General features: G+C 43.1%; 14 protein-coding genes, 2 long non-coding RNA genes and 1 pseudogene across 37 annotated transcripts; 10 read left to right on the top strand and 7 right to left on the bottom strand.

The window, feature by feature from the left end:
* Nucleotides 1-3,563: 3,563 nt before the first annotated feature.
* On the bottom strand, nt 3,564-7,848 carry haus8 (HAUS augmin like complex subunit 8). 2 transcript variants are annotated; one of them, XM_090231367.1, is made up of 10 exons: nt 7,511-7,848; nt 6,080-6,180; nt 5,933-5,994; nt 5,694-5,826; nt 5,432-5,542; nt 5,236-5,342; nt 4,966-5,124; nt 4,631-4,772; nt 4,343-4,484; nt 3,564-4,098 (listed from the first exon to the last, which is right to left on the bottom strand). In XM_090231367.1, the coding sequence occupies exons 1-10, from the start codon at nt 7,573-7,575 to the stop codon at nt 3,972-3,974; spliced, it is 1,149 nt and encodes a 382-aa protein (XP_090087493.1). In that variant the 5' UTR covers nt 7,576-7,848; the 3' UTR covers nt 3,564-3,971. The 2 variants fall into 2 exon arrangements, with proteins under 2 accessions (XP_090087493.1, XP_021454673.1); XM_021598998.3 differs by lacking the exon at nt 7,511-7,848 and adding an exon at nt 6,445-6,776.
* Nucleotides 6,768-21,802, top strand: rex1bd (required for excision 1-B domain containing). The gene is made up of 5 exons (XM_021599000.3): nt 6,768-6,902; nt 7,554-7,636; nt 7,741-7,945; nt 20,992-21,080; nt 21,513-21,802. Exons 1-5 carry the CDS (start codon nt 6,900-6,902, stop codon nt 21,583-21,585), a joined length of 453 nt encoding a protein of 150 aa, XP_021454675.1. The 5' UTR covers nt 6,768-6,899; the 3' UTR covers nt 21,586-21,802.
* On the bottom strand, nt 21,791-34,942 carry LOC118936337 (cytokine receptor-like factor 1). 5 transcript variants are annotated; one of them, XM_090231365.1, is made up of 8 exons: nt 34,608-34,935; nt 32,454-32,729; nt 31,402-31,531; nt 30,898-31,067; nt 27,553-27,710; nt 27,041-27,209; nt 25,802-25,987; nt 21,791-23,960 (listed from the first exon to the last, which is right to left on the bottom strand). In XM_090231365.1, exons 1-8 carry the CDS (start codon nt 34,663-34,665, stop codon nt 23,944-23,946), a joined length of 1,164 nt encoding a protein of 387 aa, XP_090087491.1. In that variant the 5' UTR covers nt 34,666-34,935; the 3' UTR covers nt 21,791-23,943. The 5 variants fall into 5 exon arrangements, with proteins under 5 accessions (XP_090087491.1, XP_090087490.1, XP_090087492.1 ...); XM_090231364.1 differs by having other exon boundaries at nt 21,791-23,787; XM_090231366.1 differs by having other exon boundaries at nt 25,806-25,987.
* A 1,079-nt stretch (nt 34,943-36,021) lies between these two features.
* LOC110521449 (transmembrane protein 59) lies at nt 36,022-60,939 on the top strand. The gene is made up of 8 exons (XM_021598993.3): nt 36,022-36,685; nt 38,284-38,389; nt 38,796-38,890; nt 41,944-42,096; nt 55,771-55,876; nt 56,474-56,594; nt 56,715-56,832; nt 58,549-60,939. Exons 1-8 carry the CDS (start codon nt 36,521-36,523, stop codon nt 58,705-58,707), a joined length of 1,023 nt encoding a protein of 340 aa, XP_021454668.3. The 5' UTR covers nt 36,022-36,520; the 3' UTR covers nt 58,708-60,939.
* A 48,622-nt stretch (nt 60,940-109,561) lies between these two features.
* LOC110521448 (single-stranded DNA-binding protein 3) lies at nt 109,562-235,190 on the top strand. Of its 2 annotated transcripts, none has more exons than XM_036969341.2 (18): nt 109,562-109,819; nt 125,801-125,873; nt 138,301-138,362; nt 155,797-155,881; nt 204,072-204,161; nt 215,260-215,343; nt 217,422-217,481; nt 217,618-217,684; nt 219,201-219,268; nt 226,532-226,596; nt 226,817-226,862; nt 226,983-227,018; nt 228,548-228,602; nt 229,861-229,931; nt 230,073-230,151; nt 230,664-230,692; nt 230,900-231,001; nt 231,576-235,190. In XM_036969341.2, exons 1-18 carry the CDS (start codon nt 109,764-109,766, stop codon nt 231,735-231,737), a joined length of 1,290 nt encoding a protein of 429 aa, XP_036825236.1. In that variant the 5' UTR covers nt 109,562-109,763; the 3' UTR covers nt 231,738-235,190. The 2 variants fall into 2 exon arrangements, with proteins under 2 accessions (XP_036825236.1, XP_036825237.1); XM_036969342.2 differs by having other exon boundaries at nt 231,376-235,190.
* A 4,199-nt stretch (nt 235,191-239,389) lies between these two features.
* Nucleotides 239,390-248,514, top strand: LOC110521447 (peptidyl-prolyl cis-trans isomerase FKBP8). Of its 3 annotated transcripts, none has more exons than XM_021598991.3 (9): nt 239,390-239,721; nt 241,815-242,070; nt 242,157-242,326; nt 242,535-242,623; nt 243,411-243,631; nt 243,719-243,891; nt 243,982-244,059; nt 247,184-247,324; nt 247,477-248,514. In XM_021598991.3, the coding sequence occupies exons 2-9, from the start codon at nt 241,827-241,829 to the stop codon at nt 247,561-247,563; spliced, it is 1,203 nt and encodes a 400-aa protein (XP_021454666.2). In that variant the 5' UTR covers nt 239,390-239,721; nt 241,815-241,826; the 3' UTR covers nt 247,564-248,514. The 3 variants fall into 3 exon arrangements, with proteins under 3 accessions (XP_021454666.2, XP_090087486.1, XP_090087485.1); XM_090231360.1 differs by having other exon boundaries at nt 239,591-239,721; nt 241,975-242,070; XM_090231359.1 differs by having other exon boundaries at nt 239,592-239,721; nt 241,882-242,070.
* A 533-nt stretch (nt 248,515-249,047) lies between these two features.
* On the top strand, nt 249,048-289,756 carry LOC110521446 (RNA polymerase II elongation factor ELL). Its single transcript, XM_021598990.3, has 12 exons — nt 249,048-249,478; nt 265,620-265,664; nt 270,397-270,518; nt 271,504-271,667; nt 272,799-273,049; nt 278,148-278,272; nt 284,392-284,521; nt 285,558-286,140; nt 286,528-286,594; nt 286,760-286,931; nt 287,097-287,141; nt 287,238-289,756. Exons 1-12 carry the CDS (start codon nt 249,344-249,346, stop codon nt 287,352-287,354), a joined length of 1,956 nt encoding a protein of 651 aa, XP_021454665.1. The 5' UTR covers nt 249,048-249,343; the 3' UTR covers nt 287,355-289,756.
* Nucleotides 289,757-301,519: 11,763 nt separating this feature from the next.
* On the bottom strand, nt 301,520-314,332 carry LOC149983935 (uncharacterized). Its single transcript, XR_016495154.1, has 2 exons — nt 314,022-314,332; nt 301,520-306,512 (listed from the first exon to the last, which is right to left on the bottom strand). It is a non-coding gene; the product is annotated as an uncharacterized LOC149983935 (long non-coding RNA).
* A 1,086-nt stretch (nt 314,333-315,418) lies between these two features.
* On the top strand, nt 315,419-356,953 carry LOC110521445 (histone-lysine N-methyltransferase, H3 lysine-79 specific). Of its 8 annotated transcripts, none has more exons than XM_090231354.1 (30): nt 315,423-315,946; nt 331,339-331,382; nt 331,498-331,572; nt 331,975-332,038; nt 332,240-332,468; nt 332,570-332,664; nt 332,758-332,820; nt 332,916-332,971; nt 333,119-333,198; nt 333,611-333,679; nt 333,785-333,891; nt 336,957-336,998; nt 337,152-337,235; nt 337,379-337,598; nt 337,721-337,834; nt 337,925-338,016; nt 338,246-338,347; nt 338,453-338,590; nt 338,759-338,884; nt 340,007-340,455; nt 340,556-340,658; nt 340,786-340,911; nt 341,010-341,052; nt 341,162-341,362; nt 341,453-341,721; nt 341,900-342,102; nt 342,203-342,276; nt 346,827-347,507; nt 348,356-349,048; nt 350,829-356,953. In XM_090231354.1, exons 1-29 carry the CDS (start codon nt 315,866-315,868, stop codon nt 348,946-348,948), a joined length of 4,623 nt encoding a protein of 1,540 aa, XP_090087480.1. In that variant the 5' UTR covers nt 315,423-315,865; the 3' UTR covers nt 348,949-349,048; nt 350,829-356,953. The 8 variants fall into 8 exon arrangements, with proteins under 8 accessions (XP_090087484.1, XP_090087480.1, XP_036824824.2 ...); XM_036968930.2 differs by having other exon boundaries at nt 315,607-315,946; nt 333,116-333,198; XM_090231358.1 differs by lacking the exon at nt 348,356-349,048 and having other exon boundaries at nt 315,419-315,946.
* Nucleotides 356,954-359,388: 2,435 nt separating this feature from the next.
* On the top strand, nt 359,389-360,369 carry LOC110521444 (uncharacterized; annotated as a pseudogene).
* Nucleotides 360,370-363,379: 3,010 nt separating this feature from the next.
* On the bottom strand, nt 363,380-365,795 carry LOC110521443 (uncharacterized). Its single transcript, XR_016495153.1, has 3 exons — nt 365,709-365,795; nt 365,321-365,437; nt 363,380-363,422 (listed from the first exon to the last, which is right to left on the bottom strand). It is a non-coding gene; the product is annotated as an uncharacterized LOC110521443 (long non-coding RNA).
* A 7,495-nt stretch (nt 365,796-373,290) lies between these two features.
* On the top strand, nt 373,291-383,361 carry LOC100217373 (ornithine decarboxylase antizyme 1a). Its single transcript, NM_001142783.1, is given in 5 exon segments — nt 373,291-373,450; nt 381,101-381,246; nt 381,345-381,520; nt 383,054-383,139; nt 383,226-383,361. Coding segments are annotated over 5 exon segments (657 nt in total). The 5' UTR covers nt 373,291-373,331; the 3' UTR covers nt 383,357-383,361.
* Nucleotides 383,362-391,736: 8,375 nt separating this feature from the next.
* LOC149983934 (uncharacterized) lies at nt 391,737-392,711 on the bottom strand. Its single transcript, XM_090233408.1, has one exon. The coding sequence runs from the start codon at nt 392,604-392,606 to the stop codon at nt 391,737-391,739; it is 870 nt and encodes a 289-aa protein (XP_090089534.1). The 5' UTR covers nt 392,607-392,711.
* Nucleotides 392,712-428,041: 35,330 nt separating this feature from the next.
* Nucleotides 428,042-470,857, top strand: LOC110521441 (leucine-rich repeat and immunoglobulin-like domain-containing nogo receptor-interacting protein 3). The gene is made up of 2 exons (XM_021598988.3): nt 428,042-428,619; nt 465,313-470,857. Exon 2 carries the CDS (start codon nt 465,363-465,365, stop codon nt 467,181-467,183), a length of 1,821 nt encoding a protein of 606 aa, XP_021454663.1. The 5' UTR covers nt 428,042-428,619; nt 465,313-465,362; the 3' UTR covers nt 467,184-470,857.
* A 20,779-nt stretch (nt 470,858-491,636) lies between these two features.
* LOC110521440 (nuclear factor interleukin-3-regulated protein-like) lies at nt 491,637-494,595 on the bottom strand. Its single transcript, XM_021598987.3, has one exon. The coding sequence runs from the start codon at nt 493,539-493,541 to the stop codon at nt 492,702-492,704; it is 840 nt and encodes a 279-aa protein (XP_021454662.1). The 5' UTR covers nt 493,542-494,595; the 3' UTR covers nt 491,637-492,701.
* Nucleotides 494,596-517,589: 22,994 nt separating this feature from the next.
* LOC149983933 (uncharacterized) lies at nt 517,590-519,350 on the bottom strand. The gene has a single exon (XM_090231352.1). It carries the CDS (start codon nt 519,241-519,243, stop codon nt 518,224-518,226), a length of 1,020 nt encoding a protein of 339 aa, XP_090087478.1. The 5' UTR covers nt 519,244-519,350; the 3' UTR covers nt 517,590-518,223.
* A 17,039-nt stretch (nt 519,351-536,389) lies between these two features.
* On the top strand, nt 536,390-571,089 carry LOC110522752 (ATPase phospholipid transporting 8B3). Of its 7 annotated transcripts, none has more exons than XM_036969120.2 (30): nt 536,390-536,659; nt 536,985-537,164; nt 537,284-537,342; nt 537,440-537,503; nt 537,990-538,081; nt 538,225-538,338; nt 539,264-539,362; nt 539,736-539,797; nt 542,060-542,132; nt 542,440-542,510; nt 542,630-542,721; nt 547,219-547,377; nt 547,503-547,591; nt 547,809-548,002; nt 548,199-548,410; nt 550,004-550,035; nt 550,197-550,353; nt 553,165-553,353; nt 553,636-553,748; nt 554,239-554,403; nt 554,585-554,696; nt 554,776-554,851; nt 555,153-555,276; nt 557,388-557,574; nt 557,845-558,068; nt 568,146-568,229; nt 568,367-568,591; nt 568,763-568,901; nt 569,016-569,146; nt 569,241-571,089. In XM_036969120.2, the coding sequence occupies exons 4-30, from the start codon at nt 537,467-537,469 to the stop codon at nt 569,493-569,495; spliced, it is 3,507 nt and encodes a 1,168-aa protein (XP_036825015.2). In that variant the 5' UTR covers nt 536,390-536,659; nt 536,985-537,164; nt 537,284-537,342; nt 537,440-537,466; the 3' UTR covers nt 569,496-571,089. The 7 variants fall into 7 exon arrangements, with proteins under 7 accessions (XP_036825015.2, XP_090087473.1, XP_090087475.1 ...); XM_090231351.1 differs by having other exon boundaries at nt 536,457-536,659; nt 538,600-539,362; XM_036969122.2 differs by having other exon boundaries at nt 536,516-536,659; nt 536,985-537,168.
* The last annotated feature ends 205 nt before the right edge of the window (nt 571,090-571,294 follow it).

Below are 571,294 nucleotides of genomic sequence, written 5' to 3'. Positions count from 1 at the left end.
GTTGTTGCATTTACAACTTGTCTAGATAGACTGAAGTGTTTGAATGGAATGTTGGCATATTGGCAGTCAATTTGAAACATTTATGGACTCATGCCTATAAAAACTAGTGGTGCACGAATTTTGGAGTCGACTCCCACTCCTTTGATTGGAATGAAAGGAGTCGACTCTTGCTCGAAACGAATGTGCGCACACATACACACCACCTCATTATTGCTGAGTCGTACTAGGAAGACCACATTAGCGTTCTAGAGGACTGACATGAGCATGATGCTGGCCATTTGGCTATAAAATATATATTTTGTTTGAATACAGGAGGTGATGTGTAGGAACTAGAATATTTCAGTGATATTTCTGCTGTGTGCAGGCTTGACAGATCTCATGGGATGATGCGGCGCACTCTATGCAGATAAGCCTATTCTTTGACACGTTATATCCCTATTCGTACGGGTATAACTAGAGACGTTGGTTTTGTAATTATTATCCAAGCATGTGCGTTATTCCAGAGGACGATTCACAAAGGATTCGTTGTTACAAACTGCCACCTGTAATTATTTTCCCCCCAACTGAATAGACTGTTACGACGGAAGCCTGGAGGTTTTTATAGAAGGCGTGGAGATATTTCAACGTCATGTCTAGGCGATATTAGGCTACACTGATAACTCGTGTTTGACTGCCAAATGTATAGGTCTCCCTTCCACCTAATATTTAAGTAAATGAAGTGTGATCATAATCATTACTGTAGCGATCCATCCATGGTAGACGTCCTTCCTAATAAAAAATGCCCTACATCCTGCTGATTTGAGCTGCTAAACCATATTTGCACTTGGCTGTGTTTATGGACGAGAAAGTGAACTTGCAATTTTTAAAAAAGTTAAGCGGGGATGCTGCTTTGCGATCTATTGCCTAGGACAGGGCTCTCCAACCCTGTTTGTGGAGAGCTACCAACCTGTAGGTTTTCACTCCAATCCTAGTCGCATTCGATTATGGACAGCCCACATCTCGCATTCGATAGCGCATTCGATTTAATAATTAGCTGGTTGATAAACTGAATCAAGTTAGGTACAACTGGAGTTGGAGCGAAACCCTACAGGAATGTATAGCTCTCCAGGAACAGGTTTGGAGAGGCCTGACCTAAGAAACCAACAGCCAGCCAGGGTTTAATTAAATAAGCTATGGGCAATACTTTTTATTGCACATTTAGGCCTAATTAAACTGATTTGACAGTTGACATGCATGTCAGAGCATAAACCAAGCCATGAGGTGGAAGGAATTTTCAGTAGAGCTCAGAGAAAGGATTGTGTCGAGGCACAGATCTGGGGAAGGGTACCAAAACATTTCAGCAGCATTGAAGGTCCCCAAGAACAGAGTGGCCTCCATCATTCTTAAAAATGGAAGAACTGAGCAATCGGGGGAGAAGGGCCTTGGTCAGGGAGGTGACCAAGAACCCGATGGTCACTGACAGAGTTCTACAGTTCCTCTGTGATGGGAGAACCTTCCAGAAAGATAACCGTCTCTGCAACACTCCACCAATCAAGCCTTTAAGGTAGTGTCCAGACGGAAGCCAATCCTCAGTAAAAGGCACATGACAGCCCGCTTGGAGTTTGCCAAAAGGCACCTAAAGACTCTCAGACCATGAGAAACAAGATGAAACCAAGATTCAACTCTGGCCTGAACTCCATGCGTTACATCTAGAGGAAACCTGGTACCATCCCTACGGAGAAGCATGGTGGTGGCAGCATCATGCTGTGGGGATGTTTTCAGTGGCAGAGACTGGGAGACGAGTCAGGATCGAGGCAAAGATTAACAGAGCAAAGTACAGAGAGATCCTTGATGAAAACCTGCTCCAGAGCGCTCAGACTGGGGGTGAAGGTTTACCTTCCAACAGGACAACTCCCCTAAGCACACAGCCAAGACAACGGAGGAGTGACTTCGAGACAAGTCTCTGAATGTTCTTGAGTGGCCCAGCCAGAGCCCGGACTTGTACCCATTCAAACATCTCTGGAGAGACCTGAAAATAGCTGTGCAGTGACGCTCCCCATCCAACCTGACAGAGCTTGAGAGGATCTGCAGAGAAGAATGGGAGAAACTGCCCAAATTGGTGTGCCAAGCCTGTAGCGTCATACCCAAGAAGACTTGAGGCTGTAATCAGTGCCAAATGTGCTTCAACAAAGTACTGAGTAAAAGGTCTGAATACTTAAGTAAATGTGAAATTTCAGGTTATGTAAAAGTCAAGGGGTCTGAATACTTTCCGAATGCACTGTAGCCTATGCGCATGGTACTGACTGTCTCCCTCACCTGCTCCTCTTTTTCTCTGCTATGAAAAACGCTAGTGTGTTTGGTCTTCAGTCTGTTGAGTGTAGAATAGCTCAGCCTACTCATTGATTGCCCCTATTTTAGTGAAATTGCATGAGGCATTGCACTCCTATAAATTGTGAAATACAGCATTGTGATAGCTATAGCCAACCTCTTGACATTCCCGATGCATGGTTCTGACTGTTTGCCTGGTGGCCTACATGCCTACCTATGCCTATCTGTATCCCTCCAATCTCTCTCCCCCGTTCTCTTTCTTTGTTGTGAAATATGTAAGTTTGTTCTTGTGATACAATTATATTTAAGAGGTGTGCTCTGTATGTCAGATATCTGAATGAACACTGCAATTATCTACCTATTCAGTGTCTTTTACTAGTCAAAAAAACTAGCTAGGACCCACCCAGGTTGTCTTGCATCTATGTGTTTAGGCAACATCACCTCCGCAACGCTGACCCTGTGCTTAGTCCCCTCATGTACTTCCTGTTCCCCCATGACTGCATTGCCACCCACGACTCCAACACCATCAAGTTTGCTGACGACACGACGGTGATAGGCCTGCTCACCGGTGATGACTCAGCTTACAGAGAGAAGGTCAGTGACCTGGCAGTGTGGTGCTAGAACAACAACCTCTCCCTCAACGTAAGACCAAGGAACTGACCGTGGACTACAGGAAGGGAGGGGAGGGGAGGGGGGGGGGGGGCGAGCAAACCCCCATCCACATCGACGAGGCCACAGTGGAGCAGGTCGAGAGGTTCAAGTTCCTTGGTGTCCATATCACTAAACACTTAAAATGGTCCAAACACACGTGCAGTCGTGAAGGCGGCGCGGCAACGCCTTTTCCGCCTCAGGAGGTTGAAAACCTTTGGCCCTCAAGTCCTCAAAAGGTTGTACAGCTGCACTATTGAGAGCATTTCAACTGGCTGCATCACTGCCTGGTATGGCAATAGCACTGTCCTCGTTCGCATGGCGCTACAGAGGGTGGTATGGACAGTCCACATCTGGCAAACTGATGTTTTGCAACAAACATTGCTGCGCTCATGTACCAGTCATTTACTTGCTAAATGTAGTTATACACGTGCAGCGTTTAACGAATCATCAAGTCGAAAATGTCAAGTTTCCTACTAGCGTGTAAAATGAGCCGACCGATAATGGTGATACAATGTATACTTGCAGCAACTTCATATGGATACAAATGTTTACAATTAACTCAGAGGAAACAGAAAGGTATTCCAAGAATAAGGTCTGAACAGCTATTAAATATTGATGTATACAATTTAATAAAAAGTTTCACAAAATAATTCCCATGGTCAGTAATTTAAGTAACTTAACTACTGTATGTTAACAAAATTATAAACTGGGTGGTTCGAGCCCTGAATGCTGACTGGCCGACAGCCGTGGTATATCAGACCGTATACCACGGGTATGACAAAACATTTATTTTTACTGCTCTAATTACGTTGGTAACCAGTTTATAATAGCAATAAGGCACTTTGGAGGTTTGTAGTATATGGATAATATACAACGGCTAAGGGCTGTATCCAGGCACTCCGCATTGCATTAGAACAGCCCTTAGTGATGGAATATTGGTCATATACCGCACCCATTGGGCCTTATTCCTGAACTTTAGGCTGTACATTCTACACAATGTTCTCGATGCTGCTTCACTGTTTGGGGCAATAGAGTTCCTGAACTCTTGTCAATCCAAGCTGCTCCTCTTCCAAGGCCTGTTGAATCTGAACCGTCTGGCGACTGACCAATGATGACAGCTCCAATAACTCTGAAAAACCCCTGTGAAGAAGTAAATCCTATGGTCACCAAAACAAACCCACTACATGTTCATTCATTTATTGTAAATCATATCTTTGGAATACATAAGTGTCTTCAAGTGATTGGTCTTGAGCGGTTTAAAACACGTACCCTTATGCGTGAGTGCAAATACACCAGGCAAAGAGCAAGCTGATCATTCATGATGGTTTCAAAAGACTTAAACAAAATATGATATGTCTTAAGTCACTGTAATCTATGTTTTTACCCTGAGAGCTGCTTGCTGATGTCCTGTGCAGCAGTTTTCATCCCTCTCAGGCACTCAGCAGATTTCTCATTGCCATGGTGAGCTCCCTGTGTGCACTGCAGCAACACTTCCTCACTCTCCTTCAGGCTAGCAGTGGCTTTATCTGAATGGGTAGGAACCACGGTTTTTGTATACAAACACATTAATTGAGGGGGAGGGGGCATCCTATGCATAATAAGTAAATCCAGCTAACGCCAAGGTTCTCTTCACTTTCCAGTAATGTGGCAAATTGAACGGAATAATACCAACCCAGAAATGTCATTCTATCCCCGTCAATGTAGAAGTTCTTCACTGGCAGCTCATGTCGTGTGGTGTCAACTGCGGTGGCAAAAGACTTGTATTCCTGTGTGAACTGCTTGGCGGCATCAGCCACAGGAGTTAGTGCTGTGATCTGAAAATATAAAATGTCTGATTATTCCAAATCAAATCATAGATCAGATTATTTTACAACAAGCAATTTGTATTTTTAGAATTCATATCAACAACCATACCATAATGATAACACAAAAAAAAAACACAGGATAACAAATTGTTTTTACATCAAAGTTTGTTTAGGCTGTATTTGGAGAGAAATGACTTCTGACCTGTAAATCGAGCAGGTCGTCCAGCTGCTTGTTCTTCTCCAGGAGGAGGTACTGGCGCTTCTTCTCATGGACTTCTTTCCGTAGCAGCTCCTCTTCCTCCATCACGGCTATAATACGCCCCTCTGCCTCCGCCTTCAATTTCTGGCTATTATTCTCCATCTGAATTCGCCGAACCATCAGAGTAGTTAAAGAGGGAAAAAAAGGTTAACCTTAGGGGGTGAAATACCAATAAAACATGTGATTAAGAAATATACCAAATATAATAGTTACCTTGGCTGTGAGGTAAGCCAACAAGAAGGTCTGCATCTCTAGGAGTCTCTTTTCGTGTTCATCGTTTCTTTCAGGTTCTACTGCTGCATTTGGTAACACTGTCTTGTCTGTAATATAGGTGAGACATAGCATCTTAACTGTTGATTCCCAAATGTTGGTTTGTTATCAACATGATCTGAATAAAAGGACAGTTTACCTTTAATGGCAGAGACATCAAAGTCAGGGCGAAGACAGTGACCATCTAAGATTGTGGATTGCAGAATACTTCTTCCTAATTGTGAAGGCTCAAGGACACTGGACATCATTGCTGGAGAATAAAAAGTGTTAAGTAGTTAGTACGCATATAATCTCAGGGCTCTCTACACTAAACTCCACATGGCCAAAGACATTGGAAAAATAAACAGGTTGGCCAAAGTAGAGTTCAGCCAAACATCTCACTAATCACTGGAAGCACTTACGAGTAGGATTGCGAAGTGACTGAGGAGCCATGGAACGCCTTGCAGGAGACCCCACCCGTGGTTTAACACTAACCGGTTTAGGTGAGGCAGGCCTTGGTGGCACAAGGGTGGACTCATTGGTGAGTGAATTGTTCTGTGGAAAGGTACAGGGGTGAAATTTGTTAATTCATTTTGAGAGAACTAACTAACTATTAAATTGAATACAGAGATCAGCAATTGACATGAACTCATAACACTACCTTGGTTAGAGGTGCCTTTTCAACAGGTTGTAGATATCGAGACTTCACTATTGTACCACCAGCTGAAAAAAGGATAATGTTATTTGTAACATTGATAATTGTAAAACAAGGTTTCATGTGTCATTTAAATTGTTCTTTCTAACTTACATTTTGTTTTATTTCCATTCCCACTGCTGTTGCCTTTGGCTTTGCTGGGGTTTCCAGTTCCACTGTTGTTGCTCTTGCTGTTTTCAATCACAGCTTTGGAACTGAAAATAACATAAAAACGTACACACGTAGCCTAAGGATAAAGGCAGCTGCTAAAAGTTGATTATGAGACTCACAAGATAATGACAGGACATAGCTACGTATCCGTGTTTGTACAGATTTTATAGTAACGTGTCAACACAGCTAGCAGCTGATCACACCATCACATACAGTTACATCAGTAAAATTGCATCAATTTTGATTCATATTTTGTAAACATACAATTATATTAGCTTTCTACATTGACGAAGAACATGTTCAGCTACCTTTTTGAATCTCCAATGGTAAGTTTCTGACTTTTAGGAACCGATGACACTCTTCTTGACGCCATTTTACTTTCAAGTGAACCGCGTGTACAACAACGTTAATGTTCGGCTTGAAACAAATCCTAGGATGAGGTTCTAGCCTGTGTTACTTGTTCAACAAATACAATATTGTTTGTTGAAATTAAAAATGCAAAATGTACTTATGAACTCGTTTAGAATTATGTACAATAAATATGGACCACTATTAACGTTACTTTTATGCTACATTTTCTAGCAACCTCGCGGGTTCTAGTTGTACCATCGGACAGAATTGAAGGATGCACATAAACAGGAAGCACATTTTCTTGTCTTCAAAATAGTTGAATCATGATGAACAAAGCCAAAACGCTACGCGCTACTGTTTTACACCTCGCTTATTAACCAAACTGCACAGCGACATTTTCGAAAACATTGACATGGTAAGTTTGTTGATTGCAATACATTTGTTTGAGACAACATGCAGTTTGTATATGAAAGCTAGTTAGCTGGCTAACGTTAATTTGCCTCGTGTGGGTTAACTGAACAACATAGGCGACACCGGACAAGAAGCTAGTTATAATTAAGCACAAAGGCCCGAGGAGGTGTGGTATATGGCCAATATACCACGGCAAAGGGCTGTTCTTTTCACGACGCAACGAGGAGTGCCTGGACACAGGCCTTAGCCGTGGTATATTGGCCATATATTACAAACCCCCGAGGTGCCTTATTGCTATTATAAACTGGTTGTGTAACCTTTTATTTAATTTGTTAAGTCAGTTTAAGAACTAATTCTTTTTTTTACAATGATGGTCTACACCAATGTAATTAGAGCAGTAAAAAGACATGTATAAAGTTAGCTAGGTAGTAAACATAGCTAGCTAAAAATGTTGTCAGGTTCTTCAAAACATTTTGTAACCATGTCAGTGTAACACCACCTCCCCAAAATAGTTCGCTATTAGCAAGTTAACTGAGACAAACTACTGTTACCAGCTAATAAAATAAACTATTACTGTAGTTATTTTTTTTGCTAATGTTGTTCACCACTCACAGGTCTTTTTTTTGTTTTTGTCTTCCCATTCTCTCCATCCTAGGTACCCACAGATTTTCAAGCATTGGTCCATCGATTTTATGCCGTTCAAGCTGAAAGGGTTGAAGCGTACAGGCTTTTTGACGAGTAAGTAGGCCTGCATTATTTTCAGTTGATGCATAGATGCACTTCCTGCCTTTCTGTTCACTTAAAGTAGGTAAAGATGGACTAACATGTTTATTTCTCTCCAGAGGCCATGAAGCATACTTGAGGACAGGGCCCCACTATGACTTTGACCACTACAGGCAGCTGGTACATGAGATAACGCAGGCTTTCTGTGGCCTCTCAAAGGAGGTGCTAGAGATAAAGGAGCGGCTGCACCAAGACTTCGATCGTCCAGATCTCTCCGAACACATTGACAAGCTGCAGAAAAAAGAAAAGCAGAAGCTTGAACTGGTAACGACTCTCTTACCTAGTACACTGACCTGAGATATGCTTTAAGGAAACTCCTGACCTGTAAAACGACTAACTGAAATTGAACTTATCGTAACCAACACGTAACCAAATTTTAGCCTGTACCAGTCAGTTTGTGCTATCCTGCCATCTTCTTGTCACTCATTGTCATGCCAAACATTGCTTGACTATGAGCAATGGAGTTGGCAAGATCTGGGACCAGGCCCCCAGTGTGCACTTGCTCGCTCTTCCCAAATTGAAGGATTGTATCGGTGTAAACATGGGCAAAATTAATTGTGTAGCATATTTTTTACACCAGGTTTAGTGGGAATTAATCTAAATGCTGCCTCTGTTGCTGTAACAGTGCTCAGTTGACTGATGTTGGCGCTTAGGGATTACATATGGATATCAAGCATTGAGTTTTATATAGCTTATGAGTTTTCAGTTGAACATGCATATTTTTGCAGTGTTCTGCAATTCCAGTCCTGGAAATCTACTGGATGTGCTTGCTTTTATTCTAGACCATCAATATCACACCTGATTCAAATCATGATCTTCACACTCTAGGCCATGATTAGCAGAATCCGGTGTGTTACTGAAGAGCTGGAACAAATACCTGCACGCCCAGTAGCTCTCTAGAACCTGTTTTGAGGTTTCTGCAATACTGCATCACCTCCAAGGTTCATCATCAGACTTCCATCAATCAGCCACAAGGGGTCAGATTTGTCCTCTGAGAATGTTACCCATCCGGTATTTCCTGCTTCATCAGTGTTCATTGTTCAGCAATTGAATATAACAATAATGAATTTACCTCGTCATCAATAGAGAGAAGCAATTGTGCAACAATTGACACATAGTAGACATATTTTAATGATCATGCTTTGTAATGCACAATTGTAATGTGAAGCTCAATCTGTCAGTAAAAATGGGAATTTAACGAGATTTAAATCATGTCTTACATTTTCCATACTATCAATTTTCATAACGTCAGAAGTCTGGCATTGACTTTCCTTCTTCTGGATCTAGGCTAGTGGCAAGGCCCCCACATTTTTGTGATAGCCCTACCCCACATCCCAAATGTCTCCCATTTAATTAAATGGATTGTTGTATTTTACTGCAAAAGTGGTTAATTTGATAGATATTGTGAGACACCCCCCTAAACTCAGTGCAGAATAATGCCTGGCTGGGGGGGGGGCTGTATAAGCAAGCGTATGTAACCCAATATTGCAAGAGCTGATATTGCTCAAATGTAATACAAGTAGGCATTTGTCTGTCCTACATGAACAATCTTAATGCATCTTGGGAATATACACCTGTAAACACAAAGATACAATGTCAACTATAAGTATTTATGATGAATGTAAGCTTTGCTTAGTGAAATTTGCTCTCATTCAGTGCTGTATGGTCCTGCCTGACAAGAATACATACAGGTACACATGGATTTTGATGTGGCTATTGTAATCTGCTCTAAGGAAAACAAGTGGGCTCAGAAATCAGAATTAGATTTTTGGGGGTCCAAGGTTCCTTGGATTCTGTTACTTTAGCCCCTACTCTTGTGATTAAGTCACAGATTGTCTTTGGGGCCACGATGGATTTGACCTTAATTCCAATATGCCGTCAAATCCAATATGGCTGCCATAGTACCATTTTTATGGAGGTTAAATAACTTGTTGTGTCATGGTCCCCAGGATGTTTACATCTCAAGAATGTCCTTTGGAATATACCAGGGACTAGACAAAACCTCCAGGGGACCATGACACAGCGTACGAACCACTTTAGCAGGCGACCATTTTGTGACGTTTCGGGGACGTCCTTATGACTCGTTGTTTGCAGGGACGTTCCCTTGGGAACATCATGCAACGTCCTAATGACTAGTTATGTTGAAGTCCTGAGAACGTCCTTAAAAGGTCCTCCGTTACGTCCTGGAAGCTTACAGGGAACTAGGCAAAGGTCACCCAGAGAATGTTCCCTTGGGACCATCATGCAACGTCCCATTGTGGTCCTTGAACTTCTCATGGATAACATGCTATCAGAACCAAATAAAACCCTTTTTATAAAGTGCCCTAATGGACATAAAAATACCTTTTTTTTAATATAAAGATTATACTGCACCAAACCGGGACGTGTACTGAACACCCTCTTATGTTCCTGAGGTTAATGTTATGTTTAAATGTTTCTAGAGTGGGATAAACGTTGAGCTGAATCCATTGAAATTCAAGATGAGCTATGCATATTCACGAGGTCGACGAACTTGAAATACCTTCACTATAAAATGCAGGAGGTTGAAGACAACCAAGCTCATCTTTATATCAGAGTTGTGCTTGTTGTTCACGCGTATCTGGTTAGACTGGTCCCACCTGATTTCGCCTTGTCCTGCCTGCCATCTTTCAGGATATGTATTTCCATTGTTAGTGGTCACTCTACCATCTTGTCAATATAATGGATAATCTTTGACCATTCCACCAAAGACCGTGATGCCAGGGCCTCCTGGGTGGCGCAGTGGTTAAGGGCGCTGTACTGCAGCGCCAGCTGTGCCATCAGAGTCCCTGGGTTCGCGCCCGGGCTCTGTTGTAACCGGCCGCGACCGGGAGGTCCGTGGGGCGACGCACAATTGGCCTAGCGTCGTCCGGGTTAGGGAGGGATTGGCCGGTAGGGATCTCCCTGTCTCATCGCGCACCAGCGACTCCTGTGGCGGGCCGGGCGCAGTGCGCGCTAGCCAAGGTTGCCAGGTGCACGGTGTAGCCTCCGACACATTGGCTTCCGGGTTGGATGCGCGCTGTGTTAAGAAGCAGTACTGGTTGGGTTGTGTATCGGAGGACGCATGACATTCAGCCTTCGTCTCTCCCGAGCCCGTACGTGAGTTGTAGCAATGAGACAAGATAGTAGCTACTACAACAGTTGGATACCACGAAAAAGGGGTAAAAAAAAAAGACCGTGATGCCCCTCTGACAGTCATGGGGGCGACGCTGGGAAAACATTTTATGTCCGCGCTACAGACAGCTATGTCGGTCTGCTAATACCGGACTACTTTTGTCAAGAAAAAAAAAATGTCTCCTTGTCCAAGAGATTTACACTGATATCAAAATGTCGCTCCAGGGTATGGCTACCTGAACCAGCCCTTATTTTTAAGTGTTTCTAAAATCCCCTATGGGAAAAATGAATGGTGGAAAAACGATTGGAACCATTTCTTTGTTTGATGCTAGGTTTTATTAGTATTATAATGTGGTACTCTCTATAGGGAACTTTGTATTTGTAGTCAACTTAGTTCCCAAGTTATCGGTGTTCAGACAGAGTGAGACGGATAAACATTGACTATACAGTTGAAGTTGGAAGTTTACATACACCTTAGCCAAATACATTTAAACTCAGTTTTTCACAATTCCTGACATTTTAATCCTAGTAAAAATACTTTATTTTATATGATACTTTATATGATACTTTGATGTCAGAATAATAGTAGAGAATTATTTATTTAAGCTTTTATTTATTTCATCACATTCCCAGTGGGTCAGTTTACATGCACTCAATTAGTATTTGGTAGCATTGCTTTTAAATTGTATAACTTGGATCAAACATTTTGGGTAGCCTTCCACAAGCTTCCCACAATAAGTTGGGTGAATTTTGGCCTTTTGTAACTGAGTCAGGTTTGTAGGCCTCCTTCCTGGCACACGCTTTTTCAGTTCTGCCCACAAATGTTCTATAGGATTGAGGTCAGGGCTTTGTGATGGCCACTCCAATACCTTGACTTTGTTGTCCTTAAGCCATTTTCCCACAACTTTGGAAGTGTACATGGGGTCATTGTCCATTTGTAAGACCCATTTGCGACCATGCTTCAACTTTCTGACTGATGTCTTGAGATGTTGCTTCAATATATCCACATAATTTTCTTTCCCCATGATGCCATCTATTTTGTGAAGTGCACCAGTCCCTCCTGCAGCAAAGCACCCCCCACAACATGATGCTGCCACCCCCGTGCTTCACGTTTGGGATGGCGTTATTCGGCTTGCAAGCCTCCCCCTTTTTCCTCCAAACATAACGATGGTCATTATGGCCAAACAGTTCTATTTTTGTTTCATCAGACCAGAGGACATTTCTCCAAAAAGTACGATCTTTGTCCCCATGTGCAGTTGCAAATCGTAGTCTGGCTTTTTTTATGGTGGTTTTGGAGCAATGGCTTCTTCCTTGCTGAGCCGCCTTTCAGGTTATGTCGATATGGGTCTCGTTTTACCCAGGAAATAAATCATTTTGTACCGGTTTCCTCCAGCATCTTCACGAGGTCCTTTGATCCTGTTCTGGGATTGATTTGCACTTTTCGCATCAAAGTATGTTCATCTCTTGGAGACAGAACGCGTCTCCTTCCTGAGCGGTATGGTGGTCCCATGGTGTTTATACTTGCGTACTATTGTTTGTACAGATGAACCGGGTACCTTCAGGAGTTTGGAAATTGCTCCCAAGGATGAACCAGACTTGTGGAGGTCTACAATTATTTTTCTGAGGTCTTGGCTGATTTCTTTTGATTTTTCTCATGAGTTATAGCAAAGAGGCACTGAGTTTGAAGGTAGGCCTTGAAATACATCCACAGATTCAAATTATGTCAATTAGCCTATCAGAAGTTTCTAAAGCCATGACATCGTTTTCTGGAATTTTCCAAGCCGTTTAAAGGCACAGTCAACTTGGTGTATGTAAACTTCTGACCCACTGGAATTGTGATACAGTGAAATAATCTGTCTGTAAGCAATTGTTGGGAAAATTACTTGTCATGCACAAAGTAGATGTCCTAACCAACTTGCCAAAACTATAGTTTGTCAACAAGAAATTTGTCGAGTGGTTGAAAAACTAGTTTTAATTACCCCAATCTAAGTGTATGTAAACTTCTGACTCCAACTGTATGTTTATCAGAGATCTTCTGTGTATAAAGTGATGCGGAACAGCAAAAAATCTAACGCACTTAGCTGATCCACGAGTGGTCTGAGTCAGTTGGTAAATAACAAGCGTTTTCAGTGCAACTTTACTAATGATGGTTTTGGGAAACAACTCAGCGATTTAACAATGTGCCTACAAAGGTTCTAATGATAAACTTAGCCTTAAGATGCTTTTGGGAAACCGGACCCTGGATGATCTAATTTTTTCCCCACCTTTATTTAACCAGGTAGGATAGTTGAGAGCAAGTTCTCATTTGCAACTGCTACCTGGCCAAGATAAAGCAAAGCAGTTTGACACATACAACAACTGAGTTACACGTGGAATAAACAAACATATAGTAGAAAAAGTATATTCTGTATGTGCAAATAAGGGAGGTAAGGCAATAAATTGGCCATGGTGGCAAAGTAATTACAATATAGCTATTAAACAAGAATGCAAAATATGCAAAAGATGAATGTGCAAGTAGAGATACTGGGGTGCAAAGCAGCAAAATAAATACAGTATGAGGATGAGGTAGTTGGATGGGCTATTTACAGGTGCAGTGATATGTGAGCTGCTCTGACAGCTGATGCTTAAAGTTAGTGAGGGAGATATGAGTCTCCAGCTTCAGTGATTTTTGCAGTTCATTCCAGTCATTGGCAGCAGAGAACTGGAAGGAAAGGCGGCCAAAGGAAGAATTGGCTTTGGGGGTGACCAGTGGGATATAACTGCTGGAGCGCGTGCTACAGGTGGGTGCTGCTATGGTGACCAATGAGCTGAGATAAGGCGGGGCTTTAACTAGCAGAAACTTGTAAATGACCTGGAGCCAGTAGGTTATGAAGAGTATGAAGTGAGTGCCAGCCAATGAGAGTGTACAGGTCGCAGTGGTGGGTAGTGTATGGGGCTTTGGTGACAAAGCGGATGGCACTGTGATAGACTGCATCCAATTTGTTGAGCAGAATGCTGGAGGCTATTTTGTAAATTACATTGTCGAGGATCGGTAGGATGGTCAGTTTTACGAGGGTATATTTGGCAGCATGGCTGAAAGATGCTTTGTTGCGAAATAGGAAGCAGATTCTAGATTACATTTTGAATTGGAGATTCTTAATGTGATTCTGGAAGGAGAGTTTAGTCTCACCAGACACTTAGAATATGTGGACAACTACAAATACCTAAGTCCGAATCGTCCAGAGTAGTGATGCTGGACGTGCGGGCAACAATCGGTTGAAGAGCATGCATTTAGTTTTACTTGCATTTATTAGCAGTTGGAGGCCACGGAAGGAGAGTTGTATGGCATTGAAGCTCGTCTGGAGGTTAGTTAACACAGTGTCCAAGAAGGGGCCAGAAGTATACAGAATGGTGTCGTCTGTGTAGAGGTGGATCAGAGAATCACCAGCAGCAAGAGCAACATCATAGAGAGTCGGTCTGAGAATTGAATACTGTGGCGCCCTTATAGAGACTGCCAGAGGTCCGGACAACAGGCCCTCTGATTTGACACACTGAACTCTATCAGAGAAGTAGTTGGTGAACCAGGCGAGGCAATCATTTGAGAAACCAAGGTTGTTGAGTTTCCCAATAAGAATGTGGTGATTGACAGAGTCGAAAGCCTTGGCCAGGTCGATGAATACGGCAGTATTGTCTCTTATCGATGGCAGTTATATTGTTTAGGACTTTGAGCATGGCTGAGGTGCACCCATGACCAGCTCTGAAACCAGATTGCATAGCGGAGAAGGTACGGTTGGATTCTAAATGGTCGGTAAACTGTTTGTTGACTTTGCTTTCAAAGACCTTAGAAAAGCAGGGTAGAAAAGATGTAGGTCTGTAGCAATTTGGGTCTAGAGTGTCTCCCCCTTTGAAGAGGGGGATGACCGCGGTAGCTTTCCAATCTTTTGGAATCTCAGACAATACGAAAGAGGTTGAACAGGCTAGTTATAGGGGTTGCAACAATTTTGGCAGAGCATTTTAGAAAGATGGTCCAGATTGTCTAGCCCTGCTGATTTGTAGGGGTCCAGATTTTGCAGCTCTTTCAGAAAGTCAGCTATCTGGATTTGGATAAAGGAGAAATGGGGAGGCTTGGGCGAGTTGCCATGGGGGGAGGAGGGCTGTTGATCGGGGTAGGGGTAGCCAGGTGGAAAGCATGGCCAGCTGTAGAAAATGCTTATTGAAATCCTCAATTATACTGGATTTATCGGTGGTGACAGTGTTTCCTAGCCTCAGTGCAGTTGGCAGCTGGGAGGAGGTGCTCTTATTTTCCATGGACTTTACAGTGTCCCAGAGTTTGCTACAGGATGCAAATTTCTGCTTGAAAAGGTAGCCTTAGCTTTCCTAACTGCCTGTGTATATTGGTTCCAAACTTCCCTGAAAAGTTGCATATCACGGGGGCTATTCGATGCTAATCTAGAACGCCACAGGATGTTTTTGTGCTGGTCAAGGGCAGTCAGGTCTGGAGAGAACCAAGGACTATATCTGTTCCTGGTTCCTCATTTTTTGAATGGGGCATGCTTATTTAAGATGGTGAGGAAGGCACTTTTAAAGAATAACCAGGCATCCTCTGCTGAAGGGATGAGGTCAGTATCCTTCCAGGATACCCGGGCCAGGTCGATTCGAAAGTCCTGCTCGCTGAAGTGCTTCAGGGAGCGTTTGACAGTGATGAGGGATGGTCGTTTGACCGCAGACCCATTACGGATGCAGGCAGAGATCGCTGAGATCTTGGTTGAAAACAGCAGGGGTGTGTTTGGAGGGCAAGTTGGTTAGGATGATATCTATGAGGGTGCCCGTGTTTATGGATTTGAGTTTGTAGCTGGTAGGTTCATTGATCATTTGTGTGAGATTGAGGGCATCAAGCTTAGATTGTAGGATGGCCGGGGTGTTAAGCATGTCCCAGTTTAGGTCACCTATCAGCACGAGCTCTGAAGATGGATGGGGGGGGCAATCAATTCACATATGGTGTTCAGGGCACAGCTGGGGGCAGAGGGTGGTCTATAGCAAGCGGCAACGGTGAGAGACTTGTTTCTGGAAAGATGGATCGTTTTTTAAATGTTTTATATATACACGTCAGTCAGTTAAGAACACATTCTTATTTTCGATGACTGCCTAGGAACGGTGGGTTAACTGCCTCGTTCAGGGGCAGAATGACAGATTTTCACCTTTGTCCGCTCGGGAGATCCAATCTTGCAACCTTAGTTACTAGTCCAACGCAATAACGACCTGCCTCTCTCTCGTTGCACTCCACAAGGAGACTGTTACGCGAATGCAGTAAGCCAAGGTAAGTTGCTAGCTAGCATCAAACTTATCTTATAAAAAACAATCAATCATAACCACTAGTTAACTACACATGGTTGATAATATCTAGTAATATCTAGCGTGTCCTGCGTTGCATATAATCTGACTGAGCATACAAGTATCTAAGTATCTGACTGAGCGGTGGTAGGCAGAAGCAGGCGTGTAAACATTCATTCAAACAGCACTCGTTCTGCCAGCAGCTCTTTGTTGTGCGTCAAGCATTGCGCTGTTTATGACTTCAAGCCTATCAACTCCCGAGATGAGGCTGGTGTAACTGAAGTGAAATGGCTAGCTATTTAGCGCGCGCTAATAGCGTTTCAAACGTCACTCGCTCTGAGGCTTCTAGTAGTTGTTCCCCTTGCTCTGCATGGGTAACGCTGCTTCGATGGTGGCTGTTGTCGTTGTGTTGCGGTTCGAGCCCAGGGAGGAACGAGAAGAGGGACGGAAGCTGTACTGTTACACTGGCAATACTAAAGTGCCTTTAAGAACATCCAATAGTCAACGGTTAAAGAAATACAAATGGTATAGAGGGAAATAGTCCTATAATTCCTATAACTACAACCTAAAACTTCTTACCTGTGAATATTGAAGACTCATGTTAAAAAGAACCACCAGCTTTCATATGTTCTCATGTTCTGAGCAAGGAACTGAAATGTTAGCTTTCTTACATAGCACATATTGCACTTTTACTTTCTTCTCCAACACTTTGTTTTTGCATTATTTAAACCAAATTTAACATGTTTCATTATTTATTTATTTTTATTTATTGATTTTATTGATGTATTATGTTAAGTTAAAATAAGTGTTCATTCAGTATTGTTGTAATTGTCATTATTATAAATCAAATTAAAATCGGCCGATATTTGTATTTATTTTTATTTATTTTTAAATCGGCCGTTTTAAAAAAAAAAAGATTTTTAAATCGGTATCAGCTTTTTTGGTCCTCCATTTATCGGTATTGGTGTTGAAAAATCATAATTGGTTGACCTCTAGTACAGGCCTGGATAGTAAGACAGCCTGCAGAGTTCTATCTCTGCAGTAGACTGCAACACCGCACCCTTTGGCAGTTCTATCTTGTCGGAAAAAATGTTATAGTTAGGGATGTAAACTTCAGGGTTTTTGGTGTTATTCCTAAGCCAGGATTCAGAAACGGCTAGCACATTCGGGTTGGCAGAGTGTGCTAAGGCATTGAATAAAACAAACTTAGGGAGGAGGCTTCTAATATTAACATGCATGAAACCAAGGCTTTTACGGTTACAGAAGTCAACAAATTAGAGCACCTGGAGAGTAGGAGTGGAGCTAGGCACTGCAGATTGACCTCTACATCACCAGAGGAACAGAAGGATAAGGGTACGGCTAAAGGCTATCAGAACTGGTCGTCTAGTACGTTTGTAACAGAGAGTAAAAGAATAGAATAGAATAGATTCAAGGCAAAATGTACAGACAAAGGTATGGTAGGATGTGAGTACATTGGAGGTAAATCTAGGCATTGAGTAATGATGAGAGATTGTCTCTTGAGACCAGGTGATGTCACCGCATATGTGGGAGGTGGAACTAAATGGTTGGTAAGGCATATTGAGCAGGGCTCGAGGCTCTACAGTGATATAAGACCATCACTAACCAGGACAGTAATGGACAACGCATATTGATATTAGGGAGAGGCATGCGTAGCCGGGTGATCATAGGGGTCCAGTGAGTGGTTGGGCTGGCTGGAGACACGGCGATTCAGACAGCTAGCAGAAGGGCCTTAGGGAGGTCTCAACGAAGGAAAGTCTGTTTTAGACTCCACGTGCGGTGACGTTGATAGACCAGTCGTGATGAATTAGTAGGGTTCCGAGTGGTCCAAGTCCAATTGGCCCAAGAAACTGGCCGATGGATATATTCAGCTAACAGTCCAATATGCTCTAGACAGCTAGCGGGCTGCGGATAGCAGATGGGCATTCAGGCGACGTTGCAATGTAGGGGCCAGTTGAGTACCCCCTCGAGCAGATTACGTCGTAGTCAAGTCGTGAAGGATCGGCGGGGTTCCGTGCCCTGTACCGGCAGTAGAAGGGGTCCGGGTATTGTAGCCCAGGAGGGGCTGATGGGCCTCTTCAGCTCTAGGCTAATTGGTGCTTGCTTTGTGACAGACGTTAGTGTCACTGGAATTTCATAATTCCAATATGTTTTCATTAATTAAATCACTGTATTTTATAAGAATTAAGATGCCTATTTGCATAAAATATACAGAGACCAGTCTTAGATACTAGTATTTATTCTCTGAGCTCGCTGCCATGTAACCACGAACAACAGTTTATATACAAAATATGACGTCATAGGTTATAAAACGTCCTTCCTCCTATCGACCAGGACCAGAGAAGTTCAAACGTTTATTCCAACCCACTAGCTCGCTCACTCCAGACACACACTTACCTAGATTAACTTCTGGAATCTTCACCTTCATCCATCACTATTTAGAAGACAGTTCCAGATAATGGAAAAGGCAGAGAGTGTTTTCCTGGGTTATCTAAACATCCCAGAGCTAAGTTGAGTCGGTTCAACCATAGGTTAACGACCCTTTTTGCTAACTTAAAAACCCACAATTCCAGTCCTCTCCAACCTGGCTGGAATGGTATTTATTTTATTTAATTACCCCGTTTCATGCTCCACAATCCCTTCCTTATGAATTAATATTGTTAATCAGATTTAAAAGAGTAAGTTTCATTAGTTATAGTTCTATTTAAAATGTAGATGTTGTTTAGTCATTATTCATAAAATTCCTAACAGTTAACCAGGAGTAGCAACTCGGATTGCAGCTAGCTAGCTGCGATGATCCAGGTGAAAAGGTTCAGAGCTTGCAGTAGGAACCTGGGAAATGGAGAGAAAATAGGTCTGGTATGCTCTGGTTTGAGTCGCGTTGTACGAACTGGCGAGAGCTTTCCGGGCTAAAGGTCAGTTGATGACCGCTAGCAGTGGTTAGCTGACTACTAGCTAGTGAGGTGGCCTGCCTCTGTTGGAGGATTCCAGTTCTGAGGTAAATAAAAATACTTTAGAAAAAAACAGATCCACACCACATTGGGTGAGGAGGGTTGCAGGAGGGTATTTAAGTTGATTTTTCATGCCTAATTAGCCTGTGGGTGAGTTTTATTTTATGTGGTATGTGGCAAAAAGTCCTGCAGTTCTGTCCTACATAGTCCTTTGGAAGTCGGTTTGGATGATAATTTGGCTGATATTAACCGAGTAGTTGGCTGTGATTGCGGTCTGAGGCAGGCCCAGAAGGAGATGAGAGTAACTGAACCGGTGAGGCGGCCTCGGGTTAATTAGAGGTTACTTTTGTAGGTCATAGACTGACTAAGAAGCATTATGTGGGATGTAGCACACCTCCATATACATTTGAAGATGATCCCTGGACTGTAGAGGGGTTGCAGAGGAGGTGGAGCTTGTTAAGCAAAGTGCACAAAGGCCACGAAGTCAATCCCCAGCTACTGTAAACGATGACATACAGCATTTGTTTATATTTGACCATTCTAAGGGGCCTCTTGTTTGCCATAGATGGCATATATCCTTAAACAGATGTTGGGATTACTGCAAAGTTTCCCAGACAATGTATGAGTCAGCTTAACCTGAACAGTTTCAGAGTGCACCTGTACATCCTAATGTGGATCACGAATGCAGTGAGCCAGCGTAAGGTCATGTTTGATTCAGGCAGCCGTATTGGATTATCAATGAATCAAAGCTCACTTCTAAATGATAAGGAGGTGACTTAATTAAGAGCCCAATCCTGGAGGGGCAATTTACCAAACAGCAGGGGCACGTTTTAGAGTTCGAGTCCAGGGTTGGATTTTCTTCCCTTTCGTTGGAGGTCCCAGTTGTCTCATTGATCCTCAGAGGCTTGTAACTTGGAATATTTGGTGTTGCCATGCCGAGCTGTCTGCAGCCTTTAAAAAAAAAAATATCCAGACAAAGATTTGAGTAATTATGGAAGGCATATTGAATTCCCAACTAAGTTGAATTGCACCAAAATAGTCTTCAGTACAGGTCATAAGAACAGTACACATCTGAAATATGTCTAAATTAAAATATCTCTATATACAAGTGATTTTTAACCACCATTTAATGGAATTTTGGCCGCCATATTGGATTTTGGACATCATATTGGAAAAGGAGGCTCATCTAGGGGTGTCCCTAATGTAACTGCAAGAGTAGGGGCTGAACAAATAAAAAGACAGTTTTCAGTGTCTGAGCCCACTTGTCTTATTTGGAGCTGATTAGATTACAATAGCCACAACATCAAAACACTTGTAACTGTGTTTGTGTCAGGCAGAACCATACAGCACTGAATAAGAGCAGATTTTATTTGGAAAGCTGTCCTTTTAATCAGCTACTAAAAAAAGAAGGCTTACATACATCATAAATATATATATTTATTTACATATATATTTCCGCCTATCTCTGTGTTTACAGGTCTAAGATGCATTATGCTATCCTTATGTTTGTGGGTATATGAAGGACCGATAACCGACTACTTCTGTTCCAAATTTGAGCAATATCAGAGCTTGCAATATTGCGTTACATGCGCTTATGTGACCCCCCCCCACTCCAGCCAGGCATTATTCTGCAGTTTTTAATAAGTTTAAGTTACAATATCTATCAAATTAACCACTTTTGCAGAAAGATATTTTTACACAACCATCCAATTCATAAATTGGAGACATAAGAGATGTGAAAAAATATGGTTGCGTTTTGTTCTACATGGGGGAGGGGTTTCTCAAAAACTAAACCCCTTTTTGAGGATTGGTCTCTAGTCTGGTCCAGGCTGCTGTTAACATTTGATTGCTCCAGCTCCACGTCTGATAAATGGTTTACACATGTCTCATTGTCCACAGACGGCTAAGCTGCAGCTGGCAAAGCAGAAGGCTCAGGATCACCCAGAAGACGAGGGCTGTCAGGAGAAGATCCAGGAGGTCAAGCAGGAGTAAGAGCAGATTTCACTCTTCCTTTCAGGGCTTTGTCTCCCCATTAACCAACTCATTCCCTCTATGTGCTGACTCAAACTGCTGAGTGTTGAAGCTGCAGGGGCAGCTCAGTGTCTTGTTAAGTTGCTCCATTGCCGTGTGCAATCACTGATGTCATTTCTCATTAGACCAACCTGCTGTTTGCATGCAGACTACTCAGAGAATGCATGCAGGGTTCTCCAACCCTGTTCCTGGAGAGCTACCCTCCTGTAGGTATTCGCTCCAACCCCAGTTCGGTTTTCGCTCCAAACCTGGTTCAACTTATCAACCAGCTAGTTATTAGAATCAGGTGTGCTAGATTAGGGTTGGAGTGAACCTACATGACGGTAGCTCTCCAGGGACAAGGTTGGAGAGCCCTGCTCTAATGCCTCCATCTGTCTTCCCTGCTGCAGCATCATAAAGAATAAGGAGGCCCTGAGTGACATCCTGCAGGACTTTAAATACGACTCTGAGGAGTCTGTGTGATGGCGACTCCCAGGAGGTTGCCGCCCAGACAGGGATTGATGGACTCCTCTGCTGCAACTTCCCCCTTTTTATTCATTTGCCTAAGTTATTGATCCTTCCTTGGCTCCACCTGACTGCGGCAGTGTCTGCCCAGGGTCATTCTGTACCCTGCTTATCTCTGCATGTGCGCCTGTTTGATAATTTGCTCTTTTAATTAAAAAAAACATTCCAAGGCAAATGTTATTCCTTTATTGTTTTATAGACAAACTATTTGACAGTTATATTTATCATTGATAACTGAACATAACTTAATGAGGGAAATTATTAATTAGAATTTCTTAAATATTCATATACAAAAATATAAGCAATATAAAAATGTCCTCATCTGCACAGTCACTCAGACACAGTATATACACTTAAACATTTATGCCACTTATTTCAACAAAAGGAATCCAGAGTAGTACAAACCCAAAGAACCAGAACACTTCCATATGACTAACAAACTGCAGAAATATCTGAAGTTCAATTGCTATGACTGTATACACCAGCCAATCTACAAAATGGTGTATGAGCATACCAACCAAGTTTTTGTAATTAAAAGACCTATGCAATTACATTCATTAATGCATACACTACATTACCAAAAGTATGTGGACACCTTGTCAAATATCTCATTCAAAAATCATGTAAATTAATATGGAGTTGGTCCCCCTCCTCTGCTGCTATAACAGCCTCCACTCTTCTGGGAAGGCTTGCCACTAAATGTTGGAACATTGCTGCGGGGACTTGGTTCAATTCAGCTGTGAGGATGGGCACTGATGTTGGGCAATTAGGCCAGGCTCGCAGTCAGCGTTCCACACCGATCTCGACAAACCATTCCTGTATGGACCTTGTTTTGTGCACAAAGGATTTGTCATGCTGAACAGGAAAGGGCCTTCCCCAAACTGTTACCACAAAGTTGGAAGCACAGAATTGTCTAGATTGTCATTGTATGCTCTAGTGCTAAGATTTCCCTTCACTGAAACTAAAGGGCCTGAACCATGAAAAACAGCCCCAGACCATTATTCCTCCTCCACCTAACTTTACAATTGGCACTATGCATTGGAGCAGGTAGCGTTTTCCTGGCATCCGCCAAACCCAAACCCAGTCGGACTGCCAGATGGTGACACGTGATACATCACTCCAGAGGATGCGTTTCCACTGCTCCAGAATCTAATGGCGGTGAGCTTTCCACCACTCCAGCCGACACTTGGCATTGCGCATGGTGATCTCAGGCTTGTGTGCGGCTGCTCGGCCATGGAAACCCATTTCATGATGCTCCCAACGGCCAGATCTTGTGCTGACGTTGCTTCCAGATGTAGTTTGGAACTCTGTAGTGGACAGACAATTTTTTTTACGTGCTACCCACTTCAGCACTCGGTGTTCCCGTTCTGTGAGCTTGTGTGTCCTACCACTGCACCTGAGATGTTGTTGCTCCTAGATGTTTCCACGTCACAATAACAGCACTTACAATTGACCGGGGAAGCTCTAGCAGGGCAGAAATTGGACCAAATGAAAGGTGCCACTTTGAAAGTCACTGAGCTCTTCACTAAGGCAATTCTACTGACAATGTTTGTCTATGGAGATTGCATGGCGGTGTGCTCCATTTTATACCTGTGTGGCTGAAATATCCAAATCCACTCATTTGAAGGGGTGTCCACATACTTTTGTTTATATATAGTGTGGCTTAGACAACTGTGTGGCTAAAGTTGTTAGAATGGATATACATTATGAAGTTATTTTCATCTTTTTGAATTCTGACAAATGTTCTGTGATTGAGTTTCCAGAACAGGAGCTGAATTAGTGAAGTTCTTTATATTGTATATGACATTCCAGCAAGATTGCATAATGCCCTTGTGTCTGTGGTAAAAGCCTGTGATGGTGGCCACTATGTGTCTGATCTGACGGTAGTCTGTAAGATGATTTATGGCCATCTGAGTCGAGCACATACTAATGCTGCATTAAGAAACTTTTCCATGCTCCCACTCAGCGATGGTCTGAAATGTGCTCAGAAAAAGGCTCTCCACTTTGGCACTCCCAGGAGATGTGAGTGTAAGAGTGTGTTTGTATGGAGAGGAGAAGTTCTTAGAGATGGGATTCCACTCTATTTTAATCCAGGGCTGCAGACAGCAATGTAACACGCTGGCGTCTTGCGTCAGTTCTTTTTCTGTTCCACATGGATTCCTACAAAGAAGAGTTGTTGTGTGTGACCAAATGCTGGAATATCCAGTGTTGGATCGCTTTCACCGAGAGGCCTCAAAGTGGCCTTCTGACAGTTTCTCAGTTGCTGTTGTGAATGTTGCTTAAATATTTCAATGATGTTTTAGGATGTGTTATGATTTATCGCCTTATAGAATCTGAAAGGGAAAACAAATGTTTAATATTGGGGTAATTCAATTGAACGGTAATTCCTATTCCTTATCATACTGACACTAATTGCGTATTGGTTTTTAGTTTATTTGGATCCCCATTAGCTTTTGCCGAAGCAGCAACTATTCTTCCTGGAGTCCACGAAAAAATATAAAACATGACAAGTAACAAAACACTGCTACACTGATAGACAGTCACACAAATGTAAAATACAACGATATACAACTAAATACTGTGTGTTAGTGTGCCTATTTGTGTGTGTGTGTGTCATTTCACAGTCACTATTGTGCCTTTAAGGTGTTTAAAACCTATTAAGGATCTGACCCTTTTTCAATTTTCGCCTAAAATGACACACCCAAATCTAACTGCTTGTAGCTCAGGACCTGAAGCAAGAATATGCGTATTCTTGATACCATTTGAAGGGAAACACTTTGAAGTTTGGGGAAATGGGAAATGAATGTAGGAGAACATAACACATTAGTTCTGGTAAAAGATAATACAAAGAAAAAAAACATGTGTTTTCAAAGTTAGTTTTTTTTCGTCTTTGAAATGCAAGAAATTGCGTAATGTATTATTCCAGCCCAGGTGCGATTTTGGCCACTAGATGGCAGCAGTGCATGTGCAAAGTTTCCGACTAATCCAATGAACCATTGCATATCTGTTCAAATTTTTTTATCAAGACTGCCCAAATGTGACTAATTGGTTTATTAATACATTTTCAAGTTCATAAGTGTGCACTCAAACAATAGCATGGTATTATTTCACTGTAATAGCTACTGTCAATTGGACAGTGCAGTTAGACTAACAAGAATTGAAGCTTTCTGCCATATCAGATATGTCTGTCATGAGAATTTGTTTGTTGTTACTTACAACCTCATGCTTATCACATTAGCCTACGTTAGCTCAACCGTCCTGCGGAGGGGACAACGATCCCGTAGCAGTTTGAATCTGTTTTGTCTAAGGTCATTTTGCTGTTTACTTAGAAACTGGAGAAGGGAGTTCCATGCGATCATGTATAATACTGAGAGTTGCCGTGAATTTTCTTTGGACTTGGACTGTGAAGAGACCCGTAGTGGCATGTCTTGTGGGGTATGTATGGGTGTCTGAGCTGTAAGTTGAATATTGTATTGGTAACATCCAGTTGAACTGCCATTTTTTCTCAGAGCAGTTAAACACCGACACTATTCAGGATACGCCACACTAATCAGGTGAGCTAAACGTGTCAGGCAGTTCTCTTGTCCTCAGTAGCATAACAACCAATGATTAGGTTCAGGGGGCGTACAGAGGATGTGGCTTAGCGGTGAGCTCAGTCCTCCTGGCTGCCATTTGGGGTGAGTAATGTTGTGAAACAAGCTCCTCACGTCACAGAGAGAACACAAAAGCAACACATTACAGTGGTTGTTAATTATATTAACATGCTCATTTCTCTTTGCTGTGGTAATCGAGTGAAAATCAAATCTGTGCCATTAAAATAATAAAATGACATTGCATGACTCAAACTGAGTGGATATCAACATTAAGCTGTACTCTGTGCTGATAAAGTGGAAACCGCACACATACCTGAGCATAAAACGGACAAAGACATCAGAAAGTCTAACAAGTTCTAGGGCAATGATGGTTCTGTGTGCTTCCACAACACTGAACACATCGCAAAAGTTAAATTCAGGACAAAGAGGGTCAGAAAATCAGGGTGTATGCAGAGTTCAACACTGACAACAGGGTGTTGTTGTGATAAGGAGCTACAGTAGCCTAGTGGTACATGGCATAGGCTTCACAGTTATGTACCATGACTGAGTTGTAACAGAAATAAAGGGGATATTATTCTTACCTACCTGGTTGCGCGTTTTATGCGATTTCTGCAGCCACACCCGCCACTGGTCGTAGAGTTTGATTGACATGCCGCTGCAGCCATAGGCGTGTTTGCGAACCCAGCCAAAGAACTGCTTGAGCTCCCGTCGCAGGGTGGAGTTCTGTTCGCCTGGCTTGGGCTCACATGACCCACTCTGCAGCCGCTCTGCCCAGGGAGAAGACAGTGTGAACAAGGTTAGTCAGAGAGGACTGCTCAGAGGAACACTGGCTCCAATTCAATTGAACCTGCCACAGCCGTGTTTACGCAGTGCCTTTGTGTACAAACTACTCCCCGTCCACACACTTCCTGCAGTACCCCGTAGTCATTTTTTTATTTTATTTGACCACGTGGAATTGCGCTGTCGCATAACTGCAATGCAGGTTTGATTGAATGGAACCTAATGTTCTCCGACAACTAAATCAGCTGGAGACGAGCGGTCAGTGGCTCACACGGGGCTAGGAACTCTGCATGACCTCTGGGCTCTGGCTAATGTGCAAGGTCATTCTCTTGAGTAGTGAGATTATTTGATTACAATAGATTCGATATGACTACATTCACAAAATTGATTTGGTGCATTCCCAATATAAAGCTGGCCACAACCAATATCCCATGGCAAACAGAGCCTGATACCAACTTCCTCCCCCTTCTAAGTAAATACCACATAACCTTTGTAACCCATTATCTGCCATTGTACTCCCCAAATCTGTTTTCACTCGGTGTTAATGCCCTGTGTGCAACTGACAGACTGCATTTCAAGTTGCCTAACGAAAGAGGGAAAAAAAGTGTATCTATCTGATGTCTCCCTCAGCTCTTTGCCATCTCAGCTTGAGTTATTTTAATCCTCAGATGAAAGATTTCTATCGTGTAATTTGATGTTTGGCGTTCTGTGGTCACATACGGTTTGAATCTCATTTTCCCAGGATGTTGAAGACTAATCTGGGATGAGGTTCTTGTTTCTTTGGTTTAATTGGCAATAAAAGGTTGATTATTAGAGGACAATTTAATGTCCCATGGCTCATCATGAGCCATAATAATATTAAACTTTGAAGATTTTATGGGAAATCTTGTAATGTGCACTATTGAAGATCAACAAGTGCTCACGAATGTCATAAATGCCCCGGGAAGCTTATGTCTGTTGTAAATAAATCCTAATGCAGTGTTATAACACCTTATGAAACCTATCCTTCCTCTTAAAGTGCTATGTAAATCTTTACTCACCACTGTGGGGTGTGGAGGCAGCTGAAGGGTGGCTCCAGTCACTCCAAATCCCAGCCTTCCTGGAGCCGTAGATCCCCACTGGGTTGCACCTCACCTGGACAAAGTACACCGTCCCTGCCCTAAGCCCCGCTAGCCGGCACGATGTCTGGTTACCTACATCGTCCACCACCTGAGAGACATCAAAGAAAATATTTTTAAAATGCACTCATATTGAATCTATTAACCACACACACATGCACACATTCCTGACAAAAACACGTTAGGTAGCAGAAATCAGACGTTCACACCTATCTTTCTGTAAAAACAGAAGCTCGGCTTGCATAAGCTTCGTTTGAAAGCCAAAATACAGCTCTGTAATCCCTCGAGAGTACCTGACACTCATACATCTCAAATATTTACACAGATATAAGATGCCATAGACGTGGCACTGTACCTCAGAAAGAGAGATTGGGGAGAGAGAGAAAAATGTGAATGAATGTTGAAACAAAGCTGGAGTAACGTTGCTACTCTACCTTCCATTCAGTGCTGTCCTCCAGTCGGTAGCGTATCTGGTATTTGGCCTGGAAGAGGAAGTCTTTGAGTGCCGGGGGGCTGCCCCAATGCACTGTCAGCTGGTCCTCAAGCTCCCCCACACGACTCACATGGACATTGTCTGGAGGGTCTGTGGTCACTGAAACAACAGGGATGTAGACACCGGTTGGTCACAAAGCTGTGTAATGACTAAGCCTACGTGTGCTAAGCCTACGGAACAAAAAACGCAATACAAATTTCCAGTGGTAAAGTACTTAAGTTAAAATAATTTAATGTACTACTTAAGTTGTTTTTTGGGGTATCTGTATTTACTATTTATATTTTTTGACTACTTTTACCTCACTACATTCCTAAATAAAATAATGTACTTTTTACTCCATACATTTTACCTGACACCTAATATACTCAGGACAGGAAAGTGGTCCAATTTATTCACCTCTCAAGAGAACATCCCTGGTCATCCCTACTGCCTCTGATCTGGTGGACTCACTAAACACAAATGCTTCGATTGTTGGAGTTTGCCCCTGGCTATCCGTAAATTAAAAAAACAAGGAAATGGCGCCGTCTGATTCGCTTACTACAAGAAATGTGAAGTGATTTATACTTTTACTTTTAATACTTACAGTAATTATATTTGAGCAATTACAGTAAATGTAAAACATTTTTTTTCAGACTTTTTCTCAGTATTTTACTGGGTGACTTTTTTATTAAGGTATCATTACCTTTACTCAAGTATGACAATTGGGTACTTTTTCCACCACTGCTAATTTCAGTAAATAGAGTATACCCTTAGCAATGCTTCATGAGCACAAAAAATATATAAAAATAGTTATCTTTGTTGAAGGTTTTGCAGTACATTATTATGCTCTATATTTCTGCCCTGAACAAGTAGAGGACTGAGATGAGGCAGCATCCACACTCTCAACTCTGAGAAACCCCTTGGTAAATATTGTACCACACTGTACAGACACTACAGCTATATCTAGATATCACAGCCTCCATGCTTGAATAAAACACGGCCATGAATGTTCAGTGTCGGGCCTGGGCTGTACTGTTGTCCAGCACCAATGCTGTCTATCTAATCTACTCTGACAGAACACTTTGCTTCTCTCCTTAAGTTCACTTTATTTCACAGTATCCTCCACATTTTATACTCTTGCTCTCACTCCCGGTCTCATTCTCTCTTTCTTTCTTTCTCTCCCTCTCTTTCTCTCTTCCTGTCTCATGCTCGATCTCCTTCCCCTCCTCTCTCTCCTCTTTCTCCACCCCCCCCTCTCATTTTCTCTGACGCTCTCCTTCTCTCCCAGTCCTGAGAATGAGTGTAGTTATGGACGCAGGGTAAGCAGGTCAGTGTCTGTTTCTGCTTTCTCTCCCCAGTCTGATGATTTAGGCACACGCTCCAGCATTAAAAAAAACATGTTTCCCACTGCAGTAAGGCTCGCAAAGAAGTCAAGTACTTTGATGCTGCTGATAGAGGGGGAAAGAGAGAGAGAGAATCATATAAAGAGAGAAAGAGAGAGAGAATCATATAAAAATGTCAGAAGACAGTTTGTGATTTTCTTCTTGAGAAGTCTTTTGCTCCATTAATTTCCTGTTTGACTTGTTGTTTGTGTGCTGATGCACTTTATTGGTTTCATCAAGTTCGCCCCCCCCCCCCCCCCCCCCCCCCCCCCCAGGGGAGCAGAAAATCAAGGAAGATTCCACAGAAAAATTCCACAGCTTATGTTTTCCGCAGCGGAGTTGAAGAAATATAAGGTTATTTGATGCGTCATGTGATAGGCATCCTCCCTCCTGCCGACCAGTCTCCTCTCCCTTCAGACCAACCTACCTGTAGTCTCTAGGTGTGTCCAGTATAGTAGGGAGGGACATAGCAGAGCAACACAAAGGTCAATCGCTTTCCCTTTTAACCACAGGGACACACCTCAATCCTTAGGCTATACATTACATTAACATTTGAGGCATTTAGCAGACGCTCTTATCCAGAGCAGTTTACAGTTAGTGTATTAATCTTAAAGATAGCTAGGTGGGACAACCACATATCACAGGCATAGTAAGTCAACTTTTCCACAATAAAGTAGTTATCAGCAAAGTCAGAGCTAGAAAGGGGAGGGAGTGAAGTGCAAGTGTTTTTTGGGGGGAGGGGGGGGTCGAGGTGGATTATTATTATTTATTTATTTCATCTTTATTTAACCAGGTAAGCTAGTTGAGAACAAGTTCTCATTTACAACTGCGACCTGGCCATTATTTAAGATACTCTTTGAAGAGGTAGGGTTTCAGGTGCTTTCGGAGTATGGGCAGGGACTTTGCTGTCCTAGCTTCAGGAGGAAGCTGGTTCCACCATTGTGGTGCCCTTACAGAGAAGAGCTTGGACTGGAATGAGCAGGAGCTGCCCTCCTGTAGGGGTGGGAGGGCCAAGAGACCAGAGGTGGCAGAACAGAGTGCTTGGATTGGGGTGTCGGGATTGAGCATAGCCTGAAGGTAGGGAGGGATTGGGGTGTAGGGTTTGAGCATAGCCTGAAGGTAGGGAGGGATTGGGGTGTAGGGTTTGAGCATAGCCTGAAGGTAGGGAGGGATTGGGGTGTAAGGTTTGAGCATAGCCTGAAGGTAGGGAGGGATTGGGGTGTAGGGTTTGAGCAAAGCCTGAAGGTAGGGAGGGATTGGGGTGTCGGGTTTGAGCATAGCCTGAAGGTAGGGAGGGATTGGGGTGTAGGGTTTGAGCAAAGCCTGAAGGTAGGGAGGGATTGGGGTGTCGGGTTTGAGCATAGCCTGAAGGTAGGGAGGGGCATACAACATATGACTGATGATTATAGTTTTATCATAAACTAGTCTGGTAAACTGGTATATTGCAACATTGTAATACAAGACCAATATGTAGGCCAAGCTAAATGTTGACATTTAGTGATATTTAGTTACATGTCCTCAACATTATCTACCCATCCTCATTGTGTTTTGTAAGTGTATCACTTTTTCCAAATGTCTGAAGTTCAGTGAACATTTAGTACAGTTCAGTTTATCTTTAATAATCACAGCCATAATCCATTATATTGTTATTGGGATTGATTGGGAATCCATAAAATTCCTTTCTCATATGAAAGTGTGTTAGCCATATGCAGGAGATCAGGCGGTGAGTTAGTGAGTGAAGTGAGGCGAGGAGGAGAGAAAAGGAAAGGATGAGATCACGATGGACTCATGTAACACAGGAGAGAGGAAGCATTTAGCACGTCCTACCGTCGTGACGGGACATTTTCATGGCATAACCACCCTAGCAGGTCTGGAGCGGGGTGGGGAGCAGGAGGGAGACTGGACAAAAGGCTCCCTCTACTTACCCACATCCAGGATATCCAGAGTGATGACATCAGAGGTGGCAGTCCCCAGCTGATTGGACGCCTCCACCCAGATCTCGTAGGGAGTAAAGAGGGCCAAGTCCCGGGGGATATAACACGTGTAGTGTTGCCCCGTGCTGTAGTCCTCACATTCCCTCTCTCGCCCGTACCACCTGCACAGAACACACAGCAACATAAAGTCACTCATATCTGTAACAAAATTCTCAATATAATGTACTGCCAACAACCAGTAAAGCGGAACATTTTCACTGTGCACTGGACCTCGAAATGTTAACAGTGTAAACAGCATTAAGAGTCAAATGAATGCCTGCAGTACAACAAAGCAGTGGTTACAGTCTTTGCACTGTATCATCAGAATTACATAGGCCTTTAGTGAGTAAAAGAAAGTAATTGTGTTCCAGGTGATGCATCGATCATTGTTTCTAGGCAGAAATGATGGTGGGTTGGGTGATCACCTGGGAGATGCTGGACATCTGTGGCTCTCACCTCAATTTGTACTTGAGGGTGTATTTGGTTTTGATGAAGGTTTCGCCCCGACCCCCAGGGGTCCACTTGCAGCTCAGGTCCTTTGTGTTTCGGGACCAGCAGGTTAGGTTGACCGGCTTCTCCGGGGGCACTGCACATTAACAGTGAAAATATATGGTTATCTTAACGGCTACAAGAGTGGTTGTGCAATGTGTATTATACAAAGCTGTTATAAACACCTTAGTATCACAATGGACATTAAAATGTTGCATTAAACAAAGTGCTTATGTACCACAAACAAATACATCAGTATAGTAGTTCCTATTTCACAATGGGTAATAATGATCACTCAATCTCATAATGACAAACTGGCACATTGCTTAACCTCAGACAGCAGGCTAGAGGATTCAGCTCCTCTCTCATTTCCTCTCCATGATAGACTATCAAACACAGATGTAGTTCGAGACAGAAGCAAAGTAGTGATGCTGATTACAACCCACTGAGCAGCTAAACTGAGGCTCTGGCTGTATGATTCAAAGACAGACAGAATAGGCTCTGTACGTTACAATTTTAATAGAATAACTATTATTTTCATATGGGCTCTCTTCTTTGTTTGCAAAGATTTCTGCATGAGTGAAACATTGCTTCTGTCAATACATGTAATGTATAATAAATTATCCCCTGTACTTAAGCCACTGCTGGGAGACACTAGAGATTAGAGTGCAGTAATATATCAGGCTTTAAAATCATAGCAAACACACAGCTTATCATCAAAATGCTTTTAAACAAACAAAAAAACAATATTTTGTAAATGCACTGTCCTGAGCTGCTTACTCTGACAGTATTGATGACTCCGACAGTATTCACTTGTCTATCTCCTTGTTACACCCCAGCGCTGTCCTTTTGAGCACAGACAGTTTAAGGACCACAATCTAGTTTTCAGAACATCCGAGAAGTTTTTGTCATTTTCACCCAAATTCAAGGAGGAAATACATTTGGATTTGGATTCAATGTTCTGAAAACCTGTCCCCAGAAGAAGTGGTTGAGGCCTCCAGGGCCAGTCTGACACTTACTGCCCACGTAGAGACAGGAGCCAGCCAGGACATGTCCATCTCCGCTGTGACACACCAGGTTGTCCCCAGACTGTTGCTGGGAGCCATTGAGGTGGTGCAGAGTGACACTGAGGCAGTTGGGGCTCAGCAGGTCGTACGTGCTACTAGGGAGTCTCTTCCCGTTCATGGTCCAGTACATAGTGTTGGCATGCAGCCCCCGCTCGGGGCTCACTGTGCACGTGGCCGTCAGGCTGGAGCCCATCCGCAACGCCGGGTCCTGGGGGAAGATTCCAGCCACTGCTGGGGGAGAGACATACTGAAACACACTACTTTAAATGGGCTTCACTCCTGGAGTTGATGATGGCTTAACACGTACGGCAATAAACTTTGATTTGATTGAACATTTTTGTTCTTGATATTAATATGTTCAGAGTTAATAGATACTGAATCTTTCTGAGTGCAAACACTCAGGGGAACCTGAGAGTTATGAAGTGGATTTATGGGTCCTGTGCTGAAACTGTTGGGAGATCACTTGGAGAGGTCCGACAAGGTTGTTGGTCAAATTCTTGAATGCTTTTCCATCCCCACTATTCCTTTACTCTTCTGACTCATCTTATGATGGATGCTTCATTAGAAATGCCCTGAGAAGCGTTCCTGTTTGAATGTGTTAGCACTTGGCTCCTTTGGGGGAGATTCAAGGGTTAATGTGAGGAGGTTTATTAAGTGTGCTGTTGGTGGGCGGTAGACAAGCTATCTAACATATGTGGCCATATGCTACGCGCTATGAGTCTGACCGGACTAAAGAGGACTTGGTGTGAGATGTGCCGAACCCAGTGTGTCCACTGATATTTACACTTTACGTATACACAAATAGGGTAAATTAATTGTTTGTTTCACAGCAACATTGCATCAATTTTCAACTTGGGAATTTCAGATGAATTTTTGAATTTTGAACTTAATCACCTCTGTGGCCTATTTCTCTGTTAGTTCAACAATGCACTACAAAGAAATCCAATTTAGCTGTTAGGCACATGGTTTTCATAGGATATTATTACCATAAAATAAAATGATCCAACAGGCATTCACTTTGTCTTTGGAACATTCTCACAGGATATTGGTTTCAATAGGTGAAATGTATATGAAGAATAGTTTACAATTACTCATGCACAAATGTGTACAATGCCATAATCTCCTATGCAGACTTGTTGCATTATCAGTAAGTAGTTATTACCAATTTACTTACAATTAATCTTCAAATCCACCAAACATTATGCCCATATTTTGGACATTAAAAAAAACAGACATCTTGAAATATAACTCATAATCTGTTCATGTATTATTGTATTATGTGAGCTTTATTTAAGAATTTAGGCCCGAGTGGGTGTGGTATATGACCAATATACCACGGCTAAGGGCTGTTCTTATGCACGAAGCCACACGGAGTGCCTGGATACATTGCCATATATCACAAACCCCCAAGGTGCCTTATTGCTATTATAAACTGGTTACTAATCTAATTAGAACCGTAAAATATATTTTGGGGTCATACTCATGGTATACTTAAGCAATATAGCCCAAGGAGGTGTGGTATATGGCCAATATACCACGGCTAAGGGCTGTTCTTAGGCACAACGCAACATGGAATGCCTGGAGACAGCCCTTAGCTGTGTTATATTGGCCATATATCACAAACCCCAGAGGTGCCATATTGCTATTATAAACTGGTTACCAACATAATTAGAGCAGTAAAAATAAATGTTTTGTCATACCCGTGGTATACGGTCTGATATACCATGGCTGTCACCTAGTCAGCATTCAGGGCTCGAACCACCCAGTTTATACATTTTGTTATACCACAGCTTTCAGCCAATCAGCATTCAGGGCTCAAATCACCCAGTTCATAATACAGGTATTTTATAATAATCTGGCAAGTACACATGTGGACAGTCTGGACACCTGTGAATCAGACAGTGAGTTTTGTATTTTGTACCTTTACCTTTACAGACAATGTATCTAACACATTGTGTTGAGAATTGTAACATGTACATAAAATGTTACTTTTTTTGTTGACTAATAGAGGGTGAGCGTCCCTCCCATTCAAATCTGTCGAAACAGGTTTATGACAAACTTGGTAGTCGGCTTCTCACAATATCACACTTTTTGTAGGCTACTTACGTGTCGATGAGGAGAACACACGTGGAACAAACAGCATGAGGCACAACAATGAGAGCATGTTTCAGATAGCCTTTTTCTTCTCCTTTCCCTCCTACGTTCTGGCTCCAAGACTTGTGGGTTCGGGAACAGTAAAGGTTCAAACACAATCTTGCGGGAGAAAATGCAGGAATTGAAACCCAGCTCTCCAACAACGTTGAATCAACAGTCTAATTCCAACGAAGAACGTCAGATCTCCGTGTGTAGGCTAAAAATGCGGATGAGCTTATAAACAGTGGTTGTATGAAAGTAACCTAAGGGTTTAGTGAGGGTTTGCTTCGGTGCACGCCTCAAAAGCTAAAACATTGAAGTTGATACTTTATAAGCCCCTCCCTTGTCTTCCCACACGGTCTCAAGTCATTATTGCTCTTCATTTTGTATACGTTTCATCCATTCCAAAGAATAAGAAAAAAAACGTATATTCTATAACATTCCATCTCTAATTTTATAGTTGGGTCTACTTCATGGTTATCGTCAAGGCAAGTGACTGAATTGATTCATTAAAACAGCATAGGGACAGGTTAGAGTTCTCGAAAGTCCCTATACTCAAAACAGAAGATTAATTCATACAGGCCACCTGGCACATTCTTATGTACAAGATTCAGCCTATCAAGCACTCATTAGAAACATGGAATAGAAAGAGATGCTATTTTGATGTTTTATATAAAAGCAAAGTGTTAAGCTGTTATGCAGAAGTGTTATTGTTCACTGTTCACTGACAAAATCACATTAAAATGTAAGGGGTTTCTTACATTAAGTGAATAACTTTACTGTGTTATTCAAACTTATAAAAGTTGTAGGCCTACATAGTTAGGCCATATTAGTAGGCCTAACTATGCACAACGCATCGCAGAGTGCCTGGACCGCAGAGTGCCTGGATACAGCCATTAGCTGTGGTATATTGGCCATATACCACAAACCCCAGAAGTGCCGTATTGCTATTATAAACTGGTTAATGAAGTAATTAGAGCAGTTAAAACAAATGTTTTGTCATACACATGGTATAAGGTTTCATGTACCACAGCGGTCAGCCAATCAGCATTCTGGGCTGGAACCATCCAGTTTATAATTGTATTTATAAATAGGGTGGTTTGAGCCCTGAATACTGATTTGGCTCAAAGCAGTAATATATCAGACCATATACCACGGGTATGACAAAAAAAATATTTTACTATTCTAATTGCGTTGGTAACCAGTTGATAATAGCAATAAAGCACCTCGGGGTTTTGTGGAATATGGCCAATATACCACGGCTAAGGGCTGTATCCAGGCACTCCATGTTGAGTCATGCGTAAGAACAGCCCTTAGCCATCTTATATTGGCCAGATACCACACCCCCTCGTGCATTAATTAGTTACCAGTTGAATTGTGATGTTTTAGTTACCAGTTGAATTGTGATGTTTTGCCTACATTAAACATTGTTAGGCCTATTTTCCATGTCATTAGACAATAGGAACATTACTGCAATAATTGAATCGCCTTCTCGTATTTACTGAGGCCTTGTAAAAAAAGGGGAAGGAATGATTACGATTATCTTACAGACTGGTTAAATAACAGATAGACTATATCTAAGTGAAAATAGGCTACTGTATATTTTATTTTCCCATGATATAGACATTCCATCATACAATGTATGAATGCTAGCAGTGGGCCTATGCGCTGCAGTGAATTTGCACTGTGGAGTGCAGAGCGCACAAAGAGGGGGCGCGCAGCAGCGTGAGCGTGATGATTTTTGGAGTGACGACACCACAAAACCATAGCACAATATTACCGAAGCAGATAGAAATCGGGTTGAAGCGTCATCCAACTGAGAAGCTCAGAGTCCACTAAAAGCGCCAGTGTTCGCCCAGACTGTGGTGATCAAATCCGGCTTTAAAATGGTTCAGTTCGGCTGCAGGGTGTGCGGTGTCTCCGCTGTCGTCTCGCTGCTTCTGGCGGGACTGGCAGCTGCGTCTTCTGATCTATTTGACAATCAACTAGGCGACATCAATTACTGCAAAAAGCAATGCCAGAACACCGTCAAAAACAAAAGCCCAGCTAAAGTAAGTGATACTTGGAAACTATAGGCTAAATATATAATTCATGAATAGCAGAATATATTAGGTTAAATATAAATGTGACAGAAAAGTCTATTTTCGTGCTTGAATAACTGCCATAGTAAGTGCTTACATTTCGACGACTGTATACGAAATTGAATACGGTATATCGAATATCGATAGATGTCCCTTTAATCTTTCAATTCTGGCAATCACTTGTAAATGTAATATGGCCTATCCGTAACGAAGGCCCATAATTTTACTAATTGGCATGCTTATCCTAATATTGCAACATCAGTACGCAACGCTACCTATCTTCATTTCAAGAACTGAGTGGAAATTATCTTGGACAGTTAGGCCGAAATGATCGTTTTATGACGCATTCTCACAGCTCTGGTCCTCCACTATCAAAATAGCATGGCTACTCCACCTACTTCATCAGGATTTATTTACACAAATGTCTATTCATTAGATAATGCCTGGATGTTTATATTAAATCAAGTCATAAAATCGCTGTGAGGGCACCCAACCAAGCAGATGGTAGCCTATTCTCTAATAGAGTATATTGCACTCGCATGATTTCCTGGTTGCCTCATTGTGAGCTGAAATATGTATTTGTCCATGAACCACAATATGCAGGATATGTAAATAATAACTAAATTATTACAATATCCATGTTTAAAACAACTTAAATTATGTGCAATTTGAAAAATGATTGTAGCTTAGTAATGGATTAGTGTCTGTCTCTTGGCAAGGTTGTTATTTTCCCACCTACTCATCGCCTCAGCTCTGCTCAGGTGTGGTTCAGACTTCATGCAGGGCGGAGCAGAGCAGAGCAGCAAAATGGATCACCATGAACTATGCGGAATGACCTGTTTTCAGAACACTGCACCAGCCTATAGGCCCTAATGTATGCCTTTGATGTGCGCATATTATTGGAACAGATAAGAACCGTAGTGACAAATAGTGCTTGAACAGATGTTTATTTTATTCATGATGGGACTGTAATTGCCACTGTGGAGTAAGCAAATAAATACCTATACAAAGGAACCGTAAATCCTTGGTCAGAATAATGTCCCGCTAGACACACAATGAACACGGAATAAAGCAGTTAATTGAAACGATTATTCGCATGATACTGTAAATACGCCTGTAAAGTAAATCGTCGGACAGGGGTCGTCGGACATGGGGATCTCTTTGTCTATCACGTTCCCGTGTCAGTCGCTTGGGGACGCTGTTTAGTTCTTCTGTATTAGAACCAGGCTTGTAGAATACAGTGACCAAGTGATTGTAATTCTTCACTCATCACATTCCCAGGCATTTGCAATATTTTACATTTACATTTTAGTTATTTAGCAGACACAACTTAGAGTTAGTGCATTCATAGCTTAGGTGAGACAACCACATTTCTCAGTCCATCTTGTGCCTCAACTTGTGCCTTATAACACCTTAACTCATTTGACATATATATGAGAAAAACTGAAATCCAATTAAAATCCCTGTATCAAGTTATACATTTGCTTAAAGTACATTGTCATGGACAATATAAATATTGCTGTGGTCATAGCATATTTAGCTGCTATGTTTTTATTGTTATCCTGAAGGACTCCATTCTGAATGCCTGTCACCGTGGTTGCCGTCTTTACTCCATCTGCCAGTTTGTGAATGGAAATGCCGGCTTCAACACCAGCAGAGAGGAGTGTCAAGGAGGTAAGGCAGCCTGACTCACAGGGTGGGGTCTCAATGAAGCCAGGTAGATACTACAGGGCAGCCTATCACCAAGAGCAGAGGTCCTACCTGTGATCCACTTCAAGATGTTGTTATAGTACTGTTACATAACTTTGACCCTGGGTTTTATCTTTGCAGAGAACTATCCCAAGCTGTGCTTCAAAGCCAGAAAACACGCCTAATTTGCTAGTAGGCTTTTCATGTGCCATGTGGCAGCAGTTGCCCAAATGTTCTGATATGGATGACTGTAGGGAGGGGTGAATAGGGATGCAATGACAGATGCTGTATTTTCTCTCTCCCTATCTGTTTATCTTGTCTCTCTGTCCTTTCTCTCCTGTGCCCTCCCATCTCTCTCCCCCTATCTCTCTCCGCCTCTCTTTCTCTGTAGCCTGCCAGGAAGCGTACAGCAAGCTGCTGGAGCAGGAGGCCTGCAGCACCGGCTGTGCCAGCCAGCCTTCTGAACCTGAGATCAAGAGGAGGAAGGTGAGCATGGTCACTAGGAATTCAGTAAAACGCGCACACACACACACACACACACACACACACACACACACACACTAGCAACGGTCATCAAAATTGTTATACGGTTTTAAGGCCAGGTACCACACACTAATAGGGATAAAAATAAAAAAATCTTAATTATATCACAATCAGCTTTTACCAGTTGAATGTAGACACAAATAATATACGTTTTTATATTAAAATGTTTCTGAAACATTGAATTAAAGTATGCAAATGTGGCGATGTCTCATTATTGATGCATGTCCATGTTAAAGTGGTTAAAATTCATAAATATTTTGATGACGGTAGTATGGTAAACTAAAGAAAATATAAATTTTCATCAAGATTTTGACATTTTTGTTTTTACGTTTAGAAAATACTAATACTAATAATGGACCAAAATACCAACACATCTCAAAATTGATAGGTCGAACAGGTTTTGAGAAATGTTTGCATATTTATTACAAAAGAAAAAACTGAAATACCTTAATGACATAAGTATTCAGACCCTTTGCTAGGAGACTCGAAATTGAGCTCAGGTGCATCCTGTTTCCATTGATCATCCTTCAGATGTTTCTACAACTTAATTGGAGTTCAAATTCAATTGATTGGACATGATTTGGAAAGGCACACACCTGTCTATGTAACCCCCCGTAAATATCACATTTACATAAGTATTCAAACCCTTTACTCAGCACTTTGTTTAAGCACCTTTGGCAGCGATTACAACCCAGAGTCTTCTTGGGTGTGATGCTACAAGCTTCGCATATCTGTATTTGGGGAGTTTCTCCCATTGTTCTCTGCAGATCCTCTCAATCTCTGTCAGGTTGGATGGGGAGCGTCACTGCACAGCTATTTTCAGGTCTCTCCAGAGATGTTCGATTGAGTTCAAGTCCGGGAACTGGCTGGGCCATCACCTAAGGGATGGTCCCAGGTTTCCTCCAGACGTGACACTTGGCATTCAGACCAAAAAGTTCAATTTGGTTTCATCAGACCAGAGAATCTTGTTTCTCATGGTCTGAGAGTCTTTAGGTTCCTTTTGGCAAACTCCAAGTGTGCCTTCATGTGCCTTTTATTGAGGAGTGGCTTTTGTCTGGCCACTCTACCAGATTTGTGTAGTGCTGCAGAGATGGTTGTCCTTCTAGAAGGTTCTCCCATCTCCACAGAGGAACTATGGAGCTCTGTCAGAGCGACCATCGGGTTCTTGGTCACCTCCCTGACAAAGGCCCTTCTCCCCAGATTGTTCAGTTTGGCCGGGCGGCCAGCTCTAGGAAGACTCTTGGTGGTTCCAAACTTCTTCCATTTAAGAATGATGGAGGCCACTGTGTTCTTGAGGACCTTCAATGCTGCAGATATTTTTTGGTACCCTTTCCCAGATCTGTGCCTCAACAGAATACTGTCTCGGTGCTCTACGGACAATTCCATCGACCTCATGGCTTGGTTTTTGCTCTGACATGCGCCGTCAACTGTGGGACCTTATATAGACAATGGTGGAAAAAGTACCCAATTGTCATACTGGAGTAAATGTAAATATAGTTAATAGAAAATGACTAAAGTAAAAATGAAAGTCAACCAGTAAAATGCTATTTGAGTAAAAGTCTAAAAGTATTTGGTTTTAAATGTACTTAAGTATCAAAAGTCTATGTAATTGCTAAAATGTACTTAAGTATCAAAAGTAAAAGTAAGAGTACAAATCATTTCAAATTCCTTAGATTAAGCAAACCAGATGGCACAATTTTCTTGTTTTTAAATGTACTTATAGCCAGGGGCACACTCCAACACTTAGACATCATCTACAAACTAAGCATGTGTGTTTAGGTTTAGAGTCCACCAGATCCAATGCAGTAGGGATGACCAGCAATGTGCTCTTGATAAGTGCTTGAATTGGACCACTTTTCTGTCCTGCTAAGCATTCAAAATGTAATGCGTACTTTTGTGTGTCAGGGAAAATGTATGCAGTAAAAAGCGCATGGTTTTCTTTAAGAATGTAGTGAAGTAGAAGTAAAAGTTGTCAAAAATATAAATAGTAAAGTTTAGTACAGATATCCCAAAAAGCTACTTAAGTAGTACTTTAAAGTATTTGTTCTTTAGTACTTTACACCACTGTATATAGACAGGTGTTTGCCTTTCCAAATCATTTCCAATCAATTGAACTTACCACAGGTGGACTCCAATCAAGTTGTAGAAACATCTCAAGGATGATCAATGGAAACAGGATGCACCTGAGCTCAATTTTGAGTCTCATAGCAAATGGTCTGAATAAATAAGCAAACATTTCTCAAAACCTGTTTTTGCTTTGTCATTATGGGGTATTGTGTGTAGTTTGATGAGGACATTATTTATTTAACCAATTTTAGAATAGTCTGTAACAAAATGTGGATAAAGTCAAGGGGTCTGAATTCTTTCGAATGCACTGTATCTAAACATACGTTACATTGTTTGCAAGATCAGACATAATATCACTATAATATGTGTGTTCATTTTTGGAAATTGCTTTTTATTTCATTGCATTTAATTTGTAAACATTTCAACTGTTAAATTATTACTTTTTTAAATCCCACAAAAAATGAACACTCATCAAAATAAAGTGATCTTCTCTTTCTTGTAATGTTAGTGTTGAGACGGTACGTTAAATCCCAGGCGAAGCTTTAGCGTTCTTATAGATTCAACAGAAAGACAATGTATTCCACTGAGCCTATTTCAGCCATTACTGTGGTGTGTTTGATAGGTTATTTAGAAACATTTACACGGTCGTAAGGTTAACGGGAAAAAACGACAGGCACAAACAAGAGTATGAAAGAGTCTCAACAATAAAATGTAAGTAATTCATCTAGCGAGATTTAAGTGACAAATGGATTTTGCACCCCTCAAACGACGAGGAATGTGCATTGGATTTACACGGTCTCTCTCTTTCACATCCACTTTTACACGCTCCCCTTTGCCCCCCACACACCTTCACACTCTCACTTCACATGACTTTGCCATATTAAATAAATGCACCTAAACTCAACAGTTCCACCTTTTATTACCTGCAGTTGAAGGCCATGGCCCACCGTCCCATGCCCCCCTCCGTCATGGACACCGTGTCCAGCTGGTGTAACGACATTGTCAGCTCTGCTCAGAGCTTCATCTCCTCTACCTGGACCTTCTACCTGCAGGCCGATGATGGCAAGGTGCTTGTCTTCCAGGTAAGACACTGTCAGGGTTCGGCAGACAGGACTCAAGTTACACACAACTCAGTGACTCTTAGGGGTGCTGGGATTAGTTTTGGGAGTGTCTTTCACTCCAGGGTACAGCTGTAACTCAAACTTCGGGGGCTACAAAGGTGAACTTGCCTCAGACATTAGGGGGAAAGGGTGTGGGATCAGTACTCTACATATTTACTTTATCGGTGACGGCTAAGTCAAGACAGGCTGGCTGAATATAGAAGGACTACAGAGATCTGTAAATCCAGTCATAAAAAGAGACGTGGTGAGACAACATGAAATGATGAAAACAACAGTCTTCATGATTATTTTTCTTTAGCCTTAGGGGTGATGGATGGATGCGTGTGTTTAGTGGGCATCACAGGCTCTGAGCTGGCTGCCACAGGCCTGCGTTTAGTGGGCATCTGGCTGACTGCCACCCTCTTGACAGATTAACTGGGGGTAAAGAAACCAAAAAAGGCTGAGGGACAGCTGAAAGAGAAGCCAAGCCACCGCTGCAATACTAATCACTACTGCAGATGTTCAGAATGAGTGGGTTCTGCAGAGCAGAGGGCTGGGTAGGAAGTCAGGGTGTATGGACTCAGTTAAGAGGACCACGGTGACTCGTAGCCTTAGGCGTGATACAAAACAAACAGGAAAAAGTTAAGAGACCCACTGTGGTAGCAGTTTATCCACGTTATGTAGCAGTTTTAGTACGTTCCCAAAGAGGGCCATACAAGGCAACACAGTGCACTACTGGAGCTGAAGTGAATCGGACCAAAACAAATTGATTATCAAGTTCCTCTGAGTTTAAGAGTTTGTTAGAGAGCCACCTTGTGGAATGAATGGCGCTTGATGCAGTGTTCAGTATGAAGTTTATTTGGGCAAAGGGATTTCTATTTGAATTAGTTCAGTGGAATTACTTGTGTTCTCCTTAAGTTAATCAGTCATTTGAGAAAATATGACTTTTACTTCATTAAGCAGCAAATGTAGGTGTATTTTGCTAAGGTAATACCCAAAATTACACTATTTCCAAGAGTTATCTAGGCTTTAGCATACAGGGCTAATGTGGTATGAGTCACACAAACGTCTGGAGATTGATACCTGGTCTATTACTTTTAGGAATTAGCTCCGAGGGCTAACATAGCACACAAAGACCATCTGGGTTCTATATCAATGTGGGATAAACACTCATATTTCCAAAACGTTTGTGCATTTGGATGCAACTGTGATAAGAGCAGCTTCTCTGATTGCTCCAGGCAAGCCACCTGTGTCTGAGGGAGGCAGTCTGAGTCCCAGTCCCGCAAGCGGCAGATTCTCCCTTCCTCAGCTCCCTTTAGCTGTCTCTCAGAGAGTGGGCTGAGTTCCAGCTCTGGGAACATCCATCCCTCTCCTGCCCACATTTGACTTGGGTTAAGTGGCAGCCTCCTTCTTAATCACACTTATTCATGCCATCCCAGCCTCCGAGTGTTTCAGGAGTGCTCCTCCAAGGTAATCAGGGAGAATCAAGCGGTTTCCTCTGGGCTGAGCGGGAGTAAACACAGCCGATGTGGCCCTCTCATCACTGATTGGGGAAGAGCGCTTGTTTGGAAATGGGGTTGGAGTCTTGTTTAAATTCTTTCAGTGTCCAATATGCACACTATGCAGGGTCCCCCCTTGAAGGAAACAGGGAGAAATGTACATCTATGAAATCCCCCTTCCTAAAAAAAAAGTGCCCCCAAATAACCCAAAAATACCAAATAAGGGAAGGGAGATTGTTCATTTGGAAAAGGATCCCTCCTCCCTGTTGCTTTCTGTGTCTCTATAACCAGAGCACCTTTGACATTCTGTGCCATAATGCATGACAGATGTATATCAGGAGGCAGGCCTACTTTTACTGATGGCAAGATCTCCCCAGTCGGCAGCCAATAATTACTAACATTCTTAGATGTTCACTCTTCTCTTCCTTTTGCCTTTCCTCCCAATGTTACATCTGGATCCAACAGATAAAACTGGTTGTGAAAATAACAATAGTTTTGTCTGAATATCTATGACCTTTTGTAAGACCAAGCCTTATTGTCTACCACATCCACTGAGTGTACAAAACACATCCACTGAGTGTTCAAAACATTAGCAACACCTGCTCTTTCCATGACATAGACTGACCAGGTGAATCCAGGTGAAAGCTACTGTATGATCCTTTATTGATGTCACTTGTTAAATCCACTTCAATCATTGTAGTTGAAGGGGAGGAGACAGGTTAAAGAAGGATGTTTAAGTCTGGGGACAATTGAGACATGGATTGTGTATGTGTGCCATTCAGAGGGTGAATGGGCAAGACACAAAAGGTTAAAAGAAAACATGGGAAGTGCCTTTGAACGGGGTATGGTAGTAGGTGCTAGGTGCAACGGTTTGTGTCAAGAACTGCAACGCTGCTGGGTTTTTCATGCTCAACAGTTTCCCGTAGTATCAAGAATGTCCACCACCCAAAGGACATCCAACTAACTTGACACAACTGTGGGAAGCACTGGAGTCAACATGGGCCAGCATCCATCCCTGCGGAATGCTTTCGACACCATGCTCCAACAAATTTCGGCTGTTCTGAGGGCAAAAGGGATGACATACTTACTGCATGTCATCGTTAAATAACTACATCGGGTGTAATTTATTTTCTGCTTGTTTCGTTTTCTCTTTTTTGTTTGAGATGTGTTTTGACTCTAATGAACTCAATTTCATTGACCTGTAGACTAGTCAAACTGGTAATTTTTATTTTCAGTTTTCATAACTATTGACTTATGTCATTAAATCTGATCTATTTTCCATCGATGAAGAGAGGATAGGCTGATCAGATACTTTGCTGATTTGTTTTGGTGCTACAGTGAGACATTACAACTTCCTAAAGGCTATTTCTATTGATCAGCTGATATGTCAGAATCACTCACCAGCAGAGAGTCTCCTCTTAACTCCAATACAAATAAAATAAAATAAACGTTTATTGGTGTCGTATAAAGATCAGGGCAGGGTACTGGGTGGAGGCCGGCTAGAACTATTCAGGGCAGGGTACTGGGTGGAGGCCGGCTAGAACTATTCAGGGCAGGGTACTGGGTGGAGGCCGGCTAGTGGTGACTTTTTAACAGTCTGATGGCTTGGAGATAGAAGCTGTTTCTCAGTCTCTCGGTGCCAGCTTTGACGCACCTGTACTGTATCCGCTTTCTAGAAGGTAGTGGGGTGAACAGGCCGTGGGTCGGGTGCCTGAGGTCCTTGATAATCTTCTTGGCCTTCCTGCTGCTGTAGATGTCCTGGAGTGCAGAAAGTGTCAAATTAAATCAAATTAAATTTGACTTGTCACATGCGCCGAATACAACTGGTGTAGACTTTACCCTGAAATGCTTGCTTACGTGCCCTTCCCAACGATGCAGAGTTTAAAAATAAAAGTAACACAAGAATGGAATAAAAGAAAATACACAAGAATGGAGCTATATACAAGGAGTACCAGTACCAGATCAATGTGGAGCTATATACAGGGACTACCAGATCAATGTGGAGCTATATACAGGGAGTACCAGATCAATGTGGAGCTATATACAGGGAGTACCAGATCAATGTGGAGCTATATACAGGGAGTACCAGATCAATGTGGAGCTATATACAGGGAGTACCAGATCAATGTGGAGCTATATACAGGGAGTACCAGTACCAGATCAATGTGGAGCTATATACAGGGACTACCAGATCAATGTGGAGCTATATACAGGGAGTACCAGTACCAGATCAATGTGGAGCTATATACAGGGAGTACCAGATCAATGTGGAGCTGTATACAAGGAGTACCAGTACCAGACCAATGTGGAGCTATATACAGGGAGTACCAGTACCAGATCAATGTGGAGCTATATACAGGGAGTACCAGTACCAGATCAATGTGGAGCTATATACAGGGAGTACCAGTACCAGATCAATGTGGAGCTATATACAGGGAGTACCAGTACCAGATCAATGTGGAGCTACAGTGCCTTGCGAAAGTATTCGGCCCCCTTGAACTTTGCAACCTTTTGCCACATTTCAGGCTTCAAACAAAGATATAAAACTGTATTTTTTTGTGAAGAATCAACAACAAGTGGGACACAATCATGAAGTGGAACGACATTTATTGGATATTTCAAACTTTTTTAACAAATCAAAAACTGAAAAATTGGGCGTGCAAAATTATTCAGCCCCTTTACTTTCAGTGCAGCAAACTCTCTCCAGAAGTTCAGTGAGGATCTCTGAATGATCCAATGTTGACCTAAATGACTAATGATGATAAATACAATCCACCTGTGTGTAATCAAGTCTCCGTATAAATGCACCTGCACTGTGATAGTCTCAGAGGTCCGTTAAAAGCGCAGAGAGCATCATGAAGAACAAGGAACACACCAGGCAGGTCCGAGATACTGTTGTGAAGAAGTTTAAAGCCGGATTTGGATACAAAAAGATTTCCCAAGCTTTAAACATCCCAAGGAGCACTGTGCAAGCGATAATATTGAAATGGAAGGAGTATCAGACCACTGCAAATCTACCAAGACCTGGCCGTCCCTCTAAACTTTCAGCTCATACAAGGAGAAGACTGATCAGAGATGCAGCCAAGAGGCCCATGATCACTCTGGATGAACTGCAGAGATCTACAGCTGAGGTGGGAGACTCTGTCCATAGGACAACAATCAGTCGTACTGTATATACAGGGACTACCAGTACCAGATCAATGTGGAGCTATATACAGGGACTACCAGTACCAGATCAATGTGGAGCTATATACAAGGAGTACCAGTACCAGATCAATGTGGAGCTATATACAGGGAGTACCAGTACCAGATCAATGTGGAGCTATATACAGGGACTACCAGTACCAGATCAATGTGGAGCTATATACAAGGAGTACCAGATCAATGTGGAGCTATATACAGGGAGTACCAGTACCAGATCAATGTGGAGCTATATACAAGGAGTACCAGTACCAGATCAATGTGGAGCTATATACAAGGAGTACCAGTAGCAGATCAATGTGCAGAGGAACGAGGTATTTCAGGTAGATATCACAGGAGGCTACTGAAGGGAGAGCGGCTCATAATAATGGCTAGAACAGAGCAAATAGAATTACCACGAGCCAGTCACTGCCCAGGGTACAGTGACTGGGCATCAGGGTAGAGAATAATAAGAGTAAAACAAAGAACAGAGTAGCATCAGCAAATGATGAGTGTAAAAGTGTGTGTGTGTGTATGTGTATGTAAATGTGTGTGGGTTTGTGTGGGAGTGTCAATTTAATGTGTGTGAGTGTGTATATGGTGTGGTGAGGTGGTGAGGGTAGGCAACAACATCTCCTCCCCGCTGATCCTCAACACTGGGGCCCCACAAGGGTGCGTTCTGAGCCCTCTCCTGTACTCCCTGTTCACCCACGACTGCGCGGCCACGCACGCCTCCAACTCAATCATCAAGTTTGCGGACGACACAACAGTGGTAGGCTTGATTACCAACAACGATGAGACGGCCTACAGGGAGGAGGTGAGGGCCCTCGGAGTGTGGTGTCAGGAAAATAACCTCACACTCAACGTCAACAAAACTAAGGAGATGATTGTGGACTTCAGGAAACAGCAGAGGGAACACCCCCCTATCCACATCGATGGAACAGTAGTGGAGAGGGTAGCAAGTTTTAAGTACCTCGGCATACACATCACAGACAAACTGAATTGGTCCACTCACACAGACAGCATCGTGAAGAAGGCGCAGCAGCGCCTCTTCAACCTCAGGAGGCTGAAGAAATTCGGCTTGTCACCAAAAGCACTCACAAACTTCTACAGATGCACAATCGAGAGCATCCTGGCGGGCTGTATCACCGCCTGGTACGGCAACTGCTCCGCCCTCAACCGTAAGGCTCTCCAGAGGGTAGTGAGGTCTGCACAACGCATCACCGGGGGCAAACTACCTGCCCTCCAGGACACCTACACCACCCGATGTCACAGGAAGGCCATGGAGATCATCAAGGACATCAACCACCCGAGCCACTGCCTGTTCACCCCGCTATCATCCAGAAGGCGAGGTCAGTACAGGTGCATCAAAGCTGGGACCGAGAGACTGAAAAACAGCTTCTATCTCAAGGCCATCAGACTGTTAAACAGCCACCACTAACACTGAGTGGCTGCTGCCAACACACTGACACTGACTCAACTCCAGCCACTTTAATAATGGGAATTGATGGGAAATGACGTAAATATATCACTAGCCACTTTAAACAATGCTACCTTATATAAATGTTACTTACCCTACATTATTAATCTCATATGCATACGTATATACTGTACTCTATATCATCGACGGTATCCTTATGTAATACATGTATCACTAGCCACTTTATACTATACTATGCCACTTTGTTTACATACTCATCTCATTTGTACATACTGTACTCGATACCATCTACTGTATCTTGCCTATGCTGCTCTGTACCATCACTCATTCATATATCCTTATGTACATATTCTTTATCCCCTTACACTGTGTACAAGACAGTAGTTTTGGAATTGTTAGTTAGATTACTTGTTATTACTGCATTGTCGGAACTAGAAGCACAAGCATTTCGCTACACTCGCACTAACATCTGCTAACCATGTGTATGTGACAAATAAAATTTGATTTGATTTGATTATATATAATCTAGTGAAGGGCTCTCCAACCCTGTTCCTGGAGAGCTACCATCCTGTAGATTTTCGCTCCAACTCTAATCTAGCACACCTGATTCTAATAATTACTTGGTTGATTAGTTGAATGAGGTTAGTTACAGCTGAGGTTGGAGCAAAAACTTACATTAGGGTAGCTCTCCATAAACAGGGTTGGATAGCCCTGCGCTAGTGAGTGTGTGTAGGGTCAGTGCAAGATAGCTGCACTGATTTACTCTAGTTCGGGTTCCATTAATTTACTATTTTTAGCAGTCTGACTATTTATCAGTCTTATGGCTTGAAGCGGTCTCGGAGCCTGTTTGCCAGACGGTAGCAAAGTGAACAGTCTATACTTGGGTGGCTGGGGTCTTCGGCAATTTTTTGGGCCTTCCTCTGATACCTGATATAGAGGTGGAGAGCCCTGCGATTGTGGATGGTGCAATTGCTGTACTAGGCGGTGATACAGCCCAACAGGATGCTCTCAATGGTGCATCTGTAGAAGTTTGAGATTTTAGGATCCAAGACAAATTTCTTCAGCCTCCTGAGATTGAAGAAGAGTTGTTGCGCCTTCTTCACCACGCTGTGTGAAGGGATCATTTCAGGTTGTCAGTGATGTGAGTTCTAGGAACTTGGGAGCTTTTGACCGTCTCCACTGCGGCCACATCGATGTGGATGGGGGTGTGCTCTCTCTGCGGTCTCCTGTAGTCCACAATTAGCTCCTTCGTTTTATTGACGTTGCGGGATAAGTTATTTTCCTGGCACCACTTCACCAGGGATCTCACCTCCCAGTAGGCTGTCTCATCGTTGTTGGTAGTCAGTGTAACAAACAGTTAACCTGTCAGTCTGTCATTGTTTTTGTTTGAATTGTTCCTGTGTTCGCTATGCGGGGGAAATGGTAAGACAAGCTGAACTTGCTAAGAACTGTTGTAAAGGGGATTATTATCGTAGGAACACACTTTTGGAGTGAAGGCAATCCCACGCTGTGTTAGCTAGGTTTTTCGTGTCTTCGGTGTAGTTCCTAATGGTTGAAACGTGTATGTTAGGATGGTGACGTTATAATCATTTAAATATGAAGTGTGAATTTATGCCAGGAATAAGAAGTGTGAAGTTTGATTCCCTCCCTTCTGTAATAATCAGCCAATGAGGTATTGGTTACTGGAGGGAGCTACAATCAGGCCTACCACTGTCGTCACCACAACCTGATCTTCTAGTTTCACTTAGGAACTTGCCTTTTCTTTTTACACTTTAATTCAGCTTGGTTACAGTGTTAATTCTGCGTGGTTACAGAAACAACTCAAAGGGTTAAGTTTAGGTATTAATTCTGAGTGGTTGAGGTTAGGGCTATGGTTTGGGGAAGGCTTAAAACATCAAGTACTCTCCCTGCTTGCTAGAGAATTGTAAACTGCTGTGGCGTAATCGTCTAAGCAGCGCACTCTGGCTCTGAGCCTAGTGCTCTGCCATCATTTTTTGGGGGTTGGGGGGAGCCATATATTGACATCCTCAGAACCTTTTCAACCGTCCGAAATCGACGGTTCTTTCTTGTGACCAGTCTGGTCAGCAAACTTGATGATTGAGTTGGAGACGTGCATGGCCACGCAGTCATGGGGGGCCCATGTGTCAAGGATCAGTGTGGTGGTGTTGTTACCTGCCTTCACCACTTGGGGTCAGCCCGTCAGGAAGTCCAGGACCCAGTTGCACAGGGAGGGGTTCAGACCAAAGGCCCTGAGATTAATGATGAGCTGGGAGGGCACTATGGTTTTGAAGGCTGAGCTGTAGTTGATGAACAGCATTCTTACATAGGGCAGTGCAATGCAATAGTGACTGTTGTACGCGGATCTGTTTGAGCGATATGCGATTTGTAGTGGGTCTAGGGTGTCAGGTAAGGTGGAGATTATATAGTCCTTAACTCAAAGCACTTCATGATGACAGAAGTGAGAGCTACTGGGCAATAGTAATTTAGTTCAGTTACCTTCTGTCCCGTCGTTCGTAATAATGATCGGACCAAGGCGCAGCATGAGTATAGTTCCACATCTTTTAATGAATAAGTGAAACTAAAAACAAAATAACAAAACTTAAAGACCCGTGACTACGTAGTGCTCAAACACACTAAACATAAACAATATCCCATAACCCACAGGTGGAAAAAATGCTACTTAACTATGATCCCCAATTAGAGACAACGATAACCAGCTGCCTCTAATTGGGAATCATACAAATCACCAACATATAAAATCAAACCTAGAACCCCACAGAAAATATAAACTAGAACAAAAACTCCTAGTCACGCCCTGACCTACTCTACCATAGAAAATACAGGTTTTCAATGGTCAGGACGTGACACCTTTGCTTTCTTGGGTACGCAAGTGGTGACAACAGACTGGGATATGGAGAGATTGAATATGTCCGTAAACACTTTAGCCAGCTGGTCTGCACATGCTCTGAGGACACGGCTTGGGATGCCTTCTGGGCCGGCAGCCTTACTGGATCATTGCCCTCCCCCGCCTTTCCTTCGGCAAAACAGATCACGTCTCCATTCTGCTCCTCCCCACCTATAGGCAGAAACTTAAACAGGAAGCTCCTGTGGTAAGGACTGTTTAACGTTGGTCTGACCAATCGGAATCTATGCTTCAAGATTGTTTTCATCATACGGACTGGGAAATGTTCCAGGTCGCCTCTGAGAATAGTATCAACGGAGCATGCAACTATGGGGCAAAACAGACGCCCTTGGCTTAGATTGTTGACAACATGTAAACTACACTGAACAAAAATATAAACGCAACATGTAAAGTGTTGGTACCATATTTCATGAGCTTAAATAAAATATCCCAGAACATTTCCACATGCACAAAAAGCTTATTTCTTTCACATTTTATGCACAAATGTGTTTACTTCCCTGTTAGTGAGCATTTCTCCTTTGCCAAGATAATCAATCCACCTGACAGGTGTGGAATATCAAGAAGCTGATTAAACAGCATGATCATTACACAGGTCCACCTTGTGCAGGGGACAATAAAAGGCCACTCTAAAATGTGCAGTTTTGTCACACAACACAATGCTACAGATGTCTCAAGTTTTGAGGGAGTGTGCAATTGACATGCCGACTGCAGGAACGTCCAGAGAATCTAATGTTCATTTAATTTTCCATAAGCCGCCTCCAACGTCATTTTAAAGAATTTGGCAGTACATCCTACCGGCCTCACAACCGCAGACCATGTGTAACAACGCCAGCCAAGAACCTCCGCATCCGAGTTCTTCACCTGTGGGATCATCTGAGACCAGCCACCCTGACAGCTGATGAAACATTTGCACAACTGAAGAATTTCTGCACAAACTGTCAGACACTGTCTCAGGGAAGCTCATCTGCATGGTTGTCATCCTCAACAGGGTCTTGACCTGACTGCAGTTAGGCTTTGTAACTGACTTTAGTGGGCAAATGCTCACCTTCGATGGCCACTAGCACGCTGGAAAAGTGTGTTCTTCACGGATGAATCCCGGTTTCAACTGTACCAGGCAGATGGCGTATGGCGTCGTGTGGGTGAGCAGTGTGCTGTTGTGAACAGAGTGCCCCATGGTGGTGGTGGGATTATGGTATGTGCAGGCATAAGCTACGGACAATGAACACAATTGCATTTTATCTATGACAATATTAATGCACAGAGAGACCATGACAAGATCCTGAGGCCCATTGTCGTGCCATGTTTTAGCATGATAATACATGGTCCCATGTCGCAAGGATCTGTACACAATTCCTGGAAGCTGAAAATGTCCCAGTTCTTCCATGGCCTGCATACTCACCAGACATGTCACCCATTGAACATGTTTGGGATGCTCTGGATGGATGTGTATGACAGCGTGTTCCAGTTCACGCCAGTATCCAGCAACTTCGTACAGCGATTGAAGAGGAGTGGGACAACGTTCCAAATTCCACAACAGCCTGATCAACTCTATGTGAACGAGATGTGTCACACTGACTGGTTTTCTGATTCAAGCTCCTACATTAGTTTTCAGGTGTCTGTGACCAACAGGTGCATATCTGTATTCCCAGTCATGTGAAATCTATAGATTAGGGCCTAATTAATTTATTTAAATTGACTGATTTCCTTACTTGAACTTTAACTCAGTAAAATCTTTGAAATTGTTCCATGTTGTGTTTCTATTTTTGTTAACATTGTCTCCAATGTTTATTGAAAACATAAAGACATTTGCACAATGAGCACTTGTCTCAAATACATCTTTACAGTTGTTAATTAGCGAGCTAGTGGTTTTTGACATATTAGCACTGACATGAAATCAGTCAAAACACCTCAAAACAAGATTAAACGAGTCACTTGCGATTCCCCACATGGCAGTTTATTGTCATTGTTGCTAGCTATCTAGTCCTCCAGAAAACAACTTTTGCGCATCGTTTTCGTGACTTTGTCAGCTAACCCATCTCTACTAGAGGTCTGGAATGGACGATTAATTAGGGCCTATTTCAAGTTTTCATAACAATCGGAAATCAGTATTTTTGGACACCGATTTGGCCGACTTTAAAATATATATATATATATATTGTAACACCTTTATTTCATCTTTATTTAACTAGGCAAGTCCGTTAAGAACACATTCTTATTTTCAATGACTGCCTAGGAACGGTGGGTGAACTGCCTCGTTCAGGGGCAGAACGACAGATTTTCACCTTGTCAGCTCGGGAGATCCAATCTTGCAACCTTACAGTTACAACTAGTCCAACGCAATAACCACCTGCCTCTCGTTGCACTCCACAAGGAGACTGCCTGTAACGCGAATGCAGTAAGCCAAGGTAAGTTGCTATCTAGCATTAAACGTATCTTTTAAAAAACAATCAATCATAATCACTAGTTAACTACACATGCTTGATGATATTACTAGTTTATCTAGCGTGTCCTGCGTTGCATATAATCTGACTGAGCATACAAGCATACAAGCATACAAGTATTTGACTGAGCGGTGGTAGGCAGCAGCAGGCTCGTAAGCATTCATTCAAACAGCACTTTAGTGTGTTTTGCCAGCAGCTCTTCGGTGTGCGTCAAGTATTGCGCTGTTTGTGACTTCAAGCCTGTCAACTCCCGAGATGAGGCTGGTGTAACCGATGTGAAATGGCTAGCTAGTTAGCGCGCTAATAGCGTTTCAAACGTCACTCGCTCTGAGACTTGGAGTAGTTGTTCCCCTTGCTCTGCATGGGTAACGCTGCTTCGAGGGTGGCTGTTGTCGTTGTGTTGCTGGTTCGAGCCCAGGGAGGAGCGAGGAGAGGGACGGAAGCTATACTGTTACACTGGCAATACTAAAGTGCCTATAAGAACATCCAATAGTCAAAGGTTAATGAAATACAAATGGTATAGAGAGAAATAGTCCTATAATAACTAAAACTAACCTAAAACTTCTTACCTGGGAATATTGAAGACTCATGTTAAAAGGAACCACCAGCTTTCATATGTTCTCATGTTCTGAGCAAGGAACTTAAACGTTAGCTTTCTTACATGGCACATTTTGCACTTTTACTTTCTTCTCCAACACTTTGTTTTTGCATTATTTAACCCAAATGTAACATATTTCATTATTTATTTGAGGCTAAATTGATTTTAGTGATGTATTATATTAAGTTAAAATAAGTGTTCATTCAGTATTGTTGTAATTGTCATTATTACAAATACATTTTTAAAAAATCGGCCGATTTAAACGGTATCAACATTTTTTGGTCCTCCAATAACCGGTATCTGCGTTGAAAAATCCTAATCGGTCGACCTCTAATCTCTACACTGACTCGGTAATTGGGTTTATCTGGAATTCCATAGAGGATGTTGTTCCCACTCTGCCGATTAGAATTTATCAAAACCAAAAAACGTGGATAGATGGCAGAATTCGCACAACTGAAAGTGTGAATCACCGCATTCAAGGTGACTGGGAACATGGAAGTGCAGCTATGACCACTGTAAGGCAATCAAAGAGGCAAAACGGCAGTACAAGAACGAAGTGGGGTCACCATTCAACGGCTCAGACACGAGAAGTATGTGGCAGGGACTCCAGACAATCACGGATTATAAAGGGAAGGCCAGACACCGACACTTCGCTCCTGGACCAGCTAAACGCCTGCTTCGTCCGTTTAGAAGAAAACAACATCAAGCCGCCGATGCATACATCGATCCCCTTGCAGTCCTCCTTCTGCTGAGAGCGCTGAGCGCTGATGCTGCCTGTGTCTTGTTGTTGGGAAAGGTTCAGTAGAGGGTAACCAAAATCCGATTTTAATGAGTTCTCCAGGGTAAGCCAAAAACACTGTCCCCATAATGAAAGGCACAATAATTCCTCTGCCGAGAGAGTTGTGTGTGTGTGTACGTACACACAGGGATTAAGTCTGTCTTCACACAAGTGATGCATATTCGCTCACGTACTGTAGGCCACTGTTTTTAAGGCCTCTTTTCAGACACTTTCTCCAGTCAAGTGGCCTTTTCACTCCCCTCAGAGAGGGTAAATGGTGGTGCTCTTGAGCAGCCAACCGACAGACTCTGCAATGGGCAACAAGGGTGTCCTTTAATGAAGTAAGAGAGAAAGAAATGCTGATTTAAAACTCCACTGGTGTGCCAAAGAACAATCAATACAATCTGCTCATTAGAATCTACACCTGAACTGCCATTATAAGGTGTGAATAGATTATTACAGTTTTGTACTGTTTGGAAGTTCATCTGTCTTCATTTTACAGATGGCTGAGGTATACAGTGCCTGGCTTGCAACACATTATGTGAAAATACAATGTTCTCCTATAATGAGCAAGTCCCCTTTTTTGTTTGAGTTGATTTGGCAGTGTTCTCTATACCTAAGTCTACAGGTATGTCTATTTCTCTGTCGTTTAGCTGTTCATTTAGTATTCTTAGTCCAGGCTTCTTTATGGTTTAACCTCTCTGTGTTAAACAGATCATTTTCTGTCTCTTTCTCAGTGAAATTACTGCATGTAATTACTAGTTCCTGAATTGACTTTGTTTGTTGTTCCTCCCAGAGCCAGCCGGAGATCGAGTACACTCTGCCGGAGCTGCAGGCCCCCCGCTCCAATGTGGCAGACAAGCCCTGGCCACAGATTCACTCCCACACACAGAGACCCCATGGTGAGACCCCATGGTGGCATGCAGCTCTGTCACACACTGACACCCATAATGTACAAAACATCATAAGACCTGTAGGACAGGGTTCCCCAACTTGTGGCCTGTGAGCCGAATTTGGCCCTGGGGTGAATTTATTTGTTTAATTTGCAAAAACAAAACAAAACTCGTTTGTCATTGTTGGACATAAAAGACTGTCAAAACACCAGGAAATCAGCTCCAAGTTATTTTAACTTTGGAAATCTGTTCTCAAGTATTTCCACTCAGAAATAGAGACGTGATCGTATCCCAATGTAAACAACGTTTGAAAGTATAATGTTTTTGTCAAATACTATATCCGTTTGTGCTTCTTGCGGTCAATTTGCAGTGTACAAATTATTTGAAAATTATGTTCCGGCCCCCGGATCATCTGCTGAAGAAAAATGGGCCCGCAGCTGAATGTAGTTGGGGACCCCTGCTGTAGAATATATAGTATACAATGCATTAAAGGATGATTACATTGAATTGATTATGCTTTATTGATCTCCAGAGGGGTGAAATTAGGTTACATTTGTTACACTTCCTCATAAAGTCTGCTGCTCATTAGTATTCACCTCTGTGCAGGTGTGAAAGGACATGGGGAGAAGGTAGCAGCCAAGGCGGGAGGCAAGGGCAAGCACCCATCAGTCCAGCAACATACGGAAGACCTAACCGCTGAACATGACTTCCTGGGATGCATGTCAAGGTGAAGAGATATTGAACAAGAATAGTCATCTGCCCATATCAACCCATTTGGGCCCTCTGATTTAGAGGTCCTCTGAGTTGTATTGCCTGTGTCATTACCTAATCCTCCCCTTTCTCTCAGGCGCTCTGGGCTGCCTCGTTGGATCTTGGCTGCCTGTCTCTTCCTGTCCATCATGGTGATGTTGTGGCTGAGCTGTGCCAGCCTTGTCACTGCACCTGAACAGCACATCAAAACACAGGTAAACACATTGGTCATACAATTTTATCTGACTTTCATCTAAGTCACAACAATAGACAAACACAGTCTGCTTAAACTAATAACACACAAACAATTATATGTTTTCGTCTCTTTATTGAACACACCGTGGAAACATTCATAGTGCAGGGTGGGAAAAGTATGTGAACCCTTGGATTTAGTAACTGGTTGACCCTCCATTAAATAACCTCAACCAAACGTTTTTTGTAGTTGCGGATTAGACCTGCACAATGGTCATGAGGAATTTTTGATCATTCCTCTTTACAAAACTGTTTCAGTTCAACAATGTTCTTGGGATGCCTGGTGTGAACCGCTCTCTTGAGGTCATGCCACAGCATCTCAATTAGGTTGAGGTCAGGACTCTGACTGCGCCACTCCAGTAGGTGTATTTTCTTCTGTTGTTTTCATTCTGTGTTTTGGGTCGTTGTCCTGTTGCATCACCCAACTTCTGTTGAGCTTCAATTGGCGGATAGATAGCCTTACATTCTCCTGCAAAATGTCAGGCTAAACTTGGAAATTCATTTTTCCGTAGATGATCGCAAACTGTCCAGGCCCTGAGGTAGCAAAGCAGCTCCAAACCATGATGCTTCCTCCACCATACTTTACCGTTGGGATGAGGTTTTGATGTTGGTGTGCTGTGCCATTTTTTCTCCACACATAGTGTTGTGTGTTCCCTCCAAACAACTCAACTTTAGTTTAATCTGTCCATAGAATATTTTGCCAGTAACACTGTGGAACATCCAGATGCTCTTTTGCGAACTTCAGACGCGCAGCAATGTTTTTTTTGGACAGCAGTGGCTTCTTCCGTGGTGTCCTCTCATGACCACCATTCTTCATTAGTGTTTTACGTATCGTAGACTCGTCAACAGAGATGTTAGCATGATCCAGAGATTTCTGTAAGTCTTTAGCTAACACTCTAGGATTCTTCGTAACCTCATTGAGCATTCTGCACTGTGCTCTTGCAGTCATCTTTGCAGGACGGCCACTCCTAGGGAGAGTTGCAACAGTGCTGAACTTTCTCCATTTATAGACAATTTGTCTTACCGTGGACTGATGAACATCAAGGCTTTTAAAGATACTTTTGTAACCCTTTTCAGCTTTATGCAAGTCAACAATTCTTAATATTAGGTCTTCTGAGATCTCTTTTGTTCAAGGCATGGTTCACATCAGGCAATGCTTCTTCTAGCAAACTCAAATTTGGTGAGTGTTTTTTCTAGGGCAATGCAGCTCTAACCAACTCCAATCTCGTCTCATTGATTGGACTTCTGACTCCAAATAGCTTTTGGAGAGGTCATTAGCCTGGGGGTTCACATACTTTTTCCAACCTACGTACACTGTGAATGTTTAAATTTTGTATTCAATATAGACAAGAAAAATCCAATAATTTGTGTGTTATTAGTTTAAGTAGACTGTGTTTGTCTGTTGCGAATTAGATGAAGATCAGATGGAATTTTTTGACCAATTTATGCAGAAATCCAGATAATTCTAATGGGTTCAGTTACTTTTTCTATGTTGTCTCGCAAAAAAACAAAAAACATTTTATGATATGTTAGTGCTTAAGATCCCGGACTGCATCTTTAATTGTTAACTCACTCAAGTGTTATCTTAATTGACATGTGTTTACCTGTGCGGGAATTACTCCTAGAGACAATGGGAACATTTCTATAGATTTGAATGAATAACTGATTCCTTTTTCCAGCTGAGCATCAACGGAGACAAGGAGTTTCTTGATGACGTCCAGAAGGTCAACCCCTACCATCTGACCCCTGTGATTGCTGTAGCCATCGACCAACCAGAGGAGAGCGAGGAGGCAGGACCACTTCCAGTCAAGGTTGACATCAACAAGACATCTCTCTAGGGGACCAATGGGATAGGATCAGTGCTTTCTGGGGTAACGTTTTCGTAAAACCTCCCTCAGTAAAAGATGGAGAACAGAAACACACAAACACTCACACCAGATTTTCTATACATGCATGGCACCATCCCTTCACAACAGGTTTGTCTCGTCTTTCTCTAGCGAGTCTGCCCATCAGATGTTACCCTGTTGTGCTTGTCTGTGTAGAATACTGATTTTGTAGATTCATGCTGTCCATTGTTAAACCTCACTAAGAGCTTCAAGATCAAATTGTCACCACCTTTTTGTACCTATCATTTTATACTTGACACTGCAATTGCTTAAGGCTTATTTAATAGACAGTTTAACTATTAAATGTAACTACTTAGATCTGCCTGTGAGAGAGTTAAGGAGAACAGGTGAATGAGCGCTGAAAGCTTTCCAAGCTTTTGATGTACAAGGGGATAGAGAAAGAACACAGGGATTCAAATTGAAGGTGAATAACTGTTTTCCTCATGCTCTTACATACTTTTGGAATGAATTTGTGACTTGCAGAGAAATAAAAGCAATTGAGATGTTCAAAATGCTTTGAAAGGTATCTTGTGAACGCTGCAGGAGACAATAGCTACCAGTGTTCACCTTTGATGCTGTGTTTGATGTGTTTTGAGTTTGACTGACGTCAACTGTGAGAAGCAAATATACATAATACATCTTCTTTTCCTCACACTGAATGAAAGAGAATTCTCATATCAGATTAAAACCTCTTATGAATTGGCCACTTTTTAATTTTTTTTTGCCTACAATGACATGCCAATATCTAACTGCCTGTAGCTCAGGCCCTGAATCAAGCATGTGCATATTCTTGGTACCATTTGAAAGGAAACACACAAAAAGAAGTTTGTGGAAATGTTAAAGGAATGTAGGAGAATATAACATTAGATCTGGTAAAAGATAATACAAAGAAAGAAAAACATTTTGTACCATCATCTTTGAAATGCAAGAGAAAGGCCATAATGTATTATTCCAGCCCAGGTGCAATTTAGATTTTGGCCACTAAATGGGAGCAGTGTGTGCGCAAAGTATTAGACTGATCCAAGGAACCATTGCATTTCTGTTCAAAATGTTGTATCAAGACTGCCCAAATGTGCCTAATTTGTTTATTAATAACTTTTCATGTTCAAAACTGTGCACTCTCCTCAAACAATAACATGGGATTATTTCACTGTAATAGCTACTGTAAATTGGACAGTGCAGTTAGATTAACAAGAATATAAGCTTTCTGCCAATATCAGATATGTCTATGTCCTTGAACATTTTCTCGCACTAGCCTACATTAGTTCAACCATCCCGCAGGGGACCCACCAATCCTGACCAAGTTTTGAACACTCCATTTCATTGAATTCAGACATTTGGCAGACAAAGGAATTGTGCTCAAATTATGTTGGCTGGGTCACCCACAGCTAAGTGTGTGTGTGTGTCTATTAGCGCGTGTGTGTGTATTTCCCCGCATTTGCGTGTGTTTGAGGAAAATCAAAACAGTACTTGGTGTATTTATTTATTTATTTATTTATGCCTTTGCGTATTTATTCAGAACCAATAACATAAAGTACCTGTTTGATAGTGTAATTGAAGTGCTATGTAAATGCTCATCTATCCAAATCTTTCCTATTGTTATGACTGTAATAAAACATTGTAGCCCTTTTTCCAGATTTGAAAAGAGACTAATATTAAGACTAATATTATTGTGTTATTATTGTATCTCCTCGAGTTACACCTATTAGCTCTGAAATGTGTCATGCACTTTCTAGGAGTTGATGGTTCTGTATTCTATACGAGCTCATAATGAAGGGATGACCAATGTGATGCGCAATGCAAGGCTTTTAGAATAGACCTTTGTTTTCAAGTTACACAGTCAATGAGCTATATTTTGATTTTGCCTAGTCACAGTGCATGCTAGTATGCTACAACACATTACATTAAACCACCCATCTCAGTAGCAGGAAACTAATATAGACTTGTGGTTTTTGTGTTTCTATTTAAATGTTGTATAGAATGTTATAATAATCTCATGATTTAAGTTTGGGAAAGAAACAAGATGGATATATCTATAAACCATTCAATATCAGTCCTGGTTCAAGTGAAAGTTCATGTAGCTAGTGATAGGAGTTTCAAACTGTAACGGTTCCTTTTTATCGATTTGTTTTCAATGAAATGATATACGACATGATGAATAAAGTGTTTTCATGTTAAACATAATGGAGATTACTTTGTGGGTTTTATGTCAGTACACATGTATCTCATCTATGCATGATCAATTATGGAATGACTTGTACTGGTAGTTGCATTAAGATTGAAGATGTTCTCATACCATATTATTGTAAGAAACATCTTTCCACTTCCTTCCATAGATTCAAATAGTTCATGAAGGATATTAAATATCAACAAGAGATCAATATAATCACATACTTGTAGGTCATACACCACTAGTATTTTCGATTTGTTAATTCACCATTGTTCTTTTTTGGTTGTAAAAACCTACTAAACGCTTCATGTACAAGATCTCCCCAGACTGTCATTGTGTTTGTGTGTTATTTCAGTCTCTGCACTCCCATGAGAGACATGTTAGTTGCAGGGGGTGAGGGAGCCCTACCAAATGCATCTGGAACTCATTTGAAACCCTTCTGTCCAGACAAGACACACACAGCGCTGGGTGGATGAAATATAAAGGGTCAACTTATTGATTTTTGTATAGCTTGTTCTCATGGATACTAGTTCAGAATAAACTCCAAATAATTATCATTATACACTTAAGAATGAATGGGTGGAAAATGTAGAGACGATTGGCATTTTTATCCACATGGTGGCGCTAAAGCTCCTCACTGTTTTCATTGTGTCTATTTAGCTGTTATTGCCTTGTGCATTCTGATTCAAATGATACTGTCGGTACACTGTCTAATAATGTAATTCGATCTTTCACCAGGTTATATTCAAACATCATGTTTTGTTGTTTGACTTGTTATGTCTGCAAGGTTATGATTTTCCTGTGAGAATTTCAAACCTATCTTTTACTGTGGTCAGGGCCCGATTTGTGGGTTTGATGGAAACTTAGCCTACTGAATGTGGATTTTGGGTAAATGTTCACTTTAGAAATACACTCAATCTCATATCCCACTGTGAATATTTGACTTTTCCACAAATATTTGAATGAATTTGGTGTAGAATGCAACACCTAAACTACAGTGCCCTGTGTGAGCTACTGGCCACTGGACAAGTTTGGATGATGTTTAATTTCTGCTTTGACAGCATCATGTCTTTCAATTTATGGTGTGAATTTGGCCCCTCTCTGTTCTGTCTCCACAGGATGGCGTAAATTGGCTTAGAACAAGAGAAACATTTAGAAATATGTCAAATGTATTTGTGCTGTCTATCTCAGTGTGTCCATGTGTCAATAAATTGATAAACCCTCCTTTTTTCACTGAAAGGGTAGCATAGTTATTTCTGCATAGGAAATGCACTGGAAGAAACCTTAACAGCTCCTTGGAGACTAGTTTTATACCACTGAAGCCAGGAGTATGATTTCATCATCTTCTATGACAGAGCAATGAAATGTTATAAATATCTTTGAATTTAACAAAATTATAATCTTAGACTTATGGCTCTGGGTGGAGATTTCATATCAATCATAATGACCCTAAAAGATAGCCAAGGTTGATTCATTTCTACAGCTATTCCAATATCTTCTTGGTATGTTCCTCCTCTGGCTTCCTCCATTTCACAGATATTATGAATGTCCTCCTATTTGCACAATGTCCATTTACTCACCCTAGTCTATCTGCATAATGGGCAGCCATGCTATGTGAATATTAGACAGTGAGAAGACAATGTGTCGTGGTGCATATTCAAACATGGCCCCCAGCCTCGTCAGGGTCCACAATGAGGGGAAGACATTCTCCCTCATAACTTGAGAAGAAGCCTGTTCGCTGTGGAGGGATGAGCCAGCCAGCGCTGTGTGAAAACAATGCCACCCGTCTCCCATTCAGTGGCACACCGGGGCTGAGAGCCGCCTCAATGTGCTGATTGTCTCCCATAGTGTATGTTCAGGGGCTCTACAGACTAAACCCTGCATCCCATTGCAGCGCCACTCCAATAACGTGACCCACCCGCGCTCTAGCTGGAATGAATGAGGCGGGCTGCAGCTTGAATGAATGAGGCGGGCTGCAGCTGGGCTCCCATTGATAACAATGCCGGATAAGTAGGCCCGCTGAAGGGGAGGACACAGATCACATGCGCTGATGCCTCAGTCTGTAAACACTCTGTTGCGGGCGTCAAACTGCACAGGGTATCTGATCTGGCTAAACATATCCTGGTTTCTGCGTAGGCATTGAGGAAGAGCAACAACACAAGAAAGTTGTTGGGTGCTCTTTCATTGTGAGATAGGCTCTTTAATGCAAATACAGTCTGCTGGCTTCCCTGGGTCTGTTGATGAAGCTGTGATTTTTTATGGTCATTACTTTAGGCCTTCAGCCTTGGCTTACATGCATTTGAAGCTGTGAAATGTGACCTCAAGGAAATAATACCCTCTACAGTTCCTAATTCAACATTCATAAGCAGACGGTAGTATATGTCTGCCTGTCTGTCTAATAGGGGGTCGAAAGCTGTTTGTTGTACAAATCCATGTTGGTTCAATTAACATGGAGCACTGCCTTGTTAGTCTCCACTAACAGCTGTGTGTCTGATGACAGAGCCTACAAGCCTGGCACGCCATGCTACCAACTTGGTGGTAGCACTGGTGTCTTACCAAATCATGAGCTCTAAAATGGTCTACTCCAGTGTCTGCAATACTGTGAGTCAGACACAGAGGGAGCCATGGATCCAGGTTTGAGATCTGCTCCTTACATTAGTTCCTATGGGTTGAAGGCACTAGGCTTCTTCAACAGGCTCTCTTTTCTCTCTCCTCTCCTCTCCCCTCCACTCTTTCTCCTTTCCTCTCCCCTTCTATCCTCTCCTCTACCTTTCTCATTTCCCCTCTCTCCTTTTCTCACCTTCCATCTCCTTTACTCTCACTCCTCTCCTCATATCTCCTCTCCTCTCATCTTCTCTCTACTCTCCTTTCCTCTTCTATCCTCTCCTTTCCTATCCTCTCTCCTTTCCTCCTCTCTCCTCTCCACTCATCTCCTCTCTCTCCTGTGCTATCACAGAGCAGAATGAAAGCATAGCAGCTATCTTATCTGGCCAAACCTGCTGCTGCTGTATCCAACCTGCAGTGCATTAAACAGCACAGCCCACCACCACACATACACAGCACCACTGAACAGGACTGGAGAAACTAACAGAATAATGAGATGGAAAGGAGGGAGAGAGAAAGAGAGAGGTGGAAGTAATGAGCAAGATTGAGGGGAGTGATGTGTATGCTATGTGGTCATGGGTTGTGGGACATTTGTAAGATTCTGTAGTGTTCGTTTTTTTAGTCGATTGAGAGGGTATTCTGTAATTTTACATCTTCATCGTGTTCTGCTGAGTTTAGTCGGAGCTAGACTCCTGAGCATCTCCTCAGTCGCAATCAACACAGAACACTAAAGCATCAGATAAAACACGATGAAGATGTAAAACTACCGAATACCCACTCAATCGACTAAACAACTAACGCTACACAATCTCACAAATGTCCCACAACCCATGACCACATAGAACACACATCACTCCCCTCAATCCGTAACTACACTGAATAAAAATATAAACACAACATGCAACAATTTAAATTTTAGTGAGTTACAGTTCATATGAGGAAATCAGTCAATTTAAATAAATTCATTAGGCCCTAATCTATGGATTTCCCATGACTGGGAATACAGCTATGCATCTGTTGGTCACGGATACCTTAAAAAAGTAGGTGCATGTGACCACCATTTGCCTCATGCAGTGCAACACATCTCCTTCACATAGAGTTGATCAGGCTGTTGATTGTGGCATGTTGTCTCACTCCTCTTCAATGGCTGTGCGAAGTTGCTGGATTTGGTGGGAACTGGAACACGCTGTCGTACATGTTGATCCAGAGCATCCCAAACATGCTCAATGGGTGACATGTCTGGTGAGTATGCAGGCTATGGAAGAACTGGGACATTTTCAGCTTCCAGGAATTGTGTACAGATCCTTGCGACATGGGACCGTGCATTATCATGCTGAGACATGAGGTGATGGCGGTAGATGAATGGCACGACAATGGGCCTCAGGATCTTGTCACGGTATCTCTGTGCATTCAAATGGCCATCGATGCAGTTTCATCAGCTGTCTGGGTGGCTGATCTAAGAAGATCCCGCAGGTGAAGAACCCGGGCTGGTGTGTGGTCTGTGGTTGAGAGGCCGGTTGGACGTACTGCCAAATTCTCTAAAACGACATTGGAGGCGGCTTTTTGGTAGAGAAATTAAAGTTACATTATCTGTCAACAGCTCTGGTGCAGTGGCAACTCGTCTTTCAGGGCAGATGGGGCAGAGACCCACCTTTTTTGAGCCACACCTGTTTTGCATGTTATCTTTGCATTAATACGTGTCACATATCAGTTTGCAAACAATGTAAAACAAAACAGAATCTTTGAGTTAATAAAGCAGCATACAAACTTGGTGTCTTTTTTGCTCTCTTGAGTAAGGCAGCTCCAAAATGCAGGTGTTTCAGCCTAGCTCAGTGCTTTCTGTGGTGGTGGGGCAGCCAGCGGAAAATACGGAGTTACATTAGAAGTGCCCATTCAAGAAGGCTCAAGGTCACTGGCCACATAAAAAAATTGTCAAATCATGTTATGTATACAGTAGCTTTGAATGGATCGTCAACATCATACTTTCAAAATCTTAGCTAGCAAGTTAGCAGTCATCATCATGAGTCAAGTCGACAATCTACTTGCAAATCTTTTTCCAGCCTTGTCATATGAAGAGAAATAATGAAGAGAAATTATAGATAAAATGTGAAGGTGTTCATCGGCCATTGGACATGAACATTACACAACAAGGAAATCTCAAATTCAACAATGAGTGGTTTGGAGGAATCAGTAGCTAACTGCAAGAATTGCAAAGCAATCACTAGCCTGCTATTCATTGGAGTGGGTGTGTGGTCGAAGTCTGGGTTTAAGGGTCTCTTTTTCAAGCTTAAAAGGATAAACATTCAGTGTTTGCCACACTGTCAATGAAGCATGACTTCTGCCACGCTCAAAACAACCGGAAACAACTGGAAACATGGAACTGAGAAATCTCAGACTTCAGTGAGTTCAAGACAACTGGGAACTCAGAAAAAAACGAGTTCCGACTGGGAAAATAAGTTTTGAGCGGTCATCCAACTCATAATTGCATGTCGGGAACTCAGGCCTCTTTCTAGAGCTCCAACCTGAAGATCATTGATATCTGTGTGAAATTTGAGATGTACATACGGTGTATTATGTTGTTTCTACTGGTATCCTATGAAGACAGGCAAGGACAGACTTTGAAAGATTCTATCTGATCCTCAATTGTCGTTGGACCTACAATCTAATTACAATGTAACACAAAACTCCTGTGTTAGGGAGAGGAAGCTCCACTTCCCTGTACTTCTTGATGTAGTTAAAACACTATGGTCAAGAAAACAAAATCCCTCGACAGACAACCTATTCAAAAGTGCCAAACTGGAATTTATAAACTTTTATTGTAGATGTGCTACAGTAAGATATTTAATTTGTAAGACAATGCCAGGGATTGAAATAAATGTGAGATTATGATAAATGGTGAGTGTATGGGGCATCTGAACATAAAACACAGTCTTGTTTTGGGACTGAAGTTCTGGGTGACATAGGTAATAATAAGGACCAGGATTTTTTCCTGGTCAGTTCACAGGAAAATTTCCTGACCCTAGTAACAGCTCCTGGCAGATCTCTCATGGGTAAACACTTAAGGGGACTGTTTTCCATAATTCAATGTGGGCTATAATCAATACCCACTACTAGCTGAGTGAGAAACAATTTTCAAGGAGAGTGATACCTTGAAATTGCTATGTAACTATTCGAATCTGTGATAGTTTGGTCAGTTGCAATTAAAATATGCTAAGACATTGTATCAATTTCAAATGTGGCCATACACAGGTGCAAAACATGCCTGTGAACTGTAGCCTAATCCAGGTCTGGCAACTCTGTCATTGCGCATGGGTGTTATTACTATATAATGCTCTGGCACTGCAAAAATGAGTATTGCCTGATGACAGACTATTCAGTATTTGTAGTTAAATTGACAGGGAAAGTTAAACACCTTTCTCTCAAACACACACGTACGTGAACACACTTTCACTTTCACACACACACACACACACACACACACACATATACATACAGGAGCAAGCAAGCAAAAAAGTTATGACAAGATAGTTTGGTAACAACAAATTCTGTTTCATTTTTAACCCGTATTTGCGCTCTTCTTCCTGGGCTAAACATCTGTATTTAAACTAATAATAATAATATTCGTTTTTAACTCTTACATGTATTCATATGTATGGATAGACAGACTACATTGTACGGATGCTATTCGGACTATTAAACTCCAAACTGCCCGACACGCCACTCTGCAAACTCCGTGCACAGGCATGAGTTGACGGTTTCAAGCTACCCTCTCTGTGAATTGATTCTACTATGAGCCTACTCTTATCTGCGCTTTTTCGAGCGGGGTGTGTATTACTAATCTAAAGTCTATCTCTTCGTTTATGATCAATAAATAATATCTGGAGAATAAAATACTTAATAATAATGTTATAAACCTTATTTCATTTTACTGATGGCCAAAATAATAGTGTTCTAAATGGTTCTCTCTCGGTTTTCTTATTTCTCACAGTTTCTGTCCCCCGCTTTGAAAAATGGAACATTCCACAATTTATTCCAGGGAAAGACTGACAGTTTTTTGGGTCATGAAGCAGCTGTTCAAGTCAGCGTCCATTCCTCCCTCCGCTGGAATAAGAAATTAGTCAATTTTAAAGTAAATAACTAAAGCCTTTAGCTGATAAAGGGGAAATATAGAATAGTGTGCCGCCCAAACATTAAAACCTATAAATATGATTTTGTTCCTATATACCATTAAATGATTGAACACAAAGGAGCTATCCTGTACTATAATCAGAATAATAACCTATTGAACATAATAACCTATACCTTCTGTGTTTACACACTGATACTATCATTGTTGTAACAATATATCATATCATACCATAATGCATTGAATAATTAACTAAATATGATATTAAAGGACATATATTCCAATAATTGTGGTCTATGGAGTAGAGATATTTGTGATTATTGGGAGCACTTGATAATATGAATTTGTTAATTTCACTGATCCCTCATGGTTCGTGCAATAATCACAGCCCTTAGCTGGAAGTGTGACAATAATTTGATTGATGGGGGCAACATATTAAGAGGGGTGGTCTTTGTATGATGTCACTAATTCATGCATATTTCTTTATCGGTCTTTGCTGCTTCTTACAATCATATTACAGAGAATTTATAAATTAGCCTAATGATATACTGTACACTGCAATCAAGTCACTAATCATTTTGACCTTACACAGTGAGTGCTGTGTAAATGGCCATGTCTGCCCCATGACGCTCAGATGAATTCACTATGTATCGGCCTACCACTCCCATTCTTTTTTGACAATGTATTTTCAATACTGTCATAACGTTATCTAACTTTTTTCACTTCTCATTGATAATTACTGTTTCTCTTAACGTTTGTGAGACCGTGGGTTGAAACAGTAATATAGGAGCATTTCATCCTACAACAACAGCACGTTCTGTCTGGTGTCTCAACGTTTGGTCTTTCAATGGACTGTTAGAACTTATTAACTGGCAAGTCTCAGATCATTTTCATAATGGAGACGTAACCATTACTAAGAAATGGATTCAAGTTCATGGTCATGGCATTGCGCAATGTTTTCTTTGAATTGATCTATGTCTTGTTTTGAACTACTATCATTCCAGAAGTCAAAGTTGAGCATTTCCTATCATAATGTCTCTGTTTAAGAATCAATAGTAGGCTCAAATGAACAACAATACACCTTAAACCATTGATCTTTTTAAACAACAACACCAGTTGAACATAGGGCACCAACAGAGAGACTAAGTGTTTTTATCAAAGTTCAGCCTCTTTGGTTGTGGAAGAGATTAAACAGTAAACATACAGGAAAGCAGTTTTTTTTCTTCATTTTAGAGAGATGATAATTTTTCAGATTAGGCTATTAGATAGAGTCCAAGTTATCAAACAACAGAAGAAACATGTTATCACAAATCGATTCTTCTCTAGCTAAATCTAGTTACACCAGTGACTTGAAATGCTGAATTAAATGAATTCCTTTTGAAATAAACAATAAATCGGTTAAGTTTCAACAGTTTTCCAAAATGTTATCCATCTGCTCGGTTGGCATATATAGACTCAGAATAGTATCTCCTTTTGGACTTACTGTTGCATGTTGCGTACGTGCCGATAGTCCGCCAGAGCAAAGGAGGACCTAAGCGCTGATCCCAACTGATCTTTATTAACACTTACATCAACCTTTCCATCCATCTGTCCATTTGCCCAATGTCAAAAGTCAGCAACCAGCATGAGCTCCTGCTATGGCCATAATTGGAATCATATGTTGAGGCTGCGCTGAAACCAAGTACAAGACGTCAACATCAAATAAAACCTGCTGTCAGCAGAGAGGCCTGTGACAGGCTGTAGCTACCCTGCTCTGAGGGAATGAAACCATATCTTTGCTGGAATGGGGAACAGTCCATAAAATGGAAGCCCAAGATTCTTTAACCTGGCTGGGAGAGATTCCAAACCATCTGAAAATCTGGGGGTTTTCACCCCATCCCCTGACATGTTATACCTCAGTGGGCAGAGTGTGTTTTTTCACCTGTGGTATTGTACATGTCAATCATTCTGGACAGACAATGATGCAATGTTAACACTGTCAAACACTTAGTAGGGTTAGGTGAAGATTAAGTTGTCTTAGAAATGTAAACTTAGTCATTCCATCATCATTCCTGTCCATCATGGTGCCATTCTATGGGATTTAGGATGATTTGTTGTTGACCCAATGATGTCAATTTTAATGCTGCCGTCTTCATAATCCTGAGGGCATCACAGTGCAGCACAGAGGAAGGCCTTGTTGTTCCTAATCTGGAAACACTTGTTTAGCTTGTTCAGCATGTCTTGTTTGAGCTTTTTCATTAACTCCTTGCCAGCATCAGTGAGTTGATTGAACTCCAAAGCATGGGTGTAGTGTTATGTTTCTTCAATCTGTGTTACAGGTGGCTACAGAGAACCACACCATACCAATCAATGAGCTAATAGTTATGAAATTGCCCTTAAATCTGAACTGTACATGAGTGAGACTGAGAGAGTCGGAATGTGCTTGGGGTTTGGTGCAGTGGAAGAAACCAGACTGTGCCCTGTTGTTCGTCAAGCGACTGGGATCAGATCCTATCTGGTGAGGAGGTGTCTGCTCTGGAGGGGATAGTTTACGTAAAGGATAAACTGGGCCCGGGGTCTAATCCCCTATGCAGAGAGCAGGATGTGTGTTTATTACTGCTGGCTACTCTAGCCTTTCCACTTGTTTTACACCTCAAGTGGATTCTAGTTGAGCTAAATCTCATTATTTATGGCCGGATACAGAGACGATAATTAGGCCAGCTCGTGTGTCTTTAAACAGATCAGTTAGACCTGCCTCTGCTGTTCAGGTTCACTGATGAGATGGCAATGGCAGAGAGGAGAGGGGAGGAGGAGATGCTCTCTATCGGTTCATTCAGAGTCTCCAGTCTATTCATCATCACAGGGTTATTCATTTATCTGCTCTGGCAGGGATGTACATCTTTAAATTAATATTGTTTTCATGTGTGAATATATTGTGAATAAATTGGAATTAGAATGATGGCCACATCATTAGCAATATTTGTATCTTTTCTCTTGCACTGTAGATGCCTTTTTTTCTGGATGAATTTAAATTGTGTTGAACCAGGAGTCTTTATATGCTGGAACCATGAAGTTTTCCTTCCCTTTTTATAAACCCAAAGAGGTACAGTAGTTAACTTCATAGGTAGTTAACATGAAAATTATGAATGGTGCCAGAGAGCCCTGAAGGACCCTATCATGAGTGCTGGAGTGAGGACAGGAAGCGTTCATTGATAGAGAATGTGGAAGTGGAACTCAAAATGCAGTTCACATTAATGTCACAATCTCAGAGAAGCCAAAAAAAGAACTGAACGCCCATAAAATATGTATTAGAGAGAATATAAAGCTGAAATATATTACCGATAAAAGGAAGAATTGAAAAAAGTATCGATACATCTGAGTGAGAGAGGTAGGGGATTTCACAGAGACCTGCAGCCATATGGATGTGTAGGTTTGTAATATACATGCAAATAGCCATATGCTTTAGTGATATGGGGAGCTGCAAAAAGAGAAATACTGTGTGGAGGATCATTACTGTACCCTGCACAACGTCAACTTCCAGCTCACACCACTGGGCAGCATCCAGGGCTGGGGTGGCAACAATGGCAGAATTACAGAATAATACGTGGAGAGAGGACGAGAGAGAGAGCGAGAGAGAGAGCAATGGAACCAACCAATGGGATCTGTGGTACCACGCGGAAGAGGCAGGCTAGTTGTGCTTTTGCAGAGAGCAGGCACACAGCTCCAGAGAAACTCCAGAGAGCAGGCAGCAGGGAGACATATGGCCCAGGAGAGAAGGCCCTTTGCTGGGTTGACTAGCCAGACCTAACCCTGGGTAGCGTTCCCAATGGAACAAATGTTTTATTGGGAGACATGAATGCTTGAGAGGACATTTTATTGTCCATTTTACCTCTGAAAACACTGCTTCCCTCCTCCCTGGCACCAGTCCCTGAAACCCACAGCCAACACAACCACTGGTTTGATATGGCCTTTTAGGAGATATGGTGCACCGGCAAGTTCATACTCGTGAGTGTACATTGGTGTCCGCTGAAGTGTGAGAGTGCTGGATCAGTGGCTGTGTATGTTACAGTAATGTGTATGTTTTACAAGTGCAGTGCACTGAGTCGGCTAGATATCCATCTGTGTGAATGTGTGTGAGTGTGTGTCTCCATAAACATGTGAGTGTTAGAACAAGATCGTTTAAGAGTTTGAGGAAGTATCTAGGTGGGGGAGCCAGTGCAAATGTTTGTGAGAGGGTGATGCATGAAAGCATATGGCAGTTTCTACATATGAGACATATTTGTATTTGTGTATTTACTTGAGGACTTTGTGCATATTTGGTGTGTGTGTGTGAGCAGTGTATGATCGTGTATGTTCCTCAGTGTGTTTGTTTATTTACTTGAGGACTTTGTGCATATTTGGTGTGTGTGTGTGAGCAGTGTATGATCCTGTGTGTGGTCAGTGTATGTTCCTCAGTGTGTATGATCGTGTGTGTGGTCAGTGTATGTTCCTCAGTGTGTGTGGTCAGTGTATGATTGTGTGTGTGGTCAGTGTATGTTCCTCAGTGTGTATGTTCCTCATTGTGTGTGGTCAGTGTATGATTGTGTGTGTGGTCAGTGTATGTTCCTCAGTGTGTGTGGTCAGTGTATGATCGTGTGTGTGGTCAGTGTATGTTCCTCAGTGTGTGTGGTCAGTGTATGATCGTGTGTGTGGTCAGTGTATGTTCCTCAGTGTGTGTGGTCAGTGTATGTTCCTCAGTGTGTGTGTGTGTGTGAGCAGTGTATGATCATGTGTGTGGTCAGTGTATGTTCCTCAGTGTGTGTGAGCAGTGTATGATTGTGTGTGTGGTCAGTGTATGTTCCTCAGTGTGTTTGTGTAGAATGTTCAAGCAGTATTTCCCTGGCGGTGTTTCATATATTTCCGAGATTGTGTATTGTGTAGCCTAGTCATAGAATGTTCTCTCTGCTACCGCACGGCAAGCTGTATCAGAGCGTGAAGTCTAGGACCACGAGTCTTCTTAACAGCTTCAACCCCCAAACCATAAGACTCCTAAACAGCTAATGAAATGGATACCCAGACTATTTGCATTACCCCCCCTTACGCTGCTGCTACTCTCTGTTATTATCTATGTATAGTCACTTTAATAACGCTACCTACATGTACATATTACCTAAATTACCTCGACTAACCAGTGCCCCCGCACATTGACTCAGTACCGGTATCCCCTGTATATAGCCTCGCTATTGTTATTTTACCGATGCTCTTTAATTATTTTAAAAAATTTTGTAATTTTTTATTTTGGGGTATTTTTCTTAAAACTACATTGTTGGTTAAGGGCTTGTAATTAAGCATTTCACTGTTATATTCGGAGCATGTGACAAATAACATTTTATTTGATTTTATATTGTGAGTGGTACATGTATATGTCTGAGTCTGAGGGTGTACATGTGTGTGCTGGGCCTGCAGCAGTGAGGCATAGCGGAAGTTTGCAGAAGTTTGTCTGCAGAAGTTTGTCTCTCTCTTGTGAGATGAGTTGGCAGTAGCGTCTGTCCTCACCTGCAGTAATCAGTGAAAGTGGAGGTCTGACCCTCTCTTCTCGCTACCTCTCCCTGCCTGCCATTTATCCACATGCCCCCTCGGCTGAGGGGGGAGGAGTGTGTGTGTGTGTGTGTGTGAGGGGAGAGGGTTAAGGGGTGTAAAGGCCCCGAAACGGAGAAGACAGATCCTGAAGTCAGTTGTTTGGCGTTCTGGAAAGGGCTGTAAATGATGCTTGATACTAAATAATAACAACTGAGACATTGTACATGTTTATAGACACTTGTAAGGACCGTGTTTACATGTTTAGCTATGCTTAGTTACAGTATGTTGCAGCTGACAAGTTAAGCAACGTTGGGGGGAAAAAAACACAATCAATGGTTCTATCAGCAAGCCACTGTCATTAGCAATATGTTGAGTTGTCATATCAACAGACATACTCAAACAAAGATGTCTTATGGTGTTGCTTTGTTCACCCGTAAATTAAATACACATTGTTCTGGGAATAACAACCTATGTTGAGAACTCAGATGCATTGGACTATTTGTGCATTCTTTCCAGACTGTCTTTGCATTTTCCCAGAAAAATCTTGGACCCAAACCGACTGCAGCCTGAGATCTGACAATACAGCATGCCACAGATCTCCCCGAAAGGAACTAATAGCTCTGTAGGAATAAATGTCAGCTTGTCAACATAGACAAGCAATAAGAGTTTGAATAATCTGTAACCCAAGCTTTATATTGAATTGAAACAACAGAAGATTTGATCACAACAAAGATCCCTATGGCTGCTGGAGAGAGTAAAGAGAAAGTGAAGGACATCCTGCAGTAACCTCAGAATCTGAACAGAGGGAGGAATGCAGAAGGAAAGAATTGGATCGAGAGAGGAACAGAGAGAGAGAGAGGAGGGGTGTAATGGCTGGACAGCAGCAGTGGTAACAGCGTTTTGTTGCAGCTCTCTCTGCGTCCCCAGGGCCTGCTCAGGCTACTCATATGACAGAATGGGTTTATAATTACAACCATACAACCTGCTAGTGGAGCTACCAAACACACAGATGCAGGCACACACCCACAGGCACGCACACACGCAGATGAAAACATCACTCACACACACACACACATACACACACGCACACACGCAGATGAAAACATCACACACACACACACACACACACACACACACACACACACACACACACACACACACACACACACACACACACACACACACACACACACACACACACACACACACACACACACACACACACACACACACACACACACACACACACACACACACACACACACCTACTTTACAGTTCATTAATGAATTGCAATTCCAGAACAAGACACAATGCATGGGTCCTATTTCAGGGGTTTGGCTGATGTCTCCACTGATTCAACGATATACTGTAACGTTGCTACCTCCTTGTACTCCTGTAAGTGAAGAAATGGTTTTGACCCTGCCACAAAACATCTCACTGTTAAATCATCATTATAACATAATAATATCATAATATGATATTGCTTTTAGAGACACAACATTACAATGATAACAATGATGGTATTGCTATGATCATGACAAAGGTATCCAAAATATTATAACTATGAACGACTTTATGTGCTTTTAATTGGTCTGTGGTTGATTGATCTGAGATAACTGTTGATATCATTATTCTGTGGTGGGATAGCATTACTGATACTCTCCTATCTGCACACACAGTGCAATGATGATGTCCATGAGACACTACAATACACTGTGCCCAATGAGAGGGACGGGTCAACTGGAATATGATGTAAAATCTATAATTCGAGGGAAATCAGATAAGAGCAATACAAAAGCCCAGAGAATGGTATGTAGTGGAGAACAGTGCTTGACAATTAACATTTAATCATATAATGTTTGAACATTTTCTACTTTTTGACTGTCGAAAAGGATGAATGGTGTTTTTTTGCCATTCCGATGCCCCTTCTCTGTCTGTCTCTCTCTCTCTCTCTCTCTCTCTCTCTCTCTCTCTCTCTCTCTCTCTCTCTCTCTCTCTCTCTCTCTCTCTCTCTCTCTCTCTCTCTCTCTCTCTCTCTCTCTCTCTGTACAATGGAGACACATTTATATTGTTGTACTGATTTTAGAGGGTTAATAATTGCTGGCCCACTGTGATTTGGGGTTGAGGTGCTGCTAGGTGCATCTGAATTAATTATCTGCAACCCCTCCCCATCCCCCTTTCCTACATATATCTCTCTCTCTTCTCTCTCTCCCTCTGATCTGATCCTAAGCCACCACACCACCCATTCTAATTCCAACCTGCATCTCTGTGCCTGAAAAAAGCCATAAACACGCCAGATTAGGTCAGAGCTGGTTTCATAACCACTTCATGACCTCTTTCTCTCGTATCTTCTCTTCTCCTCCTCTCTCTCTCTTTACACTATTCAGCCATTGTACAGTGTTGTTCCTGTACAAGGCTCTCTGTATTTCTTCTCTGTCTTTCTTTCTTTATTTTCCTCCATCTCTATCTGAGTCTGTTCTCTCCCTGTGGGCCACAGCAGTCCCCGTCCAGATTAGAAGTGGTGGCCCAGAGCGGTACTGGGGTTCTGTTCTGCTGCGGGCCTGATTTGTTGCTCGGAAAGAATAAAATACGCCTCGTCTGTGATCAACAGGAAGAAGAATAAGACGATAGAAATTAGCCTTTAGACTCTTCAGCTTCTCGTGAAGACAGTTCAACATATCATCTAGTCAGGGTTATTGGCATTTTACAACTACAAGCTACAGTGCAATCTCCTCTATGCTATCTATTGGCTTGGTTCCTAAAAGTTACATGCTTTAGTTAAGCATCAAAGGTTTCTCATGGTCTGTATGAGGAGCTAGCAACTCCGGTCTTTTGGGACATAAACCACAGAGAACCACAGAGAGTATAACAAATAACATTCTCACAAACATAATGAGGTACCGTAAATGAATCAAAGTAAATGAGAATTAAAAGAATTAAAATAAGATAAATATTTCCAAATTGTAGATATATTTTCCCCCTTGTAGGCTATTTTACCACACTTGGTTTGAACCCAGGGAACCCCACTACAATGGCGAATATGCATAAAGACGGCAGAATTCAGATATGATGTCATTGTTTTAGCACTATCTACTGACTGTTTAAACTATGGTGCGCGGCATGGTTCAATGTGCCAATAAATCAGCACAATCTGCTTTTTCAGTTTTTCGAATTGCAGGTGTCTTGAAGCTAAAATTGGGATCATATATACTCTGCTAATGACTATACAAAAATGTTTACAATATGGCAAATTTAGCATAACAAGGAATTTGTGGTAAGTGCACCTCTGCTATTGCAATTGGCCTCTTCCAACTCAAGTTTGCCATTTCCTGTTTGAAGAGAGGGAACCTAAGGGCAAGTGAGTTTCAATGGCTACAACTAACAATTCTGATTTCAATGTTTTACAGTAAGCTTCATCATGTTTCACAGTATAAAAAGTAGCAGTGTGTTTCTTATAAATAGTTGATATAAATAGATATAACAATACATTTGAAACAACAAGATTTAACAATGACATGCATGAGGACTTACACACCAAGGGCCCGATTCAGACTTAGGAAATGTAGCCTTTCCTACACATTTCTCAATAGTTGGTATTCAGACTTCACTTATGCAGGTTTTTAACAGGCGCCTACCCACCGATGAGGCAGCGCACAATTGGCCTAGAGTCATCCGAGTTAGGGGAGGGTTTGGCTGGCCCGGGATTTCATTGTCTCATCTCACTATAGTGACTCCTTGTGGTGGGCTGGGCGCCTGCAAGCTGACTTTGGGCGGCTTGGCGGGGTCATGTTTCGGAGGATGCATGGCTCTCTCCCGAGTCCGTAGGGGAGTTGCAGCTATGGGACAAGACTGTAACTACCAATTGGGGAGAAAAAGAGGTAAAAGTACCCCCCCCCCCCAAAAAAAAAAGTTTTTAAAGGGCTTTGCAGGCGTGGTTCCTTAACATGCGCTGCATTAATTTAATTCAACAGCTGAAAACGCTCACACTTGCTGGCCAACAACTTTTCTCAGGGAGTTGTCATCCAATAGGGCTTTCCTTACATTTATCTAAACTTGTCCCTTTAAATATTGTGTACCTTTAATATGAATTTTCTTGACAGACTCACCAGAATATATAGAGAGAACGGTTCAGGATATTTGGGATCAATATTAGGGATCTCCTTTTCAGCACCAATTGGGAGGTTTAAAAATACTCTGATCTTGTATATTATTTAAGGTTAGGAAAGTATTTATGAATAAAAAAGAAAACAGGTTTAGAGAGCCTTTACACACTAAATACATTGGTGAATCAAAAATATAGTGGTTTGATTCATCCTGAAAGTTGACATATTAATTTGTTCAATCCATGAAATATTGGAAGGTGAGAAAAGTGTACAATAGGGATTGAACAGTAGTCCTATAAATCTACCCTAATAATCCTCACTAATCATGGAACTGTGAAGACAACGGTCTAGTCCTTGTGAACTGTGCGCCAGGCTCCAGGTTTAAGCTGCTACGTATGGTCTGCATTCCATAATGATTCAAATAGGCTTCAAGTCCCAAATTATTGCACAACTTGTAATACGTTAGCCTAATATGATCCACTATTGCTAGCGGTCCTCCGGAACAACCACATAAACGTGGTAGAGGAAAGAAAAGTAAACTAACGATGTAATGGAATAATGCAAAATGTAAGGAAATGAACACTAAAGTAAAAGTTATAAAAATGTATGTGGGTATAACTGACGGTGGCTACTGATAGTGGTTAATAAGTAACACAATACTTTTTTTTTTTTTAATACAGTGAAAAGTCCTGGCATCTAATTAAAAGCATTCAACTAATCATAAATCAACCCGGTAGGTTTGGCGCTACAGTGCATTTGCTAAGTATTCAGACCCCTTGACTTTTCACGTTTTGCTACGTTACAAACTTATTCTAAAATAGATTTTTTTAAATGTCCCTCATCAATCTACAATTTAATGACAAAGCAAAAACTGGTTTTTAGAAACTTTTGCACATTTAATTAAAAAAAAAATTTAATATCACATTTACATAAGTATTTAGCCCCTTTACTCAGTACTTTGTTAAAGCACCTTTGGCAGCGATTACAGCCTCGAGTCTTCTTGGGTATGACGCTACAAGCTTGGCGAACCTGTATTTGGGGAGTTTCTCCCATTCTTCTCTGCAGATCCTCTCAAGCTCTGTCAGGCTGTATGGGGAGCGTCGCTGCACATTTTTTTTTAGGTCTCTCCAGAGATATTTGATCCGGGCTCTGGTTGGCCCACTCAACGACATTCAGAGACTTATCCCGAAGCCACTCCTATGTTGTCTTGGCTGTGTGCTTAGGGTCGCTGTCTTGTTGGAAGGTGAACCTTCGCCCCAGGCTGAGGTCCTGAAAGCTCTGGAGCAGGTTTTCATCAAGGATCTCTCTGTACTTTGCTCCATTCATCTTTCCCTCAATCCTGACTAGTCTCCCAGTCCCTGCTGCTGAAAAACATCCCCATAGCATGATGCTGCCACCACCAGATGTGATGGCATTCAGGCCAAAGAGTTCAATCTTGTTTTCATGGTCTGAGAGTCCTTTAGGTGCCTTTTGTCAAACTCCAAGTACTGTATGCTGTCATGTGCCATTTACTGAGGACTGGCTGAGGTCTGGCCACTCTACCATAAAGGCCTGATTGGTGGAGTGCTGCAGAGATGTTAGTCTTTCTGGAAGGTCTCCAAAGATGAACTCTGGAGCTCTGTCAGAGTGAACATCCGGTCCTAGGTCACCTCCCTGAACAAGGCCCTTCTCCCCTGATTTCTCAGTTTTGCTGGTGGCCAGCTCTAGGAAGAGTTTTGGTGGTTCAAAACTTCTTCCATTTAAGAATGATGGAGGCCATTGTGTTCTTGGGAACCTTCAATGCTGCAGAATGTTTTTGCCACCCTTCCCCAGATCGGTGCCTCGACACAATATCGGAGCTCTACGGACAATTGCTTCGACCTTCAAATCATGTCCAATAAATTTAATTGTAGAAATATCTTAAGGATGATCAATGGAAACAGGATGCAGCTGAGCTCAATTTTTGAGTCTCCTAGCAAAGGGTCTGAATGTAAATAAAGTATTTTTGTTTTTTATTTTGAATAAATTTGCACAACAAAAACAAAAAAACTGTTTTCGTTTTATTATTATGTGATATTGTGTGTAGATTGATTAAGACATGTTTTTATTGAATACATTTTAGAATAAGGCACACAAAAGACCAGTGGTGTAGTGGAGGGTATCACTTACTTCTTAACCCCTACTGATGCGTATCAAAGTAGTGTAGTATAGGACGTATCAATTATGTAGTACAATAGAGAAATCATGCACAAAGTAGCCTACACAATCAAAAAGCATGTGAAATGTATTCAAATGCGAGCTACATACAGCCTAGTTTAAATGGAAAATCATCTGCAGGCTGCAAGCATGCAGCTCTCAAATGGTTTTGGCATGGAGCAGCTCACAGAAGAATGACATCGGTAGCTAGTAGGGTAGGAAAGACGTTTCAATGTATGATATCTACCAGTAACTTCTAACTAAGGCAACAATCGGTATGCAAACTAGGTATTGAAAAAGTTTAGTCCGAAGTGTTGGTTAGTAGGCTATTTGTGTTGAACAATTGTCATCATGCACTGGTTGCATCAAGGGCCCATGGGGAGACAGATTTTTTAACACAGGGTGCCCTTCTTTTGCTAGGAGAGCCATTTGGGAACTTTTTGACCAAATTTGAGTATACCCACTTCTCCGGGTACCACTACACCACTACATATGGCTGATGACAGCAGGATAAAGGATAAGCAGTCCATAAACTCAGACATAATAAGCCAGTAGGTCCCAATCACAAGAATACAAAAACACAACCATTAAGCATTTCCCAATTGAAATTGACAACTCTTACTTCCCATTGTAGTACAGAAGTAACTGGTAACCTAAAGTTTAAAGTGGAACTGACAGCGTTTTACTTACTTTGCACATATGAAGCAAACAGACAATCATAGTTCAGTAAAAAATATCAAATTCCAAGTTTATGTCACAAAACCAACTTTCTAAGAGGTTTTCTAAATTTTATTTGACTCAATGTTCCAAGACATACACTAATGCATTGTTGGCAGAATAGATGGATGCAGTTCAATTCTTGATTAATATGATTCACCAATACATTTATCGGCTGTCCTACATCCCAGCTGTCCTGGTACATTGTTTGCTGCCTCCATTCGGGATGCACTGTTTCAGTTTCAAGGACTCAATATTCTGGACAAAAACGGACGAATGTAACTAACACTGCGAATGTCAATACAATCAAACTCGCAAGGGCAATGATCACAAGTCATTCATAATGTGGCTAATAGGCTAGCATATCTATTTATGTAGCAAGCTAAAGACACAGAACCTAACGTTAGCTCGATAGCTAGCTGCTAGTACAATGTCATGCCATTGGAGGAGTGGGTGTGACTGACTTTTCCCCCTCAAATCATTTTTCGGTGGCTATACACAGCTAGAAATGCAGGTGTCATTTGGTTAGCTTTTAAGACCTTGAACAACTGTTATCCAGTTAGCATATCTCTCGAGTTCGCAAAAATACCTCTGGCTATCTACTCTCATTTCAGAGCATTCTCGTCTGAGTGTGCCAGAACAACTGATACATTTGTGAACGTGCAACTGACCAGTGTCAGTAAACGTAGGCAAAAAAAGTAATTGTTAGTCAAAAATGCTCTAGATAACATGGAAACAGCCTAACCAGCTCTGCTACGGTGAGTAAAATGAGTGAGCAAGCTAGCCAACTTTAGCCAGTTAGCTTGGATGGTTGGTTGGGACAAGCATGCATTGGCAGGCAAACTGCAGAAGGATGAGGAGGGTACAATTCCCATTGTTTATCAGTGTCATTTAACGGCCAACTAGCTGAACATTTTTGAGAGGGTTTATCTAATGTTTCTTAGTTAGATTTTAGCTCATCTTGCTCTAGCTAGCATTATTTGTTGAAGTTGATGTGCATAATTGAGGGAGATAGAGCCTACCTTTTCATGATTGTTTGATCAATATGACTGTAAAGTCTCCAAAAGTAAGAGGACTCCTGTGGTATTTACATATTTGCAGAAATCCACTCAGGTGTATTTTGTGGTGTTTGGCAAATGTGTTCTAATAATCTGAAGTCGCTCTGTTGCAACTGCCTGTAAACACACAGTAAGGGTCAAAGTGAATGATGTCAGGCCCGTGTGGCAAATTGCTTGTTTGTATAAAGGCCTACTGTAGCACTGATTGGCTATAGTGCACCGGTCTGTGTAGACTCCAGTACTGGACAACACATACGTTTTTATTTGGTTTTATTCACTGCAGTGTCTATTAATTGTCCAAACGCACAGCCGCTTTCTCGCTCTATATTGCTATAGAAAATGCCTTAGTATACGTAATTCCAAAACATTCTAAGAATTTATGAAAACGTGAAAATGGCCATATCTAAGTGGTCGTTTGTCAGAATTTTTTTTTTAAAGTGTCATTTTCTTCCCGAGGGTGTATAGGAACAGATTTTATACTGAAAAAAAATATAAATGCATGTAAAGTGTTGGTCCCATGTTTCATGATCTTAAATAAAAGATCCCAGAAATGTTCCATATGCACAAAAAGCTTATTTGTCAAAAATTTTGTGCACAAATTTGTTTACATCACAAAAAATGTATCAATCCTTACAGAAAACAACCATTCATTATAATACAAATAATAATTCAAATTTCCTGTTGCTGCAGGATTATTTTCTTGCTGTATAAAACTGGCTCAAATTAAGATCCTACATCTGTAGCTATAAAACTGCATTTTTTTTTTATTTCTGTCCCATGGCAATATGTGTAGAATTCAAGGAAATTTGTTTTAAAAATGCAAAATTCTCTCAGCCTCATTGCAAAATTGATAGAATAACATGAGATTAGCTATAAAAGCGCACATTTTCTCTCTGCATCATGGCAATATGTGTAGAATTGCTGAAATGTCCTTTAAAACAGCCAATTTCTTTCTCAGCCTCATGGCAAAATGGGTAGAATAGCATGAGATTAGCTATAAAAGTGAAAATGTTTCTCTTTGCCCCATGGCAAAATGTGTAGAATTGTAGGAAGTTAGCTTTGCTCAGACCTTGATGAATGAAATGACTATGGTAGAATAGGTGTGTGTAGGTGCTTCGGTACTCTTACTCTATACAGCTTGGCTAGCCCCGTGACATGATACACTTAACTCTGTGGTCTAAAGGAAACTGCAATGGCATCTGAACCAAATCAAAATTATGAGAAAAATATAATAAATTAAGACAATAATTAAAGGGAATGTCATTGGAAAGCCTCCCTGGTATTTGTGGTTTAATCTGTGTTTGAAATTCACTGCTTGACTGAGGGACCTTAAAGATACTTGTATTTGTGAGGTACAGAGATGGTAGTCATTCAAAAATCATGTTAAACACTATTATTGTATGCAACGTATTATGTGAGTTGTTAAGAACATTTTTACTCCTGAACTTATTTAGGCTTGCCTTAACAAAGGGGTTGAAAACTTTTTAATGACTCAAGACATTTCACCTTTTCAATTTGTCAAAATTACAAAAAACATTACTCCACTTTGACATTATGGGCTATTGTATGTAGGCCAGTGACACAACATCTCAATTTAATCTATTTTAAATTCAGGCTGTAACACAACAAAATATGGAAAGAGTCAAGGAGTGTGAATACTGTATACTGAAGGCACTGAATACTGTATGTGTGTGTCAGGACATGCACCTGTGTCTCAGTGAACATGGATAAACATGTTGCCATATCCTCCAGCAGAAGCCATCTTACTGACGCTGCAGTGAGGAGAGTGGAAGCCAGATGAGTAGGGGGTGTGGAATTGGAGGGGGACAGAGGGTAGGATAGTTGCTGGAGAGGAGAGAAAGGAGCATTTACAGGCTGCAATTATGTGTAATTTTCCAACAGCAGTAAAATTAGAGCCCACAAAACATGGGGGAAAATGTACTCCCTGGATTAGCTTGTCATTGACACGTGATATATGCGAGGGGACAGAAAAGAGGCAACATCACTAATGCAAATATTGACAAACAGTTGCATCTGGAGACAGGTTCGCCAGGCAGGTGAGGCACATGGCCAGGGAGGCTAATCACTGCCTGGGGATGGTGTGATGGGGAGGAGTTATATGGAGTACGCAGCACTCCACCGTTGACATGGAATCACAGCCTAATGTCATTGTAGGGCAAAAGTAATCCTACTGGGTTGGTCCCATTGGTCAGGTGGACCTCAATGTTGTGGAGTACAAGTACACGTGGATCTGTGGTGTGCTGAAGAGAATGAGCAGTTAATTTAGCAATGTTGTTGTTGAGGGTCAATTCACTTTGCCCCAGCCCCAAACAAACACAAAAATCCACACAAGCAGGTATGCATACATTTGCATACATGAGCACCAGAACGTGTATTTGATCCCTAAATGAACTTTAACTCTGTGACTCTGTGTTCTCCGGCTGTCTTCATAGGAGAACCCTTTGAAGAACCTTTTTTTGGTTCCAGGTAGAACTATTTTGGGTTCCATGTAGAACCCTTTATACCTGGAACCAAAAAGGGTTATACCTGGAATAAAAAAGCGTTAGCCTATGGGGACGGCCGAAGAACCCATTTCTCTAAGAGTATATAGGGTTAATGAACTGGTTCCGTGGTGTCCGAGTGGAGTGCTCCCTCCATCCATTCATCCAGCCCAGAACTACCATTCACACTATTACATCACACAGTGGTTAGAGGTTATGTTTTCAGTGACATCAGGACAGGAGTTATTAAAGTAGCAGTGAGGGGTGTGTAAATAATTCCATCAAAAGGGAACAACATAACAACTTCTGTTTAATCCCTAATTATCTATTATTCTGAATCAACATAGGTTTTGTCTCTGGCTGAGGAAAACATGTTAACTGTCCTAAAATGGATTGGGTATTTAGACCGAGACTATCGGGGACAATTAGGCAATGTTGTGGCCATCGGTCTGAAGATGACTCTGCTTTGGTCCAACTAGTTCTCCCGGTTAATCCCAGCTCTCCTGTGAGTGTTTTTGTTTCCTTTAGCACCTAAACCCGCATAATCTTGCAAGTTGCATAAGGTACATGGTTGTATGGTCTCCTTTCTATCGCTTAGTGAATTTGTGACCAACTTACAATCTAAATTGTATTTTGTTACAATCGATTGAACAAGAGGAAGTGTACAGTAGTATGGTTTCAATAGAAATATACATAGAAGTTGGCCCAAAGACAATTTGACAGGTTTCAACATCCCTCATGTACAGTATCATAGAATTCCACAGTGTCTGACATGGTGTTATTTATAAAAGCCTTGTCCTCACAATATGCTAATAGCAGCAAGTTCCATGGTTGTCAGGCTGCAGGCTTAGCCAGGCAGGCAGGAACACCAGAACAGGTTGGACTAGTTGGGCTAGGATCTCCCTGACTGCAACCAAAGCTGGCTGCCTAATTATCGAAAGTCTTTCACTAGTCCTATATAAATGTATAGTATAGTAAAGTTGTGACACTTTACATTACAGTGCCCGTATTACTGTGTAATTATTCCTGTAGGTACAAGTATTGTAATTTCTCATTGCTACACAGTACTTACACTGTATGTACACTGCACTTACAGCAGTACTTTAGCCCTAACCCTAGCTTCATGTCTACATCCCTGTTCAACCCTAACCCCAGCATCAGCCCTAACCCTAGGTCATGTCCACATCCCAGTTCAACCCTAATCCTCGACCCTAACCCCAACCCTAGCTTCTTGTCTTCATCTCTGTTTAACCCTAACCCCAACATCAGCCCTAACCCTAGTTCATGTCTACATCCCGGTTCAACCATAATCCTAGCCCTAACAGTGTAACAATGAGTAATTAGAATACTTTTTACACTGTACTTACACTAACCGTAAGTACCTGTACCAATGTATTGGGATGGATGGACTTTGCAGTGACGAGAGGTGTCTTACAGCACATCTACAAGCAGAACTATGTTACACCCCAGATCACACAAAACACAGTTAACTTTCATAGCAGCCAGGTCGTATTCCTTCTTGCATCTATACGCTCTCCTCGTCTCATCTTTTCCCTTCACTTGTGGACAACACATCAGCTGTATGTGACCAGCCGAAAAAACCGTTCCAAGCCAAAGTCATATCATAACTGCTAAAAGCTTACCTTGACTTGGAAGAGCTCCAGTGTTGTGTTGGATAGTCATAGCCAACTAGCTAACATAGCTGAGTAGGCTAAATGAGCTAGCTGCATTTGCTAGCTAAGTAAGGGAAAGTGAAAAAAAGTATGGAATCTCTCTCTTGCTTTTTCTTCATTTAAAAAAAAACGTTCTCTCTCTGAGTCAACTACTCACCACATTTTATGCACTGCAGTGCTAGCTAGCAATTGCTTATGCCTTTAGTACTAGATTCATTCTCTGATCCTTTGATTGGGTGGACAACATGTCAGTTCATGCTACAAGAGCTCTGAGAGTTTGGAGGACTTCCTCCTTCCTCTGGAAGTTTTCATAATTAATGTGTAAGTCTATGGTCCTCCCACTCCTCCTCTGAGGAGCCTCCACTGCTGTAGACACATGATGTGTTTGGATTTCCATGATCTGGGCCCAGATTCACAAAACCTTCCTTAAAATAAATGTTTTAACTGCCATTTTTTCCTTAACTATAAACTTAAAAAGAAAGTTAAGCACAGTTGCTCAAAAAGGTTATTGGAAATGTATTTGCGCTATTTCTTATGCTTCTCCTTAAGCAAAAAGTTAAGAAGGAATTAGATTCTTGAATATAAAGTTATTGGAAATGTTGTTAATTCCAAGCTAGCTAAGACCCTAGACCCTTGTCTTAAACTCAGGGCAGTGAGAGAATAAGCTCATGAAAGCAATTGAACATGTTTAATTCACTCACAAGCTTCATCTGAAAGTTTCAGTATTGATTATTTTAAACCCAAAAACATGTTTTAGAACAGTAAACTCAGTACGAACTATGCTAACATGATTGCCATGCCAAATTGTTTGGCTAGCAACAAGCATCTTTAGATGATTCGTAAGAAAATAATTACATCTTAAGATATTGTTGAGGAATTGCACTTACAAACTATCTTATGAATTACTTATTTTTTCTTAAGAAGCTTCTTACATTTTAGTGTAAGAAGTGTTTTGTGAATCTGGGCCCAACACTACATGATCAGAATACAAAAACTAGATTAACTGTCAAGTCTACACATGGCATGAGTGTGTTGTATTTAAGTGATAATGCCAGAGAAGCTGATGTTTGGAGGATATATTGACACGGGTGTTATTATATTGGCCCGTGCCAATTTATCCTCCAAACACCGGCTTCTCTGGCATTATTTAAATACAACACACTCATGCCATATGTAGACTTGACAGTTAATCTAGTATTTGTATTCTGATCATTACCAACATATTCAAATAAAGTTTGACATATTTTCATAAAAAATGTTTTGATGAATGTATTCATACTACTTCATCCTTCCACAAGATATAGTCCCGACACAAATCTAGGGTTGCTACCCAAGCCGGCTGGTCGTTCCTTCTATAGGTTCAGTCGCCAGAGACCCAGTCGTTTTGTTCTGTATCTATGGACGCGACCCAGTCATTCATTCTAAATGTTCCATTGCCATGCTGGCTGGCAACGTTCTTATCCCTTGCTTGCTAGCTAGCCAACTACGGCTAACTTACAGTCACATCAAACAGTTCAGCCAGAATAACAACAGTAGTGGCATTTCCATTTGTTTAAGTTGTTTTCTAGTGACATTTACTTGGACACATCCTTAATAATGAGCTAATGAGGCGTGACTTCACCTGGCATAGAAAATGTGCTCTCTCCTCAGGTTACTGTTGTTCAGAGGAGCTAGCCAACAACACATCTAACACAATCTTTTCAAACTGAAGCTGGAAAGACTGCAAATTAGCTGCACTTAGTTTCTTTTGATATTTTATAATTGACATTTCTTTGTATATATCCATAAAAATGATGCCAGCTGATTCATGATTTCGATTGGCTGAGAAACGCTGCCTGCCTTTCTGTCTTGTCCCAACTCCCAACACGTTCATTACTATGGGACAGCTGGAGATCAAATTTGAATTTTGCAAATGTTGAAGAGGCAGAAAGCAAGGTTTATACAAATCTAAAATTTTGAAAACGAAATGTTAGTCTAAAAGAAATGTGAGATAATGTCTAGATGCTTTTTATAGTGGAGATCAAGCGTTTAATGTGCCTGGCTGGGCTGATGAGACAGTGGATTGCGCAGTCAGATTGAACAGGGCATTTTAACGTCATAGATTTAGCTGGTGGTAACTTGTGGAATAGACACCGGCTCTCAGTGCCAGTGTATCAGTGCCTTACATTGTCAGGATGCTGTCTGGATGTTCCTCCTTCACTGCCCCTGTAAACCCAGATAGATCTGCTGAAGCCCAGGAAAACCATCCCATCGGCCAAGGGCACTGAGACGGCACTGTGTACCGAATGATTCACCCCATTTCAGACTTCCACACACCATATATTACCCTATTCTTCAGGTTTTTGTTTATAGGTCTCCCTATGGTCATGCATTTTGTTCAAATATAAATCTTGTGTACCTGAGTGCTGACATCACGTTGCTTGCTCAGCGAGTACCACTTCCCCCCAATTCTAACTCGGGACCTCTGCTTTGCTAACCTGACCGCCCTCGTTGACAACGTTCCAACAGTTTTAGCCACCCACAAGGTACCAATTGGATGGCTCCATCCACAACATTTCAAGCTAGCTGTGGAGTGAGCTTATGGTATGTTCTTAACTCTGTTACACAAACACAGACTGATGTTCCTCACATCTCAGTGTCAGGAATGTTGCTGTTCTGGCGTTGCTTTCGTGCACTACTGATGTCTATTCTGGATCCAGCTTAGTTTCAAAACTTTTCGAAAGGATATTACATTTACATTTTAGTAATTTAGCAGACGCTCTTTTTTTAAAACTAGGCAAGTCAGTTAAGAACAAATTCTTATTTACAATGACGGCCTACTATTCGCCAATTGTGCGAATGGGACTCCCATTCACGGCCGGATGTGATACAGCCTGGAATCGAACCAGGGACTGTAGTGTCACCTCTTGCACAGAGGTGCAGTGCCTTAGACCACTGCGCCACTTGAGAGCTTTCTCCAGAGTGACTTACAATTAGTGGATTCATCTTAAGATAGCTAGTTGCGACAACCACATATATTATGATATGATGTGATGACATAATAGGAGAAGTATGACAATGAAATAATACATGCATTCACAAAACAAAAGTCTCACCAAGGATGCCACACTCGCTTTTGACAGTCATTTCAGAAAGCCTTGTGAGAGAAAACAGGATAATTATAACAATTTGTTCCAGAGCCCATTTTCCAGCCCTGGTCCAAAATGGACTAAATGATCTTGATATGAATTTAAAAAAAACTACAATCCCCAAAATATGGTAAACAGTTATGGTTGGATTCCTATTGTTTTAGGCAGTGACCCATGAAGGCAGAGAAGTGACTGATGTCTAATCCTATCCGGTTGTGGCTCTTCATATCCACTCAGTTTGGGGAATGTAGGGGAACCATGCAGTTATTTTTGATTTATTTACTTGGACACTTCCTGGCATACTGAATTGATTTAATCGCTCGTGGCCCAGACTACAGCGGAAGGTTGTGTCCTCATTATCGATACTACACTACTGTATTTACCTCTATTTTTACCAAGACATCCTTCTGCGTTTTGGGTTCTTTACTTCATTAGATGAAACTGCAGCCATTTTATAATACATTGTTTTCTATCATGCAACTGTGTTTATTGGTGGGTAGGCCATTATACTAAGAGACCTAGTTCTGTTGTTCTTGGAGGGGGTTGGACAAGAAGGAGCCAATAAAGTGAGTTATTTCGGGCTGTGTTTAAGACCTGGATACTGTAAGTGTCCATCATTAGAAAGTGGGTTTGATCAGCTCTGTGAATATACTTCTCCCTGATCTAGTTAACAGCGACCAAAAACATGTCATACTGTACGAAATATGTTGCATAAAGCCACCTCTCCATTTATAATATATAAAAGGTATGTGGTCTAATATGTATTTCAGGACACCAGTGACTTGTCATTAGTAGAGGATAGGGAGGCCTGGGTTAATGAGCCTCTATTCATATGCATTTGAATCCACTGGTCCTCTGAGTCACAAAAGCCAGAAGAAAAGTAATTTAGAGACCCTGCGCCAAAGACTGACCAGTACTCCTCCAGTGCCTAATCAAAATGGCTCCAGAGAGTCAGCAATGCGGCAGGGTAGCCTAGTGGTTAGAGCGTTGGACTAGTAACCAGAAGGTTGCAAGTTCAAATCCCTGAGCTGACAAGGTACAAATCTGTTCTTCTGCCCCTGAACAGGCAGTCAGGGGCAGTTCTTAGGCCATTGTTGAAAATAATAATTTGTTTCTTAACTGACTTGCCTAGTTAAATAAAGGTAAAATAAAATGCACCCTTACATAGTAACAGTAATTGTTATATTTCATTCTAAACACTACGCCATTGTGGTGCTGATGCTTTTTGAAGGCAGAGGTGAAGAATAGGTTTGTGTGTGTGCTTGCTGTGTGTGTGCTCCTTGAGCCACGACTGCTGATAAATATGCATGCCACATCTACTGTTTGTACTTAGGCAAAATAGATGGCATTGCTAGTGTGCAGAACATCTATCATTTCAGCCTGTGATTAATAGCTGTCCTGGGGATGACTGCTGCAAACTCCAGCCACAGAGAGCCAGGCGAACATATAAACAACAGCACACAGCCTCCACGGTCAGGGGGCTGGGAACACTGGCAAGGTTCAAATATCTATCCATGTGTCCTGTGGATATGTGGTATTTGTGGTATTTGGATCTGTGGTATTTACAAGGTATAGGAATTGAAAGTTGTAAAGGATCATGTGACTCACTATTGTTAAACAGAGATTCCCCCCATTCCACTTTATGTTTTGAAGTATATGGCCATCAAGGTGTTAATTTTCCCCTTCTTTCTTTTTTGGTGTGTCTAAAGTGTCTAAGATACATTTTAAGTGCTATGTTTATGTGGTCTAAATTGACATGTTAGATTTGATCTTCAGCACTGACACTAAAGTATACAGACTTGTTATCACCTCGAGTGTAAAGGGGTTAGCGACCTCCACCATTATAATATTACTGTCATTATGTACATTTCTTTCATGCAATTCCCCAAAATGGAGAGAACCCCAATCAGTCAGGCAGGTTCACTTGTCCATTCAGTGTGTCACTATGAGCTGTTGAGGTTTATTTGAGTTTATAGAACGGGTGGGTCTAATCCTGAATGCGGATTGGTTAAAAGTGCATTCCAGCCAGTATCTATTCCACAAGCTACCACCGGCTAAATGTATGATGTTAAAATTACTATTTACTCTGTTCAATCTGACTGCGCAATCCACTGTCTCATCAGCCCAGCCAGGCTATTTATAAACTTGATCTCCACTATAAAAAACATTATCTCACATTTCTTTAAGACTAACATTTCGTTTTCAACAGCGGAGATTTGTATAAACCTTGCTGTCTGTCTTTCCGACATTTGCAACATTGTTTCAATATTCAAATTCGATCCCCAGCTGTCCCATAGTAATGAACGTGTCGGGAGTCGGGACGAGACATATAGACAGGCAGGCAGCGTTTTTCAGCCAGTCTAAATCATGAATCAGCTGGCATCATTTTTATGGATATATACAAAGAAATGTCAATTGAAAAAAGGTGAAAATAAACTAAGTACAGCTAGTTTGCAGTCTTTCCAGCTTCCATTTGAAGTGATTGTGTTATCTCTGTTGTTGGCTCCTCTTCTCTGTCCTGACGAGAGAGCACATTTTCTATGCCAGGCGAAATCGCACCTCATTAGCTCATTGTTATGGATGCATCCAAATAAATGTCACTAGAAAACAACTTAAACAAATGCAAATGCAGCTCCTTTGCTATTATTCTGGCTGCACTTTTTGGCGTGACTATAAGTTAGCCGTAGTTGGCTAGTTAGCAAGCAAGGGATAAGAATGTTGCCAGCCAGGATGGCAATGGAACACTTAGAATGATCGACTGGGTTGCGTCCATAGACACAGAACAAAAAGACTGAACGACTGGGATCTCTGGTAACTGAACCGCTAGAAGGAACGACCTGCCGGCTTGGTTAGCATCCCTACATCTGTGTTGGGACTATATATTGTGTAAGGTTGAAATAGTATGAATACATTCATCAAAATAACGTTTTAATGAAAGTATGTCAATCAATATTTGAATACGTTGGTAACCTGTTTAATAAAAGTGATAATGCCCTCAACTGGTGTTTGGTGGATTTCCTCCAAACACCAGCTTCTCTGGCATTATCACTTAAATGTACCATCTGGCCTGGAGGTGAGACAGTTAAAGGCAAGAAAAAGGAACAATGCAAATAATGTAAATAGCCTTCTTATTCACCGCTAGCTTCTTATTGCCCATCTCTGTGACACAAGTCACTGTTTATGATCTGCCTTAGAATTATGCGCGTATGCTAATGAGCAGCCATGTGGTTATGTAGGTCACATCAAACTATTTTCCACAAGGCTTCCACCCCCCCACCGCCCTCCGCACACACTAGCATGCACGCACACACTTGTGCACACACACATGTACACATGCACACACACACACACTTACATGTGTGCACACACACACAGTCAGACGTGAAACCCTAAAATCTCTTCTTATTCCCTCGCTTCCTCAAATACCCATTTTTAGTTTGTGCCAGTTCCACTGATGCTGGAGCATTGACTACCTTACTGGCACATACCAGGATGCATTCACACAGAGCAAAAAAATACAGTAGAGCATCTTGTGAAGCCTCCAACACAGCGTGGGGCCCAATGCTGCTGGTCCCCAGGCTTCCCATGGTGTTATCTCAGCTTTCATTTTTACTTTTCACATCCACACAACGATACAAGAGATTCTTCCTGTACCCCTGCTTTAACCTCCCTGATTTATATGTTATGAATGTGAGTGTAAGAGGAATAGGTTCATATGAGAGGTTGTTTCCTACAGAGTAACTAGTGTAGATACAGAAGGTGTTTTTGTCATTGGAGCACTGAGCACATATACAGTACATCCATGCAAGACGCTAGTCTTATCCTTGAATTCTATTTTTGGACTTTATTTTATAATTTTTTCACTGTTAAAAAATTATAAAATAAAGTCCAAAAATAGAATTCAAGGATAAGACTAGCGTCTTGCATGGATATATTGTATATGTCTCCACAGTCTGGATCACAATGCTCATCTGGTGTCTAGGTGTTTGTAGAACTGTTGTTACTTTAGAGCATTAGTCCTATCAGAGCTCAGGCTGGATCACAATGTTGCTTGTTTCCTTATAGCCTTTTATACTGTTTCTTTGGTGACCCCCGCTTTGCATCACGCACTCTTTAGTCAGGTTACTCCAGTACAAGCAGCTTACAACCAAACAGCAGCTGAGAACACCCATACAGAAAAATCACATGATTTTCCCTGAAAACACCCCTATAGAAAAATCACTTGATTTCCCCTGAGAATACCCCTATAGAAAAATCACTTGATTTCCCCTGAAAACACCCCTACAGAAAAATCACTTGATTTCCCCTGAGAATACCCCTATAGAAAAATCACTTGATTTCCCCTGAAAACACCCCTACAGAAAAAATCACTTGATTTCCCCTGAAAACACCCCGACAGAAAAATGTAATGATTTCCCCCCGAGAACACCTGTTACGGTTTTCTTCGGGTGAAAGAGAGTCGGACCAAAATGCAGCGTGGTATTCTTGAACCATGTTTAATGAAGAAGAAAAAACGAACAATACAAAAACAACAAACGTAACGTGAAAACCTATACAGCCTATCTGGTGACAACAAACACAGAGACAGGAACAATCACCCACGAAACACTCAAAGAATATGGCTGCCTAAATATGGTTCCCAATCAGAGACAACGATAAACACCTGCCTCTGATTGAGAACCAATTCAGACAGCCATAGACTTAGCTAGAGAACCCCACTAAACAACAATCCCAATACCTACGAAAACCCCAAGACAAAACACACCACATAAATAAACCCATGTCACACCCTGGCCTGACCAAAATAATAAAGAAAACACAAAATATAAAGACCAGGGCGTGACAACACCTGTACAGAAAAATCACATGATTTCTCCTGAGAATACCCCTATAGAAAAATCACATGATTTCCCCTGAGAACACACATACAGAAAAATCACATGATTTCCCCTGAGAACACACATACAGAAAAATCACATGATTTCCCGTGAGAACACACATACAGAAAAATCACATGATTTCCCCTGAGAACACACATACAGAAAAATCACATGATTTCCCCTGAGAACACACATACAGAAAAATCACATGATTTCCCCTGAAAACACACATACAGAAAAATCACATGATTTCCCCTGAAAACACACATACAGAAAAATCACATGATTTCCCCTGAGAATACCCCTATAGAAAAATCACTTGATTTCCCCTGAGAATACCCCTATAGAAAAATCACTTGATTTCCCCTGAGAATACCCCTATAGAAAAATCACTTGATTTCCCCTGAGAACACACATACAGAAAAATCACATGATTTCCCCTGAAAACACACATACAGAAAAATCACATGATTTCCCCTGAGAATACCCCTATAGAAAAATCACATGATTTCCCCTGAGAATACCCCTATAGAAAAATCACATGATTTCCCCTGAGAATACCCCTATAGAAAAATCACATGATTTCCCCTGAAAACACACATACAGAAAAATCAAATGATTTCCCCTGAAAACACACATACAGAAAAATCACATGATTTCCCCTGAGAATACCCCTATAGAAAAATCACTTGATTTCCCCTGAGAATACCCCTATAGAAAAATCACTTGATTTCCCCTGAGAATACCCCTATAGAAAAATCACTTGATTTCCCCTGAGAACACACATACAGAAAAATCAAATGATTTCACATTTGGAAAATCACTTGATTTCCCCTGAAATGTCACATATGAAATCATGTGAAAACATGTATTTTTGGAACACTTCACATGTGATCACGTTTTCACAACTGCAGTTTCATTTTATCACGTTGCTTACATGTTGTCACGTTATCACATTAACTTCACATAAGATCACGTGAAATTCATGTTTTTTTTCTTCCTCCATTGTCGTCACTACGAACATGTATTTTTGGAACACTTCACATGTGATCACGTTTTCACAACTGCAGTTTCATTTTATCACGTTGCTTACATGTTGTCACGTTATCACATTAACTTCACATAAGATCACGTGAAATTCATGTTTTTTTTCTTCCTCCATTGTCGTCACTACAAACATGTATTTTCAAAATATTTTTTTCCCAATGTGTTTATGTGTAAAAATATAGGCTACCATTCAAAAGTTCCCAAAATGTGTTTTACACATTTATTACATTACACATAGTGTACCATGAATATAATATCTTGATTGGGGATGACCCCTGACTGTTTGTATGGGATGGATGTGTTACAGTATATACTGGTGAGCAGTGATGATAAATGGTAGAGGCAGAATGACAATACAATACCAGTGATCAGTATAGGACAGTAAAGGTGTCTGCATGCTTCCTATACGCAACCATTACAAACATTTTGTGTGTATATTATGATGACATTTAGTGACGTTTTTGTTCGTTTTGGTCTTCGGCAAGGTTTTTTTGGCTTTTTGTGCACACACATTTTTTTCCTCGAGGCAAGCGAAGTTCAGGTACCGATCAACATTGGTCAATTAAGTGTTTGTTGTCATTGAATGATTTCTCACTTGAGAAATACAGCACCTTCGTTAGATGTAAAATGTAAGAATCCCTGTTGACCATTCACCAACGAAAGGGTGTAGACTTCGGTTACCGACTTCGGCTTGCCTCAATATTTTTGTTTGCACAAACAGCCAAAAACAACAGCCCAAAAAAACCTTGTCGAATATCAAAAAAAAATCATAATATAAGCACAAACTGTTCCAAACTGTTTAGGCTGGGAAGCATGCAGACGCCTTAACAGACAAGAGATCCTTGACTCTGTGGTGTGACAACCCCCATTACCCGTCTGGTAAAATCCTGAATCCCTTCCCCCTCACACGCATGCACACACACACACAAACACACACACACACACACACATCCCCCTCCGGGCACTCGGAGGTCATAGCGCTCTATACTGGAAGCAGTGTCCAGGGCGTGTGGGAGAGCAGTAGAGACAGCCATGGTGGTGGGGAATGTATGCACCGTTTGTGTGGCCACGCGTGCTGGAAAGTGTGTTCATGTGCATGTTTTGGAAGAGAGAGGGGCAGAAACAGAGAAAGAGGTAGGGAGGGATGGAGAAAAAGAGGGGGGTGCAGAGAGAGAAAGAATGAGGAATCTTGGCACCGTTCACATCTTGTGGGTTCTACAGAGGCATTTTGTATGCTGGTTGCCTTTATGCCAACAATGCAATTCACCATGCCTCTGTGCCTGTCGTGTTACATGTTTTACCAGTGCCCTTATCAGGCTCTGACTGCGGTAAGCCATGGTCGTTCAGGTCTGGCTTACGTGCGCCTGCGCATCTCAGCAGCACAAAGCTTATTAAAGGAACAGGCAGAGCCACAAACGCTGCCACATTCAGAGCTGCTATTGTGGTCTGCTTTCCGTGAGCATTGGGGGAATAGCCTGGAATACAGTCTAATGGTTATTGGCTTTAGAGCACGCATTGGATCACATGTACACTGCATGGCACTGGAAGTCTGTTTGTGGCCTCCATCTAACACAGGGGAGGGAGCCATAATGGAAAACACTGGAAATTCTTTCTTCCAGATATCACAGAAAATAACAGAGGTCTTTTGGCATCATTACTGCAATGTTTTCTAAGAGCAGCCAGAGTAGCAGCCCATCTGGTCTGGTGTCATTCTCTCTCTCCAACACAAACCCCATCTCTCCTTTCCTCTCCTCTTCTTCTCCAGTCTCCTATAGTGAACTGATTGGAAAACAGCAGTGGAATATAGTCATCAACAACGTGAACCTCCTTCCTCTGGCTGTGAGAGAGGGGTGTGTGTGTGTGTGCGTGTGCGTGTGTGTGTGTATCTGTGTGTGTGTGTGTGTGTGTATGCGTGCCTGCTTGTGTGTATGTCTTTGTACATGTGTGTATGCAAGTGTGTGTGTGTGATGTGGTGGGGCTGTGGCACTTCCCACAGAAGGAGAACACATGAGAGCATTACCACTGCTGCAGCTGCCTCTCTGTCCCTCTCCCCTGCCCGGCTCCCCTCTTAAAGGAACAGGCGGTCGCTTGGCGAGCGAGTGGAGGAGCTACCGTGACACCCAGCACCACAGCACACAGTGTGCCAAGCAGCTCCCAGGCTTCCTGTTCTAGACCCCACACTGCCAATGGCTTTCACATAGAAGCCAGCGGATGGACAGGGTGATGTTTAGAGTGAAGTGCCACAACTCAATATTAGGAAGGTGTTCGTAATGTATGGTATACTCAGTGTACACTGTAGACATCTGTGGGGAAATCACCCGATAATGTGAAAGAGATCTTCTGACTTCCTAATCCAATCAGCAAGAGAATGTCAATTCAGTGAAAATTCATCCCAATCTGGGTTCTACTGTACTGTGCTTGCGTGGCTGAATCCACAATGAATTGACTATTTACAGTCAATTATCATCAAATCAAATCAAATTTATTTATATAGCCCTTCGTACATCAGCTGATATCCCAAAGTGCTGTACAGAAACCCAGCCTAAAACCCCAAACAGCAAGCAATGCAGGTGTAAAAGCACGGTGGCTAGGAAAAACTCCCTAGAAAGGCCAAAACCTAGGAAGAAACCTAGAGAGGAACCAGGCTATGAGGGGTGGCCAGTCCTCTTCTGGCTGTGCCGGGTGGAGATTATAACAGAACATGGCCAAGATGTTCAAATGTTCATAAATGACCAGCATGGTCAAATAATAATAATCACAGGCAGAACAGTTGAAACTGGAGCAGTAGCACGGCCAGGTGGACTGGGGACAGCAAGGAGTCATCATATGTTGTAAACATCAACAGTACATTCAAAACAGCATGATAATCAATTATTCTTTACATGCACTATTGCCCCAAGTGTTGTACATGAGCAGGAACTTGATTAAATGAATCCTGGGAATCTTGGGTATGTCACCACAGATGCACGCTGATCTTTTTAAAAGTATAGAATACAGTGCCTTCAGAAAGTATTCACACCCCTTGACTTTTTCCACATTTTTTTGTGTTACAGCCTGAATTTAAAATATATTACTTTTAGATTTTCTGGTCACTGGCCTACGCACAATACCCCATAATGTCAAATTGGAATGATGTTTTTCAAAATGTTAATAGATTATTTCAAAATGAGAAGCTGAAATGGCTTGAGTGAATAAGTATTCAACCCCTTTGTTAAATTCAGGAGTAAAAATTTGCTTAACAAGTCACATAATAAGTTGCATGGACAGTAATAGTGTTTAACATGATTTTTGAATAACTACCTCATCGATGTACCCCACACATACAATTATCTGTAAGGACCCTCAGTTCAGCAGTGAATTTCAAACACAGATTCAACCACAATAGGTGACCTCACAAAGAAGGTCAACTATTGGTAGATGTGTAAAAATAAAAAAGCAGACATTGAATATTCCTTTAAGCATGGTGAAGTTACTAGTTACACTTTGGATGGTGTATCAATATACAGGCGTCCTTCCTAACAAATATACAAATATACAGGCGTCCTTCCTAACTCAGTTGCTGGAGAGGAAGAACCACTCAGGGATTTCACCATGAGGCCAATAGTTACTTTAAAACAGTTACAGAGCTTAATGGCTGTGATGGGAACATTGCAGTTACTCCACAATACTAACCTAAACGACAGAGTGAATAGAAGGAAGTCTGTACAGAATACAAATATTTCAAAACATGCATCCTGTTTGTAACGAGGCACTAAAGTAATACTGCAAATAACGTTTTGTCCTAAATACAAAGTGTTATGTTTAGGGTAAATCCAATACAATATATTACTGAGTACCACTCTCCATATTTTCAAGCATAGTGGTGGTTGCATCATGTATGGGTATGCGTGTAATTGTTAAGGACCGGGGAGTTCTTCAGGATAAAAAAATAAAAGAATGGAGCTAAGCACAGGCAGAATCCTAGAGGAAAACCTGGTTCAGTCTGCTTTCCACCAGCCACTGGTAGATTCATTCACCTTTCAGCAGGACAATAACCAAAAACACAAGGCCAAATCTACACTGGAGTCGCTTACCAAGAAGACAGTGAATGTTCCTGAGTGGCCGAGTTACAGTTTTGACTTAAATCTCCTTTAAAATCTATGGCAAGACCTGAAAATGGTTGTTTAGCAAGGATCAACAACCAATTTGACAGAACTTGAAGAATTTTGAAAAGAATAATGGGCAAATGTTGCACAATCCAGACTTACCTAGAAATACTCACAGCTGTAATCGTTACCAAAGGTGCTTCTAGAAAGTATTGACTCAGGGTTGTGAATACTAATGTAAATTATATTTCTGTATTTCATTTTCAATACATTTGCAAACATTTCTAAAAACATGTTTTCACTTTGTCATTATGGGGTATTGTTTGTAGATGGGTAAGATTATTTTCTTTATCCTTTTGAATTCAGGCTGTAACACAACAAAATGTTGAATACGTCAAGTGGTATGAATTCTTTCAGAAGGCACTGTATATAACCTTAAGCATGTATGACAGTATGCCTGAATATGCTGTTCAAGGCCTCAGGTTTGTAGTTTTACAAGCACAAAAAGGAGTCTCCAAAGTGAAAGAGAGAGAAGGATCAGGGTGCCATTTGAGTCAGTGGTGAGCCAGAGAGGAGGTTTCAGTACTGCCTTGTGTTGACTTGTTTTGGGATCTGTTTCTATTTTAGTTAACCTTTATTTTATCAGGGAGTCATACCGAGATCAAGGTCTCTTTTACAGATGAGGCATAAAGGACAGAAATGAACAAAAATACACACGTCAAAATATAAATACAAGAAGAAAGAAAAACAACACACACATTCAACAGTAAAAAGGTCCTCAATCAGCTTTATGAATTGGTCTAGAGACACCAAAACATCAAATTTAAGAACATTTAGAACATTGTTCCACAAATAAGGTTCTCAGTAGAGGCCAAAGGAATTTCTAGTTAGCCATCCCTAAGATGAAAACATAACAAAGTATCAACCTACTATGCGTGACATCAAAGAGGGCCAACCAACTTTCTGGTAGAGAATTCAGTGATGAGTACTAAAATTGTTGCCTGTAATGAAACGCAGCGTGATATAATAAAGTGCATCTAATGGCTTTAAGGAAGTGGCAGCTGTGTTCATATAGATGATGTCACCATAGGCTAGGACCGATAGGAACCTCGACTGAATATTCTGCTTTCTACTATTTAATGAGAGGCAGGACCTGTTTTCAGCTTCTCATCAATATGCTTTTTAAAATACAGCTTTTCATCTATCCAGATGTCCAGATATTTGTAAGCAGGGACACGATCAATATGGACTCCATCTAAAGTAAATACGCTAAAATAATCAGAGTTATTTTGATGCACACAAGAACAATATACACCACATGACCACAAGTATGTGGACACCTGCTTGTCGAACATCTCATTCCAAAATCATGGGCATTAATATGGAGTTGGTCCCCCCTTTTCTGCTTTAACAGCCTCCACTCTTCTGGGAAGGCTTTCCACTAGATGTTGGAACATTGCTGCGAGGACTTGCTTCCATTCAGCCACAAGAGCATTTATGAGGTCGGCACTGATGTTGGGCAATTAGGCCTGGCTCGCAGTCGGCTTTCCAATTCATCCCAAAGGTATTAGATGAGGTTGAGGTCAGGGCTTTGTGCAGGCCAGTCAAGTTCTTCTACAGCGATCTCGACAAACCATTTCTCTGTGTGGACCTCGCTTTGTGTACGGGGACATTGTCATGCTGAAACAGAAAGGGCCTTCCCCAAACTGTTGCCACAAAGTTGGAAGCACAGAATGGTCTAGAATGTCATTGTATGCTGTAGTGTTAAGATTTCCCTTCACTGGAACTAAGGGACCTAGCCTGAACCATAAAAAAAACAGCACCAGACCATTATTTCTCCTCCACCAAACTTTACAGTTGGCACTTTGCATTGGGACAGGTAGCGCTCTCCTGGCATCCGCCAAACTCTGATACATCCATCGGACCGCCAGATGGTGAATTGTGATTCATCACTCCAGAGAACGGGTTTCCAATGCTCCAGAGTCCAATGGCGGCAAGCTTTACACCACTCCAGGTGACGCTTGGCATTGTGCATGGTGATCTTAGGCTTGTGTGCAGCCATGGAAACCCATTTCATGAAGCTCTCGACGAACAGTTCTTGTGCTGACGTTGCTTCCAGAGGCAGTTTGAACTCAGTTTGGAATTCAGTAGTGAGTGTTATAACCAAGGACAGACATTTTTTACGTACTATGCACTTCAGTACTCAGCGGTCCCGTTCTGTTTAAAAAATATATACAGTGCCTTGCGAAAGTATTTGGCCCCCTTGAACTTTGCGACCTTTTGCCACATTTCAGGCTTCAAACATAAAGATATAAAACTGTATTTTTTTGTGAAGAATCAACAACAAGTGGGACACAATCATGAAGTGGAACGACATTTATTGGATATTTCAAACTTTTTTAACAAAGCAAAAACTGAAAAATTGGGTGTGCAAAATTATTCAGCCCCTTTACTTTCAGTGCAGCAAACTCTCTCCAGAAGTTCAGTGAGGATCTCTGAATGATCCAATGTTGACCTAAATGACTAATGATGATAAATACAATCCACCTGTATGTAATCAAGTCTCCGTATAAATGCATCTGCACTGTGATAGTCTCAGAGGTCCGTCAAAAGCGCAGAGAGCATCATGAAGAACAAGGAACACACCAGGCAGGTCCGAGATACTGTTGTGAAGAAGTTTAAAGCCGGATTTGGATACAAAAAGATTTCCCAAGCTTTAAACATCCCAAGGAACTGTGCAAGCGATAATATTGAAATGGAAGGAGTATCAGACCACTGCAAATCTACCAAGACCTGGCCGTCCCTCTAAACTTTCAGCTCATACAAGGAGAAGACTGATCAGAGATGCAGCCAAGAGGCCCATGATCACTCTGGATGAACTGCAGAGATCTACAGCTGAGGTGGGAGACTCTGTCCATAGGACAACAATCAGTCGTATATTGCACAAATCTGGCCTTTATGGAAGAGTGGCAAGAAGAAAGCCATTTCTTAAAGATATCCATAAAAAGTGTCGTTTAAAGTTTGCCACAAGCCACCTGGGAGACACACCAAACATGTGGAAGAAGGTGCTCTGGTCAGATGAAACCAAAATTGAACTTTTTGGCAACAATGCAAAACGTTATGTTTGGCGTAAAAGCAACACAGCTGAACACACCATCCCCACGGTCAAACATGGTGGTGGCAGCATCATGGTTTGGGCCTGCTTTTCTTCAGCAGGGACAGGGAAGATGGTTAACATTGATGGGAAGATGGATGGAGCCAAATACAGGACCATTCTGGAAGAAAACCTGATGGAGTCTGCAAAAGACCTGAGACTGGGACGGAGATTTGTCTTCCAACAAGACAATGATCCAAAACATAAAGCAAAATCTACAATGGAATGGTTCAAAAATAAACATATCCAGGTGTTAGAATGGCCAAGTCAAAGTCCAGACCTGAATCCAATCGAGAATCTGTGGAAAGAACTGAAAACTGCTGTTCACAAATGCTCTCCATCCAACCTCACTGAGCTCGAGCTGTTTTGCAAGGAGGAATGGGAAAAAATCTCTCGATGTCAGTCTCTCGATGTGCAAAACTGATAGAGACATACCCCAAGCGACTTACAGCTGTAATCGCAGCAAAAGGTGGCGCTACAAAGTATTAACTTAAGGGGGCTGAATAATTTTGCACGCCCAATTTTTCAGTTTTTGATTTGTTAAAAAAGTTTGAAATATCCAATAAATGTCGTTCCACTTCATGATTGTGTCCCACTTGTTGTTGATTCTTCACAAAAAAATACAGTTTAATATCTTTATGTTTGAAACCTGAAATGTGGCAAAAGGTCGCAAAGTTCAAGGGGGCCGAATACTTTCGCAAGGCACTGTATATATTTTCACCATAATTTAACCAGGTAGGCCAGTTGAGAACAAGTTCTCATTTACAACTGCGACCTGGCCAAGATAAAGCAAAGCAGTGCGACCAAAAACAACAACACAGAGTTACACATGGAATAAACAAACGTACAGTCAATAACACAATATAAAAATCTGTATACAGTGTGTGCAAATGAAGTAAGGAGGTAAGGCAATAAATAGGCCAATAGTGGTGAAGTAATTACAATTTAGTAATTTACACTGGAGTGATATATGAGCAAATGAGGATGTCCAAGTAGAAATACTGGTGTGCAAAAGAGCAGAAAAACAAAAACAAATATGGGGATGAGGTAGGTAGTTGTTTGGATGTTCTATTTACAGATGGGATGTGCACAGCTGCAGCGATCTGTAAGCTGAGCTGACAGCTGACGCTTAAAGTTAGTGAGGTAGATATAAATCTCCAACTTCAGTGATTTTTGCAATTCGTTAGTCATTGGCAGCAGAGAAATGGAAGGAAAGGCGGCTTTGGGGATGACCAGTGAAATATACCTGCTGGAGCGCGTGCTACAGGTGGGTATTGCTATGGTGACCAGTGAGCTGAGATAAGGTGTGGCTTTACCTAACAAAGACTTATAGATGACCTGGAGCCAGTGGGTTTGGCGACAAATATGTAGCGAGGACCAGCCAACAAGCGCATACAGGTCGCAATGGTGGGTAGTATATGGGGCTTTGGTGACAAAACGGATAGCACTGTGATAGACCGCATCCAATTTGCTGAGTAGAGTGTTGGAGGCTATTTTGTAAATTACATTGCCGAAGTCATGGATCGGTAGGATAGTCATTTTTACGAGGGTATGTTTGGCAGCATGAGTGAAGGATGCTTTGTTGCGAAAAAGAAGCCGATTCTAGATGTAACTTTGGATTGGAGATGCTTAATGTGAGTCTGGATGGAGAGTTTACATTCTAGCCAGACACCTAGGTATTTATAGTTGTCCACATATTCTAAGTCAGAACCTTCCAGAATAGTGATGCTAGTCGGGCGGGTGGGTGCTGGCAGCAATCGGTTGAAGAGCATGCATTTCGTTTTACTAGCATTTAAGAGCAGTTGGAGGCCACGGAAGGAGTTTTGTATGGCGTTGAAGCTCATTTGGAGGTTTGTTAACACCGTGTCCAAAGAAGGGCCAGATATGTACAGAATGGTGTTGTCTGTGTGGAGGTGGATCAAAGAATCACCTGCAGCAAGAATGACATCATTGATATATACAGAGAAGAGAGTCGGCCCGAGAATTGAACCCTGTGGCACCCCCTAGAGACTGCCAGAGGTCTGGACAACAGGCCCTCCGATTTGACACACTGAACTCTATCAGAGAAGTAGTTTTTGAACCAGGTTAGGCAGTCATTTGAGAACCCAAGGCTGAGTCTGCCGATAAGAATACAGTGATTGACAGAATCGAAAGCCTTGGCCAGGTCGATGAAGACAGTTGCACAGTACTGTCTTTTATCAATTGCGATTATGATATCGTTTATGACCTTGAGCGTGGCTGAGGTGCACCCATGACCAGCTCGGAAACCAGATTGCATAGTGGAGAAGGTACGGTGGGATTCGAAATGGTCGGTGATCTGTTTGTTCACTTGGCTTTCGAAGACTTTAGAAAGGCTGGGAAGGATAGATATAGGTCTGTAACAGTTTGGGTCTAGAGTGTCTCCCCCTTTGAAGAGGGGGATGACCGCGGCCACTTTCCAATCTTCAGGAATCTCAGACAATACGAAAGAGAGGTTGAACAGACTAGTAATAGGGGTTGAAACAATGGCGGCGGATCATTTTAGAAAGAGCGGGTCCAGATTGTCTAGCCCAGCTGATTTGTAGGGATCTAGATTTTGCAGCTCTTTCAGAACATCAGCTATCTGGATTTGGATGAAGGAGAAGCAGGGGGGGCTGGGTCAGCTACTGCGGGGGGTGCAGAGCTGTTGGCCGGGAAATGCTTCTTGCTATTCACGATTATTGTGGATTTATCAGTGGTGACAGTGTTTCCTATTCTCAGTGCAGTGGGCTGCTAGGAGGAGGTACTCTTATTCTCCATGGACTTTACAGTGTCCCAAAACATTTTGGAATTAGTGCTGCAGGATGCAAATTTCCGTTTGAACAAGCTAGCCTTTGCTTTCCTTACTGACTGTGTGTATTGGTTCCTGACTTTCCAGAAAAGTTGCATATCACGGGGACTATTCGATGCTAATGCAGTATTCCACAGGGTGTTTTTGTGCTGGTCTAGGGCAGTCAAGTCTGGAGTAAACCAAGGGCTATATCTGTTCTTAGTTCTATATTTTTTGAAAGGTGCATGCTTATTTAAGATGGTGAGGAAAGCACTTTTAAAGAAAAACCAGGCATCCTCTACTGACGGGATGAGGTCAACATCCTTCCAGGATACCCGGGCCAGGTTGATTCGAAAGGTCTGCTCGCTGAAGAGATTTAGGGAGCGTTTGACAGTGATGAAGGGTGGTCGTTTGACCACGGACCCATAACGGACGCAGGCAATGAGGCAGTGATCGCTGAGATCCTGGTTGAAAACAGCAGAGGTGTATTTAGAGGGCAAGTTGGTCAGGATGAAATCTATGAGGGTGCCCATGTTTACGGATTTGGGGTTGTACCTGGTAGGTTCCTTGATAATTTGTGTGTGAGATTGAGGGCATCTAGCTTCGATTGTAGGATGGTCAGGGTGTTAAGAATATCCCAATTTAGGTTGCCTAGCAGTACGAACTCTGATGATAGATGGGAGGCAATCAATTCACATATGGTGTCCAGAGCACAGCTGGGAGCTGAGGGGGGTCTATAACGAGCGACAACAGTGAGGGACTTATTTCTGGAGAGATGGATCTTTAAAATTAGAAGCTCAACCTGTTTGGGCGTAGACCTGGATAGTATGACAGAACTCTGCAGGCTTTCTCTACAGTAGACTGCAATTCCACCCCTTTAGCAGTTCTGTCTTGACGGAAAATGTTGTAATTGGGGATAGAAATTTCAGAATTTTTGGTGGCCTTCCTAAGCCAGGATTCAGACACGGCTAGGACATCGGGGTTGGCGGAGTGTGCTAAAGCAGTGAATAAAGCAAACATATGGAGGAGGCTTCTGATAATAACATGCATGAACCCAAAGCTTTTACAGTTGCAGAAGTCAACAAATGAGAGCGCCTAGGGACACACAGGGCCTGGGTTAACCTCTACATCACCAGAGGAATAGAGGAGGAGTAGGATGAGGGTACGGCTCAAGGCTATAAGAACTGGTCGTCTAGTGCTTTGGGAACAGAGAATAAAAGGAGCAGATTTATGGGCGTGGTAGGATAGAATCAGGGCATAGTGTACAGACATGGCATTGAGTGACGATTAGAGAGGTTGCATCTCTGGAGGCGCCAGTTAAGCTAGGTGCAGTCTCCGCATGTGTGGGAAGTGGGACAAGGGGGCTATCTGAGGCATGTTGAGCAGGATGAGGGGCTCCGCAGTAAAATAAAACAATGAGAGCTACCCTAAACAACAGTATTCAAGGCATATTGACTTTAGAGAGAGGCATAAAGCAAGCACAGGTATAGATTGGGAGAGCTAAGACAACGGATGAGACAACAGCGGGTAAACAGCTAAGACAACAACAACAGGTTAATGGCGATGAATGGGCAGAGAGGGTCAGTTAGCTACACACAGTGCCTGAGTTTGAGGCTGGGGTCGACAAATAAACAAAATGAAGTACCGTGTTAATGAACAGTCCAGTAGGCATCAGCTGTGTAGCCGAGTGATCATAGGGTCCAATGAGCAGCAATAGATTAAACAGGGAGCAGTTCGGTAGTCGGTTATTGAGTGGGAGACACGACGTTCAGGAAGCTAGCGGGCCGGGGCTAGCAGATGGATCATGACCAACATCCACGACTCAGAGGCCGGTTGAGAACACATCGGCCAAATTAAGTCAGCAGAGCAGCAGACCAGTCGTGTTGGATATGCGGGGCTCCGTGTTGACAAAGGGTCCAGGCCAATTGGCAAGAGAGGTATTGTAGTTGGTGTACTTTGTTTGCTAGCCGGGAGATGGGCCTAGCTCGAGGCTAACTGGTGCATGCTTCTGGACAAGGGCGTTAGCCACAATAGCCACTCAGTAGCAGCTAGCTAGCTGTGAAGATCCGGTGTAATGGTCCAGAGCTTGCGGCAAGAATCTGGTGATGTAGTGGGGAAAAAAGCAGTCTGATATGCTCAGGGCTGATATCGCGCTGTGCAGACACGCAAGTATTATCCGGGCTATCCGGGCTAAAGCGGCTGGTGTCCGAGCTAAAGTTAAAGACCGCTAACAATGACTAAATAGTTCATAGCTAATTAGCTGGCTAGCTTTTGATGGCTAGCTTCTGATGAAGGTTCCAGTTATAAGGTCTAAAAAATAGCAGATCTGTACCACATTGGGTGAGGCGGGTTGCAGGAAGGTATGTTTAATTCGAAAATGGAAGAAAGAGATTGAAATATAATGAAATGTATACAAAAAAAGGAAAAAACTGAATATTTACATGGGACAAAAACAAACACGTCTTACTGATGCGCCATCTTGGGATATGGGCTGTGAGCTTGTGTGGCCTACCACTTCGCATCTGAGCAAAGTTTTCCAACATTTACTGTTTTCCAACATTTAGAAGGATCCCCAGCAGCCAAAGATAGAGCTTAAAAAGTAGCTTGATTTAGCTTTCTTAATCGAGATAGTACATCTGTTTCTCAATTGTCTGAAAGTTGCCAGTCCACTAAACCAGTCCACCAAACTAGTCAGTTTTCCTTGCTTTGGTCCAGGCCTGATTTCTTGTCTGAATGAGCTGAGATAGATCTAACCCTTGGTTTTCTTCTGAGCTATCTTTGACTCTGAATTGTTTAAAAGGTGCGTGTTTATCTGCCAGAGGAATAAATATGGAGGAGACATTTTCAAGAGCCAACTCAGGATCAGGAATACAGGAGACAGTGGCAGAGTAGAACATGTCAAATCCCCTGAGGAGAAAACTTTTTAAAATGTCTCTTCTTAATAAATTAAACAAGGATTAGTATTTTGCTGTTTCATATCTCTAATTTTTACTATGGGAAAATGATCACTGAGCTCAAATGCAAGTTTTCCACTAGACAATATTTATAGGGGTTATTTGTAAGATTTAAATCAATCAATGAGGAGTTAATAGGTTTTTTCAAATTTCGCCGTGTGGGTTTTGAGATCAATCGAGTCAGAATAAATCAATGCATATACTCTTATATTGATTTGAGGCCGGGGATAGCCAATCTAGATTCAAATTGTCTAAAATGACAAACTCCAAAGACAGAAAAGGTGGTAAACGCTCAGATATAGTACCCACAGCATCCGCCATGGCAGCAGGGGGGGCGGTAAATCCCAGCAACAATTAATGTGTATTCTGGTTTATGGACACATCTTCAACCAAATTTGTGTGTTTGATGACCTTGGGAACAGAAATATTTAAAGATTGGGATGCCATGAAATTATATTTGACATATATGGCCACTCCTCCCCTTTCTGTAATCTGTCACATCTAAATACATTATAATAATTTACTTCAATGTCTTTATTAGAGACAGAACCATTTAACCATGTTTGAATGTCAGGACACGAGTCCTGTACCCAAATGTCAATTGCATCCATGTTTTAAATCATACTTTGCACATTTAGGTGCATTAGCCCAAGCCCCCTACGAGGTGTGCTCTGTGCTCCCCGTCTCTGGCCCCAAAAGAGGCCCCAGCACCAAACACACATACACACACACCTCCTAAGGCAGGTGCTGAGAAATGGGCTGGGGAAGGCATCCAATGCCTCTGCATTAAATTATTCAACCTGTGATTAATTATCATTCCCCCCCCCCCCCCCACAATGGGAGGAGCTGGGGGAATTCCTCTGCTGGACAGCAATTTATAGATTTTTTCTTCCAACTGTAGAATATTTTGAAATGGTTGCTACACTACACATATCCATTGTGTTTCTATTGACATTGTATAACAAAGACGTTTGCTACAGAGGAAGGTTGCTCGGTGCAGTGTGGTGGTCTATGAGGGTTATTTTTAACCATATCAAAACCATAAATAATTGAACCTGAGTAGCTCCACCCCCAGCCACTTAGGATCTTAACGATAGAGGCAGAACGTAGCTATTCAATTCGATCATTAGGTTGACAATGACAGTAAGTTGAGGCAACAACTGACAATAAGAGGGGGGGGGGGGGGCAGTTGACTTTTTAGGTCTCTAGGTGGAGGTTACTCGACAGGCAAAGGCTACAACTCTCCAGACTAGCTGCCTGCTTTACATTCACTCCCCTTTAAACCCCTCTCATCATCAACCTCAGCTCTTTGATACAGGTCATGGCACCAATGTAACCGACTGGTTTACACCCTGGCTGTTGATGCTCACCACTCCAACTAGCTTTTGGTCTGGAGACTACAATGTTTTTTATGTCTCAGACAAGGTTCCTCATCATGTGATTCTATGAATCGCTAAAGAATTGCTACAACTCTAAGCAAAAGATGACAACAACTGCTACAACACTAAGCACGCACTAAATATCTACTTTGGCTCACCAACGGGCAAACTTATGTCCTCATTCAAAAATAATAAAACATACTTGACTCAGTTGCGAAGCACAACACTGTAACTGCTACATTTTGGGGAGACTCATTATTTTGATACGTTTTCACGCAGGCAGTAAGTAGCCTTTCACATCATGGTCAGTTTGGCTATTTGTGTAATTCAATTAGCTACCATGAAATGTATTTGTCCAACCCCTCAGCTACCCAGGACTGCTCAGTAAATTAAGTCAATGTTGCTGTGCGGATAAAACGGGCTTGAGCCTTTGGTCAATCCAGTAGTCTTTTTGAATTTATGATTTGAGAAATGTAAACCATCAGTTAGTGATAGGGCAAAAACCAAAACGTGCCCCCCTTGGGATCCCAATGGGCGAGTTTGGGAAATGCTGGCCTAAATGGAAGACTTCGGTTTTTCCTACCTCAATTCTTACACGTTTCTGAGGTCAGTAAACAAGAAGCGTGTGCGTTCCCCTTTAAGAAGCCCCCACCGTCCTTTAGCGGAGGGAGTGTGAATGCATTCTCGAACAGCGGTTGAGGGGGAAAAAAATCCACCATCGGTCTGTTTCAAGTTCCCCCAATAGAAACTGTGCCTGATTTGTGGCCAATGTTGGAGATGTGAAAAAAAGGAGGAGGAGGGGGGGAGGAGGAGGAGGAGGAGGATAAGGAAAAACACTAAAGGGGTAGCTATGGAGATAGAACGTTTGGCTGGCTGCTTTCTTTGACAGGTGTTGAGTGGGGTAAAAGTCTTAAAACAGAATCCAGCATGTACGCTAAAGGTAAAGGAGCTGTCGTCCCTTCCGATAGCCAAGCGAGAGAAAAGTAAGTGAATTATGCACTATTTAAGAGTTTTACCTGGTTAAAAGGAAGCTCCAACTTTCTAAACTATAGCTACCATAATGTATAGGTCTGTACATTACTCGCTCGCTCTCCTGAGTGTTGTTTGCTCCAGCGATGGTACGTCTCTAACTTTTTTTTTTTTACTTTCTCGTTCTTTTAGAGGATATTTCTTAAAACATGATCGCAACATTATCGCAATCAACCGAATAGTTGTTCATTTGGGGTTATAAATGTATCGTTGTCTAGAATTTAAATATCAAATATAGTGCTCATGCAGCGATTGCAAGAAATAACATAATTGCTACTTCGAACAACGATTTTGTGCATGACATTCTATTTTAGAAGATATGGAATCTAAGTATGTTGTTTTTATGTAAGCAGTTGCATGCAGCATGGACGCTGACTCACATATTGTTTGAATGTGCAAAGTTTTGAGACGCGTTTGTAGTGATTTAAAAAAATGCAATTGACCCATACAGTAGGTTTACTAGATATCTTCTCTAGACGTCTTATTGTAGATTTCTTCTTACTCTATTCGTGTTAATGAAGAATTTGTGCTGGACATCCCACCTGAGCAAATGAAGGGAAGTTCTGACTTGTCTGTTAAATAAACTTTAGTTACAGCTACGTAAACTTGTAAGCGTGGTATATGTAAGCAATGCAGCCTAACATCAATGTCAAGAGGAGTGTTACTGTAAAATGTGTGTAAATATATAACTGATACATGTTTGAAAAGCCTTGGACTAGCACTTACAAACGAAATAACCTCAATCCTTTTGAAATAATTTGTCCAAATATCAAAGTGTCTAATTTATGAGGCTTTGCATATTAATAACGGCTATATCGTAGTACAAGCTAAGCCTTTATCCTCTTTGGGGGAAGGCAAAGAAACTGCCATAACTTTTAAAGTGTCAAATTAACGATTTTGATTATAAGTGGAGGCACAGATTTTAACCAGTGCTTTGCATAAAGGCAACATCTCATGTACTTTGTTGCTTTCTTTGCGACACAAGCTATTGTGTTGTGATCCTGATATGATCATCACTTCGTTACATATTTAGCCTTCACACACGATGTAACGATGACTGTCACAACTATGAACCGAGTTTCTTGTCCCAAGATCACAAAGATAATGTGGAGACTTCGATCAAGGCACCTGGATAGCAGTGCTATCTCATGTTGCTTTTTTTTCTCCTGCATGAATAAATACAGTACGTTTATCATGGAGAAAAATAAAATACAGTACCAGTCAAGTTTCGACACACCTACTCATTCAAGGGTTTTTCTTTATTTTACTATTTTCTACATTGTAGAATAATAGTAAAGGCATCAAAACTATGAAATAACACATATGGAATCATGTAGTAACCAAAAAAGTGTTAAACAAATAATATATAATAATAATAATAATATATATATATAATATTTTATATTCTTTAAAGTAGCCACCCTTTGCCTTGATGACAGCTTTGCATGCTCTTGGCATTCTCTCAACCAGCATAACCTGGAATGCTTTGTCGAAGTTGCCTTCATCCTATGGCTGACTGTGTGGGGATCATGATGATGAGGATTACTTGTAGGCTTTCCTGGAAATCAGTCAATTGAAAACAATTAGAATTAGTTTCCCCCCCACTAAAGGGATTTATTACAGACAGATACTCCTCAGCACCCCCCTTGGGCTGGTGTGGTTACACGTGGTCTGCGGTTTTGAGGTCAGTGGGACATAGTGCAACATTTTCTAACATGACGTTGGTGGCGGCTTATGGTAGAGAAATTATTATTACATCTCTGGCAACAGCTCTGGTGGACATTCCTGCGGACAGCATGCCAATTGCATGCTCCCTCAACTTGAGACATCTATGGCATTGTGTTGTGACAAAACTGCACATTTTAGATACCTTTTATTGTCCCCAGCACAAGGTGCATCTGTGTAATGATCATGCTGTTTAATTCGTTTCTTGATATGCCACACATGCTAGGTGGATGGATTATCTTGGCAAAGGAGAAATGCTTACGAACAGGGATGTAAACAAATGTGTGTACAAAGTTTGAGAGATATTAGCTTTTTGTGTGTATGAAACATTTCTGGGATCTTTTATTTCAGCTCATGAGACATTGGACCAACACTTTCATTGTTGAGCTTATTTTTCTTCAGTGCCTTCGGAAAGTATTCAGATCCCTTGACTTTTTCCACATTTTGTTACTTTACAGACTTATTCTAAAATTGATTCAATTGTTGTTTTCCCCCTCATCAATCTACACACAATACCTCATAATGACGAAGCAAGAACAGGTGTTTAGAATTTTTAATGGGTCATAAATAAATAAATAAAAAACACTGAAATATTACACAAGTATTCAGTACTTTGTTGAAGCACCTTTGGCAACGATTACAACATAAAGTCTTGGGTTTGACGCTACAAGTTTGGCACACCTGTATTTGGGGAGTTTCTCCCATTGTTCTCTGCATATCCTCTCAAGCTCTGTCAGGTTGGATGGGGAGCGTTGCTGCAGAGCTATTTTCAGGTCTTACCAGAGATGTTTGATTGGGGTCAAGTTCGGGCTCTGGCTGGGCCACTCAAGGACATATCAGAGACTTGTCCAGAAGCCACTCCTGCTTTGTCTGATGTCCTGAGAACCTAAGCAGGTTTTCATCGCGTATCTCCCTCTGTACTTTGCTCCATTCATTGCCTCGAACCTGACTAGTCTCCAAGTCCCTGGCACTGAAAAACATCTGCACAACATGATGCTTTCACCACCATGCTTCATAGTGCCAGGTTTCTTCCAGACTAGCATTCAGGCCAAAGAGTTCAATGTTGTTTCTCATGGTCTGAGAGTCTTTAGGTGCCTTTTGGCAAACTCCAAGTGGTCTGTCATGTGCCTTTTACTGAGGAGTGGCTTCCATCTGGCCACTCTACCATAAAGGCCTGATTGGTGGAGTGCTGCAGAGATGGTTGTCCTTCTGGAAGGTTCTCATCTCCACAGAGGAGGAACTCTAGAGCTCTGTCAAGAGTGGCCATCAGGTTCTTGGTCACCTCCCTGACCAAGAATAATGAATGCCATTGTGTTCTTGGGGACCTTCAATGCTGCTGAAATGTTTTGGTACACTTCCCCAGATCTGTGCCTCAGCACAATCCTGTCTCGGAGCTCTGCGGACAATTCCTTCGACCTCATGGCTTGGTTTTTGCTCTGACATGCACTGTCAACTGTGGGACCTTATATAGACAGGTGTGTGCCTTTCCAAATCATATTCAATCAATTGAATTTGCCACAGGTGGACTCCAATGAAGTTGTAGAAACATCTCAAGGATGATTAATGGAAACAGGATGCACCTGAGCTCGATTTAGAGTCTCATAGCAAAGGGTTTGAATAGGGTGTGTTTATTTTTAATACATTTGCAAATGTTTTTAAAAACCTGGGGGGTATAGTGTGTAGATTGATGGGGAACAAAATGTATTTAATACATTTTAGAATAAGACTGTAATGTAACAAAATGTGAAAAAAGGGCAGGGGTCTGAATACTTTCCGAATGCACTGTACATACTATGAGATTGGAATGATACTGTGAAAATTATGATAATGCTCTTTTAGTATAAGAGCTGTTTGAAAAGACTGCCTAAAATGTTTTTGCATTGGTTTTATGGGGTATTGCATGTAGATTGGAGAGTTTATTTATTATTATTATTTTTAATGCATTTTATAATTGTAAGGTAACAAAATGTTGAAAAGTCAAGAAGTCTGAATACTTTCCGAAGGCACTGTAGATACACTTTGTCTTGTTGTATATACCACTCCACACATTTTCCCTAACAAGGAAAATTCACTTATTTGATTGATTGTCATCAGTTTAAGCATTGAACCTTCTGACAGACACTGCTTCATGCTTGTTGGGTGTCTGTGTGTGAGTCAGGTAAGTAGCTGATGGCCAGAGTGAGGATTCAATGCCATTATCACCTAACTAATCACTCTGCCATGCACTGTAAAACAAACGCTTGTTTCACTCTCTTTACACTATTGTTAGTCATGATGCTGTCCATGTTGTCTGAAGGCTTGTTAGATTAACTCCTACTTCATTTGGAAATTGAAATGAAAAACCCATATGGTCTCTGTTTGTGCAGGTAGTCCAATTTTTGGCAGAGCGAAGGGGAGACTGGAGAGTCAAGGTGTCTAGTGTATATAACCAATAGTAGAGAAGATTCAAGTTATAAAAGTGCACCACGGATGTAAATGGTATAATGGCTAATAAAAGCATTGGAGGAATCTAGGAGTTTGTTGACAGAATTACTAACATGTTAAAATTAGGGTTGTCAAATGATTAAAATAATTAATCAAGGTGGTGGCATTAGTTAGTTGCAAATTCAAATTTGGTCCTGAAGAAGACTTTTCCAGTTAAAAAGTACCTAATTGAGTTACAGGCATACTGTGTTTGATTGTAAGGGATGGAAACAATTATATTCATCAGTATGGTTTAATATCATTTTCACCATAAACAACACAAAAGTCATTGTAACATACAGCTAGCTATATAAGTAGGCCTACTTCCTCTTATCAATGTTCTTGAAGTTTAACACTTGCACACATATTCTCTCTCTCACACACACTCACTCACACAGGCCTACACGCTCTCCCTCCCGAAAAAGACTGTTTCACTTACTGCTGCTTCACACACATCCTCTCACACACATACACACAATCATACACAACCCATTCTTGCATATGCAGCCTACCTTTTGAAGCATCTCTTTGAGTAGCCTATTCATTTTCAGTTCTTCCTGTGCCATCTAAATTTGTGCATAGCCTAGTCAGTGGTCAAGTTATCAGGTTGCTAGCTAGGTAACATGCCTAGCTAGCTAAACAATGTTTGTTATCAAACCAAAATATATTGGCTTGAGTAGTTTAAAACATGTCTGCAACATTAGCACGAACACATGGCAGAAAGAAAAAACATAGTTCTGGTAATATTGGGTGTAACTTTTACATGCTTTTGGCTAGAGGCATACCACAGATAAAACAATGAGACTGATATTTCACCACATGTATAAATGTGAATCATCTGCTTTGTGTTTCCACTCATTACCAAATATGATGGTGAGAGGAAGCCCACTGGCCGGCAGTGGGAGAAGATGGAATGAGATTTAATTTTGGCTGACAAATTTTCTCATCGATGAAACATTTGATCTCAATACAGTTTCTATTCCCCAAACTAAAACCTGTTACGAAAAGAGTGGAATAAGTTTTGTAAAATTGACCCTTTGCCAAAGTAAAAAAAAATTGCATTGTTTAGGAGTGCAAAGGCGAATTGAGTTATTGCACACATGCACTTCAGAGGTATGCGTTACCTAACAGAAATATGCATTCTAGAACACGCCAGAAGGATATCACTAGCTTGTGCTTGGCTCTGCCCGCCACCTTGCTTGTTCGGCCCACTATGACACATTTGTTCCCATTGGAAACGACAGACTACAGCCCATCTTGGGTTAGTTCTAAGAATGTTTGGGCACTGTCTTTAGCGATGTAAAGACGCAGCATTGACTATAGCTGTGTTCCGTGTTGTGTTCTGCACTTAAGTGTCTGTGTGGAAATACATGCACTTAAAATGTTCTGTGCAGTGAAGAAATGGAGACGCCGATAAACATGTAACTTTGAAAGTCCTAGATTGAGGGATGGTGTCATTCAAGAAAGTGCTTGTGTACGTGAGGAAGCAGCCGATGCCTGTGGAAAAAGGTAGAACAAGAACGCTGTGCCCTTGTGACGAGAGGAATTAATTACACCTCACACTCACTCTTTCTGCATTGATTTAATTTGATTTTAACTGGGGTTGAATTAGAGGCTCCAACATTCAAATGATCTGTTTGTTAATTACAACTCTTGAAATGTGCTGAGAAACCGGCCATCGCTGTCACAGGGCCCTTCCATTGGATGAATAAAATATATGTTTTTCATCATGAAAGTTGGTAGTGCTTGACCCTGTCACACATGTTGTAGAAGAGTCATCCGTTTGATTTGAATTTGTTTCTTTACATCCTCCCCTCAACGCCCCTATATTTGTATTTAGTTCTTGAGGTCTGAATGCACGGTTTTTTGATTTAACACAGATGGTACTGCCGTCTGCGTTTTGGCCTTTTGAGAGACAAAGAACCACATACTCACGTACGCAAAAACACGCCACTATTTTGTAAAGAACCTCTGATTTCCTCTGCTTTGCTTGGAATAATTATGCTCATATTCAGAGGTGTTAGCAGTCAATTAATTTAGCTTTTTGTTGGATGCTATTCATGCATCCGCACATATTTTGTTTCTTCACTTGAAACAAGTGAGACAGTATAAATATTGAGGCTACGTGCATTAAGTCAGCAATGGGGTTGGTCACAGCACAGACAAACTTATGAAGTGCATGTGTGTATGCTGTTTATTACACTGGCCCCCATATTATAGAAATGTTATAGAAACATGATACACTACGTGACATGGACACCTGCTCGTCGAACATCTCATACCAAAATGATGGTCATTAATATGGAGTTTGTTGCTACAACAGCCTCCACTCTTCTGTGAAGGCTTTCCACTAGATGTTGGAACATCGCTGAAGGGACTTGCTTTCATTCAGCCACAAGCATTTATGAGGTTGGCACTGATGTTGGATGATTAGGCCTGGCTCGCAGCGGACCTTCCAATTCATCCCAAAGGTGTTTGATGAGATTGAGGTCGGGGTTCTGTGCAGGCCAGTCAAGTTCTTCCACACTGATCTCAACAAACCAACTCTGTATGGACCTCGCTTTGTGCACGAGGACATTGTCATGCTGAAACAGAAAGGGCCTTCCCCAAACTGTTGCCACAAAGTTGGAAGCACAGAATGGTCTAGAATGTCATTGTATGCTGTAGCGTTAAGATTTCCCTTCACTGGAACTAAGGGGCATAATCCAAACCATGAAAAACAGCCCCAGACCATTATTCCACCTCCACCAAACGTTACAGTTGGCACTATACATTGGGGCAGGTAGCGCTCTCCTGGCATCTGCCAAACCCAGATTCGCCCGTCGGACTGCCAGAGGGGGAAGAGTGATTAATCACTCCAGAGAACGCGTTTCCACTGCTCCAGAGTCCAATGGTCGTGAGCTTTACACTGCTCCAGCCGACGCTTGGCATTGCGCATGGTGATCTTAGGCTTGTGTGCTGCTGCTCGGCCATGGAAACCCATTTCAAGAAGCTCCCGACAAACAATTCCTTTGATGTTGCTTCCAGAGGCAGTTTGGAACTCTGTAGTGAGTGTTGTCTGTCCTCGGTTACAATCTTTACACGCTACGCTCTTCAGCACTCACGGGTCCGTTCTCTGAGCTTGTGTGGCCTCCCACTTTGCGGCTCAGCCATTGTTGCTCCTAGAAGTTTCTACTTCACAATAACAGCACTTATAGTTGACAGGGGCAGCTCTAGCAGGACAGAAATTTGACGAAATGTGGCATCCTATGACGGTGCCACGTTGAGTCACCTGAGCTCCTCAGTAAGGCCATTCTACTGCCAATGTTTGTCTATGGTGATTGCATGTCTGTGTGCTCGATTTTATACACCTGTCAGCAGCTGGTGTGGGTGAAATAGCCAAATCCATTCATTTGAAGGGGTGTCCACATACTTTGTATATATTTAATGTACCTTTTTATTTTTATGTAGCTAATTAATTATTACCTATAGAGAGTGTACTGTAGTAGTAACTGTATTATTAACTTAACAAGACCTATTAACTGCTTATTCCATGTATAAACCCTGTCTATTTATATTCTGTTAGTTTTATTCTGTGGGAAAGAAAACCATCTTAATGTATCAATTGCCCCAAAATGAAGACTTTCAGGTTAGAATACAATGGCATCCTTTCAAGCAGAGCATGTCCATAGTTGTAGAGTCAATTTAGCTGCAGGCTAGCTCCTCCTGGTAAAGAAACAGATGACTTTGGCAATGGGAATCCAGCCCATTAAGTGTGTGTGTGTGTGTGTGTGTGTGTGTGTGTGTGTGGGTGTGTGTGTGTGTGTGGATTAACCCATGCTGATTTAAGCCATGCAAAAAAAAATACCGCCAATGTAGGAAATGTTAGTTCTTAGGCTACCTGTTTATGGGATGGAACTCTTAACATATTGGGAATGCCTCCTCCTTTGCTTACAAAACTTGTCATTACACATCAAATCAAATTGTATTTGTCACATGCGCTGAATACAACAGTGTATTACTTACAAGCCCTTAATAACCAACAATGCAGTATAAGAAATAGTTAAAATATTTACTGAATAAATTTAAGTAAAAAATTAAGTAACACAATAAGATCACTTAACAATAATGAGACTATGTACACGGGGTGCCGATACAGAGTCATTTTGCAGGGGTACAGGTTAGTCAAGGTAGTTTGTACATGTAGGTTGGGGTAAGGTGACTATGCATAGATAATAAACAGTGAGTAGCAGCAGTGTAAAAACAAAGGGGGGGTCAATGTAAATAGTCCGGGTGGCCATTTGATTAATTGTTCAGCAGTCTTATAGCTTGGAGGTTGAGCCTTTTGGACTTGCCGTGTGGTAGCAGAGAGAAAAGTCTATGACTTGGATGACCGGAGTCTTTGACAATTTTGTGGGTCCTTCCTCTGACACCGCCTAGTATATAGTTCCCGGATGGCAGGAAGCTTGGCCCCAGTCATGTATTGGGCCGTACGCACTACCTTCTGTAACGGCTTAGCAGTTGCCATACCAGGCGGTGATGAAACCGGTCAGGATGCTCTTGATGGTGCAGCTGTAGAACATTTTGAGGATCTGGGTACCCATGCCAAATATTTTCAGTCTCCTGTGGGGAAAGGTGTTTTCGTGCCCTCTTCACACCTTTTTTGGTGTGTTTTGACCATGATAGTTTGTAGGTGATGTGGACACCAAGGTACTTGAAACTCTTGACCCACTTCACTACAGCCCTGTTGATGTTAATGGGGGCCAGTTTGGCCTTCCTTTTCCTGTAGTCCACAATCATTTCCTTTGTCTTGCTCACATTGAGGGAGAGGTTGTTGTCCTGGCCTCTGACCTCCCTATAGGCTGTCTCATCATTGTCAGTGATCAGGCCTACCACTGTTGTGTTGCCAGCAAACTTAATGAACTTAATGGTGTTGGAGTTGTGCTTGGCCATGCAGTTGTGGGTGAACAGGGAGTACAGGAGGGGACAAAGCACGCACCCCTGAGGGGCCTCAGTGTTGAGGATCAGCGTGGCAGATGTGTTGTTGCTTACCACCTGGGGGCGGCCCGTCAGGAAGTCCAAGATCTTGTTGCAGAGGGAGGTGTTTAGTCCCAGGGCCCTTAGCTTAGTGATGAGCTTTGGTGTTGAACACTATGGTGTTGAACGCTGCGCTGTAGTCAATGAACAGCTTTCTCACATAGGTGTTCCTTTTGTCCAGGTGGGAAAGGGCAGTGTGGAGTGCGATTGAGATTGCGTCATCTCTGGATCTGTTGGGGCGGTATTAAAATTGGAGTGGGTTTCGGGTTTTCGGGATGATGGTGTTGTGAGCCATGGCCAGCCTTTCAAAGCACTTGATTGCCGACGTGAGTGCTACGGGCGGTTGTCATTTAGGCAGGTTATCTTCGCTTTGTTGGGCACAGGGACTATGGTGGTCTGCTTGAAATGTGGGTATTACAGACTCAGAGAGGTTGAAAATGTCAGTGAAGAAACTTGCCACTTGCCAGTTGATCCACGCATGTGCTTAGTACACGCCCTGGTAATCTGTCTGTCTGGCCCAGCAGCCTTGTGAATGTTGACCTGTTTTTACGGTCCTGCTATCATCGGCTACGGAGAGTGTGATCACACAGTTGTCCGGAACAGCTGGTGCTGTCATGCATGCTTTAGTGTTGCTTGCCTCGAAGCAAGCCTAAAAGGCATTTAGCTCATCTGGTAGGCTTGCGTCAGTGGGCAGCTGGCGGCTGGGTTTCCCTTTGTCCATAATAGTTTGCAAGCCCTGCCACATCCGACGAGCATCCGAGCCGGTGTAGTAGGATTCAATCTTAGTCCTGTATTGACGCTTTGCCTGTTTGATGGTTTGTCTAAAGGGGCATAGCGGGATTTCTTACAAGCGTCTGGATTATTGTCCCGCTCCTTGAAAGCGGCAACTCTAGCCTTTAGCTCGACGCAGTTGTTGCCAGTAATACAAGGCTTCTGGTTGGGATGTTTACGTACCGTCGCTGTGGGGACAATGTCGCCAATACACTTATTGATGAAGCCGTTGACTGAGATGGTATACTCCTCAATGCCATTGGATGAATCATTGAACATATTCCAGTCTGTGCTAGCAAAACAGTCCTATAGCATCCGCGTCATCTGACCACTTCCGTATTGAGCGAGTCACTGGTACTTCCTGCTTTAGTTTTTGCTTGTAAGCAAGAATCAAGAGGATAGAATTATGGTCAGATTTGCCAAATGGAGGGCGTGGGAGAGCTTTGTATGCATCTCTGTGTGTGGAGTTGTTTTTATTTGTTTCTTCCTCTGGTTGTAGAAATGAGGTAAAACGGATTTAGGTTTGCCTGCATTAAAGTCCCCAGCCACTTGGAGCACCGCTTCTGAATTAACATTTTCTTGTTTGCTTATGGTCTTATACAGCTCGTTGAGTGCAGTCTTAGTGCCAGCATCAGTTTGTGGTGGTAAATAGACGACTACGAATAATATAGATGAGAACTCTCTTGGTAGATAGTGTGGTCTACAACTTATCATGAGGTACTCCACCTCAAGCGAGCAATTCCTAGAGACTTCTTTAATATTAGACATTGCACACCAGCTGTGATTCAACATTGGCCAGTAGAACCGATGGTAATTGTGATTTATTCACTCGCATATGAATCTTAGCAAGGCACCCCGATCTTCTCCCTCTGTATCTCCGCCTTTTTGTCATGCAAATTACTTAGATTTGGGCCTGGTCTCCGGAGAGCAGTATATACTTTGCGTCGGACTCATTAAAGAAAAAATATTCAAGTTTTTTATTTGATTTATTTAACCTTTTATTTAACCAGGCAAGTTAGTTAATTAAGAACAAATTCTTACTTACAATGGCGGCCTACCAAAAGGCATCCTGTGGGGACGGGGGCTGGGATAAAAAATATATAAATATAGGACAAAACACACATCACGACAAGAGAGACAACACTACATAAAGAGAGACCTAAGACAACAACATAGCAAGGCAGCAGCACATGACAACACAGCATGGTAGCAACACAACATGACAACAACATGGTAGCAGCACAAAACATGGTACAAACATTATTGGGCACAGACAACAGCACAAAGGGCAAGAAGGTAGAGACAACAATACATCACACAAAGCAGCCACAGCTGTCAGAGTGTCCATGATTGAGTCTTTGAATGAAGAGATTTAGATAAAACTGTCCAGTTTGAGTGTTTGTTGCAGCTCGTTCCAGTCGCTGTCTGCAGCGAACTGAAAAGACGAGCGACCCAGGAATGTGTGTGCTTTGGGGACCTTTAACAGAATTTGACTTGCAGAATGGGTGTGGTATGTGGAGGATGAGGGCTGCAGTAGAAATCTCAGATAGGGGTTAGTTTTGTTAGGCGAGTAATCGCTTAAGATATGGTAGCGGCAACTTTATGTGCAAAATAAGTTACAAACAATGCGAAAAAACTAACAAAATATGACAGTTGGTTTGGAGCCCGTAAAACGGCAGGCATCCCCTCTGGCGCCATTCCTGTCAACTGTGTCCACATTTTCCAATACACTCTTAATTACTGTAGGCTTTTGTGAAATGACTATCTTGCATTTACTTCGACTCCCTTCTCCATCACTTCTCCTGCGTACCTTATCTAATCAAGGCCATGCTTTCACTGCTGAATTATTGAAATCAAGACCGGAAAGTAAATTTGCTAACAGACTGTGCTTTAGCTGGCTAAACTTGGCGGAGGTGCTTTCATGTCTAGTGGGAGCGTAGTCTGGGAGCCTGGGGCGAGATGTCAGGACAGGTGTGTTCCTGGGTTGAGGTGGGAGATCTCCCCTTGAAGTGTGGACATAGTGCAAAGCTCCGAGCTTGCTGGAGGCTGCTGTCTCCCTCCCTGGCCCTGCCTCTAATGTTAAGGCTAGCACACATCGCACCATATTTGGATCTCTTGTTCGTCTGCCGATCGTTCACCACGCTGTGTTTTTAGGGACCACCCACTTTTCTAAATGTAAAATCGGTTCACATTGCAAATTGCGTTCAGAGGTGCTAAGTACTCTCGTCCAGCGAACGCTATTGGTGTGTCTGAGCCCTTAGTCACTACAGAGGGGACCAAACTCAACCACCTACTCAATAGTCATTCTCTGACTGAGAGAAGTCAGCTGGCCTCTGATTTCCTCATCTTTCTGCAGCATGTCATTTGTATGAACATTATCCATGATGATGGGGTTTCAGTGGCCTCTGACCTCTTTACCTGGAGTGTCACAGCAGGGCAGAGAGAATTAGGTGAGAGGGGTAGAGGGGTGGATAAGACCAGCTGAGCAATCAACTAGGATGTTGAGATTCTTTTCTAGGCACCTGAGACAACACTATGACAGACAGGAGAAGAATGAGCAACACGCTTGTTACTCAGGGGTTGTAAATATATTATTATGGAGATGTTCCCATTGGGAGGTCACAGGACATGGTGTGTGCGCTAGCTGTTTCTAGTTTCAGAGAAGGCTTTTGTATGACCATATGCCTTGTGTTTGGTGTCGTAGCTCTGTCTCCTGTCATGTCTGGCCCTGTGGTTTCCACTACGGTCGTTAGCCCTTTTGTCATCACACAGTAGTCTTAACGCCTAGAGTTTCTCGCTCTCTCTTTCCCTCTCCACTGATTCATCTACCTGCACAGGAAGAGTCTCCACAACCCTCTTCCCTTGGCGGAGTTACACTCAGTGCTTCTGACAGTGCAACAAAAGGTGTCCCCCGAAGCCAGGATTGAATGAGTGTTTTTAAATAATGCATTAGAGAAGGGGCAGGTGCCCATCACCAGGGCATAGAACCCCAGATCACACCAGTCTAGCCATGAAAATTTAATCAACTCATAGGAATCTCTGTTCGATCCAGTTCAGCATGGACCAGCTTATATAAGCCGACGCATGCCGCTGGGTATTACACACAGCCAAGAGGTAGTCTTCTTACATTTTACACCAACTGCCTCCAGTCTTTACCAGAAAACAGAAGAGTTTAAACAGCTGCACTATCACTCTGAGAGGGAGAGCACAGGTACTTCCTGGTTAACCTCTCCGGGATATGTGGGACGCTAGCATACCACCTGCCCAAAAGCCAGTGAAAATGCAGAGCGCCAAATTCAAATAAATTACTATAAAAACCAAACTTTCATGTAATCACACATGTAAGATACCAAATTAAAGCTACACTTGTTGTGAATTCAACCAACATGTCAGATTTCAAAAAGTTTTTTCAGCGAAAGCAAACAATGTTATTATCTGAGGGTACCACCTCTGTAAACAAAGAGAGAACATATTTCAACCCTGCAGGTGCGACACAAAACGCAGAAATAAAAATATAAATCATGCCTTACCTTTGACAAGCTTCTTTTGTTGGCACTCCAATATGTCCCATAAACATCACAAATGTTCGAATAATTCCGTCGATATATATCCAAAATGTCAATTTATTTGGCGTGTTTGATCCAGAAAAACACTGCTTCCAACTTGCGCAACGTGACTACAAAATATCTCAAAGGTTACCTGTAAACTTTGCCAAAACTTTTCAAACTACTTTTGTAATACAACTTTGGGTATTTTTTTACGCAAATAATCAATAAAATTGAAGACTGGATGAGCTGTGTTCAATACAGGAGGAAAACAAACTGTTGCTAGCTTTCTGGTCACGCGCCTCTATCTAACAGTACACTTGAAGTGACCCTCGTTTTGAACAGGGCTACTTTTTCATTACACAAAGGAAAAACCTCAACCAATTTCTAAAGACTGGTGACATCCAGTGAAAGTGGTAGGAACTGCAAGAAGGTCCCTTAGAAATCTGGATTCCCAATGAAAACCCACTCTTCTGGGGATGAGTAGCAGGCAGTTGAATTTGGGCATGCATTTGATCCGGACATGAAAATAGAACGCACATAGAACATATCTACCACTTCTTACACTTGCTTTCAATGAGAATGACAGATGCATTTGGTCAGGTACCCCAAAAGGTGACATTTTGCATCTTTAAGAAGATAGGTCCCCCTTTAACTAATGTCTAACGTTAGTCAGAACTGTTTTTTGGCAGACGGTGGAAGAGAAGTCTCCCACATGAAAAGCAGGCATATCGAAGGAATGATTACTTCGAGACAATTATGTCCCTGGTGCTTGGTTCAACACAATTCGTTATCATAGGCCCAAGTGTTTCTGAGCCTCTGCTGCTACAGTGGACGTAATCTGATGTGACCAGACTGACAGGGGTCCCTGTCCTCTCTAAAACCACACTGTTACTGAGCTGCCTTGTTGTCCCCTCTGTTCAGTCTAGCTGGGGAGAACAGGGGATGTTTCCCCCCCCTAGCAGTGTGGTTTCAGCATTAGTCCAGGAGCATTGGGAGCACAGTAATTGCCAGCACAGGCGGCTAAATGACAGTCGTAATGGATACCAAAAATGACAAAAATGCATGCGGCAGTGTGGCTTGTCAGATAGTGTTGCTCCAAGCCTTACTTGGCTCTCTCTACTTGCCTCTTGTTTTCATCAGCCTTCATGTTAAAGAAGGAGCTCCTTAAACCACAGAGTTGTGGCATCATGCCACAAAGTTTAAAAAATGTTTTTTTTCTAGAGCGCCCCAATGGATGTTCCTTAGAGTCAGCAATGTTTTTCTGCCTATCCTCATAGTGAAACAGTCTCTGGTTCTTACTGTACATGTCAATACTGTGTGCATCAGGGTTCCCTAACTGGCGGCACGCGGGTTTTCTGAGCAAAATGTTTTTATTTTTTGTTGAATTTTCATTTTTGGACATAATCTGTAAAAACACCAAGAAATCTGCTCTAATGGATTTTAATTTGGTAAATCTGTTCCCCAAGTATTTCCACACATAATAGAGAGACACGTGATCATATACAAATGTAAGCAAGGTTTGAAATGTTTCAGCCAAATATTATACACTATCATGGCCTCCCGAGTGGCACAGTGGTCTAAGACACTGCATCGCAGTGCTTAAGGCGTCATTACAGACCCGGGTTTGATCATACGCTTTCACAGCCGGCCCTGACCGGGAGACCCATGAGGTGGCGCACAGTTGGCCCAGCATCGTCCAGTTTAGGGGAGGGTTTGGACCGGCCGGGATTTCTTTCTTCCATCATGCTCTAGCGGCTCCTTGTGGTGGGCCCGGGGCGCCTGCAAGCTGACTTCGGTCGCCAGCTGGATGGTGTTCCCTCCAACACATTGGTGCGGCTGGCTTCCGGGTTAAGCGAACAGTGTGTCAAGAAGCAGTGCGGCTTGGCAGGGTCGTGTTTCGGAGGACGCATGGTTCTTGACCTTCGCCTCTCCCTAGTCCGTCCGGGAGTTGCAGCGATGGGACAAGACTGTAACTACCAATTGGATATCACGAAAAAGGGGTAAAAGAACAAAGAAAAAGAAACGGATACAGTATCTGTTTGGGCTTCTTGTGGTCAATTTGCAGTCTATAAATGATTTGTAATTATGTTCTGGCCCCCCGACCATCCGCTCAAGAAAAAAATTGGCTGTGATTGAATCTAGTTGATGATCCCTGGTGTACATACTATAGGTCTGAACTCAAATACGATTGTGTTTGTGATTGTGACAAAGCTTTCCTTCTCCTGCTTAATTCCACTGGCCTGTAAGGAGAGATCCAGTAAAGCCACATTTTTCACCTGAGCACCAGTGGGTTAGGCTGCCTGCTACCTCAGGAGGGAGGGTGAGAGATTCTCCAGAGTGAGGAGGAGGGGAAGGAGGAATGGAGGTGTGAGATGGAGCCTCAATGCTGACCCTTTTCTCTTTGTTTTACAGGTTAGCTTTATATGTGTATGAGTATTTGCTGCACGTCGGTGCACAGAAATCAGCACAGACCTTCCTGTCAGAGGTAAGAAACAGCTTTAGAATAACTTTGAGGTGAATGGATGAATGGGATTTTTCTCCGTTGTATAGCGAGGGATGGAATTTACATTTAGTGGTAGCCCTGGGGTCAAGGAACAGTTTGGTAATCTCTGCTTTGTAACACCAAGTAATCGGATCCCAAAATGTTGTATACAATGATTTAAATGTAAGACTAAGCTGAGGAATAACAGCAGTATTAGTCTTAAGATTTCTATAAGGACAATACAAAATGGCAACTATTCTATTTGCTTTCCATAACAACACCTAGGCCACACACTTCCCCTATTAGTCTGATAGCCCCTGAACTGTCAGTGAGGTAAAGCCCTTCTAATGTGTTGCATCATCTTCCTTAATGGACATCCTTCCTCATAATGGCCAAGTATTCAGGCCTTCCCCTCTATAACATCTCCACGTCTTAAGCAGCTTACTTAATATCGTACCGTTATAGCTGTGGATACACAAATCACTGTGGACTATATTATTCATGTTAAAGACAAACGTTAAATTTCTATTATGTGGCCGCTGTTCCCTTTCCCTAGGGCCAGGAGAATTCCTGACCACTTATCTTGTGCAGGAAGCCATAAGTAGGGCCATGAGTTTTTCCTTCCCAGGTTACTTGGTCAGGACAAATTCATGTCCCTGCTTATACCTCTCTATGTGTCTCTGAAACTTTTAGCAGTTAGGTTAAAACCTCTTAAGGATCCACCTCTTTTTTACATTTTCCCCTAAAATGACATACCCAAATCTAACTGCCTGTAGTTCAGGACCGGAAGCACGGATATGCATATTCTTCATACCATTTGAAAGGAAACACTTTGGAGTTTGTGGAAATGTGAAATTAATGTAGGAAAATATAACACATTAGATCTGGTAAAAGATAATACAAAGAAAAAGACAAAAAAATGTTTTGTACCATCATATTTGAAATGCAAGAGAAAGGCCATAATGTATTATTCCAGCCCATGTGCAATTTAGATTTTGGCCAATAGATGGCAGCAGTGTATGTGCAACGTTTTAGACTGATCCCATGAACCATTGCTGTTCTGTTGAAATGTTTGTATCAAGATTGCCCAAATGTGCCTAATTGGTTTATTAATAACTTTTTAAGTTCATAACTGTGCACTCTCCTCAAACAATAGCATGGTATTCTTTCACTGTAATAGCTACTGTAAATTGGACAATGCAGTTAGATTAACAAGAATGTAAGCTTTCTGACAATATCAGAAATGTCTATGTTACTTACAACCTCATGCTAATCACATTAGCCTACGTTAGCTCAACTGTCCCGTGGTCGGGACACCGATCTGTTGAGATCCTTAAGAGGTTTAATTAAACTCCAGTATCCTTAATCAGTGATACCCTGGATGCTCATACTAGTCTATTTAGCTCCTATATTCTTTACCATTCATTTAGCCAGCAGTGAGAGCTTGACACTTCTAGAGTGGTGTTGATGCCTCTGTTCATTTGGTTCATAACTGTTCTTAAACACTTGCCTGGCTACCCAGACTACTTGTTCCTGCGAAACGCCAAGCCCACAGACATTAGTTTTACTCCGCAACGAGTCTGGATCGGAGTACCTCTTTGACGATTTCTAGAACGCAAACATGTTCTAACTGTTCTGATTGGTCCCAGAAACCGATGGTTTGAGCCAGAACACATGTAGGTAAAGCAGCGTTTTAGAAAATGTGTCATTGGCTTTGATACTCTGATTGGTTAGAAATTATCCAATTGCTGATGACTTTTTGTTTTGAACAACACCCCTAATTTTGTGATCACTGCAAACAACTTCAATGATGGCGGTCTTCGACAGAAGTATGTAGGGATCATAGAGCAGCTGAATAATTCAGTTTGAGTCGTCAGGCAATTTAAACACTCCCATGTGTTAGTCAGATTAAATAAGTGTAGTTTGATGGGTGAATGGGTACACTTAATAATAGTTAATAATAGTGTTCTTAACCCCCGGACCTGCTAAGGTGATCCCTTTCATATGCAATGAAAGGTTGTGAGGTTTCTAATTTATTTAATATAAAACACTCTCTGGCCTGTGTTCAAGCACAGAACTATGCCAGTGGTGTGATTCACCCAGCTCACATTTCCACATGTCTCCTCTCTGTATTATAATCTGTTCAGCTGTTATCATGTATTACAGCATTCCACTACTGTTCTTGACTGTACCTGTGTGTCATTGTGTTCAAACATGCTTTGGGGTACATGTATGGAGCATGGCCCAGGCCTACATGAAATATTTGGAAGATACAGACACAACATTGTTAGCCTCAGTTGGGTTTCCCTTTGTCAACCACACAGGAGGAGGAACATTAGACGACGGTTTTCTAAAACGGCCTCATTTTCTTTGAGATACTCTCAAGACATGGAATCAATGGCACAACGTTATACACAATATGCTATACTTATTTATTTACCCTCGAGCCTTACAGTGTAGGTAGCATAAACGTCACAACATGTAACATATGGATTTACATTAGTATACACATCAAAAGTCCCAATGCAAAGTTACACCTCACTTTTTCTATTTTTCGAGTTATAACATAAAACCAATCTAAAAGTCTTGTCGGAAAAGGGGTTTTCTGGGGTGTGGTGTAATATGTAGGACCCGACAAGCCAGCCTATACCCTATAATGTAAACTCCAACAGAAATAACTTTTAAATGTATAACTTCAAATTGTTTGCGCTGATGACAACTAGTTTCAATTACATTTTCAACCAACTTACAAGCAAATACGTAATAAATGTATTTTTACAAATCAACCTGCAAGGTTGCTAGCCAACTAGCCTGCTAACATTAGGCTTACCAGCCTGCCAACCTTACATTAGCAGTGCATGAGTTAGCCAGTTGCTATCAACCCCTAGCTTACAGCTACATTAAAGTAAACCAAAGTTTTGAAACTACATAATGCCATCTAACCAGTTATGAAAGAATATTAACTGCATATAGCCATCTTAGCCAGCAGCCAGCCAACATTAACTATTTAGTCAACTAGCTAGTAGCTTAGCCAACTACCACTGTTATGGTCGGAAAGCTAGAGCCCAACTACTGGAGATGAGCTAGAACACAACTAACACAACACAACCTCAGATTGAAAGAGTTAGAGATATTGATCGCTGGGGCCCATCCGATTGTAAAACTTTTAAAAGCGTGCATGTTGAGTTGGCTACCAAAGCAAGGGGGAGGCGGGCACTTCGCCGGGCAGTGGGAGAGTCAGGGAAATATTAAATGCATAGATTCCAGATGTCCGTCGGGTAGTGCGCTAGAACTAAGCCAAGGTGGAAAATCCTCCATTGATCCTCCATATGACATTGACAAATAGTGCATTGTGAGTAGCTTAGAAGATATCGGGAAATAAGTTCATAAATATGTAATATTCCAAAAACATAACTGTTTGTACTTATAGATAACCCGAACGTGACTACAACTAAGTTACTTACTAAGTCTTTGACCACACTGTTTGTTTTTACATTGGTGAGTAAAACTCAAGGTTCCTACCCTTTAAGCTTAATTGTTGCTCGTTATCTTTCACAATTAATCATAAATTCCATATGTGGAAGTGTTATAAAAACATAACTGACCTGTTATAAGAGAGCAGCCTTCAATGGAACTGAAATAATCTGTCACTCTCAGGTTAATGGTCATATTATAAAAGGGTGGATATCAAGGTAGCTGTTCAGGTGTTATGTGTGTTTGCAAGACTAAATCAAGCCACAACCTGGCCAGGTTAACACAACAGAACGTCATACAGTAGTCTAGTCAATCACAATGCTGAGAAATCAATCCATCAAACACCTAACTTGCCCAAATGCTTTTGCCTCCTTCTGCCTTAAACCTTTCAGTACAGCAGCAGGGTTTGACTAAGTGCCAACAAGGCACAGAAGTGGACTAAAATATGAATTACAGATCTGGGACAAGCTCAAAGAGATTAAAGGTCCAATGCAGCCTTTTTTTTTAATCTCTTATCAAATACAAGAAATTCTTATTTACAATGACATGAGGTGATGGCGGCAGATGAATGGCATGACAATGGGCCTCAGGATCTCACCACGGTATCTCTGTATATTCAAATTGCCATCGATAAAATGCTATTGTGTTTATTGTCTGTAGCTAATGCCGGTCCATACTATAACCCCACCGCCACCATGGGGCACTCTGTTCACAATGTTGACATCTGCAAACCACTCGCCCACACGACGCCATACAGGCTGTCTGACATCTGCCATATTCAGTCGAAACTGGGATTCATCCGTGAAGAGCACACTTCTCCAGTGTGCCAGAGGCCATCGAAGGTGAGCATTTGCCCACTAAAGTCAGTTACAATGCTGAACTGCAGTCAGGTCAAGATCCTGGTGAGGATGACGAGCACGCAGATGAGCTTCCTGAGATGGTTTCTGACGGTTTGTGCAGAAATTCTTTGGTTGCGCAAACCCATCAGCTGTGTGGGTGGCTGGTCTCGGAAGATCCCACAGGTGAAGAAGCCGGATGTGGAGGTCCTGGGCTGGTGTGGTTACATGTGGTCTGCGGTTTGTAGGCCGTTTGGACATATTGCCAAATTCTCGAAAATGACGTTGGAGGCGGGTTATGGTAGAGAAATAAACATTTCATTATCTGGCAACAGCTCTGGTGGACGTTCCTGCAGTCAGCATGCCAATTCCACGCTCCCACAAAACTTGAGTCATCTGTGGCATTGTGTTGTGACACAACTGCACATTTCAGTGGCCTTTTATTGTCGCCAGCACAAGGTGCTTCTGTGTAATGATTATGCTGTTTAGTAAGCTTCTTGATATGCCACACCTGTCAGGTGGCTGGATTTTCTTGGCAAAGGAGAAACACTTACTAACAGGGATGTAAACAAATGTGCTTATGGAACATTTCTGGGATATTTTATTTCATCTCATAAAACATGGGACCAACACTTTACATGTTGCATTTTATATTTTTCTTTGGTGTAATTTATGGCCTGGTGATGTCATCAGGCAGGTGTCATGACTCTCCTGTGAGGATCCAAGAGATCAGGTTACAGTGGATCAGCTCTACAGAGCTCTCTCTCTCTCCCGTTTAGGGGGAGAGGGATGGATGTGGGGGTTTTATGACACCTCACGTCGATCGTAAACCATTAGGCAGCAGACGAGTCCTTTGGGGCCTAGTTTTGGTGATCGGAATGTCTGCTTGCCTCATGAAGTGTTAACCAACCCAAAACTACAGCATCAAACAATGGACACAGGGACAATATTTCATCCTCAGAAATGTTGGTAATGAGGGATCTCAGTGCAAGAAGCATCACTACAGTCCCTGGTTCAAATCCAGGCTGTATCACATCCGGCCATGATTGGGAGTCCCATAGGGCGATGCACAATTGGCCCAGGGTCATCCAGGTTTGGCTAGGGTAGGCTGTCATTGTAAATATTAATTAGTTCTTAACTTGCCTCGTTAAATATATACAGTGGGGCAAAAAAGTATTTAGTCAGCCACCAATTGTGCAAGTTCTCCCACTTAAAAAGATGAGAGAGGCCTGTAATTTTCATCATAGGTACACTTCAACTATGACAGACAAAATCCACAAAAAAAAATCCAGAAAATCTCATTGTAGGATTTTTTATGAATTTATTTGCAAATTATGGTGGAAAATAAGTATTTGGTCAATAACAAAAGTTTATCTCAATACTTTGTTATATACCCTTTGTTGGCAATGACCGAGGTCAAACGTTTTCTGTAAGTATTCACAAGGTTTTCACACACTGTTGTTGGTATTTTGTCCCATTCCTCCATGCAGATCTCATCTAGAGCAGTGATGTTTTGGGGCTGTTGCTGGGCAACACGGACTTTCAACTCCCTCCAAAGATTTTCTATGGGGTTGAGATCTGGAGACTGCCTAGGCCACTCCAGGACCTTGAAATGCTTCTTACGAAGCCACTCCTTCGTTGCCCGGGCGGTGTGTTTGGGATCATTGTCATGCTGAAAGACCCAGCCACGTTTCATCTTCAATGCCCTTGCTGATGGATTTAAACTCAAAATCTCACAATACATGGCCCCATTCATTCTTTCCTTTACACGGATCAGTCGTCCTGGTCCCTTTGCAGAAAAACAGCCCCAAAGCATGATGTTTCCACCCCCATGCTTCACAGTAGGTATGGTGTTCTTTGGATGCAACTCAGCATTCTTTGTCCTCCAAACACGACGAGTTGAGTTTTTACCAAAAAGTTATATTTTGGTTTCATCTGACCATATAACATTCTCCCAATCTTCTTCTGGATCATCCAAATGCTCTCTAGCAAACTTCAGACGGGCCTGGACATGTACTGGCTTAAGCAGGGGGACACGTCTGGCACTGCAGGATTTGAGTCCCTGGCGGCGTAGTGTGTTACTGATGGTAGGCTTTGTTACTTTGGTCCCAGCTCTCTGCAGGTCATTCACTAGGTCCCTCCGTGTGGTTCTGGGATTTTTGCTCATCGTTCTTGTGATCATTTTGACCCCACGGGGTGAGATCTTGCGTGGAGCCCCAGATCAAGGGAGATTATCAGTGGTCTTGTACGTCTTCCATTTCCTAATAATTGCTCCCACAGTTGATTTCTTCAAACCAAGCTGCTTACCTATTGCAGATTCAGTCTTCCCAGCCTGGTGCAGGTCTACAATTTTGTTTCTGGTGTCCTTTGACAGCTCTTTGGTCTTGGCCATAGTGGAGTTTGGGGTGTGACTGTTGTGGACAGGTGTCTTTTATACTGATAACCAGTTCAAACAGGTGCCATTAATACAGGTAACGAGTGTAGGACAGAGGAGCATCTTAAAGATGGTCTGTGTGAGCCAGAAATCTTGCTTGTTTGTAGGTGACAAATACTTATTTTCCACCATAATTTGCAAATAAATTCATTAAAGTACCTACAATTTGATTTTCTCGATTTTTTTTCTCATTTTGTCTGTCATAGTTGGAAGTGTACCTATGATGAAAATTACAGGCCTCTCTCATATTTTTAAGTGGGAGAACTTGCACAATTGGTGGCTGACTAAATACTTTTTGGAGAAATATACTCTGGTCTGATGAAACAAAAATATAAGTATTTGGCCATAATGACCATAGTTATGTTGGAAGAAAAAAGGGGGTGGCTTGCAAGCCGAAGAACTCCATCCCAACCGTGAAGCACGGGGGTTGCAGCATCATTTTGTGGGGGTGCTTTGCTGCAGGAGGGACTGGTGCACTTCACAAAATAGATGGCATCACGAGGCAGGGAAATTATGTGTGTATATTGAAGCAATATCTCAATACATCAGTCAGGGAGTTAAAGCTTGGTCGCAGATCCGTCTTCCAAATGGACAATGACCCCAAGCATACTTCCAAAGTTGTGGCAAAATGGCTTAAGGACAACAAAGTCAAGGTATTGGAGAGGTCGTCACAAAGCCCTGACCTCAGTCCTATAGATAATTTGAGCAGAACTGAAAAAGTGTGTGCGAGCAAGGAGGCAAAGAGGAATGGCCAAAATTCACCCAACCTATTGTGGGAAGCTTGTGGAAGGTTACCTGAAACATTTGACCCAAGTTAAACAATTTTAAAGGCAATGATGCCAAATGCTAATTGAGTGTATGTAAACTTCTGACCCACTAGGAATGTGATGAAAGATATAAAAGCTGAAATAAATAATTCTCTCTGCTATTATTCACATTCTTAAAATAAAGTGGTGATCCTAACTTACCTAAGACAGGGCATTTTTACTAGGATTAAATGTCAGGAATTGTGAAAAACTGAGTTTAAATGTAGTTGGCTACGGTGTATGTAAACTTCTGACTTCAATTGTATGCCTGCCTGCCTGCCCGCCGGCCCATCTCTGGAGAGTCCTGAAAATACATGTTTTTCCTTTATCATTATGGGGTATTTTGTGTAGATTGAGTGGGAAAAAACATTATTTAAAAAATATATATAAGTCTGTAACGTAACTAAATATGAATTCAGAAAGTGTTCAGTCCCCTTGACTTTTTCCACATTTGGTTAAGTTAGACTTATTTTTACTTTTACCCCTTTTTCTCCACGATTTTGTGATATCCAATTGGTCGTTACAGTCTTGTCCCATCACTTCAACTCCCCTACGGACTCGGGAGAGGCAAAGGTCGAGAGCCATGCGTCCTCCGAAGCACGACCCTGCCAAGCCGCACTGACACACGGATGCCAGCCGCACCAGTGTGTCGGAGGAAACATTGAGCTGGCAAGTCAGCTTGCTGTCGCCTGGCCCGCCACAAGGAGTCGCTAGAGCACGATGGGACAAGGAAATCCCGGCCGGCCATACCCTTCCCAACCCGGACGATGCTGGGCCAATTGTGCGCTGCCTCATGGGTCTCCTGGTCACGGCCGGCTGTGACACAGCCTGGGATCAAACCCGGGACTGTAGTGATGCCTCAGACTCTGCGATGGAGTGCCTAAGACCTCTGCGCCACCCGGGAGGCCCTTCATTACAGCCTTATTCTAAAATGGATAATATGACCGGTGTCAGTAAAACTTAGGCAAAAAAAGTAATCGTTAATAGTCACGATTGCTCTATAGAACATGTAAGCAGCCTAACCAGCTCTGCTTGCGCGAGTAACATGGTCAGTGAGGTATTCTCAGTTGTATCTGGAAGTAGCTAGCTAGCAAGCTAGCCAACTTTAGCCAATTCGTTTTGGTGCTTGGTTGGGACAACGCATGCATTGGCAGGCAAGCTACAGAAGGACGTGCAGGCCATTCCCCATTGTTTATCGGTGCAATATCTATGTTAACTATACTGAAAAAAATATAAGGGCAAACATTCTTGGTCCCATGTTTCATGAGCTGAAAAACAAATCCCAGTGAATTTTCCGTACTCACATTTTCCATATTCTTCTCTTATTTTGTTTACATGTTTGTGACTCACAACCTTGATTTGGTCTTGTGTAGCAACATTTGAAATTGTGTTTTTTTACATTGGATAAAAGTTTAGTTGATAAACTTATAAACTTACTTTTGAGAAAATGGCCTTTGAATGTTTTAGTATCTAGTGAAGAGCTCTTTGTTGTTTACATCCATTCAGCATAGTTTACACCCGCTTAAGCTTAAGCCTCACACATCTCGTTTCGCTCTTGGAGTGTTCTGAGCACACACTTGGCGTTCTGGCCGGTGATATGTTTACCTCTGGATAACATGAACAGCCTAACCAGCTCTGCTGGCAACAATTTCATTACTCTTTTTTGCCGACATTTACTGACACTGGCCATATTCAATTGGCTTTGTACACTTTAGCTTAAGACATGTAGCTAGGTAAACAATGTGTAAGATCACACACGTAGCTAGTTAGCTAGTTAAACAACAATGAACATAGTGCCAAATCATGTCGTTACTACCCTGCATGAATCTGCTGGGATCTAACGAACCAGGTTCAATGTCAGCTAGCTGACATTAGGCTCTAGCAAATCAAACGGTTCTGGGATACGAATAATGTCATACACTTAACATTAGCTAGGGAGCCAGCCAGCTAACGTTAGCAAGCTAACAGTACACTTTAGCTTGAAATGAAACTACTTTCTGTCTCTAATAAGGTCCTTTTGTGAGGGAAAAACTAATTTTGATTGGCTGGGCCTGACTCCCCAGTGCGCCCCTGCCCAGTCATGTGAAATCCATAAATTAGGGCCTAATGAATGTATTTCAATTGACTGATTTCCTTAACTGTAGCTTAGTAAAATCTTTGAAATTGTTGCATGTTGCGTTTTAATATATTTTTGTTCAGTATAGCTGAAAAAGTTTGAGAGGGTTTATCTAATGTTCCTTTGTTAGATTTGAGCTCCTCTTGCTCTGGCTAGCATTAGACGTTGATCTTGTTGATGTGCATATAGGGAAATATAGCCAACCTTTTTCATTGTTGTTTGATCAATAGGACTGTAAAGTTCCCAAATGTAGGAGGACTCAAATCAAATCAAATGTTATTGGTCACATACACGTGTTAGCAGATGTCATTGCGGGTGTAGCAAAATGCTTGTGTTTCTAGCTCCAACAGTGCAGTAATATCTAACACGTAATATCTAACAATTTCCCAACATATACACACAAGTCTAAGTAAAGGAATGGATTTAAGAATATATAAATATATGGATGAGCAATGTCAGAATGGCATAGACTAAGATACAGTATGTACATATGAGTTTTGTAATACAAAATATGTAAACATTATTGAAGTGACTAGTGTTCATTTATTAAAGTGGCCAGTGATTTATTAAAGTATATGTATATAGGCAGCAGCCTCTAATGTGCTAGTGATGTCTATTTGACAGTCTGTTGGCCTTGAGATAGAAGCTGTTTTTCAGTCTCTCTGTCCTAGCTTTGATGCACCTGTACTGACCTCGCCTTCTTGATGATAGCGGGGTGAACAGGCAGTGGCTCGGTTGGTTGTTGTCCTTGGTGATCTTTTTGGCCTTCCTGTGACATCGGGTGCTGTAGGTGTCCTGGAGGGCAGCTAGTTTGTCCCTGGTGATGTGTTGGGCAGACCGCACCACCCTCTGGAGAGCCCTGCGGTTGCAGGCGGTGCAGTTGCCTTACCAGGCGGTGATACAGCCTAACAGGATGCTCTCCATTGTGCATCTGTAAAAGTTTGAGGGTGACTCCTGTGGTATTTAGCTACATATTTGCAGAAATCCATTCAAGTGTATTTTATGGCTTTTGATGAATGCGTTCTAATGATCTAAAGTCACGCTGTTGCAACTGCTTGTAAACACACAGTCCAGTTCAAAGTGAATGATGGCAGGCCCTTGTGGCAAATGGACTGTTTGCATGTAGGCCTACTGTACCTCTGCGCAGATTCTGGTCCTGGACGAGACAATGTTTTTATTAGGTTTTGTTTACTGCCATGTCTATTAATTGTCCAAGCGCACAGCCACTTTCCCACACTATATTGCTATAGAATTTTCACAAATGCATTAGAACATGTAATTCCCAAACACGCTTGTCAGAAAATGTAAAAAAATATATATATATTCCTGGGAGTGTATATGAACAGATTTTAATTTAGCTAAAATACTGTCAGTTCCACTTTAAGTAGCAGGGCTGAAGTGAGGTTCTGATAGCAGAACCCTCCTGGGTGAATCTCCTCCCTGAGATGGAGTGTTAATGGTGTGCTGCTGGATAGGGGTTAAGTTATGGGTCACAGGCAATGGGACGAAGACACCGCTCCTCACAAAGTCCACGTCCATGAGACATGCATGCAGAGGCCAGGGTCAAGGTAATTTGCTTGTACTGTAGTTGTGTCTTGAATGTATGAAATCTCATACAAAGTATAATGCAGAGATGCTGATCAGGGATGTTTTCAAACCATTATTTTCTGGTACTCTGCTTGTCCTTCATAGGCTATGAGTAAGTACACATTATAAAAAATAAAATGCTTTTATAACTTATCCTGGTAATGATACTTCCAACTATATTGTCTCTTTTCATCAAATAGATGTCAACAGTGCTACAGTCAGCCACGTCACTCCAATTCAATTACTACATTAATATAGGCCTGTCAGTCTCAGGACCTCTCCAAAGCATGTTCATCCCGTCCCATTCCAACCCTCCTCTCCCCCCAAAATCCCTGAACAGATAAGAAAATTCAGTCCCCACAGGTAGGCTGAAGAAAAACACACCTGCTCATTGCACCTAATGAGAGCTATCGCCTGAACTCTCCTACTGCCTCTCAATTAACCTCCCATCCTCCCCCTGCACACGACCCTGTCCCCCAGGGACACAGTCAGTCCCCACAGCCCCTCCCCTTCACAGCAGAACACCTCCTAAAACAGCTTCTCTGTCCCACACACAACTCCGTCTCATCCACCAGCTGTGGGGTTTATAGGAGATGATCCACCTACAATATAGTGTAGACCACAAGACATATGCCTTAGAACTACAGTGCATTGCAGGTAGCCTCTATTACATGCCACGTTTTAAGGCTCACTTGTATGAGTTGTTGCCCGATCATGTGACCCTTACCAAGAAAAGGTCCTGGCCCTAGTTACATGAACTTTTCCTGGTCAAGTCACAAAGGCAAGAACCCTGGGTCCTACTTATGAGATGAAAGGCGGAGAAATCTTGGTACACAAGGGAGGCTACGCACAGTACCTGCAATATACTGAAGCTTACACAGTGGCCACAGACAGTGATAATAGGGCTGAGTGTGGTAGCTAGCAATCTCTGGGTTGATCTTATCTCAGTGACCAGATATGGGGAGTAGGTGTTTGAAGCGTGAGGAGCTGCTCCTAAGATGTTTTTAGAGTCAGAACCACACTCTCTGCACTCCATTCTTACTGCGTGTCTGTCTGAGGTGGAAGTGGAGTGAGATGTGGTGTTTTATGCATTATGGATGCACATGCAGTGGAGTCTTAACTCTCTCTCCCTCTTTGTATCACTCTCTGTCTCTCCACTATCTTCCTCCTCTCCTAGATCCGATGGGAGAAGAACATTACACTGGGGGAGCCCCCTGGATTCCTTCACTCATGGTGGTGGTACGTGCACTGTCTATGTACATTTGACATTTGAGTCATTTAGCAGACATTCTAATCCAGAGCGATTTTACAAAGATGCCCATTTAACACCACACACTGTAAACACACTCAGCTGCAATTTATTCACGACATGAAAGAATGTGTAGGAGTGAGGAGGAGGTCATTTCTGGGGAATGCTAAGCGCAATGTCTTCTGACGTCACTGTACTCTCTTCACTGGATGATGAACTTGCCCTGATAAGAAAATGGAACCCAACTCAAATAAGTTCCATTTCCCTCAAATTGGAGCATAGTCAGTATTACTTTAAAAGTGAAGTTATGCTTACTGCGTATGTACAGTCGTGGCCAAAAGTTTTGAGAATGACACAAATATACATTTTCACAAAGTTTGCTGCTTCAGTGTCTAGATATTTTTGTCAGATGTTACTATGGAATACTGAAGTATAATTACAAGCATTTCATGAGTGTCAAAGACTTTTATTGACAATTACATGAAGTTGATGCAAAGAGTCAATATTTGCAGTGTTGACCCTTCTTTTTCAAGACCTCTGCAATCTACCCTGGCATGCAATCAATTAGCTTCTGGGCCACATTCAGCCCATTCTTGCATAATCAATGCTTGGAGTTTGTCAGAATTTGTGGGTTTTTGTTTGAGGATTGACCACAAGTTCTCAATGGGATTAAGGTCTGGGGAGTTTCCTGGCCATGGATCCAAAATATTGATGTTTTGCCTTATGACAAGGTGCTCCATCATGCTGGAAAAGGCATTGTTCGTCACCAAACTGTTCCTGGATGGTAGGGAGAAGTTGTTCTCGGAGGATGTGTTGGTACCATTCTTTATTCATGGCTGTGTTCTTATGCAAAATTGTGAGTGAGCCCACTCCCTTGGCTGAAAAGAAACCCCACACATGAATTGTCTCAGGATGCTTTACTGTTGGCATGACACAGGACTGATGGTAGCGCTCACCTTGTCTTCTCCAGACAAACTTTTTTCCGGATGCCCCAAACAATCAGAAAGGGGATTCATCAGAGAAAATGACTTTATCCCAGTCCTCAGCAGTCCAATCCTTGTACCTTTTGCAGAATATCAGTCTGTCCCTGATGTTTTTCCTGGAGAGAAGTTACTTCTTTGCTGCCCTTCTTGACACCAGGCCATCATCCAAACGTCTTCACCTCACTGTGCGTGCAGATACACTCACACCTGCCTGCTGCCATTCCTGAGCAAGCTCTGTACTGGTGGTGCCCCGATCCCGCAGCTGAATCAACTTTAGGAGACGGTCCTGGCGCTTGCTGGACTTTCTTGGGCGCCCTGAAGCCTTCTTCACAACAATTGAACCGCTCTCCTTGAAGTTCTTGATGATCCAATAAATGGTTGATTTACTGGCAGCAATATTCTTGCCTGTGAAGCCCTTTTTGTGCAAAGCAATGATGACAGCACGTGTTTCCTTGCAGGTAACCATGGTTTACAGAGGAAGAACAATGATTCCAAGCACCACCCTCGTTTTGTAGCTTCCAGTCTGTTACTCGAACTCAATCAGCTTAACAGAGTGATCTCCAGCCTTGTCCTCGTCAACACTCACACCTGTGTTAATGAGAGAATCACTGACATGATGTCAGCTGGTCCTTTTGTGGCAGGGCTGAAATGCAGTGGAAATGTTTTTTGGGGATTCAGTTCATTTGCATGGCAAAGAGGGACTTTGCAGTTAATTGCAATTCATCTGATCACTCTTCATAACATTCTGGAGTATATGCAAATTGCCATCGTACAAACTGAAGCAGCAGACTTTGAAAATTAATATTTGTGTCATTCTCAAAACTTTTGGCCACAACTGTATACCTGTTATACTGTAAATAGCTTTTATAGTTTCTGGCCAGAGTAAAAAAACAGCTAACTCATTATGATCTCTATCCATGATATTCGTAGAACCAGCTTGTGCTGTATATGTTTTAGCCGACCTTTCAGAGGTGTTAATGCCCAAAAAATTATTCAGTGTATTTGCTATCTGGAAGTGGTCTGCCTCTGGACTGACAGGCTGACACGTATTTCTCTCAGTCTCACTGGATGAGAAGGAAACGCCCATGCCTGGGTTCTCCTCCAGTTGACATATGAAGAGACAGAGAGAGATCGAAGGAGAGAGAGAGAGACTGGGAGAAAGAGAGAGGGAGTGAGTTCACAGGCAGTCTTTGTTTGTCCAGCGCTGCTCATCCCGAAAAGCCCCTCTACCCTCAATCTCTGAACAGGGGTCTTTCAGCTGCATTCTTCTCCCTGAATCGCCAACATGCTTTAATTGTGAATCATGTTTACACAGCTCATAATGGCCCTTAAGAGAGCCTGTGTTCCCTCCGTCTGACAGATTTCACTTGAAAAGCTACCAGAGTTGCAGACAGATTGACATATACAAACATACCTTTTTTTAGACAAAGTTTACTTTCACGTTGCCTAACCCTCTAGAGAAGTTGTAAAGTCTCAGGGTTTGTTGATGTGCTGAGACATGGTTTGAGGGAGCCTCGTGTGTGTGTGTGTGTGTGTGTGCGTGTGCGTGTGTGAGCAGTCGGAGAGTAGGCAGGTTATTAGCTGAGCAGGGCCCCAGTGGAGGGTTCCCAGCTAGCACATTTGGTTCATTTGAAGTTGTGGGAACGTATGTATTTGGGTTTCGCATTGGTTGTGGTAACGAAGCCATGTTTTCTGACTGTTTAAAAAACATTCAATTTTACTGTCCTTTTTATAGAAAATATTTTTTCAGTTGCAGGGAGTTTCAGAGAGCATTTTACTCCAGTTCCTTAAGTTTTCCTGGTAGGTTTTATTGACGCTCTGAAAGTGTTTTAATAACACGGCTAGCATATTTTGGGTTAACTTTTTGGAATTCCAGGCACTGCTACTGAATAGGACACATTGAAATTCATTTCCTTAGGCATTAATCGTGGAAATGCATTCCTTTTTTTATCAGTGAGATTCAAAGCTATATTCTTCTGTTCTCTATCCATGGAATTAGTCCACTTCGCCATCAGGCTAGAGTTAGCATGCCATGTTTTTTAACATATACAAAGCTGTTACATTTTTGTATATTCAAACAGACCCCATTTCAAACTAAACAAGCACTCATTAAGGTGTGGCCATGATTAGTGGCTGCGCCACCACACCTGAACACACTTAACACGAGTTGAAAACAATATCCTAGAAATTGTCCATAAGCATCAAAAGCTTATTTATCTCAAATGTTGTGTAGAAAATGGTTTACATCCCTTTTAGTGAGTCGTTTTCCTTTTCCAAGAATATTCATCCATCCAGCTGACAGGTGTGCATATCAAGAAGCTGATTAAACAACATGATCATTACACAGGTATACCTTGTGCAAGGGACAATAAAAGGCCACTCTAAAATGTGTAGTTTGGTCACACAACACAATGCCACAGATATCTCAAGTTTTTAAGGAGCATGTAATTGGAATGTTGACTGCAAGAATGTCTATCAGAGCTGTTGACAGATCATTTAATGTAAATCTTTCTAGCATAAGCTGCCTCCAACATCGTTTTAGAGAATTTGGCAGTGCAACCACCGCAGACCACGTGTAACCATACCAGCCCAGGACTTCCACATCCGGCTTCTTCACCTGCGGGATCGTCAGACCAGCCAACTGGGTTTGCACAACCAAAGAATTTCTGCACAAACTGTCAGAAACATCTCAGGGAAGCTCATCTGTGTGCTCTTCGTCCTCACCAGGGACTTGACCTGACTGCAGTTTGGCGTCGTACTGGCACGCTGGAGAAGTGTGCTCTTCACGGATGAATCCTGGTTTTAACTATACTGGGCAGATGGCAGACCGAAGGTATGGCGTCATGTGGGCGAGCGCTTTGCTGGTGTCAACTTTGTGAACAGAGAGCCCCATGGTGGCGGAGGGGTTATGGTATGGAAAGGCATAAGCGACGGACAATGTCATTTTTTAAATGTAACCTTCATTTAACTAGGCAAGTCAGTGAATAACCTCTTAGAGCTACCCCCTACTTTTTTCAATATCCGCCCGAAGACATACCCAAATCTAGAACCAAGGACATGCATATTCTTGGTACCATTTGAAAGAAAACACTCTGAAGTTTGTGTAAATGTGAATTGAATGTAGGAGAATATAACACAATAGATCTGGTTTAGATAATATAATGAAAAAACATACGTTTTTTATTTTTATTGTTGTATCATCTTTAAAATGAACAAGATAAAACAAACAGTCAGATAGGATGATGGGGACAATTTCAGTGAAAATCATAAGAGGGCAACAGTACTTGTGCAAAGTTTCAGAATGATAACTTCCAAAATGAGTGTGCTACATGACATTTATCATGAAGTCACCCAGGTGTCCCACACAAGTAGCCCAAATGTACCAAAGTGGCCAAATTGGTGAAGTTATACATTTTGAATGGAATAACTATATACAAAATACCAAAATGGTATTCAAACACACCCCCCCCAAAAATATTTTTTAGAAAAAACATGAAAAAAATATATACATTTACAAAATAACACTTTCAATATTTGGAAGACCCTCAGTCCTCTACACAATATTATGCTGCTGATGCCAGGTGCCATAGCACATCCATGCCTGCAGAAATACATTTGGGCAGATGAACACCACTTGTGGCAGGAGCTGGATGAACCAGCTTCAGTGGGGGATGGACACCTTGGCACTGGGGGCTCCCATTCGGAGTCAATGTCACTGTGAAAGAAAATGTTCAGTTAGAATAGTTTCACAAATGAGCCCTGTAGCAACAGGTATAATAAACATATATATATATAGAGTACAGGGAACATAAGGTTGAATATATTATTATAGACCTGCTAGATCTACTGTCTCATTTATATTATGACATCTCAGCTAGATCTACTGTCTCCATTTCACTTTGGCCATTGTTGTGGGCCTGCCCTCCCCTCAACAGCCTCAAGTAGGCTATTTCATTTCACAAATACTATTTTATATTATTAATTTCAAACAACAGCATTTGCATGAGAAGAACTTACCAGTCCAAAACGTCCTCTCTGTTCAAAAAATATTCCTCCATTTGGGAATCGATAAATGAATCGTCCTCGATCAATTTCTTCTAAAATTGTGTGTACATCTGTATATCTAGACTTAGATTTTGCTTTTCCAGACTTAGTCGCCACACTGATTGATATATAAACAGCTGAATATGCACTTTACCAAAACAAGCCTGTGCGCAACATGCGTTGCTCCATCCGGTATGAATCGTCAATGGCGAATGAACCTCTTTACGCCGGAGTTTACTACATGGGTTGGTCTTCCAACACATAAACATTAAATATTGCCGTTTACCTCAGCTCATTGGCTATCTACCCAGCTAGATTTCAAGACGATCAGTGGTCATTGGGTTAAAATACAGTCAATCAACGAAACAGCGGGCAAATCATTGGTGCCAAATGATGTCATTACTTGTTGTCTTCAAATCGGTTTCTTTCAGTCAATACGTCCCGTGAAATGACCCATCAGGTTTGGTTGTGTTACAAACAAACCAGTTGATTGCAATGAAACCATTGCGTGTGTATTTACCTCGAATGTGTTCACACAAGCGGTTCACACAAGCGGAATTCACGACACAAGCGGTTCACAAAATGTTTCGTGTTAGGCTATAAAAATGGATTTTATCAAACAAAAGACCATTCATTGTGTAACAATGAGCATTGGGATTGCAAACAGAGGAAGATCATCAAAGGTAAACTATTTATTTTATTGCAGTTTGTGATTTTGTTACGCCTGTGCTGGTTGAAATAGTAGTTTTTTTATGGGGCTCTATCCTCAGATAATCGCATCATATTCTTTAGCAGTAAATCATTTTTTAAATCTGACAATGCAGTTGGATTAGCAAGATTCTAGGCTTTCGAAACATGTGAGACACTTGTATTTTCATGAATGTTTAATATGACTATTTATCTAGCGATCACCGTACGTTGTCGAATTTCATCCCGCTACCGGGTTCCGTGCTCAGAGATTAAGAACAAATTCTTATTTACCCTGGCCAAACCCTCCCCTAACCCAGACGATACTGGGCCAATTGTGCGCCACCCTATGGGACTCCCGATCACAGCCGGTTGTGATACAGCCCGGGATTGAACCCGGGTCTGTATTGACCCCTCTAGCACTGTTAAAGTAATGAAATACCAAGAAAATAGTGTTTTTTTCAAGTGCCTTAAATGTGCTGAGAATGTTACAAAGCCAAGCAATTATTCTGCACCATTTCCAGAAAGTTGTGGGAAAGTTGTTTGCAAAATAACCATAGGACAACCACGTTCTAAGAAACATATGGTTCTCAGAATGTTATGTGCTAGCTGGGTTGTCTGTCTGGGGCTGCAGCACTGGATGGGGAGGCTCACTGGACCCCTCCCCCTTCACCAGGACACCTCCCCCTTCACCAACCTCCTCCCCCAAACAAAGGGTCCAGATGGTAAGGGAAAGCCAACCCCCCCCCCCCCTGCTCCCACTCCCTCAACCTTTGTCTGGAGGCTTGTCCTTTGTTTGCAGAGAGACCCCTAACAGATTAACTCCTTGCATTCCAGTCTCTTTTGTGTTAACCCAGGGTGGGGGATTTGGCTATTTTTCTTCCCTGATTCTGTCTCAAGCAGTTTCCAGTTGGGCCGTGCAGGCCTGAATGGGCTGAGGGGGGGAGCTACAGGTTGCGGTGGGTTGGAGGTGGGGGGTAGGTCATCCACATCTGTTGTTATGGACGCAGGGATAAAGCCAGGGTTCCGAGAGGGGTGCAGGTGTTGATTGTTTCATTAGCCCTCTTCATTTGTTGACCAAATCAATTGTTTTAACCAGTTTTCAATGGACATCCACTCGTTCACCCTCTCAGAACCTCACCACAATACTATGTACACGGATCATCCCTCAAATTGCTTCCAGCTGAAATTCATCCTTGCGAGGGGCAAAGAAAAGAAGTCAAGCAAAACAGACTTACCCCATCCTAAATCTCCTGGTTATATTTTATAAAACAGGTATAATCAGGCTGAAAGTGGGGCTTTGTGGTTACTTTCAGCCCATACAGTGGGGCAAAAAGGTATTTAGTCAGCCACCAATTGTGCAAGTTCTCCCACTTAAAAAGATGAGAGGCCTGTAATTTTCATCATAGGTACACTTCAACTATGACAGAAAAAATGAGAAAAAATGTCCAGAAAATCACATTGTAGGATTTTTAATGAATTAATTTGCAAATTATGGTGGAAAATAAGTATTACTTCTGACCCACTGGAATTGTGATACAGTGAATTGTAAGTGAAATAATCTGTCTGTGAACAATTGTTGGAAAAATTACTTGTCATGCACAAAGTAGATGTCCTAACTGACTTGCCAAAACTATAGTTTGTTAACAAGAAATTTGAAGAGTGGTTGAAAAACTAGTTTTAATGACTCCAACCTAAGTGTATATAAACCTCCGACTTCAACTGTATATTTAAGGTTCCACAGTTGACAGTGCATGTCAAAGCTCAAACCAAGCCATGAAGTCGAAGGAATGGTCCTAGAGCACCGAGACAGGATTGTGTCGAAGCACAGATCTGGGGAAGGGTACCAAAAAAATTCTGCAGTATTGAAGGTCCCCAACAACACAGTGGCCTCCATCATTCTTAAATGGAAGAAGTTTGGAACCACCAAGACTTTTCCTAGAGCTGGCTGCCCCCGGCCAAAGTGAGCAATTGGGGGAGAAGGGCCTTGGTCAGGGAGGTGACCAAGAACCTGATGGTCACTCTGACAGAGCTCTAGAGTTCCTCTGTGGAGATGGAAGAAACTTCCAGAAGGACAACCATCTCATTCAGGCCTTTATGGTAGAGTGGCCTGGTGGAAGCCACTCCTCAGTAAAAGGCACATGACAGCCCGCTTGGAGTTTGCCAAAAGGAACCTAAAGACTCTCAGACCATCAGACCATGAGAAACAAGATTATCTGCTCTGATGAAACCAAGATTGGCTTGAATGCCAAGCGTCACGTCTGGAGGAAACCTGGCACCATCCCTACGGTGAAGCGTGGTGGTGTCAGCATCATGCTGTGGGGATGTTTTTCAGTGGCAGGGACTGGGAGACTAATCAGGATCGAGGGAAAGATGAACAGAGCAAAGTACAGAGAGATCCTTGATGAAAACCTACCCCAGAGCGCTCAGGACCTCAGACTGGGGTGAAGGTTCACCTTCCAAAAGGACAATGACCCTAAGCACACAGCCAAGACAACGCAGGAGTGGCTTCGGGACAAGTCTCTGAATGTCCTCGAGTGGCCCAGCTAGAGCCCGGACTTGAACCCGATCAAACATATCTGGAGAGTCCTGAAAATAGCTGTGCAGCGACGCTCCCCATCCAACCTGACAGAGCTTGAGAGGATCTGCAGAGAAGAATGGGAGAAACTCCCCAAATACAGGTGTGCTTGTAGCATCATACCCAAGAAGACTCGACTGTAATCGCTGCCAAAGGTGCTTCAACAAAGTACTCAGTAAAGGGTCTGAATTCTTATGTAAATGTAATATTTTTATTTTTGGTAAAGTTGCTGAAGTTTCTAAAAAAAGTTTTTGATTTGGTTATGGGGTATTGTGTGTAGATTGAAGGTGGAAAAAAACAACTGAATACATTTTTGAATAAGGCTGTATATATTTCACTACCTTATATCCATTTTGGCGTGGCAGGTAGCTTGGTTGTTAGAGCGTTGGGCCAGTAACCGAAAGGTTGCTGGATCGAATCCCCATGCTGACAAGGTAAAAATATGTTGTTCTGCCCCCAAACACTGTTCCCCGGTAGGCCGTCATTGTAAATAAGAATTTGTTCTTAACTGACTTGCCTGACTTGCCGAGTTAAATAAAATAAAACATATCCAGAGGAAATTCAGGCGTCTTATCACAGCTGTGTACATACCGCCATAAGCAAGCACAGCGCACTCAGCAAACTGTACAAGATCATTAGCCAGCAATGATACTCTCACCCGGTAGCAGTCTTTGTTGGTGGTGACTAAAACTAAGCCGGTCTAAAACACATTTCCCCAAAATATCACCAACATCTATCCTGTCACACATGAGGATTCAGTGTGCTTGACCATGTATACACCAACATCCGTGACACTTACAACGCAGGTCAGAACACGTCTCTCTGTTCCTCCTCCCCGCCTACAAGCAGCAACTCAAGAAAGAGCCATCAACACAGAGAATATTGAGGTGCTGGACAGATAGGGCAGTCTCAATGCTGCAGGATTCTTTTGAGAATGCTGATTGGAACATGTTCAAATTTTCACCAAGGACTCATCCATCAACATTTGAGGAATATATATTGTCAGTCACAGGCCTCATTAGGAAATGTGTTGTTGATGTTGTACCCACAATTACAATCCGGACATATCCAAACCAAAAACCCTGGATGAACAGAGATATCCGTGCAATGCTGAAAGCCTGAACTGCAGCATTCAATGTCAGTAGAACAAACCCTGATGAGTCGTTCCAAGGCAAGCAGGTACGTGCTCCGCAAATCCATTAGGGATGCAAAAATACAAAGGCATATCCAGCAGTGCGGTACCCACTGAAGCCTTCCTCCCAGACGTGCTTAACACATTCTATGCTCCCTTCAAGGCAGACAATACCGAGCCATCCAGGAAGAGACTCGCTTCTCCAGACCACTAGGTGCTTTTACGCACTGAGGCTGACATGAGTATAACTCTCAAAAGCTTGAATACTAACATAGCCACTGGCTCATCTCTGGCCGCATCCTCCGAGTGGGTGCCAACCAGACATCTTCATCCTGTCCCCGTCCCAGGCTGTCGTCCCCACCTGCTGGACAACTATTGTCCCAGTGCCCGAAAAACAAGGTGACATGCCCAAATGACTATCACCCTGCCGCGGTCACCTCTGTCATCATGAAGTGCTTGGAGAGGCTTCAATTTACCTACTGCTCCAACAGATCCATGGAAGATGCTATTTCTATCGCTATTCACAGAGCCGTAACGCATCTGGACAAGAGGAACACCTATGAGAATGCTGTTCATTGACTACAGTTCAACATTTATCACTATTATTCCCTCCAAGCTCGACATCAAGCTCAGAACCCTGGGTTTGGACACCACCCTCTGTAACTGGATCCTGGACTTTCTGACGCGCAAGTCACAGGCTGTAAGGATTGGCAACAACAACACCTACAAACTGACTCTTAACACAGGGCCTCCCCAAGAGGTGTGTCTTCAGTCCTCTGCTGTACTCCCTGTTGACGCACGACTGCGTGGTTTAGCACGACACCAACTCCATCATCAAGTTTGCTGACGACGCCACGGTTGTAGGCCTGAAAACCAACAATGATGAGTCCGCCTATAGGGAGGAGGTAAGTGAACTGGCACTCTATTTGTATTTATTAAGGATCCCCATTAGCTGCTCCAAGGCAGCAGCTACTCTTCCTGCCTTATAATGCTGTGAAAGGATCCAGGAACCTAAATGATTTGGGTAGATCCCATCCTCTTTATTAAACAAGCTTTGTTTCCAGAAGGTATCAAAATTGAAAATAAATGATACACTCACGTACCTGCAATAGGCACGTAGCGAGTTATGGAGAGCTAAAAGTCTGTTGAATGTTCAATGCCATGATTTAGGGAGGGCACAGGGCCAGAGATTATGCGTTTGTTGGTGTTAAGCAGAGACCCAATCAGTTCTTTAAAATCCATCTTCAGCTGTTCTTAGCTTTCCTTCATAATTTCATTGAATCCGACATGAACTATGATAGACTCAATTTCCTGATGCAGGTTTAAAATGTTTGGGAGCAGTTTATTGATGTCCTATACTGGTGCTCCTGGATAGCACAAATGTTTTTACTCAAGGTACTGAGAAAGTTCTCACCATTGAATTGGCCAACACAACGGCCAGAGAAGGGGATGGAGAAATACACCCATTCCTACCCCTCACACAATTTGTGGATCGTTTCAAGGGCCCACGAGGAGCAGATCGCATACACCTGCAGCTCCCAGGGATAGGTCCAGACCTCCAACATCAGGCAAAACCCCGTCAGATCCAGAGAGAGGTAAGAGAGCCGAGCATGACGACGAAGCCGCTGTTGGAGTCGGCACAGCTGTCGCAGACCCAGGTAGTCCCAGCGATGAAGGCGCAGGTAGATCAGGCACCAGGGTGGTGAAGCTATTTCTCATGTCAATCTGCTCCAGACCTCTCACTAAACAGACCTCCTTTTAGCAGCATGCGGCTGCCTTTGCTTTCCACGACTTGTGACATGGGACCAGCGCTGATTGGAACTATCCTCTTGCTGTTCTCCATCTACTCCACTACAAGATGGAGGAGAAGCAGATTGAAACAACTTCCTTAGCAGGAAAATTCCAGGTAGCATAGGCCATTCGGATAGGGACAGATGACAATGCAGGGATACATCCATTAAGCCCAAGCTGCGTCTTGCCACAGGAGTTGAGGACTCGTTTGCGTTTTCCCCATAAGTTCACGCAAAATTGAAATTTGCTTGCTAAGGATAGCCACCTGATTCCTGTAATCCCCCCCCCACAAGCAAACAATTGCCACATTTGAAATTCCGGATTGTTAATATTGTCCCGGACAAGAGCATAATAAAGACCGCTTCTACAGCATTGGAAATATTTGTTAGCCATTTCAGGCGTAGTGGGCTCCATTGCTAGCTAGCTGGCTAGGTAACTAGCTAGCTGGCTAGTTGGTAAACATTCAGTCCAAACCAGCAGGTTTTAACACACACACTTATGAACAAAATAAAACTTCTGAAATAAATAGCTGAAACAACAGGTCGAGGCACATGTGTCATAACAACCTCTCCCTTAACGTCAGCAAAACAAAGGAGTTGATTGTTGACTTCAGGAAGCAGAGTAGGGAATATGCCCCCGATCCACATCAACGGGACTACAGTACAGAGTCACGAGTTTTCAGTTCCCGGGCGTCCACATCACCGAGGAGTTGTCATGAACCAACAACACCACCACTCTTGTCAAGAGGGCGCAACAGCGTCTCTGCTTCCTAAGGCGGCTGAAGAAATTCAGAATGCCGCCCCGGTTCCTCTCCAAATACTACCGCTGCACCATTGAGACCATCCTGACCAGTTGCATCATGGCCTGGTATGAGAATTGCTCCTCCACGACCACAAGGCCCTTCATCGGGGGGTGAAGACTGCCCAGTACATCACTGTGACCGTGCATCCACCCATCCGGGACATCTACTCGAAACGGTGCCTGAGGAAGGCACGCAGCATATTCAAGGACCCCACACTCCCCAGCCACAAGTTGTTCTCTCCCTTACCGCCGGGCAGACTATCGGAGCATAATGTCTGATACCAACAGACTCAGAGACAGTTTCTATCTGCCAGCCATCAGACAGCTGATAATTGAACTGGACTGACCACCTGCTCTGATTCTCCACACCTTAGCACACATGCACTTACTCATGCACACACCCACACAAACATACACTGAGTGTACAAAACATTAAGAACACCTTCCTAATATTTACTTGACTCTTATTATACTGCTCAATTCATACACTTGCCCCCCCTTTCCCCCTTTCCCCCGATACACATATCTTGGACTGGAAATTGCGCCTTCCTGTATTATACTAATGCTAAAATGTATATTTCTTATAGTGTTTGTTTGTTGCATTGTCGAGAAAGAACCTGCAAGTAAGCGCTTTGTTGGACGACCAGTTAAACTTGTAACTTGCCATTCTAACTCTCAACAGTAAGTTGAGGCCCTGACTGAGTTGCAAAATAAGAATACTTTTTTAGGGTGGAGGGAATTGATCCGGGGTCCGCCAGTTCCCCATCCCTGCGCTAGAGCATCTGGCCTGACCATTGAGCCTCCCCATGTTAGATTAATAAAGGAGTTATTCTACTGTATCTCATCTTCAACAATATGCACACAACATACATTTCCTTTTATTCTTTCCTTCTTTGGCCCTTGTCAGATGTTGAATTTATTAGCGAAGTCCGAGGGGAGTGTTCCCAGGGAATTATAGAACAGCTGATTTACATGGCGTGCTGTTTTAAGAGCTACGGAGTGCCTATTTCTCTTGTTGCCTCACAATGCAAGCATTAATACCAGGGTAATAGCAAACTTCAGTGGGGTAAAAAACACTCTGAAAGGTTTTGTTTTCTTCTGCCTTTGATTGTAGCGTTTTGTCCCATTAAGAGCAGCTCAGGCTGATAAGAGTAGTAGCAGCCATAGTCAACCTGGCTTTCTCTCTCCTCTTCTTTCTCCTCTCCTTAGCATGGCTTCTCTGTTGCCTGACAGGAACTCACCCCAGTCTAGAGTGTGTGGATTAATGCCTAGGCCCCTTCAACCATGTGTCTCTGTTTACTCTGCCCATTATGGCGGAAGGCACATTGTTACCTCCAGGCGTTGTCAGACTACAGTTAATTGCAATAATTATCATGATGGTATTTAATTGTTGTAATTGTCTTGTGAATGTGGATGCTAATCCGCTGTTCGGAACACAATGAAGTGGAAAGTGTGTATGTCCTGTTTATGCTGTCAGTCCACACTTCCACATTGTTTTGACTGGCATTTAATTTGAATATGGCAGAATTTGCATGCCTTCTAAACTGGACTATGAATCTCACACCCAGATTGATCTTAGGGATTCCACACAGCCAAGTAAATGTATTTAAAGGAGTCAGAGGAGAGCGTGTATCCATAGTATGAAAATCTTCAGTTGACAAAAAGAAACTGCTGACCTTCTCAACCTGTAGGTAGCTAGTCTTACCTTTTTTAGCCGTGTTGCATGAGCAGTCCCACCCAGATATGATCTACTTAAGCAATAAGGCCCGAGGGGGTGTGGTATATGGCCAAAATACCTCGGCTAAGGGCTGTTCTTAGGCACAACGCAACATGGTATAATGACCATATACCACAAACCCACAAGGTACCTTATTGCTATTATAAACTGGTTACCAGCGTAATTAGAGCAGTAAAAAAACATGTTTTGTCATATACGATCTGATATACCACGGCAGTCAGCCAATCAGCATTCAGGGCACAAACCACCCAGTTTATAAGTTACTATTTGAAACTTTGGTGGGTGTCAGGTTATGATTACCCGTCTCTCCAGTCCCCATCCCCTGTTTGCACCTAGTTGTGGCTTTTCAGTAACAAACTCTAACGTGTGTCTTATTTCATTTCCCAGAGAGCTGATTGGATTTGAGATGATCCCGCTGTCTCCCTCCGGCAGGCAGGCACGGCTCTGACAAAGCTGCAATCTCTTTAACGGCAGTTGATAGATATGATAATGCAGCCTGGCTTTATTGTCAAGTGACTGAGGGGCAGGCTTCATGACCCCTTCAACACACACGCATGCACGCATAAAACATGCACGTACGCACGCACGCAAGGCACTCACAAACACACACACCTCTGTTCTCGATCTCTCCCTCTCCTCTCTGTTTCTCTGTGCTGTGCATCAGCCTGTCCAGCTGACCCAGACAGTGCACACCTGAGAGCAAAGGCCGGGGGCTTGTAGAAAATAGCATTTCTTCAGCAGAAATGCTTTGTTATGACATAAAACAGGGAAGTTGTATCTTCACTACTTTACTGTGCTTACACAGTAAGAAGACAGTACATGCAAATGTACCTTCCATATGCAGTAAATACACATGTTTAGTATCACTCTATATGAATTGTAACAAAATATCTTACACACTGTTATGGGTGATCAGCTAATATTTTCTGCTCTATTTTGCAGTCATATCAAGTGCTCAGTGTATCACACGTTGTTAGAAGTCTGGTTTCGCCGCCTCAGCAGAAAGCATGCATATCGTGGAATCTTCGTCTTTGAATGGATTGGAAAAAGCGTAACATTGCTCTTGAGCCCCAGTCAGATCAGCAGCTTTTATGTGCTACCCATTAAATCAATATCTTAGGTGAAAGAACCATTTAATGTGGACCAGTTAAACAGGTGCTTAATTAAGTAATTAAGAGTGTATTTGGATTGGAACTTGGTGCCCCTTCCAGCCCTTAAGTGCTGGATTTGCCTTAATTAACAAATATAATGCCTAATAGATCATTAGCCTGCAGCTCTGGCCAAGCAGAACGATAGCTACATGAAATGGTTCGATTAGATGACCTCACTTTGCTGAAGCTCTGAGGCGAGCGGTGGACTAAAATATATATTTTTTCATTCCCTTTATAACTTCAGCTTGATCAAGTTTCACTTCGTGATAGATGGTATTTTAGCGTTACGTTTCACACATACACATGTATACATTCAGTATGTGTCCCATGAGGGAATCAAATCCACAATCAATCAATCAATCAAATGTATTTATAAGCCCTTTTTACATCAGCAAAGTGCTGTACAGAAACGCAGCCTAAAACCCCAAACAGCAAGCATTGCAGATGTAGAAGCACGGTGGCTAGGAAAAACTTCCTATAAAGGCAGGAACCTAGAAAGAAACCTAAAGAGGAACCAGGCTCTGAGGGGTGGCCAGTCCTCTTCTGGCTGTGCCGGGTGGAGATTATAACAGTTCATGGCCAAGATGTTCATAGATGACAAGCAGGGTGAAATAATAATAATCACAGTGGTTGTCAGTTGGCTTTTCATAGCCAATTATTCAGAGATAGAGACAGCAGGTGCGGTAGAGAGAGCGAGTCGAAAACAGCAGGTCCGGGACAAGGTAGCACGTCCGATGAACAGGTCAGAGTTCCATAGCCACAGGCAGAACAGCTGAAACTGGATCAGCAGCACAACCAGGTGGACAGGTGACAGCAAGGAGTCATCAGGCTGGGTAGTCCTGTGGCATGGTCCTAAGGCTGAGAGAGATGTCTCAAATAAAGACTTAAAGGTTGAGACAGAGTCTGCTTCTCTCACATAGATAGGCAGACCATTCCATAAAAATTGAGTTCTATAGGCCCTGCCTCCAGCTGTTTGCTTAGAAATTCTAGGGGCAATAGTAGGCCTGCGTCTTGTGACTGTAGCGTACATGTAGGTATGTACGGCAGGACCAAATGGGAGAGATAGGTAGGAGCAAACCCATGTAATGCTTTGTAGGTTAGCAGTAAAACCTTAATCAGCCCTAGCCTTAACAGGAAGCCAGTGTAGAGAGGCTAGCACTGGAGTAATATGTTTTGCTTCTAGTCAAGATTCTAGCAGCCGTGTTTAGCACTAACCTAAAGTTTATTTTGTGCTCTATCAGGGTAGCCGGAAAGTAGAGCATTGCAGTTGTCTAACCTAGAAGTGACAAAAGTATGGATGGACATTTCTGCATAATTTTTGGACAGAAATTTTCTGATTTTTGCAATGTTACGAAGTTGGAAAAAAGCTGTCCTTGAAATTGTCTTGATATATTAGTCAAAAGAGAGATCAGGGTCCAGAGTAACGCCGAGGTCCTTCACAGTTTTAATTGAGATGACTGTACAACCATCAAGATTAATTGTCAGATCCAACAGATCTCTGTGTCTTGGGACAAAGAACTAGCATCTCTGTTTTGTCCGAGTTTAAAAATAAAACATTTTCCGCCATCCACTTCGTTATGTCTGAAACACAGGGTTCCAGGCAATTTTGGGCCTTCACCATGTTTCATTGAAATGTACAGCTGTGTATCGTCCGCATAGAATGTTAACTTTATGTTTCCGAATGACATCACCAAGGTAAAATATATATTGAAAACAATAGTGGTCCTAAAACGGAACCTTGAGGAACACCGAAACTTACAGTTGATTTGTCAGAGGACAAACCATCCACAGAGACAAACTGATATCTTTCTGACAGATAAGATCTAAAAGAGGCCAGAACTTGTCCGTGTAGACCAATTTGGGTTTCCAATCTCTCCAAAAGAATGTGGTGACCGATGGAGTCAAACGCAATACTAAGGTCTAGGAGCACGAGAACAGATGGAGAGCCTTGGTCTGACGCCATTAAAAGGTCATTTACCACCTTCACAAGTGCAGTCTCAGTGCTATGATGGGGTCTAAAACCCAGACTGAAGCGTTTCGTATACATTGTTTGTCTTCAGGAAGGCAGTGAGTTGCCGTGCAACAGCTTTTTCAATTTTTTTGAGAGGATTGGGAGATTCGATATAGGCCGATTCATTTAAAAATATATATTTTCTGGGTCAAGGTTTGGCTTTGTCAAGAGAGGCTTTATTACTGCCACTATTAGTGAGTTTGGTTCACATCCAGTGGATAGAGAGCCGTTTATTATGTTCAATATAGGAGGACCAAGCACAGGAAGCAGCTCTTTCAGTAGTTTAGTTGGAATAGGGTTCAGTATGCAGTTCGAATGTTTAGAGGCAATTTCTATTTTCATGAATGTGTTAAGAGATGGGATTAGCACCATGCTCCAACCAACTCAGTCATGTGAACCATCCCCAACTGTTGATAATGTTGTGTAAACTGAAACTATCTGCGTGTTTGCTGTACTCTGATGTCTATGTCCAACCATGTTCTCTGTCTCTCTCCTCTTCTCCCCATAGTGTATTCTGGGATCTGTACTGCGCTGCTCCAGACCGGAGGGAGACATGTGAACATTCCAGCGAGGCCAAGGCTTTCCACGATTATGTGAGTCAACCTGTCACTGGTGTTGTGTCAGAGGCACGGGTGGCCATCGTCATCGCTATAGAATGTCTATCTCTAATCCATGTTAGTTTCTCAATATCAATTTAATACATTTGCATACATGATTGTTTTAGTCACAATATGAATGTAGTTTTGTTTGGTTTCTGTAGCGTCTCCTACTGCAATAGGTTCTATCCTCCTAAACTCAGTGAAACAGTGTCCGGCCTACCTCCCTCACTTCCTCCCTGTGACCCCTTCGAGCTTTACCTAAACTGTCGGCTGAAGGTGAAATGTCAGGCTGCTGCAAGGCTTTTATTGGCCTTCTCATGTTTTCAATAAAGGTCGGAGCAAATAAAGCAGCTGGGTGAGCTGTTGGCCTGGATTAAGTACAATGCTGTGGCCGATGGATGGGGGACGATTGGGGGTGGCCTGGGGGTCATGGGCTTGCCCTCCCTGACCCTCTCATCTGTAGAAGAGCTGGAGCTTCCACTGGCGCTAGCACTGATGTGCTGCTTGAACATGTGTGGAGGGCCTCAGAGTGGCCGGCTTACAAAAGGAGGCTCTTTGTTGACACAGCCCTTGGACTGCAAATGACCATGTTAATGAGCCCACTAATTGTGACCTCTAACTCAGTGCCAGGACCTGAATGATTGAAGGTTAAGCTGCAGTCCTCTTACTTCATCTGCCCCACTCAAGTCAAATCCGTTAGATTTTTTTGTCACTGCTATACTTTAGCGTACAATTATCCTTTTCTGGTGTTTTGGCTATGCTAAATAGTGGTATTAAATACATACCCTTTAATACATTTAAAGTAAGGATTATGCAGCTAATAGGTTATGCTGGTCAGACTGTATTACTACTAGCTTATCATTCACCTGGGCCGTTAGGGAAGGAGCTCTGGAAATGGATCATGATGGTTCTATTCCTGCACTGGACATTCAATTTAGCCGGTTTCTAAATTCTCTGCAGTTCCGCACTCCCATGTAGTCTGACAAGTATGAACAGACCAGACCTCATCAGAACAGACTCATTTGTTTTGAGTGTATATTACACCAGCATAAGATTAATTACATGGTTAATTAAACCCCATGGTTAATTAAATCTGACAAGTGTCTCCAATTAATCTATATGCCTAATCATTCCCAACACCTAGCCTATCTCCCGAGGTATCTAGCTACCTGGGTGTCTCAACAGTCAGCTGCCCTGCATGCTAACTCTGACCACCAACTAACTAGGTTGGTAGCAGGACAGGTGGTTACGACGTCCTAGAAAAGAGAGTACTTACATACATCTAAATGTGACATAGGCACTGAACAAATAAATAAAGCAATGTCCGCTCGCAAGCTTTTAGTGACGCGCGCGCGCACAACGTTTCTCATCCAACATGGTCTTCGTTTGGCACCTAACCCACACAATTCACACACACGTGTCCTTGAGACTTCCTCCCTCTGCTCCATTGTCCAGATGTGGGGCTCCATTCCAAGGTCCTCTGAGGGGGTCTGTCCTACCCAGTGGTAGGGTGGTCAATCAGTGTGGCCGTAGTGGGGCTCTGGGGAATGTCACTGGGGCTCAGATGTCCTGCTCTTTTGTTCTAGTTCATGGATTAATGTCCAGTTTGCCTTGACCTCTGACCTGGCTGAAGTTTAAAGGGTCAGAGTGTATCCGTCCGTCCGGCGACCTCCAGATTGATGGACTGAGAGGGCTCTGTGTGTGTGAAAGGAGTACATCAATATCACTGGTCATCAATATCATTTGACAGTAAATTATTGTTGTTGGTGGTCGGCAAGTTTGTTGTAATTCGAGATGTTTATCTGTATATTTGTATTGGATGGATTGAGCAGGTTATTGAGAAGGTTGGACTGTATGAAAATGCATAACCATGAAATGTTTCAATGAGTTTGTCTATAGTCATCTTCCCCATCCGTCAGTCCTGTTCATTTCCATAACTCTGTCAGTGTTGCTGGTGAACCCGGCGTGTCTGTGTGTGTTGGCGTTATGGACAGACAGACACAGGGCTAATGTTGTGTGAAGAACCTTATCTGGGGCTGTGACGTGGCTGTGGCGGGGGGACCGGGGTGTGGGGGTGGAGGCGTGAATCCCCTGGGTCGCTGCTCTGCGGCCTGTCTCTGTCTGATTAACTCCAGCCCCTCCGATCCCTCTGGACCAGCAGCCTGACCAAGTAGCTATCGCGGCCCGGCTGATAACAGCCCTAATCCCCCGCCGTGTCTCCCAGGATCACATGGACACGAAAAAACATGACTCCAGTAAGTCACTCTCACAGGAGAAACAGAAGACCTGCTCTCTGGTGTTAGACTGGATATGTATGGGTCCACACATTTAGGTGCCATCTCTGACTGACTGGTTCAGTGTCAGGGTATTGTTGAGGAGTGGGGCTGTTGTCCACAGACATGATGGTGGCCCTGGCTGGGTTAGAAGGAATCCACCATGACCCAGGGTGGAAGACTTTGTAGGCCCTCCAGTTTGGAGAAGATAATGGAATATAATGTGCTAATCCTAAAATCTGAGGGATGGTTCATGGCTAATCCCTGGATTTTGGTGGGATTGTGACTCTGGCTGGGCTCCCGGAACTAGAGGACTCTGCACCCCTGGATGGGAGAACCAATGTGGTACAAACCTACACACACACACCCTAAACACACCACAATGTTATACTGAACATGGAAGTGAAACACAGCCTTAGTAGATTTGTTTAAGTTATATTTTCCTTTCTTCCTAATTGTTGAAACTGTGTTCACTCATGTTTACTTACTGAGAGAAAATCCACACTCCTATGTCATTCCTACTTGAATGCGGATGTTCCTCAAAAGAGGAGTGGTTTGTGGAGTAAATGTTTTATTGAAATAATGAGACGTCTTTTGGTAATTCAGACTGAGTGATGAGAGGGATAGAGGCATAAATGATGAAGAAAGTCAGAAACGCATGCTGGGAGGCCCCCATCGTTACAGACTTTGTTCTTTGCACAAGCTAGAGGTCATGACCCCACACATCTGCGGTTCTTGCTACTGTGACATCAGCGCCTCCGGAGTGTCACTGATTTAGTGACAGTAGTGCGTCATTGAAAAAGCAATGCCTTAGTGCTCCTCTCTGCATAAAGCTCCGTGCTTGTCTATATGATTTGTGGATTGACTGATCATTCAGACCACTATGAGGGAGACTCTCCTGTCAATGGAGGTGGGGAACCTTTCAATGAACAAGTAAAGGAAGATAATAAAGGCAATTTTTTAGTTTCTGATAATTATCAATACATTCTGAAAAATAGCAACTGCTTATCATTGAGCCCTGAACTCTCTGAAGATTTCATTTTAAGCGTTGATTTGGCTTGTCGCTGGGCCGTTGAGTTGTGAGCAGTGACCAGAACTCCTCAGCCACACAAAGAACTCCAGAACTCTCCTCTGTCTACTGTGTGCCTCAAAACAGGTCCTGTTGCATCAGGCAGTAATGACATTCATTATGTTGGTCTGTGTGACAGGGTTTTCTATTGTAAAATGTCACTTTGACACCTGCGCTGACTTGAATACCTAAGTGTGATAACACTTATATACAGTCCATGATGGTATAATGTAGGGGTTTGCTGGGTGTCAGGGCAGGCAAATGACGGGGATGTGTCTGAGATTACACTTTTCTTTCCCCTTTTTATGGTTCAGTCAAAAGTGCACTTGATAGGGAATAGTGTGTCATTTGAGATGTAGCCAAGCTGTAACAGACTTGAGTGTCCAGCAGGACTGAAACAGGTGGCTGGGGGGCTTCTCTGTAAACAACAACCATTGAGAGGCCACCCTTTTCTCTCATCCACAACAGGTGCTCACTTTAAAACCATTCTCTTTGCCTCTATTCCCTCCCTCTCACCTTCTGTCCTTGAAAAAAAAATCTCTCATCCTACGCCTTTCTCTTGCCTCAATTTCTCTTAGGTGTAGAGCACAGTCTTTCTCACTCTGCTACCCCCCCCATTCCTCGTCTCTGTCCCCTCCTTATTCCTCTCCATCTCGTCTCCCTCTCTCTCTCTGAGGAGATTGATTGGGTAATCTGTCTCGCTCGGGGAAAGGAGAGAAGTGGGATGACGACATGGAGGAGAGAGATCTTATTCATACATATCCCCCTGCATTACGGTGATATGTACACACTGTAATAGCATGCTCTCTCTCTCTCTCTCTCACTCTCTCTCGTAGCGCTCGCTCGCTCTCTGTGCTACTCTTCTCCTCCTCTTCCTGTCCTCTGTTTTCCCTAGCTTTCAAACAGTTTGTCTCTTGGCTGTGGGCTGACACCTGTGAATGAGTGGGGCTTTCTTTCTGCTTTGTGTTTACTGTTGTCTCCCATCCTCTCTTCTCTCTGCTTGGAATGAAAGGGCCAGTCCACTTCTCATGTCTCTGTATGTATCTCTGTGTAGACGTTTCCTAGCTGAACCTCAGAACAAACGGTTGAAATCTGTGCCCCCGAGGCATATGGTCGACAGTAGTTCTGGGATTACACAAATAATGCTGCTGCGTCTGTTTTTGGGAAGCCTAACCTTTCTGTAGGCAAAGTTCTGACACAGGCCACCCTCACGCTGAGGGGGGATATGGGATAGAGGGCAACCTGTTGTTATTACGGTGCACTTACCCCTCTCGCTGAGGAGGGAGACGGGAAGAGAGGGCAACCTGTTGTTATTGTGGTGCACTTACCCCTCTCGCTGAGGAGGGAAACGGGAAGAGAGGGCAACCTGTTGTTATTGTGGTGCACTTACCCCTCTCGCTGAGGAGGGAAACGGGAAGAGAGGGCAACCTGTTGTTATTACGGTGCACTTACCCCTCTCGCTGAGGAGGGAGACGGGAAGAGAGGGCAACCTGTTGTTATTGTGGTGCACTTACCCCTCTTGCTGAGGAGGGAGACGGGAAGAGAGGGCAACCTGTTGTTATTACAGTGCACTTACCCCTCTCGCTGAGGAGGGAGACGGGAAGAGAGGGCAACCTGTTGTTATTGTGGTGCACTTACCCCTCTTGCTGAGGAGGGAGACGGGAAGAGAGGGCAACCTGTTGTTATTACGGTGCACTTACCCCTCTCGCTGAGGAGGGATATGGGATAGAGGGCAACCTGTTGTTATTACGGTGCACTTACCCCTCTCGCTGAGGAGGGAGACGGGAAGAGAGGGCAACCTGTTGTTATTACGGTGCACTTACCCCTCTCGCTGAGGAGGGAGACGGGAAGAGAGGGCAACCTGTTGTTATTATGGTGCACTTACCCCTCTTGCTGGGGGGGATATGGGATAGAGGGCAACCTGTTGTTATTACGGTGCACTTACCCCTCTTGCTGGGGGGGGATATGGGATAGAGGGCAACCTGTTGTTATTACGGTACACTTACCCCTCTTGCTGGGGGGGATATGGGATAGAGGGCAACCTGTTGTTATTACGGTGCACTTACCCCTCTTGCTGGGGGGGATATGGGATAGAGGGCAACCTGTTGTTATTACGGTACACTTACCCCTCTTGCTGAGGGGGGAGACAGGAAGAAAGGGCAACCTCTTTGAGATGGCAATGAGTGTCCACACCAGCTCTTGTGTAGAATGCCCATGGTCAACCTGGTCGTGCCATGTAGTCACTCCAACACCTGCGAGGCTAGGAAGAAACACAGTGGCGATGCCATCCCTCATTAGAGAGCAAACCCTGATGGTTCTATGGATTGTCAGTTAATTCCACGGGAATGAAATGGATCTTCAAACATACGTTTGTTATTGCTGTTGGGAGTTGTAGAGGGAAGGCTTTTTTTCTCACACACAAATCCCCAATTGAATCTACTCATGTTTGAGCTACTGCTTCAGTTAATATAACACAAGTTTGATTGCGTTTTATGGTCCAAGAGTACACATCACAATCCAGCTAGGTGTATGACAACTTTAAAAAGATGAGCAGGGGAGTATCTAGGTATATGAAGTGTTAACAGAGTAGTGGTTTTTTGCCTATTTTAATGATTGAACTAACAAGCATCTTTGATATTATCTTTGCTTTTTCCCATTCTGACCCCTTCTACACTTCCTCTCCTTGATTGACATCATATGCTTTTTTTTCCTGTTTGAACTATATTCTGTTGAGCAGAGAATCATGAACAAACAATCTCCTCACTCACTCTCACTCCCAGACACTGACAGCGAGAGAGAGGGGTCAGTGGGCAGCCGTGTAGTTGGCAGGGCTGGCAGTGCTGCTGCCATTCTGTGGGTCTGCTATGTTGCTGTAGTGCTCCCTAGCTGTGCCACCCAAGGCCTACCAATGTAACAGTCTCAATTACCAGCTGGGCACCCCAACTCATAAAAAATAAACTTGCCTCTTTTAATATCTGTGTGTGTGTCAGTTGTATACCATGCGTATTAAGTAGCGACACAAACCCACTCCTCCTGAGAATGAATGGCTGAGAGGTGCAACTTCACATTACACTGACGCCCTCCCTGCTAGGATTAAAGACAAAAACAATTAGTCTTATTTGCAATTTAAATTCTCTAAATGCAGACGTAATCCCCATATTTTGAATAGGCAGAGTAAACACAGAGAGATTGAATTCAAGCCTCTGTCTGGATATGACTTTGTTGCTATAATAACATTTAAATGTTATAGTGGATAATGAAGGTGCTTTTGGTTAGGTTTGTCTATATTTAGAAAACAAAATGTTCCTTGTTGAAGCGTTTTGCCAATATGATGGAAAGAATGCAAAGAATCAGGATGAAAAGTGAGTACCTCATCCCTCACAGCTCCGCACACACATCCACAGGGCCTTGAGGAGAACCTGGGGGTGTTGGCGAGGCGTCTCTCCAGTAGGTAAAGGAGGGAGCCAGGGGGAGGCCGGCGTGGGGAGCCAGGTACTTTGGCAGCCAACAAGGTAATCACTAGGTCAGTGGGGAGCTGTTTTACTGACTCTCAGTAAAAGGCCGAGGAAGTACATGGTATAAAAATAGTCATTACTGTGCATTAAAGTCACTGTCTGTAAATATGCCCAGGATAGCAGTAAAGGGAAGCATGTGCGCCGGGGTAGAGCTTCTATCAGCACCTCATCCCCACGAAGACACACACACACCATGTGGGAGCTACTGGGCCCTGTGTGTGTGTGTGTACTCTCAAGAGTGGGTGTGTGAGCAAGCAAGTGCCTTTTCGGGAGCTTTGGCTCCAATTCATGCCGAATCAGCCAAAATTGCACAAAAACATGCAACAACGTATTTTTATTGAATTGATTTAATCCAGCTCTCTCCCCGTGGTCAGTAAGAAGCAGTACTCATTATCAACATAACAGTGCATCTTCATCTGTGTGGTGTGACACGGCCATGTGTTTTATTAGTCGTATGTACAGGAGACACATGGTATACACCGTCCAATGAAATGCTGACTTGCAGGTTCCTTCTTGACAATGCAACAACAATAAGAAATAAGAAATATAGGAACATGAAGTAAATGGTTTAGTAGAATAGAGTAAATGTGTTAGCATAAGTATAGTACAGAAGGGCACAATTTATAGTCCAATATTTACACGTTTGGAGGAATGGGAGGGGCAAATGAAATCCCTTCCTATGGCCTGTAGTTAACTTGTCGTTAGCCTGGACCTCGGACAGAGGTGTAGGAGATGAGAAGGTGACACATCTGACAGCACTGAGGGTCTCTCTCTGGGTCTCTGCCATGGGTGCCCAGCACTCCTCTCCCCCCAGACAGCAGATCACATAGAATCAGGCTGGGCTAATGTAAGACTGGTAGGACACGCACGCACACGCACGCGCGCACGCACGCACGCAGAGTTAGACCACTGCCCCAGCATGGTACTTTTCCCTGTCAAGTCAACCACTGTGTCATAACATGTTGACCAAACCGGCCACTCGCGCACGCATGTTCATTTTGTCCACCCACACCAGACGCTATCAGGACATACACATTGAAATATCAAAACAAACTCTTAACCAATTCAATTAATTTAGGGACAGGTCGAAAAGCAAACATTTAAGACAATTTAGCTAGCTAGCTTGCTGTTGATAGCTAATTTGTCCTGGGATATAAATGTTGTGTTGTTATTTTACCTGAAATGCACAAGGTCCTCTACTCTGACAATGAATCTACAGATAAAATGGTAAACCGAGTTTGTTTCTAGTAATCTCTACTACTTCAGGCTTCTTCTTCTTTGGACTTTATATGGCAGTTGGCATCCAACTTTAAGGTACATTACCACCACCAACTGGACTCTGTGGAGTCGTGTTGTTGCCTACCCTGTTGGGGCGGTATGCGAATTGGAGTGGGTCTAGGGTATCTGGGATGATACATAGCACTGTTGCACTGTGTAAAGAGTCATGTCATCCTGTGCAATCAGTCCCAGTTTGTGTTTTTTTATGTGGCTTTTGCTGCTGTTGTGTTGTGTTTGTCAGGCAGGCCAGGGGTTATCCAGGGGTCAGAGCAGAGCTGTCCCATTGTTAATCTTAGTTCTTTTAATTCTGAGAGGACCGGAATCCTACATTTTAAATCACACATTGCTTTAACTTTGCCATGTCCTCGACGGTACATTGAATGAGCTTCCAACCTTTGTAGTTAAGTTGCTGAGTGAAAGCTTTAGATCAGATAATGTTCTTTATAAACTGTGTGGTTCAAGCCCTGAATGCTGATTGGCTGACAGCTGTGGTATAGCAGAACGTATACCACTGGTATGATGTATGGTCAATATGCCACGGCTAAGGGCTGTATCCAAGCAATCCGCGTTGCGTCGTGCATAAGAACAATCCTTAGCTGTGGTATATTGGCAAGACACCACACCCCCTCAGGTCTTATTTATATATAAGATGCAGTCGTTACATAGTAGGACATGGCATTCTTGCATGCTATAGACTAAGCTGGTTTTGACCCATCTGGGCTGATCTATGCTGGCCTTTGCCACACACTGGGCTGACCTGGTTTTGGTGGCTGCTGTGTTGATCTAGGCTGTACTTACTGGACTGGATTAGTCCGGACCGAGAGAGGCTGGTCTGACCTGGTTTAGGGGCTGAGGTGCTGTGCTGTACAGTATGTGCCTTGCTGCGGAGGCTCTGTGCTACGTTGGGACTAGCCTGACCTTGTTTGGGGGCTTCTGTGCTGTGCTGTGCTGTGGAGGCTCTAATCCCCTCAGTGCATGGCCAGATTACTGTCTGCTCCATATTGTCTGGGGGCGGGAGGAGGCTGCTCTAAAAGGCTCAGCATGGATCTCCCCTCCGACAGGGAGATGGCTCTTTATTTATTTATACTACTAGCCAGTTATTTCATGATTTGTTTATTTATGCACATGTTGACTTCACAACATCACATATTCAAAAATAATATATAGGTTAGGTATTAGTATAGGTTACCGTCTGGTCCCATATCCACTGTTTCCATGGTATTGAATATTGCCTTGACTTTATTCCTCATTTAGTCTAATCAATAGTAGTGGATGTACAGTAAGTTTATTAGCAGTGTTAATGTGTGTCTGTTAACTGACTGACTGGTACACTAATGAAGTAACAATATAATATTCACGTGTACATTTCAATGACAAAGGTGATGATGTATTTTCATGGCCACAGTTATACCTATGATGATGTACTACATGTGTATTGAGAGGTGAACATCTTTCAAACCTAACACTCTTGAGGTTGGTTGTTCATATTTCTGACCTCTCAATACCAGAATAATTTAGTGTTATGTTTTACAATGTATTTTCATATGAATTTGTAATATGTCTTATACTCTGCACTTCATGGACTAAATCTCTATACAGTATGTGTTTTTATACTTTTATATTATACTGAAGTATTATACCAAAATCTAGATTGATTACTCTACCTTCTATCAACCAATTAACATTGGCAACTGTAAAATAATTGTCAAGATCTAGAGCATAGACTGCTACCCAAATAACCAACTTTACACTCCTTATGATAATATACTGAACATCTCAATGCCATGAATGTTAAGACTTTTCTTTCTCTCTCTCGCTCTCTCTCTCGCTCTCGCTCTCTCTCGCTCTCTCTCTCTCGCGCTCTCTCTCGCGCTCTCTCTCGCGCTCTCTCTCTCGCTCTCACTCTCTCTCTCGCGCTCTCTCTCTCGCGCTCTCACTCTCTCTCTCGCTCTCTCACTCGCTGTCTCTCTCGCTGTCTCTCTGTCTTTCTCTCTCTCTCTCTCTCTCTCTCTCTCTCTCTCTCTCGTGCACTCCTCCTCGCCATAGCTCTCATCTCCTGTGCACTCCATGCAGAAATGATTTCAATTTCTGAATTAATGAGGTTCTGCTGAACTGAGAAACGGCAAACACACACACACACACACACACACACACACACACACACACACACACACACACACACACACACACACACACACACACACACACACAGCTTTTAAATACCAGTAGGTGCACACTTACATGCAAACTCCTGCAAATCCACATTCCTATATGCACATGCAAACAGACTCTTACTGATGCTTGAATGCTCAATACAATTTATATTCACATATATTATTTCTCCTAAAAAGTTGGCATTAATAAATGTACATATTGCATGCAAAAATGGGGGGGGGGGAATCAAAACAACATATGTGTATATATATGCATTGTAGTTGAATCGTAGTAAACATGTTTGCACCAAATCTCTCAATTGAATCTGAAGACATTCATGCGTTCCACATAGAACCCTTACATTGCCTATTTGTATTTTTAGATATTTGCGAGTCTCCAAGTGTACTGACTAGTATACAGGCTCAGATCACAGTAACATACAGTACATGTACAGAGGCAGGCACTGCCTCATGGGTCAGGCCCCAGAACTGGGCCTAGTCACTATGGTAACACTGTGCTGTGTATGTAAAACACTACAGCGCTTTGGGATCGGTGGAGGGTGTTAACCCCCCTTCTGTACACACACACACACACACACACACACACACACACACACACACACACACACACACACACACACACACACACACACACACACACACACACACACACACTTCCACCCCCCTCATTTCTCAGCAGCCTCTTTTCTCCCCCTTCTCTCTGTTCTTTGTGCTACAACCTTTCTAAGCAACGCTCCCATGATGAGGAGTTGATATGATCCACAGCCACTGAGGCTGTATGTTAGTACAGTATATGTTGGTATGAGATCCCAGGGGTAGAAGGCTGTGTTGGCACGGTGTTTCATTATTTTTATTGGACTCCTATCTACATCAGCTAAACTGTGGTTAGTAAGAGTCTTTAAACAGTATCGAACCGGCACACTTCTTCTCTCGCTCCACATGCAGTGTGTCGATGCTGACTCAAGGACAGAGCCTAGCTTCTAATCCAATTTTGTATTTGTAAACCTGCAGAATTTGGGGAAAAACAGGCACAGAGGGAACCACAGGAGCGCACACACTCTGTCCTGCCTCAGTGTGTTTTCCTATCCCATTCATCATCAGTGATCCACAGGAACAGATTCCAATTTCATTTGTTTTCATTTCATTATTTTATTAGCTTATTTCTCTCCATTCCTTTTTATTTTAAACCCTGGAAGAACCAGTCAACAGTTAATAATCTGTTAAAAAGCATTGATCGCCACCATTTAGTTTCCTGGCCAGCAACTTAGGCTCTAAAGCTGATCAATGCGTTTGAATGGGAACCGCCAAGATGGGGGATTGACTGCTGTGCTCGCAGTGCAATCATACCATTTGTCTTCATTTGGCATTCAATTATTTGTTGTAATGGCTTCCGTCAGAAACGGCCTCATGCAGCCCGGACGCAGACACACACTCCCTCTCCAAACTGGAACGTGTGTGCTGTATGCACACCTCCTTATCCCTCCTCACCCCTCACCCCCTCCTTATCCCTCTGCCTAGAGGTATCTGCCCTGTATTGCCCAATAATGCCTGCCTGTCACTGCTTTACTGACCTGTGTCGGTGTGTGTCAGCCTGTGTGTTTGAGTATGTTCAGTCGTGGAATGGTTTGATTATATGCTTTCTGGTAGAAATATATACAATATGAAAAGAAAAAAGTGGTCTGTGTCTCTTGACTGCTGTGAGGCGTTGTGTGGAGAGTGTGGGGATGAGGTGGAGGCCCTCTGAGCACGTGCTGACGGTGCCCATGCCGAGGCCAGTGTCCGTGGACTGTGACTGACCCAGAATGGACTTCCCGAGCTGAAGAGTCCTTTCCTGAACCCATCAATCCCTAACCTGTGTGTGTGTGTGTGTGTGTGTGTGCGTGCAACCTAGCAGGGGGTGAGAACCCCTCAACACACCAGCCCTTATCCACTCCACACGACAAGCAGCCCTGCACATCTCCATGTGCTGTAGTGTGTTTCCATCACTCCGATTTGAAATTGACGTTCAGAAAACTGTTGTTGGGGTCACTTGACGTGGCTCATTTCAACATAAAAGGCACCCCCTGGTGTCGGTCTGTAGGTGCCCCCTACTATACTCACACACAGCTTTACTTTGAGGGGATTTTCCAAAGTGGCATTTTTATAGAATGCTATAGGGGACTATCACTTCCTACCTAGAAACATTAAAGGACCCCTCCAGAGGAAGTTGCCGTCACTATTTCAACCTAATTCCTGCCCTAGTGCGGAATAGCTTGTTTTCTTCCAAACCCCGAACACCGACTTCAGGCTCCATTATAAATATTGGCATGTCTCCACCTTCCTCCGAGTGCACAGCCCATATGTTCTCAGGCACAGTCAACACTCCGTGATCTGTAAACAAATCAGAAAAAGTCAGGGTAGTTTCGCTAATCACTACGGAGCACAGCTAACGGTAGCTACGACAAGGCAAAGGAACATTCACTCTCCTCTCTCTTCTGCAATGGAATTGAATGATCAGGGATGAATAAAGAGTTTAGCGGTAATGCTGGAGTTTTACAGGCGGCGCGAGAGGCTAGCTAACCTAGTCCCTGGACCAATAAATGACCAAACAAGCTTGCCAGCCAAACCTGTGTAGTTAGGGAGCAACTGCTACTTGCTAGCTAACTCCACTCTTGCTATAACATGTCTCCAGAAATGACGACGAGTCCCAGCTGTGTTGACATTTCAGCTATCCACTTCATCCACTCATCAGAATAATATAGCTATTTTCTTAACATTTCACTGGCATTAGCCCATCCGATATCTCCCGACAGTCGAAGTGCATTGCTGACTGGTAGTAAGCCACAGTAGCCTGTTTCCACTAGTCAAAATTGCATACAAATTCATGAAAATTAAAATGTCTTCCTTGGTCTTAATTTAAGGTTGGGATTAGGAATAAGGTTAGCAGTGTGGTTATGTTTAGGGTTAAGGTTTGGTTTAAAATCACATTTTAAGAAGAGAAATTGTAGCAACAGTTTGTCAACAGGAAGTAAGGAGCCCACACGTGTTAGCTCTAATATTTTGTAGGTGGTTCAAAAAGAACTAAAGCCAGCACTAGAACGATCATGTGCTCTGGGCATCGTTTTCCAGCCCAAAAAAAAAAAAAGGTTTCTAGCCACCGTATTGAGCACTAACTGAAGCTTATTTAGTGCTTTATCCGGGTAGCCGGAAAGTAGAGCATTGCAGTAGTCTAGAAGTGACAAAAGCATGGATTAGCTTTTCTGAATCATTTTTGGGCAAACGGTTTCAGATTTTTCCAATGTTACGAATATGGAAAAAAGCTGCCCTTGATATGTTCGTCAAAAGAGATATCCGGGTCCAGAGTAACGCCGACGTCCTTCAGTTTTGTTTGAGACTGTACAACCATCAAGATGAATTGTCAGATCAAACAGCAGATTTCTTTGTTTTTTGGGACCTAGAACTAGCATCTCTGTTATGTCCGAAATGAAATACGAAACGATGAAATATGTTACATTATTGTTTAATTCAATTTATGTTGATGCTAATATTATGTACATTATTCAATTATGTTTCTGTATGATAACAATAGCCTAATATATTTAATATACCATAAACTGTTGTTTTTCTAATTCATTCTAATTAATTGAATCATTATGACACACCCCTCACTATTGTCATTGGTTGCACTATTTGCATTGTTTGTCTACATAACCTGGTTCAAGTATTCATGTCATTACCCTGAAGAAGGAATAGTGATTCCGAAACGTTGGTAAATACCCAATAAATAACTGGGAGTTTATATATGGAGTGTGCGACTCTCTTTATTTTGATAGTTTCGAGTTTGAAAGGAAAACATTTGTCGCCATCCACTTCCTTAAGTGTGAAACACAGGCTTCCAGGGTAGGTCATGTTTGGGGTTTCATCAAAATGTACAGCTGTGTGTTGTCTGCATAGCAGGGAAATTTGACATTGTGTTCCAAATTCCAAATTATATCACCAAGAGGTAGAATATATAGTGAAAACCATAGTGGTCCTAAAACGGAACCTTGAACATCAACACTTACCATTGATTTGTCAGAGGACAAACCATCCACAGATACATTTCTGACAGATGAGCTCTAAACCAGGCAAGAACTTGTCCCTGTAGACCAATTAGGGTTTCCAGTCTTTCCAAAATAATGTGGTGATCGATGGTGTCAAAAGCAGCACTAAGGTTTAGGGGCACGAGGACAGATGCAGAGCCTTGGTCTTATGCCATTATAAGGTCATATACCACCTTCACGAGTGCAATGTCAGTACTGTGATGGGCTCTAAACCCAGACTGGAGCATTTCGTGTACATTATTTGTCTTCAGGATGGGGATGATTTTTATTTATTATTTTAAACAATTGGGTCAAGGTTTGGCTTTTTCAGCAGAGGGTTTATTACTGCCACTTTTAGTGAGTTTGGTACATATCCGAAAGATAGATAGCCATTTATTATGTTCAACATAGGAGGGCCAAGCACAAGAAGTAACTCTTTCAGTAGTTTAGTTGGAATCGGGTCCAGTAGGCAGCTGAAAGGTTTTAGAGGCCATTACTATTTTCGTGAATGTCTCGAGGGATACAGGATTAAAACACTTGAGTGTCGATCATTGATCCTAGGTCTTGTGCAGACTCAGGACAACTACAAAACTCAGAATTACACTGATTCGAAGTCAGTAATTTGCTTTCTAATGATCATGATCTTTTTGTCCAAGTTCATGACTTCATTGCTGAAGTGAAGGCCATCCTAACTTTGGGAATGCTGCTTTTTAGTTAGCTTTGAAACAGTATCAGAAATAAATGTTGGATTGTTTTGTTGATCAGGTTGGAAAAGTAGGCTGATCAAGCAGCAGTGAGGGCTCTTCGATATTGCACGTTACTGTCTTTCCAAGCTAGTCTGAGTACTTCCAGTTTGGTGGAGCGCCGTTTCCATTCCAATTTTTTGGAACCTTGCTTCAGGGCGTGGGTATTTTCTGTATACCCCTCCCCTCTTTTTCTCACAGGATATCCTCCTACTTCCTGTCTGACTCTCCCTAGGCTAGCTCTATTCCCCCTCTCTCTCTCTCTCGTTCAGCCCACGGGATAGAGGTATGGAGGGGTGGGGGCTGAGGGGAATACATGTTAACTCTATTTCTTCTCCACACTTTAGCAGTCTTCCCAAATACCCTGCGGAAATGCTCCCACAACCAGAGAGAGAGGATGTCTGGATGCTAGAGTATGCTGTTAGGAAGGAGCAGTCTTAGTTCTGTATTTTTCTATTGAAGGTCTACAGTGCCTTGCGAAAGTATTCGGCCCCCTTGAACTTTGTGACCTTTTGCCACATTTCAGGCTTCAAACATAAAGATATAAAACTGTATTTTTTTGTGAAGAATCAACAACAAGTGGGACACAATCATGAAGTGGAACGACATTTATTGGATATTTCAAACTTTTTTAACAAATCAAAAACTGAAAAATTGGCCGTGCAAAATTATTCAGCCCCTTTACTTTCAGTGCAGCAAACTCTCTCCAGAAGTTCAGTGAGGATCTCTGAATGATCCAATGTTGACCTAAATGACTAATGATGATAAATACAATCCACCTGTGTGTAATCAAGTCTCCGTATAAATGCACCTGCACTGTGATAGTCTCAGAGGTCCGTCAAAAGCGCAGAGCGCATCATGAAGAACAAGGAACACACCAGGCAGGTTCGAGATACTGTTGTGAAGAAGTTTAAAGCCGGATTTGGATACAAAAAGATTTCCCAAGCTTTAAACATCCCAAGGAGCACTGTGCAAGCGATAATATTGAAATGGAAGGAGTATCAGACCACTGCAAATCTACCAAGACCTGGCCGTCCCTCTAAACTTTCAGCTCATACAAGGAGAAGACTGATCAGAGATGCAGCCAAGAGGCCCATGATCACTCTGGATGAACTGCAGAGATCTACAGCTGAGGTGGGAGACTCTGTCCATAGGACAACAATCAGTCGTATATTGCACAAATCTGGCCTTTGTGGAAGAGTGGCAAGAAGAAAGCCATTTCTTAAAGATATCCATAAAAAGTGTTGTTTAAAGTTTGCCACAAGCCACCTGGGAGACAAACAAAACATGTGGAAGAAGGTGCTCTGGTCAGATGAAACCAAAATTGAACTTTTTGGCAACAATGCAAAACGTTATGTTTGGCGTAAAAGCAACACCCTGAACACACCATCCCCACTGTCAAACATGGTGGTGGCAGCATCATGGTTTGGGCCTGCTTTTCTTCAGCAGGGACAGGGAAGATGGTTAACATTGATGGGAAGATGGATGGAGCCAAATACAGGACCATTCTGGAAGAAAACCTGATGGAGTCTGCAAAAGACCTGAGACTGGGACGGAGATTTGTCTTCCAACAAGACAATGATCCAAAACATAAAGCAAAATCTACAATGGAATGGTTCAAAAATAAACATATCCAGGTGTTCGAATGGCCAAGTCAAAGTCCAGACCTGAATCCAATCGAGAATCTGTGGAAAGAACTGAAAACTGCTGTTCACAAATGCTCTCCATCCAACCTCACTGAGCTCGAGCTGTTTTGCAAGGAGGAATGGGAAAAAATGTCAGTCTCTCGATGTGAAAAACTGATAGAGACATACCCCAAGCGACTTACAGCTGTAATCGCAGCAAAAGGTGGCGCTACAAAGTATTAACTTAAGGGGGCTGAATAATTTTGCACGCCCAATTTTTCAGTTTTTGATTTGTTAAAAAAGTTTGAAATATCCAATAAATGTCGTTCCACTTCATGATTGTGTCCCACTTGTTGTTGATTCTTCACAAAAAAATACAGTTTTATATCTTTATGTTTGAAGCCTGAAATGTGGCAAAAGGTCGCAAAGTTCAAGGGGGCCGAATACTTTCGCAAGGCACTGTATGTTGGTTCTACCTGGGCCCATCTATTTCATCCATCGTTGTCAATTATATGACAATGAACATGCAGGAGGTCTTATGGCTGGTTGAGAGGGGCTAAATCAAATGAAATCAAATCAAATTGTATCTGTCACATGCGCTGAATACAACAGGTGTAGTAGACCTTACAGTGAAATGCTGAATACAACAGGTGTAGTAGACCTTACAGTGAAATGCTGAATACAACAGGTGTAGTAGACCTTACAGTGAAATGCTTGCTTACAAGCCCTTAACCAACAATGAATGCAGTTCAAGAAATAGAGTTAAGAAAATATTTACAAAATAAAGTAAAGTAATAAAATCAAATAGTAACACAAGAAAATGACATAACAATAATGAGGCTACATACAGGGGGTAGCAGCAGTGTAAAAACAAAGGGGGGGGGGGTCAATGTAAGTAGGTCAGGTGTCAATTTGATTAATTGTTCAACAGTCTTATGGCTTGGGGGTAGAAGCTGAACCTGTTGTGCCTATGGGTTCCCATGCGGGAACTACACCCCCCCGTTCAGCTGAAACGGTGGCGCAGGGAATGCAAAAATATTCTTAGAAATATTTAACCTCCACACATTAACAAGTCCAATACCTCAAATGAAAGATAAACACCTTGTTCATCTACCCAGCGTGTCAGATTTTTAAAAAGTTTAAAAAGTAGCAGGCAGTTTACTCTGGGCACCTTATTCATCCAAGCTACTCAATACTGCCCCCCAGTCACCAAGAAGTTAACATGAGGTATTCTATCTCAGGCGAGCAATACCTCAAGACTTCTTTAATGTTAGACATCGCGCACCAGCAGTTTTTGACAAATAGACACACACCCCCGCCTCTCGTCTTGTCAGACGTAGCTGCACTGACCTGCCAATGCACTGAGAAGGCAGCCAGCTCTATATTATCTGTGCCATTGTACATCTCGGTGAAACATAAGATATTCGTTTTTAATGTCCCCGTTGGTAGCGTACTCTTAATCGTCCAGTTTGTTTTCCAATGATTGCACGTTGGCCAATAATAGGGAGGGTGGTGGTGGTTTACCTACTCGTCAGTGAATTCTTACAAGGCACCCTGCCCTCCTCCCCCTTTTTCTCTGTCTTTTCTTCACGCTGATGACAGGGATTTGGGCCTTGACAAAGCAGTATATCCTTTGCGTCAGACTCATTAAATAAATCATCTTCGTCCAAACTATGTTTATTGAGATTATCTAAACTATGTTTATTGAGATTATCTAGACTATGTTTATTGAGATTGTCTAGACTATATGTTTATTGAGTGGCACTGGTTACAGTGTATATTGTTGTGCAATTCGCTATATGAATAGACAATCCTTGCTAAGGGCCCACATCAGGTTTCAATGCTGCGATGGATATTATTACATGGTCTGCAACTGTTACATTCTTACCCTCCGTTTCCAGCGTTCCTCTTGCTGTCTCTCTTCTACACTCCCTTCATATGTCTTTTACAGCATTCATTATTTTGAAGCTCTTCAAATTCTGCCGTGAGTGAAAAAATTGTTATTCTCTTTTTCTCTGTGCCGTTATTGTCATTTACCTCCCTCTCCTCTCCATCTCACTATTCCTCTTCCCTCCCGCTTCTTCTCTCTTCCTCACCCCTTTCTCCACCTCTTCTCTCTCCACCTCCATCTCGCTCTTGTTCGCCCTCCGTCCCTCTTTCCCTCCAGCCCTCTTTCCCTCTGTCCCTCTCTCCCTGCGTCCCTCTTTCCCTCCAGCCCTCTCTCCCTTTGTCCCTCTTTCCCTCCATCCCTCTCTCCCTCCGTCCCTCTCTCCCTCCGTCCCTCTCTCCCTGCATCCCTCTTTCCCTCCAGCCCTCTCTCCCTGCATCCCTCTTTCCCTCCAGCCCTCTCTCCCTCTCTCCCTCCGTCCCTCTCTCCCTCTCTCCCTCCGTCCCTCTCTCCCTGCGTCCCTCTTTCCCTCCAGCCCTCTCTCCCTGCGTCCCTCTTTCCCTCCAGCCCTCTCTCCCTGCGTCCCTCTTTCCCTCCAGCCCTCTCTCCCTGCATCCCTCTTTCCCTCCAGCCCTCTCTCCCTGCGTCCCTCTTTCCCTCCGTCCCTCTCTCCCTCCGTCCCTCTCTCCCTGCGTCCCTCTCTCCCACTCTCTTCGGTTGAGGACAAGAAGGTGAAAGCCAAGCCGATTACAGTGGCAGTTTAATCTGGCCGTCCCACCAAGGGATTTCTCTCTATTTTTCCTTGAGGCTGCAGGGCTGCATGAGGGGAAGGCCATTGTTTAGAGTATTGTTCCTGTTTGGACCAGGTGAAGCCGCAACACACACAGGCGCACGCATGCACTCATGCACCCACACACTCACACACATACAGTGGGGCAAAAAAGTATTTAGTCAGCCACCAATTGTGCAAGTTCTCCCACTTAAAAAGATGAGAGAGGCCTGTAATTTTCATCATAGGTACACTTCAACTATGACAGACAAAATGAGAAAAAAATTCCAGAAAATCACATTGTAGGATTTTTAATGAATTTATTTGCAAATGATGGTGGAAAATAGGTATTTGGTCAATAACAAAAGTTTTCTCAATACTTTGTTATATACCCTTTGTTGGCAATGACAGAGGTCAAACGTTTTCTGTAAGTCTTCACAAGGTTTTCACACACTGTTGCTGGTATTTTGGCCCATTCCTCCATGCAGATCTCCTCTAGAGCAGTGATGTTTTGGGGCTGTTGCTGGGCAACACGGACTTTCAACTCCCTCCAAAGATTTTCTATGGGGTTGAGATCTGGAGACTGGCTAGGCCACTCCAGGACCTTGAAATGCTTCTTACGAAGCCACTCCTTCGTTGCCCGGGCGGTGTGTTTGGGATCATTGTCATGCTGAAAGACCCAGCCACGTTTCATCTTCAATGCCCTTGCTGATGGAAGGAGGTTTTCACTCAAAATCTCACAATACATGGCCCCATTCATTCTTTCCTTTACACAGATGAGTCGTCCTGGTCCCTTTGCAGAAAAACAGCCCCAAAGCATGATGTTTCCACCCCCATGCTTCACAGTAGGTATGGTGTTCTTTGGATGCAACTCAGCATTCTTTGTCCTCCAGCATTCTTTGTCCAGTTTTTACCAAAAAGTTATATTTTGGTTTCATCTGACCATATGCATACTCCCAATCTTCTTCTGGATCATCCAAATGCTCTCTAGCAAACTTCAGACGGGCCTGGACATGTACTGGCTTAAGCAGGGGGACACGTCCGGCACTGCAGGATTTGAGTCCCTGGCGGCGTAGTGTGTTACTGATGGTAGGCTTTGTTACTTTGGTCCCAGCTCTCTGCAGGTCATTCACTAGGTCCCCCCGTGTGGTTCTGGGATTTTTGCTCACCGTTCTTGTGATCATTTTGACCCCACGGGGTGAGATCTTGCGTGGAGCCCCAGATCGAGGGAGATTATCAGTGGTCTTGTATGTCTTCCATTTCCTAATAATTGCTCCCACAGTTGATTTATTCAAACCAAGCTGCTTACCTATTGCAGATTCAGTCTTCCCAGCCTGGTGCAGGTCTACAATTGTGTTTCTGGTGTCCTTTGACAGCTCTTTGGTCTTGGTCATAGTGGAGTTTGGAGTGTGACTGTTTGAGGTTGTAAACAGGTGTCTTTTATACTGATAACAAGTTCAAACAGGTGCCATTAATACAGGTAACGAGTGAAGGACAGAGGAGCCTCTTAAAGAAGAAGTTACAGGTCTGTGAGAGCCAGAAATCTTGCTTGTTTGTAGGTGACCAAATACTTATTTTCCACCATAATTTGCAAATAAATTCATTAAAAATCCAACAATGTGATTTTCAGGATTTTTTTTCTCATTTTGTCTGTCATAGTTAAAGTGTACCTATGATGAACATTACAGGCCTCTCTCATCTTTTTAAGTGAGAGAACTTGCACAATTGGTGGCTGACTAACTACTTTTTTGCCCCACTGTACATTGGGAGAGTGGGTGGCAGGCAGGCACATGACAGCTAGGGTTGGGTTGGGGGTTAAGAGATGGAATATTAATGCTATTTTGCCATTAATCTGTGTCTATCTGTTATCAAGTTGTCTTACGTCTTTGGTTGTACGTTGCTCAGATATTACAACACCAATAATTAAACACAGCACATCAAAGTAGATATGAAAACAGATGGATAAACAAATATATTTTTCAATATCACATTTTTCTGTCTCGTCAGAATCATTCTAATTCCACCATTAGTCAAATTTTTACTTTTAATTGTTAATTTTATAAATGTTTATGTTGATGTGAACCAAGGTTTGAGCTATTTATTTTTGACATTTTGGTGGTAACAACCACCGCAGTAGTAGAACATGTGTTCCTGTAGACAGAGATCTGTCTTAATAGCTGCATCAGGTGGCTTTTAACATTCACAACAGAGGCTCGTATCCAGGTACGTGTTGGATGGCTGCCCTTCTCCAAATAACAAAATGACTTGAACCATATTGTACCATTTTAATGATTTAACTAGCATATTGTACAGTGGCACAACACAATGCTGGCTAAACGCAGCTGCGCCCCAGCCTCTCCAGCCTTTCATGTGCTTCGTATCACCCCCTCTTTCATCAGCGGCACCCCGCTATGCCATTTCAGGGGAGGAGTCCGGTCGCCAAAAGGGATTAGCTTCCAACTGGTACTTGTCCAGTTCTGTTCTGATTTTATGAAAAGGAGCTTAGCTAACCTCCAACTTCAGAAGGGGTTCCTGTGGGGGTAATGTGCCTCTCCAATAGTTTACATTACAATTAACGCCTCGGATAAGCTTTGCCAAGGAAAGAGGCATATCCTTGACGATGGCAGCGATACTGTAGCAGTGGATGATTTAACAAGCAGTGTGAATTTTTGGTAATGTAGTTCCCTAGTTTGACTGCATGTTGGAGCTCTGTTCCCTTTCACCTTTGCAATAATATCACCATTACTATAGCTTATAACTCAGACACAAAGGTTGGATTGTTAACGTTTGCCTGCTGACAGTACTTCTGCAGTCAAGATCTTTGTGTTCACACAGCAAAGAGCTAGAAGTTGTCAGCCACTCAGCATTGTTAAAATACTCCAATCCAGAAGGTGGCGGTAGCGTTGTTTGGTAATGCATGTCTCTGTGTTGCTTAGTTTATGGTCTTGATTTCAATGTTAGCTAGCTAGCTGCGCAAATGTGGCTATTTTGTAAAATGCCTTTGATGGTACAATATACAATTTAATTCACTCTTCATAATCCCATACTGATAGTGCCAGCCCATAGCCAAATGTTTAGCTAGCTTGCTAATGTTTGCATATTCACTAGCTAGCACCAGCGGTTGTAACCAAAATAATCCTTAACTATCATTGAAAAGTGAATCCATTCTTCTCCAATTAAAAACCTCTCATTCATTTCTGAGTCACGCCTATGCTTTGCAGGGGAGGGCCAGGCAGCCTACACACGCACGTGCACGTGCACGCACACACATACACACACACACACACACACACGCTAGTGTCGTGTCTTTGGCATCATTAAAGTGAAGACTGTTATTTTATCAAATCAATTCTCTGTAATTATTATTACATGATTAAACTAATCATGTAAATGTAATTAACTAGGAAGTCGGGGCACCAAGGAAAATCTTCAGATTATAAAGTAAAATGTTCCCAATATAACTCTTCAGATATTTGAATATCTGATCAATTAGTCTTCTAATTAATTAATTATTCTTCACGTTAGTTTAATTCCAAACATCGTAAATTGTTGGTTATCTGCACGAACCCAGCCTTTACTATGAATCATACAAACACCAATTGTCTTAATCATTTATTTACTAACTAACTAAATGGTCACAGAAATGCATAAACAAACAACCGTTATGGTTACAAGGAAATGATAGGGGAGGTTCCCTAGTGGGCAAGGCCACAATGACGGCTTGGTGGACAAAGGGAAGTGGGTGTGGACTGAAAAGGCGGGAAATAACAGAGGGCTCACTACACAGTACTACTATCATTATATTAATTGAAATGCTAATCCTTTGCACATGAACGCTCCCTCATTTGGGAATAATTGCAATCAATAAACAGTTGAAGTCGGAAGTTTACATACACTTAGGTTGGAGTCATTAAAACTCATTTTTCAACCACTCCACAAATTTCCTGTTAACAAACTATAGTTTTGGCAAGTCGGTTAGGACATGTACTTTGTGCATGACACAAGTAATTTTTCCAACGATTGTTTACCGACAGATTATTTCACTTATAATTCACTGTATCACAATTCCAGTGGGTCAGAGGTTTTCATACACTAAGTTGACTGTGCCTTTAAACAGCTTGGAAAATTCCAGAAAATTATGTCATGGCTTTAGAAACTTTTGATAGGCTAATTGACATCATTAGAGTCAATTGGAGGTGTACCTGTGGATGTATTTCAATGCCTACCTACTTCCAAATGGACAATGACCCCAAGCATACTTACAAAGTTGTGGAAAAACGGCTTAAGGACAACAAAGTCAAGGTATTGGAGTGGCCATCACAAAGCCATGACCTCAATCCTATTAAACATTTGTGGACGGAACTGAAAAAGCATGTGCGAGCAAGGAGGCCTACAAACCTGACTCAGTTACACCAGCTCTGTCAGGAGGAATGGGCCAAAATTCACCCAACTTATTGTGGGAAGCTTGTGAAAGGCTACCCAAAACGTTTGACCCAAGTTAAACAATTTAAAGGCAATGCTACCAAATACTAATTGAGTGTATGTAAACTTCTGACCCACTGGTAATGTGATGGAAGAAAAGCTGAAATAAATAATTCTCTCTACTATTATTCTGACATTTCACATTCTTAAAATAAAGTGGTGATCCTAACTGACCTAAGACAGGGCATTTTTACTAGGATTAAATGTCAGGAATTGTGAAAAAAGTTAGTTTAAATGTATTTGGCTAAGGTGTATGTAAACTTCTGATTTAAATTGTATGTGGAGAAAAAAAGGCACAGCACACCAACATCAAAACCTCATCCCAACTGTAAAGTATGGTGGAGAGAGCATCATGGTTGAGAGACGCTTTGCTGCCTCAGGGCCTGGACAGCTTGCGATCATCGACGGAAAAATGAATTCCCAAGTTTAGCAAGATATTTTGCAGGAGAATGTAAGGCTGTCTGTCCGCCAATTGCTCAACAGAAGTTGGGTGATGCAACAGAGGTAAATCAACAATAGAATTTCTTCAACAGAAGAAAATACGCCTTCTGGAGTGGCCCAGTCAGAGTCCTGACGTCAACCCGATTGAGATGCTGTGGCATGACCTCGAGAGCAGTTCACACCAGACATCCGAAGGATATTGCTGATCTGAAACAGTTTTGTGAAAACCAAAATTCCTCCTGACCGTTATGCAGGTCTGATCCGCAATTACAGAAAACGTTTGGTTGAGGTTATTGCTGCCAAAGGAGGGTCAACCAGTTATTAAATCCAACATACTTTTCCCACCCTACACTGTGAATGTTTATACGGTGTGTTCAATAAAGACACAAAAACCTATAATTGTTTTTGTGTTATTAGTTTAAGCAGACTGTGTTTCTCTATTGTTGTGTCAAATTTTATGACCAATTTATGCAGAAATCCAGGTATTTCCAAAGGGTTCACATATACGTTTTCTTGCCACTGTACATCACAGAAGACTGAAATACAGTATAACAAAACCGTTTGACATAGAAACACCTGATTTTTGTCCCCCCCCCACACCCCCACACAAAAGTATTAATTATTTAAAAAAAATAACAATCCTCCCATGAGGGCAAAGAGGGCGCTTTTGGTCATTGACTGCAGGAAAGGGCTACTGCATGTGCCCTTTCCTGTATTAATAATTAATAGTTTACTGTTCTCATTCTTGGAGTGGAAACATTTTATTTGCAGAGTTCACAACTTGCTACACTTGTGAGAATCATGTTTTGGTTTATTTCATAACCATCATTTACAAGATTTGTAAATATTTTCATCGTCTTTTGTTTGGAGGGCTCCCCATGTGATCAATGAGCAGGTGCGTGGTTTTTCGGCGCTGATAATGTTGAGGGAGTTCTGATAATGTTGAGGGATTGCACGCACCTGAGCAGGCATAGAAGTACCTAGCCTGCTGTGCGGTGATATGTAGGAAAGGGTTTTTTGAACATCCATTGCGAATGATAATATATTCAAAAATAGTGTGTCAGAGTAAGCTATTTTGAAAAATCTTTACAACAATCTCCCCCTCGATAACCGGCCATCCTTAGTGTGAAAAAGCAATGGAAGTTATAGGCCTACTGCTGCATTGGCCTATACGCTATGAGTTCCATGCGCTCATTTCTTTAGCCGCCGTTGGATCATGGTGTATCAATGTGTCTATGGCAGAGGCTGGGGATTTCACATTAGTTGACTTAACTTTTTAGATTTTTTAATCATTTAAATTCATATTTTTACGATTAACCACGTGACAAAGCTTTTGAGAAACAAAAACGTTATTATTTAAATGAAACAGTTCCATGAAAATGCACATTTTGAAAATCATAACTGGTACACAGAACAGTAGAAATGGTTGGATAAATTGTAAGCTTCCCCAAAGTCACACGTCACCTGTGAAGTCTTTATGAAAGATATTCACGTTTCCATGGTGAGATTTTGCCTATAGGCTACTTTGAAGCAAGGGTAAGACATGCCTCATAATAGGAAATAAAACAATGAAGGTTTCAAACAATTTAGGATAGGGATGTAATTATTGTTTGGATAACCTTATTGACTATTATGTATTGATGTATTGTATTTTTTTCACTCTTTATGTGAGGGGCAATGCAGAGTACGCTGGAGGAAGAATGATCATTTCATTACCATGGTGAATTATTGTAATGTTTGTTAATGTGTCAATTAATCCCATAAGGGATGGGTTGCCAATTGGCGATTTGACATGAAAATAAAATGTCATTCGTTAAGTATATTTTCAAAATGCATACTGCTTCCAGCTTACATTGTAAAGTAGTGGGTGGCGTGCTGATAGCCTGTTGCCTGCACATGAATGGTGAGTGGGAGGCAAGCTTCAATTACTAGTAGAAGCTCTTTTTAATCGTGCACATAACTGTTTTTAACACGCGATTGCATTTTCAATTGTTGAGCAATGAATGAGCTTATAAAAGCCCCGTTTTACTCCAGCAGCAACCAGCTGAGGATCTGCAGGAGAAATCCCACTCAAAATAGGTTCTGTATGCTATGCACTTGTGATAGTTGGATAAATAAGAACGTAAGGTGAACATTTTATTTAATTTTTGTTATCACTCCTGTTGGCTCCCCCACGTGGGGGTTCATGCTCTCTGATTGGCTCAAAGTCATGTTGTTGGCCACTGACGAGCATTGCCATTCTACAAATAGAAAGGGCAGGTTTGTTGCTACTGGGTCGGCACACAGCAGGTACCGCTTTAGTTCTAGCAAGAGAAGGAACGGCCTCCCGCTGTGATAAGTACCTATCAGCAGTCTATCTGCAGTGAGATTCTCTGTGCGTTTCATTCTTTAAAATAATGGGTGACCAGGAAGATGGCCAAGCAGCTATTAGCTCATATCTGTCTTGGCTAGTATGTTCTATGATGGCTATGGCATGGTTAGGATATGATGTTGCTGCCATATGATAGTGCCATGTGTGTCCCTCCCCCTGGTGCTGTGTGTGTCTGGGATGTTGTTCCGTGGTATCAGGCTGTGGGTGAGGAGTCTTCCTGATGGAGCCCTGGCGTTGACACAGCACCACTGAGCAGCCTGTCGTCGTCACGCCACGGATCAGCGGCTGGCGACTTTATTTTAGGCGACACCAGGTGCCGGGTGTTTAGTGCTTGTTACATGATCCAGAGCAAATGTGCAGGGGGTCCATGTGCGACCCTGAGGAATAGAAGGAGAGAGTAGGAATAAAAGTGTGACTGGTCCTGTGACTGGGTCAGCCTTGTCTGTATGCTGGAGTTGAGGAAAGGTCAGAGATTGGGTTGAGGTGCCAGGAATAGGGGTGTGAGATGCCTGGGTGTCTCCAGGCCATGTGAGCCCCCCAGCGGGGAGGCCTGCCCCACCCAGCCCACACACCGCCCTCCCAAACCCAGATCAGCAGAACAATAGCTGGTCAAAGAAGGACAGTTTCAACCCCCTCCTTCCCCTCTCTGTCCCTCACATCTTTCTCTAGGTCTGTTTTTCTCCCTCTCTCTGCCCTCATCTCTAACCCCTCCTTTTTCTTTCTTTCTCTCCTCTGTCCAGCACACACAGATTCTCTCTCCTCTGCGCTCCCTCTCTCTCCCTCTTTATCTGCCTCTCTTTCTCCTCTCTCTCTCTCTCTCTTCCTCTCTATCGTAAACATGATGCTTTCTCGATCTGAGATGCCTGAGGGACAGAGCACAGACAGGAGCTGTCACCATGACAACGGCTCTGTGAGCTGCCTGACACCCAGACTCTATTGGCTTGGGGGGGGGGGGGGGGGGGGGGGGTGAAGAGGGGGTAGGAGGGTGGAGGCAGACGACCCCATTTCTCCTCCAGGGACTCTGCGACCTGCTCATGTTCACATGCAGAATTAGCATAAAGAGAGGGAGAAGGAGGCAGTTTGGGCACTGTGTGTTGAAGGGTGTGGGGGCGTGTCCATAAGGGATCTCCCCTAGGTCCTAGTGGCCATGTCTGTTCTTGGCCAGACTGAAGCCAAGAGGCTTGTGGTGTCATTTTAGAAGCTGTGATATGTTATTTTATATAGGCCTAGTATATGAATCATACATCAGTTTCAATGTACTGTAAGATGGTACTCTCAAAGTGCCTTGTAGCGCATGCAGTTATCTGTGTGTGTGTGTGTGTGTGTGTGTGTGCGCCTCCGTGTGTGTTTGTTCACTAACTGACCCCTGCCGACTGTAAAACAAGGGTTGTTTCCATAGCATTTGTTGGCCTATGTGCGTTTCAACAACAGTAGCTTGTGAATGGCCTGCTCTAGTCTCCTCAGATCAGCCCTCTGAGTCCCTCCTCTCCATCCCTCTTACACACCCTTATCTGGAGAAGCATCTAGGATCAGATCTAAACTCACTGGATTACTGGGGTCTCACTGCCTCTCCCTTTCAAAGTTAAAGACCCAACGTTCTGGTTGATGGTATTGCTAGTTTTGTGGAACCCTGGTTGTATGTGCTGCACCTGCCAATTCTGTGGCTAGCTGTAAGTTTGGACTGAAAGATCTTGCGTTCATTGATGAAGAAAAGATGGAAGCCTTGACTTCTGAAATATCACCATGGTTCTGATGTGACGTGAGGCCAGAAACCAAGGACTGACTCTGGTTCTAAACACTTTTGCAGCCCTAAAATGTGTGCTTTCCTCCTGAATTAATATCATTACGGTTGTTTCCATTTCAATTTATTGAATTTGATCCAGAGAACACTGGAAGATCCACTTTTCTTAAATTTCATGATCACCTGTTCATGGAAACTTTCTTAATTGATCTTGCAAGATTAAATTCAAAGCACAGAGACAATGGTTCTGACTGAGATACAGTGGACTGTTGATGTGGCTGAAATCTTTTCAGTGTTTGCATTACCTGCGGAATGGCTGTGAAATGCAGTGCACCGTGTTTATGTGGAGTTTGGCAGGCTGCCGCCTCAGCTCTAAGTGAACATAGCTAATGAAAACTGTATGAAAGAGGGAGAAAAGAGGGAGAAAAGAGAGCAAGAGAGATGGGGAGAGAGCGAAGGAGAGGAGAGTAAGGGACTGGAGGCAGAGGCAACGAGAGGCAGGAGGAGGAGGGAGAGACAACGAGAGGCAGGAGGAGGAGGGAGAGGCAACAAGAGGCAGGAGGAGGAGGGAGAGGCAACGAGAGGCAGGAGGAGGAGGGAGAGGCAACGAGAGGCAGGAGGAGGAGGAGGAGGGAGAGGCAACGAGAGACAGGAGGAGGAGGAGGAGGAGGGAGAGGCAACGAGAGGCAGGAGGAGGAGGGAGAGAGTGTGAGATCAGGGCGGTCTGCCTCTCTGTGAACACTGACATATTTAGACCAATAATCGAGGAGGGGGAGCATGTGGCTATGAATATGGTCCCTTGTGTTGATCTGTGTGTGTGTGGGCTCATGTCTTTGCCTGTTTGTTGGTGTGTATCCATACACCCTAGAAGGAGTAAACGTCTCTAGTTGTGCCTGCAAACGCGTTTGAGTATCCCTTTCCAGTTGGCAGCAATGTACAGTGTCACAGAGAGAGGGTCAAAGGGCGGTTGCTACCAAATCAAAACCAGAAGTTGAAAAGGAGGCACAGAGAGGGGGTCGCAGCACTGCTACAGGACAGCCTGTGGGGTTGGGGAGGTAAGACCCAGGGGTCGGATGGGAGAGTGGCTGGCTGGGAGGAGGGGTGCTGTTAGGGGGGGAAAATACTGGGGAAACCCATCAGAACAAACCAAACAGGAGTAAACCACATGTTTCACTCCTATGAATCCCCTCCGCTGAGGAGTCTACTGGAGCCCCTCTCACAACAAAAGTAATGGGGGGGATCTCTGACCCCTCTCTCACTCACTCTCTCTCTGTCTCTCTCTCTCTCTCTCTCTCTCTCTGAGGAAGCATGATAGTGGTGTGCTTTATGCAGGGTGAGAAATGTTTCTATTAGGATGTATTTATTTATGGTGAATCTGGTGCAGGTTAGCCCACGAACATGCACACGCATGTTAAGAGGTGCTCTCTGAAAATCTTACCAATGCCCTCTCTCTCCTCTCCTCTCTTTTCCTCTCACATCCCCTCTCCCTCATTACAATCATCTTGGTAGGTAAATATTTACCAGATAGTGCCCAAATGGCAGTTGGAACCCAGGAAATGTCAGGGTGCTGGCTGTTTGACCTGTGTGTGTTTGCCTGCCTGCCTGCCCCACCGTCAGCCCAGTGAACTCTTCTAGGGAACGTGGTTCTGCTGCCAGTCGCTTGTCTCTCCCCTGTGCTCCAAGGGACGCGGGCCAGGGTGGATGGACAGAGACGTGATTTATGGGAGTACCACTCACAAATAACTCCTGCCTTTTACTCATGTAGTCCTCAGTGACAGCTAAATGACCATGTGTGTATGCTCGGTGGTGCGGCGAACAGAACATTTTGTATTCCCAGAGTTCTGTAATGGCTGCACAGGTAGGCAGGCAGGCGACGTGAGAGATAGGGAGCAAGAGAGATGTTCTGTTCCTCAGCTCTCCTACCCTGTATTCTTGAAAACTAGCTCCATCCTTTTTTTTTTTACCCTGCTCTCTTTCAGCCCATTTTATCCTTATCAGTTCCATACTACAGCCGTGCCAACCCTCACTCACTCTTACACCTCCTCCCCTGTGTCCACACTCTCCTGCTCTGTCTCTCCCTCTGCCCTCTCGTTCTACTCTGTTTACTCCCTCTTTCTCTCTCTCTTCTATCTTTCCTTTTCTCGCTCTCCTTCATTCTTTCTCTCTGCCACTCGTTCTTTCTTCGTACCCCAGGCCCCTCAAAGGTCCAGGCAGCTCCACAGACCCTCCATTGTCTTGGGAATGTGGTAGCTGTCTCCTCCCTCCCCATCTCCTTCCCCTCTCATCCTCCCCCCTCTCTCTTGCAGGAGCTTGGGGTGCTGTGCTCTGCTGTGCTCCTGGGTCCTGATGGCCACTAGGTTACTGACTCTGACCTGAGAAACAGCACAGAGACCTGGAGAGGAGTGGAGCGGGAGGTCTGTGTGCGTGGGGCGTACAGGGGGAAACCTTTGTCTCGGTATGCTGAAAAGACAGCTGCTCTTTATTAGGAGGTCTCACATTTGCCTTTTTCTCATCGCCTGTGAATAACTCGTCTGATTCCTGTTCCCTCTAGCTCCCTTTGTCCTTGAAAAAAAAAAATGTTTATAAACCTACTAGTTGATTTTCACTTGGATCATATTCGACAATGGCTTTCTGAAATGTATGTGCATCGTGGGTGAGCGCAAGAAAATTCCTACCTATGCTCTTTTGTGTTTCTTCGAAAATCACTTTGTTAAGAGTAGCGGTCGAAGACTCTAAAGTGCATCCCTAGTATTATGTACTTACCAAAATGTTTCCAGAAGCTGGTGTCACAGCAACACTGACATGAGATGGTCAACAACAGCCAGGGGTTCCCCAAGTAGCCACACAGTCATCACTAGGTATACCATTAGGTGTATGAGCTGAGGTTTTGTCAACAAAGGACTGGTGCCTCCGTTGTGGAGGGTCAGAGGGGAGATAGGGACAGTGGTGCTCCTGAGTGAAAGGTTGGCAATCGCCCCTTGCGCCTTACCCCCCTCTGGATTTGGAGCAGACGCCTGCTCCCCTGAGACTGCCCTTCCTGCCAGCCAGGCCCATAATACTCCCCATCTGAAATAGGTTGGCTAAACTGGAACTGGATCAGACTGGGCTGACTTGGACCGTTTTAAAGGTCTCAGCCTTCCACACGCAGCTCAACCCCCATCTATTGCCTTTCCAATTAGGAGGTGTATGTTTGTTCAATTGGAGATGTGTTACTTAGTTCTTTATTAGCATTTCTCAAGCCCTAGTTGCTGAAAATGGTCACAACATGTATGCTCATTTCTGACAATACTGACAGCATGCAAGTGATACTGTCCCTGAAAGTAGCTCTCAGAAACCCCACGGTTGAGAAAACTGCTCCTGCTCTCGCCTCTTCCCTCACCTCTCTCTCCTTACTCTACATTAGTAGGAGTAATATATGGTAATTATTTCATTGTTGCGATTTATAGACGTCTCGTTTAGGCTTTTAAGGTCCAACCATATTGCCTTTGGCATTCTGGAATGTTTGCAACTCTCTCTAACTTCCTTGCTCTTTCTTTCTTTCTTTCTTTCTTTCTTTCTTTCTTTCTTTCTTTCTTTCTTTCTTTCTTTCTTTCTTTCTTTCTTTCTTTCTTTCTTTCTTTCTTTCTTTCTTTCTTTCTTTCTTTCTTTCTTTCTTTCTTTCTTTCTTTCTTTCTTTCTCTAATTAAGCCTCCCCTCCCCTCACCTCCCTCCATCCTCCACTTTCGCAACTCTGCAAATCCAGTTGTGCAGGGATAGTGAGAGAGGAAAAAGGGAGAGGGTGGATTTTGGTATCCAGACTGCCAGAAACTCTTCATTTTTAATAAGTCCCAAAGGAGGTCTTGCCCATAAAGTATATTATATTATACAAACCTTCTGGCCAAGTTGGGGTACTGGGATCCTGGTTTGGAACTACACTGGCCCTTTAAGTGTTGGAGAGAGAGGAAGTCTGTCTGAGGCCTACAAAATGTGCCCTTTGATCAGGCAGCCTGCAGGTAGGAAACGGTGCATCAGAACTGCCGTGATGATTTCTGTAGACCTCATTGGACATCTCATTGGCAGACAGGGATTATACAGTTCACTCTGGCTACCCTATCTGAGGTCTGTATGTAGTATTCAATGCCAAGGTGCTGGACTTGTTGGATTTTGTGTTTATATTGTTAGTTTTATTGTTTCTAGAGTCCGACTTGCTTCATGCCTCATTCTCAAAATAACCTTTTTAGAAAGAACATACACTTACTATTCCAGCCATATACTACCATTGACTGAAGTTAACTTATGAGTGAAAAAGACAAGGAGTGTTTCTCAATATGCATACTACCGTGCACTGTCATGCTCCAAGTGCATTCTCAGAGGACGTTCTCTTGAGTACGATCTTGTGTGGAGAATGCATAAAACATTACATTTGCTAAACACTCGCACTCCCCCTACTGTATTACCTAATGCTGCACCTCCCCATTCACTCAACCTTCTTCCAGCCAGGACAAGTACAACAATTGAGATGAAATAATATATTCACAAAGAAAACATTTTATGACATAATTATCAGCTAGCTATATGTGAATCATAATAATCTAGCTAGCCATCTAGTTAAACAGGCAAAAATGACCTAAAACTAATGTTATGTGAGGTAGATGTCTATTCTTCATGGGTAGCTAGCTACAGTGGCTGCTGAAAGTATTCACCCCCCTTGACATTTTTCCTATTTTGTGGCCTTACAACCTGGCATTAAAATATATTTTTGGGGAGTTTGTATCATTTGATTTACACAACATGCCTACCACTTTGAAGATGCAAAATATTATTATTGTGAAACAAACAAGAAATAACACAAAAAAACAGAAATCTTGAGAGTGCATAACTATTCACCCCCCCAAAGTCAATACTTTGTAGAGCCACCTTTTGCAGCAATTATAACTGCAAGTATCTTGGGGTATGTCTCTAAAAGCTTGACACATCTAGCCACTGGAATTTTTGCCCATTCTTCAAGGCAAAACTGCTCCAGCTCCTTCAAGTTGGATGGGTTCCGCTGGTGTACAGCAATCTTTAAGTCATACCACAGATTCTCAATTTGATTGAGGTCTGGGCTTTGACTAGGCCATTCAAAGACATTTAAATGTTTCCCCTTAAACCACTTGAGTGTTGCTTTAGCTGTATGCTTAGGGTCATTTTCCTGCTGGAAGGTGAACCTCCATCCAAGTCTAATCTCTGAAAGATTGAAACAACAGGTTTCCCTCAAAAAATGTCCTGTATTTAGCACCATCCATCATTCCTTCAATTCTGACCAGTTTCCCAGTCCCTGCCGATGAACCCCCCCCCCCCCCCCAGCATGATGCTGTCACCACCATGCTCCGCTGGGGGATGATGTTCTTGGGGTGATGAGAGGTGTTGGGTTTGTGCCAGACAGCATTTTCCTCTATGGCCAAAAAGCTCAATTTTAGTCTCATCTGACCAGAGTAGCTTTTTACATAAGTTTGGGGAGTCTCCCAAATGCATTTTGGCGAACACCAAACGCACTTGCTTATTTTTTTCTTTAATCAATGGCTTTTTTCTGGCCACTCTTCCATAAAGCCCAGCTCTGTGGAGTGTACTGCTTAAAGTTGTCCTATGGACAGATACTCCAATCTCTGCTGTGGAGCTTTGTAGATCCTTAATAAGGGTTATCTTTGTTCTCTTTGTTGCGCCTCTGATTAATGCCCTCCTTGCCTGGTCTGTGAGTTTTGATGGGTGGCCCTCTAGTAAAAATTCCCGTAAACTGTCCTTAAGCCATTTTGCCACAACCTGGAAGTATGCTTGGGGTCATTGTCCATTTGGAAGACCCATTTGCGACCAAGCTTTATCTTCCTGACTGATGTCTTGAGATGTTGCTTCAATATATCCACATAATTTCCCTGCCTCATGATGCCATCTATTTTGTGCACCAGTTCCTCCTGCAGCGAAGCATCCCCACAACATGATGCTGCCACCCCCGTGCTTCACGTTTGGGATGGTGTTCTTCGGCTTGCAAGCCTCCCCTTTTTCCTCCAAACATAACGATGGTCTTTATGGCCAAACAGTTTTATTTTTGTTTCATCAGACCAGAGGACATCTCTCCAAAAAGTACAATCTTTGTCCCCATGTGCAGTTGCAAACCATAGTCTGGCTTTTTTATGGCTGTTTTGGAGCAGTGGCTTCTTTCTTGCTGAGCAGCCTTTCAGGTTATGTCGATATAGGACTTTTTACTGTGGATATAGATACATTTGCACCTGTTTCCTCCAGTATCTTCACAAGGTCCATTGCTGTTGTTCTGGGATTGTTTTGCACTTTTCTCACCAAAGTACGTTCATCTCTAGGAGACAGAATACGACTCCTTCCTGAGCGGTATGACAGCCGCGTGGTCCCAGGGTGTTTATACTTGCGTACTATTGTTTGTACAGATGAACGTGGTACCTTCAGGCGTTTGGAAATTGCTCCCAAGGATGAACCAGACTTGAGGAGGTCTACAATTATTTTTCTGAGGTCTTGGCTGATTTCTTTTGATTTTCCCATGATGTCAAGCAAAGGCACTGAGTTTGAAGGTAGGCCTTGAAATACATCCACAGGTACACCTCCAATTGACTCAAATGATGTCAATTAGCCTATCAGAAGCTTCTAAAGCCATGGCATCATTTTCTGGAATATTCCAAGCTGTTTAAAGGCACAGTTAGTGTATGTAAACTTCTGATCTACTTTTCATTTCACTTCATCAATTTGGACTATTTTGTTTATGTCCGTTACATGAAATCCAAATAAAAATCGATTTCAATTACAGGTTGTAATGCAACAAAGTAGAAAAAATGCTAAGGGGGTGAATAGTTTTGCAAGGCACTGTAGATAGCCATGAAGAATTGTTATCTGGCTAACGAACAGTAGTAGCTATCCATTTAGCCCTAGTGATGTACTATGGACTTGCGATCTATGCACACCACAGTAAGTATTGTAGGCAGGTGAACATGCCAAAATAACATGGCATGTATTTATTATCGTGCCAATGTAAAATATTATATTCAGGGAACATATGAGATGTGAATAGGCAACATTCATTCCAAAGTCCGAGTGTATTTTCTCTGTCTTCAGCTCAAATAATATCCGGCATTGCTTTCAAGAAACGTCATTTTTTTCTCTGCATACTTTCCGTTGAAGCTTGCATCGATGTACATATTTTGAAGCATGCAAACAGAGTACGCATTTGAGAAGTGCCCTCCATGCTCCATATTACATATTTTGATTTGTACTCTCCCGTGCTCGGAGCACTGTAGAGTGCATTTGGAGAAATCCCCAGGATCTGTCTGTCTGTCTGACTCAGTCAATATAGCATATATGGTCCCCGTCAGAGCAGAGCAGTGGTGACACCTACAGTATGTGGTTATTTCTATTTCTACTTTGCACATTCTCCCATTGCAAATCTACCATTCAAGTGTTTTACTTGCTATATTGTATTTACTTTGCCACCATGGCCTTTTTGCCTTTACCTCCCTTATCTCACCTCATTTGCTCACATCGTATATAGACTTGTTTATACTGTATTATTGACTGTATGTTTGTTTTACTCCATGTGTAACTCTGTGTTGTTGTATGTGTCAAACTGCTTTGCTTTATCTTGGCCAGGTCGCAATTGTAAATGAGAACTTGTTCTCAACTTGCCTACCTGGTTAAATAAAGGTGTTCTCAACTTGCCTACCTGGTTAAATAAAGGTGTTCTCAACTAGCCTACCTGGTTAAATAAAGGTGAAATAAATAAAATAAAATAAATGTGAAAGCAGTTTTAAAGGATTTGGAGAGGCGGAGATCAACATCACACTCTGTGCTCCTGTATATTACACATACAGTGGAGTCCTCTAGCGCCAGCCACCTTATTCCCTAATTAACCGTGTGTGTGGCCAGTGGCAGTCAGGAGAGGCGCCTTGTCCTTGTTTAGACTGGAGCTGCATTTTTGGGAAGGGCCCATAAGTAAGCATTTCACTAGTCTACACCTGTTGTTTACGAAGCATGTGACAAATAAAAATGGATTTGATTTCATTTAAATCGTTTAAGCTCCATCATGGCACCTTTCTCTAGTGGCTGACACTGACCTAATGAGGGAGGGAAAGGTCACAGGCAGAGGAGGGGTGCCCACCTTTCACACTACAAGGAGTGTGTGTGTGTGTGTTGTGTGTGTGTGTGTGTGTGTGTGTGTGTGTGCAGGGCTCTAAAGTGTGAACGTTTTGGTTGCATATGCTCCAAAATATTTTGCTAGCTAGCTAGCTAACAACTTAGCTAACAACTTAGCTAGCTAGCAAAATATTTTGGAGCATATGCAACCAAAACGTTCACACTTTAGAGCCCTGCACACACACACACACACACACACACACACACAACACACACACACACACTCCTTGTAGTGTGAAAGCTAGCTAGCTAGCTAGCTAACAACCTGGTAACTTTACTGGTAGGCTATATTGAAATTTTGGGGACACAGAAAGAAAGGGAATGGATAGCTTCTTCAGTAGATCAATGATCATAGCAATAAATTAATCACTGATCTCTTGCATGTCCTCACTCACAGTGTTCTTAAAGAGACAGTGTACAATAACAGGTATTTGTATAATTGTGTTTTTTTTTTTTACAATTTTAACAAATGTATTTACAGTGTTACCTTTAACCTCTCTGGGATATGTGGCGTCCCACCTGGCCAAAAACCAGGGAAAATGCAGAGCGCCAAATTCTAATAAATTACTATAAAAATCAAACTTTCATTAAATCACACATGTAAGATAGCAAATTAAAGCTACACTTGTTGTGAATCCAGCCAACGTGTCCGATTTCAAAAAGGCTTTTCGGCGAAAGCAAACAATGCTATTATCTGAGGATAGCACCTCTGTAAACAAAAAGAGAAAATCTTATTTCTACCCTGCAGGCGCGACACAAAACGCAGAAATAAAAATGTAATTCATGCCTTACCTTTGACGAGCTTCTTTTGTTGGCACTCCAATATGTCCCATAAACATCACAAATAGTATTTTTGTTCAATTAATTCCATAGATATATATCCAAAATGTCAATTTATTTGGCACGTTTAATCCAGAAAAACACTGGTTCCAACTTGTGCAACGTGACTACAAAATATCTCAAAGGTTACCTGTAAACTTTGCCAAAACATTTCAAACTACTTTTGTAATGAAACTTTAGGTATTTTTTTACGTAAAAAATCGATAAAATTGAAGACGGAATGATCTGTGTTCAATACAGGAGGAAAACAAACTGTTGCTAGCTTTCTGGTCACGCTCCTCTATCTAACAGTACACTACAAGTGACCCGCGTTCTGAACAGGGCTACTTCTTCATTACACAAAGGAAAAACCTCAACCAATTTCTAAAGACTGGTGACATCCAGTGGAAGCGGTAGGTACTGCAAGAAGGTCCCTTAGAAATCTGGATTCCCAATGAAAACCCATTGAAAAGAGAGTGACCTCAAAACCAAAAAAAATCTGAATGATTTGTCCTCGGGGTTTCGCCTGCTAAATAAGTTATGTTATACTCACAGACATGATTCAAACAGTTTTAGAAACTTCAGAGTGTTTTTTATCACTGATAATAATAACTAATAATATGATAACTAATATAACTAATAATATATAAATAACTAATAATATGCATATCTTATCTAATGGGGATGAGAGACAGGCAGTTGAATTTGGGCATGCATTTAATCCAGACATGAAAATACTGCCCCCTGTCACCAAGAAGTTAAGTATCTAGGGTACAACATGTACTTCAGAAGTAGCTAGAATACGTAAAGGGCCAATATAGGGTATATCCCAATCTATTTCAAACATTCTTTCCTGGTGCTCCTAAATGTGATGTTTTGTAGCTGTGTGTATGTGGGCAGGGTTCAGTGTCCTCTCCTCTCAGTAATTAAAGAGCAGGCCAGCAGGGGGGACCAGTGGAACGGGGTCAGTGAAATAAACAGAAGGGTATCCTCACCACTGGTTATTAACATCTGACGCGGCCAATAAAGGCCTCCACAGCCCTGTGCATCCGGACTGATGTTGCATCCCTCTCACGCGGTTTTGTGTCAGTTTAATTTAGTTGTAATTTAACCCCGACAGACAGAAAGGCTCAGGTAAGTAGCTGCTCCTTGCTCTCTAAACGCCAACGCAGGGAGAATGGAGAGAGGTGTGTTTGTTGTTTTTATACCTGTAATGGGGGCACACACACATCCCCAGAGAGTCTGTCACACGTTAACCCTATCAAGAACAAACACACACACACACACACTACAACCTCATGTACAGTGGGGCAAAAAAGTATTTAGTCAGCCACCAATTGTGCAAGTTCTCCCACTTAAAAAGATGAGAGAGGCCTGTAATTTTCATCATAGGTACACTTCAACTATGACAGACAAAATGAGAAAAAAATTCCAGAAAATCACATTGTAGGATTTTTTATGAATTTATTTGCAAATTATGGTGGAAAATAAGTATTTGGTGTTATATACCCTTTGTTGGCAATGACAGAGGTCAAACGTTTTCTGTAAGTCTTCACAAGGTTTTCATACACTGTTGCTGGTATTTTGACCCATTCCTCCATACAGATCTCCTCTAGAGCAGTGATGTTTTGGGGCTGTTGCTGGGCAACACGGACTTTCAACTCCCTCCAAAGATTTTCTATGGAGATCTGGAGACTGGCTAGGCCACTCCAGGACCTTGAAATGCTTCTTACGAAGCCACTCCTTCGTTGCCTGGGCGGTGTGTTTGGGATCATTGTCATGCTGAATGACCCAGCCACATTTCATCTTCAATGCCTTTGGTGATGGAAGGAGGTTTTCACTCAAAATCTCACGATACATGGCCCCATTCATTCTTTCCTTTACACGAATCACTCGTCCTGGTCCCTTTGCAGAAAAACAGCCCCAAAGCATGATGTTTCCACCCCCATGCTTCACAGTAGGTATGGTGTTCTTTGAATGCAACTCAGCATTCTTTGTCCTCCAAACACGACGAGTTGAGTTTTTACCAAAAAGTTATATTTTGGTTTCATCTGACCATATGACATTCTCCCAATCTTCTTCTGGATCATCCAAATGCTCTCTAGCAAACTTCAGATGGGCCTGGACATGTACTGGCTTAAGCAGGGGGACATGTCTGGCACTGCAGGATTTGAGTCCCTGGCGGCGTAGTGTGTTACTGATGGTAGGCTTTGTTACTTTGGTCCCAGCTCTCTGCAGGTCATTCACTAGGTCCCCCCGTGTGGTTCTGGGATTTTTGCTCACCGTTCTTGTGATCATTTTGACCTCACGGGGTGAGATCTTGCGTGGAGCCCCAGATCGAAGGAGATTATTATCGTCTTGAATGTCTTCCATTTCCTAATAATTGCTCCCACAGTTGATTTCTTCAAACCAAGCTGCTTACCTATTGCAGATTCAGTCTTCCCAGCCTGGTGCAGGTCTACAATTTTGTTTCTGGTGTCCTTTGACAGCTCTTTGGTCTTGGCCATAGTGGAGTTTGGAGTGTGACTGTTTGAGGTTGTGGACAGGTGTCTGATAACAAGTTCAAACAGGTGCCATTAATACATGTAACGAGTGGAGGACAGAGGAGCCTCTTAAAGAAGAAGTTACAGGTCTGTGAGAGCCAGAAATCTTGCTTGTTTGTAGGTGACCAAATACTTATTTTCCACCATAATTTGCAAATAAATTCATAAAAAATCCTACAATGTGATCTTCTGGATTTTTTTTCTCATTTTGTCTGTCATAGTTGAAGTGTACCTATGATGAAAATTACAGGCCTCTCTCATCTTTTTAAGTGGGAGAACTTGCACAATCGGTGGCTGACTAAATACTTTTTTTGCCCCACTGTATAAACTAACTGCTAGTTAGGCTCTTCCACTACTGCGCAAACATTAGCCAGACACTGATGAATGCTGACACACTGATGGTTATTGTATGTGTTGGTCTGCTCTCAGCACAAGTGTCGGCCAGGTATTATATCTGCCTCCGTGTGCCTGTGATGGGGAGATTGTTAAGCAGCAGGAGCCAAAGCAGGGGGTCTGGGGCAAGATGGGTGTTGAGTGGAGACAGTCCCCCAGCCAAGAGTCCTCCTCCTGGGCTGACATCTCACAGGGCTGTCAGATGCTCCAGGGGCCCTGATGTGGGATGCTGCCGAGGCAGATGTGTGTGTGGTTGGGAGGGGTCTGAGGATTGGCTTGGTCATGGTGGTAGATCAGGGCGGCAAGGGGGTTCCTTCTTCCCTCCCTGGAAGATTTGTTTACTGATAATTCATTTTCCTGATTGACACAACAGCTGCCGGATCAGTGGGAGGAAAGCAAGCGGTGTGCCGAGCCGGCCTCCTTTCTCCACTTGTCATGGAGGGCTTTCCCATGTAGTCATGTTTGGAGTCAGGTTCCTGCGCCATGCTGCTCTCTCTCCAATTGATTAAAGGGCACATCTGTAAGCCAGCAGCCCTGATTACGCATTCCAGCCTCTCCAGCTAATCTTTATAGAGCTGACTTCAGTGACAGAGTTATTGGAGCAGTTCAAGCTGGGTCTGAGGACAGGAGGAGAGAGGAGGAGAGGGAGGGGCAGTGATGACAGGCAGCAGTCGCGTGGCCATGAATGCAGTGGTTTGTCATGGAGATCGACTGAGGCTTTCCAACCCCAGTCCCAGTCCCAGGCAGATGCATGGCCAAGCCGTCTGTCTGCCAGCTCCACTCTGATCTACTGACTACTACAGTCCCACCACTGGCTGAGTGTATGACTGTGTACACACACACACACGCAGCACCATCTTTCCGAAATGAATTGATTCCAACCTGTCTGGAGCCTCTCCCACCTGCTCATCAGCTCCAGATGTATTTCTTTCTGAATCCTCCCATCCCCCATAAACCTCAGCGTCTTACCAGGAATTAACTCCACTCTGCTGTCCATCTCCAGCTCCAGCTCTGATATTCATATTGTTCCAGTAGCAGAAATAGAAAAGCCATAGCATTGGTGGATATTGTAGGCTTAGCCGAGTGGCTAAATCCACTCCTGGATATGTGCAGAGCAGTGTGTGTGTCTGCAGGAGTCTGGCGGTCTGTGTCTGTGTGTGTTGTGGCCAGCCAGCAGGTGATCAGTGTTGCCCTGCTTGTCTCGGAGCAGATAAGACTGGATCCATTACCCCCCTGGAACCGATGTCCAGATCAATGGGGCAGATTGCAGCGCTCACTCACTGTCTCATGTCCAGCTAGGCAGCAAGTGATACTGATAATTAAAAAAGCAGTAGCTAATTACTTCAGAGTGCTCACAGAACAATCAATGGGTTTGGGTTGGTTGTGTGTTCCTTCTTAGGAGATATACAGACCCACTGGAAGACAACATCATAAACTTTATTATTGATGGCTAGGAGGGAGGGATGGGAGCGTAAGCAGGGCATAGTGCTGCTGCTGCATAAATACAGGAGAGAGAAGGAGCAGAGACAATGGTGTGTAAAGGGTTCAATACTGTGGGGATTTTGTGTATCCGTTTGTGTGTTTGAGAGATTGAGAGAGGGGGAGATAGAGGTGGCTAACAGACCAGCTATCAAAAGCCACAGGCTCCTTTAAACTACATCGCGCTCTCTCTCGCTCTCTCTTGCTCGCTCTCTCTTGCTCCCTGGCCAGGCTGATGATTGACGGCCTGAGGGTTTTAATGGGCACTGGAGAGAGAGAGCTGAGGTTGGTGTTGTCATGGCAACAAGGAGAACAGGCCTTTTGCTGCTTTACCTGGGAGTGCAGTGGAACATCGCTGGCTGGCTGGCTGACTGGCTGTGTGCTTCACAAACATGTACCCCTCCTCTCCTCCTCATCCCCTCCCCTCTTCCTCTCTCCTCCTCCCTACCCTGACCAGTCCATGTCAGCTTCTACTGACCAACTGGCCGCCTGCGGTCAGCACAGCTACCCAGAATGCCTCTGATCACACTGCAGATTATGCAGATGAGCCCGCTTGTAATTCTCTCTGCTCAGACAGACTCGCCACTGTCTGCCTCTGTGTGTGAATATCCTCTATCCACAGTATCCTCAACTGACTGGACATACAACTACCAGTAGTTTATTTGGGGTCACCAGTGAAAATTCTTTATTCCTATGTGCCTCCATTATACCTGTTTTTGTTTAGTCCAGTCTGTCTCTCCCTTGATCTTCCACTGGCTCAGCCCTCGCTCAGTCGTACATGTTTAACATGCTGAGGGCTGCTGTGTGTGTTTCTGATGGCTTTCTAGCATTCGTTTAGCATTTTCAATTGTTTAAGCACAATTTTGAAAACAGGGCCCGGTTTGTCAAAACACTACACACAATTAGCACAACCCTACAAAGTAGCACAACACTTCAGATAATTTGCAAAATGGAACACTTGTCAAAACCATACACGACTTCATAAAAATAATATTTTGTTACCATACGAAACACACACATTTCATAAGACTTCAATCTTTTTGAACCAGTTACACACTGCTGTTGCTAACCTAAAACACTTTTAGCAAGTCTAATTGTCAGGGATTAGAGTACTGTAAATGAAGTACACAGAGAAAGTGCAACTATACAAACACTACACAAGACCAATGCTGCAGACTGAGGAAATGATCATTTATTTCTCTCCATATACCCAAATCAGTCAGCATGTCAACATGGAGAATCACAACATAACATGTCTCAGTTTTCATGCTACTACAGTAGTGTGCATAACACTGTTAGCTCAGCAAACAGACAAACGTAAAATACTGTATCCAGTACAGGTTACAATTACAGTAAATAACAACAAACAAACAATCATCTGAAAAAAAACTGCCGATATTGTACAGAAAATACTACAGTAAACATACTATACATTACCTCTTCGTCTAGCTGGATCTGGCCAGAGAATTTCATCAACATCACAAGCAATATCGTCATTAGCAAGACAACGCGGGAAGAACCGTCTTGAATGTCGAATCCATCCTTGCACAGCTGCGGCGTCGACTTGGTCACAGGCGTCCTCCTTGGCCTGAATGAGGGTGAGGGGTTCCTGAGCCTGGGGCTGGAGATCGTAAACCAGCCACCGCCATGCAGAGAAAAACTCTTTGATAGGGTTTAGAAACTGAGTGTGTGGTGGAAGGTATAGTTCTGTCAACTGTGGATGGTGTTGAAACCAGTTCTGGAACAAAGCAGAGCGGTGGAATGACACATTGTCCCAGATGACCGTGTATTGCATCTGGTGCATTTCATTACCTGCTGTGACGATGTGGTGCAATCGGTCCAAAAAAAAGGAGAATGTGAGGTGTGTTGTAAGGGCCCATTTTGGCATGACGGAGGACAACCCCCTGCTGTGAAATGGCAGAGCAAAGGGTGATGTTACCCCCACGTTGCCCTGGGACATTTATTATAGCCCTGTGGCCAAGGATATTTCTGCCTCTCCTTCTTGCTTTTGTGAGGTTGAACCCTGCCTCATCAATATATATGAATTCATGCAGGATTTCCTCAGCATCCATCTGCAAAACTCCCTGAAATACAGTGAAAGATAAGATTGTGTAGTTCAGGATAGGTCTAGTATACAGTCAATGTAGAAAAGTAATGTGTGCAGTATGCAACATCACAGTGCTAAAGTGAACAATACAAACCTCCACATACTCATGCCGCAGCCGTTTGACCCTCTCTGAATTCTGCTAAAAAGGCACTCGATAAAGTTGTTTCAAATCAAATTTATTTATATAGCCCTTCGTACATCAGCTGATATCTCAAAGTGCTGTACAGATACCCAGCCTAAAACCCCAAACAGCAAGCAATGCAGGTGTAGAAGCACGGTGGCTAGGAAAAACTCCCTAGAAAGGCCAAAACCTAGGAAGAAACCTAGAGAGGAACCAGGCTATGTGGGGTGGCCAGTCCTCTTCTGGCTGTGCCGGGTGGAGATTATAACAGAACATGGCCAAGATGTTCAAATGTTCATAAATGACCAGCATGGTCCAATAATAATAATAATAATAATAATAATAATAATAATAATAATAATAATAATAAGGCAGAACAGTTGAAACTGGAGCAGCAGCACGGCCAGGTGGACTGGGGACAGCAAGGAGTCATCATGTCAGGTAGTCCAGCGGCATTGTCCTAGGGCTCAGGTCCTCCGAGAGAGAGAGAAAGAAAGAAAAATTCACACAGGAAACCGAATAGGACAGGAGAAGTACTCCAGATATAACAAACTGACCCTAGCCCCCCGACACATAAACTACTGCAGCATAAATACTGGAGGCTGAGACAGGAGGGGTCAGGACACACTGTGGCCCCATCCGAGGACACCCCCGGACAGGGCCAAACAGGAAGGATATAACCCCACCCACTTTGCCAAAGCACAGCCCCCACACCACTAGAGGGATATCTTCAACCACCAACTTACCATCCTGAGACAAGGCCGAGTATAGCCCACAAAGATCTCCGCCACGGCACAACCCAAGGGGGGCGCCAACCCAGACAGGAAGATCACATCAGTGACTCAACCCACTCAAGTGACGCACCCCTCCCAGGGACGGTATGAAAGAGCCCCAGTAAGCCAGTGACTCAGCCCCTGTAATAGGGTTAGAGGCAGAGAATCCCAGTGGAAAGAGGGGAACCGGCCAGGCAGAGACAGCAAGGGCGGGTCATATGATTGAGTGTAGTTGCTCCAGAGCCTCTCCGTTCACCTTCCCACTCCTGGGCCAGACTACACTCAATCATATGACCCACTGAAGAGATGAGTCTTCAGTAAAGACATAAAGGTTGAGACCGAGTTTGCGTCTCTTACATGGGTCGGCAGACCATTCCATAAAAATGGAGCTCTATAGGAGAAAGCCCTGCCTCCAGCTGTTTGCTTAGAAATTCTAGGGACAATTAGGAGGCCTGCGTCTTGTGACCGTAGCGTACGTGTAGGTATGTACGGCAGGACCAAATCAGAGAGATAGGTAGGAGCAAGCCCATGTAATGCTTTGTAGGTTAGCAGTAAAACCTTGAAATCAGCCCTTGCCTTGACAGGAAGCCAGTGTAGAGAGGCTAGCACTGGAATAATATGATAAAAATTGTTGGTTCTAGTCAGGATTCTAGCAGCCGTATTTAGCACTAACTGAAGCTTATTTAGTGCTTAATCCGGGTAGCCGGAAAGTAGAGCATTGCAGTAGTCTAACCTAGAAGTGACAAGCATGGATTCATTTTTCTGCATCATTTTTGGACAGAAAGTTTCTGATTTTTGCAATGTTACGTAGATGGAAAAAAGCTGTCCTTGAAATGGTCTTGATATGTTCTTCAAAAGAGAGATCAGGGTCCAGAGTAACGCTGAGGTCCTTCACAGTTTTATTTGAGACGACTGTACAACCATTAAGATTAATTGTCAGATTCAACAGAAGATCTCTTTGTTTCATTTGAACCTGACGTCTTTTCAGGATGCGTGCCAGTGTTGACAGAGACCTGATGGACATTATTGAAAATGGCATGGTCACTGATAATGTTGGCTTGTAGTTCTCTGAGCCTGATAGCATTATTGGCCAAAACCATGTTTATTATCTCTCTCTCTTGTTCTTGCGTGAATATGGGCCCCCTTCCTCCTTGTCGTTCCCGACCCTCAATCCTATGTGGAGAATAATACATGTAACTTACTGTACAATGTCACAGGAAGGGGTATCACAAGTGCTGATATGGTGCAGACAATAAGCAGCTGATTACTGTAACTGTTGACAGATCTTCCTTTACCTGTTTTCCTGTCGAAAAGTCCTTATGACAGATGCCACTGTATATCTGCTAAGATTTGGCTGAACTCTCAGTCCAGCCTCCCTCAGCGTCAATCCGTGGTCACAACATGGTCCACTAGTGTTGCACGAATGTCATTTGATAAGTTTGGTCCTCTTCTTCTTTGTGCACGTTCTCTTCCTGCTTCAGGTCTTCCTCGGCCTCTGGCTCAGCCTCTGCCTCTTCCTCTACCTCCTCCTCTGTGTACTCCTTCTCCTCCTCTGTGTACTCCTTCTCCTCCTCTGTGTACCCCTCCTCTCACCCTCACTCTTCTTCTGACTCCTTCCATTTTGGTTGAAGGCAGGTGAACCTACCTGCTGCATTTTTATAGTGCTTAAACCTGATTGGTGTGTCTACAATTTAGCAGTCATGTGTTTGTGCACCTGATGGCTGTGTTTAACAGATTGGCTCATAGGTGTGGTAATTTGACAGTCAGTGCTTTGGAATTGCAAGGAATTGACATAATGATATACCTCTGTGTCTGATGTATACAAGTGTGTTTAGTGTTTTGCAAATCACTGTGTGTAATGTTTTGCAAATAGTGTGAAGCTGACAATGTGCTTACAGTTGTGAAAATCTAGTCTTGTGTTTTGCTCCTTGAGTGTAAGGTTTTGCTATTCGTGGGAAAAGTTCAATTTTAGTGTGTAAGCAATCGTAAAAAACTAACATGATGGTAGTAGTGTGGCCTTGGGTTCCATTTTCAATCAGCCAACATGGTGGCTCCACTGTACTGGACAAACAGCTGCCATTGACTAAATACTGTACATGCTGACAAACCCAGTTAACCACCTCTCATCACTCACTCACCTCCCCTCTGCCCTCTCCATTCATTCTGTTCTCCCCCTCACTCTCCTCTCTCTCCTCTCCAACTCTTCTTTTCTCTCCCCTCACTCCTATCATCACATCCCTCCCTTAGTCACACTCTTTCCTCTCCCCCTCTCTCCTCTCTTTTATCCCCTCTCCCCCTCTCCATGACCAAGCATTCACACTGCTGCCTCCCATACATAGTATGCACTAGAAGTCGTTGAGCGGTAACTAAATGGTCAGCAGTTGGTCCTCGCCCAGATAGGGCAGGTTTGAAGCTATTTGAAGACATTTATAATCCACCACTTATGCAGTCACTATATTTTCTTTGTCTACTGAATAAAGCAGTAACTACATAGCCTCTGTTCCCTGGCAACTGGTTCAACTATATGTAATGAAAATACCTTCCCACTACCATTATCTTACAATCACATCAAGCTTTTTTTATCCGCTTAGTGAGTGTGTGTGTGTGTGTGTGTGTGTGTGTGTGTTGCACACACACACAGCCTGCCCTGTGGCCCCAGGGCCCGTTAGTGAGTGTCTGGGCCGAGCGGGTTAGGGATGGAGGGGCTGTTTGCACTGTGATGGCTGGGGGGGTCTGGTTACATGGGGTGAGAGGGGAGGAGAGGGCTCTGGGCAGCTGTGTAATCCCCTTCACTGGGTGCTGCCTGGTGAATAGACAGCCTGAGAAACATACAACAGACTCAGCCACTGCCTTACATACCTTGGGGGAGGGGGCTCAACCCCCTGCTTAGGAGAGATTTCACCACAGCTAGCCAAACACAAACAAAAGCACACACAACATATATTTCATTTATTTTGTATTTCTACTCAGCATAAATGTTTACAAATTCATAAAGAGAGACAGATGCTTGTCTTTTTAATATGGTCTGAATGCAGCGAAGAAGAAGCAATCTGAGCCAGACGGTCAGGTTGCAGATAATGTTACGCCTTACACTCCACCCATTTCTTCTGTCTGAAAACGCCAAAACCACCCAAAACAATCCACATCTTTCCTCATGTGGAATACAACCCCGAGCAGTGGAGACTAGGCTACATCAGACTCTATTGTGAAGGGACAGATTTATTTAATTGCCTTTGTGTGTAGTATAATGTATAAGATATGTGTTGTTCTGAGTAGTGAGTGTGAATGACTTGTGTGTGCGTGTTTGTTTCAGAGTACTAAGAGTGTGTGTGTGTTTACTTTGTGTTTTGCAGAGTGCAGCTGCTGCCCCTAGTCCGGTGATGGGTAACATGCCCCCCAACGATGGCATGCCTGGTGGACCCATGCCCCCGGGCTTCTTTCAAGTAAGATCTCTCGCTCGCTTGCAGTAGACTAGGTCTGGCTGGCCAGGGACAGGGAGGTTGGGATGGGAGGGAGGTTTTTCTCTGGGTTGTGTTACTCTGCTAATTCCTCCTGTCATCACTGCTGTCTGATGGCTGTCTGGGAAGCTAGGGAGGTCACCTGATGATGGGGGTGCGCACCCTATCTGACTACACACACACCGTCGTTTAAACATACTGTATCCTGAAAATACAGTGCCTTGCGAAAGTATTCGGCCCCCTTGAACTTTGCGACCTTTTGCCACATTTCAGGCTTCAAACATAAAGATATAAAACTCTATTTTTTTGTGAAGAATCAACAACAAGTGGGACACAATCATGAAGTGGAATGACATATATTGGATATTTCAAACTTTTTAAACAAATCAAAAACTGAAAAATTGGGCGTGCAAAATTATTCAGCCCCCATTAAGTTAATACTTTGTAGCGCCACCTTTTGCTGCGATTACAGCTGTAAGTCGCTTGGGGTATGTCTCTATCAGTTTTGCACATCGAGAGACTGAAATGTTTTCCCATTCCTCCTTGCAAAACAGCTCGAGCTCAGTGAGGTTGGATGAGAGCATTTGTGAACAGCAGTTTTCAGTTCTTTCCACAGATTCTCGATTGGATTCAGGTCTGGACTTTGACTTGGCCATTCTAACACCTGGATATGTTTATTTTTGAACCATTCCATTGTAGATTTTGCTTTATGTTTTGGATCATTGCCTTGTTGGAAGACAAATCTCCGTCCCAGTCTCAGGTCTTTTGCAGACTCCATCAGGTTTTCTTCCAGAATGGTCCTGTATTTGGCTCCATCCATCTTCCCATCAATGTTAACCACCTTCCCTGTCCCTGCTGAAGAAAAGCAGGCCCAAACCATGATGCTGCCACCACCATGTTTGACAGTGGGGATGGTGTGTTCAGCTGTGTTGCTTTTACGCCAAACATAACGTTTTGCATTGTTGCCAAAAAGTTCAATTTTGGTTTCATCTGACCAGAGCACCTGCTTCCACATGTTTGGTGTGTCTCCCAGGTGGCTTGTGGCAAACTTTAAACGACACTTTTTATGGATATCTTTAAGAAATGGCTTTCTTCTTGCCACTCTTCCATAAAGGCCAGATTTGTGCAATATACGACTGATTGTTGTCCTATGGACAGAGTCTCCCACCTCAGCTGTAGATCTCTGCAGTTCATCCAGAGTGATCATGGGCCTCTTGGCTGCATCTCTGATCAGTCTTCTCCTTGTATGAGCTGAAAGTTTAGAGGGACGGCCAGGTCTTGGTAGATTTGCAGTGGTCTGATACTCCTTCCATTTCAATATTATCGCTTGCACAGTGCTCCTTGGGATGTTTAAAGCTTGGGAAATCTTTTTGTATCCAAATCCGGCTTTAAACTTCTTCACAACAGTATCTCGGACCTGCCTGGTGTGTTCCTTGTTCTTCATGATGCTCTCTGCGCTTTTAACGGACCTCTGAGACTATCACAGTGCAGGTGCATTTATACGGAGACTTGATTACACACAGGTGGATTGTATTTATCATCATTAGTCATTTAGGTCAACATTGGATCATTCAGAGATCCTCACTGAACTTCTGGAGAGAGTTTGCTGCACTGAAAGTAAAGGGGCTGAATAATTTTGCACGCCCAATTTTTCAGTTTTTGATTTGTTAAAAAAGTTTGAAATATCCAATAAATGTCGTTCCACTTCATGATTGTGTCCCACTTGTTGTTGATTCTTCACAAAAAAATACAGTTTTATATCTTTATGTTTGATGCCTGAAATGTGGCAAAAGGTCGCAAAGTTCAAGGGGGCCGAATACTTTCGCAAGGCACTGTATACTCTTGTTGATCAAATGTCATGAAGCTACTGCAAATATGGTTTCCAGTTTTGTCCAGTGTGTGGGTTTTTGTCCAGTGTGTGGGTTTTTGTCCAGTGTGTGGGTTTTTGTCCAGTGTGTGGGTTCTTGTCCAGTGTGTGGGTTTTTGTCCAGTGTGTGGGTTTTTGTCCAGTGTGTGGGTTTTTGTCCAGTGTGTGGGTTTTTGTCCAGTGTGTGGGTGTTTGTCCAGTGTGTGGGTGTTTGTCCAGTGTGTGGGTTTTTGTCCAGTGTGTGGGTTTTTGTCCAGTGTGTGGGTTTTTGTCCAGTGTGTGTTTTTGCGGGGCTGGCTGTTGTACTGTCTTCTGTTAGCCATGAGCGTGTGTGACAGACAGAGGGGGGAGAGGGAGAGAGAGAAGAGGCCGAGAGGGACTGAAAGATGGAGAGAGAGAAGAGGCAGATATGAGGGAATGACTGAGAAAGAGAGGGACTGGGAGAGAGAGGAGAGATGGGGCAGAGAGGGAGGAAGAGGCAGAGATGGATAAGTAGAGGGAGGGAGTGAGAGAAGGGAAGTCTTACTCCACTGTTCTCCACTGCAGCAATTGCCTCCCTGCTCAGCGGCCAGTCAGGCAAAAGAGAGTGGGGTGGGGGAGGGGGGGTGAAACAAAAGCCTACACACACACACACACACACACACACACACACACACACACACACACAAGCACGCTGGGTCAGTGTGTAGTAGTAAAGTATGGAGCAAAGATGACACCAGTTATTCCCTTGGCATCGTTTTACAATGGTGTACTGTAGACACACACACACACACACACACACACACACACACACACACACACACACACACACACACACACACAGACAGAGCTCTCTGACAGACTGCCCCTCGGAGTCATTTAGTCTGTTGTCTATGCACAGTCAGATCTTACTAATCATGTGTTCTGTTTCCACTACTGTATTTGTTATCCAAGCTTAGCCCTCTGTAGAGGTTTCTCCAGCAGAGCTGTGGTGTGTTCTGAAAAATGATAACCCCTTCACTGTTATGGACAAGCTCTGTCTTCTCTTTACTAATGACCTTCCTCCTCTCCCCCCTCCTTCATGTGCCTGCTATCTTTCTCTCATTCACTTTTGTTCTCTATCTCTTACTCACTCTCTGTCTCACTCTCTCAACATCTCAAGCGCGCGCACACACACACACACACACACACACGCACACACACACACACACAACAACAACACAGTGACTTCTGCCTCTGCCCCCTCTTTCTTCTGCTAATCTCTCCTCCATGCAGGATTCAGCTACCTTCCTCACTTTTTACACCATCACCCATCATTCCTCAATATTCCTGCTTCTTTCTCTCTCTCCTCAGCTGACTTGTCTGTTTCTTTCTGTCAGGGAAAAAAGTACAAGAAAAAGTATTAAAAAGTTTTTGCATGTGCTTGCAAGGTTGTACAGTACTGTGTGTGTGTGTGTGGCTGTGTGGCTGTGTGTGTGTGTGTGTGGCTGTGTGTGTGTGGCTGTGTGTGTGTGGCTGTGTGTGTGTGGCTGTGTGTATGTGGCTGCGTGTGCGTGTGTGTGTGTGTGTGTGTGCGTGCATGGCTGTGTGTGTGTGTGTGTGTGTGTGTGCAAGGCTGTGTGTGTGTGTGTGTGTGTGTGTGTGCAAGGCTGTGTGTGTGTGTGTGTGCAAGGCTGTGTGTGTGTGTGTGTGTGCAAGGCTGTGTGTGTGCATGTGTGTTGGTTCAAGTCTGTGTGCGTGTGTGTGTTTGTGCAAGGCTGTGTGTGTGTGTGTGTGTGTGTGTGTGTGTGTGTGTGTGCATGGCTGTGTGTGTGTGTGAGTGGTAGTGTTTGTGTGTGTGTGCGTGTGTGTGTGTGTGTGTGCAAGGCTGTGTGTATGTGTGTGTGTGAGTGGCAGTGCGTGTGTGTGTGAGTGGCAGTGTGTGTGGGTGTGTGAGTGGCAGTGTGTGTGCGTGCATGGCTGCGTGTGCTTGTGCATGGCTGTGTGTGCTTGTGCATGGCTGTGTGTGCATGGCTGCGTGTGGCTGTGCGTGCGTGGCTGTGTGTGTGTGCGTGGCTGCGTGTGTGTGTGTGGCTGTGTGTGTGAGTGTGTGTGCAAGGCTGTGTGTGTGCATGGCTGTGTGTGTGCGTGTGTGTTGGTGTGCATGGCTGTGTGTGTGTTGGTGTGTGTGTGCATGGCTGTGTGTGTGTATGTGGCTGTGCGTGTACGTGGCTGTGTGTGTGTGCGTGTATGTGGCTGTGTGCGTGTGCATGGCTGTGCTGGTGTGTGTCTGTGTGTGTGGCTGTGTATGTTTGTGTATGTGTGCATGGCTGTGTGTGTGTGTGTTTGTTCAAGGCTGTGTGTGTGTGTGTGTGTGGCTGTGTATGTGTGTGTGTGTGTGTGTGTTTGCTTGTGCATGGCTGTGTGTGCTTTTGCGTGGCTGTGCGCATGAGTGCGTGTGTGTGTGTGGCGGTGTGCGTGGCTGTGTGTGCGTGGCTGTGTGCGTTGCTGTGCTTTTGCGTGGCTGTGTGCATGATTGTGTGCGTGCGTGTGCATGGCTGTGTGTGCGTGGCCGTGTGTGTGTGTTTGTGTGTGCGTGGCTGTGTGTATGTGTGTGCATGGCTGTGTGTGTGTCTGCATGGCTGTGTGTGTGTGCGTGTTCGTGTGCTTGGCTATGTGTGTTGGTGTGCATGGCTGTGTGTGTGCGTGGTTGTCTACGTGGCTGTGTGTGTACGTGGCTGTGTGTGCGTGTATGTGGCTGTGTGTGTGCGTGGCTGTGAGCGTGTGCATGGCTGTGTGTGTGTGTGTGTGTGTGTGTGTGTGTGTGTGTGTGTGTGTGTGTGTGTGGCTGTGTGTGTGGCTGTGTGTGTGGCTGTGTCCGTGTGCATGGCTGTGTGTGCGTGGCTGTGTGTGCATGGCTGTGTGTGCATGGCTGTGTGTGCGTGGCTGTGTGCGTGGCTGTGCGTGCATGGCTATGTGTGCATGGCTGTGTGTGCGTGGCTGTGCGTGCATGGCTATGTGTGCGTGGCTGTGTGTGTGTGTGTGCATGGCTGTGTGTGTGTGTGTGTGTGTGTGTGCATGGCTGTGTGTGTGTGCATGGCTGTGTGTGTGTGTGCGTGTGTGTTTGTGTGCTTGGCTATGTGTGTTGGTGTGCATGGCTGTGTGTGTGCGTGGTTGTCTACGTGGCTGTGTGTGTACGTGGCTGTGTGTATGTGGCTGTGTGTGTGCGTGGCTGTGAGCGTGTGCATGGCTGTGTGTGTGCAAGGCTGTGTGTGTTTGTTCAAGGCTGTGTGTGTGTGTGTATGTGTGTGTGGTGTGTGTGTGCTTGTGCGTGGCTGTGTGCGTGGCTGTGTGTGTGGCTGTGTACGTGTGTGTTCGCGGCTGTGCGTGTGTGTTGGTGTGATTGGCTGTGTGCTGGTGTGCTTGGCTGTGAGTGTGTGTGTGGCTGTGTGTGTGCATGGCTGTGTGTGTGCATGGCTGTGTATGTGTGTGCATGAGTTTGTGTGTGTGTGTGTGCATGAGTTTGTGTGTGTGCGTGCATGAATGTGTGTGTATGCATGAGTGTGTGTGCGTGTGCATGTGTGTATATGTGGCTGTGTGTGTGTGTGTGTACGTGGTTGTGCCTGTACATGGCTGTGCGTGTGTGTGTGTGTGTGTGCGTGTACATGGATGTGTGCTTGTGCATGGCTGTGTGTGTGTATGTGTGTGCAAGGCTGTATGTGTGCAAGGCTGTGCGTGTGCATGGCTGTGTATGTGTGTGCATGAGTTTGTGTGTGTGTGTGCATGAGTTTGTGTGTGTGTGTGCATGAGTTTGTGTGTGTGCGTGCATGAATGTGTGTGTATGCATGAGTGTGTGTGCGTGTGCATGTGTGTATATGTGGCTGTGTGTGTGTGTGTGTGTGTGTGTGTGTGTGTACGTGGTTGTGCCTGTACATGGCTGTGCGTGTGTGTGTGTGTGTGCGTGTACATGGATGTGTGCTTGTGCATGGCTGTGTGTGTGTATGTGTGTGCAAGGCTGTATGTGTGCAAGGCTGTGCGTGTGTGTGTGTGTGTGTGCATGGCTGTGTGTGTGTGTGTGTGTTTGTTCAAGGCTGTGTGTGTGTGTGTGTGTGTGTGTGTGTGTGTGTGTGTGTGTGTGTGTGTGTGTGTGTGTGTATACGTGGCTGTGTGTGTGTGCGTGTATGTGGCTGTGTGTGTGCGTGGCTGTGAGCGTGTGCATGGCTGTGTGTGTGTGTGTGTGCAAGGCTGTGTGTGTTTGTGCAAGGCTGTGTGTGTGTGTGTGTGTGTGTGTGTGTGTGTGTGTGTGTGTGTGTGTGTGTTCGTGGCTGTGCGTGTGTGTTGGTGTGCTTGGCTGTGTGCTGGTGTGCTTGGCTGTGAGTGTGTGCGTGGCTGTGTGTGTGCATGGCTGTGTATGTGTGTGCATGAGTTTGTGTGTGTGCGTGCATGAATGTGTGTTTATGCATGAGTGTGTGTGCGTGTGCATGTGTGTATATGTGGCTGTGTGTGTACGTGGTTGTGCCTGTACATGGCTGTATATGCGTGTTTGTACAATAGTAGCGAGTGGTGTGTGTTCCAGCATCCCTCCCAAATTCAGAGGAGAGGGGTAATTAACATAGGTGACCCCAGCACTGATGGGGTAGCCCCGAGAGCAGCCCGAGAGACACCCCTAATCTGTACCTCATAGGCCAGGGCTCACATCAGGGTCCTGCAGCGGAGGGGAGGGAGGAAGGGAAGGAAGGAGGGAGAGTTTGGGGAAGGAGGACCACAAAGCCTGTGTGTTGGCATCTGGCCCGGATCTGCGATTCTCCCTGATATAGCAAGGGTCGGCCCGCTTAATAATCCTCACGGCAAAACTTCACTGGGAAGGGCAGGCCCAACGCACACTAGGAGAGTGGAGGACCAGGAGACTGCTGGTACACAGTAACAGCAGGCTACCCCAGTGAGGTTAGCAGAAAACATTGTTAAATTATTAGGTTTTACATTTAAAAAATATATATATATTTAACCTTTATTTAACTAGGCAAGTCAGTTTTATTATTTACAATGAAGGCCTACGCCGGCCAAACGACACTGGGCAAATTGTGCGCCGACATTGGGACTCCCAATCACGGACGGCTGTGATACAGACTGGAATCAAACCAGGGTCTGTAGTGATGCCTCTAACACTGAGATGCAGTGGCTTAGACCACTGCTCCACTCGGAAGCCTCAAAATTATCCAGAGCAATTCATGTTCAGTGCCTTGCTCAAGGGCACAACAGATTTTTCACGTAGTCGGCTCAGGGATTGGAACCAGAGTCTTTTCGGTTACTGGCCCAACGCTCGTAACTGCTAGGCTACCTGCCGCTCCTATTTCAATCCATTGTTATTTCAAGCCATATTCTTAAAGCAGTAAACCGTGGTCATAAATAGAACAGAGCTGGTTTCTAATCTACAGTATATGCACTGTTACAGGAATGTCTCTCCATAGTCAGAGACAGCTAGCTAACTGTCATCTAAAATTGGATCACCGTTGGTGCGTATCGTAGTTATGTCGCCTGGGGCTGGGTTTGTTGGTCAGGTGAGTCTTAAGAGTCAAGGTACTGATAGGTGATAATGTCTAGCTTGGGTGTAGTAGCTACTCTGTTCTAGAGAATCATCCACAGATGACGCAACCACTATCGCACTCCACTCTGCCCTTTCCCACCTGGACAAGAGGAACACCAATGTGAGAATGCTGTTCACTGACAACAGCTCAGCTTTCAACACCGTAGTGCCCTCCAGGCTAATCACTAAGCTAAGGACCCTGTGATTAAACACCTCCCTCTGCAACTGGATCCTGGACTTCCTGACGAGCCTCCCCATGTGGTGAGGGTAGGCAACAACACATCTGCCACGCTACTTGATTCAGAGGGGTTGGGGTAAATGCGGAAGACACATTTTGGTTGAATGCATTCGGTTGTACAACTGACTAGATATCCCCCTTTCCCTCAACACGGGGGCCCCTCAGAGGTGCATGCTTAGTCCCCTCCTGTACTCCCTGTTCACACATGACTAGGAGCTGATTGTGGACAACAGGAAATGGAGGGCCGAGCACGCCACCATTCACATCAACAGGGCTGTAGTGGAACGGGTCGAGAGCTTCTGTGTCCATATCACTCTGGATCTATTATGGTCCACACACACACAAGGCAGTCGTGAAGAGGGCACAACAACGCCTCTTCCCCCTCCGGAGGATGCAAAGATTTGGCATGGGCCCTCCAATCCTCAAAAAGTTCTACAGTTGCACCATTAAGAGCATCTTGACTGGTTTCTTCAGAACTTGGTATGGCTACTGTTTGGCAAGGCGCTACAGAGAGTAGTGCGTAAGGCCCAGTACATCACTGGGGTCGAGTTCCCTGCCATCCAGTAAGCATTTCACTGTCTACACCTGTTGTTTACGAAGCATGTGATTTTAATAATATTTTCTATGATTTGATTTGAACTCTGTTGGGTTGATGGACTACCCATTGTGTTTGAACATGTCTTGGTCTCTATGATAGAAGGTTAGACTGGATCCTATGGGTTAAAGTTTGAGAATGCCTGGTAGAAGTGATATGTGAATAGAACCACTGGAAAAGGAGTATTGGCATTCCTGGGCCAACTCTTTCTCTCTCTCCAGTCCCAGTCTGTTGTTCACGCTGTCAACTGTCTCTCTGTTGCCTAGTCTGGCAGTAGCATATTGTATGAGTGGTTCAACTAAACCTGGTTTGGATTCTAATGACGAAGACTCTTGAGCTGTTGATTCAGGATTCTAGTTTATGTTCAACCATTGCAGAGCCTATTCCAGGTCTGCCACTGAAACGAAGACTGACATTCCTGACCACTGTGGCAGGAATCACAGATACACGACAGTGACTCGCGGCTTCATACCATAGTAACACGCTAAATCAGCGCACTATTCTTCAGTCTCCTCGGGGAGCAAACCCTCATGGCAGTCTCTCCTCACTGAGCTGACAGGTTGCCATGCCATGAGCCTGTAGCACTGCTGCTGGAATGTAGAAAGGAATGACAATGAGTGTGCGTTGTGCTGTTGTTCAACCAGGCTTTGTTTGTTGTGTTTCAGTTTGCCTTTTTGTGTTCGGGCCTGTCTATGGTAGATCTGCACTGCCCTCTAGTGGAGATGGAGAAGTACTGTATATGCATACACACATGACTGGCTCAGTATTGCCATCCAATCTGTGTTCAGTTACTGCCTTTTCAGGGAAAGCAGCAGAGTTGTTGTGTTGTTCCTAAAGCAGATCTGGGGAGGGTGAGTCTGGGAGTACATTGGGTGGCTTTTGTTGATGGGTTTGTGGTACGCTGCCAAGCTGTTATCTCCTTAGCTGTGTAGAAAATGATTTTATTAATTGCTTCATTTAACCCCCACCCCCCCAACCCCTTCTTCCCCCGTACAGACGCACCCGTACAGACACACACACACACAGTCCACCACTTTAAACTGCTGGGAGGCCAGGTAGTGCAGCTGGTGTTGACCACCATCCAAAAAGCTGCTAGCTACCTCGGCCCCATGCTCAGCCATTGCCGCAACGCTACTATTTACATTTGACATTTTAGTCATTTAGCAGACGCTCTTATCTAGAGCCACTTACAGGTGCAGTTAGGGTTAATTGTCTTGTTTAACGATATATCGACATATTTTTCACCTAGTCTACTATCATGACTTGTGACATCTGTCTTTTTCATAACACTTACTCAGATACAGAACTCTACAGCTGCAGTCATATTTGTTACTGTTAAAAAATGTCATATTTTTTCTCTTCTCTAGGTTAGAATTGTAAATGAAAGCATTAGGCTGCTATAGTAAGTGGGTTTTACATACAACACACACTTGTAAAAACCTCATGTTAAACTCACGCTGGAAACACTTAATCACAAGAGCTCCTCATAAGTCCATAGCTATGTGCCTTATCAACACGGCACTCACTTGGAGAGGCCTGTACATGAGGTGGCCGAGGAGGACGATGATGACTTAGTGGGTACATATACCTCTAACACTGTACACCTCTAAGTCAGCATTGGTTGTCTTGCTGCTTGCCTCTTAGGGCTGAAGCATTGTTGTACTGCTAAAAAAAAGTAGTTGAATGCATTAGAGTTGAGGTTTTATTTATTTTCATTCTCAAGCTCAATTTTTGTAAATTTTGTTTCACTGCTCTCCCCTCTGTCAGCGCACCACCATTCTCCCCAGTGCCAGGGCTTCTCAGGGTGGTTGAGCAGGAGAAGGGGAGATACTGCTGGTGTCTGCTGCTGCTTGGTCTGTCGGAACTGAAGAGAGTTTGTTTGATTTAGTAGGAATTAGGTTTCATCAGACAGGTTGGATCTTCTAGTGAGATGTGTTAAATAGAAGGATTGTCTCCTGGCCAGGTGCAGACATGTGTAGTGTGTTAGACAGATAAGTGTCTCTGCTCCCGTGGGCAGACATTCAGTTGAAATAGGTGTGTGTGTGTGTGTGTGTGTGTGTGTGTGTGTGTGTGTTTAGTTAGTGCTCATACAGGTGTGTGTCTGGTGTTGCAGATTTGAAATGGCAGGATTAGGGGATTACCAGTCTGCTACATTACCTGAAGGCTTCAGCAGTGCAGCAGGGTGTGTATGCATGCGTGACTGGTGTGCACGTTGTGTGTGTGGGGGGGGGGGGGGGGGTATGCTGCTACTGCATGGTTACCTGAGAGCTTCAGGCATCATGGAGGCTCTGAAAGACTGGCTGATAAAACAACACATGACTGTGAACGTGTGTGGTCTCCTCTGTATGATTGGGTTTACATACGGTGTGTTCAAGTGAGAACAGGAGGTGCTTTCTTAATGGGTTATCTAGGTATACATATTTCTGAGGTTAGATGTTTTATGTAATGTATTTACGTACATAGTTACTGTATGTGGTAAGATTTCCTTTTCTACACTGTCAGTTGGGAATTACTTAAGTATGACTGTCTTGCTAAGAGATTAATTAAATTATATTATATTTAAGTTTAAGTTGATTATTTTAACACATTTCATGAATAAAGACACAGTACACACACCTGCAGTGAAATAGGAATGAATTCTAAACAGTTAGCCATAGTGGTCTAGTGTGTTTAAAAGCACAGCTGATCCATGAGCCAGAGGTTGTGTAGTGCTTCTATCCTGGGCAGGTGTTTTTATGTGTGCTAGATGTAGAGGGAGCATCAACACCTAAAGCTAGCTCAACTCCATGGCCCTCCGAGCCTCACTGTGTCACTCATCTCCCTCTCTCTTCTCTCTTAAAGGGACCTCCCGGCTCCCAGCCGTCACCCCACGCACAGCCACCCCCACACAACCCCAACAACCCCATGATGGGACCTCATGGCCAGGTAAGACACACTCACACACACCCTTCTCTCTCACACACGCTTTGCCCCCTCTCCCTCACCTCTTGCTGCATAGGCAGGCACTCCCTCTTTCACTTCTCACTCACTATCTCTGCCTGACCACTTCACACTGAGAGGCCTCTGTCTTCCTTGGTCTCTTCCTCTCTGCCTGTCCACTCACACTGAGAGGCCTCTGTCTCCCTCGGTCTCTTCCTCTTTTGCACTCCCTCACTCCTTATCTGTCTCTTTTTGTCTCTCACCCACACTCCCTACCCACCTCCCACCCCCCAAAACATATGTCCATACAAACAGCCCTGCTCTCTAGTTGTGGACAGACAGTGGCCATGACGCTGTAGATTGGATAAATAATTCAGCTGTGTTGGCCCAGCTGTAGAGAATAGAGGAAGAGTGGGGGTGCATCTGGCAAGGCTGAGCAGAGCAGGCATGCTCTCTCCTCTCCCTGACCCCGGCACTCACTATCCCATATCCCATCAATATCCCATTCATGTCCCATTAATATTGCACTGTGGAGCGCTCACACACAAACTCACCACAACTTGGCTTAGACAAAAGCAGAGGGGGAGAGAGGGATGGGAGAGAGGAGAGAGGGATGGGAGAGAGGAGAGAGGGATGGGAGAGAGGAGAGAGGGATGGGAGAGAGGAGAGAGGGATGGGAGCGAGGAGAGAGAGAGAGGAGAGAGAGATGGGAGAGAGGAGAGAGAGATGGGAGAGAGGAGAGAGGGATTGGAGAGGGGAGAGAGAAGGGAGAGGGGGGGAGAGAATTAAGGACAGCTAGATGGAGGGAGAAGGGGAAGGGATAGAGGGAGAGCGATAGAGGGTGAAGGGGAAATAGCAGTCTTTCCCTCCAGGGCCTGGTCATTACTTAACCTGTCCTCCAGCTGGCCTCGTCTCCCTTCGACCAAGTAGTACCTTGTGTTTAATTGGCTCTGAAAGCCTGTTTCTGTGTTGTCATGGCGTCATGTTTCGCCTGACCGTACACATCTCTCATAGCATGATAATTTGTGTGTTATGTCATTGTCAATAACACTGGTTAGTTGCGTTCTTAATCATTATTATATTTTGTTTTCCCTTGATTAATGAAAGTATTTTTTAGACAAAGGCGTCCGAATACTTCTCAGCCTAAACAGTTCAGAACAGTCCATGCACATATTATGACAACATTTTGTGACGTCTTGGATTTTTTTCTCGAGGCAAGCTGAAGTCAGTAGCCGAAGTCTACGCCCCCTCATCGGACATTATTCAACAGTAGGAATTCTTGAATGTACTCCTGCATGTTTTCTCACTTGAGATATACTGAACCAAACACCTTATTTAGATGTCAAATTGCGCATCTAAGATCTCCTTGGCAAAAACATCAAAATTAATGACAGATTTCTTGAATTATCTTAGATTAAGTCAGACTATTTTGTGGAAGGGTATACTGGCTACGGTGTCTTAAAATGGGACAAACGGTACTATTGCTGCTTTTTTCTTGTTCTTCAAGCCAAGGTCTTTTTAAAGGAGTATGCGAGCACAACTCGGCTAGGCGCCAGCCGAACTGAAGCATGTTGACACCTTTAGATACACTGAGATATTTTCTGTTGTTCTATCACACTGTCAAAATGTTGTCTGGTAGCTCTGTTGGACAATTGATCAATACAGTCAGTTGTGTTTGTGTGTGTGGGGGTGTGTGCGTGTGTAAAAACCAATATAGATGTGTATTCTTCCACTACCCTCCTGCACACACCCTCCCATCCTCATCCCTCATCCTCTACAGTTCCCTCATTCAACATGCTGACATCACCCACGCCCATCCTCTACTCCACCTTTCTCTCTCTCCATCTCTTCCCCCCCTATCTCTTTATCTTCCCTCTGTATTTCCCCTGTTCTATTCTGTTCTATTAGTCTTCAGCATCTGAGGACTATTGTTCAGACTGTTGTTCAGACACAACCTTTGCCTTGTGTAGAATGCAAACAAAGCTCACTTTCTCCAGCACAATGGTTCCCCCTGCTGACAGCTGAAAGTCGTACAGTAACATGATGGATAAGACTGACGTTGACATCTGTCCTCCTCCCCGCAGCCTTTCATGTCCCCAAGGTACCCAGGTGGACCTCGCCCCTCACTCCGCATGCCAAATCAGGTAAAGTACCCCCCCCCCCCCCCCAAAAAAAGGTGTTCTCTACTAGAAGTATGTGTCTTATATGTGAGTAGTACATTGTCAGGGAGTTGAATGCTCTGTGCTAATGTTCCTCTGTCTCTTACCCTTTGTCTCTCAGCCCCCTGTGGGAGTCCCAGGGTCACAGCCTCTCCTGCCAAACAGCCTGGACCCCACCAGACCACAGGGTAAACACCTCACACTTCTATTCATTTTGTAACGTGTAATATCTATTAGCTTAAAGCTGGAATCAGTACTTGGTGAAACTGCCACAACGAACACTGTTTTTCTTATCATCGGACATCATTGCTTTCGTGATAGAAAGGGGTATGTACTGCATATTCATCTGCCTCTGGGTAGAAAACACCTCAACCCCCTAGAGTCGATTGACACACCACTGCATCAATCTAAATGACATAACAAGGTGGCAGAGCTAGAATGGTGTTTGTCAGACCATGAGATATCCAAAAATCGGTCTTCTTACGAAAACGTCTGTAGCGTCTGAACAGTTTGACCTAGAAACCATTACCACTCTATGGAAAGAGGACACTCTCACGATGGTGTTCTCAGTTTTGCTCTACGGCCCTCCCAAGTGTCAGGGGACTTGTCTGACGTCGGTACCGTCGATGTGCCAACTTCTGTTAGTTGCATTTGGGCTACAAACTAATGTGACTCCACTGTGGAAAGGGGAGATTCTCTATTTATTTTGAATTTTACCCCGTTTTCTCCCCAATTTCGTGGTATCCAATTGTTTTAGTAGCTACTATCTTGTCTCATCGCTACAACTCCCGTACCGGCTTGGGAGAGACGAAGGTTGAAAGTAATGCGTCCTCCGATACACAACCCAACCAAGCCGCACTGCTTCTTAACACAGTGCGCATCCAACCCGGAAGTCAGCCGCACCAATGTGTCGGAGGAAACACCGTGCACCTGGCAACCTTGGTTAGCGCGCACTGCACCCGGCCCGCCACAGGAGTCGCTGGTGCACGATGAGACAAGGACATCCCTACCGGCCAACCGCTCCCTAACACGGGCGACGCTAGGCCAATTGTGCGTTGCCCCACGGACCTCCCGGTCGCGGCCGTTCACGACAGAGCCTGGGCGCGAACTCAGAGTCTCTGATGGCACAGCTGGCGCTGCAGTACAGCGCCCTTAACCACTGCGCCACCCGGGAGGCGAAAGGGGAGATTCTTACGATCACAATGGGGTTCTCCAAATGTCACAGGACTCGTCTGAAGATAACATTTATGGAAGTATAAAGGTAGTTTTGTGCCTACCCCCAAAAAGGAGTTAAATACAGAATCCCACAGTATCCCTTTAAAGGTGCAATATCCCTTTAAAGGTGCAATATGCAGAAATCACTCCGCCATTTCCTGGTTGCAAAAATTCCAATAGTTTCTGTGACAAAACAAGCAAAACCATCTAAACCGCTGTAAAATATGTTTTGTATGTTGTATGTTCAGCTGTTTGAAGCTGGTGTACAAAACCCAAAGTAAAATACGCAAAAACGGAGCTTAAGAACGGGAAGCATAGAAATTGGACACACAGAACAGATCTACTGCTTCTTAGATTTGCTTTCAATGAAAATGACAGATCTATAACTAACATTGCATATTGCAGCTTTAGGGATATGTGCTTGTAGAATGTATTTGGTCTGAAATTGTCCAATGCTGACGGACTTCCTCTCGATCATCCCTCCTCCAGGACATCCAAACATGGGCGGCCCGATGCGGATGAATCCCCCCAGAGGGATGGGTGGCATGGGCCCACAGGTACAGGCAGACACCATGACTCCCCCTAAACTCTGCTGCTCCACCCCTCTATCCATGATCCCCATGTCCATTTACAGCATAACACACTAAACACACAAGGTGGCTTTCATCGCTACTTATTCACTAATGTCTGTCCCAACCTAAAGTATTTATATCTGGAAAAGCTCAATTAAAAATGTATACCGTAATTTCTGGACTATTTAAGCGCACCTGAATATAAACCGCACCCACTGAATTTAAAAAAAATATGTATTTTGTACATAAATAAGCCGCACATGTCTATAAGCCGCAGGTGCCTACCGGTACATTGAAACAAATGAACTTTACACAGCCTTTAAACGAAACACGGCTTGTAACAAAAATAAATAGGCTTTTAAACTAAACACGGCTTGTAACAAAAATAAATAGGCTTTTAAACGAAACACGGCTTGTAACAAAAAATAAAAAAATAGCAGTAAACAGTAGCCTACCAAGAAAGTCATTGGTCACTATCTTCCTCCTCCTGTGCTCTGAAACCACTGAAGTCATCTCCTTTGGTGTCGGAGTTGAATAGTCTCAGAATTGCTTCATCCGATGTTGGATCGTTTTCATTGTCGCTCTCGTCACTTTCATCCGGAGGCAAATTCCCCGCTGAGCTCATGCTGCCCCTTCAACACGCAGCAGTCCAGCCTTTCGAAACCCGTTGATGATAGTGGATTTTTTGACAATGCTCCACGCTGTCAGCAGCTCTATTTCCTTTTCCAACAGCCAGATCGATCGCCTACAACTTGAAAACTACATCATATGCATTTCTCCGTGTCTTTGCCATGATGAGGGTGACAAAATTACTACCGTAATCAGAATGATGGGAAGTTTGAGCGCGCTCGATTTACGTCACATTATGTGACGGTGCTCAGTTTTTTGGCGGCATGAATCTTGTGAAAGCGGGAAAAATCCATAAATTAGCCGCGTCATTGTATAAACCGCCAGGTTCAAAGCGTGGGAAAAAAGTAGCGGCTTATAGTCCGGAAATTACGGTAATCACAAATACACTATTTTTTGCATGAAATCGCTATAGACAAATATTTGTAGTAGAATGGCCTTACTGAAGAGCTCAGTGACTTTCAATGCATCACAGTCATAGGATGCCACTTTTCCAACAAATCCATTTATCAAATTTCTGCCCTGCTAGAGCTGCCCAGGTCAACTGTAAGTGCTGTTATTGTGAGGTGGAAATGTTTAGGAGCAACAAAGGCTCAGCCGCGAAGGGGTGGGGCTAACAGAACGGGACCGCCGAGTGCTGAAGCGCGTAGTGCGTAAAAATGATCTGTCCAAGGTTGCAACACTCACTACGAGTTCCAAACTGCCTCTGGAAGCAATGTCAGGACAATAACTGTTTGTCCCGGAGCTTCATGAAATGGGTTTCCATTACCGAGCAGCTTGCACACAAGCCTAAGATCACCATACGCGATGCCAAGCATTGGCTGGAGTGGTGTAAGCTTGCCGCCATTGGACTCTAGAGCAGTGGAAACGCCTTCTCTGGAGTGATGAATCACTCTTCACCATCTAGCAGTCCGACGGACGAATTTGGGTTTGGCGGATGCCAAGAGAACGCTACCTGCCCAAATGCATAGTGCCAACTGTAACGTTTGGTGGAGGAGGAATAATGGTCTGGGGCTGTTTTTCATGTTTTGGCTAGGCCCCTTAGTTCCAGTGAAGGGACATCTTAACGCTACAGCATACAATGACATTCTAGATGATTCTGTGCTTCCAACTTTGTGGCAAAAGTTTGGGGAAGGTCCTTTCCTGTCTCAGCATGACAATGCCCCCATTCCCAATTCAAGGTCCATACAGAAATGGTTTGTGTGGAAGAATTTGACTGTCCTGCACAGAGCCCTGACCTTAACACCTTTGGGATGAATTGGAACTGCCAGCCAGGTCTAATCGCCCAACGTCAGTGCCCGACCTTACTAATGCTCTTGTGACTGAATGGAAGCAAGTCCTTGCATCAATGTTCCAACATCTATTGGAAAGCCTTCTCAGAAGAGTGGAGGCAGTTATAGCAGTAAAGAGGGGACCAACTCCATATTAATGGCAATTATTTTGGAATGAGATGTTTGTCGAGCAGCTGTACACATACTTTTGGTCATGTGGTGTCCTTGTCGTGTCCTGTATGTATGTATATATATATATATATATATATATTATATATATATATATATATATATATATATATATATATATATATATATATTTACAACTTTCTTCGCATACCTTTTTTATATATATTTTTTATTTTCCATAAACTCAACTTCAAAACACTCTCCTGCAACACGCCTCACCAATTTATTAAAAAAGTATTATTTACCTAAAATCTGTAATCCTCCATAGAAGCTAACCAGAAGCTAGCCAGAAGCTAACCAGAAGCTAGCCAGAAGCTAACCAGAAGCTAGCCAGAAGCTAACCAGAAGCTAACCAGAAGCTAGCCAGAAGCTAGCCTGAAGCTAACCAGAAGCTAATCAGAAGCTAGTCTGTAGCTAGTTAGCTTCTTTACTGGTTTGTGGTCATCAGCTATCCTTTAGCTCGAAAATCTATCGCCAGTTTTGTATGGCGTGGCTCGGACCGGAACATACCGGACCTATTTTCCTCTCCATGTCCCCGGATTTCAACCGCAAGCTCTGGACATTTATACCTGGATCTCGCAGCTAGCTAGCTGCTATCCGTGTGACTATCGGCTTACGTCGATCCCAGAGCAAGCATCAATTATTCCGGAGCTAGCCAGCTGAAGAGTTCCATCAGCCACTCCTGGGCTACAATCACCTATCCGGACCCGTTTTACTGCCATCGCGGAGCCCCATCGGGCCTTCACAACTGGACTACCGATGTTATCTGCCCGAGGGAGTTATCCAGCTAGCTCCTCCGTCGCGACGTTACCTGAACGCCCATCTGCGGCCCGCTAATCGTTAGCTGTCTTATCGGCTGCTATCTGAAAAGATCTATTGGACAATTTTTTTTCTTTTTTCTTGGGCCTCTATAACTATATCTATTATTTTTTTGCGAATTGGATTGATCCCCTCTACCACACGGGACCCCACTAATCCTACCGACGGAAACGCACGAGGTGGCTAAAAACAGACCTCCATCCTATGCTAGCTTGCTACCGATAGTCATAGTCCTCCTCTTTTCCTCTGGTGAATCCAGGCCCTGCAGTGCCTAGCTCCACTCCTATTCCCCAGGCACTCTCTTTTGATGACTTCTGTAACCGTAATATCCTTGGTTTCATGCATGTTTGTTTTATTCACTGCTTTAGCACACTCTGCCAACCCGGATGTTCTAGCTGTGTCTGAATCCTGGCTTAGGAAGACCACCAAAAATTCAGAAATGTTCATCCCTAACTACAACATTTTCAGATAAGATAGAACTGCCAAAGGAGGCGGTGTTGCAATCTACTGCAAAGATAGCCTGCAGAGTTCTGTCCTACTATCCAGGTCTGTACCCAAACAATTTGAACTTCTACTTTTAAAAATCCACCTCTCTAAAAACAACTCTCCCACCGTTGCCGCATGCCATACACCACCCTCTGCCCCCAGCTGTGCTCTGGACACCATATGTGAACTGATTGCCCCCCATTTATCTTCAGAGCTCGTGCTGCTAGGTGACCTAAACTGGAACATGCTTAACACCCCAGCCATCCTACAATCTAAGCTTGATGCCCTCAATCTCACACAATTTATCAATGAACCTACCAGGTACCTCCCCAAAGCCGTAAACACGGGCACCCTCATAGATATCATCCTAACCAACTTGCCCTCTAAATACACCTCTGCTGTCTTCAACCAAGATCTCAGCGATCACTGCCTCATTGCCTGCATCCGTAATGGGTCAGCGGTCAAACGACCTCCACTCATCACTGTCAAATGCTGCCTGAAACACTTCAGCGAGCAGGCCTTTCTAATCGACCTGGCCGGGGTATCCTGGAAGGATATTGATCTCATCCCGTCAGTAGAGGATGCCTGTTTTTTTTTTTTTAAATGCCTTCCTAACCATCTTAAATAAGCATGCCCCATTCAAGAAATGTATAACCAGGAACAGATGTAGCCCTTGGTTCTCCCCAGACCTGACTGCCCTTAACCAACACATTAGCATCGAACAGTCCCCGTGATATGCAGCTTTTCAGGGAAGCTAGAAACCAATATACACAGGCAGTTAGACAAGCCAAGGCTAGCTTTTCCAAGCAGAAATTTGCTTCCTGCAACACTAACTCAAAAAGGTTCTGGGACACTATAAAGTCCATGGAGAATAAGAACACCTCCTCCCAGCTGCCCACTGCACTGAATATAGGAAACACTGTCACCACTGATAAATCCACTATAATTGAGAATTTCAATAAGCATTTTTCTACGGCTGGCCATGCTTTCCACCTGGCTACCGCTACCCCGGTCAACAGCAACTCGCCTATGCCTTCCCCATTTCTCCTTCTCCCAAATCCAGTCAGCTGATGTTCTGAAAGAGCTGCAAAATCTGGACCCCTACAAATCAGCCGGGCTAGACAATCTGGGCCCTCTCTTTCTAAAATTTCAACCTCTCTTTCGTGTCGTCTGAGATTCCCAAAGATTGGAATGCAGCTGCGGTCATCCCCCTCTTCAAAGGGGGGGGACACTCTTAACCCAAACTGCTACAGACCTTTATCTATCCTACCCTGCCTTTTCTAAGGTCTTCGAAAGCCAATTCAACAAACAGATTACCGATCATTTCGAATCTCACCATACCCTCTCTGCTATGCAATCTGGTTTCAGAGCTGATCATGGGTGCACCTCAGCCACGCTCAAGGTCCTAAACGATATCTTAACCGCCATCGATAAGAAACATTACTGTGCAGCCATTTTCATTGATCTGGCCATGGCTTTCGACTCTGTCAATCACCACATCCTCATCGGCAAACTCGACAGCCTTGGTTTCTCAAATGATTGCCTCGCCTGGTTTACCAACTACTTGTCTGATAGAGTTCAGTGTGTCAAATCGGAGGGTCTGTTGTCCGGACCTCTGGCAGTCTCTATGGGGGTGCCACAGGGTTCAATTCTTGGACCGACTCTCTTCTCTGTATACATCAATGATGTCGCTCTTGCTGCTGGTGAGTCTCTGATCCACCTCTACGCAGACGACACCATTCTGTATACTTCTGGCCCTTCTTTGGACACTGTGTTAACAACCCTCCAGGCAAGCTTCAATGCCATACAACTCTCCTTCCGTGGCCTCCAATTGCTCTTAAATACAAGTTAAACTAAATGCTGGCTCTTCAACCGACCACTGCCTGCACCTGCCCACCTGTCCAACATCACTACTCTGGACGGCTCTGACTTGGAATACGTGGACAACTACAAATACCTAGGTGTCTGGTTAGACTGTAAATTCTAATTCCAGACTCATATCAAATATCTCCAATCCAAAGTTAAATCTAGAATTGGCTTCCTATTTCGCAACAAAGCATCCTTCACTCATGCTGCCAAACATACCCTTGTAAAACTGACCATCCTACCAATCCTCAACTTCGGCGATGTCATTTACAAAATTGCCTCCAATACCCTACTCAACAAATTGGATGCAGTCTATCACAGTGCCATCCGTTTTGTCACCAAAGCCCCATATACTACCCACCATTGCGACCTGTACGCTCTCGTTGGCTGGCCCTCGCTTCATACTCGTCGCCAAACCCACTGTCTCCATGTCATCTACAAGACCCTGCTAGGTAAAGTCCCCCCTTATCTCAGCTCGCTGGTCACCATAGCATCACCCACCTGTAGCACGCGCTCCAGCAGGTATATCTCTCTGGTCACCCCCAAAAACCAATTCTTTCTTTGGCCGCCTCTCCTTCCAGTTCTCTGCTGCCAATGACTGGAACGAACTACAAAAATCTCTGAAACTGGAAACACTTATCTCCCTCACTAGCTTTAAGCACCAGCTGTCAGAGCAGCTCACAGATTACTGCACCTGTACATAGCCCATCTATAATTTAGCCCAAACAACTACCTCTTTCCCTACTGTATTTATTTTATTTTATTTATTTATTTTGCTCCTTTGCACCCCATTATTCTTATTTCTACTTTGCACATTCTTCCACTGCAAATCTACCATTCCAGTGTTTTACTTGCTATATTGTATTTACTTTGCCACCATGGCCTTTTTTTGCCTTTACCTCCCTTATCTCACCTCATTTGCTCACATCGTATATAGAATTGTTTCTACTGTATTATTGACTGTATGTTTGTTTTCTCCATGTGTAACTCTGTGTTGTTGTATGTGTCAAACTGCTTTGCTTTATCTTGGCCAGGTCGCAATTGTAAATGAGAACTTGTTCTCAACTAGCCTACCTGGTTAAATAAAGGTGAAATAAAATACATTTTAAAAAATGAAGGCCGAAAACGCATTGGTGTATTTTAATAGTGTAGTAGCCCACACTTTAAAGGCTTTTTGACTTTAGCCTTTAACTCACGCAAGTGCCTGGACTTGGATTATGCCACTTAGCATTTATGCCACTTAGCATTTATTTGTGGTTATAATTTCTCCTTAAGCTTTTCTAGTACTATTCCCCTCCAAGAGCACCTGTGGTTGTTTTGGAATACCTGAATCGCTCTTGCTACTTTTTTTCCCCCCAGCTATTTCTATCTGCTTTGTCTCAAAGCGTGCCCGACATCAGACCCCTCAAGTAGCACCCCTTTCCTTGTTAAGTATAAATCCACAGTCTCGTTTCCAATCACCAAGTCAGTTTGAGCTTCATGTGCCCCGCTGCCCTTCTCCCTGCCCTTCTCCCTGCCTCTCCCTGCCCCTCCCTACCATTCTCCCTGCCCTTCTCCCTCCCCTTCTCCCTTCCATTCTCTATGCCCTTTTCCCTCCCCTTCTCCCTGCCTCTCCCTACCCCTCCCAGCTACCCTCATTGTGTAACTTTGGCAGACAACAATTCAGCAGCTTGTGCGACAACTGCTCGACCAGTGTAATCATCCGCTGAACAAAACTCTACCTCTGAATGGAGCTACTCTGTGTCCTGCTCCACGCTACTGTCATGCCAAGCCCCCACTGTGCAACCATCACAACACACACGTGCAAATGCACACCACATATTCAGACACACATGCCCCTGTTATTATTATGCACGTACATTGCTGATCAGGATCAAGTCATTAAAAACGGGTATCTGTCTTAAACACAACAAATGAGAAGGGGATCCCTGGCATGTATTGTCCTCACTAGTACCAAGGGTTGACGCGGGTTATTCCTCTCTCTGTGTAGAACTATGGTGGTGGAATGAGGCCTCCTCCCAACTCCATGGGGCCAGGAATGCCAGGGATGAATATGTGAGTACAGTCATTCTCCAAAGGCATTTAATCACCTCCATCTACTTACCATGATATTTTTTGGTCCAAATATCTGAAGTACGATTGGAATTGCTATTAATAGCACTGATAGTATGTAAGAATATTTGACAAGTAACAATTTGAGCAAATACAAGCTCTAATTTGTTCCGCAGTGAGCCTCTCTCACACAGCCTATTTTCCTCCCCTCTCTCTGTCTCAGGGGTCCTGGAGGTCGAGGTCCCTGGCCCAATCCCAACGCAAACTCAGTAAGTCATGCTCACTCACCTTCTCACTCACTCTAATGCCTCATTGATTTTAGAGGAGTTTCTTTGTTGTGAAAGTCATGAGTTTACTGACTGTTTCCCCTTTCTATTCTCTTTCTGTAGATAGCCTATTCCTCGTCATCTCCTGGCAACTATGTGGTAAGTCTCAAGCCTAAACACTGGTTAGTATTGTTAGCCATAGCTGACATCTGACTGGCATGCTACTGTATACAGTGCGTTGAGAAAGTTTTCACACCCCTTGACTTTTTCAACATTTTGTTGTGTTACAGCCTGAATTTAAAACCGATTTCAATTGAGATTGTGTGTCACTGGCCTACACACAATACCCCATGATGTCAATGTGGGATTATGTTTTTCATAGAAAATGAAAAGCAGAAATGTATTGCGTCTAAGTATTGAACCCCTTTGTTATGGCAATCCTAAATAAGTTCAGGAGTAAATATGTGTTTAACAAGTCACATAATAAGCTGCATGGACTCACACTGTGTGCAATAATAATGTTTAACATGATTTTTGAAGGGCTACAATTATCTGTAAGGTCCCTCAGTTGAGCAGTGAATTTCAAACACAGATTCAACCAAAGACCAGGGTGGCTTTCCAATGCCTCGCAAAGAATGGTGCCTATTGGTAGATGGGTAAAAAAAAAAGACATTGAATATTCCTTTAAGCATGGTGAAGTTATTAGTTACACTTTGGATGGTGTATCAATTCACCCAGTCACTACAACGATACAGGTGTCTCAGTTGACAGAGAGGAAAGAAACCGCTCAAAGTTCAGTTAGAGTATTGGCTGTGATAGGAGAAAACTGAGGATGGATCAACAACATTGTAGTCACTCTACAATACTAAGCTAAATGATAGAGTGAAAAGAAGGAAACCTGTACAGAATAAAAATATTCCAAAACATGCAACCTGGACTTAAGACACTAAATTAAAACTGCCAAAAATGTGGCAAAGAAATTAACTTTGTCCTGAATGCAAAGTGTAATGTTTGGAGCATACCACTCTTCATATTTTCAAGCATGGTGGTGGCAGCATCATGATTTGGGTATGCTTGTCATCGACAAGGACTAGGGAGTTTTTAAGGATAAAAATAAACTGAATAAAGCTTATAAATTCACCTTTCAGCAGGACAATAACCTAAAACACAAGGCCAAATATACACTGGAGTTGCCTACCAAGACAACATTGACTGTTCCTTAGTGGCTTAGCAGTTTTGACTTAAATCAGCGTGAACATCTATGGCAAGACTTGAAAATGCCTGTCTAGCAATGCTCAACAACCAACTTGACAGAGTTTAAATATTTTTTTTAATAAAAATGTGCAATTATTTTCTAATTCAGGTGTGCAAAGTTCATGGATTTACCCAGAAAGACTCACTGCTGTAATCACTGTCAAAGGTGATTCTAATATGTATTGACTCAAGGTTTTTAATACTTATATAATCAACATATATTAGTGTTTTATTTTTCATAAATATTTGTATTTTGTGTAGATCATTGACAAAAAAAATCACAAATAAATACATTTTAATCTCACCTTGTAACCCCACAAAATTTGGAAAAAGTCAAGGGGTGTAAATGTTTTCTGAAGGCACTGTATGTCTAGATGTTTTGGAAATATCTTTCCTCTAAATCGCTCTCTCTCCTCCTCTCGTCTTTCTCCCAGGGTCCTCCAGGGGGCGGAGGCCCACCAGGAACTCCCATCATGCCTAGCCCAGGAGGTACGCAACACTTATGTCTCCATATCACTCCTCAGTCTATTTAAACTGGTTGTTCTCATTCACCATTCTGCTGTCAGTCACACTTGGCCACTTTGTTTACCTAATCATTTTTATTTTAAGGAATCTTAGATTATTTTGTGGATAGCTACATACTGGATGTGTATAGATTGGCAGACTACCAAGCTGCGATCATCTGTTGTTCTCACTGATGCTGCATCAGTCTGATGTTCCTGTTGACAGTACTGTCAGAACACACCGCTCTGGACAAACATCCTGTGGATGTGCTGGGTGTGTTGGGGTGTGGAGAGGTTTCTTTTTGTATCCACTATTTATTATTTACATACACCTATTGTGATGTGTTGCCTGGGCAACATGGGCACAGCACTTCTCACATGCTTTTCCACTACAGTCGCCAAGACCCCCCCCCCCCCCCCCCCTTCCCCACACACACATACACCCAGTCACGACTGCTCACACATACACCCAGTCACGACTGCACACACATACACCCAGTCACGACTGCACATACTACACCCAGGACCAGAACCAGGCAACAAACCCCACATTCCCTACCTCTTTCTGTTTATTGTTCTCTTTCTCCCATTCTCTTGCCCTCTTTTTCCCTCTCTTCCTTTATTTTTTTATGTTCATCTATCTCCTACTCTGACCACACTACAATGTCGGATCAAGGTCCCTTCAATTCTCATATTCTATGCAGGATGGAGACACAATGAGAGCAGCATGATGTGCTGGTCCTGTTTACTTCCCACTGGCTCTGTAGTCATCAGGATTTAACCCCAAGTTCATGGGAACATGAGATTTGAAAAGTGTGAGACATTAGGCATTGGGTAGATGAATTATAGCCTGCATGTTTAAGTGTGAATCATTGGCATGTTTTGGTGGTTTTGTAGTGTTCAATCTCAAGGCTGTTCATTCATGTGGGAGAAGGCAATACAGTACTGTGTAGTTCTGCTCAAATATGATTATTTTGTTATTTTTATTTAACCTTTATTTAACTAGGCAAGTCAGTTAAGAACAAATTCTTATTTACAATGATGGCGTATACCGGCCAAACGCGGGCGACGCTGGGCCAATTGTGCGCCACCCTATGTGACTCCCAATCACGACCGGTTGTGATTTAATTAGGATGTCTGTAGTGATGCCTCAAGCACTGAGATGCAGTGCCTTAGATGGCTGCGCCACTCGGGAGCCCTAAATATACTGTAGGCTGGACTAACTGTTGTTTCCTTTTCACCAGACTCCACAAATTCCAGTGAAAACATCTACACAATGATGAATCCTATTGGCCCTGGTGGTAACAGGCCTAATGTAAGTAGGCTCTTTGTTTTTCATGGGGTTCCTGTTTTCAAATGGGTAGAGGCACTGATTATGCAATTTGATATGATAATGACAAACATCATTAAGTTGTAACTCTGTTTTTTGTGTTGTTCTTTTGTTTTTTTCTTACAGTTCACAATGGGGCCGGGCCCTGATGGCCCAATGGGTGGAATGGGAAGCATGGAGCCACACCATATGAACGGATCGCTAGGTGAGTTTTAATAGCAGCTATCAGCTGATCAATATGATGATATTCTTCTCATCTGTCAGCAGCACGTAAAACTGTTACCTGGAATTCATTCAATCATTCTGACAAACATGAACATTTACATTTCTGAAACTTTTATATAAATATTAGGCGGTAATTTAGAATTACTGTACAATAGTAATGTGGTCATCCGGCTTGAATTGTTGAAATCCGGTAGCTGAGTTGAGAAGTAGCGCTTTCCTAGTGTGACTGTGCCCCCTTGTGGACACTAGAGGGATCGTTCCTTTCATAATATTGATTGAAATGGAAGCAGATTATATGGGCAGCAAGCGGGCACATTGATTCTGTAGGCAGGTGAGACATGAAGCCAATGAAGTTGGGTTTCATCTGTATTTGAAACAAATAGCTTAATTAAAGCATATGACCTGTGATCCCCGGCCAGAGGAGCAGTTGATCATAGCTTTATATTGATGAGCTTTTCTCTCATGTCAATCTCTCTCTCTTGTTGTTTTCAGGCTCTGGTGACATGGATGGGTTGCCAAAGGTGAGACTTTAAAGACTCCACACCAGATAAACTTGCATTCATTTCAATGCAGACCCATCAGCTAAAGTTTATCGAAGGCACTTCTAATACTGATGACTTGGTTTGGACCCAAAGCAGGCATTCATTAAATAATGGCACTTTATAATGAAACATCCATTCACTAGAAATGGCAAGCCTAAATCTGGATTTCTTTCCCTCTTGGTGTAGAATTCTCCCAACAACATGGCAGTCATGAACAACCCTCCGGGAACTCCGCGGGATGATGGGGAGATGGCAGGGAACTTTTTAAACCCATTCCAAAGTGAAAGTGTGAGTACTTTACAGCACTACAGTCCTTCTCTTCACTAACCCGCAACCATCAGGCAGCGTGCTTCTGAGAGGAAATTCTCATCTCACTGCTGACTTGATTCCTTTATCCTAAACACTTTCCCTTCAGGCTTTACCTTACTTTGTCGAAATTAGATTTGTTTTATAATGTCAACATAGAGAATATGTATCATTCTTACCTGGGTGTCTTATATAAACTTCTTATGCATGATAACAAACTTATACATTGACAGAATCATAATTACATTGAGTGGAGTTTCTTATTGCTTGCATCTTGAATTTTGTAGCATCATATTAACAGTGTAATCTAGCATTGGCTCATCTATTTCCCCCCTTCCCTTCTTCTCTCTTTGCAGTATTCACCCAACATGACGATGAGTGTGTGATTTTATTTTTTATTTTATTTTTCTTTATTTTCTTTCTTTTTTTATCTCTCCCCCTTTCCCTCTCACCCCGCTGCATCTTGCGTTTCCCTCTCCTCTCCTCCCTTCTCCCCCCCCACCCCCCCACTACTCTCCCTCCTCCTCCCCCCTGGATGGCATGCTGTGTTTCACAGCCCCCTGGGATGTCACTGGATCGCAGGATTCCCATCAAGGCCACCCATCCCAGTGTTTGCAAAGTGGGGGTTCAGGGCAGGAAACAGTCTCAGAGCCACAGGAAGAGCCAACTCAGTGATTCTTCCTGCCTGCCTGGCTTCCTCACAGGCCCAGGACAGTGAGAATGAGGGACTCTGTCTGTCTGGCTGTCTGCAGGAACTCCCCTCAGCAACAGGCCTTTCAGCATCAAGGCTGGTGGCTCCACTCAATAATTGTATTCTTATTTTATTGAAATGTTGTTTTTGCATGCAGCAGTTGAGTGAGAGGTTCAAAGCTCACCCTCATTCAATTCCTGTGTCCTTTTGTTGAAATGAAAAGCTGAACTGGTGATATATTAGGGCAAGAACAGTTTTCATGATATGTTTGTATTTTATTAATAATATTATTGTTATAATTTTCATAATTGATATTGCTATAATGTTGTAGTTTTGATTTCCTGTTAATGGCACATTGTATCTCAACAACATACACAACAGAATGAGCACACACTCAAAAAATGCACAATGACACTTCTGTTTACATGATTTTAGGTATTGGATGTTTCTTGTTTGTTTTATTGGTTTCAACCCCCTACACATACCTCTGTCTTCTGTTCTTCGCAGAATTTGTGGCCAGTGTCTTTACTACCAGAAAAATATGTCAGAAAAAATGTCAACACTCAAGCAGGGTGTTATAGGACTACAAGGATAGCTGTTTGAAATCGCTCTTATCTAACAATAATCCTTCCTAAAACTCCCATCCATCCATCCATCCATCCATGTTAGCATGGGAGTTCCCCAAAACTTCTGAATGTGAAAAGGGTGGCGATCTCAGAAATGTCTTTATCTTTTGGTACTCAATAGTCTGTCAATCTACATGTCTGGTCACACACACCCCTCCCAAAATGTAATGTCATAATATATGTATTTCTACAGGCTTGTTACTGTGCAAGGAGGGACTGATCGAATGTAAGTTGGACAGTTGCTCCTAATTCTACTTTCAGTTCAGGTGGCTTGGAACAATAATGTTTCTGTCTTGCGACCAGTGTCCTTCCTATTCAGTAAAGAGAAAGGGTTTTTAGACCCTCTATGCTCTTCTATGGCTTTGTTCTTGCCTGTAAATACAACATATTGAGCTTGTATTGTGCTTGTTTATTTGTTGTTTTGATATACAACTTGAGAATCCTGAAAGTGGTTCCTTCTCCTGCATTGATTTCACTGTTACCCTGCATACAAACTCAAGGCTCAATGTTATTTTACTGATCTGATCCCGTGATACAGGCCCCTTGCTACTGGTTTCCATGTTGTCTTTGGTGTACAAACCTCTAGCTGCTTCCTTCCAGTTAGGGTTGACCTCACAGATCCTTATGATCTGGTGTCTGACCCCTCTCACATGCAACCATAGTTTAGCGAGGGGCAAAAGGTGTCCGCATGCTTCCCATCTGAAACCGTTCGATTGAGTTTGTGCATATATTATGACATTTTGTAAAAATAAAAAAAATTGAGAAATAGTGCACCAAACATCTTTGTTAGATGTAAAGTTGCACGACTAAGATCTCCTCGGCAAAAACATAAAACTTATTGACAGATTTCTTGAGTTATCTAAGATGAATTCTTACTATTTTGAGGAAGTGTATACTGGCTACAGCGTCTCAAAATGGACAAACCTTACTATTGCCGCAAAGGTATTTTTGTAATAGAGTATGAGATCACACTCGTTCGGTTCGGCTAGCCGAGTTCCACTAGGTGCCAGCCGAACTGAAGCATGCTGACGCCTTAACACCACAGAGCTCCCATCCACCAGTTCCCTCTGTGGGTCTAGGCCTATCCATGGGCTGTTAGATCCTGTGTTTGGGGGGGGGTGTAACACCACTGGTGATGGGAGTGTGAAATTACTGGAGTGACTACACGGTGGGGCTTCACTCTCCCGCTACAAATAAGGAGTGTTCTACAGAGCATAGACTGCCTTTAAGTCCACCTACTCACCTCAAATACATACTTTGAGAAATGAGACAATTCTACCTGGTTGGACTGAATTGTGAGTCAAACTATTTCTTTTATTCTAGTTTATTTGTTTGATATTGTTTGAATTTCTATTAAGTGTATTTAAGATGATTATTTTTTTACAGCCCATAGAATCTGCACACCTAAGGAAAGACTTTGCCTAAGGCTGTTCCTCAAACTTTCATATGAAATGGTTATTAATCCAAGGGGTTCGACTCTCTTGCGGAGGGAGACGTGTTGTGCTTTTTTGAAAAAAAGTAATTTATCAACAAGTTACATATTTTTGTTCTTATTTAAAATCATTCTGGCCTCTGTCTGTGATTGGTCTTTTGCCAGTGACCTTGCTATAGTGTTGGCAGATCCGGTATGGAGTAGCTTGGATTCGGAGCTAAACAGATTCAGAGCTAAACAGGTCCATCTTCTGGGTAGGTTGTCTTGAGGAATGACTCGCTCCAGTGTTCCTCTAGCAGACTGACTGGCACACAGCCCTCTGTCCCGCCCTCGCCCCCTACAGCCCCATCCTCACTCTTGAGCCCTCCTTTCCTTTCATTTCCTCTTTGTAAATACTGTATAATGCATTTTGATATCATTGACATGTTTTGATATGTCAGTCACTACCAATGAATACAGCTTAAAGTAAATTCTAAGTGAACTGTCCATGTTTTCATAATAAAGAGACGATGTGCTTGACATTTGATTTAAGTTGGCTAAAAACAAAATTGTGGTAAAAATTAAATATGTATGTATATTTACTTGAACATGTGAACATGCAGTAACTGCATCCTAAACACTATTGTTTCTGGTCAGTATACATGTAGGAAATGTGAAAACAATCTACCTTTAATTTAGCTGTAAGGACAGAGAGAGGTGAAGGGGATGTCTGATGTCATTGATACAGTTTATTCTTGCAACTACAGCGTCCTCACTCTGTCCTTGACCCCTGTTGCCAATGGAAATAATCTCAAATTAGTTCCAAGAATGGTTATTGCCTACTCAAAGGCCATCGTCTCGTTAACATGCGACCACATATTACAGTTTTTAATATGAAGGATTTTTATCAATTTAAGACAAACTTTTAAAATGAAAAAATACTAAAGGAACCTCATTTTAAATGTAAAGATAAAAGTCAAACTTATGGGGGAAAACTGTGTCCTTGCTATTACTCCTGATGAAATAGCGTTGTAAAGATTGATGCTCACTGATCCTCTCTCAGTCCTCTGTGTAATACAATTGTTGGCCATCTCTGTACTTATATTGTGATATATAATACTGTAACATTAGAAAGATTTGGGGGGGGGGGGGGGGGGGGGGGGAGTCGAAGGGGGAATGAAAAAAATATTATCCTGTATCGTTCATTGTCCTTTCTGACGACTTGGCAGTATTCTATATGAAGCAGTCTGTCTCTTGGGTTTGCTTTGTATTTCATGGTAGGATAGTTCAGATCTTGTCTTAGGGACTTAGGTGTCTTGTGTAGGTAATAAAGATGTCCTTTGTATGTTTCTTTATATTGTAAAGTTTCTTTAGACTGAAAGAATAAAATATTTGCTTATCAAAAGAAACGACCGCATCAATAATAAATGTAATTTGATTTTTCCCAATTGTTTGAGTCTTCTGTGCACCTCTTTTGATCTTCAGCTAAAAAAAAGAGTATGATCTCCCAAAGTATTTTATATTCCATTATCTCAAAGCCTGTGAGACAACTTAACTTACTAAATTATAAATAAATGTGTGGTTTGAGCATGTTTGAATGCAATTGATAACCCTATAAATGCATTAATTTACTTGATGTGTTTGAACCACAGGTACAGTTGAGGTCTAGCCCATGCTAACTGCTTGCTTGCTAACCCGGCCTGCTAACTGCTAGCTTGCCCTGGTCTACTAGCTGCTAGCTTGTTTAGCTCCGGCCTACTAACTGTTAGCTTGTTAGCCTGCTAACCCCTCACTGGACCCATATGTTCACTTGACTACGGCATGCCTCTCTCTAATATCAATATGCCTTGTCCATTACTGTCCTGGTTAGTGATTACTGTCTTATTTCACTGTAGAGCCTCTAGCCCTGCTCAATATGCCTTAACCAAACATGTTGTTCCACCTCCTACATATGCGATGACATCACCTGGTTTAAACATCTCTAGAGACTATATCTCTCTCTTCATTACTCAATGCCTAGGTTTACCTCCAATGTACTCACATCCTACCTTACCTTTGTCTGTACACTATGCCTTGGATCTATGCTATCGTGCCCAGAAACCTGCTCCTTTTACTCTCTGTTCTGAACGTGCTAGACGGCCAGTTCGTATAGTCTTTAGCCGTACCCTTATCCTACTTCTGATGTGGAGGTTAATCCAGGTCCTGCAGTGCCTAGCTCCACTCCCACCCCCCAGGTGCTCTCATTAGTTGACTTCTGTAAACGTAAAAGTCTTGGTTTCATGCATGTTAACATTAGTAGCCTACTCCCTAAGTTTGTTTTACTCACTGCTTTAGCACACTCTGCCAACCCAGATGTCTTAGCCGTGTCTGAATCCTGGCTTAGGAAAACCACCAAAAACCCTGAAATCTCCATTGCTAACTAAAACGTTTTCCGCCAAGATAAAACTGCCAAAGGGGGCAGTGTTGCAATCTACTGCAAAGATAGCCTGCAGAGTTCTGTCTTACTATCCAGATCTGTACCCAAACAATTTGAGCTTCTACTTCTAAAAATTCACCTTTCCAGGAACAAGTCTCTCACTGTTGCCGCTTGCTATAGACCTCCCTCTGCCCCCAGCTGTGCCCTCAATACTATATGTGAACTGATTGCCCCCCATCTATATTCTGAGCTCGTGCTACTAGGTGACCTAAACTGGGAAATGCTTAACACCCCGGCCATCCTACAAACTAAGCTTGATGCCCTCAATCTCACACAAATTATCAATGAACCTACCAGGTACAACCCCAAATCAGTAAACACGGGCACCCTCATAGATGTCATCCTAACTAATTTGCCCTCCAAATACACCTCTGCTGTTTTCAATCAAGATCTCAGCGATCACTGCCTCATTGCCTGCATCCGTAATGGGTCAGCGGTCAAACGACCTCCACTCATCACTGTCAAACGCTCCCTGAAACACTTCTGCGAGCAGGCCTTTCTATTCGACCTGGCCGGGGTATCCTGGAATGACATTGACCTCATCCCGTCAGTAGATGATGCCTTCCTCACCATCTTAAATAAGCATGCCCCACTCAAAAAATGTAGAACTAGGAATAGATATAGTCCTCGGTTCACGCCAGACCTGTCTGCCCTTGACCAGCACAAAAACATCCTGTGGCGTTCTGCATTAGCATCGAATAGCCCCTGTGATATGCAACTTTTCATGGAAGTTAGGAACAAATATACACAGGCAGTTAGAAAAGCTAAGGCAAGCTTTTTCAAACAGAAATTTGCATCCTGTAGTACTAACTCTAAAAAGTTATGGGACACTGTAAAGTCCATGGAGAATAAGAGCACCTCCTCCCAGCTGCAACCTGCTCTGAGGCTAGGAAACATTGTCACCACCAATAAATCCACTATAATTGAGAATTTCAATAAGCATTTCTCTACGGCTGGCCATGCTTTCCACATGGTTACCCCTACCTCGGTCAACTGCCCAGCACCCTCCACAGCAACCCGCCAAAGCCCCCACCATTTCTCCTTAACCCAAATCCAGATAGCCTATGTTCTGAAAGAGCTGCAAAATCTGGACCCCTACAAATCAGCCGGGCTAGACAATCTGGGCCCTCTCTTTCTAAAATTATCTGCCGAAATTGTTGCAACCCCTTTTACTAGCCTGTTCAACCTCTCTTTCGTATCGTGTGAGATTCCCAAAGAAACCAAGGCTGTCGAGTCTGCCGCGGTCATCCCCCTCTTCAAAGGGGATGACACTCTAGACCCAAACTGCTACAGACCTATATCTATCCTACCCTGTCTTTCTAAGGTCTTCAAAAGCCAAGTTAACAAACAGATTACTGACCATTTCGGTTCCCACCATACCTTCTCCGCTATGCAATCTGGTTTCAGAGCTGGTCATGGGTGCACCTCAGCCACACTCAAGGTTCTAAACGACATCATAACCGCCATTGATAAGAGACATTACTGTGCAGCCGTATTCATCGACCTGGCCAAGGCTTTCGACTCTGTCAATCACAAAATTCTTATTGGCAGACTCGACAGCCTTGGTTTCTCAAATGATTGCCTCGCCTGGTTTACCAACTACTTCTCTGATAGAGTTCAGTGTGTCAAATCGGAGGGCCTGTTGTCTGGACCTCTGACAGTCTCTATGGGTGTGCCACAGGGTTCAATTCTCGGACCGACTCTCTTTTCTGTATACATCAATGATGTTGCTCTTGCTGCTGGTGATTCCCTGATCCACCTCTACGCAGACGACACCATTCTGTATACTTCTGGCCCCTCCTTGGACACTGTGTTAACTAACCTCCAGATGAGCTTCAATGCCATACAACTCTCCTTCCGTGGCCTCCAACTGCTCTTAAACGCAAGTAAAACTAAATGCATGCTTTTCAATTGATCGCTGCCCGCACCTGCTCGCCCATCCCGCATCACTACTCTGGACAGCTCTGACTTAGAATACGTGGACCAATTTTTCAGTTTTTGATTTGTTAAAAAAGTTTGAAATATCCAATAAATGTCGTTCCACTTCATGATTGTGTCCCACTTGTTGTTGATTCTTCACAAAAAAATACAGTTTTATATCTTTATGTTTGAAGCCTGAAATGTGGCAAAAGGTCGCAAAGTTCAAGGGGGCCGAATACTTTCGCAAGGCACTGTAGGACTCTTTTTACTGTGGATCTAGAAACTGTTGTACCGGTTTCCTCCAGCATCTTCACAAGGTCCTTTGCTGTTGTTCTGGGATTGATTTGCACTTTTCGCACCAAACTCCGTTCATCTCTAGGAGACAGAACACTTCTCCTTCCTTAGCATTATGACAGCTGCGTGGTCCCATGGTGTTTATACTTGCGTACTATTGTTTGTACAGGTGAACTTGGTACCTTCAGGTGTTTGGAAATTGCTCCCAAGGATGAACCAAACTTGTGGAGGTCTACAAAAATCTGAGGTCTTGGCTGATTTCTTTTGATTTTCCCATGATGTCAAGCAAAGAGGCACGGAGTTTGAAGGTAGGCCTTGAAATACATCCACAGGTACACCTCCAATTGACTCATTTTCTGGAATATTCCAAGCTGTTTTAAGGTACAGTCAGTGTATGTAAACTTCTGACCAACTTGAATTGTAATACAGTGAATTATAAGTGAAATAATCTGTCTGTAAACAATTGTTGGAAAAATTACTTGTCATGCACAAAGTAGATGTCCTAACTGACTTCACAAAACTATAGTTTGTTCACAAGAAATTTGTGGAGTGGTTTGAAAATGAGTTTTAATGACTACAACCTCAGTGTATGTAAACTTCTAACTTCAACTGCACGTTTGAACCAACGATTTATATATACACTAGATGACTATAGGGGGCGCTGTGTTGAAGTCACTGTGCTTCCATCTTTATCACTCCGTCACGACGTAAAAATATTTTGGAAGCCATAGAAATATGTCTATTAATGTCGACATTCGTTTTTGCCACAATTATTCTTTTAAATTATGTGAGTTTAACATAAACATTTAAAAAGTATATATAAAACAATTTCTTTAAAGTATACTTTTTTGGAGATGACTAATGTAATGTCCCCACTATAACAACAAAAATGCTTAAATACATGTATTTTAGTCCTTGAAACATTTAATTGAAATACTGCAGAATTCCATTCATTCCTATGGAGGACTATTCTTACTGAGGAGTGCCAATATGGCATACTGGCTGCTTCAAACACTCTCAAGGGCCAATACATATCTTTAGCAATCCAGGGTGTGTATACATTATTGGTTTGAACAGTCAGGTCATTTGTTTGACTGTCATTGGGATCTACCAATCGTGTGATTGATTAAATATTATAAGCCAATAGAAATACAGGAAAGATGTCAGGCCCAAGGTGAACAGGAAGAGCCTGCTGAATTTACTGAAGGATCAAGCGAAGCTATCATCACAAACTCTTCTTCGATCAAGTGTTCAGTCTATTTACCAAGCATATAATATTTTAAGGTAACTTGTAATTTAATTGATTCCTTGTTGTCATTTTGTTCTTCATGTTCATTTTAACGAAGCTACAGTTAAGTCAATTTGTATAAGATAACGAAACCGGCTAGCTAAATACTGTAGCTAAAGTAGTCTCTCAACAAGAAACTTCTCAAAGTTCTCGAAACATCCACTGAAATCCTGTACATTCTTATCACCAAAATTATTTTAAAAATGTGAACAGTTAGCTAAGTAATATGGCTAGCAAGCGATAGTAGTTACCAATAGCTAATGCACAGTCCTAGTTAGCTACATTGCTTGCTAGCTAACGCACTAATTACCTAGCTAGCTATCTGTCTGTTTTCTGACGTTTCTCTAAATCAAATCATGCTTTATTTATACATCGCATTTCAGACATGGATTGCAACGCATTGTGCTTTACAGGAAAACGATTATTTAAAAACATGAAAATAAAAGCTGAAATATTTACTACACTACAGACATAAGATAAAACAAACTGAACAACTAAAAAGCACCCTTATGAAAAGCAAAGCTAAAAATATGTTTTAAGATCACTTAAATATGTCCACAGTTTTGCCCCCCCTCATGTTCTCTGGCAGGCTGTTCAAGAGGCTGAGGGCATAGTAACTAAAGGCTGCCTCTACATGCCTCTTGGTCCTAAGCTTGTGATAGTTAGAAGGCCAGTGCCAGAGGACCTGAGGGACCAACTGGGTACATAACTTAAAATCATGTCTAACTTGTATTTGGGTGCACAGTTGTGGATTGATTTAAAACCAATAGAATAATCTTTAAAGTATTTCTAAAGCTCACAGGCAGCCAGTGCAGAGACCTTAACTGGTGTAGTGTGTGTGCTCTCCATCTGGTCTTGGTCAGTTCCCATGTTGCAGCATTCTGTATGTTTTGCAGTTGACCAATGGCTTTCTTGGGCAGACCAGACGAGAGCATTACAGTAGTCAAGCCTGCTTGTAATAAAAGCATGGATGAGTCTCTCTGTAACACCCTAAAAGAGAAACGGCTGCATCTTGGCAATGTACCTCATGTAGTAAAAAGCTATTTTCTTCACATTCCTAACCTGTGATTCGAAATTGAGTTCAGAATCTAAAATAACACCAAGGTTTTCTTTACCTGGTGTTTAATCTTTATTGCCCATTAATTAAAATGTGTGGCTAGATTCTCTCTCTGCTTTGGCTCCAACAATAAGTGCCTCGAGTTTGTCTTGATTTAGCTGGAGGAAGTGAGCCAGCCAATTATTTAAATCACTAATAATTTATCCGTGGAGCTGAAATCCTCTGGTGACACAGAAATAAAAATGTTATCATCTGCGTAGCATTGAAAATGAATGCTGTGCTTTCTGATAATGCTGCCAAGGGGTAATATATATATATCTGAACCGTACCGGACCCAAAATCGAACTTTGTGGAAAGCCACGTGAAATGTATTTTCTTGAGTTATGTTCACCAAGGGTGACAACACACTCTACCGGTTAAATAAGACCTAAACCAATTTAGAACTGTCTCAGAGAGGCCAACCCACATCTCCAGTCTGTCCAGAAGGACATCATGGTCAGTGTAGAATGCATCACTTAAATCCAAGGACAGAGAGCTGTTTGGCGTCTGTTGGCTCTAAGATCATTTACCACTTTAACCAAAGGTGTCTCTGTGCTGTGGTGGGCACAAAAAACAGATTTGAATTTTTCAAAAATACAGTTGGCAGTTAATTCGTTTAGCTGTTTAAACACCAAATTTCTCCAGACTTTTGCTTAAGAATAGAAGGTTGGCGATTGGCTGAAGAATCTAGATTACTTTTCTTCAGAAGGCGTTTCACCATAGCAGTTTTTAGTGCAGTGGGAGTGAACGTCAATGCGCCATGAACGCCATGCGTCTTCACTGTTGTGGTATCTAGCTAACGTTACCAGACCCAGAATCATGGATGATTCTGGCCAAACCACAGCAACCCATTCTTTCCAAACAAGCTGCATGGTATGATGCCAGAGAGTGTGTGTGTATAGCCAATAACACCCCTTAATTGGCAGCACAATTGATGCTGCTAACCAAATTACCCCTGTTTATTCTCATCTGTATTTCTAAATCGCATTGAAGGCATTTCAACAGATGACTGACAAAGAGGTGAAGGGTGCAGGGGATAACCCGGAGATGGTTCTCTTAGGGAAGAAGTCAGGGAAAGCCTCGCTGCTGGACAGTGGGGAAGACTTTGAGATGCTGGATGATGACATTGATGACAACCCTCCTCCTTTGGAAGATGCTGGGGGTGGGAAGAAGACTAAAACAGAGGAGCCTGTAGAGGATCAAAACACTGGCACTTCAGCTCCACTAGATGAATGGATGGATATGCTAGGTAACAAAATTACCTTTTCTATTTTTAGGTCAAAGAGAAAGGAACATCACTGGGTGACCGTCATATTCTCACATATCTATTTGCAGGTAATGGCCAGCTAAAGAAGAAAGTCCTACAGGTAGGGAATGGGCCAGACAGCAGGCCCACAAAAGGCCAGAATGTCATGATTCACCTGAAGACTTCACTGGCTGATGGGACTCTTATAGAAGAGCAACCTGAGCTCTCTTTCACTCTGGGAGATGGTGATGTCATCCAGGTACATTCAGTATTCACTTAAAATACTCAGTATTTTATGTGAAGGCAAATCCGATCTGATTGCATACAAGGTAGTGATGATGTTAGTCGATCTCAGAAGTGTAAATTGATGGAATTGTATTTCAAGTTCAGTGTCGAGTTTATATTCACTAGCAATGCATCCAAACCAAGATGGTGAGAAGTGCTTTAAGTCTATTGTGCTCTTGTAGGCTCTGGATCTCACAGTGCAGCTCATGGAAATGAGGGAGAAGGCCCTTGTCCAAGCCAATGCTAAATATGCATATGGTGCCTTGGGGAGGTATGGAGGATTTCTTAATCTTGCTGGTTCTTTGTGGTTTCACTGGCATGTCTTGTTACCCAAACAAGTAATCTATTCTGAGATTGTAATTTCCTATAAAGATAACTCTGAAATTCTCCCTATGCTTCATGAAGTCGTAGTAGATATCATGAACTTGTGCCTGATATGGTTCTTTGTAGCTGCACCTTTTAATGGGAGCAAAGCTAAACACCTCAGCCCTCTTTCTTTCTCAGAAAGAATAGTGAGTGAAATGGTGCATACCACCCTGCATCCCACTGCTGGCTTGCTTCTGAAGCTCAGCGGGTTGGTCCTGGATGGGAGACCAGATGCTGCTGGAAGTGGTGTTAGAGGGCCAGTAGGAGGCACCCTTTCCTCTGGTCTAAAAAATATCCCAATGCCCCAGGGCAGTGATTGGGGAAATTGCCCTGTGTAGGGTGCCGTCTTTCGGGTGGGATGTTAAACGGGTGTCCTGAATCTCTGTGGACACTAAAGATTCCATGGCACTTATCGTAAGAGTAGGGGTGTTAACCCTGGTGTCCTGGCTAAATTCCCAATCTGGTCCTCATACCATCACTGTTCCCATAATCATCCGCAGCTTCCAATTGGCTCATTCATCCCCCCCCTCCTCGCCCCTGTAACTATTCCCCAGGTCGTTGCTGTAAATTATAATCTGTTCTCAGTCAACTTACCTGGTAAAATAAATGTAAAAATCTCTAGAGCTCAGTGCTTATAGTACACGTTCTGACTTTGCTCTCTGATTCCGTGCCCTGGCCTTCACCGCTGGCAGTCTTGCCCCTGATGTGCCTCCCAATGCGGCGTTGGCCCTGGAGGTCCAGCTGCTTGATGCCACTGAGGCCCCCGACCTTGAGCTCCTGTCCCCCCAGGAGAGGATCGCCCTGGCTGGGCAGAAGAGGGAGAGGGGAAATGTCTACTACCAGAGAGCGGACTATGCCTTCGCTGTTAACTCTTATGGCATCGCCCTGCAGGTCACGGAGTCCAACTCTAAAGGTGACAGAGATGTGTTTTTTGCAAAATAACTGTTTTTGGATGGGGCTGGGCTCCCTGTAACTTACTGTTGCTGTGTGTCTGTTTCAGTGGACATTAGCCCGGAGGAAGAGGAGGAGCTGATGGACGTGAAGGTGAAGTGTCTAAACAACATGGCAGCTGCCCAGCTCAAGTTGGATCACTATGAAGCGGCACTACGGTCCTGCGTTTCAGTACTGGCCCACCAGCCAGACAACATAAAAGCCCTATTCCGCAAAGGCAAGGTAGGTCTCACACAACTGACCAGTTGTGTAATTGTGAATATGACTGTCCGTCTCTGAAAGTATCACCATGGACTACATCTGTGTCTCTAGGTATTGGCCTTGCAAGGGGAATATGCTGAAGCTATAAAGATTTTGAAGAGGGCCCTGAAGTTGGAACCAAGTAACAAGGTATTGCACTCCACCTTCACAAAAACATTATTTAGAAAGCTGGAGAACGTAAACAAATTCTCAGGACCACAATTTGTTGCAGTTTTCACTTACATCCACCAGGTGGTACCACATTCTCTAATATTGATGACAAGGGAAACCAGGTGGACTGCATACTCATTTTGGTGATCTGAGTTTGTTGTTGTCTCTGTAAATAGGCTGGTTCCTCTGTTCCCAGGTGATAAGGCATTGCTTAGACATGAGGCTCAGTGAACGGGGCAATCTGACAGCGCACTACAGAGTGTGGTCTTCTTGGACCAGCTGCATGTTAATACTTACCACTCATGTCCAACCCTCCCCACTCCTGCCGACTGTCCTTTTTTTTTTCAGTCCTGCACACCAACCTGTGAAATCGTGCTTTCGCTGAATGTCTTTTATAAATGTCCCATACAGTGTGTTTTGTTTCTCGGGCTCTAATGTAGTGCACAAGTGTGTTTTGTGGGTGGTTAAGGATTTTCAGTGGTTCATGGGGCTCCCGATTTGGCACAGCGGTCTAAAGCACTGCATCTCAGCGCTTGAGGCGTCACTACAGACACCCTGGTTCAAAACCAGGCTGTATCACAACCGGCTGTGATTGGGAGTCCCATAGGGGGGCGCTCAATTGGCCCAGCGTTGTTCGGGTTTGGCTGATGTAGGCCATCATTGTAAAATAAGAATTTGTTCTTAACTGACTTGCCTAGTTAAACAAACATTATTATTATTATTATTTTTAAATCTTCCATTAGCACTAGGCATGCTCTTGCCATCTGAACTGGGATGCAGAGTGCACCACTGACGAGTTGGTTGTATACTCTCTAACGTGTAGCTACCCGGGCATGTTTGTGGTGATGTTTTCACTGAAGTGTTTTAAGATTAGGAGCAATAAACCATTACAGATATAATTTCAAGGGTCTAGATTAAAAGCTTGCAGATTTAGATGAAAAAATGTTGGTCCACTCCCTACTTATTTTTTTATGGATGTTATGGTTTTCTTGTCCGAATACATGCATTAAAGTAAACGCAATTAGCTTTTATCTTCTCAAATAACTTTTTTGTGAAATGGGGAAAGATGACAAGAACGGCAGCAGTTATGTCATTTCTGTCTTCAAACATTACTGGTGTGTACAGTCGTGGCCAAATTTGAGAATGACACAAATATAAATTTTCACCAAAGTCTGACTCAGTTTGTATGATGGCAATTTGCATATACTCCAGAATGTTATGAAGAGTGATCAGATGAATTGCAAAGTCCCTCTTTGCCATGCAAATTAACTGAATCCCAAAAAACATTTCCACTGCATTTCAGCCCTGCCTCAAAAAGACCAGCTGACATCATGTCAGTGACTCTCTAATTAACACAGGTGTGAGTGTTGACGAGGACAAGGCTGGAGATCACTCTGTTTTTTCAACTCAATCAGCATGACAGACTGGAAGCTTCAAAAGGAGGGTTGTGCTTGGAATCATTGTTCCTCTGTCAACCATGGTTTCCTGCAAGGAAACGTGCCGTCATCATTGCTTTGCACAAAAAGGGCTTCACAGGCAAGGATATTGCTGCCAGTAAGGTTGCACCTAAATCAACCATTTATTGGATCATCAAGAACTTCAAGGAGAGCGGTTGTTGTGAAGAAGGCTTCAGGGCGCCCAAGAAAGTCCAGCAAGCGCCAGGACCATCTCCTAAAGTTGATTCAGCTGCAGGATCGGGGCACCACCAGTACAGAGCTTGCTCAGGAATGGCAGCAGGCAGGTGTGAGTGCATCTGCATGCACAGTGAGGCGAAGACTTTTGGAGGATGGCCTGGTGTCAAGAAGGGCAGCAAAAAAGCCACTTCTCTCCAGGAAAAACATCAGGGACAGACTGATATTCTGCAAAAGATACGGAGATTGGACTGCTGAGGACTGGGGTAAAGTAATTTTCTCTGAATCCCCTTTCCGATTGTTTGGGGCATCCGGATAAAAGCTTGTCCGGAGAAGACAAGGTGAGCGCTGCCAACAGAAAAGCATCCTGAGACCATTCATGTGTGGGGTTGCTTCTCAGCCAAGGGATTGGGCTCACTCACAATTTTGCCTTTGAACACAGCCATGAATAAAGAATGGTACCAACACATCCTCCGAGAGCAACTTCTCCCAACCATCCAGGAACAGTTTGGTGACGAACAATGCCTTTTTCAGCATGATGGAGCACCTTGCCATAAGTTTGTCAGAATTGACTCGGGGAACAAAACATCAATATTTTGGATCCATGGCCTGGAAACTCCCCAGACCTTAATCCCATTGAGAACGTGTGGTCAATCCTCAAGAGGCGGGTGGACAAACAAAAAAACAAACACATTCTGACAAACTCCAAGCATTGATTATGCAAGAATGGGCTGCCATCAGTCAGGAATGTGGCCCAGAAGTTAATTGACAGCATGCCAGGGCGGATTGCAGAGGTCTTGAAAAAGAAGGGTCAACACTGCAAATATTGACTCTTTGCATCAACTTCATGTAATTGTCAATAAGAGTCTTTGACACTTATGAAATGCTTGTATTTATACTTCAGTATTCTATAGTAACATCTGACAAATATCTAAAGACACTGAGGCAGCAGACTTTGTGAAAATGTGTGTCATTCTCAAAACATTTGGCTACGACTGTACATGATCAGAAGTATTGCAACATGGAGAAGCCAATGGTGTCCTGTAGAAATGTAATACTGTCAAGCACCCATTTAGTCTTAGCAGCAGTGGGAGAGGAGACTAAGAGCAGCCACTTACCCAAAGTCTCTACCGTCCTCTGTCCACAACACAGTGCCAGTAAGTGGCTCCTCAGAGGCTGTATAAGACATTTTGACCAATGCTGTGAAAATGTCCTAAATTGCCAACTTACCAACCCTTCAGAGGAATGAGTCAGAGACTTGATATAAAGTCATGTTTTTTTTATTAGCAAGCAAATTAAATTCACAGTAGCATCAAGGGCCAATAATCAAGCCATCTGCAGTTACCAGAACACCTGACGATTATGGTGCACAAGCCATTGGGAAAGTGTTATGAGTGAATGTGTATGATATACACGTGAGTGGGGAGTAGTACGCCTCAGATTATTCTCACACTTTCTGTCTCCTGGGGTAGACCATCCATGCAGAACTCTCCAAGCTGGTGAAGAAGCACTCGGAGCAGAAAGGCGCAGAGCAGGCCATGTACAAGAAGATGCTAGGCAACCCAGCCAGCGGCAGCAGCGGCATGCAGAAACACCAGGCCAGGTCTTCATGGGTGAGACCATCCTCTCAAGATGCTTCACCTGCTCATGTCAACAAACTGATGCTGGAATTAACACTAGTTGATGTAAAATCAGCTGGGGATCAGAAATTGATTTATTCCAGGTGTCAACAGAAAGCCTTACATTTCTTGTATATTGTCCACAGGTTGTCAGCTGGAAATGGCTCTTCGGTGCCACTGCAGTAGCCATTGGAGGTGTCGCCTTGTCAGTTGTCATAGCTGCCAGAAATTAGATGAGAGAAATACTTTTCTGGTGATTGCCTGCTCCATGCAAAGTGGGACCCACAAAAAGCAACTGGACATCTGGCAGTGCCTTTTGGAACTAAACAAACAAAAAAAAAGGGGATAAATGGGTCTTATGTCACCTCTTTAGTGTGGCTGTCCATAGGTTTGTCACACTATTCTGTTACTCCTTGGGAGAATGATAATTATATGTGACAAATACCATACAATCAATATTTGTATATGAAAAGTTCTAGATTTTCAAATGTATGTATGTCCATTTGACAGACACTAATTGTTAATTGCTGCCAATGAATTGAGCTCCTCTGGTAGTGATTCTAAAAATGAATTGATTGAGCACTCTGAAATTATAATTCTAGGAATGATCTGTCAATTATCTAAAATTAGCTGATGTGGTCATGTGTGTTAATTTATTTTTTTAAGTGTACAATTCTGTAAAAAAAAAAAAAATGTTAAAGGTATTCTGCTCTTGTTTGTTATTGGGATGGTGCCAATGTTGGGGGGGTATGGCATTAATCTAGGTGGTGTATTATCTGGCCCTGTGATCCACACTCAGACAGTCTTGGTCAATGAAAACTGTCACATTCCTTTAAAACCCATGCTTTAATATATAATTTGTTATTTATAAAGTAAATGGAGTGTACCTCACTTTTGATGATTCTGAGACCAAACTTTGAAGGGTGTACATTCTAATACCAATTTTAGGTTTGGTCACTTTGCTTGTTTTGTAGTTTTTGTTTTTGACAACTTAAATGTGAAATGTTTCTATTTTGAGGTGTATTTTTCTATCATTTTGTTGTCACATGAGAAATTGTTTTTTTCTCTACAATAGACCATATGTAAAAAGAGTTAAATGTTGCAGATATTTGTTGCTTTTGAGTTTCTCACATTCTCGCACTTGTTGCTTTTGTATTTATTTCAATAAAAGTTTGTCAACTCTTTTACTATGAGCCAAGTAACCTTTATTGCAACAACCCTAGGTTTATAAGCATGGATATCGATGCTGTTTCATCAGATTCCGGAAGGTTGATAATACTGTAATCTTGAAGTTGTCTTGTCATCCATACAACTGTCAAGCTATCTTTGACAGGTTGGGAGTACTTCATCACCTCTGTTATTACAGTGCATAGACTCCATGCCTACACAATTGGGCCAATTTGAAAGCTCGCCACTGTTACTCTCCTAGTAAATGGATTGACAGCACTATAGAAGGTAGAGACCACTAGACTGTGATGTTTTTTGTGTCCTTGATTTTATTTATTTTGTATTGTTTGACACTCCTCTCCTTTCAACTAACTGTATCTGTCTGAAGACCGATAGTCATTTACTTAGTGTTTCCTCTCATGTTCCATTTCTTTGGTACCAATGTGTTAGACTGGACATTCCCAACTCATGGATTCAATGAGACGTTGACGTAGTCCAGTGACCTAATGTTTCCTTCTTCCTTCCTACGCACATCTCTGATATGCTTTCCATTGGTAACCAGTGGTCAGACATGTCTCATGTTTTAATGATTCATATTTTCTCCTCAGTGCTTCATTTTATTGAAGTAAAGAAACAGTTTATGATAAATCCTCCCGATAAAATTGAACTTATTTGTCGCGCATAAATGTTATGTTTATATTATGTAGCATGTTTCAATGTATTATTAACTTATGACTTCATCACGCCGTGTACGTAACATGTATATTCATTAGAAAGCTGTGGGAGTTTTTCTGCGTTTACGACAGAGTGCTGCTCGTGCGCGAGCGTGGAGGCAATGGTAGCAAGATGGCGGCGTTGAAGGAGGAGCAGTGCTACGGACTGTCCTGTGGACGAGTGAGCAATGGCAGTAATGTCTCCGTCTTTCACGTAAAACTCACTGACAGCGCCTTGAGGGCATTTGAAGGTTACCAGAGTAGCAAGGTAATTGAACAACTCAAGTAAATGTAACTACATATTAGGTATATTTTGCTCGTTGGCTGACATAGCTAGCTGGTTAGCAACTGGCTACTTCGCTGCCATGCCAGCAAGCTTCATTAGCCATCGTTACTTATTTATTTAGCTAGCTACACGAGTTAGATGCATGTTTATTACTACACACAAACGAGTCATTTTAGGATTACCGTTCAGCTACCCTTTTAAATGAACCCAGTGTTAAACGAGGCTGGTAGCTTCCAGTGTGTGTGTTTTCAATATAAAACTCAAGCCAATCAGCCTTTAAAGATTTGCTAGCTAACGTAACAAGTGCGCTAGCTATGTTGGCAGGCAAAGTAAGAATTCCGCAAGGATTCAGGTTGTTAGTTAGTTATGTCTAGTTTTTTCATTACCACCACTAATTGGAACGATCAAAACGGTCAACTTGATTCGCCAACTAGCAAACATTTACATAACGTTGCAAACTATGGTACTGTAACGTTCGCTTACCAGCCAATTAGTTAAGTTGGCTAGCTTTGATGTTAAACCTTTGATTTAGGGTCAGTAATGAAGCTAGGGGCGTATCACAACCAACTAGCTAAAACGCATAATTATCCATGTAGTGATGTTGAACAGCGATCGATGACATTTGGCCAAGTTTAGTAGCAAACGTGAGGCTAGGTAAGTTTGCTGAGCTGACGCTAAACTCAGGCGAGCAATGTCGTTTGTTCAACGTTATCTAGCAAACCAGCCATGTATGAATTGCAGTCAACAAGTGAAGTGCAATAAAACCCTTGCGTTATGTTGCTTTGCTTATATTACTTCTGGCAGTCGTGAAAAGTGAGACATCTTGGAGGCTAGCCACCAGTAGCCCAAATTACCATATCGAGCTTGCTGTATTTTTTTGTCAGTTTAACCTCCCACTTACAGCATTTCCCTGACTGATTTTTTTGTTTTTTGCCAGCTGGTAAATAATGTTCTTGTGATGTTATTCAGTCATGGACTTTGAGTTGTTTTGAATTGCTAGCGAGATATATATGGTTCCCACCGGTGGCTACATTGATCCATGCCATCTATATTTTATTCTATTTATTTTTATTTTATTTCACATATATTTAACCAGGTAGGCTAGTTGAGAACAAGTTCTCATTTGCAACTGCGACCTGGCCAAGATAAAGCGTAGCAATTCGACACATACAACAACACAGAGTTACACATGGAATAAACAAAACATACATACATTTGACTGAGAAAGCCTGGCAGGCCAGGAAACCAACTACAAGGTTTGTGTTCATGCACATCTAGCTACAGTCTAACACCCAGTAGTATGGCAAGTAGTTTTATGATTCTTGTCTTTAAATTGATTAAGTTAGGGAAGAGGAAGTGGCCAACATAGCCAGTGTGCTTTGAAACCGTTTGGAGAAAAAAAAAAACATTATGTACCTAGCTTGATAGCAATGCAGCGTCCTTGATGTAGCTAATAAGAACATAGATGGTATCCTGCTGTGCTTTTCTTTGAAAAATATGGCCTATTAGTATTAAAACATTTTATTTGTAACACGTGCTAATCTTGCTCCAAATATGTGGTAATCATGCTGTTCATGCACATTTTTGCCCGCTAAAGAAACATTGATTTAAAGACTACATTGTTAGTTACAGTTGATGTTGGATACACAAATATTGTACATTCAAGGGTTTGAAATTACAGGAATCTGTGTATGGGATTTGTGCTTGAGAAATGTATTTTGTGATGCCTAGTCATTGGAGAACTGGCCAATTCTGTTGAATGAAAGCTGCAGTCGTTCAGCTGGAGGGATAGTACCGTAGCTTTTCTCTTTTATTTCCCTACCCCAGCTTGGCTCTGATTTCAGAGGATGCAGACATTACGCAGCTTTGTAGTTGATGAATAGAGGCACTTTTTTATGCCTTTCATCCCCAGGCTCCATTGTCCACTGTACTGTTGTCTAATTGCCAATTTGTGGGAATCTGGCTTTTTTTTTGTGTCTGTGCTTACTGCACACGAGTTAAAGATACAGCCTCTTATTATTTTTTAACTCTGCATGGTTGGGAAGGTGTCATAAGCAAGCATTTCACGGTAAAGCCTACACCAGTTGTGTTCAACACATGTAACAAACATTTGATACTTAGTACTAGGGCTGGGAATTGCCAGGGACCTCACAATAGGATATTAATACTACACTTAGGTGCCCATAAGTATTGTGGTTCTCACAATTTAGTATGTATTGTGATTGACATCAGTAATGACCTCCTCCCCCAATCACTACTTGGTATGATATTTTCATATTGGAGTATCTGCTGATTGAGGTGTTGAAATGTATCCCACTTTAAGCCTTTTTACAGTTGATATGCAAGTCCTCCTGTACAGACATGCCTGAGTAAGCACTTAAACTGTGTCATTGTATACCTCGTCCTATATTCACTGGTGTTTAAGAATAACCCCTTAGTCACAGTTTGGCCTAGCTAGACATCTTCTTTTCCTGTTAGAGGGAGCCATTGATTCCCTTTTGACGACCCCCCCCCCCCCCCTTATGGAACACTGTGGTTTGGAAGCTGAAGCTGGGAGGGGTGAGAGGTCAATCTTGCATCATTGTTGTCCCTCAGCCGCAGCCCTGTAGTCGACTGGCCACAGAGACAAAAACACAATAAGAGCCATCTTGAAAAAGGCCATAACTTCCCTCCCTTCTTTGCGGTTTAAGATGACAAGCAATGCCTTGTGCTCCAGTTTTGATATCTGTGCCCAGGATAAACAGCTGTGAAGTGATTTCCCAAGGTCTGACTGGTCCCTTTTCCTCTGTCTGGGGAGTTCTATGTCTATTCCAAACACACAGTAGAATTACTTAAATGTTTTGTAGATTAAATAGTTAAGTACTGCCTCTGGCCCTGTATTGACCAGGAGGAAGTCGATAACACATTTGGGTGTTCACCCATAAAATTATTAATTCAAGGTTTATAACAAATGCAGAATTGCTTCAGAAAAATAATCCAAACTCCATGTCTTTGCCATATATGGTTCAAAAGTTACAGATTTACTCTGAGAATTTAGCATGTTTAGAGTGAATGGAATGTCATCATGGGCATGATCAAAAAGTGGTCACTGCTCAATAGAACTCTGTGGCGCTGTTTCGCGGTAGAACGGCAATAACTTTGGTTGTCAGCAGACATTCAAACTAGTGGCTACAGGTTCGTGAGTGAAAACATGGGCTTTTTCTAAATGAAATCTGCTGAATATAAAACTGAATGGGGACTTAAATATATATTAAGACTGAATTTCAATATCTGACCTTGGACATTGTGTATTTCTGAGTCTTGCCCTTTAAATCGCCATAGAAACGGCCTCTCAATGTAGATTGATCGCCAATATAGCCAATGAAAGACAAGGATCTGGAAATGAAAATGACGACGTATTAAGTTAATTTTGATTGGTTCAACCCACAGAAGCACCTTCAAATGGTACCACCTGCCAACGCCAAATATGGAGGAGATGCAACCAAGAGCAGCATGGTCAAAACAAGCAACTGTCACAGAAAATTAACGCTCTTATTTAATCAACACTGTCAAGTACATTAAGGTTACAATATTGTAGAGAACGATCTAATTAATTCTGGCAAAGAACTACGTTTTGACATTACTTAGCACCCCCTTGAATTGCGCTGTTTTTCTCTACATTCTAGAGCAGTGAGTGAACCCCCTAACATATGGCATATAAAAAGTTTTGTTTTAACACCATGTCCTTTTTCACCATCCAGTGATTCATTCATTCTTTGTCTAGGTCAAGTCCTACTCAGAGAATGGTATTATAATATACAGCCTTTAGAGCATTGTGCTTTGTAAGTGCATTGTGCAATATTCCTCAGGTAGCATGGCAGACAGACTGTTATCCATGTCTGACGTGAGCAGTGCCAATGTCAACCCGTTGCTCTGTTTGCACATCTGATCAGAAGGACAGAGTGAACTGGAGCTCCATCCTGGGGATTCTCAGCCTGGAGACTGACACACATGAGGAAATAATGTGCCTTCAGTTGAAAATTACTATATATCCATCCATCTATCCATCTATCTATCTATCTTTGGGCTGGTCCCTAGGCAATCTGAAAAAGGAAGAGGAAAAAAAGTCCAGAAATTATTATAAATACAATTGGAAATTACATTTTCGTGATATAAAAATGCTTTGTGTAAACGTTAACCTCTTAAACTAGAAAGTATGTGTAAATGACAATGGACCTATAATATCTTTGAGAACTAAACATTACTACAGTAAAAGCTAGACAGGGAGAATTGAAAATTCCAAAAACACTGACTTAAACAGTATTCATTTGATTGTTTGAGCAAAAGCACACCGCATTAGCTATGGCAAAATTCATAGGATGTCAGGAAACTAGCTTTAAAACTATACAATTTTATCTCAGCTCCTTGGCAGAGTATGTAGAATCTTAGAAAATTGTCTTTAAAAATGAACAAAATCCTTTACGCAGCCATAAATGGGTCCTGTAAAATGTAGATGTGCTGATCGTGCCACCTGCCAGGCCCACCACCTAAACCCCTTTTTGATCCAGAAAATAATTAATGTTGTGCAAAGTGTTGTAACACGACCATTTTCTTATGAGGAATCAGTAATTCTCTGGCCTAGATTTCCCCTATTGTCAGACTAGCCTGATGTAAAGAATTGAATACCGGTCCAATACCTTTTCAGAACATCCTATTACTGTACAGTCTTCTGTTGATAGGCAGTGTTTATTTAACTGGCTGCCTGTTTCTGTTTAAGTATATTTTGCTGCCAGATGCCTCAAGTTACTTCAGCAGTTACCTTTTTATAGAAAAGCAGTCATTGTATCAAATCATGCCAGAACCTTTAAGATGGCACCTAAAATTGGCAGCTAAAATGGCTCCTAAAATGTGCTATTTCAGCTAAATGGATTTAAAGAGTTGAACTTGGTGTCCCTCTGTGGTATGATTGACACTAATGTTTTGGCCCAATGCCTTTTGGTGTCAGTGGGTTAGGTAATGGCCAGGTTATTCTTGGATTCTGTGCAGGCAGTGAATTTTTACATTATATTCCTTACACAGTACATCAACCCTCAGGCCCCTGGTATGTGTAGAGAATTTAGCTCAATATATAATACAAGGGTGAACAGAAGTGTTTCTAATTTCAAATGAGTTTTTCATTAAAGCTTAGCCAAAACTTTTACCCATTAAGTTACTCAGAATACAACATGAACATTTTGTGTTTCTCACAAGTGATCCAGTCTTGCTAGTAGGCTTCCAGAGATATTTGATATAAGTTCCTTCACAAACTAGCCTCGTCTTTGTGGAGCATTTCCGTCTAGGCTAAAGCCTTTTAGTTTGCTGACGGGCACAAGGAGTGACATTAGTGCTCTGGGCAAAAAAAAATTCACCTTGACACCAGAGACAAGGAACTGTTTGAGCTTAAATGAGAGCTGTCCTCTATCCCACTTAGTATGAGCTTTTGTTACCTCTCCTGGTGAAAGCCTTCAATTCTGTCACTGGCAATGTGTCTTTTATAAGAATGGAATACACAATTTCCACCCAATTGCTCAATCATCCCATGAAGTAAGACTAAATTAAATGTATATTTTTACATCTTGTTGCTGTTTTTACAACAAAAATTCCCACGCTTTGGATGAAACCAATTTTGTAACTGTATCCCATATATTGTTATCTGAAACTTAAATGTAATTTGCTTAATTGACAAAGAACGCACATTGGAAGTTTGTTTCATGTGCTCTGTGACTCTTCAAGGTAGGTTTAAGTAACAGCGACTGGTACAGGTTTTGTGCAGGTCTCCAGTGCGTACGTACAAAATATACCCTAAAACATGTGCGCCAATTGTCACGCAAAAGTTGACGTGAGAATGTGCTTCGCATTAACTGTAGACCATGTGTATGCACCGTTTCTATTGGTTGAAGTATTGCATTGCAAGTAGCTTAGTATTTTGAGAAAATGGGGGATATGACCACACGCTTATTCATAACAAAAACGGGGAAATATAATAAGATGCAAACATTTGCTGTTAGTGAGAAGCGCTAAGATTTTGGGGCATTTTTGCATTCTAAAATAGTTAGAAATGGGCATCTATTTAATTTCCAATATCATTTCAGAATAAATTCCTCATCTTTTCTGACTGATGGTTTCATACTTCTGAAGTAACATATAGGCCTACAAAGTGCCATCACTTTACACTAAATATAAACAATTTTAAGTATTTTGATCTATCTGATCCTGAGCACAGTTTAACGGTAGAACAGACTATATACCTTTTCCATTTGTGTTTTAGGCTACTGTATATGTCTCTGAATAGCCTACTGTCATTTCTAATATCGCAAGTAAACAAACAATGTTTTATGAATAAACATAATACATATTTTCATAACATTACACTAATTCCTCACTGCTTTTTCTTGTCATAATGGGTTCATATTCCCGATGACCGTTTAACTTGCAAGAAATTACCATACTCATCTCTCATTTAACTGGGTCTGTTGTATGCTATTACACTGAACAAAAATATAAATTCTACAATTTCAAGAGTTTACTGAGTTGCAGTTTTATATCAGTCAATTTAAATACATTAATTAGGCCCTAACCTATGGGTTTCACATGAATGGGAGGACGGATACTTACAAAAAAATAAAGGTTTGTTCGTGGATCAGAAAACCAGTGTCTGGTGTGACCACCATTTGCCTCATGCAGCACATCACCTTTGCATGGAGTTGATCAGGCTGTTGATTGTGGCCTGCGGAATGTTGTCTTGCTCATCTTCAATGCTGTGAGAAGTTGCTGGATACAGGCGGGAACTGGAATATGCTGTCATGCACGTCGATCCAGAGCACCCCAAACATGTTCAATGGGTGACATGTCTGGTGAGTATGCAGGCCATGGAAGAACTGGGACATTTTCAGCTTCCAGGAATTGTGTACAGATCCTTGCGACATGGGGCCGTGCATTATCATGCTGAAACATGAGGTGATGGCAGCAGATGAATGGCATGACAATGGTCCTTAGGATCTCATCACGGTATTTCTGTACATTCAAATTGCTGTTGATAAAATGCAATTGTGTTCGTTGTCCAAAGCTTATGCCTGCCCATACCATAACCCCACTGCCACCATGGGGCACTCTGTTCACAACGTTGACATCAGAAAACTGCTCGCCTGCACGATGTCATACACGCTGTCTGCCATCTGCCCAGTACAGTTGAAACCAGGATTCATCTGTGAAGAGCACACTTCTCCAGCGTACCAGTGGCCATAGAAGGTGAATATTTTCGAACCACAGTCAGGTCCCGGTGAGGACAACGGGCATGCAGATTATCTTGGTTTCTGACAGTTTGGTTAGAAATTCTTGGGTTGTGCAAACCCACAGTTTCACCAGCTGTCCAGGTGGCTGGTCTCAGACGATCCCGTAGGCGAAGAAGCCGGATGTGGAGGTCCTAGGCTGGCATGGTTACATGTGGTCTGCGGTTGTGAGGCCGGTTGGCTGTATTGCCACATTCTCTAAAACGACGTTGGAGACGGCTTATGGTAGAGAAATTTACATTCGCTTCTCTGGCAACAGCTATGGTGGACATTCCTACAGTCAGCATGCCAAATGCACACTCCCTCAACTTGAGGCATCTGTGGCATTGTTGCGACAACTTCACATTTTAGTGGCCTTTTATTGTCCCCAGCACAAGGTGCACCTGTATAATGAACATACTGTTTAATCAGCTTCTTGATATTCCACACCTGTCAGGTGGATGGATTATCTTGGAAAAGGAGAAATGCTCACTAACATGGATGTAAACAAATTTGTGCACATAATTTCAGAGAATTAAGCTTTTTGTGTGTGTTGAACAAGTATTTTGCGCTATGAACCACTAAGTAAGCCTACTGTAATTAAAACATTTTTTTTTTTGAGTAGACATGCTAGGAAATGTGGGCAGTGCAGCATATTTAGAAAAAGTAAACGCAAAACATTAGTGAATTGAAATGATCACAATTTGCAATAGATTGTTCTTTCAGAAACAGTCAAATACAGCAAATGTCACTGAATAAGTAAAATAAAACATTCTCTCAACACCTCCAAGGATATTTAATCAAGTTATTCCTTGGTATTTCCTTAAATATCCTTTGCCTAATTTCAATTCTTCCAAAGTATACAGCATATAAGGGCATTTTTCAGGCTGAGTTTTAATGCTCGTTCACGCACACAATTTCAGGATGGGTCTGATTTATAATGGGAAATATGTGTATATATGGCGTGCAGCAATTTTATATATCTATTTTTGTATGTGCGCAGTCTTTTCTAAAATTGCTCAGATATTTAGTGTAAAATGTACGCAGCGGTTATATTTGAGGCCCCTGGTGCCATGGATATTTATGTAATGCTGACTCCCCAGTTTGAACAGAACAAATGGGGCACTAGCTAGCGAGATCATAACCACAGCCAAATATGACTCCAAAATGTCATGGATGGTGTGGCCCTCAGTCCCGTGGGCTAGTCACACTGGATGGTCTGGTATCACTGTGTACAGAGCTGACCTGCATTCTTGCTAGGTCTCATGTGTCTAGTCATTGCGCTGTGAATTTCCCAGTAGTCAAGCGTTGGGAGCTGCCCCAGATGATGTCCTGTCCTGCTGAGTGCTGATCCGGTGCCATCACTGTGTGTGGAAATGAGCGGTTGGTGGATCTTAGCACCATGTCCCAGGCCCTGGGCCAACGTGGGGAGCTGCTCCGTTCCACTGGCCCCCTCATAGAGGAGTCCTGGAAAGTTCAGGGTTATCCTCATAACAGCGTCTGTTCTTACACTCGTGTCACAGGTTTAGTTAATGTCACATATTTGTATGGTCATTTGATTTGACATGCGCTGATATTTGAAGTTTGAGTTGGCTGGTGCTTTGTCACATGCTGAATAGTTTTCCCTCGCTCCTACCTACAACTGGAACTCCCAACTGTTGTGTTTTGGTGTCATTGGGTGATTTCGCAAAGTTATTTAAAGAATATGTAGATTACATCAAGTTCCAATTTAAGATGATTGTAGAAGCTTTATAGAAATTCTCACCTTCACGTTGCAACTTTTTATTTATGGAATTTTTTATCAATTCCTCTGCAGACAGCTGTTGTAAACTACCTGAGTGTGTTTAGTGTTACACAGATCTTCCCAATGATTGGAACTTTGGTGCTATGCCACTGTGATATTTCTAAAACACATTTACATGTGGAGACAGCCTCTTATGCAGTCAATCATAATTTTAGCTGTTTTAATGTTGTTTTAATACATTTAGCAGTTATATAACTTGATTTCTGTTTAAAAACAATACATTTTTATCTCAAAGATCTGTGCCAATATGGACTCCTTTGACGCAATGATTGATTTTTGTGAGCATTGATGCTACATTCAATTTAAAACTTGAACCGGAGAGGTGAGGGAAGTCTCATCACTGCACTGTTGAGATTATCTACAGGCATGTTGATTTGGTACAAAATGCACAGTGAAAATTTGCCACCTGCAGTGTTTTAGGACTAGGTCTCCTAATGACCCTGTGACATTTTAGTCCTTGGATAGTCTGGTTACCGGCAGGTCCTGTGGATGGGGATTAGAACTCCCTATTCTATTGCAGGACTCTAATCCAACTAGAGGCCTAACTTTAAAAGGGGAAAGCACTGGTGAAAACATTGTGCTGTGCCTTTTACTTTGGCACGGTCTGTGCATGTAATCTGCCTTATCTCTTTGCATGCAGATCAGCTGACACTTTGCCAACTAATCTGCACGTCAAGAACTTCCCAGTGTCCAAATCACCCATTAAATTGCCAACAACAGTTGAATGTTGAAGGATCACCATCCCTCAATTTAGGGCTGGGTGATTATAGCCTAAAAATCATATGTACATTTTTTCCCTTCAAATGAATGTATTTATGATATCTGTATTCTCTATGCTTTGTTGTACAATCAAAGGTAAAAATGCACTGCTTCTCAGTCAGGAATAATCTTAATTCAGGTCCTGTGAAATTATACCTAGGCTAAATATACAGTACAATGCTTTCAGAAAATATTCACACCCCTTGACGTTTTCCACATGTTATGTTACAGCCTCAATTTAAAACGGATTGAATTGAGATGTTGTCAATGGCCTCCACACAATAACCCAATGGCCTCACAGTGGAATTATGTTTTTATTTTTTTACAAATGAATAAAAAATGAAAAGCTGTCTAGAGTCTAAGTATTAAACCCCTTTATGCAAGCCTAAATAAGTTCAGAAGTAAACATTTGTTCGTCACAGGTTGTGCAACAAGTGTTTTAACATTTTATTTTTCAATAGCTACCGCATCCCTGTTCCCCACATATACAATTACCCGTAAGGTCCATAATTCGAGCAGTGAATTGCAAACAAATTCCAGGGAGGTTTTTCAATGCCACGCAAAGAAGGGCACCTATTGGTAGATGGGTAAAATTGAGATTTGTATATCCCTTTCAGCATGGTGATATTTTTTGCACTTTGGATGGTGTATCAATACACCCAAAGACACAGGCATCCTTCCTAACTCAGTTGCTGGAGAGGAAGAAAAACACTTAGGGATTTCACCGTGACTTTAAAACAGTTAGTTTAATGGCTGTAATAGGAGAACTGAGGATGGATCAACATTGTAGTTACTCTATAATGCTATCCTAATTGACAGAGTGAGAAGGAAGCATGTACAGAATACAAATATTCTAAAACATGCATTCTGTTTGCAATAAGGCACTTAAGTAAAACTGCAACAAATGTGGCAAAGAAATTAATTTATTGTCCTGAATACAACGTGTCATGTTTAGGGCAAATTCAACAAGCATGGTGGTGGCTGCATCATGTAATGAGTTTGCTTGTCATCTGCAAGGACTATAGAGTTCTTTAGGATAAAATGAAATGGAATAGTGCTAAGTACAGGCAGAATTCTGTGGGAAAACCTGATGGTCTGCTTTCCAACAGACACTGCGAGACAAATTCACCGTTCAACAGGACAATAGCCTAAAACACAAGGCCAAATCTACACTGGAGTTGTTTAGCAAGACAACATTGAATGTTCCTGAGTGGTCTAGTTACAATTTTGACTTAAATCGGCATGAAAATTTATGGCAAGACTTGAAAATGGCTGTCTAGCATTGATCAACAATCAACTTGAAGAATTTAAAATAATAATGTGCAAATATTGTACAATCCAGGTGTGCAAAGTTCATAGAGATTTACCCAGAAAGACTCACAGTTGTAATCGCTGCCAAAGAGTCAGATGTGAAAAAGTAAATAAGATTTGTGTGTTTCAATTTTATAACATTTCTAAGAACATATTTTCACTTTGTAATTCTGGTGATTGCTTGTAGATGGGTGAGGAAAAACATAAATTTAATCAATTTTGAATTCAGGCTGTAACACAACAAAATATGGAATTAGGAAAGGGGTATGAATACTTTCTGAAGGGCCTGTAAGTCTTCCACAACCACAAGACCCACTAACAATTCATTATTTTATCAAAATAGTTCACCCTTTTTTATAGTAATCACTGATCTGGCTTTCAAACTCTTTCAAATGTTTTTAAATGACCAGAACCATGCATAATGCACGTGCTAGTAAGTAGCCAGCTTATATATATATATATATATTTTTTTTTTTTAATGTTTAGTCAATTTGGATCTATTTGCTAGCTAACAAGGCAGAAGTTTAATTATTATGTACACACCCTTCTGTCCGTCTCCAACATTTTTTGAACAGCATGCTAGCCTGTCCACTTTGTTCAGATGTTGAAATCAAGTGGCCTACCTTATTTCTCAGAATGGGAACGAGTTGCCAATTCCTTTTATATAATTGTGTTTTATGCTTATTGCACATTTATAAAACAGACTAGACAGTAAAACAGTTAAAATGCTGCTTGCGGGATGTGGCTGTGCGAAAACTGCATTTAATTCTGGAAAATGAATGTTCATTGATTATCCTGTTTTGGTAGTGTCTGCATGCAACTTGAGCAGTTGAGACATAAAAAGAGTATTGTTAGCCTTTCTATGCTCTATTACTGTAAAATAAAGTCTGTTTCGGTGTCCATACGACCAATTCTGTTGGACCAAACCTCCAACGCAAATAGCATCTTGAAACCACTTGTCAGAGAGGAAGAAGTGATCTCTCATCTTTGTTTTAAATGATGGGGACGGGCTTGGTGGGTGTGTGTGTGTCTCGCCAAAATGTGTCCAAAATAAGCCCAATGCGTTTCTATGGGCTTATTTTAGACATAAGCTTGCTGCCTGCCTTCCCGCCTTTGGGAAAACAACTCCCATTGTTAGGGCGGAGACATTATATACAGATCACTGGGGAAAATGGAAAGGTGCACAGAGGGAGCGAAGGAGACAAGACCAAAAAGACATGAGAACATGTCATAAACACTCAGCGTGATATATATATATATATATATATATATATATATATATAAAAAACTTGATTCTTGGATACAGTCATTTGGAATCGCGCAGAAGCATATATTTGAATGAGTCTAAATAATTATATTTATCGCCCAGCCCTACCCCAACTCTCTGTTCTAGCTTCATCTTCGTCATGCCAAGGTACGCCCCAGAATAATCTTGGGCTTAGACTCGTTGAGGTTTCTCTTATTTGCGTGACACCAGCTGGTGGCCGTTCTCCAGTTTTGTGAACATCCATGGCCCGTTCAGGAGCCACACTCTGTCCTACGGTTAGCTCTGTGGAACATTCTTGGCTCCAGTCCCAGAGAATAGTGACATATCAGCAGCCCATTCAAATGAACAGGCTGAGTGTTGCACTATGTCAGTGGGGGGGAGGGGGAGCTAAATTCGGTACTCTGTTTTACGTTGCAGTGGTGGGGTTGACGGAACGTGCAGGCTCCATTGAATGGCTGGCTGGTTCAGATTGAGCACAGGTCTGGGTAAAACTAGATCTCAGGAAATGGTCTCTCTACAGACTGGTTGCCTCCCGCAATGCACCAATATTCCAGCTTACATGTCTGTAGAAGTTCCGGCGTCAGTTGGAAATGAGAGGCGTGTCACCTGTGACTTTATTGCTGTATTCGCTTGTTACCCTAGCTAAACATGAGCACAGTTCCCGCCTTTATTTTAAGCCCTGCATACCCGAACTCATGGTTTGTTGGTAGAGTTGTCTGTGAAGAAGATCCTCCCTGGATAAAAATTGTTCCCCTTTCCAAATGTCCTATAGAATCTGACATCCTCCCCAGACCTAGTGCTCAGGTTCCTAGGTCTGGGTTTTAGACTAGCCAGTAAAGGCCAGGGTTGTACTGGGAAAAGATCTCTATTCTGTTGGTCTGAAATTTGACATGCATGTTTCAATGACTATGGGATTCGAAATTACTTGTGAAATTCTCATGTTGCATCACGTATTCCACTCCAAATCATCGTGTCACAATTGGTTTTGATACATTGTGCGTTGTGTTCTTTATGCCCAATTGCATTCATCATAAAAAGTGAGTTCAGCCAGTTGGCACCTTACTTACATAGGGCCCGTTTCAGACTTAGGAAATGTATTCCTTTTACATGTTTTGATTTGAGCACAACCACACAAACTTGAGAGGAAAGAAAGGTAAACTAACATTGTAATGGAATAATGCAAAATGTAAGGAAACTACAATGTCATCCATGATTAGAATACACTTTCAGACCGCAAATAAATGTATAGAACTTCAACCTGTATTTTACATTGGTTAATGGGAAAGTCCACAGACCAGGGGGCTACCCGGTTCACAACGTGCCATGTTCACATCTGCCAGTGTGAGTGGGCTCAGTGTCAGCCGTTGGATGTTCTGCAGTGCCACCATCTGCTCAATGGCAGCGTCACCCTACTCTTTCCAAAGGCTCCTCTGTGCTCCGGGCAGGCTAGCCTCTTCCTGGTTCACATGTGATCTCCAGAAGTGTCAATGAGGAAGGAAACCAGAGGGACTTCCTCTATTGCTTGTCAGAGTTGTCAGGCATGTTCCTCCTTGAAGCTTGGCTATGATTAGTGGAAAACATGTTGTGCTTAGTCTCCTAGACTAGCCAGCAATTGCTTGGCATCCTGTAAGGCGCTACAGAGGGTAGTGCGTACAGCCCAGGCTAAGCTTCCTGCCATCCAGGACCTATATACTAGGTGGTGCCAGAGGAAAGCCCAAAAAATTGTCCCAAGACACCTGTCTCTCAAGTCATAGACTGTTCTTTCTGCTACCACACACTGCAAGCGGTACTGGAGCGCCAAGTCTAGGACCAAAAGGCTCCTTAACAGCTTCTACCCCCAAGCCATAAGACTGCTCAACAATTAATCAAATGGCTACCCAGACTATTTGCTTTGACCCCCCCCCCTTAAACTGCTGCTACTCACTGTTTAATTATCTATGCATAGTCAATTTTCCCCTACCTACATGTAGACATTACCTCGACTAACCTGTACTCCTGCACATTGATTTGGTACCCTCTGTGTATAGCCTCATTGTTTTGTGTGCCTTTCTATTTTATTTTCAACTTTAGTTTATTTAGTAAATATTTTCTTAACGGCATTGTTGGTTAAGGGCTTGTAAGTAAGCATTATTCGGCGCATGTGACAAGTAACTTTTGATTTGTTCAAGTAAATCATGTTCTGCTCCTGTATAGTCTCCTATCATGCAATCAATGGTTTGTTCAGTAGTGGTGTGTTTATTGCTTTGTCTGCTTGACTTGATAGAGTAAGCTCTATGCTGATGTGCCCAGTGGTCTGCTGTACTGCAGACCATGGCTTCTTTAGCAGTGTGCCCCATTGTGCAATAGGTTTAAAGGTTTACCTTAGGTGAAAGGGGTAACTTGTTTTGAGTTCAGCGCCTGTTCTTAAACCATCTTATTTTTCTTCCACACATTCGGACACGGTAAGGCTTGTAGATGACTACACTGATGACGTTCCAGAACTGCAGTGCTATGGATAAAAGTTTATGTACAAGTTGTTACTTACCAAAGTTACTTTACTTAGAACAACTATTTGGTCACAACAAAAACATTTTGTGTGTTAGGCTTTTTGTGCAGTAATTCACATGGCTATACACACAACTCAGTTGTGTGAATAGTCTGCCTGTGTCATTATGAAATGAATATGATTGGCTGTGCTCTTGAGTACATTGATCAGGCAAGTCCTATGCTCATTGCTCATCTGATTTTATGCAAGTGCTTTGCAAACATCTATGGAGTTTAGATTTATTTTATGTTTGTCCCCCATAACTTCACCATATTTATCTGAGCCTCATCTGGTGGCTGCTAACAGTGGAAAATATCAACAACAAAATTGTCAGCACCAGGAACACCATTCTGATTGGCTGGCAGTGTACCAACTGCTTACCGGTGCACTGAATAGTCTGAGTGATGGAAAAACAAATGAGGACACCACACATTTATTTTACTGCAGCACAACTGGCATGCTTCTTTTTGTGTACAGATTGTTTTGCAGGAAATGCCTGTGTGTGAGTTTTTTGTGTGCCTATGTAGGTGAAATATGAAAACAGGGAAGGGAGCGCAGCTGATTGACGTGGATGGCCTGCTGCCTGCTTTGCATTTCTATCCTGTCACCCTCTAAAGACTGTTTTAATATGTTGAGTGATGGCAAGGCCTTGACATTTTAGGGAGGCTAGTTGGAGCAGCACAGCGAGTCAATTTCGAGAAAAAACTCTAAACTGAGTGCTTGATATGAAATACAGAAGGCTTTTACCTCATCCAAACAGGAAAAATGTTTAAATGTTCCATGCAAGCAGCGGTCCACTGTGAGTAGTATGCATATGGGAGAACAACTACTTCCTCACCTGTTACTGCTGTGTGAAAGGTGACGCTGCTTGACAGATTAGTCCCATCATAAAGGACAGCTAGATTATCCAGATTACTTATCTGGTTTCTGTACGTTTAGACTAGTTAAATATTCATCATAGTAATCCAGTGGTCATTTGGATGTGGTTAGATTTCAATTGTAATGCACAGTGTTTATACTGTTTAATGTGCCTGTCTCCTGAATGGGCTTTACTGAACGGTCCTCTTTTTTGCCCACCAAGCAGGATCTATGAAGTTTGACCCATTTAAATCCACTTGTTCAGTAGGATCAGTTTTCAATGTGACTGTTTATTTGTCCTCTATCTCTCTCAGGACCTGTCTTCACAACCTCTGATCCGATTTACTGGAAACCAAGGGGTAAGTGCATTTCAGTTATAAATAACAACTCTTTATATTTTGCAGTAAAATTATGTGATCACTGTCTGCAAATGAGTTTGCACCACATACTACATTTTTCTATCGGTAAAGCATTAACTCAGGGACTGTGTTCTGTGTGTGTATAACCAAGTACTGACTAGACGGCTTCTGTAGCTGCAGTGAGCTGTGTTGTCTGCGAGCTGCTGGCAGGATTAGATTTCCTGTCATATTTTGGCAGCGACATGCGTGGCTACAATTACATCTGCACTGAGCTGGACGAGAGCGGCTGTACTAGCAGGCCTAGATATTCCCCTCGCATGGTGGACAGACGGACAGAGAGACAAGGAACTTGCCTGGACACACTACCCAGACAAGTCCCATCACATGCTCTTCTACTATGGACAGCATCAGCCTGTACAAATTAGCCCGTAGAAAAAATATATTTTCTTCAAGGCGAGCATTGTCATTCTCAGTATGAGCAGCACTGTATGCATTCCAGACATTTAACGCTGCTGGTCCAACATCTCTCCATCAAACAAGCCCTCACTAATGTGAGTCAATTTGTTAGTGACATTTACACTGAAGTGTTTGGCGGTGTAGATTTACATTGTTTGGATAATAAGTACTGTTTAGGCCTAGATAAGCTAAAGCTAAGCGAGCTGTCTGAACAGTACTGTGTACAGAAGGTAGTTGGGTCACATGCAATCCAGTGTCTAACGTGGTTACAAAGTGAGAGGTTTCAGTGCCATTGGATTGTGCTTTAAACGTCTTGAACAGTCTTTTCTCTCATTTGAAGCAATGCACAACCATGTTTTTGTTTTTAATTAACCATTTGTAAATATGGTAATGGAACTGACCCTATATATAGCTTATTCCCTGTTTTCTTATTTTTGTGTTTTTGTTCTACCGTATGTTATTTTTAGTACTACATTAATATTGATTTCTGCATTGTTGGGTTTAGCGCTTGCAATAAAGGCATGTACTTGTACACATGACATTAAAACTTGAAACCCTCAGTCCAATATTTGATAAAGCTGGAGGGTGTTTAAAGTGTCTGCGTTTTCATATGGTAGTTTAAATCTTCATCAGATGCCTGTCTCCCCCCCCCCCCCCCCCTCCAATTCATGCTTCTAGTGGGAGCGGGAGGTATCAGTAATTGCTCCCATCAACTTGAGAGATCAGATGGTTAGAAAATATGGTGTTTTTACTGGGTGTTTGAAGTGCTGAATTATGCATGTGTTTAATGGCTGAATCATGGCTGGGCCGGATAGGAACCTGTTCTATTAGTTCACCGGAATGCTAATGAGAGCGGGGGAGTGAGGGGGTTTGCTGCTAAATGATGTGTTGGCTGCTCAGTGTGACCATAGCATTTACATTCATTCATATTGGCAGAGCTTTCATTCAGTCACTTCCAGGGTCAAGGTGGCATAATAGAACCAGCTCATAGAATAGTCAGGAAAGGTAAACAGGCCAAGGATGGTAAACATCCTGTGTGGGTGGACGACAGTGTGTCAGTGTTCCTCAGGCTGTATGTCTGGCTGTATTTGGCGAGGAGGACAGGCTTGTGTCAGCGATGAATGCCCCCTGCTTTGCACGGCCTCTCCCTCAGCTGTTTCATTAATTACAGCGCTAAGGAGGAGCTGCTGTGAAGGGCCAGTCCTCTCCAGTGTCCCTGGCCTGAAAAGAGGCTTTGTTTGCAGGACTGTGCAAAAGATGAGGGGAGCTGGAGGCAGAGAGAAAAGGGGGTTGGAAATAGTTGTTAAAATCCATTTGCTTTTCAGATGGAAGAGGGGGTAGGGTGGGTGACCGTGTCTGTCTGGTGGAGAGGGTGCGCTGGAGTGTGCTGTTCATTCAGCTTTTTGTTGAGGATGGACTACCCCTCTCCATGCTCCCTGTTTCTCATTTGAGTGCAGGTTTTGGTAATAAAATGCATCCTTTTGGCTTGGCATTTCCTCTGAGAGAAGGCAGCTTCCGACCTGTCTGGTTGTAGTGTGGGTTTGAGGCTCGCTGGTTTTCATGTTGATAAAGTATTTTTGAGAGGGTAGTAATTCACCACCTGACTGTAACGTCTATGTGAAGTTCCAGTGTCCATAGATAACTGCCAGTAGGCTCAAGCAGTAGCCCATTGCTGCAGCATTACTGTTGGTTGGTTGGCCCCGGCCTGCCTGCAGTGGGTTCAGGGCATCTGTTGCGTGGAGCCTCAATCAGCCCACATTCACAGCTGGGGCCCGACTCTGTAATCCTGTACTGTGTCAGACTGACTCACCCCTCCTTTGCCTTCCAGTGAGTCCCACTGCCTCTTAATCATCACAGGTTATACATATACACTCACTACCCTTGTAAATTGTGTGTGTGAGATTGACATAGTCTTACTGATGAGAGGGGTGTCTGGTGTGCACATCTGCAGTCACCTCAGTTATCAGGAAGTGGTGAATTGATATTCAGCAGAACGTTTAAATGAGGAATCATGATCAGGAAGTGGTGAATCGATCATATTCAGTAGAACGTTTGAATGAGGAAGCATGATCAGGAGGTGGTGAATTGATCATATTCATTGAAACGTTTGAATGAGGAAGCATGATCAGGAGGTGGTGAATTGATCATATTCATTGAAACGTTTGAATGAGGAAGCATGATCAGGAGGTGGTGAATTGATCATATTCATTGAAACGTTTGAATGAGAAAGCATGATCAGGAGGTGGTGAATTGATAATATTCAGTGGAACGTTTGAACGAGGAAGCATGATCAGGAGGTGGTGAATTGATCATATTCATTGAAATGTTTGAATGAGGAAGCATGATCAGGAAATGGTGAATTGGATCATATTCAGCTGAACGTTTGAATGAGGAAGCATGATCATTGTCCTGTTTGTTTTCTTCTAGGCAATATCCAGGCTACCTCAATTGGACATTACAATAATGGGTCTAATCCCTTTCAGAGTTTCTTATAAACACACAAAGCAATGGGTTGATAACTCCACACTGTGAAAGGCTAGATCTCTTCATGTGGAGCATAAAAGGCAGGTTTGTACTGGAGCTGAGGCTGAGCGTCTCACATAACCAAGAGCCCAGTGTTTATTTATAGTTGGCCACCTGCAGGCTCCACACGTGTTAGGACCTTGGGTAAACCGAGTTGGGCTGCTAGCGAGAGAGGGAGAGAGACCGAGATAGCGGTCTTTGAGTATATCAGCCCCAGTGTGTTAGAGGAGCAGTGGGTCACAGCTCTCCAACACTGCAGGAAGCCAACAGACCAAGCCAGGGGTCATCCTGCTCAGCAAGCCTGCCAGAACTCCCAACAACACCACCCTCTCCCCTGCCATGCCTCGCTCTACCCCAGCCAACACTCTGTTCTTCTCTCAAGCCTGGAGCTCCACTCCTGTTAGACAAGTCAGACTTGCTCACATAGCCAACTACCCTCTACCCCAGCAGGCGTAGGTTTAAAAAACTAAAATCCTCATGGGAGTCCAGGCCCAAATTCTAGAATTTGTTTTCCATTGTAGGAGAGAGGCATATGGCTTTAAAATCGGTCTTCATTTCTCCAAACTCTCACTACCAGTTTAACCTACTCACTGTTGTTTGAAGAAGATTACAGGGTGTTTCACTGAAAACGGAACTCTGACAGCTCAACCATCACCTGTCTATAGTGATACTGGAATCGGGATCCGTTTTACAAGAAAACCCAACATCTGCATCACATGGGTCTCTTAAAAGCAGCCCAGTGTTTGGCTAATTATTTTCCCTCAGATGTGTGGGCCAGCTACGAACCCTGTGATTAAGAGGCCTCCGCGCTGGGCAGTAGTCTAGGTGGTAATTTCACTCATTCCCAAGTTTGCCTAGAAGCTACACCTGTAACGTGGGAGTAGTAGAGCAATTATGGCTAAGCAGGCTTGACTACTTCAGAAATACCTATGTGTAACGATTTACTGCTTGTTACATTTACTTACATTACCAGTTAAACAAGCAGAATGTCACAGATCAGTGGGGACTTGTAGACTAGCCTAGCTCAGCTATGCATTCCCATCTTTTAGCCTCAAGCCTCACCCTGTTACTCATCATCCTCCCACATCGCCACCATGCAAGCCTGATAGACACCTACCTATACTGTACATTTGTTTTTACAGTACACATACAGTTAACTGCCAAAATAAAGGAAACACTTGAGTAATTGAGGGATACTGAGTATATTGAAAGCAGGTGCTTCCACACAGATGTGGTTCCTGAGTTAATTAACATCCCATCATGCTTCATGTATAAAAATTCTCAGTTGCCCATTATTTGGGCTACCATGGCTAGAAGAAGAGATCTCCGTGTCTTTGAAAGAGGGCTCCCAAAGGGTGTGTGTGTCGGCCATCAGATCTCAACAGATCTCAACAATTCTGGAGCGGTGCCTGAAACAGTGTTTTCCACCATAAACAAAACACCAAATGATGGTATTTATTGTGGCAGAATGGTGTTGCATCCTTCCAAAATAGTTCCAAACACTTGTAGAATCTATCCCAAGGCGCATTTAAGCTGTTCGGGATTTCGGTGGCCCAAACGCCCTACTGACACAGTTGGGTTGAGTGAGACGTTCAGCAAACAAGACTTAGATTTGTTCTCTAAATCTGTGACATCAGCTGCTGGATGTATTGGATGGAACAGATTATGGATGACCTTTCCTATATTGTTAATTTAAATGCACTCTCGTGAAGAATGTCGGCCGTTGATTTTTAATTTTCTCCTCCGTCCACAGAAAATTTCAATACCACGGTCGGAAAATCCAAATGAGCTGCGGACGTTTACTTTCTACTTGTCCAATGTTGGTAGAGACAACCCACAGGGAAGTTTCGACTGCATTCAGCAGTACATCACCAGGTGAGTGAGCACAGAGGCACTGGCCTCATCCTCTTTGACATATGAGACATTCATCACTCATATACATGCATAATAAGCATTGATGCATGCAAACACAGTTTATTTCAAATGAATTTTTTTTGGAATGAAGCTACCATGACTCCACTATGTCAGTAGGTTTGAAAAAATATATTTGGACAGGCTAAATTGAGTGACTGTTTGTTTGCATACGGAGGAGTTTGTTAACATGGTCAAGAGATGAACTGGATTAGGAGAGTTCTGATAAATGTTTGGAGGAGAACTTCCTGATCACAGGCTTTGGTGCAGAGTGAGTGCCATCTGCTCTCATGTGTGCTTTCTGTCCTATTTGCCTCCCAGTCTGATCAAAGACAAATGTTGAGCAAATTAATTGAATTGGGCCAGATGTCTGCGTATTGAGGTGGAAGGAGAGGAACTGAATCCTGGCTCTGACTGTCTACACCCATGTCCTCAACTATTTCTAATGAGAGACTGGGTCGGCTGGAGTTCACCCATCGACCTGGATCCTCATGAGCCTCTAATTCCGCCATAAACCCGGGGCAGAGCCACTGAGGGCTGCCAATTCCGTTGTATCCCCTGCCAAACCGTCATCAATGTGAGGAGGAATCAAAGGCAGGGAAAACCAGGAAAGAATAGGATTTGATGCAACATTGGTTTGATAATGTGGGAATCCACAGTTGAATAGACAATCAAATGATGGTGCACTCAAGGCAGTGGTATGTCATGAATATTAGCACAGCAAGGTGCGTTGGGCAGCATAAAGAAAGGCTAAATTGTTACATTAAAAAATAAAAAAAAATTAGCAATAAAAGCACTGATTTAGTTTCTGTTTTCGTTACATGTTCCTCAAACTGTAAGCTAATGCCATTTGGTTTTTGTAGGGAAGCTAAGAGAATCTCCCCAAGCGTGGGAGTGAGTTGACCTCTAGGGCTTTGTTTCTGTGTAACCCTGTCCTCTGTTGTCCCAGTGAAGGGAGCATTCAGCTGGACTGCCTGGGTGGGATCCAGGACAAGATCACTGTGTGTGCCACAGACGACTCCTATCAGAAGGCCAGGCAAAGCATGGCTCAGGCAGAGGAGGAGACCCGCAGCAGGGGTGCGATCGTCATCAAGCCTGGGGGGAGATACGTGGGTAAGGCCCTTCGACATTACGCTTTACACTCAGCTGTGGTAAGGCCCTCAGTCAAACAGAACACAGGCTACTAATTTAAAAGGCCTGTAGCCCTGTCAGGGATGTATGTATACTGTATGCATACTGTATTAGAAAGAGGTTTTACATTCCTGTTTTTGTTTTGTGACACTTTCCCTCATGTCGGTTCAAATCCAGGGTGAATGCTGATGGTGAGCCGTCTCATATTAGGGCGTGTTTGGGTCCCGCGACAGTGAGCCAGAGCAGTGGCAGGCTCATCAGCTAGGCTATAATTCAATATGGTGTTATTTCCGCATCAGTCAAGCAGCTCTTCGTCCTCCTAGTGATGCCCTGTCCAGTGGCAGTTTTAGCCTCCTATCCTAGCTGCCTCCAGTCTAGAGATTGTATTTCCACACTGAAAACACACGCGCACACACAGAGACATGCATGGCTGCTTCAAGTGAACATCAGACTGTGGGCTTTTTACTAGTCTCAGGAGAGCTGCATACTGAAACTGTTTCTGCTGCACTTCAGTAAAGACCATAGTAGCCCTGAACAGAAACGAAGTAGAAGTGTACCTAGAACCGAAACACCATAATCTCTGTTATGCATTTTTTTTTTAAGCTTCTAGAATACGCTGTAATTGACTTGTTGGAGAGGAAGTCAGAAACGGTGTGGTTTAATTTATTTTGAGTCCCAAGCTGTGCCTTAGTCACACTCTATCTCCGTATGACCTTAATTCTGGTGAAAATGGCTGAGCTCACAGCGTAGGGATAATTGCATGCTCATGGATCCCTGTGTGGGGCCCAATGGGCTGGCCGGATGGTTAGGTGCTCAGAGCTTCACGTCTCTGACTCAAACGAACCAACTAACTGCCCAGTCACCACAAACACCATCACAGGTTCACAGATGTCTGATTAATGTGGCTGTTTTGCCAGGAAGCAGCTAGTTCAACTAATTGTACTGTGGTAACTTTCTAGACAACGTAGGTTCTCTCATAAAGTTCACCCTGATAGGAGTGTTTTCTTTTCTCTGTTGAAGAGAACTTCAGATAACCCTAGAACTTCTCATAACAATCCCAACCTCTCATGATTAGATGTCACAAAGGCTCAACAACAATGTTGCTTTTCTCAGGTAAGAAGGTGCAGATCCGGAAACCAGCGCCTGGCCTGTCTGACATCGCTCCGTCGCGGCGGACGTCGCGGCCTGTCATAATCTCCAGCAGCACGGGGAAAAAGAGCACGGCGCAGCAGAGGCCCCTGAGGGAGCGCCTCACCCACCTGCTGGCCCTCAAGCCCTATAGGAAGCCGGAGCTCATCCTGCGCCTGCAGAAGGACGGCCTCTTGCCCTTCGACAAAGACTCTCTTGACAGCCTCCTGCAACAGGTTAGTCAAGTCAGTCAGACTCATAGGCAGGGGCTTTCTAGACATTTTTTTAATGGGGGGGACCAAAAACCAGTCATGGGTTCTTGGGGTATCACAAATAGCTTTGAAAATTGATGCATTGTGTTAATTTGTATCTGCCCTAATTTATTAAAATAAATTCATTTGAAAATTAACATAGGGAAAATATTCAAGTTAGTTCAGTGGTTTCTTCCCCCCTCCAAGAAATGTTGTAAAGGCTGCATTTCTATGCAGTTTTAAAGCTAGTCACCGCAATTGAAACAATAAAAAATGGGCTTTGCCAGCCCGAGCAGAGAAGCATGAGATTGAACTTCACTTGTCCCTGTTAACGTAGTAAAACGATGATATTGCGATCTCTGGAGTAACATATCATGGTGTTCTACCCAAATATCATCCAATCTTAATGCAAAACTAACAATGCAGGAGATTTTGCAGAGTGTGTCGGAGTTGGATTCTATTGCATTGACAGGCACAAGCGGTCAGGAATAGATGCACTTTTTTTTAGATTAAAACTAAGGCTCCATGTAGCCATATGTTCGTATTTTTTGCTAGTTGATGAGTTATTATTCCAGTTATAGCTCATTTCTGGTCACAATGGGGGAGTGGTTGCTTCCTACAAGAGCACAAAACGTGTACATTCCTAGACTTCTTTGAAAAGTGAGTCAAGAGCTTTTTTATGTCTTATTAAAGGGGTATTGTTGTATTTTTAGACAGGCTTGAATAAACTAAGTAGCCAATACGCAGAGTAGCGTACATTTGTCGTATACTCTATAGTGATGATGGTATATGATTAATGCATTTTATTTGATTGTGGTTTCTTGCATCAAACACAATACAACATTTTCAGTCACCACCTTGTCTGAAGGACAAGTGGATAGACAGGTTCATGTCAAACCCTGCATGTTTTTTCAAAAGTCTCATTGAATGTAGGCCTTCATTGAACACTACACATTGGCTGATAATGTAGGCTGAAGGATAGAACAGCAACTTCCATGTTAAAATGTTGTGGGATGGATTTTCTGCATTGTTTTTTATGGTAGGCCACTCTGGTAGGCCTACATTATCAAAGACACAGTCGTCTACTTGGCCGCTGTTAAAATTAGGGCTGACCCGGTTTGGTCGACAGGCTGTTGGTCGACCGAGATTTCTTTAGTCGAGCAAGTTGCAAAAAAATGGTGATCATTGTGTACAAGAAACCTGTCTGATTGGCACCTGTCTGAGTGGACTGATCCATTGTGGAGGCTGTGGGGATGGCACAGTCCATCACTAAGACATGTGCTACTGAAATAGTAAACTCAGCTAAAAAGAAACGTCCTCTCACTGTCACCTGCTATTTGTATGAACATAACAAGATTCAACAACTGAGACATAAACTGACAAAGTCCACAGACGTGACTAACAAATGGAATAATGTGTCCGTGAACAAAGGGGGGGGGGGTCAAAATTAAAAGTATCGGTCAGTATCTGGTGTGGCCACCAGCTGCATTAAGTACTGCAGTGCATCTCTTCCTCATGGACTGCACCAGATTTGCCAGTTCTTGCTATGAGATGTTACCCCACTCTTCCACCAAGGCACCTGCAAGTTCCTGGACATTTCTGGGGGGAATGGCCCTAGACCTCACCCTCTGATCCAACAGGTCCCAGACGTGCTCAGGTCCCAGACGTGGGATTGAGATCTGGGCTCTTCTCTGGCCATGGCAGAACACTGACATTCCTGTCTTGCAGGAAATCACGCACAGAACGAGCAGTATGGCTGGTGGCACTGTCATGCTGGAGGGTCATGTCAGGATGAGCCTGCAGGAGGGTACGACATGAAGGAGGAGGATGTCTTAAACGGCAATCCGACCTTCACCCCTGGTGAGACAAAACCGTGACTCGTCAGTGTAGAGCACTTTATGCCAGTCCTGTCTGGTCCAGCGACGTTGGGTTAGGCAACGTTGTTGCCGATGATGTCTGGTGAGGCCCTGCCTTACAACAGGCCTACAAGCCCTCAGTCTAGCCTCTCTCAGCCTATTGCGGACAGTCTGAGCACTGATGGAGGGATTGTGCGTTCCTGGTGTACCTCGGGCAGTTGTTGCCATCCTGTACCTGTCCCACAGGTTTGATGTTCAGATGTACCGATCCTGTGCAGGTGTTGTTACATGTGGTCTGCCACTGTGAGGACGATCAGCTGTCCGTCCTGTCTCCCTGTAGTGCTGTCTTAGGCGTCTTGCGGTACGGACATTGCAATTTATTGCCCTGGCCACATCTGCAGTCCTCATGCCTCCTTGCAGAATGCCTAAGGCACATTCACACAGATGAGCAGGGACTCTGGGCATCTTTTGTTTGGTGTTCTTCAGTGTCAGTAGAAAGGCCTCTTAAGTGTCCTAAGTTTTCATAACTGTGACCTTAATTGCCTACTGTCTGTCTGTAAGCTGTTAGTGTCTTAACGACCGTTCCACAGGTGCATGTTAATTGTTTATGGGTCATTGAATAAGCATGGGAAACGGTGTTTAAACCTTTACAATGAAGATCTGTGAAGTTATTTGGATTTTTACTAATTCTTTGATAGACAGGGTCCTGAAAAGGGGACGTTTCTGTTTTACTGAATTTTATATGGTTATATGTAAGAACAATGGTGCAACAAATAACATGTTTTCTCCCGCGTTGGATAGCGATTCTGAAACACGTCGGTGCGCTGTTGAATTGGCGCCTTTTCCTAGACCATGTTGCTATGTGCATAATAGCAAAGGTATCCAGCATATTGGTATTGAGAACAATGCACCGGAGGCGGCAGCGGAGTTATTGAGATGAGACAACAGCCCTTGCCTTAATTGTCTAAGAAAAGTGAGGAGAGAGGAAACCCCAACTTAATTAGTTCTTTAATCAATAGCCTAACTGTTAAATGTGCCTGGCTTTATAAATCATCCTTATCTACTAAAATAAGACAGATCCTGCTTCAGTTGCTTGTTTGTGTGTTTAATAGCCTACTGGCTCTGTGAGCACCAAGCCTCAGGCAACCACAAATGAGTCTGTTTTTAATCTTTGCTATGCTGTAATAAAGGCTTCACACTTTTTTTCCGTTAGACCAGCCTCTCTGGTAATATTTATAATTAAATTTGTGTTTACACTGTTCATAATAATTATAACCTTGATCTCCTTATTGTTATTGCTAATGATAATTCATTTCATTATCATTAATAGGCTTAGCATAGCAGCCTTAAATATATATTTTTAAACTAGGCAAGTCGGTTTAGAACAAATTCTTATTTACAATGACTGCCTACCTCAGCCAAACCCGGACGGCGCTTGGCCAATAGTGCGCCACCCTATGGGACTCCCAATCACGGCCGGCTGTGATGCAGCCTGGATTCGAACCAGGTATTGCACTGGGATGCAGTGCCTTAGACCACTGCGCCGCTTGGGAGCACCCATCCTTGTATAACCACCATCAAGCTGTAGGCCTAAGAGCACATCCTGTTAATTCTTAATACCGTAACTTAGTTAGGTCTATATTTCAATACTTTTATAGGCTACTGTATCAATCATTCATTTTTAGTTCGTCATAACACCGCATACAGTCATTCATGATATGAAATGCAATCAAAGCATTTGTTTTTTTTAATTAAAAAAAGCAAAGTGACCATTGAATATTAAATAGGCCTAAACTGTTCCATTTCAGAAATTACATTCACAAATGAATGACTGTTTTTAGTATTTGCTGTAATTAACAGCCTCTCTGGTACGCTTTATTTTTTTTTATTTTTTTTTACATTGTTCCAATCGCTCAAAAGTTGTATTGTAATCTAACAGCACCTGTTTGACACACCTAATATGGATGCAGCACTTGCTCCTTTTTCTTGATCAGTATTTTCCACAAGTCAATTGTTTTCCACACATTTGACTTCCCCTTTACCTCCTGAGCAACCAGTAAACATTCCTCCGTTTCAGGTTTATTTGTCAAGTCCTATGCATTAATTTTGCTGTTATGTGTTCAGAGTTTGTTATAATCGATTTATTTATGTGATTATGATATGCTATAGGTCAGGCCCTATTGGTCATCTGCATACATCACGTAAAGAGAGCAAGGGTTGAGGGAATAGGGATTGTTTTTCCTAAACAAATTAGGGATTTCTGTAACAACTTCTCAGTCAGAAATGGCTGTAATTATGATGCAGCTTCAGCAGCACGATACACACTGTTGATGTTCTGTGGTGGTCGCTGCAGCAGGGAAGAGATACAACGGTTGCTCGTCAGTGCGGTCAGACTAAATCTAGTCATTTTTGTGTCTTAATTATTTAATTGAACAGTTCGCTTAAAACATCATACAAGCTCAGTGCATATAGTTAATTTGAATAAAACACATAGGATGTCTATATATGGAAAAATACACGTTTGAACATTTCAACCAATTGATTGGTCGAAAGAACAGACGACTCTTGGTTGACCAAGATTATTTTTAGTTGGGACAACCCTAGTTAGTTTTAATTTAAAGCAGGTACAGCCTCTGTGCTCACAACGAACCCACACTGGAAGTTGCACTGACTTTTCAAAACATCCAAGTTTGTGCTCAGCAGACCTGAAATTTGCTCGGTGCTGGAAATAGAGGGAACATTGGTCCCAAAGCCAGCCCACTAAACTGCCAGAACAAACGCACTGTATTTTCTCTCTAATCTGAGCCAGATTGACAGCGCTCTGGCCACCCTTAGTGCCCCCTCTCCCCAATTCACATGGGGTCAATCATATTTCAGGCTGGTGCCACCCATCTTATAACACCCATGCTCATAAGGTAGAGTGCCTTTCACAACAGGTTGGGTATGCTGGACCTTGGCAAACCGAGGGCCCTTCTGAGCTCTGTCCCACAACTGATAAATTAGTCACAGGACCCAAGCCTTCAAGACACTTAGAGCCAGGGCTTAGCCTGTAGTTACAGGTAAGTCCTAGCTGGCCCTGAAGCCCACTGAAAACAAGTCAGTCACTGCCAGTGGTGCAGGGTATTTAATAATGGTATATTTCTTGAACAGGCTTAGGAAATACATTCTTCCAGAATACTGCATCATGGCATTATTGTAATACACTGATTGCTGTCGCTTGTCTCTAGGTGGCTAACCTAAATGGGAGAGACAACACCTTCACATTGAAGGACTCTTTGTTTAAGGACATTCAGAAGGACTGGCCAGGCTACACTGAGGGAGACCAGCAACTTCTGAAGCGGATCCTTGTTCGGTATGTGCTAGTTGGTGCTATATTACTATACCGCATGCCATATTAAACCAATGCTTTTGTGTGTAGCTCCACATGTCAATAACTGCCAGCAGCATAAACCAGCAATAATGGGATCATCCCCACTTTGGTTTCTGGAGTTTATCACCTCTGCTTTGTGTGTTGGTTTAAACAAACTTCCATAGAATCCCAGGAGCTCCAGGTATGCTCAGGGAATAGTAGATTCTAGTCTGAAACCAGGCACTGCTCTCTCTGTGTGGATCCCTGCTCTGAGTATTCCCTCTGCCCTGTTTTGTTGACAGAACTAGCTGGCTTTTTTTCTTGGTGGGACCCAGTGGAAAAAGCTGTTTTTTAAGATCTGGGGCAGTAGAGGAAATGTACATCCCAGCTAAATTTAGAGCAGGCATTGCAGAGGTCTTAGCTGGGTTTACGGAGTTGACCCAAAGTTTGTTGGACTCAATATAGCAGGGAATATTTCACATACTCAATTATTCAATGTTTCTGTGGAAGTCATCCCAAAGCAATATATTTCAACCATATGTATTTTTGGACTGGACTTTAAGCTTGGCTAGCTTATGAGCTGACCACCCTCCCTCCCCTAAAGTTTGAACACCAGCTGTAGTCACGCAAGAGTAGTGAGCAAAATGATCGGAAGGCCTGTGATGCAACACTGTTCCAGCACATGCTGATCCATGTGTGAGGTGGCACTGGTCCAAGGTCCAGGCCTGGGCTTGCTCGTCTTCAGTTGGGACTTGACCAGAGCACAGCAGCTAGCCTTTCCCCTAGTCTGCTCTCCCCACCCCTCTAGCGTACTCTCGCTTTTTCTCTCCCTCTTTCTCCTCCCTACCACTTGCTCTCTGTCGGGGTGGGGTTTGGAGATTTCCCCAGTGTATCCCACTGCCCCCTACTGTCCACACTACCAACATACACAAATAACCTTCTGTTTATGTACACATTACACACTTTCTATTTTTTTATGCAACTGTAACTTAACATCTCACCCAAGGCTTTGTCAATGATCTGTTCATGATGTCTGACTTGTGTTAAACCAGGTCAGTTTTATTTGTATCTGTCTGAGACTGAATGGCATTGAGTTGAGGAAAATAACAATGTAGAGCAAGGCCACCATAATGCTGTCATGTGCCAATATGTCACAGGTCCATTGGAACAGAGAATAGAGTTAACCTTGGAGTTGGTGCTATGAATTAACACAACCACCTAGTACTAGTTTCATTGCAGACTTGCCAACTCAATGGGGCTCTACTTGTGAACATGTTAGAGGAATTAAATTAATACACTCAGCTCATTTCTAAGGATTTGTAAGAAACTTATTTGCATAAAATGCGTGGAGACCAGTCTCAAAATCAAGCACTAGCGTTTATTCTCGAGAGTACTGAACATGATACAATTTACAACAGGTTATAAACTGAAAATGACTTCATTTAGGTTTCGAACTGTCGCGTCTCTCCTCCACTCCGGTACAATGGCAGTTTAGTTCTCAAGTCTTCCTGCATCGTTCCCTCCAATTTAGATCATTTATGACCGAGCCAAGGTCTTCCTGTGTAGATAAGCATTCTAGCCAGTCTGACGATAAGTTAATTTGTTTCTACCAAGGAACAGACAGTCATTGTTCTAATTCTTGATTATAATTACACACATTATATTCAGTACTAGGATTAAAATAATATTCATACATCTATACAGTAACATAATCGTATTCTGATTAGTTAGTCCTGATTGAAATGTATACATAATTAGTCATTATTGATCAAATAAATCCCTTAACAGAACATTAGAAAAGGTTTGTTTAAACTTTTTTCTCCATCTCAATGCGCATTAGTAATTTAAAACCGTCAAAGTAGTTGCTCGTGAGCACACACTGTTATCTGTTCCCCGCCGATAACCTGGCTGATTTAGCTCTGTGTTAACCTGCACAGCTGGTGGTGATTTTATATATGATTCAAATTCCATATCATCCAATTAAACTCGATCTCATGCTTGACTGACTGGTCAAATAGCTCTATGTAGTGCCTAGCTCTGCGTAATTGTCGCAGATTATGGAAAGGGTTTGAATCTCACATTAATTTTTTTCCCCCTTTTGAAATGTGGAATTACATTTATTGTGTTGCTGTGTTGAGAAGTGGAGCCAAAATCTTGTAAATAACTGTTACAAATACATTTAAATATAATCTTGTTGACACACAGGCTACTGGCACTGCTACCTAAATAATAATTGCTGCTATACTACACTTTACATGTACAATATTTTATATGCCTAATTATAATCACATGAGCTATTTTGAATCGAGGACAGCAGTGAAGTGTTTTCCTTAACAAAAATGTTTGTTGAATGTTATGTTGTTTTTGTGCATCTCTGATCTGTTGATTTACCTGGGTCATTTAATGTTTTCATGTGTATCTGTGAGTTATTGGTATTCAACCAGGTAGAAATCCGTCCGGCATGATGTAGCACTGTGATGAAGTCTTTCGCTACATTGGAAGTTAATAAGAATACGACTTTAAGATCGCGAAAACGTCTATCATACATGTCAGATTTCAATACTATCTGATGTCACAACTCTCGAATGAGCCATTGATCATATATATATATATTTTTTTAAAGATATTCTTACCTCAGGAAATGTGTAATTTAACAGAGGGTCTTGCAAATGTTTCCTATTTGTCTGCCCCTTTAGTCCAGGGGGGTGCATCGCATGGTGCCAAATCCTAGAGATATTATAGAAAGGAGATATGGATCCAATGAACGTATAACGCCTCAACCAGCAGATTGTCGACCAATCACGTTCACGTTGTCATTATGGAGACACCTATTTCCAACCTTTCTTCCATAAAACATTAACGCGCTAGAACTGATGCACATCAAGAAATCAGGCTACAAAGCACAGGAAAAACGACTATAGGCGCTCTAGAGCGCATTGGATATATTTGCAAAATTCTGTTGATTCCAATGTCAACTTTTCTCATGGAAAACCATATAAAGCGAAGGGTTTTACACATGCTCAATTCTTTGGTCTCGGGGGCTGGCCAAGAGAGAATTTGAAGTGGAAGTTATGGAACACCCTTGCGTGGTTCTTTTCATTGACAAAAGTCCTCAATGAAACTGACATTAAATGTGGAGAATGATACATTTTCCTCTGGCCATCAAGTAGCCTATTAATTTATATGCCATTGTGAGTAACCATTTGATACAATACATATGTTGAAATGACGATATCACTGAAGTCATTGCAAATCAATTTGTCACTTGTGTAGCCTACCTGTAGCTGGCAAACCAATTTAATAAATAGCCTAACTTCAATGTTATTATGCCATTATTAAGGGACATGTTTAGTTAAATAAATTGGAAGCTATCAAAGCTCTATCGCAATTGCCGATCAGTTGACGGTAACAGCGGTCAGATTAGATTAGGCTACAAGTTAAAAAACAAAACAAAATACTTTTGTTGACAAGCATATTCACTTCATATACATTAATATTTAATTCAGTGATTTAAAGTTATGACCCCATCCTCAGTAGCCTATTCCAGCATGGTTTGGGAAACACAAGCACTTACCTCAAAATCGCCTCGCTATTCATGTTGAATAAATCTTAATTTGAACCAAGCAAGCTGCTAAATCATTGAGTTTACATATTGACTACATATAGTCTACAGTTGCTTAGACAATCTGAAATGAGAAGTAGACCTATAGGCTACCTGCCTTTGTCTAAGCAAACAATGGCAAAGTTGAATTGCAATCAGTCTGTAGCCTATGCCTATTGAAATGACAAGTCAATCTCACAAATAGGCTATTTTATAATGGTTTGTAGTCTTAACATCTGGGAAATAACAGCACATTTGCCAGGAAATAGCCTAGCATTAATTTATTATGTTCGTCCAAGTATTTCTTGCTCAGAGATTAAGATCCTCTGTCCAACTTTCATCACTCAAACTCTGCTGTCGGATTTATCTATGGTTATGCATATCCGCAAAGGGGATTTATTTACAGTTATAAACCTGGTTTGAGCCCTGAATGCTGATTGGGCTGAAAGCTGTTCATATATGCATAGTCACTTTAACTATACATTCATGTACATACTACCTCAATTGGGCCGACCAACCAGTGCTCCCGCACATTGGCTAACCGGGCTATCTGCATTGTGTCCCGCCACCCACCACCTGCCAACCCCTCTTTTACACTACTACTACTCTCTGTTCATCATATGTATAATCACTTTAACCATACCTTAATGTACATACTACCTCAATCAGCCTGACTAACCGGTGTCTGTATATAGCCTCGCTACTGTATATAGCCTCGCTACTGTATATAGCCTCGCTACTGTATAGTCTTTTTACTGTTCTATTTCTTTACCTACTTATTGTTCACCTAATACATTTTTTGCACTGTTGGTTAAAGCCTGTAAGTAAGCATTTCACTGTAAGGTCTCTACACCTGTTGTATTCGGCGGACGTGACAAACTTTGATTTGATATCAGACCATATACCACGGGTATGACAAAAATATACTTTTTACTGTTCCAATTACATTGGCAACCAGTTTATAATAGCAATAAGGCACCTTGGGGATTTGTGGTAGATGGCCAATGTACCACGGATAACAACTGTATCCATGCACTCCGTGATGCGTCATGCTTAACAGCCCATAGCCGTGGTATATTGGCCATATTTTTATTTAACCTTTTATTTAAAACCAGTTGCACTTAGCCATCCCGGATCCGGGATCATGAATACAGACTCAAGCTCATTACCATAACGCAACGTTAACTATTCATGAAAATCGCAAATGAAATAAATATGCTAGCTCTCAAGCTTAGCCTTTTGTTAACAACACTGTCATCTCAGATTTTCTAAATATGCTTCTCAACTATAGGAAAACAATCATTTGTGTAACAGTAGCTAGCTAGCGTAGCATTTAGCGTTAGCATTAGCATTCAGCAGGCAACATTTTCACAAAAACCAGAAAAGCATTCAAATAAAATCATTTACCTTTGAAGAACTTCAGATGTTTTCAATGAGGAGACTCTGTTAGATAGCAAATGTTCAGTTTTTCCTGAAAGATTATTTGGTTAGGAGAAATCGCTCCGTTTGGTGCGTCACGTTTGGCTACCAAAAAAAAAACGAAAATCCAGTCATCAAAACGCCGAACCTTTTTCCAAATTAACTCCATAATATCGACTGAAACATGGCAAACGTTGTTTAGAACCAATCCTCAAGGTATTTTTCACATATCTCTTCAATGATATATCGTTCGTGGAAGTGTGCTTTCTGTCCTGAATTCCAGGAGAAAATGACCGCAACTGAAGATTACGCACCAATTTAGACACAGGACACCGGGCGGACCCCTGGAAAATGTAGTCTCTTATGGCCAATCTTCCAATGATATGCCTACAAATACGTCACAATGCTGCAGACATCTTGAAGAAACGACAGAAAGCGCAGGCTTTTTTTTTAAAAATTTTTTTTTAACCACTTTTTTTTTTTTTCAGTGTTGTCGGATTTTTCCTTTTAATGTACACTGCCATTTTAGAGTCAAACTCTTTGGCAGTGTGTACCACCAGGATGTGATGGTACATGACAGCCAATTGAAAAGGCCATGGCTCTTTGACTTTTTTTTTTTTTTTCATGTGCATTAAATGTTGTATAGACCTTGATATTTTTCCCACAGAAGAGTGTGTGTGTGAAACGGATTAGCAAAAATCTCATTTTTGTCATAGGCCTATATGCGAAGACTTGCCTTTTGCATTTTGTCTAACGTTAGTAGCCTAGTCAAGAATGCATCATGCTATATTGGCATTCAACAATTTGACCTATTTTAAGAAATGCCATTGGTTGGTGGATATACAGTATGTAGTATTTCATCAAGTGCAACTACGCTGATTGATTTTAATTGTCTGATGCGCATTTTGAGACCTGAGAAAGTTTACACTTTTCTAATATTCGCAGATATGGCCCCAATGTGCCTCGACCTACTTCAGTAATAGATTTAACCCGAACTCAAAGTTTTACCCCAAATAATGAAAGTCAAAATTTTGGCCTCTCTGCAATGTATTATTTATGTCTCACTGTGTGGTGACTCAGTTTGTGACTTGCTTTGTTTTAGGAAAATGAGTCAGGCCCAAAGTCAGACTCAGAACACGACGACCACCACCACAGTGGCTCCGCCACCTCCAGTGGAGGTCCCACTCCCAGTGAGCCCTCCCAAAGAGCTGTCCAGCAGCTCCCCGTTGCAGGTAAGCCATTTAGCCATTTAGTCATTTAGCAGACGCTCTTATCCAGAGCGACTTACAGTAGTGAGGGGCGTACATTTTCATACTTTTCCCCCCATACTGGTCCCCCGTGGAAATCGAACCCACAACCCTGGCGTTGTGCTCTACCAACTGAGCTACACGCGCCATGCTCCTCCACCCCTTTAATATTTTCCACCTCCTCCCCACCGTCTTCACAGAGCGTCCTCTAAGGAGGAGTTACCAAAGATTTTTATAACTAAACCAAGAGAGACCACAGCTTGTCGTTTCCAATGGGAGCAAATTAGTCATAGTGGGCAGAACAAGCAAGGAGCATTTATACATCAAGGGAAATATGTCTCATTGTTCTCTGTGGAGTTACTATAGATTTTATTATTAGCTCCTTCCCCTCTGGGTTTTCACCTCAGACACCTCATGTCCTTTCCCTTCCGTTCCCTCCCTTACACATTAGCAAATACACACTCCAGTCTCCCCCTCCTTCGTACACACAAACGTGCAATGGTGTTGAAAAGAGGGAGTTTTTGAACACTAGCTGTAAACAGAAACCCACAGCGGAGCAGTTGTCTATGTGGCCAGTTTGGTTTGGTGAGAGACGTTCGAGGAGTTCTGCCAAACTAAACAGGTTAAGGAGCTGTGCCGGTCCACAGGGCTTTAAACTGGGCCTAGTATTATTTCAGAACCAAGGACTTCCTGCTCCACTGTGATTAGGTCAGCCACTTCTGAAGTTGTTAGTGTAGGCCGGTTCAAATGAAGTCTGTTAGTAATACAATACCATGCATTGTGTGGAAAGGGCACGGTTATCACACACTCAGTGTAGCTGAGTTCCCTTTCACTCTGACTACTCTGACCTTCTCCTCTGCTTCTCACCAGCACTTCACATTAACTTAATTTTTGTATATATTCTTTATCTTGATGTGTCATCAATAGAAACTATAGCTCATAGTTTTTCTCAGAATCCTTAGAGGTGAAATGAGTTCACATTCCCAGTTTCATTTTGTGCCTCAAACTCTGTTTCTGCCAGAAACGGCCGGCTGCGGATTTCATCGATCCACTGGCCAACAAAAAGCCCAGGATATCACACCTAGCCAACAAGGCAGCGGGACCAGTAAATGGCAAGCTGAGTTCCTCTAATGGGAAGGAGGTGAGCGGGGCCGTGGTCGCGGCAGTAGGAGACAGTGTGACATCCAGCTCCCAGCTCCCCCTGCTGGACATACCCCGGCCCTTCGACCCACTCTCTGACGTCAGCAACGACTCCAGCCACAATGGCCGGGACTGTGAGAGCCAGGAGGCAGCCATGGCCGAGAGACTGAGCCAGCCACCCGTCTTCTCTGGGCCTGCAGCACTGTCCGTACCAAGCCTGGGCCACTCGTCCCCCAGACACATGGGCCTTGACAGGCCCCGAGGCAAGAGCTCCTCGCCTTCCCTGCACGGCAAGTCCAAGAAGAAGTCCAAAAAACACAAAGACAAGGAAAAGTCCAAGGAGAGAGAGAAAGAGAGGGAGAGGAAGGGAGTGGAGGAGCGTATTCCTGAACCAAGAAAGGCCTGTGACATCACTTCCAGCCCTGACAACCTGAAGAGCAGCAGTATTCCACACAGGAGCGCAGGTGAGTTGTCATAGTATAGAGATCTATAGTCATTGTTTGTAGTAATCACATTGGCACTCAGTTAAATCAGGTGACCAATTGGCAAAATTGGGGACCTCTACTGCTAAGCATGATTCTAGTTAATGAGTTTTAAATCGGGTAATTCATCAGACTTTTTGCACAATGGAAAGACAACACATACTCATCCTTACAGTTCAAATATCTGATTTTGTCCCAATTGACATGAATTGATCAAATGTATATATGAACACTACCTAGATTACTGCAGTCTGCGTTCTTGTGAATGGAAGCCCTGACTGATGTAAGTGATAATAAATAGTGAGTCTTCATGTATCGGCTTCAATGGAGAAGGGTTATCTTACTAAGTCACCTTGTGCTTCCTTTCAGATCTCAATGGAATGTGCAACAACACCAGTGTTCCTTCGTCATCGACTGAGATGGCAGACTATTTATCGTAAGCACTTCCTTCTTCTTACAAAACCACAATACATGTATAATGAAATGACTGTTTCCAGCAACAGATCTTGACGACATGGAAAGTACGCAATTGAAAGGTATTTCATTGAATCACTCCTCTTTCTTAGTTCTGCATTTCCCCCCCCCCCCCCTCTCTGAACAGGAAGTATACCGTGATTGGCTCTTCCGAGCAGCGTCAGACCTACAAGAATGACTTTAATACTGAGTACAGTGAGTACCGTGGCCTCCACTCTCGGATAGAGGGCATCACTCGGCAGTTCACTGTGCTCGACACTGAGCTCAAGCAGCTCCAACAAGGCACAGACCAGTACAAGGTACACCCCCTGGAGCATTGTGACTACTGTTCTGCCTAAGCACTTCAGCTGCACTATGGTGCCGTCCAGAGTTATTTTTGTTTTCATGTTTGACTTCAGGATTAAAATTTGAATGAAATCACTGATTGATCCATTTTATAAATCGTTTTGTATTTTCTTTTACAGACAATCCACAATCAGATACTCCAAGAGTATCGTAAAATAAAAAAGGTAAGCTTTGCATCTGTGATTTCTTTTTTTTTCCTTTTCGTAAAGCTGCTCAAGGAATTTCTGCGCAAATACTAATTGTTTTTCTATCCCTCACAGACGAATCGAAACTATAGCCAAGAGAAGAATCGCTGTGAATATCTACACAACAAACTGGCACATATAAAGAAACTTATAGCAGAATATGATCATCAGCAACTTCATAACTGGCACTAGTTTGACATTTACTCTTTTCTCTCTGGAAACCAGACAGAGAAAGAAACTGGATTCTGCTTGCTCTAAAAGTACTTATTAAAGATGCCATGAAGGGAGTATTCCCCTCATTGGGGCCAAAAGCACTAGTGAGGACAAAGCAGACCACATTATATTTTCTTTTTTTAAGACTGTGGCATGTTTGGCCAGATCGTTGTGTAGCTACATTGCATCCGGAAAAGCTTTGTGGTGGTGTTTCTCATACTCTCAGCCCACCTTAGTGCACACAGATTTCTCAAAGAGTAGAAATGGAAAATCCACATTCTTTGGACGTCTCCAAACAGCCTTTCCTGGTTTGTAGACTGGGGGGTGATAGTGACACTGAAAGGGAGTCAGCAGATCTTAAGCCAAATGCAAATAGTTTCAGAGAAAAAAAATATGGATTGTGATATCACGTTTTCTGATCAACTATTTTACTATGTTTTCTTTTTTAATTTATTTTTTTCTTTTGGACTTACATAGGGGAAACAAGATCTGTTATAATTTTACACTCCTCAATCAGTACTACAAGGCAGTGTCTTGTTTTTTTCTTCATCTTGAATGTCAGCCAGTATTTTATGCAAAAGCTGCCATCAAATTATCCATCTGTTGCTGTTCATAATTTGTTTCCTTTTAAAGAGATACAACTCCCCATCAATTAATAAAGACAATGCTATAAAAACTCCAGTCAGGCACAGGTGCCTCTGTTTGGCTTTTCTTACTTCTTGTTCATATGTCTTAACCAGAAGGACATCATGGAAGAGCAGCTGCATCCTCGGCTGATAGGAGCTTAATGAATATAAAGGGTTAACGCAGGCTGGTCAAGTATTTTTCATAATTGGTCATGGTAAACTGTAATTCTAGTTAGTGATGGTACTTGGCTATGCCGATCTGCTGTGGGGCAAGGTTGTTTTCAGCTTCCCTACGCAATTGTAAAGCCAGTTCACTGTCAGAAATGTGCAAAACCCACTCCTCAGGCAAAATTATCACCTAATGCAAACAGGGAAGATGGAATAATCAGCTTCAACACAATGTTGTCTGTTTTAATCATAAATTGGAAGATAATAGTATACCCCATGCAGCAGCATTTACTATTGTAACTTCTCTGTTCAATGTAGTGGAATATGTTGGTTATAATTTCCCTTTAGTCAATACAAACAATTTGCTCTTAAACAAGTTTTTTTTTTTTCAACCCCGTGTTTGTTCATCAATATGATTGTCAAGGTGACTGTTAACCCAGGACCAGCCTCACATCTTCCAAGTGGAGTGGATGACTCAATTATCCTTCTTGTGTATTTGCCAGGCTACAGTATTACAGCTCTTCAACATGTCCTGAAAGCCCCTGAAATGATCAGAAAAGCTGTAATGTTTTGGAAACTGTTCTTCACTAAGCTCTCAATCCCTTCAGTCAAGTTTGGTCTAGTCAACTAATGCATTTCTGATATTGACATTTTATGTGAATATGAAAAGTCCACTTTTTTTGTTGCAAATATTACTCTTACCTGGGTTTTGTCAAAATGTATATTTTCACTTTGTCCATCAGTGCATGCTTTCCGAATGTCTTAATGCCCCGTATTAGTATCTTTACTTGAAACAGCTTCCCAACGACATGCAAAGCCCTGATTTTAAACCTCAATATGGAAACTATTTGACATTGTTCTGACCATATTCAATACCAAAACAAGATGCTCTCCCAGGAATTGACCAAATGGCATAATAATCAATTTCAGAGTAAATGCTGGTTTATTTTGAACATCCCATTTTTTAACCAGTATTGCCCTATAACATGTCATCAAGCCTTTGGTTAAGATGTGAGTGGGGCTCTTATTCACTTCAAATGGATCTACATGCCTCTGCTTAGATGTTTCCGTGTAAGTTTACTGTTTCATCACACATGAAATCCAAACACTACGCAACATGGCTGATGCTGAAAGATTCATTCGGGGCTGACAGATTGCCTCTGGAAAGAGAACATTGCGGTCTGGTGAATGTTTTGTGACCAGAATCCATTCTTGTCATCACCCAGTAATGATGAGCTCTTTAAATAAGAAGCAACTTTTCGCTGGTCTCATACTCTCATTGAGTTGTTTTATAGAGACATTCTGATATGATTACTGTATACATTTCACTTGCGGTCAATCCATTTGCTTGGATATGGAACTAGTTGTGTTAAGTATTAACTGCCAGAACAGTACACCATGGTATGAATTGGATGTGCCAAGTGACCTGTTGTATAAGTTTTCATATGATTACAAATGCTGCTGTTTTGGCAAAGAGATGGCTTTGGAAAAGAGTCTGGGATGTTGTCGCTTAAACCCAAAGCCTGCTTTTTGAAACCATAAGGGTCTGGGACTGAAATTGATCTTTCAATAAAATTATTTAAAATCTTTATTTGGGGTCATTCTGAGCCAGTTGTTGCATCTTATTGTATGGAATTTCAAACACACAAACCACATTAATTATGCGTAATTGAGATTTGGGGACAATTTGTAAAGAATTACAAATGTCAAGTACAGAGGCCAAACAACATGATTTCACCCCCTTATCAGTCCTGGCCTGATATGTTTTGTGTAATCAGCAAAATATCACTTTCTATTGCTGTTCCCATATAGCTCTAAATTACACCTCATTTCTGGTACTTGAATTGCCCAGTTTCATAATTTGTTTTACTGTTGAATGTACTGTGTACTGTGCCCCATTTCTAAATATGATTTCCTCATGATAATTGGGCAGGAAATCTATATTTAGCTCTGTGGACATGAATCATTGAAACATGTTTTCTTGATAAACTCATATGTGGAATGTATGTTCTCTCTTCATTGTATATTATCACACCTGTCCTTGATCAATATGTGTTTACTTAGCATTGTCATGGCATGTAGAGATGACCACAGTACAGTAGTTAATAGTGAAACAGGAGCTGTGTTCGAATACTCTCACTAACCGTATTAGTTATGACGTGAATCTAGTAGTATGCTTATTGGTCATAGTATGGCTATAGTTAGTATGCCAAAAGTTCCCGGATGTCGTACTAAATTTGCCAAAATACGGAGTATATATATATATATATATATATATATATATTAGCCACAATATACAGTGGGGGGTACAAGTATTTGATACACTGCCGATTTTACAGGTTTTCCTACTTAAAAAGCATGTAGAGGTCTGTAATTTTTATCATAGGTACACTTCAACTGTGAGAGACGGAATCTAAAACAAAAATCCAGAAAATCACATTGTTACGACTATAGAATTGCATTTGGGGAATACCTATTTCACTGTACAGCCTTACCTATGGATTTTGGATCAATGACATGGGGTATCAGTCTACTCAGTGACATCTAGTGAACATTAGCGTTGTAGCTCTTATTGCAGGACTCTTAAACAACTGAATTGATCCACATATTACCAGTGAACCTACTATGTGTATTGAACACAATTCCAGAGGAGAAACTATGCAATGTGGATGTTTTGGAGCCTGATCACTCTGAGGACTTTGGGGAAAAAAGCACTTGTGTACTGAGTAGACTGATACCTCATTTCATTGATCCCCAATCCTTAGGTAAGGCTGTACAGTGCAATTTGAATTTCAATATGCACAATAGGCTGACTGGGGAGGTGATTTCCCATAGTCAAAGTCCTGCAATAAGAGGCTAATATTTGCATAAACTCTTCACAGTTGTGTTCTGTAGGTGTCACCGAGTACTTATACACCATTTCATTGCTCCACATTCCAACACTCCAACCTTGTTTAACATGATCTAGGCGGCGTCCCGGGTGGCGCAGTGGTTAAGGGCGCTGTACTGCAGCGCCAGCTGTGCCATCAGAGTCCCTGGGTTCGCGCCCAGGCTCTGTCGTAACCGGCCGCGACCGGGAGGTCCGTGGGGCGACGCACAATTGGCCTAGCGTCGTCCGGGTTAGGGAGGGCTTGGTCCTTGTCTCATCGCGCACCAGTGACTCCTGTGGCGGGCCGGGCGCAGTGCGCGCTAGCCAAGGTTGCCGGGTGCACGGTGTAGCCTCCGACACATTGGTGCGGCTGGCTTCCGGGTTGGATGCGCGCTGTGTTAAGAAGCAGTGCGGCTGGTTGGGTTGTGTAACCCTGTCCGGTCAAGCAATACGGTCAAGCAACTAGCCCTGTCCGGTCAAGCAATACGGTCAAGCAACTAGCCAGGCTGCTTATAACGTGAGCTGGCTTGTTTCAGGGCCATGGCCTTTCTCGTAGCCGTTTGTTCCTGTTTTTATGTTATTCTGTATTTTGTCTCGGAAAAATACAGAATAACATAAAAACAGGAACAAACGGCGCGCATCCAACCCGGAAGCCAACCGCACCAATGTTGAATGTAGAGTTAGAGTTGTGTGTCAAATCGGAGGGTCTGTTGTCCGGGCCTCTGGCCGTCTCTATGGGGGTGCCACAGGGTTCAATTCTTGGACCATATACATCAATGATGTCGCTCTTGCTGCTGGTGAGTCTCTGATCCACCTCTACGCAGACGACACCATTCTGTATACTTTTGGCCCTTCTTTGGACACCAGGCGAGCTTCAATGCCTTACAACTCTCCTTCCGTGGCCTCCAATTGCTCTTGAATACAAGTAAAACTAAATGCCTGCTCTTCAACCGATCGCTGCCTGCACCTGCCCGCCTGTCCAACATCACTACTCTGGACGGCTCTGACTTAGAATATGTGGACAACTAACATCTCCAATCCAAAGTTAAATCTAGAATTGGCTTCCTATTTCGCAACAAAGCATCCTTCACTCATGCTGCCAAACATACCCTTGTAAAACTGACCATCCTACCAATCCTCGACTTCGGCGATGTCATTTACAAAATAGCCTCCAATACCCTACTCAATAAATTGGATGCAGTCTATCACAGTGCCATCCGTTTTGTCACCAAATCCCCATATACTACCCACCACTGGGACCTGTACGCTCTCGTTGGCTGGCCCTCGCTTCATACTCATCGCCAAACCCACTGGCTCCAGGTCATCTACAAGACACTGCTAGGTAAAGTCCCCCCTTATCTCAGCTCGCTGGTCACCATGGCAGCAATCACCCGTAGCACGCGCTCCAGCAGGTATATCTCTCTGGTCACCCCCAAAACCAATTATTTCTTTGGCCACCTCTCCTTCCAGTTCTCTGCTGCCAATGACTGGAACGAACTACAAAAATCTCTGAAACTGGAAACACTTATCTCCCTCACTAGCTTTAAGCACCAGCTGTCAGAGCAGCTCACAGATTACTGCACCTGTACATAGCCCATCTATAATTTAGCCCAAACAACTACCTCTTTCCCTACTGTATTTATTTATTTTGGTCCTTTGCACCCCATTATTTCTATCTCTACTTTGCACATTCTTCCACTGCAAATCAACCATTCCAGTGTTTTACTTGCTATATTGTATTTACTTTGCCACCATGGCCTTTTTTTTGCCTTTACCTCCCTTATCTCACCTCATTTGCTCACATTGTATATAGACTTATTTTTCTACTGTATGTTTGTTTTACTCCGTGTGTAACTCTGTGTTGTTGTATGTGTCGAACTGCTTTGCTTTATCTTGGCCAGGTCGCAATTGTAAATGAGAACTTGTTCTCAACTTGCCTACCTGGTTAAATAAAGGTGAAATAAAAAATATATAAATAAATGTACCGGTATGTTAGCTAACTTAGTTACCTAACGTTAGTTGGCACCTAATCAACAAACTGGCTAGGCAGTATATTAAAGTATATGATATCTAACTAACTACACAACGTTTATTGACATGATTATTCACATTAATTCTTAGCTTAGCGGTATAGTCGTGCATTTCATTTGACATGGTTAATTCTGGCTATCTATTCCGATTTCAGAGAACTCTCGTGCAGAATAACTGATTAATTTATGAACACTCAACACAAAGTTGAAAATGGCCGGTGTCAGTAAAAGTCCTAAAAACAGCATAATTAAATTGTTGCCAGCAGCAGTTACAGTCACCAACGCTCTGGAAAACAGCCTAACCAGCTCTGCTAGGGAGAGTACAATGGTCAGTGAGGTGTTCTCTCATTTGTGTCTGGAAGTAGCTAGCCAACGTTAGCTTAAGTGTTTGACTGCCATTGAACGCTTGGATCAAATTTACAGGCTATTCCTCGGCCAGAGCGTCCAGTGTGTGCTCTGAATTTACTAACAGACAATCTGACAACGAGCAGAATATACAAACGCGCAGAGCGCGCTCTGTCACTCCAGATTGGATTTCCAAACACACCCGAAAACGTAAAATGTTTAGCTAGTCATTTGTTACGCCATCAAGCTAGTAAGAGGTTGCATAGCAACAGCATCAACATCTGGTAGACAGGCGAAGCTCTAGTACGCTCAACTGAAACAATACCGTTCGTTTACAGTATACTAGAATTAACTAATAGTATGTAGTATATAGTCATTAAGTATGTAGTATACAATATGTTAGAATGGGTATTCAAACACATCTTGGAGTCTCTCCTCAGAATCCTCTAGGGGGCAGCAGTATTTCATTTATAAACTGCAGATTGTGTCTCCTTTACTTTTTCAACCTGGAGAAGGCTTCTATGTGAGAGGTTACATTATTAAATCAAGCTTTATTTATACAGGAAAAAACAAATACAAATCAATGAAAATAAAATATAATAAATTATATTATATATTTACTACACAGTAAACACAAGAGGATAAACAACAAAATAATAACAAAAACTGAATGACTAAAAAGCACCCTAAGGAAAAGCAAAGCTAAAAAGGTGTGTTTTAAGATCTCTTTTAAATATGTCCACAGTTTTGCCCCCCCTCATGTTCTCTGGCAGGCTGTTCAAGAGGCTGAGGGCATAGTAACTAAAGGCTGCCTCTCCATGCCTCTTGGTCCTAGGCTTGTGATAGTTAGAAGGCCAGTGCCAGAGGACCTGAGGGACCAACTGGGTACCTAACTTAAAATCATGTCTAACTTGTATTTGGGTGCACAGTTGTGGATTGATTTAAAACCAATAGAATAATCTTTAAAGTATTTCTAAAGCTCACAGGCAGCCAGTGCAGAGACCTTAAAACCGGTGTAGTGTGTGTGCTCTCCATCTGGTCTTGGTCAGTTCCCATGTTGCAGCATTCTGTATGTTTTGCAGTTGACCAATGGCTTTCTTGGGTAGACCAGACAGGAGAGCATTACAGTAGTCAAGCCTGCTTGTAATAAAATCATGGATGAGTCTCTCTGTATCAGCCTGAGATAGAAACGGCCATACCTTGCCAATGTTCCTCAGGTGGTAAAAAGCTAATTTGGACACATTCCTAACCTGTGATTCGAAATTGAGTTCAGAATCTAAAATAACACCAAGGTTTTTTACCTGGTGTTTAATCTTTATTGCCCATGAATTAAAATGTGTGGCTAGATTCTCTCTCTGCTTTGGCTCCAACAATAAGTGCCTCGGACTTGTCTTGATTTAGCTGGCGGAAATTGTGAGCCATCCAAGTATTTAAATCACTAATAGTCTAATCATTTATCCGTGGAGCTAAAATCCTCTGGTGAGACAGAGATGTAAAGTTGTGTACTGTCTGCAAAGCAGTGAAAATCAATGCTGTGGTTTCTGATAACACTGCCAAGGGGTAACATATATATAAACTGAACAGTACACCACGTGTGATCTGTATTTTCTTTGATTTATGTTCACCAAGGGTGACAAAGAACTATTGACCAGTTAAATAGGTTCCTAGACCAATTTAGAACTGTCTCAGAGAGGCCAACCCACATCTCCAGTCTGTCCAGAAGGACATCATGGTCAGTGTAGAATGCATCACTTAAATCCAAGGACAGAGAGCTGTTTGGCGTCTGTTGGCTCTAAGATCATTTACCACTTTAACCAAAGGTGTCTCTGTGCTGTGGTGGGCACAAAAAACAGATTGACATATTAAAAAAAAAAAACTAGAGTTGGCAGTAATTTAGCTATTTGAACACCAAGAATGCTTAAGAATGGAAGGTTGGAGATTGGCCGTAAATTGCTAAGAGCTGAAGAATCTTGATTACATTTATTCTTTCACCATAGCAGTTGTTAGTGCAGTGGGAAAGTGCCTGTAAACAGAGAGTGATTAACAATAGCTTGCACTTCTTTAGTTATGCAATTAAAAACTGTTTTGAAGAAAATGGTGGGGATATGATCGAGAAGGCAGGTAGAAGTCTTAAGTTGTGATATCACTTTCCTGAGCATGTCTGTGTCAACCAGGAAGAATAAATCCATAGTGCCTTTGTGTGGTAGGCTAGGGCACATATCAAATTTTTTAACAGGTCTTGCTTTTTTTATTTATTTTTATTCACCTTTATTTAACCAGGTAGGCTAGTTGAGAACAAGTTCTCATTTACCACTGCGACCTGGTCACAATAAAGCAAAGCGTGCAACAAAAACAACAACACAGAGTTACACATGGAATAAACAGACATACAGTCAATAACACAAATGAAAATCTGTATACAGTGTGTGCAAATGGTATGAGGAGGTAAGGCAATAAATAGTCCATAGTGGCGAAGTAATGAGAGAGGCCTGTAATTTTCATCATAGGTACATTTCAACTATGACAGACAAAATTAGAAAAAAAAATCCAGAAAATTACATTGTAGGATTTTTTATGAATTTATTTGCAAATTATGGTGGAAAATAAGTATTTGGTCACCTACAAACAAGCAAGATTTCTGGCTCTCACAGACCTGTAACTTCTTCTTTAAGAGGCTCCTCTGTCCTCCACTCGTTACCTGTATTAATGGCACTTGTTTGAACTTGTTATCAGTATAAAAGACACCTGTCCACAACCTCAAACAGTCACACTCCAAACTCCACTATGGCCAAGACCAAAGAGCTGTCAAAGGACACCAGATACAAAATTGTAGACCTGCACCAGGCTGGGAAGACTGCATCTGCAATAGGTAAGCAGCTTGGTTTGAAGAAATCAACTGTGGGAGCAATTATTAGGAAATTGAAGACATACAAGACCACTGATAATCTCCCTCGATCTGGGGCTCCACGCAAGATCTCACCCCGTGGGGTCAAAATGATCACAAGAACGGTGAGCAAAAATCCCAGAACCACACGGTGTCACAAACCTCGCCGAAGATGGTGCCTCTTCCTGTTCGGGCGGTGCTCGGCGGTCGTCGTCGCCGGCCTATTAGCTGCCATCGATTCCCTTTCCGTTTGTTTTGGGTTATTGGGTAATTGGGTACACCTGTTTTGTATTAGGGTTTGTTTGTAGGGTATTTAAGGGCACTAGGCCCGCTGGGTATTTGTGCGGGCTTGTTTTTGTTACTCTGTGTTTGATGGTGTGATTTATTTGTGTATTTATTCTCCGGACTATTTTGTCCTGTTGTTTGGACTGGCAACTTATATACATACGCCCTGTGTGTTGGCGTGACTGTTTTGTTGCGCTGGGGAATAAATTTAAAAAACGACTGAACCCTGCTCTCTGCGCCTGATTCCACCCACCACACCTAGTTGATCGTAACACACGGGTGGACCTAGTGAATGACCTGCAGAGAGCTGGGACCAAAGTAACAAAGCCTACCATCAGTAACACACTACGCTGCCAGGGACTCAAATCCTGCAGTGCCAGACGTGTCCCCCTGCTTAGGCCAGTACATGTCCAGGCCCGTCTGAAGTTTGCTAGAGAGCATTTGGATGATCCAGAAGAAGATTGGGAGAATGTCATATGGTCAGATGAAACCAAAATATAACTTTTTGGTAAAAACTCAACTCGTCGTGTTTGGAGGACAAAGAATGCTGAGTTGCATCCAAAGAACACCATACCTACTGTGAAGCATGGGGGTGGAAACATCATGCTTTGGGGCTGTTTTTCTGCAAAGGGACCAGGACGACTGATCCGTGTAAAGGAAAGAATGAATGGGGCCATGTATCGTGAGATTTTGAGTGAAAACCTCCTTCCATCAGCAAGGGCATTGAAGATGAAACGTGGCTGGGTCTTTCAGCATGATCCCAAACACACCGCCCGGGCAATGAAGGAGTGGCTTCATAAGAAGCATTTCAAGATCCTGGAGTGGCCTAGCCAGTCTCCAGATCTCAACCCAATTGAAAATCTTTGGAGGGAGTTGAAAGTCCGTGTTGCCCAGCAACAGCCCCAAAACATCACTGCTCTAGAGGAGATCTGCATGGAGGAATGGGCCAAAATACCAGCAACAGTGTATGAAAACCTTGTGAAGACTTACAGAAAACGTTTGACCTCTGTCATTACCAACAAAGGGTATATAACAAAGTATTGAGATAAACTTTTGTTATTGACCAAATACTTATTTTCCACCATAATTTGCAAATAAATTCATTAGAAATCCTACAATGTGATTTTCTGGAATTTTTTTCCCTCATTTTGTCTGTCATAGTTGAAGTGTACCTATGATGAAAACTACAGGCCTCTCTCATCTTTTTAAGTGGTAGAACTTGCACAATTGGTGGCTGACTAAATACTTTTTTGCCCCACTGTATGTGCAGATGAGGATGTGCAAAAGAGCATAAAAAACAAAAACAAATATGGGGATGAAGAAGGTAGTTGGTTGGATGGGCTATTTGCAGATGGGCTGTGTACAGCTGCAGCGATCAGTAAACTGCTCTGACAGCCGATGCTTGAAGTTAGTGAGAGAGATATAAGTCTCCAGCTTGACTGATAACCAACCTAATGTTTGTTATCATATCTCTAAAATATGCCACAAACTCATCACATACAGTATAGATGTGGAGGAAAGTTCACAGGTTTGCGAGGATAGGATTTATCAGGCCATCAATGGTCGAGAAGAGCAATAAATGACCCCGTCTGGCATTTCTAATTGCCTTGTTATATATGCCAAGATGCTCGCTCAGAATATCATAATGGACCTGCAACTTTGACTTTCTCTACTTACACTCTGCAATTATAACCCCTAGCCACACACATCTCAATTCTGTTCAATATCCAGGGATGGCAAAGGCCAGAAAAACACAATCAGTAAGTACACTTATCAGAATACCATTCCATAGGTTGTATGTGCTGTGTTTTTTTATGGTTCTGTTGAGCGTCACTGTATGCCACATGATTGTTTACCGTTTTCCTGCCTGCCACACTCTTGGGTGAGACTGAAAAGGCATCGGCATGGCTGTGTGGGCAGGAGTTGGATCTGCGTGGCGATCAGGGGCAGCAATCTGACTCACTGTGTGAAAGACCTTAGAAATCCAGAAGTGTTCCAGTTGGCCAGGTTTAGCTGCCTCGCCCCCGTCCAAATGTTGGCCTCAGCTCAGGGACCTGGATGAGTGTCAGCGAGTTCAGTTTGGCAGCCTGCCATCTTCCTCTGCTCTTGGTGGACTCCAGGTCAAACCCCTCAACATGCAACACCCCTACACACTATTCAGCCTATCTACAGAGCCGCTGACATGTTTATAACCACACCAGAAGTTAAGGACTCTCTTGTCTGCGTGTTCATGGGTCTGCCAGCAAGGCACAATCCTTTAATTTGTCTCAGTCTTAAGGATAGGGATGAGATATATTCTCTGCACAAGTAGCACGGATCAATACCCTAATTTAATGTTTAAGCGTAACCGGACAGTTGAATGACCTTTATACATCTCCATGTTTGTTAATCATTACACAATGGGCCCATGTACACTACTGTTCAAAAGTTTGGGGTCACTTAGAAATGTCCTTGTTTTTGAAAAAAAAAAAGCACAATTTATTTTTTCATTAAAATAACATAAAATTGATCAGAAATACAGTGTAGACATTGTTAATGTTGTAAATGACTATTGTAGCTGGAAACGGCTGATTTTTAATGGAATATCTACATAGGCGTACAAAAGGCCCATTATCAGCAACCATCACTCCTGTGTTCCAATGGCACGTTGTGTTAGCTAATCCAAGTTTATCATTTTAAAAGTCTAATTGATCATTAGAAAAACCTTTTGCAATTATGTTAGCACAGCTGAAACTGTTGTGCTGATTAAAGAAACAATAAAACTGGACTTTAAAAAACTGGACTCCAGTATCTGGAGCATTAGCATTTGTGGGTTCGATTACAGGCTCAAAATGGCCAGAAAGACCTTTCTTCTGAAACTCATCAGTCTATTCTTGTTCTGAGAAATTAAAGCTATTCCATGCGAGAAATTGCCAAGAAACTAAAGATCTCGTACAACCCGGTGTACTACTCTCTTCACAGAACAGCACAAACTGTCTCTAACCAGAATAGAAAGAGGAGTGGGAGGCACCGGTGCAGAACTGAGCAAGAGGACAAGTACATTAGAGTGTCCAGAAACAGAGACCTCACAAGTCCTCAACTGGCAGCCTCATTAAATAGTACCCGCAAAACACCAGTCTCAACGTCAACAGTGAAGAGGCGACTCCGTGATGCTGGCCTTATTTTGTGAAGTGCACCAGTCCCTCCTGCAGCAAAGCACCCACACAACATGATTCTGCCACCCGCGTGCTTCACAATTGGGATGGTGTTGTTCGGCTTGCAAGCCTCCCCCAGTTCTATATACATCAGACCAGAGGACATTTCTCCAAAAAGTACAATCTTTGCCCCCATGTGCAGTTGCAAACCGTAGTCTTGCTTTTTTATGGCGGTTTTGGAGCAGTGGCTACTTCTTTGCTGAGCGGCCTTTTGACTCAAACACCTCCAATTGATTCAAATTAGCCTATCAGAAGCTTCTAAAGCCATGACATCATTTTCTGGAATTTCCCAAGCTGTTTAAAGGCACAGTCAACTTAGTGTATGTAAACTTCTGACCCACTGCAATTGTGAAACAGTAAATAAGTTAAATAATCTGTCTGTAAACAATTGTTGGAAAAATTACTTGTTTCATGCACAAAGTAGATGTCCTAACCTACTTGCCAAAACTATAGTTTGTTAACAAGAAATTTGTGGAGTGGTTAAAAAATGAGTTTTAATGACTCCAACCTAAGTGTATGTAAACTTCCGAATTCAACTGTAACTCTTGGATGGCTCCATTGGTGATTTTTCAAGCAAGCTATGGAGTGAGCGGTACGTTCTTACTCAGTTACATATACATTGTGAAGTGTATATGATACCAACCAATTCGTAATTTGAGAAAAGGCTTTTTAAATTATTCTGCCTTTTTATTGGTGTCATCATACCATTGACTCACTATTTCCATACAAACATGATCAACAAGTCATTAAGGCCTCCTAGATTACAAAATAAAATAATCTCAAATAATCTCTGATATTTAAATTACAATTCACAATGTTACAAAAGCTAAACAAAATAAATTAATTCAAATAATTTGCCTTATAAAGACATCAGGATTTCCATTTACAAGTTCTGGGACACGGTGGAGAATAAGAGCACCTCCTCCCAGCTGCCCACAACACTGAGGCTAGGAAACACTGTCACCACCGATAAATCTATGTTACTCAAGAATTTCAGTAAGCATTTTTCTGGCCCCTACCCCAGTCAACAGCTCTGCACCACCAACAGCAACTTTCCCAAGCCTCCCCATTTCTCCACCCAAATCCAGATAGCTGATTTTCTGAAAGAGCTGTAAAATCTGGACCCCTACAAATCAGCTGGGTTAGACAATCTGGACCCTCTCTTTCTTAAATTATCCGCTTTCTAAAATTATCCGATTGGAAAGCTGCCGCGGTCATCCCCTCTTCAAAGGGGGAGACACTCTAGACCCAAACTGCTTCAGACCTATATCTATCCTACCCTGCCTTTCTGAAGTCTTCGAAAGCTAAGTTAACAAACAGATCACCGACCATTTCGAATCCCACCGTACCTTCTCCGCTATGCAATCTGGTTTCCGAACTGGTAATGGGTGCACCTCAGCCACGCTCAAGGTCCTAAACAATATCATAACTGCCATCGATAAGAGACAATACTGTGCAGCCGTCTTCATCAACCTGGCCAAGGCTTTCGACTCTGTCAAACACCGTATTCTTATCGGCAGACTCAACAGCCTTGGTTTCTCAAATGACTGCCTCGCCTGGTTCACCAACTACTTCTCAGATAGAGTTCAGTGTGTCAAATCGGAGGGCCTGTTATCCAGACCTCTGGCAGTCTCTATGGGGGTGCCACAGGGTTCAATTCTCGGGCTGACTATTTTCTCTGTATACATCAATGATGTCGCTCTTGCTGCTGGTGATTCTCTGATCCACCTATACGCAGACGACACCAAATCAAATCAAATTTATTTATATAGCCCTTTGTACATCAGCTGATATCTCAAAGTGCTGTACAGAAACCCAGCCTAAAACCAGAAACAGCAAGCAATGCAGGTGTAGAAGCACGGTGGCTAGGGAAAACTCCCTAGAAAGGCCAAAACCTAGGAAGAAACCTAGAGAGGAAGCAGGCTATGTGGGGTGGCCAGTCCTCTTCTGGCTGTGCCGGGTGGAGATTATAACAGAACATGGCTAAGATGTTCAAATGTTCATAAATGGCCAGCATGGTCAAATAATAATAATCACAGGCAAAACAGTTGAAACTGGAGCAGCAGCACGGCCAGGTGGACTGGGGACAGCAAGGAGTCATCATGTCAGGTAGTCCAGCGGCATGGTCCTAGGGCAGGTCCTCCGCGAGAGAGAGAAAGAAAGAGAGAATTAGAGAGAGCATACTTAAATTCACACAGGACACCGGATAGGACAGGAGAAGTACTCCAGATATAACAAACTGACCCTAGCCCCCCGACACATAAACTACTGCAGCATAAATACTGGAGGCTGAGACAGGAGGGGTCAGGAGACACTGTGGCCCCATCCGATGACACCCCCGGACAGGGCCAAACAGGAAGGATATAACCCCACCCACTTTGCCAAAGCACAGCCCCCACACCACTAGAGGGATATCTTCAAATACCAACTTACCATCCTGAGACAAGGCCGAGTATAGCCCACAAAGATCTCCGCCACGACACAACCCAAGGGGGGGGGCGCCAACCCAGACAGGAAGATCACATCAGTGACTCAACCCACTCAAGTGACGCACCCCTCCTAGGGACGGTATGAAAGAGCCCTAGTAAGCCAGTGACTCAGCCCCTGTAATAGGGTTAGAGGCAGAGAATCCCAGTGGAAAGAGGGGAACCGGCCAGGCAGAGACAGCAAGGGCGGTTCGTTGCTCCAGAGCCTTTCCGTTCACCTTCACACTCCTGGGCCAGACTACACTCAATCACATGACCCACTGAAGAGATGAGTCTTCAGTAAAGACTTAAAGGTTGAGACCGAGTTTGCGTATCTCACATGGGTAGGCAGACCATTCCATAAAAATTGAGCTCTATAGGAGAAAGCCCTGCCTCCAGCTGTTTGCTTAGAAATTCTAGGGACAATTAAGAGGCCTGCGTCTTGTGACCGTAGCGTACGTGTAGGTATGTACGGCAGGACCAAATCAGAGAGATAGGTAGGAGCAAGCCCATGTAATGCTTTGTAGGTTAGCAGTAAAACCTTGAAATCAGCCCTTGCCTTGACAGGAAGCCAGTGTAGGGAGGCTAGCACTGGAGTAATATGATCACATCTTTTGGTTCTAGTCAGCCGTATTTAGCACTAACTGAAGTTTATTTAGTGCTTTATCCGGGTAGCCGGAAAGTAGAGCATTGCAGTAGTCTAACCTAGAAGTGACAAAAGCATGGATTAATTTTTCTGCATCATTTTTGGACACCATTCTGTATACTTCTGGCCCCTCTTTGGACACTGTGTTAAATTAACAAACCTCCACACGAGCTTCAATGCCATACAGCACTCCTTCCGTGGCCTCCAACTGCTCTTAAATGCAATTAAAACTAAATGCATGCTCTTCACCCGATCGCTGCCCGCACCCGCCCACCCATCTAGTATCACTACTCTGGAGGGTTTTGGCTTAGAATATGTGGACAACTACAAATGCCTAGGTGTCTGGTTAGACTGTAAACTCTCCTTCCAGACTCACATTAAGCATCTCCAATCAAAACTTAAATCTAGAATTGGCTTCCTATTTCGCAAAACAAAGCATCCTTCACTCATGCTGCCAAACATACCCTCGTAAAACTGACTATCCTACTGATCCTTGACTTCGGCAATGTCATTTACAAAATAGCCTCCAACAAGCTACTCAGCAAATTGGATACAGTCTATCACAGTGCCATCCGTTTTGTCACCAAAGCCCCATATATTACTCACCAGTGCGACCTGTATGCTCTCCTTGGCTGGCCCTCGCTTCGTGTTCGTCGCCAAACCCACTGGCTCCAGGTCATCTATAAGTCTTTGCTAGGTAAAGCACCGCCTTATCTCAGCTCACTGGTCACCATTGCAGCACCCAAACATAGTACCCGTATCTGTGGAGTGGACTTTCTGATGCTTGGTCAGGCAGCCTGCCCGCTTGAAGCCTTTACCACACTGGTCACAGGCAAAGGGAAGAACATCTTCATGCACCACCAGATGCTGATTGACATCACCTTGCAGCAGGTGGGGCACATCAAGCTTTTGCCACAGGTGGGGCAGGAGCATGGTCTTTGGCCAGAGTGGAACTTCGGATGAAGCACTTGTGATACTGGGAGCACTCGTATTGTCACGCCCTAATCTGTTTCACCTCCCCATATGATTGTCTCCATCCCTTCCAGGTGTCGCTTATTTTCCCCAGTGTATTTATCCCTGTGTGTCCTGTCTCTCTGTGCCAGTTCGTCTTGTATGTTTAGTCAAGTCAACCAGCATGTTTTTCCCTGTACTCCTTTTCTATCCTATTTTGCTAGTCTTCCCAGTTTTGACCAATGCCTGACTCTGGACTACTTTCCCGCCTGTCTGATCATCCTGCCTGCCCTGACCTTGTATCTGCCTGCCCTTTGGTACCTATTGGACTCTGAACTGGTTTTGACCTTTTGCCTGTACACGACCATTCTCTTGCCTACCCCTTTGGAATATTAAACATTGTAAGACTCCAACCATCTGCCTCCTGTGTCTACATCTGGGTTTCACCTTGTGCCTTGATAAGTTTGGTCCCTCTCCAACATGTATCTGCAAGTTAATCCTACGGGACATAATGCAATAAAAAAAACTTTTTGACACAAGGGTGTCTATGGGTGTGCTCTAAATAGTCTATAGGCAGGATGGACATTGTTGAGATTTAGTGAAATCACATTGATACTATGAACAACAGATCATATTTGGGATACTGTGATACATAAACTGACCTGATTGTGCAGAACATTTTTGATATCCTTGGGACATTATAGTTTCACAGTGTGTGGTGGTGAAATTACAAGATTATGTTATAATACTGTTATTGCATCAAATGGTTGTTTTATGCAAAACAATAGGGGGTTCTTAGAACTATATTATGTCTGTGTGAACAGAGGAGCTTTTGAGATTTAACTCTGGCAATTGATTCACTACACAATATTTTGTTTCATGTCTGCAGGAGTTTACCCAAATGTGCCGAATTGGTCAATTTATACATTTTCAAGTACATAACTACAGAGAACATACAAAAGTGCTATCGTAATAAAAAATTTAAGTTTACAGTCGTGGTCAAATTTTTAAGAATGACACAAATAATAATTTTCACAAAGTCTGCTGCCTCAGTTTGTATGATGGCAATTTGCATATACTCCAGAATGTTATGAAGAGTGATCAGATGAATTGCAATTAATTGCAAAGTCCCTCTTTGCAATGCAAATTAACTGAATCCCCCAAAAAAACATTTCCACTGCATTTCATCCCTGCCTCAAAAAGACTAGCTGACATCATGTCAGTGACTCTCTAATTAACACAGGTGTGAGTGTTGACGAGGACAAGGCTGGAGATCACTCTGTTAAGCTGATTGAGTTTGAGTAACAGACTGGAAGCTACAAAACGAGGGTGGTGCTTGGAATCATTGTTCTTCCTCTGTAAACCATGGTTACCTGCAAGGAAACACGTGCCGTCATCATTGCTTTGCACAAAAAGGGCTTCACAGGCAAGAATATTGCTGCCAGTAAATCAACCATTTATTGGATCATCAAGAACTTCAAGGAGAGCGGTTCAATTGTTGGGAAGAAGGCTTCAGGGCGCCCAAGAAAGTCCAGCAAGCGCCAGGACCATCTCCTAAAGTTGATTCAGCTGCAGGATCGGGGCACCACCAGTACAGAGCTTGCTCAGAAATGTCAGCAGGCAGGTGTGAGTGCATCTGCACGCACAGTGAGGAGAATACTTTTGGAGGATGGCCTGGTGTCAAGAAGGGCAGCAAAGAAGCCACTTCTCTCCAGGAAAATCATCAGGGACAGACTGATATTCTGCAAAAGGTACAGGGATTGGACTGCTGAGGACTGGGGTAAAGTCATTTTCTCTGATGAATCCCCTTTCCGATTGTTTGGTGCATCCGAAAATAAGCTTGTCTGGAGAAGACAAGGTGAGCGCTACCATCAGTCCTGTGTCATGCCAACAGTAAAGTGTCCTGGGATGCTGGTTGCTTCTCAGCCAAGGGAGTGGGCTCACTCACAATTTTGCCTAAGAACACAACCATGAATAAAGAATGGTACCAATACATCCTCCGAGAGCAACTTCTCCCAACCATCCAGGAAAAGTTTGGTTACAAACAATGCCTTTTCCAGCATGATGGAGCACCTTGCCATAAGGCAAAAGTGATAACTAAGTGGCTCGGGGAACAAAACATCAATATTTTGGATCCATGGCCAGGAAACTCCCCAGACCTTAATCCCATTGAGGACTTGTGGTCAAGCCTCGAGGCAGGTGACCAAACAAAACCCCACAAATTCTGACAAACTCCAAGCATTGATTATGCAAGAATGGGCTGCCATCAGTCAGGAATGTGGCCCAGAAGTTAATTGACAGCATGCCAGGGCGGATTGCAGAGGTCTTGAAAAAGAAGGGTCAACACTGCAAATATAGACTCTTTTCATCAACTTCATGTAATTGTCAATAAAAGCCTTTGACACTTATGAAATGCTTGTAAATATACTTCAGTATTCCATAGTAACATCTGACAAAAATATCTAAAGACACTGAAGCAGCAAACTTTGTGGAATTAATATTTGTGTAATTCTCAAAACTTTTGGCCATGACTGTACACACTCCCAGGAATGTCATTCATGATAGATAATTAGCTTCCCTACAGAAAATACACTAACCTTCACACATCTAGATGACCGGGCGGGGTGGGTGTGGAGCCAGAGACAGCAATGGGTTCAAACTGTAGAACCAGTTCCTACAATTGAATATAGAAATGTATTTTTTCAAACAAATCTACACTACATTTTCAGAGCAAGATTACTGAATGTTAGTACATTTACCTTCCGAGGGGAATGTATCAAACAATGATAAAAGTATTTTGTCGTCATCAAGCAATAGCATGGCATTCTTAGCATGGTATTATTTTTCTGTAATAGCTACTGTATATTCAACACTGCTGTTAGATTAACAAGAATATAAGCTTTATGCCCATGTCAGACATGTCTATGTCCCGGAAGTTGGCTGTTGTTTACAATGTTTTCTAGTCACATTATCACATATTGAGCAACAACTGCCCCGGTTTAGGGACATCAATCCCGTAGAGGTTAAATAATTTTCTTCAGTTGTTTAATAGGAATTAGTATATTGCAAATAACTAACCTCTGGGTCATTCCATGTTATTTCACCCACCATCTCAGATTGTTCTGAAATCGTTTCTTATGTTCGAAACAGATAAGATTAGCATTCCTGATTTTTTTTTTGTTTAAATTGTATTTGATCTCTGAGAAATTAGGCTAATGTCTTGCACCCAAATTGACCATTTTTTATTTATAGGATTCACATAATATTCAACAAATACAGTACCCAACTACCGATTTGGACAAAAATTCTTCCTACCCTTGAGTAAGACATGAGGAATCCAAAAAATTGCTGAAAGTCACCCATGGACCCCCACACTCCACAGCAATCCCACCCCAACAACCAGTCTACAGCATCAGATCTCCATGTTTGATAAGTAGTATTGAGCTGAGGCTTGGAGTATTGTTCTTCACCCTTTGATATATATTACCTGTGAATATGTTGATGCTTTTTTCCCCTTGTTCAGAGAAATTTGCCATGGAATTATTTAACATAAATTAGTGTGAAAGTACCAGATTTTGCCCACTAGATTTTGTCGTTTTAGTCACAACATTTTAGTCACAATCCAGACCTGTTTTTGAACGGAATGAATAATTTACAGTTTCCAGGACACAAATTAAGCCTAAGAGAAGGACAAACTGAATTGCTTGAATTGTGAGGATGACCATACAATGCATTTTCATTATGAGCAAAATCTATTGGTTTTGTACCCAAAGTTACAAAGAAAATATGACCCATTTAATAAACACAAAAGACCAGCAACATGGATAAAATAGTGTGGTGGCAGTAGCAGGAACAGTGGCGTCTAGTGGGCAAAACGTGGTACTTTCCCACTAATTATTACGGTAAATAATGCATCAACTTCAATTCTCTAATTTCTTTGAAAGGAAAAAAAAACATCACCAGATTCACAGGGAATACATTACAAAGGATGAAGAAGCAATAGTCTAAGCAGCAGCTCCACACTACATGTCAGACATAGAGAACTGATACTGTATACTGGATGTTGGGGTGGGATTGGCGTGGGGTGTGTGGCGTCCGTTGGTGGCTTTTGATCATTTCATTGGATTCTCCATGTCTTATTCATTGTTAGATGTAGTTATGGTCCAACTCAGATTAAGGTACTATATTTATTGAAGATTACAAGAATCTTATCAATTAAACGGGCTAATTTGGGTGCAATAAATAAGATTAGGAATGCTAATCTTAACCATTTCTAACTTCAGAAACGATTTCAGAACAATCTGAGATGGTGGCTGTCGAAATCCTCTTTCTTGTGCTTTTTGAGATGTCTGTCAATTGCTCATTCTCTTCCCTATGGCAAGTATACCTTGAGGATCAAAAGGCACTGGGTCAGGGAGGGTATCTCACTGTTGGCTCTCCCTCAATGAAATGCTGTGATATAACAATTTTAAGTCAAATCAATGTTGAGTTGTTAAATCCCAATGTAGACATACTGTAGATCAGGGGTACTCAACTCTAACAGTACGAGGTCCAGATCCTGCTGCTTTTTGTTCTGATAATTAATTGCACACACCTGGTGTCTCAGGTCTAAATCAGTCCCTGATTAGAGGGGAACAATGAAAAAATGCAGTGGAACGGGCTTCGAGATCTAGAGTCAAGTTTGAGGCCTGTAGATGCTATACACTGAACTAGCATGTAAATTGTAATACAGTGAGGCTCACAGTACATCTGAGCATTCAGGATCCAAGCCCTGGAAACCTGCTAACAAAACTGGTTAGTTGTGTCGGATTCGTTAGCTACATCCAAAATACACTACATGACCAAAAGTATGTGGACACCTGCTCGTCGAACATGTCATTCCAAAATGATGGGCATTAATATGGAGTTGATCCCACCTTTGCTGCTATAACAGCCTCCACTCTTCTGGGAAGGTTTCCACTAGATGTTGGAACATTGCTGCGGGGACTTGCTTCCATTCAGCCAAACGATTAGGTCTGGCTTGCAGTCGGCGTTCCAATTGATCCCGAAGGTGTTTGATAGGGTTTCTGTATGGACCTCACTTTGTGCACTGGGGCATTGTTATGCTGAAACAGGAAAAGGGCTTTCTCCAAACTGTTGCCACAAAGTTGGAAGCACAGAATCATCTAGAATGTCATTGTATGCTGTAGTGTTAAGATTTCCCTTCACTGGAACTAAGGGGCCTAGCTCGAACCATGAAAAACAGCCCCAGACCCGTATTCCTCCTCCACCAAACTTTACAGATGGCACTATGCATTGGAGGATGGTAGTATTCTCCTGGCATCCCCCAAACACAGATTTGTCCGTTGGACTGCCAGATGGGGAAGTGTGATTAATCACTCCAGAGAACGTGTTTCCAATGCTTCAGTGTTCAATGGCGGTGAGCTTTACACCACTCCAGCCGACGCTTGGAATTGCGCATGGTGATATTAGGCTTGTGTGAGGCTGCTCGGCCATGAAGACCCATTTCATGAAGCTCCCGACAAACAGTTCTTGTGCTGACGATGCTTCCAGAGGCAGTTTGGAACTCGGTATTGAGTGTTGCAACTGAGGACAGACGATTTTTACACGCTATGCATATCAGCGGTCCCGTTCTGTGAGCTTGTGTGGCCTACCACTTTGAGGCTGATCCGTTGTTGCATGTCACTGAGCTCTTCTGTATGGGCCATTCTACTGCCAATGTTTGTCTACGGCGATTACATGGCTATGCACTCGATCTTCTACACCTGTCAGCAACGGGTGTGGCTGAAATAGCCAAATACACTAACTTGAAGAGGTGTCCACAAACTTTTGGTGATGTAGTGTATATCTAGCCTAGCAAATGCACTAGCTAGCTACTCACCTCAGTGCAGACAAAAATGTTTCTTAAGGTTCTACACACGTTACTGTCAGCTCTTCCGCAAAGTGTTATCCTTGGTTTAAGGAATGGCATACACCAACCGGACACCTGGCCAAAACTCTTGAATAACCCAATATGTCATGGTTAGTTTTTGTCTTAACTTTAACGGCATCTCTCCCAACTCTGCCTGCAGCGCTGCCACCGGGGAGATCCCAATTGCTCCACAACATATTCATAGAGCTTGTGCCAGGAACATCGATCTTTTCACGGTCACCATTTTAGGATATTTTTATCAAGTTGTGCCTTCTGCTGTGATTGGTGAGACGGTTCTTGTTCATTAGGGAAGACAGTGTAAAAACGTTTGCAACGGAAAAGGGAATAAAGCTTATCTTATTGGGCTAGTCCAGATAGTACCTTCCCGTTTTGACCATTTTTGTCCTTTCATGCGTATTGAACACCACCCTGGTTGAGTATTGCTAATTGGCATCCGGTGTAGCAGCCCGGTGTGAGAAAGAGTTCACACACCTGGTGTCTCAGGTCTAAATCAGTCCCTGATTAGAGGGGAACAATGAAAAAATGCAGTGGAATGGGCTTCGAGATCTAGAGTCAAGTTTGAGGCCTGTAGATGCTATACACTGAACTACCATGTAAATTGTAATACAGTGAGGCTCACAGTACATCTGAGCATTCAGGATCCAAGCCCTGGAAACCTGCTAACAAAACTGGTTAGTTGTGTCGGATTCGTTAGCTACATCCAAAATACACTGGACTCTGTCCAAGGCCTGGGCTATTGCGGTGGAGGTGGTAAAACTCGTTGACTACGGCAGTGGTTTTCAAAGCTCTCTTTGGGGACACCCAGTTTAACAATTTGGTTGTAGCCCTGAACTACACTAAACATAAATATAAACGAAACATGCAACCATTTAAAAGATTTTACTGAGTTACAGTTACAGAAATCAGTAAATTCAAGTAAATTAATTTGGCCCTAATCTATGGATTTCACATGACTGTGAATACAGATGCATTTGGTGGTCACATATCTTTTTTTTAAAGGTAGAGGAGTGGATAAGAAAACCAGGCAGTATCTGGTGTGACCACCATTTGGCTCATGCAGCGTGACACATCTCCTTGCATAGGGTTGATAAGGCTGATGATTGTGGCCTGTGGAATGTTGTCCCACTCCTCCTCAATGGCTGTGTGAACTTGATGGATATTCCCGGGAACTGGAACACGCTGTCGTACACGCCAAGCCAGACTCTAGAGCATCCCAAACATGTTCAATGGGTGGCATGTCTGGTGAGTATGCAGGCCATGGAAGAACTGGGACATTTTCAGCTTCCAGGAATTGTGTACAGATCCTTGCGACATGGGGCTGTGCATTATCATGATGCCGGTGGATGAATGGCACGACAATGGGCCTCAGGATCTTGTCACGGCATCTCTGTGTATTCAAATTGTCAAAAAATGCAATTGTGTTTGTTGTCCTTAGCTTATGCCTGCCCATACCATAACCGCCACCATGGGGCACTGTTCACAACGTTGACATCTGCAAACCACTCACCCACACAATGTCATCTGCCCAGTACAGTTGAAACTGGGATTAATCCGCACACCTCCAGCGTGCCAGTGCTCATCAGAGGCAAGCCCTTGCCCACTGAAGTCGGCTACTATGCCAAACTGCAGTCAGGTCAACACCCTGGTGAGGATGACGAGCACGCAGATGAGCTTCCCTGAGACGGTTTCTGACAGTTTGTGCAGAAATTCTTCGGCTGTGCAAACCCACAGTTTCATCAGCTGTCTGGGTGGCTGGTCTCAGACGTTCCCGCAGGTGAAGAAGTCAGATGTGGAGGTCCTGGGCTGGCATGGTTGCATTTGGTCTGCGGTTCTGAGGCCGGTTGGTTGTACTGCCAAATTCTCTAAAACAACGTTAGAGGCGGCTTATGGTACAGAATTGAACATTAAAATCTCTGGCGACAGCTCTGGTGGACATTTCTGCACACAGCATGCCAATTGCACGCTCCCTCAACAATTGAGATATCTATGGCATTGTGTTGGGTGACAAAACTGCACATTTTAGAATGGCCTTTTATTGTTCCAAGCACAAGGTGTACCTGTGTAATGATCATGCTGATTAATCAGCTACTTGATATGCCATGATTTTTGATAAATAAGCTTTTTGAGCGTATGGAACATTTATGGGATCTTTTATTCAGCTCATGAGATATGGGACCAACACTTTACATGTTGGGTTTATATTTTTGTTCAGTGTAGCTGACCTAATCAAGGGCTTGATAATTAGTTGCTTAGTTGAATCAGGTGTGCTAGCTCTGGAATAATTCAAATACATGACTGGAGGTCCGCTACGAGAGGTTTGAAAACCCCCTGGAAGGCACTATAGCATTCACTTGCGCTACATCGGTTGGCTACATTGGTGGCAGCGATGGGATGCCTATAGGTATTTGTTTACCTTAGAACAATGCCTAGTGACTTCATCAAGAGTTTTTGACCTTCTGGTGTAATGTGCAGTGACAGGTTTGAGCCGCCTACACCCACCCCGAATTTGCTTCAATGGTCAGAAGTGGGGTTGCTCAATACTTTATTTGGCTTTAATACATTATTGAGTCTTCACATAGGAATTAATAGTGGCAGATGATCAATAGCTTTGTCCATTCATATACAGTCATTGAACTCAAGTTGAAGGTGTTAACTCTCGCAAGGCTGCCGGAACAGACGGCATCCCTAGCCGCGTCCTCAGAGCATGCACAGACCAGTTGGCTGGAGTGTTTAAGGACATATTCAATCTCTCCCTATCCCAGTCTGCTGTCCCCACTTGCTTCAAGATGTCCACCATTGCTCCTGTACCCAAGAAAGCAAAGGTAACTGAACTAAATGACTCTCTTCACTTCTGTCATGAAGTGCTTTGAGAGGCTAGTTAAGGATCATATCACCACTACCTTACCTGACACCGTAGATAGACCCACCTCAATTTGCTTACCGCCCCCAATAGATCCGCAGATGATGCAATCGCCATCGCACTGCCCTATCCCATCTGGACAAGAGGAATACCTATGTAAGAATGCTGTTCATTGACTATAGCTCAGCATTCAACACCATAGTACCCTTCAAGCTCACAATTACGCTCCGGGCCCTGGGTCTGAACCCCGCCCTGTGCAACTGGGTCCTGGACTTCCTGATGGGCCGCCCCCCAGGTGGTGAAGGTAGGAAACAACACCTCCAGTCAACCCCCTCCTATACTCAGTCCCCTCCTGTACTCCCTGTTCCCCCATGACTGTGTGGGCACACACGCCACCAACTCAATCATTAAGTTTGCAGATGACACAACAGTAGTAGGCCTGATTACCAACAATGACGAGACAACCTACAGGGAGGAGGTGAGAGCCCTGGTAATGTCGACAAAACAAAGGAGCTGCTCATGGACTTCAGGAAACAGCAGAGGGAGCATGCTCCTATCCACATCCGCGGGACCGCAGTTGAGCAGGTGGAAAGATTCAAGTTCCTCAGCGTACACATCACCGACGGTCCACTGCTCCATCGGAATTGGTCCAACCACGCCGACAGAGTGGTGAAGAAGGTGCAACAGCGTCTCTTCAACCTCAGGAGGCTGAAGAAATTTTGATTGGCACCTAAAACCCTCAACTTTTACAGATGCACAATTGAGATCATCCTGTTGGGCTGTATCACCGCCTGGCACGGCAACTGCACCGCCTGCAACCGCAGGGCTCTCCAGAGGGTGGTGCGGTCTGCCCACCGCATCACCAGTGGCAAACTATCAGCTCTCCAGGGCAACATCCAGCCGAGCCACTGCCTGTTCACTCCACTATCATCCAGAAAGCAAGGTCAGTACAAGTGCATCTAAGCTGGGACCGAGAGACTGGAAAAACAGCTTCTATCTCAAAGCCATCAGACTGTTAAATAGCCATCACTAGGCGGCTTCCACCCAGTTACGTAACCCTGCACCTTAGATGCTACTGCCCTATATACATAAGACTTGAAATTACTGGCCACTTTAATAATGGAACACTAGTCACTTTAATAATGTTTACAAATTTGTGCTTTACTCATCTCATATGTATATACTGTATTCTATTCTACTGTATTTGAGTCTATGCCACTCTGACATTGCTAATCCTAATATTTCTATATTCCTTCATTCCATTCTTTTACTTTTAGGTTTGTATGTATTGTTGAGAATTGTTATATATTACTATATTGTTGGAGCTAGAAAAAAACCATTTCGACTCACCCGCAATAACACCTGCTAAACATGCGTATGTGAGCAATTACCTTTTGATTTGAAGGCCGACTGGGTTACTCCAGGCTGCAGTTAGCAACTAAATTATCATTACTTTTTCTGTGTGCGATTTTAAAATAATTGGTTCGAGGAAATACATCTGGTCTATTAGAAGCAATTATTGGTAACATGATTATCTTCAAAACTTTTCTTTACAAGAAGATTGACCACGAAGATCGCCATGTTTCGATTCACAATAATGGAGGATCCTGTTTTCTGCTAACAATGCTGCAGTACCATGGTTGGCCTTGAACTCCCTGGCTTCAATGACAGGGAGTTCACCTCTGCTTGAGTTCAATGGCCCAGATTTCGACTGCTCCTACAGTTTTGCTTCGGTACTGCTGTTTAACACGGAGAAGTCAGATTTGAACATTGCTAATAAGATACATTAACCATCACCTTTGTGCTCAAAATATCCATTGAATTATTCAAATCATTGTTGCTGAGGCAGATTTATTTTTTATATCACTCACAGCCGAGATCAACATTTTCAATTCATACAATGTCTGCCATGAGTTTGGATGACGTGTTGACGTTGTGCGCATTTGACGTTCTTCCATATAAACCGGATGCAACCCGGATATAGCCGGTCCAATCGGCGTATACGAATGTGAGTAGATTACCTTGAAAACAATGTTAAGATATCTTGGGTGCATTCCTCAGTTCATTTTATACCGCGGTGGTTAAATTAGTCAATGCGAGGGGGCAGCACTGACCAAACCTGTAACGTCACTTCCTGGAGTAGCTCAAACGGGTGCATGTTATGGGTGCGTTCCTCTGCCCATTCATTGCTGACACATGCCATCTCTCATATGTTAAAGTATTATGTTAGTCGATGACGTAGCATGCAACCATTGGTTGATGTGTGCAATGTTTGAGCAGGGGACACAACCTTTGTCTCCATGAGAAACCATTTTTAGGGTCATGTCAAAGTGTGTGTGTGTATATATACACTTTGACAAAAGCTATATATATATATATATACATATTTTTTTTTTTTTTTTTGGGGGGGGGGGTTAGATAATCCTAACCTGCTGCATAAGTAATCCTAAACCTGCTACGAAAAGTCAATTTTGACAAAAACTGTAACCCTTCGAGACAACTCATTTTAATCGACTTAATTTGGCATCAATTCGCTATTGAGTCTAAACATAGGAATGAATGGTGTCACGTGATCAATGGCTTTGTCCATTTATATTATATACAGCCATTGGCTCCTTGATAAACACACTTGACACACTTTCGGTAAATTGAGGAAAGCAAACGACCTCGGTCTGCTCCATCCAAAACATTGTTTTTATTGTTCAATGTCATCACATGCAGTGCAGTGAGTAATCGAGTAAAATGGTATCTCCCGCCAGTTGTCCGTTATTGGTCCCGGGAAATTCTCATTCAAACTGTTTTATACAGAGGAGAATGGTTGGTTGTTTTCGTCATACTCATCTTTCGAAAAGTAACAATCCGGTTGTACAGCCCCGGTAACCGTTGATAGTTACCATTCTCCGACTGCCGCTCCCCCCACATAGACATTAAAACAGCCCCCCCCCCCCCCCCCCCCGGCGTTTCTGTCCCTTTGGTAGTGACCGATTTTCACGCCGGGCAAGATGGCGGCTGTACTGCCGAGGTGTAGGAGCCGCTCGGCATGAAATCATTTTTTAACAAATTTATTAAAATCAAACAATTATTTGAACACCGGACTACAGGGAGCGTGTACCACTTACCACATTCATCGATATCTAATTTTATATGTTGTGATAAGGATTTATTTCTGACAAAATGATAATTGTAGTAGCTCGCTAAACTAGCTAACGTTAGGAAACGCCGGAGAAAGTGTAGAATGGGAGAAAAGCTAGAACTCAAGCTGAAGTCGCCAGTTGGAGCCGAAGCTGCTGGCTACTCGTGGCCATTACCAGTATACGTGAGTATTTAATTAAACCAACGAAGTTGCCAGTTATAACTTGGCCAACCAAATGAGGATTAGCTATTCATCTCTTAATGTACCTACCTAGCTGTTGTTAGCTAGCTATGTGTATAGGTACTAGCTTATGTGTTAGCTAAGGTTACATGCATACAGGCCAGACAGACGGTCCACCACAGGGCTAGCCAGAAGCTGTTCGAAGTGGGTATCATTAACGTTATATCCGATTCTCAGTGGAGTGTATAGCCAACAATGTGGCTACTGACTGTGCGGAACACCTTGCTAGTAACTAGATTACTAACGGATTAAAGTATACACATCGTTAGATGGAGCATGACACAAATTGCACACGAGAAGCGCTGCACACTTGGCTAGCTAAGTACAGTATGTTAGCTAGTTATAGGTCCCGGTAACTCTCAGAAGTCTAGAAGAAGCTCTCCACCATTTGGTTTCTGTTGGGTCAGTAAGTTAGCTAGGTACTGTAGCTAAAGCTAGTTAAGGTTCAACCACAGAAAGGGTTAGTTATAAATATATTTGGTTAAACTCGGCTAGCTAGCGTTCTTAACGGCTTTCTTTGACTCGCATTATAGTTCTGAGTGACGTTAAGCATTTATTTAGCTGTTTAGAACGCTAGCTCGCTAACTTTTTATTTTATGCATCTATCCATGATTTAATGTAACTAGCTACCATGCCATCATTTTGAAGTGAGTCAGAGAGCGATGTTTTAACACCACTGTCATTTGCAATACGTGTAATTCGACTCATGCATGCAAGGAATTTTGCCAGAACTTAAACAATATATTGTACAATATGTTTTTCGAAATATTTTGCTGAAACGTTATTACTACAGTAGCTGGACTTCAAATGACTCTCTGCCTGGTGGTCACTGTCTTGTTGATATCTACTGTTACTGTTATTGCACAGAAAGATTGTTGCATGCTCCAGTCTGACTGAATTTAGGGTATAGCTGCCAGCTGGAATTGCACCTAAAATCCTGTACTCTTGATGCAATACTGCACTCATGCCAATAGAGTACAATCTGAAGGTATAATTTGCGTTAATATAGCAGAAACACTGCACAATTCCCCACAACTCTAGTCCCTTATATGGATATATAAGTTGCTTTTCCACTAGGTCCAATAAATCAAATAAATAGGGCTTCTGGGTAGTACCATCCCATATGACTCACATGTGTCTCACATGGTTTGACCAGTTATCCATCCCACTTCTAAAACCAGTTCCACAAATTCAGTGGATTAGCTGACAGACTTGAACTTGAAACCTAGTTTCAACCATAAATGTGAACGTCCAATACTGTTTTGCAGTATGTAGGTTACTCAAAACATGTTTTGGTTAGTGCAGAGGAGACTGCTAACATCCAACCGAAAGGGTGTTAGACAGAAGCCTAATTACAACTATTTTGGAGGACTAGGCTAAGTTTTGGTTGTTCTACGCAAATGCCTCTAAATAAACCAGTAGTGTGGGTTGACTGTGGGCAAAGGCCTACTGAATTCCACTTAATTCTTTTTGTTTTTACTTTTGCATGCATGTCATGTGTAGATTAAAAACCGTGAATCGTTGCTGTGTGTTATGACCAAGCTTCTCGATCTTCCGTAGATTGCTTTTTTGTTGTTGCATGCACATACTATGATGCTGTGGTATTTTAACCTATGTGGATCTTACTAGATAGGCTATATGCAAAAACATATTTTCCTAGTTAGGCCCTAGTGTGTTAGGTAGAGGTCGACCGATTTTTCAACGCCGATACCGATTATTGGAGGACCAAAAAAGCCGATACTGATTTAATCGGCCGATTTAAAAAATACATGTATTTGTTATAATGACAATTACAACGATGCTGAATGAACACTTATTTTACTTAATTAAATACATCAATAAAATCAATTTAGCCTCAAGTAAATAATGGAACATGTTCAATTTGGTTTAAATAATGCAAAAACAAAATGTTTGAGAAGAAAGTAAAAGTGCAATATGTGCTATGTAAGAAAGCTAACGTTTCAGTTCCTTGCTCAGAACATGAGAACATATGAAAGCTGGTGGTTCCTTTTAACATGAGTCTTCAATATTCCCAGGTAAGAAGTTTTAGGTTGTAGTTATTATAGGACTATTTCCCTTTATACCATTTTGTATTTCATTAACCGTTGACTATTGGATGTTCTTATAGGCACTTTAGTATTGCCAGTGTAAGAGTATAGCTTCCGTCCCTCTCCTCGCTCCTCCCTGGGCTCGAACCAGCAACACAACGACAACAGCCACCATCGAAGCAGCGTTACCCATGCAGAGCAAGGGGAACAACTACTAGATGCCTCAGAGCGAGTGACGTTTGAAACGCTATTAGCGCGCGCTAACTAGCTAGCCATTTCACTTCGGTTACACCAGCCTCATCTCGGGAGTTGAAAGGCTTGAAGTCATAAACAGCGCAATGCTTGAGACACAACGAAGAGCTGCTGCAAAACGCAAAGAAAGTGCTGTTTGAATGAATGTTTACGCGCCTGCTTCTGCCTACCACCGCTCAGTCAGATACTTGTATGCTCAGTCAGATTATATGCAACGCAGGACACGCTAGATAATATCTAGTTATATCATCAACCATGTGTAATGCTAGCTAGCAACTTACCTTGGCTTACTGCGTTCGCGTAACAGGCAGTCTCCTTGTGGGGTGCAACGAGAGAGAGGCAGGTCGTTATTACATTTGACTAGTTAACTGTAAGGTTGCAAGATTGGATCCCCCGAGCGGACAAGGTGAAAATCCGTCATTCTGCCCCTGAACAAGGCACTTAACCCACGGTTCCTAGGCCGTCATTGAAAATAAGAATGTTTTTTTAACTGACTTGCCTAGTTAAATAAACGTATAAAAAAATCGCCAAATCGGTGCCCAAAAATACAGATTTCTGATTGTTATGAAAACTTGAAATCGGCCCCAATTAATCGGCCATTCCGATTAATCGGTCGACCTCTATTGTTAAGGCAGAGTTGATTGTGTTTGCACCTTGAGTGTGTGCAGCATGCTTTGAACATATTTGTTTTTAGCTGAAGTTCATACTATAGTTTGCCAGATTGTACAAAGGGGAACTAAATGGAAGCAGATGAAATCATTGTGGTTTCTCTGGTGGCTTCAAGTGTGTTTCAGCTGTTTTACTCATTTATAGAAAATTGCGGTAAGACGGTGCTGGGGGGGACTACCTGAAAGTGTATTTCTCAGAACAGCGGAGTGTTGTCTGTGGCATGTCTAGTGTTCTGTGTCACACTGGGTAATACCCTTTAACGTCAGAGTTCAGGAACTAAGCAGTACTGCTGCTGACGCAATCCTCCACAGTTTGCCATGGCTGACTTCACTCCCATTACACCAGAGACTGATAACCGGACTGTTGCATGACTGGCATCCTCAGAAAAAGGCAACGCAAACAAATCAATAATATTTTATGTCACATGCTTCATAAACCGTTGTAGATTAACAGGGAAAAATGCTTTCTTTACAGGCCCTTCCCAACAAAGCCGAGAGAATAGTAGAAAAATAACACAATCAATAAATACGCAATATGTAGTGGTTTGGTGATGGAGCTGCCTCACAACAACTGCTTCTGTGTTATACCATGGAATTGTTGAATACTCGTTTCTAATTGCCTTGAGGGGCATTATTTAAGTGATAATGCCTGAGAAACTGTTGTTTGGAGGATATATACAAGCATGACTGCTTCGAGGGCATTATCACTTTTATACAATGTGTTACCAACATATTCAAATAATTATTGCCATATTTTCATCAACTTTATTTTGATGAATTCATTCATACAATTTCATCCTTCCACAAGATACAGGCCTGACAAATATAGGGTTGCTACCTAAGGAGGCTGGTTGTTCATGCTATTGTTTCAGTTGCCAGGGTACCAGTTTTTGTTATAAATCTATGGACGTGAACAGATTGTTTGTTCTAAATGTTTCGTTGCCGTGGTGGCTGGCACCATTCATATCCATTTCTAGCTAGCCAATTTTGGCTAACACAGTCATGTCAAACAGTGCAACCAGAATAACAGCGAAGTAGCTGCAGTTGCGTTTATTGTAGCAATATGTAACTTTTTGAGCAAGCAATCAAATTCACATAGAAATGATACTTACGGACCTCTCAGTTTTACTTGAAAGCAAGTTTAAGAAGCGGTAAATCTGTTCTATGTGCGCTATTTCTATGCTTCCCGTTAAGCACAGGGTTGTGGGGCAGCAGGTAGCCTAGTGGTTAGGGCGTTGGACTAGTAACCGAAAGGTTGCAAGATCAAATCCCCGAACTGACAAGTTAAAAATCTTTCATTCTCCCCCTGAAAAAGGCAGTTAGCCCACTGTTCCTAGGCCGTCATTGAAAATAAGAATTTGTTCTTAACCGACTTGCCTAGTTCAAGGTAAAAAACAAAACAAACAGTTTGTCTTTTACATTCGGTTTTGTACACCAGCTTCAAAAAGCCGAAACAAGATTATTTTTGGTTATGGAAAATATAGTTCACAGCGGTTTTGATGGTACAATGATACTCTGCACTATACTTGCTTATTTTGTCACATAAACTGAAGTGAGGCAAACTATATTAGTTTTAACAACCAGGAAATGGCTATTTCGGTATAGTGTAAAAAAAATAAAAATAGTGGTGGGGGATACATCCATAACAATGCATGAGCTAATGATGTGCAATTTCACCTGGCATAGAACATGTGCTCTCTCTCCAGGCCACTCTTCAGAAGAGAGCCAACTAACACAATCACTTCAAACTGAAGCTGGAATGACAGCATACTTGCTGAATTTTGTGTTTTTTCTATTGACATTTCTGTGTATATATCCAACAAATATTATGCCAGCTTTATTGATGATTTTGCCTGGCTGAGAAGCTGCCAGCCTGTCTGTTTCGTCCTAACTCCCAACGCGTTTACCATAGGGGGGGCAGAAGATAAGACGTTACAAAGCACTTGATTAGCTGCAGATTCTGCCTGGCTCTTCAGTCTACACATCACAAGCCTGTGGATGTTTCATTGGGGTGGTTTCTTCTTTACAGTTTGATCTATTGAAGAGGACTATGACTAACTCCTGAGCATATTAATGTATAATGGTGCAATATTTTGGTATTCATTGGGTTGTATTTTGTTTGTTCATCGTTCTCAGTAATAATGCTTCAGGTCAGGGGTGTCACTCATTCCATAGATGACCTAGTGTCTGCTGGTTTTTGATTTTTCCTTTCAATGAAGATCTAGACAACCAGGTAAGGGGAGTTTCATACTAATCAGTGTCTTTTTAATTCATAAAGTCCAAGGGAGGAGCGGAAACCCACATACTCAGCCCTCCGTGGAATGAGTTTGACACGTGCTTTAGGCCCAGTGCTCCTGCCCAGCCAAAAGATGCTGTACATCATACATATTCCAGTACTTCTGACCAAATTACTCCACTCCCCCCACAGACGGAACGTGCACTGTTCTGTTGTTCACTGCACAACATGATAGTAATATATGCTGCCTTCCTGTCTCCCCACGCTGAAGCTGCTACCAATCACATGCTTAAACGCTCATTCTCTCACTGTCACCATCTGCGGATTTAAATGTGTAACTGCGTCCATATGAGGAACAGCTCTTGTGCTGCAGAGCCCTTTGTTAAATGATTTTCTTAGCTCTAACTAAAGCCAGAATGCTTTCGCACAAGACTGTATTTGAATCGATGTCATCTTTCCTATTTTGTGTTGTCAGATGTGTGTTTCTTCCACTATTTCTACCTGTGTTAAAGTGAAACTAACAAGCCATCAATGAATTAAGCACTCCTTGGGCCAACGTGACCTGTGGTGTTGTCAGGGAAGATCAAGCATGCAGCCATATTAAGGCAGTTCTGCCTAAGAGCTAGACTGTGATGGATGGGTTGATGAATCAGTTTTTCTCTGTGGTAATATCGCTGCTGCACCTGGTTAGCTATTTGTTCATTGGTCATGAGTAATGCGTAGTGGAGCGGTATTATTCCCTGGCAGTGCGTCATGGTGAGGTAACGACAGAATAAAAAGGCGGGGAAGGTAGTGAGTGGTTGAGTCAGTTCCTTCATCGTGCCCACAACAGGGGGCTAGGAGGGGAAGAGAAGATGATTGGCTGTTAGAGTGCCTCTCAGGCGTCACACGCATTCTTTCTCTAAGCCAGCGTTTATTTTTAGAAGCAGCGCTGGTGTTGCTGCGTGCTGTCTGTGTGTGAGCAGCAGGAACTCCCCCCTCTCTCGCCGCCTCCACACACCCACACTGTGAAGAGGCTGATTTGTATGTGCATACGCGGTCTGTCTGGGACCAGCATATTAACCCGTCACAAAATTGTAGCACAGTAAGCTCATTGGAGCCCTCTAATTTTTACTGCATGTACAGTGCCTTCAAAATATACATACCCCTTGACTGTCTTCACATTTTGTTGTTACAGCCTGAATTCAAAATTGATTTAATAGATTTCTCATCCAGCTTTTATTTAATTTTTTTACTAGCCAAGTCAGTTAAGAAATTTGTATTTACAATGACGGCCTACCCCGGTCAAACCCTCCCCTAACCCGGACGACGATGGGCCAATTGTGTACTGTCCTATGAGACTCTCGATTACTGCCGGAACCCGGGTCTGTAGTGACGCGATGCAGTGCCTTAGACCGCTGCGCCACTCAGGATCCCTACATACAATACCCCATAATGACAGTGAAAACATGTTTCTAGAAATATTGAAATGTGTAAATGAGACTTCTTTAAGTATTCACACCCCTGAGTCAATACTTTTGTAGAAGCACCTTCGGCAATGATTACAGCTGTGAGTTTTTCTGGGTAAATCACTAAGCGCTTTCCACACCTGGATTGTGCAACATTTGCCTTTAAAAAAATGTTTTTATTCTTCATGCTCTGTCAAATTGTTTGTTGATCATTGCTAGACAAACCATTTTCAGGTCTTGCCATAGATTTTGAAGTAGATTTAAGTCAACTGTAACTCAGCCACTGAGGAACATTCACTGTCTTCTTGTTAAACAACTCCTGTGTCGATTTGGTCTTGTGTTTTAGGTTAATTCACCTCCGTGTCTTGTGGAAAGTAGATTTTCCTCTGATTTTGCCTGTGCTTAGCTCAGTTTTTAAATTTTTTATCCTGAAACTTCCTAGTCCTTGCCGATGACATACATGCACGTAACATGATGCCTCCATCTTCATGCTTGAAAATATGAAGTGGCACTCAGTGATTTGTTGTGTTGGATTTCCCCTAAACATTACATTTTCAGGACATGAAGTTAATTTCTTTGCCATATTTGCTGCCGTTTTTAGAATATATGTTTATTCTGTACAGGCTTCTCCATTTTCGCTATGTCAATTTAGATTATTGTGGAGTAACTAAAATGTTGTTCTCAGTTTCTACCACAGCCATTTAACTGTTTTAGTCACTATTCGCCTCATGGTGAAGTCACTAAACGGTTTCCTTCCTCTCAGGCAACTGAGTTAGGAATGAAGCCTGTATCTTCTTAGTGACTGGATGGTGTATCAATACACCCAAAGTGTAATTAATTACTTCACCATTCTGTAAGGAATATTCAATATCTATCTGTATTTTTAGCCATCTACTGATAGGTGGCCTTATTTGCAAGGCATTGGAAAACCTCCCTGGTCTTTGGTTGAATCTTTTTTTTAAATTCACTGCTCGACTGTGGGACCTTTACAGATGTAAGGTATGTGTGAGGTACAGAGGTACAGATGTGTGAGGCACAGAGATGAGGTTGTCATTCAAAAATCATGTTAAACACTATTGTACAAAAGCTGAAGAACATGCGCACATCCAGGTGCTGGAGTTGTAGGCAAACTAATGGAAAACGCTGCTCATTGTCCCAGGTGGTAACATTTCGCCCCTTAGGTCTTCATGGGGCATCTATATCCCAGACGGGTGGAAGGTCCTATACAGTGCCTTAAAGTATTCAGATCCCTTGAATTTTTCCACATTTTGTTATGTTACTGCCTTACTCTAAAATGGATTGAATACATAAAACATCCTCGTCAATCTACACCCAATACCCCAGAATGACACAGCCAAAAAAGGTTTTTAGAAATGTTTGCAAATGTATTTAAAATGAACTGATACCTTATTTACACAAGTATTCAGACCCTTTGAGACTCTAAATTGAGCTCAAGTGGTCATCCTTGATGTTCCTACAACTTGATTTGGAGTCCACCTGTGGTAAATTCAATTGATTGGACATGATTTGGAAAGGCACACCTGCCTATATAATGTCCTATAGCTGAAAATGCATGTCAGTGCAAAAGCCAAGCCATGAGGTTGAAAGAGCTTAGACAGGATTGTGTCGCGGCATTTCTGCAGCATTTGAAGGTCCCCAAGAACACAATGGCCGCCGTCATTCTTAAATGGAAGAAGTTTGGAACCACCAAGACTCTTCCTAGAGCTGGCTGCCCGGCCAAACTGGGCATTTGGGGAAGCTAGAGCCAGACGCTAGAGCCAGACGCTAGAGCCAGACGCTAGAGCCAGACGCTAGAGCCAGACGCTAGCCAGTTTACTGGCTAACGTTAGTATTCAGCTAACCACGGTTTGTGGTCATCAGCTATCCTTAGGCTCAAATATTTCGCCAGTTTTGTACAACGCGACTCAGACCAAAACATACCGGAACTATTTTTCTCTCCATATCCCCGGATTTCAACCGCAAGCTCTGGACATTTACACATGGATCTCGCAGCTAGCTAGCTGCTATCTGTGTGACTATTGGCTTACGTCAATCCCGGAGCAAACATCAATTATTCCGGAGCTAGCCAGCTGAAGCGTTCCATCAGCCTCTCCTGGGCTGCAATCACCTATCCGGACCCGTTTTACTGCCAATGCGGAGCCCCACCGGGCCTTCACAACTGGACAACCGACGTTATCTGCCCGAGGGAGTTATCCAACTGGCCCCTCCGTCACGGCGTGACCTGAACGCCCATCTGCGGCCCGCTAATCGTTAGCGGTCTTATCGGCTGCTTTCTGGAAAAGTCTGTCGGACAATTTTTCTTGGGTCACTATCTATTTTGCCAATTGGATTGATCCCCTCTACCACACGGAACCCCACTAATCTACCAACGGAAACGCATGAGGTGGCTAAAAACAGACCTTCATCCTATGCTAGCTTGCTACCTATGACCCGACTAGCTGTCTGAATCGCCGTGACCCCAACCAACCTCACAACTCACTGGACCCTTTTCATCACTCGACTAAGCATGCCTCTCCTTGTCCATTTGCTGTTCTGGTTAGTGTTTATTGGCTTATTTCACTGTAGAGCCTCTAGCCCTGCTCACTAGACCTTATCCAACCTTTTCAGTTCCACCACCCACACATGTGATGTCATCACCTGGTTTCAATGTTTCTAGAGACTCTCTCTCATCACTCAATACCTAGGTTTACCTCCACTGTATTCACATCCTACCATACCTTTGTCTGTACATTATACCTTGAAGCTATTTTATCGCCCCCAGAAACCTCCTTTTACTCTCTGTTCTAGATGACCAATTCTCATAGCTTTTAGCCGTACCCTTATCCTACTCCTCTGTTCCTCTGGTGATGTAGAGGTGAATCCAGGCCCTGCAGTGCCTAGCTCCACTCCTATTCCCCAGGCGCTCTCTTTTGATGACTTCTGTAACCGTAATAGCCTTGGTTTCATGCATGTTAACATCAGAAGCCTCCTCCCTAACTTTGTTTTATTCAATGCTTTAGCACACTCTGCCAACCCGGATGTTCTAGCCGTGTCTGAATCCTGGCTTAGGAAGACAACCAAAAATTCTGACATTTTCATCCTTAACTACAACATTTTCAGACAAGATAGAACTGCCAAAGGGGGCGGTGTTGCAATCTACTGCAAAGATGGCCTGCAGAGTTCTGTCCTACTATCCAGGTCTGTACCCAAACAATTTGAACTTCTACTTTTAGAAATCCACCTCTCTAAAAACAACTCTCCCACCGTTGCCGCCTGCTATAGACCACCCTCTGCCCCCAGCTGTGCTCTGGACACCATATGTGAACTGATTGCCCCCCATCCATCTTCAAAGCTCGTGCTGCTAGGCGACCTAAACTGGAACATGCTTAACAACCCAGCCATCCTACAATCTAAGATTGATACCCTCAATCTCACACAAATGATCAATGAACCTACCAGGTACCACCCCAAAGCCGCAAACACGGGCACCCTCATAGATATCATCCTAACCAACTTGCCCTCCAAATACCTCTGCTGTTTTCAACCAAGATCTCAGCGATCACTGCCTCATTGCCTGCATCCGTATGGGTCAGCGGTCAAACAACCTCCACTCATCACTGTCAAACGCTCCCTGAAACACTTCAGCGAGCAGGCCTTTTTAATCGACCTGGCCGGGGTATCCTCTAAGGATATTGATCTCATCCCGTCAGAGGATGCCTGGTTATTTAAAAAAAAAAAAATGCCTTCCTCACCATCTTAAATAAGCATGCCCCGTTCAAGAAATGTAGAACCAGGAAAAGATATAGCCCGTGGTTCTCTCCGGACCTGACTGCCCCTAACCAACACACAAACATCCTATGGCATTTTGCATTAGCATCGAACAGCCCCCGTGATATGCAATTTTTCAGGGAAGCTAGAAACCAATATACACTGGCAGTTAGAAAAGCCAAGGCTAGCTTTTTCAAGCAGAAATTTGCTTCCCGCAACACAAACTCAAAAAAGTTCTAGGACACTGTAAAGTTCATGGAGAAAAAGAACACCTCCTCCCAGCTGCCCACTGCACTGAAGATAGGAAACACTGTCACCACCGATAAATCCACTATAATTGAGAATTTCAATAAGCATTTTTCTACGGCTGGCCATGCTTTCCACCTGGCTACCCCGGTCAACAGCATTGCACCCCCCACAGCAACTCGCCCAAGCCTTCCCCATTTCTCCTTCTCCCAAATCCAGTCCACTGATGTTCTGAAAGAGCTGCAAAATCTGGACCCCTACAAATCGGCCGGGCTAGACAATCTGGACCCTTTCAAAAAATGATCTACCGAAATTACCACCCCAATTACTAGCCTGTTCAACCTCTTTTTCGTGTCGTCTGAGATTCCCAAAGATTGGAATGCAGCTGCGGTCATCCCCCTCTTCAAAGGGGAGGACACACTTGACCCAAACTGCTACAGACCTAAATCTATCCTACCCTACCTTTTCTAAGGTCTTTGAAAGCCAAGTCATCAAACAGATTACTGACCATTTCGAATCCCACCATACCTTCTCCGCTATGTAATCTGGTTTCAGAGCTGGTCATGGGTGCACCTCAGCCACGCTCAAGGTCCTAAACGATATCTTAACCGCCATCGATAAGAAACAATACTGTGCAGCCATATTCATTGACCTGGCCAAGGCTTCCGACTCTCAATCACCACATCCTCATCAGCAGGTTCGACAGCCTTGGTTTCTCAAATGATTGCCTCGCCTGGTTCACCAACTACTTCACTGACTAAAGAGCTATTGTGTTGAAACACTGTGCGATGTTTAACAGTGAGAATTTCAGAATGGTGAACTTACTAAATGACAGTTTAACTGTTTGATATTAGATTGCATCTTGTGTAAATATTTTCTGTCTGGATTTTAATGATTTGTATGTCAAATCGGAGGTTCTGTTGTCCGGGCCTCTGACAGGGTTCAATTCTTGGACCGGCTCTTCTCTGTATACGTCAATGATGTCGTTCTTGCTGCTGGTGAGTCTCTAATCCACCTCTACGCAGATGATACCATTCTGTATTCTTCTGGCCCTTCTTTGGACACTGTGTTAAAACCTCTTGGAACTACCCATCCCGGTTCCGGGAGAATTGTCATCAACTACACTAATTAGCATTGAGCAACGGTCAAAAAATATTACTAGAAAATATTCATGAAATCACAAGTGAAATATAGTGAAACACAGCCTTTTGTTAATCACCCTGTCATCTCAGATTTTGAAATTATGCTTTTACAGCCAAAGCAAGACAAGCGTTTGTAAGTTTATTGATTAGCCTAGCATAGCATTATGTCCAGCTAGCAGCAGGAAGCTTGGTCACAAATCAGAAAAGCAATCAAATTAACTGTTTACCTTTGATGTTCGGATGTTTTCACTGACGAGACTCCGTTAGACAGCAAATGTTCCTTTTGTTCCATAAAGATTATTTTTATACCCAAAAATCCTCTGTTTGCTTGTCACGTTATGTACAGAAATCTACCGGAAATAGCGGCCACGACAACGCCGGGGGGAAAAAAATCCAAATTATGTGAATAATATCGACAAACATAGCAAATTTTTTTTATGGTCAATCCTCAAGGTGTTTTTCAAATATCTATTCGATAATATATCAACCGGGACAATTGGCTTTTCAGTAGGAGCGAGAGGAAAAATGACTACCTCTGTCTTTTACGCAAGAATCACTCTGAGATCCCTCAGCTGGCCACTTACGCAATGTAGTCGTTTACACTCATTCTTCAACAGAAAGGCGTGAAACTACGTCACAATGCTGTAGACACCTTAGGAAATACGTAGAAAAGGGAATCTGGTTGATATCCCTTTCAGTGACCAATAGGGGTGCATAGGAACACAACGGTTTCAAAACATGAGTCACTTCCTGATTGGATTTTTCTTAGGCTTTCGCCATCCTACCGATCCTCGACTTCGGCGATGTCATTTACAAAATTGCCTCCAATACCCTACTCAATAAACTGGATGCAGTCTATCACAGTGCCGTCCGTTTTGTCACCAAATCCCAATATACTACCCACCACTAGGATCTGTACGCTTTCGTTGGCTGGCCCTCGCTTCGCGCTCGTCGCCAAACTCACTGGCTCCAGGCCATCTACAAGACCCTGCTAGGTAAAGTCCCCCCTTATCTCAGCTCGCTGGTCACCATAGCAGCACCCACCTGTAGCATGCGCTCCAGCAAGTATATATCTCTGGTCACTCCCAAAACCAATTCTTCCTTTGGCCTCCTCTCCTTCCTGTTCTCTGCTGCCAATGACTGGAACGAACTACAAAAATCTCTGAAACTGGAAACACTTTTCTCCCTCACTAGCTTTAAGCACCAGCTGTCAGAGCAGCTCACAGATTACTGCACCTGTACATAGCCCATCTATAATTTAGCCCAAACAACTACCGCTTTCCCTACTGTATTTATTTATTTTGCTCCTTTGCACCCCATTATTTCTCTCTACTTTGCACATTCTTCCACTGCAAATCAACTATTCCAGTGTTTTACTTGCTATATTGTATTTACTTTGCCATCATGACCTTTTTTTGCCTTTACCTCCCTTATCTCACCTCATTTGCTCACATTGTGTATATAGACTTATTTTTCTACTGTGTTATTGACTGTGTGTTTTACTCCATGTGTAACTCTGTTGTATGTGTCGAACTGCTTTGCTTTATCTTGACCAGGTCACAATTGTAAATGAGAACTTGTTCTCAACTTGCTTACCTGGTTAAATAAAGGTGAAATAAATAAAAAGTGCCTTGGTCAGGGAGGTGACCAAGAACCTGATGGTCACTCTGACAGAACTACAGAGTTTCTCTGTAGAGATGGGAGAACCTTCCAGAAGGACAACCATCTCTGCAGCACTCCACCAAATCAGGCCTTTATGGTAGACTATCCAGATGGAAACCGCTCCTCAGTAAAAGGCACACGACAGCCCTCTTGAAGTTTGACAAAAGCCACCTAAAGACTCCAAACCATGAGAAACAAGCTTCTCTGGTCTAATGAAACCAAGATTGAACTTTTTATCCTGATTGCCAAGCGTCATGTCTGGAGGAAACCTGGCACCATCTCTACAGTGTAGCGTGGTGGCAGCATCATGCTGTGGGGATGTTTTTCAGCAACTGGGAGACGAGTCCAGATCGAGAGAAAGCTGAACGGAGCAAAGTGTATAGCCAGCCTTGATGAAAACCTGCTCCAGAGCGCCCAGGATCTCCGACTGGGGGAGACGGTTCCCCCTTCCAACAGGACAATGACCCTAAGCACACAGCCAAGACAAAGCAGGAGTGGCTTCGGGGCAAGTCTCTGAATGTTATTGAGTGGCCCAGCTAGAGCCTCAACTTGAACCTGTTCTAACGTCTCTGGACAGACCTGAAAACAGCTGTGCATCAACATTCCCCATCCCACCTGACATGGCTTGAGAGGATCTGCAGACAAGAATGTGAGAAACTCCCCAAGAATAATCTATGCTGTACCCAGTGACCTCACTTCCTGAAATGGGTGGTAAATGCAACATGGGTTCACAATCTTTACATTCAATGTATCAAAATATATTATCATAAACCCTTGACTTTTTCCACGTTTTGTTACGTTACAGCCTTTTTCAAAAAATGTTTTCATTTGTATTTATTTCCCTCCAATCTACAGACAATCACCCATAACGATAATGCAAAAACAGGTTTTTAGATAAGTTTTTTGCAAATGTATAAATTAAACTACCTTATTTATGTTACTATGCTATGAGACTTGAAATTGAGCTCTGGTGCATTGTGGTGGCCTTGTGGTTAGTGTTGGGCCAGTAGACAAAAGGTTGCTTCCTCGAATCCCCAAGCTGACAGGGTAAATATCTGTCATTCTGTCCCTGAACAAGTCAGACTGCCTTGTTCCTAGGCCGTCATTGTAAGTAAGAATTTGTTCTTAACTGACTTGCCTTGTTAAATAAATAAAAAAATCCTTCCCTTCTTCCTTCCCGCCGAGGCTCTCCCAGGAGGTCCCGCGTTGGAGCAAAAAGTAGGTCACTGGGTCATCTTAGGTTGCTGGCAACCAGTCTGACTGGAATCATGCAGTTCCTCCCATGCTGCAATGGCAGTAGGTACAGCAGTGGCCTGACAACCCATCTAATTAAGTTACTGAGCTGTAAATGCACTCATTCTCCCAGACCACAGCCATTTTAGAGAATGTCAGCTTGATAAGTGATACACTCGGTGGTCTCTTGAATTGTTATGCTGGCAGTCGTAGTGAATGAGTCACACTAACTACTGTGGTTTGCACTGTGTGGATTATTAAGTCATTGAGTGCTGCTGGCCTTATATGAGCCAGTTGGCTGAACTCGTGTTGGTAGCTGTTAGCATATCTGTGTACATTCTTTGTCTCCTCTATTTGGATTCTGACTGACTAGGGCTGTTATGGTGACTGTATTACCCCCACCCCGGCGGTCACAGGTCATGAAGGCAGTCAACAAATATGATCTTAGCAACCATTCAAGCAAGAATCATATAATTGTTAAGCATATGAGAACCAAAAACATTTAAATCTAGGCTATGTTGAATGGCAGCAGTAAGAAAGCCACCTGCAGCCAAGAGTCATGTGTCATGTACTGGAAAAGGGTCTATTCAAACCCACTATCTTTTCTCCCCTTTTGTTTACTTTATCTCCAGGATAAACACCATGATGCTGCTCATGAAATCATTGAGACCATTCGGTAAGTAACTACCACCTTTCTATCTCAAAAGCATGGTGCAGTGAGTGACTGTACTTCTTGACTGAGTTAGCCTAGGTCTTTGTAAACTAACCCCTGTATTGAACATTGTTCTCAGTTGGGTGTGTGAGGAGATCCCAGACCTCAAGCTGGCTATGGAGAACTATGTCCTCATCGACTATGACACGAAGAGGTGAGCTGAGCATCAGACTATGAAGAACAAGGACTGTGGTGCTGATCTTCAGCACAGTCTACCAGCGCACCTGTAGTCACAGTCTAATACCATAGAACATCCAGAGTATGAGTAGAATGGACTAGCACTTTTTTTACATTTAAATGTTCTTCCCAGGGGGGGGGGTGCAGATGCTAATGACAGGGATGCTCATTTAGGAATATTTTGGTTTGGTGTGGTAGCAGCCCAAGAGATGAGTCTCGTAGAGTGGAGGCAAACTGATATGCAATTAGCATTCTTGTATCCACGGTCCTGGCCAAACTAACATCAGCACAAAAATACAAGTTATGGGCTGCTAGCTTCCTTGTCCATGTCTTGTCATAAGATGTTGATAGACGTTATTTATTTTTCTGTGTGTTACAGCTTCGAGAGTATGCAAAGACTTTGTGACAAATACAACAGAGCCATCGACAGCATCCACCAGCTGGTGAGTTGGAATGTCTCTACAGTTTAGTCCAAAGTTTATTTCTGAACACGTTATGTTAATTAAAATTGAACATTTCAGCGTTTTATCTTTCTTGTCGCCGTTTGTCACCGTAGGGAAAACCTAGCTCACTTGTGCACAGCGACATGTTTATAACCTAGCTATGTAATATAGTCATACTGAACTCCCTGTCCTGTGTGTCAGTGGAAAGGCACCACCCCACCCCTTAAGCTGAACAAGCGGCCGTCCAACGGGCTCCTCAGGCATATCCTGCAGCAGGTGTACAACCACTCGGTCACGGACCCAGAGAAGCTGAACAACTATGAGCCATTCTCCCCAGAGGTGTACGGTGAGACATCCTTTGACCTGGTGGCCCAGATCATCAACGAGATGGAAATGATGGAGGACGACACCTTTGTAGACCTCGGCAGCGGTCAGTGTTTACCTCAATGTTTAGTCCTAATGAGATAATCAGTCTCAATGTGACTCGCAGCCCGGTGTATTATTTGCCATATTAATCATCTGTAATTGCAGGAGTGGGACAAGTGGTGCTGCAGGTCGCTGCAGCAACAAACTGTAAACACTACTTTGGTGTGGAGAAGGCAGACATTCCAGCCACTTATGCAGAGGTAAGTTCCTAACATCCCACACTGAGCTTGATGTTTTTTGTCATCTATTCCAGATGGTTGTCATAAAAGTAAGTTGTGTGCTTTTTCTTTCAGTCCATGGACAAAGAATTTAAGAGGTGGATGAAGTGGTATGGGAAGAAACACGGGGACTACTCGGTAAGATTGAGTTGATCTGACAGAAGTGTCATTCAGAAATACACAAATGGTTCCGGATTGCAGACATGCAACTTATTTTCCTGTTTATTTTCAAGCTGGAGAGGGGTGATTTCCTGTCAGAAGTGTGGAAGGAGAGGATAGCCAACACAAGGTACAGTAATCTGGAGGCTTCCACTCCCACTGAGATGTCACTGTGTATTTACACACGTTTGAACCCAAGGGAAACGTCTCCACAGCTTCAACTCTAAATCGTTTTCTCCTCTTCTCCCTTCTCTCCTCTTCCCCGTTTGTCTAGTAGTGTAATTTTTGTGAACAACTTTGCTTTTGGTCCAGAGGTTGATCACCAGCTGAAGGAGCGCTTTGCTAACATGAAGGAAGGTATGTAGTAAATGGCCCTTTTGTTACCCTTTGTCAAGCCCGCCCTGACATTTTGGTACAGCGAATTAAGAACCTTGGATAATTTCAATAGGTTATTGATTCAGCTGCTTTCATTAGAGATAACAAGAGAGAGGGTAACATGCAGGTAGCTAATGTCAGCTGTGTCAATACCACACACTTGACCTCTGAACCCTCAGTCATTTGACCTCTCCTCCACATGACCCTTGTGTTTTAAAAGCTAGACATGAAAGCATGATCTATGCTGCCATTGATTATTTATTGCAGCCACATACACAGATCAATCTGGGACTCATTATAGATCTGTGTTTGTATTGTTTAGTTTTAAGCTGTCATTCTCAAATAGCCTTTTGTGAAGTGCCTTCATGGGAAGATCATGTTTTTTCTCTTTTAGGTGGGAAAATTGTATCCTCAAAACCTTTTGCACCTCTAAATTTTAGAATCAACAGTCGAAACTTGAGTGGTAGGTTTTCATCATGTTCATATCATTCTTATGGATCTCAAAGATTCTAGTGTGTTTTCATGAACTAAATGGATTGCCTTTCTGCTCTTTGTTTCTCCTTTTCAGACATTGGCACAATAATGAGAGTCGTGGAGTTGTCTCCGTTGAGGGGTTCAGTGTCCTGGACTGGAAAACCAGTTTCCTACTACCTTCATACCATAGACCGCACCATAGTGAGTCAAGCTTTCCCCTCTTGTACTCTCATCCCCTCCGTCCCAATACACTCACAATGTTGCAATGGCAGTTGCTCTACAGTGCCACCATTTTACTCATATGCGCCTAAATATTTTGCTGTATGACCTAGAATGTTTATTTGGGAGCACCCGTGCGCGCCTAGCAAAAAAAATAAGGATTCTAGCTTTATTACCTCCAATATTTTTTTCATTGTGCTCCTACATTTCTATGTGCGCCTACATGTTCCAACTTAGGTGCACATGTGCTCCTTGTAAAAAATAAAAAAAAATAATTAAAAAAACAGGGGGAAAAAAAGTCTGTTTATAGTAGGGCAACTTTGAATTGAATGAGAGCTCAATCAGTTCATTTGTATATAAAATACCAATGCGTACGGTAAGCAGTACTCAGAACATGTTTAGTCGGCCATATCCCTGCAGGAAACAACTGCATCTGCTGGTATAGCCCTGCAGTGGACAGAGGAGAGGTGATACTGAGACAGGTGATGGCGCAACCAACATTACTACTAGCCTACATGTTGTACCATGAGTGTTTTCAACTTGTTTAGAAACATTAAAAACAGGACTTGCTTGCTTACTTTTGCACTCAGTTAGCCTGACTGCAAGCAGGAAATCTTCACTTTTCTGCCTGTTGGTCGTGGTGGCATATTGTGCCAATAGAACCTAGAACAGGACGCTGCAAGCCTGTTCCAGGAGAGCTATCGTCCTGGAGAGTTTCTTGCCAATCCTAATGTAGCGCACCTGATTCTAATAATTATACTGAACAAAAATATAAACACAACAAAAATATAAACACAACATGTAAAGTGTTGGTTTTATGAGCTGAGATAAAATGTCAACATTTTTCCATATGCACAAAAAGCTTAATTATAAAATTGTCCATGAATTTGTTTACATCCCTGTGAACATTTCACCTTTGCCAAGATAATCCATCCACCTGACAGGTGTGGCATATCAAATAGCTGACACAGGTGTAGCTTGTGCTGGGGGACAATAAAAGGCCACTCAAAACTGTGCAGTTGTCACAACACAATGCCACAGATGTCTCAAGTTTTGAGAGAGCGTGCAATTGACATGCTGACTGCAGGAATGTCCACCAAAGCTGTTGCCGGAGAATTTAATGTTCATGTCTCTGCCATAAGCCGCTTCCAATGTCGTTTTAGAGAATTTGGCACTAGGTCCAACTGGCCTCACAAGCACAGACCACGTTTAACCACGCCAGCCCAGGACCTCCACATCCGGCTTCTTCACCTGCAGGATCGTCTTACATGCTGACTAGAACGGGGCGTGCGAATGTTGATTTCTGTCCATCCAGACCATACGCGATCAGGACACGCAGGTTGAAATATCAAAATGAACTCTGAGACAACTAATTTTGGGACAGATTGAAACGCATCAAACATTCATTATAATTTGTCCTGAGATATAAACATTGGGTTATTTGACCTGAAATGCACAAGATCCTCTACTCCGACAATTAATCCACAGATAAAAGGGTAAACCTAGTTATTTTCTAGTAATCTTTCCAGTCTTATGTGGACTTTATACGGCAGTCTTCAACCAACTTTAAGGTGCATTACCACCACCAACTGGGCTGGAGTGTGGACCTCACTTCATCTTTCAATCATCCACGTGGGTATATGTTCCTAAAATCCAATGAGGAGATGGGAGAGGTGTGACTTGCAAGCACATCAATCTTAAAACATATATCAAGTTCAGTGAGCAGTTCAGATTAAATGATTGAATAACGTGTAAATTTTAATTTGCAATTTGCACATAACGAGCGGTGTGGTCTGCATGTTAGACCAGCCACATGGACAGCTGATGAAACATAGTGTTTTTGTCTGTAATAAAGCCCTTTTTGTGGGGAAAACTTCTGGTTGACTGGGCCTATGGCTGTCCAGTGGCTGCGCCCCTGCCCGCCTGTGGCTGCGCCCCTGCCCATTCATGTGAAATCCATAAATTAGAGCTTAATGAATTTATTTAAATTGACTGATTTGCTTTATATGAACTGTAACTCAGTAAAATGTTACATTTTTATTTTTGTTCAGTTTATTGCTGGTTGATAAGATGAATCAGGTTAGTAAGACAACCTACAGGATGGTAAGCTCTCCAGGAACAGGGTTGGAGAATCCTGACCTAGAAATGTGTCCTTCTGTTTAGTTATGTTTCGTCTTGATACTGGTCTATACTGGTTTGTACCATCTCAGTGCAAGTGAAATAACTGGCTAAGTCTTTAATCTTTAAATCGATTGGCGCATCCGTCAGTTTTAAGATGGAGATATCTGTTTTTTTGCATGGGCTGCGTCTCAATCCACCATCTGCCTATGTCGGCCTTCCGCATCTGTGGTGGAAGGTGGCTGAGCTACAGCGGTGTTTGTCAGACCATGAGACATCCTGAAAATCGGTCTTCTCACAAACGTCTCTAGCGTCCGAACGGTTTGGCCTACAAACTAATATGACCACTCTATGGAAAGATGACTCTTTTGCTCTACAACCCCCACAAGTGTCACGGGACTCGTCTGAAGGTAACCCATACAAACAAATAGAAGTATGGAGGTAGTTTTGTGAACAAAAATAAGGGGTTTAATGTGTCCAGAAAACAAATATTTCCTGAGCTTTCTTATGTCCTAGAAATAGGACAGACAATTCAAAAACTTATTACTTATGATTTATTTTGACTGTTCTTTTTGACATTTATGAAGGAGTTATTCATTGCATTTCTGTGGGCTGTAGTAGTAGCCAATTTATTTTTAATATTTAATTAAATTGGAATCGTTAACGAAATTATAACTAGGGTCCCTAAAATTCTAAATCAAATAGCTAAATGATCCAACGGCTTAGCCTTCTAGGTTAATGTATCCATTCACTGGAGGCAGTGGAAACGGTGAGGTCATCGCTGCATTGTTTCTGTAGCTCCTCACTAACTCTTGCACGTGTTGGATGGCTTATGGACAGTGTCAAACAAGGGCACTGCGCTTAGATAGCAGAGGTCACTCTCCCCTATGTCCTTGTGCAATACTTGATACCTTCTTTTTCCTTTTCAGCTTGAAAACTATTTTCATAGTCTCAAAAATCCTAAACTCAGGGTAAGCTAAACATTTTTTGTTCCTTTTGCACTATTTTATATTGTCATTACTTTGTGGGCAATCTTGGTCACCTCCAGGTTTACTGTTGCTCCTAGTTCGTGCCCTGCTGAACGATTCACATGGTAAACAACAGATGTTCCTATGTGTTTTTAGGAGGAGCAAGAAGCAGCTAGGCGTCGTCAAGAAAAGAATAGTAAAAGCAACAGCACCACACCAACCAAGGCAAAGGAGCACAAGGCAAGTGACTTAGCTGACTTTATAGTCTTTTCACGTCTCTATGCTAAGTTCTTGCGCTTTACCCTATGATATGAGATCACTTCTAGCAGCTCTAGGTCAGAATTTTCTCTCTCATGCTGGTCCCTTCCCTGTATATGTCTCAGGATTCCTGTGAGGAGGTTGAGCGACCAGGCCTATTGGCAGTCGTGAAGGCGCCACCCAAACCGCGGCGCGCCAAACTCCTCAAGGGCCGCAAGCTGAGTGCTCGGAAGCGCGGGCGTCCCAAGAAGGCTGCTGTGGCCGCAGCTGAGCGAAAGAGCAAGAGCAGCCAGAGTGCCCTGGATCTGCTGCATGCCAAGACCCTCTCAGCAGCACCCCCTCAGGGTGAGCCACCTGGTGACAGTTTTACTCAGGGCTGTGTCCATATACCCTTGTGCATTTGTGTTATTCAGCCCTTTACTCATTGTGGTCCATGTCTGTTTAGCTGACTTTCTGTGTTTCTACAGATGCATACAGGTCACCTCAAAGTCCCTTCTACCAGCTACCTCCCAAAGTTCAGCACTATGCGTCTGGCCAACTTCTGCTGGGCCCCAGTCCTCCTGGCCTACAACAGCTTCTTGGTGAGCACCGCTACCCTGACCCCACCCTTAGTTATCACATCCATCAGTCAGTCAGCAGTCCTGATAAGCCATTGCTCTCTCCTCACACAGACAACATTAAAGTCCAGTACCTCCAGTTCATGGCCTACATGAAGACACCTCAGTACCGCAACAACCTGCAGCAAGTCCTGGAGCAGGAGAAGGTAAATGGAATGTCCAAATCACTCACTCCATCTTGTGAACTCTGACAATCACTCTAATGGTATTGCCACCTTTTTAAAAAGTAATAATTATTCACTCCCTCAGACTCACATCGCAACTCTCACCCCTCTCTTTATCAGTCATGTTGGATGAAACTATCCTTCTGATTTAGCCTCGACCTGTAAAGCTTCCTCGCTTGTGTTCCTCCTTCCGTCTCCCTCTCTCCTCCAGCTCAAGCACAGAGGGCTTTCTGGGCAGGCGGAGCATCTGCAGACTGCGTGTCAGACTCACAAAGAGAAAATCAAAGGGCTCTTCCACCACAAACTGGATGAGGTAGGCAGACAGTGGTGACTGTCTAATAAAACGAGCTGATATTGAGACTCAAATAGTGGTTGAGTACTCGATCCCTGAAAGTCGTACCCTGTCTGTTCCACTCAGCTGGGAGTGAAGGCCCTCACCATGGAGGACCTATTGGAGGCCCAGAAGGAGATCTCGGCCCACAACCGTCAACTGAAGGAGCAGACCAAGCAGCTGGAGAGAGACATGGCCGAGCTGAGGGATCACAGCCTGCTCCTGGTGAGACCTCTACCTTTTTGTCATTTAGCAGACGCTCTTATCCAGAGCGACTTATACTGTATTCCTGGCTGGCTTCTCTCTGGCCGCTTTCACATTGGATTTCATCTGCATGCTTGACACTGTTGGACCAGAGGCATGTAACTAACTGGAGGTGTCTGTTTGTCGCAGTTGAAGTCTCGATGTGAGGAGCTGAAGCTGGATTGGAGCTCTCTGTGTCTTGAGAGCCTGCTGAAGGAGAAGCAGGCCCTGCGTAGACAGATCTCAGAGAAACAGCGCCACTGCCTCGAGCTGCAGGTACACCTCTCACCTGTACCCAGGGCTCTAAAGTGCAGGCATTTTGGTCGCTTATGCTCCTTAAAATTGGATTGTGCGTCCTTGAATTTTTTTATTTGTGAGCACGAGTGCGTCTAGGAAAAAAAATCTCCCAGATAATTGTGGTGATTAGGCTTTTCTGTACTGTTGCGAAGTGTTTTAAAGAAGAAGAAAAAAAACAGCAGATTCGTTAGTGTTGTGACTGCACCATTACTAGTCTTCATAGAAAACAGATTGTTGCTAGCCCGTTCAAAAGATTAATTTGCTTAAGTGTATCATAAGACATGAACAGAATGCATCAGTGATTGGTATTTTCTGCAACTTTCTGAAGAGGCAACGCACAGGAATACCCGTCTGTGTGCGGTTTGAGTATTTCTACCACTGTGTTGCGACGTTAATGGTAGATTTAAAGGCTTTCTTGTCTGTGTTTCTCAAAAACCTCAATTAAAAGTTAAGTACAATGTAGCTTATGCCTACCCTGCAGCAAGACATGATTATTTGCATCCATTTGTTTTGCAAACCCTACAGATGTGAGCTACAAACACTGCTAACCAAACAATAGTCTGTTGCTATAGAGAGGCATGGTGCACACTTAAATTAAAGGTTAACAACACTCAACAACAAGTGGTCTACTGATGTGGTTTAAGCATTGTTGTGGACATGGAACTTCCTATTTAGTTTATATGAAAGTTTTTTTTTTTTTTTTGAGATCACAACCTGACAACTTACATAACCGAATATTCAACAAATTACTTGGTAATTTCAATGAGTTATTTGTATCGACATTTTTGCTTTTTATAATAAGCAGATGTATTTCCAGGGTTACCTTTTAGTTTGTAGGGCACAACATGTGCTTCAGAAGTAGCTTACAGGCCAGCTATAGGCTATATCTCAATCTATTTAAAGAATTGTATTTTCTGGTGCTCTAACCTTTCATTTATAGCCCTGCCTGAATCCCCTCTTTCCTCCTCTGCCTGTTTCTACTGACATACTCAGAAATAATTGAAAGAATCCGTCTACTGTTATTGTGAAGCAGTGGCATGTTCTCATAAAGCTTTGTTCCTCTTCTTACCTTATGCAATGGCTCCCCCTGTTGGTTCTCAGATCAGCATCGTGGAACTGGAGAAGAGTCAGAGGCAACAGGAGCTGCTCCAGCTCAAGTCCTACAGTCCCTGTGAGGGCTCCGTCTACCACAAGGGCCTCCCCGGCCTGGAGGCCCTCCCCCGTCCTCCCCTGGACCACCACACTCCCAAACTCAGCCTGGCTGCGGCCGGCCTCAACAGTCTCAGCCCCGTGCTGTCCATCAACAGCATCACCTCACCCTGCTTCCACAGGGGTGGTGTAGGGACCAAGGGAGCGCTGCTCTCCCGCTACCTGCCTATCTCGCCCGACCACGAGATTGTACCCCCCACCCCGGATGCCCGACACAGGCAGCTGGGTCACCCCCTCCCCGACTACACCCGCTACTCCCCAGCTAAGATCGCCCTGCGCAGACACCTGAACCAGGACTCTAGTATGGCACACTTCAGAGGCCTGGGCTTCACTGGTCTCAGGTTAGTCAGGTTTAATATCTACAACCACTGTAGGGATTCTGCTAATAGGTTTGTTACATGTTTGTAGAGTACTGTATTTCTGACACTTCTGCTCCTGCAGGGATATGGTTGCTGTCACCTCTCCATTAGGAGCTAAACTGAGCTGCCTCTCTCCCAACTCATCAGACAGTCCGCAGAACAACACACCCAGGAGTGCTGAGAGGGTAACTCTGTCCACTCTGTTCCCACACTGACTGTCCTGACACACAGCCTACCATGCTGACTCAAACACTATTTACTCTCCCTGTATGTTCCTTCCTAAGTTGTCCTCTGTCTGTGTGTGATATCCAGGGTGGCCAGGGTGACACCATCACCAGCCTGCCCATCAGTATCCCCCTCAGCACGGTGCACCCCAGCAAGCTCCCTGTTAGCATCCCCCTGGCCAGTGTGGTGCTGCCCAGCCGAGCGGAGAGACTGGTGGGTACATGTAGAGCTAGGGTTTGATTTTGGACTGGGTAATAAAGGTCATGTGTGCTGTAATAAAACACGGTTGACTCAAACGTTTGTTTTTGTAGAGGAGCACACCGAGTCCTGTGTCCCAGACAGGCCAGACCAACGGTAAGCAGCCCCAAATACACTAGTACCTTAACCACATCCATTGAAACCTGCATGTGTTGACAGACATCTCCTGAAGGGCCAGCGTCTAACGCTCTCTGTTCTTCCTCAGGGTACTCCTCTAGCTCAGGGCTGATGAACGGAGGCTCTCACTCTGAGGACCAGGACAGTGCGGCCCCCTCACCCCCCCCTCACGGTGCCCCTCTAACGGGACCAACACAAGGCCACAGCCCCCCTCTCAGCACCGGGGGGGTCCTCCACTACGCTGACGGCCCCCCCAGAATCCTCCCTGAGGACTGGGCCGAGCGGCACGGTGAGTCTGACTCTGAGCCCCAGGACAGTGAGTCCAGACGCCGCATGTTCTTCTCTTCCTCCTCCTCTTCCTCATCTTCATCCTCTTCAGGGGGCGCAGTGACTCGCCTACACCTCAGCTCGGGCAGGCAGGGCAAACATCACCACGGCAACCACAACACCAATCACCACCACCACTCACCAGGCTCCCAGCACACACACACCCACGGCCATGGATCACAAGAGGGACGCAAGCGTGGGAGGAGAAAGCGCAGCTCCACGGGGGCTCAACCTGCCAGCGGCTCCCCAAAGAGGAGGTCCTTTCCTGGGCTCAGCTCCACCAGCCAACCCTCAGGATCCCCACTCAACATCAACTCCATGGTGAGTCAAGCCACATTCAAGTTGCTTCCCCGTCTTTCAGTATGTGGTCCATGGCTAAGTTGATTGCAGCGTGGTACTTGCTACAGGAGTTGTTTGATTCCCAAATATCTACTCTATACATATTTTAACGAGAGTTGTATGTTTGATTCCCTAATGTTTTCTGTGTTTGTCGTGTCAGGTGAATAACATTAACCAGCCTCTGGAGATTGCTGCCATCTCTTCCCCGGAGCAGTCTGGTTGTAGCCCCTGTGGGCCAGACATGGACCAGCCTCCCGTACTGAAGAGAGAACGACCTCTGGAGATCAACGGCTCAGGACACTACTCCTCTGCACCCAGCTCCGACGATGACTCTGGCTACCCTGCTGACAGCTCCAGCTCAAGGTATAGTAAATTGTGAAGCAGAAAAGCCATCCTGGCTGCTTCTCTACACAAGAGTACATTGGAAGTTTTATATTTTCTTTAATTTGTCTTTTTTTTTTAGAATTGAAAGGAAGATTGCCACTATTTCCTTGGAGAGCAGAGATGGAGCAGGCAGACCAGGGAACAGTGAGCGGGGTAAGGAACATCCAAATGTGACCGCTGAAGCCTGCATAATAAACATGATATTATAGAGCTGACCGATATGGACAGAGTCATATGATAAATGTTACTATTTTGCTCGATAACAATAAATTCAATGATAATGTTTACTTTACAGGGCTCTTTTTCAGTCCCAATTAAGACAACTGAGATCGTAGCCTATGGTTTAAAAGTAAGCTATTTCATCTCACATATCCAGGGAATGCATGATTAAATAGGGTCCAAAATTATCTGCATTATAATTTTGGGGTGCTTTTCAAAGAATCTGCTGACATCTTTGTGCATATTGGCCTTTAGGCTTTATTATTCACCACCTGAGGAAGTGGGAACTCAAAAGGTTTGACTCAAAATACAAGCTAGATTGCTAACTCTAAATATTATATTGTTGCTATATAGCCATGTAGGCTAATAGATTTAATCTATCAGTAAATGTATGCTGTTTCATTAGCTGAAATAAAATATCCCAGAAATGTTCCATACACACAAAGCTTATTTCTCAACTTTTGTGCACAAATTTGTTTATATCCCGGTTAGTGAGCATTTCTCCTTTGCCAAGATAATCCATCCACTTGACAGGTGGCATATCATTACAAATCAAATCAAATTTTATTTGTCACATACACATGGTTAGCAGATGTTAATGCGAGTGTAGCGAAATGCTTGTGCTTCTAGTTCCGACAATGCAGTAATAATCAACAAGTAATCTAGCTAACAATTCCAAAACTACTACCTTATAGACAAGTGTAAGGGGATAAAGAATATGTACATAAAGATATATGAATGAGTGATGGTACAGAGCGGCATAGGCAAGATACAGTAGATGGTATTGAGTGCAGTATATACATATGAGATGAGTATGTAAACAAAGTGGCATAGTTAAAGTGGCTAGTGATACATGTATTACATAAAGATGCAGTAGATGATATAGAGTACAGTATATACGTATGCATATGAGATTAATAATGTAGGGTATGTAAACATTATATTAGGTAGCATTGTTTAAAGTGGCTAGTGATATATTTTACAGAATTTCCCATCAATTCCCATTATTAAAGTGGCTGGAATTGAGTCAGTGTGTTGGCAGCAGCCACTCAATGTTAGTGGTGGCTGATTAACAGTGATGGCCTTGAGATAGAAGCTGTTTTTCAGTCTCTCGGTCCCAGCTTTGATGCACCTGTACTGACCTCGCCTTCTGGACTTACACATGTGCACCTTGTGCTGGGCACAATAAAAGGCCACTAAAATGGGCAGTTTTGGCACAACACAATGGCACAGATGTCTCAAGATGTGAGGGAGAGTGCAATTGGCATGCTGACTGCTGGAATGTCCACGAGCTGTTGCCAGAGAATTCAAATATTCATTATCTACCATAAACAGCCTCCAATGTAATTTTATAGAATTTGGCAGTAAGTCCAACCAGCCTCATAGCCCACGTGTAACCACACCAGCCCAGGACTTCCACATCCGCTTTCTTCACCTGTAGGATAGTCTGAGACCAGCCACCCGGACAGCTGATAAACCTGGGTTTGCGCAACCAAGAATTTTTGCACAAACTGTCAGAAACCGTCTCTGGGAAGCTCATCCGCGTGCTCGTCGTCCTCACTGGGGTCTTGACCTGACTGCGTTGTAACTGACTTCAGTGGGCAAATGCTCACCTTCGATGGTCACTGGCACGCTGAAGAAATATTTGGATTTTGAAAATATTTTTTTTAACCTTTTATTTAACTAGGCACGTCAGTTAAGAACAAATTCTTATTTTCAATGACGGCCTAGGAACAGTGGGTTTAACTGCCTGTTCAGGGGCAGAACAACAGATTTGTACCTTGTCAGCTTGGGGATTTGAACTTGCTACCTTCCGGTTACTAGTCCAACGATCTAACTACTAGGCTACCCTGGCGCCCCAGCCTAGCTACCCTGGTTCTCTTAGCTGCTGCCAAGGTAGCAGCTACTCTTCCTGGGGTCTGGCAAAATTAATGTAGTTATACCATTTTTAAAACATTACAATACATTCATAACGGATTCCACAACACACTTAGTGATTCCCGATTTCAACTGTACCGGGCAGATGACAGCAGTGTGTATGTGGGTGAGCAGTTTGTGGATGTCAACATTGTGAACAGTGCCCTGTGGTGGTGTTGAGGTATGGGCAGGCATAAACTACGGACAACGAACACACTTGCATTTTGCCGATAACAATTTGAAATGCATAGAGATACGGTGACGAGATCCTGAGGCCCATTGTTGTGCCATTCATCCGCCGCCATCACCTCATGATCCAGCATGGGACTGAAAATGTCCCAGTTCTTCCATGGCCTGCATACTCACCAGACATGTAACCCATTGAGCATGTTGGAGATGCTCTGGATTGATGTGTACGACAGCATGTTCCAGTTCCCGCCAATAACCAGCAACCTCCCACAGCCATTGAAGAGGAGTGGGACAACATTCCACAGGCCACAATCAACAGCCTGATCAGCTCTATGCGAAGATGTGTCCAGCTGCATCATGCAAATGGTGATCACACCAGATACTGACTGGTTTTCTGATCCACACCTCATGTATGTATGTATGTATGTATGTGTGTGTGTGTGTGTGTGTGTGTGTGTGTGTATACACGTACACTGCTCAAAAAAATAAAGGGAACACTTAAACAACACAATGTAACTCCAAGTCAATCACACTTCTGTGAAATCAAACTGTCCACTTAGGAAGCAACACTGATTGACAATACATTTCACATGCTGTTGTGCAAATGAAACAGACAACAGGTGGAAATTATAGGCAATTAGCAAGACACCCCCAATAAAGGAGTGGTTCTGCAGGTGGTGACCACAGACCACTTCTCAGTTCCTATGCTTCCTGGCTGATGTTTTGGTCACTTTTGAATGCTGGCGGTGCTTTCACTCTAGTGGTAGCATGAGACGGAGTCTACAACCCACACAAGTGGCTCAGGTAGTGCAGCTCATCCAGGATGGCACATCAATGTGAGCTGTGGCAAGAAGGTTTGCTGTGTCTGTAAGCGTAGTGTCCAGAGCATGGAGGCGCTACCAGGAGACAGGCTAGTACCTCAGGAGACGTGGAGGAGGCCGTAGGAGGGCAACAACCCAGCAGCAGGACCGCTACCTCCACCTTTGCGCAAGGAGGAGCAGTAGGAGCACTGCCAGAGCCCTGCAAAATGACCTCCAGCAGGCCACAAATGTGCATGTGTCTGCTCAAACGGTCACAAACAGACTCCATGAGGGTCCGACGTCCACAGGTGGGGGTTGTGCTTACAGCCCAACACCGTGCAGGACGTTTGGCATTTGCCAGAGAACACCAAGATTGGCAAATTCGGCACTGGCGCCCTGTGCTCTTCATCGATGAAAGCAGGTTCACACTGAGCACATGTGACAGTCTGGAGATGCCGCGGAGAACGTTAAGCTGCTCTTCACATCCTCCAGCATGACCGGTTTGGCGGTGGGTCAGTCATGGTGTGGGGTGGCATTTCTTTGGGGGGCCGCACAGCCCTCCATGTGCACGCCAGAGGTAGCCTGACTGCCATTAGGTACCGAGATGAGACCCTTAGACCCCTTGTGAGACCATATGCTGGTGCGGTTGGCCCTGGGTTTCTCCTAATGGAAGACAATGCTAGACCTCATGTGGCTGGAGTGTGTCAGCAGTTCCTGCAAGAGGAAGGCATTGATGCTATGGACTGGCCCGCCCGTTCCCCAGATCTGAATCCAATTGAGCTTATCTGGGACATCATGTCTCGCTCCATCCACCAACGCCACATTGCACAACAGACTGTCCAGGAGTTGGCGGATGCTTTAGTCCAGGTCTGGGAGGAGATCCCTCAAGAGACCATCCGCCACCTCATCAGGAGCATGCCCAGGCGTTGTAGGGAGGTCATACAGGCACGTGGAGGCCACACACATTACTGAGCCTCAATTTGACTTGTTTTAAGGACATTCCATCAAAGTTGGATCAGCCTGTCGTGTGGTTTTCCACTTTAAGTTTGAGTGTGACTCCAAAACCAGACCTCCATGGGTTGATACATTTGATTTCCATTGATAATTTGTGTGATTTTGTCAGCACATTCAACTATGTAAAGAAAAAAGTATTTAATAAGAGTTTCATTCATTCAGATCTAGGATGTGTTATTTTAGTGTTTCCTTTATTTTTTTGAGCAGTGTGTATATGTATGTATATCTATATTTTTTTAGGTATATGTGACGAACAAATGCATATCTGTATTCCCAGTCATGTGAAATCTGTAGTTTAGGACCTGATTAAATGTATTTCCATTGACACATTTTCTTATGACCTGTAACTCAGTAAAATCTTTGAAAACAAACCTAACATGCAACATTTTCAGTGTAGAACAAAAGTAGTTGCTGGCATGGCGTACATAAACTGCTTCGGAAAGAGGAAGGCCGTGTCTAACTTCAGTTTATCGTTCCAGCGCTGTCACTTGTCCAATGTCTACTGTACTTTGTCTTTTTGCTTTTTTTATCCCACTTGACTTTTTCTCTCCATTGGGTCAACAGGAAGGAAATCGGGAGGCAGCAGCGGGAACAGCACCGGCAGTGAAGTCTCCTCTTCATCCTCATCTTCCAACAGCAAGTGGAAGTCTACCTTCTCCCCCATCTCAGACACCAAGCAGCCCCCAGGCGAGCTGAGGCAGGGGGGCTCCCCCTTCGGTATGGGGAGAGAGCCACTGGGCCTAGGCACCGACTCAGACTCTGATCACAAACCGCAGCAGAGGAGGGGGGGCGAAGGGGGTGGGGGCGAGTCCTCAGCATCTCTGTACATTCCCCCTAGCCCCTTCCTCAGCCAGGAGGCTGGTGGCAGGCCAGGGGCAGGCCCCCAGGGAGGAAGCAGCTCTGAGAGGCAGGCTATGCACAAACAGAAGCCCAGGGGGGAGTGGGAGCTGAAGACATCCAGCAGCCTAGGAAACAGCCAAAACCTCTTCATCTCTGCGGCTGCCAGCGGGGGTATCCTGAGTGGGAAGGTGGGGGGAAGCCCAGTAGCTGTGTCCTCAGCCTCAGGGGCTTCTGTGGGACAGTACCTGGGGGCCCAGTTCCCCCTCGGGGGGGCCTCTGTCCTTCAGTCCCTGTTTGGGGCCCAGACACCCAGCACTTCGGTGAGCGGGGCCTCTCGCCTGGTCAACGGACACTCTTCCCTGGGGAGCTTCTCCAGCGCTGGGCTGGCAGGCGGAGCAGCTGGAGGTGAGGCCCACTGACATATTCTAATCCGTTACCTTCCCTTCAGCAGCACCGTTAACTACGGGTTGGGATAGAGGATTTAGCATTTATTAGGATTCCCATTAGCTGTTGCTGAAGCAGGAGCTACTCTTACTGTGAGATCAGTCCTTAGAGAGGGTTGCTGTGTTAGACAGCTCCAGAGGGATTCAATGGAGAGACCCGAAGTTGGACACAGGTAAGTGTGGGAGCCCTGTGCTGCTGCCTGTCTCAATGCCCTTGCTGCTTTGCTTTGCCATGGACTGGCTGTACAGAAGCTGAGTTAGACACCCTTGGGAAATGCCTAATACTTCAATGAGAGTACAGATCCTTAAGATGACAAAATTGGTTCATGAAGTCATGGCCACGGACATGGGAAATGTCCTTTAATATAATAAAGACATATTGCATCTGTGATTATCTGTGTTGGTAAGATATATAGATCTCTCAAGCATTGAAAATTGAATCAAAGAAACCTAATCAACATGGCCATTTTCTATGGGTGTTTGTGTCACTTGCTTGTCTTCTGTGTAATTTATAGACATTTCACTATGATTTGCCACATTGCTGTTTTATTAGAACACCACAATACATTTAAAGCAGAGGAATGGCCATTGAGCTATATTGTAATACTTGAATGAGTTGATGTGTCAAAGTGAAATGTCTGTCTGCTTTCTGTGTGCTTGTCTGTATGACTTGCTTGGCGCTATGCAAATCCTGGCTCAGCCCCTCATCTCTCTGTCCTCCCCTCATCTCTCTATGCTCCCCTCATCTCTCTGTCCTCCCCCATCTCTCTGTCCTCCCCCCATCTCTCTCTCTTGCTGTTTAATCCGCAGGTATTTTTCACCACGTGGTGCCCTCAGTGTCGTCCCATCAGTTTGGGGCTGTGCTGCCAGCCACAGGAGGCCTCAGCTCTCTGCTCAGTCTCTCCTCCTCCCAGCAGCATCAGCACATTGCCCCTCACTCATGCTCCTCCTTCCTGGCCTCTGTGTCCTCCACCATCCCCCTGCCCCTCTCACAGGCCCAGCACAGCCGCACCCAGACAGTACTGCACACTCCTCTGCCCCCCATGCGCTCTCTTCCACCTCCTCCGCCTCTACTTAATGTCTCCTACTCTTCCTCTGTCCCCTTTTCCTCTGAGCCCACTCCCTCGTCTCGCTCTGAGTCCTTTCTCTCCTCACGACTAGTTGCCTCTTCCCTCCAGCATTCGAGGGCACAGTCCTCCTCAATCTCTCTCTCTGGCTCCTCTGCTCCTGCTTCTGCCCACCTTCCTCCTTCCTCTCGTAACTTCACAGCAAACCATCCCCCTCACCTGCCCCCTCCAACCCCAGACAGTATATCAGGAGGTGGGGGCATCATGTGGAGGACTCTGGGCTTGCCTGCTTCCTACATGTCGTCCTCTCAGCACACCGGTTCCCGGCCTAGATAGGGTGGGGGTGGGGGGGGGGGGGGGTAGGTTAGTCAGAGGGATAAGGAGGAGAGATCTGGTTGTCCCTGTTCTCCCCAAGCTGCTATTCAGTCCCAACAAGGTAAGTTACACTCCTACTCTAGGTTTGTGAATAGATTATTAGCTCTATGATACAGTGCCTTGCAAAAGTATTCGGCCCCCTTGAACTTTGCGACCTTTTGCCACATTTCAGGCTTCAAACATAAAGATATAAAACTGTATTTTTTTGTGAAGAATCAACAACAAGTGGGACACAATCATGAAGTGGAACGACATTTATTGGATATTTAAAACTTTTTTAACAAATCAAAAACTGAAAAATTGGGCGTGCAAAAGTATTCAGCCCCTTTACTTTCAGTGCAGCAAACTCTCTCCAGAAGTTCAGTGAGGATCTCTGAATGATCCAATGTTGACCTAAATGACTAATGATGATGAATACAATCCACCTGTGTGTAATCAAGTCTCCGTATAAATGCACCTGCACTGTGATAGTCTCAGAGGTCCGTTAAAAGCGCAGAGAGCATCATGAAGAACAAGGAACACACCAGGCAGGTCCGAGATACTGTTGTGAAGTTTAAAGCCGGATTTGGATACAAAAAGATTTCCCAAGCTTTAAACATCCCAAGGAGCACTGTGCAAGCGATAATATTGAAATGGAACGAGTATCAGACCACTGCAAATCTACCAAGACCTGGCCGTCCCTCTAAACTTTCAGCTCATACAAGGAGAAGACTGATCAGAGATGCAGCCAAGAGGCCCATGATCACTCTGAATGTACTGCAGAGATCTACAGCTGAGGTGGGAGACTCTGTCCATAGGACAACAATCAGTCGTATATTGCACAAATCTGGCCTTTATGGAAGAGTGGCAAGAAGAAAGCCATTTCTTAAAGATATCCATAAAAAGTGTCGTTTAAAGTTTGCCACAAGCCACCTGGGAGACACACCAAACATGTGGAAGCAGGTGCTCTGGTCAGATGAAACCAAAATTGAACTTTTTGGCAACAATGCAAAACGTTATGGCGTAAAAGCAACACAGCTGAACACACCATCCCCACTGTCAAACATGGTGGTGGCAGCATCATGGTTTGGGCCTGCTTTTCTTCTGCAGGGACAGGGAAGATGGTTAAAATTGATGGGAAGATGGATGGAGCCAAATACAGGACCATTCTGGAAGAATTCCTGATGGAGTCTGCAAAAGACCTGAGACTGGGACGGAGATTTGTCTTCCAACAAGACAATGATCCAAAACATAAAGCAAAATCTACAATGGAATGGTTCAAAAATAAACATATCCAGGTGTTAGAATGGCCAAGTCAAAGTCCAGACCTGAATCCAATCGAGAATCTGTGGAAAGAACTGAAAACTGCTGTTCACAAATGCTCTCCATCCAACCTCACTGAGCTCGAGCTGTTTTGCAAGGAGGAATGGGAAAAAATTTCAGTCTCTCGATGTGCAAAACTGATAGAGACATACCCCAAGCGACTTACAGCTGTAATCGCAGCAAAAGGTGGCGCTACAAAGTATTAACTTAAGGGGGCTGAATAATTTTGCACGCCCAATTTTTCAGTTTTTGATTTGTTAAAGTTTGAAATATCCAATAAATGTCATTCCACTTCATGATTGTGTCCCACTTGTTGTTGATTCTTCACAAAAAAATAAAGTTTTATATCTTTATGTTTGAAGCCTGAAATGTGGCAAAAGGTCGCAAAGTTCAAGGGGGCCGAATACTTTCGCAAGGCACTGTAAATCCGTTCTTCATGAGCCGTCTCATGTCTGCCATGTCCTATCCTGTTATGTGCCCTTGGTCACGGCAGAATTTTGTCTTGTTTTCTGATCCTGGCTCTTTCCTCTCCCTGGCAGGTAACTGAAGAATATCTACCTCAACCCAACGTAACCTATGCAAATGGCCAGGTCTGGACCACGGTACTCTTTCACTGGTGCTCCTAAGCCTGTTAAATTGCCACACACTCTCACATTGACACACACAGCATGGCATCCTGAGCGGAGTTGAGCGGTCACGGGGGTTTTTGTGTCGTGGGTTGAGGCTGACCGTAATCCGTGAGTTGTATACCTCCCATCCTGAATGAATTGGTATGCTGCCTGCTCTGAACATTAACGTTATAGAGACACAGGACATGCACTGTTTCCATGGCAGTAAGTTGTACAGGTACATCACTGTCACCATGTAACCTGGTGCTACTAAGTATGAAATATAGATAACTATATTGAGCTTTAAGACTCAATTCAGACATTTGATGACAGATGAAAGCACAGTTAGCAGTGTAGTTGTACATGTTATATTTCTAAAGACAGACTGTATATGGCGGGAGACTCCTGTTGTACCTTCATCCCAGTATCATCTTTGTTCTGTCATTATCTGACCACCAGGGTGTTTGCTTTGTCCCCCCCCCTCCCCCCACACACACAAATAAGTTGTTTACACAGGCAGACCAATTCTGATATTTTTTCCAGTAATTGGTCGTTTGACCGATCAGCTCTGAAAAAGATCTGATGTGATTGGTCAAATGACCAATTAGTGTTAAAAAAAAAAAAAAAAAGATTTGTCTGCCTGTCCATCTAAATAGTGGGGTAAAAAAGTATTTAGTCAGCCACCAATTACAGGTTCTCCCACTTAAAAAGATGAGAGAGGCCTGTAATTTTCATCATAGGTACACTTCAACTATGACAGAAAAAATGAGAGAAAAAAATCCAGAAAATCACATTGTAGGATTTTTAATGAATTTATTTGCAAATTATGGTGGAAAATAAGTATTTGGTCACGGTGAGCAAAATTCCCAGAACCACACGGGGAGACCTAGTGAATGACCTGCAGAGAGCTGGGAACAAAGTAACAAAGCCTACCATCAGTAACACACTACGCCGCCAGGGACACAAATCCTACAGTGCCAGACGTGTCCCCCTGCTTAAGCCAGTACATGTCCAGGCCCGTCTGAAGTTTGCTAGAGAGCATTTGGATGATCCAGAAGAAGATTGGGAGAATGTCATATGGTCAGATGAAACCAAAATATAACTTTTTGGTAAAAACTCAACTGGTCGTGTTTGGAGGACAAAGAATGCTGAGTTGCATCCAAAGAAAAAATGAGAGAAAATCTACCCCCCTACTGTGAAGCATGGGGGTGGAAACATCATGCTTTGAGGCTGTTTTTCTGCAAAGGGACCAGGACGACTGATCCGTGTAAAGGAAAGAATGAATCGTGAGATTTTGAGTGAAAACCTCCTTCCATCAGCAAGGGCATTGAAGATGAAACGTGGCTGGGTCTTTCAGCATGACAATGATCCCAAACACACCGCCTGGGCAACGAAGGAGTTGCTTCGAAGGAGCAACGAAGGACGAATTTAAAAAAATATATATGTTCTTTTTATTTTTACCCCTTTTTCTCCCCCAATTTCATGGTATCGTGGTAATTGTTTAGCAGCTACTATCTTGTCTCATCGCTACAACTCCTGTACGGGCTCGGGAGAGACAAAGGTTGAAAGTCATGCGTCCTCCAATACACAACCCAACCAAGCCGCCCTGCTTCTTAACACAGCGCCAGCCAACCACACCAATGTGTCGGAGGAAACGGCGTGCACCTCTTTGGTTAGCGCGCTCTGCGCCCGGCCTGCCACTGGAGTCACTGGTGCGCGATGAGACAAGGATTTCCCTACCAGCCAAACCCTCCCTAACCCGGACGATGCTAGGCCAATTGTGTGTCGCCCCACGGACCTCCCGGTCGCGGCCGGTTACGACAGAGCCTGGGCGCGAACCCAGAGTCTCTGGTGGCACAGCTGGCGCTGCAGTACAGTGCCCTTAACCACTGCGCCACCCGGGAGGCAGTAAGAAGCATTTCAAGGTCCTGGAGTGGCCTCCAGATCTCAACCCCATAGAAAATCTTTGGAGGGAGTTGAAAGTCCGTGTTGCCCAGCAACAGCCCCAAAACATCAATGCTCTAGAGGAGATCTGCATGGAGGAATGGGCCAAAATACCAGCAACAGTGTGTGAAAACCTTGTGAAGACTTACAGAAAACGTTTGACCTCTGTCATTGCCAACAAAGAGTATATAACAAAGTATTGAGGAACTTTTGTTATTGACCAAATACTTATTTTCCACCATAATTTGCAAATAAATTCATTAAAAATCCTACGTGATTTTCTGGATTTTTTTTCCCCTCATTTTGTCTGTCATAGTTGAAGTGTACGTATGATGAAAATTACAGGCCTCATCTTTTTTGTGGGAGAACTTGCACAATTGGTGGCTGACAATACTTTTTTGCCCCACTGTGTGTATATATCCACACACCACACACAGGACTAGGGACCATGCAGCTGTGACTGCATCTCTGTCGCTCTGCTAGCTAACCTTTAACCCTGATAATTTCTTCAGTGAATTAAATATGATTTGACCACATTAGCTTTTGGATACAGTATGAAACGAGAAGCTGTTGGTTCAAACACACTGGATAACATATTTGTGTTCCCTCACTGTGGCAACATCCCTGGTGCAGGGACAGCACTATAGTCAGCTCAGAGTAAAAAAAGTTATTGGTGTGATCATTTATGTGAATAACGACAGTTTCTGGAAATGTAATAGTAAGCCTCTAGGGTCTTCTCATTCATTTGAATGCTGTATCAAAATGTATAGAAGTGAACAGCAGAAAGACTTGAGGATGTAATGGGGAAACAGGATTCAATTACTGAGACTGTCAGTTGATAATCACTACTTATAGAGCCAGCTAGGGAGTAGGGACCTGCAACGCAATGTGCATTCTTCATAAGTAGGAATTTCAACTACTCTAACTTAAGCTTCTTGGTTTTGTTTTATAGCCCTGCTGAAACACTGATAGGATGAAAAATGCAGGTGTAATTTTGGGACTTTTAATACGGTCCGTGTTGTATTCAGGCAAGTCTCTGGAACCCTATCTCACGGAGTTCACAGGGGATGGGTAAAACATTTTTTTGACGTGTCACCTTTTGTCCACTGAAGGTTGTAGTGGTACTTTCTGCAGCCTGTCCAACCTGCACACACTGGTATACGAACATCCTCACCCACACACTGGTATACAAACATCCTCACCCACACACTGGTATACAAACATCCTCACCCACACACTGGTATACAAACATCCTCACCCACACACTGGTATACGAACATCCTCACCCACACACTGGTATACGAACATCCTCACCCACACACTGGTATACGAACATCCTCACCCACACACTGGTATACGAACATCCTCACCCACACACTGGTATACGAACATCCTCACCCACACACTGGTATACGAACATCCTCACCCACACACTGGTATACGAACATCCTCACCCACACACTGGTAAATGCATGAATAACAACAAACTACTGGGCAATTTTCACTTGATTTATTTCATTTTTGTAAAAAAACATTGTACTGTGAATGGGAGACATTCTGACTGTTTAATTGTGTATAATTTTGATTATATTTATGCTGTCACGTTTTTTATTTTGTTCTCCTGAAATGTGTAACAGTGTAGAATGCATTAGGTATAAGTGTGTACTTAACGTAGTCTGAAAACATTGGTGCTACAATCTGTTTAACTCTGGACTGTGCCTAATTTTATTTATACAATATTAAGAACATCAATAACTGTCGATACTTGGTGCTTCTTGTACACAGGGACGTTTTAAATGCCATTTTCTGGCATTCTTTCTCGTATTTAAAGTGTAGTTATCAGATTTTTGAATTGTTGTACTAGTGTACAACTGCAGACGATTTGGCTCAGAGTTAAGGCAATAGGTAACGCTCTCATTAGATGTTTTCACACAGTATTTTTGGCATACTGCGAAACACCCTTTTGCTTTCAGAAACTTGCCACTTGTTCAGGACTATTTGTAAATGTTTTTCTTGTATTATTATTATTATTATTATTATTATTATTAACTGTTAAGTTTTAAGGGTGTGTTGCTGAATATGAAACGCCTAGATTGCTTTGGGGTATTATTTAATTATTTTTTAGGGGGGGGGGCTGACATTTGGCAAACTTCTACAACCTGTCAAACAGGTTGGGCCAGCACCCAAGGGAGACAGAGGTGCAGAGTTGTTAAGCCAGTGCTTTAATAGTGAGAAACACCATGACTATTCAGTGTCCAATGAGGGCTCCTCTGAGATGTACTGTACCAGTTAAAAGTTTGGACACTTTTTTTGGTTACTACATGATTCCATATGTTATTTCATAGTTTGATCTATTCACTATTCTACAATGTAGAAAATGTAAAAAATAAAAACCCATGAATGAGTAGGTGTCTAAACTTTTGACTGATACTGTATATATTTATCTAGAGAAACTCGACGCTTGTGCTATGTGCTTAACACATGCAGACAGAGATTTTGTGCTGAAACTAGACTGTCTGGATTGTATCAGATTTACTTTCTGCTTTTTAAAGAAAAATGTATACTGGTGCTCTTTCAACCACACAAACTGATTTCAGAAAATGTTCTGGGTGCATCCAAAAACCAAATGTCATCTCATTTCTACTGCCTGGGATATGTCTTAAAACCGCCTCCTTCCCATAGCGTGAGCATATTACATCTGTTTGTAATTACATGTTAATTGTTCCAATATAACTGGTAGTAGAATAACTAGTAGGTATTATGTGAGTTTGCAACAATCAGGCTTCCTTTTGATCTGATTGCCAAATGAGTCTTTATTAATTGAGGACGTGAAGCAGCAGGACATTAATTTCTCTTCATTGTTTTGTTTGTTTCACCTATACCCTCAAAGAAAAATGACTCATCAAAGCATTAGTCACAATGTGGTCCGGTAAACGAGTGCTTTGTAACCAGGAATGTTTATCAACCCTTCTGTTCAAGTGAAGTGAGGACAATGATTTGTTCATGTCAGACATGAACAAAAAAGCGAATTCCATTGTTAACAGCGCTGACAGGCCTTTTTTTTTATTGTTTTCATTTTTTTTCTTGGTGTTTGATTTCATCACAGTTGGTATCAATTATGCTTCTATGACAAGATTCAGATCAAGTTTTAATACTCTTAAACAGACAGTGCGGTGCTCTCCTACACTTAAAATGAGGGAAAATGCAGCTATTGATTAATACACTTCTGTTGTGCTAGAGGGAGAAGGTTTAAACTTCAACACAGGCTCTCGTTTACTTTTTAATCTGAATATATACTTCCTAGTTGGCTGGAGTGGCAATGTGTGTGGGAGTGAGAATAGTATTGGGTAGTGAATATTGTTCAGGTTTTAACAAACTTTTACAACATGCCCCATTTCTAATATGTCCACTGAAGAACTACGCCTATGATCTCTCTGGCAAATGTGGATATATATTGAAGTCATATAGTGCTCTATACATTTTCTCAATGCATAACTTTACAGTTAAGACTTTTCCACATACCAAGACTGAATCCTGCCAAGTCTCTCTCAGGAACTTATCAGATATCTTGAAATGCTATAACACTTTGAATACTGTATGTCCCACTTATCTTAAAACTGGGACTTATGTTTCTCCCTTTCTCAGGACCAGGGACCGCATTTATATTTTGATGTAACTTAAATTGATATTGGTGCTATGAGTTGACAAACTGCCTTAGATGTATGTTTGTCGTCTCAATTTCTCACTGTCACACACATCCAGCCACGCCAGCAAAAAACTGCAGGTTTGTTCGACTAGTCTGAAGATGTCGTGGAAAAGCCTCATCTCTTCCTACTCTCACACGTCTCAATCCCTCTCCTCTTTCTCAAAATGAAATGTCCTTTGACCTTCAGTGTTGTGATCCTTACATAGGAGAACGCTGTGTAGTTGAAGGAATTAATTTAACTAACTCAGTAAAGCCAGGGCAGGTTTGAGGTGCAATAGGCAAACCTACTTTCCAAAACACCCTGGGTTGTCATGGAAACTCTTGGTGTTGGTGCTTTTATATGATGAATGACAAATTGAAATTTGTTTAGCTTTTTATGATTAATAAAATGTTTTCTTATGAAGTGTTTCATTTCCGTCTCTGCTGATTGGTGATATTATTTATATTAAAAAGGTGCTTTTCTTTATGCTTTTTATTCAAGATTTTTAGGCTTTAAAGTGAAGGACCCCGACAATGACGTTATGTAGGTGTGGGATAAGTTCATAATTTTTCTACTACTATTAGAGTAGTACGTTCTGTACAAAGCTAGGCTCATCGGTTTGCCCAAAAATGGACAAGTGTTTTGAGAAATTACTCTTCAGTTCTGTCTGTAGTGGGGAATGCACATTTCAGAAAATGTCCACAATTGGGGAAATAATGGACTTGTTTACCATTTCCTGTAGGCCTAGTAAATAAAAGCAACATTTTGATGTCATATTCTGGGATTACTCTGAAGTACACATTGTTAAATAGTGTTTTGCATTAGTGTCTGTTTTCAAGCTGTTAAATTATCATTCTTGTAATTTTGTTTGGATTTGTGAATCCCTGCAGGAATTTGTAAATGAACCTTGGTTTTATCACTTGGCATGGTTGACCACCAAGCAGGACAGACTCAACTCAATGACCTTGGTCGTCTGCAAAAGAAGGCTGCAGCTGTGGAATTTGTCCAGGAGGCCCTTCTCAACCCCAGAGGTCTCAACAGCAGCATCTCATGGTCTGGCCATCAGAGATCCTTTAATCGGTCAGACGTAAAGAGCGCTCCTATTTAGCGCACACACTTGTAATCTATCTAGCATGTAGCACATCCATACTCCATCCCACTGTCCTTAGAATAACTGCTGAGAGGACTTTTGAATGCAAATGTGTCTAATCTGTCATCTAATTCGTCACCTTTTAAAAGCAGCCACTTGTGAGGCAATTCAATGAACATTCCAATATCTGTTTGTGCATTGGAAGAAAAAACATGTAGAAAAACAAAGAAAAGGCAGGAGATTGAAACGATAGGATAGTGTTTATAGTCGGCCAGTTGTCCATGAAAGGCCTTTAGAAATGTGATTACATTCATGTTTTTCTGTCTCCAAGCGTCCTTCTTTGTTTAGGTGTTTGTCAGTCCCCAGTCAATCCTCACCCACAGGGAGGGCAGGTGTCAATCTGCGACACACACAACGCTCCGTAGTCTTGTGCTTCCTTTCCATAGCTTTCTCAGCCCACCATAGTATTCACAGCATTGGGTGGCAGGTAGCCTATCGGTTAGTGTTGGGCCAGTAACCGAAAGATTGCTTTTTCGAATACCTGAGCCAACGAGGGGAAAAATCTGTCGGTATTCCCTTGAGCAAGGCACTTAACCCTAATTTGCCCCAGGGTGGCTGTACTACTATGGCTGACCATGTAAAACAACCCATTTCACTGCACTTATCCAGGTGTCTGACAGAACATTTATTTTAGCATACTGTTCCTCTCTCTACATGTTGAGGAAACAATGTTTCCCCCATCTTTCAATGGACACATCACATGGTATTGAGGCAGTGTACTACACAAAACCATTCTCCCTTGCTGACCTGAACCAAACCAAGTGTTAGATCCAGACATGACGGGCTGCCATGAGGCTGTGGTGCGCATTCTGCCTGATACTGATGCTGTCCAGTGTGGGGACACTCCATATTTTGGAAGTACACCAGCTCATGTAGAGGTAGTTGAGGATATGCTTTCAGCAATTTGTGAAGTTTAGGTCCAGGAAAGCGATCTGAGACAGGATTTGACTTGGTGTTGGAGTTTGGAGCACCAGCTGTGTGAGCAATCTAGCTGAAGACACCAACAAAGAGAAACATGGGCTACATGTTTGGCACCCAACCAGTTATGGATCTCACTCTGAATGAAATGGGATACTCTCTGCCTCCCTTCCAAGATCAAGTGCATACTGCTCCTTGCCTTTAGAAAACCTAGAACAGCAGCCTTAAGCGCCATCACTTTCACCAGTCAATCTACAGCCTTACGAACAGGTTAGAACTCATTACCTACTCATTTACAACATTACTGAACTTCTTGTCTTTCACATTTTAGAAGTCTCTTGTCTTACCATACACCATTTCAAGACTGGTGTAATGCTGTTGGTATCGGTCTCCCACTTTTCCCCATTTCAGACTGTATGTATTTTAAGGGAACACAGCTTTCCTGTTAGGATGAGGAACTATCAGAGGGCAAAAGTCACCTGAAATGGCGAATCAATGTTGACCCAAAAACACCAGATACAGGTAAGAAGAACACTTCATCTTGTTCAGCTTATCGTTTTCCAAGTTACATGCTGATGGAAGGAAAGCATATTATAAAGCTTATTTACCCTTCTCAGGGCAAAAGTTGTCTGAACTACAAGGTATGATTGGTGAAGGAGCAAGAAGTGATGTCAGTGTCATTCCCCTGGTGCTTTTCTCAATGGCTAAAGGAATTAATGAAAGGGCAGTTGGCTTTGGCTTTAAATACATTTATTATTATTTATTTTTGTATTATTATTTTTCTTAAATTTGTGTAATTGTCCTTCTCCCAGTGACAAGCCAAAGTCCTTCCCCTGCTTCCTCCAGGACCTATGCTTTTCTGTATGAGCTGCAGGAGTTCCTCAGTGCTGTCCAGCCACCACAGATGCAGTCAACCACGGGCTGCTCTGGTCCCGCTGTATACCTTGCATTCTCTCCCCACCCTGTCCCTTGGGGTGTCAGCCAGTGAGACCGTCCTGGCCGGGCTGCTCAACTCCTCAGCTCTCACACTGTTCTCCTTTCCCACACTGGGCTCTATATTCCAGGGGCTCCACAGGGAGCTGGCCCTGCGGCCTGCCCTGCTGGAGGTGCTCAGGCAGAGGCTGGAGGAGGCTGTGGTCCAGATGAGGAAGGAGGTGGACAGGCTGTAGAGGCCCCGAGAACTATGTTCTTCCCAAAGAAGGTGAGGAACCACCAGCAAGTGAGCAGGCCTCAATGTAAATTCATGATACATTGTCTGTGCATTGATTGCATTGCCAAGTTAAAATATATATATATATATATTTTTTTTTTTCACTCACATAGGGGTGGAGAGGGAGCAGCAGGCCAGGAGGGCCCAGGGAAGGGACACCTGTTTCGGCTGCACAGCCTCACCCTGTCCATGGAGAAATTCCGACTGGCTCATCTTCAACTACCAGGGAGTCTGCCGCTTTCCCCTGACCAACGGTAACAACCAGGCCCTCCTTCTGAACAGCCAGGTCCAGAGGGGCCCTGGAGCGCTCACCTTTGTGTGCCTTTTGACAATGAGGACCTCAAGGTGGTGGAGTTGGATCAAGATGGAACCAAGATCTCCATCAAACCCAACATGGTGGCCAAGGAGTGTGGTTGCCACTGTTTCCTCCATGTGGTCCAATGACAGTAATAATGGCAAGGGCCAGGCCAACTGAATGGGTGGACCATTACTCATAAGTCAATGATTTTGTTTATTGTATATACAGTGGGGAAAACAAGTGTTTGATTCACTGCCGATTTTGCATGTTTTCCTACTTACAAAGCATGTAGAAGTCTGTAATTTAACATAGGTACACTTCAACTGTGAGAGACGGAATCTAAAACAAAAATCCAGAAAATTACATTGTATGATTTTAACTAATTAATTTGCATTTTATTGCATGACATAAGTATTTGATCACCTACCAACCAGTAAGAATTCCGGCTCTCACAGACCTGTTAGTTTTTGTTTAAGAATCCCTCCTGTTCTCTACTCATTACCTGTATTAACTGCACCCTTTTCAACTCGTTACCTGTATAAAAGACACCTGTCCACACACTCAATCAAACAGTCTCCAACCTCTCCACAATGGCCAAGACCAGGGAGCTGTGTAAGGACATCAGGGATAAAATTGTAGACCTGCACAAGGCTGGGATGGGCTACAGGACAATAGGCAAGCAGCTTGGTAAGAAGGCAACAATTATTGGCGCAATTATTAGAAAATGGAAGAAGTTCAAGATGACGGTCAATCACCCTCGGTCTGGGGCTTCATGCAAGATCTCACCTCGTGGGGCATCAATGATCATGAGGAAGGTGAGGGATCAGCCCAGAACTACACGGCAGGACCTGGTCAATGACCTGAAGAGAGCTGGGACCACAGTCTCAAAGAAAACCATTAGTAACACACTACTCCGTCATGGATTAAAATCCTGCAGCGCACGCAAGGTCCCCCTGCTCAAGCCAGCGCATGTCCAGGCCCATCTGAAGTTTGCCAATGACCATCTGGATGATCCAGAGGAGGAATAGGAGAAGGTCATGTGGTCTGATGAGACAAAAATAGAGCTTTTTGGTCTAAACTCCACTCGCTGTGTTTGGAGGAAGAAGGATGAGTACATCCCCAAGACACCATCCCAACCGTGAAGCATGGAGGTGGAAACGTCATTCTTTGGGGATGCTTTTCTGCAAAGGGGACAGGACGACTGCACCGTATTGAGCGGAGGATGGGTGGGGCCATGTATTGCGAGATCTTGGCCAACAACCTCCTTCCCTCAGTAAGAGCATTGAAGATGGGTCATGGCTGGGCCTTCCAGCATGACAACGACCCGAAACACACAGCCAGGGCAACTAAGGGGTGGCTCCGTAAGAAGTATCTCAAGGTCCTGGAGTGGCCTAGCCAGTCTCCAGACCTGAACCCAATAGAAAATCTTTGTAGGGAGCTGAAAGTCCGTATTGCCCAGCGACAGCCCCGAAACCTGAAGGATCTGGAGAAGGTCTGTATGGAGGAGTGGGCCAAAATCCCTGCTGCAGTGTGTGCAAACCTGGTCAAGAACTACAGGAAACGTATGATCTCTGTAATTTGCAAACAAAGGTTTCTGTACCAAATATTAAGTTCTGCTTTTCTGGTGTATCAAATACTTATGTCATGCAATAAAATGCTAATTAATTACATAAAAATCATAATGATTTTCTGGATTTTTGTTTTAGATTCCGTCTCTCACAGTTGAAGTGTAACTATGATAAAAATGACAGACCTCTACATGCTTTGTAAGTAGGAAAACCTGTAAAATCGGCAGTGTATCAAATACTTGTTCTCTCCACTGTACATCATCACCACATCTAATTCTCCATTTGTGCTCAATCATGTTCTGCCAAATATTAGCTGATTTTACATTTTAATACAATTTTTGTTACTCATCAATGTCAATTGCAAACTCAATGGCACAGTGCACATATTGGATCTTTCAAATACCATTTGATAATTATCAATTTGCATCCAATGAAAAGGCATATTAAAGGCTAAAATAATATTTAATTGAATGAGCTGGGAACCAGCAAATGTTATTCATTTATTGATTTGTGTGCCCTTTAAATATGAAAAACATTTATGCAGACATTTATGCATGATCATATAAGACTGTGTATAGGTCTAATTTAAAATCATTGTGAAGTATGTGTGACTTTTTGACTGCATTGTTGGGAAAGAGCCCGTAAGTAAGCATTTTGCTGTAAAGTCTACCCCTGTTATATTTGGTGCATGTGACAAGTAAAATTGTATTTGATGTTTGGTAATTGTTCTATAAATTGGTTCTTTCTACAGTAGTAAACTACTATATATATATATATATATATATATATATATATATATATATATATATACTTTGATAGAATAAGCACTGGGCAAACTGACATTATGTGATTATTCTTTCTGAAAATGTCAGCCTATTTGTTGTATTAGCCTCTTTACCATTCTCCATCATGCTCTCTATCATTCCTTCACAGCCCTTTGTCAGGCATCTCTATTTCTGATCCTCAAGACTCCCCCTCTTCTCTCTGGTTTTCCTTTTGTTCCATGGTCTTATCCCCAACTCGGCAAGCTGTCCCACAGAGAGGATGGAGGGCAGGAAGAGGGAAACACCAGGTACACAACATAAGGTTCCAAAGCAGGGCACTTATAACTAACTCACTGAATAACAAATGAGAAGGACACAGAAAATACACTGAGTATACAAAACAGTAGGAACACCTAATGCTCTTTCCATGACAGACTGACCAGGTGAATCCATGGCAAAGCGATGGACCCTTATTGATGTCATGTTGCAACTCAATATTAGGAATGTGTTCCTAATGTTTGGTATACTCAGTGTAAGCTATAAGTCCCTGTACCTGAGCTGTGCCATCTGGCTGTGGATCTGTGCCTCCAAGTAACATCTGAGTAAGATCATTCTCCTCTAGAAATACTTCCAGTGCATCTAAACCACAAGAGAGAATGCATGAGCTAGTCTGTGTGCATTGATTCTATTTTTAATATCATACGTTTCAACACTCACCATGTACTTCATTCACCCCTGAGCTCACAAGCACAATGATGATGGCCAACACTATGCAACGGTTCAGAGTAATGCCTTTCCATGGGTTCTCAACCTCCTTCAAACTTTGGATGGACAAAATACCTTCATATGACACTAGAAGTAGACAGAGTGGTTGGTCAACATGGGACAAAATATACTATTTTCTGAATGTAGAAATGGAAATGTAATGAATAAGGATTTTATTACTGCTAAGACACTCAGATGATGTTGTTCTGGATCTGTTGTGTCCTGTAAATGCAGGTAAATATTGGGGTTTTGTTAATGCAAGATATTTGAAAGGTAAACTTATTAAACATCCCAGTGACGGTATAGACTAAATCTTTTATTTTCAGAGTTAACTCAACTGAACATTTGCTCTAAAATCACATAGGCAATGAGGACGGAGCACAAACAAGGATTGGGGTTACGGTGCCTTCCGAAAGGTTTCTTACACCTTGACATACTCCACATTTTGTTGTTACAGCCTGAATTCAAAATGGATTAAATAGTTTTTCCTCACCCATCTACACACACTACCCCATAATGACAAAGTAAAAACATGTTTTTAGAAATGTTTGCAAATTTAGTGTAAATGAAATACAGAAATATCTCATTTACTTAAGTATTCACACCCCTGAGTCAATACAGGGGTAATTGGCAGCAATTACAGCTGAGTGTCTTTCTGGGTAAGTCTCTTACAGCTTTGCACAATATTTGTACATTATCTTTTTTTTAATTCTTCAAGCTCTGTCAAGTTGGTTGTTGATCATGGCTGGACAGCCATTTACTAATCTTGCCATAGATTTTCAAGCTGATTTAAGTCAAAACTGTAATTAGGCCACTCCGGAACATTCAATGTCATCTTGGTACTGTAAGCAATATACAGTGTATATTTGGCCTTTTGTTTTAGGTTATTGTCCTGGTGAATTTGTCTCCCATTGTCTGTTGGAAAGCAGTTTTTTTCTAAGATTTGCCTGTGTTTAGCTTTATTCTGTTTATTTTTATCCTAAACAAAACTCCCTAGTCCTTGCCAATGACAAGCATATCCAAAATGATGCTGCCACCACCATGCTTGAAAATATGAAGAGGGGTACTCACTGACGTGCTGTTGGATTTGCCCCAAACATAACAATTTGTATTCAGGACAAAAAGTTCATTTCTTTGTCACTTTTTTGCAGTTTTAGTTTAGTGCCTTATTGCAAACAAGATGCATGTTTGGAATATTTGTATTCTTTATAGGCTTCCTTTTCACTCTGTCAATTAGGTTAGTATTGTAGAGTGACTACAATGTTGTTGAGCCATCCTCAGTTTTCTCCTACCACAGCCATTAAACTCTAACTGGTTTAAGGTCCCCATTGGTCTCATGGTGAAATCCTTGAGCAGTTTCCTTCCTCTCCGGCAACTGAGTTAGGAAGGACATCTGTTTCTTTGTACTGGACTGGAACGGAGCAAATGGATTGGTTCCATTCCACTAATACCCTGCTCCAGCCATTACCATGAGCCCGTCCTCCCCAATTAAGGTGACACCAAACTCCTGTGCTTTGTATTGACTGGGTGTATTGATACACCATCCAAAGTGTAACTAATAACTTCACTATGCTCAAAGGGATATTCAATGTTAGGTTTAAAAAAATTCAAAAACAATCTACCAATAGGTAACCTTTGCAAAGCACAGCACAGACTGAGGGACCTGTATGTGTGAGGTACAGAGATCATGTTAAACAGTATTATTGCACACAGTGTCAGTCCATGCAACTTAAGCAAATTTCTACTTCTGAACTTATTTAGGCTTACCATTACAAAGGGGTTGAATACTCTTACTAATTTCAGCTTTCCATAATTCCACTTTGACATTACGGGGTATTATGTGTATACCAGTGACACAAATTCTCAATTTAATACATTTCATATTAAGGCTGTAACAACACAACTAAATGTGGAAAAAGTCTAAGGGTGTGAATACTTTCTGAAAGCACCATGTTCATGCTGATGTCGAGGACACGATCAGTCGCAATAAAGCATGAGGCATAGACCAATAAAACATTTCTTAAAATAGACATCAGTCAAATAACATTCCTTGTCAAATTATTCTCAAACTACATTCTAATGCAAACCTATAAGAACTCAAATGACAGAATGAGTCTTACCTGTGTTGACCTTTTTCTCCTATGGAGGGAGAAGTTTGTGGATATTGATTGCAATTCACTGGTAAGCCTGCCCTGCTTTAGATGCCTTCGTCCCTGACAGGCAGGCACAGCTGAGAGCTTTTGAAAAAAAATACAAATATAGCACTGGAGAGATTTTAAAGTGCATTCGAAAGTATTCAGACCCCTTCACTTTTTCCACATTTTGTTATTCTAAAATTGATTCAACCCCCCCCCCCCCCCCCTAATAAAAAAAATCAATCTACACACAATATCCCTTAATGACAAAGCAAGAACAGGTTTTTAGAAAGATTTGCAAATGTATTACACATAAAACTGATCACATTTACATAGGTATTTAGACCCTTTACTCAGTACATTGTTGAAGCACCTTTGGCAGTGATTACAGCCTCGAGTCTTCTTCGGTATGATGTTTCAAGCTTGGCAGTGGTGGGACAAAGTAACCGATTGTCATACTTGAGTGAAAGTAAAGACACCTTAATAGGTTACTCAAGTAGAAATTAGTCACCCAGTAAAATACTACAGTAAAAGTCTAAAAGTATTTGATTTTAAATATTAAGTATCAAAAGTAAATGTCATTGCTAAAATATACTTAAGTATCAAAAGGTATAAATCAGGTTACGTTCCTTTTATATTAAGCAAACCAGACGGCACAAGTTCCTTGTTTTTTAAATTTACGGACAACCAGGGGCACACTCCAACACTCAGACACAATTTACAAACAAAGCATTTGTGTTTAGTGAGTCTGCCAGATTAGAGGCAGTAGGGATGACAAGGGATGTTGTCTTGATGTGTGTCAATTGGACCATTTTCCTGTCCTGCTAAGCAATCGAAATGTAACAAGTTATTTTGTGTGTCAGGGAAAATGTATGTAGTAAAAAGTACATTTTCTTAAGGAATGTATTGGAGTAAAAGTTGTCAATAAAAGTAAAGTACAGATACCCCCAAAAAGTACTTAAGTAGTATTTTAAATTATGTTAACTCTATTTGGACACCTCTTTTTGGAGTTTCTCCCATTCATCTCTGCAGATCCTCAAGCTGTGTCAGTTTGGATTGGGAGCGTTGCTGCAAAGCTAGTTTCAGGTCTCTCCAGAGACGTTTGATCAGGTTCAAGCCTGGGCTCTGACTGAGCACCTCAAGGACATTCAGAGACTTGTCCGGAAGCCACTCCTGCATTGACTTGGCTGTGTGCTTATGGTCGTTGTCCTGTTGGAAGGTGAATCTTCGCCCCCCCAGTCTGAGGTCCTGAGCGCTCTGGAGCAAGTTTTCATCAAGGATCTCTCTCTACTTTGGGGTGTTCATCTCTCGATCCTGACTAGTCTCCCAGACTCTGACGCTGAAAAACATCCCCACAGCATGATGCTGCTACCACCATGCTTCACTGTAGAGATGGTGCCAGGTTTCCTCCAGATGTGATGCTTGGAATTCAGAGCAAAGAGTTCAATCTTGGTTTCATCAGAGCAGGGAATCTTGTTTCTCATGTTGTGAAAGTCTTAGCGGGCTGCCATGTGGCTTCCGTCTGGCCTTTACCATAAAGGCCTGATTTGGTGGAGTGCTGCAGAGATGGTTGCCCTTCTGGAAGGTTCTCCCATCTCCACAGAGGAACTCTGGAGCTCTTTCAGTGACCATCGGGTTCTTGGTCACCTCCCTGACCAAGGCCCTTCTTCCCCGATTGCTCAGTTTGGCCGGGCAGCCAGCTCTAGGAAGAGACAATTCTTGGTGACCTTCAATGCCGCAGAAGTTTTTTGGTACCCTTCCCCAGATCTGTGCCTTCGACACAATCCTGTCTCGGAGCTCTACGGACAATTCCTCCGACCTCATGGCTTGGTTTTTGCTCTGACATGCACTGTCAACTGTGGGATCTTATATAGACAGGTGTGCCTTTCCAAATCATATCCAATCAATTGAATTTAGCACAGGTGGACTCCAAGTTGTAGAAATATCTCAAGGATTATCAATGGAAACAGGATGCACCTGAGCTCAATTTAGAGTCTCATAGCAAAGTATCTGAATACTTATGTAAATAAGGTATTTCAGTTTTTTTTTTTTTTTTATACATTTGCAAACATTTCTATAAACCTGTTTTAGCTTTTTCATTATGGGGTATTGTGTGTAGATTGAGTATTTAATTATTATTTTTTTAAACCAAATGTGTAAAAGGTCTGAATACATTCCGAATGCAATGTATACTGTTGATTGCTGCTACAGACTGTCATCTATACAACAAAGTGTTCTGTATGGTGGGGAAATGACAAGATTGTTATTATGCTGTTATTGCATCAAATTGTTTTATGCAACAGAATAGTTGTTTCTTAGAACACTTTCATCTGTGTGTGTTCTACTGAGGATGTGCCTCTGGGAGATTTAACACTGACAGAATATTTATGATGCTTTGGGTGATAAACCTAACAAGACCGCATTCCATAGCATGAGTTGGTGTTTCTATTCTATAAGGTACCATGGAGATATGGCTCGGGGCCAGACCCTGGTCTCAACACAATGAGGACAGTATTTACTAGCAGATACTGTTTGCTGTGAATTATTAGTAACCTTGTGACCCATTCCATACTTCTGTTGGTCATGAACATCTAGGAGGATGGGCTTTGCTATAAAATGCTCGTTGATGAGTGTTTTCATTGAGAGGGACATGATTTTAGAAACTATAAGAGGAATTTGTTTGTCACGCCCTGATCTGTTTCACCTGTCTTGTGATTGTCTCCACCCACCTCTAGGTGTCACCTGTTTTACCCATTAGTCCCCGGTGTATTTATCCCTGTGTTTCCTGTCTCTCACTGTTAGTTCATCTTGTTTTGCCAAGTCAACCAGTGGTTTTTCCTAGTCCTCCTGGTTTTGACCCTTGCCTGTCCTGATCCTGAATCCGCCTGTCTGACCACTCAGCCTGTTCTGACCTCGAGCCTGCCTATCCCCTTGTACTGTTTGTCCTCGGACCTGATTACTGAACCTTTGCCTGTTCTGACCTCGAGCTTGCCTATCGCCAGGTACTGTTTGGGCTCTGACCTGGTTTATGAACTCTTGCCTGTCCCCGACCTTCCTTTTGCCTACCCCTTTTGTTATAATAAATATCGGAGCTCAACCATCTGCCTCATGTGTCTGCATTTGGGTCTCGCCTTGTAACCTTATAGAAACTATAACTTTGTACAAGTAAGTAGTCACTGCGCCCTTGAATGAGGTCCGAGAGTGTCAGCCTGACGGCGCTGCCCCTTTTGAACAAACTATATAAAATAATGGGTTAAGAATTAGCATAGCAGACAAGAAAGACGTCAAGCTGCAGCTCACGTTTTAAAGTGCTTTGAACTCAATCTCAACACAAGGTAGAGATGATCAAGTCACCTCCCGGACAATCACTGGTACGGCTGATTAGCTGTCCTAATAAAAGTATCTAGAAAAGCAAACTGAAGTGGAACAATTCTACTACTTGGCTCAATCCACCGTAGTATGCTACTCTCATCACCCCACTGGGAACCATCTACACCGCTGGCTAGCCAAATCTTCAAAGAAGCATCTTTCAGAGCGAATAGAAATAAAATAAACACAAATCACCGGATACCGGACGACTGCAGAGGAGAACAACAGTAGAAGACGGGTGGGGACCTCTTTCGGACAATCGGTGCCTTACAAGCGTGCCACGAAAAGGCCCAACACTCTTTCCAAGAAGGCCTGATTCCGACAAATACACAAAGAACCTAGGCATTTACACGTAAATACATTCATGGTTTCTTACTCCAATCGGGCGGCGGTTCGTGTGCAAAAGTATATGATCACTGTGAGAGTAGTTTCTAAATGTACCAAAGTATTATGTCTCTGTCTCTCTGCCCCCCGCCCACCTCTATCTCTTTTGTACAAGCAGCCATGTTGTTGTCAGTCTGCTAGGGATCTGTTGCTAATGTATTAAGTGTGTATGTCTACCCTGTGTTACCATTTTAATTAGCTAGTAAATAAATAATTAAAACAAATTTGTGTAGTACTGAATCATTGGTGAGGCTCAGGTTTTTGCAGATGCATGAGGTTACGACTCTTCAGAATGATACTAGATTATAAATTGACTGTTTATGGATGTCATAGATAGAGACCTTTTTTGTTTTTAATTCGGGAGATGGTAACTCTTTAACCTCTACAGGGTGGGTGTCCCTAAACCGGGACGGTTGTTGCTAATGTGCGCTAATGTGACTAGAATGATGATGTATACAACAGCCAACTTTCCGGGACATAGACATGTCTTATATGGCCAGAAAGCATCAATTATTGTTAATCTAACTGCAGTGTCCAATTAACAGTAGCTAATACAGTGAAATACCATGCTATTGTTTGAGTAGAGTGCACAAGAACAACTTATCATGGCAACTGGTTTGATACATTCATCTCTGAAGGTAAATTATGTACTTACATTCAGTAATCTTGCTCTGATTTGTCATCCTGAGGGTCTCAGAGATAAAATGTAGCATAGTTTTATTTGATACAATCAATGTTTATGTTCAAATGTAGGAACTGGGATCTACAGTTTGACCCCACTGCTGTCTCTGGCTCCACACCCACCCCGCTCGGGCCATCTCTCAGCGATCACTGCCTCATTGCCTGCATCCATAATGGGTCAGCGGTCAAACGACCTCCACTCATCACTGTCAAACGCTCCCTGAAGCACTTCAGCGAGCAGGCCTTTCTAATCGACCTGGCCGGGGTATCCTGGAAGGATATTGATCTCATCCTGTCAGTAGAGGATGCCTGGTTATTTTCTTTAAATGCCTTCCTCACCATCTTAAATAAGCATGCCCCGTTCAAGAAATGTAGAACCAGGAAAAGATATAGCCCTTGGTTCTAATCAGACCTGACTGCCCTTAACCAACACACAAACATCCTATGGTGTTCTGCATTAGCATCGAACAGCCCCCGTGATATGCAACTTTTCAGGGACGCTAGAAACCAATATACACAGGCAGTTAGAAAAGCCAAGGCTAGCTTTTTCAAGCAGAAATTTGCTTCCTGCAACACAAACTCAAAAAAGTTATAGGACACTGTAAAGTCTATGGAGAATAAGAACACCTCCTCCCAGCTGCCCACTGCACTGAAGATAGGAAACACTGTCACCACCGATAAATCCACTATAATTGAGAATTTCAATAAGCAATTTTCTACGGCTAGCCATGCTTTCCACCTGGCTACCCCGGTCAACAGCACTGCACCCCTCACAGCAAATCGCCCAAGCCTTCCCCATTTCTCCTTCTCCCAAATCCAGTCAGCTGATGTTCTGAAAGAGCTGCAAAATATGGACCCCTACAAATCAGCCGGGCTAGACAATCTGGACCCTTTCTAAAATTATCTGCCAAATTGTTGCAACCCCTATTACTAGCCTGTTCAACCTCTCTTCCGTGTCGTCTGAGATTCCCAAAGATTGTAAAGCAGCTCCGGTCATCCCACTCTTCAAAGGGGGGGGGGGACACTCTTGACCCAAACTGCTACAGACCTATATCTATCCTACCCTGCCTTTCTAAGGTCTTCGAAAGCCAAGTCAACAAACAGATTACCGACCATTTCGAATCCCACCATACCTTCTCCGCTATGCAATCTGGTTTCAGAGCTGGTCATGGGTGCACCTCAGCCACGCTCAAGGTCCTAAACGATATCTTATAACCGCCATCGATAAGAAACATTACTGTGCAGTCGTATTCATTGACCTGGCCAAGGCTTTCGACTCTGTCAATCACCACATCCTCATCGGCAGACTCGACAGCCTTGGTTTCTCAAATGATTGCGTCGCCTGGTTCACCAACTGCTTCTCTGATAGAGTTCAGTGTGTCAAATCGGAGGGCCTGTTGTCCGGGCCTTTGGCAGTCTATGGGGGGTGCCACAGGGTTCAATTCTTGGACCGACTCTCTTCTCTGTATACATCAATGATGTCGCTCTAACTGCTGGTGAATCTCTGATCCACCTCTACGCAGACGACACCATCCTGTATACTTCTGGCCTTTCTTTGGACACTGTTAACAACCCTCCAGACGAGCTTCAATGCCATACAACTCTCCTTCCGTGGCCTCCAATTGCTCTTAAATACAAGTAAAACTAAATGCATGCTCTTCATATGATCGCTACCTGCCTGCCCGTCCAACATCACTACTCTGGACGGTTCTGACTTAGAATATGTGGACAACTACAAATACCTAGCTGTCTGGTTAGACTGTAAACTCGCCTTCCAGACTCACATCAAACATCTCCAATCCAAAGTTAAATCTAGAATTGGCTTCCTATTTCGCAACAAAGCATCCTTCACTCATGCTGCCAAACATACCCTTGTAAAACTGACCATCCTACCGATCCTCGACTTCTGCGATGTCAGTTACAAAATTGCCTCCAATACCCTACTCAATAAACTGGATGCAGTCTATCCCAGTGCCATCCGTTTTGTCACCAAAGCCCCATATACTATCCACCACTGCGACCTGTACGCTCTCATTGGCTGGCCCTCGCTTCATACTCGTTGCCAAACCCACTGACTCCAGGTCATCTACAAAACCCTGCTAGGTAAAGTCCCCCCTAATCTCAGCTCGCTGGTCACCATAGCAGCACCTACCTATAGCACGCGCTCCAGCAGGTATATCTCTCTGGTCACCCCCAAAACCAATTCTTCCTTTGGCCGCCTCTCCTTCCAGTTCTCTGCTGCCAATGACTGGAACGAACTACAAAAATCTCTGAAACTGGAAACACTTATCTCCCTCACTAGCTTTAAGCACCAGCTGTCAGAGCAGCTCACATATTACTGCACCTGTGCATAGCCTATCTATAATTTAGCCCAAACAACTACCTCTCCCCCTACTGTATTTATTTATTTTGCTCTTTTGCACCCGATTATTTCTATCTCTACTTTGCACATTCTTCCACTAAAAATCTACCATTCCAGTGTTTTACTTGCTATATTGTATTTACTTTGCCACCATTGCCTTTTTTTGCCTTTACCTCCCTTATCTCACCTCATTTGCTCACATTGTATATAGACTTATTTTTCTACTATATTATTGACTGTATGTTTGTTTTACTCTATGTAACTGTGTTGTTGTATGTGTCGAACTGCTTTGCTTTATCTTGGCCAGGTCGCAATTGTAAATGAGAACTTGTTCTCAACTTGCCTACCTGGTTAAATAAAGGTTAAATTAAAAAAATCTAGATTTGTGAAAGTTACTGTATAAGCTAATGATCCATCATGTATGACATTTCTGTAAACTTACATTTTTATTACCATAGCATTTTTGTATGTTCTCAATAGTTATGTACAAATTGGCAAACTCCTGGCAGACTTGATACAAACTTGTCATGTAATTAATTATTCACTGGAATAGTCTGAAACTTGACACACACTGCTGCCATCTGTTGGCCAAAATCTAAATTACACATAGACTCCCATCTGAAAGTATGGCCTTTCTCTTGCATTTCAAATGTTTTTTTGTTTGTATTACCTTTTTACCAGGTCTCATGTATTATTTTCTCCTACATTCATTTCACATTTCCACAAACTTCAAAGTGTTTCCGTTTAAATGACATCAAGAATACTCATATCCTTGCTTCAGGTCCTGAGATACAGGTAAGATTTGGGTATGTCATTTTAGGATAAAACATTTTTTTAAACGGTACGATCCTTAAAGAACCGCTTTTGTGGTCCCCCAAATCCTAATGAGTTAATTGTTACATGATTCGGGTAATCGGGTAATAATTAAACATAGTTGATTTGATAAATAACAGTCATCAGATTAATGAAAGTACAGTCACGACAACAGAGATCCTATTAAATTATTGTAATTCCCAATTCTATGGTTTAATTCCAAAATGTAATTCATCAAACGTCATGGTTTTAGGACACTCCCTTTCCTTTGTGACTGCTGACTCGAGCAGCCCTCCCCTTATGCTGTGGCAGCCTGAGCCTACGATAAAAATTATTTGGTGAGGAGAGAAGCAAAAGGGATCTGCAGTCTTGGACGTTGTTGGCCTTATGGTTAAATCCAACCTTCAGACGATATTAAATAGCCACTGTTTTGTCAGAGAAAAAGAGAAAACCACATCCACAATGCCAGTTAACGAACTGCCCGGTAATAACCCCGAGAGTGAAAGGTAAGTTGAGATAGTGTTGTAATTGTCAGAAGGACTATGATTACTCATTGGGTCAGTAGCAGAGGCCTAGCTAACTGTAACCTTACTCCGATAGCAACTTGTTTACTGTTTTTACAGTTGATACTATGTAAGTCAGTGGAACAATATTGTGCCGAACTGCCTTTTTATTTCAAAGTTGACTATATTTAGCTCTAATCGAAGTCTGTATAATTTGTTATTAAAGTTGGTTGCTGTTTATTTCGAACAAATTGTCATTTAGCATTATGCTGACGTTGTTGGCTAACGGGTTAACGTTAGGTAGCTAGTTAGGTTACCAGCTAATGCTAACTAGCCAGCTCGTTCTTTGACTAGCTACTTTGGTTTTGTCAATGCACTGTTTAACGCTAATTGCTCTGTGTGATGCATTAATAAACCAACTAACGTTAGCCACGGCAAAGTGTTTTCACAATGTTGGGATAATTGGGATGAACACCTTATGAACACCTTATTTCGTCGAATGTTCTGGAAGACGTTTGTCGACGTTAGTAGCTAGAAACGTAGTGACAGTGCGTTTTAAGCAAGAGTCACACAGCCAGTTAGCGAACGTTAGTTAGCAACTACTAGCCATTGCGGCAAATATGTAGCTTGCAACCCTTCAACACTTGTAGCTTCTCACCTGCAGGTATCAATATCATATGTGCACTCGCATATGTTTGGCCAATAAAAACCCGTGACGACTTGACTGGGTCGACAATATACTTTCGACCTAGGTTAGCTAGGTAACATGAGTGACAACTAGTTAACTTACCTATTGGCTCAGTTCCCAGTCAGTACTTGTGCCTAAAAACCAAAGTACAGGATGTGCAGTCTAAAAGTTGGTTATTTAGCTAAAAACAACCCAGCTAAGGAACAGCAGTGTACACTAACCCTATCAGAATTGACATCCATTCTCATCTGTGGGAATTAAAACTAGTATAGACCAATAAAGCCTAGACAACACTAAAGACCTTGCCCTAACACAAGTCGGCTCACCATGGAGTATTTTCCACTTGATTATTCTCAATAGTTGCAAATCGTCATGATTAGCCTTGGCAGTCTGAGTCTCACTAAGTACAACTACTGTTGACTTGTGTAGTATAGTTTTCTATCAGAATGGACACAGCACTATTTGCAGGTTTTGGTCAAGTCTGTGCCCAATGGGTGTGAAATGCTGTTATGGTTTGTTGTATGGGTGGGGCATTGAGCATAATGCTAAATGTCTGTTACTAGAGGAAGAGGGCTCTTGAAACTTAGTCCCCAGCACCACCATTTAAGTGCTTTGAGTACAGGTTGCCAGGTGTCCATAACTGCCCCAAAATCATTCCCCTTTGGCCAAATATCTATTCTATTTTCTGCCAGGCAGTATTTTTCCACATCAGATTCATTCAACTGGTAAAGGCTGTTACGCAAGTGGTGGACTCATCTCCCACCTGACTAAGCCAGCTGTCAAGTTAAGGCGCTTCATGAATGGTTTGTGTCTGGGGATTTTGAGGAATTTTGTGAATGGCGTAGAATAGCAGTGCAGTTGAATCTGTGGGAACAATTTACAGGTGGATTGTGAACGGCCAGCGATTTTACATAAGGATGCTAGTTGGATTTTATTTTCAATTATCTGGTCAGGTTGTTTCCAAAGGAACCTCGTTCACTAGAACCACAAGTGATTCCAGTCAATATACCGTAGTGATGAGCCTATGACGTCGCTCATACTTAATATCACTGTTACTCTGATTTTGAGCTCCAAGGTTGACAATGGTTCTTACTTTGCTTTCACATGTCTGCTCCACATATAACACTGGAGTGGCGTTTGCATATGAGAGTCTGTGAACAGTAACACCACCGCTAATGGGTTATGGGTTTTGTTCCAGTTTGGAGCTCGGAGAATAGACCTACTCTCAGTTCTGCTAGCGCAACCCCAACAGAAAAGCTTATTATGGACAAGATCACACTGTTGGGGCTTAGGCAAAATGGCTGATCAGTGCAGTCAGTAATCTGGCACATGTCTCAGTGATGTAAGAGGTTGGCCTTTTTGTCGCAAGTGCAGACTTGAATTAGGTTATGAACTCCACCTTTTTTTGCCACCCTAATTTTTAGCCCGGGTAGCTGAAATTGTTCTCAGTATTTTTCCATTAACGTTGTTTCCCGAAATGATGCCGACCGTGGCACTCGTCTCTTCCCCCATAGGCTACTCCCACTGTGACAGTTCACTCTGCTTAATCAGTGATATGTCAACAGGGAATCAGTCACCATGGCAGCCATCTCTGACAACCAAGCTGAGTGAAGGCAGTCATTTTGTTTATTGAATCATCACCAGGGACTGAAACTAACATTTTGGTCCACTAGCCACTGTGGCAGGTAGATTTTTTTTTCTCACCTGCTTTAATGTTTTTGCTATATTTACCCCGAAAACCACATATGAGCATGCTTTGAAATGTTTCTAAAACAATGCATCTATTAATAGTAAGAAGTGATGTGGTACAGTGCCTTCTGAAAGTATTCACACCCCTTTCCAAATGTTGTTCCAGACTGAATTTTGAGTTGATTAATTAGTTGTCACTGGCCTACACACAATGTCAAAGTGGAATTATCTTTTTAGAAATGTATACTGAAGAAAAATATAAATGCAACATGTAAGGTGTTAGTCCCATGTTTCATGAGCTGAAATAAAAGATCCAGAAATGTTCCATAAGCACAAAAAGCTTATTTCTCTCAATTTGTGCACAAATTTGTTTACATCCATTAGTGAGCATTTCTCTTTTGCAAAGATAATCTTCTATACACCTGACATGTGTGGCATATCAAGAAGCTGATTAAACATCATTATCATTACACAGGTGCACCTTGTGCTGGAGACAAAAGGCTGCTCTAAAATGTGCAGTTTTGTCACACAACACAATGCCACAGATGTCAAGTTTTGAGGGAGCGTGCAATTACCATGCAGTGCAGGAATGTCCACCAGAGCTGTTGCCAGATAATTGATTGTTAATTTCTCTACCGTAAGCCTTCTCCAATGTAATTTTAGAGAATTTGGCAGTACGTCCAATCAGCCTCACAACCGCAGACCACGTGCAACCAGGCCAGCCCAGGACCGCCACGTCTGGCTTCTTCACCTACAGGATCTTCTAGGACCAGACACATGGACAGCTGATGAAACTGTGGGTTTGCACAACTGAAGAATTTCTGCACAAACTGTCAGAAACCGTCTCAGGGAAGCTCATCTGCATGCTTGTCGTCCTCACCAGGGTGTTGACTTCACTGCAGTTCTGCATCGTTAACCGACTTTAGAGGGAAAATGTTTACCTTCGATGGCCATTGGTACGCTGGAGAAGTGTGCTCTTCACCGGTGGATCCCAGTTTCAACTGTACCGGGCAGATGGTCATGTGGGCTAGTGGTTTGCTGATGTCAACATTGTGAAAAGAGTGTGCCATGGTGGGGTTTTGGTATGGGCTGGCATAACCACAGACATGAATACAATTGCATTTTTATTGATGGTAATTTGAATGGAGAGATACAATGGGGCTCAGGATCTCATCATGGTCTTGCCATTCATCTGCCATCACCTCATGTTTCAGTATAATGCACAGCCCCCATGTTGCAAGGATCTGTAAACAATTCCTGGAAGCTGAAAATGTCCCAGTTATTCCATAGCCTTTATACTCACCAGACGTGTCACCCATTGAGCATGTTTGGGATGCTTTGGATCGATGTGTACGACAGCTTGTTCCATTACCCGCCAATATTCAGCAACTTCACACAGTCATTGAAGAGGAGTGGGACAACATTCCACAATCAACAGCCTGTTCAACTCTGTGATGGAGATGTCACGCTGCATAAGGCAAATGGTAGTCACACAAGATACTGACTGGTTTTCTGAGCCACACCCTTATCTTTTTTAAGGTGTCTGTGACCAACAGATGCGTATCTGTATTCCCAGTCATGTGAAAGCCATAGATTAGAGCCTAATGAATTTACTTGAATTGACTGATTTTCTTTATATTAACTTAGTGAAATCTTTGAAATTGTTGCGTTTTTTTATATTTTCAGTATAAAATCTGAAATGTCTTGAGTGACTAAGTATAAGTAAGGAACTCCTTTTATGTTAAGCCTAAATAAATTCAGGAGTAATGTGCTTAACCCCCCAGAGTTGAGTGACACACCGGTTAATTTAGTTTTTGACCCTCTTTGCCATTTTATGAATGTGTTATTCAATGCGTTTCTATGGGCTTTAGTAGTAAATGCGAATATCAATATTTTATCAATTTAAAAAATATATATTTATCTGATACCTAAAGGGGTCCTAAAATCAAATACCTAAATGATCCATGATCCATTGCATGACCATTTTTAAAACAATTCCATATGTCAGCTTAGCACCCCCCTTCCCCCAAAGACATTAAATATCCCTTTGAGCGTGGTGAAGTTATTAATTACACCCAGTCACTACTAAGATACTGGTGTCCTTCCTAACTCAGTTTCTGGAGAGAAAGGAAACCGTTCAGGGATTTCACCATGAGGCCAATAGTGACTTTAGAACACTGAGTTTAATTGCTGTGATAGAACTGAGGATCAACATTGGACTTACTACACAATACTAAGTTAAATGACAGCTGGGGGGGCCTGTACAGGGGGAAAAAATATCCCATAACATCCAGTTAACATCCGGTTTGCAATAAGGCACTAAAAACTGCATCAAATTGGGTAAACAAATTAACTTGGTCCTGAATTTTGGCTGCATCATGTTATGGGTATGCTTGTCATCGGCAAAGACTAGGGAGTTTTTTTGGGATAAAAATAACTGAATAGAGCACAGGTAAAATCCTAGAGGAAAACCAGGTTGTCTCCTTTCCAACACACTGGGAGACATTCATCTTTCAGCAGGACAATAACCTAAAATACAAGGCCAAATAAACGCCAGAGTTGCTTACTATGATGACAATTGAATGTTCCTGAGTGGCCTCGTTACAGGTTTGAATTAAGTCATATTGAAAATCTATGGCAATGGCTGTCTAACAATGATCAACAACCAACTTGACAGAGCTTGAAGAATTTACAAAGAATGTACAACAATGCTGTTTTCACTTTCCTTAATATAAATTCAAAGGGGGATACCTAGTCAGTTGTACAACTGAAAGCATTCAACTGAAATGTGTCTTACACGTTTAACCCAAATAAACTCTGCGTTTATTTTTCAGCAGACTTAACATGTAAATATTTGTATGAACATAATATTCAACTGAGACCTAAACTGAACAAGTTCCACAGACATGTGACTAACAGAAATGGAATAATGTGTCCCTGAACAAAGGGGGGGGGGGAATCAAAAGTAACGGTCAGTATCTGGTGTGGCCACCAGCTGCATTAACTATTCTGGGATTAGGTGGGACGCACCTAACCAACAGCCAGTGAAATTGCAGGGCGTCAAATTCAAAACAACAAATCTCATAATTAAAATTCCTCAAACATACAAGTATTATACATCATTTTAAAGAAACTTCTCGTTAATCCAGCCACAGTGTCTGATTTCAAAAAGGCTTTATGGCGAAAGCACATCTTGCGATTATGTTAGGTCAGCTCCAAGTCACAGAAACATACAGCCATTTTCCAAAGAAGGAGAGTTGTCACAACTCAGAAATAGCATTATAAATATTCACTTAGCTTTGATCTTCATCAGAATGCACTCCCAGGAATCCCAGTTCCACAAATGTTTGTTTTGTTCGATTTAAGTCCATTTATGTCCAAATAAGTCCTTTTTGTTTGCGTGTTTAGCCCAGTAATCCAAATGCACAGTGCACGAGCAATTAGTTCAGACAAAGTCAAAAAAGTTATATTACAGTTTGTAGAAACATGTCAGACGATGTATAGAATCAATCTTTTTAGGATGTTTTTAACACATCTTCAATAATGTTTCAACCGGACAATTCCTTTGTCTTCAGAAATGAAAAGGAGCGCAGCTAGCTCTCGGCCGCGCGCCTGACTGAACTCTGCCAGACCTCTGACTCAAACAGGTCTTATTCTCTCCCCCTTCACAATAGAAGCCTGAAACAATGTTCTAAAGACTGTTGACATCTAGTGGAAGCCTTAGGAAGTGCAATATGACCCCATATACACTGTATATTGGTTAGGCAAAGACTTAAACCAACAAACCTCAGATTTCCCACTTCCTGGTTGGATTTTTTCTCAGGTTTGTGCCTGCCATATGAGTTCTGTTATACTCACAGACATCATTCAAACAGTTTTAGAAACTTCAGAGTGTTTTCTATCCAAATATATTGATAATATGTATATCTTAACTTCTGGGACTGAGTAGCAGGCAGTTTACTCTGGGCACCTTATTCATCCAAGCTACTCAATACTGCCCCCTGTTCCCAAAGCAGTTAAGTACTGCAGTTAATCTCCTCGTCATGGACTGCACCAGATTCTCATGGACTGCCAGTTCTTAATGTGAGATGTTACCCCACTCTTCCACCAAGGCACCTGCAAGAACCCAGACATTTCTGTCCCACAGGTATGATGTTGGGATGTACCTATCCTGTGCAGATGTTGTTAGATGTGGTCTGCCACTGCGAGGACGATCAGCTGTCCGTCCTGTCTCCCTGTAGCACTCTCTTAGGCTTCTCACAGTACGGACATGGCAATTTATTGCCCTGGCCACATCTGCAGTCCTCATGCCTACTTGCAGTATGCCTAAGGCACATTCACACAGATGTGCAGGGACCCTGGGCATCTTTCTTTTGGTGTTTTTCAGAGTCAGAAGAAAGGCCTCTTTAGTGTTCTAAGTTTTCATAACTGTGACCTTAATTGCCTACAGTCTAAGCTGTTAGTGTCTTAACGACCGTTCCACAGGTGCATGCATGTTCATTAATTGTTTATGGTTCATTGAACAAGCATACCCTACCCTGTCACTAACTCCTCCCTGGTATTTTCATTCGTTGTCATGTCAAACACTGTATTCAAAGTGCCCGCTATTATATTCTAACTATAGAATTAGAATAATCATTCTATTTCCATGATTCCAACACTTACCCAAGTGATTTGCTCCAAATCGCAATTGCAACATTTGGTTAAGAATAAGGCCTAGATTATTTGCCCAAATCATGCAGCCCTACATGGCAGTGTGGAAATGATTTCAAATGAGCACAAGAAATGGATAAATGTGAAACTATTTATGGTTTTATACGGTTCAATTCAATCAAAATGGAGAAAGACCCATTCAAATCACTTAGAATGTATGTGTTGCCACCATAGGGTCACGCACCACTTATAAAGTAAATTTAGAACTTTCATTATTAAAATACCGCCATATTGTCCAATTTCTTTTAAACATAGTGATATTATATTTTGGCCATATTCCCCAGCCCTAGACTTGGGTGTGAATACGATATTTCTTTATTTCATTGTCAATAAATTTGGAACCATTTATAAAAACATGTTTTCACGCCGTCATTATGGGGTATTGTGTAGATGGGTGAGGGAAAATTAGTTTAATCCATTTTGAATTCAGGCTGTCACACAGCAAAGTGCGGAATAAGTCAAGGGCTATAAATATATTCTGAAGGTGCAATATATTGCTCAATGTAAAAGTTGTGAGACTCCTTTAGTAATAATGGCTCTTCTGTGTTCTCCAACACCTCCAGTCAGAGGCGGTGTTCCCGCTGTTGCAGTAACCCCTGTCCGGGGCCTCTGTGGTGTTCCTGATGCCCCTCGCCCACCCCTGAAGATCCCAGGTGGGCGAGGAAATGACCAGCGGGATCGCAGTCTTTCAGCTAAGCTATTCTACTCTGTGAGTCCACTCTCCTTCACATCCTCTGGCATTAGGATACATACCTGTGTCAAACCTCTCTTCGTACCCACTAATTTCTAAAAAAAGAAATCTTGCAGGATGCTCGGTTGCTGGTTCTTGAGGAGCCTCCACCCATCAACGGCAGAGTGCGTTTCCTGCTCTTTGAGCCCCGTCGCTCAGTGGGCAAGCACTGTGTCTGGAGGGGGGCGCTGAAAGGGAGGAACATCTACATCGAGATCCCCCCTGGAGCTCTGCCTGAGGGCAGCAAAGACAGGTCAGTGATCCAATGCAAATGCAACCTCTTTTGTCCACCGGTTTCCTACATTCTCCTTTTCAGCTCATTTATCACCTGATTTTACTTAAAGGAAAATCCACCCAAAACAACTCATTCCTTTAGTTAATTAACACTAATATGTGAGAACAATATTTTGTGAACAAAGGTTTCATTTTGGCGGTATAATAAGGTTGGTAGCAACGTGGTAAATAATTGTGGGAATCTGTTGCAGCTCAAGTCGACTACAAAATCCACAATGCAATGCTCTCTTTATGGGCTGGCTAAGTTGTTAGCTAGAAAATGTAGCTACACACAATAATCACAAAGATAATATCAGCATGTAAATTAGCTAGTTAGTGCTGTTTGTTTAGGCAATTTAGGAGTCAACAATCTCACCATGTAATATCTGCAAATCGATGTCTCAGTAGAGTCCAACATTCACAACTACAGATTTACTTTTGAGGAGATGGGGAAACGTTGCCCATGCTACGTCAATGGGCTGTGTGGTGCATTCTGGGCAATTTTGGGACAAAGAGCGCTCTCCTTCAAGGAGTGAATGGGAGTCTTGGCCGCCATCTAAAAAACCCAACATTGGCACAAATTTTGTCAACAAGAAGTTCAACATTACAAATCTTTTCAGAGATGTAATGTCGTATAGCTTTGGAATCGAGACATTATGTACTTTTGTGGGAAATAGGCACGTTTCTTGACATATACCCTCACTTTGAGAAGGGATTGTGTGATGCTTAGCAACTTTGTGATCCAGCATGACAACGTGAACACGATTGGAAACCGCACCCATGCAATGCACCCTTGACTAAAGAGGCAGACATATAGGAACATTTTCTAGACCCTCTGTTAAATTAGTTTTCTCGAGGTAGGAATATCGCAAAAAAATATGACCAATGGCTCATTCAAGAAGACATCCTCTCGAGTTACGACATCGGCCAGTATTGAAATCTGTCGTATGATAGACGTTTTCGCAATCTAAAAGTCGTTTCCTATGAACTTTTATTGTAATGAGAGCGACTTTATCGCAGTACTACGTCATACCGGCCGGATTTCTGTCTGCTTGAACGCCAATAACTCAGATACACATGAAATGACCCTTGGAATCTATAGAACATCTATGAGATGCACAAGAACAATATAACGTTCAAAACAGGTGACCCTTTAACGAAAGGCACATCTCGATAGGTGGTCCAGGTATCCTCATGAAATAGTGGGCATTTACTATTTTCTGTATTGTTCCTCAAGCAAGCGGAGGCCAATCCCCATTAGTCCACCTTGAATGCCCTACTCTTTCTGCAGTTGTCTAAAACCTTATTTTGTTCTAAATGTATTTTTTTACCCTTTAGTATGTTTATTTTACTGTATTTAGTTACACTTGCTTTACAATAGGAAACCTTTTTTAAATATTTTTTTTATCGCTGGATGATGTCTTTAAACCTGTTTTACATGGTTGTTTCTTGCTAGATAGACTGTTTCTATTGCACTGCCTTAATAGCTCACTGATTTACTTCCCTTCTCCAGTTTCGCTCTCCTGCTGGAGTTTGCGGAAGAGAAGCTGCAAGTTGACCATGTCTTCATCTGCTTCCATAAGAACCGAGACGACAGAGGTAAGTTCCTGTGTGTGTCCAGTCAACCCTTCTTTTTATACTTTTTTTGTTTGAGTCTTCTCACACTACCTTCTCTCTCGCTCCAGCATCTCTGCTGCGTACCTTCAGCTTCCTGGGCTTTGAGATTGTGAGACCAGGTCATCCCCTCGTCCCTACCCGTCCCGACGCTTTCTTCATGGCTTACAGCATCGAACGAGACTCCTCTGACGACGAATAACTGATCACACACAAGTTTGCTTTTATGTACCCTTCCCCATCCCACTCTATCACTTAGGGAAAATGCATATTATCAACTCAGTGAGGTTTAGGTTTCCTGTGAAATTGTTTTTGTTTATTACCTTTGATGTGCTGTATTACAATGACATTTGCACTAGTGTGTAATGTTAAACCAGGAATGGACACATCTGGAAAATGTTTCCTCACCACTGTAATCATTTCCATGTGTAGTGCTCATTTCCCCCTCCCCCATCCACCACAATGATAATCTCTAGGATGTAATATATATGGTAATTTCCATGCAGCATACTCATGTAACTAGTTTTTTTTCCTGGCTACTTCAAGTTGATTTTCATGTTTAGTTTAAAAAAAAAAGTGTGCATGAATTATTTTGTTTTAGTTTTGATTCACTTGACTGAAATCTGCATGTAACAAGTGCGCGAATAAAAGTGCTCACCTTAACAAGTGGATTTTGATTTCTAGTTATGTTGTCTGGATTGGATACAGCTCAGTGAAATATGTAAAGAATTGTACAAGAAGTACAATTTTGGCCTATGTAGACCAGAGGGTTATACCAGTTTTAAAAGCATCATCTTTTAAAATCAGTCTGTCGGTGTTGAATTTCACCTAGTGCACTGTAAGTTGATGTTTTAAAATCATTACTGTGTGCTAATGGGGCTCCTTGGATCCATGGAAGGTTAAGTGCATATACACAAAGTATAGAAAACATTAGCAACACCTTTCATTTTTTTTCCCTTTAACCTTTAAGTAGGCAAGTCAGTTATAAACAATCTTAGTTACAATGACGGCCTACACTTTCCATGACAGACTGACAAGGTGAATCCATGTGAAAGCTTTGACCCCTTATTGGATTTGATTTACTCTAGCAATGCTCAGAACTGAGACTATGGATGGAGCAGCATGAACAGTAAGGTTATGGATCAACACCACATTAGAGGCTCCCCAATCTCTCCATAAGGTCTGAATCACTCCCTTTATCTTTGCTTTATCATACTCTAAGAACTCTTCACTTCTTCCACGTTCTCCTGCTTTATATGCCACAGTGCACACTTTCTCCTTCTTTATATGGCACTGTGCCCACTTTCTCCAGCTTTATATGCCACAGTGCCTGGCATTGATTGTATTTCTTTTTTTTTAAATAATTTGCCTTTCCTGCTGTTTCCTCTCCCTCTGTTTTCACCCCTTGACCATACCAGTAAGAAGCGCTATGCCCTCACGCAGGTGGTTGCGTTGCTGCACAGGTGTTGCAACCCCAAGGCCAACTGTAGCAGCAGACTGCTCACTTTTTATTTGATTTATTTCACCTTTATTTAACCAGGTAGGCAAGTTGAGAACACCTTTATTTAACCAGGTAGGCAAGTTGAGAACACCTTTATTTAACCAGGTAGGCAAGTTGAGAACACCTTTATTTAACCAGGTAGGCAAGTTGAGAACACCTTTATTTAACCAGGTAGGCTAGTTGAGAACAAGTTCTCATTTACAATTGCGACCTGGCCAAGATAAAGCAAAGCAGTTCGACACATACAACGATACAGAGTTACACATGGAGTAATACAAACATACAGTCAATAATACAGTATAAACAAGTCTATATACGATGTGAGCAAATGAGGTGAGATAAGGGAGGTAAAGGCAAAAAAAAAAAGCCATGGTGGCAAAGTAAATACAATTTGCAGTGGAAGAATGTGCAAAGTAGAAATAAAAATAACTTGCCTCTCATAGGCTAGTAGTTCAAAGCTCTGCAGGACCCTTCCCTCTTGTATAAAGTCTTCCAAAGTAGCTTCTGGTTGGGGAGGACGTTACAAGTAAGGGATTACAAAAAACGGTAACCTTAATCGGTTACATTACCAGCAAAAATATTGTAATCAGATTACAGATACTTGTGAAAAACTAGGTGATTACTTCGAGGATTACTTTTAAATTCAGAAATTATTTTTGAAAAAAATATGACACTTCTCTGTTTTCTCAATGACATTCAAATCAACATTTTAAAAAGGCGCATATTTAATTTTGTTCCACCTGAGCGAGTCTGACAAATCAGAGACCACTACAGTATGATGACACCAAATGTGTTTGATGAATCGCGGGAAAAGAGCAGGAATAGGCTTTTGTAGGCTACAGTCCAAACTATGTCTTCCAATAGTGCGAATGCTATTGGCATCCAAAGATTATCCAACTTGAATTAACGCTTGGAGGTAAGGATGACAGCAGTGGTGTAGTCTACGGCGATACGGATATCACTTATTATTGATGTTAATCACACTGCTGCGCTCTCATTTAGCTATTTGCGCCTTACGGATTGTGGTTGTTGTGGATTGCTGTTCACAAATCTAAATGTGTATTTGATCCCAATAATAGTTGAATTCAAGAAGTTTAAACTGCCTTTCAATCATTGTTTTTGAAACCAGTGGACAGCCATTGAAAAATGCGCTCTTGCATAGTGCGGATCCCAGCCTATGGAATAAAAGTGTGGCTTTTATTGCTCAATCTAATTCATGCTGATAAAAAATGTATCCATAGGTCTAATGGACACATGCTCAAACTAGCACACTTTTGGTAAATTTAAATGGCCAATCTGTGGTTGCTACATCCATTTTTGGACTTATACATTCTATATATTAATGTACAGATATAATTTAAGCATATTATTATTATATGTAGTAGAAAGCGATGAGTTAGAAGAGCCTACACAACCAACCCAGAATGTAAAACAAAAGTCGCATCAAAGGCTTCTCTATTGTACAGTCTAACAAAACAGCCCTTTCTAACCCATGGATGTTTGCTGTTGTCTTTGAATTCTGTTGGGTTGCTGAACACCTGTTGGCAGTTCAGAGGAAGTGTGTGTCACTGGGGTTTGAACGTGTGAGTTAGGGGCTACCAAACTTGCCATAAGGGTGCAGATCATGACTTGTGGCTTGAGGTAGATCATAGAAATACCACTTTTTTTGTAATTATCTCCTATTTTTGAGTGTGGCTGTTTGCATTTGGTGCAGCTGTGTTTGCATTTTGCTTGATTTTTGCCCTGTGCACATGACTCAAGTATGAATACTGCGTAGGCTATATATTATGAGTATAACCTATATATTATGAGTATATCATCTTCCCAGGAAACGTTGGGGTATTCAGGCTGTAGTACAGTGAACCTGCTATCTGCATGGGCTGGTAGTTTTCACAGAAGAGGAAATCTTTGTGCTGAAATGCACCAACTTCTTCACTGGATTCTCTCATCAGGAGAACCCCAGCCTCCAGGTGCTGTGCCATATTTCTCAGGAACAGTAGGTGGCGATGCTGAATGCCTTGAGAAATATTCCCCTGATTGTAGAACTGCTGAAGAAATAGTGAAGCTGTTTGTCAGGTGTATCGGAGTTCAGTTGAGATATGGGCTGCAAGTGGAGAGGGCTCTTCTGGACTGTTCTTTCTTCATCTCTCTCTACATGGGCCTGAGTGTCTGTGATGGGGGCCGGCTTGTAGAGAGTGTTGTCATAGTTTTGGTAATGGCAGGGTAGCAGGCACTGGGGAGATAGGACACAGATAGACCCCTGGTAGGGATAGGGTGCGAGCCAGCCTCTTCTTGGGCGCTGATGGTGGGGTGGTGCTCTTTAAGAAAAATCTCTCTTGATGACAGTAAGAGGGTTCTGAGAGTTTTATTTATTTATTTTTATTTCACCTTTATTTAACCAGGTAGGCAAGTTGAGAACAAGTTCTCATTTGCAACTGCGACCTGGCCAAGATAAAGCATAGCAGTGTGAACAGACAACAACACAGAGTTACACATGGAGTAAACAATAAACAAGTCAATAACATAGTAGAAAAAAATAATCTATATACATTGTGTGCAAAATGCATGAGGAGCTAGGCAATAAATAGGCCATAGGAGTGAATAATTACAATTTAGCAGATTAACACTGGAGTGATAAATGATCAGATGAGCATGTGCAGGTGTGCAAAAGAGCAGAAAAGTAAATAAAATAAAAAACAGTATGGGGATGAGGTAGGTAAATTGGGTGGGCTATATACCGATGGATTATGTACAGCTGCGGCGATCGGTTAGCTGCTCAGATAGCAGATGTTTAAAGTTGGTGAGGGAGATAAAAGTCTCCAACTTCAGCGATTTTTGCAATTCGTTCCAGTCGCAGGCAGCAGAGAACTTGAAGGAAAGGCGGCCAAATGAGGTTTTGGCTTTAGGGATGATCAGTGAGATACACCTGCTGGAGCGCGTGCTACGGGTGGGTGTTGCCATCGTGACCAGTGAACTGAGATAAGGCGGAGCTTTACCTAGCATAGACTTGTAGATGACCTGGAGCCAGTGGGTCTGGCGACGAACATGTAGCGAGGGCCAGACGACTAGAGCATACAGGTCGCAGTGGTGGGTGGTATAAGGTGCTTTAGTAACAAAACGGATGGCACTGTGATCCACTGCATCCAGTTTGCTGAGTAGAGTATTGGAAGCTATTTTGTAGATGACATCGCCAAAGTCGAGGATCGGTAGGATAGTCAGTTTTACTAGGGTAAGTTTGACGGCGTGAGTGAAGGAGGCTTTGTTGCGAAATAGAAAGCCGACTCTAGATTTGATTTTGGATTGGAGATGTTTGATATGAGTCTGGAAGGAGAGTTTGCAGTCTAGTCAGACACCTAGGTACTTATAGATGTCCACATATTCTAGGTCGGAACCATCCAGGGTGATGATGCTAGTCGGGCGTGCGGGTGCAGGCAGCGAACGGTTGAAAAGCATGCATTTGGTTTTACTAGCGTTTAAGAGCAGTTGGAGGCCACGGAAGGAGTATTGTATGGCATTGAAGCTCGTTTGGAGGTTAGATAGCACAGTGTCCAAGGAAGGGCCAGAAGTATACAGCTGCGTAGAGGTGGATCAGGGAATCGCCCGCAGCAAGAGCAACATCATTGATATATACAGAGAAAAGAGTCGGCCCAAGAATTGAACCCTGTGGTACCCCCATAGAGACTGTCAGAGGACCGGACAACATGCCCTCCGATTTGACACACTGAACTCTGTCTGCAAAGTAGTTGGTGAACCAGGCTTGGCAGTCATTAGAAAAACTGAGGCTACTGAGTCTGCCGATAAGAATATGGTGATTGACAGAGTCGAAAGCCTTGGCCAGGTCGATGAGGACTGCTGCACAGTACTGTCTTTTATCGATGGCGGTTATGATATCGTTTAGTACCTTGAGTGACCGGGTCGGAAACCGGATTGCACAGCGGCGAAGGTACGGTGGGATTCGAGATGGTCAGTGATCTGTTTGTTGACTTGGCTTTCGAAGACCTTAGATAGGCAGGGCAGGATGGATATAGGTCTGTAACAGTTTGGGTCCAGGGTGTCTCCCCCTTTGAAGAGGGGGATGACCACGGCAGCTTTCCAATCCTTGGGGATCTCAGATGATACGAAGGAGAGGTTGAACAGGCTGGTAATAGAGTTAGCGGTAAGTACAGAACATGTCATCGTCAGAACAGAAACTTTCACACTTTGACTCTCTATGATTATTGAGAACTTCTTCAGAATAAGGAAGAGAAAATACAGAAGAAGACTTATACTTAAGCAATATGGCTTAGGAGATGTGCTATATGGCCATTATAGTGCCTGAATACAACCATTAGCCGTGGGATATTGGATATTGATTCTCTCTCTCTCTCTCTCTCTCTCTCTCTCTCTCTCTACAAGTAGTGTCTGTGTAATGGCATAGCAGTACTTATGCTGTAACCTCAACTACAAAATAAGGATGAACATCAAAAAGAAACTCCCAACTTCACACACTCTTTTTTTTTCTCTCACTCCCCTTTTTAGTTAGATCCATCACACACTTGGTCTCTGCCTCCATTGTACTTTGCCTTCTTCTTCTTCAATGTGCTTGCCCCCAATTACTTTGGGATGCATCTGTTTTGACAAGCACGTGTGAATTCATGTTGTACACTATACTCCCATAAAGATTATTACTGTCTTTGTTTTTATAAACAATTTAGCATAACACAATGTCTGATCTGTGTTGTTTTGTCAACTCTACAACTGTCTAATTTTATTTACCCTGATGTTCATTGTGCATAATGTTTATGATTGAGTGAATCACTGCTTAGGTCTATGGTAGAGGATCATACAGCCATTTCCATTTGTCATTGTGGTCACTCTAATTGATGTTCCTAGTAATGATGCAACATTTTGTGGGTGCTATTCATATTTCTACTATTCTATTCATATTTCAGTACAGTCCATCTAGGGTTGCAGAGTGTCTTTGGCTTATCTCGGAGAACATAATTGAAGGTATCTGGCTTGACTAACAGTCACTCTACTTGGACATTCAGTCCTTGGGAAGATGGGAGGTTGGACCTGTTATTGTGGAAGTGCAGAGAGGGATTATAATTAAAACAGGTATAACAATAGCACACTGATGGCCTATTGGTCAGCATGAATAGGTTTAAACAAGCTTGTAAATGCAACTTTCTTAATTTGCAGTGGGCATTATTCCGAGAATGAATATCTGGCTCCATTATTTTTGTCATGCCCTGATCTGTTTCACCTGTCCTTGTGCTTGATCCTGAGCCTGCCTGCTGTCCTGTACCTTTGCCTCTACTGTGGATTACCGACCTCTGCCTGACCTGACCCTGAGCCTGCCTGCTGTCCTGTACCTTTGCCTCTACTGTGGATTACCGACCTCTGCCTGACCTGACCCTGAGCCTGCCTGCCGTCCTGTACCTTTGCCTCTACTGTGGATTACCGACCTCTGCCTGACCTGATCCTGAGCCTGCTGTTCCGCTGCTTTACACCCTCTCTGGATTATTGACCCCTGCCTGCCTTGACCTGTCATTTGCCTACCCCTGTTTACAGACTAAACTTTAGTTTCTTCAACACTGTCTGCACCTGGGTCATATCTGAAACATGATAATCCTATTGAAATATATTAGGCCAAGTGCTCTTCAGACAAGGGGGTTTGTGTGATTTGTTTTTAGAATTATAGGGTTTCATCTTTCGTCTTTATCCCACAGTGAGGCACTCTCCCTCTTAATGATAATCTAGATCTGAGAGAGAGATATAATGAGTATCAGTAGAAGGTTAGACATCATTAGGCGCGAGTGTCCTTTCCCTTAAGAGCTACTCATATGATGAGAGCCACAGAGAACAGGGTCTATCTCACAGCAGACGTTGCGTCAGCACACTTTGAACAATATGCACTTCAGCTTTACAGACTGTTGGACGTCTGGCCCGTACAACGTCTCATCTGCAACAGATTGAGTTGCTGAAATACATCATCCTTTATGATATGTAGCTTTAAATGGTCATCTGAAGAGTAATAAACCATTGAAAATATATAGCTATTCTGTGTTGTTGTTGATGGTGCATGGTAGATTGGGATGTCTGTTTGAAAAGACCGCTGAAATTTCTGCCTGTTTTGGTGGGATGGAGTTTTTGCTTGCCTGGTGTCATCACCAGGCGGTTTAGACCAATAAGAAAGAGAGCTCCAATTTTCTCTGCCAATAACAGCTAGTTTTCAGTTTTCCTCTCCCCACTCAGACCACTCACAGACAGTCCTAGCAAGATTATTGCTTGAGAAATTGCTCTTTGTTACTTTTTGACCATTTCAATTGAAAACAATCACAGTAAGGTTTTGCACCACTGCCAACTTAATTGTTACCCATAAATGATTTGATATTGAGATGAATACGGCTGCATTGGACCTTTAACACACACAGACTTAAGGCTAGCCATAGTGGGGATCTATATACTGTAGGTCTGAAGGGGGGCTGACACTGATGCTGACTAAAGGTGACTAGGGATTGGAATCCATTAGTATTAAAATTGGTCAGTGCAACATGAATGCACATCCACAACCATGATTATATAATCCAAGAGATAGCCTACACCATCTCAGTTGGATTTATTTTGAGGGGCAATATTATTCATAAAAAATTTACTTTCATTGTAAATCCAACAAGTGCGTCTTGGAAATTGGAAATCTTTGAAAAATGTATCTAGCGTGTAGCCATAGCTAATACACTAGCCAGTCATCTGGATTTCATGACATATTGACCTGTCTTTAAAGGAGACTGTTTATGAAAGGCTTCTTCATGGCATTTAAACAAAATGATGAATTCATGATCAGCTTTCATACGAATGCAATGTTTTATTGTTGGATTTGACAGAACACCAATACAATGCATCACATGAATTAACATGTGAGGAACTGAAAATGTGCAAATACGGTCTATACTGTTTATATTACAAATGGGTCCTTAGCAAAACATGCTGAAGTAGAGAATGCATAATCAAGATAAATCCGTAAGCTGTAGAAATGTCTTGATGGTTATTTCCTGTAATGTAAAGGGTATCCTACTATCCTTATTTTCTGATAGAACAATCACTCAATCTCCTGAGTCGTGAAGTGTTTGCGTAGAACTCCCCACAGCCGACATTGAGGTTTGACTCCTGTGGCATGTTTCTGTGAGGCGGTGGAGGATGAGGATGATACTGGGGAGATGGTTTGCTGTATCTCCTTCTTTGGTGCTGCTTCAGTCTGTGAGATACTATATTCTCTGGAGAGGTGTTGGACAGTAGACGACCGTCTGGAGGCATTGTGTTTGATGTGAATGGCCTGTGTCCTGTGGTGGACACTGTCCTCGTCCTTGTGTAGCCGCCGGAGCCCAGCTTGGAAAAGCAGAGCCTCCTCGTTGGCCATCTGAGGGCTCTGACTCAGGGTGACAAAGCCGTATGGGGTGGTGACCTTGGCAAGGTGAGGCAGAGACAGGGCAGCTCTGGTCGTTGGGTCGGGACACTGCTCAGGTTCCAGGTAGGGGCTGGGGTACGAGCTCTCCTTGTGGAGGGAAGACCGCTTTTGGATGAAGGGGTCTGAGATGGTCCGGTGGGCTTTTCGCTCAGTTGGAGACACAACGTTTGAGGATGACGCTGATAAAGATAGCGAAGAGGCTGAAAGAGATAAACAGCCGGTGTCCACTTCAGGGCTTCCAAAACCTTCGTCTGCCTCCTCTCCATCATCCTCTTGGGAATGGTGAAGACTGGGAATGGTAAACTGTGGAATACTGCTAGGTGTCAGAATATTGCTGAAGATGTTGTCCTTACTTGAGTGGCAGTCTGATCCAAAGGAACTCCCTAGAGAGCGCGCGCTGGAGGTGGCCCACAAAAGCGCACGCATCCCTGCGCAACTGGGTTTTGCACTACTGCCTATAGTTCCAATGCTGATGGTGCGTGTCACTGTCATATTCTTGTTCATTGTGATTGTTGTGTGTGTGTGTGTCTCTCCCGTTCACCAGTGCGCGTCTTGGGAAGGCTTGGCTAGATTGGTCTGGAGAGAAACCAGCGGGGCTTTATACCAGTATCTTCCCCCTCACCCCCTCATGATCTCCCACTTTGGAGTACTGTGTGTGCGTACATGTGACGGTGTTTGTCTAGTAGCGGAAGCTCTAACCAAGTGTGGTTATTTCTGTTCAGAGGGATGGACCTAATTAACAAAATTAAATAAATATACTAAATATTTGTGTGTATTGTATTGTATTGTTAGATATTACTGCACTGTTGGAGCTAGGAACACAAGCATTTCACTACACCCACAATAACATATGCTAAATATGTGTACAGTATTTTTAATAAGAACAAAACAAAGCAATAATTTCCCCTGTAAAGAGGTAGCTGTTGACATTATTGCTAATGTTGTGCTTTTTTGTTCAGTTTATTATATTTATTCTGTAGCCTACTCAGTTTCAATAATATATTATATATTATGGTCCTAAAATCAGTGGTGGAAAAAGTACTCAATTGTTATAAACTCAGCAGGAAAAGAAACATGCCTTTTTCAGGACCCTGTCTTTAAAATATAATTGGTAAAAATCAAAATAACTCCACAGATCTTCAGTGTAAAGGGTTTAAACACTGTTTCCCATGCTTGTTCAATAAACCATAAAGAATTCATGAACATGCAACTGTGGAACGGTCGTTAACGGTAGGCAATTAAGACGGTAGGCAATTAAGGTCACAGTTATGAAAACTTAGGACACTAAAGAGGCCTTTCTACTGACTCTGAAAGCATCAAAAAAAAGATGCCCAGAGTCCCTACTCATCTGCTTGAATGTGCTTTAGGCATGCTGCAAGGAGGCATGGGGACTACAGATGTGGCCAGGGAAATAAATTGCAATGTCCATACTGTGAGACAACTAAGACAGCGCTACAGGACGGACAGCTGATCATCCTCGCAGTGGCAGACCACGTGTAACAACACCTGCACAGGATCGGTACATCTGAACATCACAGGATGGCAACAACAACTGCCCAAGTTACACCAGGAACACACAATCCCTCCATCAGTGCTCAGACTGTCCGCAATAGGCTGAGAGAGGCTGGACTCAGGGCTTTCAGGCCTGTTGTAAAGGCAGGTCCTCACCAGACATCACCGGCAACGTTGCCAATGGGCACAAACCCACCGTCGCTGGACCAGACAGGACTGGCAAAAAGTGCTCTTCACTGACGAGTCGTGGTTTTGTCTCATCAGGGGTGATGGTCGGATTCGCGTTTATCGTCGGAGGAATGAGCGTTACACCGAGGCCTGTACTTTGGAGCGAGATCGATTTGGAGGTGGAGGGTCTGTCATGGTCTGGGGTGGTGTGTCACAGCATCATCGGACTGTGCTTGTTGTCATTGCAGGCAATCTCAATGCTGTGCGCTACAGGGAAGACGTCCTCCTCCCTGATGTGGTACCCTTCCTGCAGGCTCATCCTGACATGACCCTCCAGCATGACAATGCCAACAGCCATACTGTGTGTGATTTCCTGCAAGACAGGAATGTCTGTTCTGCCATGGCCAGTGAAGAGCCCGGATCTCAATCCCATTGAGCACATCTGGGAACTGCTGGATCGGAGGGTGAGGGCTAGAGCCATTCCCCCCAGAAATGTCCGGGAACTTGCAGGTGCCTTGGTGGAAGATTGGGGTAACATCTCACAGCAAGACCTGGCAAATCTGGTGCAGTCCATGAGGAGGAGATGCACTGCAGTACTTAATGCAGCTGATGGCCACACCAGATACTGACTGTTACTTTTGATTTTGACCCCCCCCCCCCCCCCCCCCCCCTTGTTCAGGGTCACATTATTCAATTTCTGTTGTCTGTGGAACTTGTTCAGTTTATGTCTCAGTTGTTGAATATTGTTATGTTCATACAAATATTTACACATGTTAAGTTTGCTGAAAAACTTCTTTTTTTGCTGAGTTTATTTGAGTAAAAGTAAAGATACCTTAATAGAAAATGAATTAAAAGTAAAAGTGACCCAGTAAAATACTACTTGAGTAAAAGCCTAAAAGTATTTTGTTTTTAATATTCTTGAGTATCAAAAGTAAATGCAATTGCCAAATTATAATTAAGTATCAAAAGTAAAAGTACATGTCTAAATAATTTCACATTCCTTATATAATGCAAACCAGAGGCCACGGTTGTTTTAAAAAAAGGATAGTCAGGGGCAAACTCCAACACAGACATCATTTACAAACTAAGCATTTGTGTTTAGGGAGTCCGCCAGATCAGAGGTAGTAGGGATGACCAGGGATGTTCTCTTGATTAGAGTGTGAATTGGACCATTTTCCTGTCCAATTCAAAATGTAACAAGTAATTTTGGGTGTCAGGGAAAATGTATGAAGTAAAAAGTACATCATTTTCATTAGGAATGTAGTGGAGTTAAAGTAGTCAAACATATAAATTGAAAAGTAAAGCAGGGGCTCAACTTTGGTTTTTAGAAGTGGGGGGGTGTACAGTTGAAGTCGGAAGATTACATACACTTTAGCCAAATACATTTAAACTCAGTTTTTCACAATGACACTTAATCCTAGTACAAATTCCCTGTCTTAGGTCAGTTAGGATCACCACTTTATTTTAAGAATGTGAAATGTAAGAATAATAGTAGAGACAATGATTTATTTCAGATTTTATTCTTTCATCACATTCCTAGTGGGTCAGAAGTTTACATGCACTCAATTAGTATTTGGTAGCATTGCCTTTAAATGGTTTAACTTGGGTCAAACGTTTCGGGTAGCCTTCCACAAGCTTCCCACAATAAGTTGGGTGAATTTTGGCCCATTCCTCCTGACAGAGCTGGTGTAACTGGGTCAGGTTTGTTGGCCTCCTTTCTCGCACACGCTTTTTCAGTTCTGCCCACAAATGTTCTATAGGATCGAGGTCAGGGCTTTGTGATTGCCACTCCAATACCTTGACTTTGTTGTCCTTAAGCCGTTTTGCCACAACTTTGGAAGTATGCTTGGGGTTATTGTCCATTTGGAAGACTCATTTGCGACCAAGCTTTATCTTCCCGACTGATGTCTTGAAATGTTGCTTCAATATATCCACATAATTTGACTTCCTCATGATACCAACTATTTTGTGATGTGCACCAGTCCCTCCCATGCTTCACGGTTGGGATGTTGTTCTTCGGCTTGCAAGCCCCCCCCCCCCCCCCCTTTTCCTCCAAACATAATGATGGTCATTATGGCCAAACAGTTGTATTTTTGTTTCATCAGACCAGAGGACATTTCTTTGTCCCCATGTGCAGTTGCAAACCGCTTTTTTATGGCGGTTTTGGAGCAGTGGCTTCTTAGTTTCTGAGCAGCCTTTCCAGTTATGTCGATATAGGACTCATTTTACTGTGGATGTAGATACTTTTGTACCTGTTTCCTCCAGCATCTTCACAAGGTCCTTTGCTGTTATTCTGGGATTGACTTGCACTTTTCACACCAAAGTATGTTCATCTCTAGGAGACAGAACGCATCTCCTTCCTTCCTTCCTTCCTTCCTTCCTTCCTTCCTTCCTTCCTTCCTTCCTTCCTTCCTTCCTTCCTTCCTTCCTTCCCCAACACTAATCCAGGGTTCTAATGATTAATAACATTTAAAGTTCAGAAATCCAAGTCAATCAATAGTTTGTCAAAATTGGCTGGCTGTGCTTGCCTTCCATGAGCAGCTGTCCTCAATTTGCGTCTGTCTTTGATATGTGAGGCCCTTTTTTTTAACATATTTTTTTCTCCTTACCTACCATGTCTGCAGATGACTGCTCTCTGTAGGTTTTGGTGGCTGAAGACTTTCACTGCTAGTGAGGATGACCACACTAGTTCAGTCCGCCAGTGTCTATCAGGCCACAAGCGTCAGGCCAAGTGCATACTGTTGGCTATCCTGCCCCGACCTTTGCAGAGCGCCCAGGGCTATCCCATCTGCACCAGCATCTGCTGGTCCTTATCCACAGGCATGTATATTTAAGGGTTCCATACAGTGTTTTGTCTGGAATGGTAGTGGGGAAGTAGCTATGTTAATGTTAGCTGTTTATTCCAGAGTTAGTCTCCCCCACTAAGCCCTGTGGGTAGGGCAACAAGAGAAGGCAGGATGACATTGATGAAGAGAAGCAGCAGACCTGGGTTGAGGCCCTCACTCAGGAGCTAGTGGAGGATGAGGACCCTTTTGTTGATCCTGACTATGAGGCGGGTTCTCTTGCTATGGGTTGCTTGACTGGGCCCAACCCTTCTCTTCTCACATTGGTAGTGTAAATGCATGCAATAAACCAATTTCTTCACACACTTGTATTCCATGGTTCTTGGATGGATTTTACACTTGTGTACCACTCCCAGACAAACCTTTCAAAATTCATGCTTGATAAATGTATCTTTGCTAAGAAGCTATTTTTGTTTCTTTTTGACCATTTTAATTGAAAACATTAACAATAAGGTACTTAATTGTTACCGGGAAATTATTTGATATTGAGATAAAAACGTCTGCATTGAACCTTTAATAACTTCAGACATGCAATGTAAGAACTGAACAGCAGATGGCAGTACCTGATTTTGGTTAAGCCTGAAACATCTAGCTGTTTTGAAAGGTGGATGACTTGATAAGCTTGCAGTTGATAGTTGTCACCATATGTAGGGAAACATAAGAGATACAATCATAACACGAGTACAAAGAGTTGGTTGCTACTTGACCCTTAGTTGTCAGTTAAGTAACATCCTATTTGAGATGCACAAATTACTCGTACACAAAATGCCAGTTAGATCCCGTCTTTGTACTTGTATTGACACATTCAAAATCAGTTGGCAGTACGTGCATATATATCTAAGCTAAATACTGTACAGTTCAGATGATTTGGTTCAGGAATTGAAATTAATGATTTCCATTGCAGAAAGCAAGGTCCTTTGGATAGAGTTTTTAGGTTAGCTGTCAAACAACGGGTCTGAGCATGTACTGTGATTACGTCATTGCCACCCACAAGCCTTCACCCCTCAACGTATATGCTCATCAACATACATAACTTTAACGGAAGCATCAAAACAGCTTTGTTTTCCTGCAACAACAAAAAACCTTGTTTTAATGAATCAGTGTCACATATGACAGATGAAAGCTAATTGGCTCTGTGGTACTTATGTGTCTGACAGGATACAGAGATGGGGGCAGGATGAGTTTGCAAAGGGCACCAGGTGCCCTCCCCCAGCCCTGTGCCCATGCTCCTCCAGGGTGCCAGGCTCTAGGCTGAAGACGACCATGTGCCCTCTCCCAGCCCTGTGCCCATGCTCCTCCAGGGTGCCAGGCTCTAGGCTGAAGAGGACCAGGTGCCCTCCCCCAGCCCTGTGCCCATGCTCCTCCAGGGTGCCAGGCTCTAGGCTGAAGAGGACCATGTGCCCTCCCCCAGCCCTGTGCCCATGCTCCTCCAGGGTGCCAGGCTCTAGGCTGAAGAGGACCAGGTGCCCTCCCCCAGCCCTGTGCCCATGCTCCTCCAGGGTGCCAGGCTCTAGGCTGAAGACGACCATGTGCCCTCCCCCAGCCCTGTGCCCATGCTCCTCCAGGGTGCCAGGCTCTAGGCTGAAGACGACCATGTGCCCTCCCCCAGCCCTGTGCCCATGCTCCTCCAGGGTGCCAGGCTCTAGGCTGAAGACGACCATGTGCCCTCCCCCAGCCCTGTGCCCATGCTCCTCCAGGGTGCCAGGCTCTAGGCTGAAGACGAACATGTGCCCTCCCCCAGCCCTGTGCCCATGCTCCTCCAGGGTGCCAGGCTCTAGGCTGAAGACGACCATGTGCCCTCCCCCAGCCCTGTGCCCATGCTCCTCCAGGGTGCCAGGCTCTAGGCTGAAGAGGACCAGGTGCCCTCCCCCAGCCCTGTGCCCATGCTCCTCCAGGGTGCCAGGCTCTAGGCTGAAGACGACCATGTGCCCTCCCCCAGCCCTGTGCCCATGCTCCTCCAGGGTGCCAGGCTCTAGGCTGAAGAGGACCATGTGCCCTCCCCCAGCCCTGTGCCCATGCTCCTCCAGGGTGCCAGGCTCTAGGCTGAAGACGACCATGTGCCCTCCCCCAGCCCTGTGCCCATGCTCCTCCAGGGTGCCAGGCTCTAGGCTGAAGACGACCATGTGCCCTCCCCCAGCCCTGTGCCCATGCTCCTCCAGGGTGCCAGGCTCTAGGCTGAAGACGACCATGTGCCCTCCCCCAGCCCTGTGCCCATGCTCCTCCAGGGTGCCAGGCTCTAGGCTGAAGAGGACCAGGTGCCCTCCCCCAGCCCTGTGCCCATGCTCCTCCAGGGTGCCAGGCTCTAGGCTGAAGACGACCATGTGCCCTCCCCCAGCCCTGTGCCCATGCTCCTCCAGGGTGCCAGGCTCTAGGCTGAAGAGGACCAGGTGCCCTCCCCCAGCCCTGTGCCCATGCTCCTCCAGGGTGCCAGGCTCTAGGCTGAAGACGACCATGTGCCCTCCCCCAGCCCTGTGCCCATGCTCCTCCAGGGTGCCAGGCTCTAGGCTGAAGACGACCATGTGCCCTCCCCCAGCCCTGTGCCCATGCTCCTCCAGGGTGCCAGGCTCTAGGCTGAAGACGACCATGTGCCCTCCCCCAGCCCTGTGCCCATGCTCCTCCAGGGTGCCAGGCTCTAGGCTGAAGACGACCATGTGCCCTCCCCCAGCCCTGTGCCCATGCTCCTCCAGGGTGCCAGGCTCTAGGCTGAAGACGACCATGTGCCCTCCCCCAGCCCTGTGCCCATGCTCCTCCAGGGTGCCAGGCTCTAGGCTGAAGAGGACCAGGTGCCCTCCCCCAGCCCTGTGCCCATGCTCCTCCAGGGTGCCAGGCTCTAGGCTGAAGAGGACCATGTGCCCTCCCCCAGCCCTGTGCCCATGCTCCTCCAGGGTGCCAGGCTCTAGGCTGAAGACGACCATGTGCCCTCCCCCAGCCCTGTGCCCATGCTCCTCCAGGGTGCCAGGCTCTAGGCTGAAGAGGACCATGTGCCCTCCCCCAGCCCTGTGCCCATGCTCCTCCAGGGTGCCAGGCTCTAGGCTGAAGACGACCATGTGCCCTCCCCCAGCCCTGTGCCCATGCTCCTCCAGGGTGCCAGGCTCTAGGCTGAAGAGGACCAGGTGCCCTCCCCCAGCCCTGTGCCCATGCTCCTCCAGGGTGCCAGGCTCTAGGCTGAAGAGGACCATGTGCCCTCCCCCAGCCCTGTGCCCATGCTCCTCCAGGGTGCCAGGCTCTAGGCTGAAGACGACCATGTGCCCTCCCCCAGCCCTGTGCCCATGCTCCTCCAGGGTGCCAGGCTCTAGGCTGAAGAGGACCAGGTGCCCTCCCCCAGCCCTGTGCCCATGCTCCTCCAGGGTGCCAGGCTCTAGGCTGAAGACGACCATGTGCCCTCCCCCAGCCCTGTGCCCATGCTCCTCCAGGGTGCCAGGCTCTAGGCTGAAGACGACCATGTGCCCTCCCCCAGCCCTGTGCCCATGCTCCTCCAGGGTGCCAGGCTCTAGGCTGAAGACGACCATGTGCCCTCCCCCAGCCCTGTGCCCATGCTCCTCCAGGGTGCCAGGCTCTAGGCTGAAGAGGACCATGTGCCCTCCCCCAGCCCTGTGCCCATGCTCCTCCAGGGTGCCAGGCTCTAGGCTGAAGACGACCATGTGCCCTCCCCCAGCCCTGTGCCCATGCTCCTCCAGGGTGCCAGGCTCTAGGCTGAAGAGGACCATGTGCCCTCCCCCAGCCCTGTGCCCATGCTCCTCCAGGGTGCCAGGCTCTAGGCTGAAGAGGACCATGTGCCCTCCCCCAGCCCTGTGCCCATGCTCCTCCAGGGTGCCAGGCTCTAGGCTGAAGAGGACCAGGTGCCCTCCCCCAGCCCTGTGCCCATGCTCCTCCAGGGTGCCAGGCTCTAGGCTGAAGAGGACCATGTGCCCTCCATCTGAGAGGAGTAGGTGGGAGGTGTTGGAGAGCCCCTCGAAAACCCTTCAATGTATTTCCAGCACTCACCCATTTCTGTCAACAACCAACTTCTCTCTGTATATCTTCTCTTTCTACGTTCTACTCATAAAGGTGAGCTTCAGGCGGCAGGTAGCCTAGTGGTTAAGAGCATGGAATCCCTGAGCTGACTAGGTGAAAAATATGCAGATGTGCCCTTGTGCAAGGCACTTAACCCTAATTGCTCCTGTAAGTCGCTCTGGATAAGAGTGTCAGCTAAAATGTAGCAGAAAGTGCACATTTTTATATGGACTATGGAACCAATAACCACATTTGTATTAAACTTAGTCACTAGTGTAAAACTATACTGTTTAGTTTGGCAGGAAACCTTTTTGATTGCCAAATCATTTTCTCCACAGTAATCTTCAGAATAGAACTAGATGACAAATTGGAATGAATGAAAAGCTGGTTGTTTTTGGTTGTGGGAGGGAGAGAGGATGATGCAGTGAGAGCTGGATACAAAGCAGGGACTGATGGTCTCTGGGGATTCCTTTGGCTGTCTGGGTGTTTGAAGGAGAGCCTGCTCAGTCTGGGAGTGTTTGTACTTCGCTCTGGAGACAGCCTGTCTGGCTTTACACCACACACACTTCCTCACTCTCTACCTTTCAACTACAATGTGCTTTTGAAACACAGTGCTGGGAAAGGTCATGTGTGAAAGTAAATGTACATGCATAGTTTCAGCTGTGCAAGGTTACCTGGGCATGTGGGCAATTCTTCCGCAGTGTGCTGCTTTTGTCGTGCCACTTTGTCCCCTAATGAATGACATCACGCAGAGTGATGTGTCAAGGTAATCAGTTTACATGCTGTGTTTTTGCACTGAGGTTTTTATGTCTAACATGATCTAGATGCCCACACTAACTTCCATACAGGATGCTTAATGAGAGGCACTGTTCAGGCCCCCTGTGGCTTGGCACAGCACACTGCAGCCATCAGCACATTGTGACATGGGCACATTGTCACCTTGACTGAATGGCAGCAGGTGCTGCCTCCTCCCCAGGCACTCTGTCTGACCTGCAGGCTATTATCTGATAGATTACAATGTGACTCTTTAATGTCAGGCTACAAAAGGGCTCTCGTACTAACTCTTCCTCCTCTTTCTCTCTGTTTCGGTCTTTCTGCTCCCTCCCTAAGCCTCTCTCCGAGACACACACAGTCTTGTACAACTAACCTTGTGGGGACACACCGTTCAAAATCTTAATTTCCCTAACCTTCACCTGAAAACCTAACCCTAGCTCCTTACGCTAATTCTAACCGTAACCCTAAACCTCCTAGAAATAGCATTTCATCTTGTGGGGACTAATAAAAATGTGCCGGTTGGTAAATGTTTTTGTTTTACTATTCTTGTGGGGACTTCTGGTCCCACAAGTATACTTAAACATGTCCACACACAACATCTAATGACCAATAGTCCCCTTGGATTTATGCAGCCATCCATAATCTGTATAAAGGCTTTATAGAGAGCAGGGAAAGAGAGCCAGAGACTTGGAATAGCACTGGCTGGGTAAAAAGGACGGGGAAAAATGCAAAGAATTCACATTTTTGGCCATTACTGTTGAGTGCAGTGAAGGGACCCTCCAGATGACTGGCATTGTTACCTAAGGAGCCTGTAAATCACAATGAAGATTAAAGTGGGCACATTTAAAGCTGCTGTGGATGTGCAGTGCCCACCAGAAATCGTGTGCAGAAGCATTTTTGATAGGTAGACATTTTGGGGGGGGGGGGGGGGGGGGTGCCTCATAGAGTTGATGCAGATACTTTGGGATGCAGATTGAGACTCTTGAGCCATCGGGCTCAAAACATGGCCTTGTCCTTGACGTAATCTCCAATTTTTCAGCTAGAGCAACTCAGTGGTGTAAAGTACTTGAGTAAAAATACTTTACTCCTTAAGTAGGTTTTTTGGTTCTCTGTACTTTACTATTTTATATTTTTGACAACTTACGTTTTACTTCACCACATTCTTAAAGAAAATAATGTACTTTTTACTCCATACATTTTCCCTGACACCCAAATGTATTCATTACATTTGGTATGTTTAGCAGGACAGGAAAATTGTCCAATTCACGCATTTATCAAGAGAACATCCCTGGTCATCCCTTCTGCATCTGATCTGATGCACTCGCTAAACATAAATGCTTTGTTTGTAAATCATGTCTGAGTGTTGATGTGCCCCTGGCTGTCGGTTAAACAAAATTGTAAAATGGTGCCGTCTGGTTTGCTCAATATAAGGAACTTGAAATGATTTATACTTTTGCTTTTGATACTTAAGTATATTTCTAACAAAACTTTTAGACTTTTACTCAAGTAATATTTTATTGGGTGACTTTTACTTGAGTAATTTTCTATTAAGGTATCTTTACTTTTACTCAAGTATGACTATTGGGTATGTTTACCACCACTAGAGAAACTGTGTTGAAATGGAAACAAAATCATCTGAATGCCTTGAAGGCCAGTAGACTAGGTTTGGCTGAACGACGTGCACCTTGTGTTTTGGTCCATCAGCTCATCATACCTACACACGGGATTAAACGGCCTGGCTGAACTCTCAGTCCTGAAGGTAGCTGGCCAGATGTGGTCAGTAACATCTCTCCCCAACAGCCCGACTCACTGAAGTGAGAAGCAAGAGATCAGGGTTTGGCTCTGGTGTGTGGGGCCGTCACCTCTCCTTCTCAGTCTGACCATGATGACAATCCCTTTCACACATGCAGCAAACCCTCTTAGAATGAAGATGGATCATAAGAGGACACTGTGCACCTGCGGCAGACATTCTAGACTCAGATAATTTTTTGTTAATGAGCAAACTTATGAATGCATGGTTAATGTCTAAACTGTCTATCAAAGAACTGAGAGGTACTGGTAACTGCAAAAATAAAGGAAACACCAACATTAAGTGTCTTAATAGGGCGTTGGTCCACCACAAGCCAGAACATATTCAATACACCTTGGCTTAGATTCTACAAGTGTCTGGAACTTTATTGGAGGGATGCGACACCATTCTTCCATAAGAAGGCATTCTCCCATTAGTGTTCAATTGGGTTGAGATCAGACAGCCATGGCGTATGGTTTACATCATTTTGATGCTTGTCAAACTATTCAATGACCTCTCGTGCCCTGTTGATGGAGCCATTGTCAGACAGTTTGCACTGTCTCTAACCAGTGAAGAGAGTAGTACACAGCGTTGTATGAGATCTTCAGTTTCTTGGCAATTTCTCACATGGAATAGCCTTCATTTCTCAGAACAAGAATAGACTGACTAGTTTCAGAATTAAGGTCTTTGTTTTTGGCCAGGTTGAGCCTGTAATCGAAGCCACAAATGCTGATGCTCCAGGTACTCAACTCGTCTAAAGGCCAGTTTTATTGCTTCTTTAATCAGAATAACAGTTTTCAGCTGTGCTAACATAATTGCTAAAGGGTTTTCTAATGATAAACTTGGATTAGCTAACACAACGTGCCATTGGAACACAGGAGTGATGGTTTCTGATTATGGGCCTCTGTACGCCTATGTATATATTCCATACAAAAAATCTGCTGTTTCCGCCTATGTAGATATTCCATAAAACATCTGCCGTTTCCAGTCATTTCCAACATTAACAATGTCTACACTGTATTTCTGATCAAGTTGATGTTATTTTAATGGACAAAAAATGTGCGGTTCTTTCAAAAACAAGAACATGTCTAAGTGACCCCAAACTTTTCAACGGTTATGTACTTTTATGCCTAATTTACTCAAGTGTTTCCACTATTTTGGCAGTTACCTTTAACTCACACACTAGGAGCCTCTCAGTTTGAGAGCAGAGACAGCTTGTTAAGTCCCTATATTTCACAATTAGGGCCAGGAATGCAGATGGCCTGTTCTGATTGTCATTTGCTTGATTGGAGGACAGGCTCTTTGATTCAATATGCTCACAACACCTGCATTACGTGTCACTTTATGTTTACATCATGCTGATTTCATTACAAGATAATTGAGAGGACAACTTCTGACATGATGTTTTTGTGAAATTGTATCCATCGTACATTTGAACTGGTGTAAAAAAAAAAGTACCTCATTAAAAACGAGACTTTCTGTTTGACGCTTTTGGAACATTCCCATGAATAATGATGATGCCGCTTGTACAGAGACCTAATTTGCTTGTAGCTAACGACTTCTGGCCTCTGGATCCAAACACCAAAATAGCTCCTATTAAGACTGACGGCCAATTACAGCCATTGAACAACTGCATTTAGGCTGCGTTTAGACAGGCAGCCCAATTCTGCTAATTTATTCCACTAATTGGTCTTTTGACCAATCACATCCGATCTTTTCACATCCGATCTTTTCACATCAGGTCTTTTTCAGAGCTGATCTGATTGGTCAAATGTGAGAAGAAAAAAAAGATCTGAATTTGGCTGCCTGTGTGAACACAGCCTTTGATAGGCCTTCCTATGATTCCCCTGATTGTCATTAAAGGTCCAATGCAGCCATTTTGATCTAAATATCAAATAATTTATGGGTTACAATTAAGTACTTTACTGTGATTGTTTTCAATTAAAAAAAGCTTCTTAACTAAGAGCAATTTCTCAAGCTAGAATTTTGCTAGTACTGTCTGGGAGTGGTCTGAGTGAGGGTCCTAATTGGATGGGCCTAATGGGAGGGATATGTAACCTGAACTAGCTGTCATTGCCAGAGAGGTTTGAAACTCTCTTTGTTATTGGTCTATTAACTTATACCGCCTGGTGATGTCGCCAGGCAGGCCGAAACTCCATCCCACCAAAACAGGCTGAAAGTTCAGGCGGTCTTTTCAAACAGCTCTTACACTAAAATTACATTAACATCATTTTCACAATTTCACAGTATCTTTCCAATCTCAGGAAAATCAAGTTTGACTGCATTGGGCCTTTAACATGCACAGCACCACAGAGATGGCAATGCAATAACATTTTCCAGTGAGTTCTATATATGCACAATTTCATTCTGTATATGCCCCTTGCTTGGGGATTAGTGTTTGGAAGGTGCTGCTGACTCTAGAATGTAGGGCAGAGAGATGAAGGGAGAGCTGGGATGGAAGGGAGGCCAGCGCTGGTTAGAGACACACCATCCAGGAGATCTCATTCTCTCACTTTTAGGGTTGCAAAATTACAGAATTTTCCCAAAATGTACAGGTTTTCCAGAAATCCCAGTTGGAAAATTCTTGGAATCGGGAGGGAATAAGCAAGAAATCCAGAATCGTCTAACCGTGACTTCTGAAAAACCTAGGGGTTTTGGGAAAGTTACTGACATTTTGCAACTCCACTCACTTTTAAGGCTTTTTTTTATACTTGACAAAAATAGCAGCTTTAGTTTTTCTAGTTTTATAGAATATGGTTAATTTATGTGAAACAGGATAGCACAGTGGAGGGTACTAGTCCATTACTAATGGGGTGGATACAGATGTTTATAGCCTTATGTACTATATAGTGTCAGTTCATTACCATTTCTCATGTAGTCCCCTATTCCTCAGTCTGTGGGGTCTACGCAATATAAGCAAAGGTTATGCGACGTCTCTAGTGAATGTTTGTTTTCCCCAACAGACACTCATAGATGTTCTCTGCCTGACAGTACAGTAGCAGACAGGGTTGGGTGACAGTGATGGTAATATGCAGAGCGTGTGTACCTCCCCCTTTAGTCAGAGGCCCTACCTCAGCTCTTTGATGTGCCCACCGGAAGTCATGGGATTTGTCATGTCTTCAGACTTCACTGTATCTTCACTCACTCCTGTTCTGTCTGTGTACAAGAGATACAACTGGCCATTTCCCTGTTGCCTGAGCGATGCTAGGCGACAACCGATGAATGATTCAACTCATTACAAATATGTATTTCCTCTCTGGACCTGTACACACAAAGTAAAGTTTGATATTTGAGATGAGAGCATCGCCTTAGTTTTACCTGATGGAGCTGGGGGAGAGGATGTGGAGGAGTGTTACACACTCATGTTTCAATAACCTCATCGAGAGCTCATTTTCACTGACTTAGTGTCTGGAGATGAGATTTCTGATTGGTCTGCCTTGCCAGCAGGAAATTAAAGTTGGATGGTGTGAGATTTCTGTGACGCTGTGAATCGAGCAAAATCCACTTCTGTTTCTGACAATAATTACAAAAGAAAGTAGGCCTATGCCGTCAGAAAATAAAATATCCCCCAGCCTTAGTGCCCTGTATAGCTTGGTGATCTCATTTGATAATTTTCTCACAAAAAGGCAATTTTGTGACAAGTAAGTTTTCATCCTGCCTTGCCTTGGCTGGTCATTGGACATAATAACAGCTATTTATTTATTTGTGCAGCCAAGAGAGAATTTATGTCTCCCTAAAAGCGTGTGATGGATATAAACTCTGGAAGGCCAAAACAATCTACCATTCCTTTATGCCTGTGTGCTCCCAATATTGGTATTTGTCATATTGAATAGAATGAATGCTCTGCCAGTCATGTTATTTGTTTTAGAATGGGAAAATGAAAACCGATACTAAGACTAAAATGAATGCAGAACCAGGGACGTGTCAGGCCAGGGTGAGTGTAGCAATGTGTTTTTGAAGCACCACGGCCTATAGAGAGACCGGAGGAGGGAGTTTTGTGAGGCATCAGTCTGGTTTTATAGTGCTGCTGGTACGCCAACCCAACATGGCAACTACAGCCAGGGTTCTTATGTAAGAAGCCGTGAGCAGGGAGCTCTGAATAGGACTGTTGAACCGCTAATCATGAAAAGGAATCCAACTACCATCACTCACAACAAAACAAATCGTTTGACTGAAAATAAGCTGTAAGGGAAAAATGTGGAAAGGGGAGCGGTTACATAATGGGAGTGATTTGTTTCCTTTTCCTTCTATGATATTAACTGGGTTTTTCAGGGGGGGGTTGAGTTATTCAGAGCACTGTGCTCTAACAATACAATAACTGATATATATTATACACTGTACGTACATACATACATACATACATACATACAGTTGAAGTCGGAAGTTCACATACACCTTAGTCAAATACATTTAAACTCAGTTTTTCACAATTCTTGAAATTTAATTTAAGTAAAAATTCCGTCTTAGGTCATTTAGGATCACCACTTTATTTTAAGAATATGAAACGATGAAACTTTATTCGCATTCCCAGTTAGTCAGAAGTTTCCATCCACTCAATTAGTATTTGGTAGCATTGACTTTAAATTGTTTAACTTGGGTCAAATGTTTCGGGTAGCCTTCCACAAGCTTCCCACAATAAGTTGGGTGAATTTTGACCCATTCCTCCTGACAGAGCTGGTGCAGGTTTGTAGGCCTCCTTGCTCGCACATGCTTTTTCAGTTCTGCCCACAAATTTTCTATAGGATCGAGGTCAGGGCTTTGTGATTGCCACTCCAATACCTTGACTTTGTTGTCCTTAAGCCATTTTGCCACAACTTTGGAAGTATGCTTGGGGTTATTGTCCATTTGGAAGACCCATTTGCGACCAAGCTTTAACTTCCTGCCTGACTGATGTCTTGAGATGTTGCTTCAATATATCCACATTATTTGACTTCCTCATGATGCCATCTATTTTGTGAAGTGCACCAGTCCCTCCTGCAGCAAAGCACACCCACAACATGATGCTGCCACCCCCGTGCTTCACAGTTGGGATGGTGTTCTTCGGCTTGCAAGCCTCCCCATTTTTCCTCCAAACATAATGGTCATTATGGCCAAACAGTTCTATTTTTGTTTCATCAGACCATTCATCGGAGGACATTTCTCCAAAAAGTATGATCTTTGTCCTCATGTGCAGTTGCAAACTGTAGTCTGGCTTTTTTATGGCGATTTTGTAGCAGTGGCTTCTTCCTTGCTGAGAGGCCTTCCAGGTTATGTCGATATAGGACTCGTTTTACTGTGGATATAGATACTTTTGTACCTGTTTCCTCCAGCATCTTTACAAGGTCCTTTGCTGTTGTTCTGCACTTTTCGCACCAAAGTACGTTCATCTCTAGGAGACAGAACGCGTCTCCTTGCTGAGCGGTATGACGGCTGTGTGGTCCCATGGTGTTTATACTTGCGTACTATTGTTTCTACAGGTGAACGCGGTACCTTCAGGCGTTTGGAAATTGCTCCCAAGGATGAACCAGACTTCTGGAGGTCTACAATTTATTTTCTGAGGTCTTGGCTGATTTCTTTTGATTTTCCAATGGTGTTAAGCAAAGAGGCATTGAGTTTGAAGGTAGGTCTTGAAATACATCCACAGGTACACCTCCAATTGACTCAAATGATATCAATTAGCCTATCAGAAGCTTCTAAAGCCATGACATAATTTTCTGGAATTTTCCAAGATGTTTAAAGGCACAGTCAACTTAGTGTATGTAATCTTCTGACCCAGTGGAATTGTGATACAGTGAATTATAAGTGAAATAATCTGTCTGTAAACAATTGTTGGAAGAATTACTTGTGTCATGCACAAAGTAGATGTCCTAACCGAATTGGCAAAACTATAGTTTGTTAACAAGAAATTTATGGAGTGGTTGAAAAATGAGTTTTAATGACTCCAACCTAAGTTCATGTAAACTTCTGACTTCAACTGTACATTCACTAGAAACACAAAGCCACCTTGTCTTGTCCAAGTTTGTATTTTGTATAGCAATGCCCACACTAATACCAACAGTATATTCTAACACAAACAGAGTAAAAGCAGGCATAGAAAAGTGATTTAGTTGCGCTTAACACCACATCACCTAATGGGTTCTCATGGCTTGACTGGAGCACTGCCAGGCTAAAACAAAATGGAGCAGTGGTCAGCACACCCTACAGTACAGACTCTCTCACAAAACAAGCTAAAGAACCCAGTCCGGGATATTCATGCCTTGCATTTGATCTTTGTGTTTGTGTGTGTGTGCATGAGAGTGTGGACAAGTGCATGGTATGCATGGGTGTGTGTATCAGTGTATATCCATAGAGAGAATCATTCTGCCACTGAGATGGATTCTCATGAAGCTCACTTAACGTTATCTAAAAACCATTCAGCACTGAACACCCAGTGATAACATTTTTTTTACACAGCCTGGAGGTGTGTTGGGTCATTGTCCTGTTGAAAAACAATTGATGGTCCCACTAAGTGGAAACCAGACGGGATTACGTATCGCTGCAGAATGCTGTGGTAGCCATGCCTTGAATTCTAAATAAATCACAGACAGTGTCACTAGCAAAGCACTCCCACACCATTACACCTCATCTGCCATGCTTCACGGTGGGATCCACACATGCAGAGATCATCCATTCACCTACTCTGCGTCTCAAAAAGACACGGCGGATGGAACCAAAAGTCGCAAATTATGACTCTGCAGTCAAAAGGAAAGATTTCCACCGATCTAATGTCCATTGCTCGTGTTTCTTGGCCCAAGCAAGTCTCTTCTTATTATTGGTTTCCTTTATTAGTGTTTTCTTTGCAACAATTCGATCATGAAGGCCTGATTCACGTAGTCACCTCTGAACAGCTGATGTTAAGATGTGTCTGTTACTTGAACTCTGTGAAGCATTTATTTGAGCTGCATTTTCTGAGGCTGGTAACTCTAATGAACATATCCTCTGCAGCAGAGGTAACTCTGGGTCTTCCTTTCCTGTGGCGGTCCTCATGAGAGCCAGTTTCATCATGGCGCCTGATGGTTTTTGCGACTGCACTTGAAGAAACTTTCAAAGTTCTTGAAATGTTCCGTATTGACTGACCTTCATGTCTTAAAGTAATGATGGACTGTCATTTCTCTTTGCTTATTTGAGCTGTTCTTGCCATAATATGGACATGGTCTTTTACCAAATAGGACCATCTTCTGTATACTACCCTTACCATGTCACAACACACCTGATTAGCTCAAATGCATTAAGATGGAAAGACATTCCACAAATGAACTTTTAACAAGGCACTCCTGTTAATTCAAATGCATTCCAGGTGACTACCTCATGAAGCTGGTTGAGAGAATGCCAAGAATGTGCAAAGCTGTCATCAAGGCAAAGGGTGGCTACTTTGAAGAATCTCAAATATAACATATATTTTGATTTGTTTGACACTTTTTTGGTTACTACATGATTCCAGAGAAGGTGTGTCAACTTTTGACTGGTACTGTACATACACATACATATAAATACATATACACACACATATATACGTATATACATATCTATAAAAATAAATTCGAACCCTAATACCGCTCCCCTAAACTCAGCAACAACAAAAAAACTGTCTTTCAAATATAATTCGTAAAAATACAAATAACTTCACAGATCTTAATTGTAAAGGGTTTAAACACTGTTTCCCATGTGTGCTCAATGAACCATAAACAATTAATGAACATGCACCTGTGGAACGGTCGTTAAGACACTAACAGCTTACAGACGGTAGGCAATTAAGGTCACAGTTATGAAAACTTAGGACACTAAAGAGGCATTTCTACTGACTCTGAAAAACACCTATAGAATGATACCCAGGCTCCCTGCTCATCTGCGTGAATAAATTGCAATGTCCGTACTGTGAGACGCCTAAGACAGCGATACAGGGAGACAGGACGGACAGCTGATCATCCTCGCAGTGGCAGACCACGTGTAACAACACCTGCACAGGATCGGTACATCTGAACATCACACCTGTGGTACAGGTACAGGATGGCAACAACTGCCCGAGTTACACCAGGAAAGCACAATCCCCCCATCAGTGCTCAGACTGTCTGCAATAGGCTGAGAGAGGCTAGACTGAGGGCTTGTAGGCCTGTTGTAAGGCAGTTCCTCACAAGACATCATCGGCAACAATGTTGCCTAACCCACCGTCGCTGGACCAGACAGGACTGGCATAAGGTGCTCTTCACTGACGAGTCACGGTTTTGTCTCACCAGGGGTGATGGTCGGATTGCCGTTTAAGACATCCTCCTCCCTCATGTCGTACCTTCCTGCAGGCTCATCCTGACATGACCCTCCAGCATGACAATGCCACCAGCCATACTGCTCATTCTGTGCGCGATTTCCTACAAGACAGGAATGTCAGTGTGCTGCTATGGCCAGTGAAGAGCCCGGATCTCAATCCCATTGAGCACATCTGGGACCTGCTGGTTCGGAGCGTGAGGGCTAGGGCCATTCCCCCCAGAAATGTCCGGGAACTTGCAGGTGCCTTGGTGGAAGAGTGGGGTAACATCTCATAGCAAGAACTGGCAAATCTGGTGCAGTCCAGTTTTGACCCCCCTTTTGTTCAGGGTCACATTATTCCATTTCTGTTAGTCACATGTCTGTGGAACTTGTTCAGTTTATGTCTCAGTTGTTGAATCTTGTTATGTTCATACAAATATCTACACATGTTAAGTTTTCTGAAAATAAACACAGTTGACAGTGACAGGACGTTTCTTTTTTTTCTGAGTTTACTGTATTGTCTATATTGTAATTGTTTTTAATGACCTGCCCAGGGACTGAGGTTGAAAATTAGCCGGCTGGCTAAAACCGGCACTTTTACTGAAACATTGATTAATGTGCACGGTCCCTGTAAAAGTAAAATAAACTCAAACTCAATATACATTTTGTGGACACAGTCTATTTTAATAGTCTCTTTTGTTTGTTTTTGGTCCTGTCCTTCCTCTACCCTCAACCTCTCCCATCTATATCTGATGTCCTTCCTCTACCCTCAACCTCTCCCATCTATTTCTGATGTCCTTCCTCTACCCTCAACCTCTCCCATCTATATCTGATGTCCTTCCTCTACCCTCAACCTCTCCCATCTATATCTGATGTCCTTCCTCTACCCTCAACCTCTCCCATCTATATCTGATGTCCATCCTCTACCCTCAACCTCTCCCATCTATTTCTGATGTCCTTCCTCTACCCTCAACCTCTCCCATCTATATCTGATGTCCTTCCTCTACCCTCAACCTCTCCCATCTATTTCTGATGTCCTTCCTCTACCCTCAACCTCTCCCATCTATTTCTGATGTCCTTCCTCTACCCTCAACCTCTCCCATCTATTTCTGATGTCCTTCCTCTACCCTCAACCTCTCCCATCTATTACTGATGTCCATCCTCTACCCTCAACCTCTCCCATCTATATCTGATGTCCTTCCTCTACCCTCAACCTCTCCCATCTATTTCTGATGTCCTTCCTCTACCCTCAACCTCTCCCATCTATATCTGATGTCCTTCCTCTACCCTCAACCTCTCCCATCTATTTCTGATGTCCTTCCTCTACCCTCAACCTCTCCCATCTATTTCTGATGTCCTTCCTCTACCCTCAACCTCTCCCATCTATATCTGATGTCCTTCCTCTACCCTCAACCTCTCCCATCTATATCTGATGTCCTTCCTCTACCCTCAACCTCTCCCATCTATTTCTGATGTCCTTCCTCTACCCTCAACCTCTCCCATCTAAATCTGATGTCCTTCCTCTACCCTCAACCTCTCCCATCTATTTCTGATGTCCTTCCTCTACCCTCAACCTCTCCCATCTATATCTGATGTCCTTCCTCTACCCTCAACCTCTCCCATCTATATCTGATGTCCTTCCTCTACCCTCAACCTCTCCCATCTATATCTGATGTCCTTCCTCTACCCTCAACCTCTCCCATCTATTTCTGATGTCCATCCGGTTTGATTTATTTTTGTCATATCTTTGAAACTGTGCTCTTTCACTAAATTTCTTAACCCATACACATTTTATTGTCATAGTATGTTTTACATTAGTTATCTTGTTATTATTTGTTGTTATTAGTCCCAACCTTAAACTCCATTCAACTCCTCCCATCTATCGCTTAACACCATCCATATTGGATACCATTTTTCTAGTAAATTCAGATTGTATAAACTATCTCCTTTGTGTTCATCTAATTGTGAAATCATGTGAATTCCTGTCCTCGTGTGAAATCCTCCTGGAAACCACAGAGAAATGTGATCCTCTCCACCGCGTTCTAATCCACCCACCATCCTCTTGTCTCGGCTCGGCCTCAATCTGCATACTGTGTGGGTGGCCTCACTGATCTGTATGAATAGTTACATTGCTCTCAGGTACACATGTATGCGGACACACACACGCACGCACGCAGACACACACACACACACACACACACACTCACATAAATCACTCCCCAGGGACATTGGGGACTATAATCAAGGCCTGGAGAGAAACAAAATGATTTGCATAGTCAGAACTCCGCAAGAAGGGAAATATTTCTATTGCAGATTTTAGAAATAACTTAATAAATAACTCCCTTATTAAGCCTTGAATGTCAAATCTGATACAGGAGATAGTCTGTGGTTTATTGTTCTAAAAGCACATTGGAATTTCAAATAAATTTCCCAAACACATTGAGCCCAATGCTTTACGTTGTTGCTGTTTGCATGTTGAGAGGCACTCACACTGCCATGGGCTAAGGCTAGAATGACGCTGTTGCTGTTCAGGGCATATTTCCGATAGATTTTGACGTTGCATGCTAATCTCAATAAGCCAATTTAACATCTGAAATAACACCCAGGGGATTGTGCAGCATGAGCAGTTGTTACCATCCAGTTGAATCTCGTACTGTAGCTGCAGTGTTCGTAGCATACGCTTGACCTTTCAAATAAGAGGATACACTTTCAAATAAGAGGATACACATGTTGCTGAGAGGAAGTTTATCAAGGAAAAAGCAGAGACATATTTCCGGGCTCTGTGAAACTGTTGCTGGGAATAGCTCATCTCCCTCTTTCTCTAAGCTCCTGTATGACTTTACCTTCCTACTGAGTATAATTCACTGGTGGCATATTTTAGACCTGAATTTTTTGGGATTCTTTACAGAAGTTCTTGCAAATGAAGAGGAATGGGATCATTGAGAAGCTGATTGCAGGCATGATGCTAGAGCTCTAGTAATAAGAGAGAGTGCTTGTATCTGGAACGAGCAGAATGCATGTTGAGAGGCACTCACACTGCCATGGGCTAAGGCTAGAATGACGCTGTTGCTGTTCAGGGCATATTTCCGATAGATTTTGACGTTGCATGCTAATCTCAATAAGCCAATTTAACATCTGAAATAACACCCAGGGGATTGTGCAGCATGAGCAGTTGTTACCATCCAGTTGAATCTCGTACTGTAGCTGCAGTGTTCGTAGCATACGCTTGACCTTTCAAATAAGAGGATACACTTTCAAATAAGAGGATACACATGTTGCTGAGAGGAAGTTTATCAAGGAAAAAGCAGAGACATATTTCCGGGCTCTGTGAAACTGTTGCTGGGAATAGCTCATCTCCCTCTTTCTCTAAGCTCCTGTATGACTTTACCTTCCTACTGAGTATAATTCACTGGTGGCATATTTTAGACCTGAATTTTTTGGGATTCTTTACAGAAGTTCTTGCAAATGAAGAGGAATGGGATCATTGAGAAGCTGATTGCAGGCATGATGCTAGAGCTCTAGTAATAAGAGAGAGTGCTTGTATCTGGAACGAGCAGAATGCCTTTAAGGAGTAGACAGTCCTCATTAAATATATTCTCTCCATAATCCCCACTTAGCTCATAAATTTCCATCGTTTGGATATTTGTGTTTGAAATCTGTATTGTGTTTAGGCTATCTCTTTCCGGTTCCAAGCGGTTTAAAGGCTCTCTTCCTTTGATAGTAATGGGAGGAATGAGCTGCCTCAGAAAGCAAAGCGGGGTTCACTAATCCTGCCCTCTATCTCCTTCCACCCATACACTTCTTATTTACTCATGACAGCTCCAAATTGAAACTGTGATCACATTTTTCACACCATCACTCTTCCCCCACTTCAATCTTTAAGCTGCTCTCTTCCCGAACACAGAAGTAGCATTTTTGCTTTCTCTCTTCCTGGCTGTCTCCTCCAAGGTTGCCTTCCTGCGTTGAGGGTGCTATCAATATCTGACCCCTGTGCGCCCCTGTTCACCCTGTCACAGTCTATGGAGAACACTTCATCTGTTAAGATGGAGGACTGCGGTGTTGGTGGAGAGCAGTGGGGTGGATTAATCACAGCTGATGTATTTCTCCCTCTGACAGCTACAGCCAGTCTTGTCATTACCAGCAGATAAAGATGAAGACTGGGCCATTTGTCCTACCACTCCTCTATCGCTGGTCGCGTTGTAGAACACTTGGTGTAAGGTTTAAAGTATAAACAGTGGCAGACTTCTGCCAGGCTCACCCCAACAACCGCTGGGTTAAATGCATTAGTTAGGAATCATGTATATTGGATAAATACTATACTATTGCCCAATGCAATGTATATAGCCTAAAGCACATTTTTGTGTGCACACACACACACACACACACACACACACACACACACACACACACACACACACACACACACACACACACACACACACACACACACACACACACACACACACACACACTTAATGGGATAACACAATGTATAAACAGCCGTGGCCTGTTGGTGGAGCGTAAACTGGGTGGCTGTGACAGCCGGTTTGTGTGAGCTCTGGCCCTGAGCCCAGGCTTGCTCTGGCATGTGGTTGTGGGCAGTGCGCTTGACTAGGCTTTTTATTGCTCATGAAATCCTCCATAGGCACACAGGCCAGCTCTCAGGCAGACTTCAAACAGAGACCGAGACGGGCAGCTCAGCTGTCCATATGGAATCTTCTCCCTCTACACTGCAGGACTACAGCAGGGCTCCCCACTCATTAGTCTACTTCAACCTGCGTGAAGTTGGCCAGATCCACCTGCCTCTGATGAGAACTAATAACTAGCTAGAGGAATGCCGATACACAATTAATTTGCATGATCATTCAGCACAGCAGCCTGATTCATGAAGGGGACAATGAGTGGGATCAACAGCCATTTTATAGAACATAGCTGAATGGATTATGTTTTAGATTACAGTAGTACATAAGCAGGCATGCAGGCATGTGAATACTGCAGAACTACAGGGAATGAGAAAGGGGTGAAATGTTCCCATAGAGCTAAATGTAATTGTTTTGATAATTGTAACAGCTGTTGGAAGGAGTGGAGGGCCAAGGTGCAGCATGGTACGTGTTCATCTTTATTATTTGGACTGAACACTGATTAACAAAAAACCAAGGAAGAGACCGAACCGAAACAACTCTGTCTGGTGCAGAGAGACACAAAACACAGAACTACCCACACCACACAGGTGGGAAAAGGCTACCTAAGTATGGTTCTCAATCAGAGACAACGATAGACAGCTGCCTCTGATTGAGAACCGCACCCGGCCAAACACACAGAAATATAAAACATAGAACCCACAACATAGAATGCCCACCCCAACTCACGCCCTGACCAAACCAAAATAGAGACATAAAAGGATCTCTAAGGTCAGGGCGTGACAATAATGCTGCGTTTTTTTGCTGCCAGGGGCCCAATAATTGTCTTTCACATGCTGCATATAAAAACAGAGAAACAACCAATTAAAGGTGACTTTTTCCTTGTTTAAATATAATCCATTTCCGTATGCCGTTGTTCCTTGTCGTTGCTACAAGTCAAGTACACAACCCACAACACCTACACTGTCTTCACTACGGAGCTTTCACTGTCCATTGATTTTAATGTAGTGTTTTAATTTCAGTAGAGAATTGCTGTGTCTGAATGTGAATTTTGTGTACAGTTGGCAAATATGTTTACTTGTATAATTTACTTAGCTGAGGATAATATGGGCTTTGTTGAAAAACATAATGGCCAGCTGTGTATACACCATGAGCATCAAATACATTTTCGATTTGTCACATGCTTTGTAAACAACAGGTGTAGACTAACAGTGAAATTCTTACTTACGGGCCAGAGAAAAATGATAATAATACACAATGAGTAACTATAACTTTGTGTACACGGGGTACCAGAACATTATACAAAATCCATGTAAGAGCATGTAAATACCACGACTGTCCGGCTGGATCTGTCCCTACTGCGTTGAGCAGAGCGGCCGGGTAGGAGATCCCTGTGGGTTAGCCACTACTAATACAGGGCTTTGCTGACCTAGTGGCCAGGGCCAAGTTTAGCTGTGTTTAAGCCAGTGATGAGGGACATACAGCATCTGACTAGACAGGTGGGTGATGATGATGGTACTGACCCAGTGAGCTCCAGACACCATCCACCCTACTATAACACTCCCAGGGACTGGACAAACCAATACAGACTAAACATCATAGATAGGCTATTTCCCATGTGGTCTGGGTGCCTGTTGTCTTGCATGGCAGTTACTATGTATCCTTGTTGAATAGAGATACAGCCGGGTACCCAGGTTATTTCTCATGGTGATCTCAGTGTGTTTATAATTTAATTTTCCAGACCCTTGCCTCCCTCTTCCTTTTCTGTCGACTTCAGCATTATCGGGGCACGTGTTCCTAACTGATATTCACCGCCACCTTAATTTGCTGGGGAGGCTGTTTCCCACTAAAAGCGTAGGGGATAGATGTTTCATACTGTCGTGTGAACGTATAGCTGCAGTCATGTCTAATGTATTATTTTGTTTCAATTATGTATCTGTCTGTCGCGAGGATATCCATATCGAAATACTAAAGCAGGAAAATCCCTGCTCTCTCTCTCTCTCTCTCTCTCTCTCTCTCTCTCTCTCTCTCTCTCTGTGTGTTTACTCCACAATAAATTACAGATTTTAAGACATTTACAGTGCCTTGCGAAAGTATTCGGCCCCCTTGAACTTTACGACCTTTTACCACATTTCAGGCTTCAAACATAAAGATATAAAACTGTATTTTTTTGTGAAGAATCAACAACAAGTGGGACACAATCATGAAGTGGAACGACATTTATTGGATATTTCAAACTTTTTTAACAAATCAAAAACTGAAAAATTGGGCGTGCAAAATTATTCAGCCCCTTTACTTTCAGTGCAGCAAACTCTCTCCAGAAGTTCAGTGAGGATCTCTGAATGATCCAATGTTGACCTAAATGACTAATGATGATAAATACAATCCACCTGTGTGTAATCAAGTCTACGTATAAATGCACCTGCACTGTGATAGTCTCAGAGGTCCGTTAAAAGCGCAGAGAGCATCATGAAGAACAGGGAACACACCAGGCAGGTCCGAGATACTGTTGTGAAGAAGTTTTGGATACAAAAAGATGTCCCAAGCTTTAAACATCCCAAGGAGCACTGTGCAAACGATGATATTGAAATGGAAGGAGTGTCAGACCACTGCAAATCTACCAAGACCTGGCCGTCCCTCTAAACTTTCAGCTCATACAAGGATAAGACTGATCAGAGATGCAGCCAAGAGGCCCATGATCACTCTGGATGAACTGCAGAGATCTACAGCTGAGGTGGGAGACTCTGTCCATAGGACAACAATCAGTAGTATATTGCACAAATCTGGCCTTTATGGAAGAGTGGCAAGAAGAAAGCCATTTCTTAAAGATATCCATAAAAAGTGTTGTTTAAAGTTTGCCACAAGCCACCTGGGAGACACACCAAACATGTGGAAGAAGGTTCTCTGGTCAGATGAAACCAAAATTGAACTTTTTGGAAACAATGCAAAACGTTATGTTTGGCGTAAAAGCAACACAGCTGAACACACCATCCCCACTGTCAAACATGGTGGTGGCAGCATCATGGTTTGGGCCTGCTTTTCTTCAGCAGGGACAGGGAAGATGGTTAAAATTGATGGGAAGATGGATGGAGCCAAATACAGGACCATTCTGGAAGAAAACCTGATGGAGTCTGCAAAAGACCTGAGACTGGGACGGAGATTTGTCTTCCAACAAGACAATGATCCAAAACATAAAGCAAAATCTACAATGGAATGGTTCAAAAATAAACATATCCAGGTGTTAGAATGGCCAAGTCAAAGTCCAGACCTGAATCCAATCGAGAATCTGTGGAAAGAACTGAAAACTGCTGTTCACAAATGCTCTCCATCCAACCTCACTGAGCTCGAGCTGTTTTGCAAGGAGGAATGGGAAAAAATGTCAGTCTCTCGATGTGCAAAACTGATAGAGACATACCCCAAGCGACTTACAGCTGTAATCGCAGCAAAAGGTGGCGCTACAAAGTATTAACTTAAGGGGGCTGAATAATTTTGCACGCCCAATTTTTCAGTTTTTGATTTGTTAAAAAAGTTTGAAATATCCAATAAATGTCGTTCCACTTCATGATTGTGTCCCACTTGTTGTTGATTCTTCACAAAAAAATACAGTTTTATATATTTATGTTTGAAGCCTGAAATGTGGCAAAAGGTCGCAAAGTTCAAGGGGGCCGAATACTTTCGCAAGGCACTGTAAGTCTTCTGCTCTCTCCATGACAGACTGACCAGGGGAAATATGTGATCCCTTATTGAAGTTACTTGTTAAATCCACTTCAATCAGTGTAGATGAAGGGGAGTAGACAGGTGAAAGAAGGATTTTTCAGCATTGAGACAGTGTACTTGTGCCATTGAAAGGGTGAATGGGCAAAACAAAAGATTTAAGTGCCTTTGAACGGGGTATGGTAGTAGATGCCAGGCACACTGATTTGACGGTGTCAAGAACTGCAATGCTGCTGGGTTTTTCACGCTCAAATGTTTCCTGTGTTTATCAAGAATGGTCCACCAGGCAAAGGACATTCAGTCAACTTGACACAAGTCAACTTGGATGAAATGGGTCCCATTATGTCTGATGAAAACCAAACACTGCATTCCACAGTGAGAACCTCATACCAACGGTCGTCATCAAAATCAAATGTATTTACAAAGCCCTTCTTACATCAGCTGATATCTCAAAGTGCTGTACATAAACCCAGCCTAAAACCCCAAACAGCAAGCAATGCAGGTGTAGAAGCACGGTGGCTAAGAAAAACTCCTTAGAAAGGCCAGAACCTAGGAAGAAACCTAAAGAGGAACCAGGCTATGAGGGGTGGCCAGTCCTCTTCTGGCTGTGCCAGGTGGAGATTATAACGGAACATGGCCAAGATGTTCAAATATTCATAGATGACCAGCATGGTCAAATAATAATAATCACAGTGGTTGTCGAGGGTGCAACAGGTCAGCCACTCAGGAGTAAATGTCAGTTGGCTTTTCATAGCCGATCATTCAGAGTATCTCTAACGCTCCTGCTGTCTCTAGAGAGTTGAAAACAGCAGGTCTGGAACAGGTAGCACATCCGGTGAACAGGTCAGGGTTCCATAGCCGCAGGCAGAACAGTTGAAACTGGAGCAGCAGCACGGCCAGGTGGACTGGGGACAGCCAGGTAGTCCTGAGGCATGGTCCTAGGGCTCAGGTCCTCCGAGAGAGAGAAATAAATAATTAGAGAGAGAATACTTAAATTCACACAGGACACATAAGACAGGAGAAATACTCCAGATATAACAGACTGACCCTAGCTCGCCAACACATAAACTACTGCAGCATAAATACTGGAGGCTGAGACAGGAGGGGTCGGGAGACACTGTCCAAAGATACCCCCGGACAGGGCCAAACAGGGCTAGCACTGGAGTAATATGATCACATTTTTTGCTTCTAGTCAAGATTCTAGCAGCCGTGTTTAGCACTAAGTGAAGTTTATTTAGCTTTATCCGGGTAGCCGGAAAATACAGCATTGCAGTAGTCTAATCTAGAAGTGACAAAAGCATGGATTCATTTTTCTGCATCATTTTTGGACAGAAAGTTTCTGATTTTTGCAATGTTACATAGATGGAAAAAAGCTGTCATTGAAACAGTCTTGATATGTTCGTCAAAAGAGAGATCAGGGTCCAGAGTAACGCCGAGGTCCTTCACAGTTTTATGATGTTGGTAGTGTGATGGTTTGGGGAGTCTTTGCTGCCTCAGTACCTGGACAACTTGCCTTAATAGAAGGAACCATGAATTCTGCTCTGTATCAGAGGATTCTACAGGAGAATGTCAGGCCATTTGTCTGTGAGCTGAAGCTCAGCTGGGTCATGCAGCAAGACAATGATGCAAAACACACAATCAAGTCAACATGAAAATGGTTAAGTTACACACTTGAAGTTTTGGAATGGTCTAGTCAAAGGTCAGACCTAATCTTAATTGTGATGTTGTGGCAGGACTTGAAATGAGCAGTTCATGCTTGAAAACCCCTCTGCAGAAAATCCCTCTGCAGTGATGTGAGAGACTGATGAACAACTACAGGAAGCATCTGGTTGCAGTCATTGCGTCTAAAGGTGACACATCCAGTTATTGAGTGGAAGGGGGCAATTACTTTTTTACATGGGCAATTGGGTGATGCATAACTTTGTTAATTAAATAAATTAAATATTTGTCCGTTTTTTGTTGTTGTTATTTGTAAACTCAGGTTCCCTGTATCTAGTATTAAGTTTTGGTTGAAGATCTGAAACCATTCAGTATCAAAAATATGCAAAAATAGAGAATCAGAAAGGGCGCAAATACTTTTTCACGACACTGTACATATCAACCTCAATTACCTCCTACCCCTCCCTGCACATCGACTCAGTTCTGGTACTCCGTGTATTACTCCGTGTCTATAGCCATGTTATCGTTGCTCATTATGTATTTATTACTTGTGTAGTAATTTTTCTAGTTCTCCTTTTTCTCTCTGCATGGTTGGGAAGTGCCCGTAAGTAACATTTCACTGTTAGTCTACACCTGTTGTTAACGAAGCATGTGGCCATTTTTCTGTTTTGATTTGTTGATGTTAACATAATCACATTACATTATAGAATCATATTGTATATCATTTTAATTAATGGACATCAGTGAATGCTTCTCCAAAAATGTTTACAAAAATGTTACAAAACAAAACATTTTGGTGGCATATCTGGTAATATTTTGTTAATGATATATAACTGACATGCTTGATCCATCGTTTTCAGTTGTCCTTATAATTGGCTTTATTAACCCAGATATTTATTCAGGTATGGCCATGCAACATCTTTGACTATGTAGCAAGAAGGAATTTGGTGGAGTTATCATATAGGGTGCCATGTGGTAATATCACAATACTGTCCATTCTGGCTCAACATACCCCAAAATGCATACATGTATGACCTTTGACCCCCACCCCCCTCCCCCAAGGTGAGCCCATAGGGATGTCATTACCATTCCAATTGTTTCATACCTTATTGTGTTATGAAGTTAATAACATATCAAATTACCTTAGTTTGAGAAGATTGCTCCCTGATAATACAGAATTACATTTCATACCCTCAATCCTGTTGGCCCAACTAACCGCATAGGGGTCATAACTGAACAAAAATATAAACGCAACATGTTGGTTCCATTTTTCGTGAGCTGAAATGAAAGATCCCAGAAGTTTTCGATATGCACAAAAAGTGTATTTTTTCTTAATTTTTGTGCACAAATTTGTTTACATCCCTGTTAGTGAGAATTTCTAATTTGCCAAGTTAATCCATCCACCTGAGGGTGTGCCATATCAAGCTGATTAACTGGTATTATCATTACTCAGGTCCACCTTGTGCTGGGGACAATTAAAGGCCACTCTAAAATGTGCAGTTTTGTCACACAACGCAATGCCACAGATGTCTCAAGTTCTGAGGGAGCGTGCAATTACCATGCTGAGTGCAGGAATGCCCACCAGAGCTGTTGCCAGAGAATTTAATGTTAATTTCTCTACCATAAGCCGCCTCCAACGTCGTTTTAGGAAATTTGGCAGTGCGTCCAATTGGCTTCACAACCGACCGCAGACCACGTGTAACCACGCCAGCCTAGGACCTCCACATCCAGCTTCTTCACTTGCGGGATTGTCTGAGACCATCCACTCGGACAGCTGATGAAGCTGTAGGTTTGCAAAACCAATCATTTTTGCACAAACTGTCAGAAACCGTCTCGGGGAAGCTCATCTGCATGCTCATCGTCACTATTTTCATAATTTGACTTGATTTACAGTACTTTTTTTTTGCGATTTAAGGGCTTTCTGTACAGTTGTTTAATGTTGGTGGGGCATATTAACATGTTTTTTTTTTATGTTTTTTTTTATTTTACCCCGTTTTCTCCCCAATTTTGTGGTATCCAATTGTTTAGTCGCTACAACTCCCGTACGGGCTCGGGAGAGACGAAGGTTGAAAGTCATGCGTCCTCCGATACACAACCCATCCCAAGCCGCACTGCTTCTTAACACAGCGCGTATCCAACCCGGAAGCCAGCCGCACCAATGTGTCGGAGGAAACACTGTGCACCTTGGTTAGCTCGCACTGCGCCCGGCCCGCCACAGGAGTCGCTGGTGCGCGATGAGACAAGGATATCCCTACCGGCCAAACCCTCCCTAACCCGGATGACGCTAGGCCAATTGTGCGTCGCCCCACGGACCTCCCGGTCGCGGCCAGTTACGACAGAGCCTGGGCGCAAACCCAGAGTCTCTGGTGGCCCTCAACCACTGCGCCACCCGGGAGGTCCTATATTAACATGTTTTAATGAAATCCTGAATCACTATAATAAATAAAATAGCTTTTCTTGAGTGTACTTTTAACAGAGCTGAGATTTACTTCAAAATACATTCACTCTTTTGTGAACACCAATCAAGTTGTTTCATCTACATAAGTGCCTAGGGAGACGGGGTTAAGGTTTATTCTGGACAGGGCCTAACTATACTTGCCCAATAAGCACATGCCCTAAAGATATCCCTTATTTGGACAATGGTTAGGGTGTTCAACGTTGGTGCTGGTGGCCTGGGTTTGAGACCTGCTGGTGGAGTCACCATACTCTCACATTCTTAGCCATATACAATGTGTATACACAACATTAAGAACGAATGCTCTTTCCATGACATAGACCGACCAGTTGAATCCCGGTGAAAGCTATGATCCCTTATTGATGTCTCTTGTTATTTTTAAGCCTTGAAACATGAATTGTGTACATTATGTGTGCCATTCAGAGGGTGAATGGACAAGACAAAATATTTAAGTGCCTTTGAACTGGGTATGGTAGTAGGTGCCAGGTGCACTGGTTTGTGTCAAGAACTGCAACGCTGCTGGGTTTTGCAACGCTCAACAGTTTCCTGTGTGTATGAAAAGGACATCCAGACAACTTGACACAACTTGTGGGAAGCATTGGAGTCAACATGGGCCAGCATCCCTGTGGAACGCTTTCGACACCTTGTAGAGTCCATGCTCCGACGAATTGTTGCTGTTCTGAGGGCAAAAGGGGGTGCAACTGAATATTAGGAAGGTGTTCCTAATGTTTTCTCTACACAGTGTAAGTAGACAGTATAACCTGCAGCCATTCATCCTCCCTGTGCTCTTGTTGCAGAAGTAATTATTCAGTAATGATAAGGCTTTGCTGCTGGTAAATGGTGTGTGTAGTGTAATCACATTCACACAGAGAGGCAGTCTCCCAGTGGGAATCTGTATTTAGTAAACATGGCCCCCCGCCCACCGAGCACCCTCCTTCAGCGTATAGGCCAACGGGTGCAGCTAGCGCTGTCTGTCTCCAGGGCCCACAGACTTCCATTCCCTTCTCTCTGCAAGCTGGCAGTCTCTGTGGATGTTGCAGGATGCACAGTCTACACACTCTCCCCACAGACCCCTCTTTATCTCTCCCTCGTCATCCAGCTTTCACTCCGCCTCCTACCCCGTTTTCCATTTAATTATTTTTACTCACTCTCCCTCATCTACCATCTCTCTCTCTTAGTCTCTGGAGGCTACAGGGTACACACACTCCACACCCGCCTTTCTTCCTCCCCTCCCTCCTTCCCCTCGCTCCTTCTCTCCCCTCCCTCCTCACAGGTCACAGGGTCTCCAGCGTCAGCTCAGGCCAGTGTGAGTCACCACCTCTCTCGCATAAACCACCACCGTGTCACGCACGCAGACACACACTCACCCCTCACTGGTACGCTAATCACCATGACTCTGCACCAAGGCACACATTTGTTCAGTTTGGGAATATGTTTCAGGTGCCAGAGGCAGTGACACTTACAATAACCCAGCTCCCAGTCCTGGGAGTGTGTGTTACTGTGTTGCTGTGTGCCACCCCAGATCGGCCTGGTCCGCAGGGCGTGAAAGAGCAGCAGGATTACTCGGCCCCTTTCACAGCTGCAGTGAGGGAGCAGTGAGGCTGCAAAAGCTGTTTACCCCCCAGCACAGCAGCTTCCTCCCTAGGGCAGACATGCAGTTGATAACAGCAGTCACACTGTTGTGGCTGAGCCACACAGACAAACTCGTGCATGTATGCTCACGCACGTATGCACATACAAATTCCAGTGCCCCTCACTATAAAAGCTGCACTCATCTGTGATTGCAAGGGCACATAGTTGCAATCCGGTCCATTTATCAGTTTTCTCAGTCTATTAAACTTCCCTCTCTCTCTTCTTTCCCTTCTCTCTTCCTTCTCTCAGTCTTTTGCATTTGGCGTGCGAGGATGTTTGTGAGTGTACTTAAAGTTGCTCAGGGCCAGTAGATAGACTATTACTTACTTCAAAAATGAGTGTGTTGGCTTGAACATATCGAGAGCATCTGTATGGGCTTGTTGACTGCATTGATTAGAACCTTTCACTCAAGGTGAAATGTGATGGTTGACTTTGCACCAACATACATATGCTTCTCAATATCACAATAGCTCAGCATCACATGCAAGACATTGACTCAGAGAACACTTGACTACAACATCCCTGAGAACACTTGACTCCAACATCCCTGAGTATACTTGACTCCAACATCCCTGAGAAGACTTGACTCCAACATCCCTGAGTACACTTGACTCCAACATCCCTGAGAACACTTGACTCCAACATCCATGAGAACACTTGACTCCAACATCCCTGAGTATACTTGACTCCAACATCCCTGAGAACATTTTACTCCAACATCCATGAGTATACTTGACTCCAACATCCCTGAGAACACTTGACTCCAAGATCGTGCAAACTTATGCCTGCCTCTTGCCTGGGGAAATACATGGGGTGGAGAAATCCCTAGCAGGACTTCAGAGACCAGAGCTTCAACAGAAGGCTAGAGTGTTTCCTCACGAAACCCAGACATAAAAATTCCATGATGTTCTTCTCACTAAATGTAATCCATTGAATAGTCCTTTGGAGGAAGGATTGTTTACATACACTTGTATGTGGATACCCTTTCAAATTAGTGGATTTGGCTATTTCAGCCACACCTGTTGCTGACAGGTGTATACAATTGAGCACACAGTAATGCAATCTCCATAGACAAACATTGGCAGTAGAATGGCCCGTACTGAATAGCTCAGTGACTTTCAACGTGGCACTGTCATTGTGCTGAAGCACGAAATGCCTAAAAAATTGTCTGTCTTCGGTTACAACACTCACTACGAGTTCCAAACTGCCTCTGGAAGCAATGTCAGCATAAGAACTGTTCGTCGGGAGCTTCATGAAATGGGGGTCCATGGTCGAGCAGCCGCACGCAAGCCTAAGATTACCATGCACAATGCCAAGCATCAGCTGGAGTGGTGTAAAGCTTGCTGCCATTGGACTCTGGAGCAGTGGAAACAAATTATCTGGAGTGATGAATCATGTTTCACCATCTGGCAGTCTGACGGATCAATCTGGGTTTAGCGGATGCCAGAAGAACGCTACATGCCCCAATGCATAGTGCCAACTGTAAAGTTTGGTGGAGGAGGAATAATGGCCTGGGGCTGTTTTTCATGGTTCGGGCTAGGCCCCTTAGTTCCAGTGACGCCAGAGCATAAAATTACATTCTAGACGATTCTGTGCTTCCAACTTTGTGGCAACAGTTTGGGGAAGGCCCTTTCCCGTTTCAGCATGACAATGCTCCTGTGCACAAAGCTAGGTCTATACAGAAATTATTTGTCGAGATTGGTGTAAAAAAATATATTTGAAAAATAACTCCCTCACGCGCCTGTTGCCAACCCCTGCTTTAAGAGATCAAATGTAAACCCTCAGACAAAACAGCAGAACTATCATGTAGGCTGTAATATGATTATGCACATACATTTTTGGAATGACGTTGTCTGCCAATGAGTAGGAATCGTGCTAGTACAGAAACAGAGAAATAATGATCACCTCTTTCATATGATCATTACTGGGTGGTTCCTTACATAATTAGAACCGTGTTCGCATTTTCTTAGCTTTGCATAGAGATTCTGCATTAGTGCACCTGAAGTGTTGTCTCTTAGGGACAATAAAGGGACAATAAGGGGTGAAATAAGGCATTAAAGGGTGAAATAAGGTACAGTCTATGCGTTCACCTGAATATGACACTCTTGCACTGCCTTGGACTCCGATTTGCTCTGTTATTTAACACCATGGCTGAAGTATAAAATATCGGTTTGAACAGCCTGGAGGTAAAGTTATCTCCTCATTCTCAGCTTCTGAGCTCCCAGGGGGCATAAAATGTGACTCCTATGTTGCTTGTCTGGGGTTATGCAGAGGGAGAAAGTAAATGTGCTTTTTTACTGTTTGGTCAGCAGAAGTTTAGAAATATATTAATAATATCAAGAAAAAAGTATATTTCCATGTTCAAGCAATCTCAAATGCAATGTATTGAACCTCTCTATCTTCCATCATTCCATTGCCATCTGGCCCTTTGTGGATGAGCTAAACCTTTTGTCTATGTTTTTCCTGTTTTCCAGACTTTTGAGATGATCCCTAAGCCGTTAGTTGGCTAGCAGAGTGAGTTGTGAAGCTGAACAGCCGGAGTAGTGGAGGCAGCAACAGCACAGATGTGCTCCACTGAACAGCAGCAGCAGGGCTGTCTCTCTCCCTCACACACACATGCGCACACACACACACTCACATGCCCCTGTAGTGAAAGAGCACACCATCACCAGCTCAGGCTGTCACAGTGGCAGAGACACAAAGCCCTGTGCCCAATGGGAACCAGAAGCTGACTCTGGAACACAAAGAAGAGAGAGAGAGAGGGGGAAAGAGACTTCAGTTGCCTTTTCATCTGCAGAGGCAGAGGGAAGAGGTTGATGCACTATAGATAGCGGGAGCGAGGGGGAGCGAGAGGGGGAGCGAGAGGGGGAGCGAAGCAATTGCAGTCAGGCTCAGTTGCTGCTGTCAAAAGCTGGAGGCTCAGTGAGTATTATCATAGGGAAGCTGGTGGAGCAACATCACAGTCCAACACACACTCTCTGGACAGACGGACCGCAGAACCAGAGACGCACAGGCAACACACACACACCGAGTGAGGACCAGGCTTGCGAACGTGGATGGACCACCGGTCAAGATCTGGGTAAGACAACTTCTACTATGCAAAAGCCACACATTCACACAGGCATGCAACCAGCACAGACATTGAACACATGGGATCCCCACAGCACTTGGGACAGGACTCCCTGTCACTGACATCCACCTGTAATCAACTGAAGGTGTAATAGCATTAATTAATTAGGATGTAACACCACATATTAGATTGGAGCTAAGTGAATGGATACTGTATAATCATCCTCTTTTGTCTCCCTGCCTTGTGGATTTTTGTGCGGTTTCCTATCACATCAGTGTCATCCCATTCCCAACCCTTCTGTTATCACTTCCAGAGGCTCTGTGTGTTGCTTCTCCATCAGCCTCAGGTCAAAGTGGGTTTGTGCAGTCATAACAGATTGTTTTCCAAGGAGCTAGACAGACATCTGATGTTGTTATCACTTTGGGTGGGTATTTTCTCTCTGTCCCTAAAACGTGTCTTCTGTATTTGCTTCCTCTGTACCACCACGTTCTGCCCGTGTCTTTGCTCATCCTCACACAATTAGAGCTTGATTGCCAGGACAGAGAGGAGGCTGCACCCGGGATCGACCCCGCAGGCGTCTCACTGTGAGGGGGATGTGTTGTTGGACTGACTCCCTGTCCTGCCACAGTCAGACTGTCTGGCTTAGTGGGACTGACTGAATGACTGACTCTGGAGCTCTAGGGCTTCCAGCCGCCCTAGTCAGACAGACAGACATGCAGTCAGACAGACAGACAGACATGCAGTCAGACAGACAAACATGCAGTCAGACAGACAGACATGCAGTCAGACAGACAGACATACAGTCAGTCAGACATGCAGTCAATCAAACAGACATTCAGACAGACATGCAGTCAGACAGACATGCAGTCAGTCAGACATGCAGTCAGTCAGACAGACATTCAGACATACATTCAGACAGACAGTCAGACAGACAGTCAGACAACAGGAACAATAGCTGCTGGTGAAACAGTCTAGTTCTCCTATCCAATCTGCCTGCCTGTATGCCTGGACTTATTTCTGATGCCCGTTTTTATTGGTTTTCCTGATGGATTTTTATGTGAGAGATGAGATAAGATGCAATGAGACAAGATGATACTTTGTCTGTTATGGGATATTGGATGGGATATTGGTTAATCAGAGACAGGAGAGCACCGGTAGCAATTGCACTTATAACCCTCAGTCAATTGCGTTTAACAGCACCTAGCCACAGGATAACCCTGCCCATCCATAATGAAATGGCCTAATGAATTGTTATGGCACCCATGGTGCCTCCAAGTGCAATGTATCCATTACGCCTACGGATCTCTGCCATCTCCCGCTGTTGCATATAAAGCTGTCCACTGTGTTCAAATGTGACATTACATCTCCTCAGCACTGGCAGAGCCGAGCCTCATTGTTTCCCAGCATGGCTTTGAGGCCAGTAAAACAGCCATGCATCCCCTGTAAGCAAACTTAGAGCACCACTACTGTCACAGTGGGCAGAAGAGAATGGGGGAGTGGAAAAGTGGTGGAGGACAGCAGAACACTGCCCCTGTGTGCTGTCAAACGCCTGAGGGCTACTAGTAGCATGTAAGTGGCAATAGTGAAAATATCCAGTTCGCTCTTGAAATATGGGCATTCCACTTTAGTTGACTTCCCACTCTCTCACCTCTTCAGCTGCATAATGAATGTTCAGAATGACCTGTCCTGAACCAACTGCAGCACTGTGAGTCGGCAACATCAATCATACCTTAAGAACATCAAACCTGGTTCACAGCTCATAGAGGTCATTGAACAGATAGGCTCCTTTCAACATTTGTATTTAACCTTTATTTAACTAGGCAAGTCAGTTAAGAACAAATGATTATTTACAATGACGTTCTACCCCGGCCAAACCCTTACCCGGATGACGCAGGGCAAAATGTGCGCCGCCCTATGGGACTCCCAATCACGGCCGGTTGTGATACAGCCTGGAATCAAACCAGGGTCTGTAGTGACACCTCTAGCACTGAGAGGCAGTGCCTTAGACCCCTGCGCCACTCGGGAGCCCAATATTGTCAACCTCTGTTACAGTTTTACGTGTCAGATTGTCATTTACTACATTGCCTTGTTATGAAGGTGTAATACGTACAATAGAGATGTAGTGATTGGAATTAACACCATTATGTAACTTGATTCGGTATTGTACTATGATGTCTTTGGATGTCCACCAGCTGGTGACTAAAGCCAATAAAGGAGATTACAGAAGGAGCCCTGCTTGTGTTCGCAGGCAATATTCCTCAGTTTTGTCCCACCACCACAATCCCATCATCATACCACACCTGTCCACCGGTCATTCCACCTCCTCCAACCATAATGCATTTCCTCTGTTCCCGCTTTGAGCGGAACCCTTGTAACAACATGGCCGGTTCATTTGGCATCTGAGCTAATGAGTTTGCCTGTGACCCCTTTGTAGCACCCAGAGCATCTGCCAACGCAGATACTACAATAGCAGGTCAGAACAGAGGAGAGAGTGAGACAGGGATTTGTATTCCTTGGGGGCAGCGTTTTGATGTCTTTCTGGTCTTGGCATGAAAGAGAGTGGAATGAACTAGTCATGTCTTTACAAGAGGGCTAAAAGAGAGAGCTAGGATTGATTTGTAGTGGTTTGTATGCTTTAGCTGGTTCACTGTAGCTGGTTATCATATCTATAGGCTATTTCTGTTCCATGGTCAATGTAATTAATCTGCTACAGCCTGGACTGTTATTCGCTGATAAGTAATTTGTTAATGGTTGGTTTCTCATCACATTTCAGGGATGTCAATTATTGGTCAACCATAAACTTCGTTCCTTACCCAAACACAGCCTTTAAAAACAAATAACTAATCCTGTTGTTTTCAGAAGGTTTACAAAATGGCAGAAGATAGAGGCATGGAAGTGTGAGAGGCTGACAGTTAAAAACATGAACCTGTAAGTGTAACTGAGCGTGGCCGCAGAGCCGGTAAATCACCTAGTGGGCAGTGGGGAGCCGGAGGAGGGGGTCAGGGGCTGTAAATTTCATTTTATGTATTTTCTTTGCCTGGCAGCTCGACTTGAAATAGTGTGACTTGCTGGCCATAAAATATATCTCTCTCCAGTGTGGATGTACATGAGTGGGTTGTGGGGGCAGCAGGGTGAGTTATACAGGCTCTATGTTACAGTAGCTGTATCACTCATCGTAGGCCATAGCCCCTCTGGCATTCCTGTATTAGAATACCTGTTTACTGTGGCCTTTGGGGGACAATGGCTCAGGTTCCTCTTTGTCTCTCAGTGGGCCTGTTGCTTGGGCCCGCTCTTTAATTACAAAATGAATGGTCTAGTCATCAAACAAGCCACAAGCTGATTGTACCATTGTGCCATAATCTGATTGATGTGAGGGCACAGGGTATCTGATTACCCTACCCATGGTCTGCCCACCACTTGTCAGCTGCAGGTGGCCTTAATTTGATAGATTTGTGTTTGTCCAAAATAGCTATTTTATTGCTTAAATGTTCCCACACACAGCCCCGACCGACCCTGGCGAGAAGTTATAATAGAACCCTTTTGTCTGGTGTGACCAGACTTAAACCGATTGCTGGTCTGATTAATCGCTTTTCTTATGAAGCATTTTGCGCACGTTAGTTAATAGTTTACAGGGTATTAGACTGAGCTGACTGAGCTTGGGACCGGCAACCTTCAGCAGGGGAGCTGAGTGAGTGTGATGATGAAAGGTGAAGATGGATGATCAGTCAGATTGTGCTGGAGCTCAGCCATCCACCAGCATTCTCCTCAATCAGCCTCTCTGTCCAATGCATGACTCTTATCTATCATCTAAAGCAGGAGATCATGGTATCAGTTCAGAAGCATGCCATCTTTCCTCTGTGTTAAATAATAATGAGTCAGTTCCTCAAATCGTCTCCGGAGGAGGCAGCAGATACAACAGCAGCAGGAGAGCAGAGCAGGCACAGCTATATAGCAGCAGGATGTCGGGTACATTTATATTTCATATAAGTGCTATGGCAGAGTGTGGTAGTGAGGACAGCTAATGATGGAAACTGAACCCAGCTATTTCCTTCATTATGCCGGGTTAATGTATATGTGTGGGGCGGAAGGCAGAAGGAGAGATTGAAGGCAGCCTCCTCGTCTCCCTAAGTGTCCCAAGAGTTGGAGTGTATTTTTAGGGTCATGTTTTTTACAACTCTATCTGTATCTGTGTCATTTTATAAGGCTGCTTACGAGCAGGGGGAAGGGACCTATACCATTCTCCAATTCCAGTTCTTTCTGGATGTTTTGAACGAAGAAATCAAATGTGGTCCTTTGTGTCTGTCTGTACATTTTGGTGACATTTGGATGGTGAGAACCTTCTAAGCATTTTGATGACAGTTGGATGGTGAGAACCTTCTAAACAGGCTGCCTCATCCTCAGGGAACATGAATTCAGCTCAGAGAGAGTGAGTGGAGAGAGTGGAGCTGTTTGATCAGAAATACTGTACCTAGGCTTTTTCATTTCCTAGGCTTTTTTTATTTGTATTTAAGACAGCAGGCAGCAGCTACAGTCGTGGCCAAAAGTTTTGAGAATGACACAAATATACATTTTCACAAAGTCTTCTGCCTCAGTTTGTATGATGGCAATTTGCATATACTCCAAAATGTTATGAAGAGTGATCAGATGAATTGCAATTAATTGCAAAGTCCCTCTTTGCCCCAAAAACCTTTCCACTGCATTTCAGCCCTGCCACAAAAGGACCAGCTGATATCATGTCAGTGATTCTCTCGTTAACACAGGTGTGAGTGTTGACGAGGACATGGCTGGAGATCACTCTGTCATGCTGATTGAGTTTGAAAAACAGACTGGAAAATTCAAAAGGAGGGTGGTGCTTGGAATCATTGCACTTCCTCTGTCAACCATGTTTACCTGCAAGGAAACGCGTGCCGTCATCATTGCTTTGCACAAAAAGGGCTTCACAGGCAAGGATATTGCTGCCAGTAAGATTGTACCTAAATCAACCATTTATCGGATCATCAAGAACTTCAAGGAGAGCGGTTCAAATGTTGTGAAGAAGGCTTCAGGGCGCCCAAGAAAGTCCAGCAAGCGCCAGGACCGTCTCCTAAAGTTGATTCAGCTGCGGGATCGGGGCACCACCAGTACAAAGCTTGCTCAGGAATGGCAGCAGGCAGGTGTAAGTGCATCTGCACAAATAGTGATGCAAAGACCTTTGGAAGATGGCCTGGTGTCAAGAAGGGCAGCAAAGATGCCGCTTCTCTCCAGGAAAAACTTCAGGGACAGACTGATATTCTGCAAAAGGTACAGGGATTGGACTGCTGAAGACTGGGGTAAAGTCATTTTCTCTGATGAATCCCCTTTCCGATCGTTTGGCATCCGGAAAAGAAGCTTGTCCGGAGAAGACAAGGTGAGCGCTACCATCAGTCCTGTGTCATGCCAACAGTAAAGCATCCTGAGACCATTCATGTGTGGGGTTGCTTCCCAGCCAAGGGAGTGGGCTCACTCACAATTTTGCCTTTGAACACAGCCATGAATAAAGAATGGTACCAACACATCCTCCAAGAGCAACTTCCCCCAACCATCCAGGAAGAGTTTGGTGACAAACAATGCCTTTTCCAGCATGATGGCGCACCTTGCCATAAGGCAAAAGTGATAACTAAGTGGCTCGATATTTTGGATCCATGGCCTGAACACTCCCCAGACCTTAATCCCATTGAGAACTTGTAGTCAATCCTCAAGAGGCGGGTGGACAAACAAAACCCCACAAATTCTGACAAACTCCAAGCATTGATTATGCAAGAATGGACGGCCATTAGTCAGGATTTGAGACACTTTGAGACAATGGGAATGACAGAACGGACTCCAACCCAGGGTTGAACTCGTGGTCCAGTCAATAACGGGGTTGTGGTTTTAGAGCCAAGAAAAATCCCAAAACAACAGGAACATGGGAGAAATCAATGAGGAGAAGCTGTATAGCCTCACTGTGATTTCCTGAATCCCGCAGATTAACAGGAACAGTGCTGTGGGTAACTCTTCCAATAGAGCGGCCGTCCTGTGCCCTAGCGTCCATGGGAACAGAGAGGAGTTGAGTGGGGATACCTAACTCAGAAACTAGGGTAGCGTCCATAAAACTCTCACCCGAAAACAGTTGGAGCTCATCCTACAGGAACATTCCCTAGGCGATAATCCAGCTCTGCCCAGTTGCACAGTCTCAGGAGTAACCGACTCACTCATCGCCAATGATTCTCGAGGGAACTCGGGTGGCTTCGGTTCTTCTCGGAAGTGCACACTTCGGGGACCTCCGGATTCCTTCAGAGGTGAGCAAGCACCAGCGGATGAACAAATGTTCCCGAGACTCAACCTCCTCTCACTCCGGCGTTCTCGTCGAGCCCCATCAATCCTAATCGTAATGGCGATGAGGGAATCGAGGTTCAATGGTAGCTCCTGCGCTGCGAGCTCATCTTTTATTTCCTCCGACAGTCCATGAAGGAAGGCATCGAACAGAGCCTCCAGATTCCAGGCACTCTTGGCGACCAATGTGCGAAACTCTAGCGCGTAGTCTGTCACACTACGGGAGTTCTGATGTACTTTCAGTAGTTTTCATGCCGCCTCTCTCCCTGGCACCGGCGAATCGAATACCTTCCTCACCTCCACAATGAAATCTTTCAGGTTATGGCAAACGGTGGATTGTTGCTCCCAAACAGCCGTCGCCCAGGAGAGTGCCCTTCTGAACTTTAACGTAAGTAGATAAGCTATCTTCGATCGATCCGAAGCCAGCATATTGCTCCGAAGGAGGTAAAAGGGGTCCTCGGGGAGCCGGGGTAGGCTGAACAAACCCACCACTAGTAGGGAAGTTACTGAGTGGCTGGGAGGTCTCAGATGTGGCATGCTGCTTGCGAGCTAATTCACGGAATTGCTCTGTTAATGCCTTGAACCCCTGGTCATGATGTTCCGCCAGAGATCGGAACCCCTCCATCAGGTTCGGAAGTAGCTTCTCCTGTCTCTTAATGGTAGTTCCCTGCAGGGAGACAGCGTGATGGAGCTGGTCCAAGTCTGCCTGGTAAGTCATGGCCAGTTCGTACTATAACGACACAAGGTGAGACCCAGATGCAAATACAGGAGGCAGATGGTTTGAGCTCTGATATTTATTAGAATCCAAGGGTAGGCAAAAGGCGGGTCGGGGACAGGCAGGAGTTCATAGCCAGGGCAGAGTCCAAAACGGTACAGGGCGGCAGGCAGGCTCGAGGTCAGGGGCAGGCAGAGTGGTCATGCAGGCGAGCTCACATTTAGGACAGGCAAGGGTCAGAACCAGGAATGACGAGAAAAAGAGAGACTGGGAAAAAACAGGTGCTACGAGAAAAACATTGGTTGACTTGTCAAACAAGACGAACTGGCACAGACAGACAGAAAACACAGGTATAAATACACAGGGGATAATGGGGAAGATGGGCGACACCTGGAGGGGGGTGGAGACAGCACAAGGACAGGTGTGACAAGATCATTCATTTAAAAAAATTGAATCTAAAATATTGTTCGGCACCAACAGTGCACACACTGCATATTTATGTTTGCCAACACACATGAGATAATTTGACTTCACTGGCTGCTTATACAGTAGAGTAGAGTGAGGAGAATACTTTGGTTCTGGAGTGTGTGTGTGTGTGTGTGTGTGTGTGTGTGTGTGTGTGTGTGTGTGTGTGTGTGTGTGTGTGTGTGTGTGTGTGTGTGTGTGTGTGTGTTTTTCTTGGATGGCGTTCACTGTTCTCTCTGTTTGACAGGTGAACTCTCGTCTGTGTGTACTGGGTTGCCACACTCTTAAGGTTAAGAGGACAGAGTGCCTTTGGACCACTGGGATATACTATGAATTTATCATGCACAAGTGCCTCTCTCCACTCCAGCATGTCATTGGTTGAAATGAATTATTCAGCTTTCTTAGAAATACACAACCATCACAGATTCATAGATTGGTCGGTTGTATGGCAGTAAACTGTCAGAACCTATCCCGTCATCCTCTCCAATCCCCCCCTCTCTCGCTCGCTCTTTTTCTCGCTCTCATCTCAGATCAGTTGATCTCTCGTCCTTCGGATGAAGAGCTACCTTTCTTCCAAATGTGGTGAAGGCTGATTGGTGGATGAGTCGGGATAAACATTGTGTGATGGCAGGGAGTTTGCTGTTTGTTTGTTTGTGTGCTTGGCTGTGCTGTTTGTTGACACTAACTGCCTGTGTGCTTTTATACAGCATACTGTTTTATCCCTGCCCCAGTGAGTTCCTGTGTGATGTCAGAAGAGATCTGCATTTGATGTGCAGCACCCAATTACCCAGAGATCTCATTGTACAGAGTGGACCATGGCATGCTGCCTAGCCAAGCCTGTGGGAGGCTATGAAGGGAATATGGGATCTCTGTTAGCAGCTGCCCCAATCCAGGGTCAGTGAAATTACATGCTTAGACTGGTTTAGTGTGATTTCAATAGACAGTTTTCGTTTTACTCTGCTGTGAGCATAGCATTTAGTTGATTATCATAGCGCTAGATATGCTACAGACTGTCACCATTGTTATTTGAGACTCAATTGTTGGCCTTTTGCTGGCATTTTCTATAAGGCAAATACTCAATAATATATGATCTACTGTATGTTGCAGATTAAAATGATATATGATTGTAAAAACATATGACACATGTCACATAGTACTATTCCTGTTCCTGTTGGGAGGCAGGACCAAGGTGCTAGGGTAGGAATCACATACCGAGAGAGAGAGAGAGAGAGAGAGCAGCTGAGTCCTCCTAAGCTTTCATCTGGGAGAACTCAGAACCTCTGTTATTTACCACGGCTCAGTGTTACCTCTCCATGGAGCATTAGGCAGACTTTAGTATGGCCACTGCACAGTGGGGTAGGATTTCTCTCGAGCTGAGATTTACACCAGAGAGACAGGAGAGAACACCTGTCAAATACCCATCCAGCCACACACGTCTACACTCTCTGCCGCGCTTCAATTTAGACAAATCCATTTCTTCCACTCTCTCCTTCCCTGGTTCTATCAAGTTGTATAATCCCTCAACTTCCTTTAAACCAGGGGTGGGGAACCTTTTTGCCATCAAGGGCCATTTGGATACTTGTAAATTAATTTGGGGGCCATATTATTAAAATGTGCTATTTTCTGCTTTATTCATGTTTTAATGTGACTTTAATCACTGACATTGGTTGTATAGTTTAAATATGATGTTGCTTGTGCCCTTGAGTATTTAGACAAGTGCTAGTCCTATTTAAATAAATATTAACATTGTAAATGTTGTTGTTGTTATTATGATTACTTGTTCAAACTCACCTCTAATGCGATGGCTGAAACTGCTTATCTTTGACGATCGTATGATGTCAGCTGGCAGTGAAGATGACGCTACTCTCTGTTTGTTTTCCAGGTTTGTATCAGTCAGTCTTGAGCGGGAAATCGAATCTTTGCAAGAATCAGTTTGGAAAAGAACTTCTCACAGCAGTAGGTCGTCCCGAACACAGGTGCACATTTAAGTGCATGTCTTCTCAGAACAGGAAAATACTCAGCACTAACATACATTTTGTAGAACTCAAGGAGAGGGAGGTTGTTGTACCTGGCTTTGAGCTCGTCATTGCTTTGCAGCTCAATGACTTCGTGTTGTAGGCCATCCTGCACATCCGCTGGTTCGACGTTAAACGGGGTTGCAAATATGTTCATCTCCAGTTGTTTACTTTTCACATCCTTATACTGCTCACAAAATGCGTTCGCAAGCTTTCCACATTCACCAGCATATTCCGACGTAATCTCAGGCTCTTGTCCTTGCAGAGTAGGAAAATGCACTGTGTTACCCCTTTCTAGTTGGACTTGCCACAGCTTTAATTTCGCTTTGAACAATTTCACGTTTGATAGCAGATCGCTGAGAAGCTGCTTCGGCCAGTGAAGCTTCAAGTCAGACAGATACTTGGTTATGTCCACCATGAAGGCCAAATCACACCACTTGTCATCACTCAGTTCTGCGACAGGTTTCCCCTTCATCTCCATGAATTGTTTTACTTCCTCCTTCAGTCCGTAAAACCGTGAAAGCATGTTTCCACGGCTCAACCATCGTACCTCACAGTGGTAAACCACATCACCATACTCCGATTCAAGATCAATCAATAGCTCCTTAAACTGGTGGTTGTTCAGCCTTTTGCTTTTGATAAAATTGATGATCGACACTACAGTTGCCATTACGTTGTTCGGCTTCAGGGGCTGTGCACATAGACTTTCTTGATGTATGATGCAGTTGCATACAATTAAATCACTTGGATCAAGACTGAGACAACTCATTTATTTTTTCACTAATGCTGTTAACCCCTTTTTTGAGCCAACCATGGCTGGCGCTCCATCTGTAGTAAGGCCACTTAGTTTTTCAAACTGTGACTCAAATTTGCTCATGGCCGAGACAAGTATCTCAAACAAGTCCTCGCCTCTGATGGTGCCCTGCATGGCTTCCAAAGACAGCAATTCCTCCCTTGTGTAAAACTCAGCGATATTCCCACGCACAGAAATTGCAAATTGGGCAGTATTTGTTATGTCAGTTGTTTGATCACATGCCAAAGAGAAAAACTCAAAATATCTTTGCGGAGTCCGTCAATGTTTTTTCGAAATCTTGTGCCATGTCAGTTTATCCGCTCAGGGACGATTCTTCGAGACAAACTGACACTTTGGAACAATTTAACTTTGTCTGGTGCTAGCAACTCTGCAGTGGCAAGGAGACACTCTTTTACAAATTCTCCTTCTGAATGAGGCTTTAGTTTCTTTGCGATAAGCTCACTCACTACAAAACTTGCTTGCATAACATTTTCCCCATCCAAACGAGTTTCCGTAAAGGCGGCTTGTTGGGCACCCAAACACTGCTGAAGAGCAATGACTTCATCCACACGAAGTTGTCCTTCCAACTCATTCAGTTTAGCATGTTTCGAGCTGTAATGAAGCTCCAAATATGCCTTTTTCATTACTGCAAGTGCATCCCCACAAACTAGGCATACAGGTTTGCCTTTCACTTCAACAAAAAAAAATGAATTTGTCCATTTGTCTTGGAAAACGCAACACTCTGCATGCACTTTTCTTGTCTTTACTGTAGCCATTTTCTGATGTACAGGGGCTCGATGATGATGAGCAACTGAATTTTTCATTTTATTATTGTGGAAAAACGACATCTAGAGCTTTTTTTTGATTAAAAAATGATATTTATGAATTGGCTCGAGGACCTGATCAAACGTTCTCGTAGGCCGTATAAGGCCCGGATGCCGGACGTCCCCCACCCCTGCTTTAAACCCTCTCTCTCCTATTCTCTTTGTTTCTTCAGTTTTTTTTATTATTTCTTTCTTCGGGAAAGACTGCTTTCTCTCTTCCTCTCTGTCATCCTGCAGGCTTGTCTCTTTTCTTACCCCTTGTTGAACATTTTCCTTTTGATTTTCACTGGATCGTTCATCTGTTGTTTACTCTTCATGGTCAATCGGTCTCTCCACACGTCTATTTTCTCTTCTCCTATTCTCTGTAACAAGAGGCGGTATCAAATGGTGTTAAATGTATTTCTCTGTAGACGTGGCCCAGATACTTCATTTGAATTCACTCCTCCGCAGTAGCGGTGCATGGGTAAAATCACTGGGGAAACCAAGCCAGAAAAAAAAAACATATTACAACATGTGTTGTGATAATTGCGTTGTTTGCTCTATAACCTGTTAGTTCATATGCCTTGCGACAGTATGTGCCAAAGGCCGAGACAATAAGAAGAGACAGTGGCAGAATAAATTCAACCACAGCTTTTTGTTTCATCAAAAACCAGAGAGCAACCAGGAGCTGCCTCCACTATTCCAGCAAGTTTCACATTTTAATGTCACATGCACAAGTACAGTGAAATGCCTTTTTTGCAAACTCAAAATCCAACAAATGTAATAATCAATAACAATGTAATACCAGAAGAAAAACACACAAGAAATAAGAAATATATAAGAACACAATAAGTAAGTAAGTAAGCATACTATAATACAGGGTCAGTTCCAATACCATATTTAAAATGTGCAAGGATACTAGAGGGATGGAAGTAGATATTTATAGGGTAAGGTGACAGGGATACTAGAGTGATGGAGGTAGATATTTATAGGGGTAAGGTGACAGGGATACTGGAGTGATGGAGGTAGTATAGGGGTATATGTATACGGGTACGGTGACAGGGATACTAGAGTGATGGAGGTAGTATAGGGGTATATGTATAAGGGTAAGGTGACAGGGATACTAGAGTGATAGAGGTAGATATGTATAGGGGTAAGGGGACAGGGATACTAGAGTGATGGAGATAGATATGTACAGGGGTAAGGTGACGGGGGTGGGTGTGCGGGTATGTAGAGTCAGTATAAATGTATGTGCATTATTATGTGTGAGTGAGCAGATGATGTAGTGAGTGTGTGTGTGAGTGTGTAGCTCCTTGGTCTTACTGACATTGAGGGAGAGGTTGTTGTTCTGGCACCACACTGCCAGGTCACTGACCTCCTCCCTGTAGGCTGATTCATCGTCACCGGTGATCGGGCCTACCACTGTCGTGTTGTCAGCAAACTTGATGATGGTGTTTAAATCATGTGTGCGTGCCCACACAGTCATGGTTGAACAGGGAGTACAGGAGGGGACTAAGCACACACCCCTATGGGGCCTCTGTGTTGAGGGTCAGCGTGCCTGAGGTGAAGTTGCCTACCCTCACCACCTGAGATCGGCCCATCAGGAAGTCCAGGATCCAGTTGCAGAGGGAAGTTGTCCCATCCTAAGCTTGGACGGGACAATGGTGTTGAATGCTGAACAATAGTTAATGAACAGCATTCTTACATAGGTACTGTATTCCTCTTATCTAGGTGGGTGAGGACAGTCTGGAGAGCAATTGAGATTGCGTCATCCATGGATATGTTGGGGCGGTAGGCAAATTAGGTGGGTCTAGAGTGTCTGGGATGGTGGAGTTAATGTGTGCCATAACCAGCCTCTCAAAGCACTTCATGATTACAGTAGTGAGTGCTACAGGGAGGTAGTCATTTTGTCATGAAGACAGAAAGGATGGTAGTCATCTTAAACATGTGGGTATTACAGACTGGGACAAGGAGATGTTGAAAATGACTGTGAATATGTCTGCCAGCTGCTCTGTGCATGCTCTGAGAACGCGCCCTGGAATACCGTCGGGTCCTACGGCCTTGTAAGTGTTGATCTGATTAAATACCTTTTTCACGTCGGCCTCGGCGAGCGAGATCACCCAATCAACTAGGTCGGGGACGGCCCTCACCCCCAGCACGATGTTGTTGTTGAAGTGTGCATAAAATGCATTGAGCTCGTCTGGTAGAGAGGCATCGTTGGGCAGATCGGGGTTGGGTCTTTCTTTGTAATCCGAGCCTTTGTAGTATGATTCGACCTTATTCCTATATTGTCCTTTTGCTTGAGTGATTTTTTTGTGATTTTTTTGAGTTTGATGACTCTGCGGAGGTCATAGTGGGACTTCTGTACTTATTCCTGTCCGCGGCCGTAGCCTCAGGGATGTCTATGATAGCTCTCTGTGCGGTAGCCCTGTTCTTTAGATTAGCACCAACCTCTGTGTTAATCCAAGGTTTTTGATTGGGGAAGCGGCGAACCCTCACCGTGGGGACAACGTTGCCGATACATTTTTTTAAATGTAAATCTCACCAGGCCCCCCCCTTGCCTCTGTAATGCCGGTGTTTTGTCTTGGGTAGGACCATTTCAACTTCAACATTTCACCATCATCAAATCACCTATGTTTAGTCTAACACAGTGGCAACTAAAAGATACCAAAAGCAATTTAGTCCAATCAATGTCAGCTAAATGATGTGGCTGTCCGTGGTTCGATTTTTGTGTGTGCACATTCATGCAAGTTGAAAAAACATGTTGACTCACCCTACTTGTAGAGAAACGCCAATGCCGTCCTCTCTTTCAGGTTGACGAAACAGTCTATGACTGTCATATAGTACATGCTTTTATTTTGTTGTCCTAAGCTTCCTGGCTAAAATGCTTGCTCGCAAGCCTAAATTCCTTTCATGGGCAACGTTAGCTAGTTAACATTAGCCTTCTACATCTAGCTAGATATTGAACTTCCATCCTCTCAGGCCAAGGGCACAATGTATTTTATGGTTGAATCAGAATCGCTGTTATAATCATTGGCCAGTACGGAGAATTAAGTAAAGTCCAAATCCCAATCTCCAGCCGTGGCTAATTTAGGAAAGGGACTATTTTAGCTTGCTAGCTAACCACCGGAGGACAACACAACAAGATGTTTCTATCAATGATGTATTTCTCTGTGATAGGAGTGAAGCCAAATCCAAACTGAATTTCCTCAACACCTTTTTTTTTGTGTGTGCCAAGACCATTCACATTTGAGCTCACTCAGTTTAGCTCAATGCTGATTGGCTACTATTTTATACTTTTATCAAGAGAGCCCAAATGCTCGCTGGCTTCCCTTGCATTCAGTGCTACGGGCAGCAACAATGACCAGACACTCTTTATGACCAGACCGCATCAAATAGATGGCCTACACATGGGGAGACAGAGGGGCGCTGTTTCGCTCTTTCGGATGCTTTCTCCAGTGATACATTCAGTCTCTTGCAAACTGAAAGAAAATAATGAAAACACAGAGAAGAAATATACATAATTTAAAATAAAATAAATTGATTGGTAAATTTTTTTAAGGAGGCCTGGCTTCCCTTCACATCCATGAATATATGCCACTGCTCCTCCACAGGCCTTTTACCAGATGGGTTTTCCTCTGAAATATGTTTTCCTCTCATTTTTGTATTTGGCTAAGCATGTAATAGATACAGTAATTATGTTTGCAGATTAATTACCAATCACTATCTATGATGTAATTAGAGATTTTCTTCCCTATGTGCCTTGAGAAAAGTTTGCGAAGGTTTTCTGTGGCGCTTAATTGCATTAGCAGTCAGTGTAATTAACGTAATCTTGTCAAATAGCATTGGCATGAAGACCTCATTATTTGGCATTATCAAGACATATATGTTATTAACACTCAGAGTGTAGCTCACTAAACAAATACATAAATAATCCATCCGCATTACCTCATAGCAAAATATTACATCAATGCTGGACTGTGAAGCGGACCATATTCTGCCTTTTTGGTGAACAAACAAAAAGCAAAATGCAATTTCTTTTACAACTGCACCTCAATACTTACCTGTTGTGTTTACTGTGGCCTGGACTGTACTGGAGTCATTTTGGATCAGTCCAAACTAGGTTCCACCCAGCTCAACCAGTTTACATCAGACACGTCTCTCCCTGCATACCTTGGTCACAGTGCTACGTGTCCCTTGTGATTGAATGAGGGGAGTTCCCCAAGGGATTTACAATGATACCATCAACTTAATTCTCCCAGACGTCAGAATTTTGTGGCCTTGTGACCCACTAGATACATTGTGCTGGCTGGTGTGCATGAGATGGGGAGAACAGAGATGAACCAGTCAAGTAGCTCGTGTAAAGCTAAGTTAGTGAGTGTGCAAAAATAGAGTAAGGGAATGGAGACGCTAGCTAGACACAACGATGATTGTTTCCGGAGTGGAGGAATATGGGAGGTGGATGGATGAACTTGAAAATGGTGAAAGAGAGTAGAAACAAAAAGGGCTAAAGTTGTAAATGAACATAGGTTTTTGGTTGGATTACGATACACTAATGATGATGCTTTTTTTGGGCGATCCGTTTGAAATATCGAGGATGCATTAGGAAAGCTGGAGTTCGGTCAGAGTGACTAGAAGGGGTTTAGTTTGGATTTGTTGTGTGTCAAAAGAGCAGAAGCAGAAGGCATTATGGCTCTACAAACTACTGACATAAAAAGTGGAGCGTTTAGATTGTGGGGGCAGAACACAGATAAAAGGTGTCATCTCTGGCGTTGGATGTTGAGGCCTCGTGGGTTACAAGGAACATACCAGGAGTAGTTGAAGCATCTGAACCGTGTAGTGGAAAGAGGAAAGCCTGCCGGTGTCATTGATGTTGGATGAACAGTATCTCCTTTATCATGTGAAGCTGGGATATGTGAGGTACGCGGTGAGTTTTCAAGTCCAAGCCATTTTGCCGGAATTGCAAAAGGTATGGCCATGTATCAAGTGTGTGCCGGAAGGAATATTGTTGAAGAAAGTGAGGATGTACGGTGTTGCACTTTCCCAATTCCCAAGAGTGCCCGGTTAGGGTAAAGGAGTATGAAGTGACAAGGGTCAGGGCCGTACAGCAGGTCTCCTACATGGAGGCACAGGAAGTAGTTAGAGGAGCGAGTGGAGCTGAAGATAATAGTGGTGGATGCCCCACAGCCTGTGGAAATTAAGGGTTGTTCAACAGCTGAGGGAAAGTGATCAAGAAGAAGGTGGATATTGTGGCATTTTATTGCGCCTGTGATTAATTGTACTGCCCAAACGAACCAGAAGTCCCAGAAACCGGCTTTTCTTTTATCTGCGGCTTCTCAGGCCCTAGAGCCTGTTGACATTTGAATCTGACTAAAGGAGAACATTGATTTATTTTTTGTTTATTTTGTATTTTCCTGAATATACACCTGTAAAAATATAAATGTTATCTCATATAACACCCCATACAATACAGTGGGTGGTGGCAGGCACCTCTAACATATGTTTCTGGACAGCAATAATACCATAATCCCAAACTGTCCTGTCACTAGGGGGGCAGGCAGCATAGCAGAGACACTATTTTGGATATTTAACCTTTTGTTCCAGTGTTTAGACAGTTTTCTGTGTGTGTCATTTTCCTAGAGGCTGCCAGCTGTCCACAATAGCTGTCTGTTTTGGCAGCGGTGAGATTACCAGGGGTGTAGAAGGCAGAGTGGGCCGGGCGGAAAGAGCACCACCGGATTAGACGGAGTACATTGAAGTAGGCCAGGCAAACATGCCGAGGCTAAAATATGGACAACAGAGCCCGACATTCCATCACAATAACATTATATAATAATCCTTCTGTGTGCTCAGATTTGTGTGTGTGTGACAATTTTAAATAATTGGTCAGTAGTAGTTATTGTCTGAACTGCAGATTTTGCTGTTTAGAATTAACATTTTGAAAAAAAATTATATGATGACATTTTTATCTCAAGGGTAAAGACAAAGCTCAAAATTATTAATCATATTGTACATCTGTAACATCCTCCGTATGGAATTGTGCAAAAGAAAAGTAAACAAAAACCAATCCCTCTGAATATAGACTAAAATAGCCGCCTGTATCTCATGCTGTTGTCCTGTCATTATGCTAACTAGGAGTAGGCTATTGCTTGAGAGGGGCAATCAGGTGACCTATTCTGCTTTGGTTTTTGAGCCCTACTGCGCAAGCAGGCTGTGAGAGAGCCTTTCATGTGGGTGAGGGCCGGAGTATCAGGTGTTCCTTATGTTGTTGGTAATGAGAGCCCAGGCTCAGCCTCAGTCTGTCAGCACCTCTGGTGCAGTGGTGACCCGTTCCCTGGCCCCTGGGGCCCCCTATTGTCCCCTGTGGCCTTGTCCACCTCTTGTTGGCCCTTTACTCTTCCACTCTGCCCTTCAGTCACCTTCTTCCTCCTCCTCCTTCTCCCCCCCTCCTTCCACCCTCATCACCCCAGGTCAGTACTGCAGGGGGCCAGTCTGCAGCAGGATCACTGTGTCCAACAAGCCACTCAACCTTGACAACCAAAGTCACTTCACCAACATGTGCCATCAGTGGACACGATGCAAATGTCACTTTACCTCTTAAAAAGGATGTTTTTGACATAGTTTGCTTGAATTTTCTTTAGCACCTTGAAATTTGAGTTTTGCTCAATAAGCAACCTGACATCTGGTCCTCTTTGGAAATAGAGCAGTGTAAGACCATTAATTTAACTTGGAGGGTACTTCTGTTCTCTCAATTAATGGCTTTCCAATTCAGTACTGGTACATGAGAGTGTATGTGGAAGGCTGTTGTGAGTGAGATCGTTTATTGTTCAGTTTAAAGTGCTACGTATTTTCCCTAAGTGTCTTTGGCATGAGTTTGTGGATTACGACTAATATGTTTTATCCAGCTGAGTGACTTCCTGTGTCACTTCAGAGGGAAACGGCATCATCTGTAATATATTTTATATTTCATACTCTGAGAGCCAGCCTGATCAGGTTGGGTAACCATAGTACCTTTATAAATACTTAGACTTTTCTTTGCAGTTCCCTTTAGGCTTCATAATAAAGACAAAACCACTCTCCTCTTAAAAGGGAAAGGGGATACCTAGTCAGTTGCACAAATGAATGCATTCAACTGAAATATGTGTCCAACATTTAACCCAACCCCTCTGAATCAGAGAGGTGCGGGGGCTGCCTTAATCGATGTCCACGCCATCGTCGCCCGGGGAGCAGCTCTTGTTGGGGGTTAACTGCTTTGCTCAAGGGCTTAACTGCTTGCTCAAGGGCAGAACGGCAGAGTTTTCCACCTTGCGTGCTATTACAATGTTGGAATGCGTTGCATGCACAAGTAGCAGTGAAATACAGATCTTACTGAAACTAGATCAATATCTCTGTGAGCTCAGTTAAGCTTAGAAGTCTGATGGACAAAAGAGTGGCGTATAGACTTTAGGGAGATTGACTGTAGCTCCGATAAGTGGTCTTTTCAAACACTAAACGGATGGCTGAGCTTGATAAGGCTAATGGATAAGCAATAGACATATTTATATACGGTCTTGCTGGCTCCTTGTCACAGTGGAATTACTTCAGCGTTCTCATGAGAACTATTCTCACCAGAGCATTTGATTGGACTTCCTCTTCTGGAGATGTCTTTGCATGGACTATTATACTGAGCTTTCACATTGCTTCTGAGAGTTTGAATCTCCCAGCATTTGCCCGAGCAAGAGGAAAGGGATTAATTTACATACCACTCCCTCTCTGGCAGACCTCTTCCTCAATGAGGTTTAAATGCAATATTGGATTGCCTGAAATACTAGCCTGCCATTCATCATAGCAGTTTGAGAAATGGGCATGTAGCAACTAGTTACTGTAAATTTCCTCATGTTACTGGCTCTCTATTTGACTCCTCCACTCATAGTTCTCAATTTACTGACAGAAGCTAAAGGAAGAGCCATCCGTAACCCTCACAGATGCTCAATTTCTCCTGTTAACTGTGGTTAATTGCCCCTGTTGATTTGCTTGCAGTGAAAGCTATAGACTGAATGACGGAGAGTCCGAGATACTCTTAATGGACGCGATGAGAACGACACCGAGCGCCTGTGGGTCCCATCCGATTACATAATCTGTTACGTGTCACTGAACTGTCCTTGGCACCAATTAGAACCCAGAGAATGCAAAGAGAGTGTTCTGGCATTCCAGAATCCCAACTTCATTAGCTCAACATGGATCTGTTTGCAAACAAGGACTCTTCCTGTGACCCCGTGTGTACTCTCTCTGCCTGCAGACACTAGACACTGACCTTTAGAGGGAACAGTCACAGTTACGCTGTGGAGATGGAGATGGTGTGTTTGACTGTGTGTGCGTGTGTTGTTGTGTCTCTGTCTTGTCATTAAATGGGAAGACTGTTATTTTATCATATCAATTCTCTATATGTAATTATTATTCCGTGATTAAACTAATCATGTAAACTTTAATTAACTAGGAATTAACTAGGAAGTCAGGGCTCCAGGGGGAAATGTTTATAAAGTTTATTTCCCGAATCGACTCTAAAGATATTTTCATATCTTATCAAGTACAATCTCCTATTAATGAATTATTTATTACCTTATCAGTTCTCATTCCAAACGTCGTAAAATTCTTGGTTCTGCATGGACCCAGCTTTTACTTATGAATCATCTATACACAAATTGCCTAAATTATTTATTTACTAACTAATTAAACAATTACAGAATATACAATACATAATAATAATATACAGTAAATACCATCCCTAGTGGACTAAACAAAAACAGTTTGGTTATAACATGATGGATTCAGAGAGAAGAGAAGGGGTTTTCGGAAGGAATAATAAGGAACATGGGTCTCTATCGGACCTGGGAAGCTATTCTCACATGAATACATAAGCCACTAACGATCGGCTCTGGTTTGTCCAGTCGATGTCCCCCTCGTCCTTTGTGGAATCTACCGGGTCGTCGCGTGAAAGGTTCACATGGTCTGAGAGGTCCATCTCACTCTGGAGATGCTTGCATTGTTCTCGTACTAGATTTGCGCATATGGTCAGCTGCAGTCTGATATACAGTGGAAGTCGGAAGTTTGCATACACTTAGGTTGGAGTCATTAAAACTCGTTTTTCAACCACTCCACAAATTTCTTGTTAACAAACTATAGTTTTGGCAAGTCGGTTAGAACATCTACTTTGTGCATAACAGAAGTAATTTTTCCAACAATTGTTTACAGACAGATTATTTCACTTATAATTCACTGTATCACAATTCAAGTGGGTCAGAAGTTTACATACACTAAGTTGACTGTGCCTTTAAACAGCTTGGAAAAATCCAGAAAATTATGTCATGTCAATTGACATCATTTGAGTCAATTGGAGGTGTACCTATGGATGTATTTCAAGGCCTACCTTCACACTCAGTGCCTCTTTGCTTCACATAATGGGAAAATGAAAAGAAATCAGCCAAGACCCCAGAAAAAAAATATTGTTGACCTCCACAAGTCTGGTTCATCCTTGGGAGCAATTTCCAAACACCTGAAGGTACCACTTTCATCTGTACAAAAAATAGTATGCAAGTATAAACACCATGGGACCACGCAGCCATCATACCGCTCAGGAAGGAGACGGGTTCTGTCTCCTAGAGATGAACGTACTTTGGTGTGAAAAGTGTGAATCAATCTCAGAACAACAGCAAAGTAACTTGTGAATATGCTGGAGGAAACAGGTACAAAGCATACTTTCAAAGGTGCGGCAAAATGGCTTAAGGACAACAACGTCAAGGTATTGGAGTGGCCATCACAAAGCCCTGACCTCAATCCCATAGAAAATCTGTGGGCAGAACTGAAAAAGTGTGTGCGAGCAAGGAGGCCTACAAACCTGATTCAGTTACATCAGCTCTGTCAGGAGGAATGGGCCAAAATTCACCCAACTTATTGTGGGAAGCTTGTGGACGGCCACCTGAAAAGTTTGACCCAAGTTAAACAATTTAAAGGCAATGCAATCAAATACTAATTGAGTGTATGTAAACTTCTGACCCACTGGGAATGTAATGAAAGAAATATAAGCTGAAATAAATCATTCTCTCTACTATTATTCTGACATTTCCCATTCTAAAAAATAAAGTGGTGATCCTAACTGACCTAAGACAGGGCATTTTTACTAGGATTAAATGTCAGGAGTTGTGAAAAACTGAGTTTAAATGTATTTGGCTAAGGTGAATGTCAACTTCCGACTTCAACTGTACGCTAGTTTAGTATGCACTTCTTCTTTAGATGATAAATAGTTCAGAGTTCATACCATTTCACATGTGGCGCAAGCTCTCACGTTTCCTGTCCGGAAGAGTTGAATTTAGCCCTTTTCAACGTGGAGGACAAGTCCTCCTGTTATTTGGAACTAAGGTGACTTTTCGTCACGGAGGATTTTATTCAGTGGAAAAGGGGTTGGTTCATCATTGCCAAGCACTGTCTATTGACTTGGGCGTGGCTACTGACTTAGTTAAACTTTACATGGAGGCCAATTATCTCATGTTAAAGGTTAACAGCATATTACATCATTTCACAAATAGTTTAATCTTTACTCATTCATTTTATACAAGAATTAGATGCAAGCCTCATAACTGAGGAACCTGTATAAACAGAGTTAGGATAATGTGCTTCTACACCTGCATTGCTTGCTGTTTGGGGTTTTAGGCTGGGTTTCTGTTCAGCACTTTGAGATATCAGCTGATGTACGAAGGGCTATATAAATACATTTTATTTGATTTGATTTAATGTGGCTGTATTGTCTTTCATGAGGTCACAAACATGAAACAAAATGGACCGGGTCGTAGCTGGCTTCTCCACCGACCATTTACACATTCTCTAAAATAGGAATATTGTTCAATTCTCAAATTCTGGGATGTAGTAGAATTTGGCGGGAGAGTTCCTTTGTTCTAAATCAAATAACATTTATTTATATAGCCCTTATTACATCAGCTGCCTTACTACATCAGCTGCCTCAAATGTATTTATAAGCCCTTATTACATCAGCACCCTCAAAGTGCTGTACAGAAACCCAGCCTAAAACCCCAAACAGCAAGCAATGCAGGTGTAGAAGCACGGTGGCTAGGAAAAACTCCCTAGAAAGGCCAAAACCTAGGAAGAAACCACCTAGAGAGGAACCAGGCTATGAGGGGTGGCCAGTCCTCTTCTGGCTGCCGGGTGGAGATTATAACAGAACATGGTCAAGATGTTCAAATGTTCATAAATGACCAGCATGGTCAAATAATAATAATCACAGTAGTTGTCGAGGGTGCAACAAGTCAGCACCTCAGGAGTAAATGTCAGTTGGCTTTTCATAGCCAATCATTGAGAGTATCTCTACCGCTCCTGCTGTCTCTAGAGAGTTGAAAACAGCAGGTCTGGGACAGGTAGCAGGTCAGGGTCCCATAGCCGCAGGCAGAACAGTTGAAACTGGAGCAGCAGCACGGACAGGTGGACTGGGAGTCATCATGCCAGGTAGTCCTGAGGCATGGTCCTAGGGCTCAGGTCCTCCGAGAGAGAGAAAGAAAGGAAGAAAGAGAGAATTAGAGAGAGCATGCTTAAATTCACACAGGACACCGGATAAGACAGGAGAAATACTCCAGATATAATAGACTGACCTTAGCCCCCCGACACATAAACTACTGCAGCATAAATACGGGAGGCTGAGACAGGAGGGGTCAGGAGACACTGTGGCCCCATCCGATGATACCCCCGGACAGGGCCAAACAGGCAGGATATAACCCCACCCACTTTGCCAAAGCACAGCCCCCACATCACTAGAGGGATATCTTCAACCACCAACTTACCATCCTGAGACAAGGCCGAGTATAGCCCACAAAGATCTCCGCCACGGCACAACCCAAGGGGGGCGCCAACCCAGACAGGAAGATCACGTCAGCGACTTAGCCCACTCAAGTGATGCACCCCTCCTAGGGATGGCATGGAAGAGCACCAGTAAGCCAGTGACTCAGCCCCTGTAATAGGGTTAGAGGCAGAGAATCCCAGTGGAGAGAGGGGACCCTCTATTGTGACCCTCTCTCTCCCATACTGCATGGTCAGTATGAGTCTCTGAGTATCTGCAAGGAATTTACGATGTGGTTGTAAAGTCTTAAAACTGCCCCTGTTAGGAGGGGAGGGTGTTGTTCACATCTCAACTAGCCAAATCACCGAAAGGGTTAGCATCATGACAGTGTGTGTTCATGAGAGTGTGTGCAAGTGTGAAGGACTGTGCATTTGTGTATTTGCACAAGTATGAGTGTTAATGTGAGTGCGAGTGTGGATGGGACTGTTTTCTGTCCTTTTCTGTCTGTGAATATGTGTAATCAAGTACTCTAGTGGCTTTTTTTGCCCCATCTCTGTTTGCATCTATTCTAATGTGATGCCAAGTGAAGCAAACGGGCAATGCCCAGCCCGGGTGAAGTGATGACTCTTGACAGGGGATTGAGGCCAGCTGAGGAAGGTTGAATGCCAAGCAAGATGGCTGCTCTCACTCACTTTCACCCTCTTGCCTCCAAGCTATCTACAGTGAACAAAAATATTAACTCAACATGTAAAGTGTTGGTCCCATGTTTCTTGAGCTGAAATAAGAGGCCACACACACAAAAACATCCCTGTTAATGAGCATTTCTCCTTTGCCAAGATAATCCATCACCTTGACAGGTGTAGCATATCAAGAAGCTGATTAAACAGCATGATCATTACACAGGAAACAGCAGAGGGAGCCCCCCCCCCCCATCCACATCAAAGGGACAGCAGTGGAGAAGGTGGAAAGTTTTAAGTTCCTCGGTGTACACATCACAGACAAACTGAAATTGTCCACCCACACAGACACTGGCGAAGAAGGCGCAAAAGCACCTCTTCAACCTCAGGAGGCTGAAGAGATTTGGCTTGTCACCCAAAACCCTGATAAACATTTACAGATGCACAATCTAAAGCATCCTGTTGGGCTGTATCACAACCTGGTACGGAAATTGCACCGCCCTCAACTGCAAGGCCCTCCAGAGGGTGGTGCGGCCTGCACAACGCATCACCGGGGGCAAACTACCTGCCCTCCATGACACCTACAGCACCCAATGTCACAGGAAGGCCAAAAAGATCATCAAGGACAACAACCACCCGAGCCACTGCCTGTTCACACCGTTACTATCCAGAAGGTGAGGTCAGTACAGGTGCATCAAAGCTGGGACTGAGAGACTGAAAAATAACTTCTATTTCAAGGCCATCAGACTGTTAAACAGCCTTCACTAGCACAGAGAGGCTGCTGCCTACTTACAGACTTGAAATCATTGACCACTATAATAAATGGAACACTAGTCATTTTAATAATGCCACTTTAATAATGTTTACATATCTGGCATTAGTCATCTCATATCTTATACTCTATTCTATACTACCTATACTATCTATTGCATCTTAACCTATGCCTCTGTCATTGCTCATCCATATATTTATAAGTATATATTCTTATTCCATTCCTTTACTTAGATTTGTGTGTATTAGGTATTTGTTGTGGAATTGTTAGACATTACTTGTTAGATATTGCTGCACTGTCAGAACTAGAAGCACAAGCATTTCGCTACACTCGCAACAACATCTGCTAACCATGTGTATGTGACCAATACAATGTTATTTTAATTTGACAGGTCCACCCTTGAGCTTGGGACAATAAAAGGCCACTCGAAAATGTGCAGTTTGGTCACAAAAAACAATGCCACAGATGTCTCAAGTTTTGAGGGAGTGTGCAATTGGCATGCGGACTCCAGGAATGTCTATCAGAGCTGTTGCCACAGAATTGAATGTTCATTTCTCTACTATAAGCCGCCTGGCAGTAAGAATCTGGCAGTAGGTCCAACCGGCCTCACAACCGCAGACCACGTGTAACTACGCCAGCCCAGGAACTCCACATCAGGCTTCTTCACCAACGGGATCGTCTGAGACCAGCCACCTGGACAGCTGATGAAACTGTGGGTCTGCACAAACTGTCAGAAACCGTCTCAGGGAAGCTTATCTGTGTGCTCGTCGTCCTCACCAAGGTCTTGACCTGACAGCAGTTCTGCGTCGTAACCGACCTCAGTGGGCCAAATCTGACATTTGATGGCCACTGGTACGCTGGAGAAGTGTGTTCTTCACAGATGAATCCCAGTTTCAACTGTCCCGGGCAGAAGGCAGACAGCGTGTATGGCGTTGTGTGGGCGAGTGGTTTGCTGATGTCAACGTTGTGAACAGAGTGCCCCATGGTGGCAGTGGGGTTATAGTGTGGACCGGCATTAGCTACATACAATAAACACAATAACATTTTATCAATGGCAATTTGAATGCACAGAGATACTGTGAAGAGATCCTGAGACCCATTGTCGTGCCATTCATCCATCGCCATCACCTTATGTTTTAGCATGATCATGCATGGCCCCAAGTCGCAAGGAACAGTACACAATTCCTGGAAGCTGAAAATGTCCCAGTTCTTCCATGGCCTGCATACTCACCAGACATGTCACCCATTGAAAATGTTTGGGATGCTCTGGATCAACGTCTACGGCAGCGTGTTCCAGTTCCCGCCAATATCCAGCAACTTCGCACAGCCATTGAAGAGTGGGACAACATTCCACAGGCCACAATTGTCAGCCTGATCAACTCTATGCGAAGGAGATGTGTTGCGCTGCATGAGGCAAATGGTGGTCACACCAGATACTGACTGGTTTTCTGATTCACACCACTACTTTTTCTTAAGGTATCTGTGACCATCTGTTGTCCCAGTCATGTGAAATCCACAGATTAGGGCCTAATGAATTTATTTCACTTATTTCTTTATGTGAACTCTAACTCAGTAAAATTTTTGAAGTTGTTGAATGTTGTGTTTGTATTTTGGTTCAGTGTATGTTAAGGTCCTGCACTGTACAGTGCACTCTGTCCCCCTGCCAGAAATCAATGGACATCCTTATGCAGGTATAAAGCTCCTGCTGTTCATCCTCAATGTCATCATGTTTTTCTACTGGCTTCAGATTTACTACCTTCCACTGTTAGCCATTATTCTGCCACATATTATAGGCTACAAAACTAATTTTAGTTTTCAATTCCTCGACAGGAAATGGAATGAAGGTATTTCAGGGTGGTTGAACAGGTACCATGCATACATAAACAATAAGAGCACTTCACAAAAAGCATGCAGGGTCAAGGATGTTTGCAAGTCATTACATTTGGTAATTGATGACCGTACTTTTCAAGAACAGACATTTACGTCATTTAGCAGATTCTCTTATCCAGAGTGACTTAAAGTAAGTAGTGAGTACCTACATTTTCATTCTGGTCCCCCGTGGGAATACAAACCCACAACCCTGGCATTTCAAGTGCCATGCCCTACCAACTGAGCTACACAGGACATCCAAGTCCATTGAGTTCTTTAGAAATGGATTTTCTACAATGACTTCATAGTCAAAGGCTATAAGAGGATATATTTTCTGTTTTTATACTGCAAGTTGCTCAGACAACTGTGTAATACAGTGGGGCAAAAAAGTATTTAGTCAGCCACCAATTGTGGAAGTTCTCCCACTTTAAAATATGAGAGAGGCCTGTAATTTTCATCATAGGTCCACTTCAACTATGACAGACATTATGAGAAAAAAAATCCAGAAAATCACATTGTAGGATTTTTTAAATGAATTGATTTGCAAATTATGGTGGAAAATAAGTATTTGGTCACCTACAAACAAGATTTCTGGCTCTCACAGACCTGTAACTTCTTCTTTAAGAGGCTCCTCTGTCCCCCAATTGTTACCTGTATTAATGGCAACTGTTTGAACTTGTTATCAGTATAAAAGACACCTGTCCACAACCTCAAACAGTCACACTCCAAACTCCACTATGGCCAAGACCAAAGAGCTTTCAAAGGACACCAGAAACAAAATTGTAGACCTGCACCAGGCTGGGAAGACTGAATCTGCAATAGGTAAGGAAGCAGCTTGGTTTGAAGAAATCAACTGTGGGAGCAATTATTAGGAAATGGAAGACATACAAGACCACTGATAATCTCCCTCGATCTGGGGCTCCACGCAAGATCTCACCCCGTGGGGTCAAAATGATCACAAGAATGGTGAGCAAAAATCCCAGAACCACACGGGGGGACCTAGTGAATGACCTGCAGAGCTGGGACCAAAGTAACAAAGCCATCAGTAACACACTACGCCCCCAGTGACACAAATCCTGCAGTGCCAGACGTGTCCCCCTGCTTAAGCCAGTACAGAAGATCCAGAAGAAGATTGGGAGAATGTCATATGGTCAGATGAAACCAAAATATAACTTTTTGGTAAAAACTCAACTTGTCATGTTTGGAGGACAAAGAATGCTGAGTTGCATCCAAAGAACACCATACCTACTGTGAAGCATGGGGGTGGAAGCATCATGCTTTGGGGCTGTTTTTCTGCAAAAGGACCAGGACGACTGATCCGTGTAAAGGAAATAATGAATGGGGCCATGTATCGTGAGATTTTGAGTGAAAATCTTCTTCCATCAGCAAGGGCATTGAAGATGAAACGTGGCTGGGTCTTTCAGCATGACAATGATCCCAAACACACCGCCCAGGCAACGAAGGAGTGGTTTCGTAAGAAGCATTTCAAGGTCCTAGAGTGGCCTAGCCAGTCTCCAGATCTCAACCTCATAGAAAATCTTTGGAGGGAGTTGAATTACATATTGCCCAGCAACAGCCCCAAAACATCACTGCTCTAGAGGAGATCTGCATGGAGGAATGGGCCAAAATACCAGCAACAGTGTGTGAACACCTTGTGAAGACTTACAGAAAATGTTTGACCTCTGTCATTGCCAACAAAGGGTATATAACAAAGTATTGAGAAACTTTTGTTATTGACCAAATACTTATTTTCCACCATAATTTGCAAATAAATTCATTACATTTTTTTCTCATTCTGTCTGTCATAGTTGAAGTGTACCTATGATGGAAATTACAGGCCTCTCTCATCTTTTTAAGTGGGAGAACTTGCACAATTGGTGTCTGACTAAATACTTTTTTGCCCCACTGTATATAGCTAGACACACACACCTACTATTTTCATATACTCTACCACTTGTCTTTGTCTGATGAAGATGTAGGGTTGCACTACTAGTGCGTGGTCATCCCTCCACCATGTCTGTGATGTTGTGTAATGGGTAGAGGATAGGGTCATGGAGAGGATGTTCATTTAAGAGTCCTACTGCCGGTGGCTGCGCCTACATGCCTCAGGTGCCACATATGCTTATTTACTGTACCACAGCCCAGTCCTCTGTTTCCCTGTCTCTGTCTCTGGACGACCCTCTGTCACTAACTACAACGCTCCTCGCCTTGTCCTGCCTGCACACCCACATCTGGAAAGCACAGCCACCCCACTGGACAAAAACTGGTTGAATCAATATTGTTTCCACGTCATTTCAAAGTCATCAATGTAAGGGCATTTTGTCGTACTTTTTTTACCCCACTTTTAACCTAAATCCAATGACATGGTGAAATGTTTTGTTGATGTCACAGGGAATTCACGTTAGTTGACAACTCAAAACTAGACGTGCAAATCAAAACTAGACGTTGAACACTGCCTAGTGGGACAGGTGTCTCAACCCTCTACATTTACAAATGGCCTAGAGTGAAATCTGACACTGGAGGTAATTTACGAACGCACCCTTTATAGCATGCGAGAAAATATGTATTGCATTGAGTCATTTCAGAGTTGAATTATGTCCTTTATATTGTAGGAAAGAATATTGCTCCAAAAGGTTTTTAATAACAACAGAGAGAAGAAACCACAGTGAGGTGATAATGAAAGAGCTACGATTTAGATGGAGGTTGGTAGTTGGTAAGACAACACCATTGGGTGCACAGCCTAGGAGGTTGGTAGTTGGTAAGATAACGCCATTGGGTGCACAGTCTAGGAGGTTGGTAGTTGGTAAGATAACGCCATTGGGTGCACAGTCTAGGAGGTTGGTAGTTGGTAAGATAACACCATTGGGTGCACAGCCTAGGAGGTTGGTAGTTTGTAAGACAACACCATTGGGTGCGCAGTCTAGGAGGTTGGTAAGACAACACCATTGGGTGCACAGCCTAGGAGGTTGGTAGTTGGTAAGATAATGCCATTGGGTGCACAGTCTAGGAGGTTGGTAAGACAACACCATTGGGTGCACAGCCTAGGAGGTTGGTAGATGGTAAGATAATGCCATTGGGTGCACAGTCTAGGAGGTTGGTAGTTGGTAAGATAACGCCATTGGGTGCACAGTCTAGGAGGTTGGTAGTTAGTAAGACAACACCATTGGGTGCACAGCCTAGGAGGTTGGTAGTTGGTAAGATAATGCCATTGGGTGCACAGTCTAGGAGGTTGGTAGTTGGTAAGATAACGCCATTGGGTGCACAGTCTAGGAGGTTGGTAGTTGGTAAGATAACGCCATTGGGTGCACAGCCTAGGAGGTTGGTAGTTGGTAAGACAACACCATTGGGTGCACAGCCTAGGAGGTTGGTAGTTGGTAAGATAATGCCATTGGGTGCACAGTCTAGGAGGTTGGTAGTTGGTAAGATAACGCCATTGGGTGCACAGCCTAGGAGGTTGGTAGTTGGTAAGATAACGCCATTGGGTGCACAGCCTAGGAGGTTGGGAGTTGGTAAGATAACGCCATTGGGTGCTCAGCCTAGGAGGTTGGTAGTTGGTAAGATAACAACACCATTGGGTGCACAGCCTAGGAGGTTGGTAGTTGGTAAGATAACAACACCATTGGGTGCACAGCCTAGGAGGTTGGTAGTTGGTAAGATAACGCCATTGGGTGCACAGCCTAGGAGGTTGGTAGTTGGTAAGATAACGCCATTGGGTGCGCAGCCTAGGAGGTTGGTAGTTGGTAAGATAACGCCATTGGGTGCACAGCCTAGGAGGTTGGTAGTTGGTAAGATAACAACACCATTGGGTGCACAGCCTAGGAGGTTGGTAGTTGGTAAGATAACGCCATTGGGTGCACAGCCTAGGAGGTTGGTAGTTGGTAAGATAACACCATTGGGTGCACAGCCTAGGAGGTTGGTAGTTGGTAAGATAACGCCATTGGGTGCGCAGCCTAGGAGGTTGGTAGTTGGTAAGATAACACCATTGCATGCATTTTGAAAGCCACCCTGGCTTCCTGGCATCATTGTGTGCAACTAGGGGAGGATATTTCACATAGCATTACTGTGATGGAGTGTGGGTCATTGGAGGGTGACATTTAACTTAATGTTCTTTTGAACAACAACTCTGTGGCGTTAACTCAAACTGACTTTGCTTAGACGGATAGATCGTTTGGAAGTGTTTGTCAAGGACCTCACCCAATCCCGGTTTAACCTCGGAGCAATACTGTCTGAATGCTGCTCATACAAAATGTCAGCTTACCATTTGTCACCCAACAATGAGGTACCGTTTATAGTCAGTCAACGTAGTCAATACAATATTTTGTTTGTAAAAACAATGAAGAAAATAAAGATAAGACAATGGTTGCTGGTGAAGGGGCTGGTCTGGACCATTGTCTTGTCTATGGATCTAGTATCCATACGTTATCCATAGCCACCCATCTATCGTAGATTGTGAATCAGTGGTGGTAGTGGTATGGGTAGATGGGGGGGTCTAATGACGCAGGTAAGGTTATGTCACTGTCAGTGTGTCATGACTGTGACATTTTTTCATTTGTATTATTCAGCGGCTGTTTCGAGAACCCCTCACGTATACAGTAAGGGTCTTTCTATAAACTAGGGTACCAGTGAGGATTTTCCTTGTTACAGCTGTTGATAAGTCATTGATAATTAAATCAGCAAATTGTTTTAATGTCATTACATTCAGATTACAACTTCACACATCATCATCTAATCTAGGAAGGAATTTTCCTAATGACAGTCAAGTGATGAACAGCTGGTGTGTGAAACAACAGTGCTGGAAATAAGGTGTTTGCGAGTAATGTCCAGAATATTTTGGAGTCTCATTTGTTAAGCCGGTGAAGACAGTTGTGCCCCGATCCACGTTGGATCTAATACTCCTAGCAAATGGATGTTGATAATCTGTTGTCTGCTTGATTTACAGGAGGGTCTCGTTTGATTTAACAGAATAAGCATCAAGGTAATAAGTTCATGTTTTCATATGTTTTTGTGTCACGGAGTGGACAGGATAGACTACCCAACGCTACGCTATCCTACACAAAGCTATCCTACCCAATACTACGCTATCCTACACAAGGGCCACTAGGCCATGTAATCCATTGTCATTATACACAGAATACTTAGAAGGAATAGCGTTGGGTAGTCTATCCTACACATAGCGTATGTATTCTGTGTATAATGACAATGGATTACATGGCCTAGTGGGCTTCTTCACAACATTATCTGGTAATGAAATATGACAAATACATTTTGCTTTCCATGTTGCACCTGCAATTTGAAACAATATAAGGGGCTTGAAGTAGCCTACTTTACTTGAACTTGAATGTGGAGCTCAGAAATTCAAGTATTGGAAAGGCCTACCTTGAAAATCAGACATTTCCTCAATTCGGTGCTTGAAAATGCATTGCAATTATTGTAGCCAATTTAGAAGTTCTCCTGCTCCCTTATAATTATCCTTGATATCATTCTTGATCCATTTTTGTGAGAGATGTGGCCCCTTTAATTTTGTTTCCAGCTGCTTCAATTGAAGGATGTTGTACTACTCTGTAGCATTAGTGGCAATACGTATGTAACTTTTTGGGCAACCTAAATTCACATAGACATATGAGTTATAGATCTATTAATCTATGCTTACCGTTCTTAAGTTTTGTTTTTGCATAAACACCAGCTTCAAACAGCTGAAACAACAATATTTTGGGGGTAATGGAAAATATATTTCACAGTGGTTTAGATGGTACAATGATTCTCTACACTATACTAGCTTATTTTGTCATACAAACGGAAATTAGGCAAACTATTAAAGTTTCAGCAACTAGGAAATGGCAGATTTCTGCATAGTGCACCTTTAAAACCACGTGTGGTTGTTATGAGGATGACAGTGTTTAATGTTGGCTTCAACTTTGCTTTCCAGAGAAATTCTTCCATTAAAAAAGGAACCTTGTTTTTGGTCAGTTTGTCATTATAAAAACAGTGATGGTGATATTCAAATGGTGAGATGAATACTACCCCTATTCATGGCTTTGTTATGTGTGTCTGCGGCAGCCACATAGACTACAGAAAAATCGCAATGCATGTATCAAATCTATTTAGTCAGGCAATGTCCACATTATTTTTCACATATTTTAGAATGTAATCATATTTTGAATAACAATGCATTGGCAAGGTCCCCAGAAAATGCATTCTTCTCAAATTGGGAATTGCCTACTATTTGGGGAGGGGGGATAAAAGTTAGGCCCTATATGTCAAGTAGTATAAGTTGGCCCCATTATTTATAAAAAAGACCCATAAGCCCCCTCCCAACCCATCCTCTGTGTGCCATTGGGTTTCTCCATACGATACAAAGTAATCACTGATGATTTTAATAGAAAGCCTCTATAAAGCACCTCTTACTCCTCTATAAAGCCTCTATACAGTACCTCTTAGTCCCTCTATAAAGCCTCTATACAGTACCTCTTAGTCCCTCTATAAAGCCTCTATACAGTACCTCTTAGTCCCTCTATAAAGCCTCTATACAGTACCTCTTAGTCCCTCTATAAAGCCTCTATACAGTACCTCAGTTCCTCTATAAAGCCTATATACAGTACCTCTTAGTCCCTCTATAAAGCCTCTATACAGTACCTCTTAGTCCCTCTAGAAAGCCTCTATACAGTACCTCAGTTCCTCTATAAAGCCTATAAAGCACCTCTTACTCCTCTATAAAGCCTCTATACAGTACCTCTTAGTCCCTCTATAAAACCTCTATAAAGCACCTCTTACTCCTCTATAAAGCCTCTATAAAGCACCTCTTACTCCTCTATAAAGCCTCTATACAGTACCTCTTAGTCCCTCTATAAAGCCTCTATACAGTACCTCTTAGTCCCTCTAAAGCCTATATACAGTACATCTTAGTCCCTCTATAAAGCCTCTATACAGTACCTCTTAGTCCCTCTATAAAGCCTCTATACGGTACCTCTTAGTCCCTCTATACAGTACCTCTTAGTCCCTCTATACAGCCTCTATACAGTACATTTTAGTCCCTCTATAAATCATCTAAACAGTACCTCTTAGTCCCTCTATAAAGTCTCTGTACAGTACCTCTTAGTCCCTCTAGAAAGCCTCTATACAGTACCTCTTAGTCCCTCTATAAATCATCTAAACAGTACCTCTCAGTCCCTCTATAAAGCCTGAAGAACACATGAACATAATATGACATCCATTATAGAGCAGACAGCAGCCATCATCAGTCACAGTACTTTGCATATCGCCTGAGGACAAAAACACACTTACGTGTGCTATTTACCTCCTTGTCCATCTCCTCCGACCTGCCCTGTCACCATAATGTCCACAGTGGTTCCCCATACCACTCCTGGCCTGCTGTCCTCCAGTGGTGGCTGCGTGTCCTTGCCTGCTGTGGAGGGCCCAAGGCCCAGACTGGTAGTGCAGCAGTGATCCATCATAGGACTATGAGGTGGAAGGTAGAGGGGAAGTCTGGGAAATAGAGCCCATCCAGAGAATCGATTTTCATGCTGGCCTACTATGCCAAGTGCCCACGGGCTTCCCCATGCTGGCTGGGTATTACTACTTCTGATGATGGGACCTCAGAGAGAAGTACTGTGTTTTAGACTGAGGAGGACATGCTTATGTAAAGTGTGAGTGGGTATGGTGGTGGAGCTGAAATCGATGCGAGTCTATCACTTGCAGTGGAAACGCTGGAGAGATTAGATGATGTGCTGCCTGCTGGAGAGATTAGATGATGTGCTGCCTGCTGGAGAGATTAGATGATGTGCTGCCTGCTGGAGAGATTAGATGATGTGCTGCCTGCTGGAGAGATTAGATGTGCTGCCTGCTGGAGAGATTAGATGTGCTGCCTGCTGGAGTGCACTACACACACCCACACCTCTTCCTTGCTACCTCTAAGCAGTATCCAACACCCACATATCCTTAAGTATGATCCCCAATTAGAGACAACGATAATCAGCTGCCTATAATTGGGAACCATACTCAATCCCAAAACATAGAAACCAAATTACTAGAACACCCCCCCAGTCACGCTCTGACCTAAACACCATAGAGAACCAAGGGCTCTCTATGGTCAGGGCATGACAACTACTTAAGTCATATTTTGTGGACTCTGTACTTTACTTTACTATTTATATTTTTGACAAGTTTTACTTTTACTCCACTACCTTTTCCAAATGCATGTTTACGTTTGTCTTGTTTGGCAGAACTTCTGCAGCACCCTCTTGCCCTGTCCTCTCTTAATGTCCCTCATGTTTCATCATGTGGAGGCCTCACATTAAAGGCCTTCAGGTCAGCCCTTCAACTCCATAACTCTGAATTGGTATCTGTAAATAAGGACAGACATAATTTGGTAAACGGCTCTTCTCATCTACACATTCTCTGAATTTGCCATCCACTTTGTCCGCTAATAGCTGTTATGCAAACACAGGTGAACGAGGAGAAGCGGACAAACAAGGCTGAGGTGAATATAGTGTTGCAAAGATAAAGACGTTCCCCTCTATATTCTAAATCTGTCTCTGTTGCTAACCTGTGCTTGGGACTTTGGAGCTGAAAAGCCACACTTTGCCAGAATCTCTCTGGGTGTTTTCGGGGGCTGCTAGGTAATTCGCTCCGGCCAGAGAACTGATGAGTTCAGGGTCACTGTATCCACCCACTCCACAGTCTGTGTTCATCTGGCTGGCGCTGTACTGTATAGTATGGTCTCTTTAGGAGAAATGGGAGAACTATTGTTCTTGGCTGTGTGCCCCCCATAAGTACAATGACTTAATATATTATTCATTCGTTTTTACATCGACCCATGCCTGGGGAATTGCCATATGATATTACACTCCCATTGTTTATTCAATACCTCTGCAGCTTAAATTTGATGAATTTGAAAATCACACAGGGCACATAGAAAGATATGCTAACAAGACCATCAAGTAGGCCATCATTTTATTTTGCTCAAAAGGACCTTGTATGGGCTTTCCAGGAAGATACTGTAACATTTAAAGGGCAATTAGATTGCATTGTGTGGTCCTTAAGCCTGGCAAAATAAATCCTTGAAATCGATAACATTTGCATTTCCTAAATATGCCTGACATGCATTTCCTGTGTCTCTTCAAAGCTGTACTGTACGAATGCATTTATCCCTTTAAACTGATCAGAAGACATTATTATCAGCTAGTTTTAGGCTGTGACAGGTCGACTAATGGGTATACTTATTCCTATGTCTCAAGATCAATTTAAATCAGAGCGTGTAGATCTTAGGAACATGAAAAGAATGTTTAAATCATCCGTGGGAGTTGAAAATCCTCTGATCACACCCTGTGTTGTGTGTGTGAAGGTGTGAGGGGGTTGGGTGTGTGCATACCATATTGTGTCAGAGGGGAGGAGACTATAACACAGTGTTAGAGTTCTCAGAATTCTTACTAATAACCCCCCAAAGGAAATGACATTAATCTGGGACTTTAGCAGCATTTCTGTCTAATTGATTCATACATTTATGGCACACTGTGTAGAGTGCATATTTCATGAGGCGTTGCTATGTTTAACCATTCTAGGGCATGCTCCTCTGTTCATGATTTCACTGTGTTCATTTATGGCTTGTAGTAAGTAGAGTATCTGTGTGCTCGGGTGACACACAGAACACATGGCTTGGGGACTTCCTCATGCATGAACTAATGGGAGTGACAGGTCTCATGGGGTTTTAATACATTTACTCCTTCGTAAGCCCACCATTTAATGAATATGATGTTATGGAACGCGTTAATCCTGGGATGTTTCATGTCAAAGGTATAAACTGGAGAAAATGATGGATTGAGGAAGGGATTAACGCTCTGATGCAGGTGGTCATTATCCTGTGGAGTGGTCTGTTATATGAGATCCAGGCAGAGTTCTTTCAAGCAATATGGAGATGTAATGGAAGTATTATAGTGTTGTGCGCTGGGTCGTAGCCTTGTGTGATGGGTGACATTGCCTGAGAGCTACACTAAAGAGTCAGTTGAACACTATAACACTCGCTCCCGGATTGAACACTAGATTTTCTGCCCAGCGGTATTGCTTGATGTTGGAGCATGGAGGCATGACAAACAGGGTATGAGTCAGTTAGACAGAGTCTTGGTGTGATCTTTAGATCTTTAGATCACACTATTGTTTCTGACCTATTTATGATGAGTAAATGAACTTTTCACTCATTATCTTCTGGGGTCCTTCCTCTAAACAGAATAATAATTTACTGGGAACTCAGACCGGGTTTCCCATGGTGTGTAACCCTCTGAGACTTGACTCAGAGCACTAGCTGTAATTGTACTTCAGTGCGAAGTTAATTAAAACCAGTAATTGTAATTTTACTCATTTACAGGGTTTGATCTCAACTGTTGGAGGGGATATACATGCACTGATTTGTCTTTGTCTGTTTCATTCTCTCTCTTGGTCTCTGTGGACAGGTGTCTGGAGCAGTGATCCAGACCCAGTGGTGCAAAGGTAGTGAGGGGACATGGCAGCTGTTCCAGGCCTGGGGTGGCCTGGCCTGCTACTGTTGCTGCTGACTACTGTGGCCTCCACTCAGAGCCAAGGCTGTCCCCAGCGCTGTGAGTGCATGGCCAAGCTCAAGTCTGTGGCATGCCAGGGCAAGCGCCTGTCTGCCTTCCCCGACGGCATCTCCTCGGACACACGTCTGCTGGACCTGAGTGGGAACAGGTTTCGCTGGGTGGAGCATGGCGACCTCCTCTCCTTCCCTCGGCTGGAGGAGCTGGACCTGAGTGAGAATATCATCACCGTCCTGGAACCCAACGCTTTCTCCAGCCTGCAGAGCCTGAGGGTGCTGTCGCTGAGGGGGAATCAGCTCAAACTGGTCCCCATGGGCGCCTTCTCACGCCTCACCAACCTCACCACACTGGACCTGAGCGGGAACAAGATTGTCATCCTGTTGGACTTCACCTTCCAGGACCTGAAAAGCCTGAGGAACCTGGAGGTTGGTGACAACGACCTGGTCTACATCTCCAACAAGGCCTTCCTGGGCCTGGTGGGTCTGAGGGAGCTCACCATTGAGAGGTGTAACCTGACCTCCATCTCCAGCCAGTCTCTGTCCTACCTCCGCAGCCTGGTCACTCTGCGCCTGCGCTACCTCAGCATCTCCTCCTTGGAGGACCAGAACTTCCGTAAACTGGGCGGGCTGCGGGGGCTGGAGATCGACCACTGGCCTTTCCTGGAGCACATCTCCCCCCACAGCCTCCAGGGCCTTAACCTGTCCTGGCTGTCGATCACCAACACCAACATCACCTCCGTGCCCACGGCCGCCCTGCGCAGCCTGCCCCAGCTCATCAGCCTCAATCTCTCATACAACCCCATCTCTGTGCTGGAGTCCTGGGCCCTGAGGGACTTGGTCCGTCTAAAGGAGCTGCACTTGGTCAACACCAACCTGATGACGGTGCAGCCGTATGCCCTCGGCGGCCTTCGGCAGATCCACCTGCTCAACCTGTCCACTAACGCCCTGGTAACCCTGGAGGAGGGTGCCTTCCAGTCCGTCAATACCCTGGAGACGCTGCGTGTGGATGGGAACCCTCTGTCCTGTGACTGCCGCCTGCTCTGGATCCTCCAGCGCAGGAAGACCCTCAACTTTGAAGGGAAGTCCCCAGTGTGTGCAGGCCCCATGGAGGTGCAGGGCAGGGCCCTCAGCGCATTCTCAGACTCTGCCCTCTTTGACCACTTTACCTGCCAGAAGCCCAAGATACGCAACAGGAAGCTGCAGCCAGTGACTGCCAGGGAGGGCCAGGTGGTGTCTTTTGTGTGCCGGGCGGAGGGTGAGCCCACACCTATCATCTTCTGGGTATCTCCCCAGCGCCGCCGGATCACTACCAAGAGTACTGGACGTGTCACCGTCCTACCCGAGGGAACGCTGGAGATTCGCTACGCCCAGCTGACCGACACCGGCACCTACATCTGCATTGCCAGCAACGCCGGGGGCAATGCCACCTACTTTGCCACGCTGACCGTGAGTTCACTGCCTCTGGACGCTGCACTCATGGCCAACCGCACATACTACACAGGTGACCTCAACGAGACCAATCTGAACGACACCAAGGTCTTCCTCAAGTTCACCTTGGACCTCAAGACAATCCTGATATCCACAGCCATGGGGTGTTGCTTGTTCCTTGGCGTGGTGGTTTTCTGTTTCCTGATGCTGTTCGCATGGAGCCAGGGCCGGGGACAGCACAAGAATAACTTCTCAGTTGAGTACTCTTTCAGAAAGGTGGACGGCCCTGCAGCCAGCGGCGGACAAGGAGGGGCCCGCAAGTTCAACATGAAGATGATTTGAGTCAGAAAACGGCTCACTCTGTTTACTAGTAGACTCAGATGGGGACACAATAATAACTTTGGACTTTATGATTCGGATCCCTATTGGTTCAGAAATCAACACATTAGGTGATCTAAGACAATGTACTAAAACTTTGTTTTGTATTTGTAAATGTCTGTATCAACAAAAAGTAAATAGGTAAATGGATTTGGTACAGACACATTTTTTCTCATTTGCTATTTGTGTATTGTGGTTTATCTTGTGCAGAGGAGTCTGGATGATAGTTAAAGATGTCACTAAATCCCATTGACTGTTAAAATTCTAAACACAACACCCCTGCACAGCTCCATCTGTCTCTCTGCAATGCACCCTCCCCTTTTAAGGTTCTTAAAAGAGGAGGGTGACCTGGAGCTCTGAGGTATGGGAACGCATGGAAAAAATGACCTTTATGTTAAAGCATTGCATGCATTATCACCGCTTTTGCTTCCTGGCATAGAGCAGTATAGTAGAGGCACTTGTAGAAGTTGCACACATGGGGCAAACATTTGTAGTCTAGGGTCTGGGAAAAATGTGGCCTTTTATATTTCTTGCAATTCTACATAATTTTAGATGACTGGAGACTAGCAGAATATTTTTTATACCTCACAAATTATTAAATTGTCAGGCTACTTTGACACTGACAAACTGAGAATCTGAGATCAATAAAAACGACCTTGTCTTGAATCCATCAGTAGCCTAGGCCTAGGTTTGTGGAGACACATATTGTACAATATGAGGAGGAAAATATAGTCATAAAAAGGTTTCCAGTTTCACTGACTCAACCAATGATGAGCAGCTCACTCATGGACATGGCCGATGCGCTCGTGCCAAAAGCTTGTCGCTCTCGTTTTACTTTGTAAGACAATGCTGTTCGCTTAATAGGCCTGTTTGGAAGTTGATAACTTGGTAGCCTACAATCAGATTAGTATTGTTTTTTCGGCAGGATCCCTTTCATTTCCAACCTGTGTTTTCTCGCGATTGCATTTTAAATATTGCGAAAGGCCTGTTTTGGCTGCATGCTGTTCACTGACAGATTTGCCTCGCGTTCCTGACTCTCAGCATGCCTTGTGATTGGGCTACACACAATCCACAGCAAGGCTATTTAAAAAAATATATTGATTCTCTGTAGCTAAATTATAGTCCAACTCCTGATGTAGTATTCAGAATTATGTCATTTCTTTCTGAACATGGAGGTCATTCTATTACTTTGGCAAATGTATTTGAATTCATCATGGGTGCTGTGGCACCTTCAGCACCCCTCCTGCGTATATGATTCTATAAGGAAATAAATGATGAAGTGCAACTCTGGAGAGATGAGAGTTGAGAGGCTCATGTCTATCAGAACAGGGAGAGGGAGAGAGCTCATAGAAAGTGAATCTCATTCTAGTTATGTGAGGGATAGATGCTGTCTTCTCTCTCTCACCGCAGCTCTGGCCATGCGTTGGTGTATAAAGGTTACAGTGTTGCGCCAACCATAAACCCCCGCCTGCCAACACAAATCAATTCTTAGAATATTAGGCACGTTTTAACATGACGTTTTTCAGGGGGCAGCCAGGAGAATTACAAAGGAGAACTTGAATTAACTCTGATAGCTTTTATTAGGATTTTTACATTTCAAACAGTGAAAATTATTTGTCACGCAACGAGAGGTACCGGATCCTGATAAATGGGTTCTGGAAAGAAGCAGTCAAAAACTGAGAGGTGCCGGCTCGCTCAAATTACGCCCTGCTTAACAGTATTTTATATTGTACACTCCCAAGCTAAAACCATACAGAATGACTCCAAATGCAAACTACATTACAGGAGACGTCCAACCTCATCTGTCATTCAACAGCATTAAATGCTGCTTCACATTTGACTAGTTTCATTTTTCAAATGGATTTGTTACGTAAAGTACCCTGAATGACCAAGTGAAAAATTTATAAACCTGGTGTACAGGTGAGTGATCACAAACAAAACCAGACACAATTTGCTATGGGATCAGATGGAGGTGGTGTATTTAGCAATAGTGACATGCCCTCAGACTGCACCCCATCTGAAAATGTATACAAAACGTTTTGTGTATGTATATTGTTGTTGTTGGGTGTTCAGATTTGTTGTCTCAGTTTCTAAATTACTTGCTATATAACCTTTGTTAATTCGTCATTGTCTGATTGCAACTCAATATTAGGCATGTGTTCTTAATGTTTTGTACCCCCAGTGCATTTTGTAATCTTTAAAAGCTATTGTGGTTGATCATAATGTGTTGTAAGTCAGATTTTATGTGGATAATTCTAAGTATAATTTCCTAACTGGTAATACCCAGTAATTTAATTATTATCAGACACAGATTGCCTGGCACAGAGATTTGCCCTTTCTGTGCTTTCTAAACAACTTATAAAGGGCAAGCGTGCAGTGTATTTGATCAGTTTCCTCTTTTAGGCTTAGGAAAGCAGTGGGAAGCCTGGTGACCAGCAGTGACAGTGTTTCTCATCAGGACCCAAGTCTCAGAGATATGCAGGAAAATGCTAATGTGACAGAGACCTTGGATGCTGGAAGAGAGGTCACAATGGAATGGAGCTAGGCTGTGCTAGAGGGCCTTCCGTGCCCAATCACAAGGGCTGACATCATTTGCGTTCTGCAGATTAATTAGAATAGGATCAGAAATTATGTGAAGATTACACTGTTCTTGAATATTTGTAAAATGTGTATTTGATTATGATAGCAGTATTTTGTATATTTTGGAAGGGCAGTTATAGCTAAGGTTTTTTGAACCAGTAATAGGCAAAACTGTTTAATCATCCCTCTTAGCACTTTGTGCAGGTTCCTAGCACATACTGTAGTCAACATCCGTATTAGCACTGTGCAGCTGCCTAACACATAATCATTATTCTCTTTCCACACTACAGGAGAAAATTCTTATTGGGATTTAGGGTGCTAACGTAGCACGGGATGTGTGAAACTTACTTCTCAGCCTGAAGTGTCCCGATTTGCGCCAGCGAATAACTAGCATTTCGCACGGCGCTGACTTTTCAGGAGGACGGTCACGTGTGCTAGCAAGGCAGAGGTCCTGAGTTTGCGCCAGGTATGGACCAAATCGTGAGAAAGTGGTACTTGCTAAGCAAGCAGCGTGACATCCTTTACACACTAATTTCTGATCCGTCATCGGGCTGATTTAAAGTTAATATCAACATCTGCCTGTCTATCTGTGGTTTGGCACTATGTCATGCTAGTTCACTGGCTCCATAGATCGTTCCCTCACTCAATGCCCCATTGCCATCAGTCCCAATAGTTTACCTTTGCAGCCCTCTGCTGGAAGAAGCGTAATCTACAGCATCGTCACTGGAGAGAGGTTCACTTCATTCTGAATATATGTACAACAACGTGTAGAACAGAGAATCATGTCAGCTCTTCATTGCATTTCTATCTGCAATGTTCAACAACTTTTGGCAACTGATCCTGGACCTGAATGCACTGCACATTTAGCATCAGGCCTTCATTGAATACTAATAATAAAATAACTACTTTTGTGTTCTGTGAAAAATAACAATATGATAAACATTCCTGCGCTTCAGCATCCTAAAGATTACATTGGTGTTGTTTACATTGTCCTGCAAATGTTGGGATAATTTTGTATATTACTGTATGTTTCATATAAAAAAAATACCCCAATTCAATTAAGCACCCTGTTTGTAACATATACAGTGCTTCCGAAAGTATTCAAACCCCTTGACTTTTTCCATATTTTGTTACGTTACAGCCTTATTATAAAAAGGATTAAATACATTTTTGTAATCAACAATCTACACACAATAGCCCATAATGACAAAGTGGAATCAGGCAAAAAAAAATGTTTGCAAATTTATATTAAAAAAACAACAACAACTGAAATACCTTATTTACATAAGAATTCAGACCTGTTGATCTGAGACTCGAAATTAGCTATGGTGCATACTGTTTCCATTGATCACCCTTGAGATGTTTCTACAACTTGATTGGAGTCCACCTGTGTTAAATTCAACTGATTAGATATGATTTGGAAAGACACACCTGTCTAAATAAGGTTCCACCGTTGACAGTGCATATCAGAGCAAAAACCTAGCCATGAGGTTGAAGGAATTATCCGTAGAGCTCCGGGACAGGATTGTGTCGAGACACAGATCTGGGAAAGGGTACCAAAAAATGTCTGCAGCATTGAAGGTCCCCAAAAACACAGTGGCCTCCATCATTCTTAAATGGAAGAAGTTTGGAACCACCAAGACTCTTCCTAGAGCTAGCCTCCTGGCCAAAAATATCAATCGGGGGAGAAGGGCCTTGTTCAGGGAGGTGACCAAGAACCCAACCAGCCACTTTGACAGAGTTCCAGAGTTCCTTTGTGGAGATGGGACAACCTTCCAGAAGGACAGTCATATCTGCAGCACTCCACCAAGTAGGCCATTATGGTAGAGAGAACAGACAGAAGCCACTCCTCAGTAAAAGGCACATGACAGCCCACTTGGAGTTTGCCAAAAGGCACCTAAAGGACTCTAAGACCATGAGAAACAAGATTCTCTGGTGTTATGAAAGCAAGATTGAACTATTTGGCCTGAATGCCAAGCGTCACGACTGGAGGAAACCTGGCACCATCCCTACACTGAAGCATGGTGGTGGCAGTGTCATGCTGTGGGAATGTTTTTCAGCAGCAGGGACTGAGAGAATAGTCAGGATCAAGGGAAAGATGAGTGGAGCAAAGTTCAGAGAGATCCTTGAAAACCTGCTACAGGACCTCAGACTGGGGGAAAGGTTCACCTTCCAACAGGACAATAATCCTACGCACACAGCCAAGACAAGGCAGGAGTGGCTTCGGCGACAAGTCTCTGAATGTTCTTGAGTTTCCCAGCGAGAGCCCGGACTTGAACCCGATTGAACATCTCTGGAGAGACCTGAAAGTAGCTGTCCGGTTGGGACAAAGTTTGAAAGGATCTGCAGAGAAGAATGGGAGAAACTCACCAAATGTAGGTGTACCGAGCTTGTTGCGTCATACCCAAGAACACCCGTGGCTGAAATCGGTGCCAAGGGTGCTTCAACAAAGTACAGAGTAAAGGGTCTGAATACTTACAGTACCAGTCAAAAGTTTGGACACACCTACTCATTCCATGGTTTTTCTTTATTTTCACTATTATCAACATTGTAGAATAATAGTGAAGACATCAAACTATGAAATAACACATATGGAATCATGTAGTAACCAAAAAAGTGTTAAACATATCAACATATATTTGAGATTCTTCAAAGTAGCCACCCTTTGCTTTGATGACAGCTTTGCACACTCTTGGCATTCTCTCAAACAACATCATGAGGTAGTCACCCGGAATGCATTTCAATTAACAGGAGTGCCTTGTTAAAAGTTAATTTGTGGATTTTATTTCCTTCTTAATGCATTTGAGCCAATCAGTTACGTTGTGACAAGGTAGGGGTGGTATACAGAAGATAGCCCTATTTGGTAAAATAACAGCTCAAATAAGCAAAGAGAAATGACAGTCCATCATTACTTTAAGACATGAAGGTCAGTCAATATGAAAAGTTTCTTCAAGTGCAGTCGCAAAAACCTTCAAGCGCTATGATGAAATTGGCTCTCATGAGGACCGCTACAGGAAAGGAAGACCTAGAGTTACCTCTGCCGCAAAGGATAAGTTCATTAGTTACCAGCCTCAGAAATTGCAGTCCAAATAAATGCTTCACAGAGTTCAAGTAACAGACATATCTCAACATTAACTGTTCAGAGGAGACTGCGTGAATCAGGCCTTCATGGTTGAATTGCTGCAAATAAACCACTACTAAAGGACATAAAAAAATAAGAAGATACTTGCTTGGGCCAAGAAACACGACCAATGGTCATTAGACTGGTGGAAATCTGTCCTTTGGTCTAATGAGTGCAAATTTTAGATTTTAAGTTCCAACAGCCATGTCTTCGTGAGACCCAGAGTAGGTGTACGGATGATCTTCGCATGTGTGGTTCCCACCGTGAAGCATGGAGGAGGAGGTGTGATGGTGTGGGGGTGCTTTGCCGGTGACACTCTGCAGTGATACGCCATCCGTTTGCGCTCATTCGGGTTTGGGTTTGCGCTCATTCGTTTTTCAACAGGACGATGACCCAAGACACCTCCATGCTGGACAAGAAGTAGAGTGATTTGACCAAGAAATAGAGTGATGGAGTGCTGCATCAGATGACCTGGCATCCGACCTCAACTCAATTGCGATGTCTTGGGATGAGTTGGACCGCAGTGTAAAGGAAAAGCAGCCAACAACTGCTCAGCATATTTTAGAACTCCTTCAAGACTCCTTCAAAAAAAATTACAGGTGAAGCTGGTTGAGAGAATACCAAGAGTGTGCAAAACTGTCATCAAGGCAAAGGGTGGCTACTTTGAAGAATCTAAGTTTAACACTTTTTTGGTTACTACATGATTCCATTTTTGTTATTCCATAGTTGTTCCATTGTTATTCTACAATGTAGAAAATAGTAAACATAAAGAAAAACCCTTGAATGAGTAAGTGTGTCCAAACATTTGACTGGTACTGTACGTAAATGTGATATTTCAGTTTCTTATTTTTAATACATACATTTTTTTTGTATATATATATGTTTTTGCTTTGCAATTATGGGGTATTGTGTGTAGTTTGATGATTTAAATATTTTATGTAATCCATTTTAGAATAAGGCCGTAACGTAACAAAATGTGGAAAAAGTCAAGGGGTTTGAATTGTTTGCCAATTTTCTGCATAGGCCTACCTGTATTCGCGCAGTGCCTTCTGGCTAGATCAGAGCTGCCATATGATGTAGTGTGGGGAGGTCTCACTATTCCCTCTCCCGTTTTTATTATTTTAATTCCCCTGATAAGTTATGCAGTCTCATCCTTAAAGTTTGCTGTCTCAGCCTGGTCTCATATACTAGACGTAACATAGTAAAAGTAAATCCGGGGTACTCAAATTAGTATATGTCACGTTCACCATGGTTATATAAGACAGAAGGTTACTTAAGGCAAAAACAGATGTATGCTGGTTGGGCGGGTAGGTGTATAAAGTGGAAAGGCATCACGGACAACCAACTTTTTGCCGCCAAAAAACTCTAACGTCCAAAAGAGAACACTGGAACAATATTCCTATCATCCAAATGTGGGGAATGATGAGAGGTGGTCTATGGAAAACGAATGTCTATTTTGTGATGTCATTAAAAATGGAATAAAAATGTTCTAACAAAAATATTGTAACATGAACAGTATACACGCTGTACAAAGATGATGCGAGTGTTTTTGTTAAGATAGGAATGAAATGTTAGTTTTCAAACGAGATCATAGTTTTGATGATACTTTGCTCCAGTAAGTAGCCACATCCGAGGGAGCTCAGAGAGCGTGTCAGCATGACGGAACATCCCTTTTTTACCAGAGTGTATAAAGGATGAGTTGAGAATTAACATATCAGACCAGAAGGACTCAAGCTACAGCTTAGGTCTCTATTGGTTACAACCCTGAAAATCAACACGAGGTGAAGACGACAAAGTAGCCTCTCTAACAATCAATGTTACGGCTGAGTAGCTGTTCTAAGTACTGTATCTAAGAAAGTGAATTTAAGTAGGACCATCCTGTTACTCTCTTCAAACCATCGTCTACTACACTGCTCTCATCACCCCGCTGGGGATCATCGACCTGGCTGATGAGCTGTCTTCAGTGGACCACTCTTCCAGAACGAGGGAAATTAAACACCTACCTGTTAGTTCTGCTTCAGACTACAGGACAAGGCATTGAAGCCACAGCCAACTAAGAAGAAGGACATTATGGCCTCTTGTGGACAGTCAGAGCCTTACACTTAAGAGCTCAGGAGAAGGCCCAAAGGAACCTTTTCCACAAAGGCCTGGGCCCAACAGAGATAAATGACAAAGGAAGACATTCAAACACGTAAATATGTTCATGACTTCTTATTCCAAATTGGCGGCGGTTTGGGGGCAAAGTATTATGATTACTGTGAGCATAGTTCCAATTGTATTAGTGTTTTCTCTCTTTCTCCATTTTCACCTCTCTTTTGATAAACAATCTGTCATGTTGTTGTTAGTCCACTAGGAACCTGTTTCCATCGTATGAAGTTTCTAATCAATAACCTATATCATGTGTGTGTGTATCCTGTGTTATCATTTAGTTAGTTAGGAAATAAATAATAATAATAATAAATCAGTTTGTGTGGTACAGAATGATCAGTAAAGCTGGGGTTTGTGCAGATGCAAGAAGTACGTGACGTTCAGGATTATGAGACTGATATGAGGTAATGATTAGTAAATTACTGTTGTCAATATATATAACTTATATATCATCTAGAGTTTAATTCGGGAGATGGTAACTCGTTAAACAACTTATTCCATGGTGCCCCTGTAATGAACACAAGGGGAGACAGAAGGCTGGTTTCAAGCACAGCAGGTGTTTATTGCAAAGGACCACAGGAGGAGGCTGGTAGCTGGGTCCAGGGGCAGGCAGACGTTCATACACAGGAGGTCCAAAAGGGCCAGGAGGTCAGGCAATAGGTAGAGAACAGGAAATCCAATAGGCTAAAGTACAGGCAGGGAATAGGCAAAATGCGTTGTTAGTGAGGCAGGAAAAAACTATCATACACGGGAGGAGTAACTCACGGGAAACCCAGCACTCTGAAAGACATGTCACAAAGCAAACAATACCTCACAGTGATGGGGTGCAAAGAACTGAACTAAATAGTGTGGGATAGTGACATACAGATGTGTGGACAGGTGATTGGAATCTGGAGAGTGAGCTGCATTCAGGGGATCTAGGCTGGAAAGTGAGCTGGGATGTGAGTTGGAAGCAGATGTTACAGCCCCAAATCCTAATGAGTTGATTGTTACATGATTAATCAAACAAAACAATACTCACAACACTAAAAGATCATTCTGATTAACATTAATATATATCTGAAGAAAAGCATGTAAAATAGTACAGTACTAGTGTGCAAAAGCCAATAAAGTTACTGGGTAGTGTTGTGTGTTGACTGCGACCTGGTATAGTTGAAGGCCAGGATTGCAGTGGGCAAGAAGAATTTCATTCATATTGAAATTAATTTTATATTTATATTGCGAGTCATGATTATTGACTCTCTCTCTCTGACAAAGAAATACAAAGAGATTTTTAACACACACAAACAAACTACTAGGTCATCATTGTTACCTAAGCTGAGTGCCTCATGGTGACGACCATTTTGGATCCAGCGCTGGCCACCAGATCCATGATCCTGCCCATTTCCTTCACCATTTTACCCAGAGGAAAAAACATTTTTTTCAGTGCTTTATCAGTCTTATTTATTAAAACAGATACACGCACACTCTCAAAGAAGGGTCTCTCTTCTTCAAACCACTGTGCGTCTCTTATCAATACCTCTCTCTCCCTCTTGCTCAATTAATTAACATTAACTTGATAGCTACCTAACTTGTTTTGTGGGATACAGGGATGAAAAATACCACGTCTGCTGAAATAGTCAGTGAAACATTTAGGCTAACGTTAGCTATAGCATCTTGTCTTCAATAGTACTGTCACTCCAACATCACAGGCTATAGCCTACCTTGAACAATACAAAGAAGATGCGGGTAGTGAAGGGCTGATAGTTTATAAAGTCTAGCTAATGCATCGTGTACCTAACTAGCTAGCTAGCTTAACATACCTTGCTTGCTCCTCAGTGAAGATGCTCTCATCTCTCCATCTGAGGTGAGAGACGATCGTTGGGACCACTCGTAAAATAATCCTTGATTAACTGTAATTCAGATAATAGTGGCAATTTTGTTCGAAATAATGACAACTAAGTAGCTAAATAAAACAACAAGCAACATTGCTCCCGAGTGGTGCTGCATTTTTAGGCACTGCATCTCAGTGCAGGAGGTGCCACTACAGTCCCTGGTTAGAATCCAGGCTGTATCACATTGTGATTGGGAGTGATTGGGAGTCTCATAGTCTGGCCCACAATTGGCACAGCGTCATTGTAGGCCGTGGTAGGCCGTCATTGTAAAATAAGATTTTGTTCTTAACTGGCTTGCCTAGTTAAATATACAAACATTAATCTGAGAAGTCAGCTTCAACGATGTGACCACGTTTACATGCGCACCAATATCCTGTTATTATTCAGAATACTCAAGCATTCTGTTTATGTGTTGACGCATATAAACATCATATCCCGTTTACAATAACTTGAAAAGCTTGTGTCCCGGTTATGTGAAACCAGGATAAGATGCCTGGGATATGATGATCTTAGACGGGATACTGTGGCATGCAACCATCTTATCTCGTTTACTGTTTTTGTTAACAGTCTGCACAGGCTCAGAGGCACATATCATGGGTGTTTTGCAGTCTATGGGATTGTGTTACGAAGTTTTCATCTGATTGTCAAACAAATCACTTCAAAAAGTAGGCTAAATGCGCAGTTCTTTCCACCATAATAATTCCATAATAATTTATTTTTCTTATACTCCGTACTTCACCGTATAGCACAATGACTACTTTCACAAGTTTCTGCTAACATTTGTTAGGCCATATTATAATTTCTGACATTTGGTAGGCCTTTTGTTTGTCAACTATAGTTAGATATATGCAGCTTCTCTTCTGTCAGGACTTGTTGCCCCAGAAAACTGAATAAAGTAGTGCTCACCAGAAAATTGTCTTACTTACATCAATAGAATGAATGCATTAATCTAGTTAACAAGTTTTTTTTTAAAAATTTTTACGAACCCGAGAGAAAACTCAATAACTCCAAAACAGTGGTAAAATTGGAAAATGTCCAATGTCATCAGTTTGACCGATTTTAAAACCATCAGGATCCTTAGAAACCGAATTGCCACCAACCAAGTACACCTTACTCAATTGTCTAAAAGATTGAATGACAAAATCTGGATGCTATCTTGCTAAGACCTACTACTAAGGTGACAAAGGTACAAACAAGGTTCTAGTACATGATGGTAGCACGTTTCTCATTAATGAGAGGTCATAGAAGTCCAAGTATGACTAAGTGAGATGAGGGGGAGAATACCAACGCGACATGGAAGGAGATTAACTTCAACAGAACTAGTGATACATTCTGTGTATAATACAGATGTGACAACTTCGTGGTTAGTTAAATGTTACTGCTGTAACCACCAGAAAGACGCTTAGCCACATAACGGAATGGGGTTGGGGTCTCTATGAGTCACAGGCCAAGTTGTTTGTCTTTTAAGACCCCCTGATCAACTTCTAATGCTTCTTACTGTAGCCTATGTCTCAATTTCTGTCACAGAATAGAACAGTGACATCCCACTAGGCACAGAAGTCTATTTTAGATTTACATTTGGTTGAGTTGTCATTCAACTAACATGAATTCAACATGAAATCAACAAAAAAATTCACCATGACATTGGATTTAGGTTCAAAGTTGGGTGAAAAAAAGATGAAATTCCCTTACGTTGATGATTTTTTGCAAATCCAATCAACATCATCACATAGAATAATTTTGTTTAAATTACGTGGAAACAATGTGAAACCAGAATAAGATGCCTGGCTTTGCTAACTTTACTTGCTAACAATACATTTTTTTCCACCATGTCTCGATCATCAAAATGACACATCTCAATTGACTCGTCTTGCCAGTAGCTATCAAAGAGAAAAAGTCAAATTCATGATAATGTTAATTTTGAGGGTTATTTTGAACATGGACTATTTAACCTTAAAGTAAACAATGCATGTGAAAAACTTTTCGAATTGCTTTATTTTCGAATCCGAGCAAAGTATGGTGTTCTGTATTAAATGTTACTGTACTGCAATTTAAAGAAAAAGTTCATTGTCCCTCTATCAGAATAATGGCTTCAGTCAAACCTTGTTATCCCATCCCACTGGGAAAAAACTGGTTGAATCAATGTTGTTTCCATGTCATTTCAACAAAACAATTCTATGTGATGCCTTTGAATCAACATGGAAAACTAATTGGATTTTCAAAAAGTCATCAACATAAGGTAATTCAGTATTTTCTTCATCCAACTTTTTACCTAAATCCAATGTTGATTTAATATTGAATTCACCTTAATTGAATGACAATCCTATGTTTCACGGAATCGTGGCTGAATGATGACATGGATATTCAGCTAGCGGGATACACGCTGCACCGGCAGGATAGAACAGCACACACCCTAAGAGGAGGGGGGGCGGTCTGTGCATATTTGTAAACAACAGCTGGTGCACAAAATCTAAGGAAGTCTCTAGATTTTGCTCGCCTGAAGTAGAGTATATTGTGAGAAATTGCAGGCCACACTACTTGCCTAGAGAGTTCTCAACTATACTTTTCATGGTTGTTTATTTACCACCACAAACAGATGCTGGCACAAAGACCGCACTCAGTCAGCTGTATAAGGAAACAAGCAAACAGGAAACCACTCACCCAGAGGCGGCGCTCCAAGTGGCGGGAGACTTTAATGCAGGGAAACTTAAATCAGTTCTACCAAATCTCTATCAACATGTTAAATGTGCAACCAGAGGGGGAAAACATTTCTAGATCACCTGTACTCCACACACAGAGACACGTACAAAGCTCTCCCTCGCCCTACAAATCCGACCACAACTCTATCCTCCTAATTCCTGTTTACAAGCAAAAATTAAAGCAGGAAGCACCAGTGACTCGGTCTATAAAAAAGTAGTCAGATGAAGCAGATGCTAAACTACAGGACTGTTTTGCTATCACAGACTGGAACATGTTCCGGGATTCTTCCGATGACATTGAGGAATACACCACATCAGTCACTGGCTTTATCAATAAGTGCATCGAGGACGTCGTCCCCACAGTGACTTTACGTACATACCCCAACCAGAAGCCATGGATTACAGGCAACATTCACACTGAGCTAAAGGGTAGACCTGCCACTTTCAAGGTGCGGGACTCTATCCCGGAAGTTTACGAGAAATCCCGCTACGCCCTGTGACGAACCATCAAACAGGCAAAGCGTCAATACAGGGCTAAGATTGAATCATACTACACTGGCTCCGACGCTCGTCGGATGTGGCAGGGCTTGCAAACTATTACAGACTACAAAGGGAAGCACAGCCGCGAGCTGCCCAGTGACACGAGCCTACCAGACGAGCTAAATCACTTCTATGCTCGCTTCGAGGCAAGCAACACTGAGGCATGCATGAGAGCATCAGTTGTTCCCAGGCGACTGTGTGATCACGCTCTACGTAGCCGACGTGAGTAAGACCTTTAAACAGGTCGACGTACACAAGGCTGCGGGGCCAGACGGATTACCAGGACGTGTGCTCCTGGCATGTGCTGACCAACTGGCAGGTGTCTTCACTGACATTTTCAACATGTCCCTGATTGAGTCTGTAATACCAACATGTAGACCACCATAGTCCCTGTGCACAAGAACACAAAGGCAACCTGCCTAAATGACCACAGACACGTAGCTCTCACGTCCGTAGCCATGAAGTGCTTTGAAAAGCTGGTAATGGCTCACATCAACACCATTATCCCAGAAACCCTAGACCCACTCCAATTTGCATACCGTCCAAACAGATCCACAGATGATTCCATCTCTATTGCACTCCACACTGCCCTTTCCCACCTGGACAAAAGGAACACCTATGTGAGAATGCTATTCATTGACTACAGCTCAGCGTACAACACCATAGTACCCTCGAAGCTCATCACTAAGCTAAGGAACCTGGGACTAAAAACCTCCCTCTGCAACTGGATCCTGGACTTCCTGACGGGCCGCCACCAGGTGGTGAGGGTAGGTAGCAACACATTTTACACGCTAATCCTCAATCCTGGAGCTCTCCAGGGGTGCGTGCTTTGTCCCCTCCTGTACTATCTGTTCACCCACGACTACATGGCCAGGCACGACTCCAACACCATCATTAAGTTTGCAGGCGACACAACAGTGGTAGGCCTGATCACCGACAACGACGAGACAGCCTATGGGGAGGAGATCAGAGACCTGGCCGGGTGGTGCTAGAATAACAACCTATCCCTCAACGTAACCAAGGCTAAGGAGATGATTGTGGACTACAGGAAAAGGAGCGACAAGCACGCCCCCATTCTCATCGACGGGGCTGTAGTGGAGCAGGTTGAGAGCTTCAAGTTCCTTGGTGTCCACATCAATAACAAACTAGAATGGTCCAAACACACCAAGACAGTTGTGAAGAGGGCACGACAAAGCCTAATCCCCCTCAGGAAACTAAAAAGATTTGGCATGGGTCCTGAGATCCTCAAAAGGATATTATACAGCTGCAACATCGAGAGCATCCTGACCGGTTGCATCACTGCCTGGAACGGCAATTGCTCGGCCTCCGACCGCAAGGCACTTCAGAGGGTAGTGCTTACGGCCCAGTACATCACTGGGCCAATGCTGCCTGCCAACCAGGACCTCTACACCAGGCGGTGTCAGAGGAAGGCCCTAAAAATTGTCACAGACCCCAGCCACCCCAGTCATAGACTGTTCTCTCTACTACCGCATGGCAAGCGGTACCGGAGTGCCAAGTCTAGGACAAAAAGGCTTCTCAACAGTTTTTACCCTCAAGCCATAAGACTCCTGAACAGGTAATCAAATGGTTACCCAGACTATTTGCATTGTGTGCCCCCCCAACCCCTCTTTTACGCTGCTGCTACTCTCTGTTTATCTATATGCATAGTCACTTTAACTATACATTCATGTACATACTACCTCAATTGGGCCGACCAACCAGTGCTCCCGCACATTGGCTAACTGGGCTATCTGCATTGTGTCCCACCACCCACCACCCGCCAACCCCTCTTTTTATGCTGCTGCTACTCTCTGTTCATCATATATGCATAGTCACTTTAACCATACCTACATGTACATACTACCTCAATAAGCCTGACTAACAGGTATAACCTTGCTACTGTTATTTTCAAATGTCTTTTTACTGTTGTTTTATTTCTTTACTTAACTACACACACACACAAACCTTTTTTTCGCACTATTGGTTAGAGCCTGTAAGTAAGCATTTCACTGTTGTATTCGGCGCATGTGACAAATAAACTTTGATTTAATTTGGCAACTGAAATACATGTAAATCAAAAATAGACTTCTGTGCCCAGTGGGATGTCACTGTTTTATTCTGTGACAGAAATTGAGACACAGGCTACATGTCTTCCCCCTTATAATGTTAGTCACTCTGTTAGCTCTTTTCTCGAAGAACAGGCCTGTAAAAGCTTTTTAGAGAGGAAGCTACTTTCTCATTTCACAAAGGTGAAGATTCAACAAGTCAGTCAGTGACACTCAGAATTCATGTCAGTACAAAAGGTGAGCGATGAAGATGTAGCTACTGTGATGCACAGTGGTTGTATTGAAATAATGTCGATTCCACCTTGGTTCTCATCTGTTGGTAACACCAAAAGATGTTGGCTGACAATGTAGTGGGACAAAAAAACATAACTTGGCCTGTGACTCATAGAGACCCCAACCCCATTCCGTTATGTGGCCAATCATCTTTCTGGTGGTTACAGCAGTTACATGTAACTAACCACGAAGTTGTCACATCTGTATTATACACAGAATGTATCACTAGTTCTGTTGAAATGTATCTCCTATGTGAAGTTGGTATTCTCCCCCTCATCTCACCTAGTCATACTTGGACTTTTCTGACCTCTCATTAATGAGAAATGTATTTGTATTTATTATGGATCTCCATTAGCTGCTGCCAAGGCAGCTGCTACTCTTCCTGGGGTCCAGCAAAATTATGGCAGTTTATACAATTTTAAAAACATTACTATACATTCACAGATTTCACAACACACTGTGTGCCCTCAGGCCCCTACTCCACCACTACCACATATCTACAGTACTAAATCCATGTGTGTGTGTGTATAGTGCGTATGTTATCGTGTGTGTGTATATGTGTGTGTATGCATGTGTCTGTGCCTATGTTTTCACAGTCCCCGCTGTTCCATAAGGTTCTTTTTTAGTCCTTTTTTAAAATCTAATTGTACTGCTTGCATCAGTTACTTGATGTGGAATATAGTTCCATGTAGTCATGGCTCTATGTAGTACTGTGCGCCTCCCATAGTCTGTTCTAGACTTGGGGACTGTGAAGAGACCTCTTGTGGCATGTCTTGTGGGGTATGCATGGGTGTCCGAGCTGTGTGCCAGTTGTTCAAACAGACAGCTCAGTGCAATCAACATGTCAATACCTCTCAGAAATACAAGTAGTGAAGAAGTCAGTCTCTCCTCCACTTTGAGCCAGGAGAGATTGACATGCATATTATTAATATTAGCTCTCTGTGTACATCCAAGGGCCATCCGTGCTGCCCTGTTCGGAACCAATTGCAATTCTCCTAAGTAATTTTTTGTGGCACCTGACCACATAGAGCAGCACCTTATCATGGACATACTTTTCCCCATCTTAGCTACTGTTGTATCAATATGTTTTGACCATGACAGTTTACAATCCAGCGTAACTCCCAGCAGTTTAGTCACCTCAACTTGCTCAATTTCCACATTAATTATTACAAGATTTATTTGAGATTTTGGGTTTAGTGAATGATTTGTCCCAAATATAATGCTTTCAGTTTTACAAATATTTAGGGCTAATTTATTCCTTGCCAACCACTCTGAAACTAACTGCAACTGTTTGTAACGTGTTGCAGTCATTTCAGTGTTGAGTCATCCGCATACATAGACACTCTGGCTTTACTCAAAGTCAATGGCATGTCGTTAGTAAAGATTGAAAGGAGCAAGGGGCCTAAACAGCTGCCTGGGGAATTCCTGATTCTACCTGGATTATGTTTGAGAGGCTTCCATTAAAGAACACCCTCTGTGTTCTGTTAGACAAGTAACTCTTTATCCACATTATAGCAGTGGGTGTAAAGCCATAACACATACTTTTTCCCAGCAGCAGACTATGATCGATAATGTCAAAAGCTGCACTGAAATCTAACAAGACACAATCATTTTATCATCAATTCCTCTCAGCCAATCATCTGTACTTGTTGAGTGTCCTTCCCTGTAAGCATGCTGAAAGTCTGTTGTCAATCTGATTACTGTGAAATAGCATTGTATCTGGTCGAACACATTTTTTTCCAGAAGTTTACTAAGGGTTGGTAACAGGCTGATTGGTCAGCTATTTGAGCCAGTAAAGGGGGCTTTACTATTCTTGGGTAGCGGAATGACTTTAGCTTCCCTCCAGGCCTGAGGGCACACACTTTCTAGTAGGCTTAAATTGAAGATGTGGCAAATAGGAGTGGCAATATCATCTGCTATTATCCTCAGTAATTTTCCCTCCGGATTGTCCCCGGTGGCTTGTCATTGTTGACAGACAACAATCATTTTTTAACCCATTCCACTCTGACTTTACGGAATTCAAAAGTCAAATTCTTGCCTTTCATAATTTGGTCCGATATACTTGGATGTGTAGTGTCAGCCTTTGTTGCTGGCATGTCATCCCTAAATTGGCTTATCTTGCCAATTAAAAAGTCATTAAAACTTCTTCAGGATAGTTGGGTCCCCTGCAGGACTGTTGAGCTAACGTAGGCTAATGCGATTAGCATGAGGTTCTAAGTAACAAGACCATTTCCCAGGACATAGACATATCTGATATTGTCAGTAAGCTTAAATTCTTGTTAATCTAACTGCACTGTCCAATTTACAGTAGCTATTACAGTGAAATAATACCATGCTATTGTTTGAGGAGAGTGCACAGTTTTGAACATGAAAAGTTATTAATAAACAAGTTAGGCAGATTTGGGCAGTCTTGATACAAAATGTTGAACAGAAATACAACGGTTCATTGGATCATTGGAACTGTGACATGCTTAACACCCCTGCCATCCTACAATCTAAGCTTGATGCCCTCAATCTCACACAAATTATCAATGAACCCACCAGGTACAGCCCCAAATCCGTAAACACAGACACCCTCATAGATAGGATCATTTACAAATTAGCCTCCAACACTCTACTCAACAAATTGGATGCAGTCTATCACAGTGCCATCCGTTTTGTCACCAAAGCCCCATATACTACCCACCACTGCGACCTGTACGCTCTTGTTGGCTGGCCCTCGCTTCATACTCGTCACCAAACCCTCTGGCTCCAAGTCTTTGCTAGGTAAAGCCCCACCTTATCTCAGCTCACTGTTTACAATAGCAGCACCCACCCGTAGCACGTGCTCCAGCAGGTACAGTCCTCCTCTGTCCTCCACTCGTTACCTGTATTAATGACACCTGTTTGAACTTGTTATCAGTATAAAAGACACCTGTCCACAACCTCAAACAGTCACACTCCAAACTCCACTATGGCCAAGACCAAAGAGCTGTCAAAGGACACCAGAAACAAAATTGTAGACCTGCACCAGGCTGTGAAGACTGAATCTGCAATACGTAAGCAGCTTGGTTTGAAGAAATCAACTGTGGGAGCAATTATTAGGAAATGGAAGACATACAAGACCACTGATAATCTCCCTCGATCTGGGGCTCCACACAAGATCTCAACCCGTGGGGTCAAAATTATCACAAGAACGGTGAGCAAAAATCCCAGAACCACACGGGGGAACCTAGTGAATGACCTGCAGAGAGCTGGGACCAAAGTAACAAGCCTACCATCAGTAACACACTACGCCGCCAGGCACTCAAATTCTGCAGTGCCAGACGTGTCCCCCTGCTTAAGCCAGTACATGTCCAGGCCCGTCTGAAGTTTGCTAGAGAGCATTTGGATGATCCAGAAGAAGATTGGGAGAATGTCATATGGTCAGATGAAACCAAAATATAACTTTTTGGTAAAACTCAACTCGTCGTGTTTGGAGGACAAATTATGCTGAGTTGCATCCTAAGAACACCATCCATACCTACTGTGAAGCATGGGGGTGGAAACATCATGCTTTGGGGCTGTTTTTCTGCAAAGGGACCAGGACGACTGATACATGTAAAGGAAAGACTGAATGGGGCCATGTATCATGAGATTTTGAGTGAAAACCTCCTTGCATCAGCAAGGGCATTGAAGATGAAACGTGGCTGGGTCTTTCAGCATGACAATGATCCCAAACACACCACCTGGGCAATGAAGGAGTGGCTTTGAAGAAGCATTTCAAGGTCCTGGAGTGGCCTAGCGAGTCTCCAGATCTCAACCCCATAGAAAATCTTTGGAAGGAGTTGAAAGTCCGTGTTGCCCAGCAACAGCCCCAAAACATCACTGCTCTAGAGGAGATCTGCATGGAGGAATGGGCCAAAATACCAGCAACAGTGTATGAAAACCTTGTGAAGACAGAAAACGTTTGACCTCTGTCATTGCCAACAAAGGGTATATAACAAAGTATTGAGATAAACTTTTGTTATTGACCAAGTACTTATTTTCCACCATAATTTGCAAATAAATTCATAAAAAATCCTACAAATGTCATTTTCTGGATTTTTTTTCTCATTTTGTCTGTCATAGTTGAAGTGTACCTATGATGAACATTACAGGCCTCTCTCATCTTTTTAAGTGGGAGAACTTGCACAATTGGTGGCTGACTAAATACTTTTTTTGCCCCACTGTACATCTCACTGGTCACCCCCAAAGCCAATTCTCCCTTTGGCCGCCTCTCCTTCCAGTTCTCTGCTGCCAATGACTGGAACGAACTGCAAAAGTCACTGAAGCCGGAGACTCTTATCTCCCTCACTAGCTTTAAGCACCAGCTGTCAGAGCAGCTCACAGATCACTGCACCTGTACATAGCCCATCTGTAAATAGCCCATCCAACTACCTCATCCCCATACTGTATGTATTTATTTATCTTGCTCCTTTGCACCCCAGTATCTCTACTTGCACATTCATCTTCTGCACATTCTACCATTCCAGTGTTTAATTGCTATATTGAAATGACTTTGCCTCCCTTATCCTACCTCATTTGCACATGCTGTATATATACTTTTTCTACTGTATTATTGATTTATTATGTTTGTTTATTCCATGTACAACTGTGTTATTGTATGTGTCGAACTGCTTTGCTTTATCTTGGCCAGGTCGCAGTTGCAAATGAGAACTTGTTCTCAACTAGCCTATCCGGTTAAATAATTTTAAAAAATTTAAAAATCTGTCTAAAACATTGCACATTCACTGCTGCCGTCTAGTGGCCAAAATCTAAATTGCAACTGGGCTGGAATAATACATTATGGCCTTTCTCTTGCATTTCAAAGATGATGGTACAAAAAAATACAAACAAATTGTTTTTTTTTCCTTTGTATTATCTTTTACCAGATCTAATGTGTTATATTCTCCTACATGTTTCCTTTCAAATGGTACCAATAATATGCATATCCTTGCTTCAGGGCCTGAGCTACAGGCAGTTAGATTTGGGTATGTAATTTTAGGTGAAAATTGAAAAAAGGGGCCGATCCTTAAGAGGTTTTTAAAGTAGTTGGCAATATCAGTGGGCTTTGTGATAAATGAGCCATCTGATTCAATGAATGATGGAGTTGGCCTTTTTCCGCAAATTTAATTTAAGGTGCCCCAAAGCTTTTTACTATCATTCTTTATAACATTTATCTTTGTTTCATAGTATAGTTTATTTTGATTTACTTTAGTCACATGATTTCTTAATTTGCAAAACGTTTGCCTATTAGTTGGGCTGCCAGACCACTCAGGGCTGCGGGCCAGAAGATTGAGAGTTCGCCGACTACCGCAGACGAGCTCACTCTCCCTGCCTGTTTCATTACACTACGATCGGAGCTGGCTGTAGACAATGATCAGCTAGGGGGGAAATCAGATTTTCAACATTTTGATGCCATATTTATGATTATATAAAATATATGCAACGAATTTTCCACCTGTGCCAATACACCACAGAACCAGTAAACAAAGCATACCGACTTCAGGCTTGGTTTAACAATCTCTGAATGTCATTCAACTTTTCTGTGTTTTGTAACAGATGTTTCTTTCATCTAATGGCCGCTGCACAGTTTGGATTGATTGATTGAATTTATTTGTCAGTTTAAAAAAATACATATATACACAAAGATTTTTTTTAAGTGACTGGGATTGCGCACTAATGCCGGGGACTTATTTCTATTGTGATCCCTATATTTTACATAAATACATATACAATTACATAGATACAGACACATTACGGAGATAGAGACGAAAACATTCTCAACCTCGAGATGAGTATGAGGGGGGCATTTATACAGGTGAATTTGGAAGTTTACATACACCTTAGCCAAATACATTTAAACTCTGTTTTCCACAATTCCTTTCTTTTAATCCAAGTAGAAATTCCCTGTCAGTTAGGATCACCACTTTATTTTATGAATGTGAAATGTCAGAATAATAGAAGAGAGAATTATTTATTTCAGATTGTATTTCTTTCATCACATTCCCAGTGAGTCAGAGGTGTACATACACTCAATTAGTATTTGGTAGCATTGCCTTTAAATTGTTTAACTTGGGGCAAACATTTCGGGTAGCCTTCAGCAAGCTTCTCACAGTAAGTTGGGTGAGTTTTGGCCCATTCCTCCTGACAGAGCTGGTGTAACTGAGTCAGGTTTTATTTATTTTGCTCCTTTGCACCCCAGCATCTCTACCTGCACATTCATCTTCTGCCGATCTACCATTCCAGTGTTTAATTGCTATATTGTAATTACTTTGCCACCATGGCCTATTTATTTGCTTAACTTACCTCATTTGCACTCACTGTATATAGACTTTTTGTTTTCTTTTGTTCTACTGTATTATTCACTGTATGTTTTGTTTATTCCATGTGTAACTCTGTGTTGTTGTATGTGTCGAATTGCTACGCTTTATCTTGGCCAGGTCGCAGTTGCAAATGAGAACTTGTTCTCAACTAGCCTACCTGGTTAAATAAAGGTGAAATAAAAAATAACAAATTCTCCTCCACCTAACTTTACAGTTGGCACCATGCATTCGGGCACGTAGCGTTCTCCTGCCAAACCCAGATTTGTCTGTCATACTGCCAGAAGGTGAATTATGATTCATCACTCCAGAGAACACGTTTATACTGCTCCAGAGTCCAATGGCAGCGAGCTTTACACCACCCCAGCCGACGCTTGGAATTGCACATGGTGATCTTAGGCCTGTGTGTGGCTGTTCGGCCATGGAAAACCATTTCATGAAGCTTCTTGTGCTGACGTTGCTTCCAGAGCCAGTTTGGATCTTGGTTGTGAGTGTTGCAACCTAGGACAGAGGATTTTTACTCTTTATGCGCTTCAGCACTCAACGGTCCAGTTCTGTGAGAATGTGTGGCCTACCACATAATTGACCAAGGCAGCTCTAGCAGGGCAGAAATGTGACAAACTGACTTGTTGGAAAGGTGGCATCCTATGACGGTGCCACGTTGAAAGTCACTGAGCTCTTTAGTAAAGCCATTTTTTTTAACCAATGTTTGTCTATGGAGATTGCATGGCTGTGTGCTCAATTTTATACACCTGTCAGCATAGGGTGTGGCTGAAATAGCTGAATTGTCACACCCTCTCTCCAGCTCTCGACGTCGGTCTACTAACCACCGGCCCTGGCAACCATTATTACGCAGACTTGTTCCCCATCATTACGCCCACCTGGACTTCATCATCACCTTCATTACCTTCCCTTTATTTAGCCCTCATTAGCCTCAGTCATCTGTCAGTATTGGTATGTTTTCATGTGCAGTACGCATCCCCTGTTTTGTTAATTTGCCTTGCATCTTTGTTATTAAACTCTCCTTCTGCACCTGCTTCCTGACTCCCTCCATATACGTGACACTAATCCACTCATTTATAGGGGTGTCCACATACTTTTGTATATATGCATATATATAGTGTGTGTATATGTATATATTTACAGTACCAGTCAAATGTTTGGACACACCTACTCATTCAGGGGATTTTCTTTATTTTTACTATTTTCTACATTGTAGAATAATTGTGAAGACATGAAAACTATGAAATATCACATATGGAATCATGTAGTAACCAAACAAGTGTTAAACAAATCAAAATATATTTTCTATTTTAGATTATAAGTAGCCATCCTTTGCGTTGATGACAGGTTTTCATACTCTTGGCATTCTATCAACCAGCTTCCCCACAAATGCTTTTCCAACTGTCTTGAAGGAGTTTCCGCATATGCTGAGCACTTGTTGGCTGCTCTCCTGTTTGGTCAAATAGCCCTTACACAGCCTTTAGGTGTGTTGGGTCATTGTCCTGTTGAAAAACAAATGATTCTCCCACTAAGCGCAAACCAGGTGGGATGGCGTATCGCTGCAGAATGCTGTGGCAGCCATGCTGGTTGTGTGCCTTGAATTCTAAATAAATCACTGACAGCGTCACCAGTAAAGCACCCCCACACCATAACACACACATGCAGTGATCATCCGTTCACCTTCTCTGCATCTCACACGGCGGTTGGAACCAAAAATCGCAAAATGTGGACTCATCAGACCAAAGGACAGGTTTCCACCAGTCTAATATCCATTGTTCGTGTTTCTTGGCCCAAACAAGTCTCTTCTTATTATTGGTGTCCCTTAGTAGTGGTTTATTTGCAGCAATTCAACCATGAAGGCCTGATTCACGCAGTCTCCTCTGAACATTTGCTGTTGAGAAGAGAAGCTTAGTCCTAACCCCAGAGAGATAGAGATAGGCCCGTGGTATGCTACGACACAGACATGCATTTCTTTATGTCAGAGGACTACTGTGTCTGCTATACATAAATACATGTAGCCATAATGAAGGAGGATTATTCGTTAATTTTCAATACAAATATTTTGTATAAATGTAAGCATTATATTGTTAAATTATAGGAGTAACTCTGGAAGGCCTGATACAGTCTTCCTCACCTCAAGTTCAATTGTCGGAGTCAGTTGGAGTGCCGTGGCACACTGCCTTCATATCATAGGCCTGCAGTAGCTATAGCTTCATAATAATAGCCACACCATACCAAACCTTCACAAGCCTGTCTAAACTTTAATAGGATAATATCAAAAGTAAGTCAGGCCATTGTTTATTGGGAAAATACGAGCAGAAGAGCTAATGAAAACCAAGGAAAAAACGCACTCCCCTCCCCTGTGCTCCCCAAAAAAACACACAACCCTCCCCAAAGCAAAAAAAAAGTTTGTCAACCCTCCCCTATTTTGGACCAACCGGTAAATTTCGACCTATCCCTTAGAAAACATGTTACAGATGGCCCATCTCTCCACCTCAAAGTCTATGAAGTACCTTTGAAATGCTGGCAGGCAGAGGAGACAAAAATAGTATGTCTGTAACCACAACCCAAAAACATACTCCTCACCAGGGTTGTTGTCAGGGTCTGAGTTTTAGTGCAGTCTTGAGAACAACAAAAACAAGCATAAATAACCCCAGCATTTATCACATTGGTTGCTGTAGCTTCACCCACCTCAGTCTCTCTGAAAACACATAGCTATTAGGTATACAATTAGCCGCTACACACTAACTCAGTACCGAGATTAAAAACTACAATTTAATACATAAGGGATCTGTTAGCAGAAAAGTATTTTATTAACAAAGGTAAACAATTAAGTTTGCTTTACAGAACACATTTTCTCTTCAGTTTTACAGCCAATTTCCTGCAATTCTGCACATTTTGCCCTTGGGTAGGGAGACATTTTGTGCAATTCTACACATTTTGCCCTTGGGTGGGGAGACATTTTGTGCAATTCTGCACATTTTGCCATGACTTTTGCCAGGTTAATATGTTATCTGAGTGAGAGTGACTAACAAAATCAATGGGGGCTCTGTGGAGGTCAGGGCAGCTGGGCACGTGCCCTGCATTTTCGATTGGTAATTCGGCCATGATTACTACAAGTTTAGATAGCTGGCTAGACTAACTAGACTAATTGACCAATCTAAAAATATTTAACTGACATGGGTTAATTGAGTGACTGTCAGTGAGTGACATATTCCAAGAGGAAAACTGTTGCAACAAAGTTTTGAAATTGCACCTTGTGTATTCTACTATTCTAACTCTCAACAGTAAGTTGAGACCCTGACAGATTTTATAAATGTAGTATTATTATTCATATATATTTTTTTAAATGACAGAGGTCTGGAGCTCGGCGTCCTCATGTGTAGCTACGGCCCTGCTCCTCACTCCAGAGAGGCACTGAACCACAGTGCTATCTTGCTATACCAGCCAGCCAGCCAGCCAGCCAGCCAACAAAACCTTAACATTACCCACACAGTAACGTAAACACTTGATTCAATAAAAAAAAAAAGATCAATTCCATCCACCACCCCAGAGTCCCTCAGTACTATGAAACATAGCTTCATCCCAAAGTCCAGCTAGTTCAGCATGATTGCCAGTAAAGTATTTTACATTGTATTTAATCCAGTTAACTTGGGCAGTAAGGAAGCATGGTGAAACCTGAGAAGCAACAACTTTCAGAAAATAAATCAAAAGACAAATGTCTGTTTTAAGTTGACATAATGCATTTCTGTAAATTTGGTGTCAATGTTACAGCGCTAAGAGCATGGATCCTTCATGTTCTCAGTGCTGTGGTTGGTCTGCTCTGTGCTGCTGTGCCATGTGCTATGTGGTCAGTCAGTCAGATACATAGAGCGGGAGCGGGGGGGAGGCCCTGTCTCTGACATCCCTGTGGACAGTAGGAGCACTGATGGTCTTCAGCCTCAACTTGTGCGGTAATGCAGCACTGGAGGAGGCTGCTGGGACCTGCTGTTCTCCCTCCTCATCTGAACCCCCTCTCCTAGGGGTGGGCCTCAGCAGGGGAACCCCCGTCCAGGACAATAGGGGAGAGGGGAGAAGCGGGGGCAGGAGAAGGGAGGATGAGTTTTCAGGGTGGACAACACCAGGAATTTCTAAGAAGTATGGATAGGCCCTTCTAGTTGGTAGAGCATGTGGATTGATCATGGCAGGAGCCAGTTGTCCAGTCTGGACAGGGGGTAGGTGGTGGTAATTTGGCAAAGTAGAGGGGTCTCTGTAGCTGGGCCTCCTACCCCAGTAGACGTCCTTGTCCAGGGGCTGGGTTGGGCTGCTGGGTGGCGGAGAATGAGGGCTGTGGGTATGGGCATGGTGGAGCCGTAGCAGGCTGCTCTGGTGGGCAGCATAGCCCGCAGGGCTCACCAGGCCAAAGTGGAGTTTGAGGGCCAGCAGTTCTGTGTTCAACCGGGCGTTCTCTTTGTTCATGGCCGCCAGGCGGCTCTCCAGCACATAATCGTTTACCCTCCTCTTCTCCCTCGAGCGCTTGGCCGCCTCGTTGTTCTTGCGACGCTTCTCCCAGTATGTGACGTCCTTCTTCTCCTCTGGAATGAACTCTCTCTTGCGCCTCAGGCCCTTGTGTATCAGCGCCCCCTCTAGGGAGGCTGTATGGCCATCCTCCACTGTCTCCGTGCTCCCATTTAGAGATACTGACATGGGCTCCATCTGCTCTCAGTATAGAAAGTAGGATGACTATTTCTTGGTTGGGCAGATAAAAGAAGGATAAGTAAGTTCTCGTGCACTTCGTTCAGGTTTCTGTCTAGGATTTCACCTGTGAAGGGAATGTTTATTATTAATTATTTGCAAAATCCTATGATTAGGCTATACATTTTCACATTTCTGCTATACAGTCTGGGTCACAGATCAGAACATTTATTCATTTCTGTGTTTGAGCATTGAAATCTTTGAATGACATGGTGTTGTAGAGCCACTAACACACTCATATCCCACTGTCTAACCGGATATACAGGCTGAATAAAGCAGTGGTGTATATGGTGGAAGGGCTGAGAGGAGGAGTTGTCTGAGGTGTAGCCATCCCCTCTAATGTGACTAAAATAATGTAACACATTTTGCTCTTAATGTCCGAAAGACGTGTACATTTAACGTGTGATTCATCTCGTAGACAGAACCCAGACAGTATGCATAGCCTACACATTAAAATGCTCATGTTGGAGAGTTGGTATGATATAGTATAAGCATATTTAAGTATATATAGTCTAGTATTTGCTGTGCCAGCTTTTATGTCATTCACACAACCAGCTTCTAGATTTGACACAGGAACCTATCTGAACCTGTCTCTTCCTTCAACTTGACTAATAAACTCATATTGTTTTCCTAGATTACTATTACTTTTTTACTACCACTATTTTGTCTGACAGAACGGGCAAGTCAAGTGGTTGAGAGTTACGATCACACTCAATCTGCTTGATGCAGATCAGGCCCGTTTTAGAAACAAGGAAGGTTTTGGTTTCACAATTCTGCTCTCTCCCTCTCTCACACTCTTTTTTTCTCTCTCTCTCCCTCTCTCACACTCTCTTTTTCTCTCTCTTTCGCTCTCCGTCTCTCACACACTCTCTCTCTCTCACACACACTCCCTCTCTCTCTCTTTCTCTCTCTCTCTCTCTCTCTCTCACACACTCTCTCTCTCTCTCTCTCTCACACACACTCTCTCTCTCTCTCTCTCTCTCACACACACTCTCTCTCTCTCTCTCTGTCTCTCTGTCTCAAGAAGCTACTGCTTGCCTGCAGTGTGCTCATCTCTGGTTCCATATCCTCTACCTCCCTTTCACCTTCTATCCCCTCTGTATGAGATAAGAGGTTAGGTGCATGGGCCCTAGCCACTGGAAAATAGAAACCCTAATACAACCCTAATAAAAGTCTCTCCTGAACCATTACATGCTTATTAGTAAGGGCACCATGTCCCAATGTGAACTCTGATCTGTCTGGATGTCAGTGGTATGCAGCTCAATAGTTGAGATTGATTGGTCGCGGGCTGGTTTGGGTTACAATGCTGATGGCTGTTTGACGTTGTTTCTCCACCATGTTTCCGACAGCAGAGAGAGATGAGACCATAATGCACCAACTGTCAGCACCATGACGGCAGAAACATAGAGCAACAGAAGAAGAGAAGAACTACTAGAATAATCTGAAGGAGACCAGGTGAATGTACAGTTGAAGTCAGAAGGTTACATACACTTAGGTTGGAGTCATTAAAATTTGTTTTTCAACCACTCCACAAATTTCTTGTTAAGAAACTATAGTTTTGGCAAGTCGGTTAGGACATCTACTTGTGCATGACACAAGTAATTTTTCCAACAATTGTTTACAGACAGATTATTTTACTTATAATTCACTGTATCACAATTCCACTGGGTCAGAAGATTACATACACTAAGTTGACTGTGCCTTTAAACAGCTTGGAAAATTCCAGAAAATTATGTCATGGCTTTAGAAGCTTCTAATTTACACAATTTGAGTCATAGGAAAATCAGCCAAGACCTCAAAAGAAATCAGCCAAGACCTCAGAAAAATATTTGTAGACCTCCAAAAGTCTGGTTCATCCTTGGGAGCAATTTCCAAATGCCTGAAGGTACCACATTCATCTGTACAAACAATAGTACGCAAGTATAAACACCATGGGACCATGCAGCCATCATACCGTTCAAGAAGGAGACACGTTCTGTCTCCTAGAGATAAACATCCTTTGGTGCGAAAAGTGCAAATCAATCGCAGCTCAACAGCAAAGGACCTTGTGAAGATGCTGGAGGAAACAGGTACAAAGTATCTATATCCACAGTAAAACGAGTCCTATTTCGACATAACCTGAAAGACTGCTCAGCAAGGAAGAAGCCACTGCTCCAAAACCGCCATAAAAAAGCCAAACGACGGTTGCAACTGCACATGGGGACAAAGATCTGACTTTTTGGAGAAATGTCCTCTGGTCTGATGAAACAAAAATAGAACTATTTGGCCATAATGACCATCGTTATGTTTGGAGGGAAAAGGGGAGGCTTGCAAGCCGAAGAACACCATCCCAACTGTGAAGCACGTGGGTGGCAGCATCATGTTGTGGGGGTGCTTTGCTGCAGGAGGGACTGGTGCACTTCACAAAATAGATGGCATCATGACAAAGTCACGATCCAAGATGGCGTAGCAGTAAGTCGTCCTGTCGTGTCCCTTGTATATATCGTTTCTTTTTCGTTTTTTTTTACATATTTTTCTAAGCATATCTCTTTAAAAACATTTTGCTAAACCTAAGCTTCCAATACTCTCCTGCAACCCGCCTCACCCAACGTAGCTATTTTTCTTAAAGTATTTATATTTACTTCGGAACCGGAACCCCTCAACTGAAGCTAGCCAGCTAACCACCAGCTGTGCTAGCGGTCTTCAGCTAACCGGTCATCAGCTAACCTTTAGCTCGGTAAGCTCTCGCCAGTTCGAACAACGCGACTAACCAGAGCACAACGGACCTATTTATTTTTTTCATCCCCGGATTCATCCCCGGATTCCCACCGCAAACGGAACATTTCTCAGCTGGATCTTCACAACTAGCTATCTAGCTAAACCGCAACCCCGGATGATTGCTCCTGGCTAGCGTTTCCACCCACTTAGCTTGAAGCTAGCCCGGCCAGCGCACCTGTGCTACCACCGTAGCATACTCCTGGGCTACAATACCCGGGCCCACGACCGGTCTATCGATGTCACCGCATGAAGAGGAATAAACAGACTCACCCCATCGCGAAGTCCCCCAAAGGCTAACTCTCTAGCCCTCTCTATCTCCCTGCTTGCTAATTAGGCCTGCTAACTGCTAGCTTGTCCAGCTCCGGTCCGCTAACTGCTACCTTGTTTACCCCGGGCCTACAAACTGTTAGCTTGTTAGCACAGGCCTGCTAACCGTCTGAATCGCCGCGTCCCAAACACTCACTGGATCCATATTTACTTTCTATCTCTTTTTGATTTTTAACTTGTTTATACCTTCCGGACACCTGCCTCAACCAATGTGATACGGAATCGCTATTATTTTTAATTTTTAGTACACACTCAAGAACCCCCAGAAGCTAACCAGCTAACTAGCTACAAGCTATCTAGTCATTGTTAGTTTTTTTAACCTGGATAACACTCGCCAGTCCAGCTTCCCTGCCCCATCCACCGCTGCCCCCTGGACACTGATCTCTTGGCTACATAGCTGATGCACGCTGGACTGTCCATTAATCACGGTACTCCATTCTGCTTGTTTGTTTTATCTGTTGGCCCCGTTGCCTAGTCAACGCCATTTTACCTGCTGTTGTTGTGCTAGCTGATTAGCTGTTGTCTCACCTACTGTCTAGCTAGCTTTCCCAACTCAACACCTGTGATTACTGTATGCCTCGCTGTATGTCTCTCTCAAGTGTCAATATGCCTTGTATACTGTTGTTCAGGTTAGTTATCATTGTTTTAGTTCACAATGGAGCCCCTAGTTCCACTCTTCATACCCCTGATAACTCCTTTGTCCCACCTCCCACACATGCGGTGACCTCACCCATTACAACCAGCATGTCCAGAGATACAACCTCTCTCATCATCACCCAGTGCCTGGGCTTACCTCCGCTGTACCCGCACCCCACCATACCCCTGTCTGCGCATTATGCCCTGAATATATTCTACCATGCCCAGAAACCTGCTCCTCTTATTCTCTGTCCCCAACGCTCTAGGCGACCAGTTTTGATAGCCTTTAGCCGCACTCTCATACTACTCCTTCTCTGTTCCGCGGGTGATGTGGAGGTAAACCCAGGCCCTGCATGTCCCCAGGCACCCTCATTTGTTGACTTCTGTGATCGAAAAAGCCTTGGTTTCATGCATGTCAACATCAGAAGCCTCCTCCCTAAGTTTGTTTTACTCACTGCTCTAGCACACTCTGCTAACTCTGATGTCCTTGCTGTGTCTGAATCCTGGCTCAGGAAGGCCACCAAAAATTCAGAGATTTCCATACCCAACTATAACATCTTCCGTCAAGATAGAACTGCCAAAGGGGGGGGAGTTGCAGTCTACTGCAGAGATAGCCTGCAAAGTAATGTCATACTTTCCAGGTCCATACCCAAACAGTTCGAACTACTAATTTTGAAAATTACTCTCTCCAGAAATAAGTCTCTCACTGTTGCCGCCTGCTACCGACCTCCCTCAGCTCCCAGCTGTGCCCTGGACACCATTTGTGAATTGATCGCCCCCCATCTAGCTTCAGAGTTTGTTCTGTTAGGTGACCTAAACTGGGATATGCTTAACACCCCGGCAGTCCTACAATCTAAGCTAGATGCCCTCAATCTCACACAAATCATCAAGGAACCCACCAGGTACAACCCTAACTCTGTAAACAAGGGCACCCTCATAGACGTCATCCTGACCAACTGGCCCTCCAAATACACCTCCGCTGTCTTCAACCAGGATCTCAGCGATCACTGCCTCATTGCCTGTATCCGCTACGGAGCCGCAGTCAAACGACCACCCCTCATCACTGTCAAACGCTCCCTAAAACACTTCTGTGAGCAGGCCTTCCTAATCGACCTGGCCCAGGTATCCTGGAAGGACATTGACCTCATCCCGTCAGTTGAGGATGCCTGGTCATTCTTTAAAAGTAACTTCCTCACCATTTTAGATAAGCATGCTCCGTTCAAAAAATGCAGAACTAAGAACAGATACAGCCCTTGGTTCACCCCAGACCTGACTGCTCTCGACCAGCACAAAAACATCCTGTGGCGGACTGCAATAGCATCGAATAGTCCCCGTGATATGCAACTGTTCAGGGAAGTCCGGAACCAATACACGCAGTCAGTCAGGAAAGCTAAGGCCAGCTTCTTCAGGCAGAAGTTTGCATCCTGTAGCTCCAACTCCAAAAAGTTCTGGGACACTGTGAAGTCAATGGAGAACAAGAGCACCTCCTCCCAGCTGCCCACTGCACTGAGGCTAGGTAACACGGTCACCACCGATAAATCCATGATTATCGAAAACTTCAATGAGCATTTCTCAACGGCTGGCCATGCCTTCCGCCTGGCTACTTCAACCTCGGCCTACAGCCCCGCCCCCCCCGCTGCTCCTCGCCCAAGCCTCTCCAGGTTCTCCTTTACCCAAATCCAGATAGCAGATGTTCTGAAAGAGCTGCAAAACCTGGACCCGTACAAATCAGCTGGGCTTGACAATCTGGACCCTCTATTTCTGAAACTATCCGCCACCATTGTCGCAACCCCTATTACCAGCCTGTTCAACCTCTCTTTCATATCGTCTGAGATCCCCAAGGATTGGAAAGCTGCCGCAGTTATCCCCCTCTTCAAAGGGGGAGACACCCTGGACCCAAACTGTTACAGACCTATATCCATCCTGCCCTGCCTATCTAAGGTCTTCGAAAGCCAAGTCAACAAACAGGTCACTGACCATCTTGAATCCCACTGTACCTTCTCCGCTGTGCAATCTGGTTTCCGAGCCGGTCACGGGTGCACCTCAGCCACACTCAAGGTACTAAACGATATCATAACCGCCATTGATAAAAGACAGTACTGTGCAGCCGTCTTCATCGACCTTGCCAAGGCTTTCGACTCTGTCAATCACCATATTCTTATCGGCAGACTCAGTAGCCTCGGTTTTTCGGATGACTGCCTTGCCTGGTTCACCAATTACTTTGCAGACAGAGTTCAGTGTGTCAAATCGGAGGGCATGCTGTCCGGTCCTCTGGCAGTCTCTATGGGGGTGCCACAGGGTTCAATTCTCGGGCCGACTCTTTTCTCTGTATACATCAATGATGTTGCTCTTGCTGCGGGCGATTCCCTGATCCACCTCTACGCAGACGACACCATTTTATATACTTTCGGCCCGTCATTGGACACTGTGCTATCTAACCTCCAAACAAGCTTCAATGCCATACAACACTCCTTCCGTGGCCTCCGACTGCTCTTAAACGCTAGTAAAACCAAATGCATGCTTTTCAACCGATCGCTGCCTGCACCCGCATCCCCGCCTAGCATCACCACCCTGGATGGTTCCGACCTAGAATATGTGGACATCTATAAGTACCTAGGTGTCTGGCTAGACTGCAAACTCTCCTTCCAGACTCATATCAAACATCTCCAATCGAAAATCAAATCAAGAGTCGGCTTTCTATTCCGCAACAAAGCCTCCTTCACTCACGCCGCCAAGCTTACCCTAGTAAAACTGACTATCCTACCGATCCTCGACTTCGGCGATGTCATCTACAAAATGGCTTCCAACACTCTACTCAGCAAACTGGATGCAGTCTATCACAGTGCCATCCGTTTTGTCACTAAAGCACCTTATACCACCCACCACTGCGACTTGTATGCTCTAGTCGGCTGGCCCTCGCTACATATTCGTCGCCAGACCCACTGGCTCCAGGTCATCTACAAGTCCATGCTAGGTAAAGCTCCGCCTTATCTCAGCTCACTGGTCACGATGGCAACACCCACCCGTAGCACGCGCTCCAGCAGGTGTATCTCACTGATCATCCCTAAAGCCAACACCTCATTTGGCCGCCTCTCGTTCCAGTACTCTGCTGCCTGTGACTGGAACGAATTGCAAAAATCGCTGAAGTTGGAGACTTTTATCTCCCTCACCAACTTCAAACATCAGCTATCTGAGCAGCTAACCGATCGCTGCAGCTGTACATAGTCTATTGGTAAATAGCCCACCCATTTTCACCTACCTCATCCCATACTGTTTTTATTTATTTATTTTTCTGCTCTTTTGCACACCAATATCTCTACCTGTACATGACCATCTGATCATTTATCACTCCAGTGTTAATCTGCAAAATTGTAATTATTCGCCTACCTCATGCCTTTTGCACACATTGTATATAGACTCCCCCTTTGTTTTCTACTGTGTTATTGACTTGTTAATTGTTTACTCCATGTGTAACTCTGTGTTGTCTGCTCATACTGCTATGCTTTATCTTGGCCAGGTCGCAGTTGCAAATGAGAACTTGTTCTCAACTAGCCTACCTGGTTAAATAAAGGTGAAATAAATAAAAAAAAAAAATGTGATGTGGATATATTGAAGCAACATCTCAAGACATCAGTCAGGAAGTTAAAGCTTGGTCACAAATGTGTCTTCCAAATGGACAATGACCCCAAGCATACTTCCAAAGTTGTGGTAAAATGGCTTAAGGGCAACAAGGTCAAGGTATTGGAGTGGCCATCACAAAACTCTGACCTCAATCCTATAGAAAATGTGTAAGCAGAACTGAAAAAGCGTGTGCGGGCAAGGAGGCCTACAAACCTGACTCAGTTACACCAGCTCTGTCAGGAGGAATGGGCCAAAATTCACCCAACGTATTGTGGGAAGCTTGTGGAAGGCTACCCGAAATGTTTGACCCAAGTTAAACAATTTAAAGGCAATGCTACCAAATACTAATTGAGTGTATGCAAACTTCTGACCCACTGGGAATGTGATTAAATAAATAAAATCTTAAATAAATCATTATCTCTACTATTATTCTTACATTTCACATTCATAAAATAAAGTGGTGATCCTAACTGACCTAAGACAGGGAATTTGTACTAGGATTAAGTGTCAGGAATTGTGAAAAACTGAGTTTAAATGTATGTTGCTAAGGAGTATGTAAACTTCCGGCTTCAGCTGTAGCTCTAGTCCAGAAGTTATTATAGACAAGATTATAGACAAGGTTATAGACAAGACCATAGACAAGGTTATAGACCACGTTATAGACAAGGTTATAGACAAGACCATAGACAAGGTTATAGACAACGTTATAGACAAGACCATAGACAAGACCATAGACAAGGTTATAGACAACATTATAGACAAGGTTATAGACAAGACCATAGACAAGGTTATAGACAAGACCATAGACAAGGTTATAGACAAGACCATGGACAAGGTTATAGACAAGACCATAGACAAGGTTATAGACAAGACCATGGACAAGGTTATAGACAAGACCATGGACAAGGTTATAGACCACGTTATAGACAAGGTTATAGACAAGACCATAGACAAGGTTATAGACAAGACCATAGACAAGGTTATAGACAAGACCATGGACAAGGTTATAGACAAGACCATGGACAAGGTTATAGACCACGTTATAGACAAGGTTATAGACAAGACCATAGACAAAGTTATAGACAAGACCATAGACAAGGTTATAGACAAGACCATGGACAAGGTTATAGACCACGTTATAGACAAGGTTATAGACAAGACCATAGACAAGGTTATAGACAACGTTATAGACAAGACCATAGACAAGACCATAGACAAGGTTATAGACAACTTTATAGACAAGGTTATAGACAAGACCATAGACAAGGTTATAGACAAGGTTATAGACATATTTGTAGACAAGGTTATAGGCATATTTATAGACAAGGTTATAGACAGGGTTATAGACAAGGTTATAGACAAGGTTATAGACAGGGTTATAGACAGGGTTATAGACAAGGTTATAGACAAGGTTATAGACAAGGTTATAGACAGGGTTATAGACAAGACCATAGATAAGGTTATAGACAAGACCATGGACAAGGTTATAGACCACATTATAGACAAAGTTATAGACAAGACCATTGACAAGGTTATAGACAACGTTATAGACATGATTATAGACAAGACCATAGACAAGGTTATAGACAAGGTTATAGACATATTTATAGACAAGGTTATAGACATATTTATAGCCAAGGTTTTAGACAGGGTTGTAGACAAGGTTATAGACAAGGTTATAGACAGGGTTATAGACAGGGTTATAGACAAGACCATAGACAAGGCCATAGACAAGGTTATAGACAAGGTTATGAACAGGGTTATAGACAGGGTTATAGACAAGGTTATAGACAAGGTTATGAACAGGGTTATAGACAGGGTTATAGACAAGGTTATAGACAAGGTTATAGACGGGGTTATAGACAGAGTTATAGACAACGTTGTGGACAAGGTTATTGACCTTGGGGCTCCCAAGTGGTGCAGCGGTCAAAGGTACTGCATCTCAGTGTTAGAGGCGTCACTACAGACCCTGGTTCAATTCCAGGCTGTATCACAACCGGCCGTGATTGGGAGTCCCATAGGGCGGCGCACATTTTGCCCTGCGTCATCCGGGTAAGGGTTTGGCCGGGGTAGGACGTCATTGTAAATAATAATTTGTTCTTAACTGACTTGCCTAGTTAAATAAAGGTTAACTAATAAATACATATAAATAGACAGGGTTATAAACATGGTTATAGACAAGGTTATAGACAAGGTTATAGACAAGGTTATAGACAGGGTTATAGACAGGGTTATAGACAGGGTTATAGACAAGGTTATAGACAAGGTTATAGACAAGGTTATAGACAAGGTTATAGACAAGGTTATAGACAAGGTTATAGACACGGTTATAGACAAGGTTATAGACAAGGTTATAGACAGGGCTATAGACACGGTTATAGACAAGGTTATAGACAAGGTTATAGACACGGTTATAGACAAGGTTATAGACCACGTTATAGACAAGGTTATAGACAAGGTTATAGGCAAGGTTATAGACAAGGTTATAGACAGGGTTATAGACAAGGTTATAGACAGGGTTATAGACAGGGTTATAGACAAGGTTATAGACAAGGTTATAGACAGGGTTATAGACACGGTTATAGACAAGGTTGTAGACAAGGTTATAGACAAGGTTATAGACAAGGTTATAGACAGGGTTTTAGACACGGTTATAGGCTAGGTTATAGACCACATTATAGACAAGGTTATAGACAATGTTATAGGCAAGGTTATAGACAAGGTTATAGACAGGGTTATAGACAAGGTATTAGACAGGGTTATAGACAGGGTTATAGACCACGTTATAGACAAGGTTATAGACAGGGTTATAGACAAGGTTATAGACAAGGTTATAGACAGGGTTATAGACACGGTTATAGACAAGGTTATAGACAAGGTTATAGACAAGGTTATAGACACGGCTATAGACAAGGTTATAGACAAGGTTATAGACACGGTTATAGACAAGGTTATAGACAGGGTTATAGACAAGGTTATAGACAGGGTTATAGACAACGTTATAGACACGGTTATAGACACGGTTATAGACAAGGTTATAGACACGGTTATAGACAAGGTTATAGACACGGTTATAGACAAGGTTATAGACAAGGTTATAGACAAGGTTATAGACAAGGTTATAGACGCGGTTATAGACGCGGTTATAGACGCGGTTATAGACAAGGTTATAGACAGGGTTATAGACAAGGTTATAGACAAGGTTATAGACAGGGTTATAGACACGGTTATAGACAAGGTTTTAGACACGGTTATAGACACGGTTATAGACAAGGTTATAGACACGGTTATAGACACGGTTATAGAAACGGTTATAGACAAGGTTATAGACAAGGTTATAGACAAGGTTAGCAGGGACAAGTTTATAGACACGGTTATAGACACGGTTATAGACAAGGTTATAGACAAGGTTATAGACACGGTTATAGACACGGTTATAGACAAGGTTATAGACAGGGTTATAGACAAGGTTATAGACACGGTTATAGACAGGGTTATGGACAAGGTTATAGACACGGTTATAGACACGGTTATAGACAAGGTTATAGACAATGTTATAGACAAGGTTATAGACAGGGTTATAGACAGGGTTATAGACAAGGTTATAGACAAGGTTGTAGACAAGGTTATAGACAAGGTTATAGACAAGGTTATAGACAGGGTTATAGACACGGTTATAGGCTAGGTTATAGACCACATTTTAGACAAGGTTATAGACAATGTTATAGGCAAGGTTATAGACAAGGTTATAGACAGGGTTATAGACAAGGTAATAGACAGGGTTATAGACAGGGTTATAGACCATGTTATAGACAAGGTTATAGACAGGGTTATAGACAAGGTTATAGACAAGGTTAGCAGGGACAAGGTTATAGACACGGTTATAGACACGGTTATAGAGAAGGTTATAGACAAGGTTATAGACACGGTTATCGACACAGTTATAGACAAGGTTATAGACAGGGTTATAGACAAGGTTATAGACACGGTTATAGACAGGGTTATGGACAAGGTTATAGACACGGTTATAGACAAGGTTATAGACAAGGTTATAGACAAGATTATAGACACGGTTATAGACACGGTTATAGACAAGGTTATAGACAGGGTTATAGACAAGGTTATAGACACGGTTATAGACAGGGTTATAGACAAGGTTATAGACACGGTTATAGACAAGGTTATAGACAGGGTTATAGACACGGTTATAGACAAGGTTATAGACAAGGTTATAGACAAGGTTATAGACAAGGTTAGCAGGGACAAGGTCATAGACACGGTTATAGACACGGTTATAGACAAGGTTATAGACAAGGTTATAGACACGATTATAGACACGGTTATAGACAAGGTTATAGACACGGTTATAGACAAGGTTATAGACAAGGTTATAGACAAGGTTATAGACACAGTTATAGACACGGTTATATACAAGGTTATAGAGAAGGTTATAGACAAGGTTATAGACAAGGTTATGGACACGGTTATAGACAAGGTTATAGACAAGGTTATAGACAAGGTTATAGACAAGGTTAGCAGGGACAAGGTAAGGTCCTACAGTGGTGTGTTGCAAACAAGATGGCTTGTAAATGTGAAATAGACAATAATACACTAGCGATTTACACTACATTTATTTGCCAGTTATGTAACATGAGACCAACAATTATGTCATTTGAGCTTAGTGTAAGTTATGCGAGCTGGAGATATGAGGCCTTGAGGGAAAGGCATGTGTTTAACTTCATATGGCTTATGCTGCTCTGCTCTGAGACGAAGCTCAGTAAAATGTCAGTGTAAAATGAAGTGAGCTACCAATCTGGGGATTTACTCTCTCAGAGTTTCAATGTTGTAAACATACCAGCAATGACTGTGCCCTTGGGTGAGACCACTTACTCATCATACCTTTGATCAAGTGTCTGATCACAATCACAACTGTAGGTAATACAGTGTGTCCATTCTAAATTGCTATAATCACACTGACAGACACACGTCTGTGTTGTACAAAATTCCCCAAAGGTTGTCATGTCCATGAAGGTCAACATTTTGCTCTGAGAGATTAAAATAATTTATTAATAACCATGGGTCAGAGGGATGTTCCCACCTCACTCCCTTTTAGGGTTGTCAAGATACCAGTATCGTGATACTCAGAAGTATCATGGCACGCAAACAAAACGTGATAATTATTATTATTATGAAGCGAACTACATTTCTTGGGGAAAATCATTGTAATATTGAAAACATACAAACAGCCTTATGTTGTCATTCAGAGTCACAATCGCTAATTTTCCTAACTATAGCACACACTCTTTAACAAAAAGCAGGTTTTTAAAGAGTTTAGTCTTCTTTGTGTTTTACTTTTTTGTCATGGAAAGTGCAGTATAATAGTAGTGATACTGGTATAGTGAGAGCCCTATGGCCTTTGACCAAGGTTTCAGCCTTTGGCTATTTAATATGATGAGTATAATGAGTCTTTTTAACTGCACATGCACACATGGGACACGCTCTCTTTATTGTCTCGATTTGTCAGATGTGTGCATACTTGTAGCGAAGTCAGGTGCAGGAGAGCAGAGATTTGTGAACAGGCACACACTTTATTTAGGCAAAAGTGCAGAACGCGCAAAACAGTCACAAGAATTGTGTTTAACAATAAACATCTTCGTGAAAAAATAGCATGGAAAAAACAAGCCAGTCTGGCGCGTCAACAATACACACGTAACACAAACAATCTTATACAAAGACATGATGGAGAACAGAGGAATAAATACATGTAGATTGATTGGGGAATGAAAACTAGGTGTGCAGGGAACAAGACAAAACAAATGGATACATGAAAAATGGAGCAGCGATGGTTAGAAAGCCGGTGACATCGACCGCCGAACGCCGCCCGATCAAGGAGAGGAGCCGACTTCGGCGGAAGTCGTGGCACCATTAGGCAAAATTAAAGCTTCTTAACGGGCAAAATGTACAATCAGATATTACACCTCTTGTTGACCGCTGTACTTAACACTTCATAGATGCACTGAAAAATATGTTTTCGCACAGGATTTCACACACGAACCAGTGCTGTATAAAGTGCAAAAACATAACTATTATAGCTTTTTACCTCAACTTTTAGTGAAATATCCTGCAAGTTCTCGTTTTCATGAATACTTTGTAGTCTCGCTGTCTGTCCTATTAGATATATTATAATTATGTAGATCTTTGTCTGAAGCAATTTTGCTACATCAATTAAATATTACGAAAGCTAACAATATTGAAAAAGAGTTTAAAAATGGAAATGTTGCATGTACGAGAACCCCAGAAAATACAACTTTGAGAATTTTACCATTCATGTAGATCACAGTAGACCAGCGTTGTTGCGCGTTGCTGATACTTACTCTTTGAAGTGGCAGTCAAAGCAAAGGACATAAACATTTACCCAAAGACTGAGATGAGAGACAGAGATTAGTGCTCTGCCTTGTGGTGGAGAGCACACGCGTTTAGAGGTCAAAATACCTATATATAGTCTACCCACTCCCCTACACCAGATATAGCTGGATTTCTCAACGTTTCCCTTGCAGTTGTACCTTCTCTTTATATTGTTGTATGATGAGCTAGAAAAATTGCAGGTCATGATCATTTCTTAATGCATATCTTCATCAATTGATAACTAGAAGCAACCAATCTGTTTATGGCGTGTACAGCCACATCCAGACCATTTTAAACCTCATTGACATTGCTGCTGTACTGTTGCACAGTATTTCATGCGGTGCTACATATTTACAGCCTGGTGCTAGAGGTGCTGGAAGTAGAGCAGCTCTGTGTCGAGATGGCAGAGTGGCCTAAATGGGTACAAACTGGAAAAACTTGCCCCAACTCTTCCGTAAAAAGATTGCAGTCAGATTGCAATATAACAGCAGTATACTGAAAATACTGTTTCCAAAATAACCGTTTTTTTTTACTGCAGTAAGTTTGCAGTGTAACTGCAGTTAAAGTGCAGTATAACTGCTGTTCAACTGCGGTACACTGCAGTTATTTTGCATTTATTGTGTCCAAAATACCTCAGTCGACTGCAGTTACTGCACTTTTACTGCAGTTTCAAAACCTCAATCTTTTTTTGTAAGGGAACAGTGAGTTGGAGGACATTTGTCAGGGGTCAAGGGCTGAGAACTAGCAAGTGGAGAGCAGTGATGCTGTGTACAGCGTTAGCGATTAGGGAAGCTTGAAAGCACAGGACTGCAGCAGAGAGAGTTGCTCAGCTTCCTGAACAGTCCTCTCCAGAGACGAGAACCTCACTGCTAGAGTTCTGCACCTGCTTCTTAGTGACATGCTTATTATAGACCCTGCTTTTTAGTAAGAAACTCTCAAACTTCTTCTTTTGACACCTATCTGTTTTTACTGCAGCAGTCACAGCACCAGTTGGTCTGTTGTTGTTTCCTTCCTTGCTTTGTGAAGTACTTGAGTCTCTCTCCCTGGTTCCTAATATGAAACCATTGGTTAACCTCCTGACTTTTGCTGTTTATGTTTTCGGCGAACTGTCACGGTGGCAATGATAGAAAATGTCCAGTACCTCTTAAATTCTCCAGGGAATTTTGCCTTCATTACAAGCATGCTTTTTCAGTTAACGATCTTTCTTAGGATCTTTCTTGCATTGTATGTGTTTATAAGAAAAGTACTTTTTTATTAATAACACTTTAATTGACTCTTATTTATTAGCTCGTCACCAGAAGAAGAAGAAGAACAACAACGAGATCCATTATGAATTTTCTGGTTGTTCTACCTTCTACAAGCTTTATACAGTATGTAGGGAGAAGTAACTAAGCCTTTAACTCTACAAAGTTTGCAACATTTTCAACAGGGAAAAAAATAGACAATAATATCTGTCTGATGTCTCTTCTTTTACAATTCTACATTTTCACCCTCTTATATAGAACAATAATCGGTCAATTAAAAATATTTGTCATTGCTGTAATCACTTTTATGTAAATGTAGAAAGGTCTTACAGGTCCTACACTGCCTGACTACATCTTACATTTCTCCTAGTTTACACGTATGCAACACATATGCAATAAATAGCATTATTGTATTGGTTTTTGTATGTTGTGCAAAAGTATTCTAAATAAGTTAAAGAAAGATGTTAATTTTTTTTTTAAACGAGCTCCTATCCAGTGTCAACATTTTATAAAATGTGTGATGTTTTTTAAATGGGGAAGTCACCTCTTTTAAAATATACCCAGATCTGAGATACCACATGTAAAATAGACTTGCTATGATAACACACTCCAAAAATCTCAAAACTAGAATTGTGTAAATCAAGACTAACTTTTGAAGTCTGAAAATATTTGTTAGGAATTCAAGAGTGCAGTAATATTCTCTGATGACTGCTGCAACCTGAGACTTGAGAGTTAGATCAGACGACAGAGCACGACTCTAAAAAATGACTTATTGTACCCAATCAACTCCTTGATATTTACCTCACTCTCTCTGTAGCTGTATACGTCATATGTGAAGGGAACTTGAATTTAGTTGGGTGAAAATTAGGTGAAAATGAACACAGGATCTTACCTTCTGCTGCCAGACTACTATATTCCAGTGAGTCCAACACTGATGCAACATGACAATGACCTCACTCAAAGTGCCACCGCCCACCCATTGCGTTTCTGTGAGAAACAGACGGCAACTTACAGAACTGTATAATCATCCTTCCACTGTAACTCAACTGAAGTTCACCTACAGTAATGTGGCTATGACCACCAATACTATGTGTGACATCTCACAACCTTTTGTTTTTTTCACTCTTAGCGCATTAAGTCTGTCTGCTTGTTTGTCTTTCCACCCCTGCACCATCGAGCCTAGCCCATCACTTGTGTTCTGTGTGTCTGTATCCCCCTCAGTCCCCCTCAGTGTAAAGTTTGAGGCTTACGCATGTTATCGTCAGGGAGATGGGTTTGATCAGAGAGAGCCTGGAAGGGTCAGCCTTTAGATCTGATGATACCTGGCTTACCGGGTCCTTCCCAGAAACGTCAAATATTTGTTTCTCTCTTTCTAGCCCTTAACCATCACTATGTATTCTATGTGGTGATAAGGCAGCTTACTTTATGATGCATAAAGTCCCTCATATGACCTCAAGTTTCCCACAAATGTTCAATAAAAATGCTAGGAATGACATACTTCTTTGTCCACTAGGTTAAACACTGGAAAGTGGAATCTCTGAAAACGTTCTATTGCTTTATTATAAAATATTGTGTTGCAAATTTGAGATCAAGATCCAATAGGGAAATTCCAGTGCAATGGCAAAACGTCATAGACCTAGTGTGTCACCACACTTTTTAATTCTCCAGCATCAACAGTTAGGCTACATTTGTTCACAACTGTCACGAGCTTTCTAGTTTGTTAATAACTATTTAATAATTACTTCATACATTTTGACATAAAATATTTTGGGGATTAACCCGTATGATGCAGGAGATTTTGACAAACAATACTATATTGACCCAGCATGTCATGACTGAGATTCTGTGTCTGGTAGTAAAGTACTCCATCTAGTGGCTTATCATGGAAACAGGTGCTGCATTTTACTGCCATGTTGTGCAGTGTACAGAGTGCTGTACTGCAGTATCCTCTGCTGGAGGTCTAATAACTGTTAACCTGTAGAATAGTGCTGGTCTGAGGACCATTGCTTCAAGGGTTCATGAGTTGCCCAATTGATTCTCTAATGTGATCTTGTTTTGTTACTATAACTGTTACTATACTGGTTTTGTAGTTATTGTCTAGTTGTAGTAGTTATACAATACCAGTCAAAAGTCCGGACACACCTACTTATTCAAGGGGTTTTTCTTTATAGACATCAAAACTATGAAATAACCCATATGGAATCATGTAGTAAGGAAAAAAGTTGAGATTCTTCAAAGTAGCCACCCTTTGCCTTGATGACAGCTTTGCACACTCTTGGCATTCTCTCAACCAGCTTCATGAAGTAGTCACCTGGAATGCATTTCAATTAACAGGTGTGCGTTGTTAGTAGTTAATTTGTGGAATTTTTTTCCTTCTTAATGCGTTTGAGCCAATCAGGTGTGTTGTGGCATGGTAGGGGTAATATACAGAAAATAGCCCTGTTTTGTGAAAGACCAAGTCCATATTATGGCAAAACCAGCTCAAATAAGCAAAGAGAAACGACAGTCCATCATTACATTAAGACATGAAGGTCAGTCAATGCAGAAAATGTCAAGAACTTTGAAAGTTTCTTCAAGTGCAGTTGCAAAAAACTTCGAGCACCATGTTACCAGCCTCAGAAATTGCAGCCCAAATAAATGCTTCACAGAGTTCAAGTAACAGACACATCTCAACATCAACTGTTCAGAGGAGACTATGTGAATCAGGCCTTCATGGTCGAATTGCTGCAAAGAAATCACCACTAAAGGACACCAATAATAGGAAGAGACTTGTTTGAGCCAAGAAACACGAGCAATGGACATTAGACCGGTGGAAAGTCCAAATTTGAGATTTTTGATTCCAATTACTGCATCTTTTTTGAGATGCAAAATAGGTGAATGGATGATCTCTGCACGAGTAGTTCCCACCTTGAAGCATGGAGGAGGAGGTGTGATGGTGTGGTTTTTTTTTGCTGGTGAATGTCAGTGATTTATTTAGAATTCAAGGCACACTTAACCAGCATGGCTACCACAGCATTCTGCAGTGATATGCCATCCCACCTGGTTTGCGCTTATTCTAACTATAATTAATTTTTTAACAGGACAATGACCCAACACACCTCCAGGCCATGTAAGGCCTATTTGACCAAGAAGAAGAGTGACGGAGTGCGGCATCAGATGACCTCCCCTCCACAATCACCCAACCTCAACCCAATTCAGATGGTTTGGGACGAATTGGGCCGCAGATTGAACAAGCCAACAAGTGCTCAGCTTATGTGTTAATTCCTTCAAGACTGTTGGAAAAGCATTCCAAGTGAAGCTGATTGAGAGAATGCCAAACGTGTGCAAAGCTGTCATCAAGGCGACTTTAATGAATCTGAAATAGAACATACAGTGCCTTGCGAAAGTATTCGGCCCCCTTGAACTTTGCGACCTTTTGCCACATTTCAGGCTTCAAACATAAAGATATAAAACTGTATTTTTTTGTGAAGAATCAACAACAAGTGGGACATAATCATGAAGTGGAACGACATTTATTGGATATTTCAAACTTTTTTAACAAATCAAAAACTAAAAAATTGGGCGTGCAAAATTATTCAGCCCCTTTACTTTCAGTGCAGCAAACTCTCTCCAGAAGTTCAGTGAGGATCTCTGAATGATCCAATGTTGACCTAAATGACTAATGGTGATAAATACAATCCACCTGTGTGTAAATCAAGTCTCCGTATAAATGCACCTGCACTGTGATAGTCTCAGAGGTCCGTTAAAAGCGCAGAGAGCATCATGAAGAACAAGGAACACACCAGGCAGGTCCGAGATACTGTTGTGAAGAAGTTTAAAGCCGGATTTGGATACAAAAAGATTTCCCAAGCTTTAAACATCCCAAGGAGCACTGTGCAAGCGATAATATTGAAATGGAAGGAGTATCAGACCACTGCAAATCTACCAAGACCTGGCCGTCCCTCTAAACTTTCAGCTCATACAAGGTGAAGACTGATCAGAGATGCAGCCAAGAGGCCCATGATCACTCTGGATGAACTGCAGAGATCTACAGCTGAGGTGGGAGACTCTGTCCATAGGACAACAATCAGTCGTATATTGCACAAATCTGGCCTTTATGGAAGAGTGGCAAGAAGAAAGCCATTTCTTAAAGATATCCATAAAAAGTGTCATTTAAAGTTTGCCACAAGCCACCTGGGAGACACACCAAACATGTGGAAGAAGGTGCTCTGGTCAGATGAAACCAAAATTGAACTTTTTGGCAACAATGCAAAACGTTATGTTTGGCGTAAAAGCAACACAGCTGAACACACCATCCCCACTGTCAAACATGATGGTGGCAGCATCATGGTTTGGGCCTGCTTTTCTTCAGCAGGGACAGGGAAGATGGTTAAAATTGATGGGAAGATGGATGGAGCCAATACAGGACCATTCTGGAAGAAAACCTGATGGAGTCTGCAAAAGTCCTGAGACTGGGACGGAGATTTGTCTTCCAACAAGACAATGATCCAAAACATAAAGCAAAATCTACAATGGAATGGTTCAAAAATAAACATATCCAGGTGTTAGAATGGCCAAGTCAAAGTCCAGACCTGAATCCAATCGAGAATCTGTGGAAAGAACTGAAAACTGCTGTTCACAAATGCTCTCCATCCAACCTCACTGAGCTCGAGCTGTTTTGCAAGGAGGAATGGGAAAAAATGTCAGTCTCTCGATGTGCAAAACGGATAGAGACATACCCCAAGCGACTTACAGCTGTAATTGCAGCAAAAGGTGGCGCTACAAAGTATTAACTTAAGGGGGCTGAATAATTTTGCACGCCCAATTTTTCAGTTTTTGATTTGTTAAAAAAGTTTGAAATATCCAATAAATGTCGTTCCACTTCATGATTGTGTCCCACTTGTTGTTGACTCTTCACAAAAAAATACAGTTTTATATCTTTATGTTTGAAGCCTGAAATGTGGCAAAAGGTCGCAAAGTTCAAGGGGGCCGAATACTTTCGCAAGGCACTGTATATTTGGATTTGTTTAACAATTGTTTGGTTACTACATGATTCCATATGTGCAATTTCATAGTTTTAATGTCTTCACTATTATTCTACAACCCATATATCATATTGAATGAGTGATGTTCTCACACTGTAGCATGGGTGTGAAGGGCCTCAGAAAAAAATGAGACGAAATCAAAATATTTTAGAAATATGTTTCAAGAGGCATGCCCATGCTGTCACCTTTGAGCAGCAATGGTTTCACAACCCAAAACAGCATGACTTTTACACTGTCCTCTCACCAGCTCAGATACATTCACATAATATGGATGGTATTAACAACTCAAATAAAAGTATTGTATTTTGTTATTTGAGAAGATGTAGGCTACTGAAGGAATTTGATGTTAGAATCACTTGATATTGTCTTGGCTAGATGTGTGTTTCAAAAGACTCGTAGGTGCACAGTTTGCAAAAGTGTAAAAGCTAAGTGGTTTGAATTTATCAAATGCTTTTCTTACTACTGATGTACCCAATTGTCATACTTGAGTAAAAGTAAAGATACCATAACAGAAAATCTCTCAAGTAAAAGTGAAAGTCATCCAGTAAAATCCTACTTGAGTAAAAGTCTAAAAGTATTTGTTTTTAAATATACTTAAGTATCAAAAGTAAATGGAATTGCTAAAATATGCTTAAGTATCAAAAGTAAAATTAAAAGTGTAAATCATTTCAAATTCCTTATATTTAGCAAACCAGAAAGCACAATTTTCTTGTTTTGTTAATTTAAGGATAGGAAGTGGCAGGCTCCAACACTCAGGCATAATTTACAAATGATGTGTATAGTGAGTCTGCCAGATCAGCGGAAGCAGAGATGACCAGGGATGTTCTCTTGATAAGTGTGTGAATTAGACACTTTTCCTGTCCTGCTAAGCATTCAAAATGTAACGAGTACTTTTGAGTGTCAGGGAAAATGTATGGAGTACAAAGTATATAATTTTCTTTAGAAATGTAATGAAGTAAAAGTACAGATAATTCTACTTAAGTAGTACTTTCAAGTAGGTCTGTACACTGTGAGTCACCTTACTGAATGCAAGGTGTTTATTAACCATTGCTAACATCCTTTACAGCACAGTTGACAATGATATCAAATTTGCGGATGCATTCAAGATTAAATGCTGCAAACTTTATTTTAAATTCTTCCTTTGGATTCCACCTATAAAATTATAATCATATGATGTTATACATTTATAGAAGTAGCCTTCACTCACTCACTCACTCACTCACTCACACACACACACACACACACACACACACGCACGCACGCACGCACGCACGCACACACGCACACACGCACACACGCACACACGCACACACGCACACATACACACACACACACACACACATGATCTCATCCTACCCTATCCTCATCCTACCATCCTCATCCTAACAATTCTAAGGCAGAGGTTCTGACACTTGTTGGGGCCGGGGACCCTTTTGTGAAAGCAAATTCTTCAGGGACCCCCTCGTAATCAGAACACAACTTGAGTGCGATAAAACAAGTCTACTAAGAGTTTTACTATGACATCTGCAGTGCATGGCTGGACAAACCAAGTCTCGAGCCTGGGGAAAGAACATTTAAAAGGCCCGCCTCTTGGCATCGTAGAGAGATTTTTGCAGTTTTCAAGCTTATTTCCTGCAACTCTACACATTTTTAAAGCTTAAATTACAGTGCATTTATGTACAAATTGACAATTTTTGGTGGAGTACTCCGGATACCAATATCCCTGGGAGCCTCCCAGGCCCATGTTGCCCAGGGTTTAGAACATAAGTAGGCTACCTTGTCCACCGACCGCACATTGAGAACCGTTGTTCTGAGGCATTCAGTTGAAGTCGGAAGTTTACATACACTTACGTTGGAGTCATTAAAACTCATTTTTCAACCCCTCCACAAATGTCAAACTATAGTTTTGTCAAGTAGGTTAGGACATCTGTGTGTATGACACAAGTAATTTTTCCAACAATTGTTTACAGACAGATTATTTACCTTTTAATTCACTGTATCACAATTCTAGTGGGTCAGAAGATTACATACACTAAGTTGACTGTGCCTTTAAACAGCTTGGAAAATTCCAGAAAATGTAACGGCTTTAGAAGCTTCTGATAGGCTAATTGACATCATTTGAGGCAATTAGAGGTGTACCTGTGGATGCATTTCAAGGCCTACCTTCAAACTCAGTGCCTCTTTGCTTGACATCATGAGAACATCAAAAGAAATCAGCCAAGACTTCAGAAAATATATTGGAAACCTCCACAAGTCTGGTTCATCCTTGGGAGTAATTTCCAAACGCCTGAAGGTACCACGTTCATCTGTATAAACAATAGTACGCAAGTATAAACATCATGGGACCACGCAGCCGTCATACCGCTCAGAAGGAAACGCGTTCTGTCTCCTAGAGATGAGCGTACTTTGGTGCGAAAAGTGCAAATCAATCCCAGAACAACAGCAAAGGACCTTGTGAAGATGCTGGAGGAAACAGGTACAAAGTATCTATATCCACAGTAAAACGAGTCCTATAACGACATAACCTGAAAGGCTACTCAACAAAGAAGAATCCATTGCTCCAAAACCGCCATAAAAAAAGCCAGACTACGGTTTGCAACTGTACATGGGGACAAGGATCATACTTTTTGAAGAAATGTCCTCTGGTCTGATGAAACAGAAATAGAACTGTTTGGTGATTATGACTTATGTTTGGAGGAAAAAGGGGGAGGCTTGCAAGCCGAAGAACACCATCCCAACCGTGAAGCACGGGGGTGCCAGCATCATGTTGTGGGGGTGCTTTGCTGCAGGAAGGACTGGTGCACTTCACAAAATAAATGGCATTATGAGGAAGGAAAATTAAATGGATATATTAAAGCAACATCTCAAGACATCAGTCAGGAAGTTAAAACCTGACTCAGTTACACCAGCTCTGTCAAAAGGAATGGACCAACATTCACCCAATTTATTGTGGGAAGCTTGTGGAAGGCTACACAAAACGTTTGACCCAAGTTAAACTATCCAAAGGCATTGCTACCAAACACTAATTGAGTGTATGTAAACTTCTGACCCACTGGGAATGTGATGAAAGAAATAAAAGCTGAAATAATTCATTCTCTCTACTATGATTCTGACATTCCCATTCTTAAAAAAAAGTGGTGATCCTAACTTTTTACTAGGATTGAATGTCTGGAATTGTGAAAAACTGAGTGTAAATGTATTTGGCTAATATGTAAACGTCCGACTTCTATTGTATGTGAATTGTATTGTTTACACCTGCTGTATCCTGTACAAGTGACAAATACATTTCGATTTGTTTTGATTAGAAAATGTCTCCTTTCCCACGACAATGCATTGAAGTAATGTCTAACTTTCTGCAATGTGCAATAGTTGTCAATAACGGAATTCTCCGTGTGGGGTAGAGGGTACCACCCACCAACCAAAAAGAGCACCCAGTTTCAATGCTTCACACCACAGAAAAAACGCTATTTGAACGGTAAAATTCCTATAAGGCTAAGCTAAATGTTCAAACCAACGTCGCTCATCTCCGTTTGCAGATGTCAAGGCATTTTAAATCCATATATGAGGCGTGCGTTAGGTCTGCTTGACGTGTTAGTGTCACTTATTCTTGACATTAGGCTAATAAAGCAAAAGTTTTTTCCCCACACCTAATAGGACAAAGTGATTGAAAATGTCACTTTGGTCACCTTCAAGCCTGCCCTACCCTATATTGCTTATTTCAGAACTAGACAAATATTTGATTATCTTTGAAAACGTGAATGTTTCATTGGTGTAAGTATTCAATAATTAATTGAAAGAAAATGCAATCTGTCTATTTTATCCCTAATAATTGAATCTTCACTGTAATTGTAAAAGTTGTTAAACCAGTTGTATTGCTGCGGTTAGACAAATTACACTTGTAGGCCTATACGCTATTCAGCAGAATTAACTTGTTTTTGATAAAAACAGATGAAATTAGAAAATTCAAACAGAGTTAATTGTAAACTTGTGTTCGATTAAAATATATTGTGTTTGAAAGGCATTTGTTTAGAAGAAGAATTGTGTGAAAATGATAATTTTCTTAATCAAAATAAGTACATTACATTCTCAAGGGTTAATCCGTTTCTTGGGAAATACCAAATTGATGTTTTGCCAAAAAAATACCAAAATGATATTCCTGCATGTAATAGTGTGACATTCATTCAATGAATTCTCAGTTCACTCTCAAAATGTATTTTCTATACATAATGCATTTATAGAAGTATTTGAAATGATAATTGCAATTGTTGATTAGTAACCTTTAATTAAATACAGTGTCCGTTTATTATCTGACATTATCTGACATTTAAAAGACTCGTAGAAAAAAGGGTTCCAAAAGAGTTATTTGGCTGTCCCCATAGGAAAACCTTTTTTGGTTCCAGGTAGAACGATTTTGGGTTTCAGGTAGAAAGGGTTCTACGTGAAACCATTAACGGTTCTACTTGGAACCAAAAGGGTTCTACCTGGAACCAACAAGAGTTCTTCAAAAGGTTCTCCTATGGGGACAGCCGAAGAACCCTTTTAGGTTCTAGTTAGCACCTTTATTTCTAAGAATACCGTTACAATATGTATTAATATCTGGGTCCGATTTTTTCTTAGCGACTCTGTTAGCTAGAAGCTGTTTGGACTGCGGTACCTTCTGAACTGAGCCAGAGTGTTGAATCTTCCCCTGAAGCCCCTGTGTATGTCCAGGTCCTGGTGCTGCCCATCACGCTCCTCCAGTGGCAGGTGGAGAGGCAGGCTGGGGTACAGGGCTGACTGGGGGAGGCTGGGGAAACCCCAGGGCATCAACAGGTTGGTATGCATTGAGGAATGACTAAGATCGGGCATCAGCAAATTCTGGGGTGGGCATGAAGAGGGGGTGATGATGGAGGAAGTGGGGAAAGGGTGAGAGGGGGGAAGGAAGGCTCTATTAGAGGCAGAAGGGGGTTCCTCGTTGCCAGGAAGATCATTGCTGGAGGAGATCTGGTGGTGAGCTGCTTTCTCTTGTTCAGCCAATCCAACACTCTCTGGAGCACAGGCTCTTTTATGTGAGAGGAGGGATTGAGGGAAGAAACTAGGAAGACCTGAATCAAAACCAATCTGAGGACTACGTTGATTGAGAGCCACACCACCACTGCTGGTTATCAATGTAGGGTTTACCATGGTTCTAAGGAACAGCCCTTCCAGATCCTGCTGGTCACCTAGGAGGGAGGTGGGAGGGCCCCAGAGCAGTGGAGCTGAGCTATAGGAAGGCAGGGTGGCTGGGCCTGCCTCTTTCCCCAGGTCCATGTGGTACTGCAGGTTGAACACCTTGGCCCTCAACCGGGCGTTTTCCTCACTTAGGGCCAGCAGATGGCCCTCCAGTATAAGGTCATTCACCCTCCTCTTCTCCCTCGAGCGTTTGGCGGCCTCGTTGTTCTTTCGGCGCTTGTCCCAGTAGCAGGCGTCCTTCTTGTCATTAGGGGTCATCTCTCGCTTACGGCGTGCAGTCTCAAACCTCAGTAGTCTCTGGCCCAGAAAGGACGGCCGGGCCACAGGGAAGAGGAGGCCAGGGTCCATCGACACCTCCTCCCCACCACTGCTCTCCAACGAGGAGGAGGGCTGGCATATACCCTCCTGGGGCCCGTCCCTACTCCGTGGGGTATGCATGTCACTCAGTAGGCTTTGAGAGAACACAGAATTTATTTATTTATCCGGGAGTCATACTGAGACCAAGTCTCTTTTACAGATGAGCACTTTACAGGATAGGCTCTATAGTAAAATTGTTTTAAAGGAAATATAATGGACTTTGAAATATTTATCTTACACAGTAATTGACTTGATAATAGTTGACTTGATACAAAAAAAAGCCAAGGTTGGAATTTCAACAAAATATACTGGAAAAGGTGATATTCTTTAGACTATTACAAAATATTGAGAAAACTATAAACTGCACAGTGGTGTAGGTATTTCCCATCATTTTCAAATAACGTTTTGTTAAGCTATAGTGACCGTATTTGGATGTTTTAGGCCTACCTTTGTTTCGCTGTCATGATGTGAAGTGATAATGAGACAATGAGCATCTTGCGCTCTGAAAACTTTTAAGCTTCTTGTGTGTGCGTGTGCACCCATGGTGTGTTTATTTCTGTGCACGCGCATCTATGTGGTTGGAAACCATGCTTACTTTCAGTAGTCTTACCTTGCTTCTTCAGGAGTTCTGAAAGTGGAAATCCTGAGCAAGGTTGTAAAAAAAAAGTTCATCAAGAAATGACTGAACCGAGAAATGACTGAATTACCCATCCTACAGTATGTATCGCTACTGTAGCCTACCTTACAAACATCCTCTCCATAGAAATGGGTCAGTGTTTGTGTATCTATGGTTGAGACATAGGCATGTGGTGAGTGGGGGGGTTGTCCAAGCAGTAAGTGGGGGACAGTCTTGTGGGGAAAGGAAGCTTTGTGTTAAACATGTTGCTTGCGCTCTCCTGTGAGTCATCCACAGGTCTTCTATAGTTCTGAACTGCCAAAGCCTGACAACTTGTCAGATTCTGTGGTCATGATGACTCATAAAGTCTATATTTCCGAACAACTGAAAGGGTTTAACCACAGACATTCACCTGAATTTGTATCTAGTCCGACTTACCGCAAGCATACCTTTTATGCCATTATACTGTAGAAGTCAAAAAGCACTTTGAAAAAACTGTCTTTGTGGGAGTACGGATACATTTTGAGATTTAGTAGACAGGGCTTGTTGTGGTGCTCAGACTTATTATTGGTAGTGATTTCAAGATTCATTCTATACTTTACAGGTACCAGGGGGCGATGATTGGGAAGCTCCTCTATAAATATAGTTTACCAAGCTTCCAATTACTTCACACCGGAAGAAGTTAAGCTACACTAAAGCTAAGCTTAAGAAAAATATAGTTTGGTTAACTAAAGTAACTACATCCAAACTACTTTGGGAAAAATTATCATATGTAAATCTGTAATGTCATAACTACAAATTGCAAGACAGATCACTTTGGGGTCATATGTTAACAGAATGTGTAATTTAGCATATTTGTCACGACTCCGACCGAAGGACACTCCCCTTCCCGTTCGGGTGGCGCTCGGCGGTCGTCGTCGCCGGCCTACTAGCTGCTACTGATTATTTCCTCCCCCTCCTTATGTGTTGATTGTGTGCACCTGTTTTGAGTTAGGTAGTAGGCTTTATTAGTCAGCCGGCCCGCAGGGTTCCTTGTGCGGGATTAATTATTGTGATCGTCTGTTTGGTGTACTTGTGTGCACGTCTATTGGGTTTTGTGGTTTCCCATTTTGTGGGTTTTCCCTGGACAGTTTAAGTCCCCCTGTTTGGGGCATTTGTTTGTTCGGTACGCCCTGTGTTTTTGTGAGGGTTGGCTTATGTTCAGCGTTTATTCAGTGCATTAAAATAGCACTCCCCTGAACTCTCTGCTTCCTGCGCCTGACTCCTCACCCACTTCACTCAGACCGTTACAGAATCCCGCACCGCCTGGAATGGAGTCAGCAGGAGCAACAGCCACTCCCCTCCCATCGATGGAAGAGAGGGTTCTACATCACACCACCGTTCTCCATCGGATCGGAACGGCGATGGATCTGGTGATGGAGAGAATGGACCGATGGGAGAGAAGCGGTCTCCTCTCTCCACCTTCGGCCCCCCTCTCTCCACCTTCGGCCCCCCCTCCTCAGGACTCCCCATCTCCCGACTCCAGCACCCTCCGTCTTACGCTTCCAAGGGTCTATGATGGAGCGGCAGCAGGGTGCCAGGGGTTCTTACTCCAGCTAGAACTGTACCTGGCCACCGTCAGACCTACTCCCTCGGGAGCGGAGAGGGTGAATGTCCTCATCTCCTGCCTCACGGGTCGTGCTCTGGAGTGGGCAAATGCAGTTTGGAACGGCCCAGACTCAGCGAAGGAGCACTACCCCGAGTTTTCTCGCCGTTTCCGCGCCGTGTTTGACCATCCTCCAGATGGCCGAGCGGCGGGAGAACGACTATTCCATCTCCGGCAGGAGAAAAGGAGCGCCCAGGATTACGCGTTGGAGTTCCGTACCTTGGCAGCAGGATCCGGGTGGAACGACAGGGCCCTTATCGACCACTACAGGTGTAGTCTCCGGGAGGACGTCCGCAGGGAGCTAGCGTGTCGGGACACCGCTCTTTCCTTGGATGAGCTAATTGACATGTCCATCCGACTGGACAATCTGCTGGCTGCCCGCGGGCGTTCGGAGAGGGTCCTGTGTGTTCCACCACCCAGCACCTCCACTCCTGTTACGATGGAGTTGGGAGGGGCTTTGCCGAGGGGTACCGGAGGAGGAGGCTCCCTCTGCACCAACTGTGGTCGGAGAGGACACACGGCCGATCGGTGCTGGGGGGGTCCGTCTGGGAGTCGAGATGGTAGGCGGAACATTTCTCGATCACCCCAGGTGAGTCAGCACCAAACTCACCCAGAACCCCCTGTTGGTCACATGTTTGTCTTGATTTTTTTCCTTAAATTTTTCCCCTCTTCCCAGCATAGGGCGCTAGTCGATTCAGGCGCAGCTGGGAACTTTATGGATCGCGGACTAGCTATTAAATTAGGTGTTCCGCTTGTGCCGATAGATTCTCCCTTTCCCGTGCACTCCCTAGATAGCCGGCCATTAGGGTCAGGGGTGGTCAGGGAGACCACAATCCCACTGGACATGGTAACGCAGGGGAACCATAGGGAGCGTATCAGTCTCTATATTATTGATTCGCCTGCGTTTCCAGTGGTGTTGGGGATTCCCTGGCTGGCCCGGCACAATCCTAAAATTTTGTGGAGACAGGGGGTTCTCAAGGGGTGGTCAGAGGAGTGTTCTGGAAGGTGTCTGGGAGTTTCCGTCGGTGCCACCTCGGTGGAAAGTCCAGATCAGGGTCCCACAGTGTGCATTCCCCCCGAGTATGCCGATTTGGCAATCGCTTTTAGTAAAAAGAAGGCGACTAAATTACCACCACATCGACCGGGAAGAGATTGTGCGATAGATCTCCAGGTAAACGCTGCGCTTCCCAAGAGTCACGTGTACCCATTGTCCCAAGAGGAGACGTTGGCTATGGAGACATATATCACGGAGTCTCTGGGACAGGGGTACATTCGGTCCTCCATTTCACCCGTCTCCTCGAGTTTCTTTTTTGTGAAGAAAAAGGAGGGAGGTTTGCGTCCTTGTATTGATTATAGAGGTCTAAATGCCATCACAGTGGGGTTCAGCTACCCACTACCTCTATTGCTACGGCAGTGGAATCCTTTCAGGGAGCGCAGTTCTTCACAAAATTGGATCTCAGGAGCGCGTATAGCCTGGTGCGTATTCGGAAGGGAGACGAGTGGAAAACCGCATTTAGTACCACATCGGGCCACTATGAGTACTGCGTCATGCCGTATGGGTTAAAAAATGCTCCAGCCATTTTTCAATCCTTTGTAGACGATATTCTCAGGGACCTGCACGGGCAGGGAGTGGTTGTTTATATCGATGACATTCTGATCTACTCAGCCACTCACGCCGCGCATGTGTCTCTGGTACGCAAGGTGCTTGGTAGACTGCTGGAGCATGACCTCTACGTCAAGGCTGAGAAGTGTGTGTTCTCCAAACGAGCCGTCTCCTTTCTGGGTTATCGCATTTCCACCTCGGGGGTGGAGATGGAGGGTGACCGCAGTAAGGCCGTGCGTAATTGGCCGACTCCAACCACGGTAAAAGAGGTGCAGCGGTTTTTGGGTTTTTCCAACTACTACCGGAGGTTTATCCGGGGTTTTGGCCAGGTAGCGGCTCCAATTACCTCACTGCTAAAGGGGGGCCCGGTGCGGTTGCAGTGGTCAGCAGAGGCGGACAGAGCTTTCAACAGGTTGAAGGTGCTGTTCACGGATGCACCTGTGTTGGCGCATCCGGACCCCTCTCTAGCATTCATAGTGGAGGTGGACGCGTCCGAGGCTGGGGTGGGTGCCGTGCTATCACAGCGCTCGGGTACGCCACCAAAACTCCGCCCCTGCGCTTTCTTCTCGAGTAAGCTCAGCCCAGCGGAGCGTAACTATGATGTGGGGGACCGGGAGTTGTTAGCGGTGGTCAGGGCACTGAAGGTGTGGAGACACTGGCTTGAGGGGGCTAAGCACCCCTTTCTCATCTGGACCGACCACCAAAATCTGGAGTATATTCGGGCAGCTAGGAGACTGAACCCGCGGCAGGCAAGGTGGGCCATGTTCTTCACCCGATTCCGGTTCACTTTATCATATAGACCAGGCTCCCAGAACGTGAAGGCGGACGCACTGTCCCGCTTTTACGACACGGAGGATAGGTCCACCGAACCTACTCCCATCCTTCCGGCCTCAAAGCTGATGGCACCGGTGGTGTGGGAGGTGGACTCGGACATCGAGCGGGCGTTACGGGCTGAACCAGCGCCTCCTCAGTGTCCGGCGGGGCGGAGGTACGTGCCGCTTGGTGTTCGGGACCAACTGATTCGGTGGGCTCACGTCCTACCCTCCTCGGGTCACCCTGGGGTGAGGAGGACAGTAGGGAGCCTTCGGGGGAGGTATTGGTGGCCTACCTTGGCTAGGGACGTTAAGGTTTATGTCTCCTCCTGTTCGGTATGCGCCCAGAGTAAGGCTCCTAGGCACCTTCCTAGAGGGAAGTTACAACCCCTCCCCGTTCCACAACGGCCATGGTCACATCTATCCGTAGATTTCCTGACCGACCTTCCCCTGTCTCAGGGCAACACCACGGTTCTGGTGATTGTGGATCGGTTCTCTAAGTCCTGCCGTCTCCTCCCGTTGCCCGGTATCCCAACAGCCCTACAGACTGCGGAGGCATTATTCACCCATGTCTTCCGGCACTACGGGGTGCCGGAGGACATCGTTTCTGATCGGGGTCCCCAGTTCACGTCCCGAGTATGGAGGGCGTTCATGGAGCGTCTGGGGATCTCGGTCAGCCTGACCTCCGGTTATCACCCTGAAAGTAATGGGCAGGTGGAGAGAGTAAACCAGGAGGTGGGTAGGTTTCTGCGGTCGTACTGCCAGGACCGGCCAGGGGAGTGGGCGAGATACATCCCCTGGGCGGAAATGGCCCAGAACTCATTACGCCACTCCTCTACTAATGTGTCCCCCTTTCAGTGTGTGTTGGGGTACCAGCCGGTCCTGGCACCGTGGCATCCGAGCCAGACCGAGGCTCCTGCGGTGGAGGAATGGGTGCAGCGCTCCAAAGAAACCTGGAGGGCCGTCCAGGAATCCCTTCAACAGGCTAGTGGACGGCAGAAAAGGAGTGCTGACCGCCACCGCAGTGAGGCCCCCGTGTTTGTACCAGGGGACAGGGTCTGGCTCTCGACCCGAAACCTACCCCTCCGCGTGCCCTGCCGGAAGCTTGGGCCGCAGTGTGTAGGGCCGTTCAAAGTCCTGAGGAGAATAAACGAGGTGTGTTATCGATTACAACTCCCTTCCTATTATCGTATTAACCCCTCGTTTCATGTGTCTCTCCTCAGGCCGGTGGTAGCTGGTCCCCTACAGGACGGTGAGGTGCTGGAGGTCCCTCCTCCCCCTCTGGACATCGAGGGGTCCCCGGCGTATACGATACGGGCCATTCTGGACTCGAGACGCCGGGTGAGGGGCCTGCAGTACCTCGTGGACTGGGAGGGGTACGGTCCGGAGGAGAGGTGCTGGGTACCCACCAGGGACATTTTGGATCCGTCAATGTTGAGGGATTTCCATCGCCTCCATCCGGATCGCCCTGCGCCTCGTCCTCCGGGTCGACCTCGAGGCCGGTGTCGGCGCGCTGCGGGAGCCACGCGTCAAGGGGGGGGTACTGTCACGACTCCGACCGAAGGACACTCCCCTTCCCGTTCGGGTGGCGCTCGGCGGTCGTCGTCGCCGGCCTACTAGCTGCTACTGATTATTTCCTCCCCCTCCTTATGTGTTGATTGTGTGCACCTGTTTTGAGTTAGGTAGTAGGCTTTATTAGTCAGCCGGCCCGCAGGGTTCCTTGTGCGGGATTAATTATTGTGATCGTCTGTTTGGTGTACTTGTGTGCACGTCTATTGGGTTTTGTGGTTTCCCATTTTGTGGGTTTTCCCTGGACAGTTTAAGTCCCCCTGTTTGGGGCATTTGTTTGTTCGGTACGCCCTGTGTTTTTGTGAGGGTTGGCTTATGTTCAGCGTTTATTCAGTGCATTAAAATAGCACTCCCCTGAACTCTCTGCTTCCTGCGCCTGACTCCTCACCCACTTCACTCAGACCGTTACAATATTAAACACAAAAACAATGTTTCAAGTGAGAATTAGGCAGGTCTGATGCGGAAAAATAAGGAAATTATTTTATTTTATTTTTGCATAAAATGTAGTGTATAGTTCCAGTAGTTCCAGTGCATCGGAAAGTATTCAGACCCCTTGACATTTTCCACATTTTGTTACGTTACAGCCTTATTCTAAAATGTAGTACATTGTCCAACCCCCCTTATCAATCCACACACAATACCCCATAATGACAAAGCAAAAACAGGTTTTAAATGTCTTTTTGCAAATGTATAAAATAAAAATATCACATCACATTTACAAAATTATTCAGACAATTTACTCAGTACTTTGTTGAAGCACCTTTGGCAGTGATAACAGCCTTGCGTCTTCTTGGGTATGATGCTTGGCACACCTGTATTTGGGGAGTTCCTCACATTCTTCTCTGCAAATCCTCTCAAGCACTGTCATGTTGGATGGTGGAGCATCACTGCACAGCTATTTTCAGGTCTCTCCAAAGATGTTTGATCAGGTTCAAGTCCGGGCTCTGGCTGGGCCAATCAAGGGCATTAAGAGAGTTGTCCCGAAGCCAATCCTGCGTTGTCTTGGCTGTGTGCTTAGGGTGGATGTCCTGTTGGGGTGGATGTCCTGTTGGAAGGTGAACCTTCACCTAAGTCTGAGGTCCTGAACGCTCTGGAGCAGGTTTTCATCAAGGATATCTCTGTACTTTGCTTGATTCATCTTTCCCCCGATCGTGACTATTCTCCCAGTCCCTGCCACTAAAAAACATCCCAACAGCATGATTCTGCCACCACCATGCTTCACTGTAGTGACAGTGCCAAGTTTCCTACAGAAGTGACGCTTGGCATTCAGGCCAAAGAGTTAAATCTTGGTTTCATCAGACCAGACAATCTTTTTTTCATGTTCTGAGAGTCATGTGCCTTTTACTGAGGAGTGGCTTCCATCTGGCCACACTACCATAAAGGCCTGATTGGTGGAGATCTGCAGAGATGGTTGTCCTTCTGGAAGGTTCTCCCATTTCCACAGAGGAACTCTGAAGCTCTGTCAGAGTGACCATCAGGTTCTTGGTCACCTCTCTGACTGCTCTGTTTGGCAGGGCGGCCAGCTCTAGCAAGAGTATTGGTGATTCCATTCTTCTTCCATTTAAGAATGATGGAGGCCACTGTGTTCTTGGGGACTTTCAATGCTGCAGAAATGTTTTGGTACCCTTCCTCAGATCTATGCCTCAACACAATCCTGTCTCAGAGCTCTACGGACAGATCCTTCAACCTCATGGCTTGGTTTTTGCTCTGACATGCACTGGCAACTGTGGGACCTTATATAAACAGGTGTGTGGCTTTCCAAATCATGTCCAATCAATTGAATATACCACAGGTGGACTACAATAAAGTTGTAGAAAGATCTCAAGGATGAACAATGGAAACAGGATGCACCTGAGCTCAGCTTCAGAGCAAAGGGTCTGAATACTTACAGTACCCGTCCAAAGTTTGGACACACCTTCTCATTCAAGGGTTTTTCTTATTTTTTTTAAACTATTTTCTACATTGTGGAATAGTAGTGAAGTCATCAAAACTATGAAATAATCACCTAGTAACAAGAAATGTGTTAAACAAATCAAAATATATTTCATATTTGAGATTCTTAAAAGTAGCCACCCTTTGCCTTGCGTTGCACAGTTTTGATATTCTCTCAACCAGCTTCAGAAGGTAGTCACCTGGAATGCATTTCAATTCACAGGAGTGCCTTGTAAAAAGTTAATTTGTGGGATTTATTTCCTTCATTAATGCGTTTGAGCCAATCAGTTGTGTTGTGACAAGGTAGGGGTGGTATACAGAAGATAGCTATATTTGGTAAAAGACCAAGTCCATACGCAAGGACAGCTCAAATAAGCAAAGAGAAACGGCAGTCCACCTGTCACGACTGCCGCCGAAGTCGGCCCTTCTCCTTGTTCGGGTGGTATTCGGCGGTCGACGTCATCGGCTTTCTAGTCACCACCGATCCATGTTTCAGTTTAGTTTTGTTTTATCTGTATCACACACACCTGGTTTCAATTCCCATATCATGTTCCTTATTTAACCCTTTGGCATACATTTCTGTTCTGTCCGTGATTGTTGGTGTCTTAAGTGGTTGTTGTATGTGCTAGTGTGTATGTACGTTCCTATTTGGAATTTTTGCTTGACTTTTTGAGTAAACTACGTTGTGTTGCTCAAACCTGTGTCCTGCGCCTGACTCCGCTACATCTCTGCACCCAACCCCCATCATTACTTTAAGACATAAAGGTCAGTCAATACGGAACATTCAAAGAACTTTCAAAGTTTCTTCAAGTGCAGCCGCAAAACCATCAAGCACTATGATGAAACTGGCTCTTACCTGGACCGCAAGGAATGGAAGACCCAGAGTTACCTCTGCTACAGAGGATAAGTTCATTAGAGTTACCAGCCTCAGAAATTGCAGCCCAAATAAATGCTTCACAGAGGTCAAGTAACAGACACATCTCAACAGCAAATGTTCAGAGGAGACTGTGTGAATCAGGTCTTCATGGTTTCGAATTGCTGCAAAGAAACCACTACTAAAGGACACCAATAAGAAGAAGAGACTTGCTTGGGCCAAGAAACACGAGCAATGGACATTAGACCGGTGAAAATCTGTCTTTTGGTCAAATTTGAGATTTTTGGGTGCAACCCTTGTGTCTCTGCATGTGTGGTTCCCACAGTGAATCGTGGAGGAGGAGGTGCGATGGTGTGGGGGTGCTTTGCCGGTGACACTGTCAGTGATTTGTTTAGAATTCAAGGCACACTTAACCAGCATGGCTACCGCAGCATTCTGCAGTGATACACCAGCGCTTCGTTGGATTATAATTTGTTTTTTAACAGGACAATGACCCAACACACCTCCTGGCTGTGTAAGGGCTATTTGATTAGGAAGGACAGTGATGGAGTGCTGCATCAGATGACCTGGCCTCCACAGTCACCTGATCTCAACCCAATTGAGATGGTTTGGGATGAGTTGGACCGCAGAGTGAAGGAAAAACTACCAACAAGTGCTTAGCATATGTGGGAACTCCTTCAGGACTGTTGGAAAAGCATTCCAGGTGAAGCTGGTTGACAGAAGTCAAGATTGTGCAAAGCTGTCATCAAGACCAAGGGTGGCTACTTTGAAGAATATCAAATATAATATATATTTTGATTTGTTTAACTCTTTTTTTTTTACTACATGATTCCGTATGTGTTGTTTGTGGCGCAGCGGTCTAAAGCACCTCATCTCAGTGCTTGAGGCATCACTACAGACACCCTGGTTTAATTCCAGGCTGCAGAACCAGCCGTGATTGGGAGTCTCATAGGGCGGTGTACAATTGGCCCAGCGTTTGGCCAGTGTAGGCCGTCATAAATAAAAAAGTAAAAAAATGTAAATATCAGTTGTCTTCACTATTATTATACTATGTAGAAAATTGTTAAAATAAAGGAATACCCTTGACTGAGTAGACTTTGACTGATACTGTATGTAAATAAATGTAAATAAAGTTTTTTTATTTTTAATACATCTGAAACATTTCTAAAAGCTTGTTTTCGCTTTGTCATTATGGGGTATTGTGTGTTGAATGAAGAGGATAAAAAAAAAAAATCCATGTTAGAATAAGCCTGTAACATAACAAAACATGGAAAAGGGGAAGTGGTCTGAATACTTTCTGAATGGACTGTAGCTACACTGCTACATGGCAAAGAAGTAATTAACTACAGGAAATATTACCTAGATTTGAGTTTAGTTCAACTACCACCAAGCTACTGCAAAATGTTTTTAAATTACTAGTTGAACTACATGTAGTTCACTACTTCCCAACACTGCCAGGAGGGCGTATCTATAATAGTCTAAAGTAGTTTAAACTCATTTATCTGCACTGAACTGAGAATATATGGTGGCTGAAAACAATGTGGTGGACGGCCTATCGGGTATTTTCTCACAACTGTCCAGTTCTTTCACATTAGTGCAGATGGAGGTATGAGGAGAGGAAGCCACTTTAAACTATTGAGATACAGTACAGGTTTCAGTTCATTGTGTGGCAAAACCACTTCCTGCCTTTATGCTTGCATGGGATTTTCCTCCTCTGCATACATAGGCCTACAGTATGTCAACAAAGCGACACGCTAGCTAGCATATCTATAGGCAAGTAGCAGAACACTGTCCATCTCACCGCTTCATCCTCCCAACCCCCATCTTATCAAAGCTAACATATACAGGGTGTTGCATCCATGCACAGTCTCACATACAGTACTTCCAGAAAGTGGTTCATTGTGGTGTCCTGTAAACTAGTACACATCAAGTATTGTTTGACAGGTTATGACTCCTCATCTTACCTGGCTAATTAAAGAGTTGATCAAAAAATTACTTAAAAAAAAAAAGACCTTTGGGCCTTGTTTCTTTTGCTTTCTGTTTCGAGCTGTCAGAAGTGTGTGCTTGTGCATTTTGACAATTTAACATAATGTAATGTGAATGACAAGACGTTGTTCTATTTCAAACCAAATCATGTCTTCATGTTCGCCATCTTGGTCGAAAGGCCCTTTTGAAATATTGTTGTCTTTGCATGATTCCTGCTCCTCTCCTGTCGACTAAGGTGCTAACCACTCTACACAGGAAGTTTCACTGCCTCATTTAGCTCACAAGTGTCACCTCCTGCCTCAGATGCAGTGTGACTGGGTGACAGGGTGACAGGTTGACTGAGAGCAGAGGTTGGTCAGAGCCTGGATGGTGTTCCCTGGCTGGTGGAGTTCTCCCACACTAATCCACTCACCCATCGGTACATATCACATCCAGTAGTATGTAAAGGGCCACAGAGATTATAGTTTGATCTCACAGTGTGTGAAGGATTACAAGTCTGTAATTGGGGTCAGGGTATTGCACTGCTTTTGAGCTCATGTGGAAGTTTTTCTAATGGCACCGGAGGAGATGGCTGCCGTTTTACGGCCTCCTAACCAACTGTGCTATTTTGTTAGTTTTATTTTGTATTTAATGTTGCTGCTACCATCTCTTATGACCGAAAAGACATCTGGACATCAGAACAGCGATTGCTCACCTCGAACTGGACGAAGATGTTTTCTTTGATGAGTCCCACGCAAAGGATATACAAGACCTTTAAACAGGTTAACATTCACAAGGCCGCAGGCCAGACGGTTTATCAGGGTGTGTACTCAGAGCATGCTCAGACCAACTGGCAAGTGTCTTCACTGACATTTTCAACCTCTCCCTGACCCAGTCAGTAATACCTACATGTTTCAAGCAGATCACCATAGTCATAGTCCCTGTGTGCAAGAATGTGAAGGTAATCTGCCTAAATAACTAGGAGATTAACTCTCCTTCCAGACTCATATCAAGCATCTCCAATCCAAAATCAAATCTAGAATCGGCTTTCTATTTCGCAACAAAGCCTCCTTCACTCACGCCACCAAACTTACCCTAGTAAAACTGACTATCCTACCGATCCTCGACTTCAGCGATAACATCTACAAAATAGCTTCCAATACTCTACTCAGCAAATTGGATGAAGTCTATCACAGTGCCATCCGTTTTGTTACCAAAGCGCCTCCCACCACTGCGACCTGTATGCTCTAGCCGGATGGCCCTCGCTACATATTCGTCGCCAGACCCACTGGCTCCAGGTCATCTATAAGTCTCTGCTAGGTAAAGCTCCGCCTTATCTCAGCTCACTGGTCATGATAACAACACCCAACACCCATAGTACACGCTCCAGCAGGTATATCACACTGGTCATCCCCAAAGCCAACATCACCTTTGGCCGTCTTTCCTTCCAGTTCTCTGCTGCCAGTGAGTGGAACGAATTGCAAAAATCGCTGAAGCTGGAGACTTACATTTCCCTCACTAACTTTAAACATCAGCTATCTGAGCAGCTAACCGATCGCTGCAGCTGTACATAGTTAATCTGTAAATAGCCCACCCAATCTAACCTACCTCATCCCCATATTGTTTTTATTTACTTTTCTGCTCTTTTGCACACCAGTATCTCTACTTACACACCATCATCTGCTCATCTATCACTCCATTGTTAATTTGCTAAATTGAAATTACTCCACTACTATGGCCTATTTATTGCCTTACCTCCTCACGTCATTTGCACACACTGTATATAGACTTTCTTTTTTTCTATTGTGTTGTTGACTGTATGCTTGTTTATTCCATGTGTAACTCTGTGTTGTGTTTCTGTTGCACTGCTTTGCTTTATCTTGGCCAGGTCGCAGTTGTAAATGAGAACTTGTTCTCAACTAGCTTACCTAGTTTTTTAAATAATGGTAAATTTTTTAAATGTCGGTAGCCATGAAGTGCTTTGAAAGGCTGGTCATGACTCACATCAACACCATCATCCCAGAATCACTAGACCCACTCCAATTCGCCAACCACCTCAACAGATCCAAAGATGATGTAATCTCAATCGCACTCCACACTGCCCTTTCCCACCTGGATAAAAGGAACATTTATATGAGAATGCTGTTAATTGACTACAGCTCAGCATTCAACACCATAGTGCCCTCAAAGCTCATCAATAAGCTAAGGACCCTGGGACTAAACACCTTTCTCTGCAACTGGATCCTTGACTTCCTGATGGGCCGCCCCCAGGTGATAAGGGTAGGTAACAACACATCCACCACGCTGATGCTCAACACAGGGTCTCCTCAGGGGTGTGTGCTTAGTCCCCTCCTGTACTTCCTGTTCACCCACGACTGCGTGACCAAGCACGGCTCCAACACCATCATTAATTTTGCTGATGACACAACAGTAGTATGCCAGATCACCGACACCGATGAGACAGTTTATAGGGAGGAGGTCAAAGACCTGGCAATTTGGTGCCAGGACAACAACCTCTCCCTCATTGTGAGTAAGACAAAGGAGCTGATCGTGGACTACAGGAAAAGAAGGGCCGAACAGGCCCCCGATAACATCGACAGGGCTGTAGTGGAGCGGGTTGAGAGTTTCAAGTTCCTTGGTGTCCCCATCACCAACAAACTATCAGGGTCCGAACACACCATGACAGTCGTGACGAGGGCACGACAACACCTTTTCCCCCTCAGGAGACTGATGAAAAGATTTGGCATGGGTTCCCAGATCCTCAAAAAGATCTACAGCTGCACCATTGAGAGCATCCTGACCGGTTGCATCACTGCCTGGTATGGCACCTGCTCGGCATCTGACAGTAAGCCGCTACAGAGGGTAGTGCATACGGCCCAATACATCACTGGGGCCAAGCTTCCTGCTATCCAGGACCTATATACTAGGCGGTGTCAAAGGAAGGCCCGAGAAATAGTCAAAAGGCTCCAGTCGTAGACTGTTCTCTCTGCTACCGCACGGCAAGCGCTACCGCACCTCCAAGTTAAAGTCCAAAAGGCTCCTTAACAGCTTCTACCCCCAAGCCATAAGACTGCTGAACAACTAATCAAATGGCCACCCGGGCTGTTTATTATCCATGCATAGTCACTTTACCCCTACCTACATGTACAAATGACCTCGACTAACCTGTTTCCCTGCATATTGACTCGGTACAGGTACCCCCTGTATATAGCCTCGTTATTGTTATGTAATCTTATTGTGTTACTTTTGATTTCATTTTTTACTTTAGTTTATTTAGCAAAAATGTTCTTAAATCTATTTCTTGAACTGCATTGTTGGTTAAGGGCTTGTAAGTAAACATTTAACGGTAAGGTCTACACCTGTTTTATTCGGCGCATGTGACAAATACAATTGGATTTGATTTGATTGGACTGAGTACTGGTTTGATCTAACCAGGTGAGATGGAGCTAGCTCAAAGGGGCCTCCAGTCCTCTCTGCACTACTGGGCTGCAGTTTGACACCAACACAGTGGTACTGATGTACTCCCAACTAAATATACTGCAGTATGTCTGCCCATCCAGCTCTCTTTGTGTGGACATCAATCACCAACTGTCCTTACGGTTACATGCACTATCATAAGTAGGCCTCCTCCTGTTGTGCTATATTCAGTGGTGTGGTAGATTCACATCGAAGTGTATGTGTGTGTGTGTGTGTGTGTGTGTGTGTGTGTGTGTGTGTGTGTGTGTGTGTGTGTGTGTGTGTGTGTGTGTGTGTGTGTGTGTGTGTGTGTGTTTGCTGAGGGATATGAGGTTTAGCAGGTATAACAGGCAGCAGTTAAACTGTAGTGGAAAAAGCCTGTCCGACTGGCCTTATTGTGTGTGGAGGTTTGAGACTCCATGCCTCAACGCATCTCAGAAAACCACTCTGCTGCAAGCCCACATTTAAAAATAGATGGGACTGATTGTTCCTGATAAAATACACACGTGTGCACACACAAAGACATTTGCGTTCAAGGTTTAGCATGGGGCCCTTTTGAGGATAATCAAATCTGGGTATGAGTAAAAAACATAACCACATATAACACTATGTTAAATAGAGTACATACAATTGAACCATTTGATCTAGCTGTAAGATATTTATATGTGTTGACAGAACATGAAGTCTTGTTAATGTTTATAAACTGGTAATAGTTTGTAGTGGATTGTCAAGCTGCAGTGGTTATTTACAACCACCAGATGGCAACGCAACAGAGAAAAGCACAAGATGGTGGGCTGACTGAACAGTGGAATTATATGACATCTAAATGGCTCTGATAACACATGCCTTTTGAACCTAGAACATGCTTTGAGATAATTAGCCATGTATCTTAGGGGTTTTATATACTTATTTATTTCATACTGATACCAATGATAGTCATTGCATGTCCACTTCTGATCTTCCAAACAGTAATGGTGATAAGTTGCCTTTTGACCTAAGGAAATTGACCCACCGTTTTGATATACAATCCTGACAGTTGCTGTGGTTCCATCGTGATTCCAGACCATTCAGTAGTTTCCACTGTTGTGGCCACCTTTCCCATCTAGCACATTTGGATAGTTGGAAGTTGTGGGAATGTATATTTTTGGTTTCACATTGGTTGTGGGAAAGAAGCCATACGTTTCCTGACCTGTAAAATGAAATGTTTTTTTTAAATGTTCTGAGAACAGAAAATTTTTTAGGTTGCATGGGGGTTCATGGAGTGTTCTGAGTATGATCCCCAATCAGAGACAACGATAGACAGCTGCCTCTGATTGGGAACCATACCCGGCCAACAAAGAAATAGAAACCATAGATTTCCCACCCTAGTACCCCCCCCCCCCCCCCCCCCCCCCACCGCAAAACCTGTCTCCATGGGGGAGGGTCCGGGTGGGCATCTAGCCTTGGTGGCGGCTCCGGTTCGGGACGTAGACCCCGCTCCGCTCGTGGCTCCGCCAACTTCGGGGGCGCCTCTGGTGCGGGGAGTCATCGCCGGAGGAATCGAACCGTGGATCATCGCCAGGGACTCTGGACCGTAGATCGTCGCCGGGGACTCCGGACTGGGAACCGTCGCTGGAGGCTCCAGACCTTGGAGTAGTGAGTTAACAGTGAGTTAGCAGAACATGTCACTAAATAGCAGACAATGTTATGCCATAAACAATCAAATTGCTTATGGCATAACGTGGTATACCGAAAGCACTTTCCTAGTTGAGGTGTATGGAGGTTTTTCATCATGTTGTAAGGTCAATACATGGGGCTTTGTGTGGACAGGAGCTTCCCTTTGAGGATAAAGACATAGTAACCACCCATGGGAGGGAGCTCACTCTGCCAATCCATCCTCATCTCAGTCCTCCTGCAGCTTGGAGTGCTCTAATAGACAGAGAAGGAGAGAAGGAGAGAGGGGGAGAGAGGAAGGGAGAAAGAGAGAGAGGGAGAGAGAGGTAAGGAAAAATAGAGTGAGAAGGAGAGAGAGGAATGGAGAAAGAAGGAGGGAGAGAGGGAGAGAGGGAGAGAAAATACAGAGGAAGAGATAGGAGGAGAAGGAAAGGGAAAGGAGGGAAGAGGGAGAGAGGGGGTGATGTGGGGAAGAAAAGGAGACCTCTGTGTTGTGAGGGGAAAGAACATGAAACCCATGGTGAAAGGAAATCAGAACTGGGAATTTGGTTTGGTATTTCCAGGACAAAGATGGTGACCTATTACCTACTTATACATACTTTCACCTGACATTCAGGCCTGTGTTAGTTAGCCTTATTAGCATTGTGACAAAGACTAAATCTCAAAATAATTTCCTTGTTTTCTGTAGACTGCTTTCCCATCCTCCTTAAACTATTGAAATTCAGCCAAAGACGTCAATGAGTCCCTCTGTACAGACGAGTACATCTCAATGTTGAATGGCCAGGGAAAAGGGGCTGGGGAACGAGGGACCACTGGTATTTGTGTTCTCCCACAAACTCTTATAACCTTTCCACCTTTCATTTTATTTTTTTTCTCCCGTCTCTCCTCACACATTGTCCCTCCCTCCCTCCCTCCCTCCCTCCCTCCCTCCCTCCCTCCCTCCCTCCCTCTCTCTCTCTCTCTCTCTCTCTCTCTCTCTCTCTCTCTCTCCCTCCCTCCCTCCCTCCCTCCCTCCCTCCCACTCTCTCTCTCTCTCTCTCTCTCTCTCCCTCCCTCCCTCCCTCCCTCCCTCCCTCCCTCCCTCCCTCCCTCTCTCTGGCAGGTGCAGGTAGAATATGTTGATACTGAAGCTACCTGGGAAAGAGAGAGGGGCAGGGACTGAGAGAGGCAGGAAGAGAGGGAGGAACGCCAGCAGGGGAATTATTATGAAATGCTGTGGAGAATGTGTGGAAAGTCACCACCATGTTAATATTCAGCTGTGGTCTGACTGCTGAGGTTGTTGGCACGTGCGATCGTCACCTGGTAACAGATGTTATGTGACACACAGAGACACACAAGCCATGGAGGGATACTCAAAGGTTGCTGTTTACAGGTGGGTGTTATTAACGATCACCTACATACCTACACATTTTTTAACATCGAGCTATGGGTTTGTTAGGAGGTACGTTTCTTAGTTCATTAATTGTGGGAGCTTATTCGAGTTTGTGCTGTTTAAACTAAATTGTGTGCGGGAGGCTTGTGTTTAGGGTTGGTGTTTGTTGTCATCAGGTAACATTTACCTGTTATCTATTTTCTTTGTAAGGAGAAGAGGGAATTAGAGAGTTATAGCTAAGGAGGTGGAGCCCCTCTCTCTGGTCCGTCTGAGGTGAACTGGGTTGACCTTCATTCCACTGAATACGATCATTACTTCTCTTTAGGTCATGGTGACAGATGAAAACAGAATATCTACCACCGAACCACGATTCACCGCCTCTTGTTGTGTTACCTTTTGAGAGTCCTGGCTTAAAAGTATGATACTCAAATAGTTGGATCGACAAGTTTCACCAACTGCTTACCAAACAAAGACTTTTAACCAAAGCTGGGTTAACTCATGTTCAGTAGGTATTTTGTCATCTACTGATCGAACGTCTTAAATGTTAAACCTTGGGACCATTTGAGTTCACACTCAGCCACCTCAAATGACATAGGATTTTGTGTGTCTTTCTGATGAAAATAGGTCACAGTCAATGATTTGAGGAGTCAAGATTCCCTCTTTCTCTCTGTGTGTCCTATGAGGTAAGCAAGCATGGCAACAGTGGAATGAGTAACAAGGCTGGCATGAGAGTCAATGTTATGAATAACTTGACTGTTGCTCTCTGTTTCACTCTTCCAGAACAGTATATTTAGTCATTATAGCACCATGACCAAAGGGGATACTACCACCAACCCTGAAACAGGTCAGTCCAGTCTTTGTGTCCATCCATATTTGCATGAAACAAGTGAAAGTGTGTCTAGATGTCAAATAAAGCATCCTATATATGACCTTTGACCTAGTTTGATAATGATGGAGTGTTTTAAGGGATCCGGTTTCCTCAGAAGAAGCTTTTAGAGTAATTTCTGCCTTCTCCAGGCGCAGGATAGGGGAATAAGGGGCTGCAAGATTCCCCCTGAGAGATGTAAAATAACACACTATAGTCTGTCACACACACACACGCACGCACGCACACACACACACACACACACACACACACACACACACACACACACACACACACACACACACACACACACACACACACACACACATGATCTCATCTTACCCCATATGTGATGGACAGTGACGTGACCTAGTCCCTGTGCTATGCCCTCCTCAAATCTCATTGGTGATAGAGAAAGCCAATTTGTGGTTGTAATAGGCTTTTCTTTAACCCTGTCTTTAACAGATATTACGTGGGAGGTGAGAGCAAACAGCCGTCACTTCCACAAACATCGACAGCGGAGATCCTTTCTGTGTTTCCGCTGGGGCCGATATGCCGTGAGTCACAGTACACTGTGTTATTGTAACCCAACACTGTAGGCACAAACACACTAACCCACTAATTGACAAACACTCACGTCTCCCTTGTGTCTCTCTCTCTGTGTTTCTTTCTGTGTCTGTCCTCTGGGTTGGGTTGCCAGGACAATGTGGTGCGCAGTTTTAAGTACTCCCCTCTGACCTTCCTACCCCTCACGCTGTACGAACAGTTCCAGCGAGTAGCTAACCTTTACTTCCTCCTCATGGTGGTGATGCAGGTCAGACTCTGGGTTTCATTTATCTACTCAGTTCATTTCTATGGTTTCAGAGGATGGGTAAATCATATGTATTTTTTGGCCAATATTTGACATTAGTGATTTTATTTATCTGTATATATGTTGACAAAAGAATGGTAATATTTTCGATTGTTTTAGACTAGTGTTCTAGTATAAGCAGCTTGTGTGCAATTTATACTTTATACATTCAGTGAATGTGGTAATCAATATGTGTGTGTGTGTGTGTGTGTGTGTGTGCATTAGTGCTGAGCAAACATAGCTTTTTTAGGTTTCGGTCCAATTATTAAAACATAAATAGGTTTTTTTGATGTTGGTTTCGATATTTTTTTTAAACATTAAATGCATTGTGAAATAATGACATTAAAATGACATTGGAGCTTTTTAATGGAAATTCCAAATCCGAAAATAGTGACCATTCAAATTTAAAATCCTAAGTATGTCTGACAAAATCATTTGACTAATTCTTCAAAGTAGATAAGGCATACTATCACATTCTTCTCTATCCCTCGCGTTGTTGTGTTGTGTACGTTCCTCTCTCATGCGTTCACAGCGGTGTGTCTGCCTAACCTAATGTAGCAGCTGTAAAAGTGTATCCGTCTCTGTCCGAGCAGGAAAGAACAGGCACAATGGATTATGGTCATTGAAGGAAATGACCACATTTCTGCACTGAACGAGGTTGAATATTTCCTTCAGTGCAGGATCCCACATAGTTCTTGACTTGATTTCTCTCGTGAATAATTTGATTTCTCTCTAGAGAAACGGCTCGTTATGCTCACAAAAAAAACACGAAATGGAATTCAAGTAATTGAACGTCGGCCAATTAGTTGCTTAAAAACAACAACATTAAAAATCTTGGTTAATCGCTCAGCACTAGAGTGCATGCATATGTGCATGTGTGTGTTTCCAGTGTGTCCCTGCCATCTCGTCCATCCCCTGGTACACCACCACCATTCCCCTGGTAATAGTTCTGTCAGTACGGGGGCTTAAAGACCTGACCAATGACCTGGTGAGATTACTCACTCACCCTCCAATCACGCACCTCGCTCATTCATTGTCCTCATTGACTCCTTGTACTCATTGACAAACTGGTCTTCCAAGTTGCGTAGATTTTTAACTAGCTTCTCTCCTCCAGCAGCGATTATGTTTTGCATGGAGCATTCATGGTTAAGTGCATCACTGCGTTATGTTTACACCCCTTTTGAAAGGCTTTGTGACCCTCTTTATTGACTTGTCAATTAGTGAAGGATGTAAATCTCTCAGCTTGTGTCACTATATGGTCCCCTAAATGTGTTTTCTCTCTCTCTTTCTCTCTCGCTCTTTCCTATTAACCATTTATTATCTGTCTGTCTGTCTCTACTATCTCTCTCTCTCTCCCTCAGGCCAGGAGACGCAGTGACTCTCAGATTAATAGGCGACCCAGTGATGTCCTCATCTCCCAGAGGTGAGCACAAATATGCCAGCTCTGCCTCTTAGGGCACAAACCTAACTTCAGACACCCTTGTGAACTGTAAAACATTTAAACGTTTGTGTCAATCTACTGTGTCAGTTCCTTTGTGCTTCTAGTACAAGGGAAATAATGTAGGTCTTTACCTCAACTCCTTTCTTTGTCCATTTTGTCTCTCTCCTTTCTTTCTCTCTCCCTTCTGTCTCTCTCCCTTCTGTCTCTCTCCTTTCTGTCTCTCTACCGTCTGTCTCTCTCCCTTCTGTCTCTCTCCTTTCTGTCTCTCTCCCTTCTGTCTCTCTCCCTTCTGTCTCTCTCCCTTCTGACTCTCTCCCTTCTGTCTCTCTCCTTTCTTTCTCTCTCCTTTCTGTCTTTCTCCCTTCTGTCTCTCTTCTTTCTGTCTCTCTCCCTTCTGTCTCTCTCCCTTCTGTCTCTCTCCCTTCTGACTCTCTCCCTTCTGTCGCTCTCCTTTCTGTCTCTCTCCCTTGTCTCTCTCCTTTCTGTCTCTCTCCCTTCTGTATCTCTCCCTTCTGACTCTCTCCCTTCTGTCTCTCTCCTTTCTGTCTCTCTCCCGTCTGTCTCTCTCCCTTCTGACACTCTCCCTTCTGTCTCTCTCCCTTCTGACTCTCTCCCTTCTGTCTCTCTCCCTTCTGTCTCTCTCCCTTCTGACTCTCTCCCTTCTGTCTCTCTCCCTTCTGACTCTCTCCCTTCTGACTCTCTCCCTTCTGTCTCTCTCCCTTCTGTCTCTCTCCCTTCTGACCTCCTCCATTCTGTCTCTCTCCCGTCTGTCTCTCTCCCTTCTGTCTCTCTCCCTTCTGACTCGCTAACTTCTGTCTCTCTCCCTTCTGTCTCTCTCATTTCTGTCTCTCTCCCTTGTCTCTCTCCTTTCTGTCTCTCTCCCTTCTGTCTCTCTCCCTTCTGTCTCTCTCCCTTCTGTCTCTCTCCTTTCTGTCTCTCTCCCGTCTGTCTCTCTCCCTTCTGACACTCTCCCTTCTGTCTCTCTCCCTTCTGTCTCTCTCCCTTCTGACTCTCTCCCTTCTGTCTCTCTCCCTTCTGTCTTTCTCCCTTCTGACTCTCTCCCTTCTGTCTCTCTCCTTTCTGTCTCTCTCCCTTCTAACTCTCTCCCTTCTGTCTCTCTCCCTTCTGTCTCTCTCCCTTCTGACCTCCTCCCGTCTGTCTCTCTCCTTTCTGAGTCTATCCTTTCTGACTCTCTCCCTTCTCTCTCTCCTTTCTGTCTCTCTCCTTTCTGAATCTCTCCTTTCTGTCTCTCTCCTTTCTGAGTCTCTCCTTTCTGTCTCTCTCCTTTCTGAGTCTCTCCTTTCTGACTCTCTCCTTTCTGTCTCTCTACCTTCTGACTCTCTCCCTTCTGTCTCTCTACCTTCTGACTCTCTACCTTCTGACTCTCTCCTTTCTGTCTCTCTCCCTTCTGTCTCTCTCCTTTCTGTCTCTCTCCTTTCTGTCTCTCTCCCTTCTGTCTCTCTCCCTTCTGACTCTCTCCTTTCTGTCTCTCTCCCTTCTGTCTCTCTCCTTTCTGTCTCTCTCCTTTCTGAGTCTCTCCTTTCTGACTCTCTCCTTTCTGTCTCTCTACCTTCTGTCTCTCTCCCTTCTGTCTCTCTACCTTCTGACTCTCTCCCTTCTGACTCTCTCCTTTCTGAATCTCTCCTTTCTGTCTCTCTCCTTTCTGAGTCTCTCCTTTCTGTCTCTCTCCTTTCTGAGTCTCTCCTTTTTGAGTCTCTCCTTTCTGACTCTCTCCTTTCTGACTCTCTCCCTTCTGTCTCTCTCTCTTCTGTCTCTTTCCCTTCTGTCTCTCTCCCTTCTGTCTCTCTCCTTGCTGTCTCTCTACCTTCTGACTCTCTCCTTTCTGTCTCTCTCCCTCCTGTCTCTCTCCCTTCTGTCTCTCTCCCTTCTGACTCTCTCCTTTCTGTCTCTCTCCTTTCTGTCTCTCTCCCTTCTGTCTCTCTCCTTTCTCTCTCTCTACCTTCTGACTCTCTCCTTTCTGTCACTCTCCCTTCTGTCTCTCTCCTTTCTGTCTCTCTCCCTTCTGTCTCTCTCCCTTCTGTCTCTCACCTTTCTGTATCTCTCCTTTCTGTCTCTCTCCTTTCTGAGTCTCTCCTTTCTGAGTCTCTCCTTTCTGACTCTCTCCTTTCTGTCTCTCTCCCTTCTGACTCTCTCCCTTCTGTCTCTCTACCTTATGTCTCTCTCCCTTCTGACTCTCTCCCTTCTGTCTCTCTCCCTTCTGTCTCTCTCCACTCCACGTCTCAGTTTCAGCCCATCGCAGTGGAAGGATGTGTGTGTGGGAGATGTGTTGCGGATTCACAAAGACCAGATCATCCCGGTGAGTTTCCATGCCTAGGCTTTAGCTTCAGCTGATTCAGCACCACCTGCAGGTTTGCATAGAGTCAAATTCAAATGTGTTTATTCGTCATATACGCATGCCATACATGGAGAACACGGTGCAATTAAATGCTTACTTGCAGGTTTACCCCTCGACAGTCAACAACAATAGAAAAAGTCAATAGGTAAAGAAAGGGTACTAAAAAAGGGAGAGAGTCCAAAGTGGTTCCCTAGCCCTGACTGTCTGGTCGCCCCTCTCCCTTTCTGCTTCTCTCTATAGACATATTTTCCTTCTGTATCCCTTGTAGGCAGATCTACTGCTCCTCTGCAGCTCTGAGCCACACAGCCTGTGCTACGTAGAGACTGCTGACATTGATGGGTAGGGGACAGAAACATCCATATACTGGCAATGTACTCTTGTCCATGTACTCTGCACACTGAACCTGTTTATTTTAAGCTGAGGGTTATGACGCCTGACCGTGGTTCCTGTCTTTGCAGAGAGACCAATCTAAAGTACCGGCAGGCCTTGGACGCCACCCACACAGAGATGACCTCTGACCCCACAGAACAGACCCTGGCTGCCTTCGATGGTAGGCACCACCTGAGCCAAAGCATTAGGAGAGTTAGGAAAAAATGCAAAGCGTATGCAAAATAGGGTGAGCTCATAACTGAAGCAGACCCTATCTGCCTTCAATAGTAGTCACCGCCCTGACTCAGAGCATTAAGAAGTAAAGGGAATTAGGAAAAAATCTAGAAAAAGTCTATAAAAATTGGGGTGAGCTCATAATAACAATACGTCAGTCTCAGGTTGCATTTGACATTTTAGTCATTTAGCAGACGCTCTTATCCAGAGCGACTTACAGTTAGTGCGTTCATCTTATAATAGCTAGGTGAAATGACAACATATCACAGTCATAGTAAGTACATGTTTCCTGTATAAAGTAGCTATCAGCAAATTCAGAGCTAGTGTGTGTGTGTGTGTGTGGGGGGGGGGGGGGGGGGTGAGTGTTAATTTACGAAAGGCTGTTTATTTATTTTGAAAAATGTGGGTTCGAGGGGGGTTTTCGGAAAGATGTTTTCGGAAGATGGGGAAGCTCTATGCTGTTTTAGCTTCAGGTTCCACCATTGGGGTACCAGGACAGAGAAGAGCCTCGACTGGACCGAGCGGGAGCTGGCCTCTTGTAGGTGTGGGAGGGCTACTCGGTTCGGGTGTAGGTTTCGAGCACAGCCTGAAGGCAGTTCATCTTGCTGGCAAGTTCCATGGTCTTGTAGTGAATGCGAGCTTTGACTGGAAGCCAGTGGAGTGTGTGGAGGAGCGGGGTGACATGGGAGAACTTGGGAAGGTTGAACACCAGGCGGGCTGCAGGATTCTGGATAAGTTGCAGGGTTTGATGGCACAAGCAGGGATTCCAGCTAACAGCGAGATGCAGTAGTTCTGACGGGACATGACAAGTGCCTGGATTAGGACCTGCATCACTTCCTGTGTGAGGTAGGGTCGTACTCTACAGATGTTGTAGAGCCTGAACCTGCAGGAGCGAGTCACTGCTTTGATGTTTGCAGAGAATGACAGGGTGTTGTCCAGGGTCATGCCAGGGTTCTTTGCACTCTGGGTGGGGACACCGTGGAGTTGTCAACCGGGATCGCTGGCATAACACAGTTTCCCAGTTTTAGACATCTGGCTGGTGGAAATTATGTAATTACTTGTTCATTTATTAAAGTTTATAATTCAAACACTGGAGATTGTAAAATATATTTTCAATGCAACAGCATACTAATCAGCTACCAATGAATTTCTTTGAATATTCAACTGTCCTTTACAGCCTACCTGAACCTGTATGACGTGAGCCGACGTCGCGCTCTCTTCCTAGAAAGTGCTTAAAAACAATCTACTAATGGCACATAATAGTCCACCCAGTCCACCCTAAAAACACAAGCTTATTGGGGATTGTTTCATTATGCAGTGTACTATCTATAGATACAGTGCCTTGCGAAAGTATTCAGCCCCCTTGAACTTTGCGACCTTTTGCCACATTTCAGGCTTCAAACATAAAGATATAAAACTGTATTTTTTTGTGAAGAATCAACAACAAGTGGGACACAATCATGAAGTGGAACGACATTTATTGGATATTTCAAACTTTTTTAACAAATCAAAAACTGAAAAATTGGGCGTGCAAAATTATTCAGCCCCCTTAAGTTAATACTTTGTAGCGCCACCTTTTGCTGCGATTACAGCTGTAAGTCGCTTGGGGTATGTCACTATCAGTTTTGCACATCGAGAGACTGACATTTTTTCCCATTCCTCCTTGCAAAACAGCTCGAGCTCAGTGAGGTTGGATGGAGAGCATTTGTGAACAGCAGTTTTCAGTTCTTTCCACAGATTCTCTATTGGATTCAGGTCTGGACTTTGACTTGGCCATTCTAACACTTGGATATGTTTCTTTTTTAACCATTCCATTGTAGATTTTGCTTTATGTTTTGGATCATTGTCTTGTTGGAAGACAAATCTCCGTCCCAGTCTCAGGTCTTTTGCAGACTCCATCAGGTTTTCTTCCAGAATGGTCCTGTATTTGGCTCCATCCATCTTCCCATCAATTTTAACCATCTTCCCTGTCCCTGCTGAAGAAAAGCAGGCCCAAACCATGATGCTGCCACCACCATGTTTGACAGTGGGGATGGTGTGTTCACGGTGATGAGCTGTGTTGCTTTTACGCCAAACATAACGTTTTGCATTGTTGCCAAAAAGTTCAATTTTGGTTTCATCTGACCAGAGCACCTTCTTCCACATGTTTGGTGTGTCTCCCAGGTGGCTTGTGACAAACTTTAAACAACACTTTTTATGGATATCTTTAAGAAATGGCTTTCTTCTTGCCACTCTTCCATAAAGGCCAGATTTGTGCAATATACGACTGATTGTTGTCCTATGGACAGAGTCTCCCACCTCAGCTGTAGATCTCTGCAGTTCATCCAGAGTGATCATGGGCCTCTTGGCTGCATCTCTGATCAGTCTTCTCCTTGTATGAGCTGAAAGTTTAGAGGGACGGCCAGGTCTTGGTAGATTTGCAGTGGTCTGATACTCCTTCCATTTCAATATTATCGCTTGCACAGTGCTCCTTGGGATGTTTAAAGCTTGGGAAATCTTTTTGTATCCAAATCCGGCTTTAAACTTCTTCACAACAGTATCTCGGACCTGCCTGGTGTGTTCCTTGTTCTTCATGATGCTCTCTGCGCTTTTAACGGACCTCTGAGACTATCACACTGCAGGTGCATTTATACGGAGACTTGATTACACACAGGTGGATTGTATTTATCATCATTAGTCATTTAGGTCAACATTGGATCATTCAGAGATCCTCACTGAACTTCTGTAGAGAGTTTGCTGCACTGAAAGTAAAGGGGCTGAATAATTTTGCACGCCCAATTTTTCAGTTTTTGATTTGTTAAAAAAGTTTGAAATATCCAATAAATGTCGTTCCACTTCATGATTGTGTCCCACTTGTTGTTGATTCTTCAAAAAAAATACAGTTTTATATCTTTATGTTTGAAGCCTGAAATGTGGCAAAAGGTCGCAAAGTTCAAGGGGGCCGAATACTTTCGCAAGGCACTGTATATAGGCCTACAGTATTTAGTTGCTATTTCATTTTTTTAAATAAAAATGACAAATCAAATAGCCTAACAATGAGGAAAAAAGTTATTGAGTATAAATTCAGTCACTATTTATCGTTGAACTCAGTGGGTTTTATCTGGCCTACACAAATGGGCTGCAATATTTAAGGGAATTTAAATTAAATTAAATCCAACTTCTTAGACTCTTCTGGTCTCCTGAGGTCCTCCAAATGTTTTCATTAGGCCTGTAGGTCCAGGTTACGGGCCAAATTGATTTCTATACTTAGTATAGTCGTTCCTGAGACATTGTGCATTATATGTCTATTGTGCAGCACATCAATTGAAATGAATGATATTGCAATCACACAACTCAAACACCGGTTCACCAGTAAGTCTATAAAAAAAGTCAAGCCCTCAAGAACTGTTTTCCACTAAAGATTATAATCTGTTTGCATCTGACAATTTATTGGCTGTCCACAATCCAGACGACCTATTGGCTGTCCTCAGAGCTTCCTATACAGTTAATCTCTTTCCATAACGTGTTCAGGCTGGCAATTAAGGAGAATGAGAGTCTCAATTAAAGATGTTGCAGAAGTTCTGTAATATGATTAACTACTCCCTTCTGCCAAGTTTCCCTGATGTTGCTATGGCAACATAGAGCCCCTGTGACACAGAGGAGAGCAGTCTCAGTTGAATGACCCATCTTGAAGGCTGACTAGTTAGGATCAGGAAGATAGTTCTGAGAGAGATAGCAAGAGAGTCGGTCAGAGACAGCACGTTCAAGTGTTTTGGAAAGAAAAGAAAGAAGGGATACCGGTTTGTAGTTTTTGACGCCAGAGGGGTTGAGTGTTGGTTTCTTGAGGAGGGGAGTGACTCTGGCCATTTTGAAGTGAGCAATAGGAGAAGGTCTCCAGAGATGGTCTGGAGAAGGGAGGAAGGGATGGGGTCGAGCTGGCAGGTTGTCGGTAGAAAGGGGCTTTAGCAGCAGATACAGAGGAAGAGAAGGTAGAGAGGAGGGAGTGAAAGGATGATAGGTCCTCTGGAAGTTTTGTTTTCCACCAGTTTCGCTCAGCTGCCCGCAACCCTTTTCTGTAGACTCCCACTGAGTCACTGAGCCACAGAGCAGTAGGGGAGGGCCGACCGGGAGGAAAGGGGACGGTGCCAGTCATAAGATGTGGAAAGGGAGGAGTGTAGGGTCAAACAGGCAGAATTAGAAGACAGGAGGGAGTAGGATTTAGCAGAAGGGAGAGACGATAGGATAGAAGAGGAGAGAGTAGTGGGAAAGAGAGAGCGAAGATTGTGATGACACATGACCGTGTGAGTGGGTAGGGTTGGAGGAGAGGGTTTACAAAGGTAAACAGCCTTTTCTTTCTCTTTATCCCTCCATCATTCTCTCTCTGCCTACCTTTCTCTATGTCTCCCTCCTTTCCTCTCTTATTCGCTCCCCACTCCATCTCTCCCTCTCTCCCTCCCTCTTTCAGGCATTGTGTTGTGTGAGGAGCCCAACAGCCATCTGTACACCTTCCGGGGGGAGCTCCGCTGGAGAGGAGAGCGCCACCCTCTGGACAGTGAACACATCCTGCTGAGAGGAACAGTACTTCGAAATACAGACACAGCCTTTGGCATGGCGATATACACCGGTACTCAGCACACATACATAGCCCCTGCTTCAATACCTTATGCACCCTTTCTTTCCCCCTAACAGATCAATGACAAGGACTATGAAATTGAACGTGTAAATAACACAGATCTTCCTGTCCCTCAGGCTCAGATAGTAAAATCCTTCGCAACGTTGGTCGGCTCAGAGTCAAGATGACTCAGATTGAGAAGGTCCTGAACAAAGTTGTCATTGGGGTGAGTGATAAAGACCAGGAGAGGATGATGAAGTAAAGCAGTGTGAGAGTTATGGAGATAGATGGTTTTATCTGTTCATTTATATAACTCTCTTGTCTTGACTCATTTTATTATGATAAAGGATCCAACTTTTTTTATGTGTGCTTTTTTAATTAAAGAGTGATTTTGTGTTCATGTGTGTGTTCATATACATGTATGTGTGTGTCTGTGATCTCAGATAGTGCTGTTCATACTGCTGGTGGCTCTACTGCTGGCTGTGGGGTCGGGAGTGTTTCAGGGGCGTGTGTCATCCCAAATAGAGGTTCTGTCTGCCTTAACGAGGGGCAACTCGCCCATCTACACAGCCTTCCTCACCTACTGGAGCTATGTGATCCTGCTCGGCCCTGCCATGCCCATGTCTCTCTACATCACGTGAGTAACACTACCAGGGTTGGTGTCAGTTCTAATTCATTCAATTCCAATACGAGAAATCGAAAAGTGGAATCAGCTCTTCCAATCCTATAGTACTGTACACAGCATACTTATTCAGCAGTCTATGAATCTCTGTTGAAATGTATTTTGCCGGCCCCACATCTAGTATTGAGTATGTTCATGTCTCTGTGTGCAGGTTTGAGATGATCCACGTGCTGCACAGCCTGTTTATAGGCTGGGACGTAGAGATGCGAGGAGGGGTGGAGAGGTCCATCCATGCCCAGGCCCGGAACACCTCTCTGAATGAGGAACTGGGTCAGGTGGGACATCTGTTGAGTGACAAGACAGGCACCCTCACCCAGAACCGCCTGCTCTTCAGACAGTGCTGCATTGCAGGGGACATCTATGGTAAGGATGGCCCATGACCTGGAAACAACCACCCTCTGTCTGTGTGTTAGATTTGGTTTCACCACTAAACCTACAAGGGCCTGGAGTACCTTGTGTTATTGTGCAGCGGGTTCTCAGTCTGCTCCCCGGTTCGGAAAGACAGTGACTGAACTCACTTTTGTTTGCATCTGACTAAAGACCAAGATCTACATTTGTGTGTGTCAGACTCAGGGCTTGAGTTCCAGGGCTGTCTGGGCACTATAACAAAAAGTACCCCCCCCCCCCCCTGGACACATTGTTGTGTTCTTCTTCAAGTTTAACCGGTAAGACGTTTATGCAGCATCTGCATACCAACCATTTGATCTCAATCAGTTTAATAGAGATATGCATTTAGGTCATATTGAGTTATTCAGTGTTGTTTCGAAGTAGCCTACAATCTTGTTGTGAAGGATGTACAATGACCTCTACACCGGGCGGGGTCAGAGGAAGGCCCTAAAAATTGTCAAAGGCTCCAGCCACCCTAGTCAAAGACTGTTCTCTCTACTACCGCATGGCAAGCGGTACCGGAGTGCCAAGTCTAGGACAAAAAGGCTTCTCAACAGTTTTTACCCCCAAGCCATAAGACTCCTGAACAGGTAATCAAATGGCTACCCGGACTATTTGCATTGTGTGCCCCCCCAACCCCTCTTTTTACGCTGCTGCTACTCTCTGTTTATCACATATGCATAGTCACTTTAACTATACATTCATGTACATACTACCTCAATTGGCCCGACCAACCAGTGCTCCCACACATTGGCTAACCGGGCTATCTGCATTGTGTCCCGCCACCCACCAACCCCTCTTTTTACGCTACTGCTACTCTCTGTTCATCATATGTATAATTTCACTGTAAGTTTGTATTCGGCGCACGTGACAAATAAACTTTGATTTGATTGTAGAGCAGATGGTGTTAACAAAGTGTAGCATAGCCTACCTGTGTTTTAGTTGAAATCAAAGCATATGTTTTACCTAGTGGCTCACGCTGTTAAGTTTTGAAAAATCTGATTTGAGAGAAAAATGTGACCATTCGCACAATCGTGAAATCATGAAATGAGGTGGTGTTTTTGTCTTACAGTAACATTATACTATGTTATTATATTCGGTTATATTATGTAGAATACTATCATTATCTGATCTTGCAGACTTTGATCCAACTTTGATCCAACTTTATTAAACCAGCACCATTCACCAGAGTAGCCTGGCCTCCACGAGTAAAGCAGAGACTGTTTGTAACGTAGAGAATCCTGCACATGCACAGAATCTTCGGGACCTTTAATTGTCAGGAAAGAGGGGTCCAGAAAAGTCGGATCCGCAGCCACTCTGATAACAAATCAGGGCACCCTTGTAAGTGTTCAAATATTCATATGGACACGCCCAAAAGTGTTCAATATTGAATGTCGGTCCAGCCCTCTAGAGTCAAGGTGTAATCTGAAATTTGTCTGGAATCACATTCCCCATCTGCCCACTGTCTACTACTACTATCGGTCTGGTAGTTAGAGCATGCTTACTGTCAGTCTAAAGGTCCCCACTCTATCTGAAAATGTTTTCATTTCTCCTTTTTGAATTTGTCAGGTGATGCGTCAATCAGTGCAGAGGAATCCCAGGTAATGATCCAGGTTTAGATGTTCCATATCATTGTAGAGGAAAACATTCACGTTATGTGGTTAATTCAGTTTATTTGCACATTGTCAAATCAGTCATGAAGTAGTAAATAAACCAAATAACATAACTCCCATCTCTCTGCCCCACCTCTGCCTCCCCCCAGACATTAGACCTGAGCTGGAACCCGTACTCCTGTGGGGGTCTGTATCTGTCTGACCAGCGGCTGGTGGACAAGTTGAGGGGGCAGCAGTGCACACAGAGCAGACAGTTCCTCACCACACTGGCACTCTGCCACACCGTCATGACCGAATGGAAGAACGGTGAGGGCAAACAAGTCATTCATGTGTAATTAACATTTTACCATGTAAGTTCGTAAATTTAGCTAGGTAAATACTTGGTGTTTTCTTGTTCTATTGTTCTAAACCCTCTCAAGAAGTAGGAAAACACATCTCAGCATGATACAACAATACAGCTGGGCGATTCCATGCCAGCGTAGGCTAAATATATTTTTGGTATCTCAGATTGTTCTTTCAATTCACACATAGAAAATTAATTGGGAGGAAGGATGTGTTTGACATGCTTTTTACATTTGTATCACAAACCATTTTGAAAGTGAAAGTTGACATTTTTAGGCCCTTTTTAGACCTATACACGCATCCTGTAAGACCCTATGATCTGTGAACTGTACCATACAGACAACATCTTGGTGTCATTATACTCTTTGTAGTGTTCTCCAAAATATGGAGTTTGTCATGATTCTGAAATGCATATTTTCAAAGTAATTTATTCAACATTAAAAACATTAATATTTCAAAATAACCCTTTTGGAATTTGTTCATTTTAAGACATATTTTTTGGAACAATATACTCTACATGTACATCACATTTCCAGAGTGGGCTCTCTGCTAATTCTGAAGGTATGATACATTTTATGATCAAGACCGTGAAGGGAAAATGGATTCAAAGGGAACATTATATTGACCTATAATGTCAATTTCTATGTACAGTGCCTTGCGAAAGTATTCGGCCCCCTTGAACTTTGCGACCTTTTGCCACATTTCAGGCTTCAAACATAAAGATATAAAACTTTATTTTTTTGTGAAGAATCAACAACAAGTGGGACACAATCATGAAGTGGAACGACATTTATTGGATATTTCAAACTTTTTTAACAAATCAAAAACTGAAAAATTGGGCGTGCAAAATTATTCAGCCCCTTTACTTTCAGTGCAGCAAACTCTCTACAGAAGTTCAGTGAGGATCTCTGAATGATCCAATGTTGACCTAAATGACTAATGATGATAAATACAATCCACCTGTGTGTAATCAAGTCTCCGTATAAATGCACCTGCACTGTGATAGTCTCAGAGGTCCGTTAAAAGCGCAGAGAGCATCATGAAGAACAAGGAACACACCAGGCAGGTCCGAGATACTGTTGTGAAGAAGTTTAAAGCCGGATTTGGATACAAAATGATTTCCCAAGCTTTAAACATCCCAAGGAGCACTGTGCAAGCGATAATATTGAAATGGAAGGAGTATCAGACCACTGCAAATCTACCAAGACCTGGCCGTCCCTCTAAACTTTCAGCTCATACAAGGAGAAGACTGATCAGAGATGCAGCCATGATCACTCTGGATGAACTGCAGAGATCTACAGCTGTGGTGGGAGACTCTGTCCATAGGACAACAATCTATAAGTATATTGCACAAATCTGGCCTTTATGGAAGAGTGGCAAGAAGAAAGCCATTTCTTAAAGATATCCATAAAAAGTGTCATTTAAAGTTTGCCACAAGCCACCTGGGAGACACACCAAACATGTGGAAGAAGGTGCTGTGGTCAGATGAAACCAAAATTGAACTTTTTGGCGATAATGCAAAACGTTATGTTTGGCGTAAAAGCAACACAGCTGAACACACCATCCCCACTGTCAAACATGGTGGTGGCAGCATCATGGTTTGGGCCTGCTTTTCTTCAGCAGGGACAGGGAAGATGGTTAAAATTGATGGGAAGATGGATGGAGCCAAATACAGGACCATTCTGGAAGAAAACCTGATGGAGTCTGCAAAAGACCTGAGACTGGGACGGAGATTTGTCTTCCAACAAGACAATGATCCAAAACCTAAAGCAAAATCTACAATGGAACGGTTGAAAAATAAACATATCCAGGTGTTAGAATGGCCAAGTCAAAGTCCAGACCTGAATCCAATCGAGAATCTGTGGAAAGAACTGAAAACTGCTGTTCACAAATGCTCTCCATCCAACCTCACTGAGCTCGAGCTGTTTTGCAAGGAGGAATGGAAAAAAATTCAGTCTCTCGATGTGCAAAACTGATAGAGACATACCCCAAGCGACTTACAGCTGTAATCACAGCAAGAGGTGGCGCTACAAAGTATTAACTTAAGGGGGCTGAATAATTTTGCACGCCCAATTTTTCAGTTTTTGATTTGTTAAAAAAGTTTGAAATATCCAATAAATGTCGTTCCACTTCATGATTGTGTCCCACTTGTTGTTGATTCTTCACAAAAAAATAGAGTTTTATATCTTTATGTTTGAAGCCTGAAATGTGGCAAAAGGCCGCAAAGTTCAAGGGGGCCGAATACTTTCGCAAGACACTGTATATCTATTTCTATGTATAAAATGGGTCATATCATTAAAAATAGCAGAGCACCCACTCTGGAAATGTGACTTGTTTGAAGAGTATATTGTTCCAAGCAATATGTTAAAAAAAAGAAGAAAAAATAAGCTATATCTAAAAGGCTTATTTTGAGTTATTCATATTCATAATTCTGCGTTGAATAAATGAATGTGAAAAATAGTATTTCAGAATCTAGACATACTCCATATTTGAGAGAGCACTATAAGGAGGATAATGACACCAAGATGTTGTCTGTATCATGTACGGTTCACAGATCATAGGCTCTGACAAGAGGCATATATAGGTCTAAAAAGGGCCTAAAATTGCCACTTTTGTGATTTTCATGTAAAAAGTATGCCGAACATCCTTCCTCCTAATAAATCTACTATGTGAGAATTTCCAGAAGAATCTGAGATGCCAAAAATATATTTGTGCTATGCTGGCTTGGAATCGTCCAGATACTGTTACAGTTTTGTTGCGTGATGTTTGTCCTAGGGGCCCCGGTGTACCAGGCTGCGTCCCCAGACGAAGAGGCCCTGGTGGGGGCAGCCAGGGAGCTGGGCTGGGTCTTCCTCTCCAGGACCAGGGACTCTCTGACAGTCAGTGAGCTGGGCCTCAAACGCCACTACCAGCTCCTCACTCTGCTTGACTTCACCAGCCAGAGGCGACGCATGTCTGTACTGGGTAAGACTGACATTACTATCTGGCCATGTTAGGAAGGATGAATGTACAACCCTAACCTTGAGCTTACCCGTAAAAAATATATCCTAATGATGTACTTTCTCAAAAGATCTGACAGAATTTTCCTACCTGAGTGAGACTGGATGCATCTGCCCCACAGCTCCCCTATCCTGGACCCTTTCCCTTTCTCTCCCTTCATCTCTCTATCCCTCAGTCTCTCATCTTGATGTATTCTCCTGACATGTATAAATGTGTTCTATCCTCGGATGTATTTTGTGTTTGCAGTGCGGGAGCCAGAGGGAGGGCTGAAGTTATACTGTAAAGGTGCTGACATAGTGATCCTGGAGAGACTACAAAAAGACTGTCCACATCTGGAATGCACTGAGAGAGCCTTAGATGTAAGACACAAACACACACACACACACACACACACATACACACACACACACACACACTGGGGCGGCAGGTAGCCTAGTGGTTAGACTGTTAGACTGTTGGACTAGTAACAGTAAAAATCTGTTGTTCTGCCCCTGAACAAGGCAGTTAACCCACTGTTACTAGGTCGTCATTGTAAATAAGAATTTGTTCTTAAATGACTTGCCTAGTTAAATAAAGATAAAACACTACACATACTACATTTTCATTGACACCCCCTTTTTTTACGCTGCTGCTACTCGCTGTTTATTATCCATGCATAGTCACTTTACCCCAACCTACATGTACAAATGACCTCGACTAACCTGCACCCCCGACACATACAGGTACCCCCCCACATACAGGTTATTGTCATTTTATTGTGTTACTTTTTATTACATTTTTTACTTTAGCTTATTTAGTAAATATATATTCATCCAGCATCTCATCCAGTATATTCCTGTACTCCTCCAGCTGTTTGCCCAGTCCAGTCTGAGGACTCTGTGCATAGCTGAGCGTACTGTATCTGAGGCCAAATGGGAGGAGTGGAGCAAAACCATGGCCCAGGCTGCCATGACAACCCGTAACCGTGATGACTTGCTGGAACGGCTGCATGACGACATGGAGAGAGATCTAAAGGTATCCTCATAATCAGGGCACTGCATTACAGTATCTTTACCATACAATGACATTTGAGGAGAATTCCTATGCTCCAAAGGATGACTCCCATCAAGCAAACTCATGAACGCTTTATATAAATGCAATGTGATCCAAAATCAGAGTGATAAACTCTCTGTACATCCTGGTTCCTGTTGTGCAGCTGCTGGGGGTGACAGCTATAGAGGACCGGCTACAGGATGAGGTCCCTGAGACCATCTCCATGCTCAGACAGGCTGGACTCAAAGTCTGGGTGCTGACCGGGGACAAGAAAGGTAACTACTGCTCCCCGCTGTCTGTCTGTCTCTGTCTGTTGGTCTTTCACTCCTCTTTTCTCTCTCTTTCTCTCTGCAGAGACAGTGGTGAACATAGGGTACGCCTGCAGACTTCTGGATCCTGATACCAGACTACTAGAAGGGGATGAACTGAGGTCAAACATATTTACACACACACAGACACACAGACGAAACCACACAGACACACAAAGACACACATTCCCGCACACACACACACACACACACACACGGACAAACATACAGCCACACATGGACACACACACACAAACACACAGACGAAACCACACAGACACACAAAGACACACATTCCCGCACACACACACACACACATGGACAAACACACAGTCACACACGGACACACACACATGGACACACACACACACACACATTGACGATACTTTTCCAATATATCTATTTTTCTGTATCCTCCCACAGGCAGCTCCTCCAGTCTCCTGATCCAGAGATTACTTTCTCCAAGGGCAAAGAGACAGAGCTGTGGTGTGTGGACAGGGAGAAGGCTGGGGAGAAATCAGCGCTGGTCCTCACCGGCCCTGAACTGGTAAACATGCACTACCAGTCAAATGTTTAGAAAACCTACTCATTCAAGAGTTTTTTTTTCTTCTTTTTTTTAACACATTTGGAATCACAAGGTAAGCAAAGAAGTGTTAAACAAATTATTTGAATAACCACCCATTGCCTTGATGACAGCGTTGCACACTATTGGCATTCTCTCAACCAGCATCATGAGGAATGCTTTTCCAACTCTTGAAGGAGTTCCCACATATGCTAAGCACCTGTTGGCTGCTTTTCCTTCACTCTGCGCTCCAATTCATCTCAAACATCTCAGTTTGGTTGAGGTCAAGTGATTGTGGAGGCCAGGTCATCTGATGCAGCACTCCATCACTCTCCTTGGTCAAATAGCCCATACACAGCCTGGAGGTGTGTTGGGTCATTGTCCTGTTGAAAAACAAATTATAGTCCCACTAGGCACAAACCAAATGGGATGGCATATCGCTGCAGAATGCTGTGTTGGTTAAGTGTACCTTGAATTTAAAAAAATCACTGACAGTGTCACCAGCAAAGCACCCCATTCACAATCACACCTCCTCCATAATTTACGGTGGGAACCACACATACAGAAGATCATCCATTCACCTACACAAAGACACGGCGGTTGGAACCAAAAATCTCCAATTTGCACTCCAGACCAAAGGACAAATTTCCAGCGGTCTAATGTTCATTGCTATAGTTTTTTGGCCCAAGCAAGTCTCTTCTTATTATTGGTGTCCTTTAGTAGTGGTTTCTTTGCAGCAATTCGACCATGAAGGCCTGATTCACACAGTCTCCTCTGAACAGTTGATGTTGAGATGTGTCTCTTACTTGACCTCCGTAAAGCATTTATTTGGGCTGCAATTTCTGAGGCTGGTAACTCTAATGAACTTATCCTCTGCAGCAGAGGTAACTCTGGGTCTTCCATTCCTGTGGCGGACTTCATGAGAGCCAGTTTCATCATAGTTCTTGATGGGTTTTGCGACTGCACTTGAAGGAACATTCAATGTTCTTGAAATGTTCTGTATTGACTGACCTTTATGTTTTAAGTAATGATGGACTGTCGTTTCTCTATGCTTATTTGAGCTGTTCTTTCCATAATATGGACTTGGTCTTTTGCAAAATAGGGCTATCTTCTATATCCCCCCACCTGGTCACAACACAACTGATTGGCTCAAACGCATTAAGAAGGAAAGAAATTCCACAAATTAACTTTTAACAAGGCACACCTGTTAATTAAAATTTATTCCAGGTGGCTACCTCATGAAGCTGGTTGAAAGAATGTCATGAGTTTACAAAGCTTTCATCAATATTTTATATAATAACACTTTTTTTTGTTTACTACATGATTCCATATGTGTTATTTCATAGTTTTGATGTCTTTACTATTATTCTACAATATAGAAAATAGTAAAAAATTAAGAAAAACCCTTGAATGAGTAGTTGTTCTTCGCCCCTTTAAGGAATGACCCAGGTGCAGACAGTGTAGAAGAAACTAAAGTTTATTCTGTAAACGGGCAGGCAAACCACAGGTCAAGGCTGGCAGGGGTCAATAATTCAGAGAGAGTTTAAGGCACAGGAACAGCAGGCAGACTCAGGATCAGGTCAGGCAGAGGTCAGTAATCCGGAGTAGTGGGTCAAAGGTACAGGACAACAGGCAGGCTCAGGGTCAGGGCAGGCAGAACGACAGAACCGGGAAACTAGAAAACAGGAGCAAGGAACAAGCGGGAGCAGGGAAACAAAACACTGGTAGGTTCTACGAACAAAACTAACTTGCAACAGACAAACAGAGAACACAGGTATAAATACAGAGGAGATACTGGGGAAGATCGGCGACACCTGGAGGGGGGTGGAGACAAGCACAAAGACAAGTGAAACAGATCAGGGCGTGACAGTTCTAAATATTTGGACCGGTAGTAAAGGTGTTAATGCTAATACGCTCCCTTTTAAGACCATAAGACTGAAAACCTTATAGCTTAGTGATTATCCATAATTCTGTATCATTCATTTGCTCTGAGTCTAGTAAACACTCCCTTTATCTAAAGGCTGCCTTATCATGTTGTTTATTCAGAAAACCATCACACAAAAGGTTAATAGTGTTCATGGTTTGTCCATTCTCAGGCAGAGTTTGATGCCAGGCCAGAGTGGGGTGCCAGGTTCATGTCCCTGGCAGGGCTGTGCCAGTCAGTGCTCTGTTGCCGTGTGACTCCCGGCCAGAAGGCTGACGTGGTCACACTCGTTAGGAAAAGCACTACCTCCATCATCATGGCAATAGGTGACGGCGCCAACGACGTGAACATGATCAAGAGTGAGTGTGATGGAAAAAAAGGTTGACTGTGAAATGATGTTATGATTTCTGTTCAAAGACAGGGTGTATTTAACATGTCCTTTCTCACTCTCTCTCTCTCTCTCTCTCTCTCTCTCTCTCTCTCTCTCTCTCTCTCTCTCTCTCTCTCTCTCTCTCTCTCTCTCTCTCTCTCTCTCTCTCTCTCTCTCTCTCTCTCTCTCTCTCTCTCTCTCTCTCTCTCTCTCTCTCTCTCTCTCTCTCTCTCTCTCTCTCTCTCTCTCTCTCCTGTAGCGGCTCATATAGGGGTAGGTTTGGCTGGGGTAGAGGGGGGTCAGGCAGTTCAGAATGCTGACTATACCCTGGCCAAGTTCAGTTTCCTACAGAGGCTCCTATTGGTCCACGGACGCTGGTCGTACCGCCGAATTGCTGTCTTTCTGCGTTACTTCCTGTACAAAACCTGCAGCTTCGCTTTGGTGCACATTTGGTTCGGCTTCTTCAACGGCTTCAGTGCCCAGGTTAGATGGCAACACTGGTCACATTGGTTTAGCACCAGAATCATTCATATAACGCTAATGGTTTACGGGGGAGGGGGTTCTGGGTGGGGAACGACCAATGGGTGGGTTTCCCTGTGGGTCCTGTTTTTGTTTCACATCCATGGGCTTATTAACACTAAAGATAACAATTCCATCGTTAATAACGCATTTGTGTTTTCATGGCAACGCTACCCATTATTTCTTGGAATTTGAAAGGTCTGAATATTGCTATCAAATGTTGCATCTGTCTTGATATCCTAGCAATGAACCAGTGGTGGAAAAAGTATACAATTTTCACACTTGACTTAAAGTAAATATACCTTAATAAAAAATGACTAAAGTAAAAGTGTTAGTCACCCTGTAAAATACTACTTGAGTAAAAGTCTAAAAGTATTTGGTTTTAAACATACTTAATTATCAAAAGTAAATATAATTGCTAAAATATACTTACTCAAAAGTAAAAGTATACATAATTTAAAATTCCTTATATTAAGCAAACTAGACAGCACTATTTTCTGTTTTTTTAGTTTATGGCTAGAGGAGCACACTCCAACACTCATAATTTATAAACGAAGCATGTGTGTTTAGTTCGTCCGCCAGATCAGAGGTAGTAGGGATGACCAGGGATGTGTGTGAATTGGACCATTTTCCTGTCCTGCTAAGCATTCAATGTAACAAGTACTTTTGGGTGTGAAGGAAAATGTATGGAGTAAAAAGTTAATTATTTTCTTTAGGAATGTAGTGAAGTAAAAGTACAAATTGTCAAAAATATAAATAGTAAAGTTAAGTACAGATACCCTTAAAAACTTCATAAGTAGTACTTTAGAGTGTTTTTATTTAAGTACTTTACACCACTGCAAAAAAAACATTAAAATAGAGAGCCATTATATAAAGGTATAATCATAATGAAACATGAGAAAAGGAAGGCAGAATCACTTTCCTTAAATGTATCCATAATGGAAGAAAATTGCCTGATTAAACAGCTGATAATTACACAGGTGTACCTTGTGCTGGGGACAATAAAAGGCCACTCTTAAATGTGCAGTTGTGTCACACAACACAATGCCACACGTCTCAATTTAGATTTTATTAAATTATTTTTAATTTTAGCCCCTTTTATCCCCAATTGTGTGGTATCCAATTGTTAGTAATTACTATCTTGTCCCAATGTGTCGGAGGAAACACTGTGCACCTGGCTACCTTGGCAAGCGCGCACTGCGCCCAGCCCACCACAGGAGTCACTGGTGCGCGATGAGACATGGATATTCCTACCGGCCAAGCCCTCTCGAACCCGGACGACGCTAGGCCAATTGTGCCTCGCCCCACGGACCTCCCGGTTGCGGCCGGATGCGACAGGGCCTGGGCGCAAACCCAGAGTCTCTGGTGGCACAGCTAGCTCTGCGATGCAGTGCCCTAGACCACTCGGGAGGCCCACATGTCTCAATTTTGAGGGAGCACACAGTTGACATGCTGACTCCAGGAATGTACACCAGAGGTGTTGCCAGAGAATTTAATGTTAATCTCTCTACCATAAGCCGCTTCCAACGTTGTTTTAGAGAATTTGGCAGTATGTCCAACTGGCCTCACAGCCGCAGACCATGTGTTTACCACGCCAGCCCAAGACCTCCACATCCGGCTTCTTTCCCTGCGGGATTATCTGAGATAGCCAGGACAAATTATTTGCATTTGTATTTATTATCGATCCTCATTAGCTGCTGCCAAGGGATCAGCTACTCTTCCTGGGGTCCAGCAAAATTAAGGCAGTTTGTCAGAGTCATGTGTATAGGTGGCAGGGAAGTCAGGCACAGGAGAGTCAAACGGAGTGTAAAATGGAGTCTTTTAATGAATGTCCACGTAACATGCTCCATAACACAAAAAATATATATATATATATAAACAAACATGGGTACGAGGACCCTTCGCACACCTATACAATAAACACAACACTGACAATAAACCATCTCTGACAAAGACATGAGGGGAAACAGAGGGTTAAATACACAACAGGTAATGAATGGGATTGAAAACAGGTGTGTGGGAAGAAAAGACAAAACCAATGGAAAATGAAAAATGGATCAATGATGGCTAGAAGACCGGTGACGTCGACCGCCGAGCACCGCCCGAACAAGGAGAGGCAACGACTTCGGCAGAAGTCGTGACACAGTTTTACAATTTTAAAAACATTACAATACATTCACAACAGATTTCACAACATATTAAGTGTGTGTCCTCAGGCCCCAACTCCACTACCACGTATCTAGAACACAAAATCCATGTGACGTGTGTGTATAGTGCCTATGTTATAGTGTGTGTGTGTATGCATGTGTCTGTGCCTATGTTTGTGTTAATTCACAGTCCCTGCAGCTCTATAAGGTTTATTTGATCTGTTTTTTTAAATCTAATTTTACTGCTTGCATGAGTCACTTGATGTGGAATAGAGTTGCATGTAGTCATGTCTCTATGTAGTACTGTGCGCCTCCCATAGTCTGTTCTGGACTTGGGGACTGTGAAGAGACCTCTGGTGGCATGTCTTGTGGGGTATGCATGGGTGTCCGAGCTGTGTGCCAGTAGTGCAAACAGACAGCTCAGTGCATCACAACATGTCAATACCTCTCAGAAATACAAGTAGTGATGAAGTCAATCTCTCCTCCACTTTGAGCCAGGAGAGATTGACATGCATAATATTAATGTTAGCTCTCTGTGTACATCTAAGACACAGCTGAGCTGCCCTGTTCGGAGCCAATTTCAATTTTCCTAAGTCCCTCTTTGTGGCACCTGGCCACATGACTGAACAGTAGTCCACGTGCGACAAAACTAGGGCCTGTAGGACCTGCCTTGTTGATAGTGTTGTTAAAAAGATAGACCAGCGCTTTATCATGGACATACTTCTCCCCATCTACACTGCTGTTGTATCAATATGTTTTGACCATGACAGTTTACAATCCAGGGATACTCCAAGCAGTTTAGTCACCTCAACTTGCTCAATTTCCACATTATTCATTACAAGATTTAGTTGAGGTTTAGGGTTTAGTGAATTATTTGTCCCAAATACAATGCTTTTTGTTTTTTAAATACTTAGGACAAACCTTTTCTTTGCCACCCATTCTGAAACTAACTGTAGCTCTTTGTTAAGTGATTCAGTCATTTCAGTCGCTGTAGTAACTGACGTGTATAGTGTTGAGTCATCCGCATATGTTTTTTCCCAGCAGTAGACTATGATCAATAATGTCAAATGCCACACTGAGCAGCCACCACAATCTTTATGTCTATATTGTTTGTAATGAAGCCCTTTAATGGGTAAAACTTATTTTTATTGGCTGGGCCTGGCTCCCCAGTGGGTGGGCCTGGCTCCCAAATGGGTGGGCCTACACCCTCCCAGGCCTACCCATGGCTGCACCCCTGCCCAGTCATGTGAAATCCATAGATGAGGGTCTATTGAATTTATTTCAATTGACTGATTTACTTACAGTACCAGTCAAAAGTTTTGACACACCTACTCATTCAAGGGTAATTCTTTATATTTACTATATTCTACATTGTAGAATAATAGTGGAGACATCATATGGAATCATATAGTAACCAAAAAAGTGTTAAACAAATCAAAATATATGTTATATTTCAGATTCTTTACAGAAGTCACCTTTTGCCTTGATAACAGCTTTGCACACTCTTGGCATTCTCTCAACCTGGAATGCTTTTCCAACAGTAAAAAAATATATTTAGATTTGTTTAACACTTTTTTGGTTACTATATGATTCCATATGTGTTATTTCATAGTTTTGATGTCTACAATGTAAAAAATCGTACAAATAAAGAAAAACCCTTGAATTAGTAGGTGTGTCTGAACTTTTGACTGATACTGTACAGTTGAAGTCGGAAGTTTACATACACTTATAATTCACTGTATCACAATTCCAGTGTTTCAGAAGTTTACATACACTAAGTTGACTGTGCCTTTAAACAGCTTGGAAAATTCCAGAAAATTATGTCACGGCTTTAGAAGCTTCTGATAGGCTAATTGACATCATTTGAGACAATTGGAGGTGTACCTGTGGATGTATTTCAAGGCCTACCTTCAAACTCAGTGCCTCTTTGCTTGACATCATGGGAAAATCAAAAGAAATCAGCAAAGACAGACAGAAAAAATATTGTAGACCTCCACAAGTCTGGTTCATCCTTGGGAGCAATTTCCAAACGCCTGAAGGTACCACGTTCATCTGTACAAACAATAGTACGCAAGTATAAACACCATGGGACCACACAGCCGTCACACCGATCAGGAAGGAGACGCGTTCTGTCTCCTAGAGATGAACGTACTTTGGTGTGAAAAGTGCAAATCAATCTGAGAAAAACAGCAAAGGACCTTGTGAAGATGCTGGAGGAAACGGGTACAAAAATATTTCCACAGTAAAATGAGTCTTATATCGACATATCCTGAAAGGCTGCTCAGCAAGGAAGAAGCCACTGCTCCAAAACCACAATAAAAAAGCCAGACTACGGTTTGCAACTGCACATGGGGACAAAGATCAGACTTTTTGAAGAAATGTCCTCTCGTCTGATGAAACAAAAATAGAACTGTTTGGCCATAATGACTATCGTTATGTTTGGAGGAAAAGGGGGAGGCTTGCAAACCGAAGAACACCATCTCAACTGTGAAGCACAGGGGTGCCAGCATCATGTTGTGAGGGTGCTTTGCTGCAGGAGGGACTGGTGCACTTCACAAAATAGATGGCATCATGAGGGAGGAAAATTATATGGATATATTAAAGCAACATCTCAAGACATCAGTCAGGAAGGTAAAGCTTGGTCGCAAATGGGTCTTCCAAATGGACATTGACCCCAAGCATACTTCCAAAGTTGTGGCAAAATGGCTTAAGGACAGCAAAGTCTCTGATTGTAAATCCACACCAGGCCTGAATAAGTCCTTTCTAAAATAATGAGGAACTCATCTTCTCTCAACAGTCTCTCTCAATGATCTCAAAAGGCCATTGGTGTGTATGAATAAAGGCAAATCGCCTGTATGGGACGGTATTGCGTCTGAGCTCTACTTAAATGGTTGAAATCAATTAGGTCCACTATTGCTCAAAATTATTATTCACGGCTCATTTGAGATGTGAATACAGCACTAATTTTCCCTTAATAAAACAAAGGTAAGGATGCCACCCAGTGTTCGACACTATGGCCCCAAATCTTTGATAAACACAGATATTAAACTGTTTTCTAAAATGTTGTCATCCCATCTTGAGACGTACTTACCAAAATTGGTCCACACTAACAAAATAAATTATCCCTGGATAACCGTCGTCAATTACTACATACTGTATCTAAAATGCTTCATCAGAAAAAACAGCTCCTTGACCTGTTTTATCTCTCGATGCAGAATTGTTTTTTGATAGACTAGATTGGTCATATCTCTGGTCTGTCTTGGAACACATGGGAATTGGTTCCAATTTAATTAATATAATTGAAATGCTATATGCCAATCACATAGCCAAAGTTTTAACAGGTAATATCTGCTCCTCTCAGTTCAGAATTACTAAAAGCAGCAGAAAGGCAATCCAATTTCTCCTGTGATAATTTTATTCTCAATGGAACATACGCAATTCATCAATCAAAGGAAATAATACAAATTTCCCTCAAATCTACTGATCATTTAATCCCATTATATGCAAATGATACTTTACCATATCTAGACAATGTATATCAATCACTCCCAAACGCATTGAAGATCATAGATAAATTCATCGTAATCTCAAGTTTTAAAATTGATCTAACCAAATCAACCCTACTGCCTGATGGAAGACTCCATCTCTACCAGTGGAGGCTCCTCAGAGGAGGAAGGGGAGGACCATCCTCAGTGAATTTCATGAACATAAAAATAGTGTAACATTAAAAAAGTTAGCCCTTTTAGATAAAAATATAGTAAATATATTCACGTCACCAAATAATTTATTAAAACACACTGTTTTGCAAGATCTACAGTAGCCTCAGCAGCACTCTGTAGGGGTTCTCACCCCCTTCCATAGACTTACACAGTAATTATGACAACTTCTGGAAGACGTCCTCCAACCTATCAGAGCTCTTGCAGCATGAACTGACATGTCGTCCATCCTATCAAAGGACCAGATAATTTTATCTAGTACTGAAAGCTACCGCTAGCTAGCACTGCAGCAAATAAAATGTGCTGAGTAGTTGCCTCAAAGAGAGAGAAAGATAATAGTTGAACAGTTTTGAACATTTTAATTTCTTCCAAAATTTTAAGGAGAAGCAAAAAAAGAGAGAAAGAGATAACGCGAGAGAGAGAGCTAGCTATATTTCCTAGTAAAACATTTTTCACTTTCACTTTCACTTAGCTAATGCAGCTAGTTAGTTTAGCCTACTCAAACACCCGGTTCAAACATAGAGGGATGCTATGTTAGCTAGCTGGCTATGGCTATGGCTATCCAACACTAGAAAAAGATGGCACCAACAGACATGGCAGCTCTGCTTCCAGCTCCTAAGCAACTTTGCATATTTAATTTTTTTTTGTGTATTATTTCTTACATATTTACCCCAGAAAGTTTTTTGTGTTATTAGATACAGCCGGAAATAACTTTTGGATATCAGAGCGGCGGTAACTCACCTGCATTACGACCAGGAATACGACTTTACCGAATTGGATCCTTTGTTCGAACAATCCATGGCAATTGAACTTATCTCAGAGGCTGCTCCAAGACGCCACTGGTGGAGAAGAGGTATTCTGAGTGTACTTCTAGTCTGACTCAGGAGGCGTGCACACCATCCACCGCTTCCAAGTATATTACTTGCTAATGTTCAGTCTCCAGACAATAAAGTAGACGAGCTCAAGGCTAGAATCTCCTTCCAGAGAGACGTCAGGGACTGTGACCTACTCTGTTTCACAGAATCATGGCTCTCTCCGGATATACTGTCCCCATCCATGCATCCAGCTGGGTTCTCAGTACATCATGCAGACAGGAATAAAGAACTCTCCTGGAAGAAGAAAGGCGGGGCTGTATGTTTCATGATTAACCACTCATGGTGTGATTGTGATAACTTACAGAAACTCAAGTCCTTTTGTTCACCCGACCTAGAATACCTCACAATCAAATGCCGACCGTATTACCTCCCAAGGGAATTCTCTTCAGTTATAGTCACAGCCGGTTAGATTCCCCCTCAAGTCGATAACACGACAGCCCTCAAGGAACTAAACTGGACTTCGTGCAAACTGGAAACCACATATCCTGAGTTCTATCAACAATTTTACTGTAGTACTTGCACTGCTAAAGCACTTGACCACTACCTACAAGGCCCTCCCCCACCCTACCTTCAGCAAATCAGATCATGTCTCCATTTTGCTCATCCCTTCCTATAGGCACAAAACTCAAACAGGAAGTACCCGTGCTTAGGTCTATTCAACGCTGGTCTGACAAATCAGAATCCATGCTTCAAGATTGTTTTGATCACGCTGACTGGGAAGTGTTTCGGGTAGACTCTGAGAATAACATCAACATATATACTGACATGGTGACTGACTTGATCATTTTCAATGACAAGCTAAACACCTTCTTCGTCCACTTTGAGGATAACAAAGTGCCACACATGCCCCGCACCCAAGGAATGTGGGCTCTTGTTCTCTGTGGCTGATGAGTGTAAGACATTTAAACGTGTTAACCCTCGCAAGGCTGGGTTAACGGCCCAGACATCATCCCTAGCCACTTCCTCAGAGCATGCGCAGACCAGCTGGCTGGAGTGTTTACGGACATATTCAATCTCTCCCTATTCCAGTCTGCTGTCCCCACTTGCTTCAAGATGGCCACCATTGTTCCTGTAGCCGAGAAAGCAAAGGTAACTGAACTAAATGACTATCGCCCCATAGCACTCACTTCTGTCATCATGAAGTGCTTTGAGAGGGTAATTAAGGAAGCATATCACCTCTCCCTTACCTGATACCCTAGACCCACTTCAATTTGCATACCACCCCAATAGATCCACAGACGATGTGATCACCATCTCACTGCACACTGCCCTATCCCATCTGGACAAGAAGAATACCTATGTAAGAATGCTGTTCATTAACTATAGCTCAGCCTTCAACACCAGGTGGTGAAGGTAGGAAACACAGGGGCCCCACAAGGGTGCGTGCTCGGCCCTCTCCTGTACTCCGTGTTTACCCACGATTGCGTGGCCACGCATGCCTCCAACTTAATCATCAAGTTTGCAGACGACACAACAGTTGTAGGCCTGATTACCAACAATGACGAGACAGCCTACAGGGAGGAAGTGAGGGCCCCGGTGGAGTGGTGCCAAGAAAATAACCTCTCCCTCAACGTTAACAAAACAAAGGAGCTTAAACGTACATGAATTTGGGGATAACGGGGATTAACATACATGAATTTGTCCAATAGAAACTCTTGTTTGCAACTATTGGACTAATGATTACACCCTAGATCAGCTAGATGCAGTTAAGAGTGCAAGGCGGTATTGAATGTGTCACTGTCTGTCACCTTGATTACTCAAAATTCTCTCGACCTGTGCACCTACGTTGTAGTCTTTCATTCATTGGCTAGATTGTAGCAACCTCATGATGGGTACAGAGAACATTTTAGACTGATGTAGTAGCCTAAACCTATCGATGTTACATTGAGCTGGGTGAATGGAATATGAATGACAGTCATTCAATATCCTCTAATAGAAATAAGTCCATGTTCATTAAAAAAATTATAATTCTCCCTCTTCTTAAACGGCACCCACTGCCACTGGTCTCTACTCATGGAATCCCAGTCGTTTCCCATTTTAAATATTTGGGAGTATATATTTTTCCTTCCTTGGATTAAACCATTGTCAGAAACCTTAACAGAACGCTCAAATCAATGCAATCCAACCTCAGTAGATGGAATAACATTCCAGTTGCTTTAACCAGCAGAATAAATATTATTTTAATGAATATATTGCCCTGGCTGAATTTCTGTAGTTCAATGCTTCCCATGGCTTCCCCTTCTGGCTATTGAAAAACAATGTAACTGGTAATCAAGGTAATCAAAATGGCCCATACTCCAATATTTCACAATAATGCCTTGCAGTATGGAGGGAGGCCTTTTACATCCCAACCAACAGTCCAAATGTGGAAACCGTATCCTTGGCGATATCATGGACAGTAATGGTTTGAGAACATTCCAAGATTTGAAAGATACATACACATTACCAGGCAACTCCTTTTTTCAATATTTACAACTTACGTCAGCTATCCTGGCATATGGAGTCCCTCGGGAAACTCAACTCCCAATTATGGAATTTATAAATAAATTAGCAACTCTTGGAAAGCTCATATTCTGAGCCAGCCATTAAAAAGTATGGTCCTCAAATCTGACTGAATCTGAATGACTGTTTAACTGGAACAGAATATGGAAAAAGATGACATTGGCATCCAGTAATCTAAACCAATTTATACATTTTAAGTTTGTTCACAGACTGTATTTAACACCAAGGAAACGTTTTACGATTATATTCGCCCCAACTCCCACCTCTTCACTGTGTCCCCTAAATCAGGTAGGCACTTTCCTTCCTATGATGTGGGAGTGCCCTGCAGTTGAATGCTTCTGGGGCATAGTTACAAAATTCATTTAGAAGTGCTTGAATGTAAATATTCATGCTTTGCATCTATTATGTTACATAACGATGATAGCTCCTTGAATCTCTCAATCAATCAGAGACTGTTACAGCTGGCTGTTGGCTGGGGTTGGGGGAATGGGTTTGGGGAAGGGGAGGTCCTCTTCTTCTTTTGTTTGATTTTCCTGTTCATACATATTTTATTATTAATTAAACAACAAATATGATACTTTGTCATGTTTTTATTTTATGTTCACTTCTTTTTTTCTTCTTCTTTGGAGTGGCAGCCCACAGGTACAATGTATAAATAATGAATAGAAAATATATGGATTCTGAAATTATATGAATGTAAATACCTGTAACCCCCCCCCCCCTCCCCCCAAATCAATGGAACTGCAACCTTTTTTTAAATATCCCAATGTTTTAGCCATTTTCTGTGCTGTTTTCTTCCAGTCTCTGTATGAGAATTGGTTCATCATCCTGTACACTGTGTTCTACACTGCAATGCCAGTAGAATGCCTGGGCATTTTTGAGCAGGTAAGAGAAAAGACAAAGGCATCTTTGTAACGAGGTGAGAAATCCCAAGGGGCCCAGAGTTTCTGTTTTACTCCATGTGGCCATGGACACACTCCTGACCCTTACCATACTGTTGTTTGATCTCCTCTCTCCTATAGGATGTGAGTGCAGAGTGCAGTCTGAGCTGGCCAGAGCTCTACAAGGTTGGCCAGAGACAGGAGCTGTTCAACACCTGGCTGCTGGCTGCCACCCTGCTCCATGCCTTCTACACCTCTCTGGTTCTCTTCTTTATGCCCCTGGGGGTCTTCTACAACTCTGCCCTGGACTACCAGACCATGGCCGTCACTGTCAGCATAGCATTGTTGTTCTCAGCCACCATTGAGGTTAAAAGGGTTGGAGGTCAAATCAAATCAAATCAAATCAAATCATGGAACGGACGTAAACATGGAACGGACGTAAACAGTTCTATGGAGTTGCACATCACTGCTGATTATGGTTGATGATTATGATACATGTATTGACATGGACAATGTGTGTTGGTTTGTGTGTCTCAGATCATTCTCCTGACCAGACACTGGACTAAGTGGAGTGTGGCTGCGATGTGTGTCAGCTTTGGCCTGTTCTTTGTGTGTACGCCTATCACTCACAGTCCCAAGCTATTTGAGAAGTCCCCAGTAGACTACTACTTCCCTGGTACACGACTCACTTCTACCACTGTCTTAACATTGATATTTTATACTGTCTTGAACTGACTATGTGTGTGGTAATATTGAGGTGGTTGGGTGTGTTTGTCTGTGGTCTGATCAGGTGTGTCTCAGAATGCCTTCCCCAACCCGGTGGTGTGGTTCACAGCCCTGCTGACAGCCTGGACTGCTGTCCTACCCTCCTTTACCATCCACACCCTCAACATCATCCTCACTAACCCAGACAAACATAGGGTGAGACTGCCGCGCGCGTGCATGTGGGATGGCCATGTTACATTACCCACAGTGGAGAGAAGTCATGTTTGACCTGTTCTCTGATTTCCACCAGGTTCACATCACCAAGCACGGGCCTGTAGAGCTGCAGAAGTCTGGCTTCAGGAGAGGAGACTCCCACCGCCGCTCCTCCTACGCCATGTCTCAGGGCCGAGGCATTGGCCGTCTCATCACTTCTGGAGCTAGTCACCGTAGCACAGCTCCCCCAGTTGACAGGAGGGGAACTTTAGGTGAAAATGTCACACTAGCAGGCCGAACACAGAGCTATGATGCTCCGAAGAATATTACTGAAATTGGTTCATCCAAATAGATGGAAATGGGATTGATAATGTGTGTAGGTCCCTCCACAACTACAAGAATAATATATTTTCTATAGCAGTAAAAACATTGCAAATAGGGCCTGTCTATAGGGTCATAGTTTAACCCATGATTTAGCCCTGGTAGTTCAGCACCTTGGACAGCAGAATCCTAGACTGAGGTGTAACTGTTCAAATGATGGTTGGATGATATGGGAGTGGTTTGTGATCTTAATTTGATCACCCTGTTGCAGGAGAAACACTACATTACCAAACATCTGAGGACTCCTGCTTGTTGAACATTTCATTCCAAAATCATGGGCATTAATATAGAGTTGGTTCCCCCGTTGCTGCTATAACAGCTTCCACTCTTCTGGGATGGCTTTTCATTAGATGTTGGAACATTGCCAGTCAAGTTCTTCCACACCGATCTCGACAAACCATTTCTGTATGGACCTCGCTCCATGGACGGAGGCATTGTCATGGTGAAACAAGGAAGGGCCTTCCCCAAACTGTTGCCAAAAAGTCAGAAGGACAGAATCATCTCAAATTTAATTGTATGCTGTAGCGTTAAGATTTCCCTTTACTGGAACTAAGGGGCCTAGCCCAAACCATGAAAAACAGCCCCAGACCATTATTCCTCCTCCACCAAACCTTACAGTTGGCACTGTGCATTTGGGCAGGTAGCGTTCTCCTGGCATCCGCCAAACCCTGATTCAACTACTGGGCTGCCAGATGGTGACATGTGGCTCATCACTCCAGAAAATGTGTTTCCACTGCTCCAGAGTCCAATGGCGGCGAGCTTTACACCACTCCAGGCGACGCTTGGCATTGCGCATGGTGATCTTAGGCTTGTGTGCGGCTGCTCGGCCATGGAAACCCACTTTGTGCAGCTCCCGACTAACAGTTCTTATGCTGACATTGCTTCCAGACGCAGTTTGGAATTCGGTAGTGAATGTTGCATTTTTACGCACTAGGCGCTTCAGCACTCGGTGGTCCCGTTCTGTGAGCTTGTGTGACCTATCACTTTGCGACTGAGACGTTGTTGCTCCTAGACGTTTCCACTTCACAATAACAGTACTTATAGTTGACCAGGGCAACTCTATCAGGGCAGAAATTTGACAAACTGACTTGTTGGAAAGGTGGCATCCTATGACGGTGCCACGTTGAAAGTCACTGAGCTCTTCAGTAAAGCCATTCTACTGCCAATGTCTGTCTATGGTGCTTGCATGGCTGTGTTCTCGATTTTATACATCTGTCAGCAACGGGTGTGGCTGAAATAGCTGAATCCACTAATTTGAAGGGATATGCACATACTTTGTATATACACAGTAGTGCATTTCCTGTAATGCTGAAAATGAATAACTTGTAGTGTATTTGAGGTTTAAAAAGGCTTCTGACGTTTGTAATTTACCTTTCGAAATATGTATCAACTCCTACAAAAATGTCCATTAATTATATAATCCACATAATAATTCACATTTCCTGTTGTTGCAGGATTATTTGCCTGCTGTAGCAAACTGTCTCAAATTGAAATCCTACATTTGTGTGTTTTTCTTTTCTCTTTTGTATGCATTTTTTTCTAAATAAATTATATTTGACTCCTTATTGGTTTAAAAATCATATTTTTATTTCAGCAGTCACCTACATTGTTAAATTATATCAATTGAATACACCTTGGGATGCATAGTAATTGAGAGAAGATTGTTTGGATTTGCAACATACTGTAGGATGTGTGTGCCCCATGTTTTGGGGTATACATTTGTGTATTTGCCCATAGAATTTTACCTCATTTCAAGAGCAAAAACAAACC

This window comes from Oncorhynchus mykiss, chromosome 4 (assembly GCF_057628025.1).
Source record: "Oncorhynchus mykiss isolate SJ-2025 chromosome 4, ASM5762802v1, whole genome shotgun sequence".
Classification (NCBI taxonomy): Eukaryota; Metazoa; Chordata; class Actinopteri; order Salmoniformes; family Salmonidae; genus Oncorhynchus; species Oncorhynchus mykiss.
This window is presented reverse-complemented; position numbering and strand designations above follow the sequence as displayed.

Excerpts from the sequence above, each read along its gene's own strand:
- rex1bd (XM_021599000.3), top strand. Across the intron at positions 7,637-7,740 it reads GCGTACAGGCTTTTTGACGA|AGGCCATGAAGCATACTTGA; the intron begins GTAAGTAGGCCT and ends ATTTCTCTCCAG. Across the intron at positions 21,081-21,512 it reads ATCCAGGAGGTCAAGCAGGA|CATCATAAAGAATAAGGAGG; the intron begins GTAAGAGCAGAT and ends TCCCTGCTGCAG.
- haus8 (XM_090231367.1), bottom strand. The coding sequence starts at position 7,575 with ATGCTTGAAAATCTGTGGGTACCTAGGATGGAGAGAATGGGAAGACAA. Across the intron at positions 5,343-5,431 it reads TGATGTCTCTGCCATTAAAG|ACAAGACAGTGTTACCAAAT; the intron begins GTAAACTGTCCT and ends CCTATATTACAG. Across the intron at positions 4,773-4,965 it reads ACGACCTGCTCGATTTACAG|ATCACAGCACTAACTCCTGT; the intron begins GTCAGAAGTCAT and ends TTATATTTTCAG.
- LOC118936337 (XM_021598996.3), bottom strand. The coding sequence starts at position 34,665 with ATGCTCTCATTGTTGTGCCTCATGCTGTTTGTTCCACGTGTGTTCTCC. Across the intron at positions 31,532-32,453 it reads CTCCTGTCTCTACGTGGGCA|TGCCCCCGGAGAAGCCGGTC; the intron begins GTAAGTGTCAGA and ends GTTAATGTGCAG. Across the intron at positions 27,711-30,897 it reads TCTGGATATCCTGGATGTGG|TGACCACAGACCCTCCAGAC; the intron begins GTAAGTAGAGGG and ends CTGTTGTTTCAG.
- LOC110521449 (XM_021598993.3), top strand. The coding sequence starts at position 36,521 with ATGGTTCAGTTCGGCTGCAGGGTGTGCGGTGTCTCCGCTGTCGTCTCG. Across the intron at positions 36,686-38,283 it reads AAAACAAAAGCCCAGCTAAA|GACTCCATTCTGAATGCCTG; the intron begins GTAAGTGATACT and ends GTTATCCTGAAG. Across the intron at positions 56,595-56,714 it reads TTCCTGGGATGCATGTCAAG|GCGCTCTGGGCTGCCTCGTT; the intron begins GTGAAGAGATAT and ends CCTTTCTCTCAG.
- LOC110521448 (XM_036969341.2), top strand. The coding sequence starts at position 109,764 with ATGTACGCTAAAGGTAAAGGAGCTGTCGTCCCTTCCGATAGCCAAGCG. Across the intron at positions 155,882-204,071 it reads CCAAGGCTTTCCACGATTAT|AGTGCAGCTGCTGCCCCTAG; the intron begins GTGAGTCAACCT and ends TGTGTTTTGCAG. Across the intron at positions 217,685-219,200 it reads GGACCCCACCAGACCACAGG|GACATCCAAACATGGGCGGC; the intron begins GTAAACACCTCA and ends TCCCTCCTCCAG.
- LOC110521447 (XM_021598991.3), top strand. The coding sequence starts at position 241,827 with ATGACTGACAAAGAGGTGAAGGGTGCAGGGGATAACCCGGAGATGGTT. Across the intron at positions 243,632-243,718 it reads CACGGAGTCCAACTCTAAAG|TGGACATTAGCCCGGAGGAA; the intron begins GTGACAGAGATG and ends TGTCTGTTTCAG. Across the intron at positions 247,325-247,476 it reads ACCAGGCCAGGTCTTCATGG|GTTGTCAGCTGGAAATGGCT; the intron begins GTGAGACCATCC and ends TATTGTCCACAG.
- LOC110521446 (XM_021598990.3), top strand. The coding sequence starts at position 249,344 with ATGGCGGCGTTGAAGGAGGAGCAGTGCTACGGACTGTCCTGTGGACGA. Across the intron at positions 270,519-271,503 it reads ATTCAGCAGTACATCACCAG|TGAAGGGAGCATTCAGCTGG; the intron begins GTGAGTGAGCAC and ends CTGTTGTCCCAG. Across the intron at positions 271,668-272,798 it reads GCCTGGGGGGAGATACGTGG|GTAAGAAGGTGCAGATCCGG; the intron begins GTAAGGCCCTTC and ends TGCTTTTCTCAG.
- LOC110521445 (XM_036968928.2), top strand. The coding sequence starts at position 315,866 with ATGGGAGAAAAGCTAGAACTCAAGCTGAAGTCGCCAGTTGGAGCCGAA. Across the intron at positions 337,236-337,378 it reads CCAAGGCAAAGGAGCACAAG|GATTCCTGTGAGGAGGTTGA; the intron begins GCAAGTGACTTA and ends TATATGTCTCAG. Across the intron at positions 337,835-337,924 it reads TGGCCTACAACAGCTTCTTG|ACAACATTAAAGTCCAGTAC; the intron begins GTGAGCACCGCT and ends CTCCTCACACAG.
- LOC149983934 (XM_090233408.1), bottom strand. The coding sequence starts at position 392,606 with ATGAACAAGAATATGACAGTGACACGCACCATCAGCATTGGAACTATA.
- LOC110521441 (XM_021598988.3), top strand. The coding sequence starts at position 465,363 with ATGGCAGCTGTTCCAGGCCTGGGGTGGCCTGGCCTGCTACTGTTGCTG.
- LOC110521440 (XM_021598987.3), bottom strand. The coding sequence starts at position 493,541 with ATGGAGCCCATGTCAGTATCTCTAAATGGGAGCACGGAGACAGTGGAG.
- LOC149983933 (XM_090231352.1), bottom strand. The coding sequence starts at position 519,243 with ATGCATACCCCACGGAGTAGGGACGGGCCCCAGGAGGGTATATGCCAG.
- LOC110522752 (XM_036969120.2), top strand. The coding sequence starts at position 537,467 with ATGACCAAAGGGGATACTACCACCAACCCTGAAACAG. Across the intron at positions 537,504-537,989 it reads TACCACCAACCCTGAAACAG|ATATTACGTGGGAGGTGAGA; the intron begins GTCAGTCCAGTC and ends TGTCTTTAACAG. Across the intron at positions 554,852-555,152 it reads CTAGAAGGGGATGAACTGAG|GCAGCTCCTCCAGTCTCCTG; the intron begins GTCAAACATATT and ends ATCCTCCCACAG.